Below are 576,716 nucleotides of genomic sequence, written 5' to 3' on the forward strand. Positions count from 1 at the left end.
GGCTGGAAATCTGAGAAGAGACTGGGTGAAACATTTGTGAGTCAGCTGCTTCTATTCAGTGGTACAAGGTATCTGTGTGTGAGAGATAGCCTGGAAAAGGAGATAGAGTGAGAAGAGAGCCAGGGAGGAAACCTGGAGAAGGATCAGAATTTATTCTAAACCCTTTTTTTCTGGTTCCTACTTTCCAAACCACCTGCAGAGTTGAGTGCCCTGACCACAGAGAGAGAAACACACGTTCCAAGGATATCAGGCATCCTCATTCCTGGGATAGCCCTTTCGCAAAATAGTTCGAAAAATTGTTTCTGATAATGAAATGGATTGTCATATACAGGTACACATGAAGAGAGAGTATGTAGGTCATGTGAGTGAAACAGTTATATATATATAGACAGGCAGAGTGGACAGTGAGAGAGAGAGACACAGAGAAAGGTCTTCCTTTGCCGTTGGCTCACCCTCCAATGGCCGCAGCGGCCGGTGCACTGCAGTCGGCGCACCGCACTGATCCGAAGGCAGGAGCCAGGTGCTTCTCCTGGTCTCCCATGGGGTGCAGGGCCCAAGCACTTGGGCCATCCTCCACTGCACTCCCTGGCCATAGCAGAGAGCTGGCCTGGAAGAGGGGCAACCGGGACAGAATCCGGCGCCCCAACCGGAACTCGAACCCGGTGTGCTGGCACCACAAGGCAGAGGATTAGCCTAGTGAGCCGCGGCGCAGCCTGAAACAGTTATATTTTAAATTCATAGACTGGTATTCTACTGCTATCTCTCTTGCACTTCAATATGGCGAGTCAATCCCTCAGAACCCCCCAGGAAAGAGTCTCAGAGACTTTTTCACTCCAGAGAGCCATGTCCAGCCCGACTGTCCTTCCTACGCACGCCACTTCCAGCCACCGTGTTACTGACTTAGACTCACAACTCAACTTCCCATCACCATGAAGGCAGAGTTCCATGGTCAAAAGAATCTAGAGATCCAGTCTTAGAGGAAGATGGAAGAGGCTGGGAATGGGTATTCTGGGAAAGCCAAGCAGCCAGTGTGCCGTAAGTTAGCAGTATGCCTGTGTGGCAGGAAGGACCCAATATCAGACAGAGACGCTGAATTTGTAGAAAACCTGGACTTCACAGTTACAGGATTTATTCCTCCAAACCAGACACTCGCGCCTTAAATTCCTATTGTTTGCTCAAAATGTTCTTTTTGAGAAAAGAAGTTCATAGTTAAAGGCTTAACAGTGATTAATGTTTACAGCCGAGAAGTATAATGGGAAAAATCTATTGTATTTGGTTTATGCTTTTATTATCAAAAGCATTTGGTTTAATAAGCTTCTTTAATTTTGGTTGTTAGTAAATGAATGTGTGTTCATGTCTCCATAATTATGTTCACATTCGACACATTTTGCTTTCCAGACCTTTTGTTTTGCTGACATGTAATCAAATTGTGTCTTACAAACAAAAGTATAAATAGAAGCAAATTTAGACAAATTACTTAACCTCTTTGTACCTCAATTTTCTCATCTCTGAAACAAGGACAATAATACATATGGGGGGGCGGGTTTTGTTACTCTCCTCACATTTCTGTCTCAAAAATAGAAACTTTTCCTTCATACACATATTGTATTAAAGATTTCTTTTTCACCTTTCTTACTGCTTATTCTCACAGGATGAGACATAATGTGTGTATGTGGTGACATGAGGAGAGCCCAACATTTGTTAATCCACATTTCTCTATTAGGCAGACAGAATGTGTTAAAGCTTCATGTGGCCTTTCTCTATTTCTCTGTTGTGTTTAGAGTAAGGTTAGACGCAATAACGAACAGACCCCCACCATGTGTGATGCTCAACTACAATCAGGTTTTCTTTCTTTGCTGAATAATAGTCCAAGCAGGTGTTCCTGGCTGCTGTGAGCACTTGCTCCACGTGGTGATTCAGTGGCTGAGAATCTTCTTGCCTGCCCTTCTGTGGTCTGCTAGTCTCAGTACCTACAATCCACTGGCAAAAAGGAAAGGATACTTTGGAGGGACCAAATCCCTTCTTAAAAGCCTTAGTTCACAATGGCATACATCAGATATTGGGAGGCAGGGAGAAGTCAGTGGTTCCTCAGGTATCTACATGCTTGGTGGGTAAGCAATAATTCTACATGATGTTTTCTCTCTTTTTTTGTTTTAAGATTTTATTTATTCGAGAGCTAGAGTTACAGACAGACAGAGGGAGAGACAGAGAGAAAGGTCTTCCATCCTCTGGTTCATTCCCCAGTTGCAGCTGGAGCTGGGCCAATCTGAAGACAGGAGCCAGGAGCTTCTGGGTCTCTCATGAGGGTGTCGGGGTCCAAGCACTTGAGCCATCTTCCAGTGCTTTCCCAGGCCGCAGCAGAGAACTGGATCAGAAAAGGAGCAACCAGGACTGGAACTGGCACCCATATGGGATGCCAGTGCCTCAGGCGGATGCTTAGCTCACTACACCACAGCACCGGGCTCTACTTGATGCTTTCTAAGCCCAAATTCATAATGGATGGGTCTAGAGAACTTCCTCCTGGCTTTTGTATTAGAAAGTGTCTTTTTGTTTCAAGGCTAAATTAAAGTCTCCAATTCAGCTGTAGAGCCTAGCTGTTCAGTGCTTGCTTCTGAAATCAGACATCTTGGGTTCAAATACTGGTCTGTTATTTTCTATGTGTCCCAGTTTAACTACATTATTCTGTTGTATAATCTCTCTCTCTCCTTCTCTCTCTTTCTCTCCACTCATCTGTGAAATGGGCATAATAATTGAGCATCCCTCAGCATTATTTGCATATCAATATAATTAATCTCTATAAAACATTTAGCAAATATTCTATAGAAACGGACAAGCAATATTGCTAATATAAAAGGCTTTGTTTCAATCTCTGCTGCCCATAATTTCTAAATTACACTTAAAATGAAATAGCACATTAATGATTAGTGTAGAACTCCAACACTTCCCTTCAAATAGTATTTGTCATTGTGCTTGCAAATGCTAGAAATCTATTAAAGATAGAACATACTGCAATTTTTCTGGTATGAACTTGGAAACTTATTGTTTTGTTTGTATTTTGTTTTTAGTCATGACATAAACTGCCATGGCTATTCTAATTTGTAGACTGTAACTTGTTCTATCAGCATGCTTTGACTTTTAAATTTGAATTTAATATTCATAGATTCTTCATAGACAACTCGCTACTCAGTTTCTGGTTTTTTAATGGATGTTCCACCATGCTTACAGACTACCTCTGGTACCTTTAGTAGCCTGGAAGCACTGAATGCGATTTTTAATGCTCTGCTCAGTCTGCTAAGGATAACTCCGTATCTAGATCTCACAGAAGAACCTGCTACTTTCTTCTGTGTCTGCCCTTCGGATGCTCTGAACCTCTGTCTAATCTCCTCCTCATTTAAAATCAGATCCTTGTTATTCTGCATGTGGATTCTCTTTGGCTGATTTCATGGGGTGTGGGGAGGATATCTCAATCAAATCATTGGCTTTAATACCACCAAACATTTATCTACCTTGTAACTTAGGTATAAAGTTCAAGAATGACTTTAATATCTTATATTTGGATAGAGTTTCTAAATTCACAAGCAGTTCGTCACTCATTATATCATTTAATATTTAAATAAATCCTGTGAGCAAACAACTCAATTTCTGTAGAAGCAAAGTAGGGAATCTAAGCAGTTAAGCAACTTCATCAAGTTCACCCACTTTGTAGGATCGTGGACAGTAGCCTAGAAATTGTGGTATTCAGAATATTTCTTTCCCTTTGAACTACAATTTAAAATAATTAAACACACACAATTTCAAATCCTTGCTCTACTATTTCCTTTATCTTTTCTGCCCTCCAATTTCTCCAACTCTCAGATGGGATTAACACTATGGGATTAATAATTTTGACCTCTCTGGCTTTCTATAGGGCTGGCCCCTAGCAGACATGCAATTGTTATGTTAAAGAAAGAAACCTGTCTTATCAGAGGCTTACACACACACACACACACTGAGAGAGAGAGAGAGAGAGAGAGAGAATGAAACACTATTTAATTTTTTATTCTTGGGAATTTTCCATCTTCTCCATAGGTCTAGGAAGTAATCCAAGACCCCTGGCCTGCCTTGTCATAAGTGGAGTTTGTGGGGAACAGCTAAACTGAAATACCTGAAGACAACCTCACCCTCCTGACTGAACTCACAGACTGGACTGTGTTTGTATGTCTAAGATTACAGGTAAATGGGATCAGTGAGGCCCCTCACCCATTTTCAACCAGCTCTCCAGCAGTACCTGAAGAAAGTGACAAGATCTCGGGTCCCAATCAGGGCAGAAGGAGCGCTGGCCTTCAAGGCCTCTTATGAGCTGAGGCGAGGAGAATACTCTACGGCTACGACAGACTGAGCACGCACAGCTCCCCCTTCACTGAAGAGACCCTCACAGGACACTGCAAAGAGAGCCCAGGCAAAGGGAACAGGTTGTTTTAACCTCTAAACATCCCAGAATGATAGGAGCTCCAGTTAGGCGTCCTTTTTAACGTAATTTTAAAATGTGATGTTTTTATGCACTTATTTGGAGTACTAAGGTACACAACCATTAAAATAGTGAGAGAAGAGAAATGTATGCAGTGTAACAAACCATTAATAAGAGGAGAAATCTGCCCATGAGAGGAGGAAGAGAGCTTATCAAAATGTGACTGAAGGCCGGCGCCGCGGCTCACTAGGCTAATCCTCTGCCTTGCGGCGCCGGCACACCGGGTTCTAGTCCCGGTCGGGGCGCCGGATTCTGTCCCGGTTGCCCCTCTGCCAGGCCAGCTCTCTGCTGTGGCCAGGGAGTGCAGTGGAGGATGGCCCAAGTGCTTGGGCCCTGCACCCCATGGGAGACCAGGATAAGTACCTGGCTCCTGCCATTGGATCAGCGCGGTGTGCCGGCCGCAGCACGCTGGCCGCAGCGGCTATTGGAGAGTGAACCAACGGCAAAAGGAAGACCTTTCTCTCTGTCTCTCTCTCTCACTGTCCACTCTGCCTGTCAAAAAAAAAAAAAAAAAGTGACTGAAGAGATGGAGGGCCGAGGGGTTAAATACCACAGGGAAAAATTCCAGAATTCCCATTAATTTTGTTACTATCGATTGAATGAATGTTTGTATCGCCCCAAAATTCATATGTTGACAGCCTAATGCTAAAACATTGCTATTAGGAGGCAGGGCCTTTGGAAAATTAAGAACTCCTGAGGTAGAACCCTTATAAATGTGATTTGTGCCCTCATAAAATAAATTTCAAGGAGCTGGCTTGCCCATCTTGTGAGGATATAGCAAGAAGGCCTCATCGCTGATCAGCAACAGCCTCCCTCCTCAAGACACTGAATCTGCTTATGAACCCCCAGAACTGGGAGAAATACATTTCAGCTCTTTACCAACCACCCAGTCTATGCTATTTTGTTGTGGCATCCTGAATACACCCAGACATCTGTTAATTCTCCCGAGGATATCACCATAGCTTCCCTCTAATGGTCACCTTTTGGACAAGTATTTACCAAGTGCATTTGCTCTTAGAATCTTTGCTGAAGTTGTGCCAACTGTGGGTAAAATACCAGAGGGGTAATGACGTTCACCTCCCATCTGTGTTCTTAATGCTGGGACCTGTGCTACTTCTGACCTTTATAAATAGAACACACTCAATGAAATGTCCCTGAACACATCAGAGACTTAATAATTGAGATAATTTCACTTCACACAAAATGTTTGCAACCTCTATAGACATTTCGCCATACACTGAACAGTAGTCCACTTACTTCCACCAAAATTTGTCTAACAGAACTAGATGGCTCTTATCTCCCAACATCATCCTACATCTAGAATAGCCATACCTTTCTGATGTGGCCTCTTACCCATTATAACTGATCATTGCTGATGAATCAGCTCAGAAAATAATTTTGTTTATATTGAAACAATCAGTAGGACATAGAACAAATTTCTTCTTTTAAGATTTCTTTATTTTTATTTGAAAGGCAGAGTTAGAGGGAGACACACACACACAAACATACACATACATACACACATACGAAAAGAGAGTGAAAAAGTGTGTGAGAGAGAGAGAGAGAGAGAGAGAGATCTTCCATCTGCTGTTCCACTCCTCAAATGACTGCAAAGGCCTCGGCTGGCTGGGCCAAACCAAAACCAGGAGCCTGGAGCTTCATTCACATCCCTCACCTGGGTGGCTGGGGCCACGTACTTGGGCCATTTTTGTTGCTTTTCTCAGGCCATTATCAGGGAGATGGATCAGAAGTGGAGCAGCCAGGACATGACCTGGTGCCCATATGGGATGCTGGCGTTGCAAGAAGCAGCTTAACAGGCTGCACCGCAATGCAGCCCCTCCATCTGTTTCTTAATGATCACATGCAAAATAGCAAGCATCCTTCTTGGAAGCAATAGTTCTATTATGTTCATCTGGTGGTAGAGACAAGGAATGCATTGTCTTCTGGGTGATGGTTCCATTTTAGTCACTGAAAAAAAAAACACATAAAAACGGGATGACTGTGTGTATAAATAAGAACTGTAGCATATTTCTCTCCACGGTTGGTACTCATCACCTTCTAATAGAATTAACAATTTAACATATGCTGTTAAGTTGGACTGTATCATGGAAGCCAATTTTTTCTAAAACCAATTTTTAAATTTATATTTTGCTTTAGAGGTTAATGTAGAGAAGGAGTGTGATCTTTTAGTCCAGTAAAAACTTAACTATGTATCCACTACGTGCCAAAGCTATTTGGGGAATTTGCCTTTAACCATAAAAGGGGAAAATATGTTTTTCCCTTTAATCCATTTGAATATTTTCATGCTGCTTGAATTCTAAAACATCTTGAGGCTCACTGAAAAAGAGGAGGAAAATATCAAGTAAACTATGGGCAAAACACAGTTATTTCTTCTTTGGTGATGGAAACCCATACATAGATTGTATTACTGTTTAATGAAAAATGAGAGATTGTTTTGTGATCATCAAACCTATTCAGAAGCAAAATTTTGGTTGTTTCTGAAGCAGGAATGGTATTTTAGGCAAAATAACATTATACTGGCAAAAAGTTCAATGTGTGGCTTTTGTGGCCCTGTTTCTGATTCTGATAAGAGCAATTGGTGTTTTGTGTAACCACAAAGAGGAGTGGATCTCTAGTATGATTTACAGTCTAGGAAATCTTAAAAGATCAAAATAAGCAAAAGGAAATTGTTTTATGCAAATTAATAGTCAATCTTTAGAGATTAAGGGAATATATTAAAATAAATGCAGAACAGTTGAGAATACTGCAAAATGATGTAATTGGTTTGTTTCCTGGGCACTGAGTTTTCAGTTTCTCACTCCTACATTAGTGATCTGGAGGAGAGTCGCTCTGCTCTCTCGGCCGCAGCTCCTCATGCCTCAGAGGCAACAGCTGTTGTAACTGGCACATCAACACAAGTGTTCCTGACAGGAAGTGCATTAGGACAATGAATGTAATCGAAGCTGTAGAATTTCGGAAGGCAGCATATCATTGACCAACTTGGAATGTAGCCAAAATATTGCAGCTACCACTTCTTTCCAGAGAAAGGAACACATCACAACACAAAAATCATACTTTCATCTGGAGTGAAGGCCTTCTCTTCCCTGAAGTCCCTCTTATCTTTCCTTATGTTGACTTGTCATAAAGATTATTTTTTAAATGGCCAGCATGACAGAAAGATACTTCAAACAATTCATAACAAATGGATTTAAAAGATTTTGGTGCAAAAAAATGAAAAAAAAACTATGCATAATTTTACCTTAATATGACTTTTCCATGAACTTTTTGAAAACCTCTCATATACATGGAATTCAAAATACTTTGCACCAAAATAAATTTGCCTTTTAATTTCATTTCCATGAAATTTTTGAAGCCTCCTGTGTATGAATGCCAACTTCTTTATATATATATATTTTTTGAATAAAGTTATTTTTAATGTTTTACTAAACCAGATTTACATAGAATACCTGGGAAAGACAAAAAATAGGACAGATAAAATAATTGGGCTAGAGTATGGTGAAAGGATTAGACAGAGCATTTTTATTTTACAGATTGAAATTTTGAAATAGACCACTTGAGATTTGGACAATTACAATCCCCCTTGCGTGATATGCATTTACAGAGCAGGTGTTGTGCAAAAGACTGGAGCATGAAAAGAATGAAGCTGTCTTTCAACATTTTTATCTCAAGGGAAATCTTAGAGAGCCAACGGCATAGATGGATACTGAGCCAGCAGATGACAAGAGGACTTGCTCCATTCTCTGGAAAATATGATGATAAGAAACAGATTTCAGCTGTTCCTTAAGTTTTTCCTCTACTGGACAACAAAGCTGCCAAGAAATGAGGATACACAGATATGACACACACATAACCGTTCCTCCTGCATCACATCCCAACTAGTCACAGCATTTCTTTACTTTAAGTGCAGAAGACCCACCCATGAGGAGAAATTACCTTTTCCTATGATTCCACGGAAGAACCAAGCAAAACTAAGTAGTATTTACCTGACATTCTTTAGAAAAGCTAAAATACCTCTTAATATCAGTCATCAGAGGCTCACATAAACATTACTCTAGAAAGTAAAATCTCACTCCCCCAAACACTGCAACACCGACAAATAACAACCACCAAAGCTTAAACAAGTGAGGGACAAAGTTCCTATAATTTCAATGCACATTATTTTTCAGCTCTTGTGATGAAAATAATGGTCTTAGGTCTGTCCCTAATATTTACAGAAACCAAGGTGAAGGTATACATGGAAGTCTGTGTACTATATATCTTCTAAATCAAGTGAAAAGATCTGTCTTTGTACTGTGACACATATACCTTCAAAACAAATCAAGGGGCCGGCACCGTGACTCACTTGGTTGATCCTCCACCTGTGGCACCAGCATCCCATATGGGCGCCGGGTTCTAGTCCCAGTTGTTGCTCTTCTGGTCCAGCTCTCTGCTATGGCCCGGGAGGGCAGTGGAGGATGGCTCAGGTGCTTGGGCTCCTGTACCCGCATGGGAGACCGGGAGGAGGCACCTGGCTCCTGGCTTCAGATGGGTGCAGCGCAGCTGTGGCGGGCATTTGGGGAGTGAACCAATGGAAGGAAGACCTTTCTCTCTCTCTCTCTCTCTCTCTCTCTCTCTCCCTCTCTCTCTCACTGTCTATAACTCTGCTTGTCAAATAAAAAAAAATCAGAAAATATATGTAAAGCTATGTTCCTTCTACAACTCAAATTTGGTAAAATACCAAAGTTAAATGAATTTAATAATTGTTGCCCATGTTGGATATTCAGTTGCTGGCTAATGATGTCATAAATAAACAACCATAATACATACATTATTATGTTTCATGTAACATTTATTTTCTTGCATTCATTTCAGCAAACTCATTATATACTTTTTGAAATCTAGCATTTTACACAATTTGGTTTTTATAACTTTAATTACTTAAAGAACTAAATGCATCATTATATTCAAAGTGTAAAAATTTTTTCAGAAAGAATAAATTAATGTAAAATTTTACACATAAATTATTTTGTTTTCAAATAAACTATTTTATTTAAAATAGTCATTAACAAGTAAACTTAGATTACAACTAATAAATATACTCTAAATCAAAGCTTCTTAGATATATTTTCTTAAATATTTTATAAAAATAAATTATAACTACTATTCAAGTGCTGTATGGCTGCCAGTATAAAGAATCAGCATCACATATTTTATTACTAGACCTACATATACAAACTGGTAGCATCTTCTTCAGCTGGCAAGTGAAACAGTTAAGAATAGCAGACTGAGCTTGTGAGTACTGACATTGTCACAAATGGGAGCATAAGAAGAAGCGTGGCACCCTGGAACCTAAGCAGTACAGCATGGCTGAGAATGCTGAAGTAGTTACTATGGAAGAAAACGCTGTATCAGCCATGGAGTGACTTCACCAGGAGACTCCCTTGCAGTGCAACACACAGAGTCTGAAGATGTGTGATGAACTTGGGCTTCGTTCCAGCAGGTACGGCTGTCCAAGGAGATTCAATCTGCCTGGTGGGAACACAGCCAAAGGAAGCCACAGGCATCGGGCTACGCTAGAATCAAGTGACGGCTGGAGCTGTGGTTTGACGTGATATAGAGCAGAACTTGTGTAGCAGGAGGGTCCAGGTAAGACAGCTCAGCATCCATAGACAGAGCTGTCAAAACTAAACAGGATGTCAGGGCCCCAGCCACTGGGGCTTGGGTACAGGGAAAAGCTGTACATCCAGATGAATTTTGCAAAAATGAGAGAAAGTCATTGCAGATGTCTGGGTGTATGCATCTATACAATCAACATAGCTGGGGTGAGGGGAATGCAACGACTCAGTAGGTAAATGATGGGGGTGAAACATAAAGCATGTGGACCCTGGTCCCATCAGCTTGATGAGTGTGTAGACCTAATTTCTGCCATGGTAAGAACTGTTTCTCGTTTTAGTTGAGATTGATCTTATGTACGTAGAAAGGGCATTAATGATTGTAGGCTAAGTGGAGCTCAGGAAGATATGAACTGAACAATATTAAAATAGTGCCATGAGAAGGCAGTTTTTTAAGTGCCCATATGTAATTACTGAGTAAATTTATTATTGTTGTTTTAACCCATAGGTAAGATATATTGGTTAAGCTTAATTTAATTTTCACCACAATGACACTGTGACCTGAGAAGTATGGGAAATTTCGCACTAAAACATTAGGCAAGTTTTCATTACTTAATTCAGGTGGAAACATGTAAAATTAATTTTGGAAATCTTTATCATACATCTGAAGACCCATGAAACTGCTTTTCTGTATGAGTCAAAATGATGCCCTGTCACTCTGCAATTGCCATAATATGTATAGTATTTGTGACAGTGCTGAATGGTCAAAATTATATCCTGCTTTTTAGCATCAAGTGTAAAAACATATTTCTATTATGAGACTAAGTTGAACCATGGATCAGTTCTGTCTGTGAAAATGTAAATTTCTGAATACAAGATTTTAAAAGAAAGATGAGTTATAGTCTTTCAAGTCTAGAAAAGAATCTTAGATTACTTTTACATTCCAAAGTTGATTTTCAATGCTTTCAATAATACTTACATTGTATTTCAAAGAAAAAAAGTTCAAAGGAAATTTCTGAAGGATTTCATAGAGAAAAGTTTTAGATTTGGAACTTGGGTTTCAAGGAACTGACAAGGATAATACAGCATTTGCCTGTTCTTACTGACTTCTAAAATTCCAAATCAACAATTTGGTTTTTATATGACACAAGGGAAGCATAATGAAGGAGCCACTTAACCACTTAGTTTTGAGGCCTCTGCATTTTAATAGTAAATAGTAATAAGTGAATTATAGGAAAAAGGAATAATGTTTGACCCTTTCCTAAAAAGTCCCTATTTAAAATAAGATTTTAGCTTCACAGGCTGATGTGAGCTGGAAAATGACCTTGCCTAGAAAAGTGCTTTGGTGGAAGATTTATTTTGCTGACTTTCAAGAAAACAGTTTGATATTAACTATAGTTTCATATTATTTTCTGCTTATATCCTATAGAAAAGAGCCAACGTATCAATCTTCCTTTTAATATATGTTCCTATTTTATTGAAGTTATTCTCCCAAAAGTTTACCAAAATAAGTGTCACAGAGATAAGCTGTAGTGTGTATTTTTTTTTTTTTTTTGAGATTTACTTATTTGAAAGAGTTACAGAGGGAGAGACAGAGAGAGAGAGATCTGGGTTTATTTCATGATTTCAAAGGCAAAGTGCACACAGAGGGGCATTAAAAGGACAGCATGTACCATTGCTAATTGCAAATGGAGGAAGCCATATGAGAAGGAGAGCCAGCAGCCTTGGAAAGCTGAGAGGCAACAAAATGGAGACATCAGTCTCACAACCAAAAGACTTAATTCTGCCAACAACCTAAAGGAGATTGTAAGTGAGATTCTTCTCTGGACTTTCCCCTGGAGAGCTGAGCTCTCTGAACCTTTGATTGCCATCTAGTGAGACTCAGGCTGAGTACACCATTCAGCCCTGTTGAACGTCTGACTATGGAACTTTGAGCTAATGTGAGAACTATGGTATAGCAGGTAAAGCTGCTACCTGCAGTGCCATATGGGCGCCGGTTTGAGTCCTGGCTGCTTCACTTCTGATCCAGATCTCGGCTATGGCCTAGGAAAGCAGTACAAGATGGCCCAAGTCCATGGCTCCCTGCACCCACGTGGAAGACATAGAAGAAGCTCTTGGCTCCTGGCTTTGGATGGGCCCAGCTTCGGCCATTTCAGCCATTTGGGGAGTGAATCAGCAGATGGAGGACCTCTCTCTCTCTCTCTCTCTGCCTCTACCTCTCTGTAACTCTTTCTTTCAAATAAATTAATAAATCTTATAAATAAATATAAATAATACATAACATATAAATAATATATAATAAATATATAAATAAATATTACAAATAAATAATCTAATTCACTTATAATTACTAAATAAAATAATAGTATTACAAATTACAAGATAATTTTTAAGTGATCAACTTTATTAAATCTATTGTAAAAGTTTTAAATACACAAAATCACTGCCATTTGTTATTGGATTGATAGGCCAAGCTGCAAATAGACTTTCTTGTCACTTCATAAGAATAATAAAGGGATTAAGCATGTGTCTGGGGCAAATTTATAGTGGATTTTTAAATGTAATAATATTTACTTATATAAATCCTTTATTTGTCTTTCCAATTTGTAATTTATATGAATATTTTCATTATTATGACAAAGTCCAGTTTATTTTCCTTACCCCAGCTATTTTCCTATTATATGAGGTGGATTATATAAGGACAAATGCATATTCATGATATTAAAATTATTACAATGTGATTGTGTGTATTTTATGCAGACAGTTTCTATTAGAGTGTCGTCTTTGCAGATGTCTCTACCTAATGTGGAAAATGTAGGCAACAGTGGTAGGCAAAGGAAGATTTTCACAGTATTTTAGTGAAAATGACCTGAGGGAAGTGTAAGTTCGTTTTTGTTGCTATAACAAAACTCCCAGGACTGGGTAATTTATAAAGTAAGCCGGTCTACTTTGGCTTACTCTCCAGACTGCGTGGCTGCATCAGTTGAAGTGAGCACCCCTGCTGCTTCAACTCATTGTGGGAAGCAAAAAAGTGGGCACTTGCGGAAGACAGAACAGGGGGCGACACAGGCCTGAGAAGGGAATTAATCCACTTGTGAGAGTTTCCTCACTCCATGACCTAAACACCTTCCGCTCAGCCCCACCGCTCAACACTGCCACACAAAGAAATCCAGGTCCCAGCACGTGAATTCCAGGAAATACACTCACACCACAGCATGAGAGGAATTCAATCCAAGCATCTTGGCTGTGGCCTGGAACTGACATAGATACCAAGGGGTATGTGATCTTTTGAATGGGAGACTGAGCAACAAGTTTATACTGAATGATAGTAGAAGTATAGATGCTTGCAGTTAAAAATCCTAAATTTAAATGATCGCTCCATCCGTTTGAAGCTTTAAGACTACGGACAATTTACTAAACCCCTCTGAGCCTTCATTTCCTTATCTGTCACAAAAGACTAGCTAGGAGACCTATCTCTCTAGGCTGCTGTGAGGATTAAGTGAGACAATAAACATGAGTGCTCAGTACAATGCCTAATGCCTAAAAAATGCTTCATAGCTGGGAGCTATTTAATAAATCAAAACAGGTCACAGATGGGAGCAAAGGAGATCAGAGCAAATTATTATGGACTAAAGCTGTGACCAGGGGGAGGATGTTGGCAACCGGCTTTCACATGAAATCCTTGGTAAGGCACGAGGGGGTGGGGACAGCTGTGCTGATGCTACAGTGGTCACTAGCCACAGGTCACTAGATTAATAACAATTAAAGGAGACAAAAAAATCAGTTCTGCAATTGGACTAGCCACATTTTAATTGCTCAATAGCCACATGTAGTTAATCTTGGCAAAAAAGTCCTTTTGATTTATGTTGACTTAAAATGCCCATGTTGAGTCGAATATTAAGATGGCATTTATGAATACCTGGTTACTTTCAATAATATCTGCATGAAAACTAATTTGCCCTTGAGTTTTTTTTATCTTTTATCTTACAAAATCTGAGGCTTGTTAAAACTCTGTTAGCCAAGCTTCTGTGCAATTTTTCAAGCTGTTAGAATATTTTTGATCATTGTTTATACCAGACCATGTGAATGTATTCAGCGATATTCTATGAAGGGGGCCGTCCTTGCTTTTCTTGATTGAGTTTCTGAATTCTATCATTAGCCTTAATACCTCTGCAATTATCTGAATCTGGTTATTAACATGTTATTTCTACACTCCTCCTCCTTCCCGTCTCCTACCCCACCCTCATGTCCTCTGAATTGGAAGCTGGGGAAGAACGTGTGAGTCTTAAAGTGATCATTAGTTTGGCAATACCTGGCTCGTAACAGCCGCACCTATTACGACAGGGGTGACAGGATCTGTTCTGTGGCTGCACTGCCCTAATTATATTCCTTAGGGACCACAGTCTTGAGATGAAGCCTTCCCATACAGCCTCTGCAGGGCAGCACTTTATGGTCGGCTTGGAAATATCTAAATGGAACCTGTGTAGCCAACGCGTTTACTGTCATTAGTTAAGCAGGCAGCCCGTGTGCCTCTTTCAGCTCCCTGACCCACATTTCATCCATGCTCTGCTGTTTTTCTCCTGCAGGGTTATTTCCTGAGTAAAGCCCAGAGCTTATGAGTCTCCCAGCAGAGAGCTCTGTTCTGACCTCCCTAAACAGGCAGTTTCACCTGCTGCGCTAGTGTTTTTCTGCTTCCTAGTCAATCTGTTAAGATTTTAACAGGAGATTCTTGGATACCTTTTCAGAAAACATATGGGTGATTGTAATTACTTTGGTCTGGTACAATTTTAGAATTCAGGGAGTAAGGAAGAGGTGCAAATCGTCTGTTCATAAATAACCAAATCTGTGGGCATTTTAAAAAGCCTTCCGAGCAGCAAGAGAATTTATGTGCCACATTTCACCCTTGGCACACTTTCCAAATGAATTGTTCAAAGGGAAGTTCTATTAGGACAAATAGAGAAGAGGACCAAGACCAGATGTGGATTTTTAGTTAATATTTACGCAACACCCAAAGGGAAGATGGTATTGCACAATAAACTAAAAATGTCTTAGGCAAATAAGGAAATCTTTACCCTGAAGAACTGGCACTGCAAAGGTATGAATTATACAACAAAGGACTGGGAATACAAAACAAATGCAGGGTAGGTGGGGCGGCTGTAAAGAGGAATTCATTGAGGAAGTGGTGAGGCAGCAGATGTGTGGAACCTACTCAGGGAAAATAAGAGCTTAGCACTTTTTTGGCCAGTCTTCTGTCTAAGGTAGAAAACTCAAGCCAACCAGCCCAATTTCCTTCATCTGTAGAGAGCAACAGTAGCTTTAAATAGAACACCTATATGTTCGGAACGGAGACAGCAATCTTGTATTGGGTAAGTACACCTTAATAAGCTAAAAAGCTATGTCTCCGCATTTTCAGTGGTCTCCCGGGGTAATGACATCTTTAATCTGATTTTCCCCCTGAATTTGTTCTAGGAAGGTCGAAAATGCAGGAATTGGCTGCTTCTCAGACATTGGAGAGCAATTTGAAAGAGACCATGGCTTAATGCAATGGCAGGATATTGAGACCCTTGGTGAGGTATAATAGAGATTTTGTTAAAAGCAACTGGAGTTTTCTAACACAGCTGGGTTTTCAGGGATGGCAAGATGTACCACTTTCTGGAGCATCTCACAGTCTCCGGGGCCTCCAGTTCAGCACAATGGGGGCCCGGAGAGACGAGAAAAGGAGATGGATGAGGGTGGAAATACTTATTTCAAACTATGGAAGCTTGAAAATGGAGAGCTCTCTGGAAAATGCTTACAAGATTTTAGCACAATGAACCCAAAGCTCTCTAATATGTGTACACCTCCAAGTCCTCTTAATTACTGAAGAGAGCTGTGTGCGCCTTTCCGCTAAGGGTCTTCCTGCAGGGTTGGTACATTTTTTGGATGCATTCTCAAGAATTTTAAACTTATTTCCTCTTTTCTCCCTTGTTAATTCTTTATCATACTTAACATCAACAGTAAATCAGCTTATTTTGTCAGAATGAAAATTTGTGTGTTTTCAGTTATTATATAGTTTCCCTAAAGCATATTTATTTGTTCATTTATTAGTTGTCAACTTTTTTTTAAAAGATGTATTTATTTACTTGAAAGGTGGAGTTACAGAGAGACAGAGGCAGAAATAGAGACAGATTTTCCATTTGCTGGTTCACTACCCAGATGACCGCAATGTCTGGAGCTGTGTTGATCCAAAGCCAGGAACCAGGAGCCAGGAGCTTCCTCTGGGTCTCCCATGCGGGTGCAGGGGCCCAAGGACTTGGGTCATCCTCTACTGCTTTCCCAGGCCATAGCAGAGAGCTGGATCAGAAGTGGAGGAGCCGGGACTTGAACTGATGCCTATATGGGATGCTGACACTGCAGGCGTGGGCTTTACCTGCTTCCCCACAGTGCCGGCCCCAGTTGTCAACATTTTAAAAAGTGTATTCTACACTTTATAGGCTCTAGGTATTATGTGCAAAACAAGACTATTACAGTTGGGCCCAGCTTTTTGTTAACGTGCCTGGGAAGGTAGCAGATTATAGTGCCAGTACCTGGGTCTCTGCCACCCATGTGGGAGATGAGGTTGGAGTTCCTGGCTCCTGGCTTCAGCCTGGCCCAACCCTAGGTATTTCAGTCACTGAGGAAGTGGAACAGAAGATGGGTTATCTTTCTCTCTCTCTCTGTGTAGGGGGCATCTCTTTCTCTGTAAATCTACCTTTTAAATACATACATACATAACTAACTAAAATCTTTAAAAAAAAATCCTTGCCATCTTCTAGAGCTCCCATTCTAGTAGTGATTCTAAATGATAATGCAATAAAATAAATAAAGAGATCTTTTTAAAAAAAAAAAAGGTAAAAGACGTTTACTTGTTTTTCCCAGAGGACAAGATCTGCCTATTGTGGATGGTGTAACAGATATACAAATTAAAAAAAATCATTTGTGTTCATACAGATTTCACAAATTTTCTTGTGAAATCGGGAAAATGTTGTAGCTTTGTAAGGCAATCGCCCAAATCACAGTATTTGCTTTCCAAGTCACTGCCAGAAGTCCAAGGGGCCGCAATTGCGGACTTGGGGTTCAGGGATTCCCGGGGGCACACTTGTTTTCCATGCCTTGTGGTGGCTGTGCAGCAGGGGGCGCTGCAGTAGTGTTCATCGTGGTCCATGGCAGACACTTGTCCAGCCGGAACACCAGCAGGCTCGGAGGGGGTGTGGCAGGCAGCCCGCCGTCCTCTTCGCTCTTGCAACTTCGGAACCCAGAGCTCGTTCTAGACGGGTCGTTCCTGTACACCGTATTTCATCGTGCTGGATGCCGTCCAGCCCTGTATCCGGGCGCAAAGGAAAGGGTACTCGCTTCCCGCTTTACCGGGAGCACGCCCGTGACCGGGTCGCCCCAGCGGCGTCCCGGGAACCCTGTGTCCTCAGGCTCAGCCGGACAAGTCCCCCTGCAACCGCGAACGGCTCCCCTGCCGACCCCCAGCCCTTGCTCCGGGGCGGTACGCGCCTGCCTCATCTTCGGTTTGGATCTGTTGTTACCCTTCCTGCGCGAACCTTGCTCTCCCGCGCCCCCCAAGTCCTCCGGCCGACCGGACTCCGCGCCTGGCAGCGCCTGGCACCCGCCGCGCTGGGGCTGAGACCCGGCCCGTGCCAGGCGCCGCCAGGCAGCAGCCGCGCGGACAGACGCCGCCGCGCTCCTCCGGCCGCCGCCCGCCGCGCTCGCGGGCCACCCTGGAGGGCAGTCTTCCAGCCGTCGCCCTTGGGTCCCCGGGGGCTTTCCAGAGGGAAATGGAAGGTGAAAGACACAGGGGGCGGGGCCTGCGGCTCCGGGGCGGGGCGGTGGGAGGAGCCTTCGGGGCGGATCTGGGTGGAGAGAGGGGCCGGGCGAGCCGGCGATGGAGGGTTGGCCACGCAGGCGCGGGGGGCCGTGTCGAGAGCCCCACGCGGGAGCCTCTGGAGTCCCCAGTCGCCGCTTCTCACTTCAGCGGAGAAGGGGGCTGAGGCCGGGAGGGAGCTAATAAAGAGTGAATGCGCTGCAGCCGCCGTGGCGGCCGGAGTCAGCCCGAGCGACCCCGGAGCGGTGCGCCCGGGCGGCGGCGAGGGGAGGCGGCTCGCCCGCTCCCTCCCACCCGCCCCTCTCCTCTCTCTCTTCCTCCAGCTGGTCCCAGAGCCCGGCTCGGGCCGGCCCCTCTGCCCCCATCCCGCAGCCTGCCACCTCCTCCGCGTCCCCCGCTCGTCACCTAGGGCGCCCCGCACTGCCATGGGTTAGGGTGGGGGCTGCGAGCCGCGCCGAGGACCAGCCCAGCGCAGCCGCCGCCGCGGGGCGCGGAGCCCGAACGCCGCCGCTCGCTGCGCGCGGGCGCCGGGCATGGGGAGCGCGCTGTGAGCCCGCACCCTGGGAGGACGCGGGAGCTGCGGGGACCGGCGCGAGGAGGAGGCGGAGGAGGCGGAGAGGAGCCGAGGGGCCGTGCCTTGCCAGGACCCGAGGGAGGGAGAGGAGGGGGTGAGGGAAAAGTGAAGCTGGGAGGAGAAGGCGGCGGAAGGTGGGGATTGATGCTTCTGTTTTTTGTTGCCGCTGCTGCCCTCGCGCTGGGAGCCGAGCCGGAGGGAAGGCGGTGGAGAGATGATTGCAGAGTTGGTGAGCAGCGCGCTGGGGCTCGCCTTGTATCTCAACACCCTGAGTGCGGATTTCTGCTACGATGACAGGTAAGGGGGCTGCGTGGGGGACTCCGCGGTGGCTTCCCGGGCTTGCCGCTCTCCGGCCGCGAGTGCCTCTGTGGGAGGAACGCGCTGCGCACCTGAAGCTGTGGGCGACACGTAAACATTGACACCTACAGCAAGCCCCAGGGATGCGAGCGCGCTGGGCGGGCTGAGCGAGTTTCCGCTCGGAGTTTGCTGCAGGTTCTCTAAGCTGGCTTCTCGGCTGTTGCCAGACGCTTAAGTTTCTTAGCGGAAATCCAGGCAATTTGGGAAACTTGTTTAATGAACGTGCTTTTTTTTTTTTTTTTTTTTTTTTACGTCTTAGGTATTGCTTGGTGCAACAAAAGCACATTAAGCGATTTTACGTCTGGGCTGGAAGGAAGCCGCTCCCCGCCCCCTAATAGATCTTCCCCGTAGCGTTTCCTTTTATTGATGGGACACTTTTATTTCCTGAACTTAAAACACACGTTTGACAGTTGCCAAAATAGCGTAGAGGGAGATCGCGCTGTGCTTCAACTCTCCCTTTCTACGTGTACCGTTACTTTACTTTGAGCCCCGCTTCCCCAGGCTCCCTAGCCAATCGATGGGGCAGGACTTGATAAAAGCCTTGGCTTTCCTGCCTGTTGGGCAGTTTTACTTGGGAAGTGAGTGAACCTTTGTGCTAATTGGGGACAGAGATGCCCCTGGGACTGAAGTTGTCTTCTGCATTTGGGTTATTTGGGTGGCTAATGAAACCTGAACTGTGTTGTCAGAGGAACTACACTGATTTCTGGGAAATGTCACACTTCTACTAGTATCTCTGCTTATTTTTTTAAGCGTTGTTAGTGTTTAGAAACTGATGAAAAGCTCCAATAGCCATTAGGGAAAATTCCAATTTGTGTCTTTCCGGTGACTTAATGTGATTACAATTAAAACAGATGCATAATTAAAATATATTAGGGAGAACAGCACGCTTGGCTAAACTTATTAACCGTCCTGGGGTGTTTCATGCTCCATTGAAATTAAACCATCCAAAAAGTGAGCACAGATTTACTTTGACAGGTTTTCAGCAGCCTCTCTGGGCTATGGAAAGTGAATGGATCCCCAGGGTTAGGGCGTGGCAGCGAGTGAACTTGAGCAGAGTGGTTGATAGTGAGGGGAAGTGAGTGCAACATCTTCTGGTGGTAATTAGCTCGGTGCTGTGTTCTCCAGAGTGCCCGCACTCCTGCGAAGAGGATGTTCACGGATATGTGCCTTAAATCCGCCCACCTTGCTTCGCATCCAGGGGTCTCTTATGAAACCCCTGGTAATCAGTGCAAGAACATTCAACAGACCCTTCGTAATGCATTTCATGCAGTGTCTTTCAGAGGCTAGTTGATAGGAAGCTGCTGATAGACATAAAGTTTTCCTCAACTTTTAATGTGTACTGCTTTCCGAAGTTACACTACATACTCTGGGAAGCGGATTCTGTGTAAGAGTGACATGAGCTGCTTCTCTTCCCTTCAATTTGACAGAATGGTGCACCTGCTCTTTCTAGGGTGTTACCCCCAAATTCTCGCTTCCAAAGATGAGTGACTTTCAGGGATGACTGTGTGCAGTTATTGGTTCTGTCGGGGACTGTTTGGATAGTGAGCATTTAAGCCAAGAGTATGGTGTTCCTATTAAAGAGAAGAAGCTTACTGTAACGCAGTAACTGTGCTGGACCACTGTGATAAACCGTGTGTTCCTGTTGCGTGCTGCTCCTAATTGCTGTCTATTTCTTAAAAGAGTTCATGTCAGAAGAAACCATTGAGAGTTAAGAATAAAACTATGTAAGTACGTTTTTCTATAGGTCTGTGCTCTTGAAGCATCAGTCCCAAGTGTTAGGACTGTAACTTTGTGAGAATGGTGTGAGTATGATGATAAATTAGTTGTCCTCTGATGGTTGGCAATTGTTATCAGTTCTTCACATGCTGTAGGTCAAATGACTTCTGTTTCCTAGTTACACAGATGAATTTAGTGTGATGATTTGCCCATATGCTCAATACGATAAGTGGACATTATATACTGAGTTATACTTTGCTACACTTTAAAAAGTACATTTCACTCTGATTTCTTAGAAGCACAACTGCATATTGAATCACGTTCTGTTAAGAATATGAAGTCTGCAGAGTAACAACCTTCATTTTTATGTATGCTAGAAATTATGAGACACCTATTCACAGGCGCATTGAGTTTATTTGTTGTGTGCACAGCATGATAGAGTGAAACATTGCCAAGGAGCACTGTAAATTGTGGCTTTTCAGATATATTTTCTATCCAACTTCACTGGTGTATGAAGGGGGAGAGGAGCTGGGGAGCCAAGTGGAAACCCTAGGATGAGGATAATGTGTTTATTTCCACGACTCTGTCTCTGCCTGCAAAGTTGACATTTACGTTGCTTAAGCTGCATCTGTGGATTCTGCTGTCCCCAGGAGCTTGTGTGGAATACAGTCCTGTGAGGAGAGGCCCATGCTGGTCATGAAGAGAGCAGCGCTCCAGGAGGGAGATGGCTCCTAGTGCCTGGCTTACCTCACTAGCCCCTGCCTCTGCATTTGGGCTGGAAGAGCCTGGCATTTACTTTAGCAGGGCCTTATATTACTTTAGCTTAAACATTATTACTGTGGTACTTCTCAAAGTTATCATTTCCTTTAAGTATAGTGATCAGGTTTACTTTATAAACTCTCTATATAATTACTTTCAATGTTTGATGTAGCTTGGTTGAAATTAAGTGGTAACATGAAACTTTCTTATAGCAAAACCTATTTCCCTATGGTAAAATTTAATATTTTACGAGTGTTTCTGTGCTAAACTTGAGAATACGCATATGATGTGATGAAATAGTGGACGCAAGGAGAATTCAGCCTCTGATGAATATGCATATCTAGGTTTCAGCTTCATCCTCCTTTCCCTTGCTTTCAATCTAGTATACCAGCAATATTGAGTCTTAAGTGGTGGTTAGAGTAAAAGTGGAATTAGGAATATGCCATCTCTGCCAAATTTTAAGTCATGTAGTGTGTGACTCCTTGAAGGATCCTCTCTTATTTTCTGGAATAATATGGTATTTGGGTCAGTGGTAAAAACTTGCTGACCCCAAATTCTCTGCTCTCTCCTGTGTCTGTTGAGGATGGCATGGCGTCCTTTCCCCTATCTCCTTTTTAAAAATACAGTCCCAAGTTTCTCTTGGAGATAACACCAGCAGGGGAGTCAGCTTTCTTCAAATAAAAGTGAACAGAGTCTATTGTTTTGCAGTCTCTAATTTCATTGTGCACATATCCAGTTGCTGACATGCCCTCTATGATATTGCACAAGTCAATTAAATATATAGACAAAATGATAAGTAAATGCTGCTCCTCTGTGCTTTTAATTCTCACATGAGTGAATCAGTGAGTTTGAGAAACAGACAATTTGGGCTTCTGGAAGTGGAAAATGTATTTGTGGTTCCTTTGAAGATATTCTTTCCTTGCCTGTTTTGTGTTTGCGTGATTATTAATGTTACCTGTAGGTCTCTTAGCCATTCTGTTGTGCAATAAATGTGTGAAACCTGGAAAAACAACTCCGTGCTCCCATTTCTACTCTTGGATTAAAATTACCCAAAACTCTCAGTAGCACGTTCATAGTTTAGTTTTTCATTTGAGTATAAATGTAAATCTAGGTTTTTATAGAAACATTAGTTAAGATTATCTTCATAATGAGTTTGATAGTATTTTAAATGAAGGAATGGAAAATTTAAGGCATATTAACAGTTTCTTAAAAACATGCTTTTTTCCCTAAAGATATTCAACTATTCCTTGTACTTGACCTTTTTTTTTTTTTAGGATGTATTTATTTTACTTGAAAGTCAGAGTTACACAGAGAGAGAAGCAAAGGAAGAGAGAGAAAGAGTGAGAGAGTCTTCCACCCGCTGGTCCACTCCTCAAATGGCTGTAGTGGTTGGAGTTGCACTGATCCAAAGCCAAGAGCCTCTTCCGGGTCTCCCATGCAGGTGCAGGGGCCCAAGAACTTTAAAGCAGGCACCTTCCATTGCCTTCCTGGGCCATAGCTGAGAGCTGGAAGTGGAGCAGCCGGGCCTTGAACACGGTGATTGTATGGGATGCCGGCACTGCAGGTGGTGGCTTTACAGGCTATGCCACAGCCACGGCCCCTGTACTTGATCTTTTAATGTTACTGTTAGTTTGTGTTTTTGACCTGGAATGATAAGAATCCATTAGGAAATGATCAATCTCTCTGTTAACTTCTCTTTAAAAAGTGTCTTCTAATAGATTTGTCTTGGACCAGTCTGGGATTGTTATCTTCAAATTCCAGAATATGTAATCACTGAAGACATGCCTGATATTTAGTGAAAGCATGTTTAGGAAAAATTCCCAAGAATTGTTAAACAAGGGGAAATTTTCTTTGTATCAAAGCTTGTCTTAATAGTTTATTATTGGAAGAAGCCACTGTGTGGACACCTATTATTTTACTCTTTATTTTCTCTAGTTTATAATACACTGAAAAACTGTGATTGTATGCCATTTATAGTTTATGGATTTGTTTTATTTGGATTGCTATTTTCTAGCTAAATTTTGATTGCTTAAATCTATTTGGAAAAGGTTCAGTTTGCTATTTTGAACTAGTACATCTCTTATCAATCAATAAATATGAAAATTAGGTGAAGTCAGTATGGAGCACTTTGCCCACCTCCATTGAGCCTGTCACATGGCATTTATCATAGCAAATGACCCAAATACAGGCACTGAGAGGACAGGTACAAATGCCAAAAGGAAAGCTGCTTGCCAACCATCTGTCCCTCAGTTTTCGTACATACACACACACACACACACACACAGAGGATTATTAATTTACATTGGTGATTCTGTGAACTGTTGTCTTGCTGTATGCACCTAGCTTTTTTGAGCTAATATGGCCCTGTGGTAACACTGAATTCTGAAACAGCACCAAGATTTTGGATTCCAACCTGAGTTAGAGGCACAGTTTGTTTTTCTGATCCCTTTGTTGTGGCTCACACACTAAGAGTACTTGCTTAAAACGCCCGGCGGTACAGCTGTTTATCAGAAGCCAGGGGTGTGTTTTCTTTAAAGCAGGCACCTTCAGAACATACTGTTAAGAAAGGACACAGGTGACCCGTACGGCACTCTGTGGCTGGCGAGTCTACTTACTTAGAACTGTATTATTCTTACCCAGAGTGCTTTTAATGTAGTAACATTCGTGTTGGTTCTCTGGTCAGAGCTAAGACTTGTATCAGCTTTGTGTGCTTACATTTTTATCATGAGAGAGATGAGGGGGAGAAGGGGGAGAGGAGAGAGAGAGAGAGAGAGAGAGAGAGAGAGAATGAATCTTCCATTTACTTGTTTACTCCCCAAATGCCCACAATTGCTGGGACTGGGCCAGGTTGAAGCCAGGAGCCAGGAACTCAGTCTGGGTCTCCCACGTGGGTAGCAGGAACCCAAGTACTAGAATCCACCTGCTGCTTTCTAGGGTGTATATTAGTGGGAAGCAGGAATCCAGGGCAGAGCCAGGACTCGAACTCAGTCACTACAGTATGGTGTTTTAAGTGGCCTCTTACCCCCTGTGCTGTACTCTGTTACTGTCTTCAAAAAGTGCACGTGTGGCAGCCCTGAAGGAAAGGCCAGTGGATTCTCCACTAGAAAGACTGGTGAATAGCTGTCCTCGTTTAGCACTTTTTTTTTTTTTTTTTTTTACAGTGGAGGAACCTATGAGGACTGCATCCCCTCTGTCTTTCAGAGTATGAAAAAGGCGTAATATTTTGAATAATTACAGGTGCAGTGATGCACAGTGCTATAGGGTTTCTTTGGAGATGTGCTCCTGAAGAATAAATTGCTACATTCAGTAATTCACTAATGAGTACTCTCAGTAGGAAATCCGTGTGCTGCAGCTGCTTGCCCTTGCTAGGGGCATCCCACCAGCCAGTGTCTTATCCTTTCTGTACTTAGCAGGGGCTAGAAAGTCTAAAGGTGCTAGGTAGAATTTCCCTTGAATGCGTTTCTTTTTCATTATCTTTTCTTATGCATCTTTCTTTTCTTTCTTTCTTTCTTTTTTTTTTTTTTTTGACAGGCAGAGTGGACAGTGAGAGAGAGAGACAGAGAGAAAGGTCTTCCTTTGCCGTTGGTTCACCCCCCAATGGCCGCTGCAGCTGGTGTGCTGCGGCCGGCGCACCGCGCTGATCCGATGGCAGGAGCCAGGTACTTCTCCTGGTCTCCCATGGGGTGCAGGGCCCAAGCACTTGGGCCATCCTCCACTGCACTCCCTGGCCACAGCAGAGAGCTGGACTGGAAGAGGAGCAACTGGGACAGAATCCGGCGTCCCTACCAGGACTAGAACCTGGTGTGCCGGCACCGCAAGGCGGAGGATTAGCCTATTAAGCTGCGGCGCCAGCCATGCATGTTTATTTTCATTGATACTCATATTCTTAAACTTTTACCAGGGCGCCAGTGCGGTGGCACTGCAGCACTGATGTTCCACATGGGCACAGGTTCGGCTCTCGGCTGCTCCACTTCTGATCCAGCTCCCTACTGATGTACTTTGCCTTGGGCTCCTGCACCCATGTAGGTCAAGACCTGGAAGAAGTTCCTGGCTCCTGGTTGATGTGGCCATTTGGGGAACGAAACAGTGGATGAAGATGCTGTCTCTCTCTGTCTTTTTTGGCTCTTCTTCTCTCTCTCTGTAACTCTGCCTTTCGAATAAATATCTCCCAACGTAAGAGAAAACAAAAAAAAATTTTTCCTGGGATTCTGTTAACTTGTGTCCCATAACATTGGGCCTAAGATACATGGTAGGTGGTTTGTCTTGGCCTTATTTTGGTGTGGTGCTCATTGATGTTTTATTCATAGATGTGGAAGCTTTGGATTGCCTCTCCCAATTGCGCCCATCCTCATTTTCTGGTCAGTTGTTTTCCATGGGGTTCTGCACTGGCTGAATTAACTATATTTGCCTCAACTGATCAGAGGAGTTGCAGACTCTTGCCTAAGAGATGTTTTTGGCCATGTCTTCCGGATAATTATTTCCAACAAGATGTTGCACTATCAATTTTTATCGATCCCTCTTCCTCTCTTTTATCTCTCTGACATTTAGCTTTTCAATCACATTTGTCAGTTTCTCTGCTAGTCAAGCTTTCTAAGATGAAAGGTATAAATTTTCCTTTCAGTCTTTTAAAATCTTTTTGGAATACTTTTTTAGATTTACTAATATGAACTTTTGTCTTCACAGATAATTGGGAAACAAATAAACCCCTGTCTACACAGGAGAATTTTGAAGAAGGCAGGAACACTGAAATGCTGGTTTTCAAGATTCAATACAAAAAGTTGCTGTCATGTTTTTAATTTATTTTATTTAAGATTATTTCATAAGATGTAGAAAATTTGAAAAACTAGAAATTATTTTTATTTTTTAATTAAAAAATTGTAAGGTTTATTTTTGTTTATTTTAAAGGCAAAGTTAAAGGAGAGAGAGAGAGAGAGGGAGAGAGATCTTACATCCCCAAATGGCTGCAATGGCCAGGGCTGGGCAGGCTGAAGCCAGGAGCCAGGAGCTTCTTCCAGATCTCCCGCATGGATGTAGTGGCCCAAGCACTTGGGCCACTTTTTGCTACTTTCGTAGGCCCATTAGCAGGGAGCTAGATCAGAACTGGAGCAGCCAGGTTTCAAACCCTTACTCATTTGGGATGCAGGTGGCACAGGTGGTGGCTTTACCCACTATGCCACAATGCTAGTCTCAAATTTATTGCTCTGAAGATCAGAGAGATACTTTGATTTGCTTGGTCTATAAAATTAATATGGAAAAGAGAGAAGGTTTGAAAATTCTAACTCTGGCTTTAGATTCCATGTTCTTGTGGAACTGAAATGATTCTTTGTTTATTTCCTTCTTTGAAGCTTATGCATGAACTACATTGCTTGAGCGTGTGGCTGTATTGTTTTAGAAGTACTTTAGAGTTTGAGAGAGATATTATTTGCTTATGATGATTTGCCATAGGCTTTTGTTGTTGTTGTTGTTAAAGATTTCTTTATTTATTTGAGAGGCAGAGTGACAGAGAAGCAGAGAGAGAAAGAGAGGTCTTCATCTGTTGGTTCACTCCCCAGATGACCACAGCTGCCAGAGCTGCACTGATTCGAAGCCAGGAGCCAGGAGCTTTTTCCGGGTCTCCCACGTGGGTGCAGGGCCCCAAGGACTTGGGCCATCTTCTACTGCTTTCCCAGGCCATAGCAGAGAGCTGGATTGAAAGTGGAGCAGCTGGGACACGAACCCGCTATGCCACAGCGCCGGCCCCTGCCATAGGCTTTTGTTTTCTTCATTTCTTTGCTGGGGCATTTGTGATGTCAGAGTGCGATGTGGTATGTAGTGTGTCAGAGCATGTAGTTACAGTCAAGGTGACTGGCTGAATTACATGATTTGTTTTATGAAGCACATATTAGTGGCTGCGTGCTAGGTATTGTGATCAAATAAAATGTTTCTGTCAGATCCTTTTTATGGAATTTATTGTAATACATGTATCAGTATTCCTCATGAGTATCAGTTTTTTTTTTTTTAAATAACAGCTTACTCCACATGTATGATCATGGCTTATTTAATTAGGAAACAATGTATAAAGACATAGCCTTGAGGTGGAGGAATTGATTGAGATTTACAACTGTGAAAAAGTCACAAGTTTTGATAATGAAAGTACTTTCTTCCTAATTGTGATTCCAGAGATTATTGATTTCTTTAGAAGTAGAAGACTTTGCACTACCCTAAGAATCCTCACTTGGCATCATTTAAGTGCAGTTTAACTTCAAAGGATGTGTTATTTGCTGAAGAGTGGCCACTGGGGCGCAATATGGCTCTTGACATTGTGAACAGTGTTAAATGAGGGGCCTGAAGTATTTCAAACAGCCATGTTTCAACATTGTTTAAAAATCCAGTGGGAAGCATGGCAGTCCATAGAACCCTGCATACTTGGAATTCTTTGGGTATTAATTTTACACTCAGTTCACAAGTTTATTTCTTACAAAACAAGGGTTTTTTTTTTTTGTCTTTTTAAAGAGATGAATGAGGCTAATACAGTTTTTACAGCTGTGTTTTATGAAATTTTGTTGTCTTCTTTTTAATTGCTTAGAAGTGTGCCATAAAGAGACTAAAAGGATGCAAACCATGGCCCTAATTTTTGTTTTCAATTTATCACTTAGGTTATATGTCGATGCTAAGGACCTTGTTGTAAAGCTTATTCCCAGTGACCTTCTATTGTAAACTCAAGATTGTAAAACTCATCTTTGAGAGAGGCAGATAAGTGAAAACACTTTGCAAAAAGTAAACATCTTGTTTTTGTTAATTTCCAATTAGTTCCACACTGAAAGCATGTGTACCCTGCTTTCCCTTCGGTTAGTGGTGTCTCTTGCCTTACCTAGGAGCTTCAGTGGTTGAACTCTTCAGTGAGGCTCCTCCGGAGGGAAGGAGGATTTCCTGGATGTCAGTGCACGTGGAAGTGACGTCGCTGCTAATTGTGTCCTCTGTGGGGAGTGCCTGAGGTTGCAGCTCCAGAGACTACATTCACAGGCTTGGCTGTTTTTCTCAGTTTGGGCAGGGTGCTTGTCATTGCAGAACTGTTCTGGGGAAGGGGGTCTCCGGGTAGGGCTGGCAGCTGCGGTGAGCTTGGACTGGTTCCTCTGGGACATTCCTCATTTGTTTTTGAACTGCTTTTTGGCTCCTTCTACTTTCTCATCTTCAGGCTTCAAAAAATACTATACATACTGAGCTTGCTGCCTTTGATTGTAAAAGATGTGTTAAGGTAGAGCACTTGGGTCCAAATATTTTTTCAAATATAATTCCTTTAGACCGGGTCACTCTCTTCCTCCCTGAAAAAATTAATTATAGGCCGCCTCTCCCAGATCAATTGAAAAGAGCTCATTTTGACAAAGCAAGCTGTGATGACAAATTTTCCAACTATGAATTTCCAGGAGAAAAGTTCTTAGATGATGAAGAAGCTTAATCAGAGAAAAAGACATTTTTATTTGCAGAAATAGGCCCTTTGGAGGGAGGCAATTATTTATAGCTGATGTGAAAAGCTGGTATACCTAAATTCATTTGGTAAACCACACTTAAAATAGGAAGATTGTCCTTGTTATTTTACTGCAACAAACAAAAAACCTGATACTGAATTGTGTCACTGAATTTGTATTAAAGAAACAAGATTTTGCCATTTAACCCTCTCTGATAGGAATATGTACTGATTTAACCAAAGAAAATGAGTTTGAGATTTGAATAAAAATGTATTAAAGACACCAGTGTGCTGAAATGACCAACTGTAGTTTTCCATGAATATCTAATCTATCTTTTTAAAATATCTTGTTCAAACGGATCTCTTTAGAATTGCTTCCTCCCACTTTTTTATTTGATCTTGTTTGATTCATGTAAAAGCAGTGGTATTGCTTGCTTTTGTTCCATATTGAACAGAAGATGAAATTTCACTTTTTTAAAACCTCTTTTAAGCCATCGACCTTAATAATGCAAACTATTTCTATGGGAAAAATGTTGGTGGTTACTTTTAGATTGTGCTCCAGGTACGAAGTTGAGGATGTCTGTGACAGCCTGCCGGGTTTTACACCTGGTCCTGCCTTGTAACTTGCCTCCGTGCAGTCAAATGGATAATTGACTTTTAAAAATCTTTTTGAGTCCACTCACCTCAAATTCCCACTTTTTTTTTGAAACGAGATGAATCTTCCCATGGCTCTCCTGAAGAGACAGTGAGATGGGCCGCTTGCTGGTTCTCTTTCTATGTATGTGTTTCTAGATCAGAGCTTCCCAAATTTCCCTCTATAGGAGAATCACCTGGGGTTACTAAAATGCTGATTCAGAGCACCCCATCAGGAGCACCAGGTCAAGTCCTGGCTGCTCCCATTCCCATCCAGCTTCCTGCTGATTTTTCCTGGCAAGGCAGTAAAAGTTGGCACAAGTACGTAGACTTCTGCAGCTGTGTTGGTGACCAGGATACAGTTCCTATCTCCTGGTTTTGGCTTGGCCCAGCCCTGGCACTTGCGACCCTTTGGGGAGTGAGACAACAGACAGAAGGTACCTCTTTGTGTCTCTCTCTGTCTTTCTCTCTTTCTCTGATGCCCTGTCTTTCAAACAAACAAACAAACCTTTAGAACCGCAGACTTAGAGGGCAAACATTTGGCATAGTGGTTAGGCTGCCACCTGGCAGAATGCCTGAGTTAGAGCCCCAGTTCCGGCTCCTGCCCAGTTTCCTGCTAATGCACAGCCTGGGAGGCAGTTGGTGATGACTGAAGTTCTTAGGTCCCTGCCACCCTTGTGGGAAGCCCTGAATGATTTGCCAGAGCCTAGTTTGGGCCTGGCCCAACCCCAGAGTGAACCAGTAGATGGTAGTTGTCGATCTTTCTCTCTCTATATATAGTGCATCTCTGCATTTCAAATAAGCAAAAATGTTTAAAAAATGAAAAAAATAGAAAATTAAGATGTAGTGTTCCCTAGAGTCTATTTGCAGATTCATAGAACAGACTGCTTGATGAGGCCCTGTTTCATGTAATGTAGTAAATGTTTAAATCTCAGTGTGTATTGCAGACTTTGCAAAGGCTACCAAAATTTCCGAGTTGAAGATGAGGTGTTTCTCTTCTGTGTTTGAGTTTAGCCAATTTATTTCCTCTCTATTTCATTTTTCTTACTTCTCAATGACATCTACTTTAAGCTGATCATACTGGTGTGAGTTATTAGTGAGATTTTGAAAAGGTGGAGAGCCTATTGAAATTCTTGGAGGTGATTTGTGTTGAAATATTTGTTGTCATCTCATATAGCAATATCATCTTTGTAACATTGCTATGGAGACACATATTGGATTCTGATTTTGACAAATAAATAAACTGACACAAAATTGCTGTGGGCTTATGACTTGAGTACGTCCTGATGCCTAACCGGAGTCTCTAGTGTCGGTGTCTTTATTGGTTTGTGCTTTTGTCGACTTTCCATTCTAAGGAAATTTTGTCTGTGTTATATGAAAACTTTATAGACTTCAGACAGGTGGCAAAATGTAAGGATATAAATAGCTGAGACTATGGAAGATAAACATTGATTAATGATATTCAGGCATTGGGTGATGCTGTTGTATGTATCTACATATAATTAGAAGTGCGTGGGCTTGTAGGCGTATTTTTTAACTTGATAAACTAAACCTTAACCTTCAGGCAACAAGGGGGTTGTCTGAAGAGGTGAGTGTTCTATATTTCTGAAGTTTTAGGTTCCAACTTAGTAGAGATCCTTACAAAAATATTTGTTCTAAAGTGTTAGATCTTCTTAAAATACTGTATGTGCTGTGTCAGAGTGTCGCAAATGAACAGTTGACCAAGATAAAAGATGGGAGTTTTAGTACTGTGTTGACACTGCACTAGGCACTCCTCAGCTCTCTTGAACTCAGTATGCTCTTTGAATTTTCGTTTTGTTTTGGAAGACAGAGAGAGAGAGAGAGAGGGAGGGAGGGAAGGAGGGAGAGACAAAGAGAAATCTACCTTCTTTTGGTTCACTTCCCAAATGCCCCACAATAGCCAGAGCTGAGCCAGGCTGAAGCCATGAACTTGAAACTCCATCCAGGTGTCCCTTGTGGGTGTCAGGGACCCAAGTGTGTGGGCCACCATGTGCTGCCTCCCAGGATGTGTATTAGCAGGAAGCAGGAATCAAGAACTGGAACTGGGATCCAAATTCAGTCACTGACAATGGATGCAGGATGTGGGCATCCCAAGTGGTGTCCTAAGCACTGTGCGAAACTGCTTCTTCTGAACGCAGTATTTTAATTGACCACCAAGTGAAAATAATAACTGCTGACTACAGAGTGAGGATCAGGTGAAACAGTGTGATGCGTGGTCTCTGATTTTAAAAAGCTGTCCTGTGCTGGCGCCGCGACTCACTAGGCTAATCCTCCGCCTGTGGAGCCAGCACTCCAGGTTCTAGTCCCGGTCAGAGCGCCTCTTCCAGTCCAGCTCTCTGCTGTGGCCAGGGAGTGCAGTGAAGGATGGCCCAGGTGCTTGGGCCCTGCACCTGCATGGGAGACCAGGAGAAGCACCTGGTTCCTGCCTTCGGATCAGCGCAGTGCGCCGGCCGCTGCGGCCATTGGAGGGTGAATCAACGGCAAAGGAAGACCTTTCTCTCTGTCTCTCTCTCACTGTCCACTCTGCCTGTCAAAAAAAAAAAAAAAAAAAAAAAGCCGTCCTGTGCAGTCATTCGCTTAGATATGAAGTAGGCTGCATCGGAGTACTGATGACTCAGCGGATCGCTGTATATTCAGTACCTGCTCTCCTCCCCTGAGAACAGAGCTGAGTTCCACTTCTCACTGATGTTGACGTCATCTCTCTGGTCTGTAACTGAGCTACCACTGCCTGTGCTTCTGACATTGACTGCCCTCTTCCCTCTGCTCCACACCCAGTTGCTACTTCTAGTCTGTACCCTCTTGTGGCCAGCCATCGCCAGTCTCATCACATAAGCAGGTCTTGTGCTCTTCTATTCCTTTGCTGTTGGTTTCCTGTGTTTCCAGGCTGTGGGCATGAAGGCTTGTTTTGAATAGACATTTTGACCAATCTGTTCACTCTGTTCCTTCTGCTGGGTGAAATGACCAATTACAGTGCATCTGATAGAAAGAATCTTTGATACGTTGCCTCTGCTTGGCAGGGCTTGTTTCTCATAGTCGCTCTCTTCTTTGACAACACTTTCTTTTTCTGGAGTATATTAGTATTCAGAGGAGTTCTGGTGGCCTGGTGATTCACAAGGCCATTTATCAGATAAGTTGAAATTTTCCTGCATTGAAGTGTTTGTGTTAATCAGTTGCGTATTGAGAATTTACAATGAGCGTGTGTAGCACATGTACTGGATGACAGAATCTGATACTTAAACTTGGAGAGGCGTTTTTGGTAACTATAAAATATGTCTTTCTGTTAGATCGTTTTAAGCAAGTGGGATGGCAAAGAGTAGAGATCCCAAGACTTTTGGAAAAGATGTAGAGATTTAATCCCAGAGCTGTTGCTTGCTAATGGTGTAATTCTGATTGTGTTAAAACTCTTTTAGCCTGTGTTCACTATTCTATAGAATGAGGATAATAATACGTAGTACATGAAGTTATTGGAAGAATTTAATGTTAAGTGTCTGTTGTCTAGGATATTTATTAAATATTTCTCTTAAACAAGAAATGAGTCACTAACTATTGCCAGTAGTATAAAAATCACTAGATAGTAATATCTGAAAATATTATGAGATATGTGGGAATTTTTCCTGCAAGAATGCAAAAACTTAAACTTATTTCTAGTAATATTTAACTTGATATTTCAGATAGATCTGTGGTAACCTAAAGGGTTCCGGTAAATTCTAATAATTAATAATTTTAGAATTTAATTGCATCCTGGAGTTTGGAGAAATGGTACTGAAACTTAATTGTTGAAAGACACATATGCACATGCTTTAGTGTACACGAATGGGTACACATGCAGATCTTGCTAATAAATCGTATATGCTTCATTAGAAGTACACATGGAAACTGCAGTGAGTGTTGGCCTAGCCATTGAGACGCTCTTTGGGACACCCGCATCCTGTATCAGAGTGCCTGGGTTTTAAGACCAGCTCTACTCCCTATTGATTATAGTTTCCTGCTAATGTGTACCCTCAGAGTTGGCCCGTGATGGTTCAAGCAGTTGGGCCCCTGCCACTCACAGGGGAGACCCAGATTGAGTTCCTGTCTCTTGGCTTTCTCTTAGCCAAGGGGACACATTTGGAGAATGAATCAGTGGATAGAAGATCTCTGTATGTATGTCTGTGTATGTCTCTTTCTGTTTCTCTGCCTTTCAAATAAATGTACAGATGTAATAAAAATGACAAAAAAGATATAAAAACATAACTGGAATCATTCTATATTCTCTGCCATAATTTGCTTTCTTCTTTTAAATTGGATAATATGATATATAAGAACATATGCAAAGTTATATATTTTTTAGCATCCTGTAAGAAAGACTTCACTATATGATATATGTTAGACATTGAAATATCTTTCACAATGAAAATATGCATTTACTTTTTGGAAACACTTGTTTTGTGTTCAGAGTTGGCCTAAATTTCAGGAACACTTTTATGTAGCCCTTGTTTTACAAGGAGCAGAATTGAATATAAAAGCCCTGTTTGAAACGTTTTCCAGAAAGCTTGTTCTGTCACTCACCCATTTGCACTCTCACTAGAACCTCCAGCTTGCATTAATTTATTTACAAGGGCATCTGCATCTGAGGATATTGATCTCTCTCCTAATTAAACTGGAGCGTTCACATGTTTACTTAACATTTTTCTAGTGATTCCCTGAGCAGAGAATATGAGTTACCGTAAAGCATTAATGCTTCTTGCTTTTCCCTCCCCCAGAAAAAGGAAAACATCCCCGCTAAGTGTTGGTCAGTTAAGTGTGTGTAAGGTGACCCCTTATCATATTGGCGTAGGGCTTCCTCCTTCAAGTTAGGGTGTGGCTGTGAGTCTTCTGGGTTCCTTCCAGCGCAGAACAGATCACAATTTTATGTTGATGGATTTGGATTCATTTGGCCAAGAAATATACTTGACAAGTGCCATTTTGGGGTAATTAATAATGTTTTGACTCAAACAGTGGCCGTATCAACACCCATGTGGTGGGAAATGAGGCACATTGACACAACAAGCCATATCAACCAAAGATGTTTTATCCCAGCCACAACCACCAGTCATTTCTTATGTATTACCTTATCCTCAGTTGGAACATTTACTCTGTTCCTACTGTTAACAAAATTCTAACAGCAAGTGGCAAGCTCCTAAAAAAGAGAGCACTTCGGGATCTTGTTGGAGAACAGCCTATTTTTTTCTAGTGCACATCTGTTCTTTGGAACATTTTTAGAATATTCAGGTGAAAATTCATCCAGTATTTGAATGAACCAGATTCACTTACTCATGGGTTAAGAAAAATAGACATATGGTTTTTAAGTTATTAAAGCAAAACAATAAGGTATTGCAGGATGGCTGTCACTGTACTCACTGGAATTAATGTAAATTAGTATGTGAAACCGATAATTCAAGATCCTGTTAAACATGCATGCAGTTGGTTTTTGCAGCTAAACAAAGGACTAGCCAATTGGATTTCCCAGGTTTTGGAGTTGGAAAGTTGGTGATGTGTTATCTGGGAGAAGGTTAAGTATGCCATCTTTGAAAATGAGCTTTGGTGAAATTGAGAGAAACTGATTTGAGGATTTTGCCTCTTTCTTATGGTTATTTGCTTTTATGATGTAAAGGATGAATGATTTGGGAGAAATTTGGAGGAACCTTTTCTTGGTGGGGGAGAAGTCCTGTCGTGAGCCATGTATCCATGACTGGAATCTTTGTTCATTGGAACCAGTGCAGCATATGAGCTTCTCGAGGTGACGTCAAGACCTGTTGTTAGAATGGAAGTTCTCTGAATTCAGCTGCGTTGGCTGAAGCAGTTCTTTGGTTTTTGTTTTTTGTTTAATTCTGTGATATATGTTGATTGTGTGCTGAATGTTTGTTACAAAATAGTGTCTTATTTGTATATTTTTAAAAGGCTATCATCATAGTAAATACCCATGTGTCCATTTCTGTGTACTTTGAACTTGAGTTATGAGAATTTTTTTATTTATATATTTTATATATAAATAATAAATATATATTTATATATTTTATTTTATATATGAGGAGGTTTATTTTTCAAGTTGAAGTCCAAAAGAAGTACTAAGTTTAATGTTAAATTGGAAAGTTTATTCATATAGCATATACCTTATAGATTTAAGGATGGAGCATGGATGGCATTTAAAAGTAGAAAGTTATTTACATTATTTATTTATTTAAAATATTTATTTGAAAGGCAGAGAGGGAGAGAAGGAGAGAGAGGAGAAAAATAGAAAGATCTTGCATATGCTGGCTTATCTTCAAATTCCTGTAACAGTTGGGTCTGAATCAGAATGAAATCAGGATCTAGGAATTCCATCCAGGTCTCCCAAGTGCATGGCAGGAACCCAAGTATTTGGGTCATCATCTGCTGCTTCTTAGGCATGTTAGCAGGAAGCTGGGTCTGAAGCAGAGGCGAGACTAGACACCATACACTCTGATATGGGATGCATCTAAAGCAGCAGCTTAACCCACTATACCACAAAGCTCCCCCCCCCCTTATTATTGTTAGATTTTTTTAAAAAAATGTTTAGTTATTTATTTGAAAAGCAGAGTGGCAGAGAGAGCAGAGAGAGAGATCTTCCATCTGCTGGTTCACTCCCCAAATGCCCACAATAGCCAGGTCTGGAGCAGGCTAAATCCAGGAACCTGGAACTCCAGCTGGGTCTCCAGCACAGGTGGCAGAGGCCCAAGTCCTCGGGCTGTCTTTTGCTAGGCACATTAGCAGGAAGCTGGCTTGGGCGTGAAGCAGCTAGGACTTAAACTGGTTCTATGATATGGGATGCTGGTGTTGCAAACAGCAGCTTAGCACACTGTGCCACAGTGTGTTAAATATTTTCAATATTTAAAATATGTTTCATTTATTAGAGAGACAGAGACAACAGCCAGAGCTGAATTTGCAAAATGGATGCAATGCAGGTAGGTCTCCGTTGTGGATGGCAGGAACCCAAGCACTTAAGCTATCATCACTGCTTCCCAGGGTCTGAATTAGCAGGAAGCTGGAATCAGGAGCCAGCTCTGCCAATTGAACCCTTGTGCTCTGATGTGGGACTTGGGCATCCTATTAAGAGTCTCAACTACTAGACCAAGAGCCTGCTTGGAAAATTAATTGTAGTACTAAATGTAATCTTACATTTAAATTTTCATTTTTATTTCTTTGTCTCTCCTCAGTGCTTATGAAAACTAGTTAAAAAATGAAGTTAAAAGATTTCCTCCAAATCATGAGATATGAAAAGTATTATTTTAAACTTTTTCTGAGTAAGAGTCAGAGCTTAGCATAAATTTTTTTTCTTTAAGCATGTTTGAACTCTATATAAAAATAGAGTAAAATGCTTTGCACTGCAGCTTACCTACTGCAGTTGAAGGAAATATTTTGGGTATTTCTGTAGAGTATTTGTCTGAAGGAGTTTACCAGAACAGACTGAAATTAGTAGAAATATGCAAGTAAGTACCACTTGCACTGTAGCTTTATTGAACACTAGAATGGTAGTCTCCCTCAAAATCCTGGGTAAGCAGACGGTAATGAAAGTTTCTTTTGTAAATATTATTGGTCTTCATTGACTTCAAGGAAATGTTTTGTATTCCGAGGATTTTTGTCTCAGAAAATTATATCACTTGTACCTAATTCCTTGGTACTTTTCACCAACAAATTCCTATCTTCTACCAGCATTGGTATTAAAATAAGGAAGAGGTGAATGGAAATTAAGAAAGCAAGAAGAATGATCAGGAGATAATTGACCTTATAGACATGTCACCCAAAGATTTAATGGCATTTAATAATTATGTTATAGATAGTTTTGTTGGGTACTGTGAACATGAATTTTAGGGGCCGGAAATGGCTGTTCTTATTAGAAGTGATAGAAAAAGAAAGAGAGGGTATGTTTGCCATTTTAAGCATAAAAATATGATAATTCTATTCAAAATTTGAGGGAAAGATTGGAACTTGGTTTATTTTATATTCAGGAAATTAACTCCAATAGGCATTGGCCTTTGCTTTAAAAGTGTTGTCTTATTCTTACCTAGAAGTCTGCATCTCCCTAGGAAGCAGCCTTGTCTCCGACCCTTGTTCCATTAGCAAGTTTTGTGAAAGTTAAGCTGTGTCAGGACTCATTTTAGATATGGGGGCCCTAAGTCAGAAGAGGATGTGACCCATAATCTTCAAGAGCTTAAAGTCTGCTAGGGAGACAGCCAAGTAAATAGACGGTCTGCAACAGAGTTGTGCTGATGGCTGTCAGGGAGTGCAGGAGTGGGCACTTGACCAGACTGCAAGGGAGGGAGGCACTTTTCGGCAGCTTCTGTTTGAATGGAGTTTTGAAGAGCAAGGAAGAATTAGCTTTGTAAGGATGAGAGACAGGGAATAATATTTGGGGAAGATATACAGAAAGAGAGAAAGGTGGGGCATGGAGCTGGGGGTGGGGGGTAGGAGGGAAGGGTGAATTGGCAGGTAGGCGGGAGCCAGACTACCTAGGTTCTCTGATCCGTTTAGGAGACATGTTTGAAGTGGTGTAAAATATGAAGCAGAGATCTGAGCGGTGGGTGTAATAGGATTATATTGGCGGATTTTTATTCCCAGTGGTAGTGAGAGTTAAGGTATTGGAAGTATTGGCATATCAGAAATAGGAATTAAGGAAAGTCTGACTTCATTTGGTGATTAGCTGAATGTAGGAGATCTGAGGGAGAAGGAGCTAACGACTTTCTCAGAGTTCTGTCTTGAGCAGGGTGAAAAAGGAAAAACATAGGTAGATCATTGTTTTTTTTTGAACATTTATTTATTTATTTGAAAGAGTTACAGAGAGGGACAGGAAGGAGGGATAGATGGCTGCAGTGGCTGGGACGGGGCCAGGCTGAAGCCAGGAGCCCAGAGCTTCTTCCAGGTCTCCCATGTGGGTGCAGGGGCCCAAGCACTTGGACTGTTTTCTGCTGCTTTCCCAGGTGTATTAGCAGGGAGCTGGACCGGAACTGGAGCATCCGAGACTGGACTGGTGCCCGTATGGGGTGCCGGCACTCCAGGCTGTGGCTTAACCCGCTGTGCCACAGTGTTGGCCCCCAGTAGGTCATTTTTGCATGAAGAGAGGTGGAAGGTGGAAGGTGGGCTTGCTCTGCTTAAGGAGTAAGGGGAGAGGTGAGACGTCAGAACACCAGTGGACACAGACAAGGACATGATGTGGATGCTTGCTTTGGAGTTTTGTATGCCTGGGTTGCTAAATGGTTGCTATGACTTTTATGACTTTTGGGCCTTTATTTTTGCTAGTGTATGATTTTGATACTAGTTACTCTTGGTTATGAGTGGCTGTCCTAGTATGTACAGACTGCTGTTAGCAAAATGCCGTGTACTCGGTGGCTTACAGGTAACAAACCTCTGATGATGGTGGATGCTGGGGAGTCCAGGCTGAAGGTGCTGGCAGACTCAGTGTGTGAGGACGGCAGGCTTCATGGATCAGAGGTGGCTGTCTTTCCGCTGATCCTCAGGCCGCAGGAAGGGCAAGGGAGTTCTCTGGGCCCTCTTTACCAGGCTTCGCCCTCATCCCTCAAAGGCTACACCTCCAAAAATCGTCACCCTGGGCATTAGGAGTTAACACATGAATTTTGGGGGCAGGGGTACGGACATTTAATCTCTGGCAGTGACATAAACCCCATTCAGGGAAGTTGCAGATATTTACTTACCTGACCTAGTGAGCTGCATGTAATGAAGACATGAGGACTTTGTTTCTTTCTGTCTCTTGTTCTGGCCACCAAGGTCATGTGGTCAGTGGTAACCTGGAGTGTTCTCCCTAGTTCTCTCAGAAATGCTCTAGTGAGAACTTTAACGATCTTGACACAGGTCACAGCTCATCTATGAGTCACAGATGGCAGGGGACCGGAGGGGTGCTCTGTCTAGGCCTGGGCCGTGGCCTCTGCCTACACTCGGGCATGCAGGTTGACAATAAGAGAGTCTGTCTCCTACCATGTGGGATAGGTTCATCATAGGACATAGGATTCTCCTAGAAGGAAGGGTGTGGTTTTCACCAGAGAAGAGAAGACCACAGATGTGCAGGAACCCAAAAAAATCTTCCATTCTATTGGTGCTGTTTGTGCCAACTCAATCATAAATGCAACGGTAGGAGTCACGTAGCCTTGGGGGTGGGGTAGAATATGGATATAAATAAGTGTGTGCATTTTGAATCATTACCTAATTTGGGGATGGGTACCTAATGGGCCTGAACTACCCTGCACAGCATTTTATAAACAGCCACACCCATTCATTTGTGTTTTGTCTGGGTCTGTTTTCTCTCTACAGTGGCAGAGTTTAGCAGCTGTGACAGGGACCTGGGGGCTTGCAAAGCCTAAAATATTTGCTATCTGGCCCTTGTCCCAAAATGTTTGCCAACCCTTGGTCTAAATGGAGGCACATAATTTAAATTCTCCTTTGGCACACTTACTGATCCCTCAGAGCCCTTCTGGGCACTCTCAGGGGTTCCCCAACCACAGCTGAGAACCAGGTCCATGGTTTATTTTTTAGGCATTAAAGGCCAAGGTCAGACTTAACAGATGTTGGATTTTACTGACTTCCTTTTCTCTCAGGCCACACTACAATGGGTACCAAGAGACCATTTTTATAGACCTTGGCAAATGTGCTGCGTGGGAGACCAGGAGAGCAGTCAGTGACTTGGTGGCATGGACCCCAGGCCACTAGGATGGTTCCGGATTTTATCCCAATGCATCCTTTCATCTTGAGCGAGTTGCTGTGTAGGGGTCTCCAGCAGCACGGCAGCTGTGTGTGCTGGACTCGCCAGCGCCTGTCCTGTGGTCTTGACCTACAGGAAGTACCTGCTGTTTCATCTTGGAGTGGCTGCCTCCAAGATGCTCCCATTGCTGTTTGTGAACCTGGGTGCCCCCTGCCTGTGCCGCCCCAAGCCTGTGTTGCGGAGCAGTTGTTTCCCAGCTGGCTGCTGCTTTGTGGCAGGGTTTCAGGCTGTGCATCAATGTGCTCTCCAAGTGCGCTGCTTGACCTCCCTGTGCATCTGTGCCTTGCTAATGCTCAGTGCTGAGCAGCTGTTTGGTATTCTTGTGCTATCCATTTCCTCCTGTGGCTGCCCACTGGTTCTGATGTTCTGTGATTGAGGTTTTGACACCTGCAAAGTGACTCCGCATCCCTGCTTGGCTGTTGACAGCCTTGTCTTGATGCTTTTTTGTTCTTTGGGCAACCTGGGAGATGTCGTTGATAAAATGTCAATAATGTACTGCCGTGATAGTTTTTTCTTCTTGGCAAGGAAAAAGGCGGTATGCTTTTGTTTTGCTTTGGATTGTCATCTTCCAGACTCTCCGAGTCTCCACTTTTCAAGTGGTTGTAATTTGGATACAGTTGTCCTCATGTCAGAAAAGTCAGTGTCAGGACCACAATTGCCCCGTGGCAGAATTCTGTCTGATTCTTACTTTTGTCAGGAATGCTATTGACATGCAGCTAAGAATGTGAATTTTATGAAACAGTAATACCTGACTTTTAAAAATTTGTACCTCCAATGTTGGATTACAGATTTTAAAAAATACATAGCTTAATCCTTTTTGAATGGAAACTGCCCGCCTTGGCTAGGGTTTTCAGTGGTCAGTTTGCAAAACAACTAACTTCATCTGTGTATGAAATGAAATGGTAAGACCTGACAAGTAAATGAAATCTGTTTTAGCCAACAGCTAGCTACTTGTTCTACTTAAATACCAAACAACAATCAAAAAAACCCTTTAATTTGATTTTTAATAAAGCCTATTAAAAATTCTGAATTCATAAGCCAGGTAGTTAGCAATTTCTATAAAAGCAGACATTTAAGTAGAGAAGTTTGACCTGGAGCTAGTGAATTCAATTTTTAAAAAAGTTAAACCAGAGGAGACATCTTAGATCTCACATATACTTGTTTAAAGGACAGCATGATATCCTGAGTTTGGGGGGAAGTTCATTCCCGATGTTACATTTTATGAGTAGAAATACAGTATTCATTCATTTACATGCAGTGTTCTGCTTTACAAACCACAGAAGAAACAGTCAATGCACAAATAACACAGAGGCATTACGTTTGTTAGCAGTGGGGCTTAGACCTATGTAATTCTGTAGTTTTTTTTCAGTGTGTAAATGCTGAGTTGTTGATGTTGCTGGGAGCCAAAGATATGTTGATATGTAAACGTGTCCAGGCAGCACTTATGTAAAGCTTGGAGGTATTTTGAAATCAGTAAAATGGTTTATGGGGGTAATAAGAAAATGTGTACTGCTGAAATCATATCCATAAAATCAACGTTTATGTTGAAGGTTTCCTCCCAGCTCACATTTGAGGTTTACAGGTTTCGCTTGGTGCTCTTGGTACTTTGCAGATCAGCCGAGACACTGTCTGGCAGGGGCTCATGTCTGAACTCATCCATCATGCTGGCTGTGCTGTCATCACCGTGATCATTTTGAGCTGTCATCAAGAAACGCATGGTGTCTGAGATGGGTGTGTGCTGCAGCAGGTTAAGCTGCTCCTTGGGAAACCCGTGTCCTATTCAGACTGCTTGGGATTGAGTCCCACCTCCGCTTTGCATCCAGCTTCCTGTTGATGCACCTAAGAGGCAGCAGATAAGGGCCCAACTACTGGAGTTCCTGCCACCCGTGTAGGAGATACGGGTGGAGTTCCAGGCTCCTGGCTTTGGCCTGGTCCATCTCTGGCTCTTGTGGGCATCTGGGGAGTAAATCAGGGAATGGAAGATCTTTCCTTCTGGTTTTTTATTTTTTTTCCTCTCTCTCTCTCTCTCTCTCTCTCTCTCTCTCTCTCTTCCCTGTCTTTTAAATAAGTAAAAATGAATAAATATTTGTTTAAAAGAAAAACATGTTTCCACCATGGATACCCTGTACTTTACTAATATGATTGAGACATGTAATGGTCTAACTTCCAAGTGCGCCCCTTGCATGTGGCTGCCATGGTTTACCTCTTGGGCTTAGTCCAAGATCATTGGCGAGAACAGGCAAAGGCTTGGGAGGTTGCCTGCTGTGAGTGCCGTTTTCCCCTCCAGACAGCCCACGGCTTCCATCTCTGGTCATTTCCAGTTTACTTGTTGTATACCTAAAACAACATCTGAGTGAATGATAACAATTATGGATATGATACATGTGTAATGCATTTAAAGAGAAATAGTTAAAAATTCTCTATTTTGATTCTTCAAGGAATAATTGAGAAATAGTTTGAAGTTTTTTTTTTTTTTAATTTCTTTCTTTTTATTTGAAAAGCAAAGAGAAAAGAGAGATCAAGAGTGAGAGATCTGTCATCCAGTGGTTCACTCCTCAGATGTCTGCAACAGGCTGAAGTCAGGAGGCAGAAACTCAGTCTGGGTTTCCCATAGAGGTGGCAGGGACCCAGCCCCCTTAGTCAGGATCATTACCTTGTAGGGTTCGTAGGGTCCGGCAGGAGGCTGGCAGCAAAATCAGAGTCAGGACGTGCACCCAGGAGCGCTGATGGGGACGTGGGTGTCCCAGGTGATGTCTTTACTCCTGCTCAGAATGCTGAACGTTATCCTGTTGAAAGAAGAGCAATCAACCATGGTGGATCATTGACAAAGGGGTGTCCTTGGCTGTATTCTGGAAACTTTTACTTTCGGGTAGTATCCCCGGCAACAAGTTAGTGACTTGTCTGAGCCAGGTTTGCACATCTGTGGGGAGGGCAGTAATTTCTGATCGCATACCATTGTTATGAGCATGAAATTTGATTCAGCTTTATCTGTTTGTTTCCCATCTCTTCTGTTAGGCGTTGTGTTAGTGCACATGAGGAATCATGTGGTCTCTTCCCTCAAAGATCTTGCAAGCCTGCAGAACCGGCCTCATGTAGTTTCCTTCCCTTACTGAGGCATGAAAATGTACCGTGAACCCCCCCGAGAAAGGGACTGATTGCCTTTGGAAGGATTGGGAAGAGGATTCATCAGAGAAATGTCTGGTTGCTGGAAGGGTGGAAATCTCAAAACGGTGTCTGTAAAATTTTGCATGTGTGCTTGGCATGGATAACGATAGAGGTAAAGGAAGCTGATTAGGATGACGGTCCTTGGCCCAGCAGATGGTGAGGGCAAGAGAAGGTCGTGTGACTTAATATTATGGGATTCAAGGGTGAACTTACTAGCGAAACTTCGAGCACAGTCATCTGAAGGTAGAGCTAAGAATCAGGTTGATGGTGCTCTGCCTTCTAGCCACAGCCTGCCTGGCCTTCACATTGCATTGGAGAATAAGTAAGCTCTGATTTTGGGGATTGTATGAAGAGTGACATCATTGTAGCATCTGACAGTTTTACAGAATGGTGAGGCTTTATGGAATTATATGGAGTATGATAAAACATTCAGTAAAGAATGTCTAGGCTTAAAGTAGATGATTATGTATAAAGATTTATTTATTTACTTAAGAGGCAGATTTACAGACAGAGAGAGGGAGAGACAGATGGCCACAATGGCCAGAGCTGGGCCAATCCAAAGCCAGGGGTCAGGAGCTTCTTCTCAGTCTCCCACGCAGGTACAGGAGCCTGGGTCATGCTTTCCTAGGCCATCAGCAGGGAGCTGGATTGGAAGTGGAGCAGCTGGGACTCCAGTCGGTGCCCGTATGGGATGCTGGCACGGCTGATGGATACTTAACCCATTACGCCACAGTGCCGGCCCCGATGATTAAATCTTTTACTCATGCATAAAATATTGTACTAAATTTTTTCAGTATTCTATTTCAATTAATCCTCTGAACCCAGCAAAGCAGTTATTATGATTCCTTTTTTGTGAATTAGGAAGCAGGCTGTGTGAGGTTAAGTAATTTACCTAAGTTCATTGGGCTGGTTGTTGATGACTCAGCTTTGAACCGAGAGGTGTCTGTCCCTGCAGTTCAGGTTTCTGACCTCTCTCCATTGAAGTACTGGGCTGGGGAGAGTTTAAGAGATTTGAGTTAGAATCCTGTATGTTTCTCTACTAACTGTAAAAGTTTGCTCATTTGCTCAAGCACATATTTACTTCATACTACCCCCCTTGTCATGACAGGACACCCGGAGATGAATTGAAATGAATTTTGCTTTCAGAGACGCTTTTTCTATCAAAGATTCCTTTGGCTGTCTGGTTACATATATGAATTTTTGCCTAGATTAATGCCTTACTTGTATAAAATAAAGCATATAGAAGTTGATATATTGACATATTTGTCAAAATGCTAAAACCCTAATTCACTCGATAGTAATATATATCCTTCATGATTAACCTATCTAATAACAAATCCGAAGGGTCATAATATCGAACTTGTGCACAGAAATGATTTTTGAGAAATTCATAACAGCTGTATTGTGATGGGAAAGGCTCTGTGATTCCTGCTGGGGACAGTCATTGCATAATAGAAGGCAGTGCTGTGTGGTGCTGTGACACCAGTGAAGAGTGAGAAGGTAAAGCAGTATCTCTGTTTTTCTTTTTTTACATCCGAGCTCATGAATTTCCTGAATTCTCCCTGTGCAACCCAGAATGAGAACCTAAGGTAGGACGAGAAGGTCTGTGAAAGAGCAAGGTAGAAATTTCGGAGTGAAGACGTGGGCGATCTCGTGGGCTTTCTGCTCTGTAACCTGGAGCCACTTGGTTGAAGTTGGTAGTGCTAAGTCTGAGGGCTGTGAGAAGGTCACAGTCCAAAACCGACTTCCATTCAAAGATCAAAGCCTATAATTATGCAGTGCAGGGTCACGTGGGCTAACGAAATATCACATTTTTATTTGCTTTGCTTTGGGTTTGGTACACAGTTTTATAGATTAGGAGTCTTGGCACTGGGTAGCTCGTGTGGACCAGCTGATCTGATTATTAATTGGCTTTTACGTTGATTAATAAAATGGGGAAAAATATAGTGAAAGCATTAAATTAGACCAACAGCCTATTTAGAAGTTGGGCTGTGGGTTGAATGGGGGAGTGGATTTACTTAAAGTGGTCTGTGCAGAAAATGTTAGAAACCAATGGCTTGGATAATCTCTAAGAGCTCTTTTAACTCTGATTCTTTCACCTAAATATCCTTGATATTTATAGCATATTGAAGTAAGTCTGATTTTCCATGGGTTCTGATGAAAGAAAAGGAAAAAAATGAAAACAGATGGAAAACCTAAAAAGTAACTTGTGGTTGATTGACAGTAAATGCGGCGAATGCTTTGGAAAGGAAGTGAAATGTTGTGTGCTGCAGATGGAAGCCTGTAAATCTTGCCTCCGCTTCTGAGCTGCAATAGTCGTGAATGGTGGTGTTTCAGAATCAGAGAGAACAGAAAGAAAAATTCTGTGATAGGCATCACAGGTGGGAGTAAGAGAAAGGGTTTACATTGTTATCAGGCTCGTGTCAAAAAGAAAAACCTTCAGAGATGTGAGTCCTGCTCTTTCTTTCTCTTGTCACCCTTTGTCCTTCTTCCTCCTCCCTGTTCTTCCCTATCCTCTCTTTCCTCTCTGGACCCCTCCTTCCTTCCCCACCCACCTTGTCAACCTTTCACCTGTAAGTGGTGCCGAACTTGGACGCAAGAAGAGCCACCTCACTGAGTTCATGGCCTGCATTTTGTACATTTCCTCACTCAGCTCTAGGAGGAGGAACAATCTCCAGATGGTGCTAGAGTGGCTCAGGGAGTCTGGAAAGTGACTCTGGAGCTAGGACTTAAGAAATGCAAGTGCAAGTTCAGGACAAGCCGTTGGTGGACGCGCTTGATGGGACGCTGGGTATCGGCTCACATCATCAGCAGACTGCAGGTTGTTCACAAAGACCGGTGCCAGGGGTGTGTTCTGGAGACGGGCCAGAGATGGAAATTCAGAGTTAGTCACAGGTCAGCTTGGGATGCACCCTTGCCAGTAAGCTCAGGGATCTGGAAGGAGAGGGAAATGATCAGACTTGCATTTTAAGACATGGTCCTCCAGTGTAGGTAGGAGAGTTAGGCAGGAGGGCCCAGTTGGGGCAGGGAAACATGTGGGAAGCTTTGTGCTAAGTCAGGAAAAAGTATTTTGAGCTGTAACTAAAGCAGAGGCAAGATGAGGAGGCAAAATCAAGGGAGTAAAGAGATTGATGTAGAACTTGGTAGCTGGATTTGAGAATGCTTAAGCAAGAGTTAGGAATTGTTCATAGTGTCTGATGACTATCTGGATGCTCATTGTAATTCTTTTTTTTTTTTTTTTTTTTTTTTGACAGGCAGAGTGGACAGTGAGAGAGAGAGACAGAGAGAAAGGTCTTCCTTTGCCGTTGGTTCACCCTCCAATGGCCGCCACTGCAGCCGGCGCACCGCGCTGATCCGATGCCAGGAGCCAGGATCCAGGTGCTTTTCCTGGTCTCCCATGGGGTGCAGGGCCCAAGCACCTGGGCCATCCTCCACTGCACTCCCTGGCCATAGCAGAGAGCTGGCCTGGAAGAGGGGCAACCGGGACAGAATCCGGCGCCCCGACCGGGACTAGAACCCGGTGTGCCGGCGCCGCAAGGTGGAGGATTAGCCTATTGAGCCACGGCGCCGGCGGTTCATTGTAATTCTTTTATGAAAGCATAGAATGCCTATAGTTTTTTTTTAAATTTTTTTTTTTTTTTTTTTTTGACAGGCAGAGTGGACACTGAGAGAGAGAGACAGAGAGAAAGGTCTTCCTTTTGCCGTTGGTTCACCCTCCAATGGCCGCCGTGGCCGGTGTGCTGTGCTGATCCAAAGCCAGGAGCCAGGTGCTTCTCCTGGTCTCCCATGCGGGTGCAGGGCCCAAGGACCTGGGCCATCCTCCACTGCGCTCCCGGGCCATAGCAGAGAGCTGGCCTGGAAGAGGGGCAACCGGGATAGAATCCGGCACGCCGACCGGGACTAGAACCTGGTGTGCCGGCGCCGCAAGGCGGAGGATTAGCCTATTGAGCCACGGCGCCGGCTCCTATAGTTGTTTTTTAAGGTTTGTTTATTTGAAAGGCAGAATGACAGTGAGAGAGAAAGTCAAAGGAAGAGATCTTCTACCTGCTGTTCACTTCCCAGTGACAGCAGCAGCCAGGGCCAGGAGCCTGAAACTCTGTCTTAATCTCCCATGAAGGTGGCCGGGGTCCAAGCCCTTGACCCATCTTCTGCTGCTGTCGCAGACAGGAAGACAGATCAGAAGTGGAGCCGCCAGGTCTCAACTGGTACTGCAGTATGGGCTGCCAGTGTCACCAGTGACAGGTTAACTATTGCATCACTCTGCCTGTCCCTTGAGAGCATAGATACAGAATGCATTTTTGGACATGCTGCATTTGAGGCTCTACTGGCCCAGAAACCAAAATGGATGTAAGCAAGCAGTGTTAGTGCCTTCACTACTTTCCGGTTCCTTTAATGTACGCTTGACACGTTCCAACCAGTGTTCTAAGTGCATCATGTGGGTTATCAGATTTACTCCTTACAGTAGCTGTGTGAGGCATAAATTTAAGCACAACAATGTAAGAGACTTTACTGGAGTTACACTTAGAAAGTGATGAAGTATTCTGTGATTACAATTGCAAGAAATGGCCAGAAAAAGGCAAACCTGTAGAGGCTGAAAGTAGAATAGTGGTTTTAGAGGTGGCAATTAGACTGATATAACTGAACATCAGGGATCTTATTAGAGTAGTAAGAATATTCTCATAACTAACATATGGTGATCATTGTACTGCTGAATAAATTTATTAAAAATCATTGAATTGAGGCCAGCGCCACAGCTCACTAGGCTAATCCTCCGCCTGCGGTGCCGGCACCCCGGGTTCTAGTCCCGGTCGGGGCGCCGGATTCTGTCCCAGTTGCTCCTCTTCCAGTCCAGTTCTCTGCTGTGGCCAGGGAGTGCAGTGGAGGATGGCTCAGGTGCTTGGGCCCTGTACCCCATGGGAGACCAGGAGGAAGCACCTGGCTCCTGGCTTCAGATCAGCACAGCGCGCAGTCCGCAGTGCACCAGCCGCAGTGTTCATTTGGGGGGTGAACCAATGGAAGGAAGACCTTTCTCTCAGTGTCTCTCTCTCTCACTGTCTGACTCTGCCTGTCAAAAAAAAAAAAAAAATCATTGAATTGTATACTTGAAATGGTTGAATTTTATGATATGTAAAATAAGCTTCAATAAAAACTTAAAAATGTGAAAATATTTGCAGTTGAGTTTATTATAAATAATTTATTTTAGTTGCTTTTCTCTTTGGACTCTGACAGAAAAACACTGTCAATTGCCCTGGAAGTTGTGTCTCCACTTGTAATTGTTTTAAAAAGATATTTGGGTGGTTTCTTTGTATGCCAGTCCTTCAGATGTTGCTTTATGACATCTGTGCAGCATTTTTCTGTTGTCTCTTGTGACTTGTTCTTTGTGATCTCCTTGGGGGTAATGTGCCAGATAGCTAAGCTATGTTCTGCCACCCTCTCTTCCTTTTGTGTTCTGGAATTGTGTGAGGGAGTGGGAATTCAGACAACAATAACAAAAGGATAATTCAACATTCCCAAGTAAGTCATTCTAAAAGTAGATGATAAATAAAGACTCGGTCAGCAGGGCTCCAAGTCTTCTCTCTGAGAAGTGGAAGGGCGCTGTCTTAGTGCATTTTCTCATGGTGATAACACAGGATCAGAGAGTGGGTAGGTTCTAAAGAAGCAACGTCTGTTTTGGCTCATGGTTCAAGATTATTGGCCTTGCTGCGGGGTCTACAGGCAGCATAAGACATCACATGGCATGAGACAGGAAACTCCAGAGATGTAGGAAAACTGAGTTTTAGAGCATGTGTAGTCTCCAGCTGACCGGCAAATCCGTCGGTCGCTTGAATGGGTTAAGTTCTTTGCGAGAGTGGAGCTCTAATCATCTCTTAATTATCTACCTCCTCCTACCTTTCTGTTATCTCATAATGGGGGTTATACTTCAGCATGAGTTTCAGGGGGGACAAACCATGTTCAAAGCATAGCAGGTATTTCCTGGGATTGCTCCTCTGTTTCTTATTTTGTTCTTGTTTCATGAAACTTGAGCCTATGGAAAGTACAACCTGTTTTAGAAAGGTCTTATAGGTCTCATTTGATTATAGTCGTTGTAGAGGGTACTGTGTGACTATATTAGCTGTGAAACCTCTTGCAGCCAGGTGGCAACAACAACAAAAGCAATAACTCCCTGTCCTCTCATTAAATCCTGCCTCATTGTCATTATTTACGTTTGTAATTCTCATTAGAAAGTAGTATAGGTGGCATCAGCGTTGTGACGTAGTGAGTTAAGCCATTACCTGGGACACTTGCACCCGATATGGGCACTGTAGTCCTGGCTGCTCCACTTCCAATCCAGCTCCCTGCTAATGCACCTAGGAAGGCAGCAGAAGATGGCCCAATTCCCAGAGTCCCTGCACCCATGTGGGAGACTTGGATGAAACTCCTGGCTCCTGGCTTTGGCCTGGCCCAGCCCAGCCATTGTGGCTGTTTGGGGAGTGAACCAGGGAGTGGAAGATCTCTCACTCAGCCTTTCAAATAAAATAAATATATTTTTTAAAAAAAGGTAGTGTAGATTACTCAGGGTTACAACAAAATTGAATACAAGTATAAAAGGTGTTTTGGTTTTCTTTTTTATTTGATTTGGAAAACTTGGTATGTGAATCATTTATTTTCCTTTTTTTTTTTTTTTTTTTTTTTTTTGTCCAGTGAATCTAATTCTGAATGCAACGTTGGAAAGCAGAATTTTCTCTTCAATCTTTTTTGGTAACCCTGCTAAATCTTTGGGCAAAATGACAACTTGATATATTGGATTAAATATTGTGTTCTGAGGAACAGGCTTTTAATTTTTAAATATCTACTCTCAGTTTTGCCCTCAGAGAACTTGCTATTGGTAGGAAACAGTAATGATGCTATTATCATCAGAGTTGATGGAAACTTGACAAGTGGTGGTGGTGCATTCATATTGGGATGCTTGCTTCTGAGCCAATTAAATGTGGGAGCAGAGGTGTCAGGTTTCTGGATTTGTCTCTGAGTCTAGGCTAAGTGGTCCTGCAAAATAGAAATTTTAACTTATATGTTTATTTGCTTAAATTTGTATTTACTTATTTATGTTTTATATGCTTACTTATTTGAGAGGCAGAGAGATGGAAGCAGATAAACAGAGGTTGCCCTTCTGCTGGTTCACTCCCCAAATGCCCATCCAAGCCAGGGGTCTGAAGCCTGTAGCTGGGAACTCAGTCCAGGTCTCCCATGTGGTGGCAGGGATCCAGCCCTCTGAGCCATCACATTACCTGCTATCTCCCGAATGCACAGTAGCAGGAAGCTGGAATCAAAACCCGGAGCTGGGAATTGAACCAAGGTGTTAGGGTATATAGGATGTGGGCATCCTAACTGACATCATAATCGTTAGACCAAACATCTGCCTCAGCCTCCATATTTTAAGTGTCACACACGTGAAGGTGGGAGTTGATAGGGTGATTCAGACTACTGGGAGGTTTATGCTGATGAAAAGTTTATCCCTTCTGTCCTTGTGTGTTTGGAAGTGGGGGTCATTCAAGGAGTTCAGTGATAATATTCTGTCCCTTTCCTGGCCATGCATGAACTTGGTTCTAAGACAAATTTATTATCTGTTTGTCACTTTCACTTGTAACAGGCAAAGGGTAATTTTTTAAAATAAAAATGATTTTTTTAAGGTAAAGTTACAAAGAAAGAGAGGGAGAAATAGAGAATTTTCCATCCACTGGTTCACTCCACAAATGGCCATAATCACCTGTTCTGACCAGGCTGAAGCCAGGATCCAGGAGCTTTTTCTGGGTCTCTCCCATGAGTAGCAGGAACCCAAGTACTTGAGTCATCTTCCATTGCTTTCCCAGGCACATTAGCAGGGAGATGGATCAGAACTGGAGCAGTCAGGATTTGAACTGGCATTCATAAGGGATGTTGGTGTTCCAAATGATGGCTTAACCCACTACGCTATAACACCAGCCCCACGCCAGCCCCAGGGAAGGGTAAGTTTTCTATTTTGTGCTATAAAAGGCTTATTTTATTTATCTAAATTGAACAAATAAATGTCAACTCTTTGAAATACTGGGAACAATTGCAGAATGCTAAACAGGAAATGAAATACACAAAACACTTGGAAATCTTTGGGAGACTCCTATTAATTATCCAGAAGGCATTCATTCAGGAAATTGTTTAGCACTGACAGAGTGTCAGGCATTTTGCTAGGTTCGCAGTTAAAAATTGAAAACCCAAATTTTAATTGATCTTAAATGATATTATTATATGAAAAAAGAACAGAACAAAATAAAAATGTAGACAATAAAAGAGTAGCTTAACTCACTAAAAATTAGGAAATTTTACTCCCTGATTTATATTTCCAGCTTTCTTGATTAAAAAAGATCTGGCATATTCTTATATGGAACCAATTAGCAGTAGCAAAAGAGTGGCCGCCCTTTCGTTACTGTTTTTATAGATGAGGCAACTAAAGGAACACAGAGTTAGGCAGTATCCCTAAGGACTCAGAATTGATTCTTGTGGAGTTTAATTTCAAACTTCACATAATCCAATTAAAATACAAAACAAAAGGCACTCCTACTCTTCCACATTTCAGAATGTTATGGAGATTGCAAAACTAAGCAAGACCTAAACTATTATTTTCCACATGTAGAAATGCAAGGGATCTATGAAACCTGAATTAAACTCAGATCCCAACGACTGCTTTGTAAATCTGAGCAGCTTAAAAAATAATTACTTATTTATTTGAAAGGCAGAATGACAGAGACAGAGGGAGGGAGACAGACAACACACACACACACATGCAGAGGGAGACCATCTGCAGGTTTATTCCTCAAATATCCACCACAGCCAGGGCTATGCCAGGCTGAAACTCCATCCTGATTCCCCTCAGTGGTGGCAAGGACCCAGTACTTGGGCCCTCATCTGCTGCCTCCAGGGTGCATCAGTAGGTATCTGGTTTGGAAGTGGAGTAGTTAGGACTTGAACCAGGCTCCCAGATATGGGATATAGACATTGCAAGGCACAGCTTACTGCAGCACACCACAACACCTACACTCTGAGTGGTGGTTTTAATTCCCAGGTTTCAGAAAGACAAACTACCAAGGCTCAGAGGATTGTTTACTCCTAGTCAGAAATGGCTGGGTGACAGGATCCAGATTTGAACCCTGTTCCCCTGGTTTGGAATATCACGATTAACCATCTGAACAGTAAGTTCAAACTCAGAGGAAATGTGTATTTCTTATGATCCATGTGACATTGCTGTTTCTGTCCTTAAAGAGTGGGCTAAGGTCAGAATTTCAAATGGTTCAATGAGTATTTCAAAAAGAAATCCACTCTTGAACAGTAATTTTGATGTTGTACTCCATGACTATGGGGATTTTAACTCATCAAGGGAAAATGAAGTTGCTTTTCTGCAGAATTTTAGGCAGTTTTGGACAAGTTTATTAAGATCCAAATGGAGGGACCAGCACCATGGCTCACTTGGTTAATCCTCCACCTGCAGTACCAGTATCCCATGTGGGTGCTGGGTTCTAGTCCCGGTTGCTCCTCTTCCAGTCCAGCTCTCTGCTGTGGCCCGGGAGGGCAGTGGAGGATGGCCCAAGTGCTTGGACCCCTGCACGCACATGGGAGACCAGGAAGAAGCACCTGGCTCCTGGCTTCAGATTGGCATAGCTCCGGCTGTAGTGGCCATTTGGGGAGTGAACCAACGGAAGGAAGACCTTTCTCTCTGTCTCTCTCTCACTGTCGGTAATTCTACCTGTCAAATAAATAAAAAATAAAATCCAAATGGAAGCTGTGGATTCACATACCCACATTAAGTGTATAGATGTAGGATTTAGAAATTCAGATACCATGTTCACACCAATTCTGGATTCTGCAGAGTTTAATCCTGTTGATTACAAACAGGAAGCAGCAGTTTTCTCTTTTAGCATAAATGTTCAAAATAATGAGAGATAGTTTATACAGCTTAATACACTTCTGTAACATTTTAATGATTTCATTTTTAATAAGCCTGAATCATAAAATGCAGTAATAAAATAAATAACTAAAAACTGAAAATGAATAAAGTATTCACTTAAAATTTTTAACAGCCAGCTTCTTGCTTTGCAGGTAGCCTCTCAGGAAATATTTCTTTAATGGTTGAGTAAAAATATCATGCAATGCAGTATAACAACTTTGGGCAAATGCCTCTTTCTTCTTTATATCTAAATTACTCATGTCCTTTCCACCTAATTACTCATATAGGACTTTGCTTTGAGCATTTGTCACATTGAGGAAACTTGCAAACCATGACTCTCTCTTTTTTCAATCTTGGTTTCGTAATGTAGGAAAGAAGACAGCATTTGCCCCAGGTAACCTTGGGTACATGTTATGGTTCTACTGGTTTTCTAACTGTGTCATCACAGGCAAATTTACATTTTATTAGACTCTTATTTTACTGCATAATGGAAAGAACAATGCCTGTATGCCATCTGGGTTTGAGATGAGGTGTGTAAAGTGATTGCCAAAAAATACAGGTTACATAAGTCATGTTTTTTATTCATATTTTTGTTCATTGCAGCTATTCTTTTAATTAAATAGTTATAATTAATGATTCCAGTTTTGAAATAGAATTACTCATTTTGCTGATCTCTGTAATAACATACTTGCTTCTGTCCTCATTTGTATTTTTTTTGGAGGGAGTCAGTTAGTAAAACTGAGATTTAATTCACCTATCATACACTTCATCCCCTCCAACTATGCGATTCAGTAGCTTTTAGTATATTCACAGGTCTCTGGCTGTCACCACAATGGTTAGAACGTTTTAATCACTTCTAAGATAAATCCCTTATCCTTTAGCTATCACCCTCTGTACTCGACTCCAGCACTGTGTAACCAGTTTGTCCATGTATATTTGCATGTTCTGCACTATTCATGTAAATGAAATTGTAGAAAATACAGTCTTTCATAACTTCTTTCACTTAACAGAATGTTTTCAAGGTTTATCGTGTTGTACATACATTCATCCTCGTGGCCAAACACATGGAGTTATCAAAAAGTTCATGGAAAGTGCATGTTACAAATAAACTATGTGTGGATTCCAAAGCTGTTTTGCATCAAAGTAAACTTACCGCTCTTTTTAAAAAGTTATATTTGTTTTTATTTGGAAGACACTGAGAGGGAAGAAAAGACAGATCTATCCTCTAGTTCATTCCTAAATGCTTACAACATCCAAGTCTGTGCCAGGTAGAAGCCAGGAGCCTGGAACTCCATCCAGGTTTCCAAGTGGGGTGGCAGGAACCCAGGTACTTAGCCCTCTCTGCTGCCTTCTAAACACATTAGTGGGAGGCTGGATCAGTATCAGAGGTGCAACTGGGTCCCTAGTACTCTAAGAGATATGCATCTTCCAAATGCTAGGGTAACTTGCTGCACCACAGTGCTCACCCCAGACTTATCTTTTAATTCTATTTCCATGAACTTTTTGAAGAATTTTCATTGACTGTCGCTGTATACATATTCCACATTTTGTTAATTCATTGATCAGTTGATGAACATTTGTGTTATTTCCACCTTTTGGCTATTTTTTGTGAGTAGTGCTGCTTTGGACATTACTCTGCTAGTTTTTGTTTAAATATCTGTTTCAGTTATTTTGCATATGTACATAGGGGCAGAATTGCTGATCACATGATATCCACATTTAACCAGTTTAGGATCTGCAGGATTGTTTCTCAGAGTAGCTGTGGCATTTAACATCTTCAGAAGCTGTGCATGAGGGTTCCATTTCCTCCATATCTTCACCGACACTTGGTACTATCTGTCTGTTTGATTCTAGCCATTCTAATGGGGATGAAATAGTATTTCCTGATGGTTTGGATTTACATTTTCTTGATGACTAGTACTGTTGAATATCTTTTTGCATATCTCCTTGTTATTTAGCTATGACTTGAATAAAGCCAAAGCTCTCATTTTTGTTTTATGTGTTTCATCTAAAACTCAGTGGTGAGGTGAGGAAAACAGATTTACCTGGGTCTGTAAGACTCAGCCCAAGGCGACTTAGTAAACGTTTCTCACCTCTGCTGTGTTTTAGCTGTAAGTACATCTGGAAGGGGAAGCAAGAATAGAACTAATTGCTCATCAAGAGAGGAGTAACAAATATAAGTGGTTCTGATACACATTTAAATTAGATTACATTTAATGAGAGGTTTTCTAATGGAGTTAATTTGAAGGGACACACAAATCATTGAGTTGAATCTGTGTACCTTCCGGTAAACAGCTGTAATCCCTTCTTTTCCATGGAGTTTCTAGTAAATAAAAGTTACCCTTCAGAAGAACATTTTGCTCCCGTGTTCCCCATGCTGTCTGAGGATAGCAGATTTTGGATAGATTTACAAGTGTTTGTTACCCCATTTTTCCTGAAACACACATAGACAGTTTTCATATGGGCCAGAAAACATGAACATTTTGAAAAAATAGATTTTCTATTAATGTCTTCCATCTTGATAGTAGAAGTTAAAAAATTGTTTTCTGTATTTTTCTTTCTGAATTAAGCAAATTATGCTTTTTGTCACTTTCAATGATAAAGTTAAAAAACATAAGAAATAAAACTCTAGTAGTTCCCACTGAAAGGAACTGTGCCTACCATTATGCATGAACCTATTGTCTGAAAGCAATTCTCTGCATGCAAGCATTGACTAGGAGATAATTTCTAAAAATAATGGAGTAAGGGGGACAATTGACTGATTTAGCAGACTCATTGGAAAATATTCTAGGTTGAGGTTGGTGGAAGACAGAAACGGGGATTAAAATATGCAAGCTATTTAAACATTTATGGAAAAGTCAATGCGTAGCCCTGACTAAATTTCTAAGCTTCGTGTAATGATGTGTGTGATTATATAGGATGTAATTTTTTTTCCAAAGTGCTATTCTATCCACAGTTGTGTTCGCCTCCTCATGAGATAAATATGGCAAGTAGTATAATCCTCATTTTAGAAATAAAGCAGTGACAGTCCTGAGATGACATTGACCTACCCCAGTCCATGTTCTGGTTATTGATAGAACAAGAAGTAGTGCTTTCTGCTTGAGCAGTGATTTTATGCACACACTGTGTGGCCGGTTCACTTTTGCTGGGTTGTTTCTGGAAGAACTGTAAGGTTTTTTTTCTTTGTGTATTTTGCAAATTGTTCACCAGCTTTCCCATTCCTGCCTTTATAAAGGAGTATCCTAATGAATTATGCATCAGCATTTGATTTAAAAAAGGAAAATCAGAGAACTTCCATTTAAGTTGTATTCTCACATGGAAACATACTACTTTTTACATGGTTTTCTTTTCCCCTAAGATTGTTTGGGAAAGAATGATTTAAATACTAATGTGAAGTCTCTAATGCTTCCACCTCAAGAATACATGATTTACTAAGCTGTAGAACAGAGATAGTCTTAAAGGAAAATTAACATCTGTTGTGTTACAAAATTCCACCCCCCCACATTGCACTGAGTTTCAATTAAACCCATTCTAAGAAATGAAGTGGATTTTGACCATCATCCCTAATTTTTGCCTCATGTTTCCATCACTTGACTTTAACATGCTCTAAGTCATTTATCTTAAGACTTGTGGGTAGGGCATAGTGCTATGGCATAGTAGGCTAAGCCTATGCCTGCGGCACTGGCATCCCATATGGGTGCAGGCACATGTCCCAGCTGCTCCTCTTCAGGTCCAGCTCTCTGCTTATGGCCTGGGAAAGCAGTGGAAGATGGACCAAGTGCTTGGGCTTCTGTACCCACATGGGAGACCTAGAAGAATGGCTTCAGATCAGCTGAGCTCCAGCTATTGTGGCCATTTTGGGAATGAACCAGCAAATGGAAGACCTTTTTCTCTGTCTCTCCCTCTCTCTGTCTGTAATTCCACCTTTCAAATAAATATTTTTTTTTTTTTTAAAAAAAAGACTTGTGGGTTTTTTTTTTTCATGGTTTGTGTTTTTTCATTGTGTCGCCATAGTACCTACCACAGAGCCTGACACATAGCAGGCACTCATTAATTATATATTGAACAAATGAATGGGGATTCAATTATTCATCATTTGAAGTGAAAGAAGAACACAGCCACAGAACTAACCAAAACGTCTTAACGAGAATAGTTGCTAGATCTCAGGTCTTTTAATTTGGTCCAGGAAGGAGTCTGAGGCAGAGAGTAATGGTACTGAACCTACTGCAAACCAGGCATTCTGCATCAAAGGGGAGAGGCTGAGAAGCAGTACTTTACATTTGTTTAATTTAGGAATGCCCACTGAAGTTTTCTAGGCCCCGTTAGCTGTGATTGGGCAAGGACTCCTGAGAGTTGGACTTTAATAGGGCCTTTTCTGCAATACTAACCAAGGCCTAGGCTGGGGCCATTGTCAAGGACTGGAGAACTTCTGAAAATGTGCTCGGCCTACTCTGTGCGCCATGAGGCACCTGCTCTGGAGAGCAGAGTGTACGCTTCCCAGCTGAAGAAATATCGAAATTGCAGCCCCGCTTTGACATTGATAGCGCATGGCCCTGACGAAGCCACTTAATTTTCCTGAGTTCTGCTTTTTTCATCATTAAAAGGACAGCAACAGGAGGAATTTTGAATTTGTTGTAGGAGCTAAAGATAATATATGTAAAGTGCCCTGGGAAAGGAAAACCTTAGCCAGTTTCCTTTTGACGTAGATGATGTTTGAGCACAGGACATTGAGACCTTGCAAGCCAGACTGAAAATGCAGAAGCAGTCATTAATTTTGGAGTCTCAGATGTGAGTGCCATGATGCGTGTTAAGAATCCATTATTACCTTATGAGGAGTAAAGAGAGAGTGGCTGTTCAGTCAAAATCCTTCATCTGTGACTTTTAAATAGGAGAAACATATCAATTATAACTCTTGTTAGACTTGAAGAAAATAAAATTGTTGGAAGGAAACTTGAAAAGAGACTGATAATCAATTGTCAGATTTATATTCCATCATAAATCCTTTAAGATAGGCTGGTAAGACTCTTTGAGAACATATGGCCATTACTAAATCTTGTTATTGTCTCACATTTTATTTCTTGTGGATAGCAGTATCAATTTGTACTTCCCTCGGAAAAATGAGTGACTCCCTTATATTTGACAATTTCATATTTGTACAATAAACATTTGTCTGTTCTTGATGTGGAGATGATACCTATGAACTGTAGATGGGCCTGCAGTCCATTGTGAACTGATCACTTTGAATTTTTAGATCATTTATGATTAATAATGCAAAATTCATGAATGCTCCTTTTTTGGTAGGAGAATAGAAAATTATGAACTTATTATAAGAGGTATTTCTTTTTTAAAAAAGATTTACTTATTTATTTGAAAGGCAACGAACAGACACAGAAGGAGAGACAGAGGGAGATATCCTCCATCAGCTGATTCACTGTCCAAATGGCTGTAATGACCATAGCTGGGCTGGTCCGAAGCCAGGAACCTCTTCCAGGTCTCCCATGTGGGTGCAGGGGCTCAAGGACTTTGGCCATGCTCTGCTGCTTTTCCAGACACATTAGCAGGGAGCTGGATTGGCAGTGGAGCAGCCAGGACTCGAACTGGTGCCCATATGAGATGCTGGCGCACATATGGGATGCTGGCCTGGCAGGCCATGGTTTTAATCCACTGCACCACAATGCTGGACCCAAGATATTTCTTTTTTAAACAGTGTTGATGCAAGAGCTTTTCTTTCTTTTTTTCTTAACCACTGGTAGAAAATAGTTTTGAAAGACATCCAGGTGTCCATATCTGAAAGTAGAGTTATGAGAGATTATTTTTGGGGGAGATTGTTTTTGGTAATCTCCCAAAGGTAATCAAAAGTATAAAACCAAATGTATAATGAAAGTAAGTTTTCTTTTCACCAGTCACCTTCCTAGACTTACTTTTGCATTAAATGTTACCTTTCTAATACTTGGAAGTTTTCAATAGATGTGGATTTATTTATCTAATTTCATTAGATATGAATTTATTTGTGCCAAGTGTTCATTATCTATTGAGAGGTTGCTTTAGAATACCTAGATTATGGGTTATGGATAACATTTTTGGAATGACTAGTTCATAATATTTTCATTCTCATGAATACTTTGATTGATATCCTTTCAGGAAAGTTGTTCTGAGTTTGAGAGTGGTTCTTAGTAGTTTGTAGTGTGCATAGATTGAGATTTAAAACACACAGAGTGGGGCAGACATTTGGCACAGAGGTTGAGACACCACTTGGGACACTTGTAGCCCACATCTTAGTGCATCGGATCAAGTCCTGATGCTGCTTCCAATTCCAGCTTCCTGCTGATGTACACTCTCACTCAAGTACTTGGATTCTTCCCACCCAAGTTGGAGACTCACATTGAGATTCGGGCTCCTGGCTTTAGCCTGACCCGGTCTAGGCTGTTGCAGGTAGCTATGTGAGGAGCACACTAGCAGAGGGGAGTTGATCTGTCTGTCTGTCTCTCTGCCTTTTAAATAAATAAAATATGAAAATAAACATTTTTAATAAGAAACAAAAACACCTACACTCTTGATGCAGGCCGCATACATACCAGGTGATGATAATGAGAGGATAATGATACTTAAGGGTCTTTTTTCCTAGCCTCTTGCCCTCCCTAAATCTTTGAGTTTCTCATATGTGCCAGGTATTAGCCTAGGCACTACACATTTGCTCTCTCCCTAACAGACTTGCCAATGACCCTGGCAGGAAGGCACTGTAGATATTTTATAAATATGGCAACTGAAGCTCAGAAATTGGCAGTGGGTCTAAGGTCACATAGCTAGAATGTGACAAATCGAGACTCTGAACCCAAATGGTAGGTCCAACCAGTCATACCATAGCGCCTTTGCATTGGTATATGTCTTTCCAAGAGCTCCCTTTCTTTCCAGAGCCATAGGAGTGACCTATTAAATAAGGAAAGCCAGTTTCTTGGTTCCTCTTCTAATGTTCCTCCTTTGCATTGGCTTTTAAAAAATAATTAGAGGAAGAAAAACCTAGTAACATTTATTTTATTCTTTTACTCATTATAATGCTCATTATAGAATATAGAATAAGAAAATGGAGGAATTAAACTGTAATTCAACTACCTCCACACAGAATGAGTCTTAGCCCTTTGCTAGTTTTCTTCTAACACTTCTCCTTTTCCATGTATATATTGATGTCTTCTTTTACTGAGATTAACTTATGTTATTCATAGCCATTTGTATTTTGGACTTTGTATTTTCCACATGATTCTCTTATTGGTGTGGTTGAATGTTTCCTAGAGACGGCTGCTTGGCAGGCATGGGACCACTCCTAATTTTTTTAAGCTTATGCCTTTATCTTATTTTCCTCCATCTGTGGATGGAGGAAAGGATAGCTCCATAGTATAGCTTCATCTTAAAGCATACCAGCTGCAGAATATTGCAAGAAAGGCAAAAAGCAAAAAGTGGAGAAATAGCAGAATACTGGATGGCTGATCCCATTATAAATGCAGTTAAGCACTTTCAACATTTCGTATCTGTTATGTTAGTGTTTGCTGTTAGTATTCTTAAGATATAACCTTAAGAAGCGAAGCCAAGAATGTGAAATCCCTCATAGAATGGGATCCAGTCTTTGCCTCCTGTGTGATCCTTCTCCAGGTGACCAGGCAGTGTCCAGGCTTTATAAAGCACACATTAGAATGGCTTGGCTTGCCAGACCTTACTCCTGTCCCCCCACCTGACTTACCTGGCTACAGTGCCTGGCTCTCTGCTGGTCATCCTGTTCAGAGAACTTTGGTAAGAGAGATGGATTTTTTTTTTTTTTTATTATACTTCTAGAGCTTGGGATACAAAGGGAATTACTTCACATTGGTGTGGCATTGTTTTAAGCTTCTTAGAGTCTATGAAACATTTGTTTTTATTAAAGAGATCTTTCTAATTTGAGAAGTCAAAAGTATTAGAGGGCATTTAACAAAAAACAGCAGGCCCTGCCTGCCTCACCCGCTCTTTGTCTTAGAGTTGTAGTTCCCCAAAACAACCTCTGTCATCTCTCTTTGAGCTTTCTTTGGCTGTGGGTTTCTGTGTATTTGAAATAATAAGAGAGTGGCCTTGAAGCCACCCAGACTTGAGTTCCAACTTTGGCACTTCCCAGTTATTATGCCTTAAAAAAAGAAGTCTGTGATACCCTGGCCACTTTGCACAACGTTGATTTACTGGAGCCAGATTTGTGAGCGCCTTGTGACTGTTGAGCGTTGTCTTTAAATCCACATTCAGGACAAAGATTGCTAAGCGTCAGCACATTGTTTTGTGTCGTTGTATGTCACGTATATGTTCTTCCGTGAAGGCAATAGTTTCAGAGTAATCTCAGGCTCAGAGACAAGAGACTGAGGAAGCAGGTTTCAGGATGAAGCCATCTTGAAAACAAGATGGCCACAGTTCAGTTCTCTTGACCTTGTTGTACCTCCCTGCTCCTTTAGAATTCTAATCGACACAATGGCAGCGTGAGGTCTGCAAAACTAGGCGCTAAAATTTTCTAGCATTGTAAAAATGGAAAAGGAGGACTACTAGATATCTATTTTGTCTTTTTCAAGTATGTACGTTGTTCTGTGTTTGCACACTGAAAACTATCGCATTCAGTGTAGTTAAGCAGCTATTTCTAGTAGCTTGGGGAGAAGCAGACATCTTCAACAAGGTAATTATTTTAAGTGCATCCATAGCTATGTAATGTGCACATGTGTTTGTAATTACGGTTGGAGCATTTAGAAACATGTGCCAGATTTATCAGCGTTTATACATTCAACAGATGACAAAAAAATCCTATTTAATATTGACTGCTACCTTTACAAAGGTGCATTGTCTGTGAGTTTGCAAAGCTTACTACCTGATAATGGTCACAACCTGAATTTGCTGTGTAATGTGTAGCACAAAATACTGTGCTGGGTAACCTAACAGGCTTATCGCTGTACTGAGTGAATGTTGCTGTGTAGGTTGCCAATGCAGGGCTCCAGAGTGTCTGGCCGTGTGGTGGTAAGATTTGGCATGCATGAGTTCAGGGTTTATCCTCATCTTTTAAAGGAAGAAAATTACATGTTAGTGAACACAGTAATATTTTCAGCAAGTAGAAATAACATGCTGTCATAGCATAATTTATGAGACGTATTTAGTAGGCCATATACAAATTTTAGAACAGTAGGAATTTTGGCCTAAAAATTTATATTTGTTTTTTCTTAACAAAGCTATAGGCATCAGAGCCCTCCATCTACATACTTGACATGTATCTTAATTTGTTTACTTATCAATTTATTGAACGTTTTAAGCGTATTACTATAAATTACAGGCTTTATTTTTTGGCAAAATGAAGAAAAATAGCACATGTGGGATACAGCAGAAGTAATGTCTCAGATACACAGTTATGTGTGCACCACAATAAACTGCTGTGTAATCAGGAACCAGTAAACCAAGTAAGTGTGTAGTTGACAAGGTTGTGTTTTACTAGGGATAGATTGTACAATGAATAACGAAATGGCTCTGGCTTCAGTTCTTGGGGCATGCTAATATATGCAGAAACAGTATACAGCCAGTTCTTGATTCATAGGAAGTTTATCTCATTTGTAAGCTGTGAGGGTTTCCCCTTTTTTACCTCCTCCTTTATGGCCTCTTTCCCTGCTCATTTTCATGTTAACCAGTGGTGAGGCTTGGAAAATGCTTGGGGCAGAAGAGTCATGATTTATTTGGTAGAGATTCTGGGTGGTGATTATTGAAGCTAAGAATGGTTAAAGTGTTTTGTGGCTGTGAAGTTTTAGGGTTACTTATTTATGCATTCAAACAGTTATTCAGCTTTCTCTATCAAAGACAGTTTCAAGTGGACCCTGGCTCTGTGGTGCTGATTCTGGAAGCTTAAAATTCTGTATCATGCTTTACTATTGCTATGTATGCAGATTGCTTTATTCTGACTATTGTCTTCTTGAAAAACGGGGATAACCACATTGTGTTTTTAGTTATCATCATCTTTAAGGCTCAGTGAACAACTGAGCATGGTAGCTGTTGACAGACACATGAGGACTAATTTGGATTTCCAGCTGTGTGGAAGCGGGGTTTAATCTGTATTTCTGTAGGTCACACAATTAAGTAATTTTATAGTTCTAATTTGGAGATTTTCTGGCACCTACCTACAAGACTGTTAGCTGGAGCTTGGAATATGGTAAAGTATAGATTCCTCCTGGACGCCATCCAAATGGGGTTAATTGCCCTGAAAGGACCTTGTTGTCACGGAATTCCAAAGCATGGATACTAATACCAGCCTCATTGTGGGATGTTAGTGGGTTATATTTACATAATTACAGCAATTACAGGCCTTGACTAATATATAAGAAACCTTTTTTAAAAGGTTTTTGATTTTAATTGTTCTTAGAGAGCATCTCTTTATTTTCATTAAAATCAGTTCCATTTGTGAAGTACTTTCTCTAACCATTATGCACACATAAATACAGTTAAGAAAGCAGGTTGAATAGCAGAAATGATGCAATTAAGAAAGGGTGAATATTGCAAAAGATCATTCATTTTAAACCTGCTGAATTACAAATAGTGAATTCATTGCTGTGACTGAGGGTAGCATAGCATATGTACTTAAAGACCCGAGTAATTGCTACAAACTTTGTAGATAATTCAGCTCGACATATATTGTGTACTACTATGTTACCAGGCATAGTGGTGTTTGGGATTCAAAGAAGAATAAATACACAGTGTGTACACCAGGTTCTTCTTGTTGCAGAGTTTAAGATTGGGGAGATCAACATGAAGTAGATAACTCAGTTTTCTTTTGGGGGTGGCTGGGACAGGTGGATGTGTCTTTCCAAGAAATGATTGGTCAGCCCAGGTGAGTAGTCTTACTCCATGATGTCTCTTCTGTCGCTGACTTGCCTTTAAATATCCACTTCTTGGTTCTGAGTACAAGTTATTTTTGGAGATCCTGACTTTGATTGTTAGACTGGCAGCAAAGAAGCCGCTGGAAGACAGGGCAAAGGTAGTGAAGAGAATAAGGGAAGTGGTGACAGTACAGCTGTTTTATCTACTACCTTTGTAGTGGACAGATCGCCAAAGCTATTCTGTGGCTAAACTTGTATAGTTATTTATAGGTTGTAAAATAACATGAAGGATATTTCTCAGTAAATATTTTAGATTTATGTAGTTGTGGAACTAGTTGGAGAAACTATGTGTCCTTCAACTTTAGTAACCAGGATATAAAAAGACAGTGTTTAGCCCACAGATATTAATTTTGAGGGCTCATATTAGGATCAAGTCACTTCCTCGTTATCATTACTGTCAATATTTTAATCTTTTATTGACGAATTTGTGAGTGAATCCATTTATCCTACCAGTACCAGCTGTACCTACGATTTGCCTGATCTTGGGCAAATCACACCAGATATGCAGGTGATTCTTTCAGGCCTTGATAGTAAATAACTCAGATGATCAGATAGTTGTCCTGTTGGTGATGTGAGAAGTCTTACATAGGTCAATGTGTTAGTTTTCTGCTGCTGCTTAGCAGATTGCAATACATCCTAGCAGGCTTGGCTGCAGTATCAGCTCAGGGTCTAACAAGGCTGAAATCAGGACATGAACTGGGTTCTTCCCTAGAGACCCTGGGAAAAGTCTGCTTCCAAACTCATTCAGGTTGTTGGCTGAATCTAGTTTCTTGTGACTGTAGGTTTAAGGTGTGTATGTCTTTGCTGGCTATCAATGGAGGCCATGCTCTGTTACCAGAGACCACTGAAAATGCTTCCCCTGTGGCCTCTCCTTTGTCAGAACCAGCCTGCAGTGGGTGTGCTGAGTCTGACATCCCCTTCTGCCACTAGCCAGGGAAAATGCCTTGCTTTTGAAAGATTTGTATGAATTCATTTTGTTACAATCGCAGGAGCAATACTAGTGGATATTGCTGCCTATGACACTTACTCTTAGAAATAGAAGAGGAGCACAGAAATCCAACTAGAGAAGTTGAGAAATGACTACTTCTTGCAGGAAGCAGTCCTGGAGCAGGCTGGACATGTATTTGGGCTAAACTCTTATCTCAACGTCTGGCTTCGTCATTGTGATCCACCCAGTATTTACTGGGGACCCGTGTCAGGGTCAACTCAGGCACTGTGAGAGATTCAGTCTCTCTAGTCATGAAATGGGTATAATTATATCTTCTTTGAAGAACTCTTGTGAGAATTAGTAGTTATGTAAATAAAGGATCTTACGAAAATGGAGCTCTCGAGGGAAACGATGTGACATATAGGGGAGAATCTGAGATTTGTTGCTGGTGGTAAGGAAACGTTGACATAGATGAACTTACCTCTTCTGCCTCCTGTTTAACTGAGAGTTATTGAACCTGAACTTCTGGGCTGGAAAGAGGGTGATGTAATGGAGATGGTTACCTTGAACACAGAATTTTAGGGAGGGATCCGCGAAGTCAGCACTGACATATAATATGAAATGCCATTAATGCAAAATATCTGTTTCAAACCAAATGTCAAAATAAAGGCAGAATCAGTAACTGGTCATCCTGAGTCATGTTGGAGTCTAAGGCAAAAGATAAGTAGGGATAGTGGTCCTGTCTTCATTTTTTTTCATTAATTTTTATTTTATGAACTATTGATTAGCTTATTTATTTTGATTATTGAGTTTTTACAAAGACTTGTTTATTTCCTTATTTATTAAAATAATTATTTGCAATTGTCAAGATACTTATACAGAATTATTTTTAAGAAATTTTATGTATTTATTGAGAGGCAGAAAGAGAGAGAGGGAGAACTGACTGACAAAAAGAGAGAACTGCCATCCCCTGGTGTGCTCAGCCAGGTCTGGGCCAGACTGAAACAGCAGCTGGGATCTTAATTTGGGTCTCCTGCTTACACCGTAGAGATCCAAGAACTCGAGCCATCACCGTTCACTCCTAGTGTGTGCATTAGCAGGAAGCTGGAATGTGAGCCAGATTTGGGCCTCAAACCCAGGCCCTCTGATAGGGGATGTGGACATTCCAAGTGGTCTCTTACCCACTGCACCAAATGCCTGTCCCTGGAATTCTTTTTTATTTTGAAGTTGCTTTATTCCAGTATTAGCGAAGTACTATTCCAGTGCTCATGTAGTAACAGGTCTGTCAGGCTTTTTTTAAGTCTGTCAGTTTTTATTTTTTGGCTTCATTCCTCTTTGATTTCACTGACTTTATAATCATTCTTTTTAACCATTGCGTTCTATTATGCATGCTTCCCAGTAATATAAGTGGTTAGGGTAATTGCCACATAATATCAGAATGACTTTTTTTATTTCAAGCTCTTACTACATTATGTTTGCCTTCCACAGCCTTGTCAGAAAAGGCTAAAATTTTCTATGGTCTGGGCATGATTCCCGTGATGGATATTTAGGCCATGATTGCTATATTATTGCTAACGTTTTAGCATTTCTGAGAAGTACAAACCAAGATTGCCACTTGCTTTTTTGAATGTGTTCCAAACAATAGACATCACCTAAGAATAGATAGTTGGAAAATATTAGAAATTGGTAGTTAATCCAGGGTGAAATGAAATCTAATGCATATCCCAGTTATCAAGCTTTTAAGACGTAGTAGGAAGACAATCCTTTTCTTTTACACTACAGACTAATACATGCCCTGCTTTTAGAAACTACTATGATACACCCATGATTTTAGATGTTCTTAAACCAGTTAGAAAGTCCATCGAGGTATAGTTTAATCGATCTGAGGGAACAGTGCTTCTATTTAGAAATTGTTCTGAATGATTCAAGCATTAAATGCTTAATGCTGTGACTGTTTTTCTGAATAGTTCTAGTTACAACTAGAATTATATAATTGTGATATTGCTTATACTTCCCATCCTTTTAGGAGACTTATATCACATTGATATTGTGGCAAATTTAAATAACAAATATAACAGTAATTCAGCCAAATAATTTCTTCCTAAATTATATTCAACTGTTCAGTTGAACAGTCCAACTTTTTTTTTTTTTTTTTTTTTGACAGGCAGAGTGGACAGTGAGAGAGAGAGAGAGAGACAGAGAGAAAGGTCTTCCTTTGCCGTTGGTTCACCCTCCAATGGCCGCTGCGGCCGGCACACCGCGCTGATCCAATGGCAGGAGCCAGGTACTTATCCTGGTCTCCCATGGGGTGCAGGGCCCAAGCACTTGGGCCATCCTCCACTGCACTCCCGGGCCACAGCAGAGAGCTGGCCTGGAAGAAGGGCAACCGGGACAGAATCCGGCGCCCCAACCGGGACTAGGTCCAACTTTTTTTAAATATCAGATCTAAAATGACATTGCTAGGAGAATAATAGAAATAATTAAAATTGTTATGTGCAGCTCTGTTTACAAATGAATTTGAACCTACATTCAAAGCATCCTCACTGTGGGAATCAACAGTTCTGTTTACTGCTTTAAAGCAGCTACTCTGTGGGAAACTTTTAAAAATAGCCGTATTAATAATATATTTATTTAAAATGGCAAGCAGCTCTGTATACAGCAGGAAGGGAGCAGGAAGTAGATGCCTCTATGAGCAACATAATAGGCCTACAGTTTGGTTTTGTTTATATCCGTATCGCAAATAGTTCGGGAGTACAAATGGATAAATATTCAGAAGGAAAAGATGAAAAACACAGGACTCTCCAAGTACAGGTTTCATTGTTTGTACAGAAACTTGAGGTTGGCTTAAATCTGTGATGCTCATGCTTACTGATAGTAAACCATAAACATCCCATTGAGCTTTTTTTTAATACGCATTTTAAAAGGAGAATATTTTGTCTTTCTGATACCTAAATACTAATGCCCAAAGGGAGACAGTTCTCTGATGTTATTTGAAGGAGTACATTCGAAGGAAAGCATTTTGGGTAATGATGTGGAATAATAAATGTATGTTGAGAGAAGGAAAAAAAAAAAAGTCCATTGGTGTGGAAAACAAACTGCAGATTCCCTCTCACTTTTTTCATTTACTAGGCAGCGTTGGGTTGCTGTGGTAGTTTTATTTTTGTCATCCTTTGAAATTTCTAGTAGTTCCAAGTTAAATAAGCTAGTGCAAGTCATGGTCCAGTATAATTACATATTTTGTTTCTGTTCTATTCATTTGTAAGTTTGCCATGCACAACTAGCAGAAATTACTGTGACCCTTAAATTAACATGTTGGGTACACACATATATTATCTGTAATGTACAATTAAAGATGCCTTATTTGTTCGTTAAAGTGGTTCTTACCAATGGTGAGTTGTTAGAGTGTTTAACATACAGAAATGGATTTTTATTGTTTTAGCTACATGAACAGGATTTTTTTTTACCTATAAGGTAGTTTATTAGAACATTTCTTATGATTCTAATTATTCAAAAATCATCTGTGGCCTTTTAAAAATTTTGTGATCACCTATTGAATGACAGTGACATTTGTGTTCCATATGAATGCACAAACAGTTTTAGTAGTTACTTGTTTCCTTTCTTAAAGAGACACAGGCAACACATTGGCTTTCAAGTTCATTTGGTTTTGTAATGTTTTTCAAGTTTATTGTTATGTGATGTGTTTAAGAATAGAAAATGCTTCCCTCTGAGTCACTTGGAATGAATTGTTGATCTAGTAAGCAAATATTTGTATGAAGTGAGAATTCTAAATCATTTGCCACCAAATACTTACACATTTTGAGGGTATTGTGACAAACTAGAACCAAGTACTATTGTTATATTAATTCAGTCATCAAAGAACTAATAAAAACAATAATTTATAAATAGTTCATAGAAAGGTACTTGATAAATGCTTTTTGTATGAATGAGTATGGCAGTGCTTGGATCATAGTGTCCAACTTTTTTTAAGGCTTATTTATTTCTTTGAAAGTCAGAATTACAGAGAAAGAGAGAGAGAGAAAGAAAGAGAGATAGAGGTCTTCCATACACTGATTCATTCCCCAAATGGCAGCAATAGCCAGTGCTGAGCCAGGCTCAAGCCAGGAGCCAGGACCTAAATCCAGCTCTTCCACGTGGGTGCAGGGGCCCAAGGGCTTGGACCATCCTCTGCTGCTTTCAAAGCTGCATTAGCAGGGACCTGGATCCAAAGTGAAGCAGCTGGGAACCAGCGTTCATATGGGAGGCTGGTATTGGAGGAGGTGGTATAACCCGCTATGCCACAACTCTGGCCCCAGTACCCAACTTTTTTTACAGCGCAAAATATTGTGGACACTTGAAGCTGAGCAGGACATCTGTCTGCCCTTCAAATGCTCAGATTCCCCAGGCTCTTCATGGGCATGTCATGGCCCTGTGATTTAGTTCTGGCCCATGGGGTATAAGTAGAAAAGATGTGTGTAACCTGATCAGTGACACTTCTTTTCCTACTTCCTCTGACTGGAATGGCAGGATGACCCTTGGATCAAAATTGGCCAAAAAAGTAAAGAAAATGCCTGGAGTTCAAGAGACCAGAGCAGTAAGATAGAAAGGCTCTGGGTCCTTCTTCCTAAGGGCCTGCCATTTCTAGCATTGGACTGTATATTTACATAGACGGGATCACATTCCTTCTTGTGTAACTCACTATTATTTTGGAATTTCTATTTGTTTTTGTTGAACTTAATTCTGTCATAAGCCATGATGAGGCAGATTTTAAAATTGTCAGAAAGATATCAAGATAATTGAGTTGAATAATGGACATATTCAACATATTCATATTTAGGAATAGCAGGAGTGTAATTAAGGCCAGAGTTCAGAATTCTCCACCTTTATGTGGATAAAAGTTGATAGATATGAATCCAGGAAGGTTGACTTAGATACAGAGGAATATAAGAGAGAGTTGGCTTTTTAAAACCAGTGTGGTAGAACAGTACTGCTGTTTACTCCATGAATCCTAGTTTTTTAGCATGATTGATTGTTATAAAAATGAAATGGAACATGCATGGTAAATTGCTTTGTAAACCATATTTGGAGTAACCAGTGCACTTGAACATGCATAAATCATGAATGAAATCACAATGTAAATTCAAATTGTGCTTCCTAATATCCATTTAATATATATTCATAAGGGAAAATTTATCCTCTGCTGCTGATTAGAGTAGTAGCAGGTGCTCTGACTTTTGTGGTACCAGAAAGCACTATATTTCATTGAAGTCGCAAATACAGCCTCATTTGAGGAATAAATCTTTGTCACTGGTTGACCTTGCTATGGAAGGGAATGTGCATTCTGGAAAGGTGGAGTGTGGTGGGTTTTTGGACACTGTGTAATCTTTTTTGAACACTGCTAAGTAGCCCAACATAGCTCTAGGCTGGGGAATACTTGTATAGCAAGCAAAATAAAACAGAAATCTCTTCCTTTTGGTGCATACTATCAAATGGCTACTTCTCCCTTCCTTGCTATTTCTTCCTCCATTTCTGGGTCTCTATCACTCACTCCCCTGAGATACACAAAAAGTGTAAAGGCTTCACAGAGAAGGTCTTTTATTGGGTTAGGAATTTAAACTGGCTTTGTATGCTCTGGACTTAACAGATATTTGGAGCTGACTGATTTTCTGACAGGTGTGTGTGAACTCATCCATGCCTCCCTTGTTGGATTGCCATGACCACAGCTTCCCAGCATTGTTTTGCTTTTCCCTCTGGCCAACACTTTCTCCTCTGTATCACAGACTTCTCTGTCTGGGCCCCTTCCCTGTGGCCTTCTTGGGAAAGCTGTGAAATGGCTCCATACTGGCCCTTCCTTCTGCCAAACCCACCTGTTTGCAGGGAGTGCCTGCCCATCTGTGAGCTGTTCCCAGAAGGAGAATCCTTTAGGTTCTTCCAGGACCAGCCACCTGGTATTTCTCAGGATACAGACACCATAAAAGGTGACTTTCAAACTCCAGGACAGCATAAAATGCTCTGATTGTGGCCTTGAAGCGAAGAAGGTAGCACTTTTCCACCACTTAGCACTTACCCTGTTACCAGACAGTTATACACTCACTAAGTTAACAAGGAGTCAAATACTTTAGTTTTGCCCACTTTGAAATTTGTATTTTGATTTGCCCTTCTCTGCATATCTGATTTATCTTTAAGGCCTGGGTCCAAAGTCTTATTTTAATATTTAATTGCATACACTTTTCAAGTATAAAAATTGTTTATCTGTTTTTTCTGTAAAGAAGGCTTTCCTAGGGATAGCTTTTATTTTTAAAAGTTCTAATGCAGGCGGTATTACAGCTCAGATGTGCAGAGAAAATGAGAGGTTTATCCTTTATATATGACCTGACCTTTCTTATCTCCTAGATAGATCATGGTGAAGGGAAGCCAATGTATAATCAAATAGAAGAAACATTGTCTAGGGCAGTGATTTAGACTATGCCTTGGGGCCAGAGTTGTGGCGTAGTAGGTTAAGCCACTGCCTGTGATGCCAGCATCCCATATGGGCACCAGTTCAAGTCCCATCTTCTCCACTTCTGGTCCAGTTCTCTGCTAATGTGCCTGGGAAGGCAGTGGAGGATGGCCAAGTGCTTGGGCCTCTGCCACCCATGTGGGAGATGCAGATGAAGCTCCTGGCTGTGGCCTAGCCCAGCCCGGACAGTTGAAGCCACATGGGTACTGAAGATCAATCTCTTCAGCACCCTTTCCCCCCACCCCAGCCCCATCTCTGTAACTTTGCCTTTCAAATAAACAAATACTTCTTCTTCTACTTTTTTTTTTTTTAAGTATCTTTAAGGTTTGTCCACCTGCTCCTTTCAGATGTCATGTGAGTGTATGGAAGAGGAAGTGAGACCCTGGGTGGAGAAGAAGAGCTCCTTAGGTCTATACGGAGTCTCTGGGGTTCTCACCTGTTCCTGTGGCTGGTATTAATGTGAGGAGGAACACAGACGGCTGAGATGCCATTAGTTCTTTTTTCTCTTGAAGGAATCTAGACAGATCCCTTTGTTTGGATCCCAGTATTCTTGCATTTTTTTGTGTTTCTTTTTCTTTTTTTTTAAAGACTTACTTATTTTAAACGGGAGGTGGGGGGAGGGAAGAATTTTCCATTCGTTGGTTCATTCTCCAAATAGTGGAAATGGCCAGGGCTGGGCCAGGCTGAAGCCAGGAGTCTGAAACTGTATCTGGGTCTCCCATGGGGTGGCAGAGGCCCAAGCAGTTGGACCGTTGTCCACTGCTTTCCCAGGCACATTAGCAGGGAGCTGGATCCAAACAGGAGCAGCTGGGATTTGAATTGGCACTCTGATATGGGATGCCAGCATTGCAGGCTGCAGTTTAGCTTGCTTTGCTGCAATGTCTCTCTCTCTCTCTCTTTTTTTTTTTAACTTGTATATTCTCTATTGTGGTACATAAATCAATACCACACTCATTCCTCAGATTCCAGCATTAGCCCTATCTATTCAACAGGTGCCTTTCTGGTAGCTTCATTTCTTACTAATTTGCCTTTTCTTTTAATTTCTTTAACACTGTGGAAAATATGATTCCTTAGTTGTATATTTCATATTTTTTCTCAGAATTTCCTATAATTTCCTCATTGCTGTCCTTAGCTTCTTAATTAGATTATATGCTCACGTAGAGAAAAGTTTTTTCTTTTTTTCCTTTTTTATAATTAAACAAGTATATATTAGGTGTTTGGTAACCAATTGATACATAAATATAAAACTTTGACTGCTGTTGACATACTTGTTAAATTATATGCATTAGACACTCGGGATTTTCTTATGGCAATATTTGCCAACTATATTTGTTATTTGTGTGTTTGAGAGAAACCTTGTGGAATTTGACCTTTTCATACTTTCATTGAAGAGAGCAAGCAGTCAGGTGCTGTTTAAGTTGGAAATGCTTTTGTCTGCAAGTAACAGGAAACCCATCTCTGGTGACTGAGACAGATGGAGGCTTTTCTTTCTCAGATGCCAGGAAATCCAGAGGCCAGCAATCACCTGCCTAATGGTTGCTGCATTGCTAAGTATCCGGGCTGCATTCTGGGAAGAAAGAAATGGGGGAGGCAAAGAGTGGGAAGAAGCACATTTGCCAGGTCTTTTGAAAACGTTTGCATTTCTAGGAGCGACATACACTTTCTGGCCAGTAAAATTCTCCTTAGTTTTCCTCACATGGACTAATGTCTGGAGGGTTGCTGGGAGCAGGGGCTGGTGGAGGGTGGGTGCAGGCACCCAACCATGTCCCATAGAAATCCCAAGTAACAGTTTAGATGCCTGTTTCCCCTATGGGAACCCCACTCTGAACGGGGCCTCTGCTCAGTGTGCGTCTCTCAGAAAAATAACTTCAGGTTCACAAAATTACTAAATTAATTTCTAAAGGGAGTTTTGTGTCTTTTTGTGGAGGATTCTCGAGTTTAGTGGCTTTTTTGTTATTGTTGTTGTCAAAGTCTGTACACGAGATTTTGCAGTTTCAGGTGTGGATGGAGGAACTACTCGGAGTGTAAATCCTTGTTTTATTGCTGGGAGAAAAAAAAGAGAATAAGGCAAATGTTAGCGTCTTGAAAGACACAACAGGGATTTATTTTCCCTTCTCTTCATGTGCGTGCCCTTTAATTTTTTCCATCCCTCCAGCAGAGCTCAGGCAACCCCAAATTAAAGCAGTTCGCACTGTGTGGCACATGATGATTAAATCTTCTCTGGCTGTTCTGGAGATGGACAGATAACAGTTGTTGCAGAAAACCTTTTGTAGTGGCTGAAAAGACAACTGTCACGGAGAACGCTGTAACTCCCCTGTGTTACAAGATAAAGTTAAATTAGATCAGCTGAGGTCCTTTGTCGGTAGTGATCCCTTTAATGGTATTTGAAATGTGTTGACTGAACAGAAATGGAGTGTCCTAAGTGAAGTTTCATTATCCGTCGGAGCCTCTTGTAAATACCGCAGTGTTGTGATGTCTGTTTAGCTAATTTCATGTTCTTTTGAAGCCGCTCTTCAGTCGCCTAAAATGCTTATTACCAGTGAAGACTGTACATTAGCACACAAGAGCCTAGAGAAAACATCACTTACCCTTTGGTAATGGACAGCTAAATAATAGTGGCAAATGAGAATTAATTATCTTTATGCAGATGTCGCATCAGCCTGCAGTGGCACAGGCTTATTTATGCTTTGAAAAAATACCATTTTGTTTTTTTATGAGGATGTAGAGCAGGCAGATAGCAGATAAGGAAGAAATGATTTGCACTGGCATTACTTCAGTGGCTTATTCAGAACATCAAAGAATATAGTGAGCACTTTGTAAACTCTTTTCCTCTTTTTTTGATTCAAAAAGTGCTGCAGGATGCATGAGGCTTTTGCGGTAGGAACTGTGGCAGGTGATTTGTTTCTTTAGTCCTGTTTTCCATGGGCAGTGGGTTGCTTGTTGCAGTCTTCAAGGTGCAGATCCTAAATTGTAATACCTATGGGGCCCAGCTGGAGAGAGCCTTATTTTCCTGTCTCACTGTGCCAGTGAAGGTATTAGGAAACACATTTAAGAGTTTTTATACAGAGGTCTTTATTTGCACTAAAATTTTGTCAGTGATACAAAGAGCTCTTATATGTGTTAGAAAAAAGGTATGAGTCACTATAAAGTTTTGGAAGGACTAAGAAGTATTTGAACATTTAAAAAATGCTTTTTCCTTGTTTGCTCTCTTAACTTCTGATATCTATCTGGCATATTTGTATTGGAACAACTGACCTAAACATCTTAGCATTAGTCTTGTAAAGTGTATGCTTTGGGGTACATATCTCCACTTTGGTGCCTGGGTTCAACTCATAATAGTATTTGACACAGTGTGTGTTTTGTTTACTGGGTAGTATGCTGTTGAATGGAACAGGTGTGTTTGGGATGCTGTTGTCTGTGTATAATAGGTATACAAAAAATGACTACAGCTTCAAGCGTTGTCAACAAACATACATCCACATGTGCATGTTCACACACACACACACACACACACACACGACAGAAATCTATCAATGCTCCCTTCCACCTGTCCCATCCCATGTCCATTCAGTCCATCGTGAGTCCAGGGACTATTGAAATGGGATTTTGCAGATGTAATGGAAATATCCAGTCACTTTGGATATGAAGATTATCCAAGCAGGCCTGACCCAGCTGATTGATGAGTCGTTTAAAATGAGAAATTTTTCTCTAGCAGTGGCAGTAAAGGAGCTCAGTGAGATTCCACTCACCTTTCTGTTGCTGTTTGAAAGATAGAAGGGGCCAAGGAAGGAGGACTGTGGACAGCCAGAAGCTGAGAGTGATTGCTAGTTGACAGCTAGCAAAGAAATGGGGACATCACACAAATAGAATTTGTACCGCAACACAAGTGAGCATGGAAGTAGATGCCTATCTAGAGCCTCCAGGTTTGGCTGGCACCTGGACTTTGCCTTTTTGAGACCCAGTGTGGAAAATGTAGCTGTGTCATGCTGAACTTCTGACCTGCAGAGCTGTGAGTGAACAACTCCATCTTGTCCTTAGCCTCAATGTTTGCAACAATAGAAAACTATTACATATATGCAGATATATGTAAACCAGGAAGCATGAGAGACACTACATTAATTTCAGTTTGCAGGGCCAAAAGGGAAAAAGAAAAAGTTGGATAATGTTAACAGAATTGTAGATCTGCTATATGTTCTCATTTTGTACATGAGAAATTAGAAGTCCAGAAAAGGTTAAGGCATTGTTGAAGATTTTGAATCTGGCTAGTTGCAGATCTGGGAAGGGGGCTGGTCTTTGGATTCAAAGTTTGGTATTTTTTCAACTGGACTTCAATATGGTGCATGATGAATTTTGGTTGATATGTGAACCAACGTGGCAAAAAGCTAAATAATGGGCAACTTCTCTGTCATAATGTCAAAATATTATTATTATTATTATTTAGCTATGGGATGGAAACAGTGTGGTGTGCTTTACTGTGTCTCGTCAGCCACTATGAAAGTGTTGATACACTTGGTGCAGCGTTCTTCATGTTGGCTCACTGCTGACTCCGGTCAGTGGTGCTGCTGTTATTTGGGGTATCACGCGCGTAACCTTTTACCTGAGATTTACTTAGCACCTTCCCTTTAAGCATCCTCAGTGATAGCAATGATCTGACCCTGGAGAGTTAATTTAATATTGTTTCTAAGTAGCTTCTGGATAGTTCTAATAGGAAGGATCAGGTTTGGTGAACAGTCCGATTAATTTGATGAAAATCAGTCTGGGGAATAGATAAAAAAAGTTGGTCTAAATAATGTAATAAAAAGAAATACTAGTATCACATATTAAGATAGACTTTCCTATTTGTTTCCTTAATTCAATTTATCTGACCATAGATTGAAAGAAAAGGCTTAGAAGTCTTTTGGAGCCGTGTTGGCTGTGTGGGAGTAAGTATCAGTTTTTCCTGGCAAGTGGTTGCATAGCACGTGCTGTTTAGGGGAAACTGAACCCCAGTTTGACAACGTGCGTGATCATGGGCAAGTTATCCAGCTGCTGCAGACCTCGTTTTCTCTATGTGTAAAATGGAGGCGAGGAGGCACTCAGTGGATGCATGAACTGAGTATGGATTATGTCCTATTAGTGTACACACTAGCTCATAGTCTGTGCTTAAGCATTGCTTGCTTTTTAAAACATCGTTTTTGGTGGTAGTTAAATGATGTGTTTAGGTTTGATGGATAGGAGAAGCCACTTCTTTTAATTGGACCCAAGAAATAGGACTCCCCAGTGAATCTCACCCTCTGCTTATTTCTTGGTAACTCTATATAGAGCCTCTGCGTGTGTTCCCTGACAATTGGAGGAGATAGAGTGGGTGTTTCTCTGTTTTTATAACCTTTTCTCCTGCCCCCTTTTTCCTAACCCATGTTACCATGATATCACTCTGGCTTTTCCCAAGCGTGACAGAATCTTGTAATTTGGCCTGCTTCTACTTTAGAAATTCTTCTTATGTGTTTGTATTCATACAGTGAGAAAACAAAATTCTGTCACCCTAGATTTAAATTCTAGCTTTAAAACAGAACAAAATAAAACAAAGCAAAAAGATATCTCCTTGCTTGAGCTCTCTTACCTGAGTCTATAAATCTGGACAGAGTTCTAGCTTGTAGGTTTGATTGACTGTGCAGTCCCGTGTCGGCACAGAGGACCAGGGTCTCCGTGCATGGTGGTCCAGGTGGGCTCCAGTCCTCTTGATTTCTTGTAGCCTTACTTGTTCTGTGATCCCTTGCGTCTGATGAAGCGTTAGCAAGGCTGGTTGGTGCTTCAGGAAAGAGAATAAATATTGTGCTCTAAAATAGACACAATTTTAAAGCAGGTGTTAAAAATGGAAAGAGTAATTCTCAGAGAAAAACATATAGCAGGAAATTTTAGATAGCTCACCATATACTTATTTGTAGTTTTTTCTCTATGCCTGTAATCATAGTTTTATAAGTTGTGAAGTTCCTCCTAGATTTTATACCATTAAACTCTGAAAGCTTAAAAGATGATTATTCTTTCAGAAGTAGTTTTAACTCAGAATTTAATGGTATGAAATACTTAAATACTTCCTAGAATGCTGACTAAATCAAGCTGGCTTTTGTTAGAAACTGGAGAGCTTGGTTAAGATGAAGGAAAGAGATGGCTCTTGACATCTTCATATTTTTGAGAGGTGACTTGGAAGCAGTCTGGGGTGTGCCATTTCTCAAAGGACTTGAAGATCTGGGTGCACATTGGCCTCGTGGCTGAGATGCTTCCTGGGATACCCACATTGTATATTAGAGTGCCAGGGTTGGAGTCCTGGGCACATTGTCAATTCCAGCTTCCTGTTAATGCAGGTCCTGGGAGGCAGCCTCCTGTGTGAGACCTGGATTCTGTTCCCAGCACCTGGCTTTGACCTGGCCCCATCCTGGCTATTGCTGGCATTTGATGAGTTAACCAGGGGATGGGAGATCTCTCTTTCTCTCCCTCCTACCTTATCTTTTTCTTTTTGCCTTTCAAATACATAAATAACTGTGGGGAGCAACTCGGACTAGACTAAGTTACTGGAATTAAGACTTATTCTATGCATCTGCTCTCCCACAATATGGCGCTGAGAAGGGAGAAACAGCTTCTACACAGCTGCCTCCAGTTCAACCAATAAACTGTAGGACCTGCTCCTGATTGGAGGAGAGCAGCGTACTCGGCGTGTGGGTAGCAGAGTTGGGATTGGCGGAAGAGGACTATAAAGGAGGAGAGGGGTAGCAGAGTTGGGATTGGCGGAAGAGGACTATAAAGGAGGAGAGAGACAACATGCACCGGGAACATCTATCTGAAGGAACACCTGTGCAGCCCCCCAGAGAGCCGGCCGGCGGTGTGCCGCTCCCCCGCGGAAGTGGGGAAAGTGGCAGGGGGAACCGCCCTTCCACGGAGGTGGAAGGGACAGTAGCCAACCCGGGAAGAACCAGCAGCAAACCCGGGGAGGGCCGAGCAGACAAAAGAACAACGCAGGGTCCTGTGTCGTTCCTCCACGAAGACGGGGAGTGACAAATAACTATTTTTAAAAAAAACTTAAAAAATAATATTTGCGTTTTTCACTATTTCACCCTATTTACCGCCTTAGGTGACTAGAGATTTTGTCAGGAAAAATTTTGATATTAATTATTTTATAAAAAGAGCTGATACATGCAGGTTTTTTTTTAATCTAATGAAGCTAAGAGCTTTATACGAACTGGCCCATTTAATTTTCATGATACTTGGAGGTACTAACAGCTGTCAGTATTCTTATGAGATACTATGAGGCATCTTCAAAAAGTTAGTGGAAATGCACCATGTAAAAAAAAAACTCTGAATGGATTTCAAAATGTCTTTGTACTAAAATAGTGTTTAGTTTTTAATACTATTCCCCTGAGCCTTGTGAGGCCCCCTCATGTTCTCAATCCTGTAACTCTATGTCTGTTATCCATTTGTTTCAGACACTGCACAAAGTGCTTTGGATGTGTTGTTTTTCTGATTTCTCACCTTAGTCCTTTAAAGTATTATCTTTCCAGACTCTGCTCTGTGAGGGTCCTGAATTTGCTTAATTCCTCTGGGCTCAGTCCTAGCACAGTAGCTCGGCGTGTGCCTGGTGAATGGTTAGTTACTACTGAATGAACAAATTCCCATTTTTCTGGATGAGGAAACTGTTAAGTAACTGGCACAGTTCAAGTGGTGACACTGGAATTTTCACTGGACAAGTGTAACTTCAGAGTTCGCAACTTTGTGTGCAAATTATTGTTTGTTAAGAAATTTCTGGAATAAGGTTGAATTCTGAGGCACAATGGTGTGTAAACCCAGGTTTTAGAATTAAAAGTTAAAATATAAAATTATTTTTGGAATATTAAGAGCTTTGAAACTATTGGCAATCAGCCCTTATTGGGAAAACTGTGAATTTAGAATGGTTAAATATGAAGAAATATGGGTAATGTGAGTTTTTCTTATTTAATGGGAAAATATGAGGGTAGTAAGACTCTTTGAGGGGCGAGTATTTGGCTCAGCAATCAAGATACTTGCATATCATATCAGATTGCCTGAGATTAAGTCTCTGCTCCACTTCCAGCTGAATTTCCTGTTATCATACAACCTCCCGGGTGACAGAGAATGGCTCAGGTACTTGGATTCCTTCCACATAGGAGACCTAGATGGAGTTCTGGGTTCCTCGCCCAGTCTTAGCTGTTGTGAGCGTTGGGAGAGTGAACCGGCAGACAGAAGATCTTTTTCTTTCTGTCTCTCCTTCTCCCTGTGTCACTCTGCTTTTCAGAGAAACAAAAATGAGTTTGGAAGAAGATTCTGTGACACATTCAGTGATTTTTAGTTCATGTAAAGAAGGAAGAATGGAAAAAACAATTAAGTTTTCTACTGTTTCCTAGTACTTAAAGTACAATACATGATTAATTATGAGGATTTTAAAAATTTATTAAAAGTAGCACGTACTATTACTATTTCCTAACACATTTGTCTTTTCTTTCTGCCAGAGTAGCTGGAATTCTATTATGAACATGCATACTGTGTGGAAGCTGAAATGTGTATTTCCATCTTACAGATTTGCAGGTGTTCCAGTGAAATGGTTTTGAATCAAAGGGGTGAGCAGAATGAATGAGACATTGCAAAATGCACTAATCTACTCCACCGCCAGAATATTGTGAACCTGTGTTTTATTCTGATCAATATGAATTGACTGCTGGTTTGAAAATTATGGTGATTTTTATGAGGGAAAATGGCATTCCATTTTAATTTCTAGTGTGTATCTCTTTAAAAAATTCTTTATTTATTTGCAAGGCAGAGTTACAGAGAAGGTGAAAGAGAGAGAGATATCAATGGATTTTCCATCTGTTGGTTCACTCCCCAAATGGTTGCAGTGTCTGTGTCTGGGCCAGGTTGATTCCTGGAGCCTGGAACTCCATCCAACATGCACTTGAGCCATTTGCTGCTTTTCCAGGCTCATTAGAGAACTGGATAGGAAGTTGAGCAGCCAGGACAGGAACCGGCACCTGTAGGGGTGCTGCTGTTGCAGACGGTGGCCTAGCTCACTGTGTCACAGCTGCAGCCCCACAGTATGTATTTTGGTGAAGTTCAACATCTTTTCAGATAGATATGCCCATTCCCCCCAGCCCCCACCCCAGACTATTTTTTAATTTATTGCAAGCTCCATTTTTTAATAAAAAGCTCTTTAGTTGCTCACAAGAATCACATGGTTGGAATTACCCTGTTATTAATAGGTGAGCTGTTTATATTCTTGGGAGCATAAACTAGGGAGCAGCCAGCCGTTCTTTTGGTAAATTGGCTTAGAGACTTCAAAACCACCAACCGCAACCTCCAGCAAATTAATGTAATTTCATAACATCATCATCCCCCTTAGTAGATGTGAATAAACATCTTGGATTCAGAATGTTAAAGATGAGTAAATTCTATGTTAAGGCTTTGCTTTAACAGGAGTAATGAACTTCATAAATACTGAAGCTTTGGAGTGGTGGTGTCAGCAGTCCATTGAGGCTCGTGTCCTCTGTCTTCTCTGTTTTGCCGTTCAGCCTCTGCTGTGGGGTTCCACCGCTGGCCTTGAAATCCGTCGGTACACTGCCTCTGTCCTGCTTCCGTTCCACACCTGGGCCCAAGTCACTTAGATCAGTAGTTCCTGCTGTCCTCGAGGGCTGCACCAGGGAGCGATTCTCTGTCTGGGCTTTTTCATCATCTCTTTGAATGAGCATTGCTGTCTTAAGCCAACGAGACAGAGGTATATCCCTTGTTGACCTATGGCTTTGCTCTTCTGCTAAAAAAGTACTCAGGCAGATACTGGAGAGAGCGGTGTTCCCTGAGGCTGCTGGTCTTTTTCTGCTCACCACTCCTGCCCTCCTCCCCTCAGAAGCCAAGTCACTCTGCGTAATCAAACTATGTACAATTTATCTCTTAAAACCGGACAGGCAGCAAGTCCTTTGTTTCCGCGTTCTTGGTTTTGTCATGCCAGTGTGCTGGCTGAAAACAAAATTGCTTCTCTTATTTTAATGAAGGAAGAAGTTTCCTGGTTTAAAAAAAAAAAAAAAAAGACTGGCCATGTGTAAACATTTTTAAACTGTTGCCTTATTTGTGGTTTTTCAGTGTAGAAGGCAAAAGTTTAAAAGTAAATAAGATGTAAAGTTTAAAGTAAATACAAGGGTTTTTCATCAACTAGTTTTTCTTACTGACCAGCATTAGGCGGCTTAAATAATTTTAAATGAAGAAAATAATTAAGGAAACTGTTTTTCACTTCTGTTTCTTGCATTGGGAAGCATCAATGCACAGACTTCAGAAGCTCATTTTGTGCAGAGAAGGCACGAGAACATTACACAGAACTTGTGAAATGTAGGTCCATCTCCTGAGACACCCGAAGGCATAATAAATTCTCTGAGAGGCACAATTGATTAATGTGTGAGGCTGTTTAAATTTTCAAAGATATTCTAAAATGCATTTCCAGTTTTTGGATGCAAAAGATAATTGATTTCAAATGTCAGCCTGTGTCTTATGATGATGAAACGATTTGGCCCTCCTAGGGAAAATACAGGTGAAAATAAATTGTGCTGTCTTAATTAGAAAACATAGATGGAGTTAGCGATGTCACTGAGTGTGTTCTCCAGGGAGTCTTTGTAGGGCATGTGTTGCTAGGCACTGGGTATTCTGGGATCCCACAGTTACATCTGTGCAGGGACAAATGGACATGTCACCAGGATCAGGAGAGTGAAATTTATGTGTGGAAGTCCACCTGCTTTTCTGGGAGGTACCTTAAAGGCATGGCATCCAGGAACATTTCCATTATTCTGCCTTTGTTTATCAGAAATAAGTTGAAATGAAGACATTCCTTAGAGAATAACAAGTCATTGCATTGCTTTAAATGCATTCCTGTCTTAGTGGCATCTAAAAACAAATATTCTGTTATTGATTTTTCATAGCAGTGGTTTAATTCAATGAGCTAGGGGAAAAAAAAAAAGAAAAAGAAAAAAGAAAAGCCCCTAGGGTTCTGGGGCTTAGCAACCTTGTACTGGAAGAAGTAGACAGCCCTTTGGTAAAATTATAGCTGTGCTCTGCTAATTTATTTCTAGAACAAAACTTTATAAATGAAACATTTGGATGGTACTAGAGGTACTTGCTTTTAAAAAGTACTTGAGCTGAGTGACTTCACCTAGTAGTGTATCATTTTGGAATGTGAATGAGCACTTCTGAATCTACGTGGCCTGGAAATTGGGTTTTCTTCTATTTGATTTTCTCAAAGCACAGTACAGCTGCACTCATCTCCTCGTAGCAGGAATGTTTGAGGATGGGTTAAATGAGCTATCGAAAGCATCTCAGCAATAGGTATCACGCAAGGCACAATTATTTTCCAAGTGCTATCTGTGGGCTGCTTTCCCAAATCACAGGTTTCTTGAAATAGAGATTACAATCAAAGTTCTTCTGTACACCATTGTCTCCGGAGCGCCTGCCAGCATTCCGACTTGCTGTCACTTTGAGGAGATTTTTCGGATTCCTCAGTGTTGTAAGCGAATGTTTATTTCAATTCTGCATACTGGGGACCTTATTTTAGAGGGGGCCATGGCCAGGTAAAGCAGGTTGCTCAGTGTGTCTGTTTTTCCTTTGTGCTGTCAAGGCACCAAGCAGCAGGGCGTGGGTGTCTGCTGTGTGTGCCTCCCCAGCATAAGTTCCCCTTTTGTTCTGACAGTGTTCACAGCTTCCTCTGGGAAAAGCTCTCCTCTGTGCTGCTCACCTGTGCCTGTGTAGAGAGGAGGGACTGCTCCTGCCCCACCCCTTGCTATAACAGATAAGGGACCCTTCTTCTGCCCCTGGACTGATGGCTAAGCTTCCAAGATTGGTCAAGTGAGACAATTCCTGGACTTTTTGTTGAAATTATTGGAAAGAAGACTTTCAATTTCACCCCACCGCCTAGCCCTCGCCATGGGATCTCTTTGGTACTAGTCAGCAAGAGAACCTCCTGTTGTGGTGGTTCCCGCACCATCCTTCTTGGAGGGATGCCGAAGGCAGAATTTGAAGCTGGATATTCACATGTCTGACAGCCTGGTCAGTGATGTGGATCGGACGGATTGTGCTCCGTGTCACTCCCTGTGAGCTGGGTTCCCCTCACTTGTAACTGAAACAAACTTCACTGAAAAACTCCTCCTATAGTATTGGATCTGCCTTCACTCCTGAAGCTGACTTTTGGTGTGTAGATGATATTTTTGTCAGTGATTTTTCTTTAATATTAAATGATTTCTATCACAATTGAAAAAAAGAAAATGGCTACTAAATGTAAAATATCAAATAGGAAAAGCCCACATTAGGATTCTGTCATCTGTATTCACAAGTGACTGCTACGTTGCCTTTGTGTGATGTCAGAGTCAAGGCTGTAGTATGTCACAGGATGAGTTGAGGAGCATTTTTTTTCTTTTCTCCGAAATAAGTTTTATAGGAATACCATGATTTCTTTGAATTAAAATGAATGATAAAATTATTTGTAAGCCTGCCTACTTCATTGCTTCATTATTTCCTAGTATCTTATTTGGGTTTGTTGTGTTTTGTTTTTCTAAATTGTTAAGTTGGGTACATAGTATTTTATTCTTATTTACTAATAAAAAGGTGAAATTTAGAAATGAAATGAAATAAACTTTGGCCACCTAATTCTCCTCTCTATTGGCTTAAATATTTCCCATGTGGGAACATGAGGACTTCGAGGTACACAGAACACAGACAAGCCGGAAGTCCTTGATTAGCAGAGCAGTGGGGTTATTAGAGTCTGTGACAAAGACCTGAAGGGAAGCCGTGCATTTTCTCCACAAAAGAAGAGGCTGGACTTGCTTGGGAGCAATCATCCTGCCAGGAAGGCTGCATGAGGGTTTCACCTTGGGATGTGGCCTCCCTGCCTTGGCAGGTATTACTGCTTCCAGATTGGATCCCGGCGTGGGACAAAGGACTGTGCAGACCTCCTCCCTGCCTGAGCGTAATTAGCATCAGCACAGTGTCCTGAACAGTGATTGGATATAAACAAAGCAAGCGGATAGAGGAGCCTGGAGAGACTGGGCTTTTGGCAATTACTCAGCAGTGATTCTCACGTTTCTTAAATGTGGAAGCATTTGTGGATTTTGACCACATTTTCCTTTGGCCTAGCAGTCCTCACTTTTTTTGGAGAGCATCCTCCGGATAGTGGAAATGGTGGGCCCACTGGGGGTGTACACAGGTGGGCGACCGCCAATCCAGATATCACACGACTGCAGTAGGATTCACCCACATGGCTCCAGATGAGCCCTTGGCCTCCAAGGGCAGAATGAATTAATTCTCCAGTGGTGATAATAAAAATATTGGTATTGTAGAAGTACTTTAAATCTCGTGTGTGTGTGTGTGTGTGTGTGTGTGTTTTCTTTTTTTGTTTTGGTTCAGATTGTTTTCCTAGAGCAAAACTGATTTCCAGAGATTAAAAAGAAAATATGAAAAAAGCCAAATATTCTCAGTTTTGGCATGATTTACAGCTGTTGATGGCTTTAGCTGTATTTCACAGATAAGTTCCTGGAAGGTTGAAAGTAAGGGGATCCTGTTTGCAGTATGGTCATGAAGCTTGCACTCTTTAAGTGGTTCCATTGGGAATCTATTAGTGAGCACTTGAGAGTCTCCTCCTGTGATCTTTGGGACATGCTTACTGGAGCATTTCTCTCTTACTTGTCATTGTGTTTTTAAGTCAAAATAAATATTGGTTCATTTGTGAATTTATTTTCTGTACTTTGCTAATGGATAAAATCTCTTTAAAACATTAACATTTGATTTAATGTGCTTGAATGCTTACCAAGTATTTTTCATGTAAGTTGTCTTACTTATCTTTATAGCAACATTGAGGATCCCAGAGATATTAATGTTCTTCTTGGTCTGTTCATTGATGAGCAATCTGAGGGCTTATATAGCTTAACAAATACATTCATGTGCTTTGTGAACCTAACTTACCCATTGCATATTATCACAGTATTTGTCATGACTTTGCTCTTGAAACCAAGAAACTATTTACTAGTGATTTGTCACATGAGTCTGTACTTTTATATCCCTCTCTGTGTGATTCTATTAGCATCTCCAGTTTTTTACATCAGTTGTTGATTTTTTTAACCATCTTCTATATTTTAAGAACTACATGTAAATGTGATGCAGAATGCACAAATTGTCCATCTTGCAAAGGATGCAGGATCCCATGAAGTTGGTGAAAATGGCTCAGTAAGGTCTCAGTTAACACACACACCTGCAGACAAGTGGGGCTACGGCAGGACTGAATCAGGCAGTTATCACCATGGATAATGATAGGAGAGGCCCTTCCAAAAAAAAGTATGTTGTCAGGCCGGCGCCGTGGCTCAATAGGCTAATCCTCCACCTTGCGGCGCCGGCACACCCGGTTCTAGTCCCGGTCGGGGCGCCGGATTCTGTCCCGGTTGCCCCTCTTCCAGGCCAGCTCTCTGCTATGGCCAGGGAGTGCAGTGGAGGATGGCCCAGGTGCTTGGGCCCTGCACCCCATGGGAGACCAGGAAAAGCACCTGGCTCCTGGCTCCTGCCATCGGATCAGCGCGGTGCGCTGGCTGCAGCGGCGGCCATTGGAGGGTGAACCAACGGCAAAGGAAGACCTTTCTCTCTGTCTCTCTCTCTCACTGTCCACTCTGCCTGTCAAAAAAAAAAAAAAAAAAAAAAAAAAAAAAAGTATGTTGTCAATATCAAAGGATTAGATGAGACTCTGAGGAAAATCCTTGTTTATTTTGGCAAAAAAGACTATTTTTTGGTTTGTTTTGTTTAAAAGATGTGACTGTAAGTTAAATGAAAACTAAGACTTGTATGGCCCTGTTAGCTCTTTGAAACTAGAATATAGAAAATATGTAAATATATGTGTAATTCTCCTAAATCCCATATTTCTGTCCCTACCATGAAAAACTGTCTAGACTTTTGTGTATTATTCTCCCTGAATTTTTTTTTTTTTTATTTGAGAGGCATAGAGACAGAGATAGATAGATAGATAGATAGATAGGTAGGGACAGAGAGAGAGAGTTCTCACTGGTTCACTCTTTGAATGCTGGGGGCAGGAATACAATCCAAGTTTCTCATGTGAGTGGCAGGAACCCAGCCCCTGGAGCCATCACCTGCTGCCTCTGAGGGTGTACATGGCAGGAAGCTGGAATCGAGAGCAGAGCTGGTGCTCACAGCAGGCACTCTGATACAGGATGCGATATTCTTACTACTGTTGTAACTGCTAGACCAAATTCCTACTCTTCCCCTGTACTGTATTAAAAGTAGTTTTTCCGTGTATGCATGTGTCCCTTTAGTTGTATTTGCTGATTTTTGAGCTTTGTGAAAAATGATATTGAGCTCTATGTATCCTTCTGTCATTTACTTTTTTTTTTTTCAAGATTTATGTATTTATTTGAAAGTCAGAGTTACACAGAGAGAGAGGAGAAGCAGAGAGAGAGAGAGAGGTCTTCCACCAGCTGATTCGCTCCCCAGTTGGCCGCAGTGGCTGGTGCTGTGCCAATCTGAAGCCAGCAACCAGCAGCTTCTTCCAGGTCTCTGATGCGGGTGCAGGGGCCCAAGCACTTGGGTCATCCTCCACTGCTTTCCCAGGCCATACCAGAGAGCTGGATAGGAAGTGGAGCAGCCAGGACTTGAACTGGTGCCCATATGGGATACCTGCCCTGCAGGTGGCAGCTTTACCTGCTACGCCACAGCACCAGCCCCCTGTCATTTGCTTTTTTTTTTTTTTTTTTTACAGGCAGAGTGGACAGTGAGAGAGAGAAACAGAGAAAAAGGTCTTCCTTTGCCGTTGGTTCACCCTCCAATGGCCACTGCAGCCGGCGCGCTGCGCTGATCCGAAGGCAGGAGCCAGGAGCCAGGTGCTTTTCCTGGTCTCCCATGGGGTGCAGGGCCCAAGCACCTGGGCCATCCTCCACTGCACTCCCTGGCCATAGCAGAGAGCTGGCCTGGAAGAGGGGCAACCGGGACAGAATCCGGCGCCCCGACCGGGACTAGAACCGGGTGTGCCGGCGCCGCTAGGCGGAGGATTAGCCTAGTGAGCCGCGGCGCTGGCCGTCATTTGCTTTTTAAAAACTCAGTTGTTTGAAAATTTATCCTTGTTGTGACATGTTGCTCTGTCTTACTCATTTCTACTGCTGTATAATAATCTGGAGTATTACTCAGGAGGTGAAATGTATCCACAAGGATTCATATATATTGTTTTTGTATAAAAAGGTATAAAAGTTTGAAGAAGAATTTGACATTAACATATACAGCTACTTTTGCTTTTCCACTCCTAGGCGTAGACCCTAGATCTAGAATGGTGAATTTAAATTATACGTTTTGTCAAAGTATCCATGACAAAGTGTTCATTTTTTTTAAAAGATTTATTTATTTATTTATTTCAGAGGCAGTGTCATAGACAGAGAGGAAGAGACAGAGAGAGAGAGGTCTTCCATCCTCTGGTTCACTCCTCAAATGTCTGCAACAGCTCAAGCTGGGCCAATCTGAAGCCAGGAGCCAGAAGCTTCTTCTAGGTCTCCCACATGGGTGCAGGGGCCCAAGCACTTGGGTCATCTTCCACTGCTTTCCCAGGCCATTAGCAGGGAGCTGGATCAGAAGTTGAGCAGCTGGAACTCAACTGGCGTGCATGTGGGATGCCTGCACTGCAGGCCAAGGCTCACTGGCCCTGATAGTGTTCGTTTTATAAATGTAGCATAGACAGTTAGATTATGACCTTATAATAAATAGTCATTAAATAAAGTTGTGGAATAATTATTTTACATTCAAACAGCCAGTTAAATTGAAACCAAATTACCCATTATCATAAGAATAGATTTTAACAATAATTAAAACCCTAACAATATCATTAAAATAATTTCAGGTTTATTTAGGTATGTTTTCAATATAGATATTTATTCAGTGGCAGAGACTCATTTCTCAAACGTTTAATGTGAGCTTGATTGGATAAATGCAAAGCATATTTTAAAGTATTTATCGATTATTTGCATTTTATTTGAAAAGTAGAGACAGAGAAATTTCAGGTTCATTCCCCAAGTGGCCACAGCTGGCTGGGACCCAAATACTCAAACCATCATCTGCTGCTTTCCAGGGTGAGCATTAGCAGGAATCTAGAAGTAAAAGTGGAATTGGAGCTTTAACCCAGGCACTTTGATGTGAGCTGCAGGCATTCCAAATGATGTTTAAAGCACTTTAACAAATGCCGATCCACAGTGCACTGTTTAAATATGACCTGTCTCTCTGGAAGGTAATATAGCCCCCCAGGAAAGCATACTGAATTGGTGGGGAGGTCAAGAATTAAGGTATATTGAGGGATGCATATCTCAAGCCTTGTATGATTTCACTCTGACCAGTTTCATAGCCGGTAAAATAGTGATGACAGTATCAGACTTGGCTGTTTGCCCATTAGGTGGAATAGAATATGGGAAAATTATTTTTAATTATAGAGCGTTATGCAAAGTGAATGCCTACTGTTGTCATCACAGCTGCTTGAATCGCTGTGTCTTAGGAAACAAACCTAGGCACTTTTTTGAACATGTAAATCACGAGAATGTATCTCATCAGCCTAGTGCCCATTAAAACAGCCTTTTAGGAAAAATGTCAGGTGGCTGTTTAGCACAGTAGTTAAGTCACTAGTTGGGATGCCCACAGACCATATCAGAGTCCCTGGTTCAAGAACTGGCCATTCCTGCTGATGCACAGCTTGGGAGGCACCAAGTGATGACTGATGTGCTGCTAGGATCCCTGCCACCATGGAGAAGACCTACATTGAGATTTGGTCTCCTGGCTTTGGGCTGGCCTAGCCCTTGCTGTTTTGAGCATTTTATTAGTGAACTTGAGGATAAAAGATCTCTGTCTGTTTCTCTTCTTTTAAAATAAATTGAACAAAAATAAATAAATTTTCAAAATGTCAGAAATATTAATAATAAGCAAAGTCTTTGTACTGACTTAATATCCAAACTTGCCCTTGTTTTATTATATAACATGACTAAGACGCTTTCATAGGAATTTAAAGTAATTTCTCCCTTTTTAATGTCTTGGGAAAATTTATCTTAAAAGAGAGATGAGATTCTAGTAGTCAGTTCTAAACATTTCCGTTGCCCTTTATGCAAAAGTTCCCAGGGATGACACAGAAACAGCGCTATGTGAGGAGGATACACTGTGGCATGGATATCCGGATCTTACTCAGTAGCTATCTGAATAGATTAATGCATAAGCACTGAGTTCTTGCTCATGCCCTCTGGCAAAATTCCAGCCTTTCATGGCTGTGTTGTAACTTTTAATAATAGTAATTTAAAAATCTGCATTTGACTCTTGCTTTGTGAGAAGCTGGAAATATAAAAAGTTAAAAATAATTGGCAGTTTTCCTGAGCTCTAGGAACAAGTAGCAGCCACGCCCTTTTATAGACGACAGCCCAAAAGCTGGTTTGTAAAGTGTGAGCCAATTGTGAATACCCATCGTATTGCAGCTTGCATGGATTGATGCCTGTGGGTTAGACACCCAGGAGCATATGCATAAAGTGATTTGGATAAATTAAATATGAACATGCTAAAACCTTTTGTATTCTTTTGAACTAAATGCAAACAATAATATTTTAACAGATTTTGTATGACCCAATAACTTTATATCTAGAGAACTATTTCTGACACCCAAAATCCTATGAATGGTGATACCACTGGATTATTTCCTGTGTTTGGCCTTTTTCTTATTTTTAATTTCTTAGTGGTTGAAATAATATGAATGTTATACCTCGTAGTGTTCTATCTGACGTCTGGCCTCGGAATTAGACTAAGAAATTCACCAAGTAAATTTGAGCAGTAGTTGATTTACATAAGGACAATAGCTAGGGTTTTGTTTTCTAAATTTTTGTTTTAAAATGTCTAGCCTACACTTTTGGGAAGATCTGCATTAGTTGAATTTACCTATACCATTGTGATGGAGCAAACTCCCATCTAGGTTTTTTGTTATTTGGCCATATCTTTGTATATACAAACATTGTTTATATCCACATATTTTTATTCAATAAATTATATTTTCTTAGTTTTAGGAGAATATGAAGTCAGCTGGTAAAGTTCTGCCTTAGTAGGCACTGGCCTGTTCTGCACCCAAGGTTTCTTCTGAAAGTTGTCAGCTGCAGTTGGAGCTTAGAAGCTAGGCTTTCACCCCCAGAAAGAGACCTCGTAGCCTGAGGATGCACTGAAGTGCCGGACTGTGTGGTTCATCTCGAGCAGATGAGTTCAGTTCTGTCCTTGCCCTGTGGTGATAGTGTGATCTTGGTCAAGTTAACTTAGAAGTCTCCATTTTCTGACACTGGGAAGAATAAAGAACCTTTTTCATTGTCCTAAGTATTGGAGGAGATAGTGACATAAAGTGCTTGCCGTTTGGCCTCGGCTGTCTGTTGCTTGGGAATGATTTGTTACGAGGTTGGAGGCAGAGCAGGGAGGAGGAATTGCAGAGCCGTGAGGGTTAGGATGAGGTTGGTGTCACTCGGAATGGCGATGGCTCATCCAGGGGACACGTGCAGCCTGGACCACGGCCATCCAGTCTGCAGATTCACCTAAGTGTTAGCTTGAATTCCTATCCCACATGGGCTGGAAGTCCCTGTGGCCTGACCAACTATCGGGGTTCGCAGAAAACACAGTTTCTCTTCGTCTGTCAACCATAGATTTCTGCTTTTGCTGAGGTCTTGATCTCTGTCACTCATTCTGTCTCTAGCTTGTGATATTTCTTTTCTGTCTCTGGGATCTCTTTATCTCTAAGAGGCCCGTTGATGTTCGCGCTGTCCCCACACTGTAATGAAGGTTTCATGTAAGCGTGGGGTTTGCAGTGCAACATAGCAACAACTGAAATCAGACCCTAGGAAGTCTCAGCTTTTAAAAGCCACTCTGCTCTTTGGACCCTGGGAAACGTTCATTGATTGTTTCTTTCTGCTGTGTACCCGTTTGGGTAGAAAGCCTGTGCTGTGTAGCTGGACATTGTCTCTTTCATGTTAAACTCACTCATCCCCATTCCCCCAAATGCTTGTACAGTTGGACCACAGAGTTGGGTTTGATACTAGAGTCTCCCGGTTTTCACCGCATACATAATACTTGCCTGAACTTCAGACATTGCTTCCAAGGGGTGCTGTGGCCACTCTGCCTGTTTTTCAAGGCATTGTTTCCTTCGATCAGACTTGAGAGATTGAAAACATGGGTACAGAAGAGAGAATCAGTAGAGACCAGAAGTTCTAGACTAGGAGACAGGAAGAATAGTATTGTCTCGAATGTCAAATGGAATATTTGTTGAAGGAAGCTGACATAATTATATAGGGAGCCATAATATGAATGTCTGTCTCCCTCATGAATGAAGGAATACAGGAGACCATACTTTGCCCATATACTCAGAGCAGCAGGGGCCTGGAATCTGCCTTATTTGACGTTTGCATCAGGCTACATTTAGAATAATTATCTTCAGAAGACATAGGCTAAAAAAAATACAGCTGTGTATACAGGGGAAGATAGCAATAAAACCACTCATTGTTAAGTGTGGTTTTTCTCCAAAGGCGGAAATGCAGGACAGGAACTAAGTCCACACAATGCAGACAGTGATCAGTCACCACCAGATGTTTGTCAAGTCTTCTGGGCCTGGCGAAGGAGCTTCGCAGGGAGAGACCCTTAGTCAACATCATCTTCCCCTTTCCGGCATTCAGTAGTTGCAAAACAGGAAGCTGGGTGAGACGCAGTGACTTAGTTCATTGGAACTCTCCCCAGGGATGGGAGCGTGTAGTCACAGATAAGCGTGCATTTGTTATGAGATTCCCGGACACCTACAGCTGCAAGTGTGCAGCCTGCAGGGAGAAGGAGGGGGCCAGCCGAAATGGGAAGCGTGCTCAGCCCTGGGATGTTGGCAATAGGTAGAAGGTGCAGCGTTTTACACATCAGTGTTGGAAGCCCAGACACAGAGAAGCTTCTAAGCTTTTGTATCTGAAGCGGCAGCAGCCTTTGAACTTGAATGCTGTCGCAGCCTGTAGGCCAGCAGAGCCTGGGCAAGACCTGAAGCTGTGTTCCCTTGTCGTAAAATGCCAGTGTGACTTCTGAGTCCCATCTCAGAGGAGCTTCGTATGCTGAGAACCAAACCACATGGAGACCCACTGTTGAATTATTTTCAATTAAAATCCTTGTTTTATCATCTTAACTCTTTTTTTGGAATGCTCTTTTTTAAATAAGTAGAGTCTTCCTTTTCTTTCCTTCTTTTCTTGTTCTGAAAAGTACTTTTTGAGCCCCAGCGATAGGCTCTGGATGAGAAAAAGGTGAGTATCGTGGCAGTGTAACCCTGTCTAGGGAGCCAATAACCTGCTTAGGGGAGGGAGAGAACTTGAGAACAGCCGAGTACTCTGACCCGGAGTAGACGTGTGGCACGTGGACTGAATGAATCATTACCAGCAGACAGAAAGGTGCTATGAGTATGTAGAAGAAGTGTGAACTGTTTTTTAAATTTCCATTTGTTTATTTGGGAGGGAGGGAGGGAGGGAGAGAGAGAGAGTGAGAGAAAAACAGAGAGAGAGGGAGAGGAAGGGAGTGAGCGCACTTCCATCCACTGGTTCCCTCCATTGATACCCCTAATGGCTAGGGCTAGGCCAGGTTGAAACCAGAAGCTGGGAACTCATTCCAGGCCTCCCACATGGGTGGCGGGGATCCAAGTACTTGAGCCATCATCTGCTGCCTTCCATGATGTATATAATCAGAAAGCTGGCATTCAGAGTGGAGCTGGGACTTGAACCCGGGCGTTTGGATGTGGGATACAGGTATCCCAAGCAGCCATTTAACCAGAAGGCTAAATGCCTGTCCCTAAAGTTTGGGGTTTCAGCAAAGTATCTTTGGGCCCCGTTAGAGGCCCCTTCATTGTGGTTTCAGTCTGGTTTTGTGAGAGAACAGATGTGAATTTCTTTTAACTCTGCTGCTTTTAACAGAAAGCCTTCATTTGAAAAGAAAAAGTATGTAGTTACCCATATATTTCTACTACTTTCATATGTTGATGTACAGAATTATGCTAGTGATTTTCTTTAACTAAAAGAATATTGCATCAGAAAATACAACCAACATAAATGCAGTGTGACGTATTCGTGGACTGCAAGGTCTGTTTGCAAGTAGTCCGTTTTTGTACTTGTATTCATGAGTGGGATAGGATGGTGATTTTCTTTTCTTTGCTGTTTTTTTTTTTTTTTCTAAGCTGCATTTTTTTTTTCTTTCAGTATTGTGCTAGCATCATAAAATGATTTGGGAGGCTTTTATGTTCTCTGAAACATTTTATATGACAGGAGTATCTGTCCCCTGGGTTTATATGAATTTATCTGTGTAATCACATTGGCCTGGTTTTCTTTAGAAGACATTTCATTGACAACTTTTTATTGCTTCTGGGGCTATTGATCTGTTCAGCTTTATTTCCCTTCTTGAATTTTTTTTTCTTTTTGTAGAAACATTCATATCCTTGAGTGTTTGGCATTTATTAGGAAACGACAATGGGTATTTTCTTAGAACTTGAAAAATCTTTGTCACATTTTTTGTTTTTGTTCTCCTTTTAGTACTGAGTTCTTCCTTTCTCTTTTATGGGCTTGGGTTGGATATAAAACATTTTTTCAAATTCTTAAAGGTTTGTTCTTGTGCCATAGGCATCATAATCACTGTGGTGCTAGTTTAAAAGTGGGCAGTCCTGGACAGACAGCTAAGTCAATGTATGTTGACAATATCCCCAAGTGATCTGTAAGGGCAATGAATTTTGAGGACAGTTCCAGAGGATTTTCATATAACATCTGCCCTTGGAGGTATTAATTAATTCTGCCAGTTTGCTAAGCAACTCGTGATTTGATTATTTATCTTTGTTTATTTTTTGTTGTTGTATTTCTTGCTTCTGTGGTTGAGTGTTTATTTAACTTTTTCTACTTAATAGTATTAGAAAACTTATAAAAATTATTTATTGGAAAGGCAGAGTTACAGAGAGAGGGAGGGAGAGACAGAGAACGAGATCCTCCAACTGCTGGTTCACTCCCAAATGGCTGCAAACCCTGGCCAAAGCCAGGGGCCTGGAACTCTATTCCGGTCTGTCACATGGGTGGCAGGGGCCAAGTACTGGGCCATCTTCTGCTGCCTTCCCAGGCACATTAGCAGGGAGCTGGCAGCTGTGATTCAAACTGGAAGCCATGATTCATGTTGCAGGCAGTGCATTAACTCACTGGGTCATATCGCTGGCCCTGGAAAGAAAACTTTTTGTTGCAAATTTGCCTCTTGTAACAATTTAGCACAGAACATATCTGGTATGAATTTACTATTGTTTTCTAATGTTCCCTAATTTTAGCTTTGACTTATTTTCATTATTTAATAAAGTGATATTTAATTTACCATTTTTTATTTATACATTTTAAGTTTGTGGTTTTGTGCCATTGTGATAAATGAATGACTTTGTTTTCAAAATGTACTAAAGATTTTTTCTGTTGTAAAACATGATTCATTTTAAAAGGACTCCACAACAATGAAAAATATTATATTCAGATTCTCTGTATATCCATCTTTTAGGGACTATTGGATAGAAAAAGAATAAACTATTATTCTTTATATATATAAAATATATATAAATATATATAAATATATATATTTATATATATAATAATAACTATTATTAGTATTTCCTACCTTGTTATGTTTCTCCATTTATTTTTCTTTTATTATATATTTGAATACTTTTGGCTACATGAAACCTAATGTGTTGCATTTTTTAGTTACAAAGTGAAAAGAAATGCCTACTCTACAGATTTTAGTAGTGCCTAGATGTAGTAGAATAGGTTGTATATATTGCATATGCGTGTGAGTCTCATACCCCACCTCCTTCTCCATAACCTTCCTCTCCCTCTTATCTCACATAGTTTAATGCTTTTTATGGGTTTTTGTTTTAAGTTAAACTCATGGAAATTCACTTTTTAGGCTCTAGTATCTGCCTTAAAATTTTAATTTATTATTAGTAGAAAAAATACATTGTTTTCCTCTTTTTAAACTTTTTTCTTTGTGTTATTTCTTTTCACCATTCTTTCTTTCTTCCTAGCTGGCATAATATTTTTCCTCTTTATGTTTTTATATATGTGTATATTTTTTCCTTAGATGCTACCTATGCTGTGTGCTTCTCTTTTATGAAAGAATTTCCAATACCTATTGTTTTTTAATCTTGATATTGGCTTTTTCCATGAATGAATACTGTCTTTACCTACTCATACGTAAGGCTCTTGGATACCTGTTGCTGTGTTCTGTGTTCCATCATGGATGAATGACTTACAGAGTTATATACTTCTTGATTTATAATATTGCTTCCTTGACTTTTGGAAATTTAGGGGCCAGCTTGATTTTCCATCTTTTGAAGCCTTTTAATTTTTCTGTCTTGATAGCTTTAGGATTCATTTTCAAGTTCATACATTTCAATGATAAGGTAGGATATGGCTAGGCGTGGGTCAGTTTTCAATAATTTTTCTTGCTACTGAATATTTGCTTGTACTGAGTACTTACAGTCTGTAGAGTAACTTTTCCTTAGCTTTTGAACGTTTGATTCTTTCTTTCCATTTATTCTGTCTCTTTCTAAGTTACATATGGGTAGGTTCCTGTTCTTTCCGTTGTATACCTGGCTTTTTCTCTATCTGTTTTATCTTTTTCCCCCATACACTGGAAGTCTCTTTTCTATTAATTGCTTCTATTGTTTATTTGTTCTTATGAGAATTTAACTTTTGCTATTGAATTTTCGATTTCAGCTAATTATTTCCTCAGAGAAACACAGCTACCTTTGAATTCCAGTCCTCGGCTGGTTCTCCCCTGCTCTTTTACATCTCTTTCTGTTCTGTCTTACCTCTTATTTCACAGAGCCCATGATTTCCCAAGTTGATTGAGAAAACTAAGGTGAGCTTAGACTCTGTTTCTGCTTCTCTTTCAAAAGCATTTTCCCTATTTTGTATTTTATTATTTATTTTAAATTATATATTTAAAGGTTGTCTTTATTTATTCGAAAGGCAGAGAGACAGAGGGAGAGAAAGAGCGAGTGATAGCCTCAAGTTCCTGGTTCATTTCCCATGTAGCCACAAAGGCTGCAGCTGGGCCATACCAAAGCCAGGAACCTGGAACTCCATCTGGGTCTGCTATGTGTGTGGCAAAGACTCAAGTAATTGGGCCATAGTCTGCTACTCTCACAGGTGCAGTAGGGAGCTGGATCAGAAGTGGAACAGCTGAGACTCGAACCACAGCTCATGGGATGCCAGTGTCACATACCACAGCTTAACCTGTTGTGGCACAATGCTGGCCCCATATTGTTTTATATTTTAAAGTGATTTTACTTATTTTTTTCTGCTAAGTCAGCTTAGCAAATAAAAAGTCTGTTGAAAACTGGAGTTAACTCCCTGGCCTGCAGTACTGCCCAGTGATTCCTCACAACTTTACTGGAGCACTAGCTGATAGAAGCCAACATGACAGGTGGAAGATTCTAGAAGTTGAAGGGGAGACGGGGGTGGTGGGTGGGGGGAGATGCAGCTGTGCAAAGACCAGCAGAGAGTGTTGTGTCTGCTGCCTTTCCTTCTGCCATTTGGTTTATCTGTGGTGTCAGACCTCCCATTGAGTGTCTGTTTTTGCCTTGACCTTGGCACCTGGTTTGTGCTATGGCTGTGTCCAACCCCCTTTCTCTGACTTCATCTTTTTATAGAAGGAAAGGCCCTAGAACACTTCTGATTGTGTGTGCCAGAGGCTTTGTGAATGTTAGGCTTTCCAGCACAGCTGCTCTGAGTTAGGCTAAATAGTGTGTATTCCATCTCCCATGGCTTGTCTACACTTCCAGCTCTGAACTTTGCAAATTGAGACGCATGAGTGGAATTTTACCAAACACCTTTTATTTACTTCCCAAAATGCTGGGTAGTTTTCTGGTGGTAAGTCTGTTTTCTGGGGCCCTTAGTGTCTCTTTATTTTTTCATTTTTTTTAAAAGATTTTTATTTATTTATTGGAGAGGTAGAGTTACACACACACACACACACACAGATATCTTCCATCTGCTGGTTTACTCCACAAATGGCTACAACAGCAGGAGCTGGGCTGATCCTAATTCAGGAGCCAGGAGCTTCTTCTAGGTCTCTCATGCAGTTGCAGGGACCCAAGCACTTGGGCTGTCCTCTACTGCTTTCCCAGGTCATTAGCAGAGAGCCGGAGCAGAAGAGGAGCAGCCGGGACTAGATCCAGTGTCCATATGGGATGCTGGTGTCATAGGTGGAGACTTAGCCCATTATGCCACAGTGCTGGCCCTGTTAATACCTTTTTAAATGAAGTCCCATATGCAGTCTATCCAGGAGAAATTCCCGAGTTTCTGGCATCTTGATGGTGTCCTTTCTTCAGTATTGAGGCAGACTTTTCTACAGATGTATATTTAGTGGTCATTGTAGTTGGGATTCAGAAGCCAATGGCCTTTTTTTTCTTTTTTTTTTCAAGCAGAGCCAACTAAGAGAGATACAGGAATGATGGGGATGACACACTGCTTAATTATGATAAAGTTGTCTTGAATGCAACATAGATGATGACAAATGAGTTGGCTCATGCTTTTTCTTAATGAGGCCTCCATACCCCATCACAAGCAGTGTGGCCCTTTGGTCCTTCTGTACAAGAATAAGCCTACCTAGAGACAGTGTGACCAACAGAAATTAGCAAAGTACACACTGTCAGTGGGCAAGCATACCTCAAAGAAGCACGGAGCCACCGTGCCCACTTCAGTTTCCAGTGCAGCCATCCAGATTCCTTTGAGTTCAAGAAGACCACTTGAGAGTGCATGAGAGTCTGGCATTGTCACTTTAATGGAAACATAAAGTATAAGGATTAAGTGCAACTAAGAAACAATGGCAAAGAGCTAGTTGTTGACTGGCCTAACCATCACCTTTCTAAATAGTTCTAGAGCGTAAAAGTCAGAAGTGATGTAAGAAAGCTTATTTTTAATGGATATTTGAGTTTGTTTTCTTTTCCAAAGTTCTCTCAAAAGTTAAAAAAAAAATCAAGATGCCAAATTCTAAGTGAATTTACATTGCAGCCTACACATTTTAACCTAAATATAAAACTCAGCTCCTAAAGTTTAATTTTGTGTGTGCATGTGAATCACATTAGAATTTAAGTGTCTTTGAGTAATTTATTATTAAACCTCTAATAAAATGCATAACTGCAAGTAAAATATGACTTTTACTTGAGTTTACATAGGAAATAATAAACCTTCTAGTCTGTGAAATTTAGTATCCCATTTAATATAACATGCCATAGTAAATGGTGCGCAATTACATTTCTTAAACATTTGCATTTGGTGAATTGATTTGCTTCTGGTGGCTCCTGACTCACTATTTATAAGAGTACCTCAAAGATTCAGTTTAGATATTCAGATATGTTTTCCTCCTTACAGAAAATCTGAAAAACTTAGTCCTCTTATTTCAGTAAGACTTTTCCATCTGTTGGAGAGTTGAAGCTTTGTTCAATAGAATCTAGCATGCACAAGAGAATGTATCCATCCTGAAAATTGGTTATGGAGACATAACCTCTGACTTCTGTCCCGAGCCATCCTTCAGGTACTTTTTTCTTTCATTTTCATAAGAAAAGTCAGAGAGAGATTGATTTGCCCTAAGCACTTCCTCTAAATGAGCCTATCACTCTTTTGTCACACTGCTCTACTTTAGGTGTAAGCTTGATGACTACTGAAAATTATCAACGTGTTTTGTTTATTGTCTGTTCTTAGCAAAGCATAAGTTGTACTAGAGGAAGTAGCAAATACCTTGTTCAGCAAACCGTTACTACCTCAGTGCACATTAAAGGGTTATTACTGAACGAAAGGAATTTGCCTGGAGTCCTTGTCTATTTAGCTGAGCTCACAAATCAATGGTTTGTGGTGTCTCACCAGAAGATATTTGTTTGATAACTTCAGTACCATTGTCTTTCCATTACATAACTTAAATGTTTTATGTTAAACTTTTTTTAAAAAAAGAAGTTTATGGGCCGGCGCCGCGGCTCACTAGGCTAATCCTCTGCCTAGCGGCGCCGGCACACCGCGTTCTAGTCCCGGTCGGGGTGCCGGATTCTGTCCCGGTTGCCCCTCTTCCAGGCCAGCTCTCTGCTGTGGCCAGGGAGTGCAGTGGAGGATGGCCCAGGTGCTTGGGCCCTGCACCCCATGGGAGACCAGGAAAAGCACCTGGCTCCTGGCTCCTGCCATCGGATCAGCGCGGTGCGCCGGCCGCAGCACGCCAGCCGCGGCGGCCATTGGAGGGTGAACCAACGGCAAAGGAAGACCTTTCTCTCTGTCTCTCTCTCTCACTGTCCACTCTGCCTGTCAAAAAAAAAAAAAAAAAAAAAAAAAAAGTTTATGTGTTTGAAACGCAGAGTAACAGGGAGGAAGGAAGAAAGAGAGGGAGAGTCTTCCATCTACTGGTTCACTCCCCAAATAGCCACAACGGCCCTGGCTGGCCCAGCCTGACACCAGGAGCCTGGAACTCCATGCAGGTCTCCCACATGGGTGGCAGGCAGGAAGTACTTGGGCTATCTTCTGCTTTTCCAGGAGCATTAACAGGGAGCCGGATCAGAAGTAAAGTGTGCAGTCAATGCCCCAGTGTGGGATGTCAGTGTTGCAGAGCGTGGCTTACACTGCTGCACCATAAAGCTGGGATTTAGATCAACACCTGAGATTATGGCTGCTATTGAGAACCTGAAAGAGTTGGCACAAGATGACAGTTCTGACCCATGTCACCATCAGGAGGAACTTAATAGCTATCAAATATTACATGAACACCATCTATTTTTTTAAAACTGGTCACTGAAGGCTTTTGTGTTTGATACCATTTCCTTCAAACCAGTCCTTAATTTTTATTATAAATAATAAAGAAGAACAGTGTATCTTCAATGTAATGCTTTTATTTAATAAAAATATACATTTTATTGACATGTGGGTAGGACAAACTTAAATAATTGAAATAGGACACAGAGATTATACATAAATAACTAATGAACAGTACAAAGTGATAAGTGCTATTTTAGTAAGATTCCATCATACCTATATTTAACTAACACGAGTTGAAATATCTAGGATGGTTGCCAAAGAAAAGAGAGAGAGGGAGGCAGGAAAGGAAATAGGAAGGTAAGGGAGGAGTGCAGATGCAGATGTTGGGGAAAGGGAGAGCTGCAGTGAGGGAAAGAGAGAAGGAGGTGCTGTTACAAAGGTTCCACCTGTTCCGTGTTCGTATTTGCACTAGAGTGAGCATGATATGGGGCAAGTGAATCTTTTGTTCATCTCATTTACCTTGTTTTTCTCATAGGAACAGCAAATCCCTCTGCTGTTGTCAATCGGATAATTAAATGTGAATTTTTCTTACACCATGGCCCTTGAATGCAAACTGCTACTGCATTTGGTGTTTAATTGAACAAAAAGGAATTTGTTTCCCACTTGGGAGAAAAACTGGCTGGGCTTGACTTAGGAATTACTAGTTTCCTTTATAAAGGAGTCCTAAGAGTAATTTTGATGATTATTTTCCCTTTATGCTGCCCTAATCCCGTAAAATTTCTCTGTGTATTTTTAAATTGCCCTGGCATGGGAAAGAAAAGACATTTCACTCTTAGAGGCTGGAAGATGTGGGAATGCTTCATAGAAGGAGCAGCATTTTGAGTGGAGGTTTGACAGAGTCTGAAGCTACTGTTTTATCCAGTAGGGTGGCAAGTAGCCATGCTTAACAACTCAGATTCAGCTGCATGCAAATGAAATAATAAGGAGTTGACACCTTACTACACTAAGATTTCAGGGAGCCAGTGAATTCTTGTGTCTAGTGGCTAGCACAACAGCAGGCATAAAGGCTTCCGGTCCTTGAAGAAGGTTCTGCTAGCCCAGGTGGACAGGGAGCAGTTTGCCTCCCTTCACGGAGCAGAAATCTTTGACTTCTGTGAAGGGCAGCAGTGAGGAGTTTACCTAAGAGTATCTATCCCCTGACTGCCTTTTTGCCTCCACCCTAAATATAAACTTAAGTAATTTAATTTGTCTCCCTGGAACATAAAGCTAAGCCAAATCATGCTATTTTCCCAAGAAAATTCTGGAATTTTACAACTATTGAAATTCGCTGCAGGGTGCTTGTTTTAGTTAATGATCCATGGAAATATGGAGCTGTTGATACAAACTGGGAAGCTGTGTTACAATGGGGAGTGATTTCTCTTCCCTAGCGAGCAAAGGGACAGAATAATTTTTAATTATTTTAGAAATAATGTCCTGTATTTCTGTATTTACAATGACTTGAAAGAAGGTCTTTTTTTTTGTATGTGTGTTTTTAAGTGTGGTTTGATATTTTGATGAATATGTAGTTTTTGGTTGTTCTTCATAAAATTTATATGCCATGTTGGTTTTTTGATGGAAAATTGAGCTCAAGTGAAAATGTTATTTGTTGCTTTGCTGCTTCTAAACTTTTTTCCCACCTCTCCTCCCCTCACAGTTATTCTTGAGTTAGTTATATTGGTTGTCACCAGGGACTACCAGCTTCTATGTCTTTTTGGCAGTTTTAGAGTCTTGTTTCAAATTATATACAGTCAAAAGGTTGACAATGATTTGTTACTGCTCTAGCTAATGTCCTTTTGATGGTTTGGCAATCTGTGATAAAGTATATGTTGATTTGTGATAAATAATTAATATTGTTCGGACAGTTGGAGTTTCCTAGGTAGTGGTTTATGTCCTGACAACTAAAGAGAATTTGTCCAGCATGTAATTTATCCACAGTGAAATGAGAAGGGATATTTCTTTAGTCAGGATATTAATGACTGAGTCCTGAAGTGAGACCATGGAGACCACCCACCCCTCCCCCCATTTTCTTAAAGGAGAGGTAACCTTTTTCTTTTCCTGGTAGCTTCAGATATAAAAAATTTAAGGAAGGTTTTTCTGTGTCAGATGAAAATATAAACCCTTCTAATCAAATGAGGTGCATAAATGTACTTTTAAGATGTAAGAACTATATGATCTTTATATTTGATATTGCCCTTCTAACAGGAGGAATACTGCTCTCACACAGGTATCTTTTTTTCTTCGCAGAAACCTCTTATTTAAGGTATATAAATGTCTTGGGTTTCATAAATACAAAGTTAGGAACATAGTGATTTGTCCCACCCTACCCTCCCTCCCACCTGCATTCCCACCATTCTTCCTCCTCCCTCTCCTATTCCCATTATTACTTTTACTAAGATCTATTTTCTTTTTTTATTTCAATTTTTAAATTTATTTATTTTATTTTTTTTAATTTTTAACTTTTATTTAATGAATATAAATTTCCATAGTACAGCTTATGGATTACAATGGCTTCCCCCCCCCCATAACATCCCTCCCACCCGCAACCCTCCCCTTTCCCACTCCCTCTCCCCTTCCATTCACATCAAGATTCATTTTTGATTCTCTTTATATACAGAAGATCAGTTTAGCATACATTAAGTAAAGATTTCAACAGTTTGCTCCCACACAGAAACATAAAGTGAAAAATACTGTTTGAGTACTAGTTATAGCATTAAATCTCAATGTACAGCACACTAAGGACAGAGATCCTACATGAGGAATAAGTGCACAGTGACTCCTGTTGTTGACTTAGCAAATTGACACTCTTGTTTATGGCATCAGTAATCAACCTAGGCTCTTGTCATGAGCTGCCAAGGCTATGGAAGCCCCCTGAGTTCACTGACTCTGATCATATTTAGACAAGGCCATGGTCAAAGTGGAAGTTCTCTCCTCCCTTCAGAGAAAGGTACCTCCTTCTTTGATGACCCGTTATTTCCACTGGGATCTCACTCTCAGAGATCTTTCATTTAGGTTTTTTTTTTTTTCCCCAGAGTGTCTTGGCTTTCCATGCCTGAAATACTCTCATGGGCTTTTTAGCAAGATCCGCATGCCTTAAGGGCTGATTCTGAGGCCAGAGTGCTGTTTAGGACATCTGCCATTCTATGGGTCTGCTGTGTATCTCACTTCCCATGTTGGATCATTGTCTCCCTTTTTTATTCTATCAGCTAGTATTTGCAGACACTAGTCTTGTTTATGTGATCCCTTTGGTTCTTAGTCCTATCATTATGATCAGTTGTGAACAGAAATTGACTAAGATCTATTTTAATTAACTTTAAACACATAAGATTAACCCTGGATTAATTATGGAGTTCAGCAAACAGAATGAAGGAAAAAAAAAAAGAAACCTGTTCCTCAGTAGTAGAGACAAGGGCTATTCAAAGTCATCACATCTCCAAGTGTCATTTTCACTTCTATAGATTATCTTTTAGGTACTCTATTAGTTACCACAGATCAGGAAGAACCTATGGTATTTGTGTCTTTGGGACTGGCTTATTTCACTAAGTATAATGGTTTCCAGTTGCATCCATTTTGTTGCAAATGGCAGGATTTCATTTTTTTCTGCAGTGTAGTATTCCATGGGTTGCATATCCCATAATTTCTTTATCCAGTCTTCAGTTGACAGGCAACTAGGTTGATTCCATATCTTAGCTATTGTGAATTGAGTGGCAATAAACATGGGGTACAGATAACTCTTTCATATGCTGATTTCATTTCCTTTGGGACATTCCCAGGAGCCAGATGGCTGGGTCATATGGTAGATTTATATTCAGTTTTCTGAGGTATCTCCAGTCTGTCTTCCACAGTGACTATACCCATTTACATTCATACCAGCAGTGGATTAGGCTACCTTTTCCCCCATATCCTTGAGAGCATTTGTTGTTTGTTGATTTCTGTATGAAAACCATTTTAACTGGGATAAAGTAAAAACCTCATTGTATTTTTCATTTGCATTTCCCTGATGGCTAGCAATTCTGAACATTTTTTCATGCGTCTCTTGGCCATTTGGATTTTCTCTTTTTAAAAATGCCTTTTCAAGTCCTCTGCCTATTTCTTAACTTGATTGTTTGTTTTGTTGTTGTCAAGTTTCTTGAGCTCTTTATATATTCTCAATATTAATCCTTTATAAGTTGCATAATAATTGCAAATTATTTTACTAATCCTTTATCATTTGCAAATAATTTCTACCATTCTGTCAGTTGTCTCTTCACTTTGCTGAGTGTATCTTTGGCTTTGCAGAAGCGTCTCAATTTGATATAATCCCATTTGTTAATTTCTGAGGAAATCCAAATGGCCACAGGTTTCTTTATCTGTTTTCTATATTATTTTATTTAATAAATGAAAAACAACAGAAGTGAAAAGAATTTATTTAGTTATCTTTTTACAAGCAGATGCTATTTTAAATGATTTTTTTAAAAATTTATTTATGTTGAAAGAATTACAGAGAGAGACAGAGAACAGAGAGACCTTCCACCCTCTGGTTTACTCCCCAATGGCTGCAACAGCCAGCCCTGGGCCAGGCTGAACCCAGGAGCCAGGAGCTTCATCCCAGTGTCCCAAACACTCAGACCGTCTTTTGTTCCCAGGGAGCTGGATCGAAAGTGGAGCAGCTGGGACACAAACTGGTGCCCAAATGGGATGTCAGCATCACAGGTTGCAGCTTTTGCCTACTACACCACAATGCTGATACATCACCCCATGCTGATGCTATTTTTTTTAAAAAAAGATTTAATTAATTAATTAATTAGGCAGAGTGACTGCGAGTGGGGGAGATAGATCCTCCATCTGCTGATTCATTCCCCAAATTGCTGCAACAGCATGTGCTGGGCTAGGCTGAAACCAGGAGCCAGGATCTCCATCCAGGTCTCCTAAGGAAGTGGCAGGGGACCAAGTACCTGGATCATTTTCTGCTACTTTTTCAGGTGCATTAGTAGGGAGCTGGATTGAAAGAGGAGCAGCCAGGACTTAACCTGAAATCTGATATGGGAAGTAAGTGAATGCTTCACTTCCTGCACCACAAGGATGCTGGTTTTTTTTTTTTTTTTTTTTTTTTTTTTTTTTTTTTTTTTAAAGCCAAACTAACAATGGCCTAAGCATGACAGAACTTGTTTATCTTAGAAGAAAATTCCAGCCTCTAGCTGATAAAGCTTCTTGGAGTCATTTTGAAAACCAGGCCTTCATCTCCTGCCGTGGATGGCCACCACGCCTTCCTGCACATGGCCAATCCAGGCCGTACAGGGGAGAGGACAGGACAGCTGCTCTCTCTGCCTTCAAAGGCAGGACCTGGGAACTGTGATTATTCTACTGCCTCTCATTTGCTTGAGTTTGATCGCAAGGCTGTAGCCACCTCGCCGGGAGGCTGTGAAACACAGAAATGTTTTCTGAAATGGAGAGTTCTACTCTAAAGAAAGAAGGGGGCAAATCTCTCAGAGAACAGATTTTCTGCCAAAAATTAATGGCTTGATTTCCACTCAACTTTCAAATAATTGTAAATCTTGCCATTGGTAAAAGTGATGTCCAAATGCTACTGGTAAACTCTGAGGACTTATTTTGTTATTAATAAAAAAGTTTAACCACAAGGAAAAAAATTTATAAAGCAAGGTATGCCTCTTTTTTAAAGCTTGTTTGAAACAGAAATAAGATTTCCATACTTAAGAGCCATGGATGAGGGCCGGAAGAGAGGAAACCATGTGAGATGTGCAAATGAAGGCAAGTTAAGGAGGACATGCAAGGTAATTATAGCTGATTTCAGGCCTCATGAAATACATGGCGTTCTAAGGAACTAATAATGGCCACTGAAATTTTTCACAATCTCAAAAAGAAAAATATTTTTACTGGAGAATAAAAATGTTCTGCTTGAGGCTAGCCTTAGTCTCTAGTCGCAATAAAATTCTGTGATGTATAATGATGCTCATATTTCTTCCACTTTCAATAGCACTGTGGTAGGGAAAGTAAATGTACCAATGCGTATCTAGTGGAAGGAGACAAAATTCAGCCCATTTTCCTTTTATGCTTGGTTTGATTTTTCTCTGACACATTTATAATCTTTCATTTTCTTTAGTCTCTGGATGAGGGCTTGGCAGATTTTCTTTCTTTGAGAGGATCATGTTCTTTCATGTTGAGTGGAAACATAATTTAGGGAAAAACTGGAAATAGGTTGTTTCTGTGTGCATGCATAAAACCCAATTTCTAGTTTTACCAAGAAAATCAGCTTTGTATATGTATAGAGCATCCCCCTGGATTGACCCAATGCTTACCATTTCCTGTGATACATGCATAAAAGTCAATATCAGCTAGCGTGTCTTAGGAACATATTGGCTTACTCATGATCACATTTCTAAAAGTGCCTGCTTTATGTTTAGGTCATTTTTTTTTTTTTTTTCAAGATAGACAAAACGCAGTATAGCATGGACTGAAGTGAGGAATGGGCCAGCATAGGCCTTTCTGGTGGTTGCTGGGCTGTGCCAGATGCTGTGGCATTGTAACTGATCCCCAGGCCACGGGAGCCACATATCCTGTTTCCACTCTGGGTGTGTGCTGGTTTGAGGTTACCAGAACATTTTATTTTTATTTCATTTCCTGCTTGGAATTTATTTGGGAATTAAAATCTGGACAAATGTGTGTCAATTTAAACGAACTTTAAATGGTATACCTTAAACTGCCCTGAAAGCAGGAGCCAGGCAGGCGCTTGGAGCTCTGGTGTGCCCTCTCCTTCTGTGTTGCACAACTCTACAGGGTGTCCTAGTCAAAGAATTAATGGGAAATGGTGCTTCTTGGAGTTGTATAGCAGGAAGTCTTTGGTCACAGCTTTGGAAATGCTACGTTAATTGCATTATATTATAGTTAGTATGACTTTATCATTTATTACCTAAGATGGAACACTTTTGAGAGTGAAAGGGCACACAGTAACAGCAGAATAGCATGCATGGATCTGAACTCTCCTGGGAAAATGAGTGCTTTTCATTTTCCTTATTGTAATAATATAGAACCTGGTTGCTTCTTGAGATAGGTTAAATCACCTTTTCTCTCTATAACATTTCTCTTGATAGAGCAAGGCAATGAAACAAAGGAATCAGAATGAGATATACAAATAATGATTTTCCTTTTTCCATTCTGTTTCCTAAGGGAAATCCTTAGAGGACACATGTTGGTTTTATTTTGTTTTTTTGGCCATCTTAATAGAGGATTGAAAAATATTCCATTCTTTTATGTTTCCAAGTCCACATTTGTCCAGCTGCTAAACTGTTTACATTATATTGAATCCTAGAGATATTTTTCCAATAAAATATCCTAAAGAACATTATTTAAAATATCTTTCTTCAGTTCTTTGTATTTGATGTTGTCTTGCTCACAGATTTCCAGTAGCACCTTTTACGTACTAGCTCATTCCAAATGCATTGTCTTGGGTTTGCGTCTCCAATACTAGCCTCATTTTCTATTGCTCAGCTGAATTATTTTTTAAATTCATTTTACTTATTTGAAAGAGAGAGAGAGAGAGAGAGAGGAAAATTCCATCCTCTGGTTTAGTCCCCAAATGCCTTCAACAACTGCATGCAGCTGGGGCAGGCTGAAGCCAGAAGACAGGAACTCAATCCAGGTATCCCACGTAGGTGGCAGGGAACAAGTTCCTGATGGTTGTCACCTGCTGCCTCTTAGGGTGTACATTAGCAGGAAGTGCAAATCCGAAGTGGAGCTGGAATTCAAGCCCAGGCATTCTGCTATGGGTTGCAGGTGTCCCAGGCCATGCGTTAATGGCTAGGCCAAATGCCCACCCTCCAGCTGAATTTTTAGCCTAGCAGATCCTTCTCTTAAATAGCTTGCCCATTGCCGATCTTTGTGCTTTGCATTGTTTTTCACTGTGACTTAGCTGTCTTCTCCTGCCCTATCTGCTAAGAGGCTTCCGATTCTCAAAGCATATTTCAAGACCCCCTTTCTCTACCTTCTTTCTCTGGGGTCTATTCCATATAGGACAAAGTGAAGTTATAATGACTTATAATATTTTAAACTCATGTCCAGGATCTGTCTTTAGGACTATTGTGTAACTTTGGGCTCCAGTTTTTTTTTTTTTTTTTTCAATAAATTGGTATAATATGAATCACTTCTTCCACTGAGCACAAGAATTTCATTTGGTAGTATATGGGTGTTACTTTGAGAATTATAAAACACTGTACACATCTTCATTGTCTTTATTCCAGTATTCCTTTTGGTCAGATTTGGTTAGGGTCAACCAATTCCTTTATGTACCATTGTCTCCCATCCACAAGAATATTCTACATAGTGAAGGGCGGAGTCCACATCTTAAAATATTGCACTATCTCCCAGCAGTGTATAGAGCTGTGTTGGCTGTTACACAGAGGCAAATAATTCTGTTCTAGGTCCATCCAGAGTCTTCTCTCTTCTTCAGCTGTATTCTGAGAAATTTTGGAATAAGGCCTGTTAAGCATTAAACTGAAGGGTTCTTTTTGTTGTGGTTGTCAATCAATTAGGAATTCTCGCACAGTCTGGTCTGTCAAGGCTGAGTAGCTTTTTAGGCAAACAATGGGCAAAGAAGGGCATTCCAGTCGGAGAATAGCATATGCAAAAGCAAAGAAACCTAGCATCATGGTGGGGTAGAAAGTGGAAATAAATTGGAAATGGTTGCAGAGCTGGATAGTAATATAGATCCTGGTAGGAGCTGAGATGGGAAAAGTTGGCAGATGCTGATGGGACTGTCAGTATCAAAAACATCTTAAATGGATTATTCTAACATATTTTAGGATTACAAAAAAGAATGTTTCATATGGTGAGTGTTTCAGATGTAACTAATTTTTATTAGAAACTTTAATATTCAAAGGAGAGCTGTGTATTATAAAATTTAGCAGGATAACCTCATGATTAATATCTCTGTTATTCCAAAAGTATATCAGGCAGGCTCTCAGGCAGGCATGTGGCCTAATGCTTAAAATACCTGTGTCCCTTTCTCTCTGTCTCTTTCTCTCTCACTGTCCACTCTGCCTGTCAAAAAAAAAAAAAAAAAAAAAGATAAAATACCTGTGTCCCATATTGGAGGACCTGGGTTCGATACCCAACTCAGCTACAGATTCCAGCTTTCTGTTAGTGTGGAACTGGAAGGCAGTGGTGATGGCTCAGGTCTTAAGTCCCACCTGTGTGGGAGAGTTGGGGAGACTATTTCAGGCATTCAGAGAAGGAATCAGTGGATCAGCACTTTCATGCTGTCATCCTCTTTCCACTTCTGAGATAAATACATTTAAAAAGGTTTAAATTTTTTGACAATGGTGTGCTCTAGAAAGGATAGAGGTTGAACCGGGATTAAAGTATAGTAAAGGCGTGCCAGGAGAGGAGCTTGCTTAGCTGTTTCAGTTAGCGCAGCTACGAGGCACAGTAACCACATCTTCATGATGCCGCCTGTGGAGTTCAGGCATTAAGAAACACTCAGCAGTTGCTGTTCTGCTTCAGGAACAGGGGCTCCTCCTCTAAGGTGGGTGTTCTGTGGCTTCCTTTGTAAATATGATTTTTTTTTTTTTACTATTTATCTGTTCTCAGTCTTTCCTGTTTTCCTTAGAGCACAGCCGCTATATCATTGAGTTGTCTATGCATTGAGCAAAGGTTTACTTCCCTCATTAGTGCACGTCTGCTACTTGCTTGTCTGCCTTGGATCCTGGTACAGTGAGTGAGATCTTGCTTTATTGACCACCCTAACATCTAAGAAAAAATAGTTTCTCCAGCCTCAAAGAGCAATGAAATACTTTATTTTCCCCCCTTTTGTGATACGTAGGGAACAGATAACTTTGTGATACCTTCTCTAAAATATCACATCATGGGTGTGTTTTTTTTTTTCACAGCAATAACTGCTTCTTTGGCTGAATGTTCATCTTATGCAGATATTTTTGAGTGAATAATGTACATTGTATGCATTATGCTGGTACGTTGTGGTATTAATATGTGAACGGTATAAGCAATATCATGTAAAAGAAGCTTGCAAAGTTAGTTTGCACACTCATGGTCAAGTACAATGAGAGGGAAAGATTAGGAAATATGCTTTTAGACATTTCTTGCCAAAATAAACAAAAAAATGTTGTTTGCCTCATGAGAAATTTGAACTAACACTCAGTTTTGTGGTAAAAAAAATGCATTTGGATTCTCAGAGGCAAATCTTAAAGAATGCATGGGACACAAAATGTAACTGCAAATTTAAATAAAAACTCTGTCTTATCTTCCTTTTATATCATTCAGTTCTCAGCATGTGAGATGGAGTTTTTTTCTTTTAAGCAGACTTATTGAGCTTTCTGGTTTCAAACATTTTTATATTTAAGTTGCATGCTGATGTGAACTAGTTTCTTAATAGGGTTATATCTCATGCTTTTGTGACAAAGACAAGGAAGTAAGGCTAGAATAATGAATGTTAGATTTTGAGTTTTCAGAACTACTGTTTCTTTTCGAGTTGTCTTGGAAAAATATTGCCTTTATAATTTTAAATATGTTTTGACCTTAAATACCTTGATTGCTGATATAGTCTTTTCTCTGTCAGAATATCTGAAACTTTTAAAGTTTTCCCAAATTGGATCTGAACAAAAGCAGGATTAAAAAAAACAAATCAAAACCAAATCAAAACAAGACAGGGGATTATGGTTGATGATCAGATTAAAGTTAATAGGATTCAAAATACTGAAAATACATCTCAAATTTTTCCAAATCAGATTTCTGTAATTATCTTGCAGTAATTTGAAGGAAGAATTTTTATTGCTAGAAGAATGGAAAAACCAACAGTCTTATAGCACATTTCAGAAAAGGGTTCTTTGTCACATTTGAATAGCCTATGTGTGTGCAGTTTGCTCTTTTTTTTTTTTTTTAACGGAAAAAAAAAAAAATCACCAAGTTGGCAGTTGGTTGTACAGATTTCCCTTTGTGGTGGAAATCCTGGGATGTTGTGGGAGAAAACCACTGCCCATCTTAACACAGATGCTAATTGTATTCTGTAATTCTTCTTGGTTGCCATTGCAATGTTCTTTGCTGCCTTTTATTTGTTGTTCCTCCAGGACAGAAGTGATTACTAATTACTATCGTGCTGCCCTGAAGAAGTAGGCCATTTGGTTTGCTTTTCTTTTCCTCTCCGTTCTTTTCTTTTCTCTTCAGAGAGGGTAGTGAAAGGAGGATTGGAGGTTTTGGTGCTGCTGCTCATCCCCTACATGCCTGGGCTGCTTCTCTAATTTGCATGGGTACCTTGGGCATTGTCCTGTGGGGCTGGGGTAGCTCGACCTCTTCTTTAGTTTAGTGACCCTTATCATCTTGCTGTTCATTCCAGAGGCCTGTTTAATGCTAATTAGGCCTTCAACCAGTTGCTGTTTACAACCTTGTGCTTTGGAAAGCAGGGCCCTCTCTAAAGACCACATTGGTGGTCTTAAACTGAATGAGTAGGATGGAAGACCCTGTTCCCCAGAGAAAAGCCTCTTAGCATTGAGAAATATGTAATGATCACATCATTATAATCAATAAATAAACATAGAAACATTTTACCTGAATGCTCCTTAGTGATGGCCTGATGCTCTTTAGGACATTAATCTAATCCTTACTTTGGGAGTCCTTAAGAAAGGGAGCATTTCAACCTCCCCTCCCACTGGGAACACTGGATAAAGTTTTGGTGGCTGTGCTGGAAAACAGAAGGAAAGTTAAACGGACCACGATTCAGGAAATATTTATATTACGGTCACCTAACGTGTGATTAAACTGATTGAACAAAAGGAAAAAATTCCATGGACACCTTGCAGGATGGGCATCTGACCTTGACACATACTTGGATAGGTGGCAGAATTTATTACTAGCTTTATTGGATGGACAAATATTTCTTTGCTGGCCCTCCCGGTGCTCGGCTAATGGAAGGATCAGGAATGCATTGCAGAACGGTTTGACCAATGTTGCCTCCTGTCATTCTCATCTTATGGGAGTGTTAACTGAAGCTTGTGCAAGTCAAAGACCTCACCATTGATCTCTTCAGTGAGCTGGTTACAAAGCCATATTTTGAAAGAGAACTGAACCACGCTGGCTGTCAAGAGGCAAGGGAAAGAAATCTGTGTCCTGTGGAGGCTGGTACTCTGCTTTCTTCCTAGACTAAGTACAGTTGGATGACAGTTTATGGCCTTAGGAGTCAAGCCTTGTGTAGTACACACTAGCTCTGAGATAGTCCTAACCAGTCCCTTTTCCCCTAATTTTGCTAATGTGACATACTTATGTGATAAAATTAACAAAAATTGTTGCATGTTCCTTTCTGCACAGAAAGAGTATGTGGAGTTGATGGGGAGGGGGGAATGCCTTCATTTGGTATTTCATGAGCCTAGTAAATCTATGCTGACAGACTACTTTGCTTGATAAACTTGTTTATGCAGTTTCTTTTACAATAAAAACAGGGTGCACTGGAATTATTTATTAGAAATGCATCAGTTAAGAAAAGATTGGCTTGGATGCTAAATGGATTTGAATAACTTACTCAGTGTGGGAAAAAATTACTAGAAACTGAAAGGCAGGTAAGGCAGACTGTTTAAACAGAAGACCATAGAAACATTCGTAGCATTAGAAGGTAAATGGATTTTCATGTTGTTGGGTAGATTGGAGCCTTTAAATCATTTTTTGTAGCTCTTCTACAAAAAGTTATGTATGTGTGTGTGTGAGAGATGGACAGAAAAACTCCTAATGGTTCACAAGCCACTTAAAAATCCTCTTTTGCCCTTTACTTCTCAGCCTTTTCTCCTTCTAAGGCTCAAACACAAGGAGTTGATGGAGGCAAACCTCTTTTGCTGCCCTTGAACGGACACTGGAATATTCGTAGCTCAGTTACTAAGAATGTGTCCACCTATAGAATTCTGACATTGATTTTTGTTTTGTAGGTTCCTGATTGTTCTTTGTATCATAATTCACATTATTTTTAAGTGGGGGACTGGCACTTATAATTTGTTCTTGGTTGGAAGAATGGTCATATGATTGTGCCAATCTGATGGAAAAGAGCTCACTACCAAGTTGTCATTTTGTGAAGACGATCTTATTGGTTTTCTCCATCACTTGAAGGAAGCTCAAGGGCATGGCATTTGTCTTGGTATACAAACTTTTGTACTGGATAAAGAGAGGGAATGGAGGAACAATACATAAGGCTGGTGTGGAGGGCAAAGTGGTAATAAGCCCTCTGTTTTCAGTCATGTTTTCCTCCATTGTTAGGGCCTGGTATTGCACCTTCCTCTATCTGCTGTATCACACGGTTGTGAGTATTATAACAATACTCTACAAGTAGGATGAAAATTCTGGTTACTGCAATGTTTTCCACTAATTGTTTTGAAAGGCACATGCATATAGAGTTGCCTGTCTACACTGGAGTAAAGTTTCCTTTATATTTTTAAAAGCTTTTTAGCTACTTTGCCTGATTAATTCCAAAAAGTTTGTTACACATATAGAACATAATATTCAAAAATAAATACACATATATCTCTGTTGTATATATATTTATATTATTAGGCTATAAAATATGGAAACAAAGATGAGATACAAATTGGAAGCTCCAGTGTATTTCTGTCATACCCTGAGTTAATTATCTTGTGCCAGCTCTCTTTTTTTGGGGTGTAGACCCACTTTTAAAGGCATCAGCTAGGGGGTAGTGTGCTTTAGAATGTGGGCTATGTTATCCGAGGTCCTGCATTTTAGAAAGTGGAAAGGGCCCAGGAAGGTACCTTGGCATGTAGGATTATGTATATCGCATAGAGGGAGTCCAGTGTTAGGTCTCAGGTCCTTGCTCTGCTCCATAGCTTAATAACATGGTGTTCCCTTTTAGCCTGTCTTGGGTTACTAGAGGGACACAACACACACTGTACCTGTGGGTTCTGTAGTTGGACTGGGGAATTCCTGTGTTACTTCCAATAGTTAAACTGAAGTGTGGACCTTGAAAGGAATCAACTCTCGCCTTTCGCTTTCTCACCCAGTTGGAGGCTATCTCCAGCTCTAAGTGCAGGATGACATCCCTTTTACTTGCATCCTGAAATCTGAAAGTGCCTGGGAAATGCGGTGTTACCGTTTTGTCAGGGTAATTCTCTTCTGCATCTTTTGATTTGGGTTTTTAATTTTCCCAGCGTATATTCAGCTGGACTTAACAGTGTATTAATTTCCTTTGTGGAGAACATTGGCTTCTTTTTACAGACTCTGCCCTGGAGCTTTTTGAGCTTCATTGATCTGTGTTGATGTGTGTGTGTGTGTGTGTGTGTGTTGGTTATTGTTGGTTTGACTACTTTAGAGTTTTCAGAAAATAGCCTAGGTTATAATTTTATGTCATTTTTAAAAAATCAATTTCCTTTTGGGGATAAAAAGAGTGAATATTTGAAGACTCTTACCTGCCATGAAAGAGGAGCGATTTGCTCCCACTTTCCTAATTTTTGCTTCCCTTAAGGATAAGGTCATAGAAGGAACCTCCGGCATCCATGCCAATAGGAGGTCAGTTTTACTTTGATGGCTCTCTTTGGGGCTTGAAGCTGTTGGGAGTCTCCTGAGCACTAAAATATTAGATGAGAACAATTTACAGGGAAACGTCATTTTTGCCTTGATTTCATCAGAATTGGAAGAGGCAACTTGGAAGGCATTTCCCTATCCCATGGGTATGTAATCTTGAACTTTCTTACTCTTTTCTTTTATAATGAGTTACTTAAATTTATAATCCAAAAAAACAAATAAATAATTTTCCTCCAAAAGACATATCCTCCACAAATAACAAAAACAGAACAAACTACATAAGAGCATGTTCTTCCTATAGGAGGGTGGGAGAGTTCAACTTTTCTTTGAGTGGTGTAGTACTTAGCTTACTGAGTTGCTATCAGTAACCACTTTATTTTCAAACAGGAAAATAAATTTTTCAAATGCGACTATTCGGCTGAGAGATTTTTCTTCCTTCGGGATTGAACTGTATGAAAAATAGTGTGAACTGAAGCAGTCTTTCAAATGTTTTTGAACTATCACTACATCTTATTAGTTCCTTCATAAAGAAAACCTAGCATTTGTCCTTACCAATATCTTTTTCTACAATACAGTTTGTTTAGTCATGGAAATTTTGAAACTAAGTATTATCTCTTCTAATAAATTATAAATTCTAGAAAATTTCATTAGTTATTTGCTCAATGAATAAAATTGCCATAGAAATGGTTTCCTTCTCTCTTTTTCAACCTCTCAAACGTTTTCATGTAGATGACAGTTGGTTCTCAGATGTGCAGTGTAGGTTTTTATAAAAGAATACTTTGATTGTTTATATGTATATCCTTGTATACATGACTGTATGTGTATACACACACATACATATATATTCATGGCTCTTTCTCTATCCATGTTTTGTTGGACTTCATGGTGAAAGCAGACTTCACAAGGCAGAGTAGCAGCAAAAGAAGCCATCTGTGAGCACACTGAATATAAAGTTCCATATGCCTGAAAGAAAATATGGTATTGTAGATTACAATGACAGCTTATCACCATCAAACCTACATCACAAACCTGAAACTTGGTTCCCTTTGTTACTTTAGAATTCTCTAGAATTCATGATTTTAGTGACCAAGACTCAAGAACTAATCTCTGATCATTAGGTGATTTGGTTCATTTCAACAGACATTGGTTAAATATATAAGAGGTAGATGGTATTAAATCCTGAGTGAGACAAGACTACTTGGTATTGTCTCCTCTTATGGTTTTGTTTTCTTTTCCAAGTTCCTTGTCACAGCAGCTGCTGTTGTCTCTAAGTGTTTTTCATTGCCTGTAGAGCAGTGCTGAGAACTTTAAACTGTCTTGATTACCTGACTTATTTCACTAGTATCTTTCTTTTCAGGATTTCCTTATGTTCTGTTTACTGAGGTTTTCTTTAAATCAAGAAAGCAAAAGATCAGATTTGTCTGATATGTGTCTACATGTGTGCCAAGTGTTAGGTAGGGAAAAAACAACCAAAGGAATATCTTGCCTTCTAGCTTCCTTCGTAGAAGGGATTTTAATCTAGTTGATAAATTGTGCTGTACAAACCTGGAAAGATAAATTGTTCCCTCCTCACCCCCAATTTAAATAACAGTGGAAGGCAATAATGGAAAGGTGTCACAAGTGTAGTACATTATATATTGCCAGATACATTGTGATGGCTCTCATGGTTCAGAAGTGAGGATTATTTGATTCTTTTTATTGCAATCATTTTATTCATGTTGACAGAGAGATCAGTACTGTAGAATTAATTTACTCCAATTTGTACTTGGAGAATTATTTTTTCCATCTGGCACTTCTGATAGGTCGATAGGTATTTAGTTACATTTGGGGTAATAAGAATATTTGCTGTTATTTTGAAATACCTCTGATGAGTTAATATTTGAATGTCGACTTTGCAGACTTTCATTTACTGGGAAGTCCTTGATTATAATATTGCCTGGTACATCTCTTGCCTGAATTTCTGAAAGCAGTGATCTGAGCCTGTTGTCTTTCAAGGTGTCACAAACCCCTTAGAGCTCTTAAGCGGTAGAGTTAGTAAAGTTGCATTTTATTTTTCTAAGAACATTTTTGCTCTTCAGCTAGTTTTTATTTATATAACATTTTATTTTGGCTTCAAACAATGATATTTATTATCTCACAGTGTCTGTAGATAACCAGTTCTGGGACTTTTTTTTTTATTTGAACTATACTGAATCTTTTTTCTTTATAGTATATCAAATTCACATGAGAATCGATGAGAAAAAAATATACAGCATTTTGAAATGAGTTTCTCATGCACCCTTATTTTCTTATTGAAAACCTGAGAAAATGAAAAGTACTTAATTTGTTGTGTCTTTGTAGTGCCATAGAAGCCTGTAGAAGAATGCAGTTTGTGTGTAGCCCTAACACTGTTTTGTTTGTTTATTGAGCTTTATCAGGCTGCTGCTTTCTAATAAACGTTATGTTTTGGTTGGAGATGGGGTTGTACATTTTAATTATTATACTGGTAAAAATCATTCTGATGTATACAGGGTAACTGTCTTGTATGCAAAGTAATTGTCATTTTCTATATTTCATGTATTTTTCCCCCTAGGATCATTTTGCTTATTTTTTGAGCTGAATTCCATTTGGCCTGTAATAGCCTCTTTGCTGTTTTAACCATTTCTGAATTGGAAGGATACTATGAAAAGGTTGTTTATAAGGTGGTTTAACCTTTTATTCTTAAAGAGTTCCAATAATAGAGAAGCCATTTATATGCAAATGAACTTAGTTTCCCCTGTAATGTGTTTCTAAACTTTCTCAGACATTGATTAAGTTAGATTTATTGAAGTCTTATCATTATCTTTGACCTAATTCATTTTTAACATATGGAAGAATTGGTGTTTCTATCATGCGCTTAGCTGATTAAAAACATAGTGGAAGTTAAATACCCTCAGACGAACAGTGGGTCTCCTCACTCTATCCTGATAATACATGTCCTATTTTAAGAAAGTGATAATGTGGTTTACAGAAGTATTTCTGTGTCAGAGGGGAATAGGCTTTTCAGTGAACCAACGATGTTGAAATGTTTTCTCTAGAAAGAAAGTCTGCTTTCTTTGAGAAAAACCTATAATTTGCTATTGTATTTTAACTATGACTTGATAATAATATTCTATTATGTAACAGTTTAGAAACATCTTTTGGGTAAAGATTTTTTTTCTAAATTTTGGGGTTGAGTTTTTGATTGCAATGTAATTTGAATACAGGGGTGAGATGGCAGTAATTCTGGTCCTTTATATAGATGTATGAAGAAAGGGAAACAAGTTTCCCCCACCTTCAGTGGGAGTACTCAGATTTGCTGTATGACTACCAGTAGTGACACTGAGATCAGAAAGCCTGCATGCACTGGCTTCTCACGGGAGAACGGAACAGGGAGATGTGTCTGGTGGACTGGCAGTGCTGGCACCCTGGGCAGTCCCTGCCACCATCGGTGATTTTGCATTGGCCTCTTCACCCTGTTTCTGATTGGTATGGTTGTTTTCTTCCATCATGATGAGAAAATGCTGTCTAGCATAGCCGGCCTACCTTTCTGCCCTGCACAGCCTGCCCAGACTTTCCACTTCCAGGAACTGATGTCCTCATCCTTTCCAGCTGGCACGCGCACATCTCAGGCGAATGTCCTATAATTACGTCCGTACCATCCCCTGCACTCACTGTCAGCGCCTCCCCTGCTCCTGGGTTTCTTGGCCTTGTCTCTGTCTCCTCTTTCCAGCCTGCTCAAGTTCAGACCTCCTCGGATTTTCTCTTTCTTCACTTGCAGCACTAAGAAGTTCTGAACTGAGTTTTAAAGGGAAGCCTGTTGCAAATTTCCGTCTGTCACCAGATGTTCTGGGCGCATTTAGGCTGCTCCACGGAGGTGATAAAGCGCCTCCTTTTGCCAAATGTCTTCTTCAAGTCTCCAGATTCTTTCCTGTTGTCTTTTGAAAGCAGCTACTGAAACATGGAATGGACAAAGTTAAATGGGTTTTTTTTTAATATTCTGAATGGCAGGTGTAGGAGGAAGAGCTTTGCCAAACAATCAGGAGCATGCAGAACAGTGTCAGGGAGAAAGAGGAATGCCACCTGTGGGTGCTAAGGTAGCCTCTGCCAGTTCCCAAAGGTTGTGAATAAAGAGGGCAAAATAGGAGGCTGAAGTCTACTATGCAGGTTGCGAAACATTCGATATAGAAAATAAGCAGACATAAGGATCTGTACATAAATAAAGCTTTGGTGAAGGAGCAACATGAAACATGGACAGATGATCAAAATTTCCTTTCTATTAGGTGTGAATGCGTTCCTTGATTTAAAATTAAAGACATCCCTCATTATCCCTCATTCCAGGACCCCCCTGTGGCTACCTTACATTAAGTGATGTGCTTGTATGGAACCTTCACAATCCCCTCATATAATTTATGTCACGTCTAGATTACTTATACAATGTAAATGCCTTGTGAATAGTTGTTGTCCTTTATTGTTTAGGGAATCATGATGAGAAAAAAAGTCTGTAGTTGTTCACAACGGAAGCACTTGTTTTTCAAATGTTTTTGATAGGCAATTGATTGACACTGTGGATGCAGAACTTGTAGGAAGAAGCATACTGAATGTATGTGGAAATAATGACTTTCTGCTGGGATGTGCAAATAATTTTAGCCCTTGATCACTTCTGGAGACACAGTGATGAATGAAGCCAGGGAATCTAAGGAAACTTGTGCTAGCTGCTGGGTATTTAATTCATCTTCCCCCCTCCCTTTGAATGTAACCCTGAATGTATTCTAAGAGCATGGTAGGAATGTAGAGAGTTAAGAGTTTGTTATATATTATGTTGTTAAGTTGTTCTGTATTCTATTTTTTTTTAAAATTTTTTGACAGGCAGAGTGGACAGTGAGAGAGAGACAGAGAGAAAGGTCTTCCTTTGCCGTTGGTTCACCCTCCAATGGCCACCATGGCTGGCACGCTGCGGCTGGCGCACCGCGCTGATCCGATGGCAGGAGCCAGATGCTTCTCCTGGTCTCCCATGGGGTGCAGGGCCCAAGCACTTGGGCCACCCTTCACTGCACTCCTGGGCCACAGCAGAGAACTGGCCTGGAAGAGGGGCAACTGGGACAGAATCCGACGCCCCGACCAGGACTAGAACCTGGTGTGCCGGCGCCACAAGGCGGAGGATTAGCCTAGTGAGCCGCGGTGCTGGCTCTATATTCTATTATATTTACTTTTCACATCTAGCCTGTGAAGCAAAGCAGACAAGATATCAATTAACATTTTATTAATTAATGATAATAATTATTATTAATTATTAATATTGTCCTCCATTTTCAGAGGAGGAAGCTGTTCAGTGTGGGTGACTGAGGGAGCAGTGTGTGCTCGCTGTCAGAGCTGGTTGCATTGCCCATGTTGGTGTAGCTGGGTTTAATGCCTGGCTCTAATGCCTCACTCCTCATTCCTGATACTATGCAACCTGAGAAACAGCAGTGCTGGCACAAATGATGGGGCTCCTGCCACCAACATAGAGACCTGGATTATCTTCCTTGCTCTTGGCTTTGGCCCTGGCCAAGTCCTGGATGCTGTGGGCATCTGTTGTCTCTCCCTCTTTACCTCTCAATAGAATAAATAAGTAAAATAAGGGGCGAGGCCATGCTGTCAAGGGCAGGGTCCTGGGCTTTTGGATGCTGAGCCGTGACGGGGTCCGGCGTCATAATCGTGGGGAGTGAATGGGGCGTGTAGAAGTTGGTTCTCTTGCTCGCTAAAACTGACTGTCACTCTTTGAAAGACTGACTCACGATTTCTCTAATGCCAGCATTTTACTTTGGTTGGAAAATGCCCTATGATAGCGCTTTGTTCTCCCTCCTGTTTGAATTCATTTTAGAAGTTAGGGATGCTGATTTTTCTGGGAAGAAGTGAATTCAGATTCAACATGTTTGAAAAAATTACTTCTTTCCTTTCTTGACTTTCCCCCATTCTTAATATGCCTGGCATCTTCAAAGTAGTTATGAAAAAAAACCTGTGGGGATTTAAAAACTATTTTGCATCCAAGTAAACGTATCTTTTACTTTCATTTGCCCACGCACGGTTTGCAGTGCTCTCGTGTTTTTTTCCCAGAATGGGATCACTGCTGGGTGCTGCAGCGCCCCTGAACCCCAGTGTGGGAGAGCTGTTGCGTGAGCTCATGTACAACCCCCCAGGCACCCGGGGGTCTGTGCACATCATCTCTGTGTTGTAGCACCAGCTGCTCCTCTCAGAAGATATCCTCGTCAAACCAATCCCTCAACCGATCATCTGTCTTGGGGAAGGAAGTCTAATTAGGAGTTTATATTTTATTTTTTAGGATTTATTTTTATTTATTTGAAGAGCATAGTTACAAAGAGAAAGTAATAGAGAGAAAGAGAGCTTCCATCAGTTGTACTCCTCAAATGGCTAGAGTGGTCAGGGCTGGGCCAGGCTGAATGCTGGAGCCAGGAACTCCATCCAGGTCCCCCATGGGGATGGTAGGGGCCCAAGCACATGGGCCACCTTCAGCTGCCTTCCCAGGGAGCTGGATTGGAAGGGGATGCCTGGGACTCTAATTGGTGCTCTGATATGGGATGCTGGCATCACAGACCACAGGTTAACCTGCTGCCCCACCACACTGGCCCCAGGGATATGTTTTAAACTTTAGTAATAGGGAAATAGCCTTGCCTGGTTTTAGGCACATTCATGGAAAGAAACTGACATATTAGGTAATTTTAGTAGAAAGCACTTTCTTTTTTTCTTTTTTTTTTTAACTTTTATTTAATGAATATAAATTTCCAAAGTACGGCTTATGGATTACAATGGCTTCCCCCCATAACGTCCCTCCCACCCGCAACCCTCCCCTTTCCCATTCCCTCTCCCCTTCCATTCACATGAGGATTCATTTTCGATTCTCTTTATATATAGAAGATCAGCTTAGCATACATTAAGTAAAGATTTCAACAGTTTGCTCCCACACAGAAACATAAAGTGAAAAATAATAGATGATTTTTTAAATGATGATGAAATCAGATCAGACCTATTGTCATGTTTAATCCCAGTGAGAGTCAAGTTGGGAATTGCTAATTTCTTCTTTTTTTTTTTAACAGAAGATCAGTTTAGTATACATTAAGTAAAGATTTCAACAGTTTGCACCCCCATAGAAACACAAAGTGAAATATACTGTTTGAGTATTCGTTATAGCATTAAGCCTCAATGTACAGCACATTAAGGACAGAGATCCTACATGAGGAGTAAGTGCACAGTGACTCCTGTTGTTGACTTTACCAATTGACACTCCTGTTTATGGCATCAGTAATCTCCCTATGCACCAGTCATGAGTTTCCAAGGCAATGGAAGCCCCTTGAGTTCTCCGACTGGCGCTGTGGTGCAATGGGTTAACGCCCTGGCCTGAAGCGCTGGCATCCCATATGGGCACCGGTTCGAGACCCGGCTGATCCACTTGGCTGGCGCCGCGGCTCACTAGGCTAATCCTCTGCCTTGCGGCGCCGGCACACTGGGTTCTAGTCCCGGTCGGGGCGCCGGATTCTGTCCCGGTTGCCCTGCGGCGGCCATTGGAGGGTGAACCAACGGCAAAGGAAGACCTTTCTCTCTGTCTCTCTCTCCCCCTGTCCACTCTGCCTGTCAAAAAAAAAAAAAAAAAAAAAAAAATTGTACTCTAGAAAGCGCTTTCAAGAGAAGACAAGCGCATGTGGTCTTGGAACAGTTACCTGCAGTGGAGCTACTGCATCCCTTCCCTGCGGAAGAAGATGGTATTTATAGGAGGAGGAGCTTTTGTACCCCTCTCCTTATCATAAAGCGTGGGCATCTTGCTTGTGTAGGTCGCAGGTCTGATTCTTAGGTGTGACAGGATGTGTTTATCTTAATTTAACCATTCCTCCAGTGACTTGTGCTAGAAAACATGTTTTATCTGACCATTCTTTCCACATGACTTTACCCCTAATCAGTCACTGATTAGTCATTTCCATAGAAAGCCTGTTCCTGTACTATGAAACTCCAGTTCTAGAGTCGTCTTCCGCATTGCAAGCGTGCGTTATGACTATCCTTGCCTCAGAATCCTATTGTTCCAAATCCAGTTTTCATCGTTTTATTGCTTTGGCTGTTGCAATAATCTCTTCGGTATTCTCTGCTACTAATCTTGAATGTTTTATATATAACACACACACACGTACATACATATAGATATGTGTATGTTCTTTTTATATACTTAGAAAATTATCTTGCTCTCCTTAAAAATGTTCAAGGAGTGGCTGGTTTTTCCTGTTGGTTAAGATGCCTGTGTTCATATGCGAGTGTCTGAGTGTGATTCTCAGCTCTGTCTCCTGACTGCAGCTTCCTGCACTGGCTCTCGGAGGCAGTGGTGCTGGCTCAGCTGGGTGGAATCCTGCCACTCAGCTCACTCCTGGCTCAGCCTCGCCCATTGTGATCATTTGGGGAATGAACCAGCAGATGGAATCCCTGTCTATTTCTGTCTCTACCTTTCAAACAAACAAACAAACAAACAAAAAAACCCACAATTACCGGTACAAAGAGACTGGAGATTCAGTTACCTAGAAGATAAACTACAACATTGCAAACCAACCAAACCTAGGCCAGATTTCCTTTAATAGTCCCTGGACCAACAGCATCAGTGTCCCTGGGGCCCCACCCTAGTCTTTCAAAGTGAACAGAAATCAGCTTTATGAAGTCGTTAGTGATTGTGTGACGTAGTGCAGTTTGAGATCTCCTGTTATAGGTAATGGTATACAGGGAATATGGCTCTCCAGGCACTGAGGGCTCTTGAAGTGGCGTGGAGGGCCTCCGACAGGCTTATGCCTCCTCAGCCACAGCCCTCAGCTGACTCATTACCCCCCCGCCCCCCATAACTGTTAGCGTTGAAGCTCTTACCATTTTCAGAACCTGGCATCCTTCCATGCCCTGTGCCTTGTGATGCTGTTCTGACTGTCCCAGAGTATTCTTTCCTACCTGCCTGCCTGCTGAATTCCCACAGAATAAGAGCAGTGAAAAGTATAGGGACAGGCTTGAGATACACTTTGCCCCTTGTCATTTGCTAGATGTGTGTTCAGGAGCTGGGCTTTTCTTATCTTAAAATGAGAATAATGATAAAGTAGAATCATTGTCAAGACTGAATGAGGTGCTCTGTATAAAGTACCTACCATATATTGATCTGATAGAGCTACATATTATACTTCTTCTTGTGGTGAAATTCAAATAGAATAAAATTAGCCATTTTATGTGGCATTTAGCACATTCACAGTGTTGAGCAACCAGCACTTCTCCTTGGTTGAAAAACATCTCAACACCCCCAAAGGAGTACTTTGGGTTCACTTCCTATTCTGTGTCTTTCATCCAATATTACTTTACTATTGTTTCTCATTATAGAGACTTGAGAGATAAGTGTTCTCATATTCATCTTTCATTTTTCAAGTGTATCCAGTGTTTGACATATAGCACGTTTACAATTAGAGTTTTAAGGTAAACGAAAATGTGCTGAAGATCTAAATTTGATCATAAACATGATTAATTTTTGCCAAAATTTAATATATATATTCTATAGGCATTATAGTTCCAGTGATTTTTTTCAAATTTGAACTATGCTGCATTTTGCTCTTTACTTCGGCAGAGTGCCTTTTGATTAAATGGATACATGCATGCATATACACACAGCCACCACAACGTTTACTTAACCAGAGCAGTAGAGTTAGTTATTCTGAGTCATTTCCACCTTGTACTCACTGCTTAGGTATTCACAAAACTTAGATGGTTGTGGTGCATGACATTCTTTCTTTTACCTTCTGGGTTTTGAGTTCGTAAGTCCTCAGGGTAGTAGTTAACATTTATAAAGGACTGTGTATTTTTATTTTTGTGCCCTCACTTGTGTGCCTCATTTAATCTTTATCCAAGAAAACAACAAACTCCATCTTTTATTTTTCAAAACTAAAATTAAACTTATCTACAGATTTACCTTGAAAGTAATACATTCTACAAAGCATGATTTAATTAATGCTGATTGTGTTTCCCAGTGACATGATGGAAATACAATTTAAGCCTAATATTTTATGTGTAGAAGAACATGCTTTTGTTCTAAATGACTAAATTAGTGCTACTATCTCAAATGACACTTGGTTTAATTTTAAAAATATGTGTTATAATAAGGAATTAACAGCATGAGGATTTGAAGAATTTGTCAATGCTTCCTAGGCTGGTTAGAAATGACTTACAAGTTAGTAACATGGTGTGGGGGTGAGAAAGGGAGTTTTTCAACTTGGAACACTGGAGCTCATTAGCATCTTTCAAACCCTAATGCTGTTTTGTTTCAGATAGATTTATTACACTGTCTTTCTCTCCCGTTCACTGCAGTGTGTGAAGGCTCAGTTGGAACAAACAAAGGAGATATATAACCCCTGAACCAATTAGCATAGCTTACAATGTTCTTAATAGGCTTATCTACTGTATATGAGACTTGGGAAAATGACTTAACTTTTGTGCTTCCTAGATCTGTAGGGAAGTTTTTCAAAGTCAGCTGCTTTGTACCCACAATGTAAACCTCACATATTTGATTTTCAGCTTTCTGATGGAAAACTTTCTTTACAATTAGCTGGCTCCAGGGTGCTGCAGCCATTCACTTGAGCCTGTGTACTTACTTTGTGGGGTCTGTTGATGCATGAGAAGGGGCCATGTGACTTGGGTCCGGGGCAGCTCCTTGGCTTCAGCCAGTGAGTGGGGCAGGGGACAGGCCTGCAATTTGTTCAACTAGTACTGACTCCTGGGGCACACTCCCTCCGTCTAACCCCTCCCCTCGACTTTGTCTTCCCTCTTTTTCCTACTTGCCACTGAAATTTGCTTCCTCTTCTGTCCTTGCAAGCTACAGAAGAGGCACATTTCTCACTTTTCCTACAACTGCCCACTCACAACGGCAGACAGGTGTGTGCCGGGGGCAGTCAGTTGCTGGCTGTTGTTAGTGGCATTTCCTAGAGCAAGCTAAGCCCTGCCTTGCATCTCTGCCACATTTTGATTCTCCAGACAGATGCAGGACTGTGCATCTTGTGAATTTTGCTGTTTTACATCTTAAGTAAAAACTTCTTCTGGTTTTATTTTGTGTCAGGTCAAATGAATTATTTAGTATTACTATGTTTATAGCTCTTGTCTATATTCTTGAGGGGATTATACAGAAAATTGAAAGTTTGTCATTGTAAAAATTAAAGCAAGAAGAAAAGCAAGAGGAGGAGGGCCAATGGGAGTGAGGGAGGGAAGGATAGGGTGGAAGGTACCATTATGCTCTTTACAACTATTTTTGAAATACATAAAATGTGTTCCTTTTATATAAATAAAAGTGAAAAATTAAAATAATAAAGTCACAGAATATATTCCAAATTTGAGAGGGTGAGCTTACCCATGTCTTGAAAAAATATTTTTAAGAAATATGTGTGAAGCTGAGGAGACTTGCCTTAGTTTTGACTGATGTTAGGGATTTTAATAAACTGTTCTCAGATGAACCATGTGCAGAAGCGAGGCAATGATCATGAAATCCTCGTGAGTGCTCATAGAAAGCCACTGTTTTTATTTATTTATTTATTTTTTGACAGAGTGGAGAGTGAGAGAGAGAGAGACAGAGAGAAAGGTCTTCCTTCTTTGCCGTTGGTTCACCCTCCAGTGGCTGCCGCGGCCGGTGTGCTGCAGCCGGCGCACCGCGCTGATCCGATGGCAGGAGCCAGGTGCTTCTCCTGGTCTCCCATGGGGTGCAGGGCCCAAGCACTTGGGCCATCCTCCACTGCACTCTGGGGCCACAGCAGAGAGCTGGCCTGGAAGAGGGGCAACCGGGACAGAATCTGGCGCCCCGACCGGGACTAGAACCCGGTGTGCCGGCGCCGCAAGGTGGAGGATTAGCCTAGTGAGCTGCGGCGCTGGCCGAAAGCCACTGTTAATAGTCTCTTCCTTGTCATAAGTACTCCAGGAGAGATAGGAGTGATGCTGATAGAAACCTTTTGGAAAAATATGAAAAAGGAGTCCAAGGAGATACAAGGAAACACAGAATTCTTTATTCATGTATCACTCAAACCTGAGGAGGCTGAGAAAATTAAATAACGTGGCATGTTCATCCTGTACGTTATTTCTACACAGAAACTATTCACCCACTTCAAAAAGGACATGGAAAAATGGAATGAAAAGATACGTTTGTTTTGGTGCAGACTTTTTTTAAATCCACATGTCTGAGGAGGTCTTTAAAAAATCCATGGAAACGCATATTGTTTATAACTAGGCAGAGATTTTGAAAACTTTTTTTTACATAAAAGTAAACTTATTTTCTAAAAATTCAAAAGACACAGACAGAAAGCAGGGACTGATGGAGAGGTGGGGAACGTATTCCCCTCCATTGGTTGAGTCCTCAGATGTTTGCAATGTGGGCCAGGGCTGGAGCTGGGAGCCAGGAACTCAAGCAAGCTTGCCCATGTGGGTATCAGGAACTCATCTCTTTGAGTCACACCTGCTGCCTCCCAGGGTTTGCATCAGCAGGAAGGTGGCTCCAGGAGCCAAACCAAGGTAGGCATCAAACCAGGTACTGATATTGTTTGCAGGCCTCTTAACCTTACCTGCTGGGCCAAATATCTGCCCCAAAGCTTTTTTTTTTTTAAGATTTATTTATTTATTTGAAAAAGTTACACCGAGAGAGGAGAGGGAGAGGGAGAGAGAGAGAGAGAGAGAGGTCTCCCATCTGATGGTTTACTCCCCAGTTGGCCACAATGGCCGGAGCTGGGCCTATCCAAAGCCAGGAGCCAGGAGCTTCTTCCGGATCTCCCACGTGGGTGCAGGGACCCAAGGACGTGGGCCATCTTCCACTGCTTTTCCAGGCTATAGCAGAGAGCTGGATTGGAAGTGGGGCAAGTCTTGAACCAGCGCCCATATGAGACGCTGGCGCTTCAGGCCAGGGTGTTAACCCACTGCACCACAGTGCCAGCCCCAACCCCCAAACTTTTAATTCCATTTATCCATGATCTTTTCTAAGTACTTTGTATTTGTTTCTTAGTGGTAAAGATTGATTTGGTGTAGATGAATATTGGTTTCCACAGGAGCTATTATAAGGGGTTGGGTGGGGGGAGGTACCTTCCACAGTGCAGATGTTGTCAATTTGGTAGTATTAAGAGGAGGGACCTTAAAGCGTGGATTGGACTGTGAGGGCTGCCCCTCCTGACTGGCTATAAGGCCTTTATAATAGAAGCTTCACAGAGCGTTTGCCAGCTCGTCCTTCTGTCTTCCATCCTCCTGTCCTGAGGATTTGGTAATAAGGACCATGTTGAAGCACAGAGAAGCCCTCATCAGACAACAGACCCTGCTGGTGCCTTGATCTTGGAGTTTGCAGCCTCAAAAACTGTGAGAAAATAAGCTTTTGTTCTTTGTAAATTGGCTTTGGTATTGTTAAAGCAGCACAAAATGGACTAAGACAACAGGTTTACAGGCAGCATGATTCGGCGACTTACCCTGCTTTGCTTTGGATTATGTTGTCGATTTAGGTTCCTGTGTCATCAGCAGTTTTGACCTCTCAGAAGTACAAAGATGAGTTAGAATACCCATTGTGTGCTGAACACCAGCAGTGCAGAACAAGTTCTGTCCCTATAGAAAGCGCGCAGGGTGTGTCTCCGAGATGACTGTGGGAGGTTTCTTGGGGCCTTTTGAGTTGTTTAGATTGTAATAAGATGGAGTGGGTTTGGTGTTGGGAGGGGGCAGTGTTTGTAGCCAAGACGACCTGGCCAGATTCATGGTAGCCCTGTTTGTCATTGAAAGCTTTGAAAACTACAAAGGGAAAAAAATAGAGTTGGTTACTAAGGTATCTTGAAACAAGGCTGAAGAATGATATTTCTTCCTGGAAAAAAAGTTAAGTTTTATAATAGCCTGTACACCAGCTGAAGGTTCTCACGGTAAATTGGGCCCTTTGTCTGGTTTTACTGGTGCAAAATTGTCAGCAAGAGCTAGTGGCATTTACTCCAAAATACATAATAATTATCTCTGGCCTTTTACATATATTTTAACTTACTCAACAGATTCCTTTATTTTTTGGTGTAGAGAATTGATAAAAATATCTTTTGCCTATTTCAGCAGTTTGATGTTAAGTAGTTGGTCTATAACTTTTTGGGTGGTTGAGTTTAGGGCAAAAGACTGCTACATATTGCCTAGCATGTTTAATAAAGTTGTTTTCAGTAAGCTCTGTTAAGTATGTCTTTCTGAAGGTAGGATTATACATAATCCTCTATGTCCTAAAAATCAGTATTTTAAGGAGAAGTGATATTTTTAATCTACGCAGCCACTAGAGAGTCTAATATAAAAAATTGGTAGAGAATTTGAGTAGAATACATTTAGCTGATAAGGAAATCATTTAGTCAGGGAAGTTTATAAGTCTTCTATGTGTGTGTAATTTTAAATATATAATGACTACATTTTGCTCTTTTGTTTTCTATAATAGGAACATGTCTGTGCAGTATATTTGAATAATGCAGTGTTTGCAAACAGTGACTAAATACTTATTGTAACCAAACATGTGCATTTTTCTTGATTATCGGAGACTTGTTATCTAGAAATGGAAAACCTCCCTGTGGTGGGCGTTGTCTGGCTGCAGTCGGGAGGATTTCTCACTCCGTGATGTTGAGGCAATGTCAGGAGGTGTTCAGGTGCTCAAATCAGAAGGGCTTGTCGGAGAGAGCAGTCACGAGCCCAAGTTGCAAGGACAGAGTCTCATCATGAAACTCCTGTTTCAGGAGAAGACTCGAGCAGGAGCTGAACCCAACTTCGGCTTGCACAGTAGTGAGCAGGGGTCTTCAAGGGAGAGTGAAGGAACAGAGCGAGGACTGAACAGGAAGCTCAGGAGAGTTGGGGAAGTGAAATCACAAAGCAGTGGGAAGGTACCTGGCTGGTTCATGTGAAACCCATCTGGGCTTGTTTGCTAGGCCAAGTTTGCATTAGCTCCTCGCCTAAGCCTAGAGACAGGTGCTGAACGGAACAAACAGTAAATTATTTTGGCAGCCTTGAGTCTACTCAGGCGGGCCCTGTGAAGTGGGGCTAGCGTTATCCTAGGGCTGTGGCCTTGAGCCCTTGGCAACGTGGGGAGGGGAAAGGGTGTGTGCAGGCATGCCTGCCCGAGTGCTGCCTCAGGATTGCCAACCAGTTTAGAAAAGGGCTCAGCTGATCCAAGCTGCGGTTATGAGGGAGGCAAGAATTGTTGTCGGGCAGTCAGGGTCGGTTTCCGCATTTCCTTCGGAGGCCTGGTCCAAGCTGGGGAAGGTCATACTCCAGCGGCTTCTTTGGCTGATACTTCAGCCAACATTGCTGTCTTTCCAGGTCAGTTCTGTTAGGTTGGGGAGAGGCATAAAGATTAAGTGCAGGGTTGCAGTTGGGTAGGAGGAGTGCGTTCTGGTGTTGTGTGGCACTGCAAGGTGGATATGGCTGACATCTATGCATTGTATATGAAAATAGCCACAAGACAGGATTTGAATGCACTGATGAAAGCTTAAGGAGATAGATTTGCTAGTTAGCCTGAGTCAGTCTTCACCCTCTATGTACACAAATCAGAACACTATACTTGTGTAATATACTTGTATAAATCATTATACTTGTATAGTGTAATGAGTCAGATAATCATTCTTAGGTACTTTTCTGAGAAATATGCCCCTTTGTTAATGTAAATAGGTTGACTAAGTTTCTCATAGAAATAACCATGAGGGGCCAGCGCCATGGCTCACTTGGTTAATCCTCTGCCACGGCGCCGGTATTCTATATGGGTGCCGGGTTCTAGTCCCGGTTGCCCCTCTTCCAGGCCAGCTCTCTGCTGTGGCCCGGGAGTGCAGTGGAGGATGGCCCAGGTGCTTGGGCCCTGTACCCACATGGGAGACCAGGAGGAAGCACCTGGCTCCTGGCTTCGGATCAGTGCAGCGCACCGGCCGTGGTGGCCATTGAGGGGGTGAACCAACGGCAAAAGGAAGACCTTTCTCTCTGTCTCTCTCTCTCACTGTCTGTAACTCTACCTGTCAAAAAAAAAAAAAAAAAAAAAAAGAACCATGAAACACATGTCCTGTGATTTCCTGATACATGCTTTTTAGGAGGCAGTTTTTTCTCCAAGGTTTTTGGTTGTTGTGTGAAATGAGATGTAGGCAGGCAAAGAAAAAAAAAAAAAAAAGTAACGTCAAAAGCATCTGTGTCTGTTTGCCGCACTCTGAATTCTATCATAAACCAGTACCTAGGATAATAGGTTGTGGTTTATCAGCCCTTGAATTATCTCATGGTGGTGTGCTGGCTGATTCATTATTCAGTGCATGTTTTGGAGGGGTTTTATGTTGACAGAACCAGGAAAATATTAAGTGATTTTAGGCTCATGTGGGAAGATTGGCTCATGCAATTTATGTAAAATGCTGTAAAGCTTGTAATTTCTAGGAACCATGGAAAATTTTCTTAAATTTCTTAAAAATTTGTTTGCAAAGCATTTTTTTCTTTTTTAGAGTGTTGTTTTAAATATAACACATCCAATTTTGACTTGAAAAGATGTAAAACCCCGCTCTTCAGAGAAATTGTGACTAACGAACAGCCAGGGGTAAAAGAAAATAGACATCTGAAGCAGTTCCAAACGATGATGCCACTGGCAGGAAAAGTGTTGCTTTCAGGAGTGGTGGCCTCTAGCCGGTGCATTCAGAAAATCCATGCTACAGTTGTACCCCGAGCAAAATATTTCATGGCTCACCTTTATAACAGTGCACAGGCAGACATCAGTGTAGCTGATACTCTTTCTTGAAGATACTTTCATGGGAGAATTACCACCAGGGAATTATCTGTAGTTGCGAACTATAATTTAAATTTAGAACTTATTGTAAATTATTATAATTAGAATTATTATAGAATTATATAATTCTTAGAATTATTATAGAATTATTATACCTTAGAATTATTATACCTCCTCCCTTTTTTTTTTTTTAAAGATTTTTTTATTTATTTATCTGAGAGGTAGAGTTACAGAGAGTGAAAGGGAGAGACAAAGTCTTCCGTGTGCTGATGCACTCCCCAAATGGCCGCAATGGCCAGAGCTGAGCCGATCTGAAGCCAGGAGCTTCTTCTGGGTCTCCCACACCATTGCAGGGGCCCAAGCACTTGGGATATTTTTTAATGCTTTCCCAGGCCATAGCAGAGAGCTGGATTGGAAGAGGAGCAGCCGGGACTAGAACTGGCGCCCATATGGGATGCTGGCACTGCAGGCAGAGGATTAACCTGTGCCACAGCGTCGGCCTCAAGAATTATACTATTGATAGCACTGAAGAAAAATGCACTGCGTGATGAATAATGAACTCCAACTCGCAGGTCACAGATGAGGTTGGTACAGAATGATGATGCGAAGGCCTGCCCCAGTGGGGAGAGATGTGGCTCTCTGGCTCCCAACCTCCATATTGATGGAAGAGACACTGAGTCCTGTTGCTTCCCAGAAGGAAGAAGTGTGCTTTTCTAGCAAGAGGCATTTCCTAGAGAATATAAGAAAAGGTGGAATAGAATCATGGCTTCTCACTCGCTCCTGTAGCCACCTGGTTTTGAAATTTTTAGATTTTTATTTTCATTTTGCTTCAAGGAGAGAGAAAGGCCTTCCATCTGCTAGTTCACTCCCTGAATACCCAAAACAGCCAGGGCTGGGCCAGGCCAAAGCCAGAGGCTTGGAACTCAGTCTGGATGTTGGCACTGCCTCAAGTGCACAAGTCCTTACCCACTGCCCCTGGGGCACGTTAGCAGGACTTGCGCGCTCTGGTGCAGGACACAGTTGGCTCAGGTGGCATTCTCACTGCTACGCCCATTGCCTGCTTCAGGTTGGGAACTTTGGGAAGGCTGCATATGAATTAGTAGGGATGCAAGAACAGCCTCCTAGTTCTGGAGGCTGGCTGTCTGAAACCAAGGTGTCAGCAGAGTAGGTCTCTTCTGAGCTCAGGGAGGGGGGATTTCTTCCCTGTGTCTGACTTTCCCAGCATCTGATGGTGTGCTGCCTATCTCTGGCGTCCTTGGCTTGGCAAAGCTTTGCTGAATCTCTGCTTTCATTTCTATGTGGCCTTTTCTGCCTCACTGAGTAGGCATCAGATTTTCCCTTTATAAGGACAATAGTCCTATTGGATTAGGCCCCACCTTCATGGCCTTGTGTGAACATGACTACCTCAGTAAACATTCTGTCTTCAAATTAAAGTCATATTTTGATGTACTAGGGGTTCAGACTTGAAAGTATCTCTTTTGGGGAACACAGTTTGACCTGCTACAGACTTGCTCATTATGGTAGTGTTACGGGACTAGCCAGTGCTGTGGCCCAGTAGGTTAGAACACAATTGGAATACCATCATCCTATATAGCAGCATTTGTTCATGTTCTGGGTATTGTGCTTCTGATCCAGCTCCCTGCTAATGCACCTAGGAAGGCAGAGGAAAATGGCCTGAGTACTTGGCCCCTGCCTCCCATGTGGGAGACAAGAATGGAGTTCCAGGCTCCTGACTTCAGCCTGGTGCAGGCCTGGTTTTTGTGGCTATTTATGGGGTGAACCAAAGATGGAAGTTCTCCCTCTCTGTCTCTTCCTTTCTCTATCTCACTCTGCCTTTTAAACAACAACAACAAAATTTGAAAAAAGTTAATGGTGGTGCTACTTCTATCAGAAAGGAGCATGAATAAAGTTGGTGGTGAAACTTTGACCAGCTTAATTAGGATTCTTTCATCTTCAAAGGTACCTGCCCTAGTCAGGTTTTCTTGTCTTTTGTGAGACACACGTAGAAATACATAATGATAATTTATAAATTAGATGAACATAAACATAAATCATAGGTGTAAAAGAAAGAGATGAAGAACTCAAGCTCTGAGCCTGACCATGTCTCAAATCCTGTCTCTGCTAGCTAGGTGACCTTGGGCAAGGCACTTAAACTTCTATAACCTCAATTTCTTCAGCTGTCAATGGAAAGTAGCGATGGTATCTTCCTCACGGAATACTGCTTGCAGGATCAATGAGATAATGCTCTTAAAACCTTAAATACAGTGTGTAGCTTGTAGTGTGAGCACTGACTGATCTTTGAAAGAAGGCAAGCAAAAAGCCTGGCTGCCTCTTGGAGACGTTGGGGAACAGGCCTACTGCAGAGTTGGGAAACTTCTGGCTCCTTACCAGGTGGTTCGGCTCACCTTTGCCATTTCTCTGACCCTGCCATGATTCCTGCCCTCTTCCACTTTCGTGTCTGTGCAGTTGTACTTGGCATCCAGCTGGACAGTGGACTGTTTTCTTCTCTTTCATACTGTTCGATTTATTGTGTTTTCAGAGCAGGGTTTGACTTTTCGTCAGACAGATTATTAGGGGAAAAGGGTAAACATCAGAATTGAGCTCCTAGAATAATAAGTGCTGGTTAACAACTTCCTCTCCACCTCCAAATATTTGAGTAGTTTTAGTGTTTGTACCATTGCAGACTTGGAAATGTATGATTTATTCCCATTGATGAAATAATAAGAATATCATGTCTACACTTTTTTTTCCAGGGTAGGGAGAAAAAGAGTTTGCCCCTATTCATTTTTTAAACTGATGGAGTCGAATACAAACACATTTTTCTTGTTAGCATTTCTTGGAAATATGGAATGTGTTTGTGTGTGGCTTAGAGCTGTCCCTGTTGGTTGTAGATCATTATTAGACAACAAAGAGGGGGTTAAATCAGAAACACACATTGGCATGTTTAGAAGACAAGTTAATGAGAGTTCAGGATTCTAGGTTATATTTGTATAACTTATGCGTTTGTTTATCAACTGTATTTATTTATAAACCTTTAAAGAGGGAAGGATGGGTTTTGACAACTTCCAAAATATTTGACCAACTTTTTTCAGGATCTCCTATGTGCAAGGCATGGGCCACGGCAGAATTTTAGGCAAGGGATGGGGATCGGGGAGTCATCAGGTATAGTAAGGGACATAATACAGTTGGCTAAAGGGCGTTTGAAGGAGAACTGATTCCCAACTGGGGAATTCAAGGAAACTGTTTCTTCCTTTAAGGAAGAAAGCTAAAACTCACTTTGACAACGATATGAGACCTGTGGAATTGCCAAATAAAAGCTACAGTACTGCTATAAAATAAGTTGCTTAGCGTGTGAATAAAGTTTAATTTTTTTAATACAGATTTATTTGAAAGAGAAATAGAGGGGGCGACAGGAGACCGTCCTTCCACTGGTTCACTCCCCAAATGGCCACAAGAGTCAGGGCTGCTCCAGGCTCAAGCCAGGAGCTCAGAACTCCAGCCAGGTCTCCCATGTGGCAGGCACCCAAGTACTTAGCATCCACTGTTTTCCCAGGTATGTTAGTAGGGAGCTGGATGGGAAGCAGAGCAGCCAAAACTTGTACTGGCACTATGACAGGGGATGCTGACTTGACAAGCAGCAGCTTAACCGGCCATACCACAATGCTGGCTCCTGAATAAAATCTAGAGAGAATGATGGGAGGGCAGGATGAAAATAAACAGTAAAAGAGTGGAGTGGCAGGTTGAAGGATTTGGACCCTGTGGTAGGAAATTAGAAGCAGCTGGAAAGCTCCAACAGCATTTTAGTCGGTAATCACAAGGGCTTGAAAGTTGGCAGTGAAAGGAAAAACGTAGAGAGAATGATGAGATGTGTCAAATATTGTCAAAGTAATATCCACAGGACTTGATGTCTTAGAGCATGAGAGGGAGTGGAAGATGGCCCCAGTACGTGGATCCAGGGTATGTGGAAAGACTGGGCCATCGGGAAATGGAAAGACTGCCCGAAGTTGTTACATTTTGGCTATGTTGACTTTGGAGAGTGCAGCGTGGTGATACCCAGGTGGATGCCCCTGACAAGGCGATTGGAAATGTGAGAGGGACTTGGTGCATGGTACTGATGGTGAGCTTACTGCTAAGCCACTGACAAGACAGTTGAGTTCTCTGGGTTAGACGGAATTTTGAAGAAAGTGGACTTTAGGATTTGGTGGAGAAAGTAGCAATGGAAAAGGAGAGAACATGTACTTGAGAGCAGAATGGTAGAGGAAAAATTATTATGAAAGAAATGTGGTTGATAGCATTGACTATTTCTGTGAGATGAAGGAGGTTATCCCTTTCAAAAGAGTTTTGAGCTAAGAGTTTGGGGTTCCAGATCAAAGCATGTGTTCTTACAGAGCCAAGTATTAAAAAAAGAAAAATGAAAACTTCCTTTGTATTTTTTCTTTGAAAATAACTGGAATTTTTGCTTTGAAACACTATGATGCATTGTTTTTGCTACTTGGGAAACTGTTTATGAGAGATAAATCATAAGGTTTGTAAGAGCTTCTTTGTCTCTGGGAATTTGGTATGTCAATGATGATTAAATTTGATTTTTTTTTTTTTTTTTGACAGGCAGAGTGGACAGTGAGAGAGAGAGACAGAGAGAGAAAGGTCTTCCTTTGCCGTTGGTTCCCCTCCAATGGCCGCTGCTGCAGCCGGCGCACCGCGCTGATCCGATGGCAGGAGCCAGGATCCAGGTGCTTTTCCTGGTCTCCCATGGGGTGCAGGGTCCAAGCACTTGGGCCATCCTCCACTGCACTCCCTGGCCATAGCAGAGGGCTGGCCTGGAAGAGGGGCAACCGGGACAGAATCCGGCGCCCCAACCGGGACTAGAACCCGGTGTGCCGGCGCCGCAAGGTGGAGGATTAGCCTATTGAGCCACGGCGCCGGCTCTAAATTTGATTTTAATATCAGGACACTCTTTGCAAGGGGCCTAATGTGTAATGGGTGCTGAAATATATTTTACGTGCTTTTTTTTTTTTTTTCTAGTGCCACATTTCTACACAAGGGCTTTTTACAAAGCAGGGACTCAGTAAATGCTGATTGATAACTGGATGGTTCAAAATTGAAATGTTAATTTTCAGGAGTGAATTTTCTCCAATAATGAATAATGCAATGAGACTTGATTACTCAGGAATATAAGTGGAATTTGTGTATATGTGAGTGTGTGGCGGGGGGGGGGGGTGGGAAGAGGGGGAGAGAGAGAATGAATTCTTGGAGTTGAGGATCCTGAAGGTGGGCTTTCATCTGAACCATCGACATCGACATAGAGTAGGTAGACCTGCTGCAGGACTACTTAGGAGCTCCATGTATGCAGTAGATTTCTCTTGGCTTAAAGAGTTTGCCTTTCTACTTTGTTTTAAAAACACTTTGCCTTTTGGTGTCCTCAATGATGCTATATGACATTTTAATTTTTCTATTAACTCACCGACTCTACTGAGGGTCTGGTGCTAGATGTTCTGTGGGTTGAGGGAATACCAAGATGAATGATACAGTTTCTATCCTTGAGACATATGCAGTTAGTGGGGGAGACAGAGAAGTAAACAGATGAATCAAAATTCAACCGCTGTAGGATATGAACAAAACCCTGTGGGAGCATCTACAGAGGAGGCGGCCCTTTGAGGAACTGGAAGGATATCTTATATTTTGTGAGTCAAGTTAAACATTGTTGGAAGGCAGCAACCTAAGTAGTTCACAAGTGATAAATGAATCAGAAAATTCTATTTCATTTCCAGTTTCTGGCAACTCTGAAGCATTCTTGACAAGAGAATATGGCTCAACTCACCACCAACTGCAGTAATACTAAAAATTACTTAAGTAGTTAGGGGACTTAGAACTATGATATTCCATGGCAATTATAGTTAGGTTCTTCTTCCACTTGCTCACATGGGCCAAGTAAATATTGAAAGTGATAGCACTTGGCTTTTCTATTTGTTTTGTCTGTGGTGTTTGGCATGTACATTGATTTGATTTCTCAGTAGATTTGTGATATGGAATGTGGATGTATGTTCACCAATGTGAAGCACATGGGGGATGTTCATCCACTCTGAGAAAATCTACGTGTGACTGTGTGACTCCTTGCACAGAACCCTGTTCAGTTCCAACTGGCACTTAATACACACGATGCAGAGTTGTTTAGCAAACAGGGATTCGTCTGTAGCTCTTCAGATTCTAAATAGCTAATGAAAATATTCAGAAATAGTCCAGGATACAAATGCAGTACCTCATTCAATATGATTTTTAAACTCTGAAATAGGAGGTTCTTTTATTTACTGCCAGCTGATTTTTCCCCTTTCTAAAAGGATTCACCCAGGGTTCTTGTAATTAGGCGTTTACCCAGTGCATTTAAGTGTTGGTTTCCAGACCATTAACTCCTTGACAGAAGATTGCATAGGCAGAGCTTACCCCAGTGTTAGGAACAAGCCTTTCAATCCTATTGTTCATAACGGATCAAAGAGAAGCAAAGAGAGCCAAGAGAAGGGTATAGTTCCCTTTGGTTCAGTGTTAATTTTTGGAAATATCTTTTCATTTTCATATCATGTATGACATGCTGTCATGTCCTATTACAATGACATTGCCTCTCAGGTAATGTAGGTAGTCCAGGGTAAGTTTTACCTGTAATTTAAATGTGCCAGATACAGACTTGGTCGCATCAGAAGGGTAAGCTGTGAGGCAATGTGTGTTTCTGTGATTGATGGAAATAAGATTCCATAAATCTCTTTCTGTGTTAGATAAATTGTACGTGTTCTGTGAATGTGTGGGCAAATTAAGTGAGGCAGTGTCACGTGAGACAGAATCGACTATCAGGGGAATAGTTAACAAGAACAGAATCTCCAGACTCATTTATTCTGGGGCAGCATAAATACACCACTGACAGAATACGGGGATAATTAAGTGATAGAGTCATCCTAATACAGAGATTGAAACTGAGATTTAGACTGGATAGGAATAGTCTGTATTAAGAAGAAATTGTAAGTGAATGAAATTAGTTTAAAACTTTAAAGATTTCAGATGGTTGATTAAAAACAGAATTATCTAATTCATGTTTAACTACTTAAAAATTATTAGACCTTCTTTAACATAATGGACTTAAAAATTTTAAAGTCTTATTTGAGACTGTTTGCTAATGGTTTGGGTAAATTTTAATTGGATGCAGAAATTAGCATTTTTCATTTCTGTTTTTTAAAAAATGGTGCTGGTTCTCTGGGGATTAAAAAGCAATAGGAAATACTACTATAAGTTGAACCAAAATTCAATTAAAATTCCAGATACCTCCTAGTAGAAATTAATTACTGAAAAACAGCATGAATTTCTATAAATTTTTCTGAAAAAGAATGTATGTGATAATATAATCAGTGTGCATGCATGCACATTTCAATATTTCAATATTTCTTGTTTGAAAAACAGTTATATTTTATAAGAGATAATATGTTAATTATAATAAGATTTTTATTTCTATAGAACTTTGTAGTTTGCAAAACTCTTTTATGTTTATAATCTTATTTAATCTGTAAAATAACCAGATAGGGTTCCTTGATAGCAGTTTGTAGATAGGGAAACTGAACTGAAGCATTGAATAAATTAGCTCTTTCATTGTGTATTTATTGTTTAGTCACTTAGTAGTCATGCTTTGTGTGCAAGGAGGCAAAAAAAAAAATTGCTCTGGTTTTGGAGGCAAAACTAGCACTTAGCTCTTTGAATTTCCAGTTTTCTTACCCTACTCATGTTTGATGCTTTTCAAATGCAGTTCAGGTTATAATTTAAGTAATCTCTTCTAATAAGCCTTCTTACTCAGCAGGGTTTGAAACTGTTATTTTGTATTAGGTTAATATATTTTTCTGCTGATCTATTTATATATAGGTTTTCTATAATAAGCCTTTTGTTTAAAACGTCAATTTGTTGTAGCCAAAAGTTTTGTCCATTGCTATATCAAATTCAGGTGAGTTGTTACATAATCTTCTTCTCTGGTATTAACCACTCACAGAATATTTCTTACTGGCTTGTTCTTTTCTTTGAATGTCAGAGCAAGAGAGTAATAAAGAGAATCTTCCAATTCCAAACCAAGCTGAATAAGATTTCTCTTATTCAGTACTAGGCTTGGTACTTTGTATGATAAAGAAAAAAAGATGAAAAAGTCACTTATAATCCATATGATTATAACCTGGTAGGAAGAGATGTTAATAGGTGCTTTACAAAATTTGCTGACTACAAGGAAGGAGTACTTAAATTCTCTGGGAGCACTGTTGGTAAGAGAGTAGAGAAAACTGCCTAGGAACTTACTTGAAAGGATAAAAAGATTCTGCATGTAAATGGGCACTTTGAAATGTTGCCACAGGGGACTGTCTAAGGGCATAGTGGGTTAAGTGGCCACCTGCAGCCACAGCATCCCATATGGGCACTGGTTCCAGTCCTGGTTGCTCCACTTCTGATACAGCTCCCTGCTAATGTGCCTTGGAAAGCAGTAGGAGATGGCCCAAGTGCTTAGGGACCTGCACCCACGTAGGATACCTGGATGAAGTTCCTGGCCCAGCCCTGGCTATTGTGGCCATTTGGGGAGTGAACCAGATTAAAGACTTCGTCTCTCTCTGCTTTTCCCTCTCTGTAACTCCATCTTTCAAGTAAGTCTTTAAAAAGAAAAAGATTGCTGCAGAATTTAAGATGTATTTATTTGAAAGTCAGAGCATGTATGCGAGAGTGAGAGACAGAAAGACAGAGGGAGAGACAGAGATAGATCTTAGATCTACTGTTTCACTCCTCAGATGGCTGTAGTGGCCAGGATTGGGCCAGGCCAGACAGGAACTTCATCTAGTTCTCCCATGTGGATAGCAGGGTCCCAAACACTTGGGCCATCTTCCTATGTTTTTCCCAGGACATTATTTTATGTTTTATTAACCACTCATTTTTTTTTTTTTTGTTTTATTACGGAAAATTTCTGATACATAGAAAACAACGGAGACTAGGAACAGGATCTACCAGTCATCATTCAAGGCTAATCTTGCTCCGTTTTTACCTTCTATTCCCCAAGACGCTGAAGCAAATTCCAGACATAATATTTGACTCCTAAAAATGCCGATATACATCTCTAAAGCAAAGGAACTGGAACCACCAAGGCATTTGGTATCTAAGCCTACCTCGTCAGGGAGCGTCACTCTGTGTCTTGACTTCCATAATTTGTACAATGAGATTTATAAATGGGCTATAACGTTATTATTTTTCTGCAACACAAGAAACGGTGGTTAACCCTCACGAGGTTCTCCAAGAGAGAAGCTCACCACATAAATCCAGGTCAATGCTTCATTTCCCAAGAGCCCAGGGAGCCACTCGCGAACGCTTCCTTTCAAGGCTGGGACCCCAGCCACCGTGGGCGGAACGCCGCCTTGTAGGGTCCGGGTGGGTCTTCCTATTAACCATTCATTTTTAAACAAGAAAAATACTCTTTAGCACAAATCATGAAGCTTCCTGAAAGAAAGGGGCTCTTGAGGGAGATGTTTCTAGATGAGAAACTGTCACCAGGGAGGGGCACTGTAGGACCAGATGCTGATTCTGTTATCTCTTGGAAAGTTTCAAATTTTCTTTAAATTCACCAACTAGACCATTGGTTTTAATTTTGTCAGATTTCTTAAAACCTTCATGATTATTCCTTTGGAATCTTAAGTTTTGCTGTCTGTTTTGATAGCATATTTTTAGGAAACATTTTATTGATTTGAAAGGCAGAGTGACAGAAAGGGAGAAACAGATCTTCCGTCCTCTCTATTACTCCTCCAATGCCCCTAACAGCTGGGGCTGGAAGAGGCCAAAGCCAGGAGCCTGGAACTTCATCCGTGTCTCCCATGTGGGTGTCAGGGATTCAGGTAATTGGGTCATCATCTGCTCTTTTACAGATGCATGAGCTGGAATCTGGATCAGAATTGAAGGAGCTGGTCTCGAACCAGGCACTCTGATATGGGATGTGGGTTTCTCAAGCAGTGGACTACTGTGCCACAAATGTGGCACAACCTGCTGGGCGACAGCTCCTGCCCCTAAGTGTGTATCTCTATTTCTTAAAGAGTTATTCGTTTGAAAGGCAGAGTTATTGAGAGACAAAGAGAGGGAAATCTTCCATCTGCTGTTTGATTCTCCAGGTGGTCATAGTGGCCCGGGCTGGGCCAGGCCATCTTAGCTGATAACCCATGGTGCCCTGGTGCCTCCCTTCCCTTCCTCCTGGCCCCTAGTTGTGTATTAGTTTGTTACCTAGGGAGTATCTTGTGGCCAAGGATCCTCTGTAGGCTTCACTATCTATACTTATGACTAATGATTTCATTGAGGTTGCCGTAAAGCATTGCATTTTATAGGTAGTTGAAGAAAATTGAGTTTGATTTATATTTGTTAATGATTTATTTGGGATTTCCTGTGCGGTCTTCAGAGTATTAAGAAATCCATGGTCTAGCATGCCTCTGGCAACCAACCAAATTTGGTTGAATCTGATGAGTGCTCAGATTACTATATTTGAAGTTATTCAAAATGCTCCCATTTTAAATACCATGCTTTATTTTTACAAATTTAGAAGAAGAAGAATTCCCCTGGAGCTTGATCTGACCTTATGTTTAGTGTTTGATGGGTTTGTGTAGCTTCTCTGACTGACATTTAGGGTCAGGAATTGAGTTCTCTATTATCCTTGAATTTAAAGGGATCTTAGCAGTCAATCTCATTGTGGTTTATTCATGGAAGTCTCTCCTCCAAGTTTTATTGATGCTGGCATCTGTTCTGTTGAAGATGAATACATTTTTGCTTGCCTTATTCTAGGAAGAAGCAGGAGTGAATGTATGTTTGCCAAAAGACTTAATTAACCACAGAGTGAAGGTGTGACCCAGCACATTTATAGTGCCCAATATGCTTCAGATTGACAGGTTGAATTAATCTGAAGGGTAATGGTATCTTTTCCCCAGAGAGAATAATGGGCTTCATTAACTTCTGTTATACAGGATGATTCTTCATAGGTACATGGCTTGAGCACTGAGTGGGAGTGTTTTAGTCAGTCTTTCCTTCTCTCTACTTCCTGAAGCTCCAGTAGACATACTTAATTTCATATCTGTTATCTGTATAAGCAGATTGTGCTTTTATTTGCATAACCATAACCCAGCATATTACTTGGTAGAGTATTAAATAATTACGTATAAATGCATTATTAAACATGTTTTGTTTAGAGAAAGTTCATTGATTTTTGGACTTAGCGTGAGTGGAATGTGCCATTTTTCTAATACTTCATTTTTAGAAATGAACAATGAATATTTTCACTTTAGCAGTCTAGTTGGTATATAGAAATTTCAGGACATTAAGAAAACTTAAATCATTTCAAAATGAACAAATATGACAGTAGCTAAAATTAAGCTTGTGAAGAATTTACATTGTTAAAATGTTCATGTTACCCATACAATACCGTGTATGTGTGTCACCTTAGACGCAAGGAGTGCTTTAATATCAATTAATTCTTTGAAAGCCAGAGAGTGTTCTAGGCCATACTCAAAACTGATAGATAGATGGTTATGTTTTTAGAATGTTGTAGACACTGAGACATAGCAGAGTTTGTAATAATATAATATGTGTCTAGTACAGCAGACTTCTATTAACTTCCTAAGCAGATGTGGAATGTAGCTTTATCATAGTTAGACCACCTAATATTGGGACCACCTAATATTTTATTTTCAATTATATGAGCTGAAGAGATGACATTTTTTGGCTATAAGAGTGTTTAGTAAATTTCCAATTACTAGAAATATTTTACAAATATTAAAAAAATTATTCTGTGGAGGAAGATTGAATAAACTCTGGGCAAATAACACTTTCTGCTTATTCCAGTCCATACTATAGAAATAGTCCAGGTTGAATTGTTGAGATAGGACAAAAATATCTGTCAGAACCAGGAATTTTTCTTTAGTCTGTAAAATTCTATTTTGAACTTTTAACTTGGTACTTAAGAAGTTTTCTTAAATATTTATTTGAAAGGTTAGATTTTTTTGTCTCCTAATTCACTCCCCAGATGCCATCACAGCATGGGTGGGTTCAGGCCAAAGCCAGGAGCCTGGAACTTAATACAGGTCTCCTACGCAGAGAACAGAGATCTGAGTACTTGAGCCATCACTGGTGTCTCCCAGGGTGCACATAAATGGCAGGAAGCTATTTAAGAAGTCGGGCCAGATCACAGTACCTGATTTCAAGACATACTACAGGGTAGTTATAACTAAAACTGCCTAATACTGGCACAAAAACAAGTTGTAGACCAATGGAACAGAATAGAAACTCTAGAAATCAATCCATGTATCTACAACCAACTTATCTTTGATAAAGGAGCTAAAAGCAATCCCTGGAGCAAGGACAGGCTCTTCAACAAATGGTGCTGGGAAACTGGATCTCCATATGCAGAAATATGAAACTAGACCCCCTACCTTACACCTTCCAAAAAAAAAATCCACTCTAAATGGATCAAAGACTTAAATCTGTGACCAGAATCCATCAAATTACTAGAGAACATTGAGCAAACTCTGCAAGACATTGGCATAGGCAGAGACTCTTGGAAAAGACCTCAGAAGCACAGGCAATCAATGCCAAAATTGACAAATGGGATTATATCAAGCTGAGAAGCTTCTGCACTGCGAAAGAAACACTTAGCATAGTGAAGAGGCAACCGAGAGAATGGGAGAAAATATTTGCCAACTATGCAACTGATAAAGGGTTAACATCTGGAATCTATAAGAGCTCAAGAAATTCAACATCAACAATCCAAGTAATAAATGGGCAAAGGACTTGAAAGGCATTTTTCAAGAAATTCAAATGGCCAACAGACACTTGGAAAATGTGCTTAGGATCACTAGCCATCAGGGAAATGCAAATCAAAACCACAATGAGGTTTCACCTCGCTTCAGTTAGAATGACTGTCATACAGAAATCAACAAACAACAAATGCTGGCGAGGATGTTGGTAAAAGTTATCCAAATCCATTGTTGATGGGAATGTAAACTGGTGCAGTCACTGTGGAAGATAATATGGAGGTACCTCAGAAATCTGAATATAGCCCACCGTATGATCTGGCCATCCTACTCCTGGGAATTTACCCAAACCAAAAGAAATCAGCATGTGGAAGAGTTATTTATACCCCCATTTTCAGTGCAGCTCGATTCACAATAGCTAAGATAAGGAATCAATCCAGATGTCTATCAACTGTTGAATGGATAAAGAAGTTATGGTATATATACATACACCATGGAATATTACTCAGCTGTAAAAAAATGAAATCCTGTTTTTTGCAACAAGATGGACACAACTGGAAACCATTATACTTAGTGAAATAAACCAGTCCAAAAAATACAGATAACATGTTTTCCCTAGTCCGAGGTAACTAATAGAGTACCTGAAATATAATGTATTTGAGTGAAATAGACATTTTGAGATCAGATGATTTTTTTGGCATTTTTTTTTTTGACAGGCAGAGTTAGACAGAGAGAGAGAGAGAGACAGAGAGAAAGGTCTTCCTTTTTCCATTGGTTCACCCCCCAAATGGCTGCCACAGCCAGGCACTGGGCCAATCCGAAGCCAGGAGCCAGGTGTTTCTTCCTGGTCTCCCATGTGGGTGCAGGGCCCAAGCACTTGGGCCATCCTCCACTGCCTTCCCGGGCCACAGCAGAGAGCTGGCCTGGAAGAGGAGCAACCGGGACAGAATCCGGCACCCCAACCTCGACTAGAACCTGGGGTGCCGGCGCCGCAAGGCGGAGGATTAGCCTAGTGAGCCGCGGTGCCAGCCGAGATCAGATGATTATTTACAGCCTTGTCTCTTCCACTGAGGAACGGTGTTTTTTTTTTTTTTTTTTGTTCTTGTTTCATACTGTTTGTATAACTCTTTTATTTAGTATAGGGTTAACTATAGGATCATAAAGTAAACTGAAAATAGATCTTAAGAGTAGTAATGTGAGAGGGAGGAAGAAGGGTTGGAGCGTACGCGGGAGAGAGGTAGGGTGGGAAGTATCACTGTGTTCCTAAATCTGTATATATGAAATACATGAAACTTGTATAACTTAAAAAAAAAAAAAGGGGGTAGAGCCAGGACTTGAACCCAGGACTCTGATGTGGGATGTGCCTTCCCAAGCAGCATCTTAAGTGCTGTACCAAATGTCTCTCTCACTTTCTACTTTGCCTAAAACCATTTTGTGTTTGTATTATTGCTGGATAATATTCTTTGAGGACTTGAGCCTGTAGTTGCTCTGTTTGTTAAAGTTTGGCCTATGTCCTGTAAAACTGCATGAATGTGAGTTTCTTGATGTAAAATGACAGACGGCCATTTTTGCTGTTAAAATCTATTGCCCTTGGCAGTAGAATAAAAGAATCACTTCATGTGTGTTTCAGTATTCACTACCAGTGACTTGTTTGATTCATATTTTCACTGTTATTCATTAGGTCATTTGTGTCTTCAGGCATGAAATTTTGTCTCATTCCTGAGTAAGAGTATAGTGAGACAATAAAAAAAAAAATAAAAGACTGGCATTTCAGTTGCTCTGTAACATGGACTTCGCTACTTCCAAATGAACTTGAGTGGATGAGATGACCCTGCTAACTGATCTGTTTAAACTCTGAATGAGTTGCCTTTTGCCTCTGCATTTTTCTCCCCAGCAACCTCAGGTTTGGTGGCACACACCATTCATTCTTCATGGCGTATGTTGACCTTTGTGATAATGGAAGACTTTGGGACTCTAATTTCTCCATTTGAGATGGCATTTTCTGTATTAAGCAGCACTTTTTATACCCTAAAGGAAGAAGTGACCTGGAGCTGTGATTTTTAAAATGGGAGTTAATCCCTGATATTTTCACCCCTGAGGTGTTAGTCAGTCCTTGTGTACTCTTTTCTTATGAAAAATTGTGGTCTTAGATGTAGAGTCTTAAACTTTGGGATTTCCCTGACCTATGTTTGGTTATATTTTTTATGTTATTGCAGTAATTGCTGTAGGGCTACTGACTTTTGTATTTTCAGCATATCATTAAAAAGTTTGCATTCCAAATACTTCCAGATGGCATGCATTACAGAAAAAGTAATTTCATTTGTCCTTGCTCACATCGTATTCTTAATATGAGTTCCCCATAGTAAGTCTCTGCAAAATTAAAACTGTGTTTTACTTATGGGAGGTCTATAAAATGATGGATGAATCAATTTTAAAGCTTCCATCCTTCTCAAACATGTAACAACACTTTGCCTAACTCTTCCCATGCACTTGGCTACATGCCACAGATGATGATCCAATAGAAAGGTTAATTGCAAGGTTTTGGAGGTCATTGGGTAAAAGTGAACATGCACATAGGGGAGGTATCTTTGTTTATATGAAGTGTAAATCTATCAAGATAAAGGCATTCCCTTGTTTGATTGTGTAAATATTGAAGGCCCTCTGGATCTCTGTAATCCTTATATGGCAGTGCCCACTCATATTTGCTTAATGAGTACTCTGTGATGTTAAATACTTTTGTGGAATTTTTTAGTCAAGGTTTGTTAGCTCTCATAATTAGCCTATTGGAATTTTATGATAAGGGGTTCTGAAAGAGATCCATTTAGAACCTCATGGACTATAAGCTCATGAGTTAGTTTCAGATAAAAGGTGGATTATTTGATGGCTGAAAATGCAGCCATAAACTTCATCTCAAATGCAAAGTAGTCGTAATGAATAAGTTTCCTGTCACTGTGTACATTATTTTTTTAGAAAGCTTTTATTTAATAAATACAAATTTCATAGCTACAACTTTTGGAATATAGCAGTTCTTCCCCCCATATCTACCCTCCCACCCCCAAACCGTCCCACCTGCTACTCCCTCTCCCATCCCATTCTTCATTAAGATTCATTTTTAGTTATCTTTATATACAGAAAGATCCAGCTCTATGCTATGTAAATCTTTCAACAGTTTGCTCCCACACAAAGTATAAAGTACTGTTTTGAAGACAAGTTTTGCTGTTAAATGTCATAGTACAACTCATTAAGGACAGAGGTCCTACATGTGGAACAAGTGCACAGTGACTCCTATTGTTGATTTAACAATTGACACTCTTATTTATGACATCAGTGATCATCCAAGGCTCTTGACATGAGCTGCCAAGGCTATGGAAGCTTTTTGAGTCCACAGACGCTGTCAGTATTTAGACAGGGCCATAAGCAAAGTGGAAGTTCTCTCTTCCCTTCGGAGAAAAGAACTTCCTTCTTTGATGGCCTCTTCTTTCCACTGGGATCTCATTCACAGAGATCCTTCGTGTAGATCACTTTTTACCACAGTGCCTCGGCTTTCCATGCCTGAAATACTCTCATGGGCTTTTCAGCAGATCTGAATGCCTTAAGGGCCAATTCTGAGGTCAGAGTGCTATTTAGGGCATTTGTCATTCTATGAGTCTGCTGTGTGTCCTGCTTCCCATGTTGGATCATTGTCTCTTTTAATTCGATCTATTGTTTTTACCAGGCACTTTGTCTTATTTATGTGATCCCTTTGGCCACTGTGTACATTATTTAAGAAATGTTTTTCTCTCTAAAGATAAATTTATGGATCAAAATCACAATAGATACTAAATTAATATCTAACATTTCCTAAGAATTAGTGTACTTGGCCAGTGCCGCGGCTCACTAGGCTAATCCTCCGCCTTGCGGCGCCGGCACACCGGGTTCTAGTCCCAGTCGGGGTGCCGGATTCTGTCCCGGTTGCCCCTCTTCCAGGCCAGCTCTCTGCTGTGGCCCGGGAGTGCAGTGAAGGATGGCCCAAGTGCTTGGGCCCTGCACCCACATGGGAGACCAGGATAAGTACCTGGCTCCTGGCTTTGGATCAGCGTGGTGCGCTGGCCGCGGCGACCATTAGAGGGTGAACCAACAGCAAAGGAAGAAAGACCTTTCTTTTCTTTTTTTTTTTTTTTTTTATTTTTGATAGGCAGAGTAGACAGTGAGAGAGAGAGACAGAGAGAGAAAGGTCTTCCTTTTGCCGTTGGTTCACCCTCCAATGGCCGCCGCTGCAGCCGGCGCACCGCGCTGATCCGATGGCAGGAGCCAGGATCCAGGTGCTTTTCCTGGTCTCCCATGGGGTGCAGGGCCCAAGCACCTGGGCCATCCTCCACTGCACTCCCTGGCCATAGCAGAGGGCTGGCCTGGAAGAGGGGCAACCGGGACAGAATCCGGCGCCCCGACCGGGACTAGAACCCGGTGTGCCGGCGCCGCAAGGTGGAGGATTAGCCTATTGAGCCACGGCGCCGGCTTGAAGAAAGACCTTTCTCTCTGTCTCTCTCTCTCTGTCCACTCTGCCTGTTAAAAAAAAAAAAAATTAGTGTACTTGGCATTATTCAGGGATTAAGGAGTATTACAGTTAATTTTTAGAATTATTTATATACATCTTAGGGGTAAAGGAAATTCTAGTTCTATAGCATCTATAGCATTGCTTAGAGAAGATCATCTGACCTATTTGAATGCTTCCTTTGATGGAAGGCTTCTATTTGAGAACACAATTTCTTGCATAGAAAATCCCTAATTATTAGAAACTTTTTCTTCAATTTAAAGATAATTTTATTCCTTAACTTTGATTTCTCTCATAATGCAGTGTCTTTGTCAAACTTAACATGTCTTACTTTGTAGCAATTTAGAGAATATCTTTCTTGATCCTTTTTTTTTTGGTATTGTGGAGAATCTCTAGGTTAGTATGGTTCCTTCTGAAATGGGGTATTTAGAACTAGACATTGCAGAAGATATCATTACTTTCTAAGGAACATATATTCATATTTTTATTAAATCATTTAAGGTTGCAATTTTGCATACATAATATTGATCCTTAATCTTGTTGATAATTGAAACACTCATTTGACTCCCTGAGCCTCTGCTGAGGGTGCGGTTGATTTGTGGGTCAGCATCCTAGATGCTTCTGTACTCAAGGACATTTAATATTATCTGGTATATTTGGTCCTTCTTATTAGTCTGTTGAAACCATTTTGAAGCTTGTCACAGGAAACTGGGATGTGTGCTATTTAAATTTTATGCCATAAAAATGTCACCTTAGTCGTGGCCTTATCTTCCTACTACTTTTGCCATTTTTATTTTCCTGTAACTGAAAGTTTCATGGCGCCAAGTTGAAAATTCTGTTGTATCCACGACAGTAGTGACTACTGGTAATAGATCTCCTTCTCATACTGATACTCATGTGGTGTTATGAAGAAAGTGTTAGCCTCACTTTAAAGATAATGAAAAATGAGACTTATAAAGATCAAGTAGCTTCATTATGTATGTTCATTTCTTCATTAGCATATTCATTTAAAAAGTTGTTTACTAAATACCTGCTCTGTGATAGAGACCTGGAAGTTGAAAAGAGGACTTGGTCTTTGCCTTGTATTGCTTTCTAGCTGCTGCAAATTTTTATTACACATTCTCTAATATATTTGAATATTACTCAGTGCTACAGATAAATGAGCAGTCGCGCTGTGAATAGACACAGATGAAACTTAGGCTCCTTCCACTTAGTAATACCCGTGTATCTAAAAAGGGTTATATACTGCATGATTCCAAATATGTGACTTTCTGTGAAAGGCTAAACTATGGAGATGCTGAAAAACTGTGGTTGCCAGGGCTGAAGGGGGAGGGAGAGATGAATGGGCAGAACACCGAGGACCTTTAGGATAATGAAACCGCTCTGCAATGGTAGATGTATTCATTATCCATTATCCAAAATCCACAGAATACAATGCTTGCTGCACATAATAGTGATGTGTCAGTGTAGGTCCCTTCATTGTAACGTGCATATGTGGGGCAAGGAATTTATGATAAGTGTATATTTCTGCTAAATGTTTCTGGGAATCCAAAAGTATTGTAAAAATAAGTTCTATAAAAATATGCTCTTATATTGTTTGTGTCTCTCCCCTTTTTTTGAGTGAAGGCTCTATATAAATCGTGAGGGCTTTATGACATCAAACTAATACTCAAATGTACCTGCAGCAAGGTACATTTAATCTGCAGTGCAAGATTAACTTGTGATGTCAGGGAAGATGTTCTTGGGGTGATTTTGTAGCAGACCTGATCTTGTGTGAACATTTTCTTCAAATTGCCAAGAACAAATGGAGAAGTTGGCAATGTTACTAAAACTCAGTGCTATTCTTTTTTTCCTTTTTTTTTTTTTAAATTTATTTAAGGTGTACAAACTTCATGCATTTCATATATACAAATTTAGGAACATGGGGATTCTTCACACTCAATCCTCCCTCCTGCCTGCATTCCCACCCTTCTTCCCCTCCATCTCCTATTCTTATTGTTAATTTTTACAAAGATGTATTTTCTGTTTCCTTTATACTCATATGATTAACCCTACAGTAAGTAAAGACTTCAACGAAGTCTTCAACCATAATATGGGGGACGGTACTGTTCCTCAACAGTAGACACAAAGACTGTAGGCAATCACACTGTTTTCCTGAAATAGTCTTATTAGAATGTCTGTGACTGTCCGTTGTGGTATAGTCCTTTTGTTCTTAGAACTGCCTGCATGTTGCATGTGGACTTACCATGTTCCATGTGGTGGTCTAGCTGTGATCAAAGACATCCTCCTCCTACTCTTTTATTGCTGGGACTTACCCACAGTCGGGAAGCAGGTGTGGAATAAAATGCTAGAAAAGGCAACCAAGAAAGGGGATTGTGGATATTTAAAAAGGTTCCTTTAAAATTTTGTGGAAAGAAACATGTAGAGTATTCTGAGCACTTTTACCATATAATTCATTGTTCTTTTTTGGCCTGAAATTGACCTGTGTTTTTCTGAAAAATGATACAGTCTCTAAATCGACTTTCTAATTAATACTATTTTATACTCTTAAGCATTTCACTTATAAATTAGTGATTAATCTTTGAAAAAAATGAGTACCACATTTATCTCCATGATTGAAACATATTGAATTTATCCTATCAGATGACTCAATATAATCATTGTGAGCATTGAATATTATATTTTGTTGTAATAAAATGTTGATGGAAAATTCATATTATCAAAGAACTACGTATGGGTTGCAAAAATGTTTTTGCACTAAAATAAACTTGTACTAATTTGTCATAACATGAGTAAACGGGATCTAGTTTGCGGCACTAAGAAATATAAGACATGAGTTTGAAAACAGCCCCTGTCAAAGCAAAGTGAATTCTGCTAAAATGGAAGCATGAAGAAACATTAAATATGTGGTGAAACTTGAGTGGGAGAATGGTGAAATCAGAGGCTTTACAGAAAGCATATGGAAGACAGTGCCCCAAAGAAGTCAGCAGTCTACATGTAGATAGCTCATTTTAAGAGAGGCCAACAGTGTTGGAGATGGAGCCCACAGCTGCCGAACATCCACATCATCTGCTAGGAAAAAATTAATCGTATTCATGCCCTAATTGTTGAGGATCAACAATTAACAGCAGAAATAAAAGCGAACACCAAAGACACATCAATTAGTTAGGTTACACAATTGTGACTGAAATTAAAGTGGAACAAATTAAATTTTTTTCTGTTTAAATGTCAAAACCATTGCATGCTACTCAGCTGCAGACAAGAAAAGAACTTCTAATGGAAATTTTATTTGTTTAAAAGACTTACTTATTTGAAAGTCTGAGAGAGTGAGAGACAGAGAGATGGAGAGAGAGCTCTCTCCATTCACTGATTCACTTCTGAAATGGCCACAACAGGAACCCCATCCAGGTCTCTCAAGTGGGTGGCTAGGACCCAAGCACTTGGGCTATCTGCGGCTGCCTTCCCAGGCATGTTAGCAGGGAGCTGGATTGGAAGAGGAGCAGTGGGGACTCAAACTGGCTCTCTGATATCAGCCCCCACCCCAAGGTCTCCAGGAGCAGTTCAGCTCCCTGTGCTATAATGCCAGCCCCTAATGGGGAAATTTTAAATAAATGGCATTGAGGTCAAGCTGTGGTATAGTGGGCTAAGTTTCTCCCATGTAGGCACTGGTTTGCATCCCAGCTACTACTCTTCTGATCCAGCTCTCTGTTATGGCCTGGGAAAGCAATAGAAGATGGCTCAAGTCCTTGGGGCCCTGCACCCATGTGTGAGACTCGGAAGAAGCTCCTGGCTCCTGGCTTCAGATCAGCACAGCTCTGGCTATTGTGGCCATTTGGGGAGTGAACCAGCAGATGAAAGACTTCTCTCTCTCTCTGTCTCCACCTCTCTCTGTAACTCTTTCAAATAAAATAAATCTTTAAAGCTCAGCTTTCTTTTTTTTTTCTTTTTTTTAAAGAAAGGATGTACTGTAATTTATTGGACTACCTAAGTCCATTAGCTGATTCCAAAGCCCTGTGTGAGGTTTGGTTGCCAGAGTGAGAATTCGATAGACTAATAAAAACTTCCATTATTAGAGACTGGGACTAATAACATGCCCATGTCTTAATAATTAAGCCTAATAATTAAGATGCCCACGTCCCGCTTTGGAGTACCTGAGTTCAGTTCCTGGCTCCAGCTCCCATATCCAGCTTCTTGGCAATGCAGACCTTAGAAGACGGCAGTGATGGCTTGAGTGGTTGGGTTCCTGCTTGCCATGTGGGTGACTTGGATCGAGTTCCCAGCCCCTGGCTTCTGTCTTGACCCTTTGCAGACATCCATGGGAGGGAACCACAGCATGGGAACTCACTACTTCAGACTTTGTGTCTCTTTGTCCCTCTCCCTACCTCTCGAAAGTAAAAATATATGCCATGAATTATAATAGCGTTAAGAATTTTGCTGTGACCGGTGCCGTGGTTCAATAGGCTAATCCTCCGCTTTGTGGCGTGGGCACATTGGGTTCTAGTCCCGGTCAGGGCGCCAGATTCTGTCCCCGTTGCCCCTCTTCCAGGCCAGTTCTCTGCTGTGGCCAGGGAGTGCAGTGGAGGATGGCCCAAGTGCTTGGGCCCTGCACCCCATGGGAGACCAGGAGAAGTACCTGGCTCCTACCATCCGATCAGCGTGGTGCGCAGGCCGCAGCGCGCTGCCCGCGGCGGCCATTAGAGGGTGAACCAAAGGCAATGGAAGACCTTTCTCTCTGTCTCTCTCTCTCTCACTGTCCACTCTGCCTGTCCAAAGAAAATAAAAAAATAAATAAAAAATAAAAAAATTTGCTGTAACTCTCCTACTGAAGTGTCTAGTGTTTATCAGGCACTGAATAAAAAGGTGTTGAATGAATAGAAATGAACTGCTGGGGCAGGCATCATAGCACAGCAGTTAAGTGGCTGTTTGGTTTGCTTGCATCCCATATCAGCATGTCTGCTCTGCTTCCAATCCAGCTTCTTGCTAATGCGCATACTGGGAGACAGCAGAGCGTGGGTCAAGTACGTGGGCCCCTGCCACTCACATGGCAGGCCCACGTGGAGTTCCTGGATCCTGGCTTCAGCCTGGCCCAACACTGGCTATTCTGAGTATCTGGGAAGTAAACCCAGTAGATGGAAGTTCTCTCTCTCTGTTGCTCTTCCTTACAAATAAAAAAAAAATTTTTTTTTTTTCAGAAAAAGAAATGAAACAAGGTTTAGGCTATTTGATGCAAATTAATTTGTATTACATATCAGCATATGAAGTAAAGGTGTATACCAGAATTTTATTTAAGAAAGTCATGGAATGGACTATGAATATGCTAATCGGAATCTCAAACCTGTAAGAATTGAGGACAAATAAATGCCCTGGGGAATTACTGTTAGGGCAATAGAAATGAGTGTGATAGATGTTGATTGGTGGATGTCACAATTTCTATTTGAATTTTAAGCTTTCTGTTTTAGGAAGGGGGAAGCTTCCTACCCTTAGTATCTTTTCAGGACAATAACCTGTTAAAGAAATATCTAAGTCATTTAGAAGCCGCCACGTACGTTTCATGGTGACTTAGTTCTTCCTTTGCTGAAGAGGTAGAGAACTAAGAACTTGCTTAAATCAATTCCAAGTTGACATGTGCAGTAAGTTTTATTTGAGAAAATGTTTTTGAACTATTTATAGCACTGGAAACAGCATTTATAATGGGACGAACAGTTGGAAATAGAAGGTGTCCACTTTTCTGATTGAACCTGAACAGGAGGGCAGCGGGGTTCCTGCATTCGGTCAGCCGTGCCGGTGGAGTTAGTGCAGAGCCAAGGAGACAGGGCGAACAATGAGGCTGTTCTGAAAGCAGCTTCGATTTTTCGATTCAACAAAGTGTTTGCAGTTCTTCGTGGGTAGTTTCCCTTGTCACTTGTGCTTCCTTTTCTGCTTTTCATGCATTTTATAGATAATTGCTTCCTTTTCTAATCCTTTCTCTTCTAGACCGTCTGCCTACTACTTCCCTAACCTGATAAGGCAAAAATAAATAGCTCTATTAAAAGTAGAAACAAGACACTCTGTCAAATATGTGTGTACTTATATGTTACTTAAATATTATTATTCAGATATTCAAATGAGATATTTTGTTGATGGTAACTTTAAAAAGTGGAAATATCCTAGGGGCTGGCGTTATCACGGAGTCAGGTCTATTCCTATGATGAGAAATTTGTGTTACTCCTGTTTTGAGATTTTCTGGTTTTTCTTGTCTTTCTGTAATGTGTCTCCCTAGTTTGACTCTTATAGGCGAAAAAAAAAAAAAAAAAAAAAAAAAACTTGCGAAAACCCCCATCAAGTTTCTGGAGGTCAACTGATTTTTTTCAGTTTTTTTCTTCAGTCAATTGATTTTCTTCAGCGTACACACTATGCAATAATGAATTGAAATTTTTAAAAAAATATATATTTGTTTGAATGGCAAGAGAATGATTTTTCCATCCACTGGTTTACTCCTTTGATGGCTACAGTGGAACTGGCCATTGTAGCCATCAGAGGAAACTAGGAGGCAGGAATTTCATCCTTATTCCCTCCTGGGTGGCAGGGACCCAAATACTTGGACCATCTTCTGTTTTTGCCAGGTGCATTAGCAGGAAGCTGAATCAGAAGCAGAGCAGCTGGGACTGAAACTCGCACTCTGATATGAACAAGCAGTCAGAGGCTTAGCCTGGCACGCCACCACTAGCTTCCATGTGAATGAATTGAATTTTGCCATAGCTTCAGAAAACTTATTTATTTTATTTTAGTTTCTAAAACTTATTTTAGAAACTTATTTATTTTAATGGGTTTAGTAAGTGGGAGGGAGACAGCAGATGATCTGAATGATTGGACACAGAACAAGTTGACCTCCAAACAAAAATCTATCATGAAATATAAATGAGTATCTGTTCATTCAGTGGAGGAAATTGGTAAATGGGCACGTGCCTCACTGTGGCTGGACTTTGGTGGCAGTGCTGTGTGCTGTCCTCACCTTGGTGTAGCTTTCCTTATACAGGTTCTGGCAGAAAACAGCAGCTAGGCTAGCATATGTAGGAGCACTGTGTCATGAACTTCACTTAGGTTACGGCTGAATATTGTGCTGATATCCCGAGAAAGGCTTAACTACGCATGTTGTTTTCTGGTTTGTAACTTGGTGCTATTTCTTTTACTGCGTCCCTAGAGAGTTTTCTTGTTCCCTGCTAAATTTTAGTGCTCGAAAAGGAATTTGAATGTGTGCTTAAAAAAGATATTTTTAATTTTGCATTCCCTCTCAAATCATTGCCTCACATGAAAGGACTTGCCGAGATGGAGAGCCTCAATTACGTTCATATGTAATTATGCAGCAACATTTGCTTCAAATCATTGCACTTCTTTGGTTGGGGTAGAAAGTATTCCTTAATTACTGACTGGACTGATTTTTTCCCCCCTCTGATTGAATGTACGTGGCCTTTCTGATGAGCTCTTTGAAATTTTCTGTGATATTATCATGAAACATAGACTTTTGCTTACTGGGCACTGAAATGTCTTGTTGGTGACTATATCTGTAAGAAGCGTTTAAACCCACTACTGGAGTCCCAACCATTTTTGTGCCATATTTCAATCTGAAATTTGGTCCCTTTTTTTCTCTGAAAGTTTACTTATTTGATCAACATATTTCATCTTAAATTGTATGTAATCATTTTCAAGATAGGAAGATGGGCAGGAGCTTAATTCTCTGACTAGTGAAGAAATCAGAAGTAAATTTGTTAAGTGATTTGCATCAAGTAATTCTGTTTATTTTTTTACTATTATTATTATTTTTTAATTTGAACAACTTAGAAAGGGAAGTAGGGATTTACCCTCTGGTTAAGTCAACAAATGCATCTAACAGCTAGGGTTGGTCCAAGCCAAAGTCAAGGGTCTGGAACTTAATCTAAGTCTCACAAAAGCTTGGCAGGGACCCAAGTACTTGAGTCATTATCTACTGCCTCCCAGGGTGCACATTAGCAGGAAGCTGGAATTGGGAGTGGAGCCAGGACTGGAACTCACACATTGATTTGAAAAGTTGGTGTCCCAAGTGCTGTCTTACCCTAGTGCCGAATGCCTGCTCCTTCTTCAAGTAATGGATAAAACTTCTGACCTTACGTCTCAATTCCAGCTCTGTGTTATTTTATTATCCAGTGTGGTTATAATGTAGGTACATCTACTAATGTAAGTACATGAACAAAAGGAGTATTAGGAGTAAGATGAGCAATATCAGAAACATTGAAAATTAACTACCTGAATACACAATTGCTGTGAGGATGAAGTAATTCTAGGAAGCTGATTTCATCTTGTGTAATAATTCTTTCTTGTTTTATGGAAGGAGAGCAAGGAAAAGGCAAATCACATGAACCAAGCACTTACCCCATGTCAGGCAGTTGAGGCAAATGAGCTTAGAGAAGTTAAATTAATGTCCGAAGTTTTCTAGTTAGTGTCCTAGTTAGGATAAGACTCATGTTTGCTGGCATTGAAAATTTTTATTCTTCTTTTACCTTTTAAACATAAGGGGGAAACATCTTAGCAGTTTCTGAAGTTTGAAGATAAAAGTTTGAATAATGCAGGTGAAATTTTATCCTCTCATGTTATGGGAGAATAGAGAAGAGATCTAGAGTTTTATGAGAAGTATGAAGGCTTTTTATTGGGCAAGGCCAACTTGTGACCATGTCTGGTCGGTTAGTACAAGGATGAACATGTTAAAAATCTCGCCGTTGTATGACCCTGACATATACTAGGGAAAGACATTCACAAAATAGGCAAATATGTAGACATTTACTATGCATGATAGCCATTGCTAAGTGGTTTACCAGAAAAAGAAACATTATGAAGAGTTTCTATCCTTAAAATGTTTATAATTTAATTGAGGTACACTCTTAGTACTCATAAAACCCTTGAACCATACACATAGTACTCAAACAGCTGCTAAATTGAGTAATGCTTAGCAGAGATGACAGGTGTTGTGACTTAGTGGGGAAATGTAGACATTCAGACATTAAGATAAGAAAACTCACAGTTCTTATTTTCAGAGGTATTAATTTGGGAAGTTGCGTATTGCCTAATACAGTGGTTAAAACAAATGGAGAAGGGTCTATGGAAAGGCAGTAAAACACTTGGTATTCTTTAGGAAAACAAGAAAAAGAAAATGATTAAATACTGTTAGAAACGAATTATGAGCTCCTGAACTATTAGAGCATTTAATACGAAGACCAACATCACTAAATAACTAATGATGTCTTTCTAGGTGGCATCAAGGTTGTCCATGGTCAAAATGAAACACTTTGCATTTCTTTACTACACTATGGCTCATCAGCCTTGTCTGTTTTTATTGTTTTATTTTGTTTTTAACAGTTGAGGAGTCAGAAACCTAATTAAGTAAACTTCTGTAGGTCTTCACGAAAGTTTACAATCAGAACCAAACATATTTCCTAGCACTTAAATTCTGTTCCTGCTGACACGGCAGAAATGAGTGCTGGAATTTGAAGAAGACTAAAAGTGGGTTGTCCTGTCACGTCATTTATCGATGGGGGAAAAAAGGCCTTTGACTAAACAGTTTATGCAAGTCTGGAGTTGTTAGCTAAGGGTTGCTGGTTGGAATTTTGGTTTTAGAATGGCTTTGTTTTCATTAAAAAAGAGTTTATGCCATCTAAGTGTTACTGTATTTGTGAACATGTTAAAAACATTTCACAGTGCAGAGCTCGTTGACTTTCGGAAAAGGCGCATCAAAGTAATCCCAGCTCTGTGGTAAAACTTAGTGCTAATAAATGTCATTAACTAATTTTAGCAAATTTTACCCCTAACTAATCCATATTAATTTCAAAAATTAAAAAATCAAATGTTGCTAGATTTAATTGCTTTTTCTGTTCTACTTCTTAGTTTAAAAATATTTTAAAAACAGTTCTGTTTTTTGTTTCTTTATGATTTATTTATTTGAAAGGCAGAGTGAGAGGGAAGAGAGAGGGAGGAGTTTTCCATCCATTGGTTGACTCCCCAAATAGCTGTAACAGCTAGAGATGCGCTGATCCAAAGCCAGGAGCCAGGAGCATCTTGTCTCCTGCAGGGGCCCAAGGACTTGGGCCATCTTCTATTGCTTTCCCAGGCCATAGCAGAGAGTTGGATTGGACAGCTGGGACTCAAACGGGCACCAGTATGGGATACCAGCACTACAGGCAGAGGCTTAGCCCACTACACCCCCACTACACCGTAACGCTGACCGCGGGAGCCCAACTTCTTGAGCCATCATGACCACTCTAAGAGTACGAAGTAGCAGGAGCCAGCCAGCACGCTATTGATGTATGCATCTTACCTGCTAGACTAAATGTCTGTTCCTATTCATCTTAGACCCTGAGAAGATAAAATGAGCTTGTCAATTTCTTAAAACAGTGCTTGGCCTATGTGATGCACTATAACCAAATAAATACTAGGTATGTGGTAGTGATATGTGTGGTTTTCACATTGTATCCTATTTGGTGCTTGCTATTTGTTCATTCAGCTACATTTATACAGTGTCTGTTGTGGGTCAAATTCTATGGCAATTTCTTTTGCAACGTTTTTACTATTCTTGAGAAATTATTTGAGCACATTGAATGTACCAGACACCCTTCTAGGTTATAAGAATATAATAGTACAAAGGAAGAAAAAATGTGATCCTTCCTCTCAACTCCCTTTAGTCTGGTGGAGGAGGCAATCATTATTTAACTATCATTGTGATGGGTGCTATCAAGGTAGAACAAGAAGATCTTACCCATTCAGAAGTGTCAGGATGCTTCTGAAGTCAAGATCAAGCCAAACTTTGAAGGATGAGAGTCTGGTTGAGATGTGAGGAATTGCTTCCAATGACTTTTACAAAGTTATAGGGGAGATGAGAGCTGTGTAACCTTGAGGGGACGCATAAAAGGCCTGAGTGGTCAGAGGTTCCATACTTAAAGGAGAAACGGCCTCAGATGAAGCAGAAAGATGAGCAAAGACCAAATAATCTTGAACTATGGACACGATGTTAGAGGTTTTCTTTTTTGTTCTGAGAGCAGTGGGGTGTCCTCAAAATCATTATAAAGAATGGAGTGAAGAGATGAGCTTCTCCCACTTGCTGAGAAAGTAACTTGAGAGCTTGTTTGCTTTCTGAATGGTGAATGCAAAATTGGAAGATTTCAAAGAGCATATCCACAAATTAAACTGCATTGTCTGAGATTGAATTCTACTGTTTTTGTAATTGTATCTTTGCGTCTCTGCCCGTAACAGTGGCCTTAAATTGGTTATTGATCTAATCTTTCTTTAGTCCACTATAAATGTCTCTGCAGTGTAGGTGAACTGGCTATTTTGGAACCTCACTGATGCACATTGTCTCTTGCTGTTCAGAGCTGAGTGTAGTTTCTTTGTGATAGGGGCTGTAATTTATAAACAGCTGGGTAGATTGTCATTAACACATTTGATGCCGAGTTTTCCTATGGAACAGCAGGCCCTAGTAGCCTCCTTTTTCTCACCCTGCTGTCTTACTGTGTTCTCACGGTCCCCTAGGAGGAAAAGTGCTTTATCTGCAGTTTTAAATTTTCTATTTGTTTATTGGTAAGCTCAGAAATACCATTTTGTTTTATATTTTTTAAAAAACTGGTGCCATTCTCAAAAATGTCTTTCAGTAGGGAAATGGTTTGTGGAATTGTTATTCATTGAAATATTGTATGTAGTGAATAGTAGTTCAAGTATGTAAATATGGATAAATCTCAGAAACTTGTTGACTAAAAATGTAAATTGCAAAGTCATGCTTAATTTATGATGACTTTCAGCAAATTTTAAAAGTACAAAATACCCTAGATTTTACATCGAAAATACTTCAATGGTAAAAATCTGGAAACATAGGGTAGATAGTCATACAGATGTCAAGGTCATGGTGTCCTCTGCAAGGGCAGGTATAGAACAGGATAAAAGTGGAGTAAAAAGTAGACATTCATAAAATCTTTAATTTTTTTTTTAAAGATTCATTTACTTGTTTTTAAAGTCAGTTGCAGAAAGGGAGAGAGATTGAGAGATCTTCCATCCACTGGCTCAGCCCTCTGTGTCCCTCCTTTCCCCAGGATGGTCGCAACGACCCTGGCTGAGCCAGGTGAAAGCCAGGACCTTCTTCAGGGTCTCCCACATGGGCAGCAGTGGTGCAGGTACTTGGGCCATCATCCACTGCTTTCTCAGGCCATTAGCAGGGAGCTGGATTGGAAGAGGAGCATCTGGGAACTGGTGCCCATTTAGGATGCTGGTTCCCCAGGTAGTGAGTTTACTTGTTATGCCACAACGCTGGCCTCCAAATCTTTTATTTCTAAAATAAGACTTGAAATAAGCAACACAAAATGGAGGGTTTTTTTTTCTTTTATTTCTGGATGCAGGCTTTGTCGGGAAATATTAAATATGTTAAACCAAAAAAAAAAAAAAAAAGAAAAACAAAAATGATGTGACCAGTTGCTTTGACTTGGGGGACAAACAACAGTGGGCTAGAATGCAGTAAGGTATTTACTATTTATTTGATTGAGAATCTACAAGAAGGTGGTGGAGAGTTGGTTTCATGACCTAACCTTGAAGCAGGGACTCAAGGTCTGTCTGTCCTCCTGTGTAGTGATTTCTCTTCCACTAGGGACGTGGCTGCCATTGGAAGGGTGGGGGATGCTAGCAATTCTCACCCTTTTCAGAAGAAAATATTTCCCACAAAGAGTTCATTATGGCTCAGTAGAGCCTTTGCTTAGTGTACTTAGAGGGCCTGGTAGATTGTAGGTGCTAAACGAAACCTGACTGAGTGGGTGTATCGTTAGACAAGGAGATTGGCTTGACTGCTTTGTGAGGTTTGCGTTTGTGTGCGGTCTTCATCTTCAGGTCAGACTCCTCACTGGTGTGTGTGTAGTGTTACAGACTGATGTTGTGTGTGCTTAGTGTAGACATTTTCACAGGTTATATGGTTTATTTAGTAAACCAAGAAAGAGCTGGGAAGTCACTGGGCTCACTTCCTTCCTTTTCCCCAGGAGAGGTGTAGATAGGCCAACAGGCCGGGGCACTGCTGCCGCTGGACCTCTGTGTCCTTGATTTCTGCTTTGGTCCTCTCTCTGTATGCGCTCCTTTTTGAAGACCATGTAACGTCATCCACAGTGAGTCTCCTGTGCACGGGAGTGGAGGATATCTGGCCTAAGGCAACAGCAGGCAGGCACAGCTTGAAATTCAGTTTAGCTATAGAAGGCTAATTTTTCAAGGTAGTAATTTTGTATGGCCTGTGAATAATGTTAGAAATATCCCAGTGGCCTTGACAGAAAGAAAGGCTGCCCACCTCTGTCCTACAGGCTCGTGCTAAGAACTTCTGGTGAAGCTGAAAGGCATACTAAGAAACGATTTTGAAAAGTGCAGAAGTCCTCTTTGCATCCTTTATGTTATGTCCACAGTGAACCAAAATTGCACTTGCGGTTCAGTCTTGGGCTTGACACTTGACAGGAAATGATTTGGATTGAATGTTTTCTCCATGAAATGATCAATCATTACCATTTTAAAATAACGTGGTAGCCTGGGTGTGTTTCTCAGGCTGGACAGCTGGGTTAGTAGTCATTTATTTTCATGGAACCAAGCATACTTAGTGTCTCTGATTATTTTCTTGTACCACCCCTGAATTTATGGGGCTGTGAGTTGTTAGGTTGCAAATTTTATTGCTAAACTTACTTCATTACCGCCTCTATCTCTACCATGACCATACTTTAGATTTTTATTTAGTTTTTGGGAAAGTCATGGTTTTTAATTCTATGTGTGATTGCTTTATATAATGAACATGCATTACAAATTTCCAGTCTGGATAAATAATACACTATTGTGTACTATTTCAACAGTTCTATATGTTGTAAATCGTTATCTGGACGAGGAGCTTAAAGTACTGTTATATTTTTCTGGTGGAATAATATTCCCCATTTGTTGCCTGGGGTATATCTTCTATAATCCCAACAAAATTTCTTCTGCAAAGTAGGGGTGAATTTTTATTAAACACTAATTTGTAAAGCATAGTCACCCCCGCGCCCCCCCCCCCCACCAAAAAAATCCACTGAAATGCACAAGTCCTCACTACAAATAAATTGTGTGCCAGCGGCAGCTACTAATGCAGAGCAGCTTTTAAGCTTGAGCAGAAAGTTGTAAAATCCTCTGAATTATAGCTTTAACTTAATTTTTCATCCAAAGAAATGAAACAACTTGTTTCCGAGGAGGAAGGAGAGATGAGGGACAGAAGGAAATGTCATAGATCAGTCTTGGAAGAAAATGTTTTAGACCCAGATTCGCAGTCTGAGTTCTCTGTTGCTCCTACCCAGCCACAGAAATTTAATGTAAAGTTTGGGCCCTGCCCAAGGAAGGCATCATGCAAGAGGTTAAATACTATCCAAGTACAATTCAAGACGGCTTCAGCCTAGCACAAAATTCAGCCTAATGGTAGTTAGGCATGGCTGCTTTTCCCCAGTGGGGAGTTTTTTTCTCCCTATGCACTTTTGTCATCTTTTCCAAAATGTCAATAAACTTTATGGAGTAGAACATATAATGTTGCCATATATTCTGGAATGTATTTTAATGACAAAGTTGTTTATTTTTTGGAGGTAGCAAGATGGAAATGGTTTTGTTTTGCCACAGTGTAATAAACCAATAAAAGCAGTTGGACAAACATTTATCAACTAAAGTGGGTGCTAAAGCCAGGCAAGACTGCATGCATGGAGCTTGATCATGTGCACAGAGCCTTATTTCAGTTTGTGCTAAATGAGTTCAGAAATGACTAGTGAGGCTACAAAGCAATGTCTACTGAAAGCTTCCATGTTTTATAACTTCAGTAGTTTCAGCTCTGACAAATTTCTGCTTTTTGTTGAAGTTGTTTCTTGAAGAGGTTGTGGAAGAAAAACAATTAGGTGCATCTATTTCTCTTCCTCAAAATGCTTCCTTATAAATTCAGTTGGTTCATTCACTGAAAGTGTGGTATGTTGCCAAGTAAGTCTGTAAGGAAAATGAAAATCCCAAACAAATATGCCAAATATACAGCTGTTAATCTGTAAGCTAATTGGAATATTGACAAATTCCATAATGTATTCAAGATTTTTGAGCTCCACTTTAAGAAACTTTAATGTTGACCAGAGCTCTATCTTGACCCTTCAGGCTGTTACCCATTATAGGAATAATTGGGCTCCAAAATGCAAAGGCAAATATAGCCAAGTAAGTAGGAAGCCTGGGGAATGTTTGTCCACTGTCCTCTCTGAAACAAAACAAACCAAACACAACAGCAATAACAATACAGTACCAAAATAAAATGGGTTTTGTTTTTAAAGCAACTTTGAAAGCTTAGATAGTGAGGAAAAACATCTAATTTAAAAATGCATACACTCCAACAACTCAGAAGCTGCAACGGTGCTTAAACCGTGATGTGTGCATTGCTGATTCAAGAAAGCATGCACGCAAACCTTTTACTGTTTATTTTAAAGGTTGTCATTTAGCATTTTCACATCTCAGATATTACATGGATGTGATTGCTGAGGGCCACGTAACATGTCATAATGAAGACAAAAATGGGACAATGTAAGGAAGGTACTGAGTAAATTAGTAGTGCAATCAACATGTGAAAGTGGCAGGAATGGTGGCAGTTCTGTATAAATGATTAATGTTGAGAAACAAGGGGTTAGGGATATCTGCTTTAGAAGTGGTCTCCAATAGAGATAAAAATCTCAAGATATGAAGTGCTAATGAAATTGGTCTGGTATATCACTCAGGATTATTTAACCTGTTTTTGAACTTCAGTGATGGAGAACTCAAGGAGTTCTGAGAGAGCTTGTTTTGTTACTAGAGTTAGCATGACAGTTAAAGGTTTTCCATATAGCTCAACAGGTAGCAGTTAGTACTACCTAAGATGTAGTACTAACTACAAGATGTCAGTCTTACTTAAGAAATACTGAATTAATTTGAAGAAATCAGCTTTCCTTTCTTGAGTACTTTTTACTGGTTAAGTGAATCTTTACTTAGTGACATGGTTCCAAGTTGCCAGTGTTGTCTTTGTTCCTTATTTCAGTGCTTCCTACTTTTAAGATAACTTCCAAAATGCTTTCCTCATTTGCAGTGTCCTTAAATAATTTATTTAATAAATCTGAAAATGAAAATAATTTAATCCTCACCAAAAGTAGGAGGTGAGTAGTGAATTTGATTGCTGTTATACAGTGTGGCACATCAACTATAATTAACAGATATGTATCATGATTTTTGTTTGTGTAATAATACCAGCTAACTCTAATAATACTAACAATTTGAGATGATATCCTTATGGTAGTCACTACATAATTTTTTGATTATTGTATTTTTGTTGGCCTAAGTTTGCATTACATTTGGTTCCTTTTTTTTTTTTTTATCTTTTATTTAATGAATATAAATTTCCAAAGTACGACTCATGTGTTACACATTTGGTTCCTTTTGTTGTATGTGATCGTATCACACTGACTCCTGTTTCCTGCAATCCCCAAGTGTTACCCATGTTAGCTCGCATCTTCCTATCCTGTACCTGCTGGATAGGAACCAGCTTTTGGCCTTGGGATCCAATGCTTGTTAAAGATTGTCATCTTCAGCTGGTCACCTAGGTTAGTCAAGACCTTTGTCAGACGACTGCTTTGCTTGTCTAATCATTCCTCCCTGCTTATAACTTGTACTGTTCTGCTGGGACTGCTGTTTGGGCAGTTCACATTACTGGGTGGGTCACTGGAACTCATCAGTAGCTATTCCTTCTCCCACTGTCCCACCGCCTCCACCCCAGGGTGTCCTCTTTGATCTTCCTCCAACCCCACTTGAGATCACACAAAGCTGTCCTTGGTCCAGTTCCTGAAAGTTTGATGCTGAGCATGGAAGAGACATGGGAAACCCTGCTCCAGTGCAATGGCCAATGCCTACTCTGTGCTAGTGTTAATATTTTGAATATCACCCTTATATATAATGTAATATGTGAGAAATAGTCTGTGTGGTTCCTACACTTGGTATTGTGATTTCTTTTGGTGATACAGTAGAAAATAAGAAATGGTGGTCATTTTTTACTCATTTATCCTCACACAGATTATTGAACATTGCTTCTGAATGCCTCTGGAAATGGAGCACCTGGTATGGTTGAGTCAGGAAATGATTTCGATTCACTCTTGTTTATAGGCTTTGGTTAAGCTAAGTGGAACACTTAGTGGCATTCTTAGAACATTTACAGGTTCTAGTACTATCTGAAATGGCAAAAGGGTTCTATAGATGTGATTCACTTGAGCTTCTTAACATGGAAGATTATACTGGGTTACATGGTTGGGCACCAGAGAATCAAGGGATAGTGGTAGTTGAGATGCAGAAAACTGTGGCTCTTGAAGATGGAAAAAGATGCCTTGTGAAGATACAGGTGGCCTTTATAAGCTGAAATGACAGGGAACCACATGAGCCTACAGAAGGAATACAGTCCTGCTGGTACCTCTTTTAGTCTGGTGATAGTCATTTTGGACTTATATCCTCTAAAACTGCCTAATATTTGTGTTTTTGCCAGTAAGTATATGATCAATACTTACAGTAACAGTGGGAAACCAATAAAAAGCCACTATCATTTAGGTGGTAATTTGTCCCTTTTGCCAATAACTAAAATTATCCAACTTTAATTCTTTGAATTATAGCTACAAGCCAGGGGATAGGAGAAATAAAATGGTTTGGCCTGCCTTATTCCTTCATTATTGCTGAAACTGAAAGCCTTAGGACTTTGGGGGACAGAACACAAAGCATACAAACCTACCCCAAATTTCCTATTGCTAACCTGCCATCATTTTTTCCCATTTAAAACCCTCAGTTTTTAATGTATATAATATATAGGAGTACATTAGTTTAAAGGGCAAGTGCATGTCAGATTACAAATAGAAGTCCAGTTTTCAGAGGACCTTTTGGTAAGAACAGTGATGCCTATTCTTGGCCTCTTCCCTTGAGATGTGATTTGGGCCTATGGTACCTGTTTCTCCTAACTGCAACTCCTCGTTCATTAAAGAGGAAGTTGGCTTGCCTTGCTTTCACCATCCACTGATTACTAATTTATGGCAAACAAGTACTAAGGCCGGAGTTGATAAAGTAAGGATGGATTTAAAATTAAATGATCAGACTCAAGAATGCCCAGCGTTGTTCTTTTAGCAGTTACAATATCCACTTAGTTTTCCTGAGTTGAAATCTGGAAGAAAAAAGCTGTAGTGAATTGTTGAGCTTTACTCTAATTGTCTGTTTTTGAAGTTATTTAAAGAATGCAGTGGTCAATAGAAACCAATAAAAGCAGAATGCTCCATGGTGAAATTTCTTCTATTCCAGATAGCTTTCCGCTGTGTTGCACTAATTTGGCAACACTTAAATCTTTTAGCCAGTGCTCATAGTTGCAAAAGAAATGGACCAAACAGAATTGACTGAAACACATTGTACTGGTTTATTGTGCATTATTTCCTTACATAATAAACTAAATTTTTCCTTTTCATAAATCAGTCCATCATAAATAGCATTGGGGCAAATGGAGCAGCAGCTGCAGCACTGGAACCACCATTGCAGACATGAAATAGTTTTCCTAAATGGACTCTACACTCACTGTGTAATCTTGGTTGAAAGTCTTTATTTTGAACACTGACGTTATGGGAAAAGCATTCATGAAGTTGCGTGATGTGTATAAAAATACTTTGAAACTTAGAAAGTCCTATATATCCATTAGTAACGGTGGCTATTACATAACACCCCTATCTTCCTCCTTGACTCTGTGAGCCACTTTGAGGGTCTGGATGAGATCATAAGACCCAGGCTGGTGCAACGTGTGCTGACTAGGTTGCGTGGTCCGCACTGGTGTCGTGGTGTCAAGTCATCAACACACCTGCTTTTGCTATTTTTTTTTTCTCCCTCAAAACCACAAAGGCACCATGAGCAGAATAAAAACAATGTCAGCCCAAGAGTGTTGGTGTGAGCATCAGGTAGATAATGAAATGCTTGTTGCATTAGAAAGTTCAGCCTTCGCTTGAGTGTACTTCCTGCGATGATGATTTTCAGCACGTGGAGCCCATTAAGTGGTGTTGGAGCTGAAGTCCCAGTTGACTGTGCAAACCCTGCGTCTGTTTCTGCCCTGATGGTAACACCTGGATCAGTTTAGAACCTGTGTTGAAGTTTAAGATGTGGTGTAGTTAATTTCTAAAACAACTGTTGATCTTTATATGTGTGAACCCCATGGTCTTTCACATTCCAGATGAATCCATAGCCTTTGGAACATATTTATACCTGTGTGCGCTTTCAGAGTGGGAAATAAAAAGCACATGTTCACTCTAGGAGCTTTATTTTCCCTTAAATTCTTTTGCAGGGTGACAGTGATGAGGTTATTACTAGTTTTTCCCTTTTAGAATGGATGGGATGATGCCTGTGTTTTACTCTTGTGGAGTTTATCAAATGTTCATCTGAGATTAATAGAAGCTGGGTGCCTTTCTTCATGCCTTGTCAAAACACATGCATATGCAGTCCCGACCGTTTATGATGCCATAAGCAAGGCCTTGATTCCTCTTGGGAGCTGTGAAATGGACAGGCACTAAAAATTACATAAGGGTGATTCTGTTTCTGGGACTCCACGCCTTATCGCTGTGACCAGCTAAAAGCAGTGTGCCAGTTCACTGGAGCTTTGAAAAATGACTTTTCCCAATGACCTGTTGCCTTTTAAAGACAGCAGAGCTTGGGGTTCCTTTTTATAGTGGTCCATGCCCTTGGAGCGTTCTAGTGCAGTTTTATTCTCATTAGAAAGACTGAACTTCCCCCCTCCCGGGACACCATCAGAGAGGAAACCATTAGAAGACAGGACCAATATAGCGTCTGGGAATGCCTCTTCTGCTAACCTCTCCAGGCAACTTTTAATCTCAGCTTTTAAATGTAAAAATCCATGTACTTGGAGTGGTGTGGCCATGGTAGGGTGTGTGACATTGTGTCTTTTCACAAAGTGATTTTCTTGTCTGATCTTAAACTCTTCTTCGTTGTATTCCAGGCCAACACAAAGTATAGCCAATTTACTGCCCACCTGCGTAGTGTTAGCTTCTCTTGAAGAGTGTGGAGAGGGGCACTTCCAAATATTATGTTGACTTGTATGTGTTACTAGCAAAGATACAGGGATAGAACATATATTGTTCGCTTGGTGAAAAGTTGCTGTCTTTGAAAACAACATAGATGGGCATATGATTGGAAATGCCAGACCTAATTCCTTTGATACTTTTTTTTTTTTTTAACAGAGTTAGAGACAGAGAGAAAGGTCTTCCTTTTTCCATTGGTTCACCCCCAGATGGCCACTACAGCTGGTGCACTGCGCTGATCTGAAGCCAGGAGCCAGGTGCTTCCTCCTGGTCTCCCATGTGGGTACAGGGCCCAAGGACATGGGCCATCCTCCACTGCCCTCCCAGGCCACAGCAGAGAGGTAGACTGGAAGAGGAGCAACTGGGACAGAATCCGGCACCCCAACCAGGACTAGAACCCGGGGTGCTGGTGCCGCAGGCGGAGGATTAGCCTAGTGAGCCATGGCGCCTGCCCCTTTGATACTTCTTGCAAGAAAAAATAGGGCTTAGGTTTGTGGCTAATGATGTAATTCTTTACAGAGCACATTGTGGTATTTGAATCTGAGTTTTAGGCAAAGTTCCCCATGCCCAGATTCCTGGCTGATGTGCAGCTGCCTGATGAGACAGCTTTCCAGAATATTCTGTGCAGGACATGACCTGCGCTATGAGTCCTGTGACCTTCTCTTGTTCCTTCTAAGCTTTTTGATCACCTCAGTTGACCTTGAGTTGATCCTTCCTCTCATTTGAGTTAGACTGTGAATATCATTCATTTGCTCTTCAGTTGAATCATGGGCTTCACTTATTCATACAAGCATGTTTCCACACGGGTACAGAGGAGGGGAGAGGAGGAAAGGGCCTAGAGAATATGCCAAGAGAAAAGATGAATGGCACTAGTCACTGAATGCTATATCTAGTCATCTTGACTAACACTGCAGAAAACAGTGCCTGGCTGTGGCATCCAGACAGGTAAGGCAGGTGAATCACTGAAGGAAGTCGGCTGTCAAACATCTACCATGTGTCAGTAAACTAGCTACCTTGTTTAATTTTCACCACCACTAGAAGTTTATGGATGAGAAAAGTGAATCATACCATTCATAGCCAACAAGCCCAAGAGAAATATTTCCAATCAAGGTTTGGCTAGCTTTGAAGTGTGTGTGTGTGTGGTGTGTGTGTGTGTGTCTGTGTTTAACACTTAACATAATTTTTAGGAATTGCTTCAAATAGAAGACAAATGTAGATTTTTCCCTCCCTGCAAATTGGGGTGAAAAATTAGATCTGTTCTGCATAGATGCCTCTGACTAAATACCATCTCCCATTTTTCTACTTAAGTTTTCCTTGTCCGTTTCATGCCTTGTGAATGTATTTGATTAACACAGTTACTTGTATGTTGAAAACTTTTTTTCTGGCAATGGTCAGGGTGACGGGGTTTTGTTTATTGAAGGCAGTGATGATCAAGATTGAATAAAAATGATCTTATGGTTCTGGTTTTGGGTTTTGAAGTCTTGCGGAGGTTAGGTAATTTAGAAGTGAGACACAGATTCTGACTTCTAAAGGACAGGTGCTAGTCATACCCTGCCTTGCTTAAGATTCTTCTTTTCTGAAAGCCATATATTGAGGCTTTATAATTTGTTCATAACATGAGATCTGAAAGAACTGATAACATACACGTGCTAAATGGTATGTGAAAACTGAGTGCCTACAATGTGATTTATTTGAAGGTCTACAGAGCATAAAGTGTCAGAGCTCCCTGAAATTTAATTTATCTCTTGATTATTAAAGTTGAGTCAAGGAATGACATTGAGTTTAGAGAGTACTGTGCGTTAGAATGCTGGTAAATTTCAATGTTGGAGTCATATCTTTTTTTTTTTTTTTTTTTTGTTCCTTCTCCTTCTTGGATGAAATATCTCTTGCCTTCCATGACAAATTAGAGAGTTGCTGGTGGTTTGTGGGCCAAATGTTTGGGTGCTTTGTGTAGGCTCATCTGTGTTAGTTTTAAATTAGAATGTTTTCCTCCTTGCCTATCTGTTTTTCATCAGGACTCATATATTCTCGTGTCCAAAAGACTCTCTGATTTAGCTGTGAGGCTGATTTTATTGTAGTGATGTCTGTGTATTCTGTCATCACAGGCCGCCCTGGTGAAACTTCCCGTGTTTTGCATGTGTGTTGCTGCAGTGTGTTCAAAGTCTGATCTTTCTCAGATGTGTGTGTGTGTGTGTGTGTGTGACTGTGACTGTTTTATAGCTGAAGAGGGATGTAAGCAGTACAGTTTCTGCCAGGATATGTTTTCTATTAAATTTTGTATTATGAAATTATAGGTTAGTTTTTGGCTTTCATAAAACTGCCTTTTTCACCCGTCACTGGAAGACAACTAACACCTTCCTTTGACGCACGTTTTCCAAGATTCCTTAGTGTTAAAAGAAGAGTTCTCTTTTTGAAATGCAGAAATTAAAAGAATATGGTACAAAAGCATTTTTATAGCTTTATTGAGTCTTGAGGGCAGATATATGGCTTCCAGACAAAACGCAATAATAGACTAGGATTTTACTTCAGATCGTCTTACAGACACTCTCGCTGGAGACTTATTGTGCCTGTGGAGGAACAGAGGCCTCTTTGAATATCACATGGAGTAGTTGGGAGAACAATGTTCCAGTTCCTTCTGCCTCTTATTAACTGTGAGCTCTTTAATTAACTTAACCGTTCCAGCCTCAGTTTCCCAGTTTGTGGCATGATTGTGAAGATAAAATGAGATAATGCATGTGCTTTGTAAACTTAGCCAATCTCAATATAAATATGAAGTAGCAATGGTGTTTTATTGTGTCTATTTAGTTAGTGTTAATGCTCCAGTGTATTCGTGCAGTTGGCAAGATCAGGGATTTTTTTTTACTTTTTCTTATAGAGAATTTAGACAATTTCTGTCAGAACTGAGAATAAGATACCTCTTAAAACATTACTTGTACTTAGAAAACAACCTACAGCAAAAACGGAGCCCCAGATGTCGTATTGGAGAAATCTAGCTGTGTGAGAAGCGTAGTGCCTGTGAAACAGCGAGGGATAGTATGGAATTAGGCAGGATGGTCAGTTTGGTGTAGTGGGGAGTGAGTGTGCTGGGGTTGCCTTAAGGAACTACCATATCCCAGTAGCACAGACAACAGAGCTGCCTCAGCCACTGCGCGGAGGCTGGACATGGAGATGGAAGGGGTCAGCAGGCTTTCTGATGACCGCGTTCTCACTGTGTCCTTCCGCGTACTTACTCTGTTCTGATGACCGCCTTCTCACTGTGTCCTTCCGCGTACTTACACTGTTCTGATGACCGCCTTCTCACTGTGTCCTTCCGCGTACTTACACTGTTCTGATGACCGCCTTCTCGCTGTGTCCTTCCGCGTACTTACTCTGTGCATGCACATCCCTAGTGTCTGTCCGTCTAGGGTTTCCTCTGTGTGGATACCAGGGTGGATTAGAAGCCACCCTAAGGGCTCACTTGAACTTGGTGACTTACGTGAAGAACCTATTGGAGTGAGGTGGACACTATGGGAAACGGTGGCTTGATCAGCATAGCCCTGACTGTTAATGAACAACTTAATACATTATCCCTCTTAGTAGTTTTTTTATCTGTTCTACTTAATATGACTGGTTTAGATCTGTAATTGATGCACAGTTATTCTTAAGTGTTGAAAATTAACTGAAATGTGATCCCTGTTGAACATGGTGGTGGGAATGGGAGAGGGAAGAGATGTATAATTTGGGACATGCTCAGGCTGACTTGCCCCAAGTGGTGGAGTTGGAAGCATACCAGGGGATTCCAATTCAATCCCATCGAGGTGGCATGTACCAATGCCATCTCACTGTTCCAGGTGATCAGTTTCAGTTCACAGTTGGTCATGGTGAAGGGACTGGGAGTCAAAGGGAGCACATAGACAAGTCTAGTACCTGCTAACGCTAACTGATGGAGTAAATAAAGGGGAGAGTGATCCAACATGGGAAGTGAGAATCTCAGCAGACTCATAGAATGGCAGATGTCCTAAATAGCACTCTGGCCTCAGAATCAGCCCTAAAGGCATTCGGAGCTGGCTGAAAAGCCCATGAGAGTATTTCAGGCATGGAAAGCCAAGACACTCTGGCAAAAGATCTCTGCGAGTGAGATCCCAGTGGAAAGAACAGGCCATCAAAGAAGGAGGTACCTTTCTCTGAAGGGAGGAGAGAACCTCCACTTTGACTATGAGCTTGTCTAAACAAGATAAGAATCGGAGAACTCAGAGGGCTTCCATAGCCTTGGAAACTCATGACTGGAGCATAGGGAGATTACTGATGCCATAGACAGGAGTGTCAATTGGTAAAGTCAACAACAGGAGTCACTGTGCACTTACTCCTCATGTAGGATCTCTATCCTTAATGTGCTGTACATTGAGATTTAATGCTATAACGAGTACTCAAACAATATATTTCACTTTGTGTTTCTATGGGGGTGCAAACTGTTGAAATCCTTACTTAATGCATACTAAACTGATCCTCTGTAAAAAAAAAAAAAAAAAGAAATTATCAATTCCCAACTTGACTCTCACTGGGATTAAACATGACAATAGGTCTGCTCTGATTTCATCATCATTTTAAAAAATCATCTATTATTTTTCACTTTATGTTTCTGTGTGGGAGCAAACTGTTGAAATCCATACTTAATGTATACTAAGCTGATCTTCTGTATATTAAGATAATCGAAAATGAATCTTGATGTGAATGGAAGGGGAGAGGGAGTGGGAAAGGGGAGGGTTGTGGGTGGGAGGGATGGTATGGGGGGAAAGCCATTGTAATCCATAAGTCGTACTTTGGAAATTTATATGCATTAAATAAAAGTTAAAAAAAAAAAAAAAAAAGAACCTACATCCTAATGCAGAGGTTGGGGCTGCCACATAGGGAATTTGCCTATGAAAAGGAGAGCAGTAGATGAGGAGTTGAGACTTGGATTGTAGGGTGGGTGACTCTCATGTTGACTGATCCAGTAGTTACAGGCAGGACTTTCTTTCCACATCTGCTTACTCACACAGCCATGACATGATAAAACTAAAGAACGCAATCAACATGAGCACATTTGATGAAATGTAACAGACTGATACAAATGGAATGAGGTATCATGACGGCAATACCTATGAGAGGGAAATGTTGGCAACGTGTGGAACACTTGAAGTGGAAAAGGAGAGAGGGATCGTTGCAAACATTTGGCAGAAATAAGCTTCTTGGCTATTGTGTTTGGCTGCAGGAGCGGTGTGGATAAAGGTGATTTGGTTAAGACTCAGGCGTTAGGTGAACAGATAAGCCCAACATTAGGATGATGCAGTGTGTAGCGAAGACATCCCTCTAACCCCCGCCCTGCCTGCTTTTTCCAAAGCTGGCTGGTTCTCCTTCTCACATTCCTCTAACCTCCCTGGGGTGGCAGTATTCAGGCTGAGGACTCTTTCCCGCATTCACAGGCAGTGATCCTAATCAGAGGTGCATTAGCTTAGGTGAAGGTTATAACCTCCCATAATGATCTGAGTTTTGTTTTTTGTTTTAAAGGAACAGAGTACTTGAGTAGGTAGGACAGTTATCATGTGCTTCAGGAAGCCTGTTCTGTATAGAACCTTTAAGTATTAAGACAGATATTTTAACTGAATAGGTGTATCCTTAGCTTGTTATACATGCCTATGTAGAGAATATATTTGGAAAACAAAGTGCTCAAGCATAAAGATTGCATCTTTTATTCTGTAAAAGCACATAGAACAAGATCAGGGACACATAGTGTTCTTGGAATCTGATGGTTACATTTTAAGTTCTTTCTCTTGAAGTGTTTCATGGAGCCCATTCATTTTTGAAAGTATGGCACTTCATAAAAATTACAATCTGATTTTCATTGCATCTCTTAAATAGTCAAACATTTGCAATGTCTTAAATACAGAAAAGCTTTTATAAAGAACGAATCACACTTGGCAAAAAAATACCATAACTAATGTTGGAGACTTTTGCAAGTGAAACATTGCATATGTGAAAATAATAAATTTAAAAATTTATATAGCCATAAATTATGAAAACCTATAAAAATGACAAATTTATGAATTGTGTATACTAGTGTACTAAAGTGCTTTATATACTTGTTTTAACTTTAGCAGTGGGAAGGCTTCTTAATGCATCTTATTTTGGTTACTAATCTTGAGTCTGGAAAATGAGGAAAAAGATGTGCTTATTAAGCTTTTGAGGCTCTGATTCAATTTAGTACAATGAAAAGAAGCAGTGTATGACCTTGTTTAATAATGCTAAGATGGCATGATCAGATAAAAGGACTAGATATGTAGCAACAGTCTCAATTTTCACTATGCAAATTGAAAAGTGAAAAATATTTCAGATTATTAAGGAGCTAATATTAATATAGATGGTTCCTTCAGTCAGTGAAATTAAATGCTGGAAGTGTAGTATTTGAGATTTTCATGATGTTTTTGCTATAATGTGGAAAAATGATTTTCATATAAATAACACTTAAAACATCTTTAGGTAACTGAAGTTTAATTTTAAATTTTCTTTTACATGGACTAATAAGAGGCTTTCACAGATGTCTAAGGATTTTTATGGTTAATTCCTGTAGAAATTATGAAAATGGTAGCACTGGCTTATCTGGGGACATAAAGATACCTACAAATGTTCAGCTAGGATTTCTTCTCACTTCTCACTTCTCCCAGTACGAAGGAAAAGGAAGGAGCCGCTTCACACATGGAAGTTCTCCAGGTTTAGTTCTGTTGCACCTGGGGCCATCTTTTAATCAGAAATTGGCTTTTTTTGTTTTTTGGAGGGTGGCGGAGGGGAGGGGAGGATTGCTGTGCAGATGGAGCTGCTATAGCTCCTTTACTGCTTGTGGGGAACGCTCCTCGAGAGTTGGAAGAGGGCTCCATTAAGACTGCCTTTTAGTTGCTAGGTTTAGGATTGTTAGACAAAATAAGCAGGTAATTTGGGGCCCTGTCTCTTGGATGGCTGACAGCAGGTTCTCCTGCTACTCCTTGTGGCCTCTTTTCATTCAGCATCTACATACTGACAATTCATTAAAGGACAGTTGCTTACCAAGTTGTCATCATCATTTCTACCCTTGAAGGGTTTGCAGTCCATGAGGAGATAAAGATGGGAAAAAGTACATAAAGTATTCACATTCTAATGATAAATGCATGTCCAACTCATAGGGCTGCTGTTGCTGCAGGGACCTAGAAACCCAACACTGCCTTGAACAGCCCAGCTCTCAACCCTGAAATTCACTTGACTGACCTTCGCTTCCTCTTGCACTCTGAAATACCTTGCTTATCCCCAGATGAAGGCAGGCTTCCGATGTTACAATATTTTTCTCATTCTGCTACCCAAGTAGCCAAATATTTGCATATTAGCTGGAGCTTTCTAAATATAATAGCTTATCCCTAAAGAGGGTCTCTAATGAAGGGATTATAGGTTAAGTGGCAAATGAGTGCCAAAGATATTTGGGTAAGCCAATTAACCTGATGGTTTTTCACAGTTAATTATCATTGAGTGAGCAGAGGTTAGTGCCCAGAGTGAGTGTACTACTTTTAGATGAAAGTGATTATTCCCTACATACTTAAAGCAATCTAGACTTCTCCCAAAAGGTGAATGCAACTTTATCAGTACTAATCGTCTCTAATTAGAATTCTGTTCATCAGATGTTTGTCAAGTGCCTACTAAGTGCTAGGTTCCCAAAGGTACACAAGATGGTTTTTCTATTTTAAGGAGTCAACAGTGTACTAGGGGGAGGGACGGCAGATAAAAATCTTCCAACAAGACAGTGAATGAGTCAATCCTGAAGAGTGTTGGTGAGATTGCTTGTCCAGCCAAATTCTTCTCCATATCCTCTTGATGGACAGTAGTACATGGAAAAGCAATACCAGTCATTCCTAACACTCTGTCCCAGCTAAGCAAGCCTGTTGTGTTTTCGGATCCTAAGCTTCTCACGCTTTGTCCTGTCCCGTGGACTGGGAAGATACTAGCTGTGGGCCTGGAAGCGTCTCCACAACTCCCTTACTCACTGTGTGTTTGTGATAGGCTTCCCTCCTGGAAGCTTTCGACCCTCTGGGATGCTGGAAGTCTGTATTGTGTTCTCCCTTAGCTGTGTCGCGATTTGGGTTCAAGTAGCACTTAACGAACAGTGCCTCATGTACATACTTGCCTCCTCTGCTAGGCAAAATGTTTCTGAAAATCGGAGGCTCTGTCTTGCTCACCAGTCTATCTGCAGTGCCCGGCACAGTATCTAGCCCATTACTGACGGAAGGAATAAATGAGTGACTGACAGCAATCCATTTTCTGGGGCAATGACTTCCAATAGGGGGTGGGAGAGAGGATATGAAAATCCCCTGCATGTCACTTTCAAAGCATACTATTTCTGATGTACCTCCTACATATCATTGAAGAACCTGATATTTGTCATAAGGAGTCAAGATTTTTATTAGAAATGTGTTAATGCTCAGGGTTAAAATGGAGCATATTCCACACCAATGAGAAAAGGCTTTGGGGGATCGATGACTTTGTACACTAGCCCTGGGAGGGTGCAGTGTGTTTGGAAAGGTGTAATGATTGGAAGAGCATCCAGGAGGAAAGAAATGGAGTCGAGGCTGGGAAGTTTGCTATAAGGATGTATATGGAGATTAGCCTGGCACTCATAAAGGGGAGCCTGTGAAGGTGTTTATTATTGTAAGAAATAGGGCGTGATAAGGGATTTTAGTGGGGGCAGTCGTGGTGTTAGTTACATTTCGGGAAGTTTTTTCTATCCATAGCATGCATAATGAATCAAAGTGGCAATGAAAACAGGCAGGCCTAGCTAGTCAGTTCACATTAAGCATGTATATTAAATGTCTAAGATGTGTTGGACACTGGGAGAAAGCATAATTCCATTCTTGAGGGAATCTGTAGCCTAATGAGGGAAAGGTAAAACGGACAGGCAGTTGTAGTACGGGTGCTAAGCAGTACAGCCGGAAAACAATGAACGTGTGAAGGAGGGCAGGAGATAATGGAAGTTAGAGGAGTCTGGGCAAACTTAAGTTGGATTTTCTCTGAGGTTCTGAACAACTAGGAAATGTCATCAGTCAACTGAAACATGGGCACTGGAGCAAGCAGAGAAGGCGTCGTTATGCACAGCTTTGATTTCAGTGTTGAAAGAATGATGCTACTTGGTAAGGGGCTTGTCTAAGGAGGTTTATGGGAACGATTAGATTCAGGCTCAATAAGCTTAAGATACTCAAAGGGCAGCTAACATGTTACATGAGAGGTAAACAGTGCTGTAGTATTTCACACACATTTGGGTGTGGGTATCAGAATAGCAGCTCAGAGTAGGTTTGACTTAGGGGCATGTATTGGCTTACTTAACAGAATTGGATTCAGGCAAGACTGGGTTGAGCTACATTAGGGATTACCCCTTTGTCTCCTTGATCTGGAATTCTTTAACTTTGGCTTTGCTATCAGGTAGAGAATGTCTTGAGGGAGTCCTGTGGTAGCCCTAGAATTTTAACTATTCGGAGGAAGAGTCTCTCAGGGGAATATTGATGCCACATTGACTGAAAGGCCTGGCTTGCCCCTAAGTCAGTTGTGCGGCCAGGGATAAGGGAGGAGGGGGGAGTAGAGCATATTCTTTGTGCAAATAGTGTGATGGCCTTTCCCTGGGGGTGAACACAGCCTCGCTGCACCCACACAGATGGAGAGTAAATGTGGACTCATTTCAATAGGGAAAACAAGATCCTGTTACTGGAAGGAAGTGGTCTGGAAAACAGCAGGCTTGTATAATAAAAAGCTGATTTTTTTTCAAACATTGTAAATTAACAGTGTCTTGTTTGGGCTTGAACATAACAATTTGTAAGAGGTACTATTAGCTGCAAACCACCGGTAAAGAAACAGAGCTTTAAAGAGGCAAACTCAGGAAGGGAAACATCACTGGTATAGTCGCAGCACCATGATTGTGTTACTCTTTGGGTCAGGTGTGGGTATCTACTGGGTAGTTAGTGTACGCTCATGAGCAACATTCAGACAAGAAGTGTAGATGGATAAATGAGCACTTGAGTGGCAGTTGTTGGAGTTGAGAGCCACAGAGGGGAAATTCAAGAGGAGTCAGAAAGAGGTATTCAGATAAGAGGATGAGAAGAGCAGTGTGTTAAAAGACCAACAATAACACTTCAGAAATGCATATTACCTCATTTTGAAAGTTTCACTAAAACTTAAAGGAATTTTAAGTGAACTGCTCATGACCATGATCCATAAATTTGTATGGCTATAAACATGATGAAAGCAGTCATTGTGTATATATTGATGGTTAGCTTCCATTGTTGGTGCTGATGGTAATAAGAATAGTAGCTAATATGTATCACAAACATTATACTGCATATACAGGTTATATTACCCATAACAAAGTACTTTTTGCTTAGTAATGCATTAACCATAAGGCAAATATAGATCTTTATTTTACAGATGAGGAGGTTGAGGTTCAGGGGGGTAAAGTAATTTTTCTGTGTCCATCTTCTCACGGTCTTTATAAGATCATTGGATCCAGAATCTGTTTTCTTACCTACTGCATCACATAGCCCACAAATAGGAAAGTTTGGGTAACACTGAATCACAGCAGGCTAACAAAAAACATTCTTTTTCTTTTGCAAGACAAATGTCAAATTATTATAACTTGTAGGTTTGCTTTCTTAAGTGAAAGTTTGGCCTTCCTTCCCTTTCAAGTAGAACAATCAAAAATGCATCAGAGAAGCTCGCCATTTGATGTTTTAAAAATCTAGGCAGCACTGCTAGTCTGAAGGACTAACGGTCCTCATTTATGTGGGTGTTTGTGACTGAAAAGGTCAAAAGATAGAAACAATAACTGAGAAAAACACAAGGACACTTTGGATGGTGGTGTCACATCATCCATCAGTTTCTTAAGAGTGGTGGACATTCACTAGTGTCCTTCAAGGAAAATTCCTAAGGCAGCAAACACAGTCACGAATGAACACAACTGGAAGCAGGTTAAGGACTCCGTGAAGACTCCAGAGACGGTCTGCTGGCTGCCACAGACAGCCTCTCAGTCCTGTGCTCTCTGGAGAATTCCGTGTCCGATTGTCTTCTTCCCACCTGCACTGATTTTTCTCCACCTTATGCAGAGTAGGCAGTTCCCTCACTCCTTAGCATCTTTCAGGATTTTCAGCACGAACCTACAGAAGCAACCTCAGAAATAAAAGCATGGATTTCTGTTCTGAGTTAAGGTGTTAGCTGTGAAATAGCAGAAGTTTTAGTATTTCCATTTTGGACTAAGAAGAAAATGCAAGTGGATCAAAATCTAGCACACTTAGTGTTGCAGTACTGCCTTGACGTCTCAAGTTCTTTCTTATTTGTTGGTTTTCCGGCAGATTACTCAGATACTATTAAGGCCATTTTAGGCTGTGCCTAAAATGACCTGCATGTGTGACATGACTTAGATAGTAAAGCCTTGTATAATTTATTCTCATTCCGTATTCCTTGGCTATCATAGCTATTGGTTAAATAAGTATGTTCTGCAAGTCAGTAAGGTGTTTCCTCTTCTACTTTCGTGTTAACACCGTTGGCCCTTTCATTTCCTTTTTTTCTGAACTGTGAATTGGAGACTCTGCTTTCCTGTGTTTCCTTACAATGAAATGATGAGGTTTGTCTTTCTTGGTTTGAAATCCTCATTTTCTGAGGGTCAGAAAATATTGTATCCTGTGGTTCCTGCAAGTGACTAGATTTATGGCTATTAGAAATTATAGCATCTTTGAGTAAATTTTTGAAGTGTTTCCCCCCACCCCCACCCCCCCCAAAAAAAGCCTTTCAGAGTTAGTTATGGTGCTGAACTAATAATAGCCTGTAGAAAATGTGGCTTGGGAAAGATACTCACTATCTTTCCTGGATTCTTCATCCTTTATGGGTCCATCACTGAAAGGGTAAGGTATTGTCCTGAACACAGTGTGTCTCTGAGCTTTCCTCACTGCATGGACAAAGCCCTGTCCCAGAATGCTTTGCCACTGAGCCCTCACTGCCCTGAGGGAGAACATGAGAGTTTCTGCGTTGACATTAGAGCCCTTCACGTCCTATCTAGGTGAATGTCTAATAGCAGCTGGTTGGGTTTTCATTCTGAATTGCGTGAAATCAGCGCGCTCTGACAAAGTTGTTTGGCAGTTGGGTGGTTTTTCATATTCCTTTTAATTATAACCCATCAAGTCTTATGCAATTATTTCTGGGTTAAATTCTTGATGAATGTCATAGCAGTGTGTTTTAATTTAATGGATCCAGAAAAACATCTGTTTCTAATACTTTAAAAGCCAATTTATATGGAAATTCATTTAATACACAGTCAATACAGGGAGAGTAGCAAAAATCAAGATCAAAATGAAAACTCAAACCACTGGGATGTACTAGATTTCCTGTGAAAAGATTTTGCTTATGACAAGGTTCAGCTGCTGCTAGTTAACACAGAATTATCAGTTTTGGAGAAGATAGGAATGTCTTTATGATACTGAAGCATTGGTGAAGTACTTAGCCCAGGGCTAATATTATCTCCCATGGCAAGGACTCGGTTTCCTTTATTTTTACTGCTCTGCTCTGTTTGTAATCCGTTTTCTTAAGAACACCTCATGGGTCAAGATGGCTGCTGATATTCCAGCAATTACAGATGTGCTCCTCCCAGCAGGTAGGAAGCATAGGGAGAGGGGAAGAAGGCTACGCTTTTCCTTTTAAGGACACTGTGGGAAAGTGTTAACCTACAGTTAGTCATTTGACCAGAGTCAGCATCAAGGGAAGTAGATGAGTGTGTTTTTTTCTTTCTTTGATAGATAACCATGTACCCAGAAAAAAATCTGAGGTTCTATTAATATGGAAATTCGGGAGACTAGATACTGGGGATCAATGAATTAGCAGTACAACATAAAGTAACTTTCAAGATACCAGCTTTTTATAGCAAATGAACATCTAGAAAGTCAGCTAGTTCTTTTAAGTCAATAATGTATGTGAAAGAACTAGCACAGTGTTTGGCATACAGGAAGTAATCGATTAACTACTGATGCATCTGTTTTAATTCTAATCACTAAATGTACCTAATTTCAGCGGTTACAGGTCGAGTATACTTTATAGATGGCACTGCAGTCTGGGAATAGCAGCAGTAGCAGCTGATAGGGCGGATACTGCACCTGCGACCTTTCGTTTCTCTACGGTGCTCGTGTGTCTGCAGAGCAGTGATCTCTGCTTCTCTATGCAGAAGACGAATGAGCAATTTTAAGTGTTAAACGATTTCAAGGTAAAACCATTACCAGAGAAACTGCAACTCAGAGGTTAATTAGAAAACAATTTAGAGAAGCTGTTGAAAACTGCCATTGCCCGTCATTGATCCCCACTAGAATGCCAGCTGTGCTGTGTCCAGTGACTGTGTCACCATGGATGGTTTTGTTAATCTGTTTGAATCTTTGCTGCATTTTGTTTTTGAAGTGAGGAAGTAAATTACAGAACTGGGACTTAAATAGATTTCCTTTCCATTGAAGGCTTTTCTTTTTTTTTTTTTTTTTTTCAGTGTCTTTTAAGAAATTTCCTTTAACATAAACTAAGGTCATGTAATTCATATATATAGATTGAGGAACTTGGACCCCGCCTCCCAAGCTCCCACCCTTCCTCCTCTTCCTCCTCTTTTTCCCTTTCTTAATTTTTACAATGATCTACTTTGCTTGATACTCTGAAGATTAACTCTACCCTAAGTAAAGAGTTCAACAAATAGTAAGAAAGGAAAAAAAAAAAAAAAACTTTTCCTCAATGGTAGAGACATGGGCTGTAAACAATCATTGAATGTCAAAATGTGTCATTAAGGAAGCCTACTACCAGATCTGTGGTTCTTCAGCTCCTCAAATGCCTTTATGCGCTAAAATCCCTTTTCATCAGACTGGGCAAGAAATTTCTGGTTCTAGAGCTTCTCTTTGTGTACCCTTTGAATTCTTGTGCCTCTGTGGGGTATGTGAATACAGACAGGTGCACAGCAATACAGAATATTCAAGATGTCACCCTGTCCTCTGGGAAGTACACTGTCACAGGGAGGGAATGATGCCAACAGAGTCCTTTACATGTCACTTTGAATGTTTGCACCGTGACCATTACACCGGGACTCTTTGTTCCCTAATACTTGTCTTTATGTTGACTTCTCAATTTTCATTCTAATCAAAACCATGAAATTCAGCTTTGATGTGATCACTAAATTTTCCTTCAAATACACAATAAAATAAAATAGCCATTACATTTTTGTAGTCGTTTGTTTTTCAGTTGACTCCAACTGGAATCAGGATCACGTTTTGAGAATCCCAGAGTAGTGGAAAAAAGCAAACACATAAAACTGTGCTATTATTTCAACTTGTATGGCTTCGGAAATATTAATTAATGTTTGGCAACTGTAATTTCCTCACTTAGGAGGATAATGATATCAGCCTCATCAGATTTGTTCTAAGGATTAAATGAGGAGCTGTAGCCAGGGCAGTTAGCACAGTGCTTGGCAAATAGGGGGTGGTCAACAAATCATAGGTCCTTCCTTCTTAAAGGCTGTTTCGAAATGTGAGGGTACTTTAAAGAATTCATGGAAAAGTGCAAGTAAAAAATAAAGTTTTGGTTCCCCACAATTGAAATCCATTCCTAAGTTTTTCATGGTTGCATTTTTCTTCAACTTTCTGGAGAATGCTCATGTCAGGCATGTGAATATGGAAATACTATTTCTAAGAGAAGCTGAAGACAGTGGGGTCCCATGATTCTGTAGATGATAGGATGTCCCGAGGAGCTCAGAAGTGGGAAAGGCAGACGTTTCCTAGCAAGGAGAAAGGGAGGCTGGTGCTTCCTTGTCTCTGCAGTTTTCCGGGCTTTTATATAAATGTCATCAGCATCAGCAGGGAGCTGTTAGAAACATGGATTCTCTGGGTGTTTCCCAAACCTCCTGAATCAGAACCTGCTTTTCACACATCCCCAGGTGACTTGAATATGTGAGAATCACTAGTCTGGGGCCTGATATTCTACCTCACATTTGTTTCTGTAGGGGACTGGTCCTGGCTCTGTGTGTCCCCTGCATCAGCTGATTTGCATTTTAAAAAATGCAAATTCTTAAGCCTGCTGTCAACCTGAAGCCAGGAATCTGCATTTCTGGCCACAGTGACGCATGCTATTTGGGGCAGTGGCTTGGCCAGTGCTACATGAAAGCAGAAGTCACTGATAGAAAATGGCCTTTATTATTGAAAGATACTTGGATATCAACAAGGAAGAGAGCTTTTAAGGACAAGAAATGCAGCCTTAATTGTGGTGTTGGTTAAGGAGAAGATCGACTTGAACCTTTGAGTGTCTGGTCCCATCACAAGGTCACATAATGACTGAGCTTCTGAGGGCGACCGTATCTTTAGCAATGTCATATTTTTTTTTCTTTTTGTGTTTTACGTTTTTTTTTTTAACATTTTGTTTTTTAGCCGCGCTATCAAGACTAATCAGGACCTTCTCCCAGAAACTCCATGGACTCACATTTTCTACAATGATTTTTGGGGGACTCTTCTAACCCACAGTGGCAGCCACAAGTCGTACCGGCCACTCTGCACTCTGTCCTTTCGTCTGAACCATGCCATTGGAGGGTTGAACCCCTGGAGCTACCATCTTGTCAATGTCCTGTTGCATGCGGCTGTCACTGGCCTCTTCACAAGCTTCTCCAAGATCCTCCTTGGTGATGGATACTGGACCTTCATGGCTGGCTTGATGTTCGCCTCGCACCCCATTCACACAGAGGCAGTGGCAGGAATCGTGGGACGGGCCGATGTAGGGGCCAGTCTGTTCTTTCTCCTCTCCTTGTTGTGCTACACTAAACACTGTTCGACAAGAGGCTACTCAGCCAGGACCTGGGGCTGGTTCCTGGGGACAGGACTGTGTGCAGGATGCAGCATGTTGTGGAAGGAACAAGGAGTGACTGTTCTGGCCGTCTCGGCGGTTTATGATGTCTTTGTCTTTCACAGGCTGAAAATGAAACAGATCTTGCCTACCATTTACAAAGTAAGTGATTGTTGGCTCTTGAGCGTTGGATTACTGAGTAATCTACTTGCTTGGTCCTTTGCCACCATTTAAATCGCAAATTTGTTCCTCTTCAAGCAGAATTTAAAATACGTTCCTTTTTGATCCTGCCTGAGTGGAAGTGTCCTTTTTGACCTTTCTCTACTAAACAGGGTTTCAGCCATTGCTTGTTTTCCTTCTCGGGTTTCTTAACTTATGTTCATGATTTCAAAGGTGGCAGAAGAATAATTTAGCCTTGTAAAGAATATGCGTCTTTGTCATCGGTTTTTTAATTCATTATTTCTGTCAAAATTCTCTATGATGAATTGCCGATGATGTCATTTGTAAAAATAACATGACTGATAGTAGTGCTTGATGCTGGACGCAGCCGAGGGGAAACCCTCTGCCATTTGTTAATATTACTTTTCCTGAGTTTGGAAAACAGCTCCTTTCCGTAGTGCCCTGGGAAGTCAAATTCTTAAACAATGAATCATACTACTTTACCCTTGTTGTACTGGGTAGGAATAGAAGAGTCCAAACAGAAAGTGAGTCTTACAAGCTTGGCCCTGAAGCCAATGAGGACTTAGCTTCAGGTTTCGCGGTTGCTCCCCTGCGTCCCCAGGTGGTTTCAAATACAATGTGTGGAGGTACAGGAGGACGTCGGGTCTATGCTCTTACCGATTCGGAACGGGTTTTGCTAGGGTGCTCAGGAGCGGAATTAGGGGAGATGGGTAGGCCGAAAAGGTGCCAACTTCCCTGTCTCCCCATCCGCCTCCACTCATGGGACGCTCAGCCTTGCTTTGATTTGGAAGTCCAGACTGATGCTGCCCGCCCGGGGTTCGGGAAGTTTGTGTTGTAAGGAAGCTCTTTGCTTCCCTTTGGGCACAAGTGAGGAATCACTGTTTGGGAAACTGGCTGTGAGGAAGCTGTCAGGTTTTCCTGGTTTTGACCACCTCTTCCCCCTCCGTTCTCAGTCTCACAGTTGTACTGGGAAGAAAATAAAATGCCGGAACAAATGGAGGGAAAAGAAAACCAAGGCATTGCTTCAGTTTTTTTTTTCTAATTGCCATTTTTGTTGCTTTAGTAAGCAGTGTTATACTTTTGTTCTGCAGGAAACGTAACCTTTTCACTTAGAACTCAAGTATCAAGGGTTGAATGAAGTTCTTTGTGATTTCAATTAAATGCTGAAACTTTAAAAATCAAACTCTGGGTAGAGTTTGATGTTTGAAAACAGCATATAGCTTGAAAGTCAAGCTCTTAATTTCAAATCTATTTTAATTATTCCTGCAAGGAGATTTGGAAAGAATAGTGGTTTTCCCCTAAAACATTGTTATGGACAGTAACAAATATTTTGGAGGAGAAAGTGAGCGATGCGGACCGAGCCAGTTCTTCAATCCACTCTCCAAGGCCAAATGCCCACACTGTATTTTTTTTTTTAACTTAGGTCAGTAATGTTTCTATCATAGCAGTCATACTCGGCATATTTCTTCATAGTACTAGTGGCCTTGGGTCTGGAGCTCTCATCTCAGTCAGATCCTGGCCCTCAGATTCTCCCTCAATCTGGGCAGAAGAGACCTTGGTGGATTGAAGGCTAAGTCCACCCACCACTGTTCTTGCCACCCTATTACTGCAATAAGAAAATGCAGGTTTCTGTTTGGTCGAGCTGAAGATTCTTCTGAAGAGGCCAATCTGGAGTTTTCTGTGACGTCTCCTGTTTTATCGCATTGGTTGCTGATTGAAAACAAAACAAAACAAAAATCTATTTGGACCACACAGTGTCTTTCAGGTATTTGGATTTGGCCAGCTTTGATTCTTGTAAGATTCATGTACTTCATGCACATACTCATATTATAGTCCGGCTTTTTGGAATTCTGGCAAGGATATGTGCAAGTTAGATTTTTCTGTGATGAGGTATATACTTGGCATATGATAGGTTTTTTTATTTAGTTTTTGTTAAATGCTTAGAGTATTTACATCTGCCAGGCACTGTTCTTCCTTGGCTAAAAATGTTAACACATTTGCCTTAAATGCTTCTTGGGAGAACTTATATGACTTAGGAAATACTATGGTTGAATACTAACAAATTGGAATATTGTTAATAGTTGAAAGAGTTGTCAACCATTGGATACAGCATCTTCAGCAAAACACATGAACAACAAGCGGCACTTTCAGCCATTCCTATTTCTTAGCCTCACAGTCAGGAGTAATGTATGTGCTTTAGGCTCCTTGGCCTCATGCACCGTCTAGCACATAGTGGGTATTCGGTAACTATTGAATTCACGTTTAAGATTTGCTTTGTTAAAGTACATGACGGAAATCTTAAAGGAAAACCCAGTGCACTCTCTTTTTTATTTTTTTTGTACTCTCGTTTATACACTGAGAATTTCCTTCCTGAGAGAGTAGACTCTGGAAGGCAGGATTGGAAGACATGTATGTTAGAAAAATAAATTTTCTTGACCCCCTTACCGGGTGATTATTTTAGCGTTCCTTGCATTACTTTTACTTGCTTGGTTTTATGTGGTCAAAAAATAAGGGCAGGGGCAGGGGATTGAAATACGCTTAAACTAGCCTTGCAAATAAATACTAGGCTTTTATCTGCCCACAAATTTTTTTATAAGCCTCCCGTGACCCCAGGGGGTACATGGATAATAAAATCAGTAAAAGCAACATTTTTCTTACCCAGCATCAGCCATTGTTTGCCTAGTGGCATTTTCTCTGCTTATTTTACATCTGTTAACGGTTTTAATGTGGAAACATCTTTTTTTACCCCCCTTTATTAGCCTCGTAATCACTTATTCAGTTACAGGTGGAAAAAAAAATCTGAAAGCCAGTGCAGTAATTCTAATAGAAGCCAAAGATAATTTGGAAAAATGAGGCCCTTTGAGTTGAAACTTTTTTTTTTTTTTTTGGATTTTATTTATCTGAGAGGTAGAGTTACACAGAGAGGGAGAGACAGAGAAAGAGAGTTGTTCTATTCAATGGATCACTCCCCAAATGGCTGCAATGGCCAGAGCTGGGACAATCCAAAGCCAGGAGCTTCTTTTGGGTCTCCCACTCAGGTGCAAAGGCCCAAGGACTTGGGCCATCTTCTACTGCTTTCCCAGGCCATAGCAGAGAGCTGGATCGGAAGAGGAGCAGCTGGGATTAGAACTAGTGCTCATATAGGATGCCCTAGCCACAGGCGGAGGCTTAGCCCACTATGCTACAATACCAGCCCCTCAGTTTGATCTTTAAAGAATTTCTCTAAAGATGACTACTTTTGTTTTCTTATACAGTTCTTTCCAAGATGTGCATGATATTAAAATTAAATCGTGTTCTCAGTCACATAAATAAGAAGACCATGTTATTATGGGAGAATGGAGTTCTACTTTTATTTTATTTTATTATTATTTTTTTTTTGACAGGCAGAGTGGATAGTGAGAGAGACAGAGAGAAAGGTCTTCCTTTTGCCGTTGGTTCACCCTCCAATGGCCGCCACGGCTGGTGCGCTGCGGCTGGTGCACCACGCTGATCCGAAGGCAGGAGCCAGGTGCTTATCCTGGTCTTCCATGTGGGTGCAGGGCCCAAGCACTTGGGCCATCCTCCACTGCCTTCCCGGGCCACAGCAGAGAGCTGGCCTGGAAGAGGGGCAACCGGGACAGAATCCGGCGCCCTGACCGGGACTAGAACCAGGCCGCTAGGTGGGGATTAGCCTAGTGAGCCGTGGCGCCGGCCGGAGTTCTACTTTTAAGAAACAGCATTCTCTTGCTAGAAATAACTCTTCCATTTAATGCAAAGCTGCATGTGCATGATGGAGGTTGCCCATGGTTAATGAAATTGGTCTTTGTCTTGAGTATTGCTTAAGCTGGATTCTTCTACATCGAGTTGCAGTGATCAGACCCAAACTGACAAACGACTGCTTATTTCCAAACGGTTCACTGGATTTATCTTGAATGATTTCTGAGGGTAGAAGTTTATGTTCTGTTAAAGATTCAGCCACTATCTGAACACTAGAGATGTTATGTGCTGCCATACATCTGACTGTTTTGTGTGGCTCCCTGAGTGTGAAGAAGAAAACGAACAGCTTGAAGGTATTTGCAGTATGTGCACAGTGAATCCACATGTGCTTTTTCATTAATTATGTACTGAAGATGGCATTGGTGGAGTCTGTTACTCTTTATGGTTTTGTTCCTTTTGTTTCTAGAACAGTTTGTGGTTTTTCTCAACCTATTGTGGCCTGCATATCCCTTGCTCTGAATGAAAAGCAATATGTTTGCTGTTTCTGATTTTCTTCAATCAACACCTGTGCCACTCTACTTCAAATAATGTCCCAACCTTCCTGTCATACTCTTTGGCTTCATTTGCCTTTCGCTTGCCTTTGTGGGAACCCAGATACAATAAGATACCTGATTCTGATCACAGTATTTCTTTGCTTTATTGAAACTGTAGGGCTATTTGTCATGCACTTACAAATGAATTTGGATTTCTTCCCAGTAAACTTGTTGTAGCATTTAATATTCATGACCTCTAGTACTATAAAACTTTGAACAGCTGCCAACACTGCTAACCAGATAATACGACAAATGAAGTTGAGGTTCAAAAATATTTTACAATTCGGAAAGTCAAAGATTAATAAGATATTTTATCTCTGCAGGTTGGCGCCTTGGCTTAGCTGATGTCAGGTGATTCTGTATTCTGGCTGCGGTTAAGGTTCACGTTGAGTAGTTTACATCGGGGAAGCTGACGACCATTGCGAGCTTCTCCAATGCTTGCATGACAGTGTTTAATACTTGGAACAGTGATCTATTCACAGAATGTTTTACAAAGAAAAATACCCCTGTCTGCCAAGTCCCACATTCGGAGTGCTAGGGGAGTTTAGAAGAAGGGAAACTTATTTTCTGCAGGGGGAATCAAGAAATTGCTCTGGAGTGGAGACATTTTGAGCAGAGCCCCAAAAGATATTTTGGATGTGGACACCTTCTGTTGGAGAAGTGAGGAAGAGTGGAAGGGATGGTGTGAGTCTGACACAGGGTGAAACTCAGTAGGAAGTCACTGGGGAGTGCTGAGCGTTCTGGGAGGTGTATAGGGTTCATGAAGGTTTCAGAGGAAACAGAGCCAGGAGGAGTGGGTTGAGACTCGCTGGTGTGTATGGTGAGATGGGGACAGGGCATGTTGTTGCCCCCAGGGTGCTGGGAGACAGTGCATGGTTTCATAATATGCTTGGACTTTGGCCAGTCTGTGAAATGGGTCTAGGAATGTGCAGACACCTGTGTGTCCTCCTCGCGGGGGACAGGGACATGGATCTCTGCCCTTCCCTTAGCTGTGCAGGTGGGATCCTTCTGTCACCATCCTGAGAGTTAAACTCATAAGTTGAGGATGGACTCATTCAGCGAGCGTGTCCCTGATCAGTATGTATCTCGATTTTCACACAAAAAAAGCATTTCTTTTCTGAAGATGGATATTTTACTTTTTTCTCCACAATATTTGGCATATTTTTACGCACTCCTAATGAGAAACACAGGCAGTCCTGAAGGGCTTTCTCCTGTGTCTGTCCTCCCAGTGTTGCTGAATGGCATTCACGTAGTACTGTGAGCAGCCACAAGTAACAAAATCCCTCTTTGTTTTGTACTCCTTCATACAGGAAGACAGAAAAAAAAAATCTTTAAGGACCCTTTTTACATTCCAGAATAAAATACTCTATCAGAACCGAATTGCAACTAGTTAGCTCATACCGTCAGTGCAAATGACACGCAAATTGGATCTTGTGATGAATAAATAATGAGTCTCATTGAAATCATCTGTGCTGTTCTCATAATGCTGTGTCTGGGATGCCTATGACATCACTTGGCTCAATTTTCGATAACCTGCTGCCTCGGAGGAATCGCATTGATGGACTGGCGGGATCTCGTGATTATCAGGTTACTCACACTTAACTGGTGCTGTCAGTTTCACAGAAAAAGATGTCCTTTGCAGAAATTTGAAATCTGTTGTCAGTGCCTACAAGTCAGATTCCTGTCTTAACTGCCTGGAACAATGACAATGCTAATTTACTGTTGATTTCTCAAATGAAATTTAAGCTGTAGGGAACCATTTTCCTTGACTGCATCTGAGCGTCCCTTTTAAAGGCATAAATGGGGTGAAAAAGTGGGGTGGGGAAGAGTGATTATTATAAATGCATTGATAATTAAAATACTTAGGAAATAGGATACTATAGTAAGGTTGCATAGAGTTTGCTTGGTCTTTGACATTTGTTCAGGTTTCACACCTACTAATCATAGCCTTCTTTTCTTTGTAAAGAGTAACAAGAAATCAAAAGGGAAGAATAGTGCCCGTAATGCTGGAGTCTGAGCTGATTTGCTGGTGGGGAAGGTCAGTGTGCCCTTGCTCTCTGGGTTTGTCTTTGCAAGGCAGCAGCACCCAGATGGCTCCTGTATGCTCTGTTGGTCTGATGATAACTCTTGCATCAAGTGAAATAGCATGAATTCAGAATTGAATACGTGTTTCCCCAGTAATCACGGCCTTCATTAGTGAAGTCAGTGTCTTCATTTCAAAGGACACTTTCTTCCTCTTCATGTTCATTTAATTTTAGGAAATAAAGTGCAAAGATCATCATACTTTTTAGTATGGAAATCTACAATGCCTGTGTTTTGATATGTGCTTGTCATTTTGCTTACAGTTAACGTAATACTCAAAGAAAACAAAGACAGCAGGAGAGGGTGAAGGACATACAAAAATCAGAAATGACTGAGAAGAAATGGAAAATAGATCCAGAATTCTCATTAAGATATCGCAAAACATATTTTACACACCAAGGATGTTAAAGTAGAGACCTTGATGATATACAGTATCAATGTATTTAAAATAGGTAAATTTTTTGTATTTAGAAACTAAAAGAAAAAGTTTTCTCTTAAGAATTTAAGAGACATAACAATTTACACCAATCTAGTCGTTTGAGGACACAATCTCTGTTTATCTATAAATGCCCTTATATTCTCTCCCATGACACAGTTTGTATGAACATGTGTGTGTTGGGTGTTCCATGAGTACAAACTGCATAGATAGAAACCTATATAATGTAGTCAGATTGTAACAAGCTTGTACACGTATGATTGGAGAATTTGTATAACACTTATAAAGATTTTCAGATTAGTTGGATTTTTTTATTCCTCCTAATTTGAAGATTTGGGAGAAAATTTGCTAGTTTGTGTGTTCAATTGTGTATAGTTTCTTTTTTTTTTTTTTTTTTTTTTTTTTTTTTTGACAGATAGGGATAGACAGTGAGAGACAGAGAGACTGAGAGAAAGGTCTTCCTTTTTCCATTGGTTCACACATACTCCCCCCCACCCCACCCCCAGATGGCTGCTACGGGTGGCGTGCTGTGGTGATCCGAAGCCAGGAGCCAGGTGCTTCCTCCTGGTCTCCCATGGGGTGCAGGGCCCAAGCACTTGGGCCATCCTCCACTGCCTTCCCAGACCACAGCAGAGAGCTGGCCTGGAAGAGAAGCAACCAGGACAGAATCCGGCACCCCAACCGGGACTAGAACCCGGGGTGCCGGTGCCACAGGCAGAGGATTAGCCAAGTGAGCTGCGGCGCCGGCCTTGTGTATAGTTTCTTAAACTCTCATGACATAGTGGTAAACTCGAAATACATTTGACTCTGTCAGAAGAGCTGATTACTCTGAAAAACGATTTGTTTTGCTTTTCATGAAGATGTGTTAATAAGGCAATTGTGGAAAGGTTATAGGACTGGAGTTACACAGACCTAAATAGAAGTTTTATTGTTTTCTAGCTGTGTGACCCTAGTAAATTGCTAACATGTATATTATCAAGGATATAATATTTATCTTGTGGTGGTGAGAATTTACACAGTAAAAGTATATTCTTTGGTCTTTTTAAAAAATTTTGAGAAGGAGAGAGGAAGAAAGAGATCTATTATCCATTGGTTCATTCCCCAGGTGCCTGCAGTGGGCAGGATTGTCTTGGAGAGGGTCTAAACTCAATCTACGTCTATGACACATGTGGCAGTAACACAGTCAGATGAGCCGTCCCTGCTGGCCCCACCAGATCCTCAGCAGGAACCTGGAGTCAGGATCTCAAGCTGGAATTGAACCCAGGCACTTTGATTTGGTAGGCAGGCATCTTAATGGCTAGGCTTAAAAGCCCATTTCACACACACACACACACACACACACACACACCACACACACACACACATTCTCCTTCCCTTGCCTTTTTAATTTTCAAATTCCTTTTGTGTTATTATCATCCTTGTTATCGGCATTTTACTGTATTTCCACACCATTGCACTAATAGTGAACTCCTGTCTGTTGTATGGAGTATTCAATAAGCATGGCTATGGCTGTTCTACCACCCAGTGGCCTACTCAGTTCATGAGATGCTGGTAGCATGTCGTTGAACACTGGATGGAATGCTGTCTGTCCTGTGCATCAGTGCTGATAACTGAAAGTGGGAGAAAGGTCTTTTTCAAAGGATAATTCTTTGGAATAACGTGACTTGATAACTGATCTTTGGCTTGATTGATGGAAAGCAAGTAAACATTTCAGTCCCTCATTTGCCCGCGTTGCTAGTATCTTGCCATCATCTCACACTTTGCTAGCTTGGAATTTTTCCTTTTGGACTCAGGAGGGCGCTGTTGCTTATGCATCTGAAAATGGAGGGGAGACAGACTTTCCTGTTCTCCTTCCCCCTCCACTCTGTTTCCTAAGTATTTCCTTTTAGCCAGGTTTTTAGTAAGGAGAATTAGTTCAGTAGCTGCAGTGGCTTGCAGCATCCAAGTCTCTCTCTCTCTCTCTCTCTCTCTCTCTTTTTTTTTTTTTTTTTCAAGAAATAGGGAGTACTGGTATTGCATAAAGATAAATGTTAATCTCTTTTCTTCTCCTTTTCTTTCCCAACCTGGCAGGCAGTGTTGTTGTAGCTGATTCCAGAACCTGTTACAGCAGTCCTTCTCGGGGAAGCTTTGGGCTGCTCTTTTTTTCTGGTAGTGTTCAGTGCACTTCCCCACCACCGAGGGGAAGAAGAGCAGGCAGAAAGTTTTGTATTTAAAGCAATAATATTTTCTGGCTGCCCAAAATTTCATGAAGTATTTCAGAAACCTTAATAACTTTCAGACACATTTTTTTTTGGCAGAAATGTATATCTTAGTAACACAGGCTTGTTGACACATCTGAGGCTAAAAATAGTTTTGATTTCAGAAAACTCAACATTTAAAAATCTGATTGAACTGATAGAGACAGGAGGTGGATGTGTGTGGTGACCATTTACAAAGATAATTGATAATTAAATGTACCAAACTTGAATGATCATCAGCCCTTTGTGAGGAAGCTAGTGTAAACTAGACATTCTTTATCTTTTTTTAAAGATTTATCTTCTTTATTTGAAAGACAGAGTTACAGAGAGGTAGAGAGAGAGAGAGGTCTTCCATCTGTTGGTTCACTCCCCAAATGACTGCAAAGGCCAGAGCTAAGCTGATCTGAGGCCAGGAGCCAAGAGCTGTTTCTGGGCCTCCCACATAGGTGCAGGGGTCCAAGGAGTCGAGCCATCTTTTACTGCTTTCCCAGGCTATAGGAGAGAGCTAGATTAGATGAGGAGCAGTCAGGACTCGAACCGGCGCCTATATGGGATGCTGGAATGGCAGACTGGGGCTTTAAACCACTGTGCCACAGTGCCAGCCCCATAAGCAAGAGGTTATAGAGTAAAATTGGAAGCTACTGAATAGAATCTTTTTGTTTGCTTACTTTTTGTGAGGGATTGAGGGGGGAGGGATAAGAAGGAAACTTTAGAACTTTCCAGTGATTTCATAAATAGCTCGATTGGAAACCATTGATGGGGGCTGGCTCAGCAGGTTGTGGCTTTAACCCGCTGTGCCATAGCACTGGCCCCCATGTGGGCAGTGGTTCAAGTCCCATCTGCTCTACTTCTGATCCAGATCCCTGCTAATGTGCCAGGGATAGCAGTAGAGGATGGCCCAAGTCCTTGGGCCCCTGCACCCATGTGGGACACCTGGTGGAGGCTCCTGGTTTCGGATGGGCTTGGCTCTGGCCGTCACAGCCATTTGAAGAGTGAACCAGCAGATGGAGGACCTCTCCCTGTCTCTCCTGCTCTGTGTAACTCTGTCTTTCAAATAAATAAAATGAGTCTTAAAAAAAATTGATGTACATTGAGAATCTGATTCTTGCATATAATTATTAACCATTATAAAACTTAAAAGTTATTTTACCTCTAGAAGGAGTTAAAAAACAGCCATCTACTTGTCTCTTCTCAAGAGAATTTGAGATGGATAGAAATTACACACATGAGCAGATTATAACTAACACTATGCACATTGCCTCCCTTTTAAATTCTAACAACTTGTTGCAAGGGAAAATTTGACTAGGTGGACTTCAGCTAGGTTAAACATTAGTAAAGGATCTTCATGTACCCTCACTTGAGCTCATAGTTAATGATATTCTACTCTTATTTTTCTTAGGTTCTTCTTTTTCTGTACTAAGAGTTCCAAGCTTATTTTGAAATTGAGTTGTTTAGAGACATTTTTTTCCTCCCAACCCTCTCCCCTTCCTCCCCACCCCAAACTAGCTTCAGTGGGGGCTTCATTATATGTATTTTGTCAGAACTGCAGTTTGATACATATGAAATTCAAAAGAACTCCTGTAGCTATTTGCAAACTTAATGAGACTAAAATTACAGTGCATTCTTTTACTTGATTTCTGGTGGTGTGTTGCTGTTTGAAATAGATTACCTCTCAACAGAAATCTTCTCTTTGATACTATGCTTAGTATGGGGTAAGACTTCTCTTTTTTATTTTTAAGATTTATTTACTTATTTGGAAGGTAGAATTAGGGAGACAGAGAGAGAGCGAGCGAGAGAGAGAGAGAGAGCCATATCTTCCACCCACTGGTTCACTCCCCAAATGGTTGCAGTGTCTTGGGCTAGGCTGGCCCAAAACTGAGAGCCAGGAACCTCTTCCCCATCTCCCACATGGGTGCAGGAGCCCAAACACTTGGACCATCTGATGCTGCTTTCTCAAGCACATTAGCTGGGAATTGCATCCAGAGTGTAGCAGCCAGGGCTGGAACCAGCGCCCAAATGGGATGCTGGTATTGCAGGAGGCAGCTTAATTTGCTATGCCACAGTACTGCCCTCCACCCCACCCCAGCCCTTTGGCTTCTTCATAGCCAAGGTGTCGCTACACAAATTGAGGACCAAGAAAACTTGAGACATGGGCCATGTACCCACCAGCTGAATATAGTCTGTCCTTCTGCTCATAACTCCACGAATGTGGTGGGAGTTTCCACAAAGCTACCACCAGATTGTTACAAGACGTGTGAGGTTCCTTTGTTCATAGAACAGGACTTCAAATATTCAAATGGATGACCACCCTAACATAAAAAGTGACAGTGCCTCCAAAAATGAACATACTTCAGAGGCGAAATACCAACAATGAGGAGATGTAGCGGAGCTAGTTGAAGAATGGGCTTGGCTAAGTGAGAGAAGGGCTGAATTTAAGTTGGCAGAGCAGCAGCCTGATGTTTCTGGTTCTCAGGCAGGATATTTTGTCCTCTTTGATTCTTTTGCATTCTGTGGTATAATCTCCATGGTGGTTCTTTCTTCTGTGTTATTCAAAGAGGAACAGAACCCATTTGAGTTCACTAGCTTTGATTTGCATATATACTCAGAGCTGGGGGTGTTAATAACTATCATGTATCTGTACTTCATAGTGTGCGCTACGAAAATGTTTTCCTTGTTTTAATTTTTCTTAAGATTTATTTGAAATTCAGAGTGAAAGGGAGGGACAAAGAGAGTGATCTTTTATCTGCTGGCTCACTCCAGAAATGGCCACAGTTGTCTGGACTTAGCCAGTCCAAAGCCAAGAGCCAGAAGCTTCATCTGGGTCTCCCATATGGTGACAGGGTCCCAAGTACTTGAGCCATACTCCTCTGCTTTTCCAGACTGGAAAGTGTGTCCAGATTGGAAGTGTTCTCCAACCAACACTCACATGGGATGCTGGCCTGTCAAACAGCTGCTTAACCCTCTGTGCCACAATGCCGGCCACTATGCTTTTGTTTTGATCCCTTCTGAGAGAGCAGGTAGCACCGACCTCAATGACAGATAAGATAAACTGAGGCTTATGAAAGTGAATTAATTTGCCCAAGGATCCACAGGTGGTTCATACTGGAGAGGGATTCCGATTCCAAATGTCATATAGTAAGGCTCATGGTTTTCCATTATACTGGTTTCGTAAAATTTTAGTGAAAATAGAAAATCCAATTACTATAATGGAAAAGAAAAACAATTTTTTATATCACCAGGCTTTTGGACCACTGTTGTTTACCGACAGTTGCTTTAAATACAAAAATATTTCCATGTGCAACAGCTCCTTTTATAGGTGCTAAAAATACATAGTCGCATCATGTTTTATCCACGTTTCTAGGAAGTAGCAGACATATAGACAGAGACAGTGTTACTTTGTGCTAAGTGCTAATAGAATTCCACATAAAGTGCTAGAGAGGCACAAGTGTCAGCCAAATTAATTTAGCCTGGTTAGGGAAGAGTCCGGGAGAGTGACAGGGAAGTAGCGGTATCTAAATAACTCAGCTCATGCAGTTTTATGAAAATTTAGGACCATTTCATGCTTGCACATTTCATTTGCATTCAGAGTCAACTTTAATTCCCACCCCCCCCCAATGCCTCTCATGTGACAAGGAATATACTTTTTGATTGCTTAATTCAGTTTTTAGGTAAGAGAGAGTGAGGGCTTCCATTTGCTGGTTCAGTCCTCAATTGTCCAGAGCAGCAGAACTGCACCGATCCGAAGCCAGGAGCCAGGCACTTCTTTGAGATCTCCCATGTGGGTGCAGGGGCCCAAGGACTTGGGCCATCCTCCACTGCTATCCCAGGCCATAGCAGAGAGCTGAATCAGAAAAGCCCATATGGGATGCTGGCAATGCAGGGGGCGGCTTTACTTGCTGTACCACAGCACCAGCCCCTCTGCCTTCTTTTAATTTTCTTAAAATTTAACTTACATTATACAAGTTTCATGTATTTCATATATGCAGATTTAGGAACTTAGTGATACTTCCTACTCTACCCTCCCTCCTACCCATGCTCTACCCTTCTTCCTTCTCCCTCTCTTATTCCCACTCAATTTTTACAAAGATCTATTTTCAGTTGACTTAATGATCATAAAGTTAACACAACACTAAGAGTTCAACAAATAGTGTGAAGAAAGAAACAGACTGTTCCTCAATGGAAGAGACAAGGGCTATACACAATCATTGGATCTCAAAATGTCCATTTCACTCCAATACATAAGTTACTATACTTATACTACACTATACTATAAGTTACTTCACATCAGGTAAAATGTATGGTATGTCTTTTTTGGACTGGCTTATTTCAATAGGGATAATGGTTTCTAGTTGTGTCCATCTTGTTGCAAAAGACAGAATTTCTTTTTTTTTTCAGCTGAATAGTACTCCCTAGTGTATGTATACCATAATTTTTTTTTTCAAGTCAACAGTTGATGGACATATGGATTGATTCTATACCTTAGCCGTTGTGAATTGAGCTGCAGTGAACATGGCGGTACAGATATCTCCATACTGTCTTCCACAGTGGCTGTGCCAGTTTACATTCCCACCAACAGTGTTAGGGTACCTTTCCCCACATCCTTGCCAGCATTTGTGATTTGTAGATATCTGCATAAGAGCCATTCTGACTGGAGTAAGGTGAAACCTCATTGTGGTTTTGATGCGTGTTCCCCTGAGGGCGAGTGATGAGCATTTTCTCAAGTGACTGTTGTCCAGCTGAAGTTCTGCCTATAAATAAGGTGTAAATAAATTAATAAAAACAAACTCCTATCCCCTAATTTCCCCTACCTTCTCTGAAATGCGTGGTGTTACTCAAAAGCATACTAAAAGAATTACCTTAAAAAGCATACTAAAAAAATTCACATCCAAACATTTGGTTTGTCTCTGAATTTCATGTTGCTGCATCTTTTTAAACTTTTTTTGAAAAGCAGACGGAGAAAGAGAGCTGCCATCCACTAATTTACTTCCCAAATGACTACAACAGCAGGAACTGGGCCAGGCGGAAGCCAGAAGCCTGGAATTCTGTCTGGGTCTCCCATGTGGTGGGCCAGGATCTAAGTACTCGGGACCCAGGCACGTTAGCAAGGAGCTTGAGCAGAAGAGAAGCTGCTGGGACTCTGAACTGTCCCCCACATGGAACGCCAGATCTGCAGGAGGCTTAATGGCTGCATCACAACCCTGGCCCCTCACATCATTGTTAATCTTAGCCATACGACCCTATCTGTGTGTTCTTCATGGAAAATCCATTCCGAATGGCTTTCTATGTGGAAGAATGAGTCTGTACTATCGAAGGTGCTTTGTAGTTCAGATAAAAAATTTTTCCTCCAGATCTCATTAGAGGAACAAAATTGCTTAGTAATTAGCAAGATTGTGGTTCCAGGTAGCATCTTTGTCTCTTCTGGGCTCCTAAATTCACAGGACAGTGGGTGTGGATTGTAATGACTGCATCTAACATTTGAGCTTTCTTATGTTTATTCAAAAAACTACTATCGAAGTGGGTGGTTGGACTAATGGTTTAGCTAGTTAAGACACCAAGTTCTACATCAGAGTACATGGTTTGAATAATGACTGTGGCTCTTGATTCCAGCTTCCTGCAAATGCAGAACTGGAAGGTAGCGTGATGGCTCAAGGAACTGTGTTCCTGCCATACACGTGGGAGACATTGAGCTCCTTGCTTCAAGCTTCAGCCTCTTAGCCATTGCAGGCATTGGGTGAATGAACGGCCAGAGGAGAGCCCTCTGTCTCTCAAATAAAAGTAAAAAATAAATAACAAGAGGGGTGACTGCATGCCCCCAAATAAGATGTTAGACTGCTGAAGCCAGCTATGAGTCAGATGCAAAAAAAATTTAATTTTTTAAAGATTACTTTTCAAAAAAAAAAAAAAACTTCTCAAAGACAATAAGGGGCATACATTCTGTGTTATATATCAGCTCTAACATAGTAGCACTTCATAATGAGCATTCAGTATTACCACTGGGGAGTATGTGAATATTCACAGGAGATGGAATAAATAAACTATAAATGTGTGTCAACTCAGATCATGATTTTTATATGCTTTTAATATTGTTTTATGCAGAAGTAATTCTGAAGTTACATAGTTCTATTTACAGAATATAGTTTATTGGCTTTGAGTGTATTCAAAGAAGTTTTGCCATTACCATTATTACCTTAACTCCAGGTATTAGAATTAATACTAGGGATTTTAGACCTGTAGTTAACTTTTTTCAAAGTTACACGGTTTTTTTGTGTTTTGATTCTTTTCTTTCAAGTTTAACAGGCTCTGTAGGGGAAGGTTTTGACCTTGAACTATGTGGATCAACGAACCTGGTTAACGTCTTAGTGTTTTCACTGATACCTTTAATATGCTTGGCTGTCTTATTTACTATGTAATAAATTGGTATGGAATTTGGGTAACTGAGATATTGTCTCTGGGGTTAGGTATGGGTCAGAATGCTTGAATCCATAATTTGTTTTCTAAAAACTATGACAAATTGTTGGCTACTGCATAAATGCAATTTTCTTAAGAATCTTAGGTCAGTATTTGATTGCTTTCTTGGCTGTGCGTTTGGTTCTTGCAGCCTTCGATTTCTGAGTGAGTCACAGTGGCTGACAATGTGACTGTGAAGCTGGGCACATCTTTTTCCTTCCCTTGTTCTCATTTTTGCTGCTCAGTGTTTTACTGGTGTCCTACACATGCGAAAGTAAATAAGTTGCACTCGAAATATAAAATTGGCTTATTTTCGACTGACCAGAAATTTTATCACAGTGAAACCATGCTTACAAAATTGATGACAAACTCAATTTCTCTTCTATGAACTATTTGAAAAAGGAACCATCTTTAGGCAGAGTAAAGATTGAAATAAGAGGCGGAATTGGAACATTTCTTCATCCCCTTAGTAAATGGGCATCCTAACATATGCCTTGGCTTACTTCTTGCAGAAAAATCACTACTGGTTGAGCAACTTTAAAAAGCAGTTTCATAAAGTTAATGATTATGGGAGAACCATTCTATAAAAATTTAATATGCCATTAAGGCATTTATTGATTTATATCAGATTTGTATGAAGGTTGTTTGAACCTGCACCTTGGTGTCCAGCTGGTAACCTTTTTCCTAGATTAATTACACAAAAGCCTCTGAAAAATGTTAGGCATTTGAGAGAAGTTGTGATTTCAGAGATAAGAGGAACATGCTGTGAAAAGTATGGCCACCAGGCATAATGATATCCACCCTGCAGTTCTAATCAGGAGGCCCGAGTTCTTACATAGGTTTTGTCACTACCTGGTTTTGTAATTGTGGACAAGTCATTTAACCTCTGCAGGTGGCTGTTTTTCTAGTATGGGCATGTCTAAGGATGCTTCACGGACCAAGTGAAGCAATTCTATTTTAAACACTATAAATTATTTTTTGATAAAATCGTAACTTTCCTTACCTTTGAAATGATCTGATTGGAAAGATTGGATTTCTTATGAAAATAGTACGTTCTTTATTTCCAGGAACAAAACAAAAATTGAATCCTAAAGTACTTGAAAGATTGTTTTTTGAGGGGCTAGCACAGTGGTATAAAAGGTTAAGCCTCTGCCTGCAGTGCCGGCATCCCATGTGGGCACCTGTTGGAGTTCTGGCTGCTCCACTTCCAATCCAGCTCTCTGCTAATGTGCCTGGGAAAGCAGCATAAGAAAGCCCAAGTCCCTGGGCCCCTGCACCCATGTGGGAGACCCAGAAGAAGCTCATGGATACTGGTTTTGGCCTCACAAAGCCCTGGCCTTTGTGGCTACTTGAGGAGTGAACCAGCAGATGGAAGATGTCTGTCTCTTCACTCTCTATCGCTCTCTCTCTCTCTGTAACTCTGCCTTTCAAATAAGTAAATCTTTAAAAAAAAAAAAATAGAATCACATTAGGATATGCTTCTTCAAGCCTAATTTTTTAAAATTTATTTATTTATTTTTTACTTCTTCAAAGTAAGTATCTACTCCAGGAAGTGGGAGACCCAGATGAAGCTCTTGGCTCTAAGTGGCCTGGCCCAGCCCTGGCCATTGCAGCCATTTGGGGAGTGAACCCCTGGATGGAAGATCCTTCTCCCTCTCTCTCTCCAGCTCTACCTTTCCAATTACTAAATAAATCTTTAAAAAATATATTTTAAAAATTAATTTTAAAATATTAAAATATCTTAAATCTTTTTTTAAAGACTTATTTATTTGAGAGAGAGAGAGTTACAGAGAGCTCTTTAATTCGCTGGTTCACTCCCCACATGACTGTCTTGGCCGGAGCTGTACCTATCCGAAGCCAGGAGCACGGAGCTTCCTACTTCCTAGTCTCCCATGTGGGTGCAGAGGCCCAAGCACTTAGGCCATCTTCCTCTGCTTTCCCAGGCCATAGCAGAGAGCTGGGTCAGAAGAGGAGCAGCCAGGACTAGCGCGAACGCCTACATGGGATACCGTAGCTGAAGGCTCAGCTTACTATGCCACAGGACCAGCCTCAATAAATAAATATTCAAAAAAAAATTTATTTTTTGTGGGCAGAGCATTTACTGCAAACTGAAGTGGGATCTGTATTTTTGTGTTGCACTTTTTGGAGGAATTTATTTTAAAAATACTTCTATACCTCCCCTTTCTTCATGATAAATTTATCTTTTATCTCTGAAATTTATGTAGGGTTAATATTTGTTTATCTAAAATAGAATCACTCAAGCATCAATCATACACTCCAATTTGTAATACATATGCCATTTTTATACTAGCTGCACTATAATTTTATGCGTATGATCTGAAAGGTACTTTGATCCCATGTTCTAGGCAAGAAAATAACATGGCTTCCTTATTTGCTGAATTAACTTGCTGTTTTCTGTAGAGAACTTATCCAAACAGCAAGATAAAATAAATTATCGAGTGATAAAACAGCTCAGCTCTAATGTTTGCAAGACTGCAGACAAGTGAATGTGGCTGTTTTCTAGCCTGTAGTTGGGTGACTCTTGATGTGTGGAGTAACTTAATTGTGTAATCCTTGCATATTTGTGTAATTCAGACTCTTCAAGGAGATGAAATTTATGACAGTTTATTTGCAATCATGTGAATCATTCCATTTCGTTGAAGTTGCATGCATTTAAACAGGGTTTACACATTCATTTTTACTTTTTACCTGGGTTCTTAACTCTTCTGTGAAAAGGATTTTTTTCTTTTTCTATCTTATTTATTTGAGGGAGGAGTGAGAGAAAATGAATGTGGACTTTCATTCACTGTGTGCCCACAATGGCTGGGGCTGGATTGAGCCAAAGTCAGAAGCCAGGAACTCAATGGGGAGATGGGAGCAAGGAGTCAATTACATGAGCGGATACTGCTATTTCCCGTGTCCTGCATTAGCAGGAAGGAGAGAGGCGGCAGAATTTGGGCTTGAAACCAGGCACTCTAGAGTGGGATGTGAGCAACTTAGCTACTAGATCAAACACATGCCTTGATTTTTATTTTTTTAATTAATTTTTTTTGCAGTTAAGGAAACCAAGATTAGAACAGTTTAATTTTCCCAGGTTGACCCTGAGAGCACTAGATCATGATTGTGTTTTCTACTTCATACTTCATAAGAACACTACTGGGCACACATGTCCAGTTCTGCTTTGTGTCAGTAAAGTCGTCCGTACCCTGACATTGTGGGAGTCGGTCAAGTTCAAATGTAGCATTATAACTGTTGCCTCGATATTGAACTCATTCAAATAATCAGATGAAGCAAATCTTGTCAATTTCCCTGAGAGGGAAGCCCGAGTTAGCACAAAATGTTTTCCAAGAATAACCACCCCTAGAAGTTCATTGCAGCTGGAAAAATAGGCTCTCGGCTGAAATTTAGCTTGTAGTACTAGGGTACTTGAATTTTTTTCCTTGTTCACCCCCACCCAAAATTATAAATTGCTTAGATGTTTTGAGCACGTAGTAGGGTCTCACTTCTATGGAGAAGGAGAGCCATCACCAGAGGCAATGGATATGTCAATGTTGTCCTAGCTGAGTATCTTTCCCTTCTTGGCCGCAGTTGGTGGTGGTAGTGATACGTTTTATGTTGTCTACCTCCCAGGTTATTGAAGGGATTAATATTGGCAGTGATTCCTTTTTTTTTTTTTCCTAAAAAAATCTTGCTAAGTTTGTTGATAGTTCTCTCATACTTAAGTTGGGAGGTAGCAGAAAGATTAAGGGTGTTATTTTTACTGTATTTTTTGTCTCATGTCTCTTTGAGAGCGGACATTTTTATTGTATCGAAATGCATTTAGAACAGTTAAACCCCATCAAAATTGGTGGTTCAGATTTAAGAAAATGCAACATAATTAAATCTGTAGAGATCAGTATGAATTTTGCATGTCTCCTCTTCCCCTTTTCCTCAAACTCATCAAACCCAAATCTTAAATCCTAAATGTTCTGTACATACATTATACTCAGCATTACATAAGTGGGCATCTTGTTTGAGTGGAACTTTCTATTTGGCCCTCTCCAAATTATTAAAGTTTTCTTTAAAAAAAAAACAATAATTTGCTGTATTTTCCTCCCTTCCTTTGTCTGACAGGTGGCTGTAAGCGGCAGTATTATGCGACATGCTTTCACAGCAATGTGACCTGGGAATCCTGACTTTTACCTCTTTGTATCCCAGTGTCCACATCTCAGATCCAGGGTTTTTTGAAAATCAAATAAATTAATAATATAGAAATCTGAGTGTTACGCTCATAATTAAGTACTCAACTAAGATGAACTTTTATTATTTTAAGAGGATCACCTGCTCTGTACAGTGACTAATTTAAAAGTAAATGCTTTCAAGGTGATAGGTTTGACTAAGCCAGGTAACTAGTATTTTTTTAAAGATGCAGTTCATTAGGGAAATTGCAATAAATGTGAATACTGTGATAAATTATATAACATTTCAAGATAGGATGGATCTTTTTTTATACTCTTCAGTCACCGAATTTTGTTATTCACTACAATACTTAAGTAGGAAGTAGCTAGATTTTTATGAGATGCTATTTTGTGAATATCTTGTCTGCTAAGTTTGTCCAGAGCTGTATTGCTTATGAATCTTTCTGACCTTTCACTTCACCTCCTAAAGATGCCCAGAAAGTGTGAAGTGGGTATTTTAAGGCTGTTCTTTGAAAGCTGGGCATACTTAAAAGAATTATTGGATTACTGCTGTCTTGTTCAAGTAAACTTGCAAGTCTACTCAGAGTCTTGTCTTCATATATCCTATCCCTCTCTCTCTTCCATGCATTGCTATAATTCTCCCTCCTTTTCTCTTGTCTTTTCTTCTTAAGACAGTGTATTCTACTACTCTTTTTTATTGGCTAAACATACCCTAGGGATAAGGGACTTGATCTGGCTTTGTGGTTCTAGTATATTTAAAATACACTTGAATTATTTCTATGATGAGGACCTAGGCCTTATTTGCCAAGGTACTTCACACATTTTACCATTGTTTTAACTCCCAGATACAGTAGAAAATAAAAAATCAAACTGTTAAGTTAAAGAAATGGAGAGCTATAGTGTTACCGAGTCATGCCCTTTTCCCTGGGCAACATGTTCTAAGATACCAACAGATGCCTTGGGTAGTACTGGACGTGTGTGTGTGTGTGTGTGTGTGTGTATGCTATTTTTCTTTCTATTCATACACATACAAATGTAGTGCCTTTTCCATCTTAACCAAGCACTTGGCATGTATTTGGTCTAAACTTCTGCCATTTGAGGTTCAGCAGCAAAACTAGCACAAATTTTTTTTTCATTCTTCATAGTTGCATGTATAGAAGATTCATTCTTAAATAAATCACAGCAACCTCACTATGCAATATATTTTCTTTTTCAACCTGTATATGTGATTTATTTTCTTAAGTCAAGAACTTTCACTTTTTCATTAACACACTGGTTTCCTTCCTTTTGTACTATCTGAATTGTGTTTTAGGGTCATGATTAAGTAAAATAAATGTTACTTAAATGCAGGCACTGCAGTGCCACAACAGTCCATTTGATAAACTGAAAGAGCTGCTAAATTCGTAAATGAGCAGGTAGCATGGGTGTGTACATGAGGATACAATGGACAAAGGAATGGTTCACGTTCAGGGCAGAATGGCATGAGAATTCATTATACTACTCACAGTGGCATGTAATTTGATACTACAACTGGTTTATTTCTGAAAGTTTCCATGAAATATTTTTGAATTGTGGTTTTCTGTGAGTAATTTAAGCCACAAGAAGTAAGACTGCGTATAGGGTACTACTGTGTGTTGTTTTGTGTATGTAAACAAGTTTTAGGGGTCAGATAGGGTTATTGGATCATTGTATCCAGATACTGGTGTACCTAAAACTGCCCCAACACTGTTCTAGGCTGCTCCCTGGGTTCGTTGTTTATTGGTTCATCCATTCATTCCTGTGCTCAATCATCCATGTGCTCATTCATCCATCTAATGTGAGTGCCTTCCCTAAACCAGGTACTGGTCTAGTTGCTATAGATAGTATAAACCAGTGAGCAAAACAGAAGTCACCACCCTCACAGAGCTCCTAATTATGTGGGAGGAGTAAGACTGCTTTGTGTAAGAATGTGATGGTAAGATTAAGATTGTATGCTTAGCCTACATTGGGCCTTAACAACTTCTGGCATGACCTTTATAATACTTGGTTTCTTTGGTATATGATACCAGTTACAAAACTGGGAGCATGGAGAAGCAGAGATTAATGTAGGCTGGAGAAACGGGAAGTATTGCAGAATGACTGGAATTTAAACTAGAAGTGGAGAACAAGGAAGAGAAGGCTAACTTTAGGTAGGTAGATGCAGATTTGTTTTATTCCTCGAATATGGGAACAGGATACTAAAGGCAAATAAACAATAAATACTTCAATATGATTTAGAGGGTTTTGAAATACAAGAAGTAAAAATCAAAATTTGGGCAACTTTGAATACTAAGTTGTGGACATTAGAATTTCATTACTCTTGATTTACAGTAGTTTTGTAGGTTCTGGATGAAGAGTACTGATTAAAATGTAAACAAAAGGATGAAGTGGCACTCCGGGAACACAGAGCAAGGTGGGATTTCTCCTGCTCTCCATTGGTAAATAGCTCCGTGTCCTTGAAGGGTAAACACGAGCTCTCGAGACTGTGCTAGGAACACTGTGGAGGTATTCTGCAGTGTTCAAGATTTTTACAAATAGGTACATTAGTCACCTCAGTGTCTCCCCCAGCATTTCTGCACTTGTGGCTTTGAGAGCTTTTCTCGTAGGAGATGATGTCAGATAATACTGTGAGGTCATAGAGGTGAGGGCCGTTTTAGGAACTGATGTGTGATGAAGAACTGAAGATGGCAGTGTACAGTGGGCCCTGTGTGGCTTATGGTGCTGTAAGCCATGGAGCTCTGGACTCAAAGCTCATGGCTCATGGCTCATGGCTTTGAGTCCAATTTCTACTGATGAGCTGTGGGATTCTGAGTAACACATTTGACCTACCTGAATTTTGCCTGCACTTTTTTGTAAAACACTAATTGACAGTTTACAAACATCACAAGGTTTTAGCAACAATTAATTGAGATAATGTGTAACGATATTCGGTGTAATATTTAATAAGCATTCATAATGAGTGTTACTGCTATACTAACTGATTTGCTTCGCAATTCATAGTGAGATAGAACAGCAAAAGAGGATGTTTTCTAGGCACTGCATGCCAGGCCCTCATCTGGGAGGGATAAAATGACTTAACAGGTGTTTGGATTCATTAGGAAATTATGCAGAATTTCTCACTTTCCTCATCATAATATCTGGTTTCTCACAGAAAGATATAGTGGGACTATATTTGTGCTCAGTTTATCATATCACATGGATGACTGCACTTCTTTAGATTGTTGAAGGAACGAGATACGTTAGTTGACTTGAGCAGAATAGAAGAGAAATGAATTTGTTAGGAAATATGATCCTTACCATAAAACTTCTGGTGAGTATAGGAGTTATTATAGAAACACGTTCTAGAGTGGAATTTCCTGATATTACCTAAAAGGTAATGGTTGGGTTGCAGGTTAAGTAAAGACACTATTGCATCCTGTAATTTTTATTTTCTGGCAATAAAAATTTATAGAAGTGTTAAAGTTTTTCATCTTTTGGTTTTATTAATGTTTGACTTGCCTAGGGCATGAGTTGCATGAAGTTTCTGATTATGAGTGCTGCTGGTATGCACAACTGCACCGCAGGTGCCAGATGAGGTACTGCACCAGGAAACAGAGACAGCTGGTGCATTTGGACAAGGGTACGGTAACAAGGCAACAAGAAACCAGAGGTTCTCTCCAAGTATTTTAACTCCTCTCTCCCACTTCCCCTTCCTTGGTGCTTAATCCACACTTACTGAGTGCCACTCAAGCACCTGGCCGGAGCTGCTTGCCTGACTTCCAGCAGGATTCTGAGCACCAGGAGCCAGTCAAAAAAATGATTGACAGTTCAGTCAGAAAGAGTCTACTAAATCTCAGCTGTTAAAGCAGTCAGAATTCCCATTAGACAAATGCTGTTTGGACCGAATCCAATGATAATAATCTACTAAAACAAGTTGCCTAATCTTCTGAGTTAACTTCAAAAGAGAAGTAGATGCAGGGTGAATTGAAAAATGTTTGCACATGTAAGTTCCATTTATTTAATTTTAAATAATTAGGGTATGGCAATGATTAGTGCTAATTGGAGCTGTGTTGGGCTGGAAGAATTACCCAAATCTGTTTTGAAGACTCATGAGAGACTTTGGCGTGAATCTTACTTAACTCGAGGGTGTGTTATTGATAAGGTTAAAAATGCACTGTTAATGAAAGAAATCCCAGATTTTAACCTAATCTGAAATAATTTGAAATGCAATACTGTAACGATAGCCAAAAGGGTAGGCATGCTTAAAAAGGAAGATAAGTGGGTAGAGTTATAATGACCTTCGAAATAGGTGTTTAATGAATGTAGAATTCCTTTTTAACTAACTTGAAGTCAGATTAATCTTTTGGGGTGTATTGAAGTCTTGTTCAAATGGAAGACAAGTCATGCAATGATTATATGGACTTTAGCGTCTTCAAGTGCTTTTCTGTTCAATCTTTTTGTGAAATTTCCTGTGAACTCCGTGAACATCTCAGTTTCCATATATGATCTTTAAAAGTTAGTATCAGATAAAAAAAAATATCCAATTTCACCTTAGAAAAGGATAGGAAGAAATTAGGCAGATTACAATTGCACAACAATTTCTTCTGTTTAGATTGGTAGCCACCACCCGCAAGCTGCAAACATTGCATAATTGCCTAGTGAATTCTGGCAAGAAGACATTTCTGGAGAGGCTATGAGAATAGCATCTATCCTGAAAACTTCAATGTTTGGAGAACAAATGAAAATACTTGCTCATCGCCGTTTGGCAGACAACCTTAATAATCACTATGTCTGCATTACATGAAATAGAAAACTCCTTTGTTATATGTAAATTCGATGCAATATGAAGGTTATCCGTTCAATAACTAATTCCATCTCATAAAGGTGCGATTAAGAAAGGTTTATTTGGTACAAATGTTAATCTGTAATAAATATTGCCATTTAGGCTTATCATTTAACTTTATAAAAAGAAACTCACCTGCAAGTCATAAGATGTATAGAACTAAAAAAATTACCTTTTATTTTCCATGAAAACTCGAATTTTTTTTTTGTCTTTGCCAACATTACCCATTCCCAGATTCAATTTCTGTTTCTAAGCTGATTTCAAATAACTATCCTTAGGGGCCTGCTGGTATCACTATCTTACTAATCCATATATTATATTGTGCTGTATCCAGGGGAGTCAACTAAATAGTTCAACAAGCATTCAGTTGGAGAATTGTTTTTTTCTGTGATACCCTAGCAGCCAGAATTCCCTTTGTGACGCTGATGTACTTGGAAGTTTGGCATGAGCATTGCTTGATCCCATTTTATCTCAGACGGTGGTAGCAGGACAGGTGATGACCCCACCTAGAGTGTCCCTCCCAGCTGACCTTGTGAGGATTCCAGTTCTGTCTGACTCTGCTCTGAATGACTAATAATTACGGTGCCCGAATAAGTACCACAGTGTTGTCTGGGAATTTCTGAGTGGTTGAAGTCACTGGACATTGAAAGCAGAATTATAAAATCAATGGATACTTTCCCATGTGAAAATTTTGTTTTAAGAACTCTAATTGCACTGCCTCAGTTGCCCAGTCAATTAAACCAGTGTTATTTTATAAATCAGTGTTATATGAATAAAGACAAAAGTGCATGTGAGAAATCTCTAGAAAGGGCTGCTTTTTTATCTGAGAAAAAGTGATCACTTGTGCATTTGAAATTGAATTTATGCTTTGTATGTAGCAGAAGACATGTGTAATTACAAAACACGTTCCCATATAAAAATTATCCATTGAAATTATACTCATTAATGCACAAATCTTAGTTATAGATATTTATTTGTATATACAAAATCTTACTATTGGTGTCCTTTGTATTCTTTTAGGAAAACTCCCACACTCATTAAATAGCTGTCTATTATGATATCTTTGAGAGAAGAGGGGCTGTATCTTAGCTCCCCACTGAGTGAAGTCTCATTATAATTTGTCTCTTTATGTTTCTGAAATGCTGGACTCACATGCTTAACTCATTAATGAGACTGGAAGGCATCTCATAATGGCTGGTTTGTCACACTAAAGCCACACAGAGTTAAAAGAATGTTGCAGTTTAATCCATTGGCGCAGGAAATGCATTTGCAATGCAGTTACCCAGTTGAAGAGAGTTTGATAGAAAAAATTTCCTTTTCCAAATTCAGTTAATTTTGAGCTCCCTTAACTTTATTCTGCCCCCCACCCAAATTAGATATATTCTTAAAGGACAGCGGAAAGAGTTCAGCATTTTCATAGTCAAAGAAATGTCCTCTTGTGTTTAAACCTTTTTTTTTTTTTTTTTTTTTGCTTCTTAGATTACAAAGGATATTTTCTTCACATATTTTCTTTATAAAGACTGGATTGTTTTGGGCTAACCTGATTTGACCATAGTGTACTGCCCGGTGGGAAGTGTTAAACCTCTCATTTTGAGCTAAACAAGATTATTCTGAAGGCTGGCATTCAGGGCTTGCTTTTAGTGTAATGGGTTAGGGGCTGTGGCACACCCCTTGCAGTTCCACTAATTGAACTCTTTGGGTACTTGAGTTTCTAATAGTTAGCTCTAGAAGGGGCTTGCCATGGGTACACAAGAAATTGCTAAGTGCTTGATTTCCCCATTTTAGCTTAATGAGGAAGAATGGGTCACCATGCCAACCCAAACACCATGGCAATGGTTTGGGAAGCATCCTTCCCTTGATACTTCCTTCCCATTTAGGGATTTATAATAAAAAAAATTGCTGTAGAGTGTTAGGCAAAAAACAAGGAGGATTTAAAATAAATACCATTTCCTGCAATACATATTAAGCAGTAGGTCAGTTCAACTCAGTCTTATTTCATTCCCTTTGGAAGGCAGATAAAATGTTAGCAGGTACTTACGTTGGTCTTAGTTTTCAATTGTTCCTTTTTCCTTTCCAGAGCCTTTCAGATACTGATCTATCAAAACTCAACTATTAATTTCAGTTGGCTCTTGAGAGCTTTAACTTTCAATGACATCATTTCTCAAATATACTTTATTATTCAGAATGGTTTTAGGCTTGCAGAAAGATCAAGAAAGCAGAGTTCCCATGTAATTGGCACTTATTTTCCCTGATTTATGAACATCTTATATTAGGGTGGTGCGTTTGTTGCCATGAATGTCTTTTTATCTTCCAGGTTGTCATCTAGGATAACGTGTTATATTTGTCATGTGTCTTTGAGCTCATGATCCCGGTAGTTTATCAAATTTTGAAGACTTTGACAATTTCAAGGATTTCCTAGTTAGGTATTTTGTGGAATGTTTCTCCATTGGAATTTGCCTCAATTTGTTTTTCTTGTCGTGATAAGGCTGGTATTATGGGTTTTGGGAGAAGGAACACAGATGTAAAGTGTTGTTTTTAGCCCATCATAACAAGTAGGCATAATCTCAACATGATTATCACTCTTTAATATTGACCTTAACTACCTCTCAGAAATAGTTTTTTCTGGGGTTTGCCACATCAAAGGGACTGCCTCTCCATAAGTCCTCTATCCATATTGTACTCTTTGGAAGGAAGTCATTATGCACAGAATGAGCTTTAGTAGTGGAAACCAGGCTCCCAATCCTTAGTATTGCCTTAATTATTTGGGATTCTTCTTCAAAGGAGAATTGATCTCTTCTCCCTGATTACATCATCTGCTTATCAGTATGGACTCATGAATATTTATTTTAGACTTATAATCCAAGAGTACTTCATTTGGGATTTGGCTTGTTCCAGCTTTGGCCATTGGGAGCTCCTTGCGCGGGGTGTGATTTATCCCTTTGACACCTGAGCAGCAGTGTATGTGTATATGTGTTTGGAGCACTTGCTCAATTCTGAGACTATAAGTATCCGAGAATAAGATCTGGATACCAGGCAATAGGTAAAAGCCATTTAAGGAGTAAATCAAACAAACTTGAAAGTTGAATTAAGAAAAAAAATTGCTTTTGTTGTTTTAAAAAGTGGTTAACTGAAAGAATATATGATCATCTTAAGTTTGTTTTCATATTACGTTTTTTTACTTTTTAACTTTTCTAAATGGGCATTTTTGCAGACTTGATATCACAGGTATAGGTAAAGATTATGAGGAATTTCAAGTAAGTTAATAATCGTAACTGTAATTGAAACAAGGAAAAAAGCCTATTGTTCCTGGTGTTCATTTGCTAAAAATTAACTCAGATATATTTGATTTAAAGCTTTAATAAATAAAAGTGTCAGTTGTTAAATCAACAATGGGAGTCAATGTGCACCTACTTCCCATGTTGTATCTCTGTCCTTAATGTGTTATACTATGCAAATTAATGGTAAAACTACTACTCAAACAGTACTCTATACTTTGTGTGTCTGTGTGGGTGCAGTCTGTTGAAGTCTTTACTTAGTATATACTAAGTTGATCTTCTATATATAAAGATAATTGAAAATCAATCTTGATGAAGAATGGGATGGGAAAAGGAGTAGGAGATGGGATGGTTGCGAGTGGGAGGGAGGTTATGGGGGGGAAAAGCCGCTATAATCCAAAAGTTGTACTTTGGAAATTTATATTTATTAAAGAAAAGTTGGAGGAAAAAAACTTTAAATAGCATATGTTATTAAATTAGATGCATTAAATATACCTTAACACTATGAATTTTTACATGACTGTTCTCTTGGGGCTGGCGCTGTGGCTCACTTGGCTAATCCTTCGCCTGCGGCACCGGCATCCCATATGGGTGCTGGGTTCTAGTCCCGGCTGCTTCTCTTCCAGTCCAGCTCTCTGCTGTGGTCTGGGAAGGCAGTGGAGGATGGCCCAAGTTCTTGGGCACCTGCACCCGCGTGGGAGACCAGGAGGAAGCACCTGGCTCCTGGCTTCGGATCTACCCAGCGCTTGCCGTAGTGGCCATTTGAGGGGGTGAACCAATGGAAGGAAGACCTTTCTCTCTGTCTCTCTCTCTCACTGTCTAACTCCATCTGTTAAATAAATAAAAATTAAATAAATACATGACTGTTCTCTCCTTTCATGAAAACTGTGTAGTGAACCATAATCTTAACTAAAAATGGAAAATTTTCATCAGTGAATCTCAATCTATAATTAATTTATTAAGCTCTTATATGTTTAACTGGAGTTGTAATAATGATTTCTGTGCATGTTTGAACTTAACAGTAAAATTATGGTATATTACAGAGTTAGCTTAAATGAAAGATTTCCTTATTCAAAATTGGAATCTTAATAACAAGCATTTTAATAACTCTGGTCTTTCAGTTCTTTCATCACAAAGACTAGATATATCCATTGATTGAACCTTTTTATATCTTTTTTTTTTAATTTTTGAGTTCCCTATTCAATTCCTTTCATCCATTTAGATTTTTAAAATTTTTTTTGATTTTTAAAAATCCTTTGATTTTTAAAATTTTTTTTAAAGATTTATTTATTTGAAAGGTAGAATTACAGAGAGGCAGAGGTGTGTGTGTTGGGGGGGGTTCCATCCACTGGTTCACTCCCTAGATGACCACAACAGCCAGAGCTGCACAGATCCGAAACCAGGAGCTTCTTCTGGGTTTCCCACGGGGGTGCGTGTGCCCAAGGACTTGTGGGTCATCTTCTGCTTTCCCCAGGCCATAGCAGAAAGCTGGATCAGAAGTGGAGCATCTGTGACTTGAACCGGTGCCCATATGGGATGCCGGCACTGTAGGTGGCAGCTTCACCCGCTAAGCCAAAGCACCTCCCGCACCTTTATTTTGAAATATAAAGCATTAAAATTACTTAACCTGGTCTGTTAGTAGGTATGGAAATTTTTTTCTAATCTTCTTTAGAGGGTAATATTAATAAGGAAACTCATTTTTTAAAAAGATTTATTTGATTTATTTGAAAGACAGAGTTACAGAGAGGTCAAGACAGAGATCTTCCATTCCGATGGTTGACTCCCCAGAGGGCCAAAACGGCTGAAGCTGCACCTTCATCTACAGTTCATGAAAAGCAAATGCAGAGTAACAGATACACAAATTATGGAAGATGGGTTTTTCATCTTCAACTGAAAAATATGTGCACATACAACAGAATGGAGTAGTAACTATTCTTTTTATTTTTTAAAGATTTATTTATTTGAAAGACACAGTTACAGAGAGGCAGTGGCAGAGACAGAGAGAGGTCTTCCATCCGCTGGTTCACTCCCCAGATGGCCACAATGGCCAGAGCTGCACTGATCCAAAGCCAGGAGCCAGGAGCTTCTTCTGGGTCTCCCACGCGGGTGCAGGGGCCCAAGCACTTGGGCCACCTAATACTGCTTTCCCAGGCCATAGCAGAGAGCTGGATCAGATGTGGAGCAGCCAGGACTAGAACCGGCGCCCATATGGGATGCTGGCATTTCAGGCCAGGGCTTTAACCCACTGCGCCACAGCGCTGACCCTAGGAAACTCATTTTTATTTTAAAGAAAAACAGAATTACTCTGACAATGTGATGATGGCAAAACTTTGATTAATCACACCTGTATGTTCTAGAAAGAATCCCTAAGCATAATTTTAGACACACATTCCTTATGTTCAGAAAATTAAGCTTTTATATTCATGGCTGGGGTGCATATCTAATGAACTAATATCTAATTGGGAAGGAGAGGAGATGAGAGAAATCCTATATTAAAATAAAGAAACCTTGGGACTTTAAAATGAATGGTAGGTACAAAATAGAGGATGCTGGATTTTTGTTAGGTCTGGATAGCCTTTTTCTCTTAGTCATACAGCTTTCAGATCCTGATTTTTATCTACTTTATTATTATAGCAACTATCATTGCCAAGGGCTTAATTTGGAATTAAATGAGCCTTATGAGTAAGTAATTTATTCTCATTAGTTTGCCAAAAAGTGAGTCTCTTGATGGTTTTAATACTCTAAGGCAGAATGTTTACATTTTTCTTTCATTGAGAATAAAATATTCCTTTTCAGTTGCATTTGTGTCCCAGAAAATCTGAGATCAACAGATGATATTGAAGCTGCCCTCATCAATGGCAGTTTTCCTTAAATAATAGAGAAGGGTGCTGTCGTAGTTGAATTTTGTTTCATTTTTTTTTTAGTCCATCTTCCATAGAAGAAAATAATTCAGTGCAGGCCTTCTGTAACGCCATCAATACTAATTAAATGGTAGAGTCTTCTCATTAGCTCCTCCCTCAACTTCAGGTGGTGCAGAGAGAAAATCTTGATGTTTTATGATACGTTTCACATTATATGCTTTGTAAACTATAGCTGTGTCAAAATATCAGCATAAAGCTTGTTGGCCATGCATCTTATACTGCTGGCTGATTTGTACTCTGTAGTTTTTCTATATCTGTTAAGTCCAGAAACTCCTCAAAAATAGTATAATTAAAATTTATAATTAATATTTAGAATATTTATACTATAAATAGGATAATTAAAGACATACATACTTTGAGTCAGGCTCTGTGTCACCCTCTGAGGATTTGAGATGTGTCAGTTTTTATAGCTCAGACCTACAAGAGGGCTTTTGGATAATATTATTGTAATTCTGTACTCCAGCTGGTGTGCATTGTGTTTTTATTTAATTTTCTCGTGAACTCGAGGGATTTATTAGCAAGATGAAGATAAAGATCATAGTTATTTAATTGCAGATGGATTGTCTTGGGATGTGGAAACATATTTTTTAATGCTGGGGAAACTTTATAAATAGTGAATGTGTATGGTCGTGACCGTAAATAATAAATATTGAGAAGTATGAGGACATACACATTAGGTACCCATGTGTTCATTACCTCAATTTACATTTGTTAATATGTTATTTGGGTGTTCCAGAGTTTTTTTCTAGTCCAGAATGTTTAAGCTTACGGATGTCAGGTTGTCAATCTTTATTTCATGCCAATTTGGAGTCCATGGATAAATAGAAATCAAGCACAAATTTTATTTGAAATGTTTATTTCACTTTAATAATGAGAATGAGCATCTTTTTAGATGTTGATTGTTTTCTCTGCATTAGTTGTCTGGGTTTTTAATCCATTCTTTCTATGGGGTTGTTTTGTCCTTTGTGGTTCATTTAGAGATTTTTTTTTTTTTTTAATTCTGGGGACAGATCTGCCTTTGGTGTTGTGCAGTAAGCTCACTATCTCAAGCTTGAGTTGTACTTATGATAAAGGGCTGAACGCCTTGTCGTCTGGCCTTCATGATGCTCAGTTATTGTACTGAGAATTGAATTTGTCCCAGAACCTGAGAGAAAGCATTGTTTGTTTCATTATGGTTTGTTCATTTAGGATAAGGAAGCTGTGTCTTTAAACCTGGTGAAAGAGTCCAACAGCATCTGTAGTGTCGGTATTAGAAATTACAATTGCGTCAATAGGTGAGGATTCTCAGCCCTTGCTGCTGGAATCACCTACTGGGACTTGGCTTAAACCACAGCATGAACATATTTTTTAAAGCTCACAGTGGTTACTAACATACATACAGGTTTGAAAACCATCTTTTATTGCACTTCCCTTTTTTTCTTTTAAGATTTTATTTATTATTTGAGAGGTAGAGTTACAGGCAGAGAGAAAGGTCCTCACTGGTTCACTCCCCAGGTGGCCTCAATGGCCAGAGCTGAGTCGACCCAAAGCCAGGTAGCCAGGAGCTTCTTCTGGGTCTCCTGCATGGGTGCAGGGGCCCAAGCACTTGGGCCATCTTCCACTGCTTTCCCAGGCCATAGCAGAGACCTGGATCAGAAAAGAATCAGCCAGGACTTGAACTGGCACCCATATGGGATGCCAGCGCCACAAACAGAGGAGGCTTAGACCACTGTGCCACAGCACCAGCCATGGCACTGCCAGTCTTCTCTGAGAATGTTTTTCTAGATGGAGTAGAATATGGGGTGCTCCAAGAACACAGGGCCCCTCATGTTCCTTATGACAGTTTTACATCCAGTGCGTAGACGAACCCCTTGCACATATTGCAGCATTAATTATGTGTGGAAGGAATTGATGCTGTAGTTACTCAATTGCAACGCTTTGTTAAAGCGCCCCATCAAAGTTTTACTCACGTCATGTTTAAATTTCCGGTACTTTGACTTCTCATCCCCTCACCCCTCATTTTAACGTTGTGTCAATGCACTGGGATACTCATGATTTACCTACACAAAGCTCTCAGAAATACCAGTATTGGATCAGTTTGGTACACCAAGCTAAAGTCAAAGAAATGTGAGGACAAATTAGATGCTCATTTCATTCCTAGTCATAACTCAATAGAAATTTGCTGCTTTGATTTAATTCTTAAAGCAGAGCTTTTTGAACTACATTAGAAATTCAAACCTTTTCCATGCTCTCGTTGCCTCTACCTTGTTTTTGAGACCATCTCCTGAGCATCAGTGAACGGGATTAGAAAGGCGACTTGGTGTTATCAGAATCTTATTTTTAAGATTAAAGGCATTAAAGAGATGAAGATTGCAGTTTCAAACTTAAGCTGATACTTAAAAACTGGTAGTGACTCACAAGGTCTTAAAAATTAAAACATTTTTTTTTTTTTTTTTTTTGACAGGCAGAGTGGACAGTGAGAGAGAGAGACAGAGAGAAAGGTCTTCCTTTGCCGTTGGTTCACCCTCCAATGGCCGCCGCGGCCGGCGCGCTGCGGCCGGCACACCGCGCTGATCCGATGGCAGGAGCCAGGAGCCAGGTGCTTTTCCTGGTCTCCCATGGGGTGCAGGGCCCAAGCACCTGGGCCATCCTCCACTGCACTCCCTGGCCACAGCAGAGAGCTGGCCTGGAAGAGGGCAACCGGGACAGAATCCGGCGCCCCAACCGGGACTAGAACCCGGTGTGCCAGCGCCGCTAGGCGGAGGATTAGCCTAGTGAGCCGCGGCGAAAAATTAAAACATTTTGACATGAACTTTACCAGTTGTCGCTCCCCGTCTTCGTGGAGGAACAACACAGGACCCTGCGCTGTTCTTTCGTCTGCTCGGCCCTTCCCGGGTTTGCTGCTGGTTCTTCCCGGGTTGGCTGCCGTCCTTCCACCTCCGTGGAAGGGCGGTGCCCCCTGCCACTTTCCCCACTTCCGCGGGGGAGTGGCACACCGCCGGCCGGCTCTCTCGGGGGCTGCACAGGTGTTATTCGGATGTTCCCCTTAGATGTTCCTGGTGCATGTTGTCTCTCTCCTCCTTTATAGTCCTCTTCCACCAATCCCAACTCTGCTACCCACACGCCGAGTACGCTGCTCTCCTCCAATCAGGAGTAGGATCAGCTCCTGCAGGTCATCACTCAAGTTGGCGAGAGGCAGCTGCGTAGAAGTTGTTTACTCCCTTCTCAGCACCATATTGTGGGAGAGCAGATGCAAAGAATAAGTCTTAATTCCAGTAACTTAGTCTAGCTCGAGTTGCTCCCCACACCAGTGGATTCAGTGTCCCTTTGATGTGGTGTCACTGATTTAGCTTTTACAAACCCCAAAGAAGAATGAGCATGTGAGACCATCTCACTCCAGAACTTCATTATAACTTTTTTAAAAAAATATATATTTCACTTGAGAGACAAAGAGACACAGACATGCAGGGATACAGGCAGAGACAGAGATAGGAAGAGTTCCCACCTGTTGGTTCATTCCCCATTTGTCCACAACAGCTGGGTCAGGCAGAAGCCTGAGTTGGTGGGAGGGACCCAAGTACTTGAGCCACTATCTGCAGCTTCTTAGGTTGCACATTAGCAGGAAGCTGGAGTTGGGAGCAGAACTGGGACTCGAATCTAGGCATTCAGATAAGGGATGTATCTGTTCCAATAGCATCTTAACCCCTAGACCAAGTGCCCACACCCAGGACTTTGTAGTATTTGTTGAACCTAATCATGTCATTTAAAAAAAAATGGGAAAGAGTATATGAAAGTATTTTGAAATGTAAAATACCAGGATGGGCATTGTGGCACAGCAGGCTAAACTGCCTGTTGCATTGCCTTCGTCCCATATCAGAGTTCCTAGGATGCGGTCTTAGCTTTACTTCAGATCCAGCATCCTGCTGATGCACCTGGGAAGAAGCAGATTATGGTTCCAGTCCTGGAGCCAACTAAGTGGGAGGTCCAGATGGGCTCTTGGCTCTTGGCCTTGGCTGGCTTAGTCTAGGCTGTTGCCAGGCATTGGGCAAGTGAACTATCAGATGAAAGATCTCTTTCTCTCTCTCTCACTCTGTATTTCAAATAAATAACTTTTTTTTTTAACTTTTATTTAATGAATATAGATTTCCAAAGTACAGCTTATGGATTACAATGGCTTCCCCCCCATAACGTCCCTCCCACCCACAACCCTCCCCTTTCCCACTCCCTCTCCCCTTCAAGATTCATTTTGGTTTCTCTTTATATACAGAAGATCAGTTTAGCATACATTAAGTAAAGATTTCAACAGTTTGCTCCCACACAGAAACACAAAGTGAAAAATACTGTTTGAGTACTAGTTATAGCATTAAATATTAATGTACAGCACACTAAGGACAAAGATCCTACATGAGGAGTAAGTGCACAGTGACTCCTGTTGTTAACTTAACAAATTGACACTCTTGTTTATGGCCTCAGTAATCAACCTAGGCTCTTGTCATGAGCTGCCAAGGCTATGGAAGCCCCCTGAGTTCACCGACTCTGATCATATTTAGACAAGGCCATGGTCAAAGTGGAAGTTCTTTCCTCCCTTCAGAGAAAGGTACCTCCTTCTTTGATGACCTGTTCTTTCCACTGGGATCTCACTCGTGGAGATCTTTCATTTAGGTGGTTTTTTTTTTTTTTTTTTTTGCCAGAGTGTCTTGGCTTTCCATGCCTGAAATACTCTCATGGGCTTTTCAGCCGGATCTGCATGCCTTAACGGCTGATTCTGAGGCCAGAGTGCTATTTAGGACATGTGTCATTCTATGGGTCTGCTGTGTATTTCACTTCCCATGTTGGATCATTCTCTCCCTTTTTTATTCTATCAGCTAGTATTTGCAGACACTATTCTTGTTTATGTGATCCCTTTGGCTCTTAGTCCTATCATTATGATCAATTGTGAACAGAAATTGAACACTGGGACTAGTGAGATGGCATTGGTACATGCCACCTTGATGGGATTGAATTGGAATCCCCTGGTATGTTTCTAACTCTACCGTTTGAGGTAAGTCAGCTTGAGCATGTCCCAAATTGCACATCTCTTCCCTCTCTTATTCCCTCTCTTATATTTAACAGCAATCACTTTTCAGTTAAGTTTCAGCACTTAAGAAGAATTGTGTATTGATTACAGTATTCAACCAAAAGTATTAAGTGGAACAAACAAAAAAAATACTAAGAGGGATAACATATCAAGTTGCTCATCAACAGTCAGGGTGAGGGCTGATCAAGTCACCGTTTCTCATAGTGTTCATTTCACTTTAACAGGTTTCCTTTTTGGTGCTCAGTTAGTTGTCACCTATCAGGGAGAACAAGTGGTATTTGTCCCTTTGGGGACAAATTTCACTCAACATAATGTTTTCCAAATTCCTAACAGGGATCACTTTTCAGTTAAAATTTAAACACCTAAGAATAATTGTGTGTTAATTACAGAGTTCAACCAATGGTACTAGAACAAAAAAAAAATACTAAAATGGATAAAGTATTACATTGTACATCAACCGTCAGGACAAGAGCTGATCAAGTCACTATTTCTCATAGTGTCCATTTCATTTCAACAAGTTTCAAATAAATAACTTTAAAACAGTAAAGTACTACATAAATTACTGCTAGTGTTTTTATCTTAATATTTTGTGGCATTTTTGTCAGTACAGACATGTGTAGTATTTAATGTGAAATAGTTTTCATTATTTACACCTTGACTTTGTAGTTTCCAGTAAAGTATAAATACTTTGTCAGCTTGGTATAATAAGATCACATCTTTAATCTTAATTTTTGATAGTAAAATTTCATCAACTTAAAGATTCTTTTATTAAACTTAATAAATGTTTAAAGTCATCTTGCCTCATACCATGTCTATTTCTATTTTATTTTAGAAATAAAATAGAATTTTGCAATGTTTAAAAAAATTATTTTCAAAGTCATAGCTGGAAAGAGAAAGGAAGAGACAGAGATCTTCCATCCACTGTCTCACTCCCCAGATGGCCGCAGCAGCCAGAGCTGGGCCAGGCAGATGCCAGGAGCTTCTTCTAGGTCTTCCCCACATGGGTGGCAGGGGCCCAGGCACTTTGGCCATCATCTGCTGCTTTCTCAGGCAGGAAGCTGGATAGGAAGTAGGACAGCCAACACTATGAACTGTTACCCATATGGGATGCCAGCACCACAAGCAGTGACATTTACCCATTACACCACAACACCAACCCCAAATTAGGTAATTTTATGGCTAATTTCTTCTTGAGTTGCAAACTAGTAAAGAAATATGACTGAATTTCCCTCCCCCCATGCTTTCATGCTTCTTAGCCTTTGTTTAGGTCTGATTATAGCATTTGTGTAATACCTTCACTCAGCCACTCCACCTCCCCACCCCTCCCACCACAAGGTAGTGTAGTAGATTGGCTACAATGTTAAAGGGGCTTTTGGTACAAAATCAAGATTGAATTGTTTTTCAAGGTCTGTTTTCTCCATCTGTGATGTCTCGTCTAATTTACCTTTGCCAAATGGTGTGCTTCTCCCTTGTACAACCTGAGTCTGCAGTTATATGATTGATCATCAACTAATTGCAACTTTTACAGTAAGTTGCTGTGGTTTTTGTCTCCAAAATCAGGAAATTTTGGAACTTTGCTGGGTAGAATTTCAGAAGAGCAATGGAATGATTTGAAAAAATTATTCTTCGGTAATAATGAGGCTTTGAACCCTATTATTTGGCCAGGACAGGCCTAATATTTAAAGATTGGTGATAGCTGAACATTACATCACTTTGACCATGAAAGATGCCACACAGCAGTACATGAATTAATGTTAAGCAGAAGTTTGGCACAGATATTTTTAAAACACTGAGGCAGTTAGTGCTGTGAATGTAACATTACTTTCATCTGGTAATAAAGAATAATCCCAAATCTTTAAGTTGTCTGTAATTTTGCCTTTCTTGCTGTTTCTTATTTTTCTTAATACTGAATTTTTAACTAACCTCCTGTGCCGCCTTTTTAGACACAGAATTGCTTCTCTTTAATTTGTTTAAAAACATTTTCAAAATGACTTTGAAAAGTAAAAATGGACATTGTCACCAAAGTGTGGAAAAAGAAAGTCCTCAGGAAATTAGATATTTTTTTTTTGTTTTCTATAAGAAAACTTGCAAGATTTTTATCATAGCTCATTAGTGAGTTCAAAATGTGAGAATCAAATAAGCTGTGGTAAGAAGGACAGCAACAGCAGTCTGGAGGAGCTTATTGTGGTGAGCCCGGTGTTGACATTTTGGACTAGGCTGATGATGGAAGAGATGGAGAAAAATGGGCAGATTCAGGATATGTTTGTGAAGTGGGAGTGAGAAGACTTGGTAAGGGATGCAGTCTTGAGGGAAAGAAAGAAGCTATGAAAAATAAACCAGTTACGTGGTCTGACCAATCCCCAAGGTGACAAAGTGGGAAGAGGAGCTGCTTGATGTGGTCGAGTGGGGAAGGAAGCCAAGACTTTTGTTTGTAAAAGATTTACTTATTTATTTATTTATTGGAGAGGTAGAGTTACAGAGAGAGGGAGAGACAGAGAGAAAGGTCTTCCATCCACCGGTTCACTCCCCAAATGGCTACAACAGCCGGAGAGGAGCTGATTGGAAGCCCAAGCACTTGTGCTGTCTTCCGCTGTTTACCCAAGCTGTTAGCAGAGAGCTGGATCAGAAGAGGCACAGCTGACACTCCATCTCATGCCCATCTGGGATGCCAGCGCCTCAGGCAGCTGCTTAACCTGCTATACCACAGTACAGGCCACCATGGAGACATTCTGATGGAAGTTGTATGTTTTTTTTATTTATTTATTTATTTTTTTTTTGACAGGGAGAGTGGACAGTGAGAGAGAGAGACAGAGAGAAAGGTCTTCCTTTGCCGTTGGTTCACCCTCCAATGGCCGCCATGGCTGGCGCGCTGCGGCCGGCGCACCGCGCTGTTCCGATGGCAGGAGCCAGGAGCCAGGTGCTTTTCCTGGTCTCCCATGGGGTGCAGGGCCCAAGCACCTGGGCCATCCTCCACTGCACTCCCTGGCCACAGCAGAGGGCTGGCCTGGAAGAGGGGCAACCGGGACAGAATCCGGCGCCCCAACCGGGACTAGAACCCGGTGTGCCGGCGCCGCTAGGCGGAGGATTAGCCTAGTGAGCCGCGGCGCCGGCCGGAAGTTGTATGTTCTTAACAGTGTTGCTCTTTGTGGGTTTCTTTCAAACTAATCTCTTGGCTCATCTTTTTGTGAGATCTGAAGCAGCACTCTGAGTTTCCTGGAGTTAACACAGTTCTATACAGTGCTCCAGCGTGGCCATAAGAGATGGTGTTACTGGTGGGTCGTTAAGGTTGGGACGTGGAACCTGTCCTTACTGTCAGTGCCTCTGCGGGACTTGGCTTGCTAAAGTCACTAAGTTCTTCGGTTAAAGGAGTTTACCAGAAACCTTGCACTAACATGTATACCCTTTAACTTGACTCTCACAATTTGTTGTCTTTATCTTGAAATAAGTAAATCTATTCTGAAATCCATTTGTTTTTAAAAGACTTCGTCAATGTGAAAATATTGGGATTCATGAGGAGTGTTATTAAATGTTAGTTGCCACTAATGTCAGTGACTATGATGGAAAAGAAGGCAACCTGATTTATCAATTCTGCAAAGAGATTCTAGGCAATGAAATGGGGACTGGAAGAGATATAGCTAAATGCCCTGGCTTGAAACTGAGCATCCTGTCAAACCCAGTTTTTTTTTTTTTTTTTAACATAACTGCTCTATTTCCTCCCCAAGATTAAATTGTAAAATGAAAGATGGTTATTAGGTGCCTATTGATCTTATATGGAGTGCCAAGTAGTTGGGGGGGGGGGGTCTCATTTTGACCTGATGCTAATTGAGACAGGGAAATATATTAAACCGATTTTGCAGACATCAAAAAATGCTGCATTGGTTATTGGTATTTTAGAGGAAAAAAAACTAGAAAAGGTGTTCATTGAAAGTTATTTGCGAAGTAGCATTCTACATTCTCTCCTTCCTTTTTTTGAGGTTCCTCTCTCCCCAAGCGTGTTTGAGAAGGGGATGGAAACGAAGTCATGTTGTTTGAGAGAGTGCAGTCTGATTTTAAGAATTTGAAAAAGTACATATTGCATCTTCATGTGTTCATGGAAATGTTCTTGTGCAGTTTTGTTAATGGTCTTTCCCCCCTCTTTTTCTGGTTTCAGAGGAAGAACTTGTCTCTTTGCCTCAGCATTAGCTTGTTAACGTTTTGGGGGACCTCCCTGTTGGGTGCCCGGCTATACTGGATGGGAAACAAACCACCGAGCTTTTCTAACTCGGACAACCCTGCCGCCGATTCCGAGAGCCTCCTGGCTCGCACGCTTACCTTCTTCTACTTGCCAACCAAGAATCTCTGGTTGTTGCTGTGTCCGGATACCCTGAGCTTTGATTGGTCGATGGATGCTGTGCCTCTGCTCAAAACAACTTGTGATTGGAGAAATCTACACACAGTGGCCTTCTATACTGGACTCCTCATCCTGGCCTACTATGGATTGAAGAGCCCAAGCGTGGAAAGAGAATGCAATGGGAAAGCTGTAACAAATGGCAGGCAGAATGCAAATGGACATAGCTGCCATTCAGACACGGAGTACCGGAACTCAGAGCTTAAGCCCAGCTTTGCATCCAAAGTAGAAAATGGCATTAAAAATAATGCATCTCAGAGAACACAACTTCCTTCCACGGAGAACATTGTTGTCCTGTCTTTATCTTTGTTAATAATACCCTTTGTTCCTGCCACGAACTTGTTTTTCTATGTCGGCTTTGTAATTGCAGAGCGAGTATTATATATTCCTAGTATGGGCTTCTGCCTCCTGATTACAGTGGGTGCCAGAGCCCTTTATGTCAAAGTCCAAAAGCGGTTTCTCAAGAGCTTGATTTTTTATGCAACAGCTATGTTAATTGTTTTCTATGGACTCAAGACTGCGATCAGGAATGGAGACTGGCAGAACGAGGAAATGCTGTATAGGTCAGGGATAAAAGTCAACCCAGCTAAAGGTAATATTTTATTTTACACTTTTGCCTGCACACTTTAGAATTTCAGCCTCACTTTCTGCCTTAAAATGCAACATTAAGAAAGAGGTTCTTTTCACACAATTCTTGCACTTTCCTAATTTTTAAAGTTACTGAGTTACAGTAAAACCCATTTAGAGATAAATCCAGTATTCCCTACTTAGAATAGGGAAATACTTTTTTGCATGTGTTCTTACTTATGTTTATCCAGTAGAATTAGACCTCCCGTTGTGTTCAAATCTTGACTAGCCCATGAACTCAGAGCAATGCTTGGTTTCCACATTTTCGTACACCGGGAAGGACTTCCTTTTCCTCATATGGTAAGAGTCAGGTATCCCAATTCAGTACACTTCAGCTCTTCTATTTTCCAAGCATTTCCCAAGGAAATCCGACATGTTTACATTGCTACCTTAAAGTTTTGGAGGCAAGTGTATTTCTGAATCTTGGAATTGTGTCCCTAGATGTCAGTGTATACCCATGAAGGTGTGAGTTGCCCTGAGCTTTTCTGGGGCTAAGTAGACCGACAGCTTTGGGAGATGTCAGCAGTTAGCACATTCTTATTTTAAGGGGTCTCCAATCTTTTGGGAAATACACTTTTGAATACACAATGAGAAGGTTGATTATACCTTCCATTATTGCTTTTGATTCAGAAACTTATTTTGGCAAACCTCAGAATCAACAGCCAGAGTACAAAGTAGTTGCCTTTAAAACAAAAGTGAACAGAAGTGAATTGTAAAAGGCAGTTACAATGGATTATTCTGGTTTAGGCAAATTAAGTGGTGATGGGAGTGAGAGAACAATTGAATGAAGATAAATGTACAATTTTAGTGCACCCATGTATCACAGTACCTAATGCCAAATAGTCTTGTTCTTCATAAGGTTATTCTTTAAATTGTGGTTGTATGTTTCAGCATTTGAACTGGCATTTTTCTAATCTTTGTAACACAGTTTTGTATGAGGTTTCGAATACTGAAAGTATGAAACTGTTCTGAATGGATGAAAGCTCCCTGCTACTATGTAGCAGCATATATATTCAAATATCTAGATACCCTGGAAGCAAATTTAACATCCTTTTCTGATTAGCACAAATTAAGTCAAGAGTTCAGTGAGAAACTACACATTTGTTTAAGCCAGGGAACTAATTGTTGGTACTTAAAATGCTTAATAGGTTGCAGGGACTCTAATGGGAAGTAGAAGCATTAAAGTTGAGCTAATGCATAGCATATAATTCCTCAATTTTCTCCGAATTTACCATGTGGCTTTCCTAGGTGGTGAGTACTGCCTTGTTTCTAATGCCTGGCCTAAGTCTTGCTGTCCAAATTGTTGCAATGAATTTTGCGGAGAGCTTTTTGGCTAGTTGCTCTTCACTGGTAGGTATTAGTATATAGAATCAGGTTAGGTTGTCAGTTTTTTTTCCTGGTGTTTAAGGTAAATACATAGGATGGAGTTCAAGCAAAAGCCCTCAGAATGTTATTTGCATATCAGGGTTGTTCTAAGGATTTATTAAATTTATTGGATAAGTTTCAGGCTAAGCTGTTACAAAGACTCAAGATAGCAGAGGTTTAAATAAGATAGAAGCTTTATTCTTTCATGTAACAATCTAAGTATGTGCAGCACAGGGCTGATAAGATGGCGCCATGGGTTTTCAGGATCTGTGTGCCTTCTCTTTTGTTCCCTTGCCATCCCAGGGTGTTACCCTGGTCATCTGGTCCAAGATGGCTCATTACCACATCGGTATTTCAGCTGCCAGCAACAGGGGGAGAAAGGGCAAAAGATGGGTGGACCTACTCTCTCGAACAACATATCTCAGGAATTGTACATGCCATGTTTGCTTACAGACCACTGGCCACACCTATCAGCAAGAAAGGCTGGGAAATGTTATCTTCATCCTGGGAAGCCAAGTACCCAGCTGAATTACGTTAACTTGGAATAAGGAGAGGCAGATACTGAACTAATCCCAGGGTGTATGGCAGTCTCCAACCAATAGGGCATGAAAACATTTTGTAAGCTCTTTTGTATTTTTCAGCACCAGCTACTATTCTTGCTGCCAGCTGTGATTCTGAATAAGATAGTTGTGTCACACAATGAAAATGTTCTCTTTTTTCATTCATTGAATCACTCAGTAAAGCAACTGTTAAGCATGTCCTTGGTTTCCCACACATTTCCTGTCTCCTCCCAAATATTTGGAAAGTGCTTACAGAATTTAGGCAATCTAAAATATCATTGAATGAGTGCATGAATGACCAGTGTTATTGGTAAGTTCTTTGAGGCAAAAATTGAATTCCAGGGGCTGGCGATGTGGCAGCATCCCATATGAGTGCCAGTTTGAGTCCCTGCATCTCTACTTCTGATTCAGCTTCCTGATAGTGCTCTTGGGAATGCTGCGGAAGATGGCCCAAGTACTGTGCTCCTGCACCCAGGTAGAGTGCCAGGCTCTAATAGTTATCCATGCTGCCTCCTTGGCTTTCCCACCCCACATCCATTCCATCAACAAATCCTGTCTGCTCTGTCTCCAGAAATACCAATGCATTCCAAACTTGACCACATTTTGCCACCTCCACTGATAATGCCAAGACCCAAGCAACCACCTTACGTCTGGAATTGTTAAGATTCTGATCTCTCAGCTTCTGTTTTGTTACCTTTTTGCTTAACTTACAGTTTCTTATTTCAAGTTAGGCTTGATGTATTGTGTAATAAGAACTCGGCTAAATAGGTGGTAGTGTGAGCTTTTATGTTACTTTGTATAGAAGTTGAACTGCATCTCTTTTAGTTGTCATCCAGCATTCCCCTGGAGCCCATTGGTGTGGTGATAAGGTATGTGGAGGGAGGAAAGTGTTCTTTTTTATGATTAAATATCAGGTTTTATTGGCATGAGCATTTATAAGGTGTTGCTTTGCTTTTTTAAGATTTGTTTATTGGAAAATCAAAGTTAGAGAGGGAGAGGCAGAGTGAGCTCTTCCATCTACTGGTTCACTCCCCAGGGCAGGGCCAGACCAAAGCCAGGAGCCAGGAGCTTCTTTCAGGCCTCCCACGTGGTTAACAGGGACTCAAGAATCTTTTGATGCTTTCCCTAGGCCATTAGCAGGGAGCTGGGTTGTAAGTGGAGCACCTGAGATACAAACCGACACTCACATGAGGTGCTCACATTGCAGGCAGCATCTTTACCTGCTGCACCACAATGCGAGCCCCCTCCCTTTTTTGCTTTTGATTTTCTTATTGTCTTTTTTTTTTTTTTTTTTTTTTGACAGGCAGAGTGGACAGTGAGAGAGAGACAGAGAGAAAGGTCTTCCTTTTGCCGTTGGTTCACCCTCCAATGGCCGCCGTGGCTGGCGCACCGCGCTGATCCGATGGCAGGAGCCAGGTGCTTCTCTTGGTCTCCCACGGGGTGCAGGGCCCAAGTACTTGGGCCATCCTCCACTGTACTCCCTGGCCACAGCAGAGAGCTGGCCTGGAAGAGGGGCAACCGGGACAGAATCCGGCGCCCCGACCGGGACTAGAACCCGGTGTGCCGGTGCCGCAAGGCGGAGGATTAGCCTAGTGAGCCGCGGCGCAGGCCTGATTTTCTTATTGTCTTACCGCAGTAGAGACAGGGAGACAAGAGGCAGCTGGAGTGAAAGGAAGGTCCTTCCCCACAGCTTTAGGATGTGGCTTTGGAGAGGCCTTTCCCCTGGAGAGCAGGCTTTTGTTAGGGAAAAAGGAGAGCTCTGAGTATACTTCCTATGGTTGACTCTCCTGCTTAGAGTCAGGAGGCAGTGTTCTTGTCCCTTCACAGGTGGTGCCTCTGAGATGTAAGACCAACAGGGGGTTCCCTGACCCTGTCGTCCTCCGTGGTGTGCCATTCTCAAGGTAGTCCACACCAAGTCTGCAGCAGCTGGTCACAGCTACCTGCTCACTGCTTGGCTCCAACAGCTCCTGCTGCAGATAAACTCACCCCTTCTGCGACTTTGACTTCCCACCTTTTCCAGATTTCAGGGTAGTCATTGGCTCTGGCTCCTGGTTCACACTGATGGTTTTGTAAAACATTGCGGGCTTCAGTGTGTTTAGCGTTTTATTTTAAGGATGAGGGTGATATCTTCCAAACTCTTAGTCTCTGAGCTGAACCCCTGCTTCCATGTTTGTGCTTTACCAGTTGTCCTGATGACTCTTGGGGAAACAGAAGTCGTTCTGCTGCCCCAGGTCTTCCACCGGCTCCCAGTTTCCCTGAAAGGAAAAACACATAACCACAGACAAGACCCTATCTGTGGGTACTGTCAAGAGGTTGAGGAAAATGAAATTAAAAATTAGTTTTATTTTGGTGCAAACATTTTGAAATTCTTGCCTAGTTTTGTCATAACATAGATTTTGGTTAGCTTTTTGAAAACCCCTTGTATGCGTGGTTCTGCATCAAATTTACCTTTACAATGTATTTTTATTTTATTTGAAAAAGAAACAGAAGCAGAGAGACAGAGGGAGATCTGTCATGTGCTTGTTCCCTCCACAAATGCCTGCAGTAGCCTGAGCTGGGCCAGCCTCAAGGCAGGAGCCTGGGACTCCATCCACGTCTCCCAGTGGGTAGCAGGGACCCAAGTACTTGAGCCATCACCTGTTGCCTTCCAGCATACACATTAGCTGGAAACCGGGTCAGAAGAATACCTCTCAGCGGAACCAGGCCCTAAGTTTAAGAAGACTTGAACTTCTGCACCAAACACCTATCCCAGTGTAACTTTTTAAATTTATTTTTATTTTTTTAAATTTTTTGTAAAGACTTATTTATTTGAAATGTAGAGTTAGAGTCAGAGGCAGAGAGAAAGAGAGGTCTTCGATCTGCTGGTCCACTCCCCAGATGGCTGCAACAGCCAGAGCTTGGATGATCTGAAGCCAGGAGCCAGGAGCTTCTTCCAGGTCTCCCATGCCGGTTCAGGGGCCCAAAGACTTGGACCATCTTCCACTGCTTTCTCAGGCCACAGCACAGAGCTGGATCAGAAGTACAGCAGCTGGGACTCAAACTGGCGCCTATATAGGATGCTGGCACTGCAGGCGGCAGCTTTATCCACTACTCCACTGTGCTGCCCCCCGCCCCCAATATAACTTAATTATATTTGCCATGAACCTTTTGAAATCCCCCCCCTTTTTTGACAGGCAGAGTGGACAGTGAGAGAGAGACAGAAAGAAAGGTCCTCCTTTTGCCGTTGGTTCACCCTCCAATGGCCGCCGCGGCGGGCGCACTGCGACCGGCACACGGTGCTGATCCGAAGCCAGGAGCCAGGTGCTTCTCCTGGTCTCCCATGGGGTGCAGGACCCAAGCACTTGGGCCACAGCAGAGAGTTGGCCTGGAAGAGGGGCAACCAGGACAGAATCCGGCGCCCCAACCAGGACTAGAACCTGGTGTGCCGGCGCCGCTAGGCGGAGGATTAGCCTAGTGAGCCGCGGTGCCGGCCTGAAATCCCTTTTTGTAACTACCAGCCTTTCCTTACCTAGTGCAGTTCAGCCCTCCTAGCCCCTTTGATGTGCTGCCTCCTGTGTGCTACTTAAGTCCCTGCCATATAGCTTTTGCCCTTGTCGGTTTGCCTTCCTGGAGTATGCTTCCCTGGGTAAATCTGGCTGTGATCGACCACATTTCTGTTTGAGAATTTGTTCAAATGTGGCATAAACAGTAAGGTGTGCTTTCTGTAAAATTGGCTCTCCCATTAAAATTCAGCCTCCCTCTGCCTCTCTTATCAGGCATTCCCCATCCTCTCTCCCGGCTTCATTTTTCTCCTAGCACTCACCACTATTTGAGGGGCTGTGCTGTCTATATCTGTGTGTTTATCAACTGATTGTATTGTCTGCACACACTGGAATTATGATGCAAGAAGGCAGGGCTTTTTACATTTTTAAGTTGAGTTATATAGCAGTGAGTGCAGTGCAGATCGAGAAAAGGCCTTAAGTTAGGGATGCATCAAATAATAAATGTTACAGTCCTGGTGCTTCTCCTTAGGAGTCTGCGGTCTGCTTAGAGAGAATGTATGTGCGTGAAATAAGGCAAAAGTGTGAAATATGCTGTGAGTGGGGCAGGCGCTGAGGGATGTTTTCTAACAAGGGACACAGAACTGGGAGTGCAGTTAGTTTTGGATTCCGTGATGGCTGTCTGGGACGTAGGCTGCTATTCTGATATGGTCAAAACTCTCAGTCCAGGTGCTTTCCATTTTTTCTATTTGTAACACACTGAATAATTCTGGCTATAGTTACTTCTTTGGCATTTATAAGACTGGCAATAAGGCTTCCTTAAGGCTGATTTTTCTTACTGTATTACAGTGCTTGAACCTAGCAAAAGATTAGAAACCCTTTAAAGCCAGTCTTTCCTAAGTTTTCTGAGATTACAGACTGAATTTGTTTTTTTCTTTCTCTGAAAGCCTTTGCAAATGTTGCTGTGCTGTCGTCTACTGTGTGCATTAACAGAACATGATTTGTTAAGCTCCGTGAAGCATTGTACATTAAAACGGCTGCCTTTAGGAACGGCTTCATAGACAGCTGCCAGTCATTAGCTGATTGGAAGCAAGTGATGATAGGTGAAGCCTGTCATAGTGGCTGTGCAGCTAATTTATGGTTGAGATCTGGATTGTGGAGAAATGATAGCTGATTTGGACTATGTAAGCCACAAGTCCTATCTCATTATGTGGTTAATAACGTCAGAAAACTACTAGACATCGTTGATTACTGTAGTTTGCAGATTTCACCATGACGCTTTGCATTTTTGTGCTTAGCAGAGTGGAAATTTTCTATGTTGACTGCCTTAATGGTAAAGTCTTACTATATTTGAAAGGCTTTTTTTCATTTGGAAACAAAGCATTTTATAAGCCATACTGATTTGTATTTCCTTGAAAAAACATTTTGTAAGTCATCACAAGGCAGTTAAATATGTGAGCACTCTTCTTGCTGGCCACTGGCCTCATCAAATCCCCATGTGTCTTTAGCAATCTGTGTTATTTGGTGCCTTTGATCTTTGCTTCTGTGGGCTTCGGGGCGCTACACAACCTTGACTTTCTCTGACTTGCCACAGCTTTCCTCTGTGGTTTTGCTGCCTCCCTAGACAGATACATTCTCCAAGGTTTTGTCCAAAATGTGCTTTTGTGTTCCCTTTTCTGTTGTGTATATAACACTGCCTAATAGAAGGTTGGGGGAGGGGCATCCATAACTATGTCATTGGTTTTCTGTTGTGTTCTCCATTACCTCACTTTTTAAAAAGTTTTTATTTATTATTTTTGAGAGGTAGAGTTACAGAGAGAGAAAGGTCTTCCATCCACTGGTTCACTTCCCAGATGTCTGCAATGGCTGGAGCTATGCCGATCCGAAGCCAGGAGCCAGGAGCTTCTTCTGGATCTCCCACACGAGTCCAGGGGCCCAAGAACTTAGACCATCTTCCATTGCTGTTCCAGGCCATAGCAGAGAGCTGGATGGGAAGAAGAGCAGCTGGGACTAGAACCAGAACCCAAATGGGATGCCGGCACTGCAGCCAGAGAATTAACCTACTGAGCCACAGTGCCTACCCATCTGCTACCTCATTTTCTATGAGGATTTTTTTTCCACTTTGGTGATCAGCTAACACTTCAAACTCATCACTTCATCTCCCCAAAACCAATAACTTGCAAACTGACTTATTAAAGTCATAGTCACAGACTAATAAAAATGATTATAGATAACCAAATCAGTGAGCACATAAAAGTTAAAAAAAAAAAAAAAACAAGGCTGATACCATATATGACCACGTTTTGGGTACGCAGAAAGGCATTTTAAATTACTGATTTGAAATTAAATTGGTTGTAAAAAGGGTTGATTTATTAACTCTGTCAGTTTGCTTTAAAGAATATATTATAACTATGCTATTTGTTCTCGTACATGAGTGACGGGGACCTAACTACCTGAGCCATAACCTGCTGCCTCCTAGGGTCAGCGTTAGCAGGAAGATAGAGTCAGGAACTGGAGCTAGGTTTTGAACTCGGGCATTCTGATATAGGACATGGGCATCTTAACTAGCATCTTAATTTTTTTAAAAGATTTATTTTATCTATTTGAAAGACTGAGTTAGAGAGAGAGGTAGAGACACAGAGAGAGGTCTTCCATCCATTGGTTCACTCCCCAGATCGCTGGAGCTGCACTGATCTGAAGCCAGGAGCTTCCTCCGAGCCTCCCACGCGGGTGCAGGAGCCCAAGGACTTAGGCCATCTTCTACTGCTACCCCAGGCCATAGCAGAGAGCTGGATCAGAAGAGGAGCAGCCAGGACTAGAACCTGCGTCCATATGGGATGCCGGTGCTTCAGGCCAGGATGTTAACCCACTGTGCCACAGCGCTGGCCCCCCCAGCATCTTAATTGACATGCCAAATGTCTGCCTTCTGAATGCCATCCTCCCAACTTACATATCTTTCCATATTCCTCCTATTTTCTTGCAATCTAGACCTCAAGATTGCCTTTTCTTCTCCATCAATTTATACATTCATTTAAAATTACTCTAGTGTTTATCTAGCACCTTGATTTTTGTACAAGGAGGGATAGCCTAAGAACTATCTTCCAATCTGGCATCTCATAAAGAATGATTGGCTCTGTTAAAGTTGCTTTCTTTAGATGATAACTGCGATTTAAAATTTTTAACTCTCCTTCTGCAAAAGAGGAACAACCTGTTAAAGTAAGCACAAGAGTATATAACAGCACTTACCGTGTGAAAATCACTTGACAAGCACTTGACCCATATAAAGCAGAGAAGGGTAAGCTGTGTTTCTTCCTGCAATATAAGGTTACAGATAATGCCACAGATAAAGATTTTTGAGAAGACAAACACAAGATGATTTTTTTTTATTTGTAGTCTGATGTGCATGCGCCTATTACTGATGTACACGTATTTCAAAGAAAATTCTAGATAAGTCTCAAAGAATTATAGAAAAACCTTAGGTATTAAATCTCGAAGTTATTGATAAATGGTTGGATCTAAGGAAGTGTTTTTGTGAATCTATGTTGTCAAAGTATGAGCCCCATTTTTACCTTTTTTTTTTTAAGACTTATTTGTTTATTTGAAGGGCAGAGTTACAGAGAGGCAGAGGCAGAGAGAGTGAGCGAGTGAGCTGATTCACTTCCCAGATGGCTGCAAGGCCAGAGCTGCACCAATCCGAAGCCAGGAGCTTCTTTGGGGTCTCCCATGCAGATGCAGGGCCCCAAGCACTTTCCCAGGTCATAGCAGAGAGATGGATCGGAAGTGGAGCAGCCAGGACTTGAACCAGCATCCATGTGGGATGCCAGAACTGCAGGTGGCACCTTTACGCACTACACTACAGTGCCGACTCCCCTCCCCCCATTTTTACCTTTATACATGTAAGTGTTAAGTAGAAATCTGATCTTTTTAGCTTAGTATATCAGTGCTGAATTCATTTGTAATTTTTAAATAAAGATTTATTTATTTGAAAGGGCTTCAGAGAAAGAGAGGGAGTGACAGAAAAAGAGGTCTTTGACCTTCTGGTTCACTCTCAAATGGCCTCAATGGTCAGCACAGGACCAGGTGGAAGCCAGGAGCCAAGAGCTTCTTCAAGGTTTCCCACATGTGTGGCAGGGGTTCAGACAATTGAGATGTCCTTTACTGCTTTTCTGAGGCTATTAGCAGGGAGATGGATCAGAAGTGGAGCAGCTGGGACGTCAACTGATGCCCATATAGGATGCCAGCGTCACAGGTGGTGGCTTTATCCCCTACACCACAGTGCTGCTCCTATTTGTAATTTTTTTTTTTTTTTTTTTAAGGGAAAGGGTTTATTGGGAACACCCTAGAGACCGGAGTGAAGGGGCGGCGAAAGAAAAAGAGAAGGAGACTGTAAGAGAGCGAGGAGGGAGAAGAAAGATGAGAGGAGGAGAGAAGCAAAGAGAGCGCAGGAGAGAAGGGCCAAGAGAGCAGAACCAAGAGAGAAGAGCCGAGAGAGCACGTGTGCAGGAACAGGCCCTTTTAAAACTTCAACCGAGGGCGGGCAGGGAAGCAGGAGCAGCGAATCCCATTAGGATGGGGGTGGAGCCTGGCTCAGGGAGCTGGGCCATGTGGCCACCTGGGTACAACTGCGCCTGTTTCCTAACATTCCCCCCTTTTGTTTTTTATAAAGCAGGGTTTGTATGGGATTACATTAGTCCCAAAAGTCCAGGAGGGGTAGAGGGACGATGATCTGTCTGTAGAGCTACTTCCTGCTGACATGGGGCGATGAGGTACTCTTTGCTGGCATGGGGCGATGTCTCTAGCCGCTGTCTCCTGGGTGGGAGCTGAGTAAATCCTTGTTTTTGGTTGACTGCCTCATTGTTGAAGGCCTTAGTTTGTTCCATTATAACCTGCTGTAAACACTTAGACACTGTAGTATAAAAGACAGGGTTGATAATAGTAACCAGTGATCCTAAGAGTAGCATTAACCAGGTAATGAGAGGATTTCATAGAGAGGAAATGGGAGGGGGGGGGGGTCTCTGGGCCCTTGTGGAGACAGTTTGATGGATGTGGTTTAAGCTGATCCCAGCCAAGACTGGGAAAAAAGCCACTTAACTTTTGCAGGTAGCTGGGCTTGTCTGTAAAGAAATTCTGAACAATCATACAACATTAAGTGGAGGAGAGGAACATCAGTACACACAGGTTGGGAATAGAGCCATTGGAGGAAAAGAAAGCTAGGCATCAGAAAAGTAGAGATAGGGGGCAGGCCTTTTAAAGGCTGTTCTGTACAGTGATCTGCCCTCAGGGAGACCCAGCAGGCCAGTCCACTGCAGTGGCTTTCAATATGGTAAGCCTGGGCTTCAGCAGAAGTCAGCTTGTGAAGAGCCCTGGCAGCTCTGCCAGCCAAGAGCTGGATCACTGGAAATGGACCTGTCCTGGAGTCGAAGGACGGCCAGGTCAGAGCCACAGATCTTATTGGCTCTAAGCTGAAAAGCCCTTCACTCAGCCCAGCTTCCAAAGTGACCACCGCAGCTGAGGGGACAGCCAACCAGGGTCAGCAACCTTGCAGGCAGAGCTCTAAATTTCCTGTTAGAGATGCCACCTGCCTTCACCTGGCCAGCTCTTCTCCCAGGCCAGCTAGGTAATGGAAGTCAACAGGGTGCCTTCCCCAAGGAGGTTCACACCTCCCTTAGGATGTAGGCTATATGAAGAGATAGATGAGTCTGAGCCTCATAATGTACAAGCCCACCAGATTATTATCAAGCCCCTTCTATCAGGTTCTATTTGCCTCTCAAACAGAAAACTTATTTGTAGCTTAGACAGCACCTTTCTTAGCTCCTCTAATAATGACTCTGTCCTTTGTTCTAGACCCTGTCTAGCCCACTTGGGCCTCATTCCTTTGTAACCATAACCTCTACTCTACCACCTATTTGTAATTTTTAAAATGGGAACAGTACTGTTTGAAAAGATATAATGGGAATTTCCATTATGTGCTTCTTGAAAATGAAACAATGATCACACTTAGTAAAGGTTTGATTCTCAAATATAATGTTTCCAGTGAAGAAACAAATTAAACAGGAGATAGCATTGAGGTACTTCAATGGCGATTCCACTTGTGATGGGAGTACCTAACCTGGATCCCAACTATACTGCTTCTGACCCAGCTTGTGCATTCTGGGAGGTCAAGTGCTTGGGTGCTTGTCACCCACACGGGGGGATCTAAATGGAATTCTAGGTTCCTTGAGTCAGCCTGGCTCAACCCCAGTTGTTTTAGACATGCAGGGAATGAACCAGTGAATGATAACTCTGTCTCTGCCTCTCACATGAAAAGCAAACTTCTTCTAAATTAAACACCTTCTTGAGGGCGGAACTGTACTAGAGACATCATTGCATCCTGTACTTAAGGATTCCAATTTTCAGTTGTAAATTGGTTGCCACTGTGAACATTCAGTCATCTTTTGGGAAAAAAAAAATGTTTTCATCTGTTTGTAAGGTGGGGGAGTGTGGGAGACGGGAAGCAGGGAGAGAGCATTTTCCAAATGCCTACAACAGCCAGGGCTGGGCAAGGCTCAAGTCAAAAACCTAGAACTCCATCCAGGGCTTTCTCTTGGGTGGCAAGGGCCCAGAGCAGCAGTTGTGGACATGATCTGCTGCCTTCAGGGATGGATTACCAGGGAGCTAGATCAGAGGCAGAGTAGCCGGCACTCAAACCATCCCTCTGAGAAAAAGTGGTGGCTTAACTGGCTGTGCCATGATGCCTGCTGACTCTCAGTCATTTTAATCTCCTGATTCAGTTTCTTTGTACAAAACACGATGGGATATTACAGTATAATGCAAGCATTTGTCTTTGGGGGAAACGATTTAGGCGTACGTTTTCGTTATAAAACATTTCTCTCCAAATTTTAAGTGTAGGAAACAGGAACTGGATTGGATCCACAGTGCGTCAGCTGGCAGTCAGTTTTGACAGGAACAGATTATTGAAGTGTCAGTGCACAGTTTTTTCTCAAGTGGCCTGGAATGGCAGAGGAAGCAGAGTCTTAAAATGCTTCAGGTTCTGTGAATTGGAGCTTGAAGTTTGCATAAGAAAGAAATGTGGTTAATTTTTTTTTCTGCTCTTCCCTTCTCTTTCCTTGGGATAAAACAGTCGATATCTGACTTTTAAAACGTGAGACCACCAGCAAAGACCGCAAGGTCTGGAATATTTTGAGATACTTTCTGTTTTACTTTATCAGTTGACTTAATCTCTTTGAGCTTTGCAAATAATCTTTGGTGGTTTGCGGTATTGGTACTGAATACCACATATCCCTACTTCCTTTGTTTTTGAATAATCTGAATGTTTTCCAAAGATGAATTCAAGGCATGTTCACTGTAGTGGTTAAGATGAAATGATATTGTCCATATTCATATACATGGAGAAAATAATTAAGGTTGAAATGACTTTCTGGTTGTGTAATGAAAACATTAGCATGATAATTATTGATACTGTACAAACTCATACATTTTGCATTTTATTATCTCCATTCACCATGTAATTTTAAAATTACTTTTGCTCTTGAAATTCTATTATTTAGAGCAACAATATAGTATTTTAAAATCGCTTGTGATCTTGCCTGTCGCACACCAATTTGAGATTCATTTTGAAGGCAGTGATACAGCCCCTGCAGTCTTTCCAGTACCATTTCTCTGCTCCGTGTCATCAGTTCTAGTAGCAAAGTCTAGATAGTCCTTTGGTCAGAGGTCCTTGTCTTGGTCGGTTTTCTGCTGCTGTTACAGACTGTCGCACAATGGGCCCCTGGTAAAGAGTAGGAGCTTATTTGGCTCATGGTTGTGGTGACTGGGAACTCTAAGGGCATGGTGCTGGCATCTGGAACAGGCTTATACTGCACCGTAACATGATAGAAGGACAAGATTAGGTTATTCTCATCATTTCTGTCTGGACTCACTGTGCAATAATGGCATTAATGCTTTCATTTCACATGCTATGAGTTTATCATCTCTTAAAGGTACCACCTCTCTAAGTTTAAAAGGCCAACTATATTTGCATATGAATTTTGGAAGGGACATTCAAACCACAGCAGTCACCATGCTTTCATTCTGGCTCTTGCTGGTCCTGGGCTCCTTCTTTAATTGAACCTGGAAAAGACATTTACTTTGAAGAATTGGAGTTAAAAAAAAAAAAAAAAGATAGGCTTGAAGAAGCATATCCTAATGCTATTTCTGATTTTTTTAAAAAAAATCTATTTATCAAAACACAGAGAGACAGAGTGATCTTCCATCCTTTGGTTCACTCCCCAAATGACCGGAATGGCCAGGACTGGGCCAGGCCAAAGTAAGGATCCAGGAGCTTCTTCTGGGTCTCCTATGTGGGTGCAGGGGCCCAGGAACTTGGGCCATCTTCCCCTCCTTTCCCAGGCACATTAGTAGGGAGCTGGATCAAAAGTGGAGCATCCAGGACTTGAGCTGGTGCATATATCAGATACCGACAGTGCAGATAGGTGCTTAACCTGCTGCACCACAGTGCTACCATTTCTGATTTATTATTATTTCCTAGGGATTTTTGCCATCCTGATATGTATTGACATACATATTTGGATATCAGCATTATTTAGGACTCAAGGGTGGTCTATGTGGATTTCTCACTATAAGACCTCATGCCTCATCGTAATTTTCAGCTGATGATATTCACTCAGCATTTAATAGAAATGTGTGTCAAGGCCGGCGCTGCGGCTCAATAGGCTAATCCTCTGTCTGCGGCACTGGCACCCCAGGTTCTAGTCCCGGTCGGGGCGCTGGATTCTGTCCCTGTTGCTTCTTCCAGTCCAGCTCTCTGCTGTGGCCCGGGAGTGCAGTGGAGGATGGCCCAAGTGCTTGGGCCCTGCACCTGCACGGGAGACCAGGAGAAGCACCTGGCTCCTGGCTTTGGATAAGTGCGGTGCGCCGGCCGCAGCGGCCATTGGGGGTGTGAACCAACGGCAAAGGAAGACCTTTCTCTCTGTCTCTCTCACTGTCCACTCTGCCTGTAAAAAAAAAAAAAAAAAAAAAAAAAAAAAAAGTGTGTCCAGTGGATGTGCTTGGTAGATAAGTTCCTCTGAGAATTTCCTGTTGGGATCCAATCTAGTTCAGATTGGGACTACAAGAGAATAAACCAGCATCACTCTTTGCTATACTGCTCAATTCAGATGATATTACCTTAGTGCACTGACCCTTCTGATTTGGGGACATTTTCTGATTTTTCCTAAGTGTTTTTACTTTGCTATCTATTTACTAGCTTGCTTTCACTGCTTGTGGGTAGAACTTTATAAGTAGTACATTTATGACTGTCAAATGCCTTACATCATTCTTTGTTTCACTGTAGTTTTCTTAATGTATGCAAAAATGTATTTGCTTCATATTCTTTTTTTTTAAGATTTTATTTATTTATGTGAGAGGTAGAGTTACAGACACTGAGAGGAAGAGACAGAGAGAGGTCTTCCATCCACTGGTTCACCCCCCAAATGGCCACAAAGGCCGGAGCTGCGCTGATCCAAACCTTGGAGCCAGGAGCCTCCTCTGGGTCTCCCACATGGGTGCAGGGGCCCAAGCATTTAGGTCATCTTCTACTGCCTTCCCAGGCTATAGCAGAGAGCTGAGTTGGAAGAGGAACAGCTGGGACTAAAACCAGCACCCATATAGGATGCCAGAACCACAGGCGGAGGATTAACCTACTGTACCATGGCACCGGCCCCTACACATTCTTTATTTTTATTTTTTAAAGATTTTATTTGAGAGGTAGAGTTACAGACAGTGAGAGGGAGAGGCAGAGAGAAAGGTCTTCCATCTGCTAGTTCATTCCCCAGTTGGCTGCAACGGCTGGAGCTGTGCCGATCCAAAGCCAGGAACCAGGAGCTGCTTCCGGGTCTCGCACGTGGGTGCAGGGTCCCAAGCACTTGGGCCATCTTCCACTGCCTTCCTGGGCTATAGCAGAGGGCTGGACTGGAAGAGGAGCAACCAGGACTAGAACTGGCGGCCATATGGGATGCTAGCACCGCAGGCGGAGGATTAACCTGCTGCACCACGGTGGCCCCTACATATTCTTTTAAGAACTTTGTTAGTCCTGTGATGGCAAAGAAGCCAAGAACAATTCACTTGTCCGTTATTCTGTTGTTAACAGCTCAAACTACAAAATAAAATATTTAAAAATAATAGTTGCCCATGATTTAATGCACACAGCAAAGATAATTGATGTTTTAAAAAAACTCATGGTTATTTACAAATAATTGTCCTTAATTTCAATTGTAAATGTTTTTATGCTCACACATTTTAGTCTTCAAATTCGTATTTTATTGAACTTTTCTTTTAAAAAAGATCATTTTTTTTAGAGGCTAACTTAATTTTCACCCTCTTAATCATTGACCAAAGTCACCACTAAAAGAATAACGTACAGAAATTAGCAGAGGTTATAGAGTACCAGTGCGGTAGATCAGAGATGTACAATATACCTATCCTAAGCTGATGTTTAAATAAATAATCTTTATTGTTTTCTACTTGCAAACCCCAAACTGGCTTCTGGAGTGTTGAATATTGCTTTGAGTTGTGTTTTAGTTGGCCTCGATTCGATTAGCAATGTGTGTTCTCTATGGCATGCCCAAAGATAATGAATAGTGGAGGTATACCGTAAAGGTATACAGCTAATTGGTTCAATTTTTTCATGTATAATAACATTAATTAAATATGCATTTTCCATAATAACTTGCATTTCAGAGTTGCAGTCTATCATTGCATTTGATATTCTCAGTGACTCTGGAGTTTAGTATAGGAAGCATCATTATGAGCGTTTCACAGATGGCAACCTAATAGCAGGGCCAGACCCGATGATTTTGCTGGCTTTACGTGGCGTGCAGACCAGACATTCCTCACCCCTGCAATGGACCATCAATCTGCAGATGCTGGTGGGATGAATTCAATGCCTGTGAGATGTGAGGAATTTCTAAAAAGCCTTTGCTGAGGCAGTGTCATTGTTACATAAGTAGGGTCAAAATTTATGACATTCCAGTGTGTAGGTTCACCAAGTGTTTGATTAACTACTTTCAGTGATGTGATCGCCAAAAAAAGTTTCATGGTGTGATTTGGAGAATTTGGTGTTCCCAAATTCTTCCGCCTTGGCCAGTCTACTTGAAAATGGAAATTGGAAGCTTTACAGGGAACACAGGGTAGGTAAGTTTCGATGGAGAAGCCGTGGGAACAGTTGTACATAGGTAGAAATGAATGAGTGAAGGCAGGCACGGGTGAAATCCAGCATCAAGTAGAATGAGTGGTATCAGTAGCAGATCTGGACTACAGATGTGCTGGTGGCTCAAAGTCAAAGTCACACATTTGGTGGAGAAAGAGATGGTGAAATATGGACTAACAACCCTTAGCCGTGTTAAAACAGAAGCACAGGCTCTAGACCGTACATGTGGATGGTAGAGTCTAGCAGTATTCTTCAGAACACTTAACAGTATTCTATGATGGAAAGTCTGTTTATCTTTTCTAATTTAATAGTTTTTCTTGATGAGGAATAACTTTTAGATCTGTCTGAGGTAAATAGTGAGGAAACAAGAGAGTAAACTGCCTATTATAAAATTCCTGTAACTTGAATTATATATAAGCCTATAGAATATACATTCTGGTATAATATGAATCACATTCTTTGTCACACCTGCTTTTTTTTCCACATAATACTTTAGCTAGATTTGTTTTATTTCCTCAGTTTACATGATGGTTTTTCTTGCGATCATCCAAGGCATAATGACTTTAGGAACAAGTTCCTGTATTTATTTCCTTTGAGTCGTGTTGGATGACTTTCATACTTCCTGAAAAGCCAAGCCCACAAACGTTGACCCGTTCACAGTCTGTACTGGTGTGAGGAAAGTCCTGGTTAACCAAGGAGCGCGCTCACGTCAACCTGACTCCCTTTGCCCTCCATTTGCTCCCTATTCCCCCGAGATTAGGGAGGTTCATGTAATGAGTTTTTATGCCTACAAATGATATTTGTTCACTTTGTAGCTTTGGTACTACGTCTTGTGGAGCCCATCTACAGTTCAGGTGTTCCATAGTCATTAACAGGAGGGACCTGGCAACCATACTGACAGCATCAGCTTTTATTGGAGTGTCATTTTACTTCTCTAAAGTAATCTCCTCATCTATTACCAACTGAATGATAACATAATCCCATTTGTTATGAGCATTAATGTTGGTTCTGCATATATAAAATGTAGCCTGAAATTGGTATTAATTTGAATAGAAATGAATATAAATGGCTTTAGTCAAATATATGAGGCATTGATGTATTAGGCACACATACAGTAGTTAGAGTTATTTTCTTGTGCTGATGGTCTGGCACAAATAACTGCATGGTTTTACCCTCCTTTGGAAGTAGTTTCTTGTTTCAAATATGTAACTCAAAGTTGAAGGAAGGAAAAATTAAGATTTCTCCCTTTATCTAATGCAGTAAAATGCTTCAGTTTGGTTAGGTCTTTACATAATACTCAAGACATATATGGAGACAGAAGGTAAGTATGAAAGTTCTAAGGTAAAACATTGCAGCTGAAGGGAAGAGTCAAAGATGAGAGTCCTCACCAGTTCTGGTTGGCTGTGTTCTGTGTCCTGGTGCTGGCATGATAAAACAGAGAAGCATAATTAACTTATGTGGACCAAAATGTTAACCAGCTAAAAACAAAGTAATAATATTAAGAGAGAAATTTATCTTTTTAGCTAATCTTTCAAACGAGTGTGTTTCTAAATCATGAGAGAGGTATTATAGTATTTATAATCCATGAATATAGCTGTATATACTTCATTTTTAATATAAAATAAACGCTTCAAGATTATGACAGGAAATTGTGATACTGAGTATAAACTTACAACTAACATGTACTTGAACAAGGACTTTGAAATGATTTTGGTGGTATTTATTGCTGCAGATCACTTAGCATGGCTGGCAAGACCTCACATTTTATTTGGTCTCTAGAACAACTTGAGCAAGATGGGGTTATTTAATTGTTCTTCTGTCTTTCAAAGCACATAAAATAAACTGTGGCAGATTGGGACTAAGTACAAGAGGAGCTTTCAGTGTGAATTAAGGTCAAGTTTCCTAGCAAGTGGATACGTTTTAGATGTAGCTGAATATCAATGTGAAGGATCCTTGAGGTCCAAGTTATTCCTACTTACTTCTTGATGTTTTAACATAAAACTTTCTTTTTCTTTTTGAAAATAGACTGTACAGATCAGATTTTCCAAGGCCTATTTGGTGATTGCTGGAAGCATCCTTTTCCTTCTCGTAATTTAATGCCCATACTTCTAAGTGGTGTTGAAATGACTTGTTAAATCTTTATCAGATGTCGGGCATCTTACAGGCACTAAGAAAATCTTTATAAATGGACATAAGTCTCTAGCATGTTTGAGAGTAAAGTTTGCACAGGTTGTGTACATTCTGTTTCCTGCATGTAGAAAAAGTGACATTTAAAATTATGTTGACTTGGGGCAAGTGTGTGACCTAGCAGGTGCAGGTTAGGATACGCACATGCCACCATGGAGTGGTATCTGTCTCAGCTTCCTGTTAATGTGGAGCTTGGGAGGTAGCAATGGTGGCTCAAATGATGGGGTCCCTGCCACCCACGGGGGAGACCTGGATTGAGTTTGTGGCTCCTGGATCTGTACCTTTTCCTGTTGCAGGCCTTTGAGGAGAAAACCAGCAGCTAGTAGTGTACTCTGTCTCTGTCTCTTGGCTCTTAGAAAGTAACAGTTTTAAAAAATATATATAGTCGAAGATGGCTAAAACACAATATATTATTTGGTATTAATTTTTCTGAAGTCATGAAAATACAATTTGAAATATGGGTAACAGGTAGTTTTATTTTACTGTTGCTGGATTTTATTTGTGGCAGTCCTGAGATGATGACTGACTTGGTCTGACCTATTTTGATTTTTGTTATACTCTAGTTCCCAAATTAAATATGTAAAAATACTTAGCACCATAGTATGTTACTCTGTTTTATATTCAAACCCAGTATTGAGAGAGAGCAGGATACATACTTATCTCTAACTGTATTCAGTTGTCTACAAACAAATTTATGGATGTTCCTTAGTATTAACTCTGCTACATGGGGAGCTAAACTTCAGTTATCACATCAATAAAATAGAAAGGTAATATGTCCCAAATATCTTTATTAGCCTAAGTGAATTTGGGACATTTTCGAGTGTATAGTAAACCTTATTATTATTATTATTATTATTATTATTTTATCATCCTTTTAAAATCCTTGTTCACCTCCTCTTCTCCCTTTTCCTTTTTTTCTTTTCTCTTGTTCCACTTAGGCTGTCCTAGTTGCCACAAGGCAGGGCTGTGAAATAGGGCAATAGTTTCAACAAATTGGACCGATTTCTTATAAAACCGCCCCCCCCCTTTATATTAGCAACTGGAATGAAGTGAGTTCTCTGAATTTTTGGAGACTCCATTGGTAAAAATTTTAAAAAGTGAGAGTGAGACTGGGTGAGAAACCTGCACCCCATTTTGATGTACCTGGGTTCAGTCCCCAGCTTTCAGCTGCCACTTCTTGCTGTTGTAGAAACCTGGGAGAAAGCAGGCGATGGCTGAATTGGTTGAGTTTCTGCCACCCATGATGGGGATCTGGGTTGAGTTCCTAGCTCCTAGCCTGGCCTATCCTGGCCTGAATCCAGGTGTCAGGGGTACTGAGGAGTGAGTCAGGGAATGGGAGCAATCTCTGTCTACCTCTCTTTCAAATGTGATAATAATAAATAAATTTTCGCACCGTCTAATTATATTTTTGCCTTTAGGTAAATGTTCTAGTGTATCATCTCCAGAGTTTAAAGTGTGAATGGAATTCCTCTGTACATGTCCTCTGTTAAAATACACATTTTAAAAATATGAATATCTGTTACTTAGGCTTTATCATGATTTACTGAAACTTTTATCAAGGGATTTTATTCCGATAAAACTGCACTTCTAAAAGTCATTACATGAAATGAACACATCAATAGAATGTAGGGGTTTAAATTATAAAGAATATAAATTATATAAAATATTAATGAAAATAAAAGATCTTTAAGGTCAGGTGCTCTAGTGTGTAAGTATAAGAGGGAAAATTTGAAGATAATCCAAAACATCTGTTTTGAATTGTCTAACTATGAGAAAAAGTTTCATGAATGCTAAAACCTTTTATTCCTCAAGGAGACTATAGCATAATTCCATCTCTAGCTGAAGATAGAGTATGAACTTTATTTCACTTTCCTCCCCTTCTCTATTCTCCCCTTTTCTTCCCTCCCGTCTTCTAAACCCCAGTAGAAGAGGGTTAAGAGAATTGTATTCCCTGGTTCACGGCCAGTTTTCGGGGTGATGCTGCAAGCTTCCTTTCTTTTACTCATGGATTTTTCTTGCATTTCTTGCTAATTTCAGTTTCCCTTTGCAGCAAGAGAATTGTTTGTGATGTTTATGATTTATATCCTTAGATCTATGATATACCCTGTACAATAGGTAGTGGAATTTTATATGTGAGTTTTTAACGTTTCAAAAATGTATTTGAAAGGAGGGTGGAGGGGAGACAGAGCAGGTGCTCTGATCCACTGGTTCACTCCACAGATGCCTGAGTGGTGGAGCTGCTGGGCCAGGCTGAAGCCAGGAGCTGGGAACTCCATCTTGGTCTCCCACATGAGTGAGTGCCAGACCTCAGTTACTTGAGTTGTGACTGCTGCCTCCCAGGAAACTGGAGATGGGGGAGGAGCTGGATATTAAACTCCTTTACTCTGGTGTGGAATGTGGGCATCTTAACTGCTAGGCCAAAGGACCACCCTCAATTTTTAGTGTAATTTTTGTGATGTCACAGTATATAGTTTTCTGTTCTGAAATAATGCACTCATGTTTAACATTTTTACTTATTATTTTAAACTATTTATTGATTTTAAAGTCAGAGCTACAGAGAAGGAGAGGCAGAGGAAGAGAGAGATCTTCCATCCACTGCTTCACCCCTCAAGTGGCCTTAACTGCCAGAACTGGACTGGTACGAAGCCAGGAGCTAGGGTCTTCTTCTGGATCTCCCACCCACGAAAGTGCAGGGGTCTGAGCACTTGAGTCTTCTTCACGGCTTTCCCCAGGCACAATAGCAGGGAGCTGGGTTGGAAGTGGAGCAGCAGAGACTCAAACTGCTGTCCATGTGGGATGCTGGCCCTGCAGGTGGTAACTTTACCAGCCAAGTCACAGCACTGGCCCCTGTGTACTCATATTTTCATTTTGTGGTTCATCCGAGTCAGATTATTTACATGCTATTGGTTGGCCCTAACCACTGCCTAGTAATCTATATAATATCCTCATAGTGACATCAGTTAACCACTGTCAACCCATGCTAAGACACTGCATTAAACATTAAAGATTGGCAAGCCATAAAAAAAAAAATCACTTGGTTACTATAATCAGATATCTCTAGTGATGAGAAGAATTAAACCTTAGGATCAGCTGTATTGATGGATTCTGTAGAATACTTATAGAGACATGAAATAATCACATTAACCCCGCTGAGATTACGAGCCAGTGCTGCGGTGTAGCAGACTAATCTTCCGCCTGTGCAAGCACATCCCTGCTGTGCTCCTGTTCGTGTGCTGGCTCCTCCTCTTCCCAGCCAGCTCTCTGCTATGGCCTGGGAAATCGGTAGAAGATGACCCACGAGCTTGGGCTCCTGCACCCACCTGGGTGACCCAGAGGAAGCTCCTGGCTTTGGATCGGCCCAGCTCTGGCCATTGCAGCCATTTGGGGAGTAGGCCAGCGGGTGGAAGACCTTTCTGTCTCTCTTTCTCTGTCTGTAGCTTTGCCTCTTAAATAAATAAATGAAATCTTAAAAAAAAAAAAAACTGCTGTTACATGTTCTCTTAGTTAAGATTTTCTCTGGGACTGGGATTGCTGGTCAGATTTATCAGGCTTTGTGGGTTACATTGATTGGATTGAGTAGCATCAGATGGCATGACAGGATGGCCACCAGACTTCACGGCAACCAGCAGCCCACAGGGCCCATCAGTACTTGGACTTAACAATTTTTCTCATGTTTGCCAATAGGAGAGTTACCTCATTTTTCTAAATTGTAATTCTCTACATAAGCAAGGAATTTGAGTGTTAGTGGCATAAGTTTGATGTTTATCTCAGTTTCCCTTCCCATAGACTCCTGTTGGTACCCTTTGCTCATTTTGCTCTGCATTGCATTTCTTAGCTGTCTTTCTTGTTGCTTGGCACAGTTGCTTTTGTTTGTTAAGTACAGTCTCTTTTCTCTTGAGATATTTGAAATGTCTTCTCCAGGTTTACCCTTCATTTTTAAATTTGTATGTCAGAAGTTGTTCATTTTCAGGTCTTAAACCATCAGTTTCCTACCTTTTGAGTTATGTAGGTAGTCTTTTTGAAGAAGTCCTTTGTTGTTCCATAGAAATATTCAGTTAAGTATTTATCCATATTTTTCACATTTAACATTTTAAATATCTGGAGTTTTTAATATGTGTGATGAATATATTATAAAAATTGAGGTGCACTTTTCTATTTTATACTAATGCAGTTTTTGGGCTCTTTATTAAGTGATACTAATGAGAATAGAACTTATAGATCAATTTATATAAAATTGAAGTCTTCACAAGCTTAAATTTTCCCATTCATGTGCCTTGGAATATCTTTTCATTACTTTTAGGGTTTGGTTAGGATACACTCAAGTAATCAAACCAGTCAGATTTAAAAATTGGCAAGCCATAAAAAATTCACTTGGTTACTGTAATAAAATATTTCTAGTGATGAAAAGAATTAAACCTTAGAGTCAGCTGTATTGATGGATTCTGTAGATTACTTACAGAGAAGTGAAATAATCACATTAGCCCTGTTAAGATGTATTTTTTAAACATTTATGTATTTTTTATAATATTACCAACATTAGCTGGATTTCAGGTGGTTTCTCAGTTCAACTCATTTTTTTTTCACTTGCTGTTTTACCATTGAAACGTGTTACCATTGAAACATGTTAAATGAGCAGTTTTACTGAAAATAATTGCAATTTAGTTGACTACTAATAGGATTTTTATTTTAGGTAATATTCAAAAGGCTAGCTTTATACTTTTTAGAGCTTTACTTTATGTTAGTACTTATTGCTAGGTGCATTGATGAAAAATCAGTCATTTGAAGGTACTGAAATGGTGATATATTTTCAAATGCAAACAAAAGATTACACAGTGGCTTCAGTTTTAGTAACTCTTCGGGAATCTGAAATTTCTTTTCATGGACAAAGCATTGAGAAACAATTAAGGAAGAAGGGATCTTGGACTGCAATTTTTTCCTATTTTAATATAATGAAGTCCGATTTGTCAATACCCTTCACCCAAACCACGGGAACAGACTTAGAATAAGTTGGCTTAATTATTTCTTGGATGGAGAGAGAACATTGCAGTTTGTCACTGCATGTCCTATTATAGGATTTTCACATGGCTGATGTAGGGGAGTGTCAGAGGAAGCACGGGGTCCCTGTAGATTGGATGCTGGGGCAGCTGTGTGATTGGATGAAGAGGTTCTTCATTTAGCAAAAGAGGCAGGCATTGGGAATTTTGTGAGTTACACAATGACTTTCCTTGGTTGTGTTTAAACCAATTTGCGAAGTGCTCTTGCTTTGTTTTGTTTTATCGTAGTCTCTGAGTAATATTTTCTGAAGCTGGAATTCTGTGATTGTGTATGTACAGTAAGCACTGGTGGTGAGTGGCAGATTATCTCTGAAGGGCTGATCTTTCTTCATCTATAAGCAATTAAATTTCTCCAGAAAAATACATGCTTAATTGGGGATATTCTTTTTCTTTCCAAGACATCAATAGCAATGACTTAATAATAAAACTGTGAGAGATTTCTATTTGGGGGAAAAAAAAAAAAAGAAAGGAGAACTTTAGTTTCACATTGTGGCTGCCAGAGTCAACCTTGGCAATGATTTTTAATTTCTAAGTTATTTTTCCACTGTAACCATCTCCCCTGTTGCCCATCTTGTTGGAAACTACCCTAATCTTGCCCACTGAAGTACTGGAGTTACTTCTGACTGGTTTCTGGATTGTTAATTTTGTTCCCTTTCAATGACGACCTCCTCCACAAAAGGATCAAGAGGGCTCCTTTGAAAATGTGAATCATATCACAAAACTCTCGTGATGAAAATCCCCTCCAAGACTGCGAAAAAATAACTCAGACTTCACACTGTGGCCTACAAGACCCTGTGTGATTGTATCCCTGCCGGGTTCTGTGACTTCATCTTGACTTTCCCTTTCATTTTGCAGCTACTCACCTGGCTGGCCTTCTTGTTCCTGGAAAATTACACGTTGATTTTTGCTTTTGATCCATTGCTCTGTTTGTCTTGCCTAGAATCTGCAATATTTGTAAGGCTCTTTGTTCTCTAGTTTTTCGAGTTCACAGCTGTTTTTCGATTTCTGTGGTTATCAATTAGTATCAGTCATCTCCACATCATGTCACTTCATTTTGTATTTGTGTTACTTAACGTCATCTGAAATTAAATCATTTTTTTTTTTTTTTTATTGTATGGATCCTACCTTCCCCAGTGAATCTGTCTTCACTTCCTCACTTCTAGGCCTAAGCTCCCCATGGACAAGAACTTGACTGTTTGGTCAATGTTGACTGCCCAGCCCATGGTAACATTCTTGGCACAGAATTGCTTCACAAACACTTGTTTAATGAATGAATACATTTGTTAATGAGTAAATGAGAAAACAAACCAAAGTGGGAACATGTATTCTGGATATAGCTCTGTATGCTTTGACCATGAACAGGAGTAGCACTTGTTTAATTTTTAGTTAAGATATAAGTACCTAAAAGAGACTAATTTGTTTGTTTGCTAATATGCCTTCAAGTATTCAAATGAAGTTAGTCCTGGTTATAATTTTTTTTTTTTGAGCTTCTGTGTTCTAAGACTGTGGTTTCTATGGAATACCCTTCTAATGATGTTTTCCTTGTGCTTAAGTGATTATTTGGATGTGTTTCTCTGGAGGGATTCCAATGTAAATATATTCTCATTTGCTAATCCCACAATCAAAGCAGAACTTTGGGGGATATGAGGTAAGCCAAAAAGTAGTCTGAGTTAGAACTTTCTGTAGAGACATACTTTACTAATTTGAAAGACGAGGTTGGTAGACACAAAATACATGCAATGGTATGCTTATTAAGTTTGAAGACCATTATAATTTATTTTTCTCTTTGCTTTTCCTCTTCGTTTTCAGTTCTTGGCTCCATAGTTCAATTTGACCATAGTCTAAACAAACCAGTTTATCTTTCCATTTAAAGATAGCATTTTCTATAGACCCACATGCCCAACCCTAATTCATAATGTGTGAGTGTTGGTTTGCAGTGAAAGATGAAACATGGTATGCTAATGTTAGATGGAGGGTAGAAAACGTTTGGAAGTAGCAAGCTTTGGATTATATACTTTATAATATACTTTAGTATATTGACTTGGTAAGTTCTCTACTGTCGAGTCTATTTCCTTTCCCACAGATGGACATAATATTTATATACATGTCTGCTGAGTGAGAGCTCAGCAAGATGATACATGGCAAATGTGTGGTGTGGGGGGGGCACTATTGGGTGTTGGGTAATGATGACTTCAATGCCTGCCTTCTATTTTCCAACAGAGCAAAGAAGGTATATGGCTTCCCAAATATGAAGTATGGGTATGCTTTATAGATAAAAATAAGGATATACAGTGCATTGTACTGGTGTTTAGTATTATTTATATGCCATGTTTATTATAAATTTCAAAGAGGATTAACTATAATACTAATGAAAAAGCAACTATTAAATATTTACGTATCAGACATTGTCCTAAAAATCCTACTCTATTTAATCCTCATCAAAAAAGAGACTTTAATTGTTTCCCTATTATACTGATTATCAATTAGAATCACAGAACTTTTAAATCACTTACAGGCACACAGGAAAATCTGAAGTAGAAAGATTCTGTACTTTTTTTATGAACTAAAAATTTATTCCTCAACATCCCCTTCATTCTTCAGGTATAGTAAGTAACTATCCAAATAAATACATGTCAGTACACCTGACTCTTCTCAGCCCCTTGTTCCTGCTGGTGGGACTGTGGTTTCAGGACTCTACTCTATTTCCGTCCCAGGAGAAAAGAAGACAGGATAAGGAGTTACTTTAAAAAAAATTTATTATTTGAAATTTAGAGCTACAGAGAGGCAGAGAGAGAGAGAGAGAGAGAGAGAGAGAGAGAGAGAAAGGCCTTCCATCTGATGGTTCACTCCCCAGATGGCTGCCACGGCTGGAGCTGCACCATTCCGAAGCCAGGAGCTTCCTCTGGGTCTCCTCTGCAGTTGCAGGTGCCCAAGGACTTGGGCCATCTTCTACTGCTTTCTTTCCCAGGCCACAGCAGAGAGCTAGATTAGAAATGGAGCAGCGTGTCTCAAATCAGCACCCATATGGGATGTTGGCACTGCAGGCAGTGGCTTTAACCGCTATACCACAATGCTGGCCCCCAAGGAGTTACTTTTGAAAGCGTGCTATGTGGGCAGTTATTTAAGCCATGTTGAGAAGTCCCATTTATTTAAGAAGAAACTAAAGGGTGTACAGAAATACATAATTTTCAACGCAATTATGTGTAAGGATCCTGAATTTTATAGTAGTGAATTTATTAGCAAGAAGGGCTTAAGGGAACATTATATCTGAACATGAACATACCAGATACATTTAACTGTGTTAAGAAGGATAATGTTTTATTGATATCTTCTGATACCTATTGAGCCTCTTGATAGCTTTGATCTTGTTCAGTTTTCTTTTTCTTTCTTCTTTTTTTTTTTTCATTTCCAGATCTTCTATGTCATTTATCAGTTCATACTTGAATGAAATCTTTGTTTATTTAAAGATAATTTCTTAGAGTTTCTGGTCCATTAAGTATACAGTAACTTCAGAGCAGTAAGACCCCTGGTGAAATTTGAAAGAGCATGAAGTCTTTGTGTGTGATTTAAGATAACATTGTTCTTGGCCTTATGATGAACTGTGTATGTATATCAGCTTTGAGACATAATAATTGCTTCAGTTGTTTTTAAGACTTTGATTGTATTTAATCTCCTGGTTTGATGAAATGTTCGTGTAGAAATGAAATAAATTTTCCTTCTTCAAAATGTTTTATGAAGGTTTTTCTCTCCCCATGGTACTTCCTGATGGCCTGATATTATGTCATGTGTAATTGGATTGATGCTCTGCCTGAATACTTCTTTTTCTTCTTGACAGCATGGGGTAACCTTGGAAATGTTCTGAAGAGTCAGAGCAAAATTTCTGAAGCTGAAAGCGCCTATAGAAATGCTTTGTACTACCGCAGCAACATGGCTGACATGCTTTATAATTTGTGAGTACGCCTTGCTTTCCCTGGTTCAGTTCATCTTGGAAACCTGCAGTGAGAGGTACTATTGATTTAACTGCTGGAAATGGAGATGATGATAGCTGTTTTTCTGAAACAGTCTTTTCATCAATCATGCTCCTGAAACTCGTAGGTGGATGGTGTTTGTGATTCCTTTGTTTTTGACTACATCATCAATATTCCTGTGTATTGATGGATATGGCTGAAGTTTTTTGAGTATGCCATATTATAACAAAGTTGGTTTAAATACTTTTTGGTCTCTAAGGAGTTTATTCCCTTTGTAATGAGAGAAAACAAGCCCGTATGTATGATACTCAAACAACAGATACTTTCATGATTAATAGTGATAGATTTTGTCCTCATTAAAAAATTGCTTTTTTCAAAATATATAGAGAGTGTGTGCTAAAGCAGGGCTGTTCATGAATAAAATGCTAGTGATGTTGCTGCTGCTACTGCTGCTTCCTCCTCTGCAAGGTTTGGGTGGTGGAATGATGCAGAAGATCCATCTGTGTTGGGTTGGAAAAATCCCTGGAGTCAACACTGGTTCTATTCTTTGAATGCAGAGTCCTCAGGAGTGTTGTGAGGTTTGAGCTGGTACATTCAAGCTAAACTCATAGCTTTCCTTTGTCTCTTGAATTTGTGAGAATTTTTTGTTTGTAATAGAAATAGAAATCTAGTTGAAACTTGCTTAACCACAAGAGAATTTATTTCCTGCCGTAACTGGAAGTTCTGGGGTTGACTGGATGCAAGCGCAGTTGGGTGCAGGTTCTGGGGCTCCAGGAATTGGTCTCCATCTTGTAGTCTTGTTTCCTCAGGGTTTGTTCCATTTTCTATGGGACTTTGTCTGTAACAATGAGAAAAATGACTCTGGCAGGATATAGAACTTCTTGTCTTGTTCTCTATATGAATCCTGGAATGAATATTCTGAGTGTCCTCATGTGATCATGGGTTCTCTCTTGGTTGAAACACAGGATAGAGACCCACAGTGAGACACTTCCGTTTACAGTGCTTCTGGAGTTGAGATGGAGTGGAGGGAGGCTTGTTCCCTGTTAAAAGATGACCAGCTAGGGCCAGTGCTTTGACACAAGGTTCAGCCTACAGTGCACAGCATCCCACATGGGCGCTGGTTCCACTCCTGGCCACTCCCCTTGCAATCCAGCTCCTGGGAAGGCAGTGGAGAATGGCCCAAGTGCTTGGGCCCCTGAACCCACATGGAAGACCTGGTGCAAGCTCCTGGCTCCTGGCTTCGACCTGGCCCAATCCTGGCCTTTGCAGCCATTTGGGGAGTGAACCAGCAAATGGAAGGCTTGTCTCTCTCTCTCACTATCCCTTCTCTCTGTAATTATGCCTTCCAAATAAATAAAATCAATCTTTCAAAAAGACCAGGGAAGGCACATTTAGCTAACAGTTCCGATGCCTACATTTATACCTGACTGGGTTTGATTCCCTGCTGTACCTCCTGACTCCAGCTTCCTGCTGATACAGACCCTGAGAGATAGCAGTGATGGTTCACTTAATTGGCTTCTGGTCACCCACATGGGAGCTCTAGTTGTGATCCCAGTTGCTGGCTCCAACCTAACCCACTATAGGCATTTGGAGAGTGAACAAGTACACAGTAGCTTGCTGTCACTGTATCTCAGAAAAAGTAAAAAGAAGAAGAAATAGGAAAAATAAAAGGGCTACCATCCTCAGGCAGAAATAAAATGCCTACTCCTAGAAATGTGTAGTAATTTTAACAGTACCAAACTAATTTTGTAATCTTTCATAATTCTTCATAAGTACATATGCTCTGGATACTTAACTCTTTTGACTGGATTAGTCCAAATGGGTAGATATTTTTTACGTTAGGCAAAAAAAATTTCTTATCCATACAGAACTTGTCTTTTTTTTTTTTTTTAAAGATTCATTTATTTGAAAGAGTTACACAGAGAGAAGGAGACACACACACACACACATACACAGAGAGAGAGAGAGAGAGGTCTTCCATCCACTGGTTCACTTCCCAATTTGCCACAACTGCTGGAGCTGCGCTGATCTGAAGCCAGGAGCCAGGAGCTTCTTCCGGGTCTCCCATGCAGGTACAGGGCCCCAAGGACTCGGGCCGCCTTCTACTGCTTTCCCAGGCCATAGGAGAGAGTTGGATCAGAAATGGAGCCGCCAGTACTTGAACTGGCGCCCATATGGGATGCCAGCACTGCAGGTGGTGGTTTTACTAGCTAAGCCGCCACAGCACTAGCCCCAAGACCTTGTCTTTAACAGAGTCCTAGACTTAGGTCACTAACTACTTTAGGTTGGTTTGCATAGTGTTTCATTTTTTTGTTTTTACCTGCAATTCCTACACATGGAACATAGCCTCTCTGGTTTATACCTTTCCTTCTATCCATTCTCTGTCATGTTTCATGCCGCACAACAATTACTAGCATCAACTCTCCTGAAATAATTTGAATTTGTATCTTTTCTCTTTCTTGACTGAAACTAATTTTCTGTCAATGTCAAGTCCTCTTTATCTGAACAATATTATGTTACTGTATTACTGAGTAATGAATCTTGTCAGTTTAATCAATTTTCTTGCATAACCTTTTTTTTTTTTTTGCTCTGAAAGTGATAAAGTGATATTTATGGAGCCCTTTGCCTACACTTTGTGATACCAGTTTTATTCTGAGGCCCATTTTCTGTTATTTTTGGTGGAAGAATGTAAGCTGAACACCCAACACCTCTTCAGTGAAATTGGTTTTTTTGTCTCCTATCTGCAGCTATTGGTTAAAAAATTGGTTACCTCTTGGCATTATCTTCTGGGCAGGTATTCAAAGGGAAAGGAAATGTATTTATCCAGGCTTATTCTTTTCTGAGATCAGAAGTTTACTCAGACAATTCCATTTTCTGTGTAACTTAAAAACTACATCTTCTAACTCTATGGATGTGTGTAATAACTTTGAAAGCTGGTGGGTAGAACTCTTCAATACCTAGTGAAAATCCTTGCTGGAGAAGTGGTTACTAACAATATCCATTTTCCTCCCTAATTGTAGACAATGGAATATATCATAAATGTCATACACTTCTCCCCAAAATCTTTTAATATTATCATGTTTTTAAAAAAATATTTGAGAGGTAGAGTTATAGAGAGGGGCACACAGAGAGAGAGGGTCTTCCATCCATTGATTCACTTTCCAAATGGCCACAATGGCCAGAGCTGGGCCAATCTGAAGCCAAGAACTAGGAGCTTCTTCCTGGTGCAGGGGCCCAAGCACTTGGGCCATCCTCCACTGCTATCCCAGGCCATAGCAGAGAGCTGGACTGGAAGAGGAGCAACTGAGACTAGAACTGGTGCCCATATGAGATGCCAGCGCTGCAGGCAGAGGATTAACCTAGTGTGCCATGGCGTTGGCCCCAATATTATCATGTTTTTAAGCCACAATAAATTGTTTAAATGAAGTGCTTAATTTCCATAAAAATCTTTGCAATAATTTGAAAGTATTTGATTATGTAACCCCTATGATTGACAGAATTCTGATAGCTGATAATTATATTTCAGTATTGATAAATTTGTCCCTTTGGGACTGGCTTAATTCACTCAGCATACTGTTTTCCAGATTCCTCCATCTTGTTGCAAATGACTGGGTTTCATTGTTTTTGACTGCTGTATAGTATTCTATAGAGTACATGTCCCGTAATTTCTTTATCCAGTCTACTGTTGATGGGCATTTGGGTTGGTTCCAGGTCTTAGCTATTGTGAATTGAGCTGCAATAAACATTAAGGTGCAGACAGCTGTTTTGTTTGCCAATTTCATTTCCTTTGGGTAAATTCCAAGGAGTGGGATGGCTGGGTTGAATGGTAGGGTTATATTCAAGTTTCTGAGGAATCTCCAGACTGACTTCCATAGTGGCTTAACCAGTTTGCATTCCCACCAACAGTGGGTTAGTGTCCCTTTTTCCCCATATCCTCTCCTGCATCTATTGTTGGTAGATTTCTGGATGTGAGCCATTCTCACCGGTGAAACCTCATTGTGGTTTTGATTTGCATTTCCCTGATTGCTAGTGATCTTGAACATTTTTTCATGTGTCTGTTGGCCATTTGGATTTCCTCTTTTGAAAAATGTCTATTGAGGTCCTTGGCCCATCTCTTAAGTGGGTTGTTTGTTTTGATCTTGTGGAGTTTCTTGATCTCTTTGTAGATTCTGGTTATCAACCCTTTATCTGTTGTGTAGTTTGCAAATATTTTTTCCCATTCTGTCAGTCGCCTCTTCACTCTCCTGACCGTTTCTTTTGCAGTACAGAAACTTCTCAATTTGATGCAATCCCAAATGTTAATTTTGGCTTTGACTGCCTGTGCTTCTGGGGTGTTTTCCAAGAAGTCATTGCCGGTACCTATATCTTGCAGGGTTTTTCCAATGCTCTCTAATAATTTGATGGTGTCAGGTCATAGATTTAAGTCTTTAATCCATGTTGAGTGGATTTTTGTGTAAGGAGAAAGGTAGGGGTCTTGCTTCATGATTCTGCACGTGGAAATCCAATTTTCCCAGCACCATTTATTGAACAGACTGTCCTTACTCCAGGGATTGGTTTCAGATCCTTGATCAAATATAAGTTGGCTGTAGATGTTTGGGTTGATTTCTGGTGTTTCAATTCTGTTCCATTGGTCTATCCATCTGTTTCTGTACCAGTACCATGTTGTTTTGCCAAAGGGACAAATATCATATGTTCTCCCTGATTGGCGACAACTAACTGAGCACCAAAGGGGAAACCTGTTGAAGTGAAATGGACACTATGAGAAACAGTGACTTGATCAGCTCTTGTCCTGACTGTTGATGTACAATGTAATACTTTATCCATTTTAGTATTTTCTCTTTGTTTTGTTCTAGTGCTATTGGTTGAACTCTGTAATTAACACACAATTATTCTTAGGTGTTTAAGTTTTAACTGAAAAGTGATCCCTGTTAAATATAAGAGTGGGAATAAGAGAGGGAGGAGATGTACAATTTGGGACATGCTCAATCGGACTTGCCCCAAATGGCGGAGTTAGAAACGTGCCAGGGGATTCCAATACAATCCCATCAAGGTGTCATGTACCAATGCCATCTCACTAGTCCCAGTGATCAATTTCAGTTCACAATTGATCACACTGATAGGTCTAAGAGTCAAAGGGATCACAGAAACAAGACTAGTGTCTGCTAATACTAACTGATAGAATCAAAAAGGGAGAGAATGATCCAACATGGGAAGTGGGATACACAGCAGACTCCTAGAATGGCAAATGTCCTAACAGCACTCTGGCCTCAGAATCAGCCCTTAAGGCATTTTGATCTGGCTGAAGAGCCCATGAGAGTATTTTAGGCATGGAAAGCCAAGACACTCTGGCAAAAAAAAAAAAAAAAAAAAAAAACAAAACCTAAATGAAAGGTCTCTGTGAGTGAGATCCCAGTGGAAAGAATGAGGCCATCAAAGAAGGAGGTACCTTTCTCTGAAGGGAGGAGAGAACTTCCACTTTGACTATCTATGACCCTGTCGGAATAAGATTGAAATCGGCAAACCCAAAAGGCTTCCATAGCCTTGGAAACTCATGACTAGAGCCTAGAGTGATTACTAATGCCATAAACAAGAGTGTCAAATTGTTAAGTCAACAACAGGAGTCACTGTGTACTTACTCCTCATGTGGGATCTGTCCTTAATGTGTTGTCCATTGTGAAGTAATGCTATAACTAGTACTGAAACAGTATTTAACATTTTGTGTTTCTGTGTGGGTGCAAACTGATGAAATCTTTACTTAATATATGCTGAATTGAACTTCTGTATATAAAGAGAATTGAAAATGAATTTTGATGTGAATGGAATGGGAGAGGGAGCGGGAGATGGGAGGGGTGCGAGTGGGAGGGAAATTGTGTGTGTGGGGGGCATTGTAATCCATAAACTGTGCTTTGGAAATTTATATTTACCAAATTAAAAAAAATATAAAAAATGTAAAAAAATGGATAAATTCTTCAGTGACTTTTAAAATCAAATATTAACAAAATGCACCAAGATAAACCTTAAACAACCCTTAATATCAAGTATGTGCTTGGTACCTATGTTCCTAACAGAACATGTTTTCCTACTTATGGGCATAGAAGAAAAAGACAAGTTTTCTCATGTATAGTTTTGGGGTCTTTGAAAGATGAACAATTTACTTTCGAGATGTATATGCTACTTTTATTACATAATCTTCCCAGACATACAGAAATTATTTTTTCCTCTATTTCAGCTACTAAAAGAAAAGGAATTTGCCTTGTTCAGTCCTTCCAGTAAATGTAACTTGATCATACTCCTTTGTGGCAATAGTAGGCATTAATCATTTTTCCCAGCATCAGTTACAGTGATGTCTTTTAAATATATTTTATGACAGATGCCTGAAGCCAACAAATTATTTCTGTTAATTGGAATGCAATATACTTATACTTGTTCATGAGTTTTAGAAACTTTTAGGAATCTGTTAAGTCCTCTGCCTAACATTTAATCAGTAACCTAGATTTTTTAAAGAAAAATTCAACATCCATAAGCGTCCTTGGTTTATACAGTATTGGAAAAGTTTTGTGTTATTAGGTTTTATTAAGAAAATAATCTAAAGACATGTCATTGCGCTATAAAATAATCATTACTGAAGTGGGTAATCTCAGCAGTGGCCAGGCAGGGAATAATTCTAGGGGGCCAGATATAGCCTGTAACTTAATCATTGGAATTTTAAATTTACATTTATATTTTAGAAATATAATTAGAACATTTAAATAACACATCTGAACATTGTTTTAGGAGAATAGAAAGAAAAATGGATAATTTGATGAAATATTCATAACTAATATTAATTGATATAAACCCAAGTGCTGTGGGATTTTATCTGAGGTTGAGTTTTGCCTTATAAGATTATAAAATATTTTGGACAGTATTTTTCAAGAGTGATACAGGTTGTAATGAGGTACATATGAAAGAAGGATTATATTCTTTGTTTATAAAATGATGGAGTAATTTCAGTTTTTTCTTCCTGAGGTAGTAGTTGCTTAACTTCCTTATATGAGTCCAACCTCACTTTAGTTATTTACATATGAAAGGTCTTTCAGAAATCATAGAATATGTGTATTATGTGGAAACTTTGCACATTTATCAATTTTTAAACAAAAAAGCTTTATATTTTGGATGAGTTTTTCATGAGCTTTGTGAAACTCCACATATGCTGTTATAGTTTGTCTTAGATGAACACCATACAATGAGGGGAAGACTTAGCCAATTTGTACAAGGTCATGCAGCCAGTAGGTGGAGCAACCAATATTTGAATATAAAATGTGTGACTTTGTATCTATGCAACAATTGTATTTGTGCTTAGGGAAGCAGAAATAAACCGAAGGTATGAAGTAAAGAACACTTCAATGTATATTTCAATGTCAGAAAAATTTTAATTCAAACATTACATGTAAAAATAAAATATTTTCAGTTAAATCTAATAAAGTATTATTTAACTTTTGTAATAGTTACTGAGTTCACTGAACTCACAGTGCAAAATTTTGTTGGAAAATTTTTGGTGGATTTGTACACCTGTGCTAAGAGTTGCTTTCAGGAAGAAAGGTATGCAGAATACATTTTCATTTTAATATTTTAAGATTTATTTGTTTGTTTGAAAGTTCCATAAAGACAGTGTGAGACAAAATGGGGGCGGGAGGTCATCCCCCCACTGGTTCACTCCCTAAATGGCTGCAGTGACCATTGCTGGGAGTGGAACTCCCACTTGATCTCCTATGTGGGTGGCGTGAGTCCAGGAACTGGGGTCATCATCATCTGCTTTTCCAGGCGCATTAACAGGGAGCTGGATCAGAAATGGAGCATCCAGAACTCAAACTGGCACTCATACGGGATGCTGGCAGTGCAGGTAGTGGCTTAACTTGCTGCTCCACAATGCTTGCCCCGGATTGCATGTTTAATTTTCTGAGTCCATTAATTATAATTTGATATAATTTTAATCATTTCTTAGCAAGAATAATCATACATGTGAAATTTAAAACAGTACTTAATTCTACACTTAGTAGCAATACACATTATGTATTTATTGCAGTTTTATATTTATTTTTATTTATATCGTGATATTTACTAAAAGCGAATGCTTCACCCAAGAAGTTGTTTTAAAACCAGATTTAAACAGATCTATATTATGATGTTCATTTTTCTTTTCAATCACAATAAATTTTAGGGACAAAATAAGTGAACCTTTCCTAATGATTCATAGTGTCAGATATTATAAATGCATACTCAACTTTCAGCCTTTTTAAATGTGCCACTCATTGCCATTTGAAATGTAATTGATCTTTTGGCTGAAAAGTAGCTGATGTTCTTTCATTGCTGTTATGGATTTGTCTAAGTCAGCCTGTTCCAAATGCTGTTTAAAAGGTAATTCAATAGAGTATTGAATATTTCATTTGTCGCTAGATGTCAAAATGCAAATAATAAATTCAATGTGGTATAATCAATTATTGGTTATCTTGTAATAGGGACATCATTGCTCATGATAGCAGAGATTTTGCATCATAAATTAGTTGTCAATTTTGTTCTGCATTGTGAGAATTTAAGTAACCATCCAGTCTGAGAAGCTGCGAAAGGAATAGCAAAATAAATGTTGTCTTTTAAGATAAATAAAAAAGAAAATATGAGCAGCCAGCATTGTGGTGTAGTGGTTACACCGCCTCCTGCAATGCCAGCATTCTGTAAGGGAGCTTGTTTAAGTCCCGCCTGCTCCACTTCTAATCCAGCTCCCTGCTAATGGCCTGGGAAAGCAGTGCAAGATGGACCAAGTGCTTGGGCCCCTGCACCCATGTGGGAGACCTGGAAGAAGCTCCTGGTTCCTGGCTTTGGCCTGGCCCAGACCTAGCTGTTGTGGCCAATGGAGAGTGAACCAGCAGGTGGAAGAGATCTCTCTCTCTTCTCTCTCTTCTCTCTCTCTCTCTTCTCTCTCTCTCTCTCTCTTTTCTCTCTCTCTCTCTTCTCTGTGTTTCTTGTTCTGTAATTCTGGCTCTCAAACAAATAAACTTTTATTTAAAAAATCAATGAATTAGAATATGGAGGCAAAGTAGAAATTACTGCAAACATCAAAGATCTAAGAGTGTTTTCTCTGAAAGTTTAAGACCTTCCAGCAAGTGTAATACAAGACCAAATAGATAAACTTCAAATATACAATGTTGAGATTGAGAAAACTTTTATAACTGGATATATGACACTGACTGAAAGTAACAATAACATATATGAAAATCATAATAATAGAAATGCTTTATAGAAAAATATAAATGATATTGGCCCAAGAAAAAGAAGGCAATGTGAATCAGAAACCTTGGAAAGCTTTGAAAATAAATTAAAAAAATAACTTTCTAAACAAGGTGTTTGGCTAGTGAGTTCTGTCAGATCTTCAGTGCAGTGACGATTTATGCACTAATCATATTTGCCATTTATTTTTATGAAGCTAGATAAAGCTGTTAGCAAAATGTCAGACTAAATGTAATACAAGCATAAATATGCACAAACAAACCCAAGAATAAAAAAATTAAAATGAGACTGAACACCACAACAATCCAGTTACTCATTTATATTCATGAGTGGAGCTATATCTTAAAATGCATATTACGGCTGCAGCAACATGTTGAAGGTTGAAACACCACTGTCAGATGGGATTTAGTGTGAGATGTTGATGGACTATTTAATATTATAGTTCAATTACTATATGCTTTTAATTTAAAAGTCAAAAGATCAAAAAACTTGTATCATCTCTAGAAATGCCAGGAAATCATTTGATCAGTATCTGCCTCCAAAAACAAGACTTGCAAATAAATTGGGACTAAAGACTCCTGTAATATAATATACAGTACTGTGGTAATTTAGTAGCAATACAAGTTTATTTTTATTTTTTTTAAAGATTTTATTTATTTATTTGAGAGGTAGAGTTACAGACAGTGAGAGGGAGAGACAGAAAGGTCTTCCTTCCGTTGGTTCACTCCCCAGATGGCTGCAGTGGCTGGAGCTGTGCTGATCCGAAGCCAGGAGCCAGGTGCCTCCTCCTGGTCTCCCATGCGGATGCAGGGCCCAAGCACTTGGGCCATCCTCCACTGCACTCCCGGGCCACAGCAGAGAGCTGGACTGGAAGGGGAGCAACCGGGACCAGAACTGGTGCCCATATGGGATGCTGGCGCCACAGGTGGAGGATTAACCTACTGCACCACAGCGCCAGCCCCAGTACAAGTTTAATGTTGAAGCACAGTGCCATTTTCATTAGTATTGAGCCTCTTGGGATAGCAGAGAATTTCTACATTTTTTTCTTAATTTTATAAATGGATTACAAAATCCACATCAGAGCAGAAAATATTTCCATTTTTCAATAAGGGAGAGAATTACTAATAAGTACTAGTTGATAAGATCCTTGAATTTGTATTTTTATCACATTTATGAAACAATTCTGGCTCATAAAGAGGCTTTTCAAATCAAATGCCCACTGTGCGTTTTCTTGAAGTTCGTGTATTAATTTCCTAAGGCTGCCGTAACATAGTACTATGAATGTGGTGGCAAGCAACACTACAGATCTATTATCTCACAGGCCAGCAGTAGCTAAAAGTCGGAAGTAGCTGTGTGAGCATGCCGTACTCCCTCTGAAACCTATACAAGCTTCCTTCCAGGCCTCTTTCTGGAGGTTTGCTGTCAGTCTTTGCCATGGATTTGCTTGCAGCTACGTAACTCCTATTGCCTTTGTTATCAGGTAGAATTTTCCATGTGGGCCTCTGTCTTCACATGCCCATCTTCTTATAAGAATAATGGTCCTATTGAAATAGGGTCCACCCATGTTAACTTATTACATCAATTTATTTCCAAATCAGATCACACTCAGGTAGTAGGGGGTAGGCCTTCAAAATAGATTTTTATGTGTGTATTGGGAAGCAGGGAGCAAAATTCAACCCATAACATTTCCCTGTTAGCAACTTCAATACAAGAGAGAAGGGGACCAAACAGTGCTTTCTACTAGAAAGGGTGAAGTACTGGCATGAGTACAAGGGTCCTTTAAGAGAGTAAAACTGTACACAAATTCCAGTGGTTTTTATACCTCTTGATGCCAAGAAATTGGTCTTAGGGGAAGGCAGTTTGGGAGCATAAAACAACAAGGAGTGGTGGGGCTCACATTTGACACTATAAAGCCAATCCTAAAAATGGTGAGAGAGGTCTGTTTGTGCATTCAAGGCCAAGTTTTCAGAACTGTGAAGAGTTTAGAAGGGTCTGTTGCAGCGTATAGTTGGTGGGACTACATAGAGTTCATAATCAGAGCATGGCCCATAGGAAGTGAGACATGGGTAAGTGTAAGGCAAAGCAAGCCTTGGCCAAATGCCTGAAGTTCAGGACAGGGTTTCCGGCTAAATTCCATGGGTGGTATGTGAGTGCCAACGCAGGGTTGCCAGGTTAAGCAGACTGGTCTCCCAAAATAGAGAATTCAGGAGTGATTATCAAACAGTAATGCCAGAAGTGCTTGACATGTCTGAGATAAGATGAATGGGACTGTGATAATTTGTTGTAATTCTACTAATGGAGGTCGCCTGGTGCTTTGGAAATACCACTCATCTGGCTGTTCCCTGGTTCCCAGAATGAGGTAGGGCAGCTTCCAGTATCCTTCTGCTCATGCGGCATGAGCAAGGCTTAGCACCTGTCACAGCACTTTCATTTTATTTTACTTGATAATTTTCATTGCACAATTAATACACAAATATAATCTGTGAAACATTCAAATAGCGTAAGGAATATTGAGTAAAATATAGATACCCATTTCTTCCCCTGTAGTACAAACCCCATCAGGTTTGTGTAAACACATGTAGTTATACACACACGTACAAACACACACCAGTTTTTTCCCCACATATATGCGTCACTGTTGGTTTTTTATATGTGGGCATATGCACCATAATTTTATAATCACCCCTGTTCTGAGTAACATTGAGTTGTTTATTATTGACCTATTATACCAACAGCATTAATGAATGCTCAGTGGGATCATCTCAAAACTATGAGTTTTTTGCTTTCCTAATTGCCGCTGAATGGAATAATTCTTATGTCTATTGTCTATTTCTAATTTTCCCTGGGAATTAACCTCATTTTTTTCTTGGGTGGGATTTTTGCTGTTACATTTGTGGAGCTGAAAGTAAAACTGCCCCCTTCTCCCTTATAAGTATGCATGCAGACATCTGCTTTTCCTAGTTTTTGCATGTCTTTATATGTCTCATATAATCTCTGTTGTAAATAATTTTCTGTATAAAAAAATGGATGTCCTTTTACTTTAAGTCTCTGTGTTTTGTGTTCCTGTGAAGAAACCATTTGCGTGGCAGGCATTTGGTCTAGTGGTGAAGTCACTACTTGGGATACCCTCCTGTGTTGAATTGTCTATTTGAGTTTCAGCTCTGCTGTGCATTCCAGCTTCCTTTTATGAGCACCCTTTGAAGATAGGAAGTGAGTCTCAAGTAGTTGGGTCCCTACTACCCATGTGGGAGACCTAGATTACATCCCTTGGTTCCTAACTTTGGATTGACCCAACTCAAGTCACTATTGCTGACAATGGGGAGTGAACTGGGAGATGGTCCCTCTCTCTACCCACTCCTGGCCCTTCTGTCTACCCACTTGTCCCTTTCTCATTATCCCCCAGGTCTCTGCCCGCACCCACTCTTCTCTTCCTCTCCATCTCCTTCTCTCTCCATCTCTCTCTTCCTCATTCCTTCCTCCCTTATTCCCTCCTTCTGTCTCTTTGCATCTGTTCCAATAAATAAGTGCACAGATTTACAAAAGACTATTTATAGCCTAATGTTTAAAAAATGTATATTATTGAGGTATTGTAGGATTAATTTTGGTTTGTTTTTTGTCAAACTCATTAATCCACCATGGCTTGATTATTGTATATTTTTGTATAAAATTTTTTTCCAAGTGAAGACTAATATTTTTATTAAAACTTATTAAATAATTACTGTTGTAGAGTAAATTCTCATGGAAACAATAGTTCACTTCATGAACTTTTCTTTTTTATAAAAATATTTATTTCAGAGGCAGAGTTAGAGGCAGAGAGAGAGAGAGGTCTTTGATCACTTCCCGAATGGCTGTAATGGCCACAGCTGCACCAATCCAAAGCCTGGAACCAAGAGCTTCTTCTGGGTCTCCCATAAGGGTGCATGGGCCCCAGTGCTTGGGCTGTCTGTCACTGCTTTCCCAGGCCATTAGCAGAGAGCTGGATCCACAGATCAGCCGGGACAGGAACTGGTGCCCATATGGAATGCCAGCGTCGCAGGCAGAGGTTTAACCATCATGCCACAGTGTCAGCCCCACTGTGAAATTTTTCTAGTCTATTGGCAACCCATACTAGAACAAGTCATTTTATTTGGTGTAACTTTAGTAAATTCAAACTTTGAAAAACAAGCTGTCATCCTTGTTATTTGTTTCCTACACTTTGTGATTACTCCTGTGTGTTTCATTATTAATGTGAACTTGATCATAGACTTGGTTAAATTACATTAGAAGTTTTTTTGGAGTTTGCAGTGACTTTATTTATTAAAGGTGAGGTGACTTGACATTGCTAAGTTATTAAATTTTTTCCTCTGAATACATGTATTTCTATATTTCTATTTTAATATTTTCCTTTATTAAAATTTTATATTTTTGTTCACAGAAAAGTTGTGTATTTGGAGTTAGTTTTTTCCTAGTGTTTTAAAAAAATGCTTTTGCTAATATGAATTGAATTTTTTCCCTCTCATTATATTTTGAACTAGTTAGTCCTGGCAGTTGAGAGCTATATTTTTTCTACATATGCAGGATTTCCAGTTTTGTTGTGATTACTCTTATATGTGGTTTTTGGTTGAAGAGTTTTTCTCAGTGTTTCCAGAGATGCCGCTCAGGAGGCTGCTACATATCTTATTTGTTCTGCCTGCAGCCCTCTCCTTCTTGCCTTCCTTTCTCACCTCCTTTCACCCTGCTCTCCACCCTTTCTGTCTGGCTGGTGTCTGTCCTTTCTCAGCTCAGTTGGCATCCCTTGTTTCTCAGCTCAAGTGACACTTCCCTGGGGACATCTCCAGATACCTCTCCCACTTTGAGAGCTGAAAGATAGGTAATCCTCCCAAATCTCACCAAGCAGCTAATACTGTCCTCTTTTTAGTTAGGACCGTATTTATATGTGTGACACTTCATTCCCTTTAGTTATTCTCTACTCTCTTTAGAGATAGCTAGGGTGTACTTCGGTACCATTCTATAAACTGGTGTTGTTTGAATGGGACTTGTCCCCCAAACTCAGGCAAATATTTAAAACCCAAAGACATAAGTTAATGGTGCAGAGAATATGTAAGCTTAATCCAATTAGGATGTAGGTATGGGGGAGTGTTTAAGTTGTTCTCACAAGAGGGTTGTTTATAAGATCAACTGGGACCTGGCCACACTCTCTCTGTTTCCTACATCACAACCTCCATTACTGTCCTCTGGCTTCACCAGGTGGCCAAACCACAAGAGTCCACCTGATCTTGAACTGTGAACCTCCAAAACTGTGAGCTGAAACAAGCTGCCTCCCTTCATAGTTAGCATAACTAAGACATTCTATGCTAGTGATGCAAATAGACTAATACAGAAAGTTGCTACTGAGGAGTACTGTTGTTACGACTAACTGTACCGGAAGATGAGAAGGCTTTTGCAGCAGTTTCCTGGAATACATTGGAAGAGTGGAGGAGCAGGATAGAGAAAACCCAAGAATGCTGTAAGCACAGTACTCAGGGTGACTCTGATGAAAGTTTGGAAGACCAGGAAACTTAAAGAGCTAGAGCATCAAAGGGATTGGTTAAGTGCTTGTGTCCAGATGTTGACAGAAATGTGGACACTGAAGGCCACACTGATACTGTTGCAGATGGAAATCAGAATTTCTATTAGGAACTGGACTGAAAGCCACTGTTGTTCCACCACAGCGAAGAATCTGGCTGTAGCATGGGTTTTATTGCCTGCCAGTAGGAAGTTTTACAGTGAGATTCAGAAGCAGGAAGGAGGGGATCAGGAACACTGGGAAAATTCACAGCCTGGCCAGAGAAGGAGTGAATGAAAGGCAAGATCAAGATGAGAGAAGGGAAGAGAAACCTCTTGCTAACAAAATAGGCAGAGTGGAAGCTGTGGATAAGTAGGCAAGACTTAAGAAGACATCTCAGACGTCTTTAAGGCTGACCCTTCCCCCACAGGCACAGAGGCTGTGAGAACTGAGGCATGAGCTCCAACCAGCAAATCCATAGGGTGGGCTGCCTAAACCTTTGGGAGCTCAACTGTCACAGTGTGCCCAGATTCCAGACATAGATCTCCAGGATTTAATGTTTATCTTGTTGGATTTTGGTATTCCCCTTTATATCCTTGTCTCTCCCTTTTGGAATAGAAATGTGTATCTCATGTTTGCCTCGCCATTGTATCTTTGAAGCATAAGACTGTTTTTTAAAGTTTTATTTATTTGATTCAACAAGCAAACTTACAAAGAGGGGAGGCGGGGAGAGAGATCGATATTCTATCTGGTGGTTCACTCCCCAAATGGCTGCAACAACCAGGGCCAGGACAGAACAAAGCCAGGAGCCAGGAGCTTCATTAGGGTCTCCCACATGGTTGCAGGCACCCCAAGCAATTGGACCATTTTCCTCGGCTTTCCCAGGTACGTTAGCAGGAAGCTGGATTGGAAGTGGAGCACCTGGGAACTGAACCAGCACCCATATGGGATGCCAGCATTGAAGGTGGCAGCTTACAGGGAGTGCAGTGGAGGATGGCCCAAGTGCTTGGGCCCTGCACCCCATGGGAGACCAGGATAAGTACCTGGCTCCTGCCATCGGATCAGCGCGGTGCGCCGGCCGCAGCGCGCCGGCCGCGGCGGCCATTGGAGAATGAACCAACGGCAAAGGAAGACCTTTCTCTCTGTCTCTCTCTCTCATTGTCCACTCTGCCTGTCAAAAAAAAAAAAAAAAAAAGGTGGCAGCTTAAACCACAGTTCTAACCCTAGTATAAAACTTTTATAGGTGCTCACAAATAAGGTAGTTTGCCTTTAGTCTCAGATGGGATTGGGACTTGGGAATTAATGTCTGAGATGAGTTAAGTCTTTGGAACTACCTGAAATGGAATGAATGCATATTGTGCATGTAAGATGGACATGAGTTTCATAGATTGAGTTGAAATGCTATGGTCTGGATGAGACTTGATTCTTGAATTCATGCAGGCATTTAAAACCCAGTGCCGGCCAGCGCCGCAGCTCAATAGGCTAATCCTCTGCCTGCGGCGCCAGCATCCTGGGTTCTAGTCCCTGTTGGGGCGCTGGATTCTGTCCCAGTTGCCCCCCTTCCAAACCAGCTCTCTGCTGTGGCCAGGGAGTGCAGTGGAGGATGGCCCAAGTGCTTGGGCCCTGCACCCCATGGGAGACCAGGAGAAGCACCTGGCTCCTGCCATCGGATCAGCGCGATGTGCCGGCCGCAGCAGTCACTGGAGGGTGAACCAACAGAAAAGGAAGACCTTTCTCTCTGTCTCTCTCTCTCACTGTCCACTCTGCCTGTCAAAAAAAAAAAAAAAAAAAAAAAAGAAGAAGAAGAAGAAGATGGCCCAAGTCCTGGGCCCCTGCACCACATGGGAGACCCGGAAGAAGCTCCTGGCTCCTGACTTCTGATTGGCAAGGCCCCAGCCATTGTGGCCATCTGGGGAGTGAACCAGCTGATGGAAGACCTCTGTCTCTACCTCTCTCTGTAACTCTGTCTTTCAAATAAATAAAATAAATCTTTAAAAAAAAAAAAAGTGAATGTAGTCAGAGATCCTTAGGTCACGGGAAGTATGCTCAGAAGGTAGTTCTTACAAGAGGATTGGTTATAAAATCTTAGTTCTGTCTCTGCTTCTTAGCTTACCTTGGATCATTCTTCCATGCGCACTCTTCATTACCATCCTCCAGCCTTACCAATGGGTTCTACTATGAACCTCCAAAACTGTGAACCACCTTCCTTTGTAAGTAGCTTGTCTTAGATATTTTGCCATAGTGATGGAAAGCTAACCCATTGCATATATGGGTTAATAACCTATTGATTTAATGAATCTACTAGCAGATCGATGAATGGTTGAATGAGTGAAGATGAATCAGCAAAGATGAGGTTTATTTCTTCCATGTAAACAAACATGTTTGTCGATCACTGCTTATTAAACCTATCAGAATCACTTCTGTGCCCGCTGCTGTTACTGGCCTCAGTCACTAAGCTGATTTGCCAAGTTGATTGACTCCACAGGTTTTTTCCATTATAGTGAAGTCAGTGTCCACAAAGCATAAGAGTAATAAAATTCCCTGCCAGAAACCCTGATTATTACGTATATACTGACAGGGAATTAAGATTCTGGAATATATTCTCATAACCTCTAGTGGCAAGACTTGAATTCTCTTTACCCTCCCCCACCACAAAAACCAGGAAATACTTCCATTATCACAAAAATGCTGACAACACATGTTTTCTTGAAAATTGGTAAGAGAATATAAATGATCTATTACTTAATAGGATAACCAGCCAAGAAGGGATGTTTTAACAAAATTTCCAATAGTCCCATTTTCATTAACCAGAAAAAAATTAAGTAGTTAATAATGAAGTGTATACTTATGCTTTATTATAAATGGAATTATAGTTTTTAAAAATCTACCAAAAAGTAGATTTATGTTGATAGAAACATAGTCTTCAAGTGTGTCTTGTAGTAATTTTCAATGCTAATTCATGGAGTTACTAAGTATCCATACAAAATGAATATATTTGATAAGAATATAGACCTAGATTTTATTATGAAAATTTCTGAAGGTAAAAATTAGTGAATATTTGAAACTCAGACAGTGTAATGATCTCATCAACCAGATGTGCATTTTACATGTAAATTCTTGAATATATTTTGGCATTGAATTATCCATTCTTGAATTTTGGCCAAGATATACTGCATTCAAAAAATTCAGCTAAGTCTGTTTTGTCAAGATGCCAGACATTTATTAAGGCAAGGGAATTACTATATAATGACCCGGATGTCTGCAGGATGTTAAAGGGGAAGTCACGAATGATTTTATGGGGATGGTGGAGTTAAAACTACATCCAGGTCAATTAAAAAAGGCATAAGATAAAACTTTTATTTAAGGTTTTATGGTGTTAAGATCAATTGCTGATTATTATTCAAAATTATGAATTGTTTGTAAAATGAAAGTTCATCTTGTGCCCAATGGTATTTAGCACGTTTCTGCATGTGGTTTGTGGGAAGACAGTGGATCTGTTTAGGTGACTGTTACTCAGTTGCCTGAAGTCATCAGTTCTGGAGAGACACATTTACATTAACAAAACACATAGAAGGCAGAGAAAGTCACTATGTGTCGTGTTGTCATTGAATCCCTCCCCCAGCCCCCCATTATATGGTCAGTAATGTCTATCAGTATGTTTAAAGCATCAAGGCAAGGTGTACTGGGTTAGTAAATGTTTGATGAAGACATTAGCTTCAGCAGCCAGACGTTTTAAAACCCCTACCCTGAAACTCTTTTTCTGGAAACTGCTGGCCTAAGTGCCCTTGGCATTTGCCTCTGTAAATCTCTTATTACAAAGCTTTCTAAGTATCATGGTCAGTGTCCTTTTCCATGCATATTTCTGCATTTTGTACTCTGTTGGGTCAATATGTTAAACCACATACCTGTTAATTTCCCTTCGATCTATTTTTGCTTGGTTTATTTTGCACGTTTGTTCTCTGGTTCATTGTGAGTTGATGTACACTTCAGATGAAATCTATTTAAAATCTGTTCTTATAACACCTATTTCCCACATCACTGATTTGCACACTATTCTGAGAAAAAAAATAACAAAACTGTATAGCTGTATCAGTACTGATTGCCTTTTGTTATTGATACTAACACATTTGCAAATTCACATATTGGAAGTGAGAATCCATTAATTTCTGAATAAATGTCGGGTATTATCAGAGTGACAGGCATTATATTAGAAGCAAGGAATGAGCTGACAAGAAATCGTGGTTTCTGTCCTCAAGTAGCTTGAAGTCTTGATTTAAAAATATAAAATAATAAAGTGACATCTTCTCCGAGTGATATGTGTATGTTCCTGTGTGCAAATATTATGTGCAAATAGTCTAATTCAGCTTGGAGGAAAAGAAGAAAAGGGAAAGAAAAGCAGAGTCATACTAGAAAGACAAGCAAGAAAAATGATTTGAGGGGAAACTTGCTGAGTTTTTGCTATTTAAGTTTGAGCTAACTCCTTGGCATACACCACTCACCTGGAATGTGTTTGTATAGCTCCTCAGAGTATCTGTGCCAGAGAGTGTAGTTTCTGGTGCCATGATTATGTATTAATGCAAATTAAAATTGAGTGTAAATTTATATGTGTTTGCATGTATGATGTGTTTAAGGATAAATGAAAGGCCTGTAGATAGAAGCCTTGGGAATTGCCCATATTTGAGGAGTTTAGTATAGAAAGTAGAGTCCTGGGGCTGGTACTGTGGCACAGAGGGTAAAGCCGTGGTCTGCAGTGCCAGCATCCCGTATAGGTGCTTGTTCGAGTCCTGGCTGTTCCACTTGTGATCCAGCTCTCTGCTAATGCACTTGGGAAGGCAGTAGAAGATGGCCCAAGTGCTTGGGCCCCTGTACCCCTGTGGGAGACCTGGAAAAAACTCTTGACTCCTGGCTTCAGCTCAGCTTGTTTCCAGCCATTGCGGCCATTTGGGGAGTGAACCAGCAGATGGAACATCTCTGTTTCTCCTCTCTCTCACTGTAAATAAATAAATCTTAAAAAAAAAAAAAAAAAAAGTAAAGCCCTAAAGTATTCTCATGAAGGAAAAAGTCTAGGGTGTGTGACATCACTGAAGCTCTGACGTGGGACAGTAGGAAGGCTGAACACAATCAGAATATTATATACTAAAGAGTAGATTAAGTATTTCTGGGCATTGGGGGTGAGTTATGTCCCTGTGGGGGAAAGATCAATCCTGACTCTAGAATCTTGGAAATATTTACTTTTACTACGTGAATACTCAGAGCATTGCATTTTGTTAGCACAAAGCTACAGGATATTCCACAGAATGAGTATGTCTTTGGAATTACATGGACTCAGTGACCAAAGAGCCAAGGTGCACACTGGGAGCTACTTGGCAGCTGGGGATATAAATTATTTCTATCTTTGTTTCTAACACATGGTTAAGCCCCTGGCTCATCCTTGGTGCTCTGCAATTGCATTTGAACAGAATTGAGTCAAACAAGTGATTTCACACTCATGCATTTCACAGCAATGGAAACTGTCTATAGGAGTCTGGGTGTCTAGGATTGCCTGCTGAACTGTCAAGCCTTGCCCTCCCCAGTCTACTCCAGAGTAAAATTGAGGGAAATCAGAATCCTTTTAGAAATTGGAGCCTGGCAAGAGAAAGGAGATTGAGTCATTTCTTTGCTCATTTGTATTACAGGTTTCCTATTACAAATGCAGTTGCAAAATGGTATTTTGTGGGTCATGATTTTCTGTGGAGAAATATTCATTTGATATTAACTGTTTAGAATGAGTTAAACTATTTTCCATGTTGGAAAAAATGATGAGACTTTTTTTTTTTGGAAAGCTCATTAAAAGGCCTTTAATTTTATAGTCATTTTCATGCAGTATGTTGTAGGTAAATTTCCATGTTAGAAAGCCCATAAAAGAGGTTGATGAAGAAGTTCATAATCACACACTTCTTGTTTGGTTTAACTGTAAAATCAATTGAAAGTGGCTTAAATGCCCATCGGCTTTGCTGGTGCTGTTGTTGTTCCTAAAATTATGCTCACATGGAAAAAGCAGGCTGATACGCAGTGGAATTTCAAGCAAATTAATTTCAGTTTTCTCAGAAGGAGGTTTGCATTGTAGAAAAAAGTGTCTTTTTTTCCTCTGGTCCTGAAGAAAAATGAGCAGATGTAGGTTTGTTATTTACGTAGTTTCAATCAGTCCTCTGCAGATTTCCAATTACTGTGACTTAAGAGTTATTTCCTAGACACACCAGGAATCATAGTAATATTGTCTTCTACTTAATTTATTTTCTTGGTTTTATAAAGCCCAACTATTTTTGGCCTGTGTATTGGAAAAGTTGCTTAAAATGTACTTGAAGGTGGAGGACATCTGAATATTTAGATGATACTGAATTTTAAAAATCAATATTGTGGCATCTGCTGCTTATTTCTCTCATATTATTTATACAAAATAATGCATCTATGTCTAACTTATTATCACTTCTATCAATTATCTGCCTCAGCATTACCTTCGAACAAGGCCTCTGAGCAGCAGCCCCTGTTTAATTTGTAGCTCCTCTGACACACACACTCCTGTTCTTCACACTATTCCTTTTTTAAACATTGCATCCGTCACCTTGAATGAACGATATAGTGCACTGTTGATAATTTAATGAATTATATTAAAGATATATTAGTTTGTTTTGCATATTGCTAAAATTTAAGCTCCACAAAAGTGCAGTTTTGTATGTATTCAGAGTGCTTATGCTATTGCTCAGTGCGCAGTATGTGCTCAGTAAATATTTGTTGAATTCATATTTAAATGAGTTTTCCAAAAGTTCATGGAAATTGTTATGAAAAAAACACATGCAAAACTTTTGTACAAAAATAAACATGTTCTAAGTAATTTTCCTGAACTTTTTGAAGGGCCCTTTTATATGCTGCTCTTGGTTTAAGCACATATAGTTTCCTTAAAGTCCTCCTGCATGAAGGGTGTGCCCTAGGTTACTTTAGGTATTTGTTTTTCTTTCCCCTCTTTGTCTCTGCTGAATCAAAGATCACCTAAGGATGCCCTTTGTGCGTCACACCTTCCTTGCTGTTAGCCATCATGCTCTCTGGGTTCACTCTGCCCCAGGGGACCCTGATTGTTGGAGGTGATTAGACTAGGATGCTGTGTGGCACAAGGTTGGGTGGGAGTGGTCCCTTCCTACTGTTTGGATAATAAATAAAGGGGACAGTGTGAGAAAATGCACACCAGTCATCTGGAGAAAGAGAAGTCAGCTCCAGCCTCGTGATCATAACCGTAGCTTATCACTAGACTCAGAAAGCGACGGGCAGGCACTTTCTTAGACAAACGACATTTCCAGATTCAGGAAGTAAATCCAGGCTGTCCTGATGCGTAAAGGAACACTGGGCTTGGACACCATGTATGTTCTATGAGCAGCTTTTAAAAACATGATTATTTTATGTTTCTGTGTGTCTCCTCTACACTTACCTGTTTGGAGCAAAAACTTTCAGAAAAATTAGATTTTGAAGACCAGCCTGGTGATAGGTACAAACCTGGGATACAAAGTGTGCAGTCTTCTGAAATTTGGGGAGAGAGAAAAGAATTCAACTGTGATGGCTACCGCAGAACCTGTAGGATATTATTTGAAACTGACAATTCTCTATTGTAATCCTCTATTGTAAAATTTTATTTTTGTTTTGCTGGAAATGAAAGGTGATGCTCAGTTTTAAACACTATAAGTATACCAGTTTCTTTGTTAGAGTAAAACTAAATGTGTACCAAAAAAGAATTCAGCTTTGATCAAATAACAGATGACTCAGATAAGTCGGCCAGTTCTCTTAAAAAGTGTCAAAGAAAGCACCTAGGGCCGAGAGGGCTCTCAGAGACAGTCAGTCCTTTTATAAGACATGAGAGTGGGGTAAGAGGAAAGGGAAGAAAGGCGAGTATTGCTGAAAGGATTCATACATTGTCTTCATTTGCCTCCTTAATCCTCAACCTCCTGTCATTCTACCCACACCTCCCAGCTTTGCTTTCTCCGGCCTTCGCGACTGTTGTGCCTCCTGCTCCCACCACTGTGGCCTCTAGGTTGTGCCCATGAATGATCCCGGTTGTCCTTAACCCCTAACTGCATCGAAGGATTATTCCTTCCATACACCAAGATGAAATCGCCATGTTGGAAATGCTATTAGAAATGGTGCTTGCTTTCTGTTCACATTGGTTAGTGAACTATTTTCAAGTTCAAAAAATCTACACTGAGCCAAAAAAACAAAAAGATAGACTCAAATTTTCACTTTTGAAACTCATCTTACTTGTTCTTAACTTAGAGACTGCCTGTATGACCTAACACCTATTCCTGCTGGTCCGTGAGATACATGATACCTTTTCTCCTTTCATAATTTATTGCTTCAACAGCAGACTTTTGTTAGACCACTGCTGTTAAGGGACAAAGAAAACACCCACTTTGTTGAACATTTATGTTTAACTTGAGTACATCGCACTAAATCACTGCATGTCCATGGGGACATCTCTAACCCAAATTATAACCGTATCTGTGATGGAATCAGGCCCTGAACTTTTTTTTCTAATATTTTTTGAGTGTGTTGATTCCTGTGGAATTCACAAATGTTAGTTTTCTTTTTCCCCTGCCTGAACAAACTAGTTTAAGTTACATCTTCTTAAAACAGATTTCCACAGGGTCTTATACTGTATCATAGTATCTTTTACTAACTTTATGACTACTTCTAAAATAACTTCTCTTTTCTGTTATTCATTAAATAGCTATAATGACATTTTCAAGATATATTTTCAATGATGGACTAAATGAATCCGTCTCCTTATGTGGAGTGTTATTGAGTAGGTCAGTCTTTGGCATGGGTGTCTTCCACTGATTGCACACCATGCAACTGATGAGTGTTTCTCCTCCAGGAAAGTGCATAACGATTAGACATCCATGCCAGATAGCCCCTATAAATGTCAAGGAAAATACCAAGGTAGGCTTCAATTAAATCATTGGTGGTTGGTGCTTTAATCTGTGTTAGATGCATTTCCATCTTATTTGTTTACTATTATTTGTTTGAAAAGGTAGAGACAAAGAGAGGTGGTCCTTCCTATCCCCCGAGTTATTCCCTAGCTGCCTGCAACAGCCAATGATGGACGAGGCCAAAGCCAGAATCCATTCTGGGTGCGCCATATGGTTGGCAGGAACCCAACACTTGATCTATTACCTGTTGCCTCTGAGGGTGAGTGTTAGGAGGAAGCTAGAATCAGGCATGGAGCTTGGACTCCAACCCAGGCACTCTGATGTGACTTGTGTGCATCTCAAGTCTGTGATATCTTAACATCTGTGCCAAACACCCACCCCAGTGTTGTTTGTTTTAAATCACCACATTATCTTACAGGGTGGAGGGATTCTTTGAAAGAGATTTGTGATCCCAGGCAAGTTATGCAGGCTTCCTAGAATGGTATTTGTTTTCATGAGGGAAAGGAAATCAAGAAGTTTATTTTTTAAAAACCTGTAATTCCGGGCTGGCAATGTGGCATAGTGGCTAAAGCCACCACCTGTGATGCCAGCATCCCATTTGGGTATCAGTTCCAGTCCCAGCTGCTCCACTTCCGATACAGTTTGCTGCTAATGGCCTAGGGAAAGTACCAGAAGATGGCCCAAGTGTTTGGTTCCCTGCCAGCTATGTGGGAGACCCGGATGAAGCTCTTGGCTTCAACTTGGCCCCTGGCCATTGTGGACTATCTGGGGAGTGAACTAGCAGATGGGAGATATTCTCTCTCTCTCTCTCTCTCTCTCTCTCTCTCTCTTCCTTGCCTCCATCTTCATGTAACTCTTCCAAAAAAAAAATACTTTATTTAAAATGTAATTCTTAGACACCTTTTATGTTTGGAGACAGCTAAGCAAAATACTTCAGAACATAGGCTTTGCCATTAAAGAGACATGGACTCCAAATTTTCCAGGGAGAGTCCTCGGGCAACTTGCCAAATCTGTATCTCCCATCTATAAAATTGGATTATGTTATTGTTATAGGAAGAAAGAAGAATGTAATGCCTAGAAATTTGTTATATAACACTAAAGACTGAAGAGCTTGTTAACTATGTTCTATTTCTACACCTTGCCTGGTTTTCCCTTTGTAGGCTATGCTTACACTCACTGAAGAACATTTCCATGAAATGTGGATTCAAAGTAATCCAAGGAAACCCCTTGATGAGTGTATCAGTTATCTATTTCTTGCTGAAATAGAGTAGGATTAGCATTGGGGGCTTCAGTTTACCCACACTTAAAGCTAATCCAAGATGTTTATATATTGGGAAGGACATGTCTAAATTAGGAAACAGAAGTTTGTTGATTGAGATAATAAAAAAACAGTGGGCATATGAGCTACAGAGACAGGGCAGTTTATCATCACTAAGAACAGACACACTCCCACTGAAACAATGTGGAATAGTAGAAAGACTGTGAGATTTCAGGCCTGATGGTTCTGAATTTGAATCTCACCTTGAGTGTTGCCAGCTCTGTTACCATGTTTCCCCACATTTTCATATCTCTTCTAATACAAAAGAGTTATAACATTTTCTATTGCTGCTAGTATATCAAAAAATAAAAAAACTTGCTCTAATGGAAGCCAAAAGAAGTACTTACTTGTTTTAAGTACTTTTTTTTAACTAGAATATATTCACACCTATTATTATTTTTTGACACCCAAAGGAAAATTTAGCCTTAATTATGTATTCAGAAGGTAGATATAAAGCACATTATGCATATGTTAATCTATAACATATTTCTCTGAATCTTAGAGCCAATAATAATTTGCCTCATGAACTTAAGTCACTTTAACCAGAGCATTCTTGGGCTCAAGTTAAAATAAGGGCGCTAACTTTTTGGAGTCATTGTGAGAATTCCATAAGATATTAACCATAAGGAATCTTACTCAGATCCCATCAAAGAATAAATATGGACTAATACAGAATCTAAAGGCTTATTTAAGTTCCATGGTCTGAGTTCAACCTCAGGAGAAGCTTCTTTGTAATGCACATTCCATTTAATGAATGCTTCACAGATTTTTAAAGACATGATGCTATGGTGAGAGACATGCTTCTTTCTTTAGACTTTAAGGAAAAAGTTCATTTTTTTTATTTTTTGAAAGACTACAACTTGTTCTTTTTTCCTGTAATATTCACTGATAAGATTTTTGAAAGGTAAAATATGCCTTGTTGTCCAGATGCCTACTGCTTCATATTTGACAGGTCGGAATTTTTAAAAACTTGCTTTATGTAAAAGGCTGGTATTGCTGCATTTTTTTAGTCGTCAAAGTCTAAACAAAATCCAATTCAGAACAAATGAATAAGTCTGTTTCAAAAGAAAGGTACCAGAGAGAGACTTAACTGTATTTTCTGCAACCTAGTCGGCAGTTACGTGACTCAAGTGACACGGTATCAAACTGTTTGCAGCTTCGGGGAGCTATCTACTGAAACCATAGGCTTGCATCTGTCTGCTTCTTGGCAAGTGGTGATGTGGCTCTTCATCTTTTGGTTTCCATTCTTTGGGCAATGAAAGCCCGGAGATGGGAAACAACTTCTCATTGCCCTTGACAGTGAAATTTAACCTTTTTAAGAAGGGTTCATCTGAGCCGGTGCCGCGGCTCAATAGGCTGATCCTCCACCTAGCGGCACCAGCACACTGGGTTCTAGTCCCGGTTGGGGCGCCGGATTCTGTCCCGGTTGCCCCTCTTCCAGGCCAGCTCTCTGCTGTGGCCCAGGAATGCAGTGGAGGATGGCCCAAGTGCTTGGGCCCTGCACCCCATGGGAGACCAGGAGAAGCACCTGGCTCCTGGCTTCAGATCAGCATGGTGCGCCGGCCGCAGCAGCCATTGGAGGGTGAACCAACGGCAAAGGAAGACCTTTCTCTCTGTCTCTCTCTCTCACTGTCCACCCTGCCTGTCCAAAAAAAGGGGGGGGGGGTTCATCTTTTAATTTTGCTCAGAACATTTGGTATTCGGTAATCATGTATAACACCTGCAGTAGTATTGAGTATGTGATTAAATTATACTTTTCCTAGCAAGTGTTTTAAGTATTATTTTAATGAGTTGAGGTTAACGTGTTAAATAAAAAGTCAGTCATGTGCATTCATGTCTCATATTAGTGTTTTTCTGCCCAAAGTGGTCTTTGTGGAAGTGTCATTTTGACTAGTGTTTAAAACAGTATAAGAAATAGAAAGGGAAAGAAATAGAGCATATGATTTGAGGAAAAAAAAAACAATGAATAGGGAGAATTCTTTGGCTTGACCCTCCAACACAAAGTCTGTTATCCTAGGAAGACCTGAAAACCACAGAGGTGCCCTATGAGACCAGCAAACACAGCTTTGTCTCTTGTATCTCCCTTGGAGCTCAAATTTAATCACTTCTATTTCACAGAGGTGTTTTTTTTTTTTTTTTTTTTTTTTTTCCTTGAGATGAAAGCTCTACCTATTTCTGTTCCACTTGGCAATTCTTGCGAGTTTCCTTCTTTCTCTTATTTGGGTATTCAGAGGATTAATTAGCATGCTTTTAAAAAAATATACTAGTGTCATTACTCTTTTGGGCAAAGAGCGATAACTCTGACCACTCTGATGTCTAGTAGCTTAATGTAAGTGTTCTAATTTCATGCAAGTATTATAGTCTTAAATTACAGACTTTTAATTAAATATTCCAACTTTTATATTTGGGAGTTGCCTATTCCAGTTATCACTGAGAACCTGGCAATTCGTACTTTATAGTCATTCAAATGTAATTTAAGAGATTTTTTGGTAATATTTGCATAAATGTTACATATACTTGATGTTACATGTTGTATGCTTCATATAGGTTTAAAATGCATATGGCATTTTGTAATTTGGGGATAAGTTGGTTGACAAGTGATTGGAAATCCAAAATAATAGCAGCTTAAACTAGTAACAGTTCTGTCTTCTAAAAAGAGGTCCGGAGGTATGCAGTCCCGGTTGGCAGGAGAATTGCACACAGGGCTGTTTATTGGTCTCACTTGAGTTTGCCTTTGCCACCTTCAGCTCAGGACCTCCATTTCTAAGCCATCAGAAAAGAGGAAAGGGAAGGGCAGACAGACTCCCTTCTCTTAAAGGACATTTCCTAGAGTGCACAGATTTGGGTCACGGGACAGATTTGAATCACGTGACCACACCTGGTTGTATGATTGGTCATGGTCATTTTTATATGTTCAATACCTAATTCCATGGCTGTTGCATGTTAGGTTGCGGCACCAGGCCTTATAGTGTATATATCTTTATAGGGGCACTATATTTTATTCCATTTCCTGCTAGAGTGGTCATTCACATGTTGTCTGGTATTGATTAGTGATCATTTCTCTTTTGTGAGTGTGCCATGCTATTAATTAAAACTTCTGTTTGAGAATAGAGATTAAAGACTTATTTTCCAAATGTCATATTATGAACACTGTCCAAGGTTAAGCATAAATCTTGAAAACAGCAGAGGACATGCATCAGTAATCCCATTTTACAATTAAGTTATATAAAATCTCATTATTAGAGTCATTAGGCAAATTAGCAAATTTGATCAGCAAATTTGTAATGCAAAGTTCAAATATGACTCCAACTAAGTGAACTAATTGGGAAATTTAAAATGCATAAATACCTGAAATACAAAGAAAACATCTAAATGTTAAGTTTCTTCTCTGAGGCAAAAAAATCAATTTTAAGTTCCCATATGTATTAAAGGTTAATCAGATGAAATAATATTTATAAATATATTCGAGATGAACATGATATTTTTCTTTATAATTGAGCATTAGGGATTGTAAAATATTCTTTAGCGCCTGTAAATGCTGTTACCTGATTTATTTTGATTGCTGAGTGCTTTTTGCCTTGAGTAGAACAATGCTATTAATTACTGAAACCATTTTTAATAATACTGTAGGCTTAGTTTGTCAATTTCCCCAATGCTTGCTCAATTTCTGAGAAACCAATCATTGCTATTGTAACGATTATTTGCTGTATTTTGTACCTTTAGAGTTTCCATGGCACAGTTTGATCTGTTCTCTTCATTCTTGCCTTTGTCGTTTGTTTCTTGTGCTTTCTGACTCTCACCTGACCTATCCTCTTGGGAAGATGTGTCCTTTTTGTAGTTCCCCCCAATTTTTTTTTAATTGATTTATTTGCTTGAAAGTCAGAGTTACACAGAGAGAGAAGGAGAGGCAGAGAGAGAGAGAAAGGTCTTCCATCCGCTGGTTCACTCCCCAGATGGCCACAGCAGCCAGAGCTGTGTCGATCTGAAGCCAGGAGCCTCCTCTGGGTCTCCCACACGGGTGCAGGGGCCCAAGGATTTGGGCCATCTTCTACTGCTTTCCCAGGGCATAGCAGAGAGATGGATCGGAAGTGGAGTAGCCAGGACTTGAACCGGCGTCCATATGGGATGCCGGCACTGCAGATGATGGCTTTACCCACTAGGCCACAGTGCCAGCCCCTCCCCAAATGTTTTATACTTGATCATGGAAAACTTTACACAGGGTCATAATGGGTTTTCTTTCTGGCTTCACCAGAGAAAATTCATTCAAAAATTAGATATTAATTGTTTAGAAATTTTATTGTCAGTGTTTAAGGTTTTGTAGTATCACCACAAATTGCTCTTTAATGAAATAAAAAGAGAGAAACCTGTCTTGAAGGTTTTGAACATTCTTGACTGTGTGCCAGCATCCTGGTTCCCCTGAGTTTGATGGGGACATCAACATAGTAGATGTGCTTTATTTATAGCAACTTTTAGGCATCTCAGATTTTAACCATTTTTAAAAACCGTTGTTATAACCAGAGGAACAATTAACTCTAGGTGCAGATTTGGATTTTTCTTGTTTTATTTTTAGTTGGCATATTGTTTCTGTGGGTTCTGCATCCAAGGATTCAACCAACCATGGATCAGAAACATTTGACAAAATATGACATCTGTAACTGAACATGCAAAGACATATTTTTCCCCAAAGATCACAGAATAATAACTACTTTTGTAGCATTTGCATTACATTAGATATTTGTAACCTGAAGGTGATTCAAAGTACTGTGTACAGGAGGGTATACAGAGATTATATGCAAATAATATACCATTTTTGTAGAGGAATTTGAGCATCCAAAGATTAGTTTTTGTTTTATTATTTGAGAGGTAGTGAGCTTCCATACACTGATTCAGTTCCTAAATATTTGCACCAGCTGGGGATGGGCCAGGCTGAACCCAGGAGCTGAGAACTGAATCTAAGTCTCTCACATGGGTTTCAGATATGCAACTGCTGGAGCTGTCTCCCACTGCCTCCCAGAGTCTGCATTAGCGGGAAGTTGGAATGAAGAGGTAGAGCCAGGATCGGAACTCAGGCACTATGACGTGGGATGAGGTCTTTCTAATCCGCATCCCAACCAGTAGACCAAATGCCGATTTCCATTCTCAGATTTTGATATCAATGGGAGTCTTGAACTAAATTCCCCTTGGAAACTGAGTTATCACATTAATTGCATATAGGAAGGTATTTCAAAAGTTCCCTAAGAGGTAATGTGCATTTTCCATAAACTTTCATGTGATAAGGGAGTACAATATAATTTTGTGATGTATTTATACATCGTAGAATGATCTGACAATTGTCTGGAGGCAATCTTACTACAAATGTGTACTGATAATTGGTAGAGATGCAAGAGGTATGCTTTTGCTTTTTAATTTTATCAGGCCAAAGCGAGGGGCCAGGAACTCTCTCCATGTTTCCTACTTGGGTGGCAGAAATGCAGTTAATTGGGTTGTCATGTGCTGTCTTTCAGGCCTTATAGCAGGATGCTGGATCAGAAGTGGAGGAGCTAGGACTCGAATCAGGCTCTCCAGTGTGAGATGTGGATGACCCAATTGGCAGTTGAACCTGTTATGACATAACACATGCTTTTTTTTTTTTTTTTTTTTTTTTTTTTTTTTTTTTTTTGACAGGCAGAGTGGATAGTGTGAGAGAGAGAGACAGAGAGAAAGGTTTTCCTTTTGCCGTTGGTTCACCCTCCAATGGTCACCGAGGCCAGCCCATCGCGCTGATCTGAAGCCAGGAGCCAGGTACTTCTCCTGGTCTCCCATGCGGGTGCAGGGCCCAAGCACTTGGGCCATCCTCCACTGCACTCCCGGGCAATAGCAGAGAGCTGGCCTGGAAGAGGGGCAACCGGGACAGAATCTGGTGCCCCGGCCGGGACTAGAACCCGGTGTGCCGGCGCCGCTAGGTGGAGGATCAGCCTATTGAGCCACGGCACCGGCCAACACATGCTTTTTAAAATTTAGAAAATTTCCTTTTTGCTTTTTGCCTTTCTTATGAAAACAATAAAAATAACTGATACATTTTTTGAAAAGTAATCCTTTTAATTTAGTCTCCAATTCCATATTTTCTGGGTATTTCATATTTGTGGTTGGCAGAAATATGAAGACCTTAATTTCTTAAAAAAAAAAATGTGTTGTACTTTGTTACCAGGAAATGCTAAGTGGTTTCTCAGCTTCAGTACTGTTGGCATCTGAGGCTGTGTTGTTCCTTGCTGTGGAGTGTTGCTGCGTACCTTGTGAAATGTTTATCAGCATCTGTGGCCTCCACTGACCAGACTCGAGTAGCATCCCCTCGTTGTGACAACGATAAATGACTCTGGACTTTGCCAAATATCCCCTGGGTGGAAAAAGACACCCATAGTTGAGAATCACTGTGCTAAATAAATGTTTCCCTTCTGTCTCTGTCATGTTTAGAATCAGCTAGGGATTTGTGTGCCTATTTACATTTAATGTTTGAATTCAACTCTTATCCAATCCACTGTTACCATGGGTTGACTGGTTTCCATTAATCAAGTGTCCTGATTATTGTGATTTTTAAAAAAACGGTATTTTAGACAAACACAGGGTTGTTAGGGGAGACTGGGGAAAAGATGGGCAAAAGTGTAACAGGGAATAGAAATTCTGTGCATGTAATGGTAATTCCTAGAACTTCTTATCAAAATCAGAAAAAAAAACCACACTACAAGGATTCAAAGCAGAACATTATTTTTTTCTTTAAGTAAAGTGATCCACTGGAATTCAGGTGTTAAAATGAATAGTGGTAGCTTATATGTCTGGATAAATTTTCTTGCTTTGACTAAGACAAATACTTAGCTTTTTTTTTTTTTCTTTCCCCAGTTGATAGTCTATATAAGTGGCCATTTAATTTCATTAACTTTTTCAAAAAGATAAGTCCTTGGAAATGTAATGTGGGGAGCAAAGTATTTGCTTTTTAAAAATGTTATAATTTATCCCTGTATGCACAGATTTATAAAGCCAACTCTACCATTTAAAAGTTAAAAATCAGTAAATTTTTTTTTGATTTCTCCCCCAAAGGCCCTTCAAATTCACATGGATATATGGCATGAACTGATTTCCTTAACATAATATAGATAAAATTTTTATAATCAGATTCTGGCTTGATATATTAAAATCTGGTTTTGGTTTTAATTTACATAGAAACCAGATTTTATTGACATGATAGGTATGTAAACAAACTCCATCTTTGATTAAAATAAACCTGAAAAAGCCTTTGATATGAATCATATATTGAAACATAGGTCTCCATTTAGAGCCAGAATGCTGGGCTTGAACTTTGACACACTTACTATTAGTTGTGTGACCTTTCATATATTTATTTTGCCTCAAAAAGTTCATCATTTATAAAATAAAGCTACATCGCTTCTCAGCCTTTTGGCTAAGATCAAGTCTAAAACAGAGCTAGTATTATTTTTTGAGTAAAATTACCTGAGTTATATAAAGTACTTGACATATCGTAAGTGCTAAGTATAGCTGCTATTATTGTAATTATTGCAATGTGAAGTATTTCTATCCATCCACCATATATTCAGTAAAATAAAGAAGGGGTCCTATAATTGTAGGAAATGGCAGTAACCAGAGCCTGGTCATAACTGTAGTAGAATGTACCCACATTTTCCCTGTTTTCCCAAAGTGGCACTTGATGCCTTTTCAGCATATCAATGCAAGATAATGTTACAAAATCTGGAGAGATTGAGTGCAAAGAGAGGCATAACCTTGTATGCATTCATCCTAAAATGAATTATTTTTGCCTCTTTCCTCTTTTTTTCCTTCATAGAATGAGATTAGGATTTAGTATCAAAGAAACTGTTGCATTGCTGGCTTTGCCTCTTAGTAACTGTATAGCCTAGAGTCAACTGTTTGTTCTCTGAGCCTCTCCTTGCTGTGTAATGTGGGAATGTAGGCAGCACTGTTCACTACTGCATACTGTCAACTGTCTCCCATTGTCCTGTGGACTCTTGACACATTCTGGAATCCATTCCTGTGGTGATACTGGTCTTGTGCCCTCTGGTGTAGTAATTTTCCATGCTATTCATTTCCACTATTGTCTCCCCCTGTAGGTTGTGCTTCCATAGGTAAGCACATGTGTGACTTACTCATGTTTGCAGCATTGGTACTAGAGTGTGGTTGGTGCTCATTGAACTCCTTTAACCCATGAGAAATCTGTCGAAGCAGCTGTCTTAAGTTGGATGGATTCACACTCTTGCTGACTTTACTAAGATGATAGAGAGAGGGTCAGTTTGAGATTCTAAGAGCTATGTTATATGTCAGCCTGGAAACTTGCCTGCTACCTGGCTGCATGTGTGTCTGTGATGAGGATCCCCCAAAGAATAAGGCTGGCTGTGCAGGATTGCCTGGGTGTGGTTCTCATACTATTTGTCATTTTCTCCTCTTTGTATATTTTATGAATTAGAAAATGACAGGAATATAATATGCTAGCATTAGGCATCCCAGGAGGCCAAGGACATCAATTTTCAAGGTTTATGGGCTTTAGGCACATTGTCAAAGTGCTCATTCCCTTCCATGTTCATTGCGGCCTGCCTAATAGCAAATTTGCCCTTTAGAAAGATAATTATGTGGGGACTAATTAGCAGGCTATTGCAGTTATTGAGGTGACAGAAAAGATAAAAAGGGCTCTGACAAAGTCATGAAGATGAACCTTGGGGGCAGGGCATAAAGAGCCTTAGGAAATAAGAATCTGTGGACTCTGGACTTTGCTCATGTCACAGAACACGGAATTGTGAGGGCCAGTGAAGAATCAAGAATGCGAATCGGGTTTCTGATTTTTGCAACTGGAGCAAACAATGGCCTTAATCACTAAGGATATTTTTTCTTTGGTCTATTGTATCTATGTTTATTTGGTTTTGAGTAGAAGAAAATGTTTTCAATTTTCATATGCACTGAATTTGAAATTCCGGTGAGGCCCTGGTTGCAGAGCTCAGACAGCTGTTCAGAACAGATCTGGGTGTCAGGAGGGAGATCCTTGCTTCAGAATTGAGAGCATCCGGCATATACATGAGTCACGTTTATGCATGATGTCATGTGGAAACTGTTTATCGAGAGAAGAGACAAAGGCAAAATAATATGAGATACTAACTTGAAAAGCAGTGTCAATCAACAGGCGCTTTTTGCTTTATCCTGCAGAGGATGATCCCCTGAGTGGAAGAGAATTAGGGGAGACTTGTTTTTCCGAAGCCAACAAAATAAAGAATTTCAGGAAGGAAGATGGACTCAAGTCTCTAGTGCTATGGTTAAGTGGGTGGTTCACATAAGGACACTATTTTGAGGGTTTGAGAATTAGTAGACATTTGATATGATGTATTGGGGATTCTGGGAATAGAGCCTAAATTAGATTTAGGGTTGAACCGGATTTGGAGATGGGACATATGCAGCATAGATCATCCTTAAAGAAAATCTGACTTTGAATGGAAAAAACAGTCATAAAAAGTATAGGTGGAACCAGGAATGAAGAACTATTTTAGGGCTATTTTCTTCTGCTATTTGTAAAGAGCTTCATGGACATGTTTGTAATCTTAAGAGGGAAAGAAAAATGTAATGGGGAAAGATCATGAAGATAGGCAGATGGGGTCTATTTTAAGATTTTTAATTTCTAAGAAAGATCGAAATAATAAAATTGCATACCCAGGTAGTATTTCTCTTCTGGTGCAACCTTACATCTAAGAAGGGCCCTTTTATCTGAAAGTGAAAGAAAAGTGAAACAAGACAATGAAGGTTGTAGACGAGTTTCGCAAATGAGATAACGCATAAGAGCTTCATTAACTGGGAAGCATTGTATCTATCAGTCAATTGATTCTAAAGAATGTGGCTTATTCATGTTGAAAATGATAGCTTGATCCGTTTTACCCACCTTTAAAGACAGTTTTCATGCACTCTAGAACCCAGGAGGAAGCTTCTTTCTCCCTTGTTCTCCGAACCTGCAAAGCACACTGAACCACACACCCTTATCCATTTCATGAGCCAAGTGTTGTTCAAGATCATTTTATATAAGAGCATGTCTATGTGTACATCACAGTGATCTTTATGGGTTTGGGAATTCTTTAATCTTTTCAAATGAATTTTTTGTTAATATTAGAAATAATGAAGTTCACATGTGCTAAGGAAAACAGCAAACACTTGTTAGTTTCAAAATGATTCTCTTCAATGAAATAATAAGCAGAGTATTTTGAAATGCTCTGTAAAGTAAGTGTTGATCAGTTGCCTTCTCTTTTTGCACATTCCCTGTGACCAGTCTTTCAAAGGCCTCGGCAGCTGCCAAGTTGATACTGCAGTTTGTGATGACAGCGGCAGTACTCAAGCCCATAGCTGTGGCTAATGTCTTAAAGATACTTACTGATTACAAGGTAATGGGCATGGGCTCAAAAGTGCTGTCTGAGTGCTTTGTGAACTTAGTTCAATTCTCTGTCACCTCATCTGCAAAAACATGATTGTATTTTAGTTCCATTTAGGTCAGCAGGGCGGAGCCTGAAGCAGCTGGCTAATTACATGTGACCACCACTTAAAGAGCCTCCTGGGGAGACTCGTGGAGTCTTAGGGGCTGTAGAGTGGGTGTGTTTCAGAGCGGTGAACTGAATGAGCTGTGCACAGTGTGCTAGACGAAATCCAACTAGCAAGGCAAAGCAACGTGGGCAGCCTTTAGTCGTTTCCCCTTTATGCCCTTATGGTGCCTGGGAAGATTGGGACTCTTTTTGCTGTTGACCTAGACTACCTTTGAATGTCATGTGGTTGTGGACCAGTGTTTCCCAAATAGCGCACTGCTAATGGGAGAGAGAGGCATCTCCTATTCCCATATAGATACATTACCATCTTAGACAAGCTTCCTTTCTCAAACGATGAGATATTGTGTATACCTTATGAACAAATTTAAGCTGTTAGTAATTCTAGTGGGGACCGAAAAGGCAAAGCAGAAAGGCCCAAGTTCAGTGATGCTGGCAGGCTTTTTGAAACTGCCTCTTAATACTTTCTAATGCAACATGAATACCTACAGCATGGTGTTCTCTCCTGAGGAATCCCTGCCTTCTATTTAGAATTTATTTTTATAGTACCGGTTCAGCCTTTTTTTTGTGCTTCTAAACATATTTTACTTTTGGAATATAAAATAAAAATTTGTGGTTTTATGTATAGTAATGCAATCCTGTCTCCAAATTTCTGTTTTCCCCCTGCAGAGGGTTACTACTACAGGAGAACAGCAGATTTGCAGAAGCCCTGCATTATTACAAATTGGCCATTGGGAGCAGGCCCACCCTGGCTTGTAAGTAATAATCATTTTTTTAAAGCCTCTTTCCATTCATGAAAATTGTCTTTGTGACTTCTAGCCTCCCAGAGAAAACATTGTGTGTTTAGATTTCTGAATATTTGCTTCTCAAGTTATGAACCTCTAACAACCATATTTCTCTAGATTTTTATCATTTTGATGGCTATTTATCATTTTAAAACATATTACAGTAGTTATAAATTTTATGCAACTAGATTTTTAACCTCAAAAGTATTTGGAGTTCCTTGAGGGCAGAGACATTTCATATATTTTTTGACAATATCTGCAGTTCCCATTACCATTCTTGCTCCCGTAAGTATTTGTTCCATGCAATTTTATTCTTGGTTTTCTTTGAAAATCATGAATAATTCTTAGGAGCTAAATGCAGCCAAAACGATTTGATTTTTTCCACCGTGTATATCACCTTCTCACACTTCTGTTTTCACTCCTTCCCCCCCCCCCCAGCTGCCTATTTAAACACGGGCATTATTCTAATGAACCAAGGGAAGACAGAAGAAGCCCGGCGCACGTTCTTCAAGTGTTCTGAGATCCCAGACGAAAACCTGAAGGACCCCCATGCACACAAGAGCTCTGTGACCAGCTGTCTGTACAACCTGGGCAAGCTCTATCATGAGCAGGGACGCTATGAGGTCTGGCCTGGTCCCTGCTACCTTTCGTTTCCCCCCTGTTCCAATCCAGCTTCGTGTTCTCTAACCCACAGCATCCTTGCAGGGCCCCCTGCTGTCTGTTCTTTGAGAAACTAATATATGTTTGTGATAAAAGGGTTTTGTGATCTGTGATAACAAGTTATTTGATAAAACTTCCGCTCCATAAAACTTTGACAGGTTTGTTTTATGTGTGAAGTTCTCAGAGCAATTATAATATATCCAGAAGGCTGGTGAATATTCAGGAAAGAGAAGTAACGTGCATTGTTTCTCAGCTGATTTGCTCAGGATTCCTTTGATTTCATGCTCCAAGACGCTAACTACAGAATTGTTGAACTCGATCCAGGGTTTTCTTTTTTATATAATTTTATTCATTTTCATTTTATTATTTTTTTTGTTTGGTTTTGTTTGTTTTTACGGGCAGAGTGGACAGTGAGAGAGAGAGACAGAGAGAAAGGTCTTCCTTTGCCGTTGGTTCACTCTCCAATGGCCGCCGTGGTCAGCGCACTGCGCTGATCCGAAGGCAGGAGCCAGGTGCTTCTCCTGGTCTCCCATGGGGTGCAGGGCCCAAGGACTTGGGCCATCCTCCACTGCGCTCCCTGGCCACAGCAGAGAGCTGGCCTGGAAGAGGGGCAACCAGGACAGAATCCGGCGCCCTGACCGGGACTAGAACCCAGTGTGCCGGCGCCGTTAGGTGGAGGATTAGCCTAGTGAGCCGCAGCGCCGGCCTATTTTCATTTTATTTGAAAGGCAGAGAGGCAGAGGTGGAGTGGGATATAGAGACAGAGAGGGATCTTTGCTCTCTGATTCATTCCCCCAATGCCCACAGAAGCCAGGGCCCTGATAGGCAGAAGCCAGGAGCCTAGAACTCAGGCCGTCTCCAACATGGAGGCGGGAACTCGAGTACATGAGCCATCATCTGGTGCCCATTAACAAGAAGCTGAACCTGGACCTGGGGGCTCAGCCACCACAGTGCACCCGCTCGCAGGGTCTGATTTTCTTTTTTAAAATATGTTGTTTGTCCTCATTGAAGTGATCTGTGAGCGGGCCTTTAGTCTAGTGGTTTAGAGGACAGTTAGCATACTCGTGTTCAATAATGGGGTGCCGGGTTCAGTCTTGGTTTTTGATTCCAGTTTCCTGCTATTATATAACATGGGAAGCAGGTGTGATGACTTAAGTAGGTCTCACACAGTTAGGAGACCCAGACTGAGTGCTCAGTTCCTGGTGCAGGAGAAGCCTCCTGGACTAACCGTTGTAAGCATTTGCAGAATGAACCAGTGGATGGGAACTCTGTCTCTCTGTCTCTTCCTGTCTCTCTGCCTCTTAAGTATTTTAAAAATGTGATTGAATGTAAATCTTACCATTTCTTTTAATTCTTCTTAGAGCTAGAGTGAAATTAAAAAATTAGAAAGGAAAAGTATTGTACCCTAAGTAGGTGACCCAGCCTCGTCCTCCCCTTGTTTCTGTTGTGTGTGTTGCCAGTTGCCCACCACGACCCCCTCTCTCCTTTAACCTGATCCATACCCCCTCAAATACTTAAACAGTATTTTGAGACTGAAGTATGGAGATGAGGATACAACTTTTGAAATAATTGCATTTAATGATTTCAGTGTGCCTTGATATCTGGGATACTTATTTATTAGGTTGTATTTAAATCCTTGTAAGTTGTCTGGCTTAAAGTAACTATGGACTTCGGGTAACTTGCAAATATGATTTTTTTAGCTTTTTATTAAATAACATGTGAAGTAGAAAATTCATAATAAAGGAGAACCGCTAGCATTTGATTCCCTGTTATATATTTAATAAAATTAAATATAAAATTTAATTTTCATTCTTCACTGAGTGAATGGAGTGTTTTCAGATGTGAAATTGAGATAGGGTACCATCAAAGGGACAGTCCAATTATGTCCCTCTATTGAACCATTTAGATAGGAATGAATGCTTTTAACTTTGAAGAATGTTAATAACTTATTTTTATCAGATATGCCTGTGCTTTAGTGATGATTTATCTCTTGGTTTTGTTTTTTCAATTAGGAGGCCCTGAGTGTATACAAGGAGGCTATTCAGAAAATGCCAAGACAGTTTGCCCCTCAGAGCTTATACAACATGATGGGTAAGTAAAACACTGGTATTGTAATTGATATTTTAGTGACCTGTTGACACATTTAAACCTGTGCACTTACAATGAATCATAGTATTAACACTCACAAAGAAAACTTATTCACCCATCAGTGTCACCATGAAATCTGCGAGAGCATGTTCGTTCTGATGTGGGTGAATTAATGTACTCTCCTAACACATTGGTCAGGTCCCATAATGATTGCAGGGGGTTCTGAAAATCATTTGGATGAATTGAGTATTAGCTGGACTCTAGAGAGAAAAAGTAGCATTGTATATGTATGTGTGATTTTGTGATTATGTTTACAGATGAATAAATTACGCATTTGTTCTATTTAATGTAGCAAATTCATGCCAATTTTGAACGGGTTAGTCTCTTAATCAGAAGATTATCAAAATTAAACATGCTTTGAAAGTTGTGAATATTGATGCATATAAAAGATGAGAAAAAGCAGCCAGCTTTTGTTTTCATTGATAAATTGAATTTTAGTGTTTTCAGAGTAGTCTTTTAGTCTAAAAACAAGACTGAAATCTGTAAATATGCTTATAATACAGTGATTCCTTTTTTAAAGATTTTGCTTATTTATTTGAAAGGCAGGGTTACAGAGAGAGAGAAAGAGAGAGAGAGAGATCTTCCATCCACTGGTTTACCCAACTGGCCACGATACCTTGACCCCAGCTGGTACTAGAGCCTGGAACTTCATATATCTCCTAGATGGGTAGCATAGGCCATCTTCTGTGACATTTCCAGGAACATTAACAGAGAGCTAGAGAGGAAGTGGAGCAGCCAGGACTTGACTGGTGCTCTGTAGGGTGCTCGTATTGCAAGTGGTGACCCCAAGATTCCTCTCTCTTTGTTGGATAATTCTTTCAAACATACCAGTCAGAAAGTACATGAATCTGGGGCATGGAGTTTTGTTAAGTACAGGAGGTCATGAACAACAAATTCTGTTAAAATGGGGCTGACATGGTAGCACAGTGGGTAAAGCTGCTGCCTGTGATGCTGGCATCCGTTATGGGTGCTGGTTCGAGTCCCAGCTGCTTCACTGTTGATCCAGCTCCGTGCTAATGTGCTAAAGAAAGCAAGCAGTGAAAAATGGCCCAGGTTCTTGGGCCCCTGCACCCATGTGGAAGACCCAGAAATTCCTGACTCCTGACTTCAACCTCGCCCAGCCCGCTGTTGTGGCCATCTGGGGAGTGAACCAGAGGATGGAAGATCTCTCTCTGGCTCCTCCTTTCTGTAACTCTGCCCTTCAAATAAATAAATCTTTAAAAATAAATTCTAATAAAGTACCTACATGTCAGTAACCACTGACTGTCTTGTAGGAGATTGGTACTACATTTGTTTAGAGGTGAACACAGCTGAATCCTGCCTTTCGAGGTTGGGACACTTGGAAAAAAATGACCAACATTTTTTCAATTTTGCTCACATACATTGCTTTTTTTGTGCTTTGTTTATTAGTTACCATAAATCAAGGAAAATATGTTTGTCTTTTGGGAACTGGCTTATTTCAATAAGAATAATGGTCTCCAATTGCATCAATTTTGTTGTCAAAGACATTTGCGTCAATTTTGTTCTTTTTTATGTCCAAGTAGCATTCCATCATGCATAAACCACAATTTCTCTATCCAGTAATCCTTGATGGGCATCTGTGGTGACTCCATGTCTTAACTACTGTGAATTGAGCTGCTATAGACATGGGGGTATGAAAAACACTTCAATATGCTGATTTCATTTCCTTTGGGTTAATTCCCAGGTTGGGATGGCTGGGTCATATGGTAGGTCTATTTTCATATTTCCAAAGAACCTCCATACTTTCTTTCACAATGGCTGTACTAGTTTATATTCCAACTAACCATGTGTTAGGATATGTTTTTCACACATCATCACCAGCATTTGTTGTTATTTGATTTTTTTAAAAGATTTATTTATTTATTTGAAAGAGTTACACAGAGAGAGGAGAAGCGGAGAGAAAGAGAGGTCTTCCATCCAATGGTTCACTCCCCAGATGGCCGCAATGGCCAGAGCTGTGCCAATCCAAAGCCATGAGCCAGGAGCTTCTTCCGGGTCTCCGTCGTGGGTGCAGGGGCCCAAGGGCTTGGGCCATCTTCTACTGCTTTCTCAGGCCACAGCAGAGAGCTGGATTGGAAGGGGAGCAGCCGAGACTAGTACCGGTGCCCATATGGGATACCAGTGCTTCAGGCCAGGGCATTAACCCGCTGAGCCACAGCACCAGCCCCGTTATTTGATTTTGGGATGTTGCCAATTTAACTGGGGTGAGGTGAAATTTTATTGTGGTTTTGCTTTGCATTTCTCTAATGGCTAGTGATTTTGAGCATCTTTGCATTTGTCTGTTGGCCATTTGTCTTTCATCTTTCGAAAAATGCCTGTGCATGTCATTTGTCTATTACTTAACTAAATTGTTTTGCTGTTGTGTTTCTTGAGCTTCTTAAATATTATGGATGTTAATTCTTTATCAGATGTATAGTTTGCAAATATTTTCTCCCTTTCTGTCCATTGCCTCTGTGTTGAGTGTTTTTTGTGCTGTGCAGAAGCTCCTTAGCTTTTTAGAATGCCATTTGTGTATTTTTGTCTTTATCACTTGTGCTTCTAGGGACTTACCCAAAACGTCTTTGCCTTTGTCAATGTCTTGTGGTGTTGCCCTATGCTTTCCTCTAGTAGTTTGACCATTTCAGGTCTTAGATTTAGATCCCTGATTGGTTGTGAGTTGACTTTTGTACAGGGTGTATGGTAGGGTCTTCTTTCATGCTTCAGCATGCAGAGATCCCATTTTCCCCACACTGTGAAGAGACCATCCTTTCTTCAGGGTGTGATTTTAGCTCGTTTGTCAAAGATCAGTTGATTGTAGATATATGGATTAATTTCTGGGGTCTCTAATCGGTTTCATTGGTCCCCATGTCTTTTCTCTGTCTTTAAAGGTTTATTTTTTTATGTATTTGAAAGGCAGAGTTAGAGAGAGAGAGAGATTTCCATACAATGGTTGATTCCCCAAAATGGCCACTATGATCCCGTTTGGGCCAGCCCGAGGCCAGGAGCCAGGTGGCTCTTGGGTCACCTTCCATTGCATTCCCAGGCTCATTAGCAGGAAGCTGGATCAGAAGTGAAGCAGCTGGGACTCGAACTGGTGCCTGTCTGGGATATTGGCACCACAGGCAGCAGCTTTACCTGCTACACCACAACATGTGTCTATTCTTGTGCCACTACCAAGATTTTTTTGATTCTAACCCCCTTGTACTATGTTTAGAAATCTGATATTGTGATGCTTCCAGCTTTATTTGTATTGCTTAGGATTCCTTTAGCTTGAAAGGTCTATTTATTCTTGAATTTTATTTCTTTCTTCCTACTCATTTGGGGTTTGATTTGTTCTTGTTTTTCTGGGTCCTTTAGATGCACTGTTAGGTCATTTATTTGATGACTTCCAATTTCTTGATGTAGGCATTAATTTCTATAAACGTCCCTCTTTTTTTAAAAGATTTATTTATTTGAAAGTCAAAGTGGCACAGAGAGGGAATAAGAAGCAGAGGGAGAGTGAGAGAGAGGGAGTGGGAGAGAGATCTTACGTCTGTTGGTTCATTCCCCAATTGGCCACAATAGCCAGAGCTGCACTGATTGGAAGCCAGGAGCCTGGAGCTTCTTCTGAGTCTCTCACATGGGTACAGGGGCCCAAGGACTTGGGCCATCTTCCACTGCTTTCCAAGGCCATTGCAGACAGCTAGATTTGGAGTGGAGCAGCTGGGACTTGAACCAGCGCCCATATGGGATGCTGACACTGCAGGCAGTGGCTTTACCTGCTATGCCACAGCACCAGCTCCTAAACTTCCTCTTAATACTACTTTTGCTGTTTATAAGTTATGAGATGCTGTATTGTCATTTTCATTGTTTTCCAGGAATGTTTTCATTTACCTTTTTATTTCTTCTGTGACTTACTGTTCATTCAGGTGCATGTTGTTAAGTCTCTGTTCACATGTTTTCTAGAATTTCATAATTTGTTAATTTACAGCTTCATTCTGTTGTCAAAAATGATATAGTATGATTTCAAATTTTTAAAATTTGTTTAGACTTGCTTTATGGCCTAACATGTGGTCTGTCCTAGAGAAAGACCCATGCACCAATGAGAAGAATGTGTATTCTATAGCTGTGGGATGGAATGTTCAGTAGATACCAGTTAGATCCATTTGATGCGTAGTGCTTTCTCTGTTAACTTTCTCTCTAGTTTATCTGTTCATTCATGAAAGTGGAGTGTTTTGAAGTCCACCATTATTACTGTATTAGAGCCAATGCCTCCCTTTAGATCCATTAACTTTTGTTTTATATACCCAGGTTCTATCATTGGGTGCATATATTTTTACCATAGTTACATATTCCTGTTGAATTGATCCATTAATCCTTACATAATGTCCTTTGTCTCTTTTAATAGTTTTTTAATCTATTTTGTCTGATGTTCAGATGGCTACTCCTTCTCATTTTTGATTTTTATTAACATAGAGATCTTTTCCATCCATTCACTTTCATTCTGTGTGTATCATTGTTGGTGAGGTATGTTTCTTGCAGGCAGCAAACAGATGTCTTGTTCTTTATTCAGTAAGTCTGTATCTTTTAATTGGAGAATTTGGGCCATTTGCATCCAAGGTTACTATGAGTAATGACTTGGCCTGTCATTTTTTCATAAACATTCCTATTGTTTGTTTTGGATTTACTTTGTACTTTTTTTAAACTTTTATTTAATAAATATAAATTTCCAAAGTACAGCTTATGGATTACAATGGATTTTCCCCCCATAACTTCCCTCCCACCCGCAACCCTCCCATCTCCCGCTCCCTCTCCCATTCCATTCACATAAAGATTCATTTTCAATTATCTTTATATACAGAAGATCAGTTTACTATATATTAAGTAAAGATTTCAACAGTTTGCACCCACACTGAAACACAAAGTGTAAAATACTGTTTGAGTACTAGTTATAGCATTAATTCACATTGGACAACACATTAAGGACAGAGATCCTATATGAGGAGTAAGTACACAGTGACTCTTGTTGTTGACTTAACAATTGACACTCTTGTTTATGGCATCAATAATCTCCCTAGGCTCTTGTCATGAGTTGCCAAGGCTACTTTTGAGTTGCCAAGCCTTTTGAGTTCGCCAACTCTGATCTTATTTAGACAAGGTCATAGTCAAAGTGGAAGTTGTCTCCTCCCTTCAGAGAAAGGTATCTCCTTCTTTGATGGCCAGTTCTTTCTACTGTCATCTCACTCGCAGAGATCTTTCATTTAGGTTTTTTGTTTTTTGTTTTGTTTTTTTTTGTTTGTTTGTTTGTTTGTTTGTTTTTGCCAGAGTGTCTTGGCTTTCCATGCCTGAAATACTCTCATGGGCTCTTCAGCCAGATTTGAATGCCTTAAGGGCTAATTCTGAGGCCAGAGTGCTATGTACTTTTAATAGGAGATTTTCTGGCTTGACATTCTTTTGTGGCTATCTTTCTCTGTTTCTGTATATAGCACATCCTTAAGTATCATTTTATGGCTGGATGATCAGTGACAAATTCTTTCAATTTTCATTTGTTTTGGAAGGTCTCTGTTTCGCCTTCATGTATAAATGAAAGCTTCGCTGGGTACAGTATTCTAGATTGGTAGTTTTTTTGTTTTGTTTTGTTTTGTTTTGTTTTTCTTTTTAATACTATGACTATTTTCTGCTAGCCTGTCAGGTTTCTGATGAGAAATCAGCTGTTAATTTAATTGGAAATTCTTTGAAGATAATCTATTTTTTTTCTCATTCACATTTTAGGATCTTTTCTTTATGTTTTACTTTTGAAATTTTGAGTATAATATGCCATGGTGAAGATTATTTCTGGTCATATGTGTTAGGAGTTCTTTGTGCTTCCTGTACTTAGATGTCTGTACCCATCTTTAAATTAGGAAACTTTCTGTTACTATTTTTCTGAATAGATCTTCTAATCCATCTGCTATTCCACACTTTGAGGAACTTCTAGTACACATATGTTTGGTTTTTGATAGTATTCCATAAATCTTGGGCAGTTCTTTAAGTTTTTTGAATTTTTTTGTTGTTGTTTGGACTGAAATATATTTTCAAAGATTTGTCTTCTGCTCAGATATTCTTTCTTCTGTCTCACTGAGTATATTGTCAAGGCTTTTCACTATTTTTTTTTGGTATATTGAATTAGTTATTTCTAATATTACAGTTTGATTTCCCTTCAGTATCTCTATCTCCTGGAGAGATTTCTCCTCTATATCATATATGGATTTCTTTAGCTCCTGTAATTGCTTTTACTTGTTTTTTAGGAATCTTATGATCATTCATTTGAATTCTTTTTCAGGCATTTCATCAATCTCCTCGTCTTCACATTCTAATATATTGAAGTGTTCTTGTTTACCTTGGGGGTGGTCATGTTTCTTGTTCTTCTACATTGATTTTTTGACACCTGTGGAAACACTTGTTGGTTTTCACTTCTGAAGGTTTTTATCTTGTAAGTATGTCTCTACAGTTTAGCCGAGTTTCTGCTCCTTCAGCAGGTACCCAGAGTGTCCTGGGTGGGGTTAGGGAAGGGTCCAGAGTGACACCCAAATTGTGTGTGGTAGATTTCAAGTATCCGCAGCAGTGGGGCAGGGTATAATCACATCAGCTAGCATGTTCACAGCCTCTTTTCCTTTCTGCCAGGATGAACCACCTGCTCAGGGCGAGCCAACAGTGCCTACACACCACACCCACTCAGGTGCATGAGCCACACAAAGGACCTGTTTGCTCCTTGTGTCAGTGCCAACACTCTTTTATGACCCACTCTTCGCCTCTAAAGTGATGGCTCAAAGACCCAGCCATACCCCATGCCCTGTTACATAGTCACAGCATTCCCACAGTCACAGGGTACAAGGCTCCTACAAATCATAGAAAGCAGAGGATCCACTCTTGGCCCTATAAGCCTCTCCATCCATGGAGAGAGCTGCAGCATTCCTAGTGTTCACAGAGGTCACTTAGTGGTCACCGTGGCAAGTTGAATCCAGGTGCCATAATGGTGAGGGGGAAGGGAACATTCTACCAGCTTAAGTGGGCACCGCACCCCCCACCAGTCAGACTCAAAGTCAGTGGGGACTGCAAATTTGTCCTTCCAATTAAGGCTCCTCTTTGTGTGCAGGCTGCAGCAGCCTCTCTTCACGGTATTCAGTAGGTGCTTCCTCCCCGCTGGCCACTTGGTGGGGATTGGGGAGGAAAGCAATGTGCTCTCCCTCCACGAGGTTAAGTGTGTCCCCTGCCCCCTAGGAGCACCTCAGGCCCGAGGTACCTCGAGGTTCTCTCTCAGGTTATATTATCAGTAGCACACCTGCCACAGGTTCTTTTCACCTCACTCCAAAAAGATGGCGTCCCCTCCAGCCACCTGCTGTGGTTGTCTGTGGTGGTGACCCATTGCTGCTGTTATGATGATACAGTCCCTGGTGCTCAGTGGCGCCTCTCTTCTTTCTGGAGGTTTTCTGCTGCAGACTTCTCTCCAAGTGTCCCCTAGGAAAGCAGTTATTCTCCTTGTCTCCTGTTATCTTTCCGTGGTCAAAATCGGCAGGTCCTAGCCCTGTCCAGCCATCTTGGATCTCTCAAAAATCCCTTACTCTTAAAACGACCTGCTGATTGGTTAATGTTGCTGTTTCCAGCTAATGGAGGAAAGGGATTGCTTTTGTCCTTCAAACAAATATGTCTTTTTCTTCAGAGCACAAATTTGAAACTCAAAGTTCTCCTTTTCATTTAAACCTGCTTATATTGTTTGATATTTTCGGACCTCACTCTAGCAAATAAAGTGTGGTTAGACTATATGATGGCCAGAGCTGTATGGCTTGATCAGATATACAAAAAAATTGCATACTATCCCAGGCACCTGGCAAGAATATTTGTAAGTAATAGAAAATTTAGAAATCACTCAGAGATAGAGTGGGTCATGGATCAGTAAATAAAAACTCATTATTTGGAAAATGTTAAACAAATTCTCTTCATGTTCTCGGGAATCCCTTTCCTTGTTTCCCTTTGTAGCAGTAGGGCACTTTAGTGCTCATATTACAGAAGACACTGGGCTGTTTTTAGTTATTTGCTTTTCCTCTTTGGTCTAATTACTAAAAGGTAAACTCTACCTTCATTAAATGTAGTTTTCCCATAAACATCTATGAATTATAACAATTAACTTTTACTACCTAGCATTTCACCATCAATTTATCCACATGGCTGAATATCCATACTGGGTGTGCCTGGAATATGTGGGTTTTATTGGTTGAATTAATTTTCCTATTTTACTGCTGTATATTTTTCATGATAAAATAAATACTAAAAGAATTGCTTTCTCTGGTTTTGTCTATAAAGGCACAGTGGTTTTAGCTTATGATTTTATTCCTTTTTTTTTTTTTTGCTAAGGAAGACTTCATTTCCATTTTCCCCAGTTATCAATCAGTATATCTCTCTTTAAATTAGCATCGACAATGAGATTCTTGGCAAAGACTGCATGTGGTATCTTTATTGTTAATGGGAAGTGGTGTTCACTATAGTTAATGATTTCAGAAAAATTCATTCAATTATTTTATGTAAATAAATTGGAAAATCCAGCTGGTACCTTGGGATCTGTCTCTCCTGTGGGTGCACAGCTGCAGAGCACACACAGGCAGCAAAAGATAAGTGTGTCCCCAGGGGTTATCGCTTTGTCCTTTGCTTTTCCATTATTAAGGAAGTTATTTGTTTGCCCAGACTCTGAAAAATTCAACCTTATAATTTTTGATAGAATAATCTAAATATAATTTTAAATTCCGAATACCTTCTTTAGCTATGGTGGCCACCTTTGTTTAGTTTTATCTGCTGATCACGTTTTAGAGTTTGAGTTCTCCAGGAAACTAAAATTTTCTCCGAGAGTGAGTTCACCTCCTAATCAAATGGGTTAACTCCCTTGAGTATTTGCTTTAATTCCTAATACATTTTGATTAGCCTCTATTTGACAAGAAAAAAATGGCCTAGGAGATAAGCTGCCCTATCAGTTCATCAGTTTCATTAGTCTGTCAGCATGTGCTGATTATCCTATCAAGTTTATCAACAGCCTAGAATGTGTTTTCTCATTCACACATTTACATATCATTAGTGCCCTTTAGGGACCAGTGATGGATTATAATGCCTGGCTAGATTCAGCCTGCTAGGATTCATTTTTTTCTTATGTCCTGTTAATTTACCCTTTCAGGATCACTGGCCTTAAGCACTTTTGTGTGTATATAGGAAGATCACATTTTTCCCCAATTATTTGTTTCTTTTCTTTAGAGGTTAGGAGAAATCAAGGAATATATGTGAAAAACCACAACTCTATTTGACTGTTAGTATTAGTCTAATAACTAAATTCATTGTAGTTTTAAAACATTCTACCTCTGTATTTTTCCCTCTTTGAACATTTTATGAAAAAAAAATTTATATGCTAGTATACTACATGCCAGTTCACTTAATCTGAAGACCAAGTGAGCATATTTTTCCTATTTTTGTATAATAGAAAATGCCAAGTGTGAATTTTCTTCCTAAATTTTCTGCATTTTAAGATAAAACTATTAATGTAATTTTGTTGTAGTGGCTCATAAGTAAATCTTTATAAATTATTTTAAATATATATTCTGTTATTTCTTTGATTTCAAGGAGCCAAGATTTTGAGTAACAATAATTATCTTCCCATCCAGAATTAGGTGAATTGCAAACATACAGAAATAACATAAACCATACTGTAAATATTTTACAAGCAAAATTTAAACTTTGACTTAGGTTCTTGAGTATTAGTAAGGTGTGAGAATACCTGAAAGAATGGGACCTAATCATAAAGTAAGAGTTAAAACTGTAGCTGGGGCCAGGCTTTTGGTCTGGTGGTTAGGGCACAAAGTGAAGATGCTTGCATCACATATCAGAGTGTCCAGGTGCCATACCCACCTAAAGCTTCCTGCTAACTTAGATCTTCGGAGGCAGCAGTATGGCTGTAGTAAATAGGTCCCTTGTACCCAGTGTGACCTGGATTGGGAGACCTGGATTGCGTTCCTGAAACCAGCCCTGGGGATTGCAGGCATTTGGGTAGTAAACTAGCATATGAGAACATGTGCGTGTGTGCGCGCACACACACACACACACACACACCCCCTTCTCTCTCTCTCTCTCATATTCTATTCAGCTCTGTTACTCTGCATCTCAAAAAAAAAAAAAAAAAAAAAAAAAAAAGGCACCTAGCCAGTGTTGTGACTTTAATTGTGTGGGCCTCAGTTGCCTCATGAGGTAACAGGTTTGATTAAATGCAATTTAGTATTCTGTCTGAAATCTGAAAGCCTGGCCTCTAACACTTAGCTCGCTGAACAGCCTTGGGCAAATTACTTAATGGAAGCCTCACTTTCCCCCATTTGCAAGGGGCTGCAATGGAAACTGTCAGTTCAAGAATGGATTACAATAATCGAGATGAAGCATATTGACCCAGATGCCTCGCCCGCTGTTTTATACCGTGACCCTCTTTTGTCACCATCATCATTTCTGTGGAAACGTAAACTCCAGGAGTGGATCACTATATTCACTGTCAGTTCTCGGATGTAGCAATGTAAATATGTTCTCCCGAGATAAGATGTTTGTCACAGTGATAGCCCTGCAGTCACCACAGGTCAGTAAGGATTCTATTTAGTTCTGACCTGTTTGGAATGACTGTGGTTTTTTTTTTTCCAGGTCCAGAGCGATCACAATCAAAGTCCTTCTTTATCATTCACTATTTTAACCCAAATTGAAATAGCATACTTAGTGCCAGTTAACTTAATTCTGTAAATGGGGGGCTCCCTGTACATGAAAATGGTCATTTTAGTGTGAGTTCCATCTCTTTTGTTCTGACATGCATTCTTCTGCTAGACTTAGTCAAAATCATTCTATATCCTGACACCCTTTATAGGGATTTATTGGATCTTTCTTTTTTTCTCAAAGTTAAATGTATTTTAGAATCATTGAATTTTAGAGGTGGAATATTCAGTACCTAAAAATCCTTATGAACATAATCCTTTATCTTACAAGGTAAAGGATTTTTTTTAAACTTTTATTTAATGCATATAAATTTCCAAAGTACGACTTATGGATTACAATGGCTTTCCCCCCATACCGTCCCTCTATCTTACAAGATGGAAAACTGATGTTATATGCAGTTTGTCTAATAGCCAGAAGTACAGTTCCGTGACTTAAAATGCTTTTTATATTTAGCCTTTTATGTATTACTAAAACCATTATGTTCTTTATTATGTCTAAATAGCTTTTCTTTGCATACTTAACAATCAGCAAAAACTAAAATCTATAAAATCTCCACTTAAAGTATGAATAATAAAACATCTGTAAAATTGTGGTTTCATCCTATATGTATTAAATATACAGGATATTAAATTTTTTCTAGTGCACGAGAATTGTGAACACCCTCAATGTTTCTGGTTTTTTTTCTCTGTAATTATTTATTTCCTTATTATCTCTCCTTAAACATTGCTTCTGAATAATCCTAAGGGATTTTCAGAAACTAAATTGGGATGTAACTTCCAATTATTTTTATCAATTTTAGCTCATCCAATCCCAAAGGTGATTTTAAGCCTATTTACTATTTAAAATAAAATTACCAGGCTTTCTGAATGCAAAGTAATTGTTATGTTAATTATACTTGCTATTTAGGCCATTTGTTCTTATAATATATCATGAAAACAAAGGGGAATAATCTGTCTCAGGAAATAAGAGAGAACCTAGGGATACTGTTTTGTCATCTCTGTCCGTAATCATAGAGTAACCTCTGTGTACAAAAAGGAAAAAAAAACATGTCACAAGTGCTAAGTGGGGGTGGGGGAAGGGCCAGAGAGAGCATTGTATAAAATAGAAACAGGGTTCCTACTCTCATAGAACCTGGGAGATTTCACAGTTGGCCCAGAACTCTTTAGTGGCTATTTTAAATGAGTAAATACCAATAAAGAAAATGGAAACTATAACCTTGAGAATATTTTGTCCATAAATGTTATTTTGTCTATAACTGTATAGGGTGATCTATGTTGACTGAACAAAACAAACAAAAAAAACTAAAACTCTTTAATGTCTAAAACAATGTTGTTATCACAATTTGCATATATACTCATATTCTTATGTTCTCTAGAAAAATACAGGTTTATGATGGGAAACAGGCATTTTCTTAGGAAGAGATTGTGTCCTTTTTCCCTGGATGGTCATGACCCATTGCTTTCTATTGCCTTATTTTTCCTTATTTTCATTATATTGTTTGACTCTCAAGATAATTCCTGCTTTGGTTTTGTTTTATATACATCTCTGTAACTTTTATTTTTTCATCCTAAAAATTTACTTACCTGAAAGGCAGAGTTAGAGACAGAGAAGAGAGAGCAAGAGAGATCTTCTGTCCACTGGTTCACTCCCCAAATGGCCACAATGGCTCGGGCTGGGCCAGGCTAAAGCCAGGAGTCAGGAGCTTCCTCTGGGTCTCTCATGAGTGCAGGGGCCCAAGGACTTGGGACATCTTCCACTACTTTCCCAGCCACATTAGCAGGGAACTGGATGGAGAGTAGAGTGGACAGGACTCCAACAAGCGCCCATATGTGATACTGGCTGCGGCTTGCTTTTCCCTGCACTGGCCCCCATCTCTAAAACTTCTACATCACAGCTAACACATCTTTTACTTAGATAGATTTGATGTTGAAAATATAATTTTCTGGGGCTGGTGTTGTGTCATAGCAGGTAAAGCTGCCACCTGCGAAACCAGCATCCCATGTGGGTGCTGAGTCCTGACTGCTCTACTTCCAAACCATCTCCCTGCTAATGTGCCTGGAAGGGCAGTGGGAGATGGCCCAAGTTCTTGGGCACGTGCACAGGAGACCTAGAAGAAGCCCTGGCTTCAACCTGGCCCAGCTCTGGCTGTTGTGGCCCTTTAGAGAGTGAAGTAGTGGATGAAGATCTCTCTCTCTCTCTCTCTCTTCCTCTCTCCCTCTCTCTCTGTAACTCTGCCTTTCAAATAAATAAATCTTTTTAAAAAAGAAAAACAGAATAGAGGGCTAGTGCTGTGACATAGTGTGTAAAACAGCCACCTGCAGTGCTGGCATCCCATATGGGTGCTGGCTGCCGACTGCTCCACTTCTGATCCAGCTCTCTGCTCTCTCTCTCTTGCCTCTGCTTCTGCCTCTCTGTAACTCTGCCTTTCAAATAGATAACTAGATCATTTTTAAAGAAAATATGCAATTTTCCTCTTCAATAAGAAGGGAAGAATCTGTTGGTTTAGTTTTATTTCTTTAAAATAGCTATGTGGAGGTGGGCATTTGGCATAGTGGTGGAGATGCCGCTTGAGATAACTGCTTCTCCTATTGGAGTACCTGCGTTTGAGTCCTGGATCCACTCCTGATTCCAGCTAATATGCACTTGGGGAGGCAGCAGATGATAGCTCAAGTGCTGGGTCCCTGCCACTAATGTGGGAATCTCAGATTGAATTCCTGGCTCCTGTCTTAACCTTGGCTTGGCCCTGGCTGTGGGGACCATTTGGGGAATAAACCAGCAGAGGAGAGATCTGTGTCTCCTTATCGTTGTCTCTATCTGTGTGTGTATTTCCTTTCTCTCTCTCTCTCTCTCTCTCTTTCTCTCTCTCTCTCTCTCTCTCTCTCTCTGTTTCAGGTAAAATTGGGGTGGGGGAGGATTTTTATAAAAGAATTATTCCTTCATTTCTTTGAAATGCAGACTGACAGAGAGATGGAGAGACAGGGAGAAGGAGAGATCTTTCATCTGCTGGTCATTCTCTCAATGGCTGCAAGAGCCAGGACTGGACCAGGCCAAAGCCAGGAGCCTGGAACTCAGTCCTGGCCTCCCACAGGAGTGGCAGGGGATGAACTTCGTGGCCCATCATATCTGCCTTCTCGGGCAAATTAACCAAGAGCTGAATGAGGTGCAGAGTAGTAGTTGGAAGCCAAACTGGCACTCTGACCCAGGGATGTGTGAGGATGCCACAGCACAAGCCCTAAGTACCTGTTTAGTTGTAAGAGATTCTCTTAATTTTATTTGTGTTTTTCAAAGAATGAGGAAAGATAGTGAATAGGATATACAATTAATGTATTAGAACAATTATGGATATAAAAAGCTAATGCAAATTTTAGAATTGTACTTTTAAGAGTTAACCTTGTACAGTGCAAGAGTTAATGTTATAAAGGGCTGCTCTATTATTTAGGTAAGAACTGACAAATGAAGTGAACTCACTTTGTAAAAATGAAATGCAAAATTACTCAGATGTCAGTATATCCTAGCTCTACTTGAACTATGCAGATAATCAGCTAAGTTTAGTTGATAGAATGAGTATAAAAGGAATCAACTTATCTCTTAGCCTTCTGTGAGATATGAATTTCAGCTGAATCAGTTTTGGTTAGATTAGTGTGTGTGTGTGTGTGTGTGTGTGTTGTGTGTGTACCTGTTTATTAACCTCATCTTGTTCCCAAATATATTTAGAGCAGGAATATTCAAAGTAAAATGATGGTTTACCTGCTTAATGATTTCTTCTGTTACTAGCTGTTCCTAAGTGGATTGCTGGAGTCATGTAGCATGCTGACTGTTAGAGAGATGGTTTTTTACTGTGTGAGATTTAAACTTCACATCTTTCAAGTCTGGAAGCATTAACACTCTAGTAGTGTTAAGCTTTTTATACCACCTGCTTCCCCTATTTGGAGGTCTGGTGATTTTCCTGTGATTGCTTCCATTGGCACTCCGTGAGTGAGTTCTGCAAATGCAAGTGTGACCATGGATCTGGATTACCCATTGATCTATGTAACTCCAGAACAATATTAGCTTCTACTGTTTTAAGATAAGTCTGTTTGTTTCACTTTTATTTTCCCATCTTCACAAAGAACAGGCCAGCGGACTAGGAGCCAGGTACAGAAAGTCTAGAAAGGCAAAATGTACATTTGAGCAATTACAGAAGTTCACTTTGTAAGATATGTAGCCACCAAGATAAGGAAATCATGAACTTTTGGCTGTGTATCAAAAAGAATGAATAAAACATTTGTGGACAAAAAACTCTAAATTTCTCTAAAAGTTCATTTATTATTATAAAAGTGCAGTAGTTTAAGTTTTTTCCCTTTTCCCATCATGCTGGATATAAATTCTACATTACTGTCTGAAGCCATAGTACATAATTTGTGAAGCATTAGTCTGTACACTTACGAAGGGCAGCATCTAGTTCAACTGCATTAAATAGGTAATATATTTTGTTTAAAGTTTCAATTAAACACAGGGCCAGGAGATCTATGGTCCCCATGGGGAGTTGGAACACTTTAATGCCAGTGGTAGAGTTGCTCAAGGATCTTGCCTAAGTCTAAGTATCCCTTGATTTCCTGGAAATACGATAGGAGGGAGTTGATTATATTTCATTGCTATTAAACCACTTGAGCCCACCTGTTACATTAATTCATACTTTTGCCAGCTTTGCAGTAAGGGAAAAGATTGAAGATTAAAAATTTGTTTTTAAATTGAGTTATTAAGAAATGAATAGACTCAAATTAATACCTAATTAGAAGAGGGCATTTAGCTTAGCAGTTAGAACGCCTGCATCCCACATCAGAGTACCTGGATTCAATTCCCAGCTCTGGCTGCTGGCTTCAGTTTCCTGCCAATGTAGACCCTCGGAGACAGCAGCAATGGCTCACATAATTGGGTTTCTTACATGGTTAGGAGGCGACTCGAATTGAGTTTCCAGTTCCCAGCTTTGGCCCAGTTATTTTGGGCATCTGGGGAGTGAACTAGCAGATGAGAGCTCTCTCCATTATCTCTGAGTCTCTAAAATAAATAAATAAATTTAAAAATTAATGCTTCACGATACCTCCCTTATTCCCTGAGTCCCAAATAGCTTCCATATGTTCTACTTGAATATCTGTTTTCTGAGGCTTCAGTAGAAATAAATGAGAAAAAAAAAGTATATATTTTAATCTTTTATTGGGCTGTCGCCATGGAGTGAATCTTTTATTCAGTAGTAAATACAAGTTGGATTGTATTTAGAAAATTGTGGTGATGATATTTTATACCTGGGAAGTACATTAACTGGATTTCAAAATGTGGCATTCTAAAAGGTGCCAACATTCATGTCACTTACATGAAATAGAAATAGTCTTGTGAAAGAAGAAAATTGTGTGTGAAGGATATAATCTTCAAATTCAGTGTCAAGGCCATGAGAGGTTGTTATTTACATGCTTAGCATAAGCAGCTGGAGGGGCAGAGTTGTCCTCACCCATCAAGAGGATCTCAGCCAACTTTCCTTTTACAAAACAAAGGTTAACAAGAGAAAAACCTAACAAGTGTATTTATCAAGGTTTTACTTAACACTAGAACCTTCCAAAGTGAAGACCCAAAGACATAGGGAATGGTATTTTAATAACTTGGGTTTGATGAAGAGTGAAACACCATATAGAAGAGTAAGTAAACACAAGGGTACGCCTCCTGCTAACAGACTGGAAACCCAGCCAAGCCTGTCTGTACAGATGCTTGATCACTCTGTGTAGGGTTCCTCCTCCCTCCCTCTGAAACTCCCTGAAGGGAGAAGGGAGAGAGTGACTTTTCTAGGTCGCTTGACCTGCTGTGGGGACAAAGAGTTCAAGTTTCTCTGACCTGCCCTAGGGAAAAGGAATTCTGGCTTCTACAACTTGATCCTGGGTAGGAAACCAGGGCAGAGGACAGGGGGACTGGGGAAGGGGGGACACTTGTTTCTGAGGTCCTTCCCGTCCGTTCCCATGTCAGAGTATTCAGCATCCCAAAGCCCCATGCTTTGTATATATTTTTGAGCACCACACAGCAATACCAATTAAATTTAAATAAATTATTAATTATATGTAGTTTAGTGCATACATGTTTATTTCTGTTTCCTAGTAGGTAGGGGAAAGTTGTTTTCTACATAAAAATCATATTTCACTCTCCAAATGAGCTGTAATTTAGTTTTAATTTTATCTATGCTGATAGAAGCCATTGCTGTGTTCAGAGTGAATGAATGTTGAAAGTAGAGCGTGCCGTGTTTTGTTCCAGAATGCGAGTTGTTTTTGCCAGCATGTTAATTATGGGAATGTGATTACTTTGGTCCTTCTAGAATCTTATTCTGAAGTTTTCATTAAAAATAGAGTGAAATTTTAAGTTTCTGCTGTTCCATTAGTAATTAACATTGATAAAGCAATTTATAGTATAAATAAATTATTCATTGCCTATTAGAGAGATATTTTACTCGATTCAGAAAGTCCATGAAATATATTCCTAAAATGACTTGTAGAAAACTGAAAAGCCTACCTTTATTTTCTTCTGACCAACCTACGGGAGAAGCCCTTCTCATTTCTCTATACTTTTAGTACTATTTCTATAATATTATTTCTATGAATACCTCCCAGGCTTTAACTTTTTAGGGTTACTCCCCTTCTCTGGCATAAACATTTTTAAAATGCAGTTTAGCACTTCTCTGCATGTTTTAGTGCTCTTTAATTAGTTCAGTCATACTGACCCACTTGACTTATTTCATGCTCATTCTCCTGAGAACAGAATTGTTTGGCCAGGGCAGGATTATCACCAGCTACTGCATACACATGAACACACACACACACACACACACACACAGAGTCTCCTGTTTTTCCTCTATTTTGAGAAAATGCTGAGCACTAGGTAGGATTTTCCATCAGTGTAGGTGGATTATTTTGGTGATTTATTTATGTGAAAATACAAAAGAAACTGATTAGCCTGGAGAGCTGCAGGATCCCCAGTTGCAAGTAGAGACACTGAAACAGGCCCCTGGCTGTTTCAGGTCCAGGATAGCCATTGAGAAATTCTCATCAGAACCAGTGTATCTGAGGGCAACTGGACTGTCTCATTTCTATAATAAGAGAAGGGGCCAGCACTGTGGTGTACCAGGTAAAGCCGCTGCCTGCAGTGCTGGCATCCCATATGGGCGCCAGTTCTAGTCCTGGCTGCTCCACTTCTGATCCAGCTCTCTGCTATGGCCTGGGAAAGCAGTGAACGATGGCCCAAGTCCTTGGGCCCCTGTATTCATATGGGAGACCAAGAAGAGGCTCCTGGTTCCTGGCTTCAGATCAGCCCAGCTCTTGCTGTTGCGGTCAACTGAGCAGTGAACCAGTGGATGGAAGATCCCCCCCCTCCGCCTTGTCTCTGCCTCTCTGTAACTCTGCCTTTCAAATCTTTAAAAAAAATTTTTTAAAAATAAGAGGAGGGCTATGTTATCCCTCTTAGTATTTTTTTTTTGTTTGTTCTACTTAATACTTTTGGTTGAATACTGTAATCAATACACAATTCTTCTTAAGTGCTGAAACTTAACTGAAAAGTGATCGCTGTTAAATATAAGAGTGGGAATAAGAGAGGGAAGAGATGTGCAATTCGGGACATGCTCAAGCTGACTTACCTCAAACGGTAGAGTTAGAGGCATACCAGGGGATTCCAATTCAATCCCATCAAGGTGGCATGTACCAATGCCATCTCACTAGTCCCAGTGATCAAATTCTGTTCACAATTGATCATGATAGGACTAAGAACCAAAGGGATCACATAAACAAGACTAGTGTCTGCAAATACTAGCTGATAGAATAAAAAAAGGGAGAGAACGATCCAACATGGGAAGTGAGATACACAGCAGACCCATAGAATGGCAGATGTCCTAAGCAGCACTCTGGCCTCAGAATCAGCCCTTAAGGCATGCGGATCTGGCTGAAAAGCCCATGAGAGTATTTCAGGCATGGAAAGCCAAGACACTCTGGGGAAAAAAAAAAAAAAAAAAAAAAAAAAAAAAAAAAAAACTAAATGAAAGATCTCTGTGAGTGAGATCCCAGTGGAAAGAACAGGTCATCAAAGAAGGAGGTACCTTTCTCTGAAGGGAGGAGAGAACTTCCACTTTGACCATGGCCTTGTCTAAATATGATCAGAGTCGGTGAACTCAGGGGGCTTCCATAGCCTTGGCAGCTCATGACAAGAGCCTAGGGTGATTACTGATGCCATAAACAAGAGTGTCAATTTGTTAAGTCAACAACAGGAGTCTCTGTGCACTTACTCCTCATGTAGGAGCTCTGTCCTTAGTGTGCTGTACATTGTGATTTAATGCTATAACTGGTACTCAAACAGTATTTTTCACTTTATGTTTCTGTGTGGGAGCAAACTGTTGAAATCTTTACTTAATGTATGCTAAACTGATCTTCTGTATATAAAAAGAATCGAAAATGAATCTTGATGTGAATGGAAGGGGAGAGGGAGTGGGAAAGGGGAGGGTTGTGGGTTGGAGGGACGTTATGGGGGGGGGAAGCCATTGTAATCCATAAGCTGTACTTTGGAAATTTATATTCATTAAATAAAACTTTTAAAAAAATAAGAGGAGGGAAAAATTGGTAAGGAAATAGAAGAGATTTGCATAATTTGTCAGTTAAAAATTACAGCGAGTTTGTGACAAAGTCCATGTTTAAAAAGCCAGTGGTGGGCATTGTGGTACAGCAGGTCAAGCCCCTGCTTGGGTTGCCAGCATCCCATATTGGAATGCTGGGTAAGTCCTGGCTGTTGGCCTGTGACCCAGCTTTCTGCTAACATGCCTGAAAAGACAGCAGAGGACGGCCCAAGTGTTGGTGTTCCTATGGCTCACTGTCCTTCCTCCTGGCCCAGCCCTAGCTGTGGTAGGCATCTGGGGAGTGACCAGATGGAAGATATCTTTTTGTCTCACCCTTTCTCTGTCACCCTGCCTTTCAAATAAGTAAATAATAAATTCTTTTAAAAAATTAAAAAGCTACACTCCCTAGTGTTTCTTTGTTAATGCTAACACAGTGAAATAAAAACTGAGAGTTGAAATCTTAGCTGGTAAAATTTTTTATGTAATTGGCCCTTGATATCATATGGTTCAATGCAAATACAAATTCTAGTAAAAGGAATAACTTGGAAATTTCTCTTCAGTGCAATGCTTAGTAAAAATGTAACACTTAAATCCAAGGTGATACATAATATCAATAATAAGGTATTTAGCAAGGACTGTTGGGAACCATAGGTTTTCAGGCTTTGGCTGCGGGATGGTTAAGAGATGAAAGATTTTGTGCGGTCCCATGTATTTTGTAATCCAGTTGTGGGTTCAGAGTGATTACAGTTACTAAAGAAGGTCCCATAGTTAACTGAAAAGGATGGAGGGGGTAGTTTGAATAAATAAATACAGTATTAATCTTGAATGGAGAAGCTCAGTTTTCTAAAAATTCGCCTTTTCAAATTAATTTTTAGATTTCAATTCAGTGGCAGTAAGTATCCTAAAAACAAGTTTTGTCAAAATCTTAGCGATTTTGAATTTCATGTGGTCCAGTTAAGAGAAACCAATCGCCAAGAACTTTAAAGAATAACAGGTGACATTTGTTTTTTTATTCATTAAAGCATTAAAAGGAGCTACAATGATTAAAGCAATGTTCCAGTGTGAGGAAAGGAAATCAGACAAGGTGGAAAGCCTAGAAACAGATAAAAATTTTTCTAAGATTTTTGTAAGTGGAAATGTGGAATTAACTTTTGATGAAGAAAGGAAATTCTTATAAAAGTTGAAATAGAGCAGTTGATTAAATGTTTGGAAAAAAATATAAATAGATAATTGCCTCAAAGCATATGGAAAAATATATTTCATATATGATAAATTAATTTTAATACTGAGGCTATATAATTAGAGAATACATAGCCCTATAAAACAGAATTTCTTGTGTGTAAATAGATGTTGGAATTCCACTGCTGTGTTATTCTAATGTAATGATAAAAGATAAGATGTGCTTACTAAAAGAAAATAATTATAAAACAGTATGATAATTGCTGAAGTACATAGTATACCTACATGAAAAATTGGAAGAACAATTTGAATTAAAAAATGGAATGTTATCTTGACTAAAAGTATAAATTTTTGAAAAAAATGGCATAATATTATTCTTTAAATAATGAATTACCAGAAGGAACTTGAATACCTAAAAATAACAAAATATTTTTCTGTTTAATTGCATTGTTATCAAAATACAAATTCTGGGAAAACATATGAAAATTTTGCCAATGGCTTTTTATTAATATAATTCATTCAGTTGTATAAATGGTATTACAGACATTCTATGAGAAGGTATGTCGTTATAATTAGAAAGCAAACAAATATTAAAATAAGGGGAAGAATAATAAGGACTTAGTCTAGATTTGGTCAGTGTTTAATAGATCAAGTAGGAAACTAATAAAGTGGTTCGTTTTTAACTAGAATGTTGTCATTGGTTTAGGACATTATTAAGGGTATTTATTGTAGAGTGGTGAATCTAATGATTATCCGTATCATTGTTGGGGTTATATAATTACTTACTAATTAATAAAGTTTTTTTGAGATTGATTCATTGATTGATTTGAAAGGCAGAGTTCCAGAGGGGGAGTCAGAGAAAGAGAGGGCTTCCATCTGCGGGATCACTCCCAAAATGGCCTCAACAGCAAGAGCTGGGCCGACCTGAAGCCAAGAACCTAGAGCTTCTTCTAGGTCTCCCACATGGGTGCAGGGGCCCAAGGACTTGGGCCATCTTCTACTGCTTCCCCAGGCCACAGCAGAGAGCTGGATCGGAAGTGGAGCAGCTGGGACTCCAGCCAGAGCCCGCCCACATGGGATACCCACGCTACAGGTGGTGGCTTTACCTGCTAAGCCAGAGTGCGGGCCCCGAATTATGTATTCTTTAGGCCTTCATTTTGTAATGAGAAAACTGAGCCCAAATTAAACTTATCTAAAACCATCAGCTCTGTAACAACAAAATAAGAATTAAAAGCCAAACCGTCTATGTATTATTGTGGCATATAATTCCTAATTCAGTGCTACATTATAATTGCAATTAATTTTACCACATAGGTGAAATAAACAAAAAAAATGTACCTTTTTTTGGAAAAGTACTTATTCTAAAATTGTCACAAATTAATTCGTAAGGAATGAATGAAAAGTAATCTGTGAAGGGAAACTAATTTTAACAAGCTTGAAGACTGCTACCAAAATTCACTGAAAGAAAGCATGACAGTATAAATAATCATAAAATACATGCATATAAACTTGTTATATGGAAAATGTGTATTTCTTAAAAACATAATGAATTCCTTAGGGCTCAGCTGAGTCTGCAAACTTGGAGAGGCTAGAAATTAGGCAGAAAATTAGTAGTATTGGCTGTGTGTCACTTTTACTATGTAAGTGGCAAGAAGCTTGCTAGAAATTGTATAGAGCCATATAGACATAGAAAAACAGAAAACAGTGCTATAAAATCTGTGAGGCCTTTTGCAGATAAAGGTTCCCTCCCCCGCCATGTGCTTGGCTGGCAGGATTTTAATAAACAATATTTTTAAATTGTTATGATTCCTTGAATTCTGGCAAGATAACTGCAATTAGGTGTTGCACGTCTATCAGTCACTCATGCGTTGCTGTCTTAACTTTGCTTATAACCATTTGCCATCTGTACTATTTTTCACTTCTTCATTATAAGCCATGATAACTACAAAGTCACATTTTACACAGATTCTATCAAATATGTAAATAATGAATTTCAAAAATTTGTGGTGGTGTTTGTGCCATGTGTGCCTGAAATCAAATCTTGGGGAACACTGATAAATGTCTCTGTCACTAGATGGAGAGTGTTGTGAAGGGGGGAACAGATGATACCTTACAGGCTTCGTGTTTGCCCTCAAATGCGTTATTCCTGTTTGTCTATATTGATATGCAAGAAGCCAGTTCGATGTTTTTAAAATAACGTTTTCCATAGGCGTTGAATAAAGGGTGATCACGCAAAGAAAGGATGGTCAGAAAAGTATAAAACATACAGGGATACAGGGAATCGATGCTAGTTATGAATAACATGCCCTACTACCTGTACTAGTATGTATCTGCAAGTAGGAGCTGTCCAGTAATTTGAAACATAGGAAACAGTGAGATCTGGACTATTACATCATCAATAACCCAACATTCTTTCCTCGAGGATTTAGCCTTTGCCGGGGTTATTTAGACCTGGGGCTTTTAGGAAAAAAGACTGACATTATTTGTTCTACATCTGAAACTGGTTTCTATCTGCCTGAAGCCAGCCTAGAGGCATCCAAATCCCTTTTGTCTGTGAGTGAATCGGAAATAAATCTGGGTGATGAACCTGATCGCTACATCATTGCACAGCAAATCTCATTCTTAGGAAAGTGCCTCCATTATGTCATTTTTTGCAGGATGAGAAGGAAAAATAGTCATGATTGCCTCTTTCCTCCTGGGTACCATAAACATTTTTTTTCTGTTATTGTATAAGTTAAGAAAAATGAGCGGCACCAGGGAAGACGACTTAACCTTCCTCTCCCAACCCAGTTTCCAGCCAAAGCATCCTCATTTCCTTCCCTGTTAGTTACTGAGCTTGCTTTTCCTGTGATAATTTCCTTTTTGGAATTTTTATGACTTTAATATTTTAATCAAGCTTGAAGTGTGTGTGTGTGTGTATATATATATATATATATATATATGTCACCCTAAAAATAAATCTATTGATAATGCTTTTTTGCAGTTCTTTTATCCCATATCTGGTGAATATTGCTGTTTGTGTAGAATGGTATTGTGGAAGATGTAGAAAAACTCAAATTTGAGTCCTTAATTTTGCTTGTTTTTGATCTTGAGCAGTTTCATTAAGCTCAGTGAGCCAATCACTTACTTCATTTATGAGAATGATAAATTGAGTGTAAGGATAATGTAAGAGTGTGAAGATAATATATTTAAGGTGTTAGTAAATTTCCAATAAATAATAAAGCTTGAAGTGACAGCTTGGGCAGTGAAAAAAAGTCATGACTTAAGAGACATTCAGTCCCGATAAGATAAGGTAATGTCTTTGTGCAAGTCACTTACTATGCCTAAGTCTTACTCCCCATTTACAAATGGGTACTGTAAGCTCTATTGAGGATTATAAATAGGAGTATAGAAAGACTACTGTTTCCACAGCAGCATAGACAAGGGCTAAAAACAATAATCACATCATAAGATATCTATTTCATTCTTTTACATTTTTTGTATTCTCTCTCTACATATATTTTTTAAAGATTTCTTTATTTATTTGAAAGTCAGTTATACAGAGAGAGAAGGAGAGGCTGAGACAGAGAGAGGTCTTCCACCTGCTGGTTCACTCCCCAGTTGGCCACAATGGCCAGAGCTGCGCAGATCCGAAGATAGGAGCCAGGAGCTTCTTCCAGGTCTCCTACACGGGTGCCTGGGCCCAAGGACTTGGGTCATCTTCCACTGCTTTCCCAGGCCATAACAGAGAGCTGAATTGGAAGTGGAGCAGCTGAGTCTCAAACTGGCACCCTTGGGATGCCAGCACTGTAGGCGGTGGCTTTACCTGCTATGCCACAGCACCGGCCTCTCTTGTTTTCTGTATTAACTACATATACCAGAAAAAAACGTATGATATTTGTCTTCTGGGGACTGGTTTATTTCACTAAGCATAATGGTTTCCAGTTGCATCTGTTTTGTTGCAAAAGACAGGATTTCATACTTTTTATGGCTGAGTGGTATTCCTTGGTGTGTATATACCACATTTTCTTTATCTAGTCATCAGTTGATGGACATTTAGGTTGATTCCGTGTCTTAGCTATTGTGAGTTGAGCTGTAATAAACTTGGGGTACAGATAACTCTCAAATGCTGATTCATTTTGTTTGGGTAAATTCCCGGTTGTGGGATGGTGGGTCATGTGGTAGGTCTGTTTTCAGAATTCTGAGGCATCTCCATACTGTCTTCCATAAATGGTTACCTTAGAATTGCTTCTGTGAAATATTTTAAATCTGTGCTCTTTATATTAATACATTTTTATAAAAAATGAATAGGAGCCTGGAATATAGCAAGTACTTGTTTCTGTACTGTTATTGAGTCACCTTTTTTTAAACTTATTTTATCCCCGATTATTATCTTGCTTCTTAATTTTATTACCACCTGTGTAGATTATCCTAGTATTAGGGTTACTCTTAGAAGTACAGTGCATCTTACCTGCCACATACTTTCACTCTTAAGAATTGAATAATGAAAAAAAAAGAATTGAATAATGTAGGAAACATTTTTAAAGGTTGACTATGGATTATTATAGCTCTTCTTTATTCCTTTAATTCAATAGATAAGCCCAAGGCAAAGTGAAATGAACTTGCTAGGCAATCTATCAAAAAGCTATAAAACAATTTTCTATGAGTGAGAGAAATGGAGTATAATTTTCAGCTGGGGCATTAAAAGGTTTATGGTTATCCTCTAGCAGCTGGCTTGGACAGTGTGCTGAGGTCAGACTCGCCTGCTTCTAGATTTCAGATTTACCACTTGAAACATGCTTGAGTTTGGCTACTGGCACCTCTGTTTCTCAGTTTTTTCTTCTGTAACTTCCAGAGAGTGACACTCTGTATTTGTGTGTGTATACATATCAAATAATACAGACATGGAAGAGATTTCATCTTGCAAACCTACTGTAAATAGTTGTTGGTGTTTGGGGAGGCTGAGATAAAATTCTGTGTGTCAAAAGGTATTAAATAAGAGGTATGGGGAACCTAAGACATTGGCCACCTGGACCTTGCATAGCCAATACTCAGTTAATGATGGTTGTTGTCATTATTGCTTTTATTAAAATATAATAAATGATAACAAAAAATCTTCAAAGCTATAATGAATAGTACTTAAGTAGGGCTAGTCATTCATCAGTTTATATATACTTGCCAATAAACATAATTACATTATATTATTTGTAGCCCTTTAATATTTCCCTATCTCACAGGTTTTACAAATGAATGTTGTTTATGAGTTCTCGCTGAAGAAACTGGGTCAGCCATTTCATTATTTAACAAATCAATAATTTTTTTTCAAAATAGATTTTAATGATATATTTCTTCTGGAAAAAATGCAGTACTACTTTCTGAAGTGATGTGTAGGCATTAACAACTTAAGTATAATAAAGATTTGAATCTCAGAAGCACTGGGGAATTGCATTCTCTCACATTTTTTTCCTGTAAAGAAGACTTGGTGTTATTCAAAAAATTTGAATTTTTTACAAACAAAAATTAGAAGCTATATCAAATGCAATGATTGTGTAACCTTCAAAAACTGACCTGTGAGCTCTTGAGGAATCCAAGTAAAATTTTATGTTGATTCCAAATAGAAATGCAGGTCAGTCTCCCTTCTGGCTTTATAATCTATTGTAGAGAGAAATAATTGGATATAAGTTATCAACTTGTTATAAGTTGATATAAGTTATCAAGTTGGTCAACAGTTTGCCAAATTTTCGATTTGTACATTTTTTTCTAAAGTATATATAGTACAGTTTTAGTATGAAATAATGGTTCACTTTTCCTAAGAAAAGTTACTACTTGCTTATTTGAAAATATTTGTTATTTCAAAGAAAAAATCCGTCTGAGAGTGTGTCTGTTTTTATACAGGTATTTGCATAAAACAATAAAATTACTACAGAAGCAGAGACATTTAAAAAATCCAATCCTAATCTCCTGTTCCAACAACCCAGGCTTTTCTGTGTCTTCCATTACATTCTTTGGTCTTCAGATATTTCTTTCATCGTACCTGAAATGTGATTTAATCTAACTAACTTCTTAAATGCAATAGGTTCTAAACTTTAGGGGGAAAAAACTAACATTTCTTAACTATCATTTTTATGATAGTATGGGTAAGGACCCTTCTTGGAATTAGAAACACATAGAAATGTATTAGTGGATACATCCATTTTTTTGTGTATATTATGTATTTTTTTCTAAACAGTCAACAAAGGGCATTCAAAAGGTCAGGAGACTCAAACCATTTCATTAATCAGATTTGTATTGACAGTACTGTGCATTATAATACATGGAGAATATGATTAGAACAGGAAGAGAGGTTTTTCCTTTGAAGCAAGGATGTACAACTGATGTGAATAATACATTTAGGAAAAGCATCTGAGTGTGCCTCTAAATGGGAAAAGCTATCATGATTACAGTTAAGTAAAATTATAAAGATCCCTGAGAAATAGCACACTGGTCTGTTGCCTGTTCTCCAAACCTGAGTAGCCCTACATTTGCAATGTGATTTAAAGCTATAATATTTAACTTAAATATCAAAATCATCTTAATGAATTTTCCTGTCAATAGAATATTCCTCCATATGTAATGGAAAAAAGAAGCAGGCAAATACTCACTTGTTTCTCCTGCTTGTTAGTTAGTGAAGTTGTCATTTTGCAAGCTAAAAATTTGTATAACTTGATAGTAGTGACTAATGGTTGAAATATCCCAGACTAACTTTGTGTATTATGCTAGGCATACTTGATAACTGTCATATATTCATTGAGTTTTTCAGATGACTCTTAGAAATAGAATTTATTTATGTCTAAAGCAAATGTAATTCATGAAAAATTAAAATTCAATTGCTGTTATATAACCCAAAAATATCTTTAACTCAATTTTAGTTTCTCAACTAGGTTGTAAGACCATTAGGGGTAGAATATCACACTTCTTTCATATGGTCCCTGTGTTAAGCGCAAGTATTCTATAAACATTTGGATTGCCAAAGAATGAATTGAGTGTGAATGAAAAAGAACAAATGATTATACGGAAGAATGAAAAAAAACTCTCTGAAAAAGTTAAAAAGTGACAAAAGACAAATGAGTGGACATCAGATACTCCTAGGTTAAAAATGGAATTTTGACTACTGATTTTTTTACTTCAGCTATTTCTCTTTGTTCCCCAAACACAAGTGTTTCCATGTACAAAATATAAGCCATAATGAGTTCTTAGAAAAGCAAATGTAGAAATGAGTGCAAATACTTGCCACAGCATCTGAAATTCAGTGGAATATAACGATGATGTTGCTCAAATACCGTTGGACACTGTTCTCAGCTTGGTTTTCATGGTTGTCTCTCCAGGTGAAGCATACATGCGACTTAGCAAGCTCCCCGAAGCAGAGCATTGGTACATGGAGTCCCTGAGGTCCAAGACTGACCACATCCCCGCACATCTGACTTATGGCAAACTGCTGGCTCTAACAGTGAGTAACTTACCTTGTTCACATTTAAGAAATTGATTCTCTCAATGTAGACCGCATATGTGGGATTTGAGGTACTGGTTCTGTCTGAGTCAGTTCACTCCAGTTTTAAGGACCTAATGATGGTGATGCTAATTAGAACTGTGTACAGAAAATACAGAAAAATGAATTACTTTATATTACAACAAAAGATATTGTGATGGAAAAATAGAAATGGAGAACCCCAAATACGTGCTTACATAATAAATTTGTCCTTAGAGCAGTATTTGCCTACATATATTCTACAGGGACAGGTTGTTGGGGCAAAGCAGGTTAAACCTCCTTTTGGGACATCTGCATCCCACACAGACTCCCACTTCGACCTCTGCTTCTGATCTAGCTTCCTGCCAATGTCCCTGGGAGGCAGCAGGTGATGGCTCAAGTACTTGAGTCATTGGCTACCATGTGGAAGAGGCTGATACAGTTTTTGGCTCTTGGATTTGGCCTGGCTTGGCCTTGGCTGTTGCGGGCATTTGGCAGTGACTCAGTAAATAGAAGGTGTGTCTGTGTGTCTTTGTGTCTGTGTGTATGTCTGTGTCTGTCTGCTTCTCCCTTTCAACAAATGAAAATGAATATTTTTAAAATATAAAATGTTAAAAAAAGTTCTACAAACCAGTGTTAGCTCAAACATGGCTATAATCAAAACAAAATCAAATCTGATTCTTTGAAATTACCATCACACCAACTGTGTCTATGCTGGAATCTCTCTGATTAACGTCATTTAGTAAAAGAATTGAATCTATCATTTGACTGCCCACTATTGACCAGCCCTCCTGGAACCTATAGTTCCATGAAAGTAATGTTAGTAGAAAGCTTAAGAATTGGCTGATATTCTACCATTGTGACCTACAGTTGGTCGCTTGATTTATTTAGTAGTATTAATGTCTTTATTTTAAACAGTATATACAATGGTTAACATTTGTAAACTTTCTGCACTTGGGGCCAACATTAGGCACAAAGGATTAAGCTGTTGCCTTGGATGCTGAGTTCCCAAATGAGTACCCTGTTCAAGTCCCCGATGCTCTGCTTCCAATCCAACTCCCTGCTAATGTGCCTGGGAAAGCCATGGATGATGGCCCAAATGCTTAGACCCCTGCCACGAGTGTAGGAGACTCACATGGCATTCCAAGATCCAGCTCGGCCTGGCCCAGCCCCAGCCATTGCAACCATTTGGGGAGTGATTTAGTGGATACAAATTTTCTCTTTGTGTGTGTGTGTGTGTGTGTACATCTTCCTCTGTTTCTGTGACTTTCAAATAAATAAATGTAAAAAAAAGGCTTTGTGCGCTCAGATAACCAATAAATGGTAGAATTAGGTTGAATCCTAAAAGCTATAATATGTTAGTTATACCACTTACTGTATTGCCAATGTTAATAAAAGTAAATGAAGAGTAGTAAAATATAGAGGAAGTAGGAACGTGACTCTTCAGTGAATTAATATAAACTATCTTAGAATTATTTCACAAAACCATTTACTTATCACAGAAGATGATTAACATTTAAACATACCATGTATTCATTTAAAGATACTACTAAAGTGCTCATTAAGCAATCATACAGGTAGACCAGATAACTGGAAAACACAAAACATATGTAGATATGCTTAATAAAACTTAGCAGATTTGCTTTAATGCTTTGCTGTGCTCAAAAAGTAGTCTGAGAACCGAAATGCCCATCAACAGTAGACTGGATAAAGAAATTATGGGACATGTACTCTATAGAATACTATACAGCAGTCAAAAACAACGAAATCCGGTCATTTGCAACAAGATGGAGGAATCTGGAAAACATTATGCTGAGTGAATTAAGCCAGTCCCAAAGGGACAAATATCATATGTTCTCCCTGATTGGCGACAACTAACTGAGCACCAAAGGGGAAACCTGTTGAAGTGAAATGGACACTATGAGAAACAGTGACTTGATCAGCTCTTGTCCTGACTGTTGATGTACAATGTAATACTTTATCCATTTTAGTATTTTCTCTTTGTTTTGTTCTAGTACTATAGGTTGAACTCTGTGATTAACACACAGTTATTCTTAGGTGTTTAAATTTTAACTGAAAAGTGATCCCTGTTAAATATAAGAGTGGGAATAAGAGAGGGAAGAGATGTACAATTTGGGACATGCTCAATCGGACTTGCCTCAAATGGTGGAGTTAGAATCATGCCAGGGGATCCCAATACAATCCCATCAAGGTGTCATGTACCAATGCCATCTCACTAGTCCAAGTAATCAATTTCAGTTCACAATTGATCACACTGATAGGTCTAAGAGTCAAAGGGATCACACAAACAAGACTAGTGTCTGCTAATACTAGCTGATAGAATCAAAAAGGGAGAGAATGATCCATCATGGGAAGCGGGATACACAGTAGACTCATAGAATGGCAGATGTCCTAAATAGCACTCTGGCCTCAGAATCAGCCCTTAAGGCATTCAGATCTGGCTGAAGAGCCCATGAGAGTATTTTAGGCATGGAAAGCCAAGACACCCTGGGGAAAAAAAAAAACAAAAAAGAAGACGACCTAAATGGAAGATCTCTGTGAGTGAGATCCCAGTGGAATGAACAGGGCCATCAAAGAAGGAGGTACCTTTCTCTGAAGGGAGGAAAGAACTTCCACTTTGACTATGACCCTGTCTCAATAAGATCGAAGTTGGCGAACTCAAAAGGCTTCCATAGCCTTGGCAACTCATGACAAGAGCCTAGGGTGATTACTGGCACCATAAACAAGAGTGTCAAATTGTTAAGTCAACAACAGGAGTCACTGTGTACTTACTTCTCATGTGGGATCTGTCCTTAACGTGTTGTCCAATGTGAAGTAATGCTATAACTAGTACTGAAACAGTATTTTACACTTTGTGTTTCTGTGTGGGTTCAGACTGATGAAATCTTTACTTAATATATACTGAATTGATCTTCTGTATATAAAGAGAATTGAAAATGAATCTTGATGTGAATGGAATGGGAGAGGGAGCAGGAGATGGGAGGGATGTGAGTGGGAGGGAAATTATGGGGGGAGAGCCATTGTAATCCATTAACTGTACTTTAAAAATTTATATTTACTAAATAAAAAATACAGAAAAAAACTGTTGATGTACAATGTAAAAAAAAAAAGTAGTCTGAGAATTTCCCAGGAGCTATAAATAAAGTGGCAATTGAGGACCAGAATAGTAAACAGTAGGCTGGTCCTACAGTTTTTCTGTTATCTATGTGGAAAAGAGTTTGTTTTCATTCTTTCTGGAACTGAAGACAAAACTCTTGGCCAATGTGAACACCTGAATTAGATACTACAATAAAGTAGGGAAAATCCAGACCTCCATTTGCAAAACATGGGTACAAGAAGGCAGCATGAACGTTTGCCCGTCTCAACGTGGGACCTGGTCGGGTCCAGAAAGTCTCTGCTAGGAACTTCTTGCTACTGTCCTCCCTTTACTGTGGGGAGCAACTGAGACTAGACTGTTACTGGAATTAAGACTTATTCTATGCATCTGCTCTCCCACAATATGGCGCTGAGAGGGAGCAAACAACCTCTACGCAGCTGCCTCATCAGTTTGACTGATAAGCTGCAGGAGCTGATCCTGCTCCTGATTGGAGGAGAGCAGTGTGCTCGGTGTGTGGGCAGCAGAGTATGGATTGGTGGAAGAGGACTATAAAGGAGGAGAGAGACAACATGCACCAGGGAACATCTAAGGGGAACATCTGAGCAGCCCCCGAGAGAGCCGGCCGGCGGTGTGCCACTCCTCCGCGGAAGTGGAGAAAGCGGTGGGGGGGTGCCGCCCCTCCTCGGAGGCTAGGGGCCGGCAGGTAACCCGGGACAGCGTCATTCCTCTGTGAGTGAGGGAACGGCAGCTAACCTGGGAAGGGCCAGGCAAAAGAACAGCGTAGGGTCCAGTGTCGTTCCTCCGTGAATGGGGGAGCAACACTTTACCAAGCATTAGGTTTTGAATTCAATTTACCTTCAAGATCAGGAAATCCCGAGGCCCAGAAATTAAGCAAAAGCCAGTCCACTAAATACCAGTGCTGAGGAAGTCACTGCAGATGTGTTTTTGAAAGAACATCAATCTGGAAAAAGTGATGGAATGAGATGTGAAAAGGATGTGGGGCAAAGAAATTGATGATAGTGTGGATAAATCAGAATATGCTTTTAATGAATAAAATTGGGGAGCAATAACTGCACAGACTGAATCACAGTGTGAGAGGAGGCTTTAGCGCTTAGGACACGTCAAATGATTTTTGGGTGTCAGAAAGCGAAAGGAAGCCCTATAGCTGATCCGACTTATTCCAAAGGAACCTGGAGACACTCGGGACTGGAAGACTGTAGGGAGCAAGTCAGAGGGCAGAAAAGGGAGTAGTCAATTGTATCTTCTGAGTGGAGGTGGCAAGCAGGTCCCTCTGCTATGTACAAGGCAGGAGAAAGGGGACTCCTAGTGATTGATGCAAGTGCATAAGGTTGGTCCAGGGCTCAGGAACAGCTTGTATGGCCTCAAAGGTGCAGAAAAGGAGGAAATGAAAAGAGGATTAACTACAGTTCCTTTCCTGGAATGAGTAGATCCCTAGTCTCCCTTTCCTACCCCATGCAAAATGCTACAAAGTTTTCTCCTTGTTTTGCTAATGCCTCTCCCTCCCTCATACCCTTTCTCCCAAGAAGTTGTTGGATTCCAATCTAAGGAAACAGAATTACTGTAGAGAAACATTTCCATCTATCTCAATTTGGAAGTCCTCTGTAAAGAGCTGCCTCCCAGCAAACACACAAAAGCGAATCTGTCTCGTCTGGGATGCCCATCTTCACTTAGGAACTTCATTCAACTTTTCCTGACTCTGAGATATCCATGAGCCTCCAAAGATTTTCAGTCATATTAGGGAAGCCTCCAATGCAAAATAATGAAACTGAAACAAATTAGGAGAAAGTTGAAAAATGTTTTTTAAAGTTTTAGTGATTTATTTGAAAACAAGGATGACAGAAAGAGAGAGAGAGAGATACATGCATATATACATATATACATACATTCGGGTCACCTTGTGGGTGGCAGAAACCCAAGTACTGGGGCCACCATCTGCTGCTTCCCAAATGCATTGGCAGGAAGGATGTATGGGAAGTGGAGGCCAAACTTGATCCCAAGCATTCAGATATGGAGTACCAGTGTCCCAAGAAACAGCTTAATCTGCTGTGCCACAACACCTGCCCTGAGAAGAAATCTTTAAAAGATTAATAACTCATAGAGGTGGTAACATACAGCATTTCATGAAGTAGGATGCTATGAGAAAACTGGAAAAAAAATAGAAATTACAAATAGGGTAGCAAAACAGTTTTTATTTGAAGGATGGGAGAATAAAGGTGAAGAAATCTACCTATATGCAAATAAAATATGAGGAAATAAAAATATGGAAGATGAAATTTTGAGAAAAAATAAAGATCCAACCTAAACAGAGTGAGGGAAAGGAGAACATAACCAAGAATTGAATGGTACAGGTTACTGTTTCCACATAGGGGTGGGGAACCTTTTTTCCTGCCAAAGGCCTTTTGCATATTTGTGACATTATTCACTGGCCATTTTAAAATGATAAGCTTAAAAATTAGCCTGTTGGGGCTGGTGTGTGGCATAGTGGGTAAAGGCAGCACCATCCTGTAAGGGCTCTGGTTCGAGTCCCAGCAGCTCCACTTCCAATCAAGCTCCCTGCTAATGGCCTGGAAAAAGCAGCAGAAGATGATCCAAATGTTTGGGTCCCTGCCACCCACATAGAAGACCAGGATGAAGCTCTTGGCTCCTGGCTTCTTCCTAGACCAGCCCTGGCCTTTGCAACCATCTGGGGAGTGTACTAGCAGATTGAAGATTCTCTCTGGCTGGCTGGCTGGCTGTCTCTCTCTCTCTCTCCCTCCCTCCCTCCCTCTTTTTCTCTTTCTATCTATGTCTCTCCCTCTCTGTCTATAACTCTGACTTTCAAATAAATAAATAAATCTCTTTAAAAAATTACCCTGCTGCAGATTTATTGAGTTTGAGTCCTGCCTGTGGTTGCCTTTGCAGGGCCGCACTGAATGATTTCAGGGGCCCTATTTCATATAGCCAAAAGGCCAGATGTTCCCCACACCTGATACATCATCGTCATGTCTACTTTAATTACTTTGGAAAAATTATTACACCTTAAAATATTTTCCAGTTTCTATCATGATAATTCATGTAATTCCACATTAGAATAGAACTCCTCTACCTCTTGCTCTAAGTACATCTGAGATTTTCTTATGAAATTCAAGTAGAACCCTTCAAAATTAATAAATGACCACTTTTGAAAAATATCTATAAAAGTTTAAGATGCCTTGTTTACTCCTCAAAAAATAAGGACAGAAAACAGTTGAAGCCTTCAATGTCCCTAATTCTGAACATACCTAGTCTATGTCTCTAGGTATAGAAACCATGTGTCATTTTTCTTTTCAGTTTTCAAGGTTGCATATTTTGAATTTCTTATTTACAAAAAAAAAGATATTAAAAGACGTTTATCTTCGTTTTAGAAGCCTTTTAAAAGTAAGATGTAAAATTTTAATTTACTGAAATATAGACAAAAAAGATACATTCCAATGCATATTTTTAATCCCCCCAACCAAGATTTTGATAGTTTCCAATTTATTGATTAGATGAAATACAAAGCTGTTGTGAAATGGCTGAAACTCAGTGCCAAAACCCCACAACAATCTCGGAGAATTTCATTCTAAATTAGGAGATTTGGCAAATCCCTGATCCCAGTGGATCGTCTTTGTCTAGTTGTGGGTTGCTTGGCCTTGTTGTTTGCCATTGACTTCACATGGAATTGACAAGGTGGAAAATGCTGCACATTTTGAAATCTGAGTGTTTTAAATATTTTATAAAATGGAAGTAGTTACTTGTCTCAAGAGAAGAAAATAGAAGTGAAAATGGATTTCTACCTTCCTCAAAACTGAGTGCAACCAAAAGATGGAAAAATGACCTGTGACTATATTAGACGGAGGCTGTAGAGTAGAATTTCATGCAAGAATTATGTTTAGGGGCCAGCACTGTGGCATAGTAGGCTAATCATTTGCCCGCAGCATCGACATCCCATATGTTCACCAGTTCAAGTCCCACCTACTCCTCTTCAGATCCAGCTCTCTGCTAATGGCCTGGGAAAGTAGTGGAAGATGGCCCAAGTTGGTTGGGCCCCTGCACCCACATGGGAGACTCGGAAAAAACTCCTGGCTCCTGGTTGCAGAGAGAACTAGCTCCGGCCCTTGTAGCCATTTGGGGAGTGAAACAACAGATGGAAGACCTCTCTCTCCATCTCTCCCTTTCTCTGCCTGTAGCTAACCTCTCAAATAAATAAATTCTTTTAATGAAAGAATCAAATTTATAAGAGAAATTTAAAACTGTTGATTATTAGTATTTTTATTATCATTGACATAATCATTCACTTAGTTCTTTATTTTATTTTATTTTATTTTATTTTATTTTACTTTTTTTAGAATTTGGGAAATGTATACAGTATATAGAAAAGTTCAAAGAGATTTCTGGTCTCCCAGCATTTTTTGGCACATTCTATAGATCATATCCTTTTTTTATTCTGCCAAAAACATCTTTTTCCTCTCTGGCCACTCAAATTTTATTTCCTCTGTATAGTCCTTCCTGACTCTCTCAGGCATCTGTTTTGTTCTTTGTTTGTTTGTTTGTTTTCCTGTGTACTTCCTTAGCACTGGTCTTGCTATCTTTATAAAAGCCCCTCCACATTGAATGACAATCTATGTCTGTCTTTTGGTTCTGGATACAAGTCAGGGAGCCAGTGATTTTATTTCCTTACTACATGGTATTTTTCTGTTTTGGTAACTTTCCCTGCACCCTTTTGCATTTTCCTTTTTAAGTTACTTAAGTCCATGAATTTTTAATATTTTTGTTTCATTAATGTAATACCCATTTCCTCATTAATCCTTTCATTTGGTCAGCACATTTGTTGATGCATGTGATTCCACGCCAGGCACTGCTTTAGTTCTCGGTGAGGTGCGTTGAGTAATTGGGGAGAATGGCGTGATTATAAAGTAAACAGAGTTACCTTCCACAACCTGGACAGGAGGAGGACACAGGAGGGAGCTGTATCTGTTGAGTGCCTGTGTGTGCCTGACCAGGTGTTATTTCACAGAAGCTTAACAACCACCCTTGGAAGTGAGATTTGTACACTTTGTATATATGAAAAAAATTGACCTTCAAACACTGAAGGAAAGCTCCTGAAAGTCACTTAGCTATTAAACAGTGAAAATGAGTACCACTTTAAAGTTTCCTGAATTGAGTATCATTCATTTTCACTCTATATTATATAATTTTATGTGTGTAATTTTTTTCCCATTGGTTTGCCTGAATGAGCTGATTGGATAGTCTTAACAGGAAGTCTCTTCAGATATCACCTTCAAATGTTGTTTAGTTTGAGTGGCTAAACACGTTTTTATTATTTGGTGTTATGAGTCATGAACATGGGACTTGAGTTTAGGCTATTGGTACTTTTAGATCCACCATTATTCCTCTAATAGAAACTTTCCAGAGAACGTTGGGAAATAGTTCCTCATTAAAGTCATTGGTAGCCTCCATGTTTAAATACAGCTTGGCCCAGGTGACAGCTCTTGAAAATATATGGAACTTTCATTCCAATGTCATGTCCAATTAAAATACTAAACACGAGCAGAGTTTGAATTACTGTGCTTAAAAATGTGATTTATTTCTTGTTTGAACTTTGTTACCTAGGGCAAATGCCATGAATTGAAAATTGGACATGCATTAAGAGAGAAAGGAAGGAATAACATTCCCATTATTAGGGTGTTTCAGATGATTTTATGGTTGGTCCTAATGCTGTGAGTTCACTAGTTGTGTGCACATGTTTACTTTGAGGGTTTTTTTTTTTTTTTTTGCCTTCCTTTCTTTTAGTCCTGTCCAGTTTACTTAAGCCAAATATTTTATAGTTTTTGTGAGCCAGTAAAATTAATATTGACTTAAATTGTAATAAAAGCTACTTGGCTGTGAGCTTATTTTCCAGATTTAGGCTACTAGGAGAGAAGGAAGGATACTGGAGACTCTGACAGTAATTCTTGATACAGAAAACCTTTATTTTGGCTACTGCATGGAAGCGCTGAGCCAGACTCCAGTGTCTAGCCAAAGTTAATTGGGCTACATAAAAGTCCAGTTGTGAAAGTACTTGAGGTTCAATTGAAAAGCCCCAGACTCCAGGCTAAAATGGTGTCAGTGTACTCTCTGGAAGTGCATTGCTGTATGTTTCCATGGGTCTTTTACAATTATTATTGCTTTGTAGAGCTGAGCTTTTTTTTTTTTTTTTTTTTTTCTTCCTGTTTGGTCCTCTCCAGAACAGTGCTCTGTCCCTTTTGCACATTGAGCAATGTTTGAGTTGTTTTTTCTGTTTTATTATAATCACTGTACAGCCATGTGTATGTTGGAGAGAGAGGGGAACTAAAGGTAACTTCTCCTACAACTCTGATTAAATGATTATAATGAATATGTCCAATTCAAGTTGTGAAATTTCTTCTATGAGGAAAGAAAGTACAAGCTTGGATATCACACTACAAAATATCGAAAGAAATTACAGATGGTTAATCCATGTTCACTTAGCGCTCTCATGAAGTTGCCTTATCTGAACTTCTGGATTTAGCATTCTTGAGCTAATGTAGTTATCACTGTATTTTTATTCTAAAGCATAACAAATCTAATAGTTCATTTTTTGGAAGACTCCCTCCCCACAGCAAGATGTACATTTTGCTATAATTACACTGCTTGCTACCTCTAAGTGGCACAGGACTCGACCTGCTCCCAAATATCCTGTGAATGTGTGCTGCTTCGTGTGTGTCAGAAGTCCTAAGTAGGCGGTTTTCCTTTGCCAAATAGTCTTGGGAATGATATGGTTTAAAATACTCAAAGTCTTTGGCATTGAAGGCCACGTAAAATCACTTAGCTATTTCAGATCTCCAATATGTACTGCTGTATTTAAAAAGAAGCATTAACTCTTTACTTAGGGATAAATAATAATATATTGCCTTTAAAGAAATATCTTATTGTTTTATTTGTTTCATTAGTTGGTTGGCTTCTGTATTTGGTCTGCAGTTATTATTTAGTGTAACATATAAAGAGTCAGCTAACTTAAGCCCTTGTGATAACCAAGGAATCTCAAATCCCGTGTTATTAGGGCATGTGTGTAGGGAAGCACTTGAAGTTAAGCATAACTTAACTTTATTTCGGGGTGAAAATAATGATCATTTATAAAAACTACCTGTACACACATTGCTCGAGCCTTATCTCTTTCTCATGCTCTCTAGTAAGCTGTAGCACTACCCACACCCACAGGACATTGCCTTGACTTCAAGAAGAAGGCTCCAGTGCATTTTATTGAGGAGGAAATCTTAGCAGAAGCCAGGCTGCCGTACTTGTAAATGGTGGAAATACCTTTTGTTTCAGAAAGAATTATGGAGGTACCTTAATCATCTTTTCCTTTTCATTATAGGCATGGAATTCTAACCATTTGTTAGGTGACTTTGTTTTTCATTTTCTGGTTCTTTAGTTTGTTCATTAAAGCCCATTAATACACTTGGATACTTGACTAGAGGTTCAGCCTGTTCCTCCTGCTGTCTCTTACATGATAACAGAGTAAAAACAGTGTGCATAAAGATGTTTTTGCTTCATATTTTCTGAGCCTGCTTTTTCCCCTAATAACATATGAATTAGAAGAAAATTTAAGTATCTCTCCTTATAAAACGGCATCCTAGTCTAAGGCTATGTCTACTCTTAGGAAAGGCAACATCACATTTTTGAGAGACAGCTCCCATTCTCTGCTTCACTCCTAAAATGTGTTGAGTGGCAGGGACCTGTCACTGAAGCCATCATCAGGTGTTTCCTAGGGTGCACATTTTAGCAGGAACCTGAATCAGGACTGGAGCTGGAACTCAAATCCAGGCACTGCAGTATGGGATGTTTGGTGTCCTAACAAATGACCAGAATTAGGCCAAATTCCGTGCCCAAACATATGTCTTTAAAAGCAAGCATCTCTCAAGCGAATGGGCCAACACTTTTTACAACAGATTACTTTTTATTCATGTGGCATCTGGATAGAGATATACAGATTCCCCTTGACTTACCATATGGCTGCATATGAATAATTCCATTTTCAATAGAAAACATGAAAAAAATGTGGTTAATGCACCTAACCTCTTGAACATCAGCGCTCAGCAACACAGTGGAGTGTAGAGGATAAGTTACTCCCCTCAGGACCGCGTGCCTTCCTGGGAGATACAGCTCACTGCTGCTTGCCCAGCATCATCAGGAAGTTCCCTGGCTCATAATGCTGCCCCAAGAAGGGGATTAAAGTTCCAAGTATGGTTTACACAGAATGTATATCGTTTTTCCATCATTGAAAGTCAAAACAGTCATAAGTCAGGATTGTCTGTATATGTACATCCTACACAAACATAGAGAAAAGATGCCCCATCTGTTCTGAGATGTGAAAAGTTTTCTTGTTTGCAGACTCATGAATAAGTTCAAAACTAGCTCGGCCGTGAACATGTTTGCAAAGCTGAAAGGTTTCTGTGACCTCCCCTTCTGTTGACCTGTGCTATATCTGACGCTCAGGAGCCTGGGCATCCTGAAGCACGAAGACTGCGTAGCTGTGGAGTATATCCTTAGGTGTTTTATTATTATTATTGAATCTATAGTTGTTCCAAACCATTAACTCTGTGCTCAGTTTTGTTTTCTTCCAAGTCCTGAGATTTTCTAGGGCCATCTGAGCTCATCATTCATATCCCTGGCATAAATCCTTGTCTGTCATTTTCCTACCTTCAAAAAATTTAATATCATGGGTACAAGAGTGCGGTTGGATAGGAGAAATAATTTGTAATGTTGCGTAGCACCATACCATAATCTCTGCATTTCAGAATATCTAGTACAGAAGGTTTTTAATGTGACAAATAGAAATGACAAATGTTTGAAGGGATGGATGTGACAATTACACTGATCTGATAATTACATTACATATATACCCCATAAATACATACAATTATTTTGTGACTTTTATAAATCTATATTAACAAAGAAGGTATCATGTATAGAGTACCTCCTTACCCATACCCTTCTGTGGTCCTACCAACCACAGTACCTCCAGAGGTACTATGAAATTGGCTTTTTGTATTTGCTACTGCAATGCTGCTTCCTGTGATTCTGTGAACTGTGGAGGTACTCCAGAGTTTGTTGAAAAATGGAAGTAAATGTATGACTAGGGGTGGGCATTTGGCCAAGCAATTTAGATTCCACTTGGAATGCCCACATCCCATATCTGAGTAACTATATTTGAGTCCAAGGTCCACCTGTGATTCCAGCCTCCTGCTAATGTTTACCCTAGGAGGTAGCAGGGGATGTCTCAAGGAGTTGGGTCCCCGCCACCCACATGGGATAGCCAGAGAGTTTCTAGTTCCTGGTTTGGGGCTAGCTTGGCCCTGATTGATGCAGGCAATTAGGGAGCAACCAACAGATGGGATCAATCACGTTCTCTCTCTCTCTGCCTCTCAAATAAATAAAAATTAAAAAGTTAATTTTTTGTAAAAACATTAAATTCATGCTTTTATGACATACATTTTCCTCATATTATGTCATGGCATCAGAGTATACCCACATTTTTAGTTCCATTTTTCCATGAACTTTATGAGGTAGACTCATGGAAACCCTCTTGTGGGTGAGGAGATTCTGATTCACAGAGGTTAAGTTTAGGTTGATGCCCAAAGCCTTTACCTGACCTCTCTTTTTCTGTAGGCTGGACTGCTTAATCTCGCACCAGCTGTGTGTTTACGTTACTGTGCTAAGACATTCATACACCCTGCCTTCATGTACGTGAATGCCTTATCCAGAAGCATACAGTTTTCATGTTGCAATTTTATTTTTCAAACAAATCTTCTTTTTCAGATTTTCTCCTAATTCTGATGTGATTCTATGTGTGTTTTGAAACATAGCTACTATTAAAAAGGACCTAAATATCTGTTCAAAAACCGAGTTTTTAATTGGAGTGTGACATTTGAAGTCTGTTAAAGTGTAAGAGTGCAAGGAAATATGATATTCCAAACTCAAGGAGTTGAGGTAGGGGTGTGGGAGGCCTGAGTGAGTGACCTTGACCTTCACCTGGTAAACATTTTGCTGGTAGAATGTGGAATTGGAGCCAGAGAACCTGAGTACTTACCTGTCTAGTAATTTATTTCTTCTCACAATGGAAAGCATAATTCTTTTAAGAGGCTTAAAATTGCAGGACACTCATTTTTAAAACGTAATTGAGGCTCTTTGTCAAAAGTGGCAGGATAAGGTACATTCTCCAGCATCTACTGTAATCCAGTATACATCATAATAACAATAATTCCGGGGGAAGACAGCAATATGCAAGAGGATTCATCTACAAATAGCACCCTGGGCAGTTTGACATGAGCCATGTGGCTTAGAGTTGAAGATAGCTGCTGAATATTGTATAAAGTTACAGAGCCACACAGTAGATAAATAAGTAGTGTGGTTATTAGAGATAATGGTCAGGCCAAGAAATTTTTGGTCCTGAAAAGTGAAACTCAGAGGTATTATCTATTCTATAGTTTATTCTATTTCTGGATAAAACTGCAATAGCCAAAAAGAGGAATAGACTTTCTGTTTGTTTGGATCAGAAATTTACTCACTTTCAGCAGGAAATCACTGATCAGGAGCATGCAATCTGAGGGTGTAAGTTTTTTGCATACCTTGGCGATTTCCTCAGCAGAGGTGTGTGATTAAGTTGAAATCTATTGCTGTGGTTAAAGATGCATTCCCCAGGTTGTCTGTTTTCCTCTTTCCCTCCTAGGGTGCATGCTTGCCGCAAGTAGTGATTACTTTCATCAGTTCATTTCCACTTCTGCACAAGAGAGATCTTCCTTCCTGTCTGTACTCCTCAGCACTTAGCAGCTCTGTGTATTTATATTCCATATGTATAAGTACCTGTCTATGCATACGGCATTTATTGAGTTTCATACATTTGTCTTGACTATAAATATGATCGGAGTTGACTCAACAGGTCACAGATTGCTTTTGTGTAAGAAGAAAATGAAGAATTATAAATATGGTAACATTTAAGAGTGCCAAGATTGTCACTACTGCGTCCAGTGCTTTGATAGTTTCTATTAAAACAGTATGCTTCAAATGTACAAAATATATTATCAAAATGTATTCCATGATCATTCATAAGTTTATATATTCCTTTAAAAAAATTCTTTACTGAAATGAATGTAGACAAAGCCGAATACTGTACTTTTCTTCCCAAAATGCATATTATCCATTAAAGTCTCTAAAGCTCTTTTTACATTAAAAGTCCCGTGGTTTTTTTTAAAAAAGATTTGTTGATTTACCTATTTATTTTTTTAAATTTTCCCCAGAACTATTTTATTTAAGGTATACAAACGTTATGCATTTCATAAATACAGCTTTAGGAATATAGTGATCCTTCCCACTATACCTGTACCCCCACATGTCTACCTCCTCCCTGGGCTATTTCCATTGTTGTTTTTCACTATATTCAATTTTCAACTAACTTTATAGAAATAAGATTAACTCTATGTCAAGTAAAGAGTTCAAAAAATAGTATAAAAAAAGAAACTGTTCCTCAACGGTCAAGACAAAGGCTGTCCAAAGTCATTGCATCTCAAAGTGTTAATTTCACTTCTGAAGATTACTTTTTAGGTCTCTGTTACCATAGATCAGGGAGAACGTATGGTATTGGTACTCTTAGGACTGACTTATTTCACTAACTATGATGCTTTCCAGTTTCATCCTTTTTTCTTTTTTCTTTTTTCTTTTTTTTTTTTGCAAACAGCAAGATTTCATTCTTTTTTTTTTCCTAAAGATTTATTCATTTACTTGAAAGGCAGTTATAGAGAGGCCGAGGCAAAGAGAGGGAGAGAGCTTCCATCTGCTGGTTCACTCCCCAGATGGCTGCAACAGATGGAGCTGCTCCAGTCCAAAGCCAGTAGCCAGGAGCTTCTTCTGGGTCTCCCACACAGGTGCAGGTGCCCAAGGACTTGGACCATCTTCCATTGCTTTCCCAGGCCATAGCAGAGAACTGGATCAGAAGTGAAGCAGCTGGGACTTGAACTGGTACCCATATGGGATGCTGGCACTGCAGGCAGCAGCTTTTCTGGCTACGCCACAGCACCAGCCCTGATTTCATTCTTTTTAAACACTCTGTAGAATTCTATGGTGTACATATCTCATAATTTCTTTATCCAGTCTTCAGTTGACCAGCACTTGGATTGATTCTATTTTTTTTTAAAAAAGATTTTATTTTATTTATTTGAGAGGTAGAGTTACAGACAGTGAGAGGAAGAGACAGAGAGAAAGGTCTTCCTTCTGTTGGTTCACTCCCCAAATGGCTGCAACAGCCGGAGCTGTGCCAATTGAAGCCAGGAGCCAAGAGCTTCTTCCTGGTTTCCCATGCAGGTGCAGGAGCCCAAGAACTTGGGCCATCTTGCACTGCTTTCCCAGGCCACAGCAGAGAGCTGGACTGGAAGAGGAGCAACCAGGACTAGAACCTGGCACCGCAGGCAGAGGATTAACCTACTGCGCCACAGTGCCAGCCCTGATTCTATAGCTTAGCTGTTGTGATTGAGCTGCAATAAACTTGGGGGTAGAGATAACTCTTTGATATGCTGATTTCATTTTCTTTGGGTAAATTCCAAGGAGTGGGATCTATATTCAGATTTCTGAGGTGTCTATACTGTCTTCCACAGTGGCTGTACCAGTTTTCATTTCCACCAACAGTGGATTAGGGTACCTTTTTCCCCACATCCTCACCAGCATTTATTGTTTATTAATTTCCGTATGGAAGCCATTCTTACTCCGGTGAGGTGAAACCTCCTTGTGGTTTTGATTTGTATTTCTCTGCTGGCTAGTAATCCTGAGCATTTTTTTTTTCATGTGTCTGTTGGCCATTTGGATTCCATCTTTTCGAAAAAAAAAATGCCTTTTTAAGTCCTTTGCCGATTTCTTAAATGGGTTGTTTTGTTGTTGAGTTTCTTGATCTCGTTTTATATTCTGGTTATTAATCCTTTATCAGTTGCATAGTTTTCAAATATTTTCTCCCATTCTGTCAGTTCCCTCTTCATTTTGCTGAGTGTTTTTCATAATACAGAAGGTTCTTAATTTGATGTACTCCCATTTGTCAATTTTGGCTTTAGTTTCCTGTGCCTCTGGAATCTTTACCAAGAACTCTTTGCCTATGCCAATTTCTTACAGGGCTTTCCCTGTTCTCTAATAATTTAATGCTTTGGGTCATGGATTAGGTCTTTGATCCATTTTGGGTAGATTTTTTTGTAAGGTGTAAGGTCTTGCTTCATACTTCTGTATATGGAGATCCAGTTTCCCCAGCACCATTTGTTGAAGAGACTGTCCTTGCTCCAGGGGTTGATTTTAGCTCCTTTGTCAAAGATAAGTTGGTTTCTGATGCATGGGTTGATTTCTGGAGTTTCTGTTCTGTTCCATTGGTCTATCCATCTATTTTTGTACTGGTACCAGGCTTTTGTTATTATAACCGTCCTATAGTATGTTTTGATATGTAGTATTGTGGTGCCTCAAGCTTTGTTTTTGTTGTGTAAGATTGCTCTAGCTCTTTGGGATCGCCTGTATTTCCCTATGGACCTCAGCATCATTTTTTTCTATATCTGAGAAGAATGACCTTGGTATTTTGATTGGTGTAACATTTAATCTGTAAATTGCTTTCAGTAGTATGGACAGCTTCATGATATTCATTCTTCTAATCCATGAACACAGAAGGTTCTTTCCATTTTTAATGCCTTTTTCTATTTCTTTCTTGAATGTTTTATCATTCTCATGATAGAGATCTTTGATGTTCTTGGTCAAATGTATTCCAAGTTATTTGATTTTGTTTGTAGCTATTGTGAATGGTATTGACTTTAGAAGTTCTTTCTAAGCCATGACAATGTCTGGGAATGTAAAGACTATTGATTTTTGGTGTTCACTTTTAGAACCTGCCCTATACCAAACTGTTTATGAGTTCCAGTAGTCTCTCAGTGGAGTCTTTTGGAGTGATCCCCTATATATAGAATCATGTCATCTCCAAATAGGCATAGTTTGACTTCTTTCCTTCCCAATTTGTATCCCTTTGATTTCTTTTTCTTGCCTAATGGTTCTGGCTAAAACTTTCAGGACTATGTTGAATAGCAATGGTGAGTGGGCATCCTTGTCTGGTTCTAGCCCTTAGGGGGGAATGCTTTCAACTTTTTCCCATTCAATAGGAAATTGGCCATGGGTTTGTCATAAATCGCCTTGATTGTGTTGAAGAATGTTGCTTCTATACTCATTTGCTTAAGGTTTTCATGATGAAAGGGTATTGTATTTTATCAAGTGCTTTCTCTACATAAATTGAAATAATCATATGGTTTTTGTTCTTCAGTTTGTTAAAGTGATGTATCGCATTTATTGATTTTTAATGTTGAACCATCCATGCATGCCAGGGATAAATCCCATTTGGTCCAGGTGAATGATCTTTCTGATATGTTGTTGGATTCGACTGGCTAGGTTTGTTTTTTTTTTTTTTTGAAGATTTTTGCATCTATGTTCATCGGGTAAATTGGTTTATAATTCTATTGTTCTGTTTCTTTTTCTGGTTTTGGAATTAACATGATGCTGGCTTCATAGAAGGAGTTTGGGAGGATTCCCTCCTTTTCAATTGTTTTGAATAGCTTGAGGAGAATTGGAGTTATTCTTTAAATGTCTGGTATAATTCAGCAGTGAAGCCATCTGGTCCTGGGCTTTTCTTTCTTGTGAATGTCTTTAAAACTGATTCAATTTCTGTGCTTAGATTTTTCTGTGTCTTCATGGCTCATTTTTGGTAGACTGTATGTATCCAGGAATCTGTCCATTTCTTCTAGGTTTCCTGTTTTGTTGGCATACAGCTCTTTGTAGTAATTCCTACTGATTCTTTCTGTGGTATCTGTTGTTACATTTGCTTTTTCATCTCTAATTTTACTGACATGGGTCTTCTCTCTTCTTTGGTTAGTTGGGCCCATGATGTGTCAATTTTGTTTATTTTTTCAGAAGACCAGCTTTTCATTTCATTGATCTTTTGTATTTTTTGTTTCAATTTTGTTGATTTCCTCTCTAATTTTAATTGTTATTTCCCCCTACTAATTTGGGTTTGGTTTGTTGTTTTTTTCTGGGTCCTTGAAATGCATTAACAGCTCATTTATTTGGTGACTTTCTAGTTTCTTGATGTAGGCACCAATTACTATAATAGGTTTTAATATGAGGCATTGTCATCTTCATTTGTTCCCAGGAATTTTTTTATTTCTTCTGTGACACACTGATCATTTAGGAGTATGTTGTTCAGTCTCCATGTATTTGCATATGTTCTAGAGATTCTTGAGTTCTTGATTTCCAGCTTCAGTCCATTGTGGTCAGGGAAAATGCATGGTATGATTTTGCTTTTTGAATTTGCTGAAATTTGCTTTATGGCCTAGTGTATGGTCTGTCCTTGAGAAAGTTCCATACACTGCTGAAAAGAATGTGGGTTCTGCAACTGTGGGGTAAAAAGTTCTGTAGATATAAGTTAGGTGCATTTGGTCCATAGTGTCAATTAGCTCTGTTGTTTCTTTGTAGGTTTTCTGTCAGGTTGATCTATAAAATGATGAAAATGAGTGTTTAAGTCCCCCATTATTATTGTATTGGAGTCTATGTCTCCCTTTAGATCTCTTAACATTTCTTTTAAATATCCAGGCACCCTGTAATTGGGTGCATTTACTTTTATTATAGTCACATCTTCCTGTTGTATTGATCCCTTAATCATTACATAGTGCCCTTCTCTGTCTCTTTTAACAGTTTTTGTGTTAAAGTCTATTTGGCTGATATTAAGATGGCTATACTTGTCCTTTTTTTGCTTTCCGTTAGCATGGAATATCTTTTTCCATCCTTTCATTTTCAGTCTATGTGTATATTTGTTGGTGAGGTGTGTTTCTTGTAGGGAGCAAATAAATGGGTTTTATTTTTGAATCCATTCTGCCAGTTCTATCTTTTGACTAGGCACTGAGGCCATTTATATTCAAGGTAACTACTGATAAGTAATTACTTGGCTCTCCCTGCCGTTTTTCTGTCAATATTCCTATTATTTACTTAGGATTTCTTTTGTACTTTTACTGGGGGATTTTCTGCCTTCACGTTCTTTCATGATGATGGCTTTCTGTGTTTCTGTGTGTAACACATCCTCTGGCATCTTCTTTATGGCTGTACTTGTTATGACAAATTCTTTCAAGTTCCGTTTGTTATGGAAGGTCTTTATTTCACCTTCATTCATAAATGAAAGCTTGGCAGAGTACAGTATTCTGAGTTGACAAGTTTTTTTCTCTTAAGACTTGACTATATCTTGCCATTGTCTTCTAGCATGCAGGGTTTCTGGTGAGAAGTCAGCTGTGAGTCTAGTTGGAGAGCCTCTGAAAATAATCTGGCATTTCTTTTGTGCACATTTTAGAATCTTTTCTTTATGGTTTACTGTGGAATTTTGACTATATTGTTTCATGGGGAAGATATTTTCTGGTCATATCTATTAGGACTTTTATGTGCTTCCTGTATTGGATGTTCCTTTCTTTCTCCAAATTAGGCAAAATTTCTGTAATTATTTCACTCAATAAGCCTTCTAGTTTCTTCTCTCTTTCTACACCTTCTGAAACTCATAAGGCCCAAATGTTGGGTCGTTTGATAGTATCTCATAGATCTCCAACACTATTTTTAAATTTTCTAATTTCTTCCTTTTTTTTTTTTTTTTTTTTTAAAAGTCTGACTGGTTTCCAGAGATTTGTTTTCTAGCTAGGATATTCCTTCTTCTGCCTTACCAAGTCTGTCATTAAGGCTTTCTACTGCATTTTTTATTTGATCTATCTTAATTTCTAATATTTCATTTTGATTTCTTTTTAAAATCTCAATTGCATGGGAAAATTTCTTATTCATATCATATATGGTTTTCTTTAGGTTGTGGATTTGCATCTGAATGCTTTTAAATAATCCTACGATTAATTTTTTTGAATTCCACTTCTGACAGTTTCTCAACCTCTTCATCTTCAATTTCTAATATTAAATGTTGTATTCTTTGAGGGGGGTCCTGGTGTCTTCCTTATTTTTGTTTCTTGAATTTCTATATTTTAGTCATTTGTAAAATTGATTTTTTTCATCTGATGGCTTTTATGTTTGAGCTATACCTTTGTGGCTTGGTGGAATGTCTGCACTATCAGTGATGATCAGGAGGTATATGGTAGGTATGTCCAGGGAGCTCTGTAGCCAGGGTAACGCCCAAGTTGGGCATGGTATTTCTCCTCTGGTTAACAGGATGGAGATGAATGGTCACCTCTGTTGGTATGACCAACCCCTGTCCTTATCTCCTCCAAGATGAGGGATGCCCAGGTATTAGTCCCCAGTTGTGGGGAGCAACTCGGACTAGACTGTTACTGGAATTAAGACTTATTCTATGCATCTGCTCTCCCACATTATGGCGCTGAGAAGGGAGTAACAACTTCTACGCAGCTGCCTCTCGCCAACTTGAGTGATGACCTGCAGGAGCTGATCCTGCTCCTGATTGGAGGAGAGCAGCGTACTCGGCGTGTGGGTAGCAGAGTTGGGATTGGTAGAAGGACTATAAAGGAGGAGAGAGACAACATGCACCAGGAACATCTACCTGAGGAACATCTGAGCAGCCCCCGAGAGAGCCGGCCGGTGGTGTGCCGCTCCCCCGCGGAAGTGGGGAAAGTGGCAGGGGGAACCGCCCTTCCACGGAGGTGGAAGGGACGGTAGCCAACCCGGGAAGAACCAGCAGCAAACCCGGGGAGGGCCGAGCAGACAAAAGAACAGCGCAGGGTCCTGTGTCGTTCCTCCGTGAAGAGGGGGAGCGACACCCAGTGTGTTCAACATGCACCTGCACTTCCATATGAACACAAATGTGATCTGTGCAGTCCTTCCCGTGAGTATGGTTCCCTCTGCGATGAGCTGCTGTGTGCAATCCAGGAGCTCTGAGAGTGTGCTTCAGCACTCAGTGATTGCCCAGAAACCTAGCAACACCTTGCCTCTCATGCTGTCAGTGTTTCCTCGGTCTCAGCACCCAGAGTTCCCGCGCTCAAGGAATGCAACAGGGACCACTCTTCCCGGTAGCCCATCCAGACCCGGGGAGCAGGCAGACTGAGGTGTTCCCAGAGCCCCTGCCTGTTTGTGTTCTGCCCTGCTGGAACACGTCCAGTCCTCCCAGCCAGACTCAAGGACAGTGGGGAATGTGGTTTTTTCTCTCTGGCAAAATGTCTGGGTCACAGGTGCATACAGTACCCGCTAGCTGTAGCCCTGCTGACGTCACAGCAGTGTTAGGTGTGTAGGAGAGTCCCACAGGCGACACTTTCCTTCTGTAGGCATGGCTCCCTATCTCTCCGCCCCCGGTTGCTAGTGGGTGCAGCTGGTGAGGTGGGGACTGTCCCCACCTAATGCTCTTGAACTGCTGTGGTCGCCCCTGCTGACTGGGTGCAGAGCATCCCTGATAGTTCCTGGGTGTGCACACAAGAGCTGGAGTAGCTGCTACCTGCCTATGTCCAAAAAAGAATAGTGGCACCTCTCCCACAGCTGGCCTCAGGTCACTGTTGTGGAGGGGAGGGGGAGAGAGAGGAGCACCACTCCTCCCACCCCCACCCCCACCCCTCCATGAGCAGTTGCCCTGCTGCCATGAGGGATCTGGGCTGGACTCAAAAATGGTACAGTCCACAAGGCTCTCCCTCCGGCTATATCCACAGTGGCGTGGGCCCGTGCCATTTGACTTCACCTGATTTGCCAGGGTGGCGCTTTTTTCAGTTCCAAGCTGCTGGGTCCTTTGTTGTTATCTTGCTCTTTGCTGCCTGTCTGCACCTTCCACACAAGTCCAGGCCATTTCTGCTGCTTTTGCAGGACCTCCCACTGCAGTTTCTCCTGCTGCTTTACCCTGAGAGTGCATTTTTTCCACTTCTTTTCTAGTAATTTTGCTTAGCCTCAAACAGAGCACCCTGTTGCTATTCTGCCACCTTGGGAGCCCTGATGTTTTTTCTAATCTTTATCATTTCCTTCTTTCTGCTATCTTTGGGCTTAGTATGATTTTTTTTTCTTTTTTTCTGGTTCTTTGAGGTGCAAAGGCAGGTTGTCGATTTGGGATTCATCTTCTCCTTCAATGTACATACTTACCAATATAAATAGCCCTCCTTTTTTTTTTTTTTAAGATTTTATTTGTTTGAGAGGTGGAGTTATAGAAAGAGAGAGGGAGAGAAAGAGAAAGGTCTTCCATCCACTGGTTCACTCTCAAAATGGCCACAACAGCTGGAGCTGGGCCCATCCGACACCAGGAGCCAGGAGCTTCTTCCGGGTCTCCCATAGGATGCAGGGGCCCAAGCACTTGGCCCAGCTTCCACTACTTTCCAAGGCCATAGCAGAGAGCTGATTGAAAGCGGAGCAGCTGAGACACGAACTGGTACCCATATGGGATGCTGGCATTGCAGACATTGTTTAATGTTTGTTGTGGCTAGAAAGGCTTCAGATTCCTTTAGTGTCTTAATCCACCCCCCCCCACCCGCTTTTAGACTCCTTTACTCTTTCAGCCGTACTGCATTATGGTGTTTTATCTTAAAATTTCCACTTACATATGTGAAAGACAGAAAATGCTCATGTCTTCTAGTTCACTCCCCAAATGCCCACAATGGCCTGGAGCTGGAGCTGGGAGCTAGGAACTGAATCCAGCTTTCCCACGTGGGTTGCAGGAACCCAGCTACCTGAGTTATCATTACTGCCTCCCGGGATCTGCATTAGCCTGAAGCTGGAAACAGGAGCTAGGGCAAGTACCGAACCAAGATGCCATGTATATGATGCAGATAACTTAACCGCTAGGCCGAATGCCCACTGCTGCATCTGGAGCTGGGCTTTCAGAGTGGCAAGGTGTAGGAGTGAGAAAACTTCTGCGATTGTTTTGTTAAATCTCTGCCATTCCGTGGACTTAAGGCTCCTTCCTGTGACGTTCTCAGTTTCTCTGCTTGGATGGCTCTTCCCTCTCACCACTTCAGCTGAGTCTGAAAGGACAGAAAGAGAGAAGAATGCCCACCACCTTCAGGTCCAGGTCAAGGCTCTGCCGCTAGTCATTCACCTTATAGAATGGGCCATTGTTACTGGGAAGACCCTGGGTATCTTCCACAAGCATTGTTCTTCCTTTTCCTCTGACATCACCAGGAAGGGATCTTTGTGGTTCTTCGCTGTGAGATCCTGATCAGGTTCCTGGAAATAAAGGCTGTGATAGTTTGAGGGCCCCAGCCCTACACCGCCTCCCCACCCCCCTCCTCCCCAACTCCCCACCTCCATTCCCCCCACCTCCCCACCAAGACTGGGCCCTGAGGAGCTTCCCTCTCTCCGACGCTGGTCCACACTCAGCCTCTAGCCAGTGGTCACTGATCATCACTGATGTGTGCCTATTCGTTGTTTGGCTCCCCTGATTTGTGCATCAGGTAAACAGATCCTCAGCTGTGACGCTAGTGTCTTTCCACGTTTCAGAATGTCAGCTTGCCTTTCAGATTTATTTTTCTGATCTGCCTGAGGAAAATCATTGATTTTCAGTTTGTTTAGTTTTTTTCTTATAATATCAGGAATGTTGTAGTTTTTATGACCTGGTTTAGGTTTTTCTTCTTTATTCCCCAAAATCCTCTATGACAACAAATCTCCCTGTTCCTCACACTCTTGGCTCTTTGAATCTCTCTTAAAGGATCTATCATAAATTGTGTAATACTTCACTAACATTGTGCATTGGTAGTCACTGTTTTTTAATCTCTGCTTCTGTACCTCAATCTTTGTGTCTGGATCTGTGTCCGAGAATATCGGGAATCAGAGGCATCCATGGGATGTGTCATTTACCACCACCTCCCAGTCTAAAATCTAACATGTGTAGTAATGCTCAGTACATGATTTCCTAATGTATCAAAAGTATGGAAACATATTTAGAAAAGTTTCTCTTGCCCATGAAGCACGATTCCTTTTTCTCTTAGTATTCTGTCATCTTAGAAGGGAGGCAGCTTTGTGAGCACAGGTTCTCTCCTAACTGGCTTGCTCAATCAATTGTTAGCTTTGTGATCTTGGGCACAAAGTTAACTTCTATTCCTGTCTCCTTGTCTGTGCAATTTGTCATAAACATTTCTTTGTTGGAAATGTTGTTGAGTTTAAATGAGTCAATTCATGTATGTAAAGCATTTAGAACGCTGCTCCATAGGTGTTATGGTAAGGATTCAGTACATGTTAAACATTAGAGAAGGAATAACATTATTGTTACTTTGCATGATGTGACATTGTTTATTAATTGGCCATAGTTTCCCTTGTTTATCTTCATCAGCCATTATCCCCCACAATATTAAACTTCCAGTGACTTCTCTGTATATTCCATCCATTCATTCTGTGTCTTTTCCACACATGTTCCTGCTTTAGCCTGAAGAGCTTGCTCCCTTTCCACTTAACAATGTCCTACCTATCCATTTTGTTCCATCTCATTCATGAAACAGTTACTACTGCTTCCAGTCATCCTTAGCAGTTCTCGTCCAGCACAGTTATTACAGGTGAATAGCTAAGGGCTAGCTGAATCCTGATACACTATTTTTTTTTTTTTTGGCAATGTGATCCAATGCCATGTTTGTTCACTCTTATTTGTGTGATGTTGAGCACATCATTGTTCAGTATTTGTTGGATATGGGTGAAATGACTATCAGAGAGAGAGCCAATTCACATATCAACTTTAAGTCAGGCCACAGCATTGGACTACTTAGTCCAGTAACAATTACTCCAGAATTACTTACTCATAGAAGTAGTACTTCCATTGCCTGTTCCCATGAGAATACATATATCACATTTTATTGTCATTATATATAATATAGTGATATATCACCTTTTATTAGTATTAGCTATTTTGCCCAGTAAGCACAAACTTGTTTAGGATATCCATTTGCTCTTCCTCATTCTTTTAGATGGTAAGAGATGGCCTTTTATGGCAATAAGCACTTATTGAGCAAGTAAATTATTTCTTTTTTTAAAAAACTATTCAGTTGAAAGCAGAGTTACAGAGAAGGAGTGGCAGAAGAGAGATAGAGATCTTCCATCTGCTGGTTCACTCCCCAAATGGCCACAATGGCCAGAGCTGGGCCAGTCTGAAGCCAGGAGCCAGGAGCTTCCTTCCAGTGTCCCACGTGGGTGCAGGGGCCCAAAGACATGTGTCTTCTTTTGCCACTTTCCCAGGTACATTAGCAGGGAGCTGGATCAGAAGTGGAGCAGCTGGGACTCAAACCATTGCCCATATGGGACACCAGCACCACAGGTGGCACCACAGCCACTACACCACAGTGCTGGCCCCCAAGTAAATTATTTCATTGTTACATAGTGGAAGGAAAGGGAAGTCAAAGTTTGAAAGAATTATTGGGAAAGGTGAAGGTTTACACAAATAATTACAAAAGGAAAAGTGATGAGTTCATTGGGTTACCATAAGTAAAAAAAAGAAGAACACATACTTTGTTCTTATCATTCTTTTGGTTAAAATTCTCCTAGTAGACCCTCGGCATTAATCAGGAATCAAAGAGGGGATTTATAGTGTCACATACATGAATAGCAATGGTTTTAAATGTAAAAAATTCATTTTTTCTTCTTATATCAGTGAAAATGATATGGTAATTCTTTAAATATAAAGAGTGGTCATTACTGGAAGATAGAAATTAAAAAAAAACACACAAATTAGAGATATTTCTTTTTGTTTACTTGATAACATAGTGGACTGTGATTTTCTGGCCATAAAATTTTCTTTTTACCCTGAAAGCCTTAGAATGGAATCTCAGAAGAATGTTTAATATGAAACATAGACTTCAAAAGAAATTTGCCAAATTTCATCTACAGTGGTAGTGATATTAAGAAATATATACTCTTCTGATAGGTATAAAAGAATGCAGATAATCATGTGGTTTTTTATTTTACTAAACATAGTGTGTGGTAACAAGGAATTATGTGATCTTTTATAGAAACGATCATAACATTTGTGTCTTTTGCCTTATGTATAAGTTTGTATAAATTTCATGGGATGCAATGCAGTATGAATCATTTTCTGTTCCTACAAAAACGTGCATTTAGTTGATGAATTTGAATTTACAGATAAAGATGATAAAAGCAACTTTTTCTTATAGAGTTAGGCTGCAATTCATGGTGATCTTAGAAGTATTAATGCGCATTTAATGTAGTAGCACACACTTTGCAACATCGGTGTTGCACATACCAACATCAACAGTTTAAACAATGTTGTAGACATTAAAATAACCTTTTTAAAATAAGACATTTGAGAAATCTTTATTTGAAATCTGAAGTTTTTCCCATAGTAGCATTGTAAAGATCCAAATATTTGTAAAAGTAGATTACTTTAAGCCACATAAATCTGAAATAATGCTGTTAAAAAATGGATATGTATTATGAGATATTTCTTAAAGATATTAGGATTTAACTGGTCTTTTAGTTAGGCACATGGCTTATTCTCTTCATACTATTCTAACTTCTTTAGATAATTAATCCAGTTAGTCTAACAATGTCAAAAACTGACTTTTCTACCTGTTTCTCACTTACCTTCAGTACAGAGAGAATCTGCTGGATATGATGTTGCCCCTGGGTGCTTTCTGAACTTTTTTACTTGCATTGCCTGTCTACTTGCATTGCCTGTCTACTACCTTCTAACTTCTTTTTCAAATGAAAACATTACTATGTTCACCTGTAGCCATTTACTTTGAGGAAAGTTGTGTGACATATGACAGATGTGAACAAAAGTACATTTTTATTATAATGTTTTGTTTCTATAAAATAGCAAGTGTGTATATAGTGCATTGTTCAGAATCACCCATGGTTCTCCTACATTTGTACAATTCTACGATTGGTAGCAGCTTGAACCCTACTAAATACTTCAACTTGAGCTTGCCGAATCATGTCAGCATTTCAAAGAGAAAACGGACCTTTTAAAATATGTATATTTCTTGATGGTGGGGTTTGAGAGTGCCTTCTTAAACTGCTACCACTATTTATGTGGGTTTTCCACTTTGATGAAAATTGAGTCCTAAAGTCTTTTAACTGTAACTTCAGTTCTGGGCCTTGGTATTCTCTTTGATTTTTCTTTTCAAATTTCTTGAACCCTAAAGGCAAATTATGTCTAGTCTAAAATGCTCCACAGCAAGAGACAATTTGGTTGATAATGAAATATTTCAGGTCAAAAACTTTTCATGGGGTATGCTATAAGAATGCTGTTTTTTAAAAAAAGTCACAGACATCTGTGATTTGGGTAAACCACCTGAGGTACTAAATGTTTAGGTAAGAGATGAGTACTCACAAAGTATTAGCTGTGTGTATTAAATACACATTACCTCATTTAATCTGTTTAAGATGTTGCACTCCAGCTACTGCTCTCCCTATTACAAAATATCATTAGCTAACATTTGTTGAGTACTTAACATTTTTGTAGGAGCTTTATTTGTATTGTAGGTACTAAGTCGATTAAAAGCCTCATCAGAAAATATCAAATATCAGTAATATCCCTGCAAGTATCTGCATTTCTAGGGAGATTAAACAACTTGTCCAAGTAGCCCAACTCTTCCAGGGATCGTCTTTGAAGAGATGACCAAGCTGAGATCTGAATCCCAAGCTTGCTCTTTGCTTTATGTCAATGCTTCTATCTTTAAAACATATCTTTACTCATTTTAAAATAGAAATGACTTCAAAGGATTTAACAATTTGATCGCTTAGATTTCCCCCCAAGCCAGGTACTTATCCTGGTCTCCCATGGGGTACAGGGCCCAAGTACTTGGGCCATCCTCCATTGCACTCTGTGGCCACAGCAGAGAGCTGGCCTGGAAGAGGGGCAACCGGGACAGAATCCGGCACCCTGACCGGGACTAGAACCCGGTGTGCCGGCTCAGCAAGGCGGAGGATTAGCCTAGTGAGCCGCGGCGCCGGCCTCCCCCCAAGTCTTGAAAGCTTGATGTTTGCGTTTTCCATGGCATAACACTGCATGACCCAGTGTGTATGCATGTCCCATTTTGAGATGCTGAACCAATCAACATGTTTGTTCCCAAGTTTGCTCTTTGTGTTTAGAGCAGTTGTGCAAGGAATGATCTCAAGTTTACTAAACTGCCATCCTATATAGTTTTGTGTAGTGTTGGTTAAGGTGCCTTAATGATTGGTAGTGTCAGTTCAGTCCCTCTCATGTCTCATAGATAAACCTGCCAACTCAGGTGACAAACAGCACAGTGTGCTGAAGGACAATTCAGGAGGCTGATGTGTAGTGACTCCTATGCAGCCTACATCACACATTTTTCCTACCAAGGTCCAGAGGTCTTTGATGTTGACAGTGATAATTCAGCCCTGAGCCCAACTACTATTATATTGTCTATCAGGGAAAGAAGTTCAGACTTTCTGTTCTCCATCACTATGTCAGCTCTGTACTCAATTTTTCTCTATTAGTGGCGCACATTTTCTTGTGAAATTACACATTTCTCTAAGTGTCAGTGAGAAAGAGAATTTTATTTTGTAATAATGCCAAAACACGTGTGTGCCTCAACCAGCGCACTTATGTGCTAGGAGTTGGGAATGCTCCAGTCCGGCGATATGCTTGTCATATGTATTTATACACAGAGACACGCTCTGCTGGCCGAGTGCCAGGCTCTGGCCATTTGTGTGTTTTCCCCTTTGCACCTAGTTTAAGGGTTCCTGTAATCTTATAGGCTCTTTTACACCCTAGAAGTGAACACGAATAAGTAAATAATTCTATTTTCAATAGATCTTTGTAACTCACAGAAGATATTATTCATGGAGGAGGGCTCAAGAATCAGTAGCCTAACAGAAAATAGAAATGTAGTTAATTTTAGTTGTTCACTAACCTTATTTTCTCAAATAAAATTGGTTGGTGTTGATATCAAATTAATCTTTGTAAGCTGCAGGCCCTTTTAAGTGGTGTTAAAAGAAGAAAAACATTCTCCACTAGAATTTCTAAATAGTTTTCTTAATTTAGATGTTGGAAAGAGAAATTTTAAGCCAACAGCTCTAGGACTGACTTGGATGGTCTGTTGCTTTGATGCCTCGCCAACTCTTGCCTCCCTCTGTGAGTCAGCTAGAGTGTGCCACCTCTCCTATGAAACCTTCGTTGACTCACTCTGGCAAAATGGATGCCATGGTCTGCATTTTCTGCTTCTGTACTTAGTATATTTATGTCTAATGAGAGCTCTTTTTAAGTATAGTTTTTCAATTGGTAGGGACCTACTTCCAGAATCTCTTCAATACTACACAGGGAATAAGAGTAGGAATTCTCACTTTATCTTTGGTAAATACAGTAAATTCTTTCGAAATATAAAATGAGGACTCAATGGATAAGTGAATGTGTTAGTTTGTCTTTAAACCATAAAGCTTATCTTAAATAAATGAATGTGTTAGTTTGTCTTTAAACTATAAAGCTTATCTTAAATAATACTACTGATGGTAACCTTGTGAAACATGTCTGTAATGTAAAAATACCCCAAACCGAAACCAGATTGGCCTTGTTTGAATCTCAGCACTGCTAAATCTGATTTCTGTACTTTGGGCAAGGTCCTATCTTCTCCTTGACTCGGTTTCCTCTCTTAAATGTTATGACAATAGTATCTCAAGTGTGTTGTGAGGATTTAATCTGACAGTGCTTGGAACACTGCCTGGTTCATAGTAAGCTACATCAGGTGTTTGTGCTCTCTTTGTCACCTAAAGACACAGTAGAGTTTCAGTGTGCCATGACAACAGACTAGACAGATGTGTTTTGGGAAGCAGTAAAGAATGGAAGTGAATGAATGATCGTGCTTGATGCAGTCCCATGATTTTGTGTGACGGGTGGAGATCTTTCTAATGCCCTCTTTATTAGGTTAGGCTTGATCGGTGGAGAGCTGAGTCATGGTGAGACCTCACTAATGTCGCTAATGTAGCCCAGTGCTTTCGTCTGGTGGGACATGGGAGCGCCCTAAGAGCAATCATTTGACTCATCTGGCTCAAATGAATTCTTGAGAGATAAACAAGAATCAGCGTAACTATAGATTTTTTTTTTTTGGTCCAAGCCAGAACTGAGTGTGGTTGTAATTGCATTGGAACAAAGCATAGACCGAAAAGTTTCAAGCAGAATAAAATTACTTCAAAGCAGAGTATGCACTTAGAATACACACACACACACACACACACACACACACATACACACTCACACACACACACAAATATATATGTATGTATGTATATGTATATGTATATAGGCTAGTTGGCGTAACAACATTGCTAGGATATTCTACCTGTGAGGGGCATCTTTTCGTTGGAATTACTGCCAGAAGAGTAGAAATGGTTCATTTTTCCCAACCGTGATTTGTTTTGTCCATGAGTATAGACAATGAGCTACAGTTGATTTTAGATCTCAACTATTCTCCCCAATCCTAGTGACAGCTGAGAAGAGAAAAATAATCAGTCCCTTTCCTATTCTGGACTGAAAAACAATACAGAAAGCAAACAAAGATGGCCTGAATTAAAAAATTGAATTTTCAATATTTTTAACTGAAATTTTTAACCACTTCACTGAAATGAATTGCATTTTTCTAACAGGACTGATGCTAGTATTCACTTAACCCAGGCCCTTTGATTTACAATGGAAGAAAGTAAAACTCCTCAGAGTAGTGGCTTTCCTTGGCTGTTCACCTTCTTGGTGTCAGAACCAGACTAGAACTAATGTTTCTGTTGCTGAATCCAGTGTTCTCTTCAGTACTCTGGTTAAATCATCAAAGAATTTTGTTTCTAAATAAATGAAATAACCCGGTGTCCTTTACTGCTTAAGCTTTATACAAAAAATAAAATATAATAAAAGTAGGGAATTATTTACATCTGGCTTTATCCTCTTGTGAGAGCATTTGGATTAGAGAGCAAGTGGCATCCTGCCAGTGACAAATGGAGGCACTGAGATTGCCTTCCCATCATCCACTACCTTTTATGGTATCGAGGGATTTCTTGCTCTCTTTTGTGACCCAGCTGCGAAGCAGCTGTTGTTTGGGCTCCTGCCTTTCCACTCGAACAGGCAGCTTTCCTAACCATCCCATGAGGTTTAAACTTCTGCAGCACAAGTGTCAGCTCAGCTGTGTGAGCAGGGCCAGCCATTTGCAGGCCAATCAGTAGAGCCGCTTCCAACGCTTTTGCTCCGGATTTTGGATGGAGTGACCCAGTGAATGCTTACAGGGCTGGTCATGATAAACAACAAGCACCCATTGCTTTGCAGCCCAGCTGAAAGTTAGAGTTGTTGCTAACAACGAAGATTTCAGAATGTCCCCATTGCAACAATGCCCCCAAGGGGAGATTACCTTGATGATTTTATCTATTGAAAGTTTGCTGTTGGAAACTATTTTGTCCACGAACTCTCGGAGTCATCTAATGGCTTATAATGCTGATAAAATTGGTTATCTCTTATTTTCCTTGGTAAGGGGAGATGTTACCAATGATGAAAGCATGATCTGTGCCTTCCATCACTTCTGCAGCCACACTTGCCAGGGAGAGTTTGCATTTAATAAGTGTGTTCTGGGGTTTGCTTTTGCAAGTTGGTTAACATTCTGCATGCATTTTTGACTACCTACTATGTATCTGGCCTTTTGGCTAAGTGTTGATTAAACAATTCTGCTGAAATGTTCTACAATAGAGGTGATTACGAGTGCTAATTAGGTGATTAGAGTACATGTGGTAAGTGTCACAACAAAAGTAGACATCAAGAGTTGTTACAGCACCCAGGAGAAAGAGATTCAACTTGAAGAATTCTGGGTAGGTTTAATTTGACCATGGCCATAATTGGGATATTATGTAAGATTTTAGATAGATTGGGGAAGTCTATTTTCCTTTCTAATTTTTTGTGTAAACTCTGGAAAGAAAGCCCATTAACTTTAACTTTTTGTGCCCAGTTGTGATTTTTTAAAAAGTTCATCTTATTTATATGAAAGGCAGGGAGGCAAAGGGGGAGATAGAGGGAGAGAGTTTCTATTTGCTGGTTCACTCCCTAAATGCCCACAACAGCCAGGGCTGGGCCAGGCCGAAGCTAAGAGCCAGAAGCTTGATCCAGGTCTCTCTCTCATGGATGACAGAGACCCGACGACTTGAGCCATCACCCGATGCCTTCCAGCAAGTGAATCAACAGAAAGCTGGAATGGAGATCATGGACTGGAACCCAGGCACTGTGATACAGAATGTGGGTGTCCTAGGCTGCAGTTTCACCACTGCCTCCTGAGATTTATCTTTGGATTTTCTGTGTTCTTTTACAAAAGCCGTACTGTATCTCATCTTCTGCTAACAACTGTTGCTCTCCTGCCCTTCAGAGCCAAACATAATGGCAAAGTTTTCTGTAATTGGCCTATCCATTCCCTCCCCTCACTCCAAAACTTCTACCCATTCCTTCTGGCTTCAAGACCAAACACTTTTTATTAAGGTCACCGATGATCTCTCACTAAATCCGCTGGATATTTTTCAGCACCTGACGTAACAGCCACTGTTTCCTTGAAGCACTATTTCAGTTTGCATTCAGCCTCTTGATTTAGCCCTGATTAGCAAGCTACATCCTTGACATCTGAGATTTCTTAAAAGTTGTGTTAATCTCTACAATTCTCAAAGTGGAGCTCACACTCTTGCTCCGTGGAGTTGGTCTTCTTCCTTTACTTACCACCTTCCTCTCGGTTGCACAGACCAACAGCCTGTCATCCTGTTACTTCTACCTCTCTCATCGCATCCCCTCTCTGCCATATATATCATCAAATAGCATTTTATCCAAATATCTCTCATGTCAGTCCACCACTCTTCATTCCACTGTCACCTGCCTATGTCAACTTTGTCTCCATTTCACCGTTACCCTCACTATTCTCAGAGTGATGGTTACAAACCACCAGATCATACCTTTTTTTAAAAAAAAAAATTTATTTATTTTACCATCTTTGTTGCTATTTTTTTTTTTTTTTTGAGAGGCGGAGGCAGAGAAATGGAACAGACTGAGAGTGAGCTAGTATACACATTCCCCAAATGCTTACAAGAGCCAGTGTTTGGGGCCTGGAGCCGAAAAACTCAGTCCTTGTCTCCCATGTATAGGGGAGGAACCCAATTATTTAAACCATTAACTTCTGCTCCCCAGGGTCTGCCTTACCAGGAAGCTGGAGTCAAGAGCCAGAGCTGGGGACTGAGTCCATGTTCTCCAGTGTGAGACATGGGTATCCTGCTATCTTAACTGCTAGATCAGTTGCTGACCCCTCAATAGTATCTGACTGTGCCATTAACCCAGCGGTGCCCTGCCCTTCCCTGTGTTTTCCCATGGCTCCCTTCGCTCCTCTCTGCTGCACACACTTTGGACCTCAGGACTGTGAGTAGGTCAAAGCGGTAGATCCAGGTCAAGCTCCGAGTCTTGTTTTTTGTCATGACTGCAGTTTTATAAGCTTCACCAGAGCAGTAATTGTGTCTTGTCTTAGAAACCATTTTCATCTCAGTACTAAATGTGCTTGGAAAATTTTTGGTGCCCAATAAATATTTCTCAAATTAAGGAAATCTGTGAGTAAATTAATAACTTGCTGAAATGCCATTGTTTTAATTAAAAAGTTATTTTTGTTTTGTAATTCAAAGATAAAGTCTATGCCTATTTCAAATGTCTAAAAATTGCCTTCATTACTATATAATATTGTATAATTTTAAAGTAAATGATTATATATTTACCTGCAATGTAGTGATAAATTTAATTCAAACAAAATTTCTACTTACTTCTCTTTAACTTCCTTAGATGTTTTAATAAAATGTCTGAATACTATTCTTATCAACTGAGATTATGGATGGATAACAGTTATGATGAGATGTTGATTTCAACTTGACTTTGAGCTTAGTAGAACAACACAATATAATAGCATAAGTAATTTCCCAGGTGGATCTTAAGATGTGGTCGTAGCCTATCACATGAGTTATCTGTTCTAAAATGTTATTATAGTTTGTGTGGTTGACATCTTTAAGCTTTTAGGGAAAGTATGCAAGTGAACAGATGTAGAAAGGAAATGAAAACTATAATATAACAAGAAGTTTGAGAAGCTCACTACCTTCAGTTATATAATATTTATAGAAGTTAGCTATTTTGTGGGGCTGACGCTGTAGGGTAGCAGGCTAAACCTCTGTCTGTGATACCAGGTACAAGCATCCCATAAGGGTGTCAGTTCAAGTGCTGGCTTCTCATCTTCCAGTCTAGCTCTCTGTTAATGGCCTGGGAAAGCAATGGAGGATGGCCCAAATCCTGGGGCCCCCGCACCCACTTGGGAGACTGGAGGAAGCTCCTGGCTTCAGACTGGATCAGATCCAACCGTTGCAGCCATTTGGGGAATGAACCATTGAATGAAAGGCCTTTCTCTTTGTCTCCCACTCTTTCTGCCTGTAACTCTGCCTCTCAAATAAATAAATAAAACCTTAAAAAAAAGTTGTTAGCCATTTTGTGTTTATACCTTAAAATACAATCTTTTACCTACCTTTAATGTCACACCTATATAGAGAAAATAGCAGTTCAATGTTGAATCTTCGTTTTATATTATATCCACACCTAATAATCATCATCCACTTATTTTTTTTTTTTTGGAAGATTGATTTATTTATTTGGAAGGCAGAGCCACAGAGAGGCAGAGGCAGAGACAGAGAGAGATCTTCCATCCATACTGGCTGTTTAATCCTTTGCTGGTTAATGCCAAGAAAATAATATGAACCAAAGCAAACATGTGGCCTCCACTATCAAAATTTTGATTTTTTACTATAAAAAATAAATTGCACGGCTGGCATTGTAGTGCTGTGTGTTAAGCTACTGACTGAATCCTGTATTGGAATGCTGATTTGTGACCTGGCTGTTCCACTTCCTATCCAGCTTTCTGCTAATGTGCCTGGAAGGCTACCACAGATGGCCCAAGTAATTAGGGCTCTGCCACCTGACAGAGACCAGCAGATGGAAGATCCCTTTCTCTGTCTCTTTTTTCTCTGACATTCTGACTTTCAAATAGACAAATTTCAGATTCCTTACAATGCCTCCTGAGTCCTGTACAATCTAGTCTCTCTTCTGTTCCTTTCCTATGCTTGTGTGTGTTTGCGCGCACGCGCGTGACTTACTCTGCTTCTCCCATATTGTTTTCTTAATATCCCCTAACAATCTGAATCTGTCAGATCTATACAAGACCTTTTTTGATCACTGTATCAAATCTTCTCCCCACCCCACACTGAGTATTTCTCCCTCCCTTTAGCCAGTATTGCTTTTCACTGAAGTGCTTAAGAATGAGTGTGTTACCTGCTTGTGTGCAGACTGTCCCCTCCCCTAGTAAATGGGAGCTCCATGAGGACAGGGACTTTGTCTTGATTCCTAAGCCCTGGAACTGAAGCTGTCTAGTATTAGGAATGTCTTGCATTTTTTGAAGTGAAACATCGCACCTCTGAAGACTGAGAATGAAATCATACAATGTTCTTGAAACATCTAGTATGACCACTAGCATATCACTATTAAAAATAGTTTAATCTTAGATTATACCTCTCTTTCCGTTAGTCTTAAAATACCAACAGACCATCCCTTTCATTCACTTACTGTTGAAACTCTTGTAAAATTAGCTAGTGACAGTGTGGTGCCATCAGCATAGTGTGGTTAGATTTTAAACTACAACTTACAGCCTGCTTCTTTCATTTAGCAATGGATCATGGAGGTTTATAGTTTAAATATTTTGCTGCAAAATAATTTTAATAGAGACACATAATATTTTGTTGAAATGACATTTGATTAATCAAGTCCGTGTTGATAAATATTGAGTTTATATAAACAATACTGCAGGGGCCGGTGCCGTGGTTCACTTGGTAATCCTCTACCTGCAGCGCTGACATCCCATATGGGCACCGGGTTCTAGTCCCGCTTGCTCCGCTTCCAGTCCAGCTCTCTTCTGTGGCCCGGGAGGGCAGTGGAGGATGGCCCAAGTGCTTGGGCCCCTGCATCCACATGGGAGACCAGGAAGAAGCACCTGGCTCCTGGCTTCGGATTGGCGTAGCTCCAGCCATAGCGGTCATTTGGGGGGTGAACCCACAGAAGGAAGACCTTTCTCTCTGTCTCTCTCACTGTCTAACTCTAGCTGTCAAATAAAAAAAATACTGCTAAGAAAATGAGTAGCAACTCCAATACTTAGAGGTATTTCCTTAAGATCAATACCAAAAAATATAATTGGATGGGCTATATATATATATAATTCAAAGACTTTTAAAAAATATTTATTTGAGAGGCAGAGTGATACGGAGAGATACAGAGACAGAAAGAAAGAGAGATCTTCCATCTGCTGATTCAAATGGCCACAACAGCTAGGGCTGGTCCAGGCCAAAGCCAGAAACCAGGAACTCCATCTGGGTATCTCACATGGGTGGCAAGGGCTTTGAGGACTTGGACCATCCTCAGTTGCCTTGCCTGGCATGCTCTCAGGGAAATAAATTGGAAGCAGAGCAGCCAGGACTTGAACTGGCACTCTGATATGGGATGCCAGTGTCACAAGCTGGGCTTAACCCACTGCATTATAATGCTGGCCCCAATTTAAAGGTTTTTGATGCCTGTCAAAGTGTCCCCAAGGAAGATTCTTTAATATGCTGCCATGCTTTAGCAATGTGTTTTATGGGCGCCTGTTTTTATGAATTCTTAGTAATATTGAACTTTCTCATTTTTGGGAGCTTTACTGATAGATGAGTAATAGCATCTCAAAATATTACTTTCTTCCATGGTTAAATTGAATATTTGGTAAATTTTACATCTTTATAGTTCTGTCCAGTATTTCTGGTATTTGCAAGCTTCTCACTTGTGTCCTTTACTTACATACTGTGTCTGGCTTTCTACCAGAAATTCAGCTGCTTATAAATGATTTTTATCTTCTTTAATGAAATTCAGTCTGCTGCAAACTTTCATTCCACTTGGTCAACCATTTAATTTCATCCATTTTTGTAACTTCTCCTCTCTCAGTGGTTCCTAGTTATCCACAGATTCTTTCTGAGTTGGTTACATATTGGAGGTTCCCATGACCCCTTTTTGGGTTGAATTTGCTAGAGTGGCTCACAAAATACAAGGAAGTGGTTATTTACTATTGCTATTATTAGGTGTTTTACAGGACAAAACTGAACCAACAGACCAAGGTTTACATAGGTGAGGCTCAGAAAGCATTTCTCTCCATTTGGAGTTGGGAACCTCGCTACCCTCCTGTCACCCGGATGTGTTCTTGTTCACCAACTGAGAAGCATCCTAATCCTGTATTGAAGGATTACTGTGGAGGCTTCATCATGTAGGCATAATCATTGTCAACTCAATCTCCAGCCCCTCTTTTTAGAGAATTGGAGTTGAGGTGGCAGGGACTGAAAATGCTAAGTTTCTAATCATGACCTGACTTTCTGGTGACCAGTCATCATCCAGCAGCCCAAAGACAGTGGTCTGTACTGAAGAAAGGATGTCCTGCCACCCAGGAAATCGGTACTGGGAACTGGGCCTAAGAGCAAATGGTAGAAAAAATGGTTCTCGCAGTACCCCTCTTACTATGGAAATTACAAGGATTTGAGGACGTATGTGCCAGGAAATGGTCTTATATATACATATATCTATGTATGCTATAGCACAATTTTTATATTAAATATGTATACACATATATGACCATTCGTGTCTATACATATAAAGTTATCCATAACACAATGAGACATTGCAAAGTCTTAATGTTTTCAGGCATTAGGCAATAGTTCTACACTATGATATCAAAAACACTATAGAGAGATGATTGACATAATCAGTGATTTGTTACTAAAAGATTTTTTAAAAGATTTATTTATTTGAAAGGCAGAGTTACAGAGGGAGGGAGGGAGTATGAGAGGGGAAGAGAGAGAGAGGGCTGGGCCAGGCAGAAACCAATAGCATAGAACTTCCTCTGGGGTTCCCTCAGGGAGAACCGTGCATGTGGGCCATCCTCTGCTGCTTTCCCAGGTACATAAGCAAGGAGCTGGACCAAAGTGGAGCATCCAGGACTCAAACCAGTGCTTGTGTGGGATACCAGTATCACACACAGTGGCTGAACCCTCTGTACCACAACTCCAGCTCCTGTTACTAAAAGTTAAGTCCAAAAGTTTGAGTACATTCCAATTGTTAAAACAATTTAAGCTCAAGCCACGAGAGTGACTTCTATCTTGTATTTAAGATTCCTTTGTGCTCTATTAAGTGTAGCATTAGATGAGTTTGTGCACATTATACAATTTGTGCACATTATACACATTTGTTTGTATATTGTTATAGTTTGTTGTTGAAACAATCTTGAGCAGTGACAGCCACTGCAAGAAATGCTGGTAACCTTTTACACCCCCGCAGTTGGGCACTTGTTTCTGAATGGAGGTAGCAGTAGCATCTAACTAAGAAAACAAGTTAGCTGAAAAGCTGTCCTGCTCAGGAATAGGCCATATAAACTTTATTGGACATTCATCTTAGATCTGTATGTTTTATTGATGCCAGCTAGAAGGGGACCTGTCCAGACATCAGCCTAACTAGAGTCCGGTGTGTGTGTGTGTGTGTGTGTGTGTGTGTAAAATACTCATTAGAGTTCCTTTTTGCTTGGTTTCTAAACCACTGTATATCCAAACATTATACAAAATATATATTTGATATGTTTTGCTCACTGTAAGGACTTTGTACAATCAAGGGCTACTCTGTAATGCTTGTGTATAAAAACTGCTAGCATAGTCTAAAAGACAGCAAGGAAAAATGTGCTGAGGCGACTTTTTCTCCTCTACTTTCTTAACTGCTGTTCCTCTGAAATAATAAGAGCTGAAATAGATCTTTTTAAAAGATTTATTTATTTGTTTGAAAGGCAGAGTTACAGAGAGGCAAAGAGAGAGAGAGATCGATCTTCCATCTGCTGGTTCACTCCCTAGATGGCCACAGTGGCCAGAGCTGTGTTGATCCAGGAGCCAGGTGCTTCTTCCAGGTCTCCCACACAGGTGCAGGGGCCCAAGCACTTGGGCCATCTTCTACTGTTTTCCCAGGCCATAGCAAGAAGCTGGATCAGAAGTGGAGCAGCTGGGACTTGAACCAGTGCCCATATGGGATGCTGGCACTGCAGGCAGCAGCCTAACCCTCCATGCCACAGGGCCCGGCCCAAATAGTAGATTTGATCAAACATAAAATTACCTCCCTATGATCCTGAGCCCTTCCCAGGACCCAGTAGTGTGTGTGTCTGGTTGACTTATGCATTTGGCTGACTAAATTTTATATTACTGTCATGAGGATTTTCTTTACCTCTTTATTATTTATCACTTGAGTAACTAAAGAGCAGTCAAAACAGGAAGATGTGTTTTTGCATGATATTATGATGTATCCCTGCTTGAGAAGAACATCCTGCATGTTCATTCACATCTAGGGGACTGTGGGATTCATTGCCTTTAATAACCTGTCCACAAGCCTCCAGAAACCACTGGCTGCCTTTGAGTTCCAAAGCATGCTTTCAAAACTTCATATCATTCTTTTACCAATGGACTGTACAAGTGGATTTTACTACCCAGTTTACTATGACATTGATAAATGAGCCAGTTTCTTCTTCTTTGCCCTTAACACTTAAGTGGAAGACAAGTTCAAAGCCCCTTTTTTATCTTGGCGTGTAATATTTGTATAGACCGTTCATCAATGATAGCTTTGATTTTGCACCTTTATTTTATTATCATCTTCTAGAGATTCTTTGTATATCGTTTTCCAGCAGTGATTTAAAAGATGGCCATATGTTTTTGAGGCTGGATGTATAGAAAAAGATATTCTTTGTCATTCATCCCTCTGCCTTCTATTGCATAGTCTTGCACGTGTGTGGGGCGGGGAGAGAGACAGAGAACATTTTTTTGTTTTTGTTTTTGTTTTTTTTGACAGGCAGAGTGGACAGTGAGAGAGAGAGACAGAGAGAAAGGTCTTCCTTTTGCCGTTGGTTCACCCTCCAATGGCCGCCACGGCCGGCGCACCATGCTGATCCAATGGCAGGAGCCGGGTACTTATCCTGGTCTCCCATCCATGGGGTGCAGGGCCCAAGCACTTGGGCCATCCTCCACTGCACTCCCTGGCCACAGCAGAGAGCTGGCCTGGAAGAGGGGCATCTGGGACAGAATCCGGTGCCCCGACCAGGACTAGAACCCGGTGTGCCGGCGCTGCAAGGCGGAGGATTAGCCTAGTAGGCCACAGCGCCGGCCATATTTTTTAAGGATTAATTAATTCATTAATTTATTTGCAATGGGGTTTACAGTGTTGGGGGTGGGAGGCAGAGGCAGAAAGAGAGAGAGATCTTCACCCGCTGGTTCATTCCCCAGATAACCACAACGGCTGGGCCTGGGCAAGACCAAAGCCAGCAGCCAGGAACTTCATCTAGGTCTTCCACGTGGGTTCAGGGGCCCAAGCACATGAACCATCCTCTGCTGCTTCTCCAGGTGCATTAGCAGAGAGTTGGAAAAGAAGTGGAGCAGCTGAGACTCGAATCAGTGGGCATATGGTATGCTGGCACTGCACTTACTGGCTTTACCCACTACGCCACAACACCAGCCCTGATAACTAACTTTTGTTAGAAACTTGTACCTGGGTACTGTAACAACAACCATGTATGCATTTCAGGTTAACTCAGTAATCCAGTGAAATAGGTTTTACCCTTTTTAATAAGTAGACTTTATTTTTTAAATTTTTATTTATTTGAAAGGCAGGCAGCTACACACACACACACACACACACGATCTTCTGCCTACTGATTCACGCTCGGAATGCTCCAATAGCCAGGGCTGGGCCAGACCAAAGCCAGGAACCAGAAACTCAAACCTGGTGCCCTGCGTGGGTGACAGAGACTTAACGACTTGAGCCATCATGGGCTGCTTCCCAGAGTTTGCACTGGTAGGAAGCTCGATCCAGAAGCAGAGCAGGGACTTGTACCCAGGCTCTGATAGGGAGGGCGAGCATCCCAAACATCTTAACTGCTGCCCAAATACCTGCTCCTTGACATGAGCTTGAGAACTGTTTTAGTTTACAAAACTGAGCAAAATGTACAGAGTTTGCATGTTCTGTCTTGTTTCATCACCCTACAACACACAGTTTCTACTCTCTTTAAGATCAACTTGCTTTTGTGCTTATTCATATAATCAATGATCCAATTAAAGTCCAGTGTTCATGTTATGGTCCAGTCTTGGTGTTATTCCTTCTGTGGGTTTGGACAAATGTATAATGAAATATATCTACTGTTAGGCTATCATTCAGAATATTTTCCCTGCACTTAAATTCCCCCATGCCCTGCCTTTCCTCTTTCTTTTTTCTTTTTTTGTACTAGAGAAAATTACAGCTGAGAGATAAAATAATTGTCTAAGGGTCACAGAGCTAAACAAGTTTGGGTCTGTTTTGCCTGCCTACAATCTGTGCTCCTGACTCCTACATAAGGCTGTCTGATTCATTACAGTTACTGAATCATTTAGAGAAGCCTAACTTTGTAGGACTCTTGTTATCGCTTCTAACATTATGAAAGTACATGTATAGAAAACATCATTTTACTGTGCTTTCTTGCATTGAAAAAAATCTGTGAAAACTTCAGGGAATTTTAGAATTTTTATTATTGGGTATATGATGATACTTTTGAATTGAAGAGGAATTACTGAGTGAAGTGGCATTTGTTATATATAATGAAGAAATTGTATGGTCATTTGGTTATCACTAACTGCCTATGGGAGACACTACAAGTTAGGTACTGTCTGCTAAGATGATAAAGGCATGAAGGATGGATCATTGTTTTAATGACTGAATGAACAAAAGGACAAATGGGTATGGAGCAGTAAGTCAAAGCTGTATGGATTGTAGCAGATTAGGTCGATGGTACAACTTAGACTTTGAAAAATTGATCTCCTTTACAATGATTTTAAATATACATGTGAAGTAGAAAGCATGTGAACCTACATAGAGTGGACAAGAGAAAGCAGATAAGATCTTTCCTCTTTTCTCAGGACAATGGCCTCTGGACACCATCCAGTGCCCTGGAGCCCCTCAGAGCAGCACAGGAAGGTTCTACTCCTGCCCTGGCCATTCTTCTGTGTTATCTGCAGGCCATTGTGGCCCAGAAATGTGAAATGTGTTGTTTCAGAATCTGTGTGGGTTATAATACTGTTTCATGAAAAACCAATCTATTTGTCTCTCCCTATTTATTATTTATATCCTTGTGAATAGAATGATAATATTTACTTTAAAAGGCAGCTAGGAAAGTGACCTAGCTCTAGATTAAATCTTGCATTGTCAGAGTCTTAGTCCTGAATGATAGGAGCAATGATAAGCTGTAGCTGTTTGTGATACAACACATTATTTATTTCTTCATATATAAGGTGGGCAATTAGGACAAAATGATCTCAAGCACTAGAGTGGCTGTGATTCCGATTAAGGAGAAAGAAGGAGTGAAGAAGATGATTAAAGGGAGAAAATAAAATAGAAAATAACCATACTGTTTCCTGAAAGCTGCCTTGTGCTGTTGGTTTCTGGGAAACCATTAATTTTTTTTTTCTTTTTTTTTTTTGTCTTCTTTCCATGCCTCTGCTTTTGGATCTCTTTGATGGACTTCCCCTCACATTCTGTGCTTCTGCTCTTCTTGCTTTCCATGGTTCTGACCTTTGTCTTCTCACTTTCTAAGTTCTCCTCGGTCCTGCTCATTTAGATATAAAGATACACTTTTCCTCCACGGTGACTACCATGTTAGTCTGCTGCATTTTGGGCTAGGAAGTGAGCATCCCCCAGTCCACTCGTGCTCTGTGGCTGAATCGCACTTTTTCTCTGTTTTTTTTCAAGGGTCGTAAGAGTGAGGCTGAAAAGTTCTTCTTGAAGGCTATTGAGCTGGATCCCACCAAAGGAAACTGCTACATGCATTATGGTGAGTGGCTGACAGTGTTCTCTGTGTTCACTATTTATGTTGTTGTGAGATTTGGGTTTCCCTGGCCAAGAGCAGTTTGAGAGGAGATTGACTTTGTTGTTGGAGATTAGCCTCATGCTACATTCTTACCTCCTGTTCAAAATGTTCAGATTAAGAGGGCTATGCAGAAGAGTTTCCTTTAGTACCTTTCCTAGGTTCCAATGGAGAAGTCAGTTTCACCATTGTCTCTTTGAAGTGGAATGTGGAGTTCAAATGAAATCTCTACAGGAAAACATCTAGCTCTGTGATGCATAATGTGTAATAATGATTTTAACTTTCTTTTCCTTCTAAATGGGAACGTGTTGCTCGTTGAGCATGCCATTTTGAAGTTTTAAAGCTCACATTCGGGCCTCAAAATCTTGCCTTCTGAAACATGTGGATGTACGCTAGCCTATAAATGCCTGTGTGCAGCCAAAGATAAGCTGTAAAGGATATAAAGAATGTCAGTCTCATTTCATTTAGCCCTTGCCTTAATCATTCCAGAATGAGCTTACAAAATAGCGCTGTCACCCTCTGCTCTATCATTACTAATGAGTCATGTGTTTAGTGAAGCAAAGTGTATAGCTGGTTTGGTGTTTGGATAAGATGTGCATGTTTCTACCAGATTTGCCACTGGAATGAATGGCTTTCAAGTAGTCCGCCCCCCCAAAATTAACTTTTGCTGATCCTTTGAAAAAACAATGCCTTTGGTACTCTTGGCCTTGATGTGTTAGTTATTATGAAGTAGTAAACTTAAAAGTGGATGGAAATTAAATCTTAAGGACATAAAGTTAATATGGTTATATAATATTTAATTTCTTCCCTGAGTTTCCAGCTAGTAAAAATAAATCAGTGACAGGCTGTAAGTGTAGAAAAATGGTAATAGTAAAATGAAGGAAACACTTAACCAGCCACAAGGGATTTTTAAATGTATATTATTGTGTATATATGTTTATAAACCCAGGATCGTGATGCTTTATCTTTTCAGCGTAATGTAGAATGCAATCTAACACAAACCACACTGCACAACCACCCTTGTTTGAGTTTGACAGTGCAGTTTTATTGCTGAGCTAAGATACAAGTCAACTAATCTGAGTTTGTTGCAGAATTTAATTTTTATGAATTTTACTATATAAAGTACTTAGAATTAGCATTTTCTCATGCCTATTCTCATGGGTACCCTTGCTGTGCACTGGGGTAGTTTCCTGATTATTTTCCCTCAATGTTAGATGACCTCTTGTCAATGCATTTTATAAAATAGTTTTTTTTTTTTCCTGTCTCAGTGCCTTTACTTCTTTGCCTTAAACTAACCCTACATATTTCATGTTCTGAGCTTCATTCCCATAAATTATTCTGTGTACACAGCATTCTTACACTCAATTTCTTTAAAGTTCATCATTGCTGCATTTGCATTGCAATTGAAAAAAAGCACTATTGTATTAATTTTAAGAGACTGCCCCCTTATTATTCTGGCATTCTTTGCCTAGTTGCTTTTTTTTAATATTTATTTATTTATTTATTTACTTACTTACTTACTTGAAAGGCTGAGTTACAGAGAAGCAGAGGCGGAGAGAGAGAGAAAGGTTTTCCATCCAGTGGTTCTCTCCCCAAATGGCCACAATGGCTGGAGCTGGGCCAATCAGAAGCCAGGAGCCAGGAGCTTCTTCTGGGTCTCACTTGTAGCTGCAGGGGCCAAAGGACTCGGGCCATTTTCTGCTTTCCAGGGTCATAGCAGAGAGCTGGATCAGAAGAGGAGAAGCCAGAACTCGAACCAGCGCCCATTTGGGATGCCAGCACTGCAGGCAGTGGCTTTCCCCATTAAGCCACAGTGCCAGTCCCGCTATTTTTTTTTTTAAATAGTATTTTTTTATTGCATCATGCTTCTAAACTTTTTTCCACCCAGTGTTGGTGGTAGGATGTATTTCTCCTATGAGAATTTTTTGGACTTAATTCAACAGAAAGTGCAACAAATTCTTTATATTGTACGTTATTTGGAAAAGAGTGATGACACATGTCTTTAAATGTATGTGTGAAAAATTGATTCTTCCTAGTACCCCTGGATTGTTTCAAATTTTTTGGCAAATACACATTATTATAAAAACATTTATTTTCCAAGGGGGTGGAAAATAATTAAGTACAATCTTATGAAATTTATAAACTTGAATATATTTGGCTATTTTGGAGTCAGAAATGCAAAGAACTCAAAATGAGGCACCAAAAAGAGCTCCATTGAAACAAATGAATCTACAAAGGGGAGCCCCTGAGTGCTTCATAATCCGTGCTCATCTTGTAAACATTTGTATATTTAGGGGAGTGTGGGTGATTTTCACTGGGAGGAATCCATTGGAAATCACTGGATTTTGGAACTGTGCTGAGATTTGTCCCCCGGGTCTATATGTGGGAGACTTTGTCCTCCATGGTGTGCTGTTGAGGTAGTGGGACTTTGAAGAGGTGAGACCTACTGGGAGGCCATTGGGTCACTGTGTTTGCGCCCTTGGAAGAGAATAAAGTAGTTCTCAGAGAAAGCTTGAGTTACTTCTCGTAAGAAGGTTGTTATGAAAGAATAAGTCTGACCACTCCCCAGTCTCTCTGGCTGCCTGTTTTGTGATGGGATCCACCGCCCTGTGATATAGCTAAGGGGGCTATCCCAAGAATGGCACCGTGCTGTTCAGACATTTTGCCTCCTTACCCAGCCTAACCTTTTCCTTCTAGTAACAGAAAAGGAAGAAACACAAACTGGAAAACTTCTTTTAAAGTTGACATAGCCCTCTGTTGTACAGAAAAATGGACAGAAGCCTAAAGAAATGGAGTTGACTTTCCAAGTCAGTTGTAGGAGATTTGGGTTTGGGTCCCTTGATTATTGTGAATTCTTTTTATTCAATTTACTTTATGACATTTGTAGATATCTAAATATTTTTGAGCGGTGGTCCCATTAGTGTGCAGTTTTAGAATGTCAAATTCACATAAATCATGACTTAGCTTAAAATTCTTAGGTAAGAGACTGTTCCTTTTATATTTTTTAAATGTATTTGCATAGGTTTATTCTGTTTTCACAAGTGAGTGGCGCTTTGTAGGAGCTAGGATGATGTCATCTTCCGACAGTGATGAGGTGGAAAATGAGGTACTTTTTCAGACAAGCATCTCTGAGAATGTGGATTATCAGACTCTAAATATAAACTGCCAGAGCAGGGCTCACACAGAAGAAATAGACTTGAAAGATCTAAGGCAAGAACATGGTTTTGCTCACAACAAAGTAGGCTATGGACTGGAGCTTATTTAAAAAGATGGGAAAGTGGGAAGAAATGCAGCCTCACAGGAAACAGAAGTGAAGCCCCCAGAGCTTTGTTGATCAAGCTTAAGGGATTTGCATTTTATTTGGAAGCATGGAATGAACAACATAAAGAAGACAGGATTAGGGAAAAGTCAGCGAGGAGCAAGGAAACCACTTTAGGGAACTATTGCTGTATTTTAGGCATGAGACAATGATGGCTTAGACTTGGGAGTGGCTGTGGGAATGGAAATACTTGTAACAAAATTGTATGTTTACCTCCTTTAGATGATTCAAAGATAATTAAGAATAGGGAAGAGCTGTTTTTCATTTTTGTACCGTCAATATCTAGCATCTGGCCATAATCACAGTAGTGTGCAGTTGTTTATTGAGCTCAGTTAGGAATATTCTCCATTGTAAAACTGGATCTGTGTCACAGAATTCACTGAAAGGATATTCCCCATGTTTTTACTATTTCTTGTCAAAGAAAATATGTACTATGATTCCCATTTCAGTTCCTTGCCAACTTACTGATTATATATATTCATAGAATATTTATGCCCACAGATTAACAACATGTCAACTGCTTGAAAATCAATGTTTCAGTGAATTCTATGCTTTTGAGTCTTAAACATGTTTTTGCAAACTCCAATGAGAATATCCAAGTGAAAGAGCTTTGTTGAATGAGAAGTTCATTCTTTGGGGCAATTATATGCTTTTAGCTTGCTTGTCAATAATACAAGTGACAGGGAATATACCCGGAAGTTGAGAGGGATTTATGCTAATTCATATTGGCTATGATAGTGATTAGAAGATGATATTTCAAATTGCTACCAGTTTCTTTATTTTGAATCCACTTGTTTTGTGTCTGGGCGAAGGAATTGCATTGCAGATCCTCCCACCCCCCACCCCCAGCCCCCACCCCCGCCTTTTGGTCAGATTGCATTGCAAGAAGTAATACCAAGTTGGTTTATAAAGTTGGGGCAGTAAGTAAGTTAAATGTTGCGTTGTATGGTATTTGTAATCCTGAGATTCGGATTCCTCATCTAGGAAGTGAAAAGCTTGATGGAGTCTCTCAAAATGTTTTCCAGTACTCCTAGTTCATGTTGGTAATAGAAAGCCCATTTTCACTGTCCTTTTATAAAATGATTTTAACAATGTATAGAAAATGGATTTCAAACTACAGTAATAATAATAGTGTAGTATTGTTGTATTCATATGTCTTCAAGCTTAGGTTATTCCATACCCATATGAAGCAAATCCTTAAATTTTTCTGGAATATGGTTTTTAAATCTCAAAGGCAAAAAAAAATCTCAAAGGTAAGGATTTAATGTCTTATGTGGACCTGTAATTAAAGGGATTCTGTTGGATTCCCCGTCTCCAATAGAAGCTTCCACCAATAGAAGGAGGGTAAAGACAAAAAGTCTTCTAGAAAATCATTTTTCAGGTGGAAAATATTTTAAGTCTTTTCTTCTTCAGGCTCATAGCAGTGACTTTAAGGTCCATTGAAACAATTTCAATGCATAAATATTTATTAAAAGGTGCCTACTACATATAAATTCTAGCAGGTGATAGTTTATTAGATACTCAAGATAAAAGCATAAAGAATTGAAAGGGAACAGATTATGACAATTGCTACTAAGAAGAAGAGCAAGATCTTATGTGGACCTTGGATGGTTTCTTTCATTCTGTCTCTTAGCTCTGAATTTCTAAGAGTAAAGCCTGTTGCCCCATTTTCATTATTGATAATCTCTTTGGGTGATGTTACTCATTTCCAAACATTCATCTGTGGTGAATGGTAAGTGCTGGATCTCAGCCCTACAGCCTCTAACAGTGTTTATCAAGCACCAGGCCATATGTTGGGATACAGCAAGGAAAATATGAGCTCCAACACACTGTAAACATAATGATTGAATTATCATTGATTTTTGAAAGGCAAAATGGTATCATTGGATGGATCTAGACAAAGGGAGTTTAAGGTAGGGAAAATATGCCTGATGAACTCACATTTAAGCCATATTTGAATGGTGAGTAGGAGCTTAACAAATAAAAATATGGAAATGAGGGCATATGATAGAGAACAAGAAAGCAGAGAAACTAAAGACAGAAGGCATAGTATATGCCAGGGAAAGAATTCAAGGACAGAATTAAGATGACAGCCAGAAGCTAAGAGGAGAAATATTCTGGCTTCATAAAAGGAGGAAGGTCCAAATTATCAGAGCTGCCGGATATGAAATAACTTCATTGAAGATTTTCAAGTGTGTGTGTGGTGGGGGGAGGGCTGGGGCTGTATGAGAACATTAGAAAACCCTAGCATTGGGAATAGGAAGAGAGTTGCAATAAGGATTATCTTCCTTATGGCACAGAGAATCAGTTATTTTGTTATTCTTCCTGTTGAGCCCACAAAAGTATAGAAATTTTAAGAACTATAATTATCAGCATTACAATTGTTTGGCTTTGCTGTCAATTATAGATTCCCAAAACCTTGCCAGATACTCAATATTTTCTTCCTGATCTTTTTTGATCATCATGTAACCCCTATGAGTTAGGATTAGATTCCAGTTACATTTAACCGAGAAATGGGAAGTTCAGAATATTAAGTGATTTCCTGGATCAGAAAGTTTCAAAGTAATTAGTGAAGAAATAACTTGAAACACACAGCTCTTTGAACTTTTAACTCCAGACCTTGTAGTGTTAATATTATGCTGTTTTTCTCGAGGATGGTTTATATACTATTTAAGTTTTAATTTAAAAGGTAGGCACTGGAGGAAATTGATAAAATAGTAGATTTGATCTTTTATCAGTGAACACTGGAAGCAGAGGCTTGACTAGCTAATGAGATGAATTTGAAAGGAGCCAGTAGTTATTATTTTATTATTCAAAATTAAGCTAGTTAGAAGACAGCAATGACATGAGATTGACTCTGGTATAATTTCACTTTTATGTTCTTAGAAATGGAGTCTGTTTTTAAGTTAACTGATGAACGAACATAGGGTATTGCCTTGATTAAAAATGAAAATATATTTTGTATGTATCTCTGCAAAATTACCTTGAGGTTACACTTAGGTGAAGTGTTTAAGACCAAAACATTTTTTTCAGTATCATTATTTATTTTCCTTTTATTTGCTCATATGACAGCAAAAGCAGCTCATTAGTATTGTTCCAAATTATTTGATTCCTCACCCAGGAATTTTTATTTTAAAATTTCCTTTTAAAATATGCCTATTAAGTTCATATAATTTAATCTTCATACCTCTCTGTAATTTATAAGATATTTTTCAAATCCTTTTAGGGTTAAAACTTTGTGATTATTAAAATTGGAAGAGAAAGAGACCAAGTTTTATAGTTAAGAATGGGACCAGCAGGGGTTGGCGCCATGGCTCACTTGGTTAATCCTCCACCTGCAGCGCCGGCATCGCATTCTAGTCCCGGTTGCTCCTTTTCCAGTCCAGCTTTCTGCTGTGGCCAGGGAGGGCAGTGGAGGATGACCCAAGTGCTTGGGCCCCTGCACCCTCATGGGAGACCAGGAAGAGGCACCTGGTTCCTGGCTTCGGATCGGCAAAGGGCCAGCCATTGCGGCGGCCATTTGGGGAGTGAACCAATGGAAGGAAGACCTGTCTCTCTGTCTCTCTCATTCACTGTCTATGACTCTACCTGTCAAATTTAAAAAAAAAAAAAAAAAAAGAGAGAGAGAGAGAGAGAATGGGACCAGCATTGTGATACAGCAGTTAAGGCACCACTTGTGACCCTGGGATCCCATGTTGGAGTGCTAGTTCAAGTCCTGGCTACTCTGTTTCTGATCCAGCTCCCTGCCAAAGAACTTGTTCCCCTGTCACCCTCACTCACTCACTCTCTTTGTCACTCTGCCTGTCAAATAAATGAACATTTTTTAAGAAAGTTAAGAATGAAGGAAAAATTAAAGGACTAGCATATTTTCAAAAAAAAGAATACAGTTAAATGAAAAACAATAGAGTTAGAGAATAATTTGCATAAAAATAAAAGATCACTTAAAACAGTTTAATTACCATTAACTGGTACTTAAATTTTGGGTAATTTGCACTGATAGGAGACACTCTATAAAACATAAGGGAAACAGAATGCAAAGACTAAGGCACCCGTCCCATTTTAGACAGAGCACACTTGATGTTTGTATTCATTTTAAAATTTCTATAATGAGAACACAACTTTAAAGAAGGCATATGTATTTTAGCAAAATGTGAGAAACACTGTCCATCTATTGTTCAGGTAGACAGTGGAAATGATAGCAGGAAAATTTATTATAGTAACCAAACTATTATCCAACATTATTTAATAGAACTCAACATGTAAACATTTTTTAAAACAAAATTATTTATTTATTTATTTGAAAGGCAGAGTTAGAGGAGATGGGGGGAGATGTGTTTTCTCTGCTGGTTCACTCCTTAATGGCCACAATGGCCAGGGCTAGGACAGGCTGAAACCAGGAGCCTAGAATTCCATCTGTGTTCTCACATAGCAGGATTCCCAGTACTTGGGCACCTTCTACTGCTTTACCAGGTGATGTAAGAGGGCTGGATTGAAAGTGGAGATGCCAGGCTTCAAAGCAGCATTCATATAGAATACCAGCATAGCATGCGGTGGCTTAACTCATTGTGCCGCAACACCAGTCCCCACGTGTCAAGCTTCAAAACATAAAAAGTAAGCAGGAAATGGATTAATAAGTTGAGTAAGCCATTTTTTATGAATTTCTTATCCAACACTCTATTTCTGTGATGAATTTATTACCGGAGAACTGCAGGGTCCTTGTTTTCACGCAAGAAAGAATTCAGGTGTGAGACAGAAAGTGGAAAGCAAATAGCAAGGTTTATTAGGGCAGGGACATCCCTAAGAACGGATGGGCACCTCTCCAGACAGAACCTGAGAGAGAGTGCCCAGTCGCTCAGACTGGGGGAGAGGGAGGTTACATGGTTGGGTGGAAGGCCAGGCGGGCGGCTCAGCAGAGAGGCAGAGCATGCAGTTTGGTTGAGGCCTGGGGTCTTTAAGGGGATCAGTCTTGCCTCCCCACCTCTGCTCCTCCTGGAACAAAGGACTTTTGGGATGTAAATACGAAAAATTCCTATCTGAATTTCCCCCCTGAAGTTATCAGACAGGAGGAAGCCTGGCTGGCTGGCGTGCCCTGTTAGAGGAAGGATGGGCAGGACCCCCTGGAAGATCGGTAGGATGTTTGAAGTGCAGATACTGTGCTGCACCTGGAAGGTTATCAGGGAGAAGGGGCGGGACCCCTACCTGGCAGGTTATCAGGCAGAAGGGGTAGGGCAGGATATTTCAAGTGCAGATACTGGGCTGCCCATGAAAGGTTATCCGAATGACTTTGAGATGCCTATGCTGGACCTAGAGGTCTCCTTAGGCCTTTGTCACAGACACATAAACTCATATCTGACTTCCTACCTAATAAATTCATCAGATATAATAATAGTATTGAAAGGAGCCAAGAGCCACCATAGAAAAATGGGGCTCCTGAGACAAACCGTTCCAGAGACGGCCTTGGGAAATGGGGAGTAAACCGGTTCACAGAGAAAGCAGTCAGCTACTGACCAGAGATACGCAGAACACCTGCCTTGTAGATAAGCCCCCTTCCCTACGCTTGCTCAAGGTTAACTAAGAAAGTTACAAGGCACGTAGCAACCTACTCCTGTCTCCTAGAAACCCCCTCCCCTAATGTATCCCTTTGACCTAGTACTTTTCCACCGACATTAGCACTTCAGACTGCCATACAAGGCCTGCTACTGAAAATTATCCAATGAACTTACGCCAGCCTATAATATGTTAATTTTGTGGTTTTGCCCTTTAAAAGCTGTGTGAGATAGCTGCTCGGGGCTCCTCTCGCTTGCTTGCTGCTTGCAGCAGTAGAGGGCCCATTTGTACAAATGAAATAAATTACCTCCTGTTCTATTGCATCGTCTGGTCCGGAGTCTGTGTTTCTGGGGTCGTCACAAGAGGACACCGCTTTTGGGGTCCTACATATGGGGGCTCGTCCGGGATTTGGGGGACCCCAGACTCCCACACTCCATCGGCCAGACGGAGGTAAGTTTGCTTATTTGTGTATTATTGTAACTGTGGTTTGTACTGTTTGTTCTTGTCTGCCAGGACGACGTGGAATCCGTCCTGGGGCGCCTGTACAGGCTCAGTACTGACTGGACCAAAGGGGAGACAGACGTGTCGTGAGGCCCCTGGTCCAACCCTGGAGGACGCTCCAGTGGTGGTCTGGGAAGGAGGGAAAGAGAGTGTTTCCCTTCTTCAAAGGGAGAGCCTGGCCAAACGGCCGCTCCCTTCTGAAATTCTGGTTTTGGTTTTGTCTCGGTCTGTTGCTGCGCGGCTTGTGATTTCAGACGTGTCCTGAGACCCCTGGTTCAACCCTGGAGAATGTTCCAGTGGTGGTCTGGGAAGGAGGGAAAGAGGGAATTTCCTTTCTTCCAGGGGAGAGCCTGGCCAGACTGCCGCTCCCTTCTGATAGTTTCGGTTTTGTCTCGGTCTGTTGCCACGCGGCTTGTGATTTATGTTCTGTGTGTCACTGTTTTTGTTGTCCTTTATCTCTTACTGTCTCCCCCATCTGTTTTTATTGTTGTGTTTGATTGCTAGATGTATACTTGTATGAAAAATGTGTATTGTATTCTTATGATGTGTTAATTATGTCTACCTCTCAATGCAACTCTAGGGCCAAATGTAAGGACAAATTTTTGGGCTGGAGAGGCTTGTACCTGGATTTGGCTCTGGTAACCAAGAAACTTTGCTGCCGAATGACCTTCTCCTGCTCCTTGGGAGCCTGGCCAGTTCCCGGGGAGGAGGATAAAGGAATGTTTTCTGATAAACGGGTGGGCATGCTTCATGTCTCGGCTCTCTGGCCAAGACCCGAGATGGGACGCACTGCTTGCCTAAAATCTTGGCAATGAGCCACCCTTGTCCTTGGAGGCTTTAGGGGGGAGCCGGAGCAAGCCTCTGTTGCTGCTGTTTCATCCTGGGGGAACACGCAGTCAAGCTGAATGTTAAATGTGCCCATAATGATTACATGATCAATTGGCTACTGTGATTGAGGTGTTCTGTGACAGTCCCTTTAATAAAAAATTAACAAAATGGATTAATAACAGGACATTCAGGACCTGACGCTCTGCTTGGTATGTCATTACAAAAATCATCAAGGAGGGCTATGCCTGATAAATGAGGGTGCTATAAATGTGGGCAACAGGGACATGTACAAAAATTGTCCAGAAGTCAAAAATCAAAATAAGGCTCTTCCTGGGATTTGCTTCCAGTGCTAAAGGGAAAGGCATTGGGCCAATAAGTGTCACTCCAAAACTGATAAAGAAGGTAATTCATTAAAAAACAGAGTTCAGGAAACTGGAAGCGGGGCCAGCCTCAGGCCCACCCTACAGGGATCAGTGGACCATCTTGCTATAGTATCATTAAAGCAATGGAGCCATGTTTATTGCAACATTCTGTTAATCTATGCTCCTTTACCATCTTTCCTGTAAATAATTTTAGTGTGCACTACAAGGCTTGCAGCGTATTTCTTGCAGATTAAAAGTAACTAAGTCTGTGCACAGCAGACAGCTAAAAAGTAATTTACTGTCACAAATTGGCGTAGTTGGCAGGATCTACAAGTATGCAAAGCAATGCCTTTCTTTAAAAGAAAAACTGAAGTTGCATGTGTAACCTGTGATGTTCCTGGCTGAAAAGACCTTCAGTTCGCCTCTTTGGTGAAGGAATGGGCTCTCTGCTCAGAATCGAGTGAGAATTGGGATGGCAAGTTACAGAGTGCACAGCCTCCACAAGTTATTGAGGTTTTGCTATCAGTGCCGGTGGAAAAGGGGGATGAACTATAGACTTTGGGGAGGTGAGAATAAATTTTGTTATCTGCATACTGATGCATGTGTAAGCAATTGGAAAAATAAATACAGGATAAATATAAATTGAGAAAAAAAAAATGCTGTCCTTTAGAGTCAAACTGCTAGGTAGTAGTAAAAAAATTATATCAAGCTCCTGTACTGCTGCCAGGGCCAACTAAGGTTATTCAGTGTAAACAATACAGAATTCCAGGTGGATATGAGGAAATATCTAAAACAGTAAAAAAAATTATCTTAGTGCTGGAGTGATGATTCCCATAATCACTAAAAGGAATTATCTAATTTGGCATGTTAAGAAATCAGATAAAACCTGAAAAATGACTGTGGATTACAGGGAATTAAACAAAGTTACTCTCCCATTGACTGCTACAGTCCCAGATACCATCATTTTAATGTAAAAGGTCACAAACATAAAAGCGTGTTCTTGATAAGAAAAGTTAAAAAAAAAAAAAACTTTTAAAAGGATATGATTTGTAAAAATTGTTTATCTTAATGGCTGGTTTATACTGGAATGAAAAAAAAGGGGGAGGGAGAAGAGAAAGGTTTGAGCAAGTTACAGAAGGTGTGAAAAAGTCGCAAAATGTTATAAAAAAAAATCTTTGGTTATTTTCTTTGACATAAAATCAAAATCTGATCCTCTGTTAGAACAATGAGTTAAAGTAATCTATTATGTTCTCTTGATGTCTCTGTTAAATTCTAACTGCTTAAAAACAGCTGTAAAAAGAGCAATGGTGAAATGGAGGGATCCTATCACCAATCAATGGAATGGACCTGATCCGGTACTGGTATGGGACAAGGGCTCCTAAGGGATGGGTTTTTCCATGTAACCAACATGCCCTTCTGCAATTGCTCCCTGGGCCGTGTGGCCCTGATGCTAACATCTGTATTTACAGCAGCGGATAGAGCACGTCAGTGGTGTGCTTTGCCTGAAGACTACAATAACAACGTCATCCTAATAGGAGAGGACACTGCCCTTGCCATGGCTGCATCAGTAGTAAGTGTTCCTGGACTGGCTTTTAGAAATAATCGTGGACTATAAAGGCTTACATGTTTGGTGACCAAAGCAATCAATCTTACTGCTACTGTGCTATCCAATATAGCCAAAGAATTGGATCAAGTTCACTCAGGAATGCTTTTAAGCCATGCAGCTAACAATTACTTGCTGTTAAAAAGATCATTTAAGTTGTAAACCTGTACCTGGGGGATATTGCTTTAACATTACTAACAATGTGCCACATATAGAGTCTGTTATTGATAAACTTAAGAGTAAAATACAACATATGTTTATTACTAACCCACTATTCATTTGAAGGGTTTCAATGGATTCATTGGTTATTAATGTTGGCTGGACTGCTACTGCTTTTCCCACTTTGTATGGGATGTCTTCCGTGTGTTCTGCATTTTATGCTGACTTCCCTATAGTATGAATGGACTGAGATTCATCATTTAAAACTTCGTACCAAGCCTCCTTTGTAATCAAAATAATTGATATTTGGCTGTATGTTTCATCTCTCACCTAATGTTGGGCTGGAATGGTACTCAAAGACGGGTAAGACGCTCAGCATCCTGTACCAACCTAAGACAGGGCTCTAGGCCAAGCTGCCAGAGTTACCGATGACGGGTAAGGACAGAGATGACTGAGGGCAACCTAAGACAGAGGCCATTCTCAATTTAATAAAAAAAGGGGAAAATGTAGAGACCCATGGCTGGCCATGGGCCCACATGCTAAGGCCTGGCTTGCTGATCATTGGCATTAGTCCTCACGCAACAGTACCAAGCCCTGGCCACCAGTGACCGTATTAAAACCCCTCATTAACGGCACACAATTTTAAGATTAAAATTAGTTCAAAGAGAAAATGGGGGAATGAAAGGAGCCAAGAGCCACCATAGAAAAATGGGGCTCCTGAGACAAACCGTTCCAGAGACGGCCTTGGGAAATGGGGAGTAAACCGGTTCACAGAGAAAGCAGTCAGCTACTGACCAGAGATACGCAGAACACCTGCCTTGTAGATAAGCCCCCTTCCCTACGCTTGCTCAAGGTTAACTAAGAAAGTTACAAGGCACGTAGCAACCTACTCCTGTCTCCTAGAAACCCCCTCCCCTAATGTATCCCTTTGACCTAGTACTTTTCCACCGACATTAGCACTTCAGACTGCCATACAAGGCCTGCTACTGAAAATTATCCAATGAACTTACGCCAGCCTATAATATGTTAATTTTGTGGTTTTGCCCTTTAAAAGCTGTGTGAGATAGCTGCTCGGGGCTCCTCTCGCTTGCTTGCTGCTTGCAGCAGTAGAGGGCCCATTTGTACAAATGAAATAAATTACCTCCTGTTCTATTGCATCGTCTGGTCCGGAGTCTGTGTTTCTGGGGTCGTCACAAGAGGACACCGCTTTTGGGGTCCTACAGTATAAACACTGAGTTCTTCTGTGTCCTCAGAAATTCATTTAGCATCTCATTCAATCCCCACAAAATTCAGATGGAGAGGGTACTTGATTGTGCCCATTTTATAGCTGAAGACAATGAAGTCACCAAGAAGTAAAATCAATACCTAAGCTTTCCCTGCTAGTCAGGAATAAACTGATAACAGTGCCAGTTTTGCTGTGTTGCAGTGTCATCTGATACCAACATGTACAATGCTGATAAGACCATGGTAAGATGACCCAGAAAATTCTGACCCGCCATGTTTTATTAGAGCTCTTCAAAAAACATGAATAGGATGTTATGACATGTACTAGAATCATTAAATGCTTCACAGTGTTAGAACAATTAAATAAATTCAGGTAATGCAGTAGGGTGTCCTAACTCCAAAGGCAGAATTTACATAAATCAACGGGACCATTCTAGCCATGGATGTGATCAGTAATGCTGGTGCTCTGGCAGCCAAAGCTCACTGTTGAACAATTATGTTCCTGACCAAGTACTGGCTACTTTCAGGTATATTTTTGTCATGTCAGCAATCCAACCCAGGGCAGAAATAACATTATCTGCATTTTACAGATGCATGATTGAAGATACCAAGAGTTTAAGTGGGACATTGAGTTCCCTATTACTAGTTCGTTGGCAAAGTAAGATTTGGAGCCCCATCTGCCTCTCAATCCCAAGGAAAAGTTTGTTTTTCCTTGTGCGTTCAAAGACAGTGCTGTGCTTTATTGGAACCCTGTGGGTCCTGCCTGGTGACACAGACCCTGAATGCTTTGATCACAAAGGATTGCAGGTAGTGAACCCTCAGAACTCTCATCACCATCACCATGTTCTTGAAGGCCTCAGGGAGGAAGAAGGGCAACTTGAACTTGTCAAGGCAAGGATAGAACCTGAATGGGGCAGAGGATGGCAAGGCGCCCTTTCTAATCCGACACAGTTTTACCTACACTGTCTCATTCCTTCTATTAACACAATGAGATCATCCATCTTCACTTGGAAAGGGAGGAAAGGGTGGCACAGAACAAAGAATCTTGACAGTAACCTGAGTGCCTTTACTCCAGAGTCCCACCCATGACCTTGAGCCTCTCTTAGGGAGGAGGTGAATCAACTCTTCCAACAAAAGAATTAACAAAGAAGGAAAGAAGGGCGGATTGTGCTTTAGGTACTTTTGTCCCTTTTGTCCTTTTTTTTGGGGGGGGAGGGCCTTGGAGTACAATGCACTTTTTTTTTTTAAATGTTTTTAACTAGTTCAGACTTGGCTAAGAAAAAAGGAACAGTGAAGTACAATTTACATATTTCCTTTTGAGTCTGTCTTTTTTGTATGGGGCTTAAGAAGCCACAAAGGCAAGATGATAAGAACTGAGTTTAGCTTTGCAGTGGAGAGTAGAGTGCAGTGGATGTGGCACAGAAATGGGGGTTGGAGTGAGTCACACTCAGCCCTATAGTTAACTACCTCCTTGAGCATGGTCAGCTCCTGCACCTCCGTTGCATAATTGCTACTGCCTACAGTTCTGAGGAGTCATTTATGATTTTATAAAGTAACTAGCATGTAGTGTGGACTCAGTAAATTATAACCATAGGCACTTATTATTAAAAAATATAATAAAAATGGTAATCTAGAGAATGAATCATATGGAAAAATGTTTAATAAGGTACATAAATCAGAGACATGAATCAGGGGAAGAGGAGACAGAATGAAAAACTAAGATTAAGAAAAAAGAGACTCTTTATACATCAATGTGCAGACAAAATACTGAGGAGAGGGAAATAATTGTTTGCAAGAACATTAAGAATTAAATGCCATGTTACAAATAAGGGAGTAGAGATTGCATTTAATAGCCCAAATTGTTGTTTACAAAAAGTAATGGATTTTTCTCCCTGTACGAGGGCACGCTCTCTTAACTGAGTCATCCACAGGCACTTTTCTCTATGACCACGTTCCACCCAGACTTTCACTGGAGAATTCCATGATATCATTGAGTTTTGTGTTTTGTCGGGGTTAACTGGGGGGAAAGCACATCGACACACAGACACAAACCCACACACAACTTTCTGTAGTCTTGCCTCTTTCAGATAAGGGAGCGAATGTACCTCCAGATACTTGCAGTTTCTTTTTCTACCTTCCACTTAATTCAAACAATTGTTTCTAAGGCTGCCATGTCCTGCCTTTAACTACCCCGTTCTCTGTAGACACACTTGTAAGTGAGAACCTCAGCAAAGCCCATGGAGGTGGTGGTGAGCACAGGGCGGGAGACGATGCGGAGGCTTTTCAGGAAGAGGTTGTGAGCCCTGGGCGCTTTGAGCCACTGCTCCCTGTTCTTCTTCCCACCATAATTTAGCCTCAGAGGTGCACTCCTTTAGTGACTTCAGCATCTGTGTCTGAGGCCTCTTGTCCACCGCCTGTCTTTCCTGACAAGTCCCTGGTGTGAGAACGTGCAATGTGGCACATGAGGCTCTCACCCATGAGTCTTGCAGAGGTTGTACCCTTCATCTAGTTGAGCCTTTCCCTTCGTGTTAGGGATAAGACACTGCAGGTTGTGTGAAGCCTGATGTGAACATCATCTCCTTTCTGATGCAAACGCGATCCCTGCTGAATCTGTCCCTTCTGTGTTATGAGTCCATATCGCATGCATATTCCTCTCCCTCTCTGTCCCACCCCTGCTCCACCTCTGCCCCTTTTCTCTTCAGCGCTGTTTGCCCTGCCCTAATCCCACCCTCCGTTGTGCAGTCCCCACAACTCCGCGAAGGCTTTCTGACATCTTGTAACACTTTTGGAAAGAGTCCGGAGGGAAATAAATTCAGTCAAGTGCTGCGAGCCTGCCGGACCTCTTTTGCAGTGGAGTGTGGGGCCTTCGCCTGCTGTTTCTCTAATCTCCTTTGCGTTAGACACTTTCCTTACCACCTGTCCAATTCAGGCCAAATTCTTGGTCCCTTGTTCAGCTGGGGACAGATCCACAGCCTCCCAGGCTCACAACGAGTTGCCAGATTGATCTCTTGGGTGTTGTTTCCTTGCTCACCCAGCCCACCTGTTTTTGGGCCAGTAATTTCTGCCACATTTATCACATTAGGTCTGACTCAGGAAAATGGAGCTTTTATTAACTCAGGCTGCCAAGAGCACAAAAATACAGAGCAGTAATATGAATAGGAGGGAGTGGGGGAGAGATTGGTTTTAAACAGTGAGAGCGTACCTAAACTGCCGGGGTACCTGGGACTCAGAGAAAGACTTTCTTCAAGTCAGAGGAATAACTAAGAGTGCCCCTCCATGTTTTTAGTTCTCCCAGATGTAATTACCTTGTATGAATAAGCACCTTTCCTAGCAGCGTCCCCAGTGGACAGCTAGACTGAATTTTGACCACTAATTTTGTTTTGTTTTGTTTTGTTTTGTTTTGTTTTTTTTAAGATTTATTTATTTGAATGGCAGAGTTACAGAGAGCAAGATCTCCCATCCTCTGAGTCACTTCCCAAATGTGCACAATGACTGGAGCTGGGCTGATCAGAAGCCAGGAGTCAGGAGCTTCTTCTGAGTCTCCCACTTGGGTGTGCAGGGTCGCAAGCACTTGGGACACATTAAAGTGCTTCCCCAGGCCAGTAGCAGGGAGCTGGATCGGAAGTGGAGGAGCCGGGACTTAAACCAGAGCCCGTATGGGATGACAGCACTTCAGGCAGAGGCTTAATCGACTACTGCACCAGAGCACTGGCCCCTGATGGCTGTGTTATCATCAACCTCCTCTTATCAGGAATGCATTACTCCCCTCCCTAACAGAAGGACCTCACAAAAGACTTGCTACAATTCCTCTTTAACCGCTGATCTTCTCCTTACCACTAGATATCACTATAACCAGTTAGTCCAAATATTTTACAATGGATTTTCCCTTGTTCTAGTCCCCTAAATCTTTGACAGAGTCCCCAAGTATTGATGCCTCTGGAATGCTGGTGATGTTCTTTTCCCGATCTGGCTGCTGGTTAAAAAGCTATCATCCCTTGGTGAAAATTCAAGCAATACCCATACTTGTGCACTTTAGGTAGATTCAACTTAAATTATACATTGAACAAAATCAAAACAAAAAATCAGCTCCATTCAGAAATGATGCATTTAGCTTGTGGTGCCTTGAGTGTTCCCTTATAAATTTGCATTTAAGGGTTCACCTGGAGCGCTTCAAAGGTAAGCATTGCATGTACATTTTTCCCCCCACTGCAAGAATCACATCTTGTGGTTAGTAAACACAATATGAATTTCTTGGATTGGACATATTAATTCATAGTTCTTACAATCAGAGATCATTCTTCTATTTTCACATTATAGAATTTACTGCAAAACACAATGGAGTATGACAGAAGCTAGCTAAATTAGATGAAAGTCTTCTGAAATTAGTATGTTTTGAAGGTATGATTAACATCTGGATTATTTTGCTGGGGTCCAGGAGAAATGCAGAGCTATAAAAGAAGGGCCAGCCTGTTGCTCATGTCCAGGAGATGCCATGGAAAATTCACTACGCGGGGCACCCCCGCAGTTGTCCAGTGGCCACAGCACGTAGCAGTTACTGCAGCTCTATCTATGATTGCTGTAAGGTTGAGGATGTGGGAAGTGCTCTGCTGGCGACCTATGCTGGCTCAGCTCTCGTTTGCTTTTGAAGACGAAGCAAGTAGCCATGGAGGGATGCCATTGGTAAATTCAGTCTTGCTGATAAACACATGCTTACTAACTTCTTTCTTTGTGCTGGCAAGTAAGAAAGTGAGCCACCAGGAGAGCCTTCCAGGTGGAGGGAATGGCAGGTGGAGAGGCGCTGAGGCAGAAGTCTTTGTGCCCCTGGTGAGTTGGAGGAACTGAGGCAGAAGGAGGGGAGAGCCTAGACTGTTAGGAAGTTGTGTAGGCAAATGTGAGCATTCTGGAATCAGCTGAGGGATGATGCACTCTCTCTTCCATTTTCACAAGATGACTCAAACAGCTGTTATAAGAATATCCTGTATGGTGAAGGGCAGGTAGGAGATTATTGCTGTTATCCAGGGTAAGATACTGGCTTGAGACGGGGAGGTATTGGTTGAGGTCAGACAATTCTGGATGTATTTCAGTGATTAGCTGTTTTCCCAAGAGGACCTACCTTAATGTGAACACTGTGTTCTATGTTATTTTATAAATAAGATGTGAATTTGCCTTTGCCTTTTAATATTATAGCCACATATGAATTATTTTTCCTAAAGAGAACATTACATCTATTACAGATTGTTTTAGCTCTTTAATTTATATGCATTGATTTTTCTGTTAAAGATTTATTTCTGTGTTTCAGCTTTTTAACTTTTTAAGGAATTTATTAAAACATTATATTCTCAGGATTACAGCAAATGCATGATAGTTGCTACAAAACAATTCTCATCAATTTGCATGTTAATGGTATTTTAATACAAACAGACTTGGCTTAGTAATAGAATTCTAAGAATAATGATACTTTCCTTCATCCCTCCCTCCCTCTCTTTCCCTTCTCTCTCAATTTCTTCCTTCCTATCTTCCTTCCTTCCTTAACTTTTGAGATAACTTATTTTTAAAGTTTGAATTATTTATTTGAAAGCCAGAGTTAGAAGAGGCAGAGAGAGATCTTCCAATTATTCCCTAATTGGTTGCAGGGGCCAGGACTGGGTCAGACTGAAGCCAGGAGCTTCATTTGGATCTCCCATGTGGGTCCAGGGGTCCAGGCATTTGGACTGTCTTTTACTGCTTTGCCAGGTGCATTAGCAGGGAACTGATATGAAGCAGAGCAGCTGAGATTCAAACTAGTGCTTATATGGGATGCCAGCATTGCAGGTCATGGATTAACCTGCTATGCCAGTGTCAGCTCGAGATAACATATATTCATTATTATTTGTTTAAAAGGCAGAGAGAGAGAGAGAGAGAGAGAGAGAGAGAGATTGCATAAACTGGTTCATTCCCCAGATGACAACTGTGGTTGGGGCTGGACCATGCTGAAGTTAGGAGCCTGGAACTCCAGCAAGGCCTCCCATTTGGGTAGCAAGGGACCAAGTGCTTGGACCATCTTCTGCTCCTTTCCCAGGTTCATTAGTAGGGAGCTGAATTGAAAGTGGAACAGCTGGCTCTTGAACCAGCACTCTGATACGGTATGTTGGCATTGCAGGCAGTGGTTTAACTCATTGCACCACAGCACCAGCCCCTAGATGCATTGATCTTAATAGTGAATTTCTCATGCTATTTTAGTAGGTAATGCCAGTCACATTTAATCTAGGGAGTTTATGTATAGAAATTCTATAAAGCAGTCTTTGGGCCTGTGGCTTAAGGCTGGCTTACATTTTTATGGATTTCTACTTTGTAGACCGCTTTTTAAATCCAGACATTAATGAAGGATTGATCTTCACAAGCTTGTCATCTTGAAATGTTTTTGAAATATACCAAGTGGTTTACATGATTTGGTGAATGAGAGGATTGTCCAGAGAAGAAAGGATATAACTGTGGCTGAAATGGTGAATCCAAAACTGTCAACTGGTTTCTCCCTTTCTGCATTTTAGGCTGCAGGGAGACTTCCACGCTGTCTGCAATCTATTGAAAATGCTTTGTCTTTTTAAATCATCTTGTTTCTCCCTATCCAAATTACTTCTTTTTTCCTATATAATTTCTTAACTAATTTTTTCTTTTTTTTTTTATCCTTTGATTTGAGACAGATACAGATGATGATAATTAACTTGGGAAGGGCAAATTACAAACCAAAGAAATAAAGTGTGGTAGCAACAATGCACACATGAGAACCAAATATATTTTAGTTAACATTTTTGTGGTTTCTTTATTTGCAGTTTTAGTCCATTATCAAAAACAAAGTAAGAGTGTGTTTACTGTATATGAATGAGAAATGATTTCTCAAAAATCTATTCTTTGTGAAGGATAAGATGCTTGCTTCTCCTTATTTTAAGAGTGTTAAAAGAGTAAACTTAAATTTAACGAATATGTCTTACATCAGTGGATCTTTGTATCTACACCTACATAAGAGCACTTCAGGATGTCCAGGGAGAGGTGCAATTAAAAGATGAGTTTATTTTGGTGCAAATTTTTTTGAAATTCCTGCACAGTTTTTCATAACTCACATCTTTTTTTCTCAAATATTTTGAAGACTCTTTGCAGGCATGGATTTCTACGTGTTCATCAAACTAGCTTTTCTTTTAATTCCATTTTGCATGAACTTTTAAAAGTACCTTCGTAAATGTATTCCAGTCATTCTGCTTCATAGTAAAGGGAATAGCATGCTACATGCAGTTGATTACTGGAAGAGCTCAGTCTCGTTACACAGCCTATCTTAGGTGTAATGTTTCCAGAAAAAACAAATGCTTATCCACCTCACTAATACTTAAAGTTGGCTACAAGAACAGCCCTTTCAGCATCATTCAAGAACTTGTTAAAAATGTTTATATAAGGCTCTATCCCACACCCACTGAATCTTTCTGGGTAGCCTTTTTCTTTGTTTTAGTAAGTCCTCTAAGTGATTCTGATGTGCTCAAAAGCTAGAGAGACTAATGGAAGTGGTAAGTCTTCAGCACGTCTGGCATCCATCAACATAGATGGATGCCCTCAAGTGCTTCTTCCTTTTGTTCCCTCTTTGCTTTGTAGTCCTAGTTCCATCTTGTACTACTTGCAGCATCTGATCTCTAGTAACTGCTCCTAGTCCGCAAACCTTAGAATCTCTCTCAGTCTCAGTGCAGTCCTTTAGTGAACAGCACCTATGTCTGTGTTGCTAGTATTGATCATTTCTCCAAGCAGTGATTGAGTGCCTGATTGTTCAAGTAGTTCACTTCCCAACTGTTGAATACGAGTGGACTGGGATCAACATAGCCATGTGTACTGTAAACGGAGTGGCCATATTGGGACAAATTCAGTTTATACTCTTGTTCCAGCAGAGTTAATGCCCTTCCTTTACTCTTTTATTAAATACTCTCTTGTTCAGAGAGTGAACTATATTATAGCAAGCTTAAGCCATAAGCAATTCTAACACTATTGGAAACTCTCTAAGGGAGCTTCATCGAGAAGAACATGCTTAGAGCGTAAAAATGAATGATGATTATTTATAATGGATAGGCAAGACAGAACTGGAGGTTGAGGTGGGCTAACCCTAGGGCCAAGAAACCTTAGAGGCTGAGTATTACACACAAATAGGGCTGGGAAGCAGTGGGTTACCTCTGGGAAGCGTAAGTAATTCAAAGAGGCTGTGGCCTGGTGGAACCAATAGATAAGCTAGGGAAAGAGTGATTTGAGGCAGAGTCTTCCAGAAGAGGCAAGGGAAACATTTTATTCATGATTCCCACCAATAATGTAGAATTTTAGGTTTTTTTAATAGTTATTATGAAAAAAACCAACTGAGTATGTCTTTGTTCTTCTATTTTGTCTTGGCTCAAATATACATTTGAAATGAGTCAATTCTATGTTGAATTTCAAGCAATTGATCATTGTGTAATATGACAGAATAATAATTTACTTTCAATTTCAGTTCTGATATTCAAGTTCAGTTAAAAAACAAACAATTCATACTCTACAATATTTTATGCTTTTATCATAGCCGAACACCAGTGCTGGGCTATTGAGATATATGGTCTGTCAAGAACAGAATGAGGGGAATTATGCAAATATCTAATTAATGTGTTGTGACATTGTTATTCTGAATATTAATATGATGAATGAATTCTGCTGTTATAAAATGTTTATATAGGAATTTTTTATGTCACCATTTGCAATACTAAAAATTATATATTCCCTCTAGTTTTTGTACTTTGCAAGCTTTTTACAAAGTACATGTTGCCTGACAAAGCTAAATTCAGATAAAAAATTTTATTAGAGGATGATAAAACCTATTTGATTTTATGTAATTAGTTAATGTTATTTCTTTTGTTGATCAACATTAAAGATGTAACATTGAAAGGTTTTGCCTTGGATATTGCTTGTAAACTGGCTCCTTATGTCATTGAATTGCATCACCCTCATCATATAGGTCTTTATCATAAAGCTATCTTAACCCTCTCCCTCTCCGTTACATGAAGCATTATGTATCTTTTACTTTGCAGTTTTTTACCATAATTAAAATCTCATTTTCCCTGTACAGTCAGGAATATTGAATTTTAAGAACATAACCTTTGGCTGGTGCTGCGGCTCACTAGGCTAATCCTCCACCTGTGGTGCAGGCACCCTAGGTTCTAATCCCGGTTGGGGCGCCGGATTCTGTCCTGGTTGCTCCTCTTCCAGGCCAGCTCTCTGCTGTGGCGCAGGAAGGCAGTGGAGGATGGCCCAAGTGCTTGGGCCCTGCACCCACAGGGGAGACCAGGAGAAGCACCTGGCTCCTGGCTTCGGATCGGCGCAGCGCGCTGGCCATGGCTGCCATTTGGGGGGTGAACCAACAGAAGGAAGACCTTTCTCTCTGTCTCTCTCTCACTGTCTAACTCTGCCTGTCAAAAACAAACAAACAAAAAAAGAACATAAGCTTCATTATTCAATTAATTGTCACATTTTCCTGATTGTTATATACTCTAAATTCCGGAGTTAATAGCTGCCTGAAAAGACAAAGAACGGTTGTTTTCTGCATTCTCCTTTGCTTAACTATCACATAGATAATTAATACAGGAATGTATTTATTTACGTAAATATTTTATTTTGAAGACAAGTAGCAATTAAAAATTGTGTTTTTTATATATATTTTATTTATTTATTTTATTTGAGAGGTAGAGTTACAGACAGTGAGCAGGTGAGAGAGAGAGAGAGAGAAAGGTCTTCCATCCGCTGGTTCACTCCACAGTTAGCCGAAATGGCCAAAGCTGAGCCAATCTGAAGACAGGAGCCAGGAGCTTCCTCTGGGTCTCCTATGCAGGTGCAAGGGCCCAAGTGCTTGGGCCATCTTCCTCTGCTTTCCCAGGCCACAGCAGAGAGCTAGATCGGAAGTGGAGCAGCCTGGACTAGAACTAGTGCCCATATGGGATGCCAGCACCTCAGGTAGAGGATTAACCTGTGCCACAGCGCTGGCCCCAATAATTGTGTTTTAATCCATGAAATCTATATCAAGCATAACTAACCGAAGGGTAAATTTAGCCTGATGTCTGTTATTAGATACATGTAAAAAGATATTACTTTTCACTGTGCCATGGATTATCTCATTCTTGCTGTCTTTTCTTAAAGAATATGTATTTTTTTATAAATTGCATTTATTTGAAAGAGTGACAGAGAGGGTGAGAAGCAGCAGGCAGGGACCAAGCCCAGCAGAAGCCAGGAGCCAGCAACTCCATCCGGGTATCCAGCGTGGATAACCGGAACTGAAGTACTTGAAGCTTCATCTGCAGTTTCTCAGGAGCACTAGCAGGGAGCTAGAGCAGAAGCAGAGTAGTGGGGGCTCCCCCTGATCCTCTGCTGTAAGAGGGGGGCGTCCCAAGGGGTGGTTTAACCTGCTGGACCACAACACCTGCCCCAACAATATGCATTTTAAATTTTATATCATATCTCCATATTGGTTAAATTAGCATCTATAGGAATTTCTTAAGTAATGCATTTTTCTATTTATAAATATCACTTATTTATAACTTTAAGTACTATCCTTATCCCAAAATTTTGCCTGTTTTTGAGCATGTTAGCATGTTAACAAAATGTTGAATGACAAACTCAGAAAGCAGTGTGAAACATTTTGTAGAATTTGCTAAATAATCTCCAAGTGCTGGCCTTAAAACTTTGTCATTCAGGGCCAGCATTGTGGCATAGCAGTTTAAGCCACTGCCTGTGACACCAGCGTCCCATGTGGGTGCCAGTTTGAGTTCTGGCTGCTATACTTCTTTTCTTTCTTTGTAAATATTTATTTATTTTCTTGAAAGTCAGAGTTACAGAGGAAGGAAAGGCAGAGAGAGAGAGAGGTCTTCCATCTGCTGGTTCAGTCGCCAATTGACCGCAATGGCCAGAGTTGTGTCAATCTGCAGCCAGGAGCCAGGAGCTTCCTCCAGGTCTCCCACATGGGTGCAGGGGCCCAAGGACTTGAGCCATCTTCCACTGCTTGCCCAGGCCACAGCAGAGAGCTGGATCAGAAGTGGAGCAGCCGGGACTTGTACTGGCGCCCACATAGGATGCTGGCACTGCAGGTGGCAGCTTTACCCGATACTCCGCAGTGCTGGCCCCTGCTCTGCTTCTGATCTAGTTCCCTGCTAGTGCTCCTATGAAAGCAGCAGCAGATGGCCCAAGTACTGGGGCACCTGCATCCATGAGGGAGACGTTGATGAAGCTGCTGGCTTCCATCTGGCCCACCCCTGGCCATTGTGGGCACTTGGGGAGTGAACCAGTGGATGGAAGATCTCTCTCTGTCTCTCCCTTCCTCTCTGTAACTCTGCCTTCTAAATAAATAAAATAAATCTTTAAAAATAAATAAATACATAATAAATCTTTGTCACTTAGTTTTGAAAAATTGGCTTTATAATCCTAGGTCTGCCTTTACTCATAAGTGTTTACTTAACAGAGTTTAGAAATAACTTAAATGCAAACTGTGTCTAAAGTATATTATCACCTTGTGAAACAGTTCCCCTTTTATTTATTTATTTACAGGCAGAGTGACAGTGAGAGAGAGAGAGACAGAGAGAAAGGTCTTCCTTTTGCCGTTGGTTCACCCTCCAATGGCCGCGGCAGCCAGCGCGCTGCAGCCGGCACACTGCACTGATCCAATGGCAGGAGCCAGGTGCTTCTCCTGGTCTCCCATGGGGTGCAGGGCCCAAGCACTTGGGCCATCCTCCACTGCACTCCCTGGCCACAGCAGAGAGCTGACCTGGAAGAGGGGCAACTGGGACAGAATCCGGTGCCCCGACCGGGACTAGAACCCGGTGTGCCAGTGTGCCGCAAGGCGGAGGATTAGCCTAGTGAGCCGCAGCACCGGCCAACCCCTTTTATTTTTAAAAATTGGTCTTTAGTGCCTAAAAAATTATTTGTAGTATTTACTAAATAAATAATAAATAATGGGCTCTACCAACAGTCATCAGGGAGCATTTACTGATTTTATAGTTTTCTATTTCTGTGCACTGCTCAGGACTTGAAAATCATTTTTATTTTAGTATCATTAAATTCTTTAAGAAAACAGGAAACCCCAAACAAGAAGAAATTAGACCACAATTCGACAAACCCGGCAGTTGCCTAAATGGCCTCAGCATTTTCCTGTCACCTTTTGATTTAGTTTTTATTCGAATATACTTACCACATAAATGTTAACATCATTCTTTTGCTGTTAATTAATCCCTAGCTATAAAAAAGTAACCTGTTATCTCTGCATATTTGTAGCCTTAGAGTTGGGCTCAACACTTATGTAGGTTTCTTTATCTTTACAATATATTTCTGGCATAGCATTGTATAAAAATTGTCGAGGTATAGTTTTGAACAGCTGTGTGGCTCTCTCTAGTGATTATTTTTAAAAATTTATTCACTTATTTATTGAGAGACGTAGAGAGTGGCAGACAGAGAAGTCCAACCCATTGGTTCATTCCACAAATGTCCGCTACAACCAGGGCTGGGCCAGCGCAAAGCAGGGAGCCTAGAACTCAGTGCAGCTTTTCCCTGTGGGGGCAGAAACCCAACTCTCTGAGCCATCACCTGATGCCTCCCAGGATTTCCATTAGCAGAGAGCTGGAATGAGAAATGAAGCCAGAACTCCAGTGAAGTCGCTTCCCTGCTCCCAGCCTATAATAATTCTACCCTTGCAAAGCGGACTCAAAGTAATCTTAACTGTGTGCACTTGAGGAGGCATTGAGGAAGAGCGGGTTAAGCCCCTGCTTTGGACATCTGCGTCCCTTGTGGGAGTGCTGGTTCAAGATCCAGCTACCCCATGCTTCTGATCCAGCTTCCTGGGAAAGCAGAGGATGATGGCTCAAAGTTTGGGACCTCTGCCACCCACATGGGAGGCCCAGAAGAATTTCCTGGCACACGGTATTGGCCTGGGCCAGCTTTAGCCATTGCAGGCATTTGGGGAGTAACCGAAAGAGATCAGTTTCTGGCTCTTTCTCTTACAAAACAAATAAATAAAGTCTTTAAAAAACATATGTGAACATAATATTCTATTTTTATTACTAAATCTAATTGAACTAATGCTAAGTCTACCTTTATATGTTCTTTAAATGACTTTAGCAGTACTTAAGTATAAAAATGAATACTTCAGTATGGATACACCTGTTTTTCCTTATATCATAGATACAAGGTGTTTTAAACACTAGCAAAACCAGTCAATTCATAATCACATTTGTAATATAAAATTCTTCAAATTTATTCATCTTATTTCCTGCTTGAATATTCTCTAAAGGCTGTTTTTAAGAAAATTTTAAAGCATCCAATAGAAGCCTTCAACTATCTTGCAATTAAGGGAAAGGCATATAAAGTATGACAAAATAATAATGAACATGTCGTTAAATCTTAGCTTCAAATCAACCTTTACCACTGTCCTTATTTTCTCTAATAACCACTTTATTGTCTCCTATAATTATTATGTTCAGAGTTGAATTTCATTTGCTCTCTTTTTTTGCAGGTCAGTTTCTTCTGGAAGAAGCCCGCCTTGTAGAAGCAGCAGAGATGGCAAAAAAAGCAGCGGAACTGGATAGTACAGAGTTTGACGTTGTCTTCAATGCTGCTCATATGCTCAGGTTAGTTGTTGTTTTAATGTACCTTAAAAGACAAATTCCCAGGCTTTGAGAAGGTAGTTAATTTTACTAATTTCCCCCATCGTACCCCCTTACTCCACATTCTTCGTGTGAACCATGCTACTTAACCATGCAAATATTAGTAATTTTAGTCACTGCAGTCTATGTGCATAATGTGTAGGGCAGATGAGCCATAATGAGAACTTGTCTTTTGTCCTAACAATTGTTATAAAATTCACATATGAAACTGCAAAATCACATTTATTAATTCTCTAATTAAACGCCTCCAAAGTAAAACATTCTACCAGTTAGTCAACTGGCTCACCATATTGATGTTTTTATATTAATTATATTGAATATGGCATACAGATTTAATATCTTTGATAATGAAGAAGATTATGAAATACAAATATGCTTAAGGCCCATGACATTCCCAGAATGACCCTGTAATCAGCCCTGTTGCTGTATCATGAAAGAAAACATTTTTTAGGCTTCTGGTGCTTCTTTGAGTAATTTTAGAAGGGTTATTACAAAGGCTACTCATAATACAGCAGTAACATAAAAAGGCAGATAAACAATTTTTGTTGTGAATATCAAAAGAGTCAGTGTATTTATAAGTGGTACTTTAGGTTAAGAAGGGTGTTTATAAGAAACTCACATGATTTATAGCGTTGTTTAAAAAGCATTAGTTGTTCTGTTAACAATGTGTGTACCCCTTCACCCGTGCTGTTACTTGAATTTCACTCTATTATATGCCTAAGTGCTTTGTTAAGTGACATTCACACAGTGGTCTCTGTGCTTGACTTCTAGGGATAAATTTGTAATTATGTTGGAAATACATAAGGAAAGAAAAATAACTGAGACGTTGGTGCCTACTTGGATGATTTTAAACTGAGAACTTTTGGAAAAAGCAGAGGAACTGTTTGTTTTTAAACCCTTGTATTAGGGATGTAGATTCACACATAGATGTAAGAAATAATATAGGGCCGGCGCTGCAGCTCACTAGGCTAATCCTCCGCCTTGCGGCACCGGCACACTGGGTTCTAGTCCCGGTCGGGGCGCCAGATTCTTTCCCGGTTGCCCCTCTTACAGGCCAGCTCTCTGCTGTGGCCCGGGAAGGCAGTGGAGGATGGCCCAGGTGCTTGGGCCCTGCACCCTATGGGAGACCAGGAGAAGCACCTGGCTCCTGCCTTTGGATCAGTGTGGTGCGCCCGCTGCAGCATGCCAGCTGCAGTGGCCATTGGAGGGTGAACCAACGGCAAAAGGAAGACCTTTCTCTCTGTCTTTCTCTCTCACTATCCACTCTGCCTGTCAAAAAAAAAAATAATGCAGAATAATTTCTGATACTATTTACCTAGTTTCCCCAGTGGCAATATCCTGCAGATATTATCACAACCAAGATATTGACATCAATCCAATCTACTGGCAATAACTCCCCAAACCTGTTTGCACCAGTGTGATGTGTGTGTTTGTGTGTGTGTGTGTGTGTATAAGTCTCTGTAATCCTACCACATGTGTGTATTTGTGTATCTATCACCACAATTGAAATATAAACTATCCATCACCACATGTGGCCTTCATGGTGTCCTTTGGTAACTACATATACCCACATACCCTTTCCCCCAGAAATGAATTTTTAAGGCAGATTCTGTGAGTTACTTTGAGTTTTCCATTAGAGATTGTTTTTTTAAAAGCTGGTGGTTTTTTTAAAAATTTGAGAGGTAGAGTTACAGACAGTGAGAGGAAGAGACAGAAAGCAGTCTTTCATCTGCTGGTTCACTCCCCAGATGGCCACAATGGCCGGAGCTGAGCCTATCCAAAGCCAGGAGCCAGGAGCTTCATGTGGGTCTCCCACGTGGGTGCAGGGGCCCAGGCATTTGGGCCATCTTCTGCTGCTTTCCCAGGCCTTAGCAGAGAGCTGGGTCCGAAGAGGAGCAGCTGGGACTAGAACCGGCACCCATATGGGATGGCAGTGCTGCAGAAGGATTAATCCACCGTGCCACAGCACTGGCCCTAGAAAGTACTGATAGAACTGTTTCTAGTGGCCTCCTGCTTGGCTTATAATTAGTTTTAAATCAAAAATATAAATCTTAGCTAATAGGAAGAAGACGTTATGAATGATCATTTCAATGTTCTCGCTCCATATTAATGTTTAACATTTCAAGTCTCTTGTATGGTGAAGCCAAACAAGCTGACATCTACACAGAGAAAACAGGATTCAACTGACTATTTCTGTGTGTGTGTGTATTCTATAACCCTTCTGCAAAAACCTTCAATGCTAGGATAATTTCTTAAAAAAAAAAAAAGTAATTTGCAAAACAGTTACATGCTTTTGCAGGGAGAGGACTTTTTGTTCTCCATGAATAAAGGACTAGGATTTTAATCACAACAATCATTTGCAAAGATGGGAAAGCACCAGTTTCCATAGGTGAATCAACCTGTTCATAATCTATATTTCAACAGCAAGTCACTTTGCTCTATTTTGAGTCAGTGTCTGGAATTCAAGGTTTACCAATGGATACCCATTGTAAGAACATTACAAAAAAGTTCTGAGTTACACATAGATCACTTGTAACTTTCATTTTAGATACAATGGTGCTAGAAAACAGTGAAAAGTTTTGGCTACACATCAGCAATGTAGAAATTCTTAGGATTTATTTAGCAGAATCTCTAGCTTAAGACAGTCTGCATTCCTCATTAAATTATATTAGGTCAATGTCCTAGCTTGATTTGGAAGTATAACCATAGCTCAGTAACTATATCCTCCTCAAATCTGTGGCAGCTTTTAGGAGTGATTTTATTTTAGCTTTCTGTTTTTCAGTCCCACCAAATTCAAGTATTTGAGTGCTTACTGTGCAAGCTGAACACCAGTGGTGTACTCACCTGGGCACCTGTCACTAAGGAAGTCACTAGAGGAAACCCCTGGCAATGAGAAAGTCCCTAGTGAGAATTCCTAGCAATAGAGAAATCCTCAGTGATAGAAAAGCCCTTAGCCAATGGCAGTCTACCTCACACATACACTCCCTCGCAGTGTATGAGAAATTATTAGGAAATAATTTGGATTGGAAGGAATCGCTGGTTGTCTCCCTGTTTGTGACTTATTTAGTGGGATTCATGATTTCTCTTATATCTCAAATGAGCAATTTAGGAAAAGATTACAGTTCAAGAAAATGTCCCATTGGGGCCAGCATTGTGCACAGTAGATAAGCCACTGCCTGTGATGCCAGCATTCAATATGAATTCCAGTCCCGGTTGCTCCGCTTCTAATCCAGTTCCCTGTGAATGTGCCTGGAAAAGCAGAAAATGATGCCTCAAGTGCTTGAGTCCTGCCACCCGTGTGGGAGACCAGCGTAAAGTTTCTGGCTGTTGCAGCCATTTGGGGAGTGAACCAGCAGATGGAAGATTCTCTTTCTCTCTCTGTCTCTGTCTCTCTCCCTCCCCTCTCCCTCTATCCCCCTCTCCCTCTCTCTCCCTCTCTTCCTCTCTATCCCCCCTCTCCCTCTTTCTCTATAACTCTTTCAAATAAACAATTTATTTTAAAAACAGTTCCATCAATATAACTTCCACTTTCTTGATTAATTCCCAATAAAATGGATAAGAAAATCTACAAGTATTATAAAGGAAAAAACTACTCAGCACAATTTTTTTTAAAGTCCTTCTGTTTGGATAAGACTAGATTGGAAGAAGTGCAAGCCTGAGACCAGGTATCAACAGGCAAATTTTATCTTAGTGAAAGTGAAAATTGACATGTGTCTAAAACACTCATTTCAACTCTCAGCAATATATAAAGATCTTCCTTTGTATCGTACAACTATAAAACTTGAGATGTATGATTTCAATTTGGCAGTTCAGATAAGAAAGACAAATAAGAAGTATCAAAATAACGGGCCCTAGGCAAAGCAGATTTATGTTAAAAGCAAAAGAGCCGTTTAGAACATGTGAAATCTGTTTTCAAAATGATTCAGAAGCAGTCTGTGTTGTACAAGTAGTATGAATGTTGTTCACTGAATGTGTTTGCCCCTCACCCTTCTGAAACTGAGTGACACTGTACTTTCCTCCCTTTGAATTTGAAGATCTGTGTGGGTTTTATTTAGGTCATTGGATGTGCATGAACCTGGTATATGTCCCTGTTGAACCACAGCAGAAGAATGAGTGCGTTTTCCCATTTACTGATTTGGGTATTTTGCAGAAGGGTTATAGAATACACACACACACACACAGAAATAGTCAATTGAATCCTGTTTTCTCTGTGTAGATGTCAGCTTGTTTGGCTTCACCATACAAGACACTTGAAATGTTAAACATTAAAATGGAGCGAGAACATTGAAATGATCATTCATAATGTCTTCTTCCTATTAGCTAAGATTTATATTTTTGATTTAAAACTAATTATAAGCCAAGCAGGAGGCCACTAGAAACAGTTCTATCAGTACTTTCTAGGGGCCAGAGCTGTGGCACGGTGGATTAATCCTCCTGCAGCACGCCATCCCATATGGGTGCCGGTTGCCCCTCTTCCAGTCCAGCTCTCTGCTGTGGCCTGGGAGTGCAGTGGAGGATGGCCCAAGTGCTTGGGCCCTGCACCCGCATGGGAGACCAGGAGGAAGCTCCTGGCTCCTGGCTTCGGATCGCTGAAGTGTCGGCCGTGGTGGCCATTAGGGGAGTGAACCAATGGAAGGAAGACTTTTTTCTCTGTCTCTCTCTCACTGTCTAACTCTGCCTGGCAAAAAATTTAAAAAAATTAAAAAAAAAAAAAAAAAACCTGAGCAACAAAAAAGTCCAGGAACAGTGCCACCGTCACCCACAAGGAGTCCAGCAGAGTGATGCCTCATTGGCAGAAGGTAATTCTCCCAGGCACAGCTGCTGCCTCAACTTTTGATTACTTTTGAGTTCTATTCTCTCAAGATTGCCTCTGACTGTTGGAAGCTGAATCATGTGCAAGAAGACTGGAAGATGAAGGAAGACTTCTGCCTTGCTTGGGAAAGTGGGATCCACTTTGTGGCTAATTACCAAGTGTATTTACAAGGGAGAGTGATCACAGATGTTCAGAGGTTCACATAATGAGCACTGACAATACATGGAGACATTTTTACTACTTCAAATAAAAAGAAAAAGCACTAGATGTTTCCAGATGAGAACATTAGAAAAAATAAGCAGATTGGATGTCATCAAAGGAAAATATCAAAAGAATTTAAAATGCTAGAACTCAGTAGAGTTATGTCTATTGAGTTGTGAGAGGAAGCTATCGAATCAGTTATTCTATTAGAAACATTTTGTATGAATAGATTTGTTCAGTTGTTTGTCTAGAACTGGAAGCCAGAGAAAAGATGAATATATTTGACACTGGAGAAGAAATCTAGAGATACTAAAAACACTCCACCTGACTCATACCATTCATAGGCTGTGGTGATGGCTTTGCTGTTGCTGTTTTTGTAATTCTCTTTTTGGTTAAGGGGTAAATATAGCATTTATTGTATTTATTTTTATACATCTGTCTTTCTGCCCTCTGTTTTCATCTTTTTAAATTTATTTTTCTCAGAGACAGAACAAAATAGAAAGAGATGAAACTCCCATCCACGGTCTCACTGTTCAGATGCTCACAATAGCCAGGACTGATGATGCCCAGAGCCAGGAGCTCAATCCAGGTCATCCTCATAAATAGAAGCGACCCAATCACTTGGGCCATCACCACTGCCTCCTGGGATCTACATTATTAAGCTGAGTTCAAGAGATGGAGCCAGAAATCAGACTCTAGCATTCTGATAGGGGATGCAGGTGTCTAAACTGCTAGACCAAACAGTTGTCCCATAATTGGCATTTTCTATCTATCCCTACTTTTAATTGTGTATCTGCAGAATAGAAACTAATATTCCCATTTTACAGGTAAGGACATTGAGGTTCAGAGTGAGTAACTTGTCAGAGTTAGTAAAGCTGGGATTTAGAGGTGCTGTATTCTGATACCGTTTTCACGTTGGCTTCCTCATGCTCTTAACAACTGACTACAAAGAAACTGTGATTCTTGAAAAGAGTTTTGATGGAGAGAGGACTTCTAGCAAATAGCAGGATGTTAAATATATAAATCCTAAATAGTAAAACCCTTCCATTATTGTCCCTTTATGGTAAAGTTTAAAAAGTAGATTCTTGGTCGCTGGAGAGACAACTTAAAAGAATATTACAAATTTAAAAAGATCATCCTGGTACAGGTTCTCACATGGGTCACACTTACAGCTAAGTGTGTACTTTCCCTTTTTTCAGGCCTGATGGCTCAAGCTGTCACTGTTCCCAAAGGTAATAGGAAAAGCCGACATTGCACTCCACCAACTGGTTCAGATTGCTTCCCTGATAGAGTGAATATATAGGGAAGAATCATTATTTTTTCATTACTGTACTCAACTAACAAAAAATCAAATAGTTAAATATATATTTCTAGAACTTAGAAATAATCTCTGCTTTATAAATGCTACTGGAAATAACATAAAATTTAAATGCGTACCTGAGAAAGCATTTAGCTATCTCCAAGACCCTCTAGGCCATATATTTTCTTCCTTAACACTTCCAAAAATACCAGAAAGTCAACGAATTTTCTGATTACAAATTAAATTTTAATGCATAACTTTTGGCAAAGAAAGTCTTATTTCAGCTAAGTCTTAATGAGTTGTAAGCCTTTCAAGCAAATCATGGTGGCAGTGAGGTTGAAGGTGGGCACCTCCCTCAGGGGCTCTGTGATTCTAATGAGCTGGTGAATCACCTGAGTCCTTGTTGAAATGCACACTCCAGGGACCAGTGTTCTGGGGCAGGCAGTTAAGTGGCCACTTTCAATGCCAAAATCCCACGTTAGAGTACCTGTTCCAGGCCTGGCTGCTCCACTTCCAATCCAGCTCCTGGCTAACACTCCTGGGAAAGCAGCTAAAGATGGCCTAAGTACTTGGGACCCTGGATGGACCTACCTGGATGGAATACATGGCTCCTGGTTTCTGCCTGGACCAGCCCTGGCTGTGGCCACCATTTAGAGAATGAACCAGTGGATGGAAGATCTCTCTCTCTATATATATTCTCTGCCCCATATCTCCTCTTCCCTCCCTACCTCTCTGTGTAATTCTGCCTTTCATGCAAATAAATAAATCTTTTTAAAAAATTATTTTATCATCATTCTCTTCTGTGTTGTTTTCTCTCTTTCTTTCTTTTTTTTTTTTTTTTTCTACATTGCTTCATTACCTCTCCATCCTTAGAATTGAGACAGATATGTACAGGTCATAAAACCCATGTTGAGTGTTGATAGTTTTCATCTGACAAGATTTAATGGTAATGAAAAATTTATTATAGAAGTTTCGTTGAAAGGTCATTTATGTTCCATTGTTTTTATATATGAATGACCCTGGTTTTCCTATTTTACAAATTTTCCATACATTCTTATGTGCTCATTCATTTTGAATCTACTTTTATTCCTACCCACCACTCATCAACTAGAATTAAAGTTTAGTGCTGCTTTGAGTCACTTAAAGCTAAACATCAGTTTAGTGATTGGCAAGAATCTATGGAAGCACACCTACTGTTTCCTTCTACTTTCAAGTTTCATGAACCAATAGTCTCTCTACTGAAAAAGACTACCCAATCTTTAATAAAATGTTCAAATGAATCAACTGGTTATTATCCATATTAAATATTTTCAATTCAAAATTGAAAATTCACAGCTACTAATAATTACAGGTAAAAGGATATTTTTAAATACTAGGTTTTATTTTTATATTGTCAAGGAATTGACATTAAATTTAGAAATCTAACTTTATAATTCCAAAAAATGCAGATAGATAATTTTAAGTCATTCTGTAATCAGATTGCCTTCAAACATTTCATATGGTATATTATTTTATAACATAATCGCCCCCCAAATTTCTTTTATATAACTTTTCATATAAGATTATGAGCAATAAACCTGTTCCAAAGCATGCTTTTGTATTATAAAATAAAATGAGAGCTGAATTACACATAAGAAATATATATGTATATTTTAAATAGATGTAAATTTTATCATCCCATGTACAAAAGTGGAATTCTGACATATGCAAATGACAAAGTTTGGGACATATTATTTTCTGTTTTTTTTCTTTGAGCCTACATTTTTACCAGTGGTGAAATAACTGAATCTTAACTATTTTAATGCATATTCCACCCAATCCAAGGATATCTTGAAAATTCAAGGTTCATTTCATAGTCTAATTCACAAATAGCATCTGCTTTTTTTCTAATTCCTTAACCTTTCCTGAGACTGAAATGCTAAAGGCAGTGTGAAGAACGAGAGGACCCAACCTACATGATGGTTGTGGGTTGGTAATGACAAGTAAGCCTCCGTCTGACTCTCCAGGTGATCTCTCTTGTTGGCATAGTAATTGAGTCCTTGCTCCCTACAGATGGGCCACAACATAATATTGATCTTAGGATGACATATTTGTTAAAAATGATACTTCTTTCTGATGATTTCTTGCCACCTGGTAAAACGTCTCTACATCTAGACTGGGAAATATCTCTCTTCTAAAGCCAGCTGCTCTTCTCCTTTGCTTACCTACTGAGTCTTCCACTTGGACACTTGGGAAACTTAATGGTTCCCCTTCATGGATCCTCAATTGGATATTGAGAGCTCCTAAAAGCAGGAGATTGCTAGAAGTAATAAAAGAAACCTGACATGGCTTTTGCTTTTTCCTCATCTTTAAAATGTGATTAATATTAGTTGCTTCATGGTATTGCTTTCAACTGATAAATGAAATAATCAGCACTTGGGTAGAGGATTCATAAATGTTGTATCTGAGCAAAGACATAATGAAAGAAGAATGGGTATGCATATGCAGAAAAGTACATCTTCTCAGTTGATTTTAACAGATGTGACGTGGGGACCTGAGTCCTGTAACAGGTCCCTAGCAATCTCATGGTTGACAGTCTTGACAACACGTAGTAAAATCCCCTACACAACTTACACAATTCAAATGTTGATTAATTGTTCTGTCATTTATGCAGTTAAGATTTATTAAGCTCTCCCACGATGCTTCTTGCAGAAGGGAATATAAAATATAGTGTCTACCGTGGAATGGACATTGGCAAGTTCCTCATGAGTTTTAATGAAGCAAAGATAGAAATGAACAAACATTCTGTGGGTGAACCTGACATACTCTTCTCTTTCATATGCTGCCATAAATACCTGCTGATTAGTAGTCAATAAAGGCTATTTAATATTAGAAGCAAAGCCCAAGAGTGAAAATTAATTTTTATAGTTATATGACATGTATAATAAATCCTACTGAGGATTTTTTTTTCATTTTCATTAGAAGATCATCAATTCTACAAGTTTCAGAAACTAAGTTTTCTAAACTAGATACTTCCTTTGGGAATTAAAGCACTAAAGTATATGAAGACTTTAAGAAATTAATAACCATTTTTGGTGGAAAAAAATCTTAAAATCGAATTGAGTATTTTAAAGGCATTTCATCTAGTGGAGCCCTCATTTCTTGTTTGATCCTTATCTACCTCATAAATTGAATCATCATAAAGATGAATATTAATGGTAGCTATACTTGTCATGTTAGACATCAATTGGTTGATCTTGCTTCAAAGTAAGTTACTTCTTTGTAGTATTAAGTTACTCTAATTTCCTACCTCCATGCCTTTTATTTTCCTCTGGAGAAAACCCTTCCAGGGCATGACCTAATGAATTCTGGTTCAGATTTCCAAATGAATCTGAACCAAAGTGATTCTGTAATTTAGTGGAGGGAACCTTCATTAAACACTCCAGTGAGGGGATTTTTTTTACTGTTTCATACCAGGATAAAGTACTTTTCTTGACATATTAAAATTGAACTTTAACATTTATGAGAATATAAATTGCAACAGCACATTGTAACATGTCATAGGTCCAGCAGAGCCTGAGGTCAAGGGTTTTTACTTTCTTTATAACCTCCATTAAAAATAGCTATGTTTCTGATTATTTCTCCTTTAAAAATTAGAAAAATATGGCCTGCTCTCTAGGGCGATGTTATCTTCAGTTATTCCCATAATTTATATGGTGGTGTGGGGAATGTCTTCATGGTTTTTATTTCACTTAACCAAAGTACAAATGCAATTTAATAAGTAACGTTCTCTATTAAAACCTGAAAGTGATTTTTCTAATTGAGAAAATTGATTATTGTGTTCTCCTCTACATTGCTGACCTCTCTGTCATCTTCTTGTCTCAAAATCCTCTTGGCCTCCCAGCTTCAAGAAAACACTTCTCAATTGTAAGTGCAGGACCCATGGCCACTTAATGCTATTCACATTGTAGTAAGACTGAATATATCATTTGAAATTGAACTTGACATTTTTCTACAGCTCTTCCTCTCTGCTGTACACATGATCACAGCTGAACCTGCAACAGCTGCTTATATCCTATTATCGTCCATCTTTGAAGGTCTTAAGCAGCATGGTATGATCAGAAAACATGGTGTTTCAAAGGCTGACTGACTGGATTTCCTCAGCACCTTGACATTTGATTTCTTCTGCTAGCAAGTTGGCTCAACCGAGGTCTTTCTCACTGTGAACTGCAAAAAATAGGCCATGAACAAACTGATGTATATGGTTCAGGGTGGATCTTATTTGTATAAATCAATTGTGCCACTCATGGTGTTTTCAGCAAGAAAACTGACTCTGCTGTGGGAATTACAGAATTCATTCTGCGCTAGAAAGCCTGAATTGGTAGGAAAATAGGTAGCTCTAGTGGTCAAGAAGTGAGATACACAATAGCAAGTCTTTAGAGGTAGCATATGGCCAGGTCACAGCCCCGTTGCTTCTGCCACTGTGAGTGAATCCTGGCCATCCTGTCACCTTTCTGCCACTCTGCCAGGATTGAACATCTGTTTATCTGAGGTCAGGTCGTGTACCCCACCTGTGAGCCAAAGAACAGAAGGGAGATTATCTATTTTTTTGTTTTGCTTTGTTTTTTATTGACTATACACAATGGAAAATTCTTTCCAAATCACGAAAGGGAGGCTTTCTAGACAAATACATAATTTTTGAGATCTTGAAAATATTCATGCTATCGTAAGACAAAAGCAACGAATCGGTTTGCACAAATTGTAAAAAGAAACTAAGATTTTTTTGAAGCATCATGTTCAGTCTCAGAATCCCGACCCCATTGCATGATACCTGGCTTAGCTTGGGAGAAAAGAATAACATCTCTAATTCATAATATATAAATGAAAAATGACAGCTCCTGAATAGTAATACATTGAGATGCTATTTATAATTTAAACTCAGTAACAGATACATTGCAAGCACTCAGTCTTCTGCTTGAAGTACCTTTGATTGGTGCATCCAAAAGTGTATTTAATATTACCTTGCTGAGAAACAATTGTTAATCTACAGTTTTTAAATAGATGATATAGTTTTTCTTTTTCTTCAACAGACAGGCTAGCCTCAATGAAGCGGCTGAAAAGTATTATGATCTGGCAGCCAGACTGCGGCCTAACGTAAGTACTTTCCTGATGAGAAGCGTTACTCAGAAGAATGAACTTGAAGCATGTGATAGTTTTAGGATCTATCAGCCCCACGACACTAGGTTATTTTCTCTCTCATTCCTTACTTTGAATACCTACTAGCTGGCTAATTCAATGATGAAATCCAACAGTCTCAAGCTTCTATTTTCCAGAGGTAAAAATTGTTGCTTTTAGCCTATGTAAAGCACCATTACATTTTTATCATTTCAATGTAGATTTTAGCATTGCTAAATATTTTGTGTTTGGATGACTTTTATAAATCAATTCCTTGAACGTTTTTTGACTATGATATTAAATACCTATTACTTTTTGATTATCACAAACCTCAAGCTGAGTGCCTCTGTTCTACAATCCCTCTAATAACTGTGCTTTTCAAGTTTATCGAGAATGTTTTCATTACAATTTTTCCCTTGGTAGTCACACTTCCATAAAGTAAGATGGATATAAATTAGGTAATTTCTATGGAAATAGGATAACCATGTTTGAGAAAATAAGAACTAGTTTTGTATTGATCTTGTAAGCACATTTTATTTGCAGTACATTCTAAATTCCAGCACATTGCTTTTATTTCCTTATACATTCTGCGTTCTAACACTAAAGCCTATCATGCTGTCCGGATCTGGACTGTTCTAGATTGAGAAATGTCATTCTGAAACAATAGTAAAATAATGGACACATCTGATTTGAGTACCAATGATAGGGTCAGTCTCTTTTCTTCATAGTGACTCACCCATTGGGAAGCTTTGGAGTACCTGGTTTGTGAAAGGATACTGACATTTTGTGCCATCAATGATAAGACCTTGTAACTGAGTAGACTGAACATGATCAGCTAATGGAAATATGGGTGGCAGCTCCTATGCAAAGTTCTATACAGCCCCGTGGGAGAACAAAAGAGAATTAATGCTCCCAGAAAGAAACCTACTTGGGAAAGATCCTTGTTTTTTTCCCAGGAGATTGAGCCATGTGTAACCTCAGCCCTGAATCTAAAATTCCCCCAGGTGGTTTTGTAGGGGAGAAAAAGCATTTTCCTCACCCATCATGGAAGTCATGGTTGAGAGCTCACTTTGTAAGTTGTACATGACGTAAGATCCCTTAGAAATGAACACACGTTTTGTGGTCAGTTGGGCAGAAAGGTTATGATAATAGTAATCGAGGGCAACAGCAAGGCCTGTGTGGTGAGATTCTTCTCTGTGTCCATGTGTCTTCAGAGAAAGGGATGTTAATGACAGTGTTGCAACCTACTTCAAGGGAGAAGGGAGGGAAAAGGGCAAAAAGTAAACCTTCCTGTTCCTGCAGTTTGCTCAGTTTTCTTTAGCTTAAAATGCTCGGGATGCCAGGGAGCCATGTTTTGAATTGGCTGTTCTGAAGCCCATCACATTAATTACAAGATATTTCAGGAATTGATGAGCTGTCTGCAACAGAAGAAAATAATAACCCGGATGGAAGCACTATTAACTGTTAAGATTCATTGAGCCTTTGTAACGTGCCAAGCACTGTGCTGGGTGTGCTGTGGGACTTCCCTCATTCATTTCTCACAACAGCCCACCACACTTTGTGATCCTCATTCTGCTGATGGTCAGAGAAGTTACAACTCCCCCAGCATGACGGCTAAGCGGGATACCTTGTAATCCAGGCCACTGTGTGCATAAGCGAAAGCTAGATGAGAAAAGACTGTCATTTGACAGAAAAGAGGTTGGAGACTGAACAATAACCATCCTCCTGGTTACTTATTCCACAAATAGTTACTGAGAACCAGACCTGATTTTAGGCACTGGGTGTGTTACTAGAGACGGCTGCCCAAAGGTTCTTGTCAATTCGCAGAGTGGTGGTAAGTGAGGCAGCAAAGTGTAATGAGGAGAATACATGTGACAGACCAGGCAGGCATCTCAGGGAAGAACTGAGTGCCCACTCTCCTTTAGGCTGTAACAAAGAGCAAGAGGGCCTCTCACTAAAGACTGAGGGCTAGGGCCAGTGCCAGCATTTCATATGGGCGGCGATTCGTGTCCCGGCTGCTCCTCTTCTGATCCAGCTCTCTGCTTATGGCTTGGGAAAGCAGTGGAAGATGGCCCAAGTGCTAGGGCCACTGCACCTGTATGGAAAACCTAGAAGAAGCTCCTGGCTTCTGGTTTCCGATTGGCCTGGCTCCAGCCATTGCAATCATTTGGAGGATAAACAAGAAGATGGAAGACTTTCTCTCTCTCTCTCTCTCTCTCTCTCTCTGCCTCTCTCTAACTCTATCTCTGTCTCTATCTCAATGTCTGTCTCAGTCTCTATCTCTCTCTGCTTCTGTAGCTCTGCCTCTCAAATAAATAAGTCTTTAAAAACAAAGAGGACTGAGAGCCAAGTCTGTATTCTGTATTTTATGGATATGAGTAGGCCATGCCCCTCCCCATTTCTCCTCCTATCCTGGGAAATTCCTGTGCGGAGGGCTTTCTGAGTGTGGATTTCCTGCAAGTGCTCCCAGGACCTTATCAGCACAGTGTATGGGGGCCGATAGCGCCCTTGGAGAAGGGTTGGGGAGATTCCCCTACACTGCCCCCAGAGAGAGGGCTGGAACCCACCTACCCAGGTGGCTCAGCACAAACAGTGCTTTAGACATGTAGTTGCATCTACTGTTTTCTTCATTCTGCCACACAAAAATTACCATTTAATTTAAAAAATTCCCATTTCTTCAGCCCCTTTCATGCACATAGGCTAATGTCTACCTAGCTACCTTGACACATGTACACAGCAGTGAACAAAATGGACAAGAGCTCCTGCTGAGAGGAGTTACAACCTAGACTGGGGAGAAGGAGCTTAAGCAAATAAAGTTTTAGTTGGTCAGTGGTAAGTTCTTTAGAAAACATGGGGCAAGCAAGGAGGCCAGGAGGCACCTGGCAGCGTGTGGGAGGCGTAGCTTTATTACAAATGCCTACATTGGGGACCTCAGAGCAAAATTTCTAAGAAAACTGTGGAATATGAAGACTCAAACTTATTATAATAGTGTTGAAGGCGAGGAACAGGGATTTTTTGTTTCCCCTTCTCTTTTTGTTGCTTTATATTGTTTAATGTAATGATCTAATTGTGTATAATAGCTGTCAGTTTCCACCTGTATTCATTGAGTGGCAGTCACTTGAATGTCAGTTCTCTTTTTCTTTTTCTAAGATTTATATATTTATTTGAAAGTCAGAGTTACAGAGAGAGAGAGGGAGAGAGACAGAATTTTCCATCCACTGGTTCACTCCCCAAATGGCTACAGCAGCTGAAGCTGGGCCAATCTGAAGCCAGGAGCCAGGAGATTCTTCCAGGTCTCCCACATGGGTGCAGGGGCCCAAGTGGCCATCTTCCACTGCTTTCCCAGGCCATAGCAGAGAGCTGGATCTGAAAAAGAGCAGCTGGGGCTTGAACCTTCTTCATGGGATGTGACACTGCAGGGGTGGCTTTACCCACTACGCCACAACGCCAGCCCCATCGCTTCTCCTTTTCTAAATGAGCAAGATAAGGAAGGCATACATTTTAAAGATAAAATTTATTTATTCATTTATTTGACAGAATGACACACAAACATAGGAAGAGACATAGAGGGAGATCTGTCGGCTGATTCACTGCCCAAATGACCACACTGGCAGGGGCTGAGCCAGGCCAAAACCAAGAACTCCATCCTGGTCTCCCACTTAGGTGGCAGGGTCCCAAGCACTTGAGCCATCCACTGATGCTTTCCCAGGTGCATTAGCAGGGAGCTGGATCTGAAGTGGAGCAGTCAGGAATCATTCAACATGGAATGCCAGTGTTGCAGGCAGTGGCTGAACCCTCTATGCCTCATTGTAGGCCTTGTCACTTTTATTTATTTATTTTTAAGTATTTGGTCAGCTAGTTTTCTTCAGTGCATTATAATGGAGTTGTGAGATGAGGGTTATCTGAGCTAAGCCAAAAGTGAAAAAGACACTCAGGCTCCACAAAATTTCAGCTTCATTTGAAAGATTATTTTAAATGACCAGCTAAGTAATAAAATCAATGTTTAATCATTAACTCAAAGCCATTTCTTCATAAACATGTTGCAGACTGCTTTTGAAAATGCGTTTATTCAAGTGATACTTTCCTTATATAGTGACAATAAATTATAGGTTTGTATAGAATACAGAGTTCTTATTTAGCTATGAGAAAATGTTGCACTTGATGGATCAACAGATATGATCATTTTCTAATATATTTTATGAATTCCAATTTGATTTTTTTGGTTCATAAATGTGGGTAAGTAAGGAGATTCAAGAGTGATAAAATATGAACTATGCTAATAGTTCTGAAGTGAAATATCCTATTTAGACAGATATCCTATGTAATGATTTTTTAGCAATTATGCATTTGATCTAAATTAATGCATCCATATAACATTTATCTTGCTGCTTTTTCCTTTGTTGATAAAAACATTCTTTATGATTTCTGAGTTTGCTTGCTTGATTATTTATTTAAATTTGAGAGAGAACATAGAGACACAGACAGAAAAAGCTCGCATCCAGTGGTTTACTCCCCAGTGCCTGCCAGGGCCAAGGCTTGAAACAAAACAGAAGTAGGGAGCTTAAACTCAAGGCACTTGGAAATGGTACAGAAGTGTCTTAAGCACTAAGTCAAGTGCTTGCCCTTTTCTCTGCTTTTAGTTCAATAAGTTTGTTGTCTCCTTTTGTGAGAACACAGCAAAGAGATCACAATTTTCACTTCCTGTTGAAATTGTGCCAGTGCCTTTTCTACAATTCTCATCTACCAAGTAATCTGATTTTATGCTTTGTTTTTTAAAAGATTTATTCTTTTAATTTAAAGTCAGAGTTGCAAAGAAGGAGGGAAAGATTGAGAGAGGGAGAAAAAGAGAAAGGGAGTGAGAGAGAGAGAGAGAGAGAGAGATCCTCCTGGTTGTTTCATTCCCCACATGACCACAACAGCCAGGAAGACTGGACTAGGCTGGAGCTGAGAGCTGCGTCTGGGTCTCCCAAGTGAGTGCCAAGGGCCTGAGTACTCAAGCCATCCTCTGATGCCTTCCCCAGGCCACTAGCTGGGAGGTGGATTGGAAGTGGAGTAGCCACCTGTATGGGATGCACAGGCAGTGGCATTATCCACTATGCCACCATGCCTGCTTCATGCTGGATTTTTTTGCTTTCTTTTTTATAAAGCATTATCTTGAATTGTCTTCTGGTTTTTTTGTTTGTTTGTTTGTTTTGACAGGCAGAGTGGAGAGTGAGAGAGACAGAGAGAAAGGTCTTCCTTTTGCCGTTGGTTCACCCCCCCAATGGCCGCTGCGGCCAGCGCATCGCGCTGATCCGAAGGCAGGAGCCAGGTGCTTCTCCTGGTCTCCCATGCGGGTGCAGGGCCCAAGGACCTGGGCCATCCTCCACTGCACTCCTGGGCCATAGCAGAGAGCTGGCCTGGAAGAGGGGCAACCGGGATAGAATCCGGCACCCCGACCGGGACTAGAACCCGGTGTGCCGGCGCCGCAAAGCGGAGGATTAGCCTGTGTAGCCACGGCGCCGGCCATTATCTTGAATTGTCAAAATGCCCCTGCAACTGTAACAATAAGTAGCTACATGTAGGGGGCTCTAGGAATGTTTTACCAATGCTCATCTCAGGTCATAACTATACAAAGTAAAGTTTGCTCTGCAACCCAACTACTGTAACAGTACTGTCATTAAAGAGAATGTTGGTCACTTACAAGATTTACTTTGTTAGTGAATTGCCTATTACATTTGTTCAGTACATTCCATAAGGAATTTCTTTATTCCACAAAACCCATAATTTTCTGTGTAATTTACTTTGAAGTTGTTAAATAGTTTTTTGAATTATTTTATTTACAAAGACTTCCTGTGATTAAATGTTTTAAAAAGATATATAAAGTAGCATGCATTATAAAAATTATAGGTCTTGATATGACCTGTTCATCAGAGATGTTCAGTACATTGTCTTTTATTGAAGTACACACAGAAATATGTTCAGCACAAAAGTGGCACCATTACGATTTTTAAAATCTATTTCATGTTGGAGGTGACTGTTCTAAAATTAAACATTTATCAATTGGAAACCTGTTTGTATAACTCCATTACTGTTTGCCAAATTGCCAGTTTTAGTTTTCCCCGCTTTATTTTTTCATTTTTATGAGTAAATTCATCTTTCTGTGGAAGTTACTTTATGTATAAAGACAACAGTCTTTGCTCCCATGTATGCATATCAAAAAATGTTGAGTCTTGAGGACTAGAAGGAATATTTAAATGAAACTGCTTTGTTCTTCCTGTGGGAATTAAGCTAAATTCTGCATTAAGGATTAGAAAAATTTAAATGTGAAAATGGAAAATTTACATAGTACAAGGTCACCTACTTTTACTTGGCTTTTAGAAAACTCTAGAGTCTGGAAAATATAATTACCAGTGATCAGGTCTATATATACTTTGTATTTTTCTAGATATGATTGTTTTTATTTTGAACTGAGTCAGCGTATTTTTATAAATCAAATTCAAGATTTGCGTAAGACTCTATACAATGTCATAGAATTTCAAAGAAATAAAACCTCCAGTGCGAAGAGAGAGTGGAAGGAGAACATGTGAATCCCCATAATACCGTCTTATGAGTGTTTTGTGAAAGATACAAGCTAGATGCTAGCAAGACACACAGGAGAAATTACTGTCGGCTGGATTGATCTGAAAAGTCATTGAGTCTGAGTCAGCAGACTAGGAGAAGATTGAAATGATAGAATGTTGGTAGGTGAAGATTGTAGGAAGAGGCGAGAAGAGAATTCTCATAAATAGAAGCAATGGCAGGATGCGGAATGGAAGGGTAGGGGATGATAGGACTGGAGCTGTAAGTCCAGATGAAAGGCACTGACTTTCATCCTAAGTGTCAGGGGTTGTATTCTGGAATCTTGATAAGCAGGATGACATAATGAAAGTAATAATGTAGGAATTGCTTTATATGAAGCAATGAAAAAATGTGTATGATGTTGGAAAGGTAGAGTTGGGGATACATCCTTGGGAAAACCAGATAAAAAGTCATGGTAATGTGTAGGCTTATAGTAATAGAAACTACAGTGTATAGACAAGAGTGGGTTGGAAAAGAACATACAAGAAAAACAAGCAGTAGATTTTTTTTATAGGGTATGAGTAGGTAAACTAGTTGGCCATGATGAATGTTCTAAGGTTTTGAATTTATTGTGTTGGAAAAGAAGAAATACCATAAACAGAAATAAGGTAGTCAGAGGATGTGCTTATTGAAAGAGTATCAGATTTGAACTGGGCAAGTTCTGTGTGAAAAGTAGGATATTCTACTTTTCCTCAGAATATTCCTATGAAGCAAGCAGTTGGGAGAAAGTCCAAGGTTAGGGATAGAGATGGGGACGTCTGTTGCAGAGAGGCACTCATACCCAAGATGTGATAAGATCACCAAGGGAGAGAGTGCACAAAAGGAGAAAAGAGTGCCAATTTCAGCTTCCTTGGAATGTCTACATTTGGAATGTAGTTTAGGAAGACAACCAAGACCATGACAGGACACAGAAATCAAAGTTGATGAGCAATGAACACTGCTACTGAAATAGAAAGAAAAGTAAGGCACAAGGACGTCCATCTGCTTTGGAGAACAGGATGACGCTGGCAGCCTTCAAGAAGGCAGCTTGAGGCGAGCCGTTGTGCAGAAGTTTTTAAGTGTTGAGGAAATGGAGAATTGGAAGTAGGGAGTATATAACTTACTACATAAAGAAGATTGGAGGTACATGAAAGACAGGGAGCAGTACCAAAAATATTAAGTCAGTTTATTAAGTTGATAAAGATAGATATCAAGATGTCTAAATGTGTTTCAGTGTGAAACTGAAAATGTATCCAAAATGAGGGGAGAAGAGAGGGCAAAGGAGATACTGAAGATCCTAAAGGATCACTTCCTTCCCCCAGGGCAGAAGAAGAAAAAGTAGACTGTGATGATACAGGGGACGGGGTGGGACCTAAGCTTAGGTGATTAAGGAGATAAGCTTGAGTAGTAAATTACTTCATGTGTGTGGGGAGCAACCCGGACTAGACTAAGTTACTGGAATTAACCAGTGGCGGAAACGCGAGCTACGCTGTGTGATTCGCGGAAGCCGCAGCGTGCAGAGAGAGCACGGGGCGTGAATAGATAGGGAACGCGGGGCTGGCGCGAGGCCGTGGTGCGGGCGCGAAGTGCGTGGAGACCGCGGAGTGTGCGCGCGAAGCCGAGCCGCACAGAGCCGGGAGCCCGCCGCAGGGCGGGCGCCGGGAAGCCACGCAGATGAGAGAAGCGCGGGCTGAAGCGGCTCAGAGCCGGGAAGCCGCCGAGAAGCAGCCTCGGGGCGGGCGCCGGGAAGCCGCAGGGATAAGAGAAACAGAAGTTTAGAAGTAAAATGAAAGAAATAGGAATGCTGGAAGATAGAAGTAAAATGGGAGAAATAGGAATGCCCAGAGATAGAGAAATAGAGAAAAATAAGGCCTCCTCTCAACATGGCAATGAGAGAGCTTGGATTCGGTCTGCCTGATTAGGGAGGTGGTGAGCACCTGCGGGCGGCTAGCAGCTTATGCGCCGCAGGTCACCGAAGACAGGCACGAATTAACATCAATAAGTCTCCCACAATACCGCAATGAGAAGGCTTGGATTCGGTCTGCCTGATTAGTAAGGCGATAAGCACCAGTAGGCAGCTCGACCAGAGTATGAGCTGCAGGTCACCGAAGATAGGCACGAATCAACACCAATAAGTCTCCCCACAATACGGCAATGAGAAGGCTTGGATTCGGTTTGCCTGATTGCTAGGGCTTGTAAGCACCTGCAGGCAGTTCTAGCAGAGCAGAGCATGCGCTGCAGGGCACCAAACACAGGCACGCATCAGCGCCTAAAAACCTCCTCACAACATGGCGAAGAGAGGACCCGGATTCGGTTTGCCTGACTGATAGGGCTTGTAAGCACCTGTGGGCAACTCCAGCAAGCAGAGCAGAGTGTGTGCCGCGGGGCACCGAAGACAGGTGCGTATCAATGCCAAAAAATAAAAAGAAAGGGGGATCTGTGGGGAGCAACCCGGACTAGACTAAGTTACTGGAATTAAGACTTATTCTATGCATCTGCTCTCCCACAATATGGCGCTGAGAAGGGAGAAACAGCTTCTGCTCAGCTGCCTCCAGTTCAACCAATAAACTGTAGGACCTACTCCTGATTGGAGGAGAGCAGCGTACTCGGCATGTGGGTAGCAGAGTTGGGATTGGTGGAAAGGACTATAAAGGAGGAGAGAGACAACATGCACCAGAAACATCTAAGGGGAACACCTGAGGAACACCTGTGCAGCCCCCGAGAGAGCCGGCCGGCGGTGTGCCACTCCCCCGCGGAAGTGGGGAAAGTGGCTAGGGGAAGAACCAGCAGCAAACCCGGGGAGGGCCGAGCAGACAAAAGAACAGCGCAGGGTCCTGTGTCGTTCCTCCATGAAGAGGGGGAGCGACATAATGGTGCCGTGACTTGGATATGAAGCCTAGGCAGGGTTTAGTGTCGTTCCTCCATGAAGAGGGGGAGCGACAATGTGTAGCCATTTTGTTATATGATAACCCTATATGAGGAAAGGCAGAATTAGAAGTTAAGGACCTACCTGTCTCTCTGTTCTCTCTCTCTCTCATTGTTTATAACTCTACCTGTCAAATAAATATTAAAAAAAAAAAAAAAAGTTAAGGACCTGTGGACACCTGATATCCTGAGTCACACAGGTAATATGTGGCAGAAGCCTGTAGAGTATTTGTATGGGATAACTAAGGCCAAATAAGGTACATTTTTTGTGAGAGGTAATATTTAGTAAATTTTATGACTTTAAATGAATTTCTGAAATCACCGGTAGATCACTTGTAGTTTTGACTCAACTCTCAGACTTCTATATTGATATTTTATCCACACTTCATATTTTAATATGTCTAATACTTTATAAATGTTCTGCTATGTGCATTAATTTTTTATGAGTTAAAGGTGATAGTGTCCCTAGGAATAGGTTATCTGCTAGATTACTGCATATGTGCATTTTACCTTTCCCAAACACTTAAAACATAAATTGTTTCAAAATTCTACTATAAAGTCAATGGTATCCATTTGGTCTCATTAGGAGTGATTTTATTTCAAAAGATAAAAATGAAAAACATGGGTCTTTGAAAAGTTCATGGAAAAAATTTGTTATACAAAAAATGCATGCTTTTCGAAATTTTGTGAACCAAAACAAAGTTATCTTTCAATTCCATTTTTTAAAGATTTATTTATTTGACAGGCAGAGTGATAGGGGGAGTGGAGAGAGAGAGAGAGACTGATTGATCTTTCAATAACTGTTCCACTTTCCAAATGGCCACAATGGTGGAATCTCTTCCAGGCTGAAGTGGTCCCTGCCCCTCCATCTGAGTCTCCCTTGTGAGTGGCAGGGTTGCCAGCTCTCCAGCCATCCTCTGTAGCCTTCCCAGGCACAGTATCAGGGAATCAGAGTATCAAGAACCCCAACTGGAGCTCTGATATAGGGCATGCCCAAGTTGCAGGCAGCAGTTTAACCTGCCATGCCACAACACTGGTCCCTAAATCCCGTTTTTAAAGACCTTTCTGAAGTATTCTTATTAGGAGACAGAAGAATCAAAGAAACAAACATACTGAGACAAAGTACAGCTGTGTTATGAGGCTGTTGACATATCTACTATAACTTTGAGTTTGGAATACATGTTTTATGGTAAATATGTTGGTGAAGGAACAGCTGTAGAGAACAAGTAACCACTTAAACTACTATTTGGTGAAAACAGTTAAGAAATAAATACTTGAGATATTCTGGGGGAAGGAATAAAAAGAATACTCTGAATATATAGTTGTGATGATAAAGATACCTTCAACCTAGTTTAAGCAAGAGACCCTGAAATTAAGTTAAATAGGATAGATTCATACATGACCATGTAAGGAATTTGAAGGGGAAAGTTACTGAGATTTTCATTTTGTTAGAAAAAAATGACAGGGTTAATAATAATTTGGGATGCAGTTAAGCCCCATTCTTGCTTGTAAACAGGGAGGCAAATATACCTCTTCCAAACATTTCCACACACTTCTGTGACGTGGGAAAACTAAGTACTTTGTGTTTCTTGTTTTTTAGATGTTAATAACATAAGGATCCCAGAATCACTGTATTGGCTTTATAAGCAAAATTTGATTCTGACTAGTCATTTCAGTTTCAAATATCCCTGTGCATCTTACAGTTAGAAAATGGAGTAAAGGAAGTCAACACACTCAGGGAGAAAAAAACACAACAGGGTACAGTCAAGGGTGCAAATATCATTAGGTACCCTCCATGTGTTATGTAGTTTCATTAAGTGGACTCAAAGATACTGAAAAAAAGACCTGTGATCTTGGGTGAATCACGCTTACCTTATTCTACTTCAGGTTGTGAGTATACTTCATCACATGGATAATATCTATCTTGACACACACAACAGTAGAAATCAAAGACCTAATCCTTATCTAGTGTCAGCAAGATAGTTGTTGATTGCCTGAAAAGTTCAGTTATAGCAGGATCAGATCTAGTCTTCTACCACCCAGATCTGTCTTCATACTCCTTTTCCAAACTATTTATATGCCACAGTTCATTTCTTCTGACAAGTTACAAAGTCTAGTCTCTAATGCATCGCTCTGCTTACATTCTTCTCCCTCTTAGTTGTACTTCTATTTCCAAAATGCTACACAAACCAGAAAAATGTATTTCTGAAGTGGTTATTCTTTTTCTTCTGTTTATCCATTTGTGTAAGTCTCCTGGTTGGAATAAGACAAAGATGGTTAGTACAACTCACTTGTTTACTAACTGTTGGTGTGGGCTGCTAGTAGCCGACTGGCGTCAGATAGTTGAGCTGAACTAAGCTGAATTGTCAGTTCTTTCATCCTGTGGTAGTGTTGTTCATTACAACCCACAGATGATCCCTTTTAAACAGTGGTTTTTAAAAAAAAAAAAAAAAAAAAAAACCACATACACAAAGACATACCTATACTATTCTTCTTGTTCTCTCTCTCTCTTGCTCTCTCTCTCCCTCCTTCCCCCAATCCCAAGTGTGTGTGTGTGTGTGTGTGTTTTATATTTACAACATGAAAGATTAGGCAGGGGAGGTGAGGGATGGGCTTACGTGGCTTTAGGCTGTAAAGCAAATGAACTTGAGTATTTTCATTTGGGGAACATCAAAACCTTTAGGAAATTTCACTTTATTATGTTCTCTGATTCTCAGCTTGTTTGTTTTACTCACATTTCTTTGTGGGGTATCTTTTGCATGGAGTTGTAACTATAATTGCTTGAATGGTGGGACCACACACCAAAATTATATTGAGTCTCTGCTCCTCCAAAGAAGCTGGATCCTTGCTTTCTCGGGAGACTTGGCTGATGTTAGGCCGCTGGGCCACTCTCCTACTTGGAAGCATCAAGTAGGGTAAGAAAGGGCTGCCACCTGCAGACAGCCATGTGTGTTCTCCCAGTTCCATTCTTCCTTGTGCCCTTTGGTTGTTTCCATAGCTAACCTTCCCCATTTTTGTTACCCTTATAGGCATTTATGTTTTTGATCTTTGATCTTTAGGTCTGTGTTTCTTTTTTCTAAATACACTGAAACAGTAATAATTAAGCTACACAATAACAAGAACAAAAGCTGCTCCTGTGTGTCCTTGTTCCCTCCCTCTTCCAATTCTCCTTAACGCTTCTATTCCTCTTTCCCTGTGTCCTTGCTTTTTCTCTGCTCCTAAATCCTTGTTTTCTATCTGCACCTTCACCTTTATTTGCAAATAAATTATGTCATTCTGTATCCTGAAGACAGAAGCCAGATAGATCCTGAAATTAATAAATTGTTAGGCTAAATTATCTTGAAAGGCCTTTGTTCTTGTTAAAGAAAAAAATCTATGATGGCACATTTTAGCCAGGAAGTCTCTCTTTAGTAATCTGGTGATAGGTGTCAAGACTATTGTATTAGAGAAAAGAGATTGGGCTCAGCTCCAAAGACAGCAAAGACAGCTGGGTGTTTCTAGTGACTGGGTTCAGGAAACGCTACCCCAAAATGTGGCATCGTGAATATCGTAAGCTGAAGGTGTTTAAAAAATGCAGAAGGGGCTTTCTGAAGCAACTCGTAACACCTTGCTTGACAGGTGCCTTCCTGGTACCTGGAGAGAAGGAGCATCCTTTTCTTCAAAATTCAAGGGATTCAGAGAGGAATCTGAACAGGCTGGTTTGCTGTTTTCCTCAGCTTATGACAGTAAGCCTTTGTCTTAGCCTGCTTCTCCAGGGCTTTCTACTGTTCATGAACCCTAGCGTTGAAACCCACTCAGGTGTTTTTGTGAGCGTCTTCATTTCCTTGTGAAAGCTCTGTTTCATAACACTTAGGTTAGGAAAACCTGTCTGCTGTTCTCTTGTTATCCTGTCTTGTGTTATGAGGGCCTCAGACAATGAACTTGAGATGGGAAGAAGGAAGAGAGCCTTTTTCCTCCTGTGCAGTAGCTGTCTAGCTCAGTGAAGGGTCAGTGGAGGGAGAAAGGCTAAGGGAGAGCACGCAGCATCAGGCACTAAATTAACCTAACAGAATCTTGCTGAAGGCAGGCCAGGTGATGGATAGCAAGGATGGGAGATGAGGAATTTGGTCAGATACCAAAGGTAATCTGGGAGATACTCTAAAACTGAGTACAATTTTTGCAACAAATGAACCAGGCAAGTCCAAAGAAGACAGCGTGGACCCTGTGTGAAGTTTGGCATAGGGAACTCAGTCCGCCTGAGGACTGTTTTCCCAGGCTGAGTTGTTACAAGTTAAACTCCTTGCATTTGGAAAGTGTCAGAATTAACAGTTTCTCTTCATCACTTGAGGCAGGCGTGATTAAATATATTGGTGTAACATTATCTTTGATAAGCTCTAGAAGAGAGCTGAGAACAGCTACATCTTGAAAAGGAGGAAAAAATGTGTGTGCTATAGAAATATTTCATTCTTTGATAAATAACTTATTTCCTTAGATATCAAGTGGCAACAAATGACTGTTTTACAACAGTATTCTTAGTTTTAAAGGTTATACTGAACCTGAATTATAGTATATGAAAAACTAAAAATACAGAAAATTCAGACTAAGAACAGAACATTTATATATGAACAACTCTCATTTTCCCAATGTGGTTTTCATCTCCATTTTTTGTATCACTTTCTTAAACGATCTCTGTTGAAATAACAACCCAGAAATGGAGTTTTACAACATAAGCACATTTCCTTTTTGAAGAATAAATGGCAAGTTAAGGAGGGCAAGTATGGTACAATTAGAGATCTTGTGACAAGAAAGAATTTGAAATGGTCACTTAATCACTAAATTGGTTTCATTTGAAAAGTAACTTGCAAAGGGATTCCAAATTTTCAAGAGAGAAGTGATTTTGAAAAGATTTACAAGAATGAACTTAGCGAACATTGTAAGGTCTTTCTAACAACATGTAAGTACAAAAAATTTAATTGCTTAACTGGTAAAACAGTGATCAGTCTTGTTTTTAAAAAATGTTTTTTTAACAGATCTTAACAAGTAACAGAATGGAAAATGTACATTAGTGCTACATCTCTCAATCACTTCTGATTAATCTAAGTTGCTCTGTTAAATCATTAATAGTGGAAGAGGTAACTGATTCTCTCCCCCATGAAATCTATGGTTGTACTACAGTTTGTACTTTCCCTTCAGTTGCAATTTTCTCTGTATAAAAGAATCCTAACAAGGGGTGGATATCATAGCACTGTGGTGTGGCCCAGCAGATTAAGCTGATGCCATTTGGGATGCCTGCATCCCTTGGTGGTGTGTCTGGGATCCAGTCCTGCCTCCACCTCAGCTTTTGACCCAGCTTCCTGCACCTGGGAGCAGTGGATGCCTCAACTGCTGGGTCTCTGCTACCCTTAGGGGAGACCCAGATGGAGCTCCTGACTTCTGGCCTTGTCTTTTCCCAGCCCTGGCTGCTGCCCTGGCTGAACCTGCAAATGGAAGATAACTCCCTCTCTTTCCCTCTATGCCTTTCAAATATAAATAAATAAATGTTTTAAAAGGACTCGAGTAAAACACAAAGATTTCCACAAAGATGGAAATCCTTACCATATGTTAATTTGATTTTCTGAGGCAAATTATTTATTTTAAATGCATAGTGCATTTTACACTACAGTTCCAGAATTCAATGGTTATTTTCCCCTTTCCCTTTTTCCTCCCTCCCTCCTTCCTTCCTTCCTTCCTTCCTCCCTCCCTTCCTTCCTTCCTCCCTCCCTTCCTCCCTCCCTTCCTTCCTTCCTTCCTCCCTTCCTTCTTTCCTCCCTTCCTTCCTCCCTCCCTCCCTCCCCCCTTCCTCCCTCCCTTCCTCCCCCCTCCCTCCCTCTTTCCTTCCTTCCATCTGTCCGTCCTTCCTTCCTTCCTTTCTCTCCCCCTCCTCCTCCTCTTTCTCTCCCTGCCTACCTTCTGTTCTCCTTTCCTTCCTCCCCCCTTCCTTTCTTCCTTCTTTCCTTCCTACCTTCCTTTTCATTCACTTTAAATTTATTAGAGAGACACAAAGATATAGCAACCATCTGTGTATTCATTCTCCAAATGCATGCAACAGCTAGGGCTGAGTCCAACCAAAGCCTGGAATTCAATTTGAGGGTCCCACAGGAGTGGTAAGAACCCCACTACTAGAGCTGTCATCACTGCCCCCCGTAGTCGGCAATGATGGGAAGCTGGAAACAGGAGCAGGGTATCCAGCCCAGGTATTTCAATATGGAGTGTGGATGTCTCAATTTCTAGGCTAAAGATCTCCTGTTTTCCCTTTAATACAGTTTGATTATCTCTTCCCAAAAGTTTACTATTCCTATTTCAGTTTTTTTAATCTTACATATCTGCGCCCTTAACTACAGGTATGCTATCAAATTATCAGCCACTAAAACCTGCGGGGGATAAACATTCCTTGTTATGTATTGATATTTCTTCATCCCTGATTGGATACACTATCAAAATGATGCTAGAAATTATGAAAAAATATATTTGAAAATGCTAATATAAAAATAATTGAAAAACCAAGATATTTTTATTTAAGATTTATTTATTTACTTATTGGAAAGAGAAGAAAGCCAAAGATAGATTTCATCTGTTGATCTACTCCCCAGTTGACTGTAATGAACAAGGGTGGGCCAAACCAAAGCCAGGAGTCAGGAATGCCATCTGGGTTTCAGACTTGGGTGGCAGGGGCCCAGGTACTTGTGCAGTCATCCACACCTTCTCAGGTACATTAACAGGATGCTGGATTGAAAGTGGAGCAGTTGGGATGCTGGCAGCAGAAGTAGGAGTTTAACCCATTGCATTATAATGACAGTCCTCCAAAATGTCTGTAAGACGCATTCCTGGGCGAGTCACTGCTTGGGATACCTAAGTTCTGTATCAGAGTTCCTGAGCTTGAGTCCTGGCCCTTACTCTCATCCGACTTTCTTTTTCTGCACACCCTGGGAAGAAGCAGATGATGTCCAAGTACTTGGATCTCTCATCCACATGTGAGACATGGATGGAGTTCCTGGCTTTTGGCTTTGACCTGGCCCAGCCCTTGCTGTTCCTGGCATTTGGGGAGTGAACAAGCAAATAGAAGATCGCTCTCACTATGCCTTTCAAATAAAAAAAAATAAACTTTGAAAAATTAAAATGCATTTCTGGAGCTTACATGTCTTAAACAGCAGGTTGACTACAGTGGATATTTATCTGAAGTTACTGATTTTCTTATGGGAAATTAAGGCTGATATCTACAGTTCCTGGTAATCTGATTTTACAACTTGTACTCTTAACTCCCTACTTCTTATATAATGCCTATTAAAAAATTCATCATTAGTTCATTTCTCACATATATTGAGGTACCTTTCTCCATTTGACTACCTCATTCTTGATACAGTTTTTAGGCTTTGAGAATAATAAGTTCTTCAGGTCTTGAAGATGAAATTATTTTACTTCTCAAGGAGGTTTCTGTACTTTAATTAGTCTTGGAAATCTTTGCTGGAAACATGTGAATGTGCTTAGTTTTCCCTTCATTGTATTATATGACATTACCACTTTATTTTCCAGTATGCTAATTGACACAAAACTCCCAAACATTTCCTATATCTGGGATGCTTTTATGAAGAACAGATGATGGATTATAGCCTCAACATTTTAGTACCATATCATTGCTTTAAACCTATTATTGTTCCATTTGAATTTGTATAAGCTATGTATGGGTTAGAAAGTTAGGAACCATTGTGATACACCCAATGACAGAAACAAAGGGAGCTATCACTTAATAGTATTGACAGTTAAATCTGGTAATTTTTATTAAAACCACTATTACAAATTCATACTTAAGGGTGCATGTTTGTGTGTGTGTTTGTGTGTGTGTGTGTGATAAATTATTACCTTAACATTGTTGTCTTTGAAATTTATGGAAGAATAAATATGAAATTGTTGGGCAGCGGAAAATAGCCAGTTTTTCTTTTAAATTAGGAGATGTCAGCCGAACAGCATCTGCCTTGATTAAACAATGAAAATTCTGTCCCATTTTTACAGATGAGGAAACTAAGGCAGGATGGCTTGGCTCGGGCAGAGCCAGAATACAGACTGTAGAAATCTGGTTTCAGAACATGCACTTAACTCTCTACTTCTGGTATAAGAATGTCTGTCAGAAACTCATTAGCAGTCACAAAACCTGAGGCCCTGAAATCAGGGAACAGTTTTTGTGTTTAGTTGTGTTTTGTTTTGTTTTCTTTCTCCTCATACTATTTGTTGAACTCCTATTTAGAGTAGAGCTAACTATAATATCACTAAGTAAACTGATAATAGATCATGGTAAAAATTAAGATAGGAATCCGAGATTGGGGGAAGGAGGGGAAGCCCCACTTTGTCCCTAAATCTGTATTTATGAAATATATGAAACTTGTATAACTTAAATAAAAAAATAAAGAAAATGTGGTGATTCTACTTGTCCAGAAAATTTGTGAGTTAATATTTTTTGGAAAAGAAGTGATGTTTGGCAAAACTGTCAAATTCTTAGTGTTAATTCACAGACATCCGAACATAAGTCTATATCCACCCCACACTCCATGGCCTGTGGATCCTTGTTTAAAAAATACTGGAAAAAAAGAAGTGGCAGAGACTTTAAAACCAGACAAGCAGCGAACCTATTGTATGCCAGTTTCTAAAATAGGCCTTGGAGATACAAGATGCAAGAAGTTCATAGAAATGTATGTTATGGAAACCCGATGCATGGATTTTAATTTTTTATACCGCAGTAAACTCCTCTTTTAATTCCATTTTGAAATGTCTTTATAAGAAACAAGGATGTGTGACCTTTCTACTCTCTCAGATATAGGAAATGCCCTTATTATCCAAAGTCTTAGCAGTTAATTATGTCGTTGTCTTCTCCAGATTCTGCCTCTTCAAAATTTGCATCTTTTACAGCCTAACCAATGGCTACAAATGCAGAAGCTTGGTCATCTTGTCTTGTATCTTCAAAGGCTGTTTAGACTTTCAGGAAACATTGCACATAAATGATTTCGTATGGCATGAAACATATTGATTAAATTGCCCTAGACTGACTCATGAAATCACATTAAAATGTTTCTCATATTCTTTTTTTTTTTTTAAACTTTTATTTAATGCATATAAATTTCCAAAGTACGACCTATGGACCACAATGGCTTCCCCCCCATACCGTCCCTCCCACCCACAACCCTCCCCTTTCCCACTCCCTCTCCCCTTCCATTCACATCAAGATTCATTTTCGATTATCTTAATATACAGAAGATCAGCTTAGCATACATTAAGTATGGATTTCAACAGTTTGCTCCCACACAGAAACATAAAGTGAAAAATAATAGATGATTTTTTTAAATGATGATGAAATCAGAGCAGACCTATTGTCATGTTTAATCCCAGTGAGAGTCAAGTTGGGAATTGATAATTTCTTTTTTTTTTTTTTTTTTTACAGAGGATCAGTTTAGTATGCATTAAGTAAGGATTTTAACAGTTTGCACCCCCATAGAAACACAAAGTGAAATATATTGTTTGAGTACTCGTTATAGCATTAAATCTCAATGTACAGCACATTAAGGATAGAGATCCTACATGAGGAGTAAGTGCACAGTGACTCCTGTTGTTGACTTTACCAATTGACACTCCTGTCTATGGCATCAGTAATCTCCCTATGCTCCAGTCATGAGTTTCCAAGGCTATGGAAGCCCTCTGAGTTCTCCGACTCTTATCTTGTTTAGACAAGGTCATAGTCAAAGTGGAGGTTCTCTCCTCCCTTCAGAGAAAGGTACCTCCTTCTTTGATGACCTGTTCTTTCCACTGGGATCTTACTCGCAGAGATCTTTTGCCAGAGTGTCTTGGCTTTCCATGCCTGAAATACTCTCATGGGCTTTTCAGCCAGCTCCGAACAAAGATAACTTATTTCCTTTTCTTTAATAAGTACTAAGAAAAAACTAAAGCAGGCTAAATTGCTTAACAAAATATTGTTTCATTTTGGGAAGGCTAGTTACTTCTTACTTGCCTTGTAGTTTCTGTGGGAAGACTTTCTGTTTCTGAATTTATCTGCATTAAATTAAGTTTATGATGGAACGAGGTGAGCGTGTTACATCAGAGTTTCTACATATATATGTTTAGCATGATACATTTGGGAATATACTTGGGAAAATTCATATTTTGATTTCATTATAAAATATTTAAATGCACAGGAAACTAAACTTTCCCTAAATGTAAAACAATGTACATTGACCTTTAAAGCATCCTCTGAGGGTCAGGCATTTAGCCTAGCAGTTAGAGCTCTGGCTGAGATGCCCAGGTCCCATACCTGAGTGCCTCCAGTTTGTTGCCAGTGCAGATCCTGGGAGGCATTGGTGTTGGCTCAGGTAATGGAGTTCCTCTGGCCACTTGGGACATTTGAAATGAGCTCCTGGTTCCTTTGGGGAGTGAACCAGCAGATGGGAGCACTCTCTTTCTCTATCTATAACTCCTCCCTTTCTTTCAAATGAAGAAATATATTTTTCCAAAATTTCTGAGAAAGAAAAAAAAAACTACTTAGAAATACACTAAACAGGTCCTAGGTTTTTAAACTTATTTAACATAGTTTATTATTAAAATATTATATCAAAGTCTATTGAATAATTTAGAATTGATGATGTTTACTTTTAGTCCTTAATATTAACTTGTCTGATCTTAGGACTTCTCTCATTTATCCGGGTTGAAGTTGCTGAATGTGTTGACGATGTTTATATAGTAGGAAGTATAGCATGAAGATGTCAAATGACAGTTGTTTTTACAAGTTGGTTTGAGTTGCAACTCTGTTTTAATGGCAATGTATTATCTCCTCAAACATGGGTGTGCTTTATCACTTAAAGTGTGTTAGAATGTATTAGGCTCCAGGAAGATCGAAAGCTGTCAGTGACCTCAGAACAACTGAGGGTCCCTTAATGAAGGCAGACACAGTCAGCAGATCGGTACTGGACGTTATGTTACACATCATCTCTGAAGTTTGACGATCAAAGTGGAATTCATCATCACAAGTGGGGAAAGCCTACTATGAACTCAAGGTCCGAATAAAATGATAGAGCATATACTCTGTGATTCTTGACAGTGTAGACTATACCTTCCAATATATCAAGTTAATTTTAATAACGTATTTAGGAGTAACAAAGGTATAAATCCTGATATAAAATAAATTCCATGTATAATAATTATATCCAGATTTATTGAGCATTGAAGCATGTACTATATTCTGTTATGTCATGGCTACAATAAAATAGCTATCCACCTCCACACTGGCATTTCACTAAGAAACCTTGAGTTTTGCTTTCTTGAATGTACACGGACATGTGGAGCACTTAGGATGTGTCACTTTACTGGTGTAGCTATAAATAGCATGCTCCAGTGACATCACCTGTTTTGGAAAAGCAGTGTATTGCAGTAAGCTGCCAGTGGAGTAATGTTAAAATCCCACTGGCTAGGAGGCAACAGAGCTTAGCAGTTTAGGCTACAGAAATCAGATGACTTCACCTGCTTCTGAAGCTGGGACCTTCAGCCTGCTGCCTGACCCTCCTAAGATTCATTCGGGCATTCTACAAACAGAGATAAGAATCATTACTCTAGAGGATTTGGTAAGGCAGTGAGACAAAACAAAGCATTTAAAATGCTGCTTGGTCCATAGGAAATGTTAAATGCTTTAAATTTCAAGTTTCTCTCTCTATTCTTAGCCCGGAGAAGATGGTTTTAAATAAAGAAGTCAGCTCCACTTGCCAGGCTGCATAGACAGTGAGCCAACTGGCGCTGCCTGTCTCAGGCTCCAACATGCTCCTTCCTCAGGATGTTTAGACACACGGTTTCTTCCACCTGCCAGGCTTTCCCTTTAGAGAGCGGTGTGGCTTGCTGACTCACTATCTGAAATACCTGTTCAAATAACACTTTACAGTGGGAAGATTTTGTACCCACACTGTGCCTTATCTTTTTATCCTCTTGTGTGTTTTCTCTGTGGCGTTGGTTGTCATGTCCAGTCTGTCCATTGCCTTATATCCTTGGGTCCTGTATCTGTGCTGGCTTCCTGTGCTTTCATAGCGTGGGTATGTTGTGGTACTGAGCTTGAGAATCTGAACATGTTGTGTACATCCTCTTCTCCCCAGTAAACCCGGGCCTCTATGTGCAAGCCAACCACAACATGGGATGCTCAGCACAAAACAGCCATCTTTTACAATGCTGGAAATGGAACCCAAACACAACAAATCTGACTGCCAAGAACACATTGAGAGGCTGTACTTAAAGGTTTACTTCAAGAGAAATTCAAGTGATTTTTAAGAGTTTCAAGAACAGTGTTGACTTTTAACTGTTGCTGAGTGTGGATCCTCCCTACCCCTGACGTGCGTACCCAGTGTCTTTGGGTTCTCCCTGTCACCCTGTGTTTGACAGGAGACAGTGCTCCCCGTGAAGTAGGAGCCCCTCTCATTTTAAATGAATTCATACTCTCAAGAAATTCAGAATCACTCAGATACTTGAATCTTCTATTAAGGGTTCATAAATTCAGATTCTGAAACACAGCTCATGGCAGAAGTGACAACAAATCTAATAGAAAAATGGATATAAGCCTTAGGGACAGCTGCTGTAGAGCTGCATATTCTAAATAAAATATATTATCTAGGAAGAAAGTGTAACTCTTGAGCTTCTTTGCTTGGCCTAATGGTATGTAGAGTCATATTACTCTTAAAAATGCAATCTAAATGTAGAAGCTGATTTTACAATGATCTGTGACTTTATTGGAAACTTGGCAAACAAAATTAACTCTAGAAGAGTGTCTTTCCCTCTTAGGAGATACTTGCTTTATATAAGATTTCTTTATTTTAAAAAATGGCAAACATTTTGATACTGAAAAAAGTAAGCATGTGTAACAATGTTAATGCTATAGCTAATGAACCAAAATCTGTTCCTTCCCGTTAGTTGATTGTATGTGCCAAGGGGAGAAAAAGGCAAGAATTTGTAATTTATAATGTATTTTCCTGTGCTTTTATCTGTGGATGACCCACTTTGATTATGGAGTCACATTAGGAGGGGAACACAAGGAGAGGAAATGACAGGAACATCTGATCAGTGGTTGGCATTTAGCCTACTGGTTAGGACACTTCTGACCTGTGTGGGAGTGCCTCAGTTTGTTACCTGCTTCTGGATTCCGGTTCCAGCTCCCTGCTGGTGCATACACTCCTAGGCACCAGTGATGGCTCAGGTAATTAGGTCCCTGCCAGCCATGTAGGAAACCTGGGTTGAGTTCCTGGTTTCCAGTGATGATAGGCATTTGGAGTGTGAACAAGCAAATGGAACTGATATTTCAGTCTCTTTCTCTCCCTGCCTATCAAATAAATAAAACCTTTAAAATACAAAAACAAAAGAGAAGGACACCCACACTAAGAGGGAAAGTTTGTCAGTGCCCTGAAACAAGGCATCCCTGTCCTATGTGTGAATGAAACAGTGGTTTCATGTCAAACCATGAGAATGACAGAAAGGCATAGTCATAAAAAAGACATAGCCTGCACTGTAAGAAACCTAGCTGTGGTTAGGGAATCATTTTCAAGGTGAAAATTAAAAATTAGCTAAACAGGCCTGCTTCCCAGACTGAGTTGGATTCCCTGGCTGTCCTCCGCATGGCTGGCCTGGTAGTGAATCTACTGGGTAAAGGGCACAAGGTCAGAGGGTTGACTGCACTTCCTATGTGGTGTTGGTTATAATGTTTTGTTTTTAATGAGATCATTGAATCAAGACTTCATCAACAGAAGAGTTTTTAATCACGTCCCCAGTTTATGTTTGTTGTTAGTTCCTCTGTACATTTCTTTATTTGAATAATCCTAATATAAGGAGGTTGGTGGGAATACGGGAATGTGGTGTCCTTTGATAACTATGCCTTGGAGAGGATGTTTTGATGAAACAAGTATTTATTCAGACTTCCCTGGACAGATAAGCTGTACCCAGTGCTATTCTTTATCTGTCTTACCTTTTTCTCATAGCTTTTCATTTGGGAGAGAAAAGGCATGTATTTTTTTATTGTAGTAAAGTTTTTTGCCATGCTACAAAGTATTTTACATCCAAATTTTCCTTGGTACTTCATTTGTTTGAAACTCTGCCCCTAAAATAATCCAGCATGTGTGTTCACATGTGTTCAGATTAATGTTCTATGCCTTGAAAATATTGCCCTCTGTGTCGATCAAAAAGTACCATGAAAAAAAAAAATGGAACCCCAGGAAGAAATTAACATTTTAGAAAGGAACCATCTGTTTGAGCTCAATTAAAATACTATCTTGCAAAGCCTCTCCAAACATTGTACTCCTGAACTGCTTCTGGAAACAATAGGGTGAATTTACTATCCAATTAAAACTGATAAGAAAGTCAGCTTTGACATTCATTAAATTAACCCAAGACTCTACATCCACTCTGGGACTTCTTTAAGTTATCTATAATTTTCTTTCTTACTTACAATCAATGCTTATAAATTTTCTACCGCACCAAGGGCGAGAGTGGCTTTCTTTCCGTTATTTACTACAGATTTTTAAATCTACCTCGTGTCACTGACCTTGAGCACAAATGTTATTTGTTGGGACTAAAAATAGTTGTCTTGCCCGTGTGTAATATAGTGGTTCTTAGCATGGGCTGCAAATTAGAATCACCTGGGAGCTTCTGTAACCTACTGAAACCTCAGCTCCACCACACACTCTGATTTTAATTGGTCAAGGACAGAGGCCAGCTTCCTAGTTATTCAAGTTCCTCAGGCCATTGTTATGTGCAGTCAAGAGTTTGGGACACTGATTTGATGGCTACCCTTCTGTTCCTGATTGGCTTTCCTTCTGTCACTGAATTCCTGCCAAGCCACTCTGTGTGACCTTGAGCATAGTACGTCTCAGTTTCTTCATCTGTCAAATCGGGCACTGATGGCACTTTAGTCTTCCAATTGTTTTGAGAGTCCAAGCAGAAAATTGATTTTAAGCATTTGAAGTAGTGCCTAAAACGTAATAAATATACAATAAGTGTTAGCTGCTGTCAGCTGTATAATCTCCATTTCTTAAGTAAAAGGGATAATAATGAACTGTTGGATTCCTTCTTAATATACATGTCTTATGCTCTTCTGAAATACCTGTTCATTGGTGCTGTATTATAAATGTCAGGAAAAGTTTTGCTTGTCTTCTGGTTTAGCTCCTGAAATTCTGTATTACCTTGTATGAACTAACTTGATTTCCTCACTATAGATCCATTGCATAGTGTTAGTGAAGGAATGAATTGAGGGGGTCAGTGATGTGGAGTAATGGATTATGCCGCCACCTGCAGTGCTGGCCTCCTATATGGACACTGGCTTCATTCCCAGATGCTCTGCTTCTGATCCAGCTCCCTGCTAGTGCACCTGGGAAAGCAGCAGAAGGTGGTACAAGTGCTTGGGCCCCGCCACCCAAGTGGGATACCTGGCTCCTGGTTTTGTCCTGGCTAGTCCTAGCCCTTGCAGCCATTTGAGAGGGGAACCGGCAGATGGAAGAACCAGCAGATGGAAAACTTCTCTCTCTCTTTCTCTGTCTTTCTTGCTCTCTCTCTCCTCTGTCTGTAACTCTGCCTTTCAAATAAATAAAAATGAATCTTAAGAAATTTGAGAAAACTGGCCCATAGTGAGCACTCAGAGTCACTATAATGATTGCACTTATTAACTTTGTGGTTTTATTGCTATTGTTAGCTTTATGGTGTTTCAGATAACTAATTCACAATACTGTGGCACAATTTGTTTTTGTATTTTTTTTATGCTCTTTTAGCCAAACTGAGTGATCACTTGGGAACAGTAAGAACCCAGAATGCAATCAAATAGTAATAGCTTGATCTGATCCAGCACGATATCTTGGTAGGGAATTAGAACAAAAGCCTAAGTCATATGTTAATCCTTAAGACCTATATAGCCTCTTGAAGAGAACTTCAATTTGAGGAATCATTTACTGATGAGCGAAAGAAGGTCCTTGAAGTTCCAAAGGCTGCTATCTCAGAAGCCATACCCTTTCTTGTGGGGCTCCATGGGATGCGCAGCCATGGAGCCCCCACGTCAAGGTCGGTCTGATAGCTGTTGCTGTGTCTTTATCACAAGGCGAATGTTGCTAGTTTTGGTTAGGGCAATGCCTTCCCACGGTCGGGACTTTCCAGAGGAGTTGAGAATGTTGTAAACAACAAGATGGCACAGAGGACCGCGCGGTGAGCCTGCCTGCTGCGTGACACCTCATCTGATTGGCCCGAGGATGCGTGCACACTGCGTGAACAGACAGCGGATTGGAGTGTTCCGTGCATGGACTTGAGCCCGCTTGCAATTGGCCGGATTTTGTATATAAGCTGTGTGCTGAGGAAGGAGGGGGCTTTCCTGTCCACTCTCCTCCCTTCATTCTTTCTCTGTCCCTGTTATTTTCTCATTAAAAGTCTACTGAAGACCAATAAGCTGCGAACAGTGTCGTTCCTTTGCGGGCAAGGGAGCGGCACTTTCTGTAGGCAGAACAACTTGGGATTTTCCATCAGACACCTTGACTCAATCAAGGCAAAATAAGGGTTTCATTTGATAATGGCAAAAAGAAGGAGATTTTTATCTTGCTGTTTTGTGCTTCTGTACATGCTGTCTCTACCACCCATGTTTGCAGGATTCAATGCGTATATGCTAGGATTGCAATCAGCACAGGCTCAGTTTGATTCGGGATAGCAGACACAGAGAGATAAAAACCTCTTCCTGTTCCAACATTTAGTGTTTTTTCTGTCTTCATTTTCACACCAGATTTTTAATAATGAGGTCAGAAAGGCTATGAGCAGTCATAATATTCCGTAAGATTGTTACCATGGTTTAGGTGTTTTAAGTGTGACATTAAGATATCTCATTTTCAGAAGCATTAGAAAGGGAAAATTAGATGTAGATGTAGTTTCTAAGATTTAGTTTGTGTCTCAAAGACATTACTTAAATCTAAGTGCTGAGTGAAGGAGAAAAGAAAGAAACCAATTACAGTTGGAGAAATCAAATGAAATACAATCAGTAAAGTGCTTTTTTCTAACATCACATCCTGCGAAGAGTGTCAGATTCATGCCCTTTAGAGAGAAAACTCATTTGCTGTAATTTAATATTGAAGGTTCTGTTTCCACTGGTATGCGTTAAAAGTCATGTAGCTGACATAGCACAAGTCCCTGCAGACAGTTACCCTCTTTTGAGAAGGTGGGTCTCTAACATCATCGCGTCTTCTGAATTCCCACACTTGATAACTGGCACCAGCATCCATCCTGGCACTGCGGCGAGGGGTGTGTACGGCAACCCTAGTTCCTCCATTTTGGTTGGCGTTCTGTCTCTCACTTCTCAACTCCGTCTTCCCCTTCTGCATCCCTGCCACTGCAGCCTTTTTTCCACTCCTCAATGTGTCTGCTTCCTTCTCAGGGCCATGTCCAGGGCTGCTGCACAGTGATCCTTCTAACATGTGATTCTGGTTACCTTACTCTCCCGAGTTAAACTGGTATTTGTTAGAGACTTCTGGGGCCTGACTCCACACACTGTTCCTAAATCATCACATACGTGTGGCCAAACCGGATGCTCAAACCTCAGACGATTGTGATTAAGTCCACAGACCTTTAAAAATTTCCATGACTGAACTTTATCACTGACATAATTTCAGGGTATCTCAAAAGTCCTGCTCCCTGTTCTGCTGAAGTGAGCAGATGATCTGTAATCACCACAGCCAGCAAACCCTCCGCTCTGAAGTCCCATCTGTCCCACTTCTATCTTCCTTCACTGCAGTTCTCCCAGCATGCTGTGCCCCATGTTCCCTTCTTAAACTCCCCTGTGGTCAAGTGACACCAGTTGTGAGCATTTACCTGAGCATTGTAAGGTTCTGGGGAATAATGAGTGATTACAGAATAAGGACACTTCACCAAAGTATTGCCATCCTTTCATCAAATTTTACCCCATTAAAGGTTTACCTGAGCTATTTCTTTCTCTAACCGCTGTTATAAAAATGGCTGAAGAAAGCCTCCTTTAAATATTTGCTTACACATTTTGTTTTACACCTCTAAAAAAATACTAACTATATGATTTCTGAGTAAAAAATGAATATTTCTATTTTTTAAAGATTTTATTTATTTGAGAGGTAGAGTTAGAGACAGAGAGAAAGGTCTTCTAATCCTCTGGTTCAACACCCCCACAATGGTCGCAATGGCCGGAGCTGCACAGATCTGAAGCCAGAAGCCAGGAGCTTCTTCTGGATCTCCCATTTGGGTGCAGGGCCCCAAGCACTTCGGCCATCTTTTACTGCTTTCCCAGGCCATAATGGAGAGCTGGATTGGAAAAGAAGCAGCTAGGACGTGAACTGACACCCATATGGGATGGCAGAGTCTTAGCCCAGTACGTCACAGCACTGGCCCCGGCCATAGCCCCAGACCCGAATATTTCTAATTTTAGTAATAGTTGTCTATATTGCTATATTACTTTCCAAAAAACCAACAGCAATTAAAATTCCTGTCATTACAATTACTGAATCTGGCGATATCCATCTTTTGTTATATTTGTGTTGTGAATACAAATTGCTGTCTTGTTATTTCAGATTGCATCTTTTTGCTACTACTGTGATAATACATCTTTTTGTATGTTTTTTTATATTAATCTTTTGTTTATTTTCTTCTGTGAAGCTTGCCTTTTGCATATTTTACCCACTTTATATTACATTTTCTTCTTAGGATATTTGTCTTTCCAATATGGCATTTAACCTCCCTATCTACTTTAAGAAGGCTTCCTTCACACTAAGGGTTAGTTTTTTGGTTGTATGTGTGCCTTTAAAGATTTTTTTATCCATTTGTTTGAAAAGTAGAGTGACACAGAGTGAGAGAGTGAGAGACAGAGAGATCAGATGTTCACAGCAGCCAAGGCTGGGATAGGCCAAAGCCTGTCTTCCCCAGAGCCTAAACCTCTATCTGGGTCTCTCACATGGGTGGCAGGGGCTCAGATGTTTGGGCCACCATCTTCTGCTTTCCCAGGCTCATTTGCAGAGCAATGGATTGGAATTGGAGCAGCTGGGACTCCAACCAGCATCCCTGGGATGCCAGTGTCACAAGTGGTGGCTTAACCAACTCTACCGCAGTGCAAGCCCCAGGCTTTGTGTTTTTAATTTTCAATTTAGAGTTTTAATTCTCCTGGAATTTGTTATGTATGCTGCAGATGTAGGCCATATAGAGATTCTTGCATGGCTATTAAAAAGAACAAACCCTGTTTATAAGCTTTCAGCTGGAAATATATGTGTGTGTGATTAATGACCATGAAAGTTGTAGATTGATCACTGTGGGTTAGAACTCCTGGCTTATACACACATTGAGCAAGAGAATGAAAGGGCATATGTGAGAAAATAAGTACCAATGTTGGAATGGGGAGGGAGAATCAGGAATTCTCCACCTTCTTTTGAAATATATGTATATATTGCTTAAGAACCCCTCTCCTTCTCTGTCATCCTGGCCTCAAGCCTGCCACTGTGTCAAAGTGATAATTGAGCCTGTTCCCAGAGGATGTGTTTTTGTCATGTTCCCTCCTCCATAGAGTCCAGACGCAGCTGCACGCAGGCTCCAGTGAAACCTAAGTACTCTTTCTTCCATACTGTCATTTTACCCTCCCCCAGAGCCCCAGCCTCTCCTGCGTTGTCACTACGGATTGCAGACATGGCCCTGTCCTAACGTGCTCAGAACACGGAAAAGTACAAGTTACCCACCTGCATTCTGCTCAGATTGTGTTAGCGAGGAAGCAAAATCTGGAAGCCAGAGAAACTAGGAAACACAGCGTGTAGACGGCAGCTGCATGCCCAGCAAGAAGGGAAAACCGATTGTTTTGGAGGAGCAACCAGCAGACTCCAACATAATCCTTATATCATTTTCATTATTTACGCTTTCTAGTCTAAATACAAGGCTGTTGATCACAGGTGGTTTGGCACGGTTCACCTAAATAGAAGTAGCTTCTATGTTCTTGCTGCTCTGGTGATTAAAAATGAACCTTTTGTCATGGGCCCCGTTATCAAACAGGTATCTCCAAACTGGTGTCAGGTATATTGACTGCAACTGTAAAGAGACAGGCAGAAATTACAGGACGCCTCTTGTCTTGAGAAATAAACAAGCGGCAAAGTTAAAAATGGAAAGCATTCTTCTTTCTGTGGTTATGCAAATAGCTGTTTGAAAACGGGTTTAAGACTTAGTGGTGATAATGTAGTGACACCTTTGAGCTTGTGTTCACCTTTGAAGTATTGCTGTGCTTCGAACAGCTCTGTTCCTGGTCTACCCCAAAAGTTCCCCACATGCTCCTGTAGGAAGCTTGCAAGAAACCCTGTTACCCACTCAACATGTCGCGCTCTGTGTGTTTGCACATAGGCATACATGCACACGTTCACCTGCTCCTCTCTAGGATTCTATTCCACCTTAGAAGCATGTGCAACAGTTCAAGATAATGAGTAATGAGACATGAGAGAAGAAAGCCTTCCAAACATAAAATGCACAGCTAAATGTCTTGTCATCACGTCCATAAAACTGTGTTTCAAAAATTACATTTTTATATTTTCAGCCCTTGTCTGAACTTGACCAGAAAGGAAAAAAATAGAAAAGGGAAAAAGTAAAACATAATCTTCTAGATGTTTCAGACTTTTCTATTTCCTTTGTGTCTGAGAACTGAAACTGCCAGTTTCAGTGAATGAGACAGCATCTCCTATGAATTCCCAAATGTATTCTACAGAACAAGGCAGAAAAAGCACTAAAATATTTTTGACAGCCTTACTTCAAACTTCTGTTTCTTAAATAAGTTGAATAAGTTGTCAGCTTTTTTTTTTTTCCTGAGAGTTCTGGGAGAGTCCAGAAGATAGCAAAAGATTGAGATAGATGACTTTATGCCAAATTGTACCTGCTAAATCTCCGTAGAGGAAACTCTCCTGTTTGTCTCAGCTGAACATCAGAGGAGGTAAATTAAAGTCTAGGTAGTGAAGAGAGGACTAATAAGCTCCCCAAACTAGGAGCAAAGAGAATTATAAGTCATCTGAGGTTTGAAAGGCAAAGATAAAATCCTTTCCTTTAACTCAACCAATAAAAACTTAACTGGGTGCCAATAATACACTCTTCTGGAAGTTGGGACTTCCGTGTGAAAAAGGCATACCTGCCTCTATGGACCATGGAGCTTGGGAGCAGATATCAATAATCAATAATCATGAAAATACATAGCAAGTACGAAAACCCTGTGTACTTGTTGCTATGAGACTACTGTATGGGGGGATTTAATGTAGACCTTGCTGTGTAAAGAAAGGCTTCTCTGAAGATAAATTATATGAAATCAAAAAGATGAATAGTTAATTCAGCAATGTAGCGGTGGAAAAATTTTATTTTGTTGAGTTTTTAGCGTTTATAATCCAAGATGGTTTGGGATGTGTATGAAGTAGTTTCAGGAGCACCAATAAATTGGTTTGATTATTGCAGACCAATTGAGTTCAGGCAGGAAATGTGCCATTGGCAGGATCTCTTCAGGGCCAAAGGAGTAATCATGAGAGAGGAGTTGTTGCGGGCCCTGCCTTTAAGAAGCAACAAGTATTGTGGAGAGGAATACTTCATCACAAAGGTGCACCTACCAAAGACAGTGTGGTCCTGGAGATCCCGTGTTCTCTTGTGCACTGGGGGCACTGGAGACAGGCAGGGCAGCCCGGGGGTTGAAATGTCAGAGGACGTGTCTGAGGAGAATAAAATGCCTTGAAGGAATAGGGTTCAGCCAAGCATCACTAAGTGTGGGGAGCATTTCCACATTTGAAGGAAGGTGGGAGCAGTAGTGCGCTGCGTTCTGGAAATGACAGCAGCTCTCTATTTGAAGAGTGAAAGTTTGAGCTCTCAAATGGTACGGAGAGAGAACGGATCGTGCAGAGTTGCAGCAGGGTTGTCAGAAGCCTCAGCTGCTATGCGAAAGGAACTTATTTAATAGTCATAGAAAGGAGAGTGCAGTTTCGGGAAGTTTGTACCAGTTGTATTGTAGAGGTTCAATTTTGTGGAAGCAAGGTTGGTGACAGCAAAATGAGTCATCCAGCTGAGAAATGTTAAAGACCTGAACTACAGCATTGGTAAGTAGGTAGGCAGGAGGTGGGAATAAGGAACATATTTGAGAAATATTTAGCACACTGAATGGGCAGTGCTTAGTCATTCCTTAGTAGGGACAAGGAGGTAAGGAAGAGAGAGAAATGTCCCACATGGGTGACCATGTAAATTCTGGTCCACTGTTCATTTTGGGAACCTTGAAAGACAAATATATCTGATGAGAAAAATGATGGGCTATAGCTAACTGTTAGATATCTCAGAATCCTATCTGGCAACTGAATATGCAGGAATAGCACAGGGCTGGTGATGGAGGTTTTAAAATGAGTGGATAAACCCTGGAGAGAACACGTGTTCTAGACCCAGAGTCAATGGAGAAATATTAAGAGATCCTCACACTTGAAAACTTGACATAGTAGTGCCAGTTAGATGAGAAGCTTATTTAAAAAAAAAAAAAAGAAATTATTCAAGAGATTGGAAGATCCTGTATAGATATTTAAGCTACGGCCAACCCTATTGGCTGATGATTTCATGTTACATCATTGAGAAAGAGAGGAATGAAGAAGATAATTTTTTGTAGATTGAGAAACTTGGGGAAAGATGAAGATGCCATAGCCAGCAATGGGGAAGGATCTCCCAGGCACAGGGTTTATAGCGTGAATGAGTGATTTTGAATGGAAATGCAGTTTTGTCACAGGGACTTAGCTAATGATATGTTTCTGAGCCTTAGTAGACCATTGTGATGAACAAACTAATTTATGTTTAGTAGCTTCTATTTGCATGTGAGCCATGTATTATCAAGTAGTTGGCCTTGCAAGTAGGTTAAATATGCCTCCAGGATACCTCTTCACAATATTAATTTGCTTAACAAGATCTTTCTTCTTCAGTATTAGATATGGAAATTTCAGCTCAGTTGAAGACTGCTTCCAGATCTGAAGTCAGAACTGATGACTTCTTACTATTATAAAGATTTGATATCATGAATATGTATGTGATAAGGAGAAAAACCTTGAAAATGTCAAAGATGTGTCCCTTAGAACCAACACAAGTTGTTTTTATTCAGTTCCCTTTACAGGAAATTCACAGATTATTTAAATGTGTGCTGCATATATCTCGAGGAGTGCAGCGTCACAGTTTGGAATCGTGTGTTTGCTCTCACTTGGAGGAAGCTTGCTGTCAGCATGCACCAGCAAGCATGTGGTGTTAGCAGTGTGAGAAAGGAAGCCCCCAGAGAACAGCAGCACCTCCGGCTTCCCTGGTTCGCTAACCTGCACATGACCTTGAGGCTCTGTGTGTCTCACGTTCTTAGCCGATCTTAGCCGTCTCAGTTCTCTTTCCTTTACTATCTGAGTGCCCATCCACCTGCTTCTCTCTGTGTCTTAAGCATACCGTGCTTAGTCCAACTCTTCTGACATCAGACTGGCGTTCATTTTCTAGGAAAACATTGCCTGAACTCTATTTGCACACTACACTTCACTTAATAATCATAGCTGATCTGTATCGAGTTAGGTGCTTATTTGATTGTTTATTTTCCTCACAAGAGCTCCATGGGAGCAGTGTCTGTGATGGTTTAATTCAACATTGCATTTTTTTAATCCCTCGCCCAGTGTTAGGCCATGATGAGTGCTTAAAAATATTTGCCGAATGAGTATGTGAATGTAGGTTTTCCATCTGAGGTTACACCTCTGCCGATTAGGAGAAGCAGACTACTGGGTACCTAAAGAGAGGCAAGGAGAGATGAGTTTTAGTTTGCTGTTGTTTCTTGGAAAGTATCTAATAAATTATTATGGGAAAACAATTCTTTAACAGAGGTGAGCACACACATACACTCACACATACAAACACCTGGTGGCTGATTCATATAAGATGTCCATCAGTCCTTGATTCAGGATACCTCATTCCTCCAAGTCTTTCTCTGGGTTTTATCTTAGCCCCTGGACTCAAAACTACATTTTTTCTATCTCCACATTGTTGTACCACTGGGTACCTCAAACACAGCTTCTACTCTTTCATTTAACAAATATGAATATGCGTAGACTTCAAAAACGTTTTTCTGTGAAATAAGATTATCTTTTAATTCTCTTTTCCATGGATTTTTTGAAGTTCCTATTCTGGTATGTATTGAATATCCAGCTGTTCAGTGTCAGCAATGCTCTGAGCATTAGTAGTGAGCAGTTAAAGAGGTAAATAAAGTGCTTTTTACTTACAAAAAGGATTTTTATTCTGAGGGCGGAGAGATAAAGTCACTATTAACAAATGATGGCTCTATGAGGAAAGCAGAACAAAAGACTTAAGAAAATTAAACATGATAAAGAGGGAGACATACTTCACATGTGATCATCACTTTTTAGCTTTTTGAAAAGGTGAGATTTAATATGGGACAGAAAGGACAAGGATCCAGCCATGCAAAACTGTGGGGAGGGATCACTTGTGTAGTAAACCCAAGGAAAGATGGAAATTGACTTGGGGCAAAAGGAAGACTTGGGAGGAGCTGAGGTTGGAGAGAGAGAATACCTCTGGATTTCATTTTAAGTGTGGAATGAAATAAGCATGAGAGTGAAATACCTCCATTTAAATTTTCCAAAGATGTCCGAGGCTGCTCTGTGGAGAACTGATTAAAAGGAAAAACTGGAAGGAGTGAGGCCGTTTAATGGGCCATCACAATAGTTCCTGCTGTAGACAGGAGAATGGTTTGGCTCTAGGTAGAGAAGGGAATATATATATATATATATATATATATATATATATATATATTCAGAATAAGTGACTCCATCCTTCTATCCCATAGCATGTCTCTCTTGTGCATTCCTTACATAGCTTATTACATTTCCCTTCAGTTCAAGTGGCCACATCAGTAATCTTAGCCTTACCTTTAACTTTCTCTCCATTTCCCTCATCTTCAGCCAGCACTTCATCAAATCCTGTCAAATAACGACAAAAAATGGTTCTCAGTAATATATCTTCTTCATCTCTCTTTTCATGGCCATTGCTTCAAGTTCCATAATTCCTTGCAGGAAAAATTTTAAGAGGGCTGTAACTGCTCCCTCTGCTTCAAGTCTGTAGTCCGTCAAATCTGTTCTGCAGTCCTGTCACAAGAACAGATCGCTTTGCAAATTCCTATTAAAAATACTCTTTGGTGGCCATGTTGTAACCTAGCCAGTTAAGCTGCTGCCAGTGATACCGGCATCTCATATCAGAGTGCCGATTGTGTCCCTGATGCTACACTTCCAATCCAGCACGCTGCTACTGTACCTAGGAAGGCAATGGAAGATGGCCCAAGTATTTGGACCCTACCACCCTTGTGTGATACACAAATGGAGTTCCTGGTTCCTGATTTTGGCTTGGCCCAGCCCCGGCTGTTGTGGTCATTCCAGGGGTGAGCCAGCAGATGTGTGTGTGTGTGTGTGTGTGTGTGAGAGAGAGAGAGAGAGAGAGAGAGAGAGAGAGAGAAAGACTGCCTTCGAATTAAATGAATAAATCCTTAAAAATAGATTCATGTTAAAAACTACTCTTTGACTTCACATTGCTGATGCTATTTTTCAGTTTTTTTTTTACCATGCCGTTTTTCTAACAAAGTTTATCAGAAGCTAACTATGTAAAAAATGAGCCTTTCATAGCAAAGGTGTCCCTCTCCACCTCTCCCTGTGCGTGTGTGCGCGCACACACACACACACAGTACATCCCAGCCTCCCAGCCACTCTCATCATTCATGCAGAATGAACGTGTTCTATAATTCCATGCACTTGACCCTCATTCCACTGAAATTTTCTTGGGGTTCAAAGGTTTTTTTCCTTCTCTCCTTGGTTTCAGGAATCATCTTTGAACACCCATACTGAATATCATCTCTGTATATTTCCATTTTATTTTTAATTGTAAAAAATTAGTATGTTACATTGAGAGAGATAGAAAGTGATCTATTTTAGGCTGAGAAAGAGTGATTTTTCCTCATAATCATCAGATTTTCTTAATGCCAATATTCTCCTTTAAAGATTTGACATTTCTTCATGTTTTGCTACTTTGCAGAAGGATAAATATGAGATATTATCCTTCCCCAACTATGTCCCAGGGAGCTCCTAATTTCTTGATTAAAAGCCTAATTTCATTCCTTCTTATGCAGTAGGTGTTATTGTTTGGCATTTATGGTAAAGATTTATAACAGCAATGAAAATTTTCGAACTGAATAGAAACCACCCCATAGGCAAACAAATGAGAAAGATTTAATTTTTTGCTGCAATAAAATTCTAACTGCACAACATCCACTGTCTCCTCACTTTGCATTTTAAATTTGCACTTCTGACTTAGAGCCCTAGTTTAAGCATATGCTGTTTTGACTCTCCCTCTGCTATTATTAATATAGTTTACTTTCTCCCAGAGTCTAAAGTCCTCTAGCATTAGGGGAAAACTTTAACGCAAAAATCAAGACTTTTAGTTTCATGCCTAAGAAATTTGTTTATGTATATTTTACATGCAAGGGTGTTTATGATTCCATCGATACCTTTTAAGACAAAGACAAATGAAAAGATTCTCCAAAGGCCTATTGTTGTTCTTTGATAGGAGAATTCACAAAAGAGAACTCCTCTTTCACACTTCTTTTAAAAATGTGGCCTTTCTTCCAGTTTAGGGTGACCTTATTCTTATTTATAACACTTGATGTAGTCATATTCCAGTAAGAAAGTACCACCTAGAAGCATCAATTTATTTATTTTATTTATATAAATAAAAGCATTTATTTCAATAGCATACTATAAAATTGTGAAATATTTCTGTGAAGTTTGACAGTTTTTCAAATGCCACATGTACTTACTCTGTTACTTATTCCTCATGATAGTTTTTAAGGAACTCTGGGTAACCATTTTCTTGTTTTTATCTTCCATTTAACAAGATGACTTGACAATATTGAGTAGCTTTTTGAAACTCACATTGGCCTTCCTAATGCTAATCCAGAACTATTGCATGTTGGGAATCATCATGGGATTTGCATGTTGGACAGATATGTGTGGTTTTGGGTATTCTTTGAAAAAGTGTTCTCTTCATTTGGCTACAAGTTCATAATCTGACTTCCTTTTGTTATTTTCAGTAAGAATGACCTGTCTGAATAAAATGTAATTATGTAGGTAAAACAGTTTGGAGAAAAAATCTTGTTTTAATGCTTGCTAAAGTAAATAATGTGTGTGGGGCTATTCTGTATTTTACTTATCTTGATGCAATTTTTTATTAACAAATATAAGCAAGAATAGACTGTAAATAAGATAATCTTTCCTCTTATAGTAGCTATAAACACTGGAGATTCCACTACCTCTGCAAGCTTCTATAAAATAAGAATGGCACTAATAGCACATCCAGAATGCTTCTAATTGATTAAAAAATTTATTTTATTATTGGACTATTTAGCACCACTGAAGTTCATGTTTCATAATTTTAATTTCCCTTGTACCTCAGCAGCAAGGTATGAACAATATTGATCACATTTTTAGTCAGTCCTCACTTCAAGGAAACTGATAAATGAGAAGTAAACTTATAAATCAAATGAATCACAATAACACAGGCATTTATCACATGACATTTCTTATTAGAACACAGTCTTTCAAATGAATTTTTGGTTTGCTTAATCATAGACACCACAGTTTTATTTTTAAATAGTACAAGAATTATAGTTTGAATTCTATTTTTGAGCAATGGGATAATTATAAAATGTTCATGTTTCTCCATGAAAATATTGGTTTCTTTTCCTCCTTAAAGTGCATGAAGTAAAAACTGAAGGCTAATTTGAGAATGATTTCATGTACTCCCAAATACGTTTTAGTGCACATAGAAAAATCGTAGAATCATCATCATAATAAATCTGAATAGTGGAATGGAAACAGAAGAAGAAATAGAATGTGGAGGGGCCGGCGCCGTGGCTCGCTTGGTTAATCCTCCACCTGCTGCGCCAGCATCCCATGTGGGCACTAGGTTCTAGTCCTGGTTGCTCCTCTTCCAGTCCTGCTCTCTGCTGTGACCTGGGAAAGCAGTAGAAGATGGCCCAAGTGCTTGGGCCCCTGCACCCAAATGGGAGACCAGGAAGAAGCACCTGGCTCCTGGCCAGCCGTAGTGGCCATTTGGGGAGTGAACCAACGGAAGGAAGACCTTTCTCTGTCTCTCACTGTTTATAACTCTACCTGTCAAAAAAAAAAAAAAAAAAAAAAAAAGAATGTGGAGCACTGGGTCTTGTACCTAAGAGCAGTGCTTACTAGATGTGTTGCTATGAACAGTTTAATCTTCCAGAGCCCAGGACTCTTTGGGTTGATTATGAGGATCAGGTGATATCACGTAAATAGATGTGTTTTTGAAAAATGTAAAAGTAGAAAGCCAGTTTAAAGAACCTGTAGTCTAATTAATTAAACACAGACTTTCTGACCCATTGATACAGCAAAACAAGAAAATCTATGACCTGTGTATATAATGCACATTAAACAAATAATTCCATGAGAGTGAAAAGGATTTGTCATGCTCAAGTTTAACAGCCCACTACTGCTATTTTCACCAGGCAAATTACATGCAGAAAGCACGTAGCAAGTTGTTATTATAAAGGAAATTCCAGAGTCTTGCAACTGACAAGCAGTAATCTGTAGGTGTCTTGTTTTACCCGATAGCACGGACTCCTTGACACTGGAAGGACTTTCGGCAGTGTTACACCCGTAGGGCACACAAATACCTTTGGGGATGTCTGAGCCCACATTGAGCAGAAATTTTATTTTGGATAAATAGCAAGGCAGATAAGCACATTTCGCCGTGTTATCATCATTCATGGTATCAGGGAAGGTATGCTATTTTTTAATCTTTAGGTAAAGAAAGGAACATTAAATATATTTAGTCTGTGAAGTAGCAGTGCTTGTGCTCAACGAAGACTTACTCTGTAATTTTCTGCTTAATGATAAAGGGAGAGGATAGATGCAGGAAGGCAAATCCCTCCCCTCTGATTTTGCGAGAGTGAAATTAGACTTTATCTTGGCAAGTGGTAGAGTTGCTCTGCTGAAAACACAGTATCAAATTGAAATTTGCGTGTATTATCAGAAACAGTTTGTGTAACAATGCAAAAACAGTTATGCATGTGATAAGTGTTCTTCAAAGGAAACAATCAACTGTGGGTTGATACTTCGCATAAATAAACTGTGGCCTGTGTAGCTGTTCTCAGTTATAAGCTACACAAAGTGCAGTGCTTCCAAAAGTGGATCGCATTCCAGGAAGATGTCAAAATGTTTCATTAGCTGTCTGTTTTGATTTGTTTATGTTGCTTATCTGTATTTGCTACTGCTTCTCTTACCTTGAGTTTAAAACATTTTGAGAGTAGGATTCATTTTCCTTTTTACTCTATTGTTTAAGATAGTTTTTGACAGAGGATCTGGCTCCACAATTATCGCTTCACTCTTCATTAATGCCTCACCCTCAAATTATGTAGAAGCCAACTCTGAAATTGTCTTAATGTCAATGTCTTCTAGTGCAGCAGAGTACAGAGATTTTCTTGCCTAGGGTCTTAGAAGAGAGTAGAATTATGTTCTTCTGAAATGCTGTTGGGCTTTCAAGAAGGGTCTAAGAAGCATGTTCTCGAAGGTGGGAAGTGTTCGGGAGGTAATAGAAAACTGCCAACTGGAGATTGGAATCATAAGTAGTGGATCACGTATAGAAACAGGGTTGTCCTCAGGATGGAGTCCAATAGCAGCTTTGCCTTCCACCTTATGAACCCGCACTTGCACCAGTAAGGTGAAGCGTTGCTTATAACTCCCATGATTGGGTCAAGACACTCAAAGGGAAATGTGCTGGTTTTAGATTAATAGTACTCTCTGGCTGTTGCCAAAGATAGATACAAATTCCATCTGTAGAAGAGCATCCCAATTTAGGTCTAGGGGATTCCTCAGAGTAAGACCAAGCGACCAAAGAAGCACAGAGTTCACAAGATCACAGTGAAGTAATCACCATGAATGAGAATCAGCAGAAGCAAAGACTGTAGTTACCAGAATCCCCGGAAGCGGAATATAGGCTTTGACTGAAATACTTCAGAAATAGATAATCGGATGATCTCGACAGCAAAAGTTATTGAAATCATGACTGAATGCTTAAGTAGCAGATAAGTCACAACTGAGAATATCAGTAAAGTTAAAGATATATCTGAACAGATTACCAGGGATTCCACGCAAAGAAGCAAAATGGGGAATATGAAAGAGAAGTTAAGAAAACTAAAGAGTATAATGAGGAGATCTGATATATACTCACAGCCCCACAGTGTAGACTAGAGTGATGGAATATCTCAGAATTTCTCAGAATGATTAAAAGATAGAATACACGCGATAGTATGTTCTATTTTATTTTGTTTTAAGATTTTATTTGAGAGAGAGTTAGACAGTGAGAGGGAAAGACAGAGAGATCTTCAATATACTGGTTCGCTTTCTAAATGGCCTCAATAGCAGGAGCTGGGCTGATACAAAGTAGGGGGCCAGGAACTTCCTCCAGGTCTCCCACACGCAGAAGCCCTCTTGTGCTGCTTTTCCAGGCCATAGCAGAGAGCTGGAGTGGAAGAGGAATAGCTGGGACTAGAACTGGCACCCATATGGGATGCTGGCACCACAGACAGAGGATTAACCTACTGAGCCACAATGTTAACCCCAACAATATGTTCTAAAAGGAACAAATAAACAGAAATCTATACCTTTGCCTATCACAGTAGTCATATAGAATACCAGAGACAGCAACAACCTAAAACCAACCAGAAAGAAAGACAGCCTACTATGAAGGCATACCAATTAGACTAAGGGTACATTAGATCGGAAGCAACAATGAAACATTCAAAACAGTGCAATAATTATTTTGAGGTGATAAGAAAAAAAAATGTTGTAATAGTTTTAGAATCTAGGATTATCTTTCAAAAATGATAGCTATCAACTTTTTAGATCATCAAAAGCTGAATATATTGCCACCAGAAACCCTTTGCTGAAGGGTTATCTCTAAAGCTTATCCTTCCAGAAGAATGAAAGTAAACGTTAAGGTGCAAGAAGAAAGGGCGGGCAAATAAAACAGTATGACATAGATCTGAAGAGGCAGTGTATGGTCTCATGGCAAGGATGGTAGTGTCTGTGGTTATTGCTGGGGCAGGATTTGATTCAGACATCTGACCAGAGATACACTGTGTGTGTATGCATGTGTGTGCTCCCTTTCTCCATTCACTGTAGCCAAAATATGGCTTAGGGGAACTTTTTTTTTTTTTTTTAAGATGTATTTACTTATTTGAAAGAGTTACACATAGAGATGAGAGGCAGAGAGAGAGGTCTTCCATCCACTGGTTCACTCCCCAGTTGGCTGCAGTGGCCGGAGCTGTGACGATCTGAAGCCAGGAGCCAGGAGCTTCCTCCGGGTCTCCCACGTGGGTGCAGGGGCCCAAGGACTTGGGCCATCTTCCATTACCTTCCCAGGCCACAGCAGAGAGCTGGATTGGAAGTGGAGCAGCCAGGACTTAAACCGGCACCTATATGGGATGCCAGCGCTTCAGGCCAGGGCGTTAACCCACTGTGCCACAGTGCCGGCCTCAGGGGAACTTTTTCTTGAGCGTGTGCTACTCCCCTTGGAATCATGCCAATAGGAGAGCCCAGTGCAGGTGCAGTCTTCAAATAGGATGTTTGAAAAAAAATGTTTTTAGTATCAAGTAATATACCATCTAAGCATAAAGTGTATTGATGTGTTTAACTAAACATGCAGGATAACAAATGATACGATTCATGCCTGTGAAGCCATCATGTAATTCCAAAACTAATCATTGCTGATAACTTTCTTGTGCTCCTTTTATTTATTTGTTTCTTTTCCTGCCCCATCCTTGTGTACCCTCCACTAGAAATAATCACTATTTGAAGTTTAGTCTTTAAATAAAAATACCACTAAATAAAATATTAAATACATGGTTCTTTTAAGTTACTTGATGGATGTATTTATTTTTCATTTACTAAATTCTAATTAATGAATGCCAAGTAGAAATATGATCAATGATGTTTTTAGCTAACTTCTGAAATACAGGGAAATTAACATCATAAAACATGAACTACAAGGCACTAGAGAAAGCTCATAATAACACTGGGCCTACTAAATTCCTCAGAGTAAGAGCAAGCAATTAAACACCTTAAGAAATGGGCTTATCAGTTATTGGAAAGAACGTGCTTTTGGTGTTACATTTGCTTTCTTGGTGAAGTTACCCAAAGTATAAGTTACAGCAACAGCAGCACATAAATTTAGGTGTTAGCAAGTGGAAGTTATCTTTAAAAAGTTTACTTCACTAAAAAATATTACCTTATCTACCTAAAGTGCATTCTTGCTAGTATTTATTATTGTGTTGTTTTCTCCAACCATCAAGACTAATATCAATCATGTTCTTTATCTCTGCTCATCTAAGTCATTGCAAAATGCCCACTTCTCTCAGGTCATCCCTCATTCCCCAGAATGTAATGCTCCTAAGACCTTCTCTATCTCTTTTTCCTGTGTCATCCATTATTCCCCAACTATTGAACTGTTTTACTAACTCTGTGTCCCAGGATGCCCCTCTTACCCAGTTGCTCTTTTCTCACCTATAAGACAGCCATGATCCCATTTAAAACATCTGTTCCCTGGCTATTATCTCCACCGCTAGTACCAATTTCCCAGAGGCATTGGCCGCACTCCAAACTTGCAACCTGTGGGAAGCACCGGTGTGTTACCATTCTTCCCACATCTTGCCCCACCTTCCTCTTTTCTTAAGTTGACTTCTGAGTTCGGTCATTGTCATTGATGCCTTCTTTCCTCCTCATGTTCTTGGCCGAATCGACATCTAATTATTTCCTCTCTGTCGCTCCCCGTCTTCGTGGAGGAACGACACAGGACCCTGCGCTGTTCTTTTGTCTGCTCGGCCCTCCCCAGGTCTGCTGCTGGTTCTTCCCGGGTTGGCTGGCAACCCCTCCACCTCCGTGGAAGGGCGGTTCCCCCTGCCACATTCCCCACTTCCGCAGGGGAGCGGCACACCGCCAGCCGGCTCTCTCGGGGGCTGCACAGGTGTTCCTTCAGGTAGATTTTCCCCTTAGATGTTCCTGGTGCATGTTGTCTCTCTCCTCCTTTATAGTCCTCCTCCGCCAATCCCAACTTGGCTGCCCACATGCCAAGTATGCTGCTCTCCTCCAATCAGGAGCGGCTCTTGCAGCTTATCAAGTTGGTAAGGGGCAGCTGGGTAGAAGCTGTACGCTCCTCTCCCAGCGCCACATTGTGGGAGAGCAGATGCACACAATAAGTCTTAATTCCAGTAACTTAGTCTAGTCCGAGTTGCTCCCAGTTGCTCCCCACACCTCTCTTCCAGTTTCATGTCTGCATCATGAATATAATGAAAGGCACAATGCACTTTACACTTAATCCCGCTAACCTCAAATGAGTCTTTAGACCTGAGTGGCAATGGTCCCAGTTTTCTAGTACATTCTCTCTCAGCATTTTTCTGAATAACTGTTCATATCTTACTCCAGTACCAAAAATCCCCTGTATCTCTTCCCCTTTATGGACGTCCCACTCAGCCGATGACCTTGTCTCCTCTTACCCTGGGGAAATAGAAGTGGTTAGAGGAAGGCCGGCGCCGTGGCTCAGTAGGCTAATCCTCCGCCTTGCGGTGCTGACACACCGGGTTCTAGTCCCGGTTGGGGCACCGGATTCTGTCCCGGTTGCCCCTCTTCCAGGCCAGCTCTCTGCTGTGGCCAGGGAGTGCAGTGGAGGATGGCCCAGGTACTTGGGCCCTGCAGTCGCATGGGAGACCAGGAGAAGCGCCTGGCTCCTGCCATCAGATAGGCGTGGTGCTCTGGCCACAGCACGCCAGCCACAGCAGCCATTGGAGGGTGAACCAACGGCAAAGGAAGACCTTTCTCTCTGTCTCTCTCTCTCACTGTCCACTCTGCCTGTCAAAAACAAGAAGTGGTTAGAGGGAACCTCCATAGGCTTCCATCACCGCATCTACCCATATTCTTGTTCTTGCCTTTAAATGCTTCCTGTCCTCTTATGAGCCAAGTCTTCATGACATGCAACTGAAACCAGCATGGTCCTTCAGCACTGAATGGCACTAACCTTGACTACTGAAGGTTCTCTCCCTCCCCGCCTTCTGTTACCCCTCTCTCCTGTATTAACAAACAGGGGGAGCGACATATAAGCTCATATGACACTAAGGTGTTAACTGTTTTGTGTATTGCTGGTACAATACCCAGTCTCATAGTAGATGTTTAATGTCACTCCCCCTCTTCGTGGAGGAACGACACTAACCCTGCCTAGGCTTCCTATCCGAGTCACGGCCCCATTATGTCGCTCCCCCTCTTCGTGGAGGAACGACACAGGACCCTGCGCTGTTCTTTTGTCTGCTCGGCCCTCCCCGGGTTTGCTGCTGGTTCTTCCCGGGTTGGCTACCGTCCCTTCCACCTCCGTGGAAGGGCGGTTCCCCCTGCCACTTTCCCCACTTCCGCGGGGGAGCGGCACACCGCCGGCCGGCTCTCGGGGGCTGCACAGGTGTTCCTCAGGTGTTCCCAGTGCATGTTGTCTCTCTCCTCCTTTATAGTCCTCTTCCACCAATCCCAACTCTGCTACCCACACGCCGAGTACGCTGCTCTCCTCCAATCAGGAGCAGGTCCTACAGTTTATTGGTTGAACTGGAGGCAGCTGAGCAGAAGCTGTTTCTCCCTTCTCAGTGCCATATTGTGGGAGAGCAGATGCATAGAATAAGTCTTAATTCGAGTAACTTAGTCTAGTCCGAGTTGCTCCCAGTTGCTCCCCACAGTTTAATAATTAGATGTTAAATTAATAAGTGAGTACATGATGAACAATTACATTAAAAGGGGGGAAAGAGAAAATTGGCTGTAACTGATGACATCTACTGATATAAGTTGAAAAGCTGTGACCAGAGGACTGCAGCATAGATAACATTTTAGCTCTCCTCCACCTGTTAAAGTTTTTGCCAGTGACATTCTTACTAAAATTCTTACCTTACTCTACTGTGATGAATTTTCTCTTCCTCACCTTTCACGGTTACTCGTGCAGTAAGAGACACCCATGGCACCAGCCCCTGTGTTTTGGGATGGCTGTGGCTCCCGTCCTCCCGTGCGCAGCTCTGAGGTTGACCAGATCTGCAGACCTGCCACGTGCACCCTTGAGGTGCTGGTGGGGGCGGTTTTGTAAGGGAGCAGCTCACTTAGCAGTCAGGATTTAATTCGGGGGAATATGACCTCTCTAATTACCACGTATTTATTCTCCTGGATGAGTCAAAGAAGTCAGCAAAGTTCTGAGACCTCTTTCTGACTGAAGTAAATAAAAGTGTAAAATTAGAGGCAGTAGTGCGTAGCTTAATTTCTCTGAGCCATTTCAAGACACTGAGATTGTATTTTATTATATGCAGTGGACTTTAAGCATTCATGAGGCAAATGGTTTACATTGTAATAAGATAGTGAAATATGTATAAGCTATTTTGTTTTAAGAATAACTAATATGTGGGCCAGTGTTGTGGCGCAGCAGGTTAAGCCACCACTATGGTGCTGGCATCCTAGATCAGTTTCAGTACAAGTACGGGCTGCTCTGGTTCCAATTCAGTTCCCTGCTAATGCACCTGGGAAGGCAGCAGAAGATGGCCCAAGTACCTGGGCCCCTGCCACCATGTGGGAGGCCTGGATGAAGTTCCAAGCTCCTTGCTTTGGCCTGGCCCAGCTTGGCCATTGTAGCCATTTGGAAAGTAAACCAGCAGATGGAAGATCTCTCTCCCTTTCACTCTCGCTCTCTCTCTTTCACCCTGCCTTTAAATAAAATACAATAAATCATTTTAAAAAGAATAATATAAAATAGCAGAAAAAGTTCTTGCCTGTGGTTTCTTACATGAAAGATTGAAAAGAGGTGTCTAATTGTACTTCTAGGAAAGCATTTTTTATTTTGCTTGTTCAGACATGAATCATAGATAGAGCTAATATGTGACCAAGTTTTAGTGTATTCAAATATCAGATCACTGTTTCAGGATTGTTACATTGTCAATATAGAATTAGACTATTTGACAAAGTGAAACTATAGTATGTTGTGAATCTGTGAGCATATTTGGCTTGTGCTATGTAATCATAATGATTCCCTATTTAAGCTGGGTCTAAAATTGGAGTTGGCATATGAGAAATAATCTCTGGGTCTGGAATAATTTAGTTCTACCTTCTATTTCAAGTTTCATTTCGGTTGTTATTTATGAATATTGTCAAATTATTTAGTGAATATATTGGAGGCTAGCAGTTGCTTGGGCTCTCCTGGATCTGGGTGATTGCTTTACTGATCTAGTTGTTTGCTTACTTGCTTCCTTTTTATACTAACAGAATAGATCACAGTAAGGAGTCTTGAAGGTTATCAAGAATAGGTTTGCCCAGAGAAAAGACATCAGTAGATTTTGTAAAAAGCAATGCAGATTTTGAACTGTATAGACATTTATAGGCTATTACTCAAAAAATGCCATAGAGCCAGTCTTTAAAACCTTCTAAGAGGTGATAAAAATGTGTAGACTGTACCCACTTTACCTATGAGGAGGAGGTGATTGATGCAATGTGATTGTGGCAATTTCAGATATGAAGTTTTCAGAAATAAAAGCGGAATGTGCAATAGGATGGAGAGATCTTGAGGGTGATATGTGAGCTTATACTATGTGAGTGGCAGAGGTTAGCCATGCGCTTGGATGCATGAAAGCCACATTTATTTATTTTTACATTTTCAGCAGCTATGACACCTTGGCAAGTATGATGGCTTGGAGTCCAGCATGGCTTCACCTTGATTGGTGTGTCTTGATGGAATCTTTTCTGAAATGATGTGTGAAGACCTTGCATCATTATTTTTCCAAGCATGTTTCAACAAAGTCATGGCCCTATAAAAGTGCAAATAGAATGCCATGTATCAGACAGTGTGTTTACATTTTATTTTTAGTCCCAAGAAAGATTTATAGTGTTTAGAGCAATTGCTTTGCTCTTTTCTATTATGTTTGATCTGGTCATCCTAACTCCCAATGCAGTATGTGAAACATTTTCTGCTTGCGGTGTGCACAAAGGCTGGGGAATTTGCTCTATGTTTGTGTTTTTTTTTTTTTTTAAAGATTTATCCTGTGAATGGACAGTGGCTGCCTTCTGATGTCATGTTCACATGTGATTGCCCAAAATGGAATGGTCACCCCTGAATTAATCATGTTTGTTTACACAATAGTCCCCAACTGCTTTGTGTGAGGGAAAAAAATTGTCTTACCCACCTGCTGTGGTTTGAATGTCTGTACCCCCTAGAATTCCTGTATTGAAACCCCTAACATGATGATAGCTAGAGGTGGGGTCTTTGGGAGGTCATAAAACTTAGAGTGGTCATAAGCATGGGGCTCTCACGATGGGAGTCAAATCCTTATAACAAGAGAAGGGACACAGGGAGTCTCTCTTTGAGCAGTAGATTCTTGATTATTCAACATAGTTCAGTAATTATAGTGTATGTATTGCTGCACATGTGAGGGTACTTCAGCTTATCAAAATTGGAATTAAAAAGTTTAACTTGGTACAAAAAATTTTGAAATCTTTACATACAAGGGATCTTCACAATGTCCATGGGAAATGCATATAATAAAAAAAAAAAAACTATGCATGAATTTAAAGGCTTCTGTGCACCAAAATACATTTACCTTTTCATTCAGTTTGTACAGACTTTGTGAAGTATGTATGTGTGTGTATGTGTGTGTGTGTTCTAGATGGTCAACATGCAAGCAAAAGACCAAGAGAAAAAATAGATTTCTGGATCTGTCTACCCTAACATTTCAGTTTTTAAATTTTCCAAGTGTAAATCTCCACTTCCAACAAATATCTGAAATATATTTTTAATATGAACATGGTTTACCCAGTGCCCTGTTTCAACTCTTGGAATGAGTGGTCATTTCAGTACATACATGCAGACTCATGCCTCACACATACACACTTGGATGTCCTGTACAGCTGGAAATCCTTCTGCGTAATATGATTATGATTGATAAAGCATGCACATGTTCCCCCTTCTCCTTCATGCTAAAAAGAAATGAATAAACGTAGATTGAGTTATGTTGCTTAAATCATTCGTGTTTGGAATAGAAATTGGCAAGGAATTTGGTTCAAAGAAAACGAAAAGAGAATGCTGTAGGATTTTGTAGATGGGTCAGAGCAGCCAGCTCTTGGTGTTTCAGAGAGAAAGATGATGCTTGCTTGTTGTGTATATTCTTTTCCCAATTCCTTCAAATCTGCTTATTTTCATCCTTTTTCTAGTCGATGTGTGCTTTGAGTCATCAGTCTCACTGTGGTAGCATTTTTGCTTAGTAATTTTACTTGAAAGGGTGAGCTGCATGCTTATTGCAAAGCAAGATAAACAGTGTACTGATTACATTTTATAAAAGCCGCAAGTGAAATTTAGGTGGCCTGGGATCTATGTTTCCTATTTGGATCCTGTGAAGGATGTCCCTGTGAAATAAAGACATCAGGAAACCCCACTTTGAAACAGGATCGTCTTCAGTGAAGGTTGTATCTCTGAGGTCGTGTTCTTCATTCAGTAGATGCACTTGAAAGTCTGTTAGAAATAACCACCACCTTTGAAATTATTCTGTTACAATCACTGTTTCTCTCCCCCAAACCACAGCTGTTGGCATTTTGATTGCCACAGAAATAAATAGCACTCCACATCATGGCAATCACACCCATCATAAGACTTAAATGAATGTTCTTGTAACACCCGCTGGGATGGGACAGATGGAGGAGGGAAGGGTTGAGTACATGGGATAAAATGTCTCACTGACAAATTGAAGGTACTCCCTTAATGCAGCACTGTGTCACTTGTCACCTGTATCTGCTTCGTTTTATTCAAAGCTATATCAAAAACCCAGATACTGTGTTGAAACTGAGACTCAAAATGAATCATTGCTATTATCTGTCAGAATTGGCTTTGCATTTGCTAGATTTCCTGTGTTTTCCCTTGCTGTGTCTACAATTTGGTAAATCTTTTTACAGAGATGCTTTATTCAAAATATGACTGTAGTCAACATATGACTGCAAAGTTTCATTTCTGAGTTGGAGCATTCTATTGTGTAGGGGGCTTTGTTTCGTCAGTGTATTTTGTGAAAATCCTTTGGTTTGTTGTGCTAATATGGCATTTTTAATAGCTATTTTTTTTTTTTTTTTGACAGGCAGAGTTAGACAGTGAGAGAGAGAGAGACAGAAAGAAAGGTCTTTTTTCCGTTGGTTCACCCACCAAGTGGCCGTCATGGCCTGTGCGTTGCAGCCGGCGTGCTGCACCGATCCAAAGCCAGGAGCCAGGTGCTTCCTCCTGGTCTCCCATGCGGGTGCAGGGCCCAAGGACCTGGGCCATCCTCCACTGCACTCCCTGGCCACAGCAGAGAGCTGGACTGGAAGAGGGGCAACCGGGACAGAATCCAGTGCCCCGACTGGGACTAGAACCCGGAGTGCCAGCACTACAGGTGGAGGATTAGCCTAGTGAGCCGCGGCGCTGGCCTTTAATAGGTATTTTTTTCCACTTTGGTTTGACTCCAGAAGGGTTAACATCATGGAGATCACCATTGACAGCTTAATCTACAAACTAATTGAAATTCAGACTCTTGTATTAGGACCCCTCTCCACTCTTGGTTCTGTTCTCAGCAGTCTGCTAAAAATGCTTTTAAAAAGTAACAAATTGATTTTGATGCAGCCCACCAGTTTCAGAAGTCTGTGTGCTATTCTCATTCTGGAGGCATACACGACTTGAAGCAATCTGATAATACATCTTGTTCAGTAGCCTCATATCCATAAAGAAATTATCTCCCCTCTCCCTATAGCTCAGTCTTAATATCACCCTTGTAGACACACTTGATTCTTCTTTGGAGTGTTAGAATTTGTTCCTGTATTAGAATATAAACTCCTGGAGCACAGCAAAATCATTCAGACGTGAGTCTTCCAGAGTGCCACAGCATTGCATGGATAATCCTTCTACCTACCTCTTACTTTGAGAATCATAGTTGAGATAATGAATGCGTACGTCAGAATAACTGGTGAAATATGCCGATCATGCATTTACCATTAGCCAAAGTCACAGAGACTCAAAAATACACTATGTTGTTTTAAAGATTTATTTATTTATCTGAAAAGCACAGTTATACAGAGAGAGAGACAAAGATCTTCCATCTCCTGATTTACTCTCCAAATGGCTGCAGTGGCCTGGGACTGAGTCAAGGCACCCTGACCTCCCACGTGGGTGGTTAGGGCCCAGGCACTTGGGCCATCTTAAGCTGTTTTCCCAGGTACATTAGTAGGGAGCTGGATCGGAAGTAGAGCAGCCCCAACTCAAACTGAGGCTCATATGGAATGTTGCAGGCAGCAGTAGCTTAAGCCACTGTGTCACTACCCTGGCCTTCAAACTACACTGTTCTTCATCACCCCTTATCCAGTCTCAGGCAGAAACCTTGACATACAGCAGGTGCTCAAAAAATGTTTATTAAACTGCATTGATATTGATGTAGATTTTACATCTCCTACATCATTTCTATCTGCCAAACCCTACAAATGTTCCTTGTCTCAACAAGCAGTGATTGATTTCCTTTCGTGTGACAGAGCCTGGGTCTAACAGTATAAAGACAGAGTGCATTTGCATCCTCTGTCTTCCTTGGCCTCCAGCAAAGAAGATAGACACTTATATAACAAGTAGATATAATTTATCATCCTAAGTGTTGCAAATAATGTATGTAGACAGTATTATGGCAACATAGCAAAATAAGCTATGAATAAGAGGTTGTTAAACTTTTTTTAAAAATGAGTGAAGTTTGTCAAAGAGAATGGAAGAAATACACTGTTAGCAAAGCAGTCTATTATAAGGAATGGATACTCAAAAGAACACCTGTCAGAAGTTTCCTGTGGCTTAGGCAGAATGAACATTGATGGCTTATTTTGGATGCCAGGTTATAAAGGGCTTGTTAGTGCAGATCTGAAGCGTCTGGATTCTTTTCTGTAGGCACAGGTTGAAACCACGACAACACCATTGTGTTCTAGGAAAACAAATGATCAGATAGGGAATAGATGGAGTAAGGCAGAGACTGAAGTCGGGCAGAACCATAGAAGGCTGCCCGTTTAGAGATGGGATGTCATGCTGAGCTTTCATGGTGCCATCAGAAATGAAGAACGATCAAGGCAAACATACTGTGAATACTTTATTTTTTTTGTTGTTTCTGAAAAAGGAGCTAAGAAGAAAGCCAGAGGGCAGGAAATGTGGATAAAGACATAAAGGCTAGAGAGAAAAGTTTCTTCTGCATGCTGGTTAACAGGGGCTGCTGCCTTTCTACCATGTAGAAAAGCCCAGGGTCCCCCCATGGATAGACTGAGATGTTCATGTGGGTCCCACTGCCCCTCCTGGAGACCACCCTCTGCTTCCCAGACTTCTGTCACGACACTGCCACTCTCACTGAAAGTAAGCCCATTCTTATGATAACTGATTTTTCATTTTAGAAACAGTGATTTTTTGGTTCTGAGTCTTGGGAAATACTGAGCAAGCAATCCTATTTAGGGCTTGCCTTGAGATGTTGGGAATCCTGTGTTCTCCCCTTTCAAATAACTGCATGTAGGAGAAACCACTTAGAAACTCACTCTATCCAAATGTGAAGAATAAGTGTGTCACTGAAGACAAAATATAAGCACCTAACAAATTTATAAAAATGGCATTAATAGATGTGGTCATCAGGGAAAAGAAATTAAGCACAGCATAAGATAATATCTTGCAACTTTAGATTCAGTAAAATCAGAAAGTTAGATATCACCAACCAGGTGTTATCAAGGATACCCCTGCTACATGCTGATTGTTAATACATTTTGACATGATGACTTGGAAAGATAGTTTGGTAATATCTGGCAAAGTTAGAGACCCCCTGTGATCCAGAGCTCTCCCATAAGTGAATGCAGGGATGCCCGAGACTTGATGGGAGCCCTCTGGTAAAGAGTTTATATTCCCTCATTAAGGTAGTAATTTAGTGGAATTCATGTGGCAGAACTAACCCTTACTGAAGTCAACATGGGTAAATCCAAAAAGCTGAGAAAAAAACTCAAATTCCAGAGGAGTACTTGGGCGGGATGGCATTCTATGAAGGATGATGACAGATCTGTAAGATGAAAACTTATGAAATAATCTTTGCATTTATTATGTGTGCACAAAAAATAAAAATGTAAAACATGCACTGGGATGATGAATGTCAATTTCAAGACAGTGCTGTTCTCTGGGGTTGTTCAGAAATTACACAGTGCGATATGTTTGTGGGTCTCAATTGTATTTATGGAATTTTATTTGTTAGATAAGTACACAGTATTTGTTGCATTCTCTGAAGTTTTTGTATGCCTAAAACAATGAAATAAATGATAAAACCCACATGCAGCTTTACTCATGTGTTTATATGTATTTAGTCTGTCACCCATCAATCTGTTCAGAGACCTATTCATTTATTCTTATTTTCCTCTGTAAAACTAATGTTATTTAAAATAATCCCAGAAAAGTTGATTAGGGCTTAAACCAAGTTGGAAGAGTGGACAGGATATAATTAGAAGGAGACAGGTTTGAGAGAGATTTGAGGGTAATTTCCCCCAAGACTTCACAATTAGATGAGAGTGTGTTTATGTGTGGTAAGGAGAATGCAAGGAATCAAAGATAATTTATTCAAGTTTCTAGCTTATGTCCCACAAGCCAGTGGAGCAAAAGAAGAGGAATGATACTGGAACTGAGGAAATAAGGTATCTAACATTTTTTTTTCAGCTCATTTAATGCTTTTTTTTTTTTTTTGTAAGCCTAACAGGTCATCTTTTTTTTTTTTTTTTTTATCTTTTATTTAATGAATATAAATTTCCAAAGTACGACTCATGGGTTACAATGGCTTCCCCCCCCATACCGTCCCTCCCACCAACAACCCTCCCCTTTCCCACTCCCTCTCCCCTTCCATTCACATCAAGCTTCATTTTCGATTATCTTAATATACAAAAGATCAGCTTAGTATACCTTAAGTAAGTATTTCAACAGTTTGCTCCCACACAGAAACATAAAGTGAAAAATAATAGATGATTTTTTTTAAATGATGATGAAATCAGATCAGACCTAATGTCATGTTTAATCCCAGTGAGAGTCAAGTTGGGAATTGAAAATTTCTTTCTTTCTTTTTTTTTTTTTTTACAGAAGATCAGTTTAGTGTACATTAAGTAAAGATTTCAGTCGTTTGCACCCCCATAGAAACACAAAGTGAAATATACTGTTTGAGTACTCGTTATAGCATTAAGCCTCAGTGTACAGCACGTTAAGGACCGAGATCCTACATGAGGAGTAAGTGCACAGTGACTCCTGTTGTTGACTTTACCAATTGACACTCCTGTTTATGGCATCAGTAATCTCCCTATGCACCAGTTATGAGTTTCCAAGGCTATGGAAGCCCCTTGAGTTCTCCGACTCTTATCTTGTTTAGACACGGTCATAGTCAAAGTGGAGGTTCTCTCCTCCCTTCAGAGAAAGGCACCTCCCTCTTTGAAGACCCCTAACAGGTCATCTTAAAAACTTTATTTGCGTAATTATTTATTAAATATTTACAATGGATAAGACACCAGTAAAGAGATGCCTATATTTATGCATACATGGTATTTTTCATTAATATGTTTCCTAAAATATTTATACTGTTACTAAACTTCATAGTCACTGCTTCAGTAAATTCAACTGCGTAAGTAATTTCAACTGAATACAGTTGAATGGCAATAGGTAGCCTTCATTAAGTTATTTGAGAACTACTTTAAAAGCAGTGACAATCCATTAAAAACTTAACTGTGCAAACTCATTTAAGTTTGCAGATTATATTTAGAAGGAAGATTAAAGGTAATTATCATGAAAATATCCCCAAATGTGTAGTATAGTAATTAAGTAATGGCTAGGTCAGGCAAACTTCAGTTATTCTTTCTTTAAAGTTACTTACTTCATACAACAGTAAATATGCAAATGTGTGGATAGTGGGTCATTTGATGAAAATAAATATACCTATAAAATTACATGTATTGGTCTATCATCAGCACCTTCATATTTTCTGAACCTTTTCTCATTTCTTGATTATCCTTCAGCAAGGCTGAGTGGCCACAGGGAAAATGAGATAGAGAGAGCCTGATTCCTGCTGAATTAGGACATCACAGTGAAGTCCTCTTTCCTCTTTTTCTGGCTCCCACCCAGGTTCCGTGTGCAAAGGTCTGCTTTTTCAGCCCCTCCTAGTGGAAACGTGAATTCCCAATCCTAGTCCCATTTTGTCTTATATTCCTCCTGCGTGTATTTCTCTCTCAGACTACAGGACAGGCTCAGGCTAGATATGACTGTGTGTTCCAGTCCTGTGCATTTGGGATACCGAATGTGTTCAGCTGAGTTCTTTGGCAACATCAAGGGCCTTAGATTAGAATCCGAATTGGATGGTCTTGACTTTGCTCTTCCCTGCTCCAGTATATATCCTGTAATTGTCCATGCTTTCTCCAACACTGGACAAGTAAACCAAAGACCAAAATGATAGTAAAAGCAGAATTGCCTAGAGACTTGACAAAGATCACTTGCCTGCCTAAGTGTGACTGCCAGTCAGCCCCTTTGATCTAAAGCATCTGTCCAAGGAAACTAGAAGGGTCTGGTTCTCTTTCCTGGTCTGTGAAGCAGACAATGGTGTCACTTGGGGTGCAGAGCCAGGAGCCCCATGTTACTGGGCTGCAAGCTGTTTTCTGCCTTGGCCAACAAGCTGAAAATTTCCTCTTTTAAAGACAGTGTGTGAGAGGGAAGACCTCAGTTGTTGTGGTTGGGTTTCCCCCAGCACACAAACTGTAGCTACTGGAGAGAAATGGCACCAACATGTATCAGATAGCAACCACCTGAATTTTTTTTTTTTTTTTTCTGTTGCATAGCTATGTAGTGTTAATGTCTGGTGAGAAATCTTTACATGCTCTTCTTTGGTTCTCAGAAGGCTTTCCATACCCTTTGCTTCTATTATCATTTAATCATTTATGACTCCTGTTAATAACATTTCATTTAAACATTTACTTACTTAAATAATTGCATGACCAAGAGAACAATTCTTTACTAGGGAATAGGTACTTGATCTGACATTTTGTTCTGCATTTTACTACCTCTTAGAGGACATTTCATCACAAAAGCTGTAAATGGTATAATCTTTGATCTGAAGGTGACCTCTCAAATGTTAATGAGCACGCGCTACCTGAAGGGACCTATTGTTAAAATGCACATTGTAATGCAGCAAGAGGGCCAGAAATTGGGCATCTCTCTCAAGCTCCAGGGAATGCTGATGCCACTCCCTCAACTATAATTTCCACAGCTGGTCTCAGAAACCTGAAGGCTGTCAGTCCTCTAGGCCTCCATTGTGCTGCCTAAGCCACTGCTGTGCAAGGCACAAATGATAGGCTTAAAATACTAAAGCCTCTGTCTTTGAAGAGAAGAAAAAACAACCATGTAAGAAAAAAAAATGTAGTCTTTTATTCCTGAGTGTCTTAACAGCACTCGAAATTGTGTCAAAATAATGGTTGGTGTTTTCAAAGCAGATAGCCCTGGTGAAGGTTCTCTTACCTCACAGTTTAGCACACCTGCATGGAAACCTCATCCATTTCCATTCACCAGATACAAAGTTACAGTAATCTTTCAGATGTTCCCTAATGCATATTTGTAGGCCTTTCAAATAGGAAATTTTAACATAGACATTTACATCCAAACCAAAATGTTACAACTGAATGTGAAATGTACAACTGCTTAAAAATATTGAATGATGGTCATAAGTATACACATTTTTCGTTTGCATATATTTTTACTCTTTAGGGAAGGCAGTGGTTGAGAAAATGTAGGATATGGGAACTTCTTGATATCTGTTTTCCCACATTAAGTTCATAATAACAACTCATGATTAGTTTTGTTTAATGAGGAACACACTAGAATTCATGATGCAAAATTAAAGTTGTTACAAAAACTATTATAATTAGCATTCAGAAGTCATTCCAGAATAGATTTAACTTATCCTAGTTGCGTTTTATGAGAATAATATTGAAATACTACTATTGTTTGCATCATTTCATGGTACGTAGGTAATGTCAGTGTTCCAAGGACAGAAGAACCTCAGGCTACAATTCAGTAATACAACAGAAAATCCGATTTTGCAGCATGCTATACTTTTTTTTTTTTTTTTTTTTTTTTGACAGGCAGAGTGGACAGTGAGAGAGAGAGACAGAGAGAAAGGTCTTCCTTTGCCGTTGGTTGGTTCACCCTCCAATGGCTGCCAGCAGCCGGCGCACCGCACTGCAGCCGGTGCACCACGCAGATCCGATGGCAGGAGCCAGGTACTTATCCTGGTCTCCCATGGGGTGCAGGGCCCAAGCACTTGGGCCATCCTCCACTGCACTCCCTGGCCACAGCAGAGAGCTGGCCTGGAAGAGGGGCAACCGGGACAGAACCCGGCGCCCTGACTGGGACTAGAACCCGGTGTGCCGGCGCCGCAAGATGGAGGATTAGCCTAGTGAGCCGCGGCGCCGGCCCACATGCTATACTTTGCCACCCATTTCTACACCCATTTCTTACATGTTTAGCCTAAGAAAAATATCTAAAATACTGATAAAGACAAGGCCAATTTCTTAGCTTTCAGATTCAGCAGCTCTTCAGGCACACTAGTAAGAAAATTCTACTTTGTGTTTTTGAATTGAGAGGAAAAGCAGAGAAAAGAAGAAAATGTTTGTAATCTGATGCAGTCTGTAGAGCAGATTGCACGTGAAGGAGACTCTGTCACCATCCCATTGGTGGACGAAATCAACATGCCAAGTCCCCTGCTAACCTGAAGTGCGTCCATTTCTGCAACAGAGCAGACTCCATACCCTCTGAGAGCGTTCTCGAGTTCCTGTGACTTGTAGATATACTCACAGGTACAAACACCGTATGTACAGGCACTTTGGGGCTAACGGGCTTCAAGAAGTGACTGACTGTCCATCCCACCGAACCATCTGGTTTCTCTCTGCCTCCTTACAGGGCCTGTTCTATTTCTGGTGAGTAAGGAGCAGTCTCCAACAGTGGCTCTCCCTCCCCCATTACCTCTCTTTCCCACTCAGGAAGTCTAAACATTTTATCTACTTATCTCTCATAATTCAGCTTGTGAACATACTTCACTATCAGTTTAATAGCTAGTTATTGATAGTTGTGCAAGACTGTGCTGGGAGACATAATTCAGAAATGTGTCTAGGGCTCGAGGAGCTGAAGTTTATAATGGTGGTGAGATAACCAAGTTCCTTTAGGAAGACAGAGTAGGTGGTGGTATTTTCAGTTTCCATTGTGGAGCTTCTCACTGCACATGTAATTTAGAGCTGTGTTTATTTGGATTGGTGTTTAAAATTAGAAACTGACCATCTGTAATTTCCTCGAGAAGTTTGGAGTCATCCAGACCAAGAGGTTTTTGAAGATCAAGAATAGCTTATATTTGTAACATTATTCAAGGAAAAGAAAAAATACAGAAAGGTTTGAAATAATGATGAGTCATTAAAAACTTATAATAATTCTGATATACATTTAGAGACAATTTTATAGGCCCTGAAATCTAAATTATAAAGGTTGAGCAGCAGCATAAAAAATACAAACCAGCATGTGTTAGACCTCAAGCAAAATCAAAGTAGGAAAAGTGACCTTGACATTTGTAGAGTGTCTGCTTTGAGCCTGTACATTGCTACATGTATTTGCTTATTTTTCTCATATCTTCCTAACAGCATGCAGAAAAGTTGAAGTTATTTCAGTATTCCACAATGAAGCAACTGGAGCACAGACAGCTTAGGGGCCTTCACCAAGGTCACAGTGTTTAAGAAAGAAACCCAGATCCCTTAAAATCCAAATGAGATCATTTTTTTCCCCTAGTCAGTTTACTCCTTGGAATTCACCCCTTGGAATTGTTTTTACAGTAAAGAGTAAAGTCACATGAATTCAGCTGAACAAGTGAAAAAAGTAAATCATAAAAATAATTATTTTAAGCTGTAGCACAGAGTTGACAAACACTTAGTAGCTGACCCTATCTGTAAGATGAAAACATAAGCATAGCATAAACACTTAATTTTATCTGATAATTGAAATATGTGTTTATATAGCAGCCAAAATATTAGCTGCAACCTTTGAGCCAGAGTATTTCAGGGACAAGACATGAGCAGAACAGCCCTTGTTTGTAGATAGCAAGCAGAATATTTTTTCCTCTGAGAAGCACTTTTCATTGTTGTTAACTAATGTCTGAGAGCTGCGGGATGGAAACCCCTGTATGAAACTAGTGTTACAGAATTGGGATTTTTAGAGCTTTTTTTTTTTTTAACATTTTGAAGCTTTTTTACATAATAGATTTATATTACATTTATTAGGCATTAATGAAAATCCTATGATAGTTACTTAAGTACTTTTTTTTTTTTTTTTTTTGGACAGGCAGAGTTAGACAGTGAGAGAGGAGAGAGAGAGAGACAGAAAGGTCTTCCTTCTGTTGGTTTGTTATGCCCAGTTCAATTGTCCCCAAAGACCACCAAGGAGCCGATACCTCTGTAAAGCACACGAGAGTTTTATTGCAGGTCCGGGCCTGGACTCTCAATCAACACCAACACAGCGGGTCTGAATTGAGAGCCCCGACCCTTCAGTTAACAGGGTTTTTAGAGACATTTTATACATCATGGTACCATTTAGCAAATCATCTCATCCCGCAGGAAATTCAAAGACATCTCTTAGAATTGATTAGTGCATCCAGTGGTGGGAACGGACCTACTAAAGGTGGTTGGATGGCTTTGGGATTGATGCCTTTTGAATTGATTGGCCGAAGCATAGGGTCTGACTGCTGGGGTGTACGTGCCGAACTACAGGGTCTTGGGTAGCTATCAATCACCTTATCTGCCCTGAGAAGACACCAGGAACTCTAGGTATTTCTCTGTTATCTGCTAATCGGCTGTTGCTAGGAGAGTTTATTGCAAGGGGAGTTCATTTTTTTAGGAGCTTCTGGCTCAGGGTTTAGGGCCTGGTCAGGCCCAAGTTACAAGATGGAGGCCTAATTTAAAATAGTTGCACCTTGATCCAGGCTCAGGTCCCACAGGTTGACCCCCCAAATGGCTGCTGTGGCCGGCACGCTGCAGCTGGCGCATCGCGCTGATCCAAAGCCAGGAGCCAGGTGCTTCCTCCTGGTCTCCCATGGGGTGCAGGGCCCAAGCACTTGGGCCATCCTGCTCTGCCCTCCCAGGCCACAGCAGAGAGCTGGACTTGAAGAGGAGCAATCGGGACAGAATCCGACACCCCGACTGGGACTAGAACCCAGGGTGCCAGCACCGAAGGTGGAGGATTAGCCAAGTGAGCCGCATTGCCGGCCACTTAAGTACTTTTTAACAAATAACGTCAAACTTCTTAAAATGGTTCCATTTTGCTATACCATATTTTATCTATTTTGATATTGTTTCCTGTACTGTCTTTCACCATTATATTCACCACTAGAACTTGTGTAGAACACCATAAAAACTGTTCAGTTTTTCAAAACAAGGACTTTTTCATGGTAAACCACTGAAGTGTAAAAATGACTTCAGTGGTTTCATTTGAATTTTATTCAGGTTTCTAACTTTAAAAGTGAGTTCCCCAGAAGCGCCATCTGGGATGCCACATGTGCTACCGGAATTTGGGGTGCCATACAATATCACCATATGCTTATTAATAAATCCCCAATAGTAATAAGCCTGAGAGGGTTCTTGCCTAATATTTAGAGAAGAATTCTCAATACCGGCACAAATAAATGAGGCAGCATGGTACATTTTAGGCTTTTATTTAGTGAGAAAGATGCATAGGAGAGTGAGAGCTTTATCTAAGAGAGGTAAGTATGGGTTCATACCGAGCACCAGGAACCAGCCACGTGGAGGAGCATCTAGGCCAGGAAGCCGAGGGTGGGTGGCCCAAAGGTCACGTGCACTGGAGGCGCAGGGCTACAGCCAGCCCGCTCCTGGCAAGAAGCCAGGGAAGAAGAAAAGGGTGGGACATACCATGTCCCAGGCTTTTAACCCACTTCCAAAGGGGAGTGGTTAATTAACTTGATTGGCTAGTAGGCACCCAAGTGCTGTCAGGTAGAGGCACGAGGTCACACAGGGGCGTGGTGAAGGCGTGGTCTTCCAGCTCACAAACCTAATCCATTTTAGCCTGTATGCCTGCCTACTTCAAAAGTATCAGTAAAATTTTGCAGTTTATTTTTGGTTTTGCATTAACAGTCTGAAATATTTGCTGAGAGAAAACAGAGTAGACATCAATTTTCCACTTAACTTTTTACTTTTTATCATTGAGTTGAAAAAATTTCAATTCCTCCAGTCTGAAATTAAGTTTTTTCTCCAACAGTAGTGTCTAGCCAGATTATCAGATCTTCATATTTTACCTATGCATTCTCACTAGAGGAAAAATAAATATTTCTCTAAGCAGCAAATGGTATTTTAAACACAAGTAACAGAAGTTGTTTGATTTTTTTTTTTAACTTCCTCGTTATCTTTCTGTGTATAAATTGCTAAATTGCTTCCATGAAATTCCTCTGGACATAAGGGAATCATTTACATTAGTGAACGAAGATGTTTGTCTTCTATGAAAGAAAGCTTGCAATGGCCTCTTAATTGTTTTCCTTCCTTTCTCCTGCTGCAGTATCCGGCTGCGTTAATGAACCTGGGAGCCATTCTGCACCTCAACGGCAGGCTCCAGAAGGCGGAAGCCAACTACCTTCGCGCCCTGCAGCTCAAGCCTGACGACGTCATCACGCAGTCCAATCTGCGGAAACTGTGGAACATCATGGAAAAGCAAGGCTTAAAGACCTCCAAGACCTGACACGGGAGGACAGAACCTCGTCCTCCTCCAGTTGACAAAGCAGACTTCCTTGCCGGACAGGACTTCCCAGCAGTGCTATGACAGGCGCAGGGCAGAGGTCACTGAGGTCACTGCCACTGCTGGGAGATCCACCTTGTTTTTGGCATGGCCATGAACACCAAAAAGGGGAACGTTGGAAACCTCCTGGAGGATGGAATTGTTATCCATAGACTGTAAACCAGAGCACTTAAAACAGGGATCTTTGGGGATTCTTACAAGGGGAGGGTGTCTAAACTATAGACTTCATTCATTTTGGAAAGCTAATTTCAAAATTATAGTATTCCTTAAACACTGTGAGAGGAAGTCAGAGTGTGTGTTCAGCCACGGTAAACTATCAGAGGTTAAGTGCTAATAGGGAGTGACGTAAGCGTAGTGTGAAATCCCAGTGAGCCGCTGGTTGTCCTAACGCTGCTGTCTTACCCCTTTGGGACAGCCTGCTTAGCAGTTTTGGAGCCTAAATGTGCAGTTGTTCCTCAGCCAGTGCTCGTAGCATCTTAATGATGTGGATGTCACTGGCTCTCCTTTGTACATCACTTGCTTTTCATGTTCTGAAAAGGACTTGGAGAAGAGTGCTGGGGAGGCCTGATGTGTGTCAGGCAGGTGTTCTTGACTTTAATGCTGTCAGTATGTTCCCCTAAATGCCTAGTAGAATTCATTGTGTTAAGTGTTTGAAAAGTACCTTTCAGAATGCTTATTCCTGGTTAATGTGTGTACGTACAAGAGGATAAAAGGAAAGGGACATTCATAAGTGTTCTAGTTCCAGTCACCAACAGCTTTTAGACAAATGTGTGCTTCGCAGAGGTTGCTGGTTAAAAAGTCAAGTCTATACAAAGGAGTGTGTGAGGATGGGTGCCAATTTGTGTTTGGAAAATGCTAATCACTTTCTCCTAGGTACCGAAACAGCAATGCTGATAAATTTTCAAGGAATGATATGTATCTTACTTTGCTCATCCCAAAAGACATAAAAAAATGAGTTATTTTAAACTGCAGTAGAGTGTCACATTAGCCTGCATGTGTCAGGTCCTATGCCACGTGCTGTTCTCAGTGCAAACCATTTTTCACTAGCAAATCTGGTGTTTTATTTCGTTTCCTGTTAGTAACCCCTTCAATGATCATTTCACGAGTAAAATAGCATAAATGAAGTAGAGAAAAACATTTACTGAGCACGTTTTGGCTTATAGTCAAACTTTGTGACTAAAAATTAACTTCATAAAACAGTTCATTATCAGCTTCTTTGTAGAGAAAGTAGCTATACTGTATCTTACATATTTATTTATTATTTATTATTCTACCATAGCAGAGTAACAAAAACTTTGATACACTAAGCCGGTTCTTTGAAACTGAAAATAAGCTTTTCTCCTACTTATTCACACTCCATGTACATATGATTAGCGTTTCCATTAAAAGGAAGCTGGACATGCAAATACATCATACTATGTGTTCTCCATATTTTATGTGTTTGTTATGTATCTGCATACAGTGGGATAAAGAAATTAAAGTAGTGTTCCTATGGCATTAGTGTTGTTGTGAGAAGGGCAAATGTAGTAACAGATTTTTTTGAAGACATTAATAAGGAGGCCCTCTTATAATATGTATATTATTTTGTAAGCCTTTCATTGCAGGGCCAGAAGTTAAATTATAACTTAATCACTGTGTTTTCAGAATATTTAACATTTAACAACAAACCCATTGTCAAACCAAAATAGTGGGTTGAAGTATATTTTCATCTTCTAGTACATTGGCAACTGCAAAAGCGGGGAGGGGAGGGCGTTAATATAAGGCTATAAAGATAAATTCAATGTCTAACATTTTTATTTATTTAAATAGTTTTTGACTTATAATGACTCCCTCGTTTTAACATCTTAAGTCTTTTTATTGTTACTGTTCTTCTTTCCAGCACTTGGTTCTTAGTAGATTCGCTGAATGCACAGTAGAGGCACTTCATGTTGACCCAGTTCCCAAGTAGCATTAACAATTGGGCCTGTGTCACCAAATGCATGGATCTTCAATAACTAAATGTCCCTGACACTTCACTACAGGGCTGGACTTAGTAACTGACCAACTCGGGGGGAGGGGGGAGTAAGGGAGGGCGTTAGAACATGATCAAAAATGTCTCCGCTCAGGGATTTATGGTGGATTATTGCAGACAGTGCTAAAAATATAGAGCACAAGACAAGTTTACTAAATTAAAATTTTATTTTTTGAGAAACTGTTATTTGTATAAATTATCAAGATTTGTAGGCTTTCCTTTTGTAGAAATAATTGTTTTATGTGCCAGAGAATTTCAATTTTGTTTTCAACAATAAAGCATTGATAACAAATATATTGTGTAAGCCCTTGGTTAATCTACAGCAACAGTTCTGAAATTGTCTGGAATTTTTTTTCCAAAGATTTATGTATTTATTTTAAAGTCAGAGTTACAGAGAGAGAGAGAGAGAGAAAGCTTCCATTGCTGGTTCAGTCCCCACATGGCTGAACAAGGCCAGAGCAGGGCCAGGCTAAAACCAGAAGCCAGAAGCTTTATCCAGGTCTCCCATGTGGGTGCAGGGCCCAAATATTTGGGCCACCTTCCGCTACTTTTCCCGGGCCATTAGCAAGGAGCTGGATGGGAAGTGAAACAACCAGGACATGAACTGACACCCATATGGGATGCAAGGGTCATAGGTGGTAGCTTTACACGCTGGCCCCGTCTCAGGTTTTAGCAGAGCTGGGAGAAAGGTTAAAACAAGTAAAGGTTGGGCATCAAATAGATATGCTTTGCTTTTAGTGTATCAACAGTGATAATCCCTTTTCAATAGTTACAATAGTAAAGGTTGCCAATATCACCAGGTTTACCATATTCAGGAGAGATGAACAAGGTTTGATCTTATTTTCTTTTGGTCATGGAACTATGGAAAGATGTTTTAAAAATGATGCCAAATATGATGTACTTGTTCATTTGTGGCCTCAGTAGATTGATAAAAATGGCCATATTTGAAAGATCCTGGTCTTGCTAAAAGCACAGCCACGGTTTGCTGAGATTCATGGGTGTTACACATTCAGGGGTCAATTCTAGCAGTGGTGCAAAGTGACAGAGAAGTCAACAGTCTGTTAAAATTGTTCTACAACCACGTGATTGTGTATTGCTTGTTTTCTTTATTATACGATAAAATTAGCTGTGAAGACTATTTTATGCCAAATGCTCTATGGGTGGTGAACTTATGTTCCGTCTTTAGAGATAAGGAAACTAAAGCTCAGAGCTGTGAACCAGTGTCACTAAGCTAGAGAGCACTCAGCCTGTCCCCAGCTTGTCTGACGCTCACGTCCTGCGTCACAGACACAGCACTGAACCAGAAGTCAGCAGATTGAGTTTTGCAACCCTCTTGGCATTCTTTGTTATTTCATCCTCTACAAGGCACAGTCTCCATGTCTTTTACTGCAGGAGTTCATGAAGATTCACAAAGGTAATGCATTGAAAAGATCTTAAAAATTGATGTTAGAAGATCGAGAAAAGTATAACTAAATATATTTACTTTCTACTTACAGTTTGAGTGATTTAACCAAGATGCCAAAGTTAGTTAGTAGCAGCACAGAAAAGGCTACTAACATGTCAGTTATTATGATGTCCAATTTTTAAAAAAAATTTTTTTAACAGGCAGAGTTAAATGAGAGAAAGAGAGAAAGGTCTTCCTTTTTCCGTTGGTTCATCCCCCAAGTGGCCGCTCTGGCCGGCGCATTGCGGCCAGCACGCTGTGCTGATCCAAAGCCAGGAGCCAGGTGCTTCCTCCTGATCTCCCATGTGGCTGCAGGGCCCAAGCACTTGGGCCATCCTCCACTGACTTCCTAGGCCACAGCAGAGAGCTGGACTAGAAGAGAAGCAACTGGGACAGAATCCTGCGCCCCGACCGGGACTAGAACCCAGGGTGTCGGCGCCGCAGGTGGAGGATTAGCCTAGTGAGCCGCAGCGCCGGCCCATGATGTCCAGTTTTAGAAAGTAGTTACTTAGTCCTATTTTTATTTTTTTATTTTTTTTAGATTTATTTATTCACCTGAAACGCTGAGAGATAGAGAGAGAGAGATCTCCCTTTCTCTGGTTCAGTCCCCAAATGGCCACAACAGCTGGAGCTAGGCAGATCTGAAGACAGTAGGTAGGAGCTTCTTCCAGCTCTCCCATGTGGCTGCAGGGGCCCAAGGACTTGGGCCATCTTCTGCTGCTTTCCCAGGCACATTAGCAAAGATCTGGATCAAAAGTGGAGCATTTGGGTCTCAAACCATGCCCACGTGGGATGCCGGCACCACAAGCAGTGGCATTACCTGCTATACCACAATGCCAGCCCCTTAGTTCTGTTTTTAAATCAAGATATAATTTAACTGAAATTGAAACACTATACTCCCAGACCAACATAAGCAGGGACTGTGTCTTTCTTTTCTGGCATTGTTTCTGCAGCCGGGAAGGTTGCTATTGAATAGAAGACTGTAAAATACACTATACACTAAAATTCCATCTATTATTTGCTCATGAGAAATGATACTTTTTAAAAAAACTTCCTAAAAATGTTGAGATTTTGGTATTCTTGACTCTTCATTTGTATTTTTCATCTGAGTGATGACAGTTTTCACACAGTGTTTCCAGTGAAAGAGAAAATGCATATAATTCTTTGTTATTCTGTTATTAGGAAAGAAACTGAGCTTCAAGGAGGAAAATTTAACAATTATAATTTCAGCCCATTTGTGTTTTGGGAGATGATTGTTCACTTAGATATTACATTTCATGCTATAGAATTTGGTGTGTACTATTTAAAACATGATTTAATTCATTGAAGGAGTATTGCTAGGAAACTTAGCTTGTAAATTGGAATCGCTACCCGTTGTAAGAACAGAGCCTTTGGCCTTCTTGCCATGTCATTGGGTGGTCTTCCTGCAGGATACAATCCCAGACCTTTGAGTCAGCTTTTATTCCATCTGCCACTTGACCACATGTTCGCTTTTTGTTGTTTCCTAGAGATTTTAGTTGTATTTTACCCCCTCAAGGACTGCTGGGATTTGTTTCTTGTTAGCTTGAAATTCCTATGAAGTTTTCCTTCTAGATTCCCCAAATGTTCCAGCTTCTCATAGCTGACCCTTAGTGTTTTTGTGTCATTTTTCTATTTCCAAAGAGAGAGAAAGGAGCATTCATTTCACAAGAAAATCCTTTGATGGGATGAGAAGGTTACAAATATCTGAAATGTGATGAGATCATTACAGACTTCCTACACTAATATAAGACCTTAATAATATCTAAAATGATTCTGGAGATTTCCAAAGGGAGGAAGTCAAGGGGAGAAACAGGGTAGACATGTAAGAAATAGACTAGTAATTGTTATTACTAATAAACAAGTTTCTGGTGCAGAGAGAGAAGATTTGGTTAGAACAGTTTGAAGCTATCTATGTTCAAGATTGGGTCACTCTGTTGCAAAGACAAATGTACAACAAATTTGAAGCCGAGGCTAGAGCTATCTGTTCTGTTCAGAAATAGATTTAATTTTTTCCTTACCTTCCTTTGTATTTGACAGGTATATCACTTACTCAAAACAAAGTTATAAACCATTCAGTCACACGGAGGGAATAGCGTGCTATAAGTCAAGTAATAGTTCAGGGCTTCAAGAGATAGTTTTTCTAATAATTTTCTGTCCTGTCTCTTTCCTTTCCATCCTAAAAGGCTCCAAACAAAATAACTCCTGTGAGACCTTTCTCTTGGTAATAGCATGAGTAGCTAGAGACTGTAATGAAAGATTTCAAAAATGTACTGAGAGACAAATCAGCAATTAAATTTGTTTCCAAAAATACTTAAACTACCATGAAGGAATTAAAGTCTTTCTTCTTCTGCTAGACACTCCTCCCATATAATATGAAAGATAAATTACACCAGAAAATCAAACTGGTGATGGAGGAAAGGGGCCAGTGGGGAAATAGTGATTAGCTTTGATTTTAATACAGGCCCTTTTTCTAATCTTAATTAGCAAGTAATGGCCGTATTGACTCTAATTACAATTAGCTTTTTAATTCTGCCAGCATCAGTCTATTAAATGCATAGTCAATTAATAATCTCAATAGACTTTCATTTATTTTTATTGTTTTGTTTATTATTTTAACCATTGTTGTACTTAATAGTTGAGAACATTTTACATTTCCTTTGCAATAGAATACACTTCTGCAAATGTGCCTTTTCCTATACTTTATGATATGAGAACTTAGGAAATTTCATTTGAATTATAATGTTTCAAAATATATTTTTAAATACAAAACTAATATTTTGTTACTCTATAATCTATTAAAATTCAGTAATTTGCATTATATAACATAGAAGAGCACATCCATGTTATATTTTATTATCTCAAAAAGGCTCTCCCTAATACCTTACTGATGACATGTATAGAATGTGGTTATACTAGCAAACACTTTTTCCCTATAAAATTACGTGAAGCCATTTCTTGTATGACTTGTTGTCACTTCTGTTTCTAGAAGTGATGATTTGGGGGCTCATGTTAATTCCAAAACTTTGCTCCCTGGCTGATGCTGAGGATGGTCCAATCTGCTGCTCTTACTCAAGTGACCAAAAATGTGGTACTCTTAGAAGTCAGTCATGACAGCAGGCACAGACAGGGAACATGGGTTTGGCCTAAGCTCTGACAAAGAAAAACTATTGTGTCGAGCAGTTACACACTCACAGTGGATCCAATGTAGCACGTACATGCTGAAGTCCTAGCTGTGGGTTGCACCCTGCACAGCCCAGTAGTAACCAATGCTTGTGCCAGGGCTGCTCTCTGGAGTAGAGGGAATACACAAATTCAGACTAAATTCAGTTTGGGGTTTTGGTTTAAGACATAAAAAAAATCTTTATTTCAGGGTAAAGTGATGAATCATTCCTAACCAAACACAGCTGGTTTAAGTAGAAGTGGAACACAGAGGTATTAAGAGAGATCAAACAATTTCCAAATGTCTTCTGAATACACTGCACGTTTATTTCTTCTGACCTGTTCCTGATGGATCCAGGGATCCAGTGTTCGTTTACCATTTTGCATGCAGGTGCAGTGGGTAAGTGGATGTAACCAAACTGGACATGATCCTCTGGGAAGGTTATTTTTAGCTTAATTTTAGTTTAGTTGAAGCTATTTGTGAAATTAAAGGTTTTCATACAGGTTTTCAGAAAACTTGGGGACAACCTGATTTATAAAATAGTCAAAGGTGGAGTGACTCTAAACGAAAACAGAGAGGCAGATGATAGCTCCCAAAAAGCAGTTGTGAAATCATAAAAAAAATAGAGGTTTCTCAGAGCATCCTAGCTAGTTGAAAGCTCTTTATAGACCAGAGAACAATTATAAAACAGGAACAGCATGTCATTTTCTTATTGCAGTACTACATCAGTAAATATATTTGCTGCAAGTCTTTATGATTACTAGCTAATTTATTTGATTCCCTTTCATCAATTCTGTCCACCTTTGTTCTCTATTATATGCATATGCACAGGTATGTACACATACACACACACACACACAAACCCACTCAGCATGTATCTGGGAAGTACACAGCTGTACATTAGACCTTCCAGGAGGGGAAGTCCTTGTGAGGAGTGAGACACAATTTGGAATGTTCTGATTAACAGAAGGAAGAAGGTGAGATCAGACCTTTTATCCTTAAGTGAGTGGTTTACATCTAGGTGAGCAAGAGTCAAAAATCAGATGAGGTGAGACATTTCATAAGAAATTTTTATAAACACCTTGATACACCTCTTTCACACTGCCCTGTGCTTATCACAGTTAGCCTGCTCCTGTGATTCACTGAGTAAATCCTTTATACAGAGAACATTTCCATCCTCATCTGGGAAAGAAGCAACACTTGGAGATAGGAGATACAATGAATGTAGATTTGTGCGTCTCTGTTGTCAAAATAAGAAAAAATACCACATTGAACTTTAAATATCTTGGTTTAAATATATTTCATGTGGGAAAAATTAGCCAAATGATCAGATAATACAGATTCCCTAAAATAGTAAGTAAAACATTCATTAATTCTGAGTACTGATAAATTGAGGTGACCACTGGTTCATCCCAATTGAAACCCCTTTCTTTGTTGGCTTTAGCCTCTAGGTTGACATTTTATCCCAGTACAAGACAGCTTCACTCAACTGTTCCTTGGAATTTCAAGGCAGTGGGACCCTTATAATTTCTTTAAATCTTGAAATTAAAATTTCATTTTTTCACTCCAAAGGAGATGCTGTTCTCATTATAATTGCATTTTTATATGCATAACATTTTATAATTTTTAATTGTTATTTAATAAAAGAGTAAAGATTTCATATTTTCACAGACACAATTTTAAGATGGTAACATTCTTCCCTCCTGCCCACCCTCAGTCCTCTCTTCCTTCCTTTTTCTTTTATTTCTGTAATAACATACTTTCAATTTACTTTACACTCACAGGCTTAATGCACCACTAACCATAATATTCAACAAGTAAAAATTAGAAAGACCACTGTTCTATAGGAATATAGACAAGGGCAATACAATAATAAAATCAAAAGATATCAGTTTCATTCTTTATTTTGTATTCCTCATTAAATACCATATATCAGAGAAAACATGATATTTGTCTTTTGGGGACTGGCTTATTTCACTAAGTAGAACGGTCTCCAGTTGCATCCATTTGGTTGCAAAAGACAGGATTTCATCCTTTTTTATGGTTGAATAATATTCTGCCATGTATATATACCATATTTTTTTATCCAGACATCTACTGATGGACATCTGGGTTGATTACATATCTTAGCTACTATGAACTGAGCTGCTATAAACACGGAGATGTAAATAACTCTTTGATACGGAGATGTAAATAACTCTTTGATACGTTGAATCTCTGTACTGTCTTCCATAACATACTAGTTTACATTCTGACCAACAGAGCATTAGTGTACCTCTTTCTCCACATCCTCACCAGGTCTTACTATTTTTTGATTTTTGGATGAAAGCCAATGAGGGAGATGATACTTCATTGTGCTTTTTTTTTCTATTTCCTGGATGGTTAGTGATCTTGAGCATTTTTTCATGTGTCTCTTGGCCATTTGTATTTCATTTTTTGAGACATGCCAGCTGCCCTTTGCTCTTCTCTTAACTGTATTATTTGTTCTGTTGTTGTGCAATTTCTTGAGCTCCTTATATATTTTATATACTAATCCTTTATCAGTTGATAGTTTGTGAATATTTTTCCCATTCTGTCAGTTGCCCCTTTCCTTTGTTTAGTGTTCCCTTTGCTGTGCAGAAGGTAGTTAGCTTGATTTAATCCCATTTGTCTATTTTTGCTTTTATTGCCTATGCATCTGGGGTCTTTTCCAAAAAGTCTTTGCCTATGCCAATGTCTTACAGTATTCCCACAATGTTTTCCTCTTGTGATTTAATGGTATCAGGTCATAGATTTAGATCCTTGATCCACTGTGAGTTGATTTTTGTATAGCATGTAAGATAGGTGTCTTGTCTCATGCTTCTGCATGCAGAGATAGAATTTTTCCAAACCATTTGTTTAAGAGACTTTCCACTCTCCAGGGAGTGGTTTAGCTCGTTTGTCAAAGATTAATTGGTAGATGCATGTGTTGATTTCTAGGGTTTTTATTCTATTCCATTGGCTTACATGTCTATTTTTGTGCGAGTAGTAGGTGGTTCTGATTATAACTGCCTTGTAGAATGTCTTGAAATATTATATTGTGATGCCTCCAGTTTTGTTTCATTTGGTTTTTAAGATTTATTTACTAATTTTAAAATCATCCACAGAGAGGGGGAGACAGAGAGAAAGAGGTATGCCATTTGCTGGTTCACTCCCCAGATGGCCACAATGGCAAGGGCTCGGGCAGGCCAGTGCCAGAGCCAGGGGCTTCTTCCGGGTCTCCCACATGGTTACAGGGGTTCAAGCACCTGCACCATACTCCACTGCTTTTCTCAGGCTCTTAGCAGGGATCTGAATATATAGTGGAGCAGCCTGGACTCAAACTGGTGCCCATATGTGATGCCAGTGTTGCAGGCAGTAGCTTTACTTGCTACGCCATACTGCTGGTCCCCAGTTTTGTTTTTGCTGTTTAAGATTGCTTTAGCTGTTCAGGGTTTCTTATGATTCCATATGAATTTTAAGATCATTTTTTCTAGGGCCAGCGCTGCGGCTCACTAGGCTAATCCTCCGCCTTGCGGTGCCGGCACACCGGGTTCTAGTCCCAGTCGGGGCGCCGAATTCTGTCCTGGTTGCCCCTCTTCCAGTCCAGCTCTCTGCTGTGGCCAGGGAGTGCAGTGGAGGATGGCCCAAGTGCTTGGGCCCTGCACCTCATGGGAGACCAGGAGAAGCACCTGGCTCCTGGCTTCGGATCAGTGCGGTGTGCCAGCCGTGGCGGCCATTGGAGGGTGAACCAACGGCAAAAGAAGACCTTTCTCTCTGTCTCTCTCTCACTGTCCACTCTGCCTGTCAAAAAAAAAAAAAAAAAAAAAAGATCATTTTTTCTAAATCTGAGAATGTCTTCAGTATTTTTTATTGAGATCAAACTGGATCTGTAAATTACTTTGGGTACTATGGACATTTTGATTATATTAATTCTTCTAATATATAAACATGGACACTTTTTTCCATTTTTTGTCTTCCATTATACATTTATCAAAAGACAGCATATCTTTATATATATATCCCTAAAACAATCTGACATAGTATACTGTAAACACATAATTAGTCTTAAATCCAAACTCCATATGAGTTTTAAGAAGCTCAAGAATGGTTCTGTGACTTGCCCAAGATCCCATTCAGTATGAAAACCAACTTTTGTCTCCTAATCATATGGCTTTTTACTAAATCCATGGAGGTTTTGATGGGTGTGGACACAATCAATATACATTAGGGAGTCCTGACTCCTTTCTTATCCCTTATTCTAGATATTCAGTATAATTAGAAAACATTTCTACTGGAAAGGCTTTCTTTCAATACTGGAGACTGATTCCAACTATATTCTTACATGGTGAGAGAAAGGAGGAGAAGATCATTCAAGTGTAAGGCTAATGAAATAATCTAAATTTTCTCTATCTGCCTTTTTCTGTTTCTTTGTCTACTGGTCCTGAGAGTTTGATGCTAATTGTGTCTACTTAAAATGTTCTTCCTACTGAAGATTTTCCCTGTGATTCATGTGTTAGTGAGACATCCTTGTCGGCCTCCATGTCTTCTGTAGAATATTGGATGCTGTTTCCTAGCCTTTGTGCCTACCAGCATCTTGTATCTAGAATTTCTGTCCCTGCTTCTGCTGCTCTCTCATGGTATTTTCTTTCTGTTTTGTTTTTTTCCTACTCACAGATTCTTTTCTGATTACCCTATAAACTATTCACACGTATCTTTGAGCGTATGGTTGACTTTAAAAGATTTGAGATGAAAGAGTGATTTTCATCGAACAATGTCAAATTGAATATTGAAAAATTTTGCTCTTAAAATTCCTCTGTCTGCCCATGCGAAGGACAATTTCCTACTGGTTACCTGTTGCCTTGGGCTTTAGCCCTTACCAGACAGCTCTGTCTCTCATGGCTCAGCCCAATTTTTTAAAACTGCTGGATTCACTTAGAGGAATAAGTTCAAAAGACATATTGCCCAGCATGGTAATCATGTGACTTTATTTATTAATGACATGTATTGAAAAATTCTAGAAAGTAAATGTTAAGTACTCTCCTCACAAAAATGCTAACTATGTAAGGTAGTGACTTGTATTAATTAGCTAGGCTTAAGTAGTCCACAATGTATACTACAAAGTGCCATGTTGTAAACAATACATACCACTTTATCTGTAAAGTTAAAAAACAAAAGGAGATTTAGAAAACCGTTCATCTGTCATGGGGGAAAACAAACAAAGCAAAAACTACTCTCACCTTAGGCAGAGGTCTCCATTCCTGTTCCAGTATATGGACATGGATTATCCAGCTGGTTTCCTGAAACAGAGTTTAAACACTGGTGGCCTTCAAGTGGATTTAGACTGCATACATGTTTTGAAAAATGTGAGCAAGTAAATAGGGACCCAGAATTTGAAAAATAATTCTGGGTTTCTGTTTTTTCTTGAAGTACAACATTCTCAGAAGCTGGGGCCACATCCCTGCATGGCAAGTGAGAAGTAGGGCTTTACTCTCACAGGTATCACTGTCAGGACCACCTCTTCTGCTGGCCTCCAGCGGTATTGGGCACAAGACTCCTGCTTTAGTCAAAGACCTCCCCAATAGATGACGCTGACATCTGCAATTAATATATATTTATATATTATATGTTATATATGTAATATAATATATATGGTTATATGCTGTTATAAAAAGTATTAGAATTGTCTCTCTGCCCTTCCTGCAAATAACATCAATTTTAAAAAATTTTTAAAATGATTATTATCTAGAATTTTTAAAAATTGGAATTTTATTTAGGATTAAAAAAATCACATTGTATCAATTTTTTATTCTAAAAGCAATACAATCTTTAGTGAATTTAGAAAGAAAGATGGGTCAATATTATGAAACATTTTTTTTTTCTTTCAAGTAGTCTTAATGTTATTAACAAATTCAGAGAAAGCCTGACTCATAAAACGTAGCTGTTCATTGGCGTTTGGCTAATGGGTTTTTGCAATTCATCATACTAGAAAAAGGTCCCTTCCTTATGCACCGCATTCCCTCTGAGCAGTTATTTTTCATATCCCTTATCTTGCAACCTTGCATTTTTCAGCTGAATTTATATACATAATTTTAAATGTGTCCTAATATTGAATTTAATTCTGATTAATGGATACCCAGTCTCAAACCTAAAAAGAATGTGCTGCTGTGATACAAAAAGCAAAAGAGATAGATGTTTAAGAACACACATATTCTATTTAACTTTTTAACTTTAAGTGAAGATAATACATTGACACTAATAAATTAGTTCATATAAAAAATTGGCTCTTGAATTTAGTACACTTAGTAGGATTTTCTTTTGATTAATAATAAATGGTAACCTTGGAATTCACAAATACCTGAGTTTGTAAGGTGATTAAAGTTAATCACTCTCTGTGTAAAAGTCTATGCCAAATTATATTAAAAGTTCCATCAGTTTAGGAATGTCTTATCTGAATGGTCTGTTTGTCCTCTCTGTCTCCCCAATTGTCTTCAATAGAGTGAATTTGATTAATGGGCTGTTTCATTTTTCAAGATAAAGCTAACATTTTCCTTTTCCCAGCAACACTAGCAAATTACTTGATTAATATCAAAAAACTCTCATTCACACATAACCTTTGAATAAACAAGTTGTGATACTGTTGGCAAGATACTAAGAGGCATTCCTGTAAGTAGACTATAAAGGAAATTGCCTTTGTAATTAAATGTATAAAGAGTAAGCCTATTTTTTGCTTTCTGCATATCTACTTTCTTCTGTCTCTTGTACGTGGTGAATATATAATGAGATTATGTCAAAGCCAAATGCAAGATATCTTTATCCATGCTAGGTTTCCATTTGCATTTTTCTCTCTACTGAAAGCCCAGGAAGAAAACTTAAAAACATTTATGAAACTTAGATACAGGCTTTAATTTCTAATTTTAGGGATCTTTGATTTTCCCTTAAATTGTGGTAACAGAAGGTAGTCAATCCATTTTGGTTGAAAAGTAATCATAGATTTCCCTTCCAAAGACCCTTCTAATGATCAATTACTGAAAATGCAGAATCTGAATATCAGCTTCTCTAATGGAGCACAGAAAGGACATTTAAATAGAAAAATATTCTAGAATAAAGCAGAAGGAGGGGAAAGGAATTAAAATATTATGCCCTGATCATATGCCAGGTACTTTTATAAGTCTTAATGCATGTAGAAGACTAAAACAACCCATTATTGCTGCATTGCTAGTCACCTATCCAGTATTCATTTCACAGAGGCAACTGCCTATTAGCCATTTGCCCAGATCCAGTCAATGGATTGTCTTTAGTCCAAATCAGAGTTTGGCCAAGTATGGATTTGTGGGTCAAATTATGTCTGCCATGAACAAGCTCAGATCAGTTTGCACATTATTGAGTGGTTGAAAAAAATATCAAAAGGAGAATATTTTATAGCCCATTAGTGTTCTATCATATTTCGAGGTTACAGAGTTTGCAAGAACACAGCAACATACCATCGTTGCGTATTGAGTATGGCTGCTGTTGTGTTAGAATGGCAGGATTGGGTGATTGCAACACAAACTGACTGTATGGCCAGCAAAGCTTAAAATATTTACTATCTGGCCTGTTACAGGAAAAGCTTGCTGATCCTTGGTCCAAGCCAATTGTGATACTCATGTCTCTTGCTTTTCCAGGCTGCAGTCCAACTGGCAGTGCCCATGTGACAATGAAACACAAGTAGAAGTCTGCTAGGGTGGATTCTGGAAAGGCTTTGGTTTCTTAACATAAAGCTGGCATCTTAACTCCTTTTCCAGCTTGAATATGAAAGTGAACTCTGTATATGTGAGTAGCCATCTTGCAACCACAGAATGATGAATATAAAAGTAAAAGCTAGCACCCTAGAGAAAGGGAGAGGACCTGAGTCCTCAAGAGAATTACTAAGCAGCCAAATCAAAGCCAACACCCACTTATCACCAGACTTTCAGTTATGTGAGAAAAATTGACCTCCATCTACAAGGCATATTCTTTTTGGGCATCATTTGCTTGCAGGCAGATGCCTCCCTTACTGGCATGGATTCCTTTTTCTTCCCTTTAGGCATAGAAACCATTTGGTCTCAGTTTTCAAAGGAGAGTTACAGAGGCAAGAGGACCCTCCTTGGTATTCTTTCAATACACAGTTAGTAGGTGGCCATCTAATCTCTCCACAGGTAAAGTCACACTGTAATTTTCTCATTAGGAACACATGCGTCCCCAGGAGCATTATCTTTATATGTGGAGAAATATTTATAAGAATAGTCTTTTTCCCTTGGTACCACAAAGAGTACCTTGCGGAAGGATGCCTGCACTGTTGCTGGGAATGGCAAACCCTTCCACCCAAGACAGATCCTCCCTCCTCTGTTCTTCCAGAATGACTAAGTTGCATTATAGTATCTGGGTTATGTCTGTTTATGTACTCAGCCTGGATTCTTCAAGGACAATAACCATGTCATTCGTCTGTCACTGTAGCCTCTAGCACAGTTCCACATACATTATAGGTGGCAGAAAATGGGCAGCAAAGTGTAGAGATGAAAGAATACAAAGTATAACACAACAAATATAGTTTATCAGATGTGTGTAGAGTACTTTTTATGTCTTTTTCTACATGGTGGAAGTATGTGATAAATAAATCTAGCAGTATTAAAAAAATGATCCTTCATTGAATACTTAATAAATTTCAGATGCTATTCTAATCAATTTATATATATATATATGTATATATATATTGACTTATATAATCCTCACAATAATCTTACTATTGGTCCCATTTCAAAGATGAAAAACTTGAGGCACAAAGAAGTTAAATTACTTGTCCCAAATCCAACACTTAGTAAGTGTTAGAGTCTGGTTCCTGAGTACTACTTACTTACTTATCACCATATGCTGCTTTTCTGATGCATTAGGTGCAGGGAACACATTATGAAGATAACCTTGCCCCATAGTATGGAATTACAAAGCAGAATGAGTTAAAATGTAATTTGCTTAATGTAGGTCTAGAGTTGGCATAGGTATAGAGACAGTCTGCTGAGGTTCAAATTCTGGCCACTGCAGATACTGCTTACCTGCAAATACATTGATTAACCTCTATGCCTCCTTTTCCTTATTAGCAAATTGGGATAATAGTAATACAAGAATATCTAGTTCATAAGGTTGTTGTTGCCACTGACCTTAAACATAGGGCACAGTAATGCTGAGAGTAATGCTGAGTAATGCTGAGAGATGCCCTAAGGGGTCTCTGTATTCCATGTTTTCTTGCCTCCATTGTTTAGCAGCAGTCCTATTTCCCCTCACTGTTCAGGATCCATCCCTCCAGCCTATACAAGCCCCTCCTTTGCCTGTTGATACAGAAGAGGAGGAGCCTAAAGTTTGTTTGGATTGTTGTTTAAATTCTTAATTCAATGGAGCTGAGATAGAAACATTCCGCCCTTTGTTATTAAGACCTCTAGGCCTGCCGAGTGGAAGATCAAGGGAACAGAAAGCAGAACTTTTGCTAGTGGGCCACTAGGGGCAGTCGTGAGTAGCGGCACTCTGATTTCTACAGCTTGAGTCCTAACTAGTGTTAACTTGGGACAGGACACAAATTATCTTCATGCTTTTCCCACTCACAGAGGACTATATACATATGTTTTCCCCAAGTTCCTTGCCATCAGGTTTCCACTCGCATTCTTTTTAAGTTTCTGAACATACAGCCAAAGCATTGACCAAAGCCATTAAGTTGGTAGATAATGGTGTATCTGGCCATTTCTCCTTTAAAGCAAAGTGAACAACCAGGTACGCTGCTTGGAGTTCTGCCTACTGGAAAAGTTTTCCTTCTCCTTCAGGGATGTCCCATTAACAGGCTGTAGTCTGATCTGTCTACTTTTGTGTGGTGCCTACATATTGGACAGAACCATCTGTAAACTAAGCCCAAATCTCCTCTTCCACTGTCAGTTGATTTAGAAAACTGCTTGTGACCCCATGGGTGCATGCTGGGGGAATGAAGTCCGTGTATTAGGAGTGGGGAGCACAGGCATTCAGAAGAGAAAATAAAGTTGCAGTATTCTACTTCTTTCCCCATGAAATAAGATCTGTGATACTGAGTGGTCAGGTTGTCAGATGTGTCTACCAAACCCATGTCAAAGGTACTGCTTATATGAACAGACCTTTGTTTAAAAAATATTTTCAAATTCATTTGATGATGTGGAGAGAGTGATATGATGCTCACCGTCTTCAGGAAATTTGATAATGGGGAAGAATAGTCTTGTCTTGAGCAGTTCTCCTTTGGCATGAGTTTGAGACCTGGGGATCAAGCCTGGAACCAGGGAAAGAATGGATCTTGAAAGAAGAGAAGCGAAATGTTTCTTGCGCAGCAGCCAGGACCTGGGAAACCTGGGACAACCCAAGCTTGAATTACTGACTTTACTGGGCCATCAAACCCAGGTTCTGGAGGTGGAGTCAAAACCAAGAGAGCTGCGGAACATGGATTTAGCAAGCTGTTGACAGAAATGGTGGAGCAAGTCCTGCTGTAAAAGTACCTGGAATGTCCTGGGCTCCTCCTGTGGGCCACAGCCTGACTGCCTCTCCTGCTACTCAGCAAGCTATGTTATTTCTAAATTTAGAGCAGAATAAATATAGGACAGAGAGGAGAAGTAGCAGCATCTGATATTCACAGCACCATATTTTCTATAACTCTAAATTATTTCAGGTTAATTACAGTTACTTGTCTATAGTGCTGTTCTTTTGTTCAGTCCTTACCTGTCTCATAAAGAATAGACAAGATTTGAAAGACCCTACATTAGGAAAAAATAGGGGGGGGGGAAGGGAACAGAAATACAAATAGAAAATTGAGACAAAATGAGAAGACAGGAAATCACATTTTTGTTTGTCTAATTCATCTATATTAAGTGAAAAGCCTCAAGAAAATGTTGATAGAAGCCTATCTTATAATATCTTAATGTATAATAAGGTGAACCTGGAGAAGACTATTTGTCTCATTCCGGCTCTGCCATTGTCTAGCTTTGTCATCCTTGAAGGCTCAATTAGAATACTTTGGTCTGAGTTTCCTGTACCTAAAGCAATACATAATCACTTAGTGAACAGAGACAAAGAAAAGGATCAGTAATGTCTAAGTCTTCCTATGACACTTGACCTTGGAACAATTCTTAAAATGTTCATATCTTCAATATTTTATCTGTTAAATGTGGATAATATAGAAATTAAACAATGCAATATATTTGAAGCACTTAACAGAACATGCCATGATATTTGAAAATGTTTTACAATGAAAGGCGTGATATCTTAATAACCATTATTCTTTCATCAGTATTTGCCAGAAGAATTTATTTTTGGGGGCTCATGTTATGGCACAGTAGGTTGAGCTACCACTTGACATCTCATATGAGTGGGGGTTCAAGCCCTGGCTGCTCCAGTTAAATTCTACTTCCCTGCTAATGTGTCTGGGAAAGCAAAGGGAGATGGTACACATAATTGGGTCCCTGCCACCCACAATAGAGACCTGAGTGGAGTTCCTGGCTCCTGGCTATAGCCTGGCCCAGCCCCTGCCATCGCAGCCATGTAGGGAGTAAACTAGGGGATGGAAGATCTCTCTTTTTCTCTGTGTCTGTCTTTTCCTCTCTCTAAGTCTGCCTTTTAACTAAATAAATCTTTAAAAAGAATGATTTTGTCTCTGAATCATAAAACCAATTTTATTCCTAGAATAACCAATAGGAAATTCAAATAGAAATAAATGTAACCCAAAAAGAAAATCTGACTACACATGTTTGCAAATCCTTCTAAAACAATGGGCTACAGATGAAAAGCATTGCTTTGTTTGGCATGAAACCATTTTTAACAAACACTAATCCATAATACTGCAGTGTACAAGAAAATTATATGAGATTGCCCTAGCTCTTTCTGCCGCTCATTTTGCTAGACAAGAGACAATAATAATTCTCATAAGGATTGAAATGGAAAGGTGTTTTGTATCACAAGAATGTGTATGGGAACTCCAAAAAGTTCATGGAAAAATGAAATTAAAAGCTGTTTATTTTTATGCAAAAAAATTGAAATCCATGCATAGTTTTTTCATAATACATTTTTTCCATGAGCTGTCAATAAACCCATGTACAACAAAAGGATGGCTTTTCAAATGAAGGTTATTGCAGTTTATTGGAAGAAACACAGAATACTTTTTCTAGGGAGATGCTGATTTTGGCATGAGAAGGACCGGTTCAGGACAGGAAGAAACTATAGCAAATGATCCTCATAGCTTCCTGGTTGCTGCCAAATGCATAGTAGATTTGGGGGCCGGTGCTGTGGTGTAATAGGAAAGCCACCACCTGCAGTGCCGGCATCCCATATGGGCACCAGATTGAGTCCCGGCTGCTCTACTTTTGATCCAGCTCTCTGCTATGGCCTGGGAAAGCAGAAGATGGCCCAAGTCCTTGGGCCCCTGCACCCACGTGGGAGACCCGAAAGAAGCTCCTGGCTCCTGCTTCAGATCAGCACAGCTCTGGCCATTGCAGCCATCTGGGGAGTGAACCAGCAAATGGAAGACCACTCTCTCTCTCTCTCTCTGCCTCTGCCTCTGCCTCTCTGTAATGATTCCTTTCAAATAAATAAAGAAATCTTTAAGAAAAGAGTAGGGGATTTGGGGATTGGATACAAATGAAATACCATTTACTGAATACCCACTAAGTCACTGAAATGGTGTCAAAACACATCACTGTGTTTTCTCACTTAACCCTTACAATGTCCCGAGAGGCAGTTCAGTGCTTTCTAAGCCAGCAGGAAGCAGCCAAGATTAGAAGTTACCAGGACTGAGCAAATGCTGAGGACTTGCCTGATGACAGACAAGCAGATATAGCATGAGTAGAAAATGCATTTGTCTGGGGAGTAGCTACATAGCTTAGGGGTTAAGAAGCCTGAGTTTCCCAGCAGAATGCCTGGTTTCAGGTCCAGTTCCAGCTTCTGACTCCAGCTTCTTGCTAAAGCGGACTCTGGGAGGCAGTAGTGATGGCTCAAGTAATTGAGGTCTTGCCACCCACTTGGGAGACCTGGATTGCATTCCTGGCTCCTGGCCTCAGCCTGGCCCAGGCTTGGCCTTTGTGAGCATTTGGGAAGTAAACCAACGGATGGGAGGTCTCTGTCTTTCTGTCTCTTTTTCTTTCCCTGCCTCTCAAAAAATACATCTTTTTTAAAAGCATAGCTGCTTTAGAAAAGAGGAAAGAGAGAAGAGAAGAGAAGAGGAGAAGAGAAGAGAAGAGAGAAGAGAAGAGAAGAGAAGAGAAGAGAAGAGAAGAGAAGAGAAGAGAAGAGAAGAGAAGAGAAGAGAAGAGAAGGAGTTTGTCTGACTATCACATTTAAGCTCCCCCCACCCACCCTGACCAGACTGAGAGGACCTTCCTCTTGGGAAGCCAGCTGCAAATCTATTTCAGCAAGGTTTGGCTGCTATTTATCACCACCGCAGAGCTGCTGCCATCATCTACACTGGGATTTCAGGCATTTAGCTGACCATGCACAGGAAGGAGTGGACATCTGCTCCTTTATCTCCTTTGGGGAGGTGTGTTGGGGGAGGGGAGGGGAGGGGGGAGTGGAAGTGGAAAGTGGGAAGCAGTATGGTGAAAATGCTCTGAAAAAGGCTGCTGTGGGTGGCGTCCTGCAGCTTCTTCCACAGCTTCTCTGCAGAGAGGGGAGTAGTTCTTGATGACAGTGTCGAAGTGTCTTGTGCACACACAGTGCTGTATCATTCATAGAGAACTCCCGCCCACACACGTACACAAACACATGTTATTCCAGTAATCTTCACAGCCGTAATTTGTCGATATGAGGTGGATACTGAAATACAGGAGGCCAAAGCCTAGCAAGTGGCAGACATAAACACAAACCCAGGTCTTCTAACTACTTTGCATTACAACTTCAACACGCCTTAGAATATGCCGGTCTGTTTTACCATAATTCGCCACTTTCACAAGAGGATTACAAAGCTTACTTGCTATTTGAAATTAAAATCCTTTACTCCCTCAGAAGAAAGCTTCTATATACAAAACATAATGGCATAGTAATGAGATTTCCTGACTAAATCAACCATCTCTGCATACCCTCAAATATTATCCTCCCTTTGCTACCTGCAATAAAGTTGAACAGGAACAGTAGGAGGTTGGGAGGGCATAGAATTGTAAGCTCCAAAGGTTGAATAACATGCAAGAATAAGCCCTTCTGAATAGTAAAATCTTGCTTTAGAAAAGGCTCTACCTATTTGGAAGAGGCCCCAGGCTAGAGAGAAGTGACCCTGTTACTTAGAGACAGATCTGGAACTCTGAACAATGTCTGTTTAAGTTTCTTGTCTTTCAAAATGTGAGATCCCTCTAAATCAGTCCTTGGTCGACTGACTAGCCACTAAATGCAAACATAGATGGTGTTCTGAGTAGGTATGAAATTCTAAAATTTTTTTTAGATGCAACTTCCATGCTTCTTGCTAGCTATATTTGATCACTGATATCTAAAAAGCAATGCAAGGTATTCTTTGGAGGTGGAATTGCCATGTAGCAGGAGTTTGCTCACAGAAATAATTTCTATCTACATAGTACTGGCTGACAATAGATGGGAAACAGTGTTGTGTAAATTCAATGGGAAAATCTCTTTCTGGGCTTCTGGTGGGTCATGTAGTAAAGCATAAGATATGGGTATGATGATGTATTCATCTTTATTTCTTTATTGAAGACCATCAAGAACTAAAAAAAAAAAAAAAAAACAAAAAAAAAAAAACACCTGGGAAACCAACCCAGTTCATTACAGATATTCAAAATTTATAAAAGTGGAGAAAAGTAAACATGTGTGACAATGATTGTGAACCAGTACCAAAACGAAACATTACTTGATCTCAAATTACTTCTTTTAAATCAACTTGGGAAATGACATAACCATATTTAATCCCCCTGAGAAGAACTGTGCAGTTCCAACCATCTGCTAAATTAAGCAGCCGTGATCATAATGAACGTTTACAGCAGACCTGATACAGAAGGGGACCATAACTTCATCCATAAAACGAAGTCCTGGGAGTCTGCTGCAAACTTGAAAATGAAGAATACAATTAGGAGAACAGATTTTTTCAGTAGACTCTAACTGTAGGGATGTGAAGGTCAAAGTGCCATATCACATTTATATTAATTCTTTATTCCTTCTTAGGAAAAACTGACACCACATTCAATCAAATACCCAATGCCAGTTGTCCAAATTTTAAAATTTTACCTTGGGCTGGAGCTGTGGTACAGTTGGTTAATCCTCTGCCTGCAGTGCCAGCGTCCCATATGGGTGCTGGTTCGCGTCCCATGTGGGTGCCGGTTCTAGTCCCGGCTGCTCCTCTTTCAATCCATCTCTCTGCTATGGCCTGGGAAAGCAGTGGAGGATGGCCCAAGTGCTTGAGCCCCTGCACCCACGTGGGAGACCTGGAAGAAGCTCCAGACTCCTGGCTTTGAGTTGGCCAAGCTCGGCCATTGTAGCCATTTGGGGAGTGAACCAGCAGATGGAAGACCTCTCTCTCTCTCTCTCTCTCTTTCTCTCTTTCTCATTATCTGTAACTCTACCTCTCAAATAAATAATAAATAAAATCTTAAAAAAATTTTTACCTTGTTGCATTAGACCTCTGCTTTAATTTTCTTTTCCTTTTTCCCAGTGGTAATGTAGATTTTGTTTCTTATTCCTTTATTGTCCCCCTCTCTGTACAGGTAAAAGAATCCTCAGTGTAACCTCTGACAAATCTCACCAATTAAAAGAGCCAACTTCGTAAGTACCAGAAACCTTGGGAGACGGATCAGTCAGTAGCCCAGTAGTGTCTTCTTTGGTCCTTGAGTGGATGTTCAGTGTGTCTGTGGTGTTCTGGGAGTGTTCATATGTGCAGGCAGGTTCACACATATTTCCTCTAGACTAAGATAAAATAATAACGAGATGTTTGGTCTTGGCTGTCCTAGAGTTTGTCTCAGTCCATTCCTCAACTAGGCAATGTAATTTCACAGCACAAGGTTATATCGTTAAATACTAGCAGGGGTTCTCTCATAAAAAATAAAAAAAAAATAAAAATAAAAAAAAAAAAAAAGAAAAGAAAAGAAATCTCTGTTTATGCGTAGTCCTAAATTCACAGAGAATAAAGAATTTTAGAAGTGCTTTTCCCTCTAATGGCAACAAAGGTAATACGCTAGAGGTATCTCAGTCATCTGAGAGAGAATTCATTTCTATGTTGGATTTTCACAGGTATAGTTCTAATTATGCTGCCACCCCACTGTCAGGAAGTGAAAGCCTGATGGGAGGGGGCCCGTCCTTCCCATGCGCGCTCCCACTGCTGTAGAAACGTTACGTGTAAGCGTCTGCACAGCAGCTTCACTCATGTCTTCACTGCACTTCACCGTCTATCAACACTGACGTCTAGACATGGACCAAGAGAAAGCGCTTACACCCTTCTGTTCATGCCCAAAATGGCCGCAAGAGCCCGGACTGGGCAAGGCTGAAGTCAGGCACTCCATCGGAGTCTCCCTCATGGGTGGCAGGGACACAAGTACTCGGGCCACTTTCTGCTGCCTTCCCACGAGCATTAACAGGCAGCTGAGTCACAAGCAGAGTAACGGGGACTTGACCAGGTCCTCCAACTTGGGATGCTGAAGGTGCAAGCAGTGGCTTAGCTCATGGAGCCACCGTGCCCGCCTCCAACAGTAGAATTTTTAAGGTTACATCATGCAAATACTACTTGGTTTAGGAATACTCGTGTGTTTAATAAGTGCAGAGTTCCTAGCTGGCGTTCATTCTTTTTATATCACTACTTTTACCTGGTGGAGATAAAGTGAAGCTTTAATAAAGCCTTCTCTCCCCTCCTGGTATCAGCATAGACTTTTATGCCATTTTGAAGGGCTATTGTGATGTTTGTTTCAAAGAATGCTGAGCTTTGTGAGATCCAAAGACTATGAACTAACTAAGGAACTAATGGATGGCTTCCATCCATCCATTAAACATTTATTTGTTCAATAATTATTTCTGAAATCACTGCTACATTCTATGTACATAGTTAGCAAGAATGATGTGGTGTTTTAATTCACGTGGCTTATATTCTAAATAGGACAGAATATTGAAAAGAATGACTGAATTGCTACTTTTGAATGGCTGTGTTCAGTTTCCCAAAGTGGAAATCAAGGCAGTATCTTAGGCACATGACCACTTAGTCTTTTTTTTTTTTTTTTCAGGTAGAGTTATAGACAGTGAGAGAGAGAGAGAGAGAGAGAGAGAGAGAGAGAGAAAGGTCTTCCTTCCGTTGGGTCACTCCCTAAATAGCCGCAACGGCCAGAGCTGCGCCGATCCGAAGCCAGGAGCCAGGTGCTTCTTCCCGGTCTCCCATGCGGGTGCAGGAGTCCAAACCCTTGGGCCATCCTCCACTGCCTTCCCAGGCCACAGCAGGGAGCTCCAACCCCTGACCACTTAGTCTTTCTACAACCAATCAAGCTACAGTTCCGAAATAGAAATCTCCAGACACAAAGGACCTCGTGGGTTGGTCCAATGTGTGTTTTTGTGGTCACCTAGGAGGGCAGACACCAGGACTCAGAAGATGCAGCAGCAGCGGTAAGAAAAGGGAAGAAAGAGCTTGGTGAACACTGCATTTAGCCAAAGTCACAGAAATGGGCGTTATTTTGATAGAAAAGAATCGTGCTGTTCACGTGGGAATTGCTAAATTGAATACAGTTCTGCTTGTTAAAATGACAGGTGATAGAGATTGTTACTTTGATTTTCAGCTTTCTTTGTAAAGAAAATATGAATGCATGTAAGCTAAACATGAGGAAGTAGGTCCAGTACTGATGCTTGATTCCCCAGGCTTCCAAAGGTGCAACACACGGCCGAGGTATCGACTCTACCCTGGGGCCTTGGCAGGAGCTGCTTGTAGGACCTACTGATATTTTATTCTGTCTCCATTTTGGCTTTCTCATTCTCCCTCTCCAGACTTGTTGTTGCAAATGTGACTATGGAAGAGAGCAATGAATTTCTAAGTAAACACATATAACATTGACTTCAAAGTTTATATACTAAAATTTTTCTTTCTGTCTCCACTTTCCCTAGAGTTGGTTCATGCTGAACTAGCTCTTCAATTTTGAGCTGATATTTATGCCATCTTGAAGAAGAACCAGGTACACAGCTGAACAGGTCTCCTGGAAATTAATGCATTCAATGAATTATTTATTGAAACTCTTGGGGAAATAACTGCTGTCTGTCTTGAGTGAGTTACAGAATCTAGGGTATTGGCCTTAAGGAATGTTTGAGGAGAGAAGGAAAGTAATATATTTTATAAGAACTGTACTAGGTAAGAGTAAGAAAACCAAGAGGATTAGCAGGTTAAAGGAGTGGCTTTTTCAAATTGCTCTTGAAATGCTATTCTGGCTGTGAAATAATTAACAGAGAGACTGAAACAACTAGCTAAAATCTGGTAATTCAGTCAATTCAGTGTTTTAGAACCAGGGAGACAAAATAATCTATTATAGTATAATCTATTTTTAGGGGGAGATATTTCTAGATGTGTTTGCTACACTCTACACATATACTGCACATAGCATTAAGTATTTTCTCTCTCTTTTTTTTTAAGATTTATTCATTTATTTGAAAGAGTTACACAGAGAGGAGAGGCAGAGAGAGAGAGAGAGAGAGAGAGAGAGAGGTCTTCCATCCGATGGTTCACTCCCCATCGTGCTGATCCGAAGCCAGGAGCCAGGAGCTTCTTCAGGGTCTCCCACGTGGGTGCAAGGGCCCAAGGACTTGGACCATCTTCTAGTGCTTTCCCAGGCCATAGCAGAGAGCTGGATTGGAAGTGGAGCAGCTGGGTCTCGAAACAGCGCCCATATGGGATCGGTCCCATAGCAAAAATATTTTCTAAGACATTAACTACTCCAATTGCTAAGGTACAAAGTTAAAAGTGGATTTTTTTTAAGATTCATTTTTATTTATTTGAAAGACAAAGTTATACACACACACACACGCACACAGAGAGACAGAGACAGAGACAGAGATCTTCCATTCATCTATTCACTCCCCAAATGGCTGCAATGGCTGAGCTGTGCCAGGCCAATGCCAAAAACCTAGAGCTTCTTCCAGGTCTCCCATATGGTTGGCAGGGGCCCAGGCAGTTGGGTCATCTTCTGCTGCTTTCCCAGGTGCATTAGTAGGGAGCTGGATTGGAATTGGAGCAGCCAGGATTCCAACCAGTGCCCATATGGAATGCTGGCATAGCAGGCGTTGGCTTTTACCACTGTGCCACAATACCAGCCCATGTTTTTATTTTAAGATAACTAGAAACTATCAAAATCTCTATTAAAATATTTAATATTATGAAATATAGCAAAAATAAAAAAAATAATGTAACATAATTCATTAGATACCTCCACAGTCATCATAGGTCTTGTATTTTGCATTTGATACAAAGTTTTGAAGAAACGCTTCATTTTCCCTGAATTCCCAGACTCACATCCCTTATTCCTCCTCTTCCTTTTTGTCCAGATAACCACTCTTCTACAATTAGAGTGCATCATTCCTGTGCAATGATGAGTTATCTATTGAAGCTCAAATGTGCAATCCCTATGACCTTATAATTTGTCATCTAGGTATCTATTTTAAAGAAACTCTCAAATGTGTGCACAATAGACACTGTCAAGAAACTTAATCATAGCATTGCTCATTGCAATTTAAAAGTGGGACTAATACAACAGCCCTCAGTGGAGGGATAAATAAAGAAACCATAGTTTATTCATATAACAAAATGCTATTTTTCAGCCAAAAAATGCCTTCGAGCTTGTGAACTAATGAAGATAGCATTAAAAGAGAATACAAACTTGGAATCTGTGCTTTCTGTATGTAAATCTTTAAATCACTAGTAAAACAGTATTTACTATTTGTGGGAGCAAATATCTGTAGGAATAATGGAAAAGTATTGATGACTTCTAAGCAGAGAGTTATTGCCTCTTGGAAGCTTAGTTTAAGGGTTGGCATCATTTTGCAGCAGTTTATACCACTTTTTGCAAACCCAAAGTCTCATCATTGGAGTGCCAGTGTGAGTTTCAGCCACACTATACTTCTGATCAAGCTTCCTGCTAATGTGCCTTTGAAGGCAGCGGATGCTGGCCCATGTACTCGGCTCCCTACAACTCACATGGCAGAACAGATGGATTTCTTGGGTCCTGGCTTTGGAGAACACACACACACACACACACACACACACACAATGTGTCACTCTGACTTCCAAGTAAATAAAACAAGTCTTAAATAAAATGCCCAGTCTAGCCACAGAGAGGAATGCAAGCATAAGGGCAGACCAGTTCAGAAGTCATTACAGTGAAATAGTTGAACAATCTGTATAACTTCAATTAGAGAGAAGAGTATATGAATTCAAGAGCTATTAAAAAGTAGAAATTTTAGGACATGGTATTTGGCTACAAGGACATGCAGTTTGGAAAGGAATCAAGTGACTTTCAAGTTTCTAGCTTGAGTAATTTGGTCACCTGTGCTTCTGTTCAGAGATATGGGAAACAGAAATGGTGTAATATGTTTGGGAATGGGTGGAGTAATAAATCCAAGTTTTGAAAATTACTTTGGGTAATGTTCTGCAAATTCAGAATTCAGGGATGGATGAAAATAGGGTCTGAAAGTCAATATAGAATTTTGAAATTTGCATCCAATTCTGAATTTGAGAGACATCATTATGTGTTATGGAAGATAAATTAGCAAGAGTAAATGAGGTTGATTAGATAGAGGATACAGGATGAGAAGAAAAGGTGGCCTAGGGCAGATCTCTGAAGGATCTTGTTGGAGTGGTTTTGCAAGGAAAGGACAAAAATGGAAAGCTGGGGCATTAGAGGTCCTACAGTGCAAATAAATACTTGTCTTTTCTGTATCCTATTTAATATGAGCAAATCTGAACATATTCAAATGTTCCTGGTAAGGATTAACTAAAGAGGAGGAGGCTGTAGAGATAGGAGAAAGTGTAGTCATTGGTGAGTTTCCCCAAAGAAGTTACCCTTTTATGCATTCAACAGTGATTTACTGTAGAACTAATTGATAAATAGGAACAAAGATGCCATTTCTCCTGAGAAGCAGGAAAGAGGAAAAGGATGGCTTTTGTTGCCTGTAATTTTATTGATTTTGTTGGCAGGAGGCCACAGGTTTTCATATATGATTGTTTCTGTTATCCTTTGGAGGAAGGAGGTGAAGCCATCAGTGGAGAGAAAAGGAAAGGAGAATTAGAAGTTTTAGGGAGAACAGAGTTTGCAATAGTTGTTGGGGTGAATTGGAGCAAATTTTGTATAGGCAAAAAACATAGGATTTCTATATGTCTTTAGTTTCAAGCTGAGTTTGGAGATTTTGTTTTTACTGTGGTGCTAATCTCCTTGGACCACACTTGTGTATCTACACTCCATTCCCCTTGGACTAATTCTTTTGCAAGAATCTCTTCATTTCCTCCTACAGACAGACTACCCTCCAGATGTACCAGACGTATCTGAATTTATAGTCAATAAAAATCATTGTTCAGCTTCAGGGAGCCCATGTTTTCTTAATCTATGTCCAGGATAGTTGGAAGACCATATACAATTGCAGCCTTCTAAAGCTTTGCTGTCATGAACTGTGCCCTAAGCATTCATAGACTTCCGTGTTTGTTACGTCTCTTAAACCTTGAAGGAAGAACTGGGTACTGGAAAATGACAGTGTATTTTTATAAATTTAAAAATGACAATTTAAGACTCAAGAGTTGTGTCTTTCATGAATATGTAGTCTACATATAGATTTCATCAGCCCTATGCTGGAAGTAAAGGATCTGTGGTATATCTCTTGAATGTGGCAAGGTCTATGAACATACATATTTTTATTGTTGTTATTTTATCATAGTCTTCATTTAGGAAAATATGTATTCAGGAGCCTGAGAATACTGAGCTGTATTCTACTCTGGTTACTGTGGTCTGATTGAATCAGCAACATATTGACAGACATTTGCTTTTCCATGTATTCAAAAGAACCAATGTTTTCTTTTAAAAAATGACTTCATCTTCCATCACAAATGCCTGTACTCTAAGGCCTGGTGAGAGAATTCCTTGGAAACCAAAGTACATTTAGTCATTTAGTGTGTATGTGGGTTTTTTCCTCTTTAATTTATGAAGTCCTTTGAGTAAGTAAATTAAAAAGTGGTGGGTTAGTGTTCCACATTTGATTATGTTTGAGGAGAATTTATTTCATAAGCAAGTTTATAATTTAAACAGTGTTTGTGATCCTCTGTGAAACTTCTAGTTTCAACTATGCCAACCAATTGAACCATTTTTACTAGATTTTGATCAAAAGAATAGAAAGTAGTAGAATGATCACTGGTTGTGGAGTAAGAAAACTTGAGTTTTAGTCCAAATCCTGACACTAACAACTCTAACTTTGAGTAATACTTTGTCTGGCCTCATTTCCTGACCTGTGAAAGAGGAGTTTTATTAGGTGATGCGTAAAACACTTTCCAGATCTTAATCTGAATTTTAGTAGTTGACACAGCTGTTTGGCAGCATAAAAAATGGCTAAACAGTATACGATTATTAATTCTTAAATGGTACAATTAAAAGTGTGCATGCTCAAGTTTGGGTTTTAAGTTCATGGTATGCATTCATTCATGTATATTTTCATTCAACATGTGTATCAAAACTTGGGAAATTATGATGAACAGGAAAATGTATCAGTCCTCAAGTGATTCATCCTGGAAGAAGGCAGACATGCCTGCTGATTCTTAGAATAAAGATGGTAAGTGATTATGCAGTATCTATATCTCCAGCCTCCACTGTTAGTATATCCAACATCCTATCGAATTTTCACTTGGCTGTCTTGTAGAACATCGGACTCTGACATTTCAGGTTGAAAATTTGACCGTATTCCCTTTTTCAAAACATAGTCTTCCTCATTTTGTAAGTGATCTAAGATTCCACCTGTTTGCTCAACTTAGAAATTTCTGATTTCTTCCTCTTCTTCATCACCTCTGCCTCTAATCCATCAGAAAGCCCTGATCAAATTATCAATAGTACTTCCAGTTTCCATGGCCACCATATGAGTGCATGCCATCATCACAGCTTGTCTGGATTCTAAGAGCCTCTCCCTATTCCTATTTTAATTCTTTGCCTGTTCCAACCTATTCCCAAAAAGAAGCTCAGAGAAACTATTAAAAATAGAAATTCAATCCTGTCACCTTCCTACTGGGGCTTCCACTGACTTATGGAAACAAATGCATTATTTGACAATTCTTGTAAAACATCTGTGTAAGCCAGTTACCAGTTATGAAAAATTGGCATGATTCCATAATAATTTGCAATTATAGTACTGTCATAATCAGTATACGTTAAAGGCATACATCTATGAAGAACCACAAAAAGAAAAATTCACAATTGGATTAAACTCAATTTTATTTTAGCATTTATTCATATAGCAAGTTTTGGAAGCGTTTCAATAAGTTGTATAGTTAATGACTAACACCTTTTACATAATGAAAGAGAATTCAACTTTTATTCTTATGTTCTTAAGAAATTAATAATCATAATAACTTAAGCCTTGTGATGAATTTCTCTTTCATAAAAGCCTAAATATGAATGTGCTGGTAAATTCCAATTAATTTGCTTCAAAATAATTTACTTACTTTTTGGCATTTCCTTTCTCATTCTTATTTATTTTTACTCAAGATTTAACATCAAACCATGATTATAAATCCTAGGATTATAAAGAAATGATAAACAGAAAAAAAGTAAGTATAAAAATAGTAAAGAAATGTTTTTCCATTTATACAACCATCTGGAATTATTAAATTTGTGGGTGATACAATGAAATAATTTAAGAAATATGGTTGTGGATAGTAAAAATCTTATAAAAATAAAGAATAGCATATTTTCCATTGTAGATAAACAGTACTTAGACCCCTTTAATAGAGAACTATCTCTTTTTTTTTGGAGTTATTCTTACTTTGTAGAATTAACATAACATTATGAAAATCCACCATATCTCTGGCATACTTAGTTTATAACTGAGTTTCTCATACAATAGGTGTATAGTAAAATTTTGTCCAAATGAAATGAAATATTTTTGGAAATTATTGCAACTTCTGCAATGTTTCTATTCTATGCCATATGATTTATTAAAACATACCTGAAGTCTAATATTTTTTATAAAAATAGAATTATCACTAAAACATTGTTATTTATACTTAACTAGTTTTTGGACAGATCATACTTGCACGTGATGTGACATTAAAAATACAGAACAGTATGGGATGAAAACCAAACTTTTTTCTTACCCATCTCCATGGCCTCTCAGTTCCTCTCCCCAGGGATTTCTGTTATCACTGGTTTCCTGTATATCTGTTTTCTATAGCTATCCTACAGTATATCCTATAGTATAAACATATATATTGCTTTTATTTAAATAAATTATAGATTTTGCTCTTACCATTCCCCAATATATCTTATAGCTACAAATAAAATATTATATAGAGATTTCTCTCATTCTTTTTATAACTGCACAGCATTCTCCTGAATTGAGATGCCATATTGTATTAACCAATTTCATGTTAATAGATATTTCAATTGTTTTCAATATTATTACTATTTCGATTATCATAAAACTGCTGTAGTGAACATTTATCTCTGGATTTATGTGTGTGTGTGTGTGTAATTTCACACATGCACCTTTATCTAGGTGTATAAAATACCTAGAACTAGGTTTTCTAAGTCAAAATTTTATGCATTTTAAATTGGATAGATGATGCTGCAGACACTCAATGACACCAATTTATACACAGACTAGCAATATGTAAGGATTCTTTTTAATCTACTTGACCAAAGACTATAGAACAAAATTTTGATATCTGATAATTGATTTGTATATTACTATTATTAAACATCAATGTAGAACTACCCTATGAAGTTTGATAAGAACCAGAAATAAAATTCTTTATATTCCCTTGAATTTTCCATTTAATCTTCCACACTGCTTTAGATACTGTTTGATTAATAATGTGTTACTTGTCAGTGGTGGTAAAGATGTTAACATGTCTATAGCATATGTTCTTTACTCTATGAACAAGGTAAATCCATGGTCCTGGAGCAAAGAAAATCCAATTGATCTATATTGTTAAGTTACTGTGCTAACAGAAGAACTTATTCCATTTTTTTTCCAATCCCTTTAGAATAACATTCTCACCAGCTAAAAACACAATGCATAGGGATCAATATTTCTAGTTTATTATGAAAATTTACCTTGTCTTGATTGTTAAAGAACATTTTTTTCATACTATTTGTTGAACTCTTTACTTAGTATACAGTTAATCTTATGTGTGTATAAAGCTAATTGAAAATAGATGTTAGTAAAAATAAGAATGAGAATAGGAGAGGAAGGAGGAAGAAGGGTGGGAGTGTGGGTGGGGGGACAAGTAGAGTGGGAAGAATCACCATGTTCCTAAAGTTGTATTTATGAAATGCATGAAGTTTGTATACCTTAAATAAAAGGTTTCTGGGATTAAAAAATTACCTATTTTGAAGTGTAAATAAGCATCTCAAGACAGAGTTGTATATTGAAAAATAGAAAATTTATACCTTAAATGTTGCTAATCTCTTAAAACATACATGCATTTCATATTTAATTTTTCTCTTTTTGCTTATTTTGCTGTCACTGAATAAGCTGTTATTGACATAGAAAAGTAAAGTTGCAGGCTTCTTTCTTAAACAGCCATTTAAAAGTTAGTATTTCAAGAAATTTGCATTTGTGCATTTATATCTGCAATTGAACTGATTTATGAATCTTAGAAAAGTCTTAGAAAACACTTTTTATTATAACAGGCCCTATTATGACCTGAAAAAGAAAAGGAAAGGAAAGGAAAGGAAAGAAAAACAACCTATTCCTTTTCTAAACACATCTCCTGTCTCTTTGGGTTAATATTACTCTGTGTCAGGCAAACTTTAAGAATCATTTACACACACACACACACACACACATATATATATAAATGAAAACTTGTTTAATCATATTCATATATTCAAATCACTATATTTGGAGACTGATTTTTTTTAATTTGTTGGAAACTTATTGGGTCTTCTTTCTTCGGACATCATGGTCAAGAAAACCACCTCAGGTGACCAGGTTAGGCCTGTATTAGCTCTCCACACTGGTATGCTATGTGTCTTTCTTCTTCCTTCAGGGCAAGCACCTTCCATTTCTTTCCCTGTTGTTTCTGGTTTGTCTTAACTAATCTGTTAAGAGTTCTATAGGCTCTGGGGAATCCTAAGCTTTTCAATCACTGGTACCAGTAAGTTCATACATTATTATATTGATTTGTTCTTGTAATTTCTGATTTCTCAATCTGTAGTCTATACAACCTTCCAAATTTTGGCTTAACACTCTTTTGCTTTTGTACAAATGTTCAGTTCTAATATCTTTCTAATATTTATGTATACTTATAAGAATCTGCATGTCTCTCAAATGTTTCTTAATATCTTTTGAATGAAATGTAACATTCTTCTATAGACTCGGAACTGTGGAGCATTGAGTTCCAATATAATTACAGTACTGAGATCCTATAAAATCCTACATCAGGGCCGGCGCCGCAGCTCACTAGGCTAATCCTCCGCCTTGCGGCGCCGGCACACCAGGTTCTAGTCCCGGTCGGGGCGCCGGATTCTGTCCCGGTTGCCCCTCTTCCAGGCCAGCTCTCTGCTGTGGCCAGGGAGTGCAGTGGAGGATGGCCCAAGTGCTTGGACCCTGCACCCCATGGGAGACCAGGAGACCTGGCTCCTGCCATCGGATCAGCGTGGTGCGCCGGCCGCGGCGGCCATTGGAGGGTGAACCAACGGCAAAGGAAGACCTTTCTCTCTGTCTCTCTCTCTCACTGTCTACTCTGCCTGTCAAAAAATTAAAAAAATAAATAAATAAAAAATAAACTCCTACATCATCTCTGTTTCTTGTCTATGAGGCTATTTGTAGTGACATAATACTCAGACTCATCTTCTAATTATGATTTGGTAGGTAATAGCCCATCTCTGTGAATATTTTCTCATTTTAGCTGTGTAACCTAAGATAAATGTGTTACATGTCTAAATACTGATCCAAGCATCAGTGTTTCACTCACTCTGTGCCATGTAATAACATTCCCAGGGATTTCAGTTACTGAAACATCAGCAAATGTTCACTCCTACGCTTTCTTTTCCATGAAATAGCACAGAACAAAATTTCTTGAGCCACATCATATCCAGAGAGGTTGAATTAATGTGCAATTTTCAGTCCAGTTTTTCACCTAATTCTCTTGGATGATTCATTATAGTAAGCTTTTCAAGCATTGTATCCACCCTCTTCTACAGAGGAAACTGCTGCTCTTGAAAACTAACGTACCTCTCTCTTTCATTAAAAACTGAAAGAATGACTGAGGAGGAGTGTCTACAATCTTATTCTAAGTTGGAAGGACTCTTTGAGCACAGCTTCTACCAGTTCAACATTCCCTGACTCGCCCTCTGTGATTGTTATAGATGTGTAAGTTTTACTCAGATCTAAGTTGATAATTCAGACTGGGTTGCAGTTGAACCTGCATTTTTGGGCAAATATTGTACACCAAGTAAATGTAACTGGACCTACATGGAAGCCTCTGCTCTTCCCCTGGGCTGCACTGAGACCAATCTGTACAGCCAAGGAAATGAATGACAACAGTAAAAGTAAGTTAAAACACTACATACGTATACCTACCGAAACGGCAAAGCACAAACAACTAAGCTAGACTTTTATGGTGAGCTTTCAGATTTCATCTGCAGGTCTCAACCATGGGTGATTTTGTCCCCCTTGGGATGTTTGCCACTGACCAGAGATTTTCTGGTTGTCACAATTAGAGGAAGAATGCTACCGTCTTTGCCAAACTTTCTAGACTAGATAGGAATGTCCCTACCATGATGAATTATCCAGTCCCAAATGTCAGCAGTGCCCAGTGTGAGGAACCCGAGCTTGGGTGGAAATGGGAAATACATGACCCATCAGCTTGGAAAACTTCCTTAGAGCCCGTTTTAATTAGCTCTACTCTTTGTTTGTGGAAGCTGTCACATGTGTTTCCACAACTCTAATCTTCAGGCTACTCCACCCTTCCTTTCATATGCCATGTTTCCTTTTCTTATTTGGAATAATTTAGCGGTGATTTATTTATGCTTCTCTTTGTCTCTCTTCTCTCCTGCATGCTCCAAAAATTATTTTGACTTGCCATCCTATTCAGCAGGGCAAGTGAGTTTCCTTAAGATCTAGTCTCCTTAAATAGAGTTAAGAGAAAGGGAAAAGGCCGGTGAAAATAAATAATAAACTTGGTTTTTTTTCCACTCATACATGGCAGAGTTAAGTTGGTATGCATGCATAATATATTTCTTAACTTTAAATTTGCTTTTTCTGTCCAAGTTTGTCATGCTCTCTACTTTGTTCTTTATTTGGGCAATTAAAAGGTAGTAAATCAGCAGGTGGATTTTCCCCAGCTATCAGAATTTTTGCTAAAATATGCTTTAGAACAACTAGACTCAAAAGGGATGTGCCAATCAAACTGGCTTTTTTAAAACAGCTGTACAATGAACATGCCTCTTTGGAAAATTTGTTTTCAATACATTACTATACTTTGAAGCAGAATTACTAATTGTTATTCAACTATATTTCATTGTCAGTAATTGGTTTCCAACGTTTGAAAATGATTTGCTCCCACTATTTCAGTAGCTACTAATAGCAGTCCCTAAATCACAATCTTGACAGAACAGCTTCGTTTTATTTCTTGATTACACTGTCTTTGCAATTACAAATTTAAAAAGGTGATTACATCCTTGAAGTTTTATCTTTGGGCTTCCAGGAGAAATGATGATAGTAGTAGCGCTAAAAGAATCCTATTTCTGGGAATGGTGTCGTGGTCTAGTAGATTAAGCTGGTGCCTGCAATGCTGCTATCCCATATGGGCACTGGTTCCTGTCCTGGTTGCTCCATTTATGATCCAGCTCCCTGCTAATGTTCCTAGGAATACAGCAGAAGATGGTGCAAGTTCTTGGGTCCCTGCTACCTATGTGGGAACCCAGGTGAAGCTCCTGGCTTTGGCCTGGCCCAGCCCTGGCCTTTGCAACCATGGGGGGAGAGAACTAATGGATATATCTGTTTCTCCCTTTTTCTCTCTGTAGCTCTGCCTTTCAAATAAATTTTTAAAAAATCCCATTTTTAAAATTGGAATCTTAAATCCTACCTCTATCTGATACTCCCAGATGTTCCAATTCAGAGGACAATGGGACCAAATGGTCCCTGGGAAATGCAGGTGAGTTTCTGCAAGGGCATCCTTACATGAGCACATGAGTGGATCTAGAAGCACTTCCTCCCTGGCACCTTCATCTACAACTCATGAAAAGCAAATGCAGAGTAACAGATACAGAAATTATGGAAGATGGGTTTTTCATCTTCAACTGAAAAATATGTGCACATATAACAGAGAATGGAGTAGTAACTACTCTTTTTTTTAAGGATTTGTTTATTTATTTGAAAGACACAGTTTCAGAGAGGCAGAGGCAGAGAGAGAGAGAGAGAGGTCTTCCATCCACTGGTTCACTCCCTAGATGGCCACAATGGTCGGAGCTGCACTGATCCAAAGCCAGGAGCCGTGAGTGTCTTCTGGGTCTACCATGTGGGTGCAGGGGCCCAAGAACTTGGGCCATCCTCCACTGCTTTACTAGGCCATAGCAGAAAGTTGGATCGGAAGTAGAACAGCCAGGATCTGAACCAATGCCCATATGGGATGCCAGCACTGCAGGCAGATGCTTTACCCGTTATGCCACAACTCTGGCCCGGGTAACTACTCTTTGTTACCAGAAACCAGACCATCAGATAAAGCTATGGTTCTACTACTCTGTAATGTATGATCAATTTGCTTTATTTCATGCAATTTCTGTAAAATGAGGCTAGCATCTACCATGAGTTCCCCAGTGTTGAGTGAATGATTCAGGGAGTTACTTATTCTCTCAATACATATTGATTAGGAACTAAGCATGTAATAGATACTGCAGTAGATATGAAAGATGTAGTAATGGGCAGGCACCGCGGCTCACTAGGCTAATCCTCCACCTGCGGTGCTGGCACACCGGGTTCTAGTCCCGGTGGGGGCACCAGATTCTGTCCCGGTTGCCCCTCTTCCAGGCCAGCTCTCTGCTGTGGCCCGGGAAGGCAGTGGAGGATGGCCCAAGTGCTTGGGCCCTGCACCCCATGGGAGACCAGGATAAGTACCTGGCTCCTGCCTTCAGATCAGTGTGGTGCGCCGGCCGGCGCTAGCCGCAGCGCGCCAGCTGTGGCGGCCATTGGAGGGTGAACCAACGGCAAGAGGAAGACCTTTCTCTCTGTCTCTCTCTCTCACTCTCTACTCCGCCTGTCAAAAAAAAAAAAAAAAAAAAAAAGAAAGATGTAGTAATGAACAAGGGAGTCAAGTTATTTGTTCTTTCAAGTTATTTGTCCTTTGGAAAGACATGTAGGATGTGCTCATGAAAATATTGCTATCCAGACTAAGGTCTCCTTGCAAGTAGCGTCAATATCCCTTGGGACTTTGATGATAATAAACTATTTTAGACTCATCTCAGACCTATGGAATCCTCCCGTTGATCCATATGTATGTTAAAGTTTGATACCACTTGTCTAGAAGCCATTAAAAAACTAAATATGAATTCAGGGAAGTGCTATACAAATATATTTTAAAAGGTTAGGCACTCATAAGTATATGAAAAGGAAGACAAAGCTTATATTGAAAATTTCAAAGAAAAATGTAGGGGTCAGAAGGCTTTACTGCTGAATTCTACCAAACATTTAAAAAGTATTAACATCCTCCTTAATTTATTTAAAAAAAAATAGAAAAGAATGAATCCTTCCAAATTCTTTCTATGAGGCCAGCATTACTTTGAAACTAAAACCAGACAAGGACACAGCAAAAAAGAATGTACAGGCAATATCCTTGATGAACATAGATGTAACAATCCTCAACAAGATACTTTAAATCTAATCTAATAGTTAAAAAAGACCATTCACCATGATCAAGTGGGAATCATATCAGGGATGCAAGGATAGTCCAACATATGCATATTAATAAATATGATACACCACTTCAACAGAGTGAAAAATAAAAATCATATGATCATTTAAATAGACACAGAAAAGACACTTGGCAAATTTCAACATCATTCCATGATAAAAACTCTGACCAAAATAGGTATAGAAAGAACATACATCAACATAATAAAAGCCATTTATAACAAACCAGCATCTAACATCATTTTAAATGGGGAGAGGTGAATGCTTTCTCTTCACGATTTGGAGCTAGGCAAGAATGCCCGCTAGAATTCAATATAATATTGGAAGTTCTAGCTAGAGAAATTAGACAAGACAAATAAGTAAAGCACATACAAATTGGAAAAGAAGGAGTCAAACGCGCACCGTTTGGGGTGGGCATTGTGGTAAATGGGTTAAGGTGCTGATCATGATGGCCACACCCCATACTGGAACACAGGTTTGAATTCTGACTATTCTGCTTCCATTCCAGCTTCCGGCTAATGCTCTTAGGAAGCAGTGGGTCGTGGCTCAAATACTTGAATCCTTGTCTCGCACGTGGGATACCCAGATGGGGTTCTTGGCTCCTGGCTTTAGCCTGGCCCACGTTGCTGTTTTAGCCATTTGGGGAGTGAACCAGTTTAAGGAATATCTCTCTGTGTGTCTCCTGTTCTCTCTGTAATTTTGCCTTTCAAGTAAATAAATAAGTAAATTTTAAAGAAACTGTCACTGTAGATGACATGATATCTATATCTGTATCTATATATCATCTATATCTGTATATTATATATAATTATCTACCAACACATTGTTAGGACTTATAAACAAATGCAGCAAAGTTGTAGGATATGAAGTCAGTGTACCAAAATCAGTAGTGTTGTAATACACAAATAGTGGGTCATTTGCAAAAAAAATCAAGTAAGCAACCCCATGTCCAGTAGTTACATAAAAACCAAAATACCTGTAAAAATTTTTAACCAGAGAGGTAAAGATTCTATAATGGAAACTATAAATCATTGACAAAATAAGAAAACACAAAGAAATGCAAAGACATCCTGTGTTCATGAATTAGAGCAATGAGTAGTGTTAAACTGCATACTATCTAAAGTGATTTGTTGATTCAATGCAATCCCTATAAAAATTCCAAAGATATTTCTTCACACAAATAAAAAAAGCACTACTAGAATTTGTATGGAAGTACAGAAGACCTTGAATAGCAAAAGCAATCTTGAGCAAAAATAACAAAGCAGGAAGATTTTAAAATGTATTACAAAGCCACAGTAATTGAATCAGCCTGATGTTGGCATAAAATTCAATTAGAAAATAAGAAATAGATCTAAACAGACATTTCTCAAAGGAAGACATACAAATGGCCACCAGGTACATGAAAGAATGCTTCATATCACTAATTGTCAGGGAAGTGCATATGAAAACCACAATGAGATGGCACTTCACTCCAGAAAGATTGGCTACTGTCAAAAAGACAAAAGATAACAAGTGCTGCCAAGGATATGGAAAAAAGGGAACCTTTGCACAATTTTAATGGGGATGTAAACTAGTACAGTCATTGTGTAGAATAGTATGGTGAGTCTTCAAAAATCTAAAAATAGAACTACCATATGATTCCACAATCCCACTCCTGATCATATAAGCCACAAAAAGTATGAAACCTTGACATTTGCAATATCATGGGTAGAACCGAAACTGAAGTCATTATGTTAAGTGAAATAAACCAGGCACAGAAAGACAAAATCACATGATCTCTCTCATATCTGAATCTAAAACATAAGTTATCTCACAAGTTAAACAGAATAGTGGTTACCAGTGGAGAGGGAGGGTAGGGAAGTGTTGATTGATGGATACTTGGGTATACCTAGATAGGAGTTCTGGCATTCTATTGCACAGTGTATAATGTTAATAGACTGTATACTCTCCCCCTGCCTCCCCAAAACGAGAAGATATTGTTTTGCATGTCTTCACTAAAAAGAAATATTAGCTGCTTGAAAGAATAAATATTGTCATATGACTGTTCATTACACGATCTATGCATGTCCTGAAACATCAGATAGTCTCCCATAAATATGTACAATTTTTAAGTGTTTTAAAAATATTTTAAAAGTCGAATTTTAAAGAAATATATGCACATATATTTTCATAAATAAGATAATTTATATTAAGCCTGTAAGTAAAAGGTAAATTGTTTATGTTGTCAGATAAGCTTGGTTTAACAGTGGAGGAGTTTAAATATAATGGCCAGATACATGGTATTTCTGGACAAAATATTGATGCTCACATAAACAAAGACAAGAGGGATGCAACTCTTTGTTTCCAGTCAACCAACTCGAGGTGTTTCTTGGAAAATATTATCACATAACTGAAAAACATGAAGGGGAGAAGTTTGTTTCTTTCAGGAAAGAAAAAGTACAGCCATAGAAGAGAATAGGAAATGGAGAGATGAGGCAGGAAATAGGAGGGATGACACGAGACGAGAAATTTGTCTGAAGAGAAAGAATAATTTAGAACGTAAACATAGCATCTGTTGAGGGTGCTCCAGATAAGAAAAAGAAGAGCATAACGTGTTTCAGGGTTTGATATTCCTGAACAGAGTAGCCAAAAACTATTGTCAACAATTTAGCAAAAACCCTGTGTCAAGGACAAAATCTACACCCACAATCTTACTCTCATCAAATTTTACGTAATTGCCTATGACAAGCCGTTACTGAAATCCTTTCATGATGGCAAACTTCCTCAGTATTATAAACAATGTCATGAAGGAAGAAAAAAGAAAAAAAAAACTGCTGTGCCTGGAGCACAAATTTTTCTGTGGAAATAAAAGAAAACTGAACAACTCTCCAAGAAACTGTTGCTCATGTACAAAGTTAGCTATAAATTTTTTAGACAATATATGAATAAAATACACACTCTTAAACATTGCTTCCTAAGAGATAAATAAATACATAAATACATAAATGTAACTGTTGTTTATAGAGCAGGAAGCTTCAGTTTAAGGGCTGAGAAAATATAGGAATGGACCATCCTATTATTGATTTAAAGCTTGCTAGAAAAACACAAATACTGAAACATGGCCAAAAGTATTGTGTCAACAGTGTAGGATTAATACTTCACAAATACTACTATTTTCTTTACTATTCAGGGATGGACTGCTTCATAACAAAGAACAACTAAATGCAGTTCACCCTGTCCTTGGAAGATATTAATGGCGTGATACCAATTTAGCTTCAATCCATCTATACTACAAATGTTAATTAGGTCACTAATCTGTGTCAGTCATGGTGAGGTGAGCATGGATTCAATCAAGCTGAAGGTAGAAAAAGTCAGGTAGCAACTGAATGAAAGTAAATCTTTATGTCTGGAAAGTCAACCTTGGACTTATCTGAGGTCCCATAGCTGGCTTCTGTCACATCCCCTGTTACTGCCAATGAGGAGATCATTTAGCTCTAAATATATCAAGAGCCTGCCACGTTGTATGTGCATCACTGACATGGAGTACGGAAGGGAGACAATCATCAACAGGAAAGGCAAAATGGATTTAGTTACATTAACCTTCAAACAGTTTGGAATCAACTGAAATGCTAGTCATTAGTATAAATTAATAGAGTGATTCAAATCGCAAGCTAGCAGCCTTACTGACTCAGAAAAAAAGGAATTGACAAAAAATAAATTAGGATACATTACACACCATAGTCACTTTGTCCTCTTACTTGTCACATTTATTCCTAAGTAACTTCCTCTCTTAATATCTGTCTTATCAGGTGTAAGTACACAGAACTTAGGGATTGAATTTATCTCGATTGCCATTCTATTTGTAGCAAGAGACATCATGCTTGACATTTACTTGCTCTGAATCTTCCTTAAACATTTGTTATTTGACATTATTGTCCTACCTACGAGAGACTGGACTAATCAAAAGAAAAGTTTGATTCTTGGCTTTTTAATTCTTATTAATTAGTGAGGAAGATAAATGATTTTACTTGTGATAGGAATCCAGTGCTACCGAAATGCATTATTAGCTACTTATTTGACTGTGGGCCAGGGGAATCTGTAAGCAAGTGGTATTAAACTGTATCCTAAAGAATAAGGTGTTAGCTCATCAATGTGCCGAAAAATAAGCTGTTTCAGGCAGGAAAAATTACATGCAAAGGCCCTTAACCTTGCAGGGGCTTAGCAAGAAAGAATAACATTTTTTAGTAAAACAAATATCCTAGGGCTTGCATTGTGGCAAGCCTCCTCCTAGAAAAGGTAAAGCCTCCACCTACAATGCTGGCATCCTATATGGGTACCGAGTTGAGTCCATCTGCTGCACTTCTGATCCAGCTCCCTTCTAACGGCCTAGGAAAAACAGCAGATGACGGTCTAAGTCTCTGGCCCCTGCCACCCACAGCTGACCCTTGGGGCCATGCGAGGAGTGAACCAGTGGGTAGAAGATCTCTCTTTCTCTCCTTCTTGCTCTCTCTCTCTGTAATTCTGGCTGTCAAAATAAATAAAAATAAATCTCAAAAAATCCCACATATCCCTTCGGTGTTCAGATTTTCAAAATGTTCTACTGTTTTGCTTGTATTTTGCTTTTTTTTTAAAAAATCAAAATTCAAATAAGATCCAAATTACTATTGATTGACATGTTTTTAATAATCCATAATGTACACTGCCACGGTTTTACTTGCAAGAACCAGATTGTTAGTATTACGGAATTCCCCATGTCCTGGAATCTGCAGAGCCTGGATTCAAAGGACCACTCAGTCAAAAATTAGGAGACTGCATGAAGCAAAGAGACCAGGCAGCAGTCAAACCACCTTGCAAATGAGAAAGCAAACCAGGAAGCGCAAAGAATGACAACCCCAGTAGAGAAATTAAATAAATATTTTTCAGAGATAGTCAGAAAAGGTAGTTGCCGGTCTTGTCTCATGGGAATAGGAAACTGGCAGGAGAAAAGCAAACACTCTGGAGGGATAGTCAAAGAAGTGTCTGCAGAAAAAGTTCCTAAGAATAGAAACTCATCATCAAAAATCACCAGTACAAGCAATCAGATACTTTGAATGACTCATTAGAAACAACAAACTATGGCAGCAGACCTCACATACAGATTAAAAATTAATATCTAAGAAAGAGTGTTAAGTCCTGATATAAAAGAAACTAAAATTATGAAGAAAAAATTTGTGTTTTCTATACATATAGTGTTTGTCACTAATTTTTAAATTAAATTCATGTAAGCATTATTTATTTAAATTCATTACTTATTTAAATTAAATTGCCATAAGCATTGCTGAAGACAGGAAGAGAAATTTCTTAAGCTGTCAGTTCTGATAGTCCAATTTGACAGGTTTGATTTGACAAAGAACCAATGGAATATTTGGAATTTTAAACTGACTTATGTTAGAACATAAAGTGTAGAGGCCCAGTAATCACACACACTTTAAAGAAGTAATATATAGGAAAAAATAGCTAAAGAAATTATAGAAAATGTTTTCAAACGTTCAATACAGGATGACTAATTGAAATTTCAGTTGAAGAGTGGAAATGATTGGAGTAATAATTAAAAGAGAGAAATGGCTGAAATATTTTCCAAAATGATGAAAGACATCTAACCCTTGTTTTGGAAGGATTACCCTCTCACTGATATGCAACAGGAATGGTGAGCAATGAAAATGACAACTCGAGTGAGGAATTTTTAAAAAATATTGTGTGAAACAATAATTATCATGGTTTCTATTAAGGCTCAGGGCTAGAGAAACTTAAATGTGTATATCAAGAAACTTTTATAAAAATGCTGAAGATAGCCTTCTGAGGAACATCCAAGTACTCATTGGCAATAAAATGTAGAAATTAATTGTGCTATGTTCATATGTTAGCTATTATCCAACAACAAGAATGAATGAACTGTGGCAATTTGCATCAATGCAGATGGAGCTAACGGTTCATCATACTTTCACAAACCTGCGGTTTTGGTACTGAGTTGTCATATGAGAGGAAAATAGAAGACAATTTGTTTTTACTTGTAGCTTGATTGCAGTGTCTTCTCTATAATTTCCTCAGAGGGTTTACCTCATACAAGCAACAAAGCAGCCCACATCAACCTTCCATCAATTTACTAATTATAAGAATAATGTACATCATCCTTTGTTTCCTGTCATCTTCGACCATTTTAGTGAGATTAAAATTAACTTTTATAAATGCGTTGTCTCTATTGATTGTCAACAACTGACAGTTCAGTTAGAAAATGTACCATAGTATCTCCTGCATCCATTTTTCTGTCTTCCCTCCAGTGTTGTTCTCAGAAGTGGTCTGAGTGCGGCTTTAGAAATGAACAGCTTCCCTGTGGTCAGAAATGGTTTCAAGAGGACAGATCAAGACATTATATTTTATAATTTTAACTTTCAAATTTACTTTTTCTTGCATTTGACTATAGAGTTCATTTTTTCTCATACTCCTGCCTGAAGTCAATATGCACATTGTATATAAGAAGAGGCTTAATTATGCATAAGTATGACTTCAATATGGGAGTTGACACAAAAAGAAAAGACTATGTTTTGGCTCCAAGTAATTAACACCCTGTACATTTTGGGGACATGAAAAATGACGGACAGGTTGAACCAGATAGATGAGGAAGGTGAAGAGCTAATCTAGCACCATGTTAATTAAGAACTATATTTGACTAATGTTCTTCTGCTATCATTGCAAATACATCTCCTTTGTTACGAATATTTTTAATGTGATGTCTGTTAACCATTCTATAGAACTAAAAATACAGTTCAGGGAAGATTGGAGTGGTGATACTAGGATGAGACTCATTACTTTTGATAGTACTTGTATGAGAACTGACAATAGCTGGCACTGATTAAGCTTTGAAGGGTGGTCAGACACGACTCTAAGCTCTTTATATATATTAATTTATTCACTGCTCAAAGAACCACCAATAGTTATGCATTTTAATATTCTCTGGCTTAGAAAAGAGGAAAGTGGGCCTCACATTGGTGAAGGAACTTGTCCAAGACGAGACATCTGCCCGTATAGAATCTGGACTTGAACCTGAGCAGGCTGGACTCAAAGTACACAGTCTGCACTCCTGAGATTTAACTTCCAGATTTTCAAGGCCTCAGTTTACCTCTCTGCTAAAAAAGAGACTGCGTGGAGCTACATCTCATTCTCCTCTGCATGCAAAGTATTTTTATTTGCCAAAAGAATGAATAATATCACTTGTGGGCTGGTTTCTATGAGAATAATAAAACTATCTCTCATATGGAGCTACACTTAGGATCTGAAATAATTATTTGAATTTTTATGAGCCTTTCGTGTTTACTGATGCTAACCAAAAGTGTTTTTTAGTCATTTTATATGTTTGGACAAATGCATATATTATAATTTTCAGACAGACCTGTCTACAGATTAAAAAAAAGTGACACTTTTGCAAGAGACATTTACGTTTTCCTCCAACGCTGATATTCTGTGATTAATTAAGCTGATAATGGCATCTAGTCTTACTTTGAACACTTATCATGCAGAGACTGAAGCTAACTACAAACATATTTTTAAGAGTAAAAAAAAATAGTTTTAAAATTATCTTAGGAGCAAATAAATATCTTTTATTAAGCATTTATTGTACTAGGCACTATTCTAGCTTTATGTCTCATAATAATTCTCTTTAGTAAGTATTATATTTCCAAGGGTAATTATTAATGAGAAACTTAGTTTCAGGAAAATCAAATAATTGTTCATATTTGGGGTCTGTGCTGTGATGTAGTGGGTGAAGCCTCCCCCTACAGTGCAGGCATCCATGTGGATACTGCTTCTAGTCTTGGCTGCTCCTCTTCCGATCCAGCTCTATGCTATGGCCAAGTCCTTGGGCCCCTGCACCCATGTGGGAGACCTGGAAGTGGAGAAGCTTCTGGTTTCTGGCTTCGGATTGGCACAGCTCTAGCCGTTGTGGCCATTTGGGAGTGAAGCAGCAGATGGAAGACCTCTCTCTCTTTCTCTATCTCTTTCTCTGCCTCTGCCTCTCTGTAACTCTGCTTTTCAAATAAAGAAATAAATCTTAAAAAAAATGGTTCATAGACATAGAGTTTATAGATAGTGAAGCCAGGATTCAAACCCAGAATTCTTTGATTCCAAATGCTACACTCTTTTCAATATACTTATTCCTATATAAAACCAAACATTTAAAGAGAATTAAATATTATGTTTAATAAAAACATAGGAGTTAAATCATAATACATATTTTATATGTTCATGAACTTCTTTCTGTTTCTTGCAGACAGAACATTCAGTGTTATATACTGAATTTAGTCATAAATATTTTTAAGTAAGTGATGATGAATTTTTAGTTTTATTTCTTTGAAAGGCAAGTGACAGAGAAGGACACACACACACAGGGGGAGAGAGAGAGAGAGAGAGAGAGAGTGAGAGAGAGAGAGAATCTTCTACCTCCTGGTTCACTCTCTCTATGTCTGCAACAGCCAGGTCTGGGCAAGGCTGAAGTCAAGAGTCAGAACTCCATTCTGATTTCCCACGTGGTAGGCAGAGACCTAAGCATTTGGGACACCTTCTGCTGCCTTCCCAGGCTCATTAATAGGAAGCTGGATTGGAAACAGAGCAGCCCAGACTTGAATTAGCACTCCAATGTGAAATGCCAGAGTTGCAAGGAGCAGCTTAACCCAATGCACCAAAGCCCCAGCCCCAATTCCTGATAACTGGTATTGTCTATTGTGGACAGCAGAGACTTGACTTCAGTAGTTAGGCAAATCTAGCTCAGTTGGGCCAGTGCTCCAGCACAGCTGCTAAAGCCACCATCTGCCACAGTAGCATCACATGTGGGTGAGATTTGAGACCCAGCTGCTCCACTTCCAATCCAGCTCCCTGCTAATGTGCCTGGGAAAGCAGTGGAGGATGGCTCGCACCCACATGGGAAACCTAGAAGAAGCTCCTGGTCCTGGCTTCAGCCTGGCACAAACCTGGCCTTTGTAGCCATTTGGAGAATGAATCAGCAGATGAAGATCTCTCTCTGTGTCTCTCCTTCTTTCTGTAACTGTGCTTTTCAAGTAAATAATAATAAATCATAAAAAAGTTAAAAAAGCTAGCTCATTAAATATCTACAGCAGAATTTATAACAAAAGGTTTGTGGAGACTGATTTAGTTTCAATTCAGTTAAAGAAAAGGCAAGTGTCATTATATTCTTAAATTGTGTCTATGAAGTATATTGAATCTGTTCTTTTGGTATTAATATCATATTAACATAATTGATGAGAATTGTGTAAAAGTAACTATCATGTATTTGCTATGACCCTGAGAATCTAATGTATTAGTAAATACCTTAAAAAAAAAGTTTGCTATAAGGTTTAAGCAAAAGAATATGTAACAATTATAAATGACATACAAACTGTGATTATAAACATCCTGTTATGTAGACTGGGGAAATGAGCTGACTCCTAGGTCTGTAACTTAGAGAATGAAGGTCCACATGTTTCCTCCTGCAGCCTCACTCACTAATTCTGCCTGGATGACTTCATGTTTAGAACTCCTGTCACCGTTGCCCTTTCGGAGGCTCCAGAAGTCTATCTAATTTGACACCATTTACTTGACATTTCCTCTTGGCTCTTTCATAGGATTCTGGATCCCTGTATATTCAATAGTGACCAACTATTCGCTTCTTCCCACTCTTCCTTGAAGATTCCTTCATTTAGCATAGAGTAATTTTACCAGATTTTCAAGTCAGAAACTTTTGGCATCATCCTGGATTCCTTTCTCATCAATTCCTTACTTCCAATCTCTTGCCAAGTCTTTCCATCCTGTCCTGTAAATAGCCTTCAACTCAGCTCATGTATCTCCATTCCTTTTCTGGTGCCTCATTCTAATACGTTCACCTTAATGATTAGGATTTCAATATGTGAAATTTGGGGAGAATACAAATATTCATGCCATAATGGTGTTGCATCTAAAAAGTGATTGACATATCCAAGGACATGAAAATTTCCCTATGTTATCTTCTAGGCCTTGTGTAGTATTGTGCTTTACATTTACATATCTTAACTGGATTCTATGAGATAATTAAGTACGTAATTTTGTTTACCCAAGTGTAGTATATTTCCTTTTGAAAAATCCAGGATAAAACGGTCATCTAAACAATGACCTCAAATTTTATCTTCATTAAAAATATCCTTATAAAATATTGTAATATCTCTGTGTATAGTCTTTGTGGTTCTTATTTTTAATTATCAAAGTCCCCTCTACACACACACACACACACACACAAACACACACCTCTGTACTCTGCCATAAACAGCCTTTTAAACTCAATTATCACTGTGCAAATGCATAACTTTGTGATGAGGCAAATTTGAACTGTTAAGTGGATTAAAAGGTTAATTGTCTACTCTTAGCTTCTTTCCTGAAAAGCCTATTTTGACCTATACATGTTTCCTGTTGGGAAGCTGGGTATCTTTTAGAGCATAATTAAATACACTAGTCTCAATTCTAAAGGTATCTGCTCTTACATAATAATGTTAGTGTATTGGGAAGTGATAGTTTTCACATAGTTGTTTTCAGAAAGAAAAGTACATCCTTCTATGCTATTGTTTATGAAAATTAAGACCTGTAGAATTTTGTTTCTACTAGCAAATATTTTGAGAAAATGCTTTGGAAAGTGTGCACTTTCCTTCTTTCAAGTTACTTAATGTCCAGAGATAAGTGGACACATCTGAAAAAATTAGAGATATTTCAGAAAATGTTCTATTCTCTGTTTTCATTAAGTGCTTCTGATGATAAAAAGGCCCTTCAAAGGTGGTAGAGAAATACTTCATGGCAGTGTCTTATGCAGCAAAAACCCATGTTAGTTCCCCGTGTGATTCTCTAAAGAGCCGGGGAAAATTGCAATTCTGCTCAGCATAACATTAACATTTTAACATCACACATTCAGTAACTGGAATTTGAAATGTTTCATGTCTTAAATTTCCCAAATGTGTTATTTGCTTTGAGTTTTCACACTTTACTTATATGCTAAAAATAAAGCTATTATTTATTTTATTGGATTTGGTTCATTCTAAATGATCATACTTTCATTTCTACACATTGGATGTCTTTTGTTTGACTTCAGGAATATTTAAAATATACTGTTTCTTTGGGACATTAAAACACTACACTGAAGAAATGACATTCAAAAACTTGGCTATGGCATTCACTCCTGCATAAAATTCAGGAACTTATAAAAGAAGAGAGAAACTTGTGGTAGAGCTGTCACAATCAGTGTCCTCATTTCATGAATTTTTCTTTCCTTTTACCAATGGAGAAGATGAGGCCTTTGGTAAAGGAGCTTAATTTTTCTTTTCTTTTTAAATACTTACTTTCATTTGAAAAGAGGCCAAAGTTTGTGTTCAGATGTTTCCATAAAGGGTGTAATGGAAAGAAAGTGCTAAAAGGAATTGTCAGAAAGGAAAGAAGAAAGTCTAAGTGATAGGACCTGAAGACTTAAAAGGCAGGGGAAAGTGCAACAGTAGAGGCGAAAAGAGTAACCTGTGTCGTCAGGGAATCCATAGCGCAATGGGAAAGATGATGTTTCCGACACAGGAAGTTGGTGGGGCCAGGGTGGAATTCATCTGCAGATGAGGAGGTGATTAACCAGAAAGAGCAAGTGGAGTTGACTGAGTTGGGCTGGGAATAGTCATTACCTCATGAGAACATTTAATGTGACTGTCTCTAAGGGCCAATAAACTAATACATGACCTGGCCAGCATCAAGCAAAATGGGTCAACATTAGAGCAAGTCTAGGTAGAAAACTGGAATAGAAGTCCATTTCCTAGTTTCTTGGCCTTTAAAATTTTTTTTAATTATAAAATATATATGAAAGAGTATATTGAAAGTGAAAAGCAATGTTTTTCAAACCTAATTATACATTAGAAACACTTAGTGCTGGGACTAAGTGTTTTATTTTTGTTTTCTAAGCTTATTTCATGAGCTTATTGTGCAATCTGAATTGAGAGCCAATAGAAAAAGAAATTGTAATAAAATAAAAACTAACATCCATGGTAAGCTTTGGGGAAACACAGTACCAGTTCTTTTAAAATCTGGTTTTAAACAGGATAATTAACCTCTTCTCTTCCTACTCCAGACTCAGAAAGTATCCTTATTCTACACTGCCCATTCATATTTCTTGCTTCCTGTGATTTATCTCTAAATATTTTAATTTTTAGATTTTAGAAAGTCTTTGACCTCTATACAAATGCCTACTACTAAATGTATTCTTCTACAAAATAATATTTCATTGAATTATGGTTTTGAAATTGACCTATTGGATTGAATAGGGTCTGGCTCCCAAACTCATTTTGAATTTCAAACCTCAAAGTCATAAATTAGTAGTGCTAAGTAAGCGAGTGGAACCTAATCTAATTATGGTGTTCAGGAAATAAGTTTGGAGGGGTAGACCCTATGTCATTGGAGATATGCCTTCAGAAGATAGTTCTCATCAGAAGGTTGGTTAGGAAAGCCACACTGAGTGTTGCCTCTTTCTGCTTCCTATCTTACCTTGTGATTTATCCTCTGCATATCCCTCCAATGCCATTTCCAGCTTCTCCAGACAGTTGAACCAATGGGGCCTGCCCAGTCTTGGACTGTGAACTCCAAAAACATGAGCCAAAATAAAACTCCCTCCTTCAAAAGTATCTTCTCTCGGGTATTTTCTTTGTTGTGGTAAAATCAGACTAATGTATAAAACTATAATCCATTCATTTTCATTTTTGGCTAACATTCTGTTGTATGAAATTGCTGTTTATAAAATACCTTGCAGAATCTTCTGTAACCCAAGCCAGGGATTTTTTTCATACTCAGTTGACCAGAAGGAAATCTTTGTAAGTGTCTAAGTATGGACTGAGAAATAGAAGGCAATGCATCAGGATCAGGTGCCATAGATTTCAGTACCATTTATTTATTAAGGTATTTGTGTCTTGAAGACCTGTCTTAGTCTGGTATCTTTTATATCATTTCTGACTGGTTGTGAGTTTCTGTTCTTTGTGTTCAAACTGCAACAGGGTGAATCAATTTAAAAGCAGTTAACAATACATTTCAAGATTTTTTGTTGATGCTCTATGGTGAGATACTGAGTCTTTTCCAGCACCCACTAGCCAGCAGGAGTTCTTTCTTAGTAGAAATGGTTGTCTGCAGAAGAGGATATGGTTTTGCTTCTATTGCTTGTGGTTTTGTATTGTGGTTTTATTTGGGTTGGCCAAAACACAGTGGTCTCCTTGCCCGGACAATTTAAGTATCATTGAACTTTATGGGTTATAAAATCCAATTGGTAGAACAAATCTCACTGTGGTTAGAAGTGCTGCAAAATCTTTACTTGCTTTAAGCCCACAACTCTCAGGTTTATAGTGATTTGCTTAATGGCTTTTGCCTTCAAAACCCAAAGGTGCCTACTATGTGCAGTGACTCTGCTTTAGTGGTCGGTGGGCCTAAGTTGAACATCTGTCTTTGCAAAGGATATCCCAACACTGTGTAGACTACATAACCCCCAGAAACATCATGTGCTGGGCCTCAGAAATTCTCGGGGTATTATCATCTTCCGACAATAATGATCTAAGGTACATACCACCTCCTACCCAACAGGTCCAAATGGCATGATACCCACCCAACATGAACCAACATGGGATGTGAAAATGACCAGCTTCTTGGTGGTTTGATTATGGCAGAAAGTGTGTGGACTGAAATAACTTTGAAGTGGCACAGTTGAAGACATATCGGGCTTGTCAATCAGGTGTACTCATAGCCACCCTGTTGAACCACTGCTCCATGTTGGATATTTCAGGAAGTCTTGTTCTTTCCTGTTATGTCCTTTCAGCTCCTTAAACTACAAAAGCTTTATGTTGTGATCATTTTAAATGAGAAGATCTTACAGGAATCTGTTGTTAGCCAAGCATGTATATGGAAGAGTACATTCACCTGAGAGGTAATAAAACAGAAAAACAGTAGAGTAGGCAATAAGCAACCAAGTAGACTGGATGATTTGGTTGATGTCAGTCCACTTATTCATGAGTAGCACAATGAGCTCATGAGTGAAATAGCAATGGTGGCTGGGATGGTGCTGGCATGAGTTCCTCTTTACCAAGATTGTCAGTGTTGAAGGTTTAACCTGTCTGGAAGAAACCACTGTTGTTCTGCAGTATAGTACCAACACTTATGGAAACCAAATATTACCTGATAGGAAATCAAAAACACCAAGCTCCTCATAGCTGGGAACTCAGTGATTTATCTTAACAGGATTTGATACATATTCCCAATATATATTTGTTTTACTTGGTTGCAGGACTTAAGCTGCACAATTCTTTGATGATTTGCAGTTATTTGATCCATGGGCAGAATAAGTATTTTTTTTTTTAAAGATTTGTTCATTTGTTTGAAAGGCAGAGTTACAGAGAAGCAGAGAGAGAGAGGGAGAGAGAGGGAGAGAGAGGGAGAGAGAGAGAGAGAGAGAGAGAGAGAGATCTTCTATCTGCTGGTTCACTCCCGAATGGCCGCAATGGCTGCAAGTGGGCCGATCTGAAGCCAAGAGCCAGGAGCTTCTTCCAGGTCTCCCATATGGGTGCAGGGACTCAAGCACTTAGACTATCTTCTGCAGCTTTCCCAAGTACATTAGCAGGGAGCTGGATCCAAAATGGAGCAGCGAGGACTCAAACTAGTACCCATATTGCATGCCGGCACTGGAGGTGGCAGCTTTACCTGCTATGCCACAGCACTGGACCCAGAATAAATATTATAACATGTCTAGTGCAAAGAATCCCTCTCATGCAAGTTGTGAAAGTAAGCATATGACTTGTGATCCACTGATCCTATCATTTACCATACTACCCTGAAACTACTGGCTTAAGAGAGATACAGCATAAATACACGCTAATTAGCAACCATTAAAAAACTGCTCTGTCCCCAGTAGTTAGAGTATGAGGAACCACAAACCAACGACTGGGTAAGGGAATAACCCTAGTTAACGCCACTCTTGGTGATCCACTTGAAGAATCTTATGTTTTCTTTTCTTTTTTTAAAGATTCATTTACTTAATTTGAAAGGCAGAGTTACAGAGGGGGGAGGGAGGGGGAGGGAAGGGGAGGGATTTGGGCCATCTTCTACTGCTTTCCCAGGCAATAGCAGAGAGCAGGGTCCAAAGTAGAGCAGCCAGGACTCAAACCGGTGTCCATATTGGATGCCGGCATTGCAAGCAGCGGCTTTAACTGCTATACCACAGCGCCGGCCCTGAATTTTATATTTTCTGAGCTTGCAACTTTACGTCTAGAGATCCTTGGTAGCAGAGAAAGAATGCTTCTTGCAGGTGACAGAAGAGTTCTTAGGAAACGTTATGGTATGGATTCTGCCTAATTACCTTGGGTTCCTCATTCTCTAACAGATGATCGGGCAAGTAAAGGAGTCACCATACTGGCAGGGTCAGTTACTGGCCAGGAGAAAGTAGAGCTTCTTTTTACATGATAAAGACAAGGGAATGTGTTCAGCAGCCAATGATTTCTAGTGTGTGTTAATTTTATTTGCCCTTAGGGAGATTACTGATGCCATAAACAGGAGTGTTAATTTGTAAAGTCAACAACAGGAGTCACTGTGCACTTACTCCTCATGTAGGATCTCTGTCCTTAATGTGCTGTACATTGAGATTTAATGCTATAACGAGTACTCAAACAGTATTTTTCACTTTGTGTTTCTATGTGGGTGCAAACTTGAAATCTTTACTTAATGTATACTAAACTGATCTTCTGTATATATAGAAAATTGAAAATGAATCTTGATATGAATGGAAGGGGAGAGGGAGCGGGAAAGGGGAGGGTTGTGGGTGGGAGGGAAGTCATGGGAGGGGGAAGCCAATGTAATCCATAAGCTGTACTTTGGAAATCTATATTCATTAAATAAAAGTTAACAAAATTTTTTATTTGCCTTTTTGAAAGTTTTTTTTATTTATTTATTTGAAGGGCAGAGTAGCAGAGAGAAAGGGGGAGAGGGATCTTCCATCTGCGGATTCATTCCCCCAAATGGCGGGGCAGAGCCTGGCTGAAGTCGGAGGTCTGCAGCTCCATCTGGGCCACACACGTCAGCTGGCAGGAGCCCAAGTACTTGGATTATGAGGCACTGCTTTCTCAGGCACATTACCAGGGAGTTGGATTGGAAGTAGAGCAGCTGGGACTTGAACTGGGTCTGGGTATAGGGTGCTGAAGTCGGAAGTGGTGGCTAAACTGGCTGTGCCACAATGTTGGTCCTACGTGTGTTGATTTTATTACCCAATTTTGGTGACAAATGGATGAATGGAGCTGTCATGAGAAGAGACGGTTACAACGTAGAGGCTCAGCTCGGAAATAAATGTTTGGGTCACCCCACCATATACGCTATTGTATGAGCAGAGGTATTAGCCAAGGGTGAATTAGGAAAGGAGGAGACCATTAATAGCAGTTACGACACTGAGAACAGCTCCTGCAGTGAGGACTATACTATGTGCATGAACTTCATGGTTGTACGTTTACAGGGACAAGGAATGACCAGAATCCTGGCAGAATTGATCCCAGATGGATGTACTCACATGAAAAAGTAGATCCCAGCACACTCTGTGGACTACAGTGGAGGCTGGGCAAGCCACACAGCTACCCTCCATACTCCCCTGCTGTTAGGAGTGTTGGCTGCTGACAATTCACAGATGAAGCCCTTGATTGCATGACCCTTGGCTAGGGAGAACTGGTTTGCCCAAGGTAAACCTCTTCCCCAAGGTGACTGCATAAGTAGCAGGTCAGCAGGGAGGTAAAAATGCCATCTCTGAAGAATCTCCTACTTCCAGAACACCTACAGGAGTGACTAAGTAAGGCCTTTCATTCGTTTAGTTTTTTTTTTTTTTTTTAAATAAAGTAAGCAAAGTCTTTCTTGTAACAGCATCTCAGTTCAGTGTCTCCCTCTGCCCATTTATACTTTGCTCATTCCCTAACAATGAGTGTTGTTTGTAGGAGCTCTCCCTATAAATCTCCCAAATGAAACCCGTTTCATTAAAGTCTGTTCTCTAGGATACCTGGGGAAAAAAACAAACAAACAAACAAACAAAAAACAATGTTCTGTGCAATCTTTTACAAGATCTCTCTCTCTGTATGTGTATATATATATGTATATATATATATATATATGCCTTCCTGTTTCCTTTTTTCCTTTTTGCTTATTTTCTTAAACCTATTTCTAGTCCACTAATCATTTTCAGCTGCATTCAGTCTGCTGTTCAACTCGTGCTAATTTATTGCCTTCAGATATTTTCACTTTTTCATTGACAGTATGTTCGCTTGGTCCTCTTTTCTGGATTGTTATCTTGCTTATATTCTCTACCCTTTTATTTTTTTTCTGTACTGTTTTAAGCATATTCACCATAGGGTTTGAAAGTCCTTGTTTGCCAACCCCAGTATCTGGGTCATCTCTCCTTTTTCTCTTGAGAATGGGTTATAATTCTTGTCTCAACCTTCCCAGACATGTCTTAATGTATGTCAGACATACGTGATAGAACTCTGGAGCGTCTAGATGATGTTATCTTCCTGTGTTGGCAGATAGGGGTGTAACACTTCCCTGCGATCAGCCGTTAATTGAAGTCGGGATACATTTCAGTTTTAGTGAACTCGGGTTGCTTCCACTTTACCTGTTTGTGTTGGCTGTGCTGCTTCTCCCTTTGTAGATGTTTTCTATTTAGTCTGATCTCTGTTGTCTCGGGTTAGAAGACTGGAGGAAATTCAGGTCGGTGCTTTGGAGATCTTAGCCCTACTCCCTCGTTTTCTACCCTTTGTTGTTTCCAAAATAAGGCAAAGTCCTTTAAGGAAAGACCAGCAGTATGTTTGAGTCAGGCTGCTTTCCCAAGGCTACCGGCGACTCCATGTTGCCTTCCAAGAGCTTTGGGCCTAGTTCTCAAGCCCCCTGTGCAACGCCAAAACTTAGCAAATGTTCTGTTAAAACAGTTGTGCATTTGCAAACCCTCGGCTTTTCAGTTTGTCACAGGGATCCTGCAAAATCACTCAGGGTTTTTCTGGCTGCTTTTTTTCCCTAGCAAAGGCTCTCTGACCGGTCAGGCTCCGTTCTCTGCAAGCACACAGAAACAGAAAATGCCTCAGGCAAAGGAGATAAAAATCCTCTCACACATGAGAGAATTTTTCTTTCTGAAATTTTAGTTTGTTGATTCTGAAATTCTCGGATTCTTTAAAAATGTCATCTTTATAATTTATCTGGTTTTGTCCAGTTATGTGGTAAGAGTGCTCTCCTTTCTGACATATTCTTAAAACAGAAGTCCTCTTGCCTTAGTTTTAACTGGAGTTACGCATATTATTACTGGTTGATAAAGTCAGTCTTTCAAGGATTTATTCTTATGTCCCATGCTTACTATAAATTTGTATATCTTAGCTCTTCTTGGGTCAATTTCCTTCTTGAAGTACATTCTTTAGAAGTTCCTTAATGCACATTTGTTGGTGAAAATACTCTTAGCAAATGTTTGCATTAAATATTTTTAATTCCGGCGCCGCAGCTCACTAGGCTAATCCTCCGCCTTGTGGCGCCGGCACACCAGGTTCTAGTCCCGGTTGGGGCGCCGGATTCTGTCCCGGTTGCCCCTCTTCCAGGCCAGCTCTCTGCTGTGGCCAGGGAGTGCAGTGGAGGATGGCCCAAGTGCTTGGGCCCTGCACCCCATGGGAGACCAGGATAAGTACCTGGCTCCTGCCATCAGATCAGCGCGGTTTGCAGGCCGCGGCGGCCATTGGAGGGTGAACCAACGGCAAAGGAAGGCCTTTCTCTCTGTCTCTCTCTCTCTCTCTCCCTGTCAATAAATAAATAAATAAATAAATAAAAATAAAAAATATTTTTAATTTACCCAGCCCTTGAAATATCATCTAACTATGCCTACACGGACAGTTATTTCCATTCTGCACTTTGAAGATTTAATCTTATTCTCTCTTGCCTTCCATTGTTGAGAAACACAGTTTCAGTTGAAATGTCAGTCCTTTCTGTTGGCCTTTTAATGTATTCCTTTGGTATTTGGTGTTCTTCAGTTTTCCTGGATGGGTCTCAGTGGAGGACTTTTTTGTTTGTTTTGTTTTTACTTCTAAATTGTGCTTGGGATGGATTAGCTTTCTGAATCTAGAATTGCAGTCTTATCAATTCTGGAAAGCTCTGTTATGTGTATTCCTTTTACACTGTTCCCAACTCTCCTTATGGAATTCATTTAAATGTTTATTATATAGTCTCATTATATGCTTCACATTTCTTATTCTCTTGTCTATATTTTACTTGTTCCCCCCCCTCCAAGCTTTATTTGAGACAGTTTGCTTTGATCAACCCATCATCTCACTACTTCTCTGTTTACCTGTGTCTATTCTAATATTAGTCCATTCAAAGAATTTTAAATTTGAATTACATCAGTTCTAGAATTTTAGAAGTGGCTCTACTTCTGACCATCAATGTCAGGTTTTATGGACACATCGTAGCACATCTGACTATCATGTACATTTCTTTGCTTTTTTGGTATGTGTCCTGTTTACTCTGTGCCACATTCCAAATAATGTCTTCATGTCTTTGGTTCACTTGGCATCTCTTCAGAATCGAATTAATTTGGCATTTATAAATTCAGTTATGACATTTTTATATCTAGAACTTATATCTGTTTTATATCCAAATATGCATGGTAAATTATGAAAGTTTATTACTAAACTGTAATTTTAATTCAATATTTTATGACAATAAACATCTGATTGTGATAATTTTGTATTTTCTGTCTGTGGTAATTCTAATACTTGTGGCTTTTTTTTTTTTTTTTTTTTTGACAGGCAGAGTGGACAGTGAGAGAGAGAGACAGAGAGAAAGGTCTTCCTTTGCCGTTGGTTCACCCTTCAATGGCCGCCGCAGCCGGCGCGCTGCGACCAGTGCACCGCGCTGATCCGAAGGCAGGAGCCAGGTACTTATCCTGGTCTCCCATGGGGTGCAGTGCCCAAGCACTTGGGCCATCCTCCCCTGCACTCCCTGGCCATAGCAGAGAGCTGGCCTGGAAGAGGGGCAATCGGGACCGAATCTGTAGCCCTGACCGGGACTAGAACTGGGTGTGCCGGCGCTGCAAGGCGGAGGATTTGCCTAGTGAGCCGTGGCGCTGGCCAATACTTGTGGGTTTTGCAATTCTCCTTCTGCCCTTGTTTCTCCTTTTGCTCATGGAGGCTTGTGTATATTAGTGTTTTTGTGATTTTTGTTTGTGATGTCAGAATCCTTGGTATCTTATATTTTAGAATCTTTGAACCTAGATTTAAAGTTTATTTTTCTCTCTATGAGACAATTTGATTTTCTGAGTTCATTTATTGTAATAATTAAGGTGGACATACAAATGTAGTTAAAAATAAACCCCAAAACCTTTCAGTTACTTAGAAAAATGATTCATTTTCCTCATGCCAAATGTGATGGGGAACGGACAGTCCTCCTCCATTTCCTAACTGTGCTATCTGGAAAACATTACCTCCACAGGACCAGGTCTGGAAATGGAGTACATTGTTTCTACCCACATCCTCCTGGCCAGAATACCATCTCACAGTCACAAACGCATTGCAAAGGAGTCTGGGAAATGTCATTGTCCTCTGTGCCTAGGAAGAGGAAACAGTGTGGCGAGCGAATCGCATTGTCATGGTCATGTCCGCTGAGGCTGAAAGTCCTTCAGACGGCCAGCATGATGTGGAAATCTGTTCTGACCTCCCAGCTTGCAGGGGACACAGACTTCAGATTTTTAATGCTCTAATAGGTTGAGGATGTGGTTAGTTAAAATCCTTGGGAATGCCAATTTTACTTCTTCAGGATTTTATGTGTTTGTAGTCTGCTGGCAAGTTGGGCCTCTGAGAATTTCCCTTCTTTTTCTGCCAGCTCAATGACATTTTTTTTTAAAGTTGAATTAATTCCTCTTCTATTCTTAGCTATGCTCTACCACAAAGGTTTCTTAAAGTTAGTCTGCTATATTGATTAAAATGGATACCAACCTCAGTTTTTTGGAGTTTATTCTCACCCCAACTACTAGTCCTACCTGGTTAAAGAAGAAGCATGACAGTGTGCTTGTATAAAGAGTCTGAATTATTAGGGCTACCAAATACTTTCTCCTGTTTCCTTACTCAGTTGTATATTTTACATGAGAAAAGCAAGTCACTCTCAAATCAAGGTACTTGAACTAAGTTTCTAAGGAGCTGCTCTTACCTAGGTTTCATTTAAACTAATACCATAGCATTTATCTCCTCATCTTCCAATTTTATGTCCAAAGAATATTAAAAATGAGAGTTAACAGACTGTTAAACCAATTTTTGTTTAAAGTGGATTGAAAATGATTTTGAAAATTTTTGCATACCTTAAGAGGAAGCAACTAGTTGAAGTCCATTTTGCATTTTAAAACTAAATTAGCTTACTTAATTCAATGACTTAATAGATATTCCTTGTGTTTTTGTTGTTGTATTTCTAAAAGAATTATAATCTTGAAAAATTACTTTAGCTGTAAGTTTTCATTTTACATGGAATTTCTAGAACTTTACCATAAGAGTTTGTTATAGAGTAGAATCACTATTGTACATAAATAAGGTAGACTTAGAGCTTTTCCAAACTCATGTCTTTCAGGTCTTCATCTCTTCATAAGAACAGGTTGATGTTTCCTAACTATTAGAAATCATTTTTATATTGTTCTTTTGAAATATTTTCCTTTTCTTTTGGTTACTAAGAATTGTTGACTTTTATAACCTTAATTTATTTGAAATTACCTACTACTATCTCAATTTTTCAAATTCATGGCACAATATCAATACCATAGCCAATTTTATAAGAGACAGTAATTACTACTTTTCAAATATTGACATTTTCAAAACTTTTTCCTATCTTTTACATTTGACAGATCATACTCATTTACTTCACTTATTTTTTTCTGTGACAGCCTATATTGTTCCATTCATAAGACAGACAGCAATTTATAAATAGAATCTGTAAGTCAGCTTACTAGAGAATATGTGTTTGTGTTTTCATTAAAAAAGAAGTTCGCTCTGCAGGTTTTTCTCTCAAATATTTATCCATGTTTTAAGTAGGTTTCCCAGCCTCCATCATGTAATTCATAGTTACTACAAAGGAGAAAGATTTCCTGTTAAGGAAAAGTAAATTGGCAACAGATAGATAGAATACAGGCACCAGTTGGGCAGCACAGACAGAGAAGCTGGGAGATCTGAGGACAGGGTGATGACATTTGAACTGGAGAAGCCAGGGAAGAGCCCAGCAGGAGAGAGAACTCAGAACAGTGTACTGTAGTTACTCTTTTTTTTTTTTCTTTGTGTAAAACTCTAAGATTCCAAACTGTTTATGTGTAGCTTTTTGCTATTTTAGTAGAATTTTTTTAAATACTGAAGTTGGCAAAAAGAATGTATTCACATCCCAAATACCCAAAATCCCATACTGCAATTCAAATGGGAGGATTTTTGTATCTTATGGGAAATCTCGTTAGTGGGTTTTGTTGAGATTCTTTTCTTCTTTCTTTCTTTTTCATTTGAGAGGCAAAGAAAGATCCCATGCACAGCTTCATGCCCCAAATTCCCACAGTGGCTACCAGGACTGGAAGGTGGTGTGTGTGTGTGTGTGTGTGTGTGTGCGTATGTGTATGTAGCCAGGAGATAGGAAACCAATCCAGGTCTCTCACTTGGGTGGAAGAGACACAACCATCTGTGGCCTCCCACGGTCTTCATTGTTAGGAATAAAAAAAAATCTCTAGGATCTGAACAGGAATCTCATTTTAAATAAAACCGGTAGGTGATTAATTTGCACATCTGACTTCCAATATTAAGAATTGTTAATATAAAAATTTAGAGAAGAAAAAAAACTGTTGCTGCTAAGGGAAATCTATAGTTTCTCTCAAGCTATTTGGATCAATGAGAGAGAAAGGGAGAGAGAGAGAGACAGAGAGGGAGAGAGAAAAAGAGAGAGATCTTTGTTCTTTGCAGTCACAGTTGGCAGAAATTCCAAGGAGTGATTTATAAGAATTTAGTGGAAAAATTTAAAGAGGGTAATGGATTTCTCATTGTGTAAAAGAATTTCAATGCATGATTAAAAATGAATTTTCCTTTGAATTGTAGATCTCTATCTCAAATTGCCAAATTTGCATTAAGGAAATACGAAGAGAAAGCCTGCCTTTTATTTGGGGGATTGAGTATTGCACTGTAGGATGTCCAGGGGGCAAAAACCAAGCAGGAGAAACAAGTTGCTATTTGCAAAGTGTTAAAACAACAGCCAGATTGTTTCTTCTTCACTTACTGTGCACAGTATGGGCTGGCACCACTGTGGTAAGCTTAGAAATCTCAAATGCTGTCAGGAAAAACAAACCAAGTCCTCCAGACAGAATGAAAGGGTGAAGAGACAAGAAAGGAGAAGAGCAGGAATTCATCTGCAGTTAACAAAAGAGTGATACATTTCCTAACAGACTAGTGGAAACTGCTTTGCGAGGAGGGAGTGATCTCGGGAAATTTCTTCCTTCCAGTTTGCTGTCTTTGTTCCTGAGTATAGCATGTATGTTGACTTAATTAGCAGTGCACACTTGTAAGACACAACATGTCCTTTAAGATTCAAAAGCCTATGTATCCTGCATCATGGCTTAGACTTGAAGATTTCATATAGTATTTAGAAGGTTTTGAAAAAAGTGTTTTCTCATGAAGTTTCTCAGGACAGAAAGAAATTCCAGCTCATCTTTCCCCACCTAACCTTCCTGCCTGGTTCCCCGTATTTTTCTAAAATTTTAAGGAAAAAATGAATACCTATTATAATGTATACCTGGTGTGTGCTACATCATGTATTTTCCTATGTTATATTGTATCTATTATACGCCTATGTATTTTCATGTATATTTCTGTATTTGTAATTCCTCTTAATTGCTTTAATCTGCATTCTGTGCTGTGCTTTCCTTTACCCCAAATTTCATCTTCATTGCTAACTTCTGTTGTTGCCATGTTTGCTTCACCTTTTTTATCGAATGGTTCTGACGTCGCAGGATACTTCTGACGTCCTCTCTTCCTTACATAGATTTCCTTTGTCCTTTGATAACAAAATGGGTCCATTTAGTCATTTCACGCAACTACTGCTCATTCTTCTATATTCCCATGTTTCTTAGATTGCATATATTTCTAGGTTAATTAAACATTTTAAATATCTTTGAATGCTTATATAAGGATTACTGTTCTTCCTATCCCCTGTGAGACTCATTCATTATGCTGTGTGAATAGAGTCCAGTTATACTCTCCTTCATTTTAAAATAGCCCCCCCCCCCCCCAATGTTATCAACAATTTTAGTTACTGGCTTTGATCTCTTTCTCCTTCCCTCCCCCATGTTCAGTATTTTTATTATTGGCCCACCCTCAAAATTTGTTATTTCATTTTAAACCATGCAGGTTATGCTCCACTCATTTCATGGTCAGAGCATAAATTTTGATACCATCTGAAATCCCACACATCTGAAAATCCAAACTTCGCTATTATTTCCCATGACAAAACTTTTACAATATTTTTAACAACTTTTGGGAAACATCTTACTGTATGTTATACTGATCTAACTCCTAAAAACTTGTTATAGTTTTCCTTACAATATATATCACTATTTAGAATTGTATTTACTTATTTGTTTGCTTGATAACTATTTCTTTCTCTAAAATAGAGATTCTGGGAAAATAGCAGCTTTTTCTTGTTCGCTACTAAATCCCTAACATTTGAACAACACACAGTGTATTGTGGACATTTGATAGTATCTGTTGAATTGTGGGTTAATAAATAATCCAGTGAATTAGGGAGTTGCTTTTCACTGCCTTAAGAAACTATTGTATATCAGACTACTATTTCCTTCGCTCATATCCACATCTGCTCTGGCTCAGTAAAACCGCTTCAGGCTCAGGCTCTATGGTAGGAATGATTTTGTTATGTGACTAAAAGATAGTTTTCCCCAAACCGCCTCGGAAGTATACACTTTTTAGGATGTGTGTTTCTTTCACAGCATACTTATAGATAAATGTACCACAGTCAATTAGGCAGATTGTCATTTGTGATTGAGTGACATTTTTGTAGTCCTGGCTACCTTGATCACCCTGATAGGAAGATTGCAAGCATTACAGAGCCAAAAAACAATATATTTAGTTCTTTGTAACCAGAAGTTTGAGTTGGGAAGCGAAGTATATATTACAGGAAACTTTGGAACAATGCCTGGATAAATGACATATGAAACTTCTTTTGCATTTGTCCCAGAAACAAGAATACTCTCGAAAGCATTTTAGTTGAGGTCATCTGAATAGGTTGCTTTATTTCCTTCTTGTTGCATATGAAGATGTAACTCTACTCAATAAAAGCATAAGTTCATTGTAAGATGAGAATCAAGCAATCATAGGAGCGTTGTGGTATTATTTACAAAGTATTGTATAGAATGTAATCGCAAGCTCTGGAATGTCAAGGATAGCAGTTTATTAATCTTTGTCTCTCCTAAAGCAAAAATACTGTGCTTGACCTTTGGCAGGCAATGAGTGCTTATAAAAAGATCAATCAGATTCTCATTCTTGAGATTTGGCATTTAACAGGAATTTTAATTCATTTTCCCAAAATGGGTTTTTACATTTTTGTTTATGTGTCCTTTGCTGGTGTTAAAGTCACTTGTACTAAGAGGAATTATCACAACCAAGTAAATAATATGCAGCTATACATTTAGAAATCTTGTAGGTATAACATCTTGAAACCAGGATTTCTGGATTGGGTGAGTTATTAAAGATTAGCCAGTCCAACATTCTTATTTTACAGACAGGAAAAATATCCTACAGAGGTGAATTAATTTGCCTGGGGCTTTACAACTTATTAAATTGTACTAGAATCTAGGTAACTCGGGGTGGGCTATTTATACTATATTAGATTATTGTGTACCATAAGCATGTTCAAAAATTAAGAAACCCGCTGTGCAACATTCTCTGTCAGTGATCCCCAGGCTTTTTGAATACATACCCTAATGAGTTAACAAGTCTGATAATATGCTTGATATATCTTTAATTGTTCATTAATAAATTACCAACCTACTATAATTTTATAATAGATAGTTAAAATAATAATATAAGTAATAAGCTTTTGAATTATTTATTTTATAATTAATATAAGCATTCTTTTCTGTTAACAAAAATTATCATTTGCAAAATTTCATAGAATATGCTACATTTGAATGTTCTTTATGGGCATTCATTTTGAATATCTTGGATTAGATTAAATAGTAATTGAAAAAGTGATTTAAAAGTCAAGTTCTGTGTTTAGTATATTTTTTTCTTTCTTTAAATTTTTTTAACTTTTATTTAATTAATATAAATTTTCAAAGTACAGCTTATGGATTACAATGGCTTCCCCCCCATAACTTCCCTCCCACCTGAGTATATATTGATTATTGGTTTTAACAAATCTCATAGAAATAGTATTTTTAAGTTTAAACTGCTTTTTTAAAAAAAAGATTTATTTATTTACATGAAAGGCAGAATATAAGAGAGGAAGGGACAGAGAGAGATCTCCCTTCTGCTGGTTCACTCCCTAAGTGGCAGCAATTTCTGGTGCTGTACCAGGCTGAAGCCAGGAGACTGGAACTCTATCTCCATCTCCTATATGGGTGGAATGTACCCAAGCACTTGGATCACTCTACACTTCTTTCCCAGGTGAATCAGCAAGGAGCAGGATTGGAAGTGGAACAACCAAGACTCAAACGGGCTCACATGGGATTCTGGCTTTGCAGGCAGCAACTTAACCTGCTATGCAACAACACTGGCCCCAGAATAGTAGGTTTAAATAGAAGAAATATTTCATTGGCTGCAGTTAATAATATACTTTTAAATGGCATTCACTAAGAATGCAAAGATTTATAGATGGAATTCATCTTATAAATTCCTACTTCCCTGGGAGCAAAAAATTTACAACTCTAAACAAAATTCTAGATTCTAGATTTTGCACAAATGGCTTAATTACCTAAAACCCTTCTTTTGGATGAGATAGAATTTGTTGCCCAAATTAAAGTGTGCAAATAAAAGCTTTTTCTCAGTAGAGAAAAAGAGGCAGAATGAGATATTCCATCCATTGGTTCACCACCGCCTCCCAATCACCCAACTGCCCGCAACAACCAAGTCTGGACCAGTTTGAACCCAGAAGCCCAAAACTCTATCCAGGTTTCCCACATGAGTGTAGGGTCTTAAATACTTGAGCCATTACCTGCTACATCCCAGGGTGCACATTGTGGGGAAGCCAGATGGGTTCTGGGAGTTGAATCAGGTGACTCATTTATGGGATGTGGTATCCCAGGAGACGTCCTAAGCATTGTGGCAAATACCTGCCCCAGTTGTGGAATATGGAATGTGGATGAGACATTGGAATAGAAATATTATGAGTTCAAGTAGTTTTTATATTAACTAGCTTGTATAACCTTGAATAACCATTTCAAGTTTCTCAATATCAATTGCTGTATTTAAAAAATTGGAATGAGGTCGGTGAAGATTATTCTTTTAATTTCTTTCTAACCTTTTAAATGATATAATTATACTAATATAAGTTAAATTTGTGATGTGTATACATTTTATTCATAATGTGAATCTTCTATGAACTTGAAGACTAATTTGATGCTTGAATTCTGACAAATTTTGCATGAAAATAGACTTACCTTTTCTTTCTATTTCCATGAACTTTTTGAAGTCCTTTGCACAATATTTATATGTATCATAGAATGATACATTATTTACAAATCAAATATATTACTTTGTAGAGAGGACATTTTGGGGAGGAACACTAAAATTGTTAATGTTCACCTGGCTCCAGTCTCAGGCCACTGGGATGATAAGAAATAGTAGGAGTCCAGTATGAGAAAGGAGGTGGCATGTGCCGGCGCCGTGGCTCACTTGGCTAATCCTCCACCTGCGGCGCCGGAATCCCATATGAGCGTCGGGTTCTAGCCCCGGCTGCTCCTCTTCCAGTCCAGCTCTCTGCTGTGGCCTGGGAGTGCAGTGGAGGATGGCCCAAATGCTTGGGCCCTGTACCCCATGGGAGACCAGAAGCACCTGGCTCCTGGCTTCGGATCCGCACAGCACACCAGTCGTAGCGGCCATTTGGGCGGTGAACCAATGAAAGGAAGACCTTTCTCTCTGTCTCTCCCTCTCACTGTCTGTAACTCTACCTGTCAAATAAGTAAAAAAAATAAAAAGGAAGGAGGTGGCTGCTTTGTTGATGTCCTTAATTCTTCCACGGTGAGTGTTTTCCCCAAGGTAGGAAACAATCAGTTCTGACCATGTGCTTAAACACCACTGGGACCTTATAAAAGGATTAGCTAGAATGTTCCAAAGGGAGATCAAATGATTTTTGCATATATTTATAGAATAAAACCAAATTTTCAAAGGGGTGATTTTTATGACATCTTATTCTGAGTGAAAATGGACTTTAGGTGGGACTTTTGTGCCTTTCTTCTAGCTGTGAATCACATACTGAGGAAGAGACAAAACTAGAAAATGGGGTCTTTCTGCAAAGCTTGTAACAGTGAAAGGAGAGTAGAATGAATGCATAAAGAAAAAAAATCTCCACATTCATTTCTTCCGACAGCCGATCCAATGTGCTCTGGAAATCAAGTTGTACCCAAATGGCTGTTTTGTCACTGAGGTAGTGATTACATAGTTAGAAGGATGTCTCTGGAAAACTGAGCAGTGTAGCACAAAGGGGTCCAGAGAGGATAAGCAGCTCAAGAGATGAGAAAAAAATATAGAGCGGAAGGACAAAAAAGAAAGAGAGCAGAGGGACTGGTAGTTTTTACTTAGGAAGTAAATTTTTACCTTACACAAATTGAGGAAATTTTGCAGTATTACAGATATTGTTAAATTATTTATTTGAAAGACAGAAATGCATGTGCACATGCACACACACACACATGGAATGGGAGGAAGGGAGGGAGGGAGGAAGGGTGGGAGAGAGAGAAAGAGAGAGAGAGAGAGAGAGAGTGTGTGTGTGTGTGTGTGTGTATGAGAGAGCATTAGTTCACATCCCAAATGCCTACAACAGTTGGAGCTGGGCCAGACCAAATCCTGGAACTGGGGAATCAGTCCAGGTCTCCTACAAGTCCCTGCTGCTGCCTCCCTAGGACTCTGATACAGGAAGTGGCCATCTAAATGGTATCTTAACCTTTACTGGATTTTTAAATAGAAGATGAAATAAGCATGGTCCTTTTCTCTTAAGTTTTGCTTGCAAAGGAGAGGGTTTCCAGTTTTAAGATTGGAAACAAGAAAGCTTAAACGGAATGTCCTCTTCTCTTTTTTTGATATAATAGTATTTAACTTACAGAACTCAGTTTCAGTTTCACTTTTTCTCCACTGTCCTCTCCCCTTTTCTGTGGATCAATCTGTCACTTTCTTGTTCTGTTGTGCTGTATATATTTCCATATAAGTAGTATATACCTATTGTATCAATAAATAATCTTTTGCTTATCTGAACAGATTTTTGGGTACCTCTGGAGAGGATGATATTTATTTTTATAAGTAGTATATATCTATTATATCATATAAACAACCATTTGCTTATCTGTAACACATTTTTGGTACCTTTGGACAAGATGATATTTATTTTACTAACACCTAACCTGGGTCCTGGCACATTGCATTCAGCCAGATTATCAAATAGTTTAATGAAAGTTTATATCTGACCATCTCTAAATTTTATACATTACAGTACTGACAGTCATTGTGGTTTGATTTTTTCTTCTTCTCCACTTCTATGTGGATGCTGCAATTTCCAAGATTTCAGGCCTTTTAGACATAAAGTCCCTCTTCGGAGGTTGAGGTAGCCCCTCTGTTCATTTAGTAAGTTGCAGAAGCTTATAATAGTGTAGAGAACAGGATGGCAACACACACACACACACACACACACATACACCAGTATTTTTTTCCACAGCTTTACAAAAATATGTTACATAAAAGACTTGGAAAAATCTCCGAGGTGGGATGAGAATAGCTTGTGAGAAGGAAGAGATCATGCATAGATTCTAACTTGGCAGTCACATAATGTTGCCTGATAAGTAGTGCTAAAAGTGGGTCACCAACTGTCTTTACCATCCTGACTGCTTTTTGCCTGTCTTACATAGATATCAAGGCTGGTGGATATGGAAGGAAACTTCACACATAATCAGAGAAAGATGGTTGTTGACCTAGGTCAGGGTGCTTATTGTAGATCAGAAATAAAATCGCACCATAGGATGGAGAAGAGCTAATCAAAACGTGAAAAGGCATTCCACTTGAAACTTCAGTATAGAGGGAGAATAACACAAGAGAGCAGAAAGGTGGGGGTCAAGAAAATGATTTTCCCATTTAAAACCAAAAATGCTTTAAAATGTAAAAGTCCCCCAAAGAGATTTATGTATTTAGTAAAAAGTGAGCAGAAAGATGAATGATCAATTAAGATCAAAACTAAAACTACAGATGGCATGCTAATACATGAAACTATCGCAAAATTCAAGTTGGAAAAGAAGAATAAGAACTCACTTGGAAATTATTTTTCTTAAGATAAAGATCATTTTTCAAATGTAATTAAATATTCTATGAAGAATCAATTGTTATCAGCTTAATCATCAGTAATTATTGCTTTAATTTGTCCATTCTTTCTTAAACTTTATTTCTTAGAAAAATTTCTAGCTCAGTTACATTTCTTAGCTGTAAACATTACATGCAATAATAAAAACAACTGCCAATCAAAATCTCTGATGAGCAAGACATATGTAGTGAAACTATACCAATTTATTAAATAACAGAACTGAAAAAGAAAATTCATATAGTAGTATGCTTGTGAATTGTGATCTCATATAAGTACATATTTTGGTAAGTTTAAAATTTACTGAAAATAGCTCAAAATACCCATTGTTTCCCTTTTGAGGAGTTCTCAACAGTAGTGATCAAAGTAATTCTGGTGAAAGATTTATTCATTGGGTGGAGGAGCTGTCCAGTGCATTGAAGAATGTTAAGTAGCATCTACCCACTAGATGCAGATAGTTGTGACAATCAAAAATAACTCTGGACATTATCAAACATCCCCTGGGGAACAAAAATAACCCCAGTTATGAATTGGTACAGAGAGGTATGGAATCCCGTTTTCCAGAGTGCTCACCTGCAGGAGTCAAACAACCACAAAAATAAATTACACATCGAGTCAAGTAATATATACAAGAGCAGGTCTAGAGGAGATTGGAAGATGGAACTATCCATCTTCATTCAGAGGAAGCCAGCAGTGAGCGTAAGAATTGTAAAGTTGAGGTGTCATGTTTTTGGGTTTCTGAACAGAAGTACATAGCACCAAGTGACATAAATTCAAAGCGAGGATTGCTAGGAACAAATCTGAAACTAGCTGATGTGTTGTCCAGCTGTTAAGAGAATTCCGCTGTGGCATGCGCATTCTACTTTAACTGTCACTTTATAAATTTGGGTGTTGAATTCTAATAACAGTTGGAATCCTGCATTATTCTATATAAGAATACTACAAAATTTGTGGAAAATAGAATTCAAAATAAGTTGATTTTTTTTCAAATTTTTTTGAGTATCCTTAGATAATTGACATACTGTTTACCCATTTCTAAAGTTTAAACTGTCTTTGGGCATTATTTACTGCAGACAGAATGTTAAAGCTTGTTCTAGAAGCAGCTATGATATGAAACAGAATGGAATTTGGAAATTTGCTCATACTCAGCATGATTCTCACCCATGAATGTTGAGTCACTGGGGATTGTGACCCAGGCAGATTGGAAGACGGAGTAGTCTATTTATCACTAACAAGGAACTGGCTTGAGCCTCACATTACCTCAGCAGAACAACCAGAGGTGACATCACACTGTTTAAGTGAATAATTCTTGAACTAGACTGTAGGGACTGTAGTGTTATCTAAAAGAAAGATCTGAAACAACTATGACACCACAATTTTCACATATAGGAAGAAGATAAGAAAATGGTAGTTGAGTTCCACTAAAATCTCTCTGCACGTATATAGTAAAGGGAGAAGGCATGCTAAAGTTACTAACCAAGAAGATTTTTACTATGACTACTGTTTACTTTCATCACTACTAACACTATACTTCTATTAATACTGCTAATAATAACAGCAACTTTCATCAATTTATAAATACCTAATATAAACCAGTACTTGGCTGTTATAGTTTGAATAATAGTTTGGGTATCTCCCAAAGTCCCATGTGTTGGAGAATTTGATCATGAAAGTTTTATATCAGTGGATTAATGTTAATAGGTAAAGGGTGGCGATATTATCTAATTGGTTGGTGGGCCCAGTGAGGGATCTTAAAGTCATGGGGAGCAGGTCATTGGAAAGTAGCACTGTAGAGGATTGAGGATCAAAGCTCACTTGGTGGCCTGGTTCTCTCGCTCTGCTTCTTGGCTCGTCATGTGATCTTTCCTCTGTGGATGTTGTGCCATCTCTTGCTTCCTTAGACATCAGGTGAGTGAGGCCGCCCGGTCTTGGACTGTGCATCTCCAAAACTGTAAGTGGAGATAAACCTTCTTTCCAAAGTAGTTCTTCTTAGGGATTTTACTTAGGGTAATGGAAAGCTGATGAATCTAGCATTTAAAATCATTACTGTACCACTAGTCCAAGTGATCAATTTCAATTCACAATTGATCATGCTGATAGGTCTAAGAGTCAAAGGGAATACATAAACAAGACTAGTGTCTGCTAATACTAACTGATAGAATAAAAAAGGGAGAGAACGATCCAACATGGGAAGTGGGATACAGAGCAGACTCATAGAATGGCAGATGTCCTAAACAGCACTCTGGCCTCAGAATCAGCCCTTAAGGCATTCAGATATGGATGAAGAGCCCATGAGAGTTTTTTAGGTATGGAAAGCCAAGACACTCTGGCAAAAAAAGGACCTAAATGAAAGATCTCTGCAGTGAGATCCCAGTAGAAAGAACGGGCCATCAAAGAAGAAGGTACCTTTCTCTGAAGGGAGGAGAGAACTTCCATTTTGACTCTGACCATGACCCTGTCAGAATAAGATCAAAGTTGGCGAACTCAAAAGGCTTCCATAGCCTTGGCAACACATGACCAGAGCATAGGGTGATTACTGATGCCATAAACAAGAGTGTCAAATTGTTAAATCAACAGCAGGAGTCACTGTGTACTTACTCCTCATGTGGGATCTGTCCTTCAAGTGTTTTACAATGTGAAGTAATGCTATAACTAGTACTGAAACAGTATTTTATACTTTATGTTCTGTGTGGGTGCAAACTGATGAAATCTTTACTTAATATATACTAAATCTATCTTCTGTATATAAAAATAATTGAAAATGAATCTTGATGTGAATGGAATGGGAGAGGGAGCGGGAGATGGGAGGGTTGCAGGTTGGAGGGAAGTTGTAGAGGGGAAAAATCCATTTTAATCCATAAACTGTAGTTTGGAAATTTATATTTACTAAATAAAAGTTAAAAAACCATTACTGTAATACTATAAAGTAGTATTATTCTCAGTCTAGAGATGAAGAAGCTTAGTCACTTCCAAATGAGGAAATCTTACAAATAATTCAGCTTCGTGGTGTTTTATTTAGGTGTGAGAGACCAAATGTCTATTATCTATGTTTCAGTCCCTGTTTTACTTGAAGATCAATATTCATGCATACATCAATTAGAAAGATTGGGATTTTGAGCATGTTCTATTCAGTTTTAAAAACAGAATTTGAAGTCACAATGAAAAATGGCAATCATTCTCAACCTCAGTAAGTTCAAAATTCTGTTTTTAAATAAATTTTTGCCTCAGTACACCATGTTGAGGGGAACTTCTCTTTTTTAAGAGAATGTAAGTCACAAGCATGCTTTTCTAATGAATGCATTTTTCTTAAAAGTAGAAAGATCATCTAAATGATAAATCTGGCTGGTACATGATTTTTGTGAAATCGGCCAAGAATAAAATCTTCCGAGATAATTAGAGATAACTCTTTGTTCTTTTTGCTGCCTTTGATACTTGTGCATGGTCCTTCTCTGGAGATGTGGAAGCCAAGGACACTTATTAGTTGTTTAAAAATATTCAAGCTTGTATTTTCTTACATTTATCTTTTATAATGTTTAACCTTCTTATTGTGATATGTGTGCAATCTTGCAGATATATGCTTTTACATTCATTTTACATGTTGATTTTTATCCGTGATAAATGTTATAAAACAGTATATAAGGTGGCAAGGAAGAATATCATTAACATTTTTAACATTGTCTCAGATGGTTATGATATTCCCACCTGCACTGATTGAACAGCCAAAGCAACTAGGCTCATGTACTCATTGGATATGGGCTGGGAGACAGAGAAGTATGTACAAGAGACTTAAAAATGATTTATGAAAAATGACATAAAAGATAAAAATATGAACTTTATTCTTAGTATAAATTCCATGAAGTTCAAGATACTTTTGTAAGTGATGATACCATCCAAAAGAAATTGCTGTCCTGGAAATTGAACCACATAAGGAAACATTGTTTTACATTTTTTCATTTTGTTTGTTTGGGAGGAAGGTCGCAAAAGAGGAGAGACAGAAGAGAGAGAGAAGGGGAGAGAGAGGGAATGGGAGAGAAAGAGAGAGAACTCCCATCTATTGATTCACTCACCAAATGTCCACAATGAGCAGGGCTGGGCTGTGGCTGAAGGAAGGAGCGAGGAACACATCCATGTCTCCCACAAGGGTAGTGGGAGTCCATTTGTTTGTGCCATTCACCATAGCTTCCCAGGTCTGCATTATAAGGAATCTGGATTCAGAATCCAGAACCAGGAATTGAACCCAAGCACTCTTATGTGGCATGGGGTTGTCTCAGCTTCTGGGATAAAATGCCTATTCTTTTTTTACATTATTAGCTAGAGAAAATAGCTGACCTTCATGGTTTTTTCAAGATTTGTATAAAAAGAAGACAGAAAGTGCCAAAACAAGACCCTGGAGTGGATGCCTAATGATTTCCCATTGAAATTCTTCCAAAAGTCTCCTTGCTTGAGGAGAGGAATGACAAGAGCATCACTGCGGGTGGAGAGCGGATGCCCTGGGGGAGATTTCCTGGGAATTTTGCTCCTGAAGCTCTGGTTACCTTTCATAAAGCTCTCCCAATAAGCAGATGTTGCTGTTCTTTAGCCCTTGAGAAATCCAGCACGAAAAATGAGTTGAGTATCCTCCAAAACTGTTGCCATGACCTTTGCTCTTCAATGGTCCAGTTTTGCTTTCACTGGACCATGTCCACCTCTTAGTAGCCACTTCTTTGGTTGTCCTTTGTCTTCAGGATTATCCTGAGAAAGCCATGTTTTATCTCCTGTTATAATTCTTAGAAGAAATGCTTCAGGATCTTGGTCTTGCTTATTTAAAATTTCCTTTGAAAGCTCTGCCCTTGTCTGATCTGGGTATAATGATTTGGGAACCCATCAAGCAGAATATTTGTTCCATTACGCATTCAGAATTAAGTGGAATCAGTTGAGATGTGTATGCTGTTGACTATTGCTTATTCTGTTAAGCATCAGTCTTAATCAATTAGGGCACGAACAAGATGCTGCTTTTTTTGTCACGAATTGATGTGGATGAACTGCAGCTGCAGGCTTCATCGTCAACCTCATGTCATCACTTCTTAAAATGAGTTATGCATTTATAAACTACTGATTTCTCTAAGGGTATGATCCTCATGGACTTTCTGTAAAGCATCAATGATTTCAACATTCTTCCACCCAAGCCTCCCCACAAATTTGATGTTTGTTCTTGCTTCACTTTTAGCAAAAATCTTGTTGCTCTGTTAGGGGCTCTTTTAAAACGGATGTCTTTTTCTTCTTAGTGCCTCAAACTAGGTCTTGTTCAGATAAGTCATAAAAATTAGTACAAGTATATTTTGGTGTAAAAAAATCTATAAATCCATGCATAATTTTTTCATAAAATTCATTTCCCAATGTACTTTTTGAAGAATCCTTCGATGTGCATATTTTTAGATTTTGTTTTGTTTTTCCTTCTCTTTTCTTGCATGGTTTATCTCTGCTGCTGGAATGCTCTAAAAGTGAACTCCAAGTGAGACTGAATCTTCAATTAGGCTAGTTCTTGAGCTTTCTGAGCTTCAACTTTTCCCACGGTAAAAATGGGGTGATTATACCTTTGCCTTAGGAAGTCGTCAGAATACACAAAATATTATATGGAAAAAAAAACAGATTAGTGCTTGAAAAACAGATACCTAATATTAGCTATTGTTACCAGCATCTCTCCTTTTTCCTAATATATGCTCATTTACTATTGCACGCTGCTCTGTAGAACTCTTGCCTGTGAGATCATGGGAGATAAAGTGACCTGTGTGTTTTGAATATGGATCCTAGTAGCAAGCCATAAGGGAACTGAGAAGCCTGTTCAAAGCCAAAGAAATATAGAGATCAGAGCACCACAGATCTGGGAACTGAGGCAGTATGAGGCATTTAGACTCACCATGTTTGTTTTTTTTTTTTTTAAAGATTTTATTTATTTATTTGAGAAGTAGAATTACAGAGAAGGAAAGAGAGGGAGAGATGGAAAGAAAAGTTTTCCATCCGAATTTCTCACAATTTTATCCTCAGGTGGTTTCCTTGTAGAAATCAGAAGACTATATATATGAATACTTCAAAAAGTTCATGGAAAAGTTGAATTAAAATATGTTAATTTTGTACATAAAGTTTTGAAATTTCTTTAATCTTCATATTTTAAAAATAATACAATTTTTCATGAACCTTTAAAAGTACACTTATATAACTGGCACATAGTTGCTATTCTGTCATTCTCTTTTTCTCTGTATATATATATATGCTGAACAAGTGAATGAAAAAGAATAAAAAAGTCTTTCATTTAATAATATTGTGAAAAGCCCTGTAGAAGTAGAAATTTATAAAATATAGGTAAATCAGTTTCTAGTTTTGAATTTTATTGATAATAGGATTGTGGTTCCCTTGCCCACAAAGGAATGACACTGCTCCCAGCTGATCGGTCTTCAGTACACTTTTATTTAAACAGGATAGAAAAAGAAACCCTTGAGCAAGGGGAGCTCTGAAAGAAAGGGGAAGCTCCCGTTACTACATCACGAACGGCTTATATAGTATAACATTGTTGAAGCATGTAAGCAAGCTTAGTCCATGCTATAGTCCATGTGGCGGTGCTCCAATCGGGTGCCTGATCACGCACAGTCCATGCGTTCCTTGTCCAACCATAAAGGTGATCACACGCCTTCATCCAATCAAGCTCCTGGTCACGTAGCAGGCGACTCGGGTGCTAACAACAAGCTTCCACCTGGTGTTTTCTCAGCCTTGGTCAGTGGGAAAAGAAGTACGGGAAGCCCCAAGGCCATAGTTGTTTGACTCTAGCCTGGTGTTATGAAACGGTCCTGATATCGCAGCTCAACAAAAACCATAAACATCCACACAGCAGTAACTAATGCCAATGGTCAGCAAGCTAAGCCTTAGCATGTGGGCCCATGGCCGGCTCATGGGTCCCCACATAGGATGAGGATGAGGTATTTGTATTAATTCTGTGAGTTGGAACTTTAGGAAGATACATGTTTTTCCAAGTTGTCAGTCCCAGAGTTAATAGGTATAAAGGCAAATTTTTAATAGGGAACAAATTTAGCCACTTTCTCTAATTAAATGTTTTCAGAGATGTGTTATAGTATTCTAATCTACAATGACAATGTATTACCTGAGTGAACTAACAGGTTTTCATTCTATTATCATGCAGTCTTTGTTGACAATTTAATCCAAACAATGTGTTTTCTTACAAAAAGGAAGCTTTACCAAGTGGCTTAGGAAGTTCTTAGAACATGATTACTTAATTTAAAGTTTTTAAAATGTTATGTTGTCATTCGGTTTGAGATGTGATGGTTCTTACTGAATTTTATTCTGGTTAAAAAGTCATTGTCTCATGAATGAGAAATATGAAAGCGATAGCTACATGCCCTCTCATTCCAGGATTCCATATTGTCATGAAGAACAGATAAGGTTTAATCTAGTTGAATAACGATTCTGAAAATGTGAAGTGTTTAAGCAAACACAATTAAAGTTATAGGCTCTAGGGAACATATATCACATCCATATAATGTACAAGTTTCAAGAAATAGAAAAGGGAAGAAAAAAAGTATTTGGCTCAAGTTTGTCATAACCACTGTTATTTCTACTAAATTTTGGTGCTTTATCTTCATGAGATGTTTCTCTTTCAGATAAACAAGTTTATATAAGTTTGCGTATATTAGCCTTGACATAAACATAGTTGTATATTTTTTATTTAGTGCATGTTCTCTTATTTTAGTTACTTGGCTTATCATTTTTCCTATGACCTATGAATATCCCAATAAGAATAAATATAAACTTAAGAGGCAGAGAGAGAAATAAAGAGAACTCCTATCTACTAGTTCACTCACCAAATGCCTGCAATGTCTGGGACTGGACCAGGGCCAGATCCACAAACCAGGGATTCAGTCTGGGTTTTCCCCATGAGTGGCACATATGCAATCATTTGAGTTACCTGCTGCCTCTCAGGATGGTATTAGCAGAAAATTAGAATTAAGAACTGAGAATTGTAAGAGAGCCCGTGTATTCTAAGGCAGTGTATGGGTGTCTCAATTGCTAGGCCACAGGCCTGCCCACAAGAGACATTTTAAAGAAGAAATTGAAATCAGGAGAGTTATTTGGAAGGTATGTTTTGCTTGCTTGATTGTTAGCCACAGTGAGCTATCCTAGATTCTACTCTTAAACCTTTCTCTAGACTTTCCTTTGTTCTTCCTTCAAATATGATACAACGGAAATCTGATGAAAAGATGGCATTTTATGTGCATTTATTATTAGAATGCTCCCAATGTCTCATGTTTCTGAGGTTTTTCACTCTCCTTAACAGCTGTTGAACAGAAGTATGAACCTTTCTTTTCCACTGATGCGTACAGCTGTGGATATAGTATAGTTTCCTACTTTACGTGCAGCACCTGTTAGACAAACAGGAAGAGAAGCACACAGTAGGTAAAATAGAATCTGTGTCTCACCAAAGAAGTTATGTGACAGATAATACAACCTACTTGCTCTTTCCTTATTCAGGTCAATCCTGGTTGTTTGCCTGTCTGTAGTGGCTAGGATTTTACTCATAATCAATTGATAAGAAATCAGTTTATTTTTGTTGTGAAAAATCATTTCCTTAAGAATTGTTGTTTGTGGAAAATTGTGGTAGATCAACCAAACAATAATAGAGAAATGTTGAACTGTTGTCTGCCTGTATAATCACAAACAATAAAATCTCATTGCAATTATCTCTGTCCTGTTCCTTATCATTTTTTCTGGAGACATTTTATTTTGGCTTTTTGTTTGATTATCTTCTTTGGATACTTTAAAACATGTTGTTTCCTTTTTCAAAATTTTTATTAATTTAAAATGTAGAGAGTGTGTGTGCACTTGCAGAGAGAGAGAGAGAGGGGCATTAGGGAAACAGGTAGGTGGGGAGAGAGATGGAAAGGGACAGGGATCAGAATCTCTTAGCCACTGGTTCACTCCCCAGGTGCTTACAATAGCTGACACTGGGTCAAGTAAAATCTGGAGTTGAGAGTAAATCGGGGTCTCCCTCATGTGGCAGGGACCTAGTGAGTTGAGTCACCATCTGCTACCTCCTACAGTGTGCATTAACTGCAACTGGAACCCAGAGTGGAGTCAGAACTTGAACCCAGACGCTCTGTTACACCATGCTAGCATCCCAAGCATTGTCTTAACTCTACACCAAATGCTCATCCCTCTTCCTTAAAATAAAAAAGCCTAAGTAACACAGTATGTACCACTTGAATGCTCTTGATTTAAGTCTCCTTACCCATTTAGATATCGCTAAGGTCATTTCTATTTTTGAAAGTCAGAGTCTGCTTTTACGTTGAAATAGATCTGTCTGGATGTGTGCATTCAAAAGTCCTGCATTATTCACTCAAATTTTGGGAAGTGTGTACTGTTTGCCTTACAGTTTTCATGCAATGAAGACCTGGTGTTTACCCACCACTGGCAAGCTGTGGTCCCCAGGCTAAGCATAGCTTGCCACCTGTTTTTATCAATAAAGATTTTTAAAACTTATTCCAACTGTTTCGGTTGCCTACATCTGTGACTGCTTTCACAGTGCAACACAGAGTAAACTGGCTGTAAGAGAGCACATTGTCCATAAAGCCTGAAATATTTACTATTTTTCTTTCACAGAAAAAGCTTGCAAATCAAAAATATGTTTTATTGAATCCACAATAGATTTTTATCGATTTCACTGTAATAAGAATTTTGTTGTTGCTAGTATTCTTGGTTGAGAGTATGTGTGTGTTTTCTTTAAATTTTGACTTTGTTTTGTCCAGTTTTTTGGTTTTGTTCATTTTTTAATGCTATTTTGTTCCATGCTAGCATTTCAATTGATTTTACATTAAATAAACAACCAGCAACTGACTGTATTAATCAGGGTTCTCCAGAGACACAGAACCAGGATTGTACTGATATAGATTCATGTAAGAAGAGATTTATTATAGAAATTGATATACAATTATAGGGCTAAGAGGTCCCACTGTCTGCTGTCCTCAACGGTGGAACCAGGAAAGCCAATGCAACTCAGTCTGAGTCTGATGGCCCCAGAGTCGGGGGACCACTGTTGCAAGTCCTGGAGGGAGACAGCCTGAGAACCAGAACCTCAGATGTCCAAAGCCAGGAGAATGAGGATGCTCAGCTCAAGGAGACTGGGAGTTTGCCTTTTCTCCACGTTTTGTTCTATCCAAGCCTTCTATGCTGCCTGCGTGATGCCCTTGCCCACCCACACTGGTGAGTGCAGACCTCCCTTACTCAGGGTCTGGGTCTGTCCGGGCTGCTGTCACAAAATTCAGTGACATGGGTGGCTTGTAGATAAGGACAACTCATTTCTCATGCTTTTAGAGGCCAAGAGGCCCAAGACCAAGGTAATGGCAGATTGAGTGCCTGGTGAGGGCCCACTCCCTGGTTCGTAGAAGGACACCTTGTCACTGTGTCCTCAGATCTGGGCAGCCCGTAGCCCAGTCAAGCTGACACGTAATCATCAACTATTCAATTCACTTGGAATCATCCAGCTGCTAATGGATGGGTCCCAGTCTTGTTGCTATTTAAAGAAGATGATGAAATCACTTAAATGAAAATTGTGCATTTTGCTCGTGAAAAGGCTGCCAATGGTTTGAAGAGCTATTTCCAAGTTCTGTGTAACTCTACTATGTTACGGTAGAATATTTTCTCTAAGTGAAAATCATAGAGGATTAGGTTAAATATAATTTGTTATAGATAAATATATTTGTAGTGCTTCTGATATTTTGAACATTAAGTCCTTTTTGATAGAATGAAAGAGATTTGGATGGCTTTTTTCTTGCTATAGTAGCCTTTTCGCTTAAGGGGCATTGTTAGTTTTCTCCTTACTTTTGTTCTTTCATAGATTGTGTGCATAGAGATGGGAGAAAGAGAGAAAGCTGCAGGAGCCACAGCACTTAGGATGAAGCACACGGGGGAAGAGCCATCCTGTGGCGAGCTTTTGGATCTGATAGTTGCTTGAACTTCATGGTTCCCCTCACCTTCACAGGAAATTAGACTTCATACCATTTTTCAGTTGACTCTATTACATGAGAGGATGATTAATGAGGATGGCATTTACCCTGATTGTTGTGCTCTTTAGAAAGATACTCTCCATGAACAGCTCATATTTCCCCACTCCAGATGGAGATGACATTTTTCGGGGAAGAAATACAGAGGAGCTCTGTCTCACTAACCACATTTTCAGGTACACATCCCTACCAGGGTTCTTCTTGTCAAATGCATTAAAAGAGATCTATTTTCTCTGAAGTACAGCACTCTTCAGCTTCTGGGCTCTGAATTGCCTGACTTTCTTTTTTTTTAAAAGTTTGTTGAAGATGCTAAGATTCTGCCCTAAATTAAGCTGAATTGCTTGAAAAATTCCAGGACACTTGTGTTGGAGAAGCTTCAAAGACGTTATTTGTGGCTTAGTTTGGTAGTTCAGGACATGAATATCTAAAAAGTGACACAGTTTGCAACCCACAGGATTAAGTTTTGGGTCGAACAAGCAGAAGGACTCGCCAACTACTCTGATATTACAAGGGCTCTCACATCCCTGTTCCTTGGAAAAGATTATCAGCCACTTTTGCCAATCAACATTAGACATCAAAAACCTTAGACTTGTTCTAGAGTCTTTGGGGGATCAATGGCCAGTATTTGTCCTCCTTTAATCTCGTAGTGCAATTTTATAGATAACAAAAAGGCAACCTTGATTCTGTATCAGGCTAAAAGTAGTCTGAGAAAGGGATAGCTTGTCTGAATTTCTCCTCTGTACAGCAGGTAGTTGGATTTTGAGGCCTGAGCTATGTTTATTTCTTAATTAAGTTTTAATTGAATTTGTCATACCTTTTAGCTGCTGTATCTGTTCTCATGAGATGCAGAGCACAGATCGCATTAAAGGTAGTAAAACCTCAACTATAACACGAGGGTGACCTAAAGGATAATTGTGAGGAGACAAATCTGAAAATGAAATTTGAGGCAGATAATCCAAGAAAGGCATCATTCCCAAAAGACAAGCCAGAGAGGAATTCTCTGTGAGGCTGTGGGCTATACCGCGGTGATGGGCTGAGCAGGGATTCCAGGACCGGATAGAGGGAACTGCCCAGGCAGAAGTACCTTCCTGTTAGAGGAGCCAGATGAAAACCATTTGAAACAAAGCACTGTCTCAGGAACAGAAACCTTCATTTTTCAAAAATATATTTGTTTGACAGGCAGGGAAATAGAGAAAGGAGAAGACAGTGAGATTCCATTTCTCAGTTCACTCCTCAAATAGCCACAGAGACAAGTCTGGAACAGGCCAAATCCAGCAGGCAGAAACTCCATCTTGGCCTCCTACGTGGGTGACAGGATCCCAAGTACTTGGACCATCTTGTGCTGCTTTCCACGGCTCATTAGCAGGAAGTTGGGTTGGAACCAGAGCAGATAAGACTCAAAGTGAGACTCTGATATGGGATGCTGGTAGTGGCCTAACCCACTGTGCCACAATGCTGCCTCCTGGGTTATTTTAAGTAAGTCTTGGTGTAGTATCTCAATACCAATATATTGCCTAATGGTGACTTTTTAGGAATGGTCTTAATGGAAATATTTCATGGATTTGTAATTAGAACATAATATACTTTGTTTTCATTAATACTTGTGATATATTTTGAAACACTTTCTCCTCACCTAGGTAAAATTTTTTTTTTTTTGCAATTGCTTTTGCACTATTGCTTAGCTAGTGTATTTCCTATGCTTTGTGAGAAACCATTTCTTTCAGTGCTGTAACCATATGAATACAAGCCAATGATATTAGGGTCCAAAATAATCCTTAGAAACATCTGTATGTTGTTACACATCAGGAAACATGACAGCTTATTTCTTCATTCTATTCATTGTTAGTTACCACCTGGACCTTGTATTATTGGAGTGAGAAATTATAGATCAAGGAAGAATTAGAGAGAGGACATATAGCCTCACAGTTAAAATGCCTGTTCCTGGTGGGGTGGGGGGCAGCATTGTGGCATGGTGGGCTAACTTGTCATCTCTGATCAGAGCACTGATTCAAGTTCCAGCTGCTCTGCATCTGATCCAGCTCCCTGCTAATGGCCCTGTGAAAGCAGTAGAAAGTGACCCAAGCACTTTGGTCTCTGCACCCATGTTGTAGATCTGGATGGAGTATCATGCTCCTGGCTTCTGCCTGGCCCAACCAGGGCCATTATGGCCATTTCGGGAGTAAACCTATCTATAGAGGGGTTTTATTTTTTTCCCCTCTCTTTCTTTCGTTCCTGTCTCTGCCACTCTGCCTTTAAGTAAATCTTTCCAAATGCCTGCCTCCCACCTAAGATTGCCAGGGTTCAATTCCCTCCTCCATCTCCTGATTCCAGTTTCCTGCTGATGTAGATCCAGGGGGAGCCATGGTGATGGCTTAATCATTTGGGTCCCTCCACCCACCTGAGAAATCTGAGTTAGGTTCTTGCCTCCTGGCTTTGGCCTTGGCCCAGTCTTGTCTGTTGTGGAAATTTGTGGAGTGAATCACCAGAAGGAAGCTATTTATGTGTGATTTTCTTCCAAATAAACAATAAAAAGTAAATTGAGTTCTCAGTTAAAAGACTTAGATATCAAAATAAATTTAGGAAAATCTTATTATGAGCCTGCTGAGAATATAAAGGGATTCAAAAAGAATATTTGTCTCTTAAAAAGAAGAATATATTTTTCAAGTATATTTTTATATTTTAATATGTCTAGAGCCTGGGTGAGTTTTTGATTGTAACAAAATGTTGCCAGAAAAATTTAAAATTACTTTCAATTCCTTTAAAGTTTTCATTTTGCTGATGATGTGCCTTGCAATTGGGGGTATTAGAAAATAAGAAAACATTGCTTTTAAGATTCTTCGACATACACATATTTCAGAGTCATAATATTTCAGAGGTATTTTGGGTCTAATTTCAACCACTACGTCTGAGATAGATATCGTAGTATGTAATAAAGCAATCAGCTAGTGCCTCTTCTTCTGGCTATTTTAAAACTGCCTGTGCTTGATAACCTTATTCCCATTCACCTCCTTTTTCTGTTTCTGACAGGAAACATTACTGTTTTCCTTAAGATTTTCAATTCCTCTTTGCACCTTTGCTGTCAAAAGATGACAGCTTAGTCTTGATTGAATAAAATGGGCTTACTCATATTTTCTCCCTGTCTCCACTGCACCAAACGGTACCTTTATCAATTTTCACTTCTATTATTCCTGTCTAGGAAAATGATCTTTCTATCCCCACCCACCTCTTTTGTGGCTTCTCCCCAGTACTGGCTCTATCTTTCTACAACATCTTCCATTTTCTCTGTATCGATTCTTGCTTTCAGTTTTCAGCCATGATTGAATCTCTCTCTTCAATGACAAAATTACACGAAGTTAATTTTATAAAGAAAAAAATACCCTTGACCTAGATTTGGTCACAAATTTGCTTTCCTTCTTGAAAAAGATTAAATTCATTATCACTGCTATCTACCTTAGTCCCTTAACCATTTCTTATACTACAGAAGTCTGAATAGTAAATAGAAGTATCTTTTTTGAAATTACTCTTAGAGTCAATAATTGGCCTGACTGCAACATCTGATAGACTTTAAGAAATTTTGTTCTTTTTACATATACAGAATTTGTACTGATGATTTCTTTGATCAAATTCTCGTTTCACTTATTATTTCCTTCCTCAGTGGATGTTCTGAAGATATTCTTAAATTATTACTACCTCCAAGGATTCCATTTATTTCGTCTTGCTTTATAATTCCATTTGTTCCAGTGTCTTCACATCATTTTTGATTTGCTGATTGCTTCAAGTGTGTATTTGCCATATTTTTTGTTCATTTGAGAGACAGAAATAAACAGATATCAAGATCTTCTGCCTGCTGGGCCACTCCCTAGATGCTCACAGGTCTGGCCCAGGAACCTTTAGGGACTCCATCTGGATCTCCCACTTGAGTGGCAGGGGCCCAAGTACTTACGCCATCTTTTGTTGCCTTCCAGGCACATTTTCCAGAAGCAGAGCATTTAGGACTTGCTGCAAGCAGCAGCTTAACCCCTCTCACTGCAACACTGGCCCCATATGCTTGCTCTCTGGATAGTATCATTTAGATGGGTGCCTCAAACTCAGGGCCCTATACTTCTTTCAAATTTATTCTATATATCCAGGAAGTAAACTAAACACTGCTAGTTAGAACCAGTTCCTCCTAGCCTATTATTAATCTAATATATCAGATAAAAAAGTCCTTCTGATTCTATCTGAGAAATATCTTTTTCCAGGGTAGCTGTTGTGGTACAAGAGGTTAAGCCCCTTGGGGTATTCCCCATTTCCCATTCAACTTCTTGCTAAAGTACCTGCAGGACAGCAGATAGTGGCTCAAGTACTTGGGTCCCTGCTACCTACCTGGGAGACCCAGAAAGAGTTCCCAACTTCTGGTTTGGCCCTGCCAAACCTTGGCTGTTGTGGGCATTTGAGGAGTAAATCAGTTGATGAGATATTCTCTCTCATTTCTCTCTTTCTCTCTCTTTTTCTCCCTCTCCCTCTCTGTCACTCTGCCTTTCAAATAAATAAGTAAATAAAACATATTCCTCAAGGACTTTGCAAATTAAGCTTTTTTTTAAAGAAACAATTGCTTCCTGATCTCTACATTTCTTTACATTTTGACTACCAAATCTTTAGTTCAGTTTCTCATTGCCATAAAAAAATGATTGAGACTCCGTAGTGTGTCTCAAAGCTGCTCAATTCCTATTTCTGTCTGACCTTTTCAATGTATTCTCCCACTGCTTTCCCTCCATTATTGCCCGTGTTGACCATACATCAACTCTTGAATAATAGTTTTAGGAAGAAAATGGAGAAAAGCCTGTTACTTGAGTGCTTTTCATCATTCTGCTTCCTTTGCCTCCAATATCTGTCTTTCCTTCTCTACCTATTCTGTGTGTTTAGTTTCCAACACTGGTGTCCTCCTCTTTAAGAAAAACTTCCCCATTTTTGTACTCAGAAATAAATTCTCCCCTTATCCTTGTCTCAGTTGTGGTTCTTTAGTTGTGAGGTAACAGTTATGTTATCTGTTGCTGAGTAACAAATTATTCCATAACTTTGTGGCTTAGAAGAATGCACATTGTTTATATCACATCTCTAAGTATCAGAAACCTGGGCATGGCTAAGCTGTGTCTGTCTCGTTAAGGCTGAAATTAAGTTATCAGCTTAGGGTGGAGTTTTATCTGGAGGATTGACAGGGGATGCATTCACTTCTGAGCTTAGTAACAAGCCCTCAGTTCCTCCAAGGCTGTTGGACTAAGGACCTGAGTTTCTTCCTGTTGGATGGAGGGTACCCCCAGTTCCTTACCCTGCACACATCTGCAACATGATGGTTTGTTTCCTCGAAGCAAGAGAGAAATTGTAATTATCCCACAACATCCCTACAATTTAGATAACAATAGCATCAGCTTCATTTTTAACCAACTTGCTCATGGTCACACAATAAAAAATGAAGGAGCTCAGATGTCAGCCCTGGAAGTCTGCTTTAAGAATGTTTATGCTCAGTCACCACCAACTCCCAGGAAATGAAGAAACCAGTGTAACTGTGTATACAGCAACGGCAACTCTGGAAAAACAACATTAATAAATGTAGTGTGTTTCATCCTAGCTTTCCGCAAAAACAGCACTCAGCTCTCAGCTCTCTGTGCCTGTCAGCTGGACTCTATTGGGGGTGAGAAAGTCCCTGAGTGTTTGCCAGCCATTAGGTAACCTCCTCTAGTTTGATCCCTGTCTTTGGTCCAATTAATCACAACCAAGAAAGTAAGTTCATGTAGCAGAGCAAGACTTCAGGATCTCCAGCAGTAGGACATTCAACAGCTGTATGTGAGCTGAGCATATAGCTATTGTCCCATTCACCATATCACTGTAGCAGAATGAGTTGCTAGTATTCCTGTTTTTGCAAAGCAGACAGGACGCAACAATGCCTAATTTATCTCTTGGTTCTGTAATGCCTAATAGTATGGAGGAATCGAACATTACTGAGATATTCTGAGAAAGTTAATTTTATTTACAAGTGCTTTTGATCTTCATGTTACTGGAAACTTTTGAAGTAGGACCATCTGAACAATGTTTTAATATAAGCGTATGCCAAAATGTTCATGGAAAATAGAATTAAATCATGTTTATTTTGATAAAAACTTTGAAACCTATGCCTAAAAGAAGCTTTCAAAAAGTTAATGAAAATTTTTATTATGAATAAAAGCAGAGATTTCAAATTTTTTTTTGCACCAAAGCAAACTTATCATTCAATTTCTTTTCCATGGATTTTCTGAAGTACCGTTTCAGTTCTCAGTTGAAAGAGCTACAAGTAAACCGAAGGCAAAATCTTTTGGGTCATCTATTAGATAATATTTGGGTCTGTAGTCATTGATTGTGAATGTGTATAATTAGGACTCAAGATAAAAAACATTCTCATTCTGTAATATTTGCAAGTGCTCAAAACAGAACCACAGCACTAATGGCATCTCTCACTGTGCGTCCAGTTTGGGAAATTGTTCCTGAGCACCTTTATTTCTGGAAAGTTTACAGGAGCTACAAACATGCTTCCTCCTTGAAATTTGCAGTAATTATTCAACAACCACTTATAAAATGAGTTACATATGAACCTAACGGCTATATTTTGATAACAGTATGCATATGATGTTTTCCAGTCCCTAGAAGCTCTGTCCACTGGGGAAGATACTTTGTAATCATTTAATCCCATGGAGAATTTATGGGTTATTTATGGATTGGCTAGTCATAAGAAATCTCCCTTTTCTTGAAGGTCTATGGTATTTGTTTTAGTTACAGAAATACATATTTCAGTTACTTCATTTAGTTGTTTTTGTATTTGTCTTATTTTCCACATGAGTAGTAAATTCCTAGAGTATGTGACTGAATGAGATTGTTCCCTCCAAATCTCAGCTGCAGAGTGTTTTTCTAGTAAGTCTTTCCTGAAATTCTCCCTCCATATGCCTCATGCCTCCAACACATCTTGGCTATGTCTCCATCTCCTTCTTCAGCTTATAAATTCCTTATGGAAAAAAGTTCTGTCATTCACATCTTAATCCTAAAAGTCCTGGCAGCGTACTGGATCATAGTTACCCAGAGTGTGACTCTTGGACTGGCCACGTTTGCATTGCCTCAGAGCCTGTTAGAAATGCAGGGTCTCACAGCCTGCTCAGACAGATTGGAAGAGAACCTGCATTTCATCAGTGTCTCCAGATGACTCCTACACCAATGAAATTTAATTAGTACCATTATGGAGATACAGCATTGCCACACTTTTCAAATGTAGATGACAGACCACCTATATCAGAATCAGTACTCCTGGAATAAGATGAGAGTGGTTTATGAAATTATAAAAATTCATATTCTTGGGTCCAACATCAGTGTTATCATTTATTCTATATATATATATGTATATGTATATATATATTTTTTTTGGACAGGCAAAGTTAGACAGAGAGAGACAGAGACAAATGTCTTCCTTTTCTGTTGGTTCACCCCCCAGTGGCTGCTATGGCTGGCGTGCTGCGCCAATCCGAAGCCAGGAGCCAGGTGCTTCCTCCTGGTCTCCCATGCGGGTGCCAAGCACTTGGGCCATCCTCCACTGCCTTCCTGGGCCACAGCAGAGAGCTGGACTGGAAGAAGAGCAACCAGGACAGAATCCGGCTCCCCAACCGGGACTAGAACCTGGGATGCTGGCGCCGCAGGTGGAGGATTAGCCAAGTGAGCCGTGGTGCCGGCAGATACCTTTACATTTTTAACAAGTCCTCAAAATGATTCTTGTACTTGTAGAAGTTTGGGAAGAGTCTAAGTGATATGTCTAACATTTGGAGCCTGATTCCCTCAATTTCCTTCTTTATAACACGGTATCACGATAGTATACATCCATTTGCTCTGCAGGGCTGCTGTAAGGATTCCCTGGAAAAATAATATATGCACAGTACTTAGCACATTACTTGATACCTACTGATCCTGTGGTAATGTCAGATGCCCCAAACTGCTATACATGTTTGTTGTCCAACAAATGTGTGTCTGCCTGGTAAAGTTGCTGGCGATGGTAGTCCCTCAGTAAATATTATCTTTACTTCCTTTATTTTCTTCTTGCATACTCCCTTGCCCAAATTGTATTTTGTGATTTTCCCTCTTCTCCTTTCTGCTTTTCCTTGGAACTCAAAAAAAAAAAAAAAAAACAAAAAACAAAAAACAAAACAAAACAAAAAAACACACACACAAAAAAAAACACCACAGTACCCTTCATAATGTTTAACATTGAGAAGTTCTTTGGTAAATTTGATTACGAGAAACATTTGCTGACTTTGGTAATAAGAGATACCAAAGAGCTTCAGGGCAAACAAAGACAATTCTGTGATCTTGAGAAGGAAATGTGTGAGGAGCCCATGCAGAGGTAAAAAAAGATTATGGCTTTGTGACCAGTTTGAAGAGATAGCTACTATATCAGGTCCTTGGAGTCAACCATATAAAATGTAGTTAGCATTTCACAACAACGAGCCATGGCTAAACAGTCTGCCCAGGTATTAAGATTTTCTGTATTCACTATGACTTCAAGCATATTCCCAAATTATTTTCAAAAAGTTACAGAGGGGCTGGCACTGTGGTGCAGCGGGCAAAGCAGCTGCCTGCAGGTCCAGCATCGCATATGGGCACTGGCTGCTCCACTTCTGCTTTGCTTGGTAGAACAGAGAAGGATGGCCCAGGTCCTTGGGGCCCTGCATCCATGTGGAAGACCTAGAAGAAGCTCCAGGCTCCTGGCTTTGGATCAGCTCCCCTCCAGCTGTCACGGGCATTTGGGAAGTGGACCAGTGGACGAAAAGCATCTTTTTCTCTCTGCCTCTGCCTCCGCTTCTCTGCGGGTCTGCCTTTCAGATAAGTAAATAAATATTTTTACAAAAGTTATGGAAAAAGGGAACTAAAAGGTAAGCTTATGTGGTGCCACAAATTCTGAAAACCAGGCGTAATTTCTTCATTTTTTGGGAACTTCTCTATTTTCTATGAACGTTTTGGGGATGCCCCATATTTTAGATCCTCAAACTTTTTGTATCCTTAAATGCTTAATTATTATGTTAAAAGAAATACAAAATGTTGTAAATTAAAAACATTTTTAAAGATGTACTTATTTATTTGAAGATTGGAGTTAAATGGAGAGAGTGAGAGAGAGGTCTTCATCTCCCCAGATGACCCAACCGCCAATGCTGGGCCAGGCTGAAGCCAGGGGTTTCTTCCAGGTCTCATGCATGAGTTCAGGGGCCTCAGCTCTTGGACCATTTTCTGCTGCTTTCCCAGGCCATTGGCAGGGGGCTGGAGCAGAATTGGAGCAGCCAGAAATCAAACGAGTGCCCATATGGGGTGTGGGCCTCACAGGTGCTGGCTTTACCAGCTACACCACAACACCAGCCCCAAGACATAGTAAATTTAACAAAGTTTACTTTAGCAAGAAAAATGGTTCAAGAACCAGTCAGCAGTCCAGACCAAAACTGATAGAGAATGCTCCACCCTACATCAGGTACAAGTTATCTTTATTTAATCTAAGATTTCTTTATTTGAAAGGTACAGTGACAGAGAGAGATGGAGAGAGGGAGAATGAAAGAGGAGGAAATGGAGGAAGAAATAGGAAAGGGGGAGAGAGAGAGAAAGGGGAGAGGAGAAGAAAAGAATGGAGAGAGACAGAGATCTTCCACCTACTGATTTCACTCTCCAAATGGCTACATCTGCCAGATCTATTCAAAGATTCCATCTGGGTTTCCCACCAGGGTTGTAGCGATTCGGGTAGTTGAGACATATCTGTTGCTCCCTAGACACATTAGCAGGGAGCTTGATGGAAAGCAAATATTTGGCCGGCACCGCGGCTCAATAGGCTAATCCTCCACCTAGTGGCACTGGTACATGGGGTTCTAGTCCCGATCGGGACACCGGTTCTGTCCCGGTTGCCTCCCTTCCAGGCCAGCTCTCTGCTATGGCCCAGGAGTGCAGTGGAGGATGGCCCAAGTGCTTGGGCCCTGCACCCCATGGGAGACCAGGAGAAACACCTGGCTCCTGCCATCGGATCAGCGTGGTGCGCCGGCCGCGGTGGCCATTGGAGGGTGAACCAACGGCAAAAAGGAAGACCTTTCTCTCTGTCTCTCTCTCTCACTGTCCACTCTGCCTGTCAAAAAAAAAAAAAAAAAAAAAAAAGGCAAATATTCAAGCCTAGAACCAGCACTTTGATATGGGATTCAGGCATCTCAAGCCACTGCTTACCCTGTTAGGGTACAACTCCGGCTGCACAGGTTATATTTCGAGCTAGAGAAAAGGACATGGTGGACAGAAACCACCTGATTAGACACAGTTGGCGTTTGTCTTACATAAGCATGGGTGCCATGTGCCAGCCTGTGGTAGCTGAAGGTAGATTGTTGTTATTGGCTGAGACTCAGTTGCTTGATTAAAAGGGTATACTCTTGGGTTTGAGTTAGGTAACAATTTGTTTACAAATCAAGCTAGGAAATAGTTCACTTTGTATGGAGGCTGCTTTGTAGCAAACGTTTATCACTCAAGTACAGAGATAAGTACAGACAAAACTTATTTCAGTTTAATAGTTAGAAAAATCAAGATTGCCAAATGGAAATTAAGTTGAATACTGTTTTGGTAGAGCTTGTAAAGCAATTTAACTAGACAGAAGTTTCCAACTTAAGAGAAGACTGATTTAAATATAAATTAGTTTGTGTCAGTCTGTTATTAGAAATAGGCAAATTTCATGTTTCAGTAGGCTAATCTCATATTTGTGTGGAAATATGTTTATTGCTATATACCAACAAGACCTCTTAGATGTTCTCTTTTCCTATATCTCTGGCCTTGTGTGATAGCACTGACTTCCTGGTTCAGTTCTTTAGTCACGTTCCCTTATTTGTTGAACTTATCAGAAAAATTAGTCACTAAATACTTGCTAAACTGACCGATTGTGTGGATGAGTAAGTGAATGATTGGGATAATTTACTCCAACACATAGTTGGTGGGAATGCAAATTGGTATAACCATTGTTGGAAACAGTGTGGAAATTTCCTCAAAAAACTAAAAATGGGTCTATCAAATGACCCAGCTATTCCATTGCTGGGAGTATATCCATAGGAAATGAAGTTTGCTTATCAAAGACATAACTGCACTCTCATGTTTTTAGCAACCCATAGGAAATATGTGGAATCAACCTAGATGTCCCTCAACTGATGACTAGATAAAGAAAATATAATATATATACATGGTGGAATATTACTCAGCCCTAAAAATGGATGAAGTCCTGGCATTTGTAACAAAATGCACCTTAAGTGAAATAAGTCATACACAGGAAGATAAATGTTACGTGTTTCATATATGGGTATATACAAAGCATTTTCTAACATAAACAAGATTGATGGAGATGGATAGCTTTGAGATATGTGGTTTTCCTCTCTTGATCCAGGTTCCTCTTCTATGAATCTGAGCCTCAATCTCTCATCTTATTAAATAAATACACTTTATTTAGCTTCCTTCCAAAAGAAATATTTACTTATGTCAGTTATTCCTTGGCATTTTAGGTTGAAATCTAATCTTAATTTGCAAAGAGTGACTTAACTCTGCACCTAAATGAAGGATTTTTGTATTGTTTCAATTTGATATTCTTGTTTCTTGGGGTAAATAGGAAAAATTCCTTTTTTATGAGTAAAAATTTCTCTAACTCAAAATTATTATACTGTTGACCAGTTATTTTTTTTCTTAAAAGCCTCTATATTGACAACAACATACATGATTAAAAGTGGATTTTTAGTTACAAGAAAGTTTTGCATTTAGTTTGGAATGAATCTAGAAATAGCATTGGAATACTTTTTACCAGAATAGTTTATAGCAGCCAATATTATTTGACTGTTTTCTTTATAACTTTTAATTAAACCTTCTAGTGGATGACCTGGTTTGGAAGAAAAGTAAATAAAGTTAATCTTTATACTGATTGGATTCTCCTTATTATCAGATGAATATGTAAAAATAACAAGTCATGCCTTCCTTTAAGTAAGTCATTTAAAAGCCGTATTTTGTAGCACCAACTCTTATTCTGAACCTATCACAGGTTCACAGTTTATTTTAGCTGCATAAGTGCCCTTAGCTCAGTTTCTCTACCTGGTTAACTCCTTTCAGATCCCAGTTTAGATTTCACATTCTAGAATTCCACACCCCCAACAGATCTCATATCAGTAATTACTACTTGTAGTAATTCTACCAGATGTGGTTTACTTATTAATCCTTAGTATAATTGCTATCAAATTAGGGTACCATGCACAGTACTTACTGCTGAAAGGGCATTCAATGTTGATAAAAGTGTAAATACATGAATGTTTGATTGGTAGAATAAAAAAATGGACTATATCATCTGTAACACACACGTATACATACACACATACACACACACATAAAATCTTATTGGCCTGGGGAAGGATTATTTCCAGATTGTGTTTGCTGTAAGTCTTCTGTGTTAGAATCCTTTCATTGATATTTACATTATTAAATAATTTTTCTTTAACTCAAGCAATTTAAGAATAATGTTTAGGGTATTGTATAATGAAACCACTTAAATTCTTCTCTTCAAAAGAATTAACACGTTTTTAAAGTTTTCCAGAAATATCTTCTCTGAAAAGTGTTATTTTTTATTTTGACCATGCACTCTTGTTAAATTCATAATCTGATTTGTTGTTTATTATATCAGTTAAGGTATCTTATATGTGGACCATTAACCAGACTTCTGGGATGTGTTCCTTTCTTTGTGACATTTTATAAACACATATAGAAATCATGTGTAATAAAACTGAAGTAAAATATTCTTAACATTCATTATTGGGTAATAATCCATGAATTAATGAGGGCCTGATGAAATAACTAATTGGGAACCAAAGTACATTCTAGTGTTTATTTTTGTAATCTAACTCAAAAAGTATTTGTAAAACATTTGATAGTTAGCTAATTTGCCAAATAAGCAAAACTTCTGTGAGTCTGGTGGAATATTATAAATGTGCAGGGAAAGACAATTCAGAGGGAAAAATTCTGATTAGAATCAGACTCAAACCAGATTCTGGTGTATTTTCATGGTTCACCAGTTTCTTCAATGGTAAAGGGCTCATACTGATTTTTGGTTTGTCCTCTTCCACTTGGTTATGTAGATGAACCTGTTCCAATACAGTTCCCTGCTTGCATACAGACACACATTTTATATAAGCGCTAAAGACTCCCTTTTGAGTGTTAATTGGGAATTGAGTACAAAGTATTTCTTAGCCTCAGCATATATTAACATTCATAAATAAATATCTCAGGGCTGGGCCATCTGTCACATATCTTGCAACAGACGTATGAAGGGAATAAAAGCTTGGAACACTGATATGTACCATTCACATATAGAGGATGAAATTGTGAGCTAAGGGTTAGATATTTTCTCTCACATCACTTTTGCATCAGCCTAAATTGTTACTTTCAGCCAAAAGGATATCATTTTTTCTCCTTTATTTCTAACCATTAATGTAAAGCATTTGGTACGATAATTCAGTTGTGTTGTCATTTATTTAAAATAACACAAAACAGATATATCAACCAAAGCTGTTAAAATATGTGAGAGCATCTGTCATGACTAGCTTCTACCATTTTCTCCTCCTTGTTTCTGTTGTCTTTTCTATTAAGAGGCAATAAGACTGGCTATATAAATTTTGTTTTTATACAAAATGAATGTTTTCAATATAGAAACTACCATACTACATTTCTAGTATACATAAATTGATTTTTTTGCTGTTTTTGAAAGTAATTGTGGTGAAGCTTGCTGGTTCTTTGTTTGTTTCTTCCTGATTTGAAGTGTAGAAACTACATAAAATCAATGAGAAGATAAGGAAACATACAAAAGCTGCTCTACTGCAGTATGTAGAGTTAGTACGATAAATACATAAAGGAATTTATTATGGAAATCTTCCCAACATTATTGACTCTGTAATTTATATATGGTCAAATGTCCATGGTTGCAATACCATCACTGGAAAGACTGAGCTGGAGGTAGTGGGCAGTAGCCTCCTTCCTACTGGTCTCATTTGTTCGATTTTTCATTGATGGCTGCACCCAACCTTGACAGTGAGTTCCATGAAGACAATGTAGGAGTTCTCAGGGCATGCTTGCTTCAGTAAAGCCCTCCCATTTCTCAGCTATGATCATCAAGAACAGCTATAGAGAAGCGAGGAGGGATTACAAGATGGCTGACTAGGGAAAAGATACTCTGATTTTGGTCATATGAAGATATCAGAAAAACAGGAAGATCTAAATTCCTGGAAGATAGTTGGAAAGACATTTTCAGAGAAAAGTCTACAGAAAGAAGAGAGACAAGATGTCCACTTAACTCTGTGAATGGAGGGTACATTGCTTCCCTCCCCTTCTCCCACCAGGGCACCCGATGACCAGAGGGAAAAGTGCTATCTTCCCAGGTTAAGGCAAGAAGAAGCTGCCTTGGCTTGCAGACATCTGGTGGATTTTGTCAGAGGGAGAAATCTTTATCCCTACTGATCTGAGTCCAGGTGGATTAGCTGGCATGGGGCAGAATGCCCACTTACCTCTGTGAATGGAGGGCACATTGCTAGCAAGGTACCTGTCAATCAGTGGGGGAAGCTCCATCTTCCCAGAATAAGGTGAGTGGAATCTGGTCTGGAGAGTAGGCAGGAGGCAGGATGTCCACTTGGCATGTTACTTTTCCCTCCTCCTGTCCAAGCACCTGTCTCAGGGATGGGGCATCTCTCTGTTTGAATGGGGATGCTTACAGGGCAGAGAGTAGATCCCCTATAGCCTGTGTCTGTGGGAACCCTACAGTCTGTGACTGTTGGAATCCTTTGACTGTGTGAGAGGCCAGGGAACTCATAACAGGGTGGCGTGTGGCTGGGTCTCTGGGCAATGACTGAGCCTGACTCCAGAAGCTCAGAATTCCCTCAGATGTGGTAATGGATGACAGAGGCCTCCATGCTCACACCACAGAGTGCATAGCTATTTATAATAGCTCCAAAAATTTTAAATTACTTAGAATTTTAGCCAAGGATGTGAAAAATCTCTGTAATGAAAATTATAAAGCATTATGGAAAGAAATAGAAGACACACAATAAATGGAAAAATCTTCCCTGTTCGTGGATTGGAAGAATTAATATAATCAAAATGTATATACTACCAAAGCTGTTTACAGATTCAATGGGATCCCAATAAAAATACCAAGGACATTCTTAGATCTAGGAAGAATTTTTGATGCTAAAATTCATAGGAAAACATGAGAGACCCAAATAGCTAAAGAAATCTTAACAAAAACAAAGCCAAGTGCATAAAAATACCAGATTTTAGGACATACTACAGAGCATTTATATTCAAAACAGCCTGGTATTGGCACAATCATAAACAGAATGGAAACCCCAGATATCAATCCAGGCATCTACAAAGTAATCTTTGACAAACAGCTAAAATCATTTCCTGGAGAAAGGATGATCTCTTCAATAAATGGCTTCAGGAAAACTGGAACTCCACTTGCACAAGTACAAAACAAGAGCCCTACCTTACATCTTATATAAAAATCAACTCACAATGGTTTAAGGATCTACATCTATAGCTTGATATCATCAAATTATTAGAGAAAAACAGAGAAGCACTGCAAGACATTGGTATAGGCAAATAATTCTTGGATAAGGCTCCAGAAGCATAGATAATAAAAGCAAAAATAGACAAATGGGATTATGTCGTTAAGTAGCTTCTGCCCAACAAAGGAAACACTCAGTAAAGCAAAGAAGTAACTGACAGAATGGGAGAAAATATTTGCAAACTATGTGCTTAAGAAAGGAATAATATCCAGGATCTATAAAGAGCTCAAGAAACTCAACAACAAAACAAATAATGCAGTTAAAAATGGGCAAAGGGTATGAACAGGTATTTTTCAAAGGATTAAATACAAATGGCCATCAAACACATGAAAAAAAGGTCAGGAACACTAGGCATCAGGGAAATGCAAATAAAAACCATAGTAAAGTTTTATCCCACCCCAGTTATAATGGCTGTCATCCAAAAATAAAAAAAAAAAAGTAGTTGCTGATGATGATGTAGTGAAAAAAATACTCTGATACACTGTTGGTAGGAATGTAAACTAGTACACCCATTATATGAAGATTCCTCTGAAATCTGAAAATAGACTGACAATATGACCCAGCTATCCCACTCCTGGGAATTTACCCAAAGGAAATGTAGTCAGCATATTGGGCTGAAACTATGGTTCAGCGGATTAAGCCACTATTTGCATTGCCAGCATCCCATATGGGTGCTACTTTGAGTCCTGGATGCTCCACTTCTGATCCAGCTCCCTGCTAATGCACATGGGAAAGCAACAGAGCACCCATGTGGGAGACCTGGAAGAAGCTTCCAGCTCTTGGCTTAGGCCTGGCCCAGCTCAGTTGTTGTGGCCATTTGGGGCGATAGCCAGAAGATGAAAGATCTGCCTCTCCTCTCTTTCTTTGACTGTTAAATAAATAAACAAATCTTAAAAAAAAGTTAAAAATAGAAATCAGAATCTGGAAGAGTTATTTGTATCCCTATATTTATAATAACTCAATTCACAATGGCTAAGATAAAGACTCAACTCAGATGCCCATCAACTGATGATTGGATGAAGGAAATGTGGTATATATACACAATGGAAAACTATTCAGCCATATAAAATATTGAAATACTGCCTTTTTCAACAAAATGAATACAACTGACTATCATTATGCTTAGTGAAATAAGCCAATTCCAAAAAGATAAATATCTTATGTTTTCTCTCATAAGTGGTAGTTAATATAGTATACAAAAATCACCTAAAAGTGTAAGAATGAAACATCTTATGATTTGATTATTATTTATAGCCCTTATTTATATTCCTGTGGAACAGTGATCTTTCTGCATTTTACTTGTTTAACAGTATGGCTGGGGGTGTATTAAGTTTATGATTGTATAGTAAATTGAAATTATGCTATTGAAAAAAATAAAAGAAAAAAGGAAAGAGGGGATTGATGGAGAGAGAGTTTCAGGGAAGTATTTATGATTATCTTCTTAGAATTACATCTGCTTAGTTTATATATATCTTTATATCGATAAAAATGTGAAAATGAAGGACTATAGAACATACTGATTGCCACATCTTGAGATATGGGGGAGCTGGCTGCATAGACTACACACTGTTTCAGCCAATGCTTTAGAAACAGGATGATTTTCTGTGTTATAGCCCAGTGTGTCATGATCTTCAGGGTGATAAAGCCCAGGGTGAGCTGTTTTCTGGGTTCCTTCTCGCTTTGCAAAGGGGTACTTGCACTCAAGACTTCATCTATTCTAGGAAGCTTTCTTGAACCTCGGGGCACTATCTGGTGATGAATTCTAGTTTTCTCTTATCCTTTGATGCCTATCTGTGTGTGATAAATCTGCTTCAGGTAACTTGCTGTATATGAGTGTGTTCTGCCTCCTTGCATGAAGACCAGTTAGCAACCAGCGCATGATTATGCAGCTCCACAGGCAAATGTTATTTCCTGATAACCCAGCTTCCCCTCCCCTCTGCTCTTCTCAGCACGTGCTTGCTCTCTCTCTCTCTCTCTTACTCTGTCTCTCATCTCCAGGATCTCTCAAAGAGAAAGACACTAATAGGAATATCATAAATATTTTATGAATAATTGATTGGATTGTCCTCAGGGTGTATTAGCCTTGCATACAGATCTGTGTTGGCTGTAGAAATTTCTATATAGAAAAAAAGCCACAAAGAAAAGGCAGTTCTGTATCTGCTGGAATTCTTTGGTCCTTTTTTTCTTTACATACCAGATACCCTATGCAGCACATATTCACATCCAAAGATTGTCATTAGCCTGGTATTGTTTCTTATTGAACAAAAACATGCTTAGAAACATGGTTGGGCTCTTCTTTAATCACCCACTAATGAGTTCATTGATTTTCGGAATCTTATGTGTTTTGAGGCTCAATGTTTTATGTGGCCCACAATTAAATATTTCAAATGGTCCCTAATGTAAGAACTTTAGTCAGGGAATTAAGGCAAATACTTGAAAAGATAATTGACTTTAAGTATATTTTTGAAGTATCAAATGAATGGAAAGAATAGAAAGGTTAAAAGAAGATGAGAATTTTCAATTGAACATATCAAGGAAGGCTTTGTAGAGGTTCTCGGGGTTCATGTGTGTATCTGAGGATAGTTAGGATTCAGATGCCTAGGGGGTCAGGGCAGAAAGGGCATTTTTGGAAGCATTTGTGGACTGCAAAGGGGGTGACATAGAGAAGCTCAATACATTTTGGAGGAAATGTAATAAAAGCGATGGTTGAGGCAGGGGACAGTGACATGAAGGTTCTTAATGTCATTGGTATCATTTTGAAAAGCAGAAACATAATGGTCATGAAAATTATTTTTAGAGCTTTAACTTTGTTCTGCCTCTAAACTACAGGGGATAAAAAAGTCAACCCTAGGTTAGTTTCGGAAGCAGTGCTTCTGAATTCTGACTGTGTTAGAGTCTCCTCTGTATTACCCCCACCGAGGTAAATTGCTTCAAAATAATTTTTCTTCTTTCAGATTTTGGTCGATCTCAGTTCCTTGAGAGGGCAGACAAGAGAAATTTACTTTCAGGTGTGATTGATTGATAGCCATGAAACTGCTTAAATTTTAAAACTTTCCAGGTATTGGCTAATGCTATTTGTTATTTTGGGAAAGGTGCAAGTGTGCTTAGCATTTTACAGATTTGGCGGGGAGGACTCTATATACACCCATCTTTTACAGATGCTGTTTCATCAACAGGACCACACAGCTCTTCTGCTCACTCCACCCCATTAGCTCCTTGCTTTTGGAACTAATTATGTGTTCTTCACTGAACTTTTATAGATCTCTATTCTGACCCACTATGAAGCCTGGGCTAACATTTTTGATGAATTGGGGTACAATGTTTTAGATGGTTTGTTAGTTTCCTGGGGTGACTGAACTGAACATTTATTTTTTCCCTGTTCTTGAGGCTAGAAGTCCACAAGGTGAAACCATGAATGAATTTCTGATGGCTGCCTGCTTGCTGTGTCCTCAAAGGGCCTTTTCTCTGTGTGTGTGCATTCTGATGCCCCCTATTCTTCTCCCAAGGACACCAGATTATCAGCCTGATGACCTCACTTAAACTTAATTACATTTTTATATTCATTTTCTCCAAATAAAGTCAGATTCATGGTTAGAGCTTTAACATATGGATTTTGGAGGACACAGTTAGGTGTGTAATAGACTCTTTACACTAGGCAAGTGCTGGAGGAATAGTTTAAAGGTTGTGTTATGTAGGAACCCAGGCAGTAGAGTTAAGGCCGAAAGTTTCAGTTCAGTGAACATTTATTGAGCTTCTGTCTGGCCTCTATTGCTAGCTGGACCTTAACTATTCAAAGGCAGCTAAAACACTTTCACATCTGTCACCTTTTCAATCTAACAAATGAAAAAGAAATGTGATATATAATTACAAGAAATAATGGTTAACTACAGATGCCATCTTTGTTGGGCCATGGTGTCCAGATCTTAGATCAAATATGATTCTTGAAGTTTCTGTGAGGATTTTTTTTTTTTTTGTAAATGAGATTAGTATTTAAAGTGGTAGATTTGTATTAGAGCAGATTGTCTTCCATAATGTAAGTGGGCCTCATGCAAGCAATGGATATCTTAATCGAGAAAGACCAACCTCCCACAGCAATAAGGAATTCTGCCAGCAGATGGATTTTAGATGTGAACCGCTACACCAATTTTTCCTGCTGGCCCACCTTCAGATTTTAGACTTGGGAAACTCCATAGGTGCATGACCCAATTCCTTAAATCCTTCCCTTTCCTTCTCCCCCGCTCCTCTTTTAGGAAATCTCTCATTATCATGCAAAGTAAATTTCAATAGCAAAGTGTATCTTGTTTCCTTTTATTTTTATCTGAAGTTTCCTGTATGGACTGCACCTGCTTAGAGTGTGTCTTCTTTGGGAAGTAGGAGTGAATACAAGGGGATACAAAGCCAATGTAGTTGACCTCTGTACAAACGACTATCCAGAATCAGCCCACGTTGCCTGGTTGTCATCTGTTCTGTTTGGTTTTATGGTCCATAATTCACAGCTTTATAAAAATTGTAATAAGTTGATGATCAAAGTATTCTCCTTCTGATCTTAATAGGGCTAGCTGTAGAGCAGAGATTTATCTGTGTAGGAGTCTGGTGGGAGTTGTGCACATTGATCTGGTATGGCACCACTGGGAAGGGAGTATGTATCTAACAGAGTGCAAGGTAGGCCAGGGGCCTGCACTGGGCTGTGTATAATTTTATTTAAGAGGAGCAGGAAGCTTCATATCTCCAGAGCATGCTCTTGGTAACTCACTAATTTACAGTCCTTTCTAGTTAGCCTGCTAACCCTGCCTGAAGGAACTGGTGATAAGCATTATTAACTCCTTAGTAGCATCTAGGGACACTGGAATGTAAGGAGGAAGGTGACCTGCCATATATCATGCTGCTGCCTTGGAGAGGATTCCAATGCATAAAGCTTTAAAACCAGTGCTGGTGTCTAGAAGTTCAGTAATCATAGAAAAAACAGTATGGTTCTTCTTTTGTTCTATGGGAAATATTGTTGCCATCTATGTAATATGAAGAGAAGGGAAAATCCATTCTCAGTGAGCAAACATATGGATGTTTTCATTTCTAAAATTGCAAAAAGCATAGGACTGTGTTGACTAGAAGCAAAATTAAAAAAGGGGGCGATTTGGCAGTTCACATTACTGTGATTTTTTTACCACTTTGCATAGCGTATAGCACTGCAGACTCCATGGGAGCTGAAAGATAATAATTGCTTATTTAGTTTTTATAGAGGCCATAGTTTATTTATATTTTTAACTCTTTTAAATGAAATAATTATTTCTCACCAAAATATTTTCTATCACATCACTAAAAGCATGGAAAACGCTGCATTTTAGTATTTTTAGCTTTACACCATCTTCGCTAGCACAATCCTCTTTAGGAAAACTTGGAAATGATTTTCTTTTTCCCAGAATCTTAATCTACTAGCTCTCGAGATCATTGCAACAAATACTATTTTGCTTACTAGGAAACAGACACATGAAGCTTAAATGACTTACCACTCATCGTTCAGTTGTTTTCATTTTGTGTATGTATGTATATGTATGTATGTTTACTGATAAGATAATCCTTTTTTTTCATTTCTAGCATAGAGAAAAGAGTCCAAACAAAAAAGCAAAATAATATTTGTTGCCTTGTTTACTACTTTCACTTAAACTTTGTCTGCCACAACTCTAGCAAATTAAATAAAAAATGATTGCTAAAGTCTAGTTATGGATGTGACTACTGTTCTAACTGAACTGATGGATGCAATTGAATCAAAGCCCATGGATGGAATGGGTGTTAGGGGATATAAAGACTGGAGTGTGTTTTTCCTTAATAGTGTTTTCTCATTATGGGGAGTAAAAATGGTTCCCAAGCCTCAATCCAATCTACTCAAACTACTGATAAGAGCAGGAATTGTGGTGCCAAGTTTCAGTTCTTGCTCTTCTTCTATTTTCTTTCTATGAGAACATGGGAAAGTGAAATAACTTTTGGTATGATGGTCCTTTACAGACTATCACAGCGATTAAATGATACAATGCTTGTAACATGTGTCTAAGAGTTGCTTCTGCTATTTTATGATTTTTATTGTTATAATTATTAAGTTGTTGATTTTTCTTCTTTGGTCTCTTTTCATTTAACTGTTCATTTCTTCTCTGTCTTTCCTGTAAGTTTCTAACATAGGAAACAGTAGAAGTAGCTGCTTTTGTCAATGAAAAATATCTGGGATGGGTTCTGTACCAGAAAAATTAAGCAGTGAAAACCCATGTTAATAAAATGATCTGTTGCGCCAGTGCTCGAGGGGAGTGCGTGCCACACAGACAACAGTGGGGAGACTTGGGACGTCCAGGGCTCTGAGTCCACACATCGGCGCTGGAAGGGGAGCAGACCTGCGTGGAGAGCGTGGGAGCCCACAGTTCGGGACACCAGCGGCAGACTCAACACACCAGCGCTGGAACGCGAGGTGAGCCGAACCTCAATAGCCCGAGACACTGGCAGGCAAGTGGAGAGAGGAGACTAGAGGGAACGACCCCCGGGGGGGGGGGGAACTTCACCAGGCTAACTGGAAGAGAGAGAGAGAGAGAAAAAAAAAAAAGGTGACTGGTACGGACACGGACATGGGTTTCTCTCTCTCCGCTCACCTCTCAAGGGCGAGCAAGACAAAGAGCAGGTGCCATCTTGGACATACGTCATAAGCAGAGCGACCTCAGGTCTGCACCGGCCCTGAGCCTAGCAGAAAAACCTGACTCTGGGTGGGGCAAATTAACAGGAGATTAGGACCTAGTAAATTTGTGGTGCTACTGAACTGAGACTGTGAAAAAAGAGACGGTGGGGGAGAGAACTCACGGAATTCACATGAGTACTCTCCAGAGACGCTACAATTCCGTAACTTTGGCAACCTAGTGGGAGACTGAAGGAGAATTTGAGCCCACTCTGAGGGCCGAACAGATTCCCTGTGTGGTCCTTGGGAAAGAGCTTCCGATCTCTGGCTCCTGTGGGTATATCATTTGCCTGCTAACTACCTCCAACTTCGTTCAGCTGTGCAGAATAACTTCCCTTTTGAATCAAAAAAAAAAAAAAGAAAGAGAGAGAGAGAGAGAGGTTTACCACGCCCAACCTGGGAGTGTCACCTTTGGCACACCAAACAGAGCTCTCAGGCCACACCCATCTCAAGCCCTAAGGCTCCATCAAAAACAGATAGTCCTCTCAATCTAGAGTCATAGTATAACAAGAAAAAGCACCACAGTGAAGAAACCAAATATCTCCAATATGCCAAATAACAAATGCAAAAACCAAGGTAATAAAAACAAGGAAGTCACCATGAAGCCCTCAAATGAAAAGGACACCCCAATTCAAGATTATGAGGATGATGACATAGAAGAAATGCAAGAAGCAGATCTCAAAAAATTGATAAGAACATTAAGAAGTTCTCAAAAACAAATTCTTGAACTACAGAAATCCTTAATGGACAAGATAGAAAATCTCTCTCGTGAAAATGAAATATTAAGGAGGAATCAAAATGAAACGAAACAACTAGTACAACAGGAAACTGGGATAGTGACTGAAGTGAAGAATTCAATAGATCAAATGAAAAACACAATAGAGAGCCTTACAAACAGAATGGGCGAAGCAGAAGAGAGAATATCGGACTTAGAAGACAGAGAACAGGAAAGGATACAGTCAGACCAAAGAAAAGAAGAGGAAATTAGAAATCTAAAACATATTGTCGGGAATCTTCAGGATACTATTAAAAAACCAAACATTCGGGTTCTAGGAGTTCCTGAAGGCATGGAGAGGGAGAAAGGATTAGAAGGCCTTTTTAGTGAGATATTAGCAGAAAATTTCCCATGTTTGGAGAAGGACAGAGAAATCCTAGTACAGGAAGCTCACAGAACCCCTAATAAACACGACCAAAAGAGATCCTCACCACGACACGTTGTAATTAAACTCTCCACAGTGAAACATAAAGAAAAGATCCTAAAATGTGCAAGAGAGAAACATCAGATTACTCTCAGAGGATCTCCAATCAGACTCACAGCTGACTTCTCATCAGAAACTCTATAAGCTAGGAGGGAATGGCGAGATATAGCCCAGGTACTAAGAGAGAAAAACTTCCAGCCCAGAATATTAAATCCTGCAAAGCTATCATTTGTGAATGAAGGTGAAATAAAGACTTTCCATAGGAAACAGAAATTGAAAGAATTTGTTGCCACTCGTCCAGCCCTGCAAAAGATGCTTAAAGATGTGTTACACACAGAAACAAAGAAACACGGTCATCAATATGAAAGAAGGTAAAGGAAGGAAACCAAGGAAGGAAACCTCACAGCAAAAGATCACAGGGAATTCAAAGCATATATTAGAACTTATCTTTGGCAAATGGCAGGGCAAAGTTACCACTTATCATTAGTCACATTGAACGTGAATGGCCTGAACTGTCCAGTTAAAAGACACTGATTGGCTGATTGGGTTAAGGAACAAAACCCATCTATTTGCTGCTTACAAGAAACAGGTCTTTCCAACAAAGATCCATACAGACTGAAAGTGAAAGGCTGGAAAAAGATATACCATGCCAACAGAAATGAAAAAAGAGCAGGCGTAGCCATCTTAATTTCAGACAACATAAACTTTACCACAAAAACCGTTAAGAGAGACAAAGAGGGACACTACATAATGATTAAGGGATCAATTCAACAGGAAGATATAACAATTATCAATGTATATGCACCTAACTACAGGGCACCGATTTATCTAAAAGATTTGTTAACGGACTTAAAGGGAGACTTAGACCCCAATACAATAGTACTGGGGGACTTCAATACTCCACTCTCAGAAATAGACAGATCAATAGGACAGAAGATCAACAAGATACAGTAGATTTAAACGACACTATAGCCCAAATGGATCTAACAGATATATACAGAACTTTCAATCCTACAGCTAAAGATTTTACATTCTTCTCAGCAGTACATGGAACCTTCTCTAGGATTGACCACATACTAGGCCATAAAGCAAGTCTCAGCAAATTCAAAAGAATTAGAATCATACCATGCAGCTTCTCAGACCATAAAGGAATGAAGTTGGAAATTAGCAACTCAGGAATCCCTAGAGCATAAGCAAACACATGGAGATTGAACAACATGCTCCTGAATGAACAATGGGTCATAGAAGAAATCAAAAGAGAAATCAAAAACTTTCTGGAAGTAAATGAGGATAACAGCACAACATACCAAAACTTACGGGACGCAGCAAAAGCAGTGTTAAGAGGAAAGTTTATATCAATAGGTGCCTACATCAAGAAATTGGAAAGGCACCAAATAGATGAGCTTTCAATTCACCTCAAGGATCTAGAAAACCTACAGCAAACCAGACCCAAATCTAGTAGGAGAAGAGAAATAATTAAAATCAGAGAAGAAATCAACAGGATTGAATCCAAAAAAATTACAAAAAATCAGCCAAATGAGGAGCTGGCTTTTTGAAAAAATAAACAAAATTGACACCCCATTGGCCCAACTAACTACAAAAAGAAGAGAAAAGACCCAAATCAATAAAATCAGAGATGAAAAAGGAAACGTAACAACAGACACCACAGAAATAAAAAGAATCATCAGAAATTACTACAAGGACTTGTATGCCAGCAAACAGGGAAACCTATCAGAAATGGATAGATTCCTGGACACATGCAACCTACCTAAATTGAACAAGGAAGACATCAAAACCCTAAACAGACCCATAACTGAGACAGAAATTGAAACAGTAATAAAGGCCCTCCCAACAAAGAAAAGCCCAGGACCAGATGGATTCACTGCTGAATTCTACCAGACATTTAAAGAAGAACTAACTCCAATTCTTCTCAAACTATTCAGAACAATCGAAGAAGAGGGAATCCTCCCAAATTCTTTCTATGAAGCCAGCATCACCTTAATTCCTAAGCTGGAAAAAGATGCAGCACTGAAAGAGAATTACAGACCAATATCCCTGATGAACATAGATGCAAAACTCCTCAATAAAATTCTTGCCAATAGAATGCAACAACACATCAGAAAGATCATCCACCCAGACCAAGTGGGATTTATCCCTGGTATGCAGGGATGGTTTAATGTGCGCAAGACAATCAATGTGATACACCACATTAACGGACTGCAGAAGAAAAACCATATGATTATCTCAATAGATGCCGAGAAAGCATTTGATAAAATACAACACCCTTTCATGATGAAAACTCTAAGCAAACTGGGTTTGGAAGGAACATTCCTCAATACAATCAAAGCAATCTATGAAAAACCCACAGCCAACATCCTATTGAATGGGGAAAAGTTGGAAGCATTTCCACTGAGATCTGGTACCAGGCAGGGATGTCCACTCTCACCACTGCTATTCAATATAGTTCTGGAGGTTCTAGCCAGAGCTATTAGGCAAGAAAAAGAAATTAAAGGGATACAAATTGGGAAGGAAGAACTCAAACTATCCCTCTTTGCAGATGACATGATTCTTTATTTAGGGGACCCAAAGAACTCTACTAAGAGACTATTGGAACTCATAGAAGAGTTTGGCCAAGTAGCAGGGTATAAAATCAATGCACAAAAATCAACAGCCTTTGTATACAAAGACAATGCCATGGCTGAGGAAGAACTTCTAAGATCAATCCCATTCACAATAGCTACAAAAACAATCAAATACCTTGGAATAAACTTAACCAAGGACGTTCAAGATCTCTACGATGAAAATTACAAAACCTTAAAGAAAGAAATAGAAGAGGATACCAAGAAATGGAAAAATCTTCCATGCTCATGGATTGGAAGAATCAATATCATCAAAATGTCCATTCTCCAAAAGCAATTTATACATTCAATGCAATACCAATCAAGATACTGAAGACCTTCTTCTCAGATCTGGAAAAATTGGTGCTGAAATTCATATGGAGGCACAAGAGACCTCGAATAGCTAAAGCAATCTTGTACAACAAAAACAAAGCTGGAGGCATCACAATACCAGATTTCAGGACATACTACAGGGCAGTTGTAATCAAAACAGCATGGTACTGGTACAGAAACAGATGGATAGACCAATGGAACAGAGCAGAAACACCAGAAATCAACCCAAACATCTACAGCCAACTTATATTTGATCAAGGATCTAAAACTAATTCCTGGAGCAAGGACAGTCTATTCAATAAATGGTGCTGGGAAAATTGGATTTCCACGTGCAGAATCATGAAGCAAGACCCCTACCTTACACCTTACACAAAAATCCACTCCACATGGATTAAAGACCTAAATCTACGACCTGACACCATCAAGTTACTAGAGAACATTGGAGAAACCCTTCAAGATATTGGCACAGGCAAAGAGTTTCTGGAAAAGACCCGGGAGGCACAGGCAGTCAAAGCCAAAATCAACTATTGGGATTGCATCAAATTGAGAAGTTTCTGTACTGCAAAAGAAACAGTCAGGAGAGTGAAGAGACAACCGACAGAATGGGAAAAAATATTTGCAAACTATGCAACAGATAAAGGGTTAATAACCAGAATCTACAAAGAGATCAAGAAACTCCACAAAAGCAAAACCAACAACCCAATTAAGAGATGGGCCAAGGACCTCAATAGACATTTTTCAAAAGAGGAAATCCAAATGGCCAACAGGCACATGAAAAAATGTTCAAGGTCATTAGCAATCAGGGAAATGCAAATCAAAACCACAATGAGGTTTCACCTCACCCCGGTGAGAATGGCTCACATGCAGAAATCTACCAACAACAGATGCTGGCGAGGATGTGGGGAAAAAGGGACACTAACCCACTGTTGGTGGGAATGCAAACTGGTCAATCCACTATGGAAGTCAGTCTGGAGATTCCTCAGAAACCTGAAGATAACCCTACCGTTCGACCCAGCCATCCCACTCCTTGGAATTTACCCAAAGGAATTTAAATTGGCAAACAAAAAAGCGGTCTGCACCCTAATGTTTACTGCAGCACAATTCACAATAGCTAAGACCTGGAACCAACCTAAATGCCCATCAACGGTAGACTGGATAAAGAAATTATGGGATATGTACTCTTTAGAATACTATACCGCAGTAAGAAACAACGAAATCCAGTCATTTGCAACAAAATGGAGGAATCTGGAACACATCATGCTGAGTGAAATAAGCCAATCCCAAAGGGACAAATACCATATGTTCTCCCTGATCGGCGACAACTGACTGAACACCAAAAAGGAAACCTCCTGAAGTGAAATGGACACTATGGGAAACGGTGACTTGATCAGCATAGCCCTGACTGTTAATGAGCAACTTAATACATTATCCCTCTTAGTAGTTTTTTTGTCTGTTCTACTTAATATGACTGGTTTAATTCTGTAATTAATACACAGTTATTCTTAAGTGTTAAAAATTAACTGAAATGTGATCCCTGTTAAACATAAGAGTGGGAATAAGAGAGGGAAGAGATGTACAATTTGGGACATGCTCAAGCTGACTTGCCTCAAATGGTAGAGTTAGAAACATACCAGGGGATTCCAATTCAATCCCATCAAGGTGGCATGTACCAATGCCATCTCACTATTCCAAATGATCAATTTCAGTTCACAATTGATCATAATGAAAGGACTAAGAGTCAAAGGGAGCACATAAACAAGTCTAGTACCTGCTAACACTAACCGATAGAATAAATAAAGGGGAGAGTGATCCAACATGGGAAGTGAGATACTCAGCAGACTCATAGAATGGCAGATGTCCTAAATAGCACTCTGGCCTCAGAATCAGCCCTAAAGGCATTTGGATCTGGCTGAAAAGCCCATGAGAGTATTTCAGGCATGGAAAGCCAAGACACTCTGGCAAAAGATCTCTGTGAGTGAGATCCCAGTGGAAAGAACAGGTCTTCAAAGAAGGAGGTACCTTTCTCTGAAGGGAGGAGAGAACCTCCACTTTGACTATGACCTTGTCTAAACAAGATAAGAATCGGAGAACTCAGAGGGCTTCCATAGCCTTGGAAATTCATGACTGGAGCATAGGGAGACTACTGATGCCATAGACAGGAGTGTCAATTTGTAAAGTCAACAACAGGAGTCACTGTGCACTTACTCCTCATGTAGGATCTCTGTCCTTAATGTGCTGTGTATTGAGATTTAATGCTATAACGAGTACTCAAACAATATATTTCACTTTGTGTTTCTATGGGGGTGCAAACTGTTGAAATCTTTACTTAATGTATACTAAACTGATCCTCTGTAAAAAAAAAAAAAAAAGAAATTATCAACTCCCAACTTGACTCTCACTGGGATTAAACATGACAATAGGTCTGATCTGATTTCATCATCATTTAAAAAAAAATCATCTATTATTTTTCACTTTATGTTTCTGTGTGGGAGCAAACTGTTGAAATCCTTACTTAATGTATACTAAGCTGATCTTCTGTATATAAAGATAATCGAGAATGAATCTTGATGTGAATGGAAGGGGAGAGGGAGTGGGAAAGGGGAGGGACGGTATGGGGGGGAAGCCATTGTAATCCATTAATCGTACTTTGGAAATTTATATTCATTAAATAAACGTTAAAAACAAACAAACAAACAAAAAAAAATAAAATGATCTGTTTACTTTTCTCCAGGAGACTAACACCAAAAAAAAAAAAAAAAAGCTACCTTTTACTAAGTGCTTGTCCCGTTAAATATTCACTGTTATGCAATTATTGTTCTTTTAATTCTCATTAAATACTATACAATTGTGGTTATTCCAAGTTTTTAGACAAGGGAATTGAGGCTCAGAGAGTTAAGGGATATATTAGTCTATTTTCCATTACTTTAACAAAATGCTGCGTGTTCAGTAATAAAGAATAGAGTTTCCACTGGCACATAGTTCTGAGGCTGAGTCCACACAGCATGGTGCTAGCATGCTCCCCAGAAGTGTCACTGCATGGCAGAGAAGAGGAAAGGCAACTGGCCTTGCGTAGGAGTTCTGAGTGAGGAGTGGACACTCTTTATAACAATTTGCTCTCAAGAGAATTATGTCATGCCACCAAAATCCCTGTCAAGGGTGGTGCCCCTACTGCCTAAGTAGTTTCCACTAAACCCCTTCTCACAAAGGTTCTACCACCCCAACACAACCACATCGAGGACCAAGCTTTGAGCACATGGAAATTTTGTGGACACACTCTAGCTCTATTCAAATCATATCAGGTGATTTGTGAAAAGTGTATTAACAGGCTCAATGCAGATTTTGGATTCAAACTCAGATATGCTGATTTTAGCACTTTTAATATCCATGCTCATTATAAAGTAATATTGTAGAAGAGAAAGATGATATAAAAGATTTCCAAAGCTTAAGTATTAACACGGCCAGCTACATACAAACCACAACTTTCTATGAGCCATTGCCGTATAACTTTCATTATTGCTCTACTGATAAGTTATTTCAAATTTTTCTAAGCTTATCAGTGGAAACAAGGATTTTTAAGTTACTGGTATGGGGCTAAAAATTAAATAAATCCATACTGTTTTAGGGAAAAAAGAAAATATTTATAATCCTACAAGGTAAAAGAATTTCTTAAGAACAAACCATAAAAGAAAAGATAAATAAATTTGACTGGCTAAAAAATAAATTATTATTATACAGAAAGATATAAAATGAAAACAGAAGATCTAGGGAAGTATTTTTGTAACGCATATATGACCAACAATGTTTTGTGTGCAAAACATACAAAGCCTGCTTCCAAATGACAAGAACCTGGAAACAACCTGATAACAGGGAAAAGAATTATTACAGGTTGAGCGTCTCTAATCTAAAAATCTGAAATCCCAAGTACTCCAAAATCTGAAACGGGGTACACATATGATGCCACAAGTGGGGAAACTCCCCACCTGACCTCCTGTGATATGTCACAGTCAAGACACAGAAATGCTAAAAATATTCTCTAAAATTAATTTCAGATCATGGTTATGCATGAAACATGAATGAATATTGTGTGGTGGCTTGGGTCCCAAGATATCTCATTATGTACAATAATTATTCTAAAAACTGAATCAAAATTTTCAATCTGAAATATACTTCTGGCTCTAAGCATTTTTGGATAAGGGATATTCAACCCATATATCAGTTAGGAGTAGCTTTGGCCTCAAGTACCAAAAATCCTTAAAATATTTGACAGGAGTTAATTTTTTCTCACATAAGGGGTATCAAGGTCATCAGTAATTCATTTAAAGGCTGATTGGTGATTGTTCTAGGACTAGAGTTCCATCGTCTTTCAAAACTGCTGCTTTGCCATTCTTCTCATCCTCTCAGTGATCCAAGACAGCCCTGCTTCAAGGTATCATACTCATATTTAAACACAAGTGAAAGGGAAAGGAAGAGACAGGCAACCTTCCTAACTCTGTGGATATTTGTGAGCATCGTAACACTTCTGCTTACATCTCATTGTCCAGAATCATTGTGCATGCCTACACTGGACTTTTTTTTTTAAAAAAAAGATTATTTATTTGAAAGAGTTACAGAGAAGGAGAGGGAGAGTGAGGAGGGGGGAGAGGGAGTTGGAGAATGAGAGAGTGAGAGAGTGAGAGAAAGAGAGAGAGAGGGAGGGAATGAATATCTTCCATCCACTGGTTTACTCCCCAAATGGCAAAAATGGCCAGAGCTGGGAGGATCCGAAGCCAGGAGCCAGGAGCTTCTTTTGACTCCCACGTGGGTGCAGGGGCCCAAGCACTGGCCCCCTACATTTGACTTCAATAGATTCAGACACAAAGTCTGTTTTAAAGAATATTTTTCATAATTGACATCCAGCCATGGGATAAACTGTGATGTTTTGATATATGTATACATTGTGTAATAATCAAATAAAAGTATTTGGTATATCCATCATATCACATATTTGTCAGTTGTTAGTCATGAAACATTCAGAATCTTCCTGTAGCTATTTTAAAATATTCAGTTGCCCTGTGTCTAACTACAAATAGTTCTTTCCCTTAAGAAGTCAGCTATTGGCTGTCCACTAGCAGATTGGGTTAGACTTAAACAAAAACTTCACCAAAGGAGAACTATAACTATAATAGGTGAATAGATAATTTTAAATGATGTTTGACCTTTTTTAAAAAATCATGAATTATAAATAAAACTAAATTGCTGTATCATTTCATATCCATTAGCTTGACAAAAATTTAAAACCTGACATGTTTATGCAGATTATAGATCAATAGAAATTTTATAACACTAATTATGGAAGTGTGTAATTTGGTAAAACCTATTATCAATCATTTTGGCAATATTAAGAGTAGCTGATGATACAAATATTATTTCCATTTAAATTAAATTAAATGTATTTCCATTTAAAAATTATTTATTTATTTATTAAAAAGGCAGAGTGACAAAGATAGAGAGATTTTTCCATATGCTGGTTTACTACCCAAATGACAACAATAATCAGTTCTGGGTCAGAGCAAAGCAGGAGCTAGGAAATCCATCTTGGTCTCCCACATGGTTGCAGAAGCCCGTGTGCTTGTCAATTTCCCAGTAGCTGAATCAGAAGCTGGATCGAAATATAGGAGACTCCAGTGGGCACTCTCATATGAGATGCTGGCATGGCAAGCTGTGGCTTAACTAGGAATACTATAACACTGTCTCTCATTTTCACTTTTTTCCTAATGTTATTATGGCATGTACTCAAAAAAAAAAAAATACAATGTGCAGTGTACAAGGATACTTCATTAACTTCAGAGGGGCCAGTCTTGTGGTATGGGTTAAACCACTGCTTAGGACAATTCAGAATATCTGTTTGAGTCATGGCTGCTCTGCTTCCTGTCTAGCTTCCTGCTGCTGCTCTTGGGAAGGTATTGGAAGATGGCTCAAGTATTTGGGTCACTGCACCCCAATTGTGAGACAAGGATAAAGTTCCTGGCTACTGGCTTTGGCCTGGCCCAACCCTGGCTGTTATGGGTATTTGGGGGAGTGAAACAGTGGGTGGAAGATCCACTCTCTCCCAACCCCACCCTGTCTCTCTCCTTTCAAATCAATCAGTAAGTCAATCTCTTAAAAAGTTTACAGAAAATGGAATTACAATATAAGTTTATGTTGGTGCCTGAAATTTTTGAAATCAATGCATATAAGTAATATTTTAAAAATGCATATTGTGAAAAACTATCCACAGATATCAAAAATTTTGGGCACCAAAATAAACTTATCTTCTGATTCTAACTTCCTTGGACCTTTTGAAGTACCCATGTGTGTATGTGTGTGTGTGTAAATAGAATAAGTAAAATCAATAGAGATAATTAGAATTCTAAATTTTATTATGAGGAAAGGAAGTAAATTCATTGTGGTATATTCACAACAAAAATTTTATATATATATATAATTGTGTAAATATTCATGTATTATATTGGAAGTAAATTTGCTAAAGCTAAATGGAACAATGACTATGTCTTCCAAACCATGCAAGGTGGAAAAGGCAGGTGTAACAGAATACACATTTTATGACACAAATTATATTAGATCTACAAAATACAAAATACTATTGTTTATAGATATGTACAAATTGGATAAAACTATTTAAAATCTATGAAAATGATAAATACTAAATTCCAGGTCATGACTACCACTACCCAAGGCTTTGTAGGAATGGGATTGAGGAAGAGGACATAGTGATTTCAATTTTATTTGTAATTTTTTTTTACTTGAGTCATTGCTTGGTAAATGAAAATCCATTGTATTTTCCTCATATTTTTGTGTAACCAAACTCTTTCATAACACAAAGAAAATACCCCAAACTGTGTAAATTTAGACACTCACTAGGAGAATAATAGATACAGGAAAAAGAAAAAAATGGTCCCACTATGCAATGGCCAGAATATCTTCTACTTGTTCAGAAGAATTAGGGGATGCGTCAAGGGTGAAGTGAGAGGTGGATAAATGCTTGGCTCTCTTTTTCCTGTCTTTGAGTCACACGCTTATTCTGCTTGTCCTTAAGGTACTGAGCAAAGTGGTGATTATTGTAATTGCTAACACTTTTCAAGAGAGCTTTTTTTTTTTTGGACAGTCAGAGTTAGACAGTGACAGAGAGAGAGAGAGAGACAGAGAGAAAGGTACTCCTTCTGTTGGTTCACCCCCCAAATACCCGCCACGGCCGGTACGCTGCGCTGATCCGAAGCCAGGAGCCAGGTGCCTCCTCCTGGTCTCCCACGTGGGTGCAGGGCCCAAATACCTGGGCCATCCTCCACTGCCTTCCTGGGCCACAGCAGAGAGCTGGACTAGAAGAGGAGCAACCAGGACAGAATCTGCCACCCCAACCGGAACAGGAACCTGGGGTGCTGGCGCCACAGGCAGAGGATTAGCCAAGACAACTTTCTAAGGGTTTCCTCAACCAGTATCTAATGGCTACCTTTGTTACTTGGTATCTCTACTCCTTTCTTGGGGTGCTGGCAGCTGTAAATATGCA

General features: G+C 39.9%; 1 protein-coding gene and 1 long non-coding RNA gene across 18 annotated transcripts; one reads left to right on the top strand and one right to left on the bottom strand.

Annotated features, from left to right (window-relative positions):
• Nucleotides 1-18,024: 18,024 nt before the first annotated feature.
• On the top strand, nucleotides 18,025-465,627 carry TMTC2 (transmembrane O-mannosyltransferase targeting cadherins 2). 17 transcript variants are annotated; one of them, XM_089307532.1, is made up of 13 exons: nucleotides 18,399-18,839; nucleotides 184,673-185,243; nucleotides 218,410-218,544; nucleotides 225,173-226,001; nucleotides 253,702-253,816; nucleotides 290,129-290,214; nucleotides 290,683-290,867; nucleotides 292,917-292,995; nucleotides 320,926-321,047; nucleotides 364,016-364,097; nucleotides 391,196-391,310; nucleotides 402,730-402,793; nucleotides 463,088-465,627. In XM_089307532.1, the coding sequence occupies exons 1-13, from the start codon at nucleotides 18,757-18,759 to the stop codon at nucleotides 463,265-463,267; spliced, it is 2,646 nt and encodes an 881-aa protein (XP_089163658.1). In that variant the 5' UTR covers nucleotides 18,399-18,756; the 3' UTR covers nucleotides 463,268-465,627. The 17 variants fall into 17 exon arrangements, with proteins under 17 accessions (XP_002711414.1, XP_089163658.1, XP_089163656.1 ...); XM_089307530.1 differs by lacking the exon at nucleotides 463,088-465,627 and adding an exon at nucleotides 408,014-414,114; XM_089307528.1 differs by lacking the exons at nucleotides 18,399-18,839; nucleotides 463,088-465,627 and adding exons at nucleotides 127,431-127,580; nucleotides 408,014-414,114.
• LOC138844227 (uncharacterized) lies at nucleotides 76,345-77,552 on the bottom strand. Its single transcript, XR_011379792.2, has 2 exons — nucleotides 77,270-77,552; nucleotides 76,345-76,426 (listed from the first exon to the last, which is right to left on the bottom strand). It is a non-coding gene; the product is annotated as an uncharacterized LOC138844227 (long non-coding RNA).
• Nucleotides 465,628-576,716: the final 111,089 nt, after the last annotated feature.

Source organism: Oryctolagus cuniculus, chromosome 11 (assembly GCF_051225735.1).
Source record: "Oryctolagus cuniculus isolate XC-2025 breed Fujian yellow rabbit chromosome 11, ASM5122573v1, whole genome shotgun sequence".
NCBI lineage: Eukaryota > Metazoa > Chordata > Mammalia > Lagomorpha > Leporidae > Oryctolagus > Oryctolagus cuniculus.

Excerpts from the sequence above, each read along its gene's own strand:
- TMTC2 (XM_089307528.1), top strand. The coding sequence starts at position 127,489 with ATGTGGGTATCAGGAACTCATCTCTTTGAGTCACACCTGCTGCCTCCC. Across the intron at positions 290,868-292,916 it reads ATGAGCAGGGACGCTATGAG|GAGGCCCTGAGTGTATACAA; the intron begins GTCTGGCCTGGT and ends TTTTTCAATTAG. Across the intron at positions 292,996-320,925 it reads GAGCTTATACAACATGATGG|GTGAAGCATACATGCGACTT; the intron begins GTAAGTAAAACA and ends TTGTCTCTCCAG.